This window comes from Orcinus orca, chromosome 5, assembly GCF_937001465.1.
Source record: "Orcinus orca chromosome 5, mOrcOrc1.1, whole genome shotgun sequence".
In the NCBI taxonomy this organism is placed as follows: domain Eukaryota; kingdom Metazoa; phylum Chordata; class Mammalia; order Artiodactyla; family Delphinidae; genus Orcinus; species Orcinus orca.
Window position 1 is genome coordinate 133,988,516 of NC_064563.1, and position 576,716 is coordinate 134,565,231.

Consider the following 576,716-nt stretch of genomic DNA (forward strand, 5'->3'; position numbering starts at 1 on the left):
GAGATGATCATATGGTTTTTCTCCTTAAATTTGTTAATATGGTTTATGACATTGATTGATTTTCGTATATTGAAGAATCCTTGCATTCCTGGAATAAACCCCTCTTGATCATGGTGTATGATCCTCTTAATGTGCTGTTGGATTCTGTTTGCTAGTATTTTGCTGAGGATTTTTACATCTATGTTCATCAGTGATATTGGCCTGTAGTATTCTTTCTTTGTGACATCTTTGTCTGGTTTTGGTACCAGGGGTATGGTGGCCTTGTAGAATGAATTTGGGAGTGTTTCTTCCTCTGCTATATTTTGGAAGAGTTTGAGAAGGATAGGTGTAAGCTCTTCTCTAAATGTTTCATAGAATTCGCCTGTGAAGCCAACTGGTCATTGGCTTTTGTTCATTTGGAAGATTTTAAATCACAGTCAAAATTTCAGTGCTTTTGATTGGTTTGTTTATTTTTTCTATTTCTTCCTGGGTCTGTCTCAGAAGATTGTGCTTTTCTAAGAATGTGTCCATTTTTTCCAGGTTGTCCATTTTATTGGCATATAGTTGCTTGTAGTCATCTCTCATGATCCTTTATATTTCTGCAGTGTCAGTTGTTACTTCTTCTTCATTTCTAATTCTATTGATTTGAGTCTTCTCCCTTTTTTCTTGATGAGCCTGGCTAATGGTTTATCAATTTTGTTTGTCTTCTCAAAGAACAAGCTTTTAGTTTTATTGATCTTTGCTATCATTTCCTTCATTTCTTTTTCATTTATTTCTGATTTGATCATTATGCTTTCTTTCCTTCTGCCAAATTTGTGGGGTTTTTTTTGTTGTTGTTGTTGTTCTTTCTCTAATTGCTTTAGGTGTAAGGTTAAGTTGTTTATTTGAGATGTTTCTTGTTTCTTGAGGTAGGATTGTATGGCTATAAACTTCCTTCTTAGAACGGCTTTTGATGCATCCGATAGGTTTTGGGTCATTGTGTTTTCATTGTCATTTCTTTCTAGGTATTTTTTGATATCCTCTTTGATTTCTTCAGTGATTTCTTGGTTATTAAGTAGTGTATTGTTTAGCCTATATGTGTTTGTATTTTTACAGATTTTTTCCTGTAATTGTTATCTAGTCTCATAGCATTGTTGTCAGAAAAGATACTCAATACGATTTCAATTTTCTTAGATTTACCAAGGTTTGATTTGTGACCCAAGATACAATCTATGCTGCAGAATGTTCCATGAGCACTTGAGAAGAATGTGTATTTTGTTGTTTTTGGATGGAATGTCCTATAAATATCAATTAAGTCAATGTTGTTTAATGTGTCATTTAAAGCTTGTGTTTCCTTATTTATTTTCATTTTGGATGATCTGTTCATTGGTGAAAGTGTGGTATTAAATTCCCCTATTATGATTGTGTTACTGACGATTTCCCCTTTTATGGCTGTTAGCATTTGCCTTATGCATTGAGGTGCTTCTATGTTGGGTGCATAAATATTTACAATTGTTATATATTCTTCTTGGATCGATCCCTTGATCATTATGTAGTGTTCTTATTTGTCCCTTGTAATAGTCTTTATTTTAAAGTCTATTTCTTCTGATATGAGCATTGCTACTCTAGCTTTCTTTTGATTTCCATTTACATGGAATACCTTTTTCCATCCCCTCACTTTCAGTCTGTATGTGTCCCTAGGTCCGAAGTGGGCCCGTTGTAGACAGCATATGTAAGGGTCTCATTTTTGTTTCCATTCAGCCAGTCTATGTCTTTTGGTTGGAGCATTAATCCATTTACATTTAAGGTAATTATTGCTATGTATGTTCCTATTACTGTTTTCTTAATTGATTTGTGTTTGTTATTGTAGGTATTTTCCTTCTCTTGTGTTTCCTTCTTAGAGAAGTTCCTTTAGCATTTGTTGCAAAGGTGGTTTGTTGGTGATTAATTCTCTTAGCTTTTGCTTGTCTGTAAAGGTTTTAATTTTTCCTTTGAATCTGAATGAGATCCTTGCTGGTTAGAGTAATTTTAGTTGTAGGTTTTTCCCTTTCAGAACTTTAAATATGTCCTGCCATTCCCTTCTGGCTTGCCGAGTTTCTGCTGAAAGTTCAGCTGTTAACCTTATGGAGATTCCCTTGTATAATATTTGTTGTTTTTCCCTTGCTGCTTTTAATATATTTTGTATTTAATTTTTGATAGTTTGATTAATATGTGTCTTTGTGTGCTTCTCCTTGTAATTATCCTATATAGGACTCTCTGTACTTCCTGGACTTGATTAACTATTTTCTTTCTCATATTAAGGAAGTTTTCAAATATAATCTCTTCAAATATTTTCTCAATCCCTTTCTTTTTCTCTTTTTCTTCTGGGACCCCTATAATTCGAATGTTGGTGTGTTTAATGCTGTCCCAGAGGTCTCTGAGACTGTCCTCTATTCTTTTAATTCCCTTTTCTTTATTCTGCTCTGCAGTAGTTATCTCTACTGTTTTATCTTCCAGGTCACTTATCCTTTCTTCTGCCTCAGTTATTCTGCTATCGATTCCTTTTAGAGAATTTTTAATTTCATTTATTGTGTTTTTCATCATTGCTTGTTTGCACTTTAGTTCTTCTAGTTCCTTTTTCAAGATTTCTTTTATTTTCTCCATTCTTTTTCCAAAACTTTGGTTCAATTTTACTATCATTACTCTGAATTCTTTTTCAGGTAGACTGCCCATTTCCTCTTCATTTGTTTGGTCTCGTGGGTTTTTACCTTCCTCCTTCATCTGCTGTGTGTTTCTCTGTCTTCTCATTTTGGTTAACTTACTGTGCTTGGGGTCTCCTTTTTGCAGCCTGCAGGTTCTTAGTTCCCTTTGTTTTTGGTGTCTGCCCCCAGAGGCTAGAGTTGGTTCAGTGGGTTGTGGAGGCTTCCTGGTGGAGGGGACTGGTGCCTGTATTCTGGAGGAAGAGGCTGGAACTTGTCTTTCTGGTGGGCAGGGCCACGTCCGTTGGTGTGTTTTGGGGTGTCTGTGACCTTATTATGATTATTGGCAGCCTCTGCTGCCTAAAATCTCTGCTAATGGATGGGGTTATGTTCCTGTCTTGCTAGTTGTTTGGCATAGTGTGTCCAGCACTATAGCTTGCTGGACATTGAGTGGAGCTGGGTCTTTGCCCTAAGATCGAGATATCTGGAAGAGCTTTCACCATTTAATATTACGTGGAGCCAGGAGGTCTTTGGTGGACCAGTGCTCTTAATTTAGCTTTCCCACCTCAGAGACACAGGTCTGACACTCGGCCAGAGCGCCAAGACCTTGTCAGCCACATCACTCAGAATAAAAGGGAGAAAAAAGAAAGAAAGATAGAAGAAAATATAATAAAATAAGGTTATTAAAATAAAAACAAATTATTAAAAATAAAAACATTTAAAAGTAATAAAAAATGAAAGAAAGAAAGAAGAGAGCAGCCATACCAAAAAACAAATCCACCAATGATAACAATCACTAAAAACTATACTAAAAAAAATGAAAACAAACCAACAAAAAATGGACAGACAGAACCCTAGGATCAATGGTAAAAACATAGATATACAGACAAAATCACACAAAGAAGCATACACATACACACTGTCAAAGAGAGAAAAAGGAAATAAATATGTATATCGTTGCTCCCCAAATCCACTGCCTCAACTTTGGCATGATGCATTGTCTATTCAGGTATTCCACAGATTCAGGGTACATCAAATTCACTGTGGAGATTTAATCCACTGCTTCTGAGGTTGCTGGGAGAGATTCCCTTTCTCTTCTTTGTTCGCACAGCTCCCGGGGTTCAGCTTTGGATTTGGACCCGCCTCTGCGTGTAGGTCGCCTGAGGGCGTCTGTTCTTCGCTCAGAGAGGACAGGGTTAAAGGAGCAGCTGCGTCGGGGGCTCTGGCTCACTCAGGACGGGGGGAGGGAGGGGTGCGGATGCAGGACGAGCCTGCGGCGGCAGAGGCCGGCGTGACGTTGCACCAGCCTGAGGCGCGCCGTGCGTTCTCCCAGGGAAGTTGTCCCTGGATCCTGGGACCCTGGCAGTGGCGGGCTGCACAGGTTCCTGGGAGGGGAGGTGTGGAGAGTGACCTGTGCTTGCACACAGGCTGCTTGGTGGCTCCAGCAACAGTCTTAGCGTCTCATGCCCGTCTCTCATGTCTACACTGATAACCGTGGCTCCTGCCCATCTCTGGAGCTCATTTAGGCGGTGCTCTGAATCCCCTCTCCTCGCACAACCCGAAACAATGGTCTCTTGCCTCTTAGGCAGGTCCAGACATTTTTCCGGACTCCCTCCCTGCTAGCCGTGGTGCACTAACCCCTTCAGGCTGTGTTCACGCAGCAGCCCCAGTCCTCTCCCTGCATCCGACCAAAGCCCGAGCCTCAGCTCCCAGCCCCACCCCGCCCCGGAGGGGGAGCAGACAAGCCTCTCGGGCTGGTGAGTGCTGGTCGGCACCGATCCTCTGTGCGGGAACCTCTCCGCTTTGCCCTCCGCACCCCTGTGGCTGCGCTCTCCTCCGCGGCTCCCAAACTTCCCCCTCCTCCACCCGCAGTCTCCGCCCTAGAAGGGGCTTCTAGTGTGTGGAAACCTTTCGTCCTTCACAGCTTTCTCCCACTGGTGCAGGTCCTGTTCCTATTCTTTTGTCTCTGTTTTTTCTTTTTTCTTTTGCCCTACCAATTACATGGGGTGTTTCCTGCCTTTTGGGAGGTCTGAGGTCCTCTGCCAGTGTTCAGTAGGTGTTCTGTAGGAGTTGTTCCACATGTAGATGTACTTCTGATATGTTTGTGAGGAGGAAGGCGATCTCCACTTCTCACTCCTCTGCCATCTTGAAGGTCTCCCTGTTGAGATTTTAAAACAGCCCTTTTTCCATTTGGTTTATTCTTCTGCCTCCATATCATTGTTCAACTCTGACATCCAACCTGCTCCCGGGCTTCTCCCCACTTCTTCTCCTATATGCACCTATATTGTTTCTGTACATTTTTGCCTCTTTGCTCTCTCCCACTCGAATGTAAGGTCCTTGAAAAGTGAGAGCAAGGAATCAGTAATCTTTGCCCCTTGTGTGCACTTATCACAGTGATAGTTGGAGATCCATGAATGTTACCTACATATAAATTCTCCTCCAAAATGACATGTTGAAGTTGAGACCCAACAAAAATAAATAGAGATACTATTCCCTCTGTTTTGTTTTCATGTGTCACACACTTTTGACCCAATTCATAATAAAAAGCAAGAATGGGTATATCTGCACTTGAACATACTGCTTTCGGGAAACAAGACTTCATTCTCTCAGCCTTGAGTCATTCATCATACTGGCTCTACACTCTGCTAATCTGAAAAAAAAAAAAAAAAAAACCAGCTGGTCCTGAGACAAACCAGAGTATGAAAGAACACACAATCAGATGGTAAAGAAAGGGTGAAACACACTCAGGCTAATTCATACAGTGGTCAATTTATGGTGCCATTGCATTCTGATTACAAAGATCTACTTCCAGAGAAACTACTTTTTTTTTTTTTTTTTTTTTTGAGAAACTACTCTTGATGCTAAAAGATCTTCAGTCCACTGAAAAGAAAAAGACTTTTCCAAATACTTAAAATGACTTCCTTGTTATTTGGCAAATATTCTTCTGCAATGTCTGAGTCCTAGCATCAGCAAAGAAAGAATTTATTCAGAAGTATAAAAGGATTTAGAATTTCTTCAGTTCTCCTCTCATTCTGTTTAAGATGTGGGTCATGTCTTTGAAGAATTGTTATCTGTAAGTTGTCATGGGGTGGTTAACAGTATATAAGAGCAGTTGCTACCATAGTGAGGGGACCCATATGTCATAAAAATTTGGTTTGGATGGAGGTAGCAATAGCACATGTACACAAAATAGTTTGTTCATTTTAAGCCAAAGATATCAATGAACAATTAAAAAATTCAGCTGCTGTGCAAAGGGCAGTCACCTTGCTCTGTGAACAGTAGTGCATGAGGGCCAGGAAATTAAAAGGCTTAACCACACACCCAAAACTGTCCAAGCTACTTTATTGTTTAAGTGAAATGAAATGCAAACACAAATAGCCAGACGGGTAAAATTTAAATTAAGCTTCAAAATCATTTTGTGTTTTAACCATCTATGATGTTCTTAGCACTACAAATAAGTCTACTTTCTTTGGAAGCCTAGAAAAATAATCCAATACAAAAAGCTCCCCTGACTTCATCTTCTTCCTTTACGTGCTCTGCACATGTTCACTTTGAAATAAAAGTTTGACCAAGATCCAAAGGAACATGATGTAACTACCTAGGAAGAGTTTAGTTTCTAAGCCATGGTGACCATTGCCAATGATGGCCTTCTCCAAAATGAGATCTTGTTTGCAGAAAGATTTCAAGCCAAGATTGATGTGCTTTCACTTGTTAAGTGGCTGCATTGAGAACTATCTTGCAAAACAGACATCTGCAAGGGAATCATTAGGATTCCTCTTCACTGTTTTCTGGCTTTACGTGTTCAATAAACATTTCTGTAGACTGTTTTTCCTTGGCACAGTTGTGTAACTGATTTCCAGTCAGGGGATGGATGTGAATGGGCAGGATGTTTCTCTGAACAATTGAGCTTTTATCCATTGAGTCAGAGACCACCTGTAAAACTTCTCCTCTATGGAGGGAGGTTGGGACTTACATTGGCGAGAGGCTCATTGGTCTGGAAATTCCATGCTTTCTCTCCGAGGCCAAGAATCCTTCTGTCTTCTGAAAGTTTTAGGGTCATTCCCCAAAGGAAAATTCAATTTCCAAAAGTTTGAAATTAAGGGACTGAGCTAAATGTAAAACGCTGAATGGAATAAGTAAAAAGTCATGTTTTCTTGGGGGACATAACCGGGTCATAAATATTATGGGCTGTGAGGTAAAGGTCTCAAGTCTCTCTTCCCCCATAATCCACACAAAAATAAATACTTTCTTGTATAAAAATCCATCATGTGTGTTATATAGATGTTTCTTTAACAGAAACAACTGATAGCATTTAAGAAAGATATTCATACAGAATTCTATACACAGAATTAGTAAGAGGAAAAAACAGGAAAAGGTGAAAAAAAGGAAGTCTATTCGGCAGGTTTTATGAACAGATGCAGTTCTTTCAGGCAAATCTGGTGAAAGGGACCACAGCTGCTTCAGGGCCACCTGGGGAGCACTGGGGTCTCTAGGATGCCTTGCCCACATCAGGCAGCAGGGCTAAGTCACTCAGATAAATCGTCTCCTCAGGCCAACAGAAGTTTCTATGTTGAGCCTAGACTTTGCATTTTTGCTTTGAAAGAATTCTATGTGCTTATTTCTTTTGACTTGACAGTGCTTTCTCCTTAGGCTGAGGCAAAAAGAAAAAAAAATACTTCATAGTAGTCAGGAGAGACAGGAAGATGTTCCTCTGTGCCTTTGTGACTGAGTGGTTTTAAAAATCCACCTAGAATTGCTTTGATATTCTTCTTATCAGGAAGTGGAGTCTCTGTCTGAACCCTTGAACATCAGCAGAGCTTCATGACTGAATTGCTGAATAGAACAGAGTTATGCTGTGTGAATTCCAAGCCTAGGATAGTGCCATGTGGCTTTTGTGGTTTCTTTTTGGGACAGTTGCTCTGGGAGTCTTCAGCTATTTTGAGACAATGTGAAGAGACATTGCGTAGTAAAGGATTAACTCAGCAGGTCCAGTTTTCCAAACTCTGAACACTGGAAAGAAAAGTTGCCCTCTGCTTACCTCTTGGGAGGTAACCTCTAAGTCTTTGGGCTATCCTGCCTATAAAGATTATATTTGTTTACCTGGGTCTTGGGCTATGCCAGGTAGTTAATGCCAGTAATGTGATTTATGCTGGGGACCTTGGGCTGCAGTCTCGGCTCTGGAGAGCTAAGGTCATCCATGCAGATGGTCACTCATGCCAACATGACTGATCCTTAATAAAAATACCAGACACCAAGGCTTAGGTGAGCTCCCCAGGTTGGCAATACTTCATGAGTATTGCCAAACATTGCTGGAATTAAGTGTTGTCCACATGACTCCACTGGGAGAAGACAACTGGAAGCTTGTCCCTAGCACCTTCTGGATTCTTTCCTATACACCTTTTGTCCATTGCTGATTTTAATCTGTATCCTTCTGCTGTAATATACCATAATTATGGGTATAACAATTCTGCCAAGTTCTGTGACTCCTTCTAGTAGATACTTGAATTCTACAGAATGTAAAGTTTGGCTATGACCTGTGAAATTATTTGGTCCAAACATCTCCCAGGGAACAGCTTAAGCTCAATAATACATATGGTAGATGAGGAAACTGAAAGTTGAAGACATTAGGTGACAATTTCAAGCTCATACCAGTCACTGTCTCCTCATAGAACTATATTTGAACCTCTCCAGAAAGTCCTGCATGACACTATTCCAATGGGGCATTCATAAGTTTGTCATTGCATTTGACACTGTGTCCACTGTGATTTGGCTGATAGTGAAGTCAAATATATTTTCAAAATTTCAGTGTAGTTTCAAGGCCAAAATTTCCCCTTATTTTGTGGCTTGGGATGTCAGCAAGTACAACAGTGATATGCTTTAACTTTTCATCCTGCCCCCATGGTCAGGTGTGCCATTCACTTATTCATACATTTATTTATTAACTTGTGTTTGTGACAAAGAACACTGCAAAATATATTTTTTAAAAGTACAAAAGACTATGTGTGTCCCATCCTGGACATTACAGTTACTCGTTTCCTCTATGTTTCTGTCTCTGCTGCTGACCCATCAAAGGGTCTGCCCCACTGGGGATGACTGTGATGTTTCTGACAGTTCTTGAAGGGCAGTTTTGACTCCATAAGCAATATTTCACATTTTATTTAAGAGGTTTAGAACTACTTTGCGTAGTAAGTGCCTCTGTTTGTCAGAGAAGGGGAAAGGTTTGTTATTGGAAGAAAAAAGGCACAAGGAGAAATTTCAGAGGCTGACAACTTCCTTCAGCTCCCTTTTCCCCTTTATATAAAGTATATAGCCTCCCATATAAATTAGGAATCTAATCAGAATGGTATGCTCCATTTAACTGGGACAGGTTTAATTGGGAAATCCGCTTAATCAGGACATCTCCCAGGGAACTGATTTAGGCCCGATGATACATAATGGCTATGATTGCAGCTTAAAGGAGGCAGTAATTCTCTTTAATTGAGACACTTTCAGGTAATTTAGTGCTGCTTGAGACTATGTGTATGTGAGTGTATATGTGCCTATGGCTTTTCTGATGCAGTTTGTTTGTTTTTCTATAGTAAGGTGTGCAGGACTCAGACAACAGCATACATCAGTTCAGCACTGTCCCAGGTACTCATCCCTATTCAAAAAACAAAAGAGATTAGACTTTTTGCAAAGAACTGCCATGCTCCTTTCAACAATTGGAACTGGTATTTCGGCCCATTTCTGGGTGCTATTATGGACTAATTAGCATTTCCTTTGTAACTAGTTTCAAGGGTTTTTTCAGGCATTAGACGAGATTTCCTTTCCACTCTTTGAGTCTTGTTCCTCCTTTGCTTCTGAGTGGCCTTCCTGCTGTGACATTATACAAAATTCTGTAGGTTGATCTAACTTTTGTGGGGTTGAGCAGAATTTGAGAATAATTTTTACCAGATGCTATGGATTGAATTATGTCCCCCAAAATTCATATATTGAAGACTTAACCCTTAATGTGATAGTATTTGGAGATGCAGCCTTTAGGAGGTTATTAGGTTTAGATAAGGTCATGAGGGTAGAGTCCTCATGATGGAAGTAGTGTCCTTTATAAGGGACATCAGGAGTGACATCATCACTCGTCTTTGATGTCAAGAAGACATCACTCATTTTTGTCTTCCCCAAAACAACAGTAATTCAGCATCTATCAATAGACAATAGTGCCTCTGTGAGAACTGTGAGATCAGAACTATATAGCAAGGGATCCAGGAGGAATCTCATCCTCCTATGTAGCTGGTAATAGGCATACAGATCTTGATCCCTGTTGAGGATCCCTCATTGGCCCTTGATCTGGCTCTAGCCCCTCTTGGCTGTGGTCCAGGAGACCCTGGAAAACACTCTTTTAGACAATCACACATGAATGAGGGACACTTGGTGGAAACCCAGGTTTCCAGAGAAGTTTCAGCACACTGTTGGAGCAAAAATTTACAAGTTTAGACACATTGGAGAGGGCACATAGTAAAGACTAGAAGAGGTAACTGCTATTTCAAATGTGAAGACAACAATGCAAAACTTCAAGGAACATGAAAAATCGAGGATACATGTTACCACCAAATGATCACAGTAATCTTTCTGTAACTGATGAGAAAGGCGTGGAGAGCTTTGATTTATTTGATAAAGAATTCAAAGTAGCTGTTTTAAGGAAACTCAATAAGCTATAACACAGAAAGACAATTCAGCAAAATCAGGAAAACAATATGGAAACAAAATAGAAGTCATAAAAAAGAACCAAATGGAAATTTTGGAGCTGAAGAATACAATAAATGAAATAAATAAAAATGTAATGTAGAACATCTACAGAAGAACGGATAAAGCAGATGAAAAATTTGTGAATTAGAAGGTAAGACTTTTGAAATTATCCATTAAGAAGAGAAAAAGGGAAAAAAGAATAAAAGAGTGAAGAAAGACTCCACGATCTATAGAACACCATAAAAGAACCAATTTGCAAGTTATTTGAGTTCCAGAAAGAGAAAAAAAGGGAGAAAGGGGCAGAAAGCTTATTTAAAGAAATAATGGCTGAGAAATTTCCAAATCTGGAATGAAATTGGGATATCCAAGTTCATAAAGGTCACCAAACAAAATCAATTTAAAGAGATTCTCTCTACATTATAGTAAAACTGTCAAAAGTCAAAGATGATGAGAAAATCTTAAAAACAGCAAGAGAAAAGAAACTTGTAACTTACAAGGGAACCCCTCACAAGGCTATCAGTGGATTTCTCAGCAGAAAACTTACAGGCCAGGAAAGAATGAGATGATGTATTTAAAGAGTTGAAAGACAAAAGAAAAGAAAGAACTGCCAACCAAGAACAATCTACTTGGTAAAATTATCCTTCAGAAATGAAGGCAAGATAAAGACTATACCAGAAAAACAAAAGCTGAGGGAATTCATCACCGCTAGGTCAGCCTTACAAGAAATGCTAAGAGGAGTTCTTCAAGATGAAATAAAAGGAAGGTAATTAATAACATGAAAATATATAAAAATATACAACACCACTGTTAAAAGTGACTACATAGTCAGATTCAGAATACTCTAATACTGCAATATGGTGGTGTGTTAACCACTTAACTCTAGTATAAAGGTTAAAGGACAAGAGCATTAAAAATAATTATAGCTACAATAATGTGTGATTGAATACACAATATCAAAAGAGGTAAATTGTAACATCAAAAACCTAAAAGGGGGAGCAAAAGGATAGAATTTTTCATGTGATCGAAGTTAAGTTGTTGTCAGCATAAAATAGACCATGATATCTATAAGATGTTTTATGTAAGCTTCATGGTAACCACAAAGGAAAAACCTATAGTAGATCTACAAAAGATAAAGAGAAGGGAATCAAAGATTCCACAAGGGAAAATCATCAGTTCATAAAAGAAGGCAATAAGAGAGAAAGAAAGGAAAAAGGGAACTGTAAAACAGCCAGAAAACAATAGATGGCATTATAAGTCCTTACCTATCAATAATTACTCTAAATGATAAAATGGTAAGACCCAGCTACATTCTGTCTACAAGAGACTCACTTCAGCTTTAAAGACATACATAGGCCAAAAGTGATGGGATGAAAAAAGGATATTTCCTGCAAGTGGAAACCAAAAGAGAGCAAGAGTAGCTATATTTATATTAGGCAAAATAGACTTTAAGCACAAAATGGTAACAGGAGACAAAGAATGTTGTTATTTAATGATGAAGAGGATATAGCAATCATAAATACATATGTACCCAATGTTGGAGCACCTAAGTATCCCTGATGAATATGAATGTAAAAATTCTTGATAAATACTAGCAAACCAAATTCAACAGCACATTAAAAGGATCATACACCATGATCAAGAGGAATATATCTTTGGGCTGCAAAGATGTTTCACCATACATCAATAAATGTGCTATACCACATTAATAGAATGAGAGATAAAATTATATTATCATCCTGATATATGCAAAACAATCATTTGACAAAATATAACATCCTTTCATGATAAAAACTCAACAAGTTGGCTATAGAAATAACATAACTCAACACAATATAGACCACATGTGACAAACCCACAGCCAACATCATACTCAATGGTGAAAGGTTGAAAGCTTTTCCTCTAAGATCAGAAACACAACAAGGGTCCCACTTTCATGACTCTTTTTCAACATAGCACTGGAAGTCCTAGCCAGAAAAATCAGGCAAGGAAAAGAAATAAAACGCATACAAGTCAGAAAGGAAGAAGTTAAATTTTCTTTGTTTGCAGATGATATAATTTTATATGTAGAAAATCTTAAAGACTCCCCTCAAAAAAAATCTGTTAAAACTAATTAGCAAATTCAGTAAAGTTGCAGGATACAAAATCAATATATAGAGAAAAATGTTTCATTTCTATACAGTAACTATGAAGTATATGAAAAAGAGGTAAAGAAAATAATCCCATTCACAATAGCATCAAAAAACAATAAAATACTTAGGAATTAATTTAACCAAGAATGTGAAAGATCTGTACTCTGAAAATTATAAAACTTTGAAGAAAGAAATTGAAGAAAACACAAATAAATGAAAAGATGTCTCATGTTCATGGATCAGAAGAATTAATATTATTAAAGCGTCCATACTACCCAGAACCATCTATAGACTCAATGCAATTCCTATCAAAATTTCAATGGCATTTTTCATGGAAATAGAAAGAATAATCCTGAAATTTGTATGGAACCATGAAAGAATCCAATAGCCAAAGCAACCCTGAGAAAAAAAGAACAAAGCTGGAGCATCACATTTCCTGATTTCAAGCAATACTATAAAGCTATAGTAATCAAAATGGTATTGTACTATCATAAAATAAAGCACATAGTCTAAAGGAACAGAATCTAGAGTCCAGAAATAAACCCTGAATATAGGATGAACTAATATTTGACAAAAGAGCCAAGAATACTCAAGGGAAAAGGATAGTTGCTTCAGTAAATGGTAGTGGAAAAACTAAATAACCATAGGCAGAAGAATGAAATTGGTCCTCTATCTTATACTACTCACACAAATGAACTCAAAATGAATTAACTTAAACGTAAAACCTGAAATCAATAAACTAGGAGAAAACAGGGGGAATGCATCTTCATATTGGCCTTGGCAATGATCTTTTGGATATGACATGAAAGGCAAAAGGAAAAATCAACAAGTGGGGCTACATCAAATTAACAAGCTTCTGCACAGAAAAAGAAACAATCAACAAAATGAAAAGGCAACCTATGGAATGGGAGAAATTGGGCTTAATATTAAAAATATATAAAGAACACATGCAACTCAATAGCCAAAAAACCAAATAATCTGATTTTAAAATGAGCAGAGGTACCGAATAGATGTTTTTTCAGAGAAGACATACAAATGGCCAACAAGCACGTGAAAAAGTGTTCAGCACTACTAACCATCAGGGAAATGCAAATCAAAACCACAATGAGATGCCATCTCATACCTTTTGGAATGGCTATTATCAACAAGACAAGTGATTAGTGTAGGTGAGAATGTGGAGAAAAGGGAACCTTAGGTACTTTTGTGGAAATATAAATTGGTATAGCCACTGTGGAAAATGGTGTGGAGTTTCCTCAAAAAATTAAAAATAGAGCTATCATATGATAGCAATTCCACTTCTGGGTAATTTTCCAAAGGAAATGAAATCAGGAGCTCAAACAGATAGCTGTACTTCCATCTTCATTACAGCATTATTCTCAATAGCCAATATATGGAAAAAACCCATGCCTGTATACAGATGAATAGATAAAGAAGATATGGTATGTATACAATGGAATATCACTCCATCATGAGAAAGAAGGAAATCCTGCCATTTGTAACAATGTGGATGTACCTTGAGAGCACTATGCTAAGTGAACTCAGTCAGACAGAGAAAGATAAATACTGCATGGTATCACTTATATGTGGAATCTAAAAAGACCAAACTCACAGAAACAGAGAGTAGAATGGGGGTTCCTGGGGTCTGGGAGGAAGAAATGGGGAGATGTTTGTCAAAGGGTACAAATTTTCAGTTATAAGATGAATACATTTTGAGAATCTAATGTACAGCAAGGTGATTATAGTTAACAATACAGTTTTATATACTTGAAAGTTGCTATGAGAGTAGATCTTAAATGTACTCATCACAGAAAAGAAATGGAAATTATGTGATGTGATGGAGATGCTAGCTAATGCTACCACAGTAATCATTTCCCAATATTTAAGTGTATTAAACCACAAGTTGTACACCTTAAACGTACACAATGTTATATGTCGATTATAGCTCAATAAAGCTGGGGATAAAAAAAGAAACAGCAGAAAGCTTGCTCTCTCTCTCTCCCCCCGCCTGACCATCTGAGATCACAGTGAGAAAGTAGCCATCTACAAGCAAGGAACAGAGCCCTCATTAGAACCCAGCAACGCTGGACCCTGATCTAGACTTCCAACCCCCAGAACTATAAGAAATAAATATCTGTTGGTACATGTTACAATTATCACTATTAGCCTATGCATGAAACTCTCTAAATTTATTAATTTACTTATTCAGTCACATATTTATCTATTTCCTTTTACCCCATACACAGTCTCATTCTTCTGCTCGTTCTTCCTCTACAGCCTCACATTATAAAATGTTTAATGTTTAAGGCACGTGGTTCATAGACAGCCATCTTCTTGTTGTGTCCTCATACAATGGAAGAGATGAGGAAGCTCACTGAGATCTCTTTTCCATGGTCACTAATCCCATTCAGGAGGGGTTTGCCCTCATGACCTAATTACCTCCCTAAAGCCGCTCCTTTAAATACTATCCCATTGGGGATTAGGTTTCACACATGAATTTTGGGGAGACACATGCATTTAGTCTATTGCATACTCAGTGGTGTGCATCTATCACATTTTATCTATTATATTAGTTAAGGTAACACTACTCATGTAACCAGTAAACTCTTCCCATTTCAGGGGCTTAACAAAATATCAGATTAGTTAATGAAGTTGAAACTGAATTAATAGTCCAAAGTTGGTGCTCTTAGTCATGTGGTTTTTCTCCAAGGGGTGATTCAGGGACCTAGGCTCCTTCCATCTTGTAGCTCCGCAATATTCAACACATGGATCCCATCCTGCTCTAGGGATTTTCCTCATTCCAGCCAGCTGGCTGGAGGAAGGAGCAGGAAAGGTTGCACTGAGGAGGTTTTTATGGCTGGGTCTGAAAGTGGTCTATTAAATTCTGGCCAAACATTCCTTTTTCTGGAATTCAGCCATGGGTTTACACCTAATCTCAAGGGGATGCTAAGAAATGTGCTTCTTTTCTACTGGAAGATGAAGAAAAAGGCTTGGTGATAAGCCAGCAGTTTCTTATACATGTATCTCCTTTCTAAAGGATTGACAGCCAATTGCCTCCAAAAATAATGCTGCAGTTAACATCCCCTTTCTTATACTCTGTGTGAAAATATTTTTAATTCATAAACCCAGGGATGGAATGGCTAGGTCATTGGACATGTCTATGCTCCTTTTGACCAAGAAGTGTCATTTTGTACTCTGGACAATCAACACCAGTCTGCTCTCACCAGCAGTGAATAAGGATGACTCTATCCCCACATCTCCGTCAATATTTTTTGTTTCAGCTTTCCTTTTTGGTAGACTAATATGTATACAGAAATATATCATTGTAATTTAAATTTTTCCAATGTCTAATGATTTTGGACATCTCTTCATATGCTTGTTAACCCTTGGGTTTCTACCTCTGTAAATTGCCTAGCTGTATTCTTTGCTTATTTTTTTTTCCATTGTGGTTCTTGTCCCTTTTATGGCTTGAAAAATATTTTTGATTTAAATTTGTTTATTTATTCTCTCTCTCTCTTTTTTATTTTGGCCACACTATATGGCATGCTGGATCTTAGTTCCCCAATCAGGGATTGAACCCGTGCCCCTGAAGTGGGAGCATAGAGTCTTAGCCACTGGACCACCAGGGAAGTCCCTATTCCTTTTTAAAAAACTGCTATTAAGGAGTCTTTCTTCTCTTCAAGATCACACTTTTAACATTTAGAGTCCACCCTCCAAGTGTTGGTGTGCAGAGATTCACTTTTATTTTCTCCACATAGTGAATAATTTTTGACATCATCTATGGAACAATCTTTCCTTTATCCTTACCCATCAATTTATGGTTCCAGCCTTATCATATATTAACTTCTCATATAAATGTGCATCTTTCTCTTTTCCTGCTTTATTTTTGTTTTGTTTTGTTCTGTTTTGCCAATATCATCCCGATTTTTCTAACTGTGACTTTCAGGTATGTCGCCATCAGGTACATTGAGTTTCCTCTTTCCTCTTCTTTTTAAAGTTTGACTTAGCTACATGTGGGCTTTTATCCTCCCACATAAATAGGCATATGTCTATTCAATTCTTCAAAGAAATCTAATTTTGGATGGGATGCTATTATATTTGTAGATTAAATTGTAGACCATTAACAGCTTTATAATATTAAGTCTTCCTACTTAGGAGCCTGAACTCTCTCTCTATAGAACTTACCTTCTATGTCCTTTATTAGCATTTAAAAATTTTATCTATTTTCTTGTGAAATTTTGGTTAACTTAGTTTCAAGATAGTTTATAATTTTATTGTTATTATGAATAAATCTTATCTGTATTACATGTTCTAAGTAATTATTGTTGGTGTAGAACAATACTACTGATTTTTGTAGTTTGCCCACATATCTGGCAGTCATGATAAATTCACTCTAATTACTTTAATAGTTTGTCTATTGAGATTGATGGTTTTCCTAGGTAGATGATTACAGTATTTACAAATAACATTTTATTTCTTTCCATAACACTTATAAGCACTTTATCTCTCTCTCACTTTTTCTATATTTTTTGCTGTTTAATACTAGATTAAATAGTAATTCTATTAGTGAATAGCCTTGTTTGTTCTCATTCTTATAGGAAATACGTAAAGTTTCTCATTAAGCATAATGTTTGACATCTGTAGTCTTGGCATTTAATGTTTATTAAACATAGAGTTTCTTCCTATTTTTCTCATATAAGAGGCTTTTAAAAATATACTAAAATAGAATCTTATTCATTGCTTTTATTTTGCATTACTTGGGTTGTTAATATATCTATTTTTTCACTAATCTATTAATATGGTAAGTTATATTGATTTATTTTATATTTGAAAACCCCTTGTATTCCTTAGATAAACCCAGCTTGTTCATGATATATTATGAACTTCAAAGATAAAACAAGTGGTATTGCTGCTGGATGCAGGACTACTGAAAATCAAGCCTATAAAAAGAAGGCCTCAGTTTATCCAATCTTTTGTTTTATCCTCCATCTTTCTCTGCATACAAAGTTATGTTTTTTTGCCATTAAGAAACTTTTTAAAACACTAAGTCTCAGTTAAGAAGATTATTTTTTTAAAAAAAATCTATTTTATAAAACATTTTATTTTATATTGGAGTATAGCTAATTAACAATGTTGTGATAGTTTCAGGTGTACAGCAAAGTGATTCAGTTATACATATACATGTATCTATTCTTTTGCAAATTCATTTCCCATTTAGATTGTTACATAATATTGAACTGTGTTCCATGTGCTATACAATAAGCCCTTGTTGGTTATCCATTTTAAATATAGCAGTGTGTACATGTCAGTATTAAATCTCTAACTATCCCTTTCCCCCACCCTTCCCCCTGGTAACCATAAGTTCATTCACTAAGTCTATGAGTCTGTTTCTGTTTTGTAAATAAGTTCATTTGTATCATTTCTTTTTAGATTCCACATATAAGAGATATCATACTATATTTCTCTTTCTCTGTCTGATTTACTTCACTTAGTATGACAATCCCTAGGTCAATCCATGTTGCTGCAAATGACATTATTCCATTCTTTTTAATGGCTGGGAAATATTCCATTTTATAAACGTACCACATCTTCTTTATCCATTTCTCTGTTGATGAACATTTAGGTTGCTTCCATGTCTTGACTATATTAAACAGTGCTGCAATGAGCATTGGGTGCATGTATCCTTTTGGACCATGCTTTCCTCTGGATATATGCCCAGGAGTGGGATTGCAGGATCATATGGTAGCTCTATTTTTAGTTTTTTTTTTTCTTTTTTTTTTTTTTTTGCAGTACACGGGCCTCTCACTGTTGTGGCCTCTCCCGTTGCGGAGCACAGGCTCTGGACGCACAGGCTCAGCGGCCATGGCTAACGGGCTCAGCCGCTCTGTGGCATGTGGGATCTTCCCGGACCGGGGCACGAACCTGTGTTCCCTGCATCGGCAGGCGGACTCTCAACCACTGCGCCACCAGGGAAGCCCTATTTTTAGTTTTTTTTGTTTTGTTTTGTTTTTTGCGGTACACGGGCCTCTCACTGTTGTAGCCTCTCCTGTTGCGGAGCACAGGCTCCAGACGTGCAGGCTTAGTGGCCATGGCCCATGGGCCCAGACGCTCCACGGCATGTGGGATCCTCCTGGACCGGGGCATGAACCCGCGTCCCCTGTATTGGCAGGTGGACTCTCAACACTGTGCCACCAGGGAAGCCCTATTTTTAGTTTTTTAAGGACCATCCATACTGTTCCCCATAGTGGCTTTAAAAAATTTTAAAATTTGTATGGAGACACAAAAGACCCTGAATAGCCAAAGCAATCTTGAGAAAGAAAAACAGAGCTGGAGGAATCAGGCTCCCTGACTTCAGACTATACTACAAAGTTATAGTCATCAAAACAGTATTGTACTGGCACAAAAATAGAAATATAGGTCAATGGAATAGGATAGAAGGCCCAGAAATAAACCCACACACCTATGGTCAATTAATCTTGACAAAGGAGCAAGACTATACAATGGGGGAAAGACAATCTCTTCAATGCTACATGTAAAAATATAAAATTAGAACATTCTTTTACATCATACTTAAAAATAAGCTCAAAATGGATTAAAGACCTAAATGTGAGACTAGACCCTATAAAACTCTTAGAGGAAAACATAGGCAGAACACTTTCTGACATAAAAAAAATTATTGAATATCAGAGATTTTGGAAAATATAGAGAAGTAGGAAGAGAAACAATCACTTAAACCACTGTTGTCTAGAGATAACCTCTCCTAACATTTGAGCTCAGGTTGCTACAGCATGAAATGCCTTTCCAGAAGAACTATATCCATACAGAAGGATGACTAAATATGGAAAACCTGCCAGACTCCAACACTCACCGCATCTATGAGCACTTCAGGTAAGGGGCCGTTTGCTGAAATCCTGCAGAAGCTGTGGGTATTACCTTTGTGATGATACAAGCAGAGAACAATCCTTCTAGTTATGGTGCCAAGTAGCCAGAGAGGGTTTAGGCTCAACTTCAAGTCACATATCTCTCAAGTACTCTAGTAGAGAATAAAAGAGACATAGACCAGCTGGTGAGGCCTGCAGTGAGCTGGGGCTCTGGAATGGGCATTGAAGCTAGGCCCCGAATATTTTTAAATATCTTCTAAAAAGGCAGAATATTATGAAGTGTTTCTGTTGCTTGGCTGTGTGCTTCAACCAGCTCTGTTAAAACGTGTTGGGTAGCTTTCATTTCCTTGTGTTCTCTCAAGAACTGGCAATAATTCTCTGGTCTGAATATGGAATCCATCTTTTCTTAAGGATAATTTTACATCTGGTCTTAGTTTTAATTTGAATTCACAAAACTTGTGCTGGTTATTCTCTGTCATCCCTGCAGATCTATTCTGTACACTTCTCTGCCCTGCTCTGTGTACTGGAAGGAGGCTGACCTCTCAGAGTGTATCACTCATCAGGTTCCCTGGCCATGTGGCTTCTAGTTGGGCTTGTCCAATGGGAGGTCATGTTGCACCATATCCCATAATACCCTCACTCCTCCACTCACAGTGGCTTATGGTGTCAACGGAGGCTGTGTTCTTTTACCTACAGCCACAGCTCCAATTAGGTGGTTCCTCTCCTATGGCTAAAGCTGAGTTCTAATAACTTATTCATTCCCAATGACCTTTCTGGCTTAAGGGTGACAATGTCAGTCCTTATTGGCTTTTCTCCTTCTTGCCCTCACTTCTATAAACAGTCCCTTCCATAATTCCTCTTTTATTAATTCCTTGAGTGTGACATTTTAAAAATATTTGGACCCTGACTGAGACACTTGTAGAAAGGCCTAGTCATGTCTCACAGACTAGTATATCTTGGAGTTTGGGGGATACTATAAGCTTAGGACAAAACCTTCCTGTCTTTTGGAGCCAAGTTACAGCCTGTTTGGCTTTGATGTGCCCCAGAAATGAATGTTGCAATTTAAAGATGACAATGTTAAATGTCCATCAACAGAGGAATGGATAAAGAAGATGTGGTACATATATACAATGGAATATTACTCAGCCATAAAAAGGAACGAAATTGGGTCATTTGTAGAGACATGGATGGACCTAGAGAGTGTCATACAGAGTGAAGTAAGTCATAAAGAGAAAAACAAATATTGTATATTAATGCATATATGTGGAATCTAGAAAAATGGTATAGATTTGCAAAGCAGAAATAGAGACACAGACATAGAGAACAAATGTATGATGCAAAGCAGAAAAGGGGTGGGCTGGGAGGAATTGGGAGATTGGGACTGACACACATACACTATTGATACTAAGTATAAAATAGACAACTGAGGAGAACATACTGTATAGCACAGGGAACTCTACTCAATGCACTGTGTTGTTCTAAATGGGAAGGAAATACAAAAGGGAGGGGATATATGTATATGTATGGCTGATTCATTTTGCTGTGCAGTAGAAGCTAACACAACAGTGTAAACCAGAAGCACCACTTTATGATTCTGAAGGTGTGCAGGTCCTTTGGCCAGTGAATACCACAATTTAACTTATAGCTGCACATGGAACCCATGGCTGCCCATGTGTTTCCCCATGATTTTGTTTTGAAACCACGTAATGACTCCCTAGTAGAGTTTCAGTCTCTCCATCTTAACTTCAGACTTTAATAATAATAATAACACCAATAATAATAATATTTTTGGTCAAGCATTATGTACATACTCTTAAGAGTCACACTGTTGATATTAGGAAAACTGAGGTCTAGAGAGAAGTGAAGTAATTTACTCAAGTTTACACATGTAGTAAGTGGCCCAGGAGAGACTCACCCCAGGTCAGTCTAACTCCAATTCTGCACCTTGAATATGGTTGCCTCCTTCGCCTTCTAGAATTCCCTATACTGATCTTATTCCACTCTTTTTTTCTCTCCCAGAAGCAACTTATAATATCAGGTGTCTTCATGAGTTAAAGTATATTTCAGGAGACCTTGGATTTCACTTTGAAATGCCTAATAATCCTCTAGCTTTGAAAGGTAATTATTACTTATTGATCCATATAAATCTTAATATAGAAGAAAAATATTGTGCTGGGAAGTCTCTCTTGGCACCTCCACGCCCATTTTTCAGTTTGCTCCCTAGTTTAGGAAGTGACCTTTGGAGTCAGAATCAGTGGACTCTCATGACTCATGGATCAAACGTGGGATCTGGCTGGATTGAGCCAATATGAGGCCATCAGAAAATCAGAATCTTGAAAAAGTGTAATCGTGGTTCCACTGGCTCCACTCCATCTGGACCTCAGGTTTACAATGAAAGCATTTCTACCCTGAAGGCCACAGCTCTTGTTGGATGACCTTTTAAGGGGGTCTACAGATTCTGGTAACTGGTCCTTTAGACTTGGGGGTGGTAACAGCTCCCCGTTGTTGCCACCTCTAGCTCTGCCCACTACTCAGGAAATAGGTCCTCATGAAACTGCCTTCATTGCCCCAATGGACAGTGCCAGGGTGTTCCTGCCTTGACCCTTAGGTGAGAAAAGTCTATGATTTACCCAAAGGTAAACAATGAGTAAATGAAAGAATAAAACCAAGATTCAAGAATCATCTTGGGTCCTTGAAAGGAAACTGGAGGGATCTAGCCAAACTTAAAGTAAAAATTCTGTTGGGAGGAATAAAGGCAAAAATCCCACCTAAGCACCAAAAGCCCTTATGTGGTTCACCAACCAGCTTCTGAATCGTCTTCTATCCAGTTCCTCTAAAGATGCTCAGAGAACCACCAATAAACCTGAGCTGATGATCTTGGACCTCTTTTAGATAGTCACCCATAAAACTGACACCAAATCTTACCTGTAGAAAAGCAGAGTTTTAATATTCTGATCATAAATTGATTCCACCTTTCCCCCTGTTATCACTAAAACTCTCCAATGTCCTAAATATACTGTCAGTATAAAGAAATCCTTTTATTTCGACTTAACATCACCATCTTTTCATGATTCATAGCTAAATAAATAATTTTAAACTACAAAAGCAATGTGATTTGGAATGAAAATTTTAGGACATAGCTCAAGAAAGCCCAACCCATTGTCTTAGGGCCATATTCTAGACCCTGGAACAAATGTGAGGTAGAAAATGCCACTGTGGATTCTATTGATGCTGTGATTAAAGGTAACAAAGTATCCTTTGAAAGATCTGAAGTGAAGTATAATATTGTCTTAAAAATTATAGTTTGAGAGAAAATACTCATGACGAGGACCAGCTCTTTCTCTGATTCAGCTGTTCATTCTGTGTAAATCAAAAAACTGCTCTGGTGTGTCCCCATACTAAAGAGTAGCAAGTTCAAAGGCCATTTCCTCTGTAATCTTCTACTTCATCTGTTCAGATGGGCACAAGGTCATCTGAGGAAGTCACCTGCAGAAGTATTTGGTGAGGGGGTGAAATGCCTGTCTTTATGCGGTTGGTGATGGGAGCACACCTCTCCCTCATAAGGAAAAAGTAGGATAATCTGAAAAGTCTCTCACACTTTACCCTTTGTAGACCTCTGTTTTCATAGGTTGAAGAGTAGGAAAGGTCAGTGAGAGCATGATTGGAGTGATTGTTAATGAGGCCTGAACTGTGTACCTGGTTGCATGTTCTGTGGCATTGGTTAGAAGTTTTCAGCACTCATTGCTAATTCAGGGGTAAAAAGAACAATCACATTTGATAAAATTTAAATGGCTTTTAATGCCACATAGAGCAATAAAACTGGCTAGGTGTTTGGTCCATCTTATAGCCCATCTTTCTACTTTAAATAAGCACAATATCAACTATCTCAGACAAATTAGAACCCCTGTAATCCTTTGATAATTGATGCTAGCATTTTACTATTACTGTCAGGAGTGTCCAACTCAGTTACAACCTACCTCTCTTAGGTTATAGCATAAGGCCCTCTTTCCTACTTCCTCTGTAGAGGAATAGAACCTCCCATCTCCACATCCCCAGTCTAGTATTCTTATAAATGCGAACGTAGTTGCTGTTTAGCTGAACCCTGGAACCCTTCCTCCTCCCATCCCTTCCTTCTTCCCTTCCTTCCTTTTAGTCTATTAGTCCTAAATTTTTGAATTAATACATTTTGTGGGTGTATAATCTTCTTTGCTAGCATGTTATATTTTTTTAGGGTCTGGGTTACACTTGTGTCTTTTAAATTACAAATGACTTCTGAGATTGCCAAGGCAAATGCAAACATTTATATCCAGGAAGAATCTCTTCAATATGGACACTTGTTTGAAAGATCTGATGTACTTTGTGAGTTTCTGGGAACTTGCAATATTTTGTTATATCTTTGGGGAGAAAAATAAGATCTGGAGAACAGAAAGGGGGAGGTAAGGAGGGAAAGTATTAATCCAAGTTCTTTCCAAGAAAGTTTAAGAATGGAGGAGATGAGTAAAGTTTTATATTTTGGGGGTAATTTCATGGCCTTGGTTGGATTCATTTACACATTTAATAGGGCTAACATCCTAAACTGTGTGAGCCAGTCCTTGGGAGCAGTGGTGGAGAGGCTGATAATAAGGGGAAAATAAAATGCTGCACAAGTTACGAACATGGACGAAATAATTTTAAGGTCAAAGTGATTGAGTGCAGATAAAGGTCACTGGAGAGAGACAGAAAGAAATTAGGGAAAGTTTCAAGTACAGAATTAGTCCGGCCCTCTGTATATGTGGGTTTTGCATCTGGAAATTTCACTCTGTGGTTGGTTGAATCTGCGATTGTGAAACCAATGGATATGGAGGGTCAACTCTGTTCATTGTACTTTGCCATTTTGCAGAAGGGACTTGAGCATCTGTGGATTTTGGTACCTGCTGCAGCTCCTGGAAACAATCTCTTGGCGATACCAAAGAACTGCTGTAACCAGTGGCATCTGACTTGAGTCTTTAAGTCAGGTTTGGATTTGGAGAGACGGAAGTGGTGAGAGAGAGGAGGAAATAAAAAGTTTCCACATAAACAGGAAGACATGATCCACAAGCAAGTTGTAGATGTTGGTTGGTTCTGGGTCGATGAAATTAACCTGGTGTGTGTCTCCTAATAGCATTATTTTCCAGAGGAAGTCAGAAGGAAATCATCCCGGAAATCTATGATGAGATCATTAAACATTTCAGGGAAAGATACCCTTGCAATTTATTTCATTTGCAACCTGCATGCTTATGAATCACTCTATTTGTTGGAATGTTGTGAAAAGGTCAAAACTAATTATATATATATTATGATGAGCTTAAAATTCTAGCTGTCATTTGTTACCTTGTTTCCCTTGAGACAATGTAGACTCAATTCCATCACTACATTGGAGTTCAGAGTGTCATTTTTTAAAGCTTTAATGAAAATGTTTCTTTCATCACTATAATTTGGCTTATTATGCTTCATGCCACTAAATTACTTTCAAATCTTGGCATGGCTTTATTAAAAATGGTCTCATTTAAATTTGCTGCTCTAGGTACAGAATTCATCATGAAGACAAGAAAAAGCAGCCTGCAACTTCAGAGACAGTCTGGAAGTAGCTTAATGACAGATATAAAAGTACTGAAGACATTATCGACACATTTAAAATTCTCTCTTATGTTGGTTACTTGTGTGTGTGTGTGTTTTCTGAGATTGTTATATTTTTTGGTCTCTTACTGAAGAAGTTGCCAGAATGTGCTCCTTGTGGGTAGATAGGAATTCAAATCCTAGAAAACTCAATGGCATTTGCAATCATAGTCTTTAAAAATCAAGTGTCCCAACAAAATTTCACCTCTGAAATTTGACGTATTCAATTCCAATATTCTCAAAGGCAAGGACTATATCTTCCTCAAAACTTGCTCCAAAGATTGTCATTCATTTTTCAGGAAGACTTTGTTTATTACTTGCTATATGCAAGAGGCTAAAAATCCTCTATAGAGTGATTGATATTTCAAAGAAATATGCTCATTCATTCTAGAAGTTTACAATCAGCTGGGAATTTACAATCTAATGGTGTCCTTTGAGATTACTGGAAACATGATGAGCCTTGAGATACAGTAATTATCATATCATGCCATTCACATGTTTTTACTATGATTTGAATGACTTGCCTTATGAATGAGAAGTGTTCAAAGAGTAATTTTAAATCTGTAATACAACTAATTCACAGATTCGGTGGAGAGTTCATTTTGTTATGTATTAAGGGTTAGAATGCTTAAATATTGCTTCTAGGAAACAACAATAGCAAACATCGATAAGTAGAGGAAATTCTTTATCTGCTCTATTAAATGATGGTTCTTTAAAAATTGCTCCATGGATAGTTCTTTAAAAATTCAGTCAAGGTTTGCATTAAAACAAAAAGACAAGATTGTATAGTGCCGTGGTTAAGAGCCTCTGGACTCTGAGAGATTGAAGTTAGAATCTTAGTTCTTTAAACAGCAGGCAGTCTGAGTTTGGGGAGCTACTTAACATTTTTTCTTACAGTTTCCTTTTTTTGTGATGGGAGAGTACTAACTTTGTAAGGCTGTTGAGAGGATGCTATGAGATCATGTACGCTTGGGACAAAGCCTGAATTTGGTCAATGGTACTTAGCCTCCAAAAGTTAGGAAAGAACCACTGTTGTGATGATGGAGCAGGGTTTTGCTGCACCGTTTGCCACTTCATGGTTAAGTGACTTTGGGCAAGATATTTAACCTCTCTTAATTTCTGTTTTTAACTTGGTAAAAAATATTTCCTTTAGGGTTTACTATGACTATTACATGAGCAAATATTGTGAAGTACATACAATGTACCTGGATTTAGCTCGTCCTTGTTAAATAATAGTTGCCTATAACAATCATTAACATCTGATGACATGACCTTGACATTTACTGAGAGCATAGCCCAGGTCAGACTAAAACAATGGGATCTATCTATCTATCTTTATCTATCTATCTATCTATCTAATCTATCTACCTATCTATCTATCATCTATCTATGTATTTATGTATCTATCATCTATCACCATCTATCTATATCTATATTGCCATATATCTATATGTGTAAAATTTTTCTCATAATATCCAAATGAAATGTCAAAGTCAATCTGACTCCCTCCATGTCATCCTGGATTACTTTGATGGAGGGTAGTGGTCCCTTGCCTTCTGTTGGCTCCTTTGGATGAGGCTCCTTTTTAACATCAGTAGAGGTTTCAGCTTTGTTAGTGAAACTGTGTGGCTGTCAAGAAGAGGAAGCTTGAGACCAATGGGCAAAATGTCCTAGGACTTATTGTCCAAATTAAGATACGCATGTGAAGGGCGGGGGGAGCCTAAACTACAGGACTTCACAATTTCAGGCTTAATGCAGAACCATTCAGGGCAAACTAGGATGTCTAGGCACTCTATTAATGAAGAAAAAGGGATAGGAAATGAGGAGTGAAAGGAAGGAAGAAGGATATGAATGTAAATAAACAAACAAACCAGACAATACATGTCCACGAATCCATTTTGGAGTCTCAGTTAACCTACTAGGCTGTGTAAAAATGGAGTAACTTCTTTAATTGGGTATCTTATGGACAAAGCTTAAAAGCAAGTCTCTCTGGTGAGCCTGTGACTCACTATGAGGACACTCAGCTGCAAAGCCAGCCTGTTTCTGGATTTCTAAACATCAGCACGTCAAGATGGTCATTTCACTCCCAAGGCTTATGGGACTTTGAGTTACTACTTGTAAATGTAGTATATATGTCTCCACTCTGGAGGATTTACTGTTCCTATTTTGTCCTGCTTCTTCCTTCTACATGGTCATTATTTTAAAAAATATGACTGGAAAAAAGTTTCCCTCCATATACAGGACTAGACCTGAACAAACCTGAGACTGAGGGTGCCTTTGAAGTCCCAGCCTCACCTTTTATCACCTCTTCCCCACCCCAGTAGGCACCTTCTCTAAGCACTCCATTACCTTAGGTGGAATGGCTTACTCGCCCTAACCCTGTGCACTTCTGACAGTGAATGCCTGTCCTCTCCTTCATCAGTGAATGCCTGTCCTCTCCTTGCTGTAAGCTGAAGGATCCAAATAATAAATGACTTGAGCAAGTAGACTATAATTTGAGCCAGTTTGTTACTTGATGCATTGGATACTGTGATGTTCGAGAGACTCTGGTGGGCTTTACATTTTGGAACTGATAGACTTTATGTTTCTGTAAAAATCACACTGCATATATAGCTCTTAGGGATACCTTTCTCAGAATAGACACTCTTAATTGTATTCCTCCTTTAAAACAACAATCGCAGGAGCTTCCTAATTAAGAAACTATTTAGTCCTTTTAGGTCAGGCAAAGAGGTAAACTAAAGCAGTAACTGCTGAGATAGAGAAAAGAATGCTGGTCAAATATAGTTTATCTTCACCTAGCTTTCTTTAACCTACTTCCTTCTTATTTCTGTCTCTCTCCAGCATCTTCTAGACTAAGAATGGAAAACTCTGAGCCCCATATGTATCAGCAACCCCATGGGGCCAATGCAAGTAGTTAATAGTTTCTCTTCCATTTTCTCTACACTGAAGGCAAGAAAGGCTCAGATTTGAGGCTTGAAAGGAAAATAAATCTTAACTGTGAACATCGTATTTCAATCAACACTGACTTCCCTTTCTTTTCTTAATATTTCACCTGAGCCATCTTTTCCTATTAACATCAAGAAATTGCTGAAGGAAGAAATGTTAGATCTAGTTTTTAATTAACTTTGCCATTGATTTCTACATAACTGTGTATGAGTCACTGTTCTTCAGAGGAAGGGATGAAAATCTCAAAGATTAATAGTTGATCTCAGGGAATTTTTTCTGGACCAGGTTCCAGATATTCTGTAGTTTCTTCTTATTCTCTCCTCTGAACTCATTAGCTTACTCTGTTCTTCACCCCACCACACACAGACACACACAGAAACATATGCCCATGTGTACACATCAAATGAGTTTTCAGAATAAAAATATTGGGGGGAAAGGAAGGTGATTATATATTACATTTAGTAGTTAATATAAAAAAGCCCTGTTCTGCAGGTTTGCCTAGTTCAATATATTATGCATTGAATAAAAATTCAGTTACTGATAAGTGAAGAGGAATATGGTTAACGGGCTTTAAAATACCTAGAAGCCAGATTGACACACACACTTTACATATTAGAAGTTGATATACTTTTTTTCCCACAAGTTACTATAACTGTATGTGAAAGGATACAGCACTGTAATATTTTCTGAAATGAGAGAAAATATTGTACTGTTAAATTAGAAAATGTAAAATAGAATTCCTTTGGTATAATTTTTAATGAACTAAATAAACTGCATATTTGCCCTGTCATATTTTCATATTATTCTAGTTCATTTTCAGCTAGTTGGATTCATCATATTTCTATTTGTAATTTTTAAATATAAGCATCTTAATGCAGTTTTATGAGCTACATTGTCTTCTATTTGTTGTTAATAAAACTCGAATTGATCCGAAATCTGAGTGTTGATTACAATCACTGAAAAATATCTGTCCAGTATCTGTTATTGCTATTTTAAAGGTCTTTTTTTTTTTTTCCTTTTTAGGTCTGGAACTCTTTTTGTACTTAAACTCTAGAGAGACTAGATTAAAAGTTTCTTTTAGTTGTAAAATAATCCTACAGAAACCAATGGGATTTAATTATATGAAATATTGATCCAATGCCTGCTCCTTTCCCATTGTTTTTTCCCAATACCTCAGCTCCCCAGCTAAGCATCCCTTCCTCCACACCCACTCCTCCACACCCAAATCCTGGTGTTTTCCTTGAACCCCCTCTTCTTTCCCTCATGACCACTTTCTGAATCTCTGGCTGTGTGACTTGTGCCTCTAAGTTACCTCTGTCATGTAACGGTCTCTCTGGTACTCCACTGGGCCAGGCTATAATATCCTTCCTCTGGGTTACTGAGCAAGGGAACCTCTCTCTTCTCCTCCTCTCAGTCTTCTTTCTCTCAGTTCTTTATTCTCATCCAGAGTGGTTGTTACTGCTTAGCCCCATTGTACCTCCATGCATTTTAGCTACCAAACTCCTTTTTCCTCCATCATTCTGGCCCTATTTCTCTCTTATTGCAGTGCTTGCTTTCTCAACTGGAATGCTTGCTTTCTCCATCTGATGTCTCTCTCTGTACTAGATTAACTCACCTTCCTTCAGATCTTAGCTGTACCTTCCTCCAGGAAGACTTCCTTTTCCCATCCCAGGTTCAATACTACTACATGTTCCCGCAGCTTCTGACCTCCATTGAGGAAGTGCTTAATCCTCCTTTGGGTAATAGAATTTTTTTTTTCATTTTATTATAATATATGCGAGGGCAGGGACCACATCCCTCTTCCTTACTGTGGTATCCCCAGAACCTAGAATGGTGCCTCAAATGTGGTGGACACTTTTATTTTTTTGAATGAATTTTCCCTCTTTAGTATCCTTTTATATTCACAGATGTTCCAAGTACAAATTAAACTATTTATAAAATTAGATTTTAAAACACAAAAATGAATGGTTTCATTTTACTATAATCACTAGGTATTTGGTATAAACTAAAAGAATTTTTTGAACTCAGTCAGAAATTGTTCTATCAGGCTGAAAATGTAAGAGGATTCATCAAAATAGCAAAGTAGACAGCTGATGACACTTGGAAACCAAACATTGTGAATAAGAGCAAGTAATGGGGAACAAACCAACACTCAAAATTATTCTGGAAAAAAAACCCTGTTGTTTTATTATTATTTAGAAAGAACACACAGCAATTTATTGGGATGAAAGAGAAAAGGTGAAATAAGTGAACATACAAATTAATTTCAAAAGAATCCGTGCTGCTTCCCAAGTAATCTCGGTCTATGTGAGCTTTTGAAACTTTTGTATTTCTTATATCTGTATGCATAATCGAGTTATGTATATAGATATACGGAAACACATAGCACAGGTGTCAGAAATCCTTTCTCCAAAAACCTGTAGTGAGCATGTGTTTTTCTTCCTGCAAGCTTCCTACAGGTGTTTTCCTGGCTCAAGCCACACTCTCTTTTCTCTGAGTTCGTCTTTGATGACAAGTGAGGATACTTGTGAAGGAAGACTTCCCCTTAGTTCTTGACTTTTTCTTTAGCTTTTTCTGATTTTTGAGTGAGATTCCCAGTTCTTCCATGATGGCATTGAAAGAGAGACACTAGAGAACATGAAATAATAGAGCATCAGTTTAACCCACTATCTCCGTGGTTCGTTGATCTGTCTCTTGCCTAAGTTTTTATGATTATGAGATATTGGTCTACGACAACTGTGCCACAGGTAAATCCCCAGCCGGTTCCCACACCACCTCCTCCACCCACTGCCCCCCACCCCCACCTTTTCTACTTGTGGAAACTGATTCGACAAGTGAGCTGGGCAAACTTTGGGGTTTTATTCACAAATGAAGTAGCATAAAACTACCCAGGTAGGCTCTCAAAATAGACAACTTACCTTTGTGGAGACACCAAAATAGAGTTAAATTAAGTCATTTCCCCCAGTGAGATGATCCAAACATTGATAGGATTATCAAGGCATACGGACACTTCAGTAATGCTATAGAAAATGAACAAACCTTCTCTACACCAAGGCTTTGTTTTTTTCTCCCATGAAACCTTACTTTGTTCCTAAAATAAAATCTAATTCTTGATGACTTTCCTTTCTGATAAAAAAAAAGAAAAAAAAAACAATTTTAAATTGTATATTTTCTCCAAAAAAACAGAGAGATCTGGCAGCAGCAATGATGCAGCTGTGGTTGAAATGAAAATAATATGGTACTGAACTGCACAGCAAAGATGATGGCATAATACAAAACAAAAATGGAATTATGATTATAAAATGTTATGCATATGCAGATGGCATATATATGCATACATATCTATTACAATTACACTATGTCTGTTCACATGCACAATATATAAATGGTGTAATAAGACATAATTTGCTGTCATTTCTTCCAGCCAAGATAAGATCTTTGAGTGACAAATTTCTGCTTGTATAGAGATTTCTACAAAGTAGTGTTGTTTTTGATGAGATTGCTCCTAAAACTTTCTGTAAAAACCCAAAGGCTTTGGTAAAGTTTATGGAAGTGCAAGCATTATTCCTTTACCATTAACTCACAAAATAGACATGGTTGAAAGCCAAATGATAACATGTCACCAGGTGATTTCTTTAGGATGTGAGTGCCTGATAGGAAGAAATTGGTGCTCCATGTGTGCAGAGTATGGAATGTCTTCTGTGGTCCTTGGGTATCAATATGCAACATTCTTTTTTGAAAATTTACACTCCATTTTGTTCTATAAAAGAGCTGATGTATTTGATATAAGTAGTAGTTTTAATTTATCTACTTGATTTGAAAACCAGACTTACAAATTTAGATTCTAGGTATAAATTATCCACTTACCAGACATACACCTCTAAAAAAAACCTAGCTGTTTGCATATGAGTTCTTGTCTCTTTTGCACCTAACTGTTTATAGGATTTGAATTTAATTTCCACTTTCCTATGGTATGAAAAAATGAAAATTCAGGTCACACATGTTAATTTTCTTTCAAATGGTAAGTTGTAGCTTCAGTGAATTGAGAGGGTGTCAGACCACGCAAAGGAAAATTCAGAAATGTTTTCCATGAATTATACTTCAAAAAATGCTACAGCAAGTATGTCACGAATGAGATATAATTTTTGTAACATTATGTGATGTGAAATTTGTGTTGTTGCTAAGATGGAATGGATATTTTATAGTGTCACTGTGGTAGACAGTGTTGTATTGGGGTTTTGCAAACTTTGTTCAGAAATTTATCTGAATGGAAGAAAATGTTTTTGCACAGGACATTTCTCATTTCAGAAAGTTCATTAAAGTGGAAGGAGAGGAGAGAGGGAAGGAAGGAGTGTCAAGGATTTTACATACGCTGTTACACATGAACTTCACAACAGCCTTATAAAGAAAGAGTTATTATGCCCATTATATAGATAGGGAAATTTACTATTAGAGATTTAGGTAACTTGCCTAAGAAATATGGCTCATAAGATAAAGAGCTTGCATTTGAACTCAGCCTGTCTGACTCCCCAGACTTAATTGCTTTCACTTGAAATCTGCTACACCATCATTAATTCTTTTTATTAAATTATTATAAAGTGCTTTCTGTGGATTCTTTCCCCATAAAATATGTTAAGAAATTATAATCTTTTTGTTTTATTTGAACTCTCAAATGTTTGATTTTAGACTCTTCACTTTGTTTTGCACTGAAATGACAAAAATGGGTCTCTAGATGTGACTCATGTGGAAGACACAACCAGTTTTACAACACAACTTGAAATCCTTCCTTAACCTCTTTTGGGTAAAGGGGCAGTCATAGATCTTATCTTGACAATATGTATTGTTTTTTTCTTTAAAAACAAAATCCTCCTCCAAATGTTTTATTGCCTTAAAATACAACAAACTTCTTCTTCTTTTCTTTCTTTTTTTTGATTAACCCTGGGTATTTATTTCTTGCTGCCTGTGTGAGAGTGAATATAAATATAGTTTTATCAGTGGTCTGGTTTCTCTGTCTTTGGTCACAAACTGTGATTTCTTTTTGATTCTTGCTTTGTCTCCAACTGTCAAAAAGAAAATGGCAAGATATGGGGGCTGACCTTTCTGCTTCCAAGTTTTTGCTGTAGTCACAAAGAAAGATGACCTTTAAGGCCCCTACAAGCCATGAACTTGAGCAAGTAACACACTCTCATATCCACAGGAAATGAAACTGTGAAGGTCATCTTTCAGCACAGAGTGGCATGGGAAGGGCTCATATTCATTAATCAATTTGCCTATTATAATCTAAGAACTAAAACTACATATAACATATAAAGATAGAGCTTCTGAACTAGGATCAAAATTATAGTTGCTTTCCACAATTTTCACTTCTGGACTTGGTTTTCATGAACCCCTTCATGTTCATACAGCCACAGAAAAGCTATATTTAAAGCATGAAGGTTTAAATTTCTAAACTCCTTCATTAGAGAGTATCAAGCATAATGATGTCGACCTAGCTGCTTTGCTCTAGAGGCAGGGAAACTAGGGGTAGGATACTGCAGCAGTATCCTCCAGTGCTTTGCAAACTCTAAAGTCCCCTGGTAGCTTGGATCCTAGGTCCTCCCATTTTTCTCTGGTGGATGGAATTCATATTTTTAGTGGATCTACATATATAACCATGAATTATAGTTATGAGTTGGCTCCTGGTGTCAGAATGGTGGAGTTGAAGTTTCAGCTATGCTGCTTAGTAGCTGTGTTACACTGAACAAGGTGTTTATTTTCTCTTTGACTCAAGTTTTCTTATCTGTAAAATGGAAACAATAGTAGAGTCCTTTTCGTAGAGCTATTATGAGAATCATCAAGTTGACATACATAAAACACTTAGCATAATATCTGGCACATAGTAAGTACTCTCTTTCTTTAAAATAGAATGTTATACATCACTAGAAATATTTTAAGTCTACAGCACTCGCTGATCTATCATCTATCTATCTATCATCTATCTATTTATCTGTCATTATCTATTTTTTTTTAGTGAAGTGGAAAAACAGTGACAATTTGATGCTTCTTTAATTTTAACCTTTGCATGCCCTTCTCTGCACCAATTCCTTTGAACTTTTTATACCAGTGTTTTAGTTCAAGTAGGCGCTATACATGTTTAAAGCATAGAATTTTCAGTGTCTATTATTATTTGTTATACACAGCCCATAACATGTTTTGGTGTTTATGTAATAATAGGCTTTATGACAGCTTGTATCTTGCGCATGATAGGTGGTCATCTATAAGAAGAGAATGGAAACTAACTGCAGTACCTTGCCATTTAAAAGTATTATCATCTTTGTGCATAAGGACCCATTTACAGTGAATCCCCATGATGATAAGTTTGATAGGAAAATTCACTTATAAATGAATTTACAGTAGTAAACAATGTGACTGCCAGTTTTGCTCTTCCTGGCACGATCCAAAGATAAAGTGAGGGGTGTGTGTGTGTGTGTGTGTGTGTGTGTGTGTGTGTGTGTGTGTGACTTCTCTCAAAGAAGAAAGGAAACTGAGAAATAGAAGTTAGTCTGTTAGAGACTGTGGCTGAAACTTCCACTAACACTGTAGCTCTCTTGGCTTTAAAAGGAGAAGGACCTGCTTCTTTATTCTGCAGAATGTCATCCCTCTTCTCCACTTCTTCAGTGCCTGTGGTGTGTCCCTCACGAGGCCCCCTTTCTTTCCTTTCTCCTGCCTTGTTTTACATCCCTCTTTGGCTTGTTTATCTTTATAATTGCTGACTGCATGACATCTCCTTTGGATTAACCCCCCAAATATTTGATTTCTTGGTACTAGAGTGAACCTGAACATAAATTATTCTCCTCTCCTGACACCTTCATCCTTTTATTGCAAATACTGCCCTGGAAATGTTGGGGGGAGCTAATCAAGTTCTTCTTGTTTTAAAATAAGCTGCCTTAGGGAAAAAAAAGTCTAGGGTGGAGAATGCTTTTTTTATGTTGTAGGAAAAGTTGTGTGCTAGAATTTGGTTGTAGTTTACAATATTGAAAGAACCGAGGCTAAGCTTTCATACTGGTTGCAAACTTGGCATCAAGATGTGAGTATCAGATTGATTCTCGTTGTATATTTAACATTTATGCATTCAGAGCTTTCATTCACTGGTAAATTTAGGAGAACTACTTTGAATACGTAATTTTAAGGGTTTTGCTGACAAATTATTTTTTAGAAGGTCTGGCCTAGCCAAGAATATAATACAGATTTTACAGTTTTCTCCCTTTAATTTATTAGACTCCCTATCCAAAGACATTTGAAGTGATCTGTGACATTGTCTAGTAAATTTTCACCTTATGCTTAGAAGAAAAGAAGGATATAGATAACATTAATGTCATTTTATAGGTATAAAAATCTTTCATTTTATGTATAGATCTGCTTTAACTTAAAGGCAGGCTGTGATTTAAAGTCTTTGTAAAGACCATTCTCAGTAAAATATAGAATATCAGTAAATACAGAGGGGTTAGGTTGCTGAGAAATAACGTGATTATTACTACTATTACTATTATTTCCTTGGTTTTGTCAAATTATTGCCGTAGCTGTGTGGAGACAGTGTCTCAATGAAGAATCCTACTCGTATGTTTGCTACCTGAAGGCTTTGGACAGTCTGGTCACCTATCTGCACAAGTGTTTTACTTCTTCACAGGATAATTGATAATCTAAGAACAGAGATCAGACTTTAATCATCCTGCATTAATTACAGGAAGGAATAAGGAAGGGGAGTCTTGGAGTAACTATACAGGCACCATCTTTGTGTGCAGTTCTCGTGTTCCAGAACTCAGAATTTAGGCATCATTTACTCTGGTTTTACCAACTTTCTGGGTTTATTCAGAATCCCTGGTCATCTTTCATGTAACCATCCTTAGGATTTTTAAAAAATGGATCTGAGACAGAGAGAGTTAGTCACCATATTAGCTTTCAGAATAGTGGTTATGATGAATTGTACCCAGTAGCTAATGAGGAAGCTGATTCTCATCTCCTAAGTCTGTGCTAAAAATCTCAGGTGGAGGAAATTTCAACACTGAACAAAAATGTCAAAGTGTGTTTCCCACGCTTATCCTCACCTGTGACCCAGACCCAATGGTCTTCCTTTCACAGACCATTTCCCTGCTGATGCTTTAAACTGGCTCTTCATTGGTAACCACTCCCTACAGCCCTGTCTTGCCTTCCTTTGGCTATAGCACATAGACATCCCTAACTGATTTTTCCTGGCTCCTTTTAATGCTGTGTTTTCACCATCTTTATGTCCTTTCACCTCTTTTCTTCCCTATTTCATTTTTGTTCCCACACCTAAGGCTTGATGCTGACATTTTAGCTCTCTCAGATTCTATATTTAAGCTTCTAATTCTTTGCATGAAGGCATGCCCTAGAATTCTTTGTTTTCCTATCTGAGGTCTTTAAACCAAAAAATATATCTATGGGGGGCACAAGTTTACTTGATGGGGCCAGATACACAAGGATCATCTTTCTTGGGTTCATTTTTATTTAAAGATTTTATTTAGAAAACTTTTTCTTCCATTAAATTAAATGTAACTATAATGTTGAATGTTATTCTCTCTCTCTCTCTTTCTCTCTCTCTCTCTCTCTCTCTCTCTCTCTCTCTATATATATATATATATATATATACACATATTTTTTAAAGAATTCTTACATTTTTCACTTGGGGTGGCTGTCCAGCACTATACCCCCAAGCTCTTAGGGTATAGGAAAATTTATTCTCTTCTAACATTAGTGATAATTTCATAGAAAACTTTGAAATGTGAAGTTAACACTGAGGCAGAACATTTTGATATTGATCTATGTACTTTTTCCAATTGTTCTGAATCTCAACTCTTTTTTCTATTTTTACAGTTGCAACAGGAGCTTTTATATGCATTGCCCACAGGGTAGGATGACACAGAGAAAAAAAAAAGAGGTAAATTTGCAGCTTTGAGTTTTTAAATAAACCTGTATAGACCTATGGAAGCTATTGCCATCTTTGAAGCAATTAATTACAACAGCCAGGTGTTTGAAAGAAGAAAAAAGATAGTGCTTTGAATTGTAAATTTGCCTTAGCTCCTTCAGGATCCAGCATATAGGACTGTGCATAGTGGTGAAGATAGGACTGTTCAGTGTCTGCTTTCAAGGAGAAATGTCCAACCAGGTGATGACACATCCTAGGCGCTGAGGAATACCTGAGAAGGGCTCCCTCACTTGCCACTTCTGGGGTTAATCTTCCCTCACTTGCCACTTCTGGGGTTAAACTCCCAAAAGGTGGGACAAGGAAAATAGCCCGGTAGGTGAGGGGACCTAAGAACACAGGGAAATTGTGCCCACACTCTGTTCTAGACTCTCAGAGGAAGCAGTCACTTGAGTGGAGAACTGTCCTCTGTCTCCCATGGCCTTTGAATTGTCTCAAGAGCAGCTGCCCCAGAAAGGGCACAGAAGTGGCAGACGGGGATCCCATTCAAGCCTGATGGCCAAAGAACAGACAGTTGTTTCTGCAGTGAGGATAAACTTCAGGTGGGCTCACATACCCAAGGGGAAGCAACTCTCTTTGCCTAAAAGTGGCAGAAATGTTGGTCTGCATGCCAAACCAAAATGCCCACAGTGTCTTCTCCTCTCTGGAGTCATAGCCAGAGGCCAATGTAACTTTCTTCTCCAGCCCTCTAGCTTTTCTTTGTCTTCCTTACATCTCCAAAGCCTGCATCAGCCCCTCTTGAAGCTAGGAGCCTGCATGCTTCCTCTGGATTTGGTCTCATATGAACATGACCAGGCTCTGTTCTGATAGCCTGAGTTAGTACCATGGGGACTGGCATTCCCTCACTTCACAGAGGAGAGGGCCTTGTCCTTCTGGCAACTCAGAGGCTGAGTTAGGGCCATAAAAATAAAATTCCAATAAATTCTTTGCATGCCTCGTTTCATGCAGAGAATGGCCCTGCCTTTGAGGTAAATTGACTCTGAGGTAGGTTTTCAGATCCCCATAGTACCTGTGGACATAGCACAGGGAGTCCTTGGGGTACCAGCTTATACCCACGTGTAGTGGATACACTTTTTTCTCAAGCTACAAACCCAGGTATACAGAAAACAAAAAAACTGCGATGCCGTTAAAAAAATAACAGAATTCACCGTAGCTTATTGGTCCCCATCTGCTAGTGGATCTTGTCAACTCAAGGTAACTCACTTTTGGTTTAAAACTAAGTTTTCATTTGGTTAATGGCTCAGTTAATACATGCCTCTTCTCATCTCTCTTCTCCTTTTTTCTTTTCCAGGGGTGTCTGGGCTTAGGAGAAGTTGATAGAGGGTCTTGGCATTGGTGATAGTGGGAGCAGCTTGTCCATGGCCACCCTCTATCCTTTTGATTCCCCCTGGGGTGTGACATCCTGCCAGGCCATGGATGCTGCTATCTCTGCTGCATCCTCTGTGATGCCTGTGGTCTCACCATGGCCTCCATGTCAGGTCTACACTTTGAATCATTTCCCTTCCAGCCTCAAGTCTTCCAATCCACTGGTTCTCTCAGCCCTTCCACAAAGCTCTTTGTTGGGAAAGGCCATGAATTTTTAGATGCTTTCCCTGGAATGCTCTGGAGTTAAGCAAGACTCTATGAAGCTGTTCAAAGGATCACTGCCTAGACATTGGTATTCTACCATTCAGGAGACAGTTGGATGTATGATATCTCTACAAGTCTTGCCATCTCCTGGGTTACAAACTGTGAACACAACAATGGCACTTTCTGTTCAGGATCCACCCTGAAATTTTCTGAGGTTTCTATTTTCCTGTCCCTCTAAGTTAGGACTTGGCTCAGGGATGGTCTTTAGGCCTTCTCAGGGATTCGGCTAGCATTTAAGCTTAATGATTTCCCTTTAATATTTTCTTTCTTTCCTAGTGGTCAAAAATGGGTCAGGGATTGGAAAAAGAGGTAGGAGAACATTATTATGTATATTTCCTCAACCTTGACCCTCTGGGTTTTAGCTTTTGCTAATTAGAGATAAACTTTTTGAATGAAAACAACTAACTTATTTAACGAAGCACTTAGCTGTTGAGATTGAAAGCCATGGTTTTTAAGATTTTTGTCTGTGCTACAAGTTTGTAAAATCCACTTAAAACTGAAAAGCTAGGAGTTTGAGTCATCTCTAGCTTGGAAGCAATGCATATAAAAATCTTGATGCTTGATGGTGGAGGAAGGTAGGGGTAAAATCAATGGAGAATAAAAGCACATCATCCTTTTCCTTTGTTTCCCTTTGTCTCTCTTTAGCAGAATTATTTAAGTTCCACTTACAGAATAGTTTCCAGAGCACTCCAGCCCCGTTGATCTCCCTCGTTCTGGAATTGTGATTAATTGGTTTCATAGCTTCGACTAGCTCCTAAGTTTATCCCCCCACTTTTTTATACCTAGTCTATAGGCTCACCAAAGTCAAAAATTATTCTACTTCAGAAATCTTCACTGTGTTTGTAATGATTTGGTTATGATTTATTGGATGGGAGCCCTCTCAGTCTTTGATGCCATGATAGCTATTTTTTTCTATATCCAGAGCCAGGCATTCTATCCTAAGTATTGGCAGGGCAAGGTAATTCTGTTTATTACCATAAGAATTTAATGTGTTCAACATAACCACACAATCTTAATAAATAAATATATATATAATATATATACACAAATATGTTAATGTATATACATATATGCTTAAGTGTGTGTGTGTGTGTGTGTGTGTGTGTGTGTGTATATATATATATATATATATATATAAATACACATAAATTCTCCAAGTTTTTTTTTCACTGCTTCTACATTTTAACTTTGTTCCCACTTTCTACTAGAATTAAAAAATACCGTGGTTGGAAAAGAATTTTAACTGCAACCCCCTCTTTCCACAGATGACAGAACTGAGGATGAGGGAAGTACAATGACTTGCCTAAAGACACATAGCCATTTGGCAGCAGTACAGAGACTTGGATTCTTGGCTTGTGATTCCCAAGTCACCTTTCCATTGGGCCACAAACATCTTTCAGAGTTTGGTTTACATGGTGGTGCCAACTTGAACATTTGAAAAGTTATTTCTAAATGGATGTTAATTGCTTTCTGGCCTCTCTGTTAATTAATGAATGTTTGGGTTTCCAGGCAAAGAAAAGCCTCTTTGCACAATTACAGAAATAACCTGATTAGAGAGACTTTTCCAAATCATTTGCTAAATAAGTTAATCAGACTACAGAAGAAATAAAGCCAAGGACACTTGGATATTTGATAATGTGCCAAGTGACCGTGAGGAAAGATAAATACTAAATGAGAGCAGGCTATCTATAGACAGTAGTTTTTTAGTTCTTATGGTTGGTAAAGTCTAAGTGATCAAGAGAACATTCGTTTTTGAAGTTGGAAAATTGGAATATTTTAATATTTTAAGTCAGAACCCTCCAGTTGAAAAAAGACAAAAAATTCTGGCTAAGCTAAATTAAAATTTTTAATCACTAAGGAGAACCACAGTAACTTCTTTACATCACTCTGGTTTTACTCATTATTTTTGTGTGTATTTGGATGTATACATTGTAATGTGGAAAATCATTGCTGTGCAGTACGGCCAATTAGCCATGTTTGGGCTGACAACTATGAAGCTTAGATTCTGCAGGGTGCTGAAACCACATAAAACATTTGTAATGTTGGTTTTCTATCACAAGAATGCCTTTCTCTTTGCAAAGAAAATTTCTTTGAAAATTTAAATGAGAATCCCATTTTCCATGATACCAGTCTCTGTGGAAAGGATTTTGAAAGCAAAAATGATTTTAATATGCTTGTGCATCTGGACATAAAATTCCATAACTGTGAGAAGCATAATGAGATGGTTCCTAAAGGCAAGTTAAAACTGCAGCATCGAGCAGAATTTTTTCATTATCAATAAGAATTAATTAATAATGCCACTTGGTACAGTGAGATGAGCAGAAAATAGTGTAGGAAGTAAGAATGCTTTGCTTTCCTTTTGCTTTTCAAGGCTGTTCAGGCTACTTTTAAATTGCTTACTAGGAAGTAGACCTTAGGGTATAAGGGTCATGGGCTTTGAAACTAATTGGGATCCATTATTTTTCTGCTTTGCCACAGATGGCTCATATAGAACATAATATAGTGCTAGGCAAATGCAGTGAGGTATTTAGAAATAATTTTCCTTGGATTGGTTTATAATCATATAATCCAGTTGATTTTCCTAAGGGCACAATCTCTATCCAACATGTATTCTTTAGGTAGTTCTAATTTTGCTGGAAAAACTTTAAAATAATTCAATTTATAATTTTAGTCTAAAACAAAATAAGCTATAGTTTTTCCCTTACTACATTAGGTTATACAGCATTGTTAAGAAACAAATTAGACATTACATGCTCCATAGTTGTTGATGTATTTTTCAATCTTTTCATACCTCTCTGCTCTCTTCCTAAATTTAAACAACATTTCTCAGAGTATAATCCACAGATAATCTGCCAGTGTTAATAAAAACTCACACTTACCACCTAATTTGAAGTCACACTGCTGTATTCAAGTTAATTTTAATAAAAACTCATGTTTACCAACTACTTTTCAGTAAAACAATGGTATTTAGGATTGTTGGGAGAAAACTCATGTAAGAAAAACTATTTTAAAAAAATCCTGTATTGAAGATAATTTTAATGAAAAGTCATGTACATGACCTAATTTTAGAAAAAAAACCTGCTATATTTAAGCTAATTTTTATGCAAATCAATGTGCACAACTAGTTTTAAGCATTCATTTTCAGGTTTAGTTAAAAATTCCAATTCCTGGACTACACTTACTGAGGAGGGACCTCTGGAGTTACAGCCAATAATCTGTATTTTAAATAATTTCCCCAGGTAATTCAGATGTACACTGAAGTCCAAAAACCAGTGACATAAAAAAATAGAGTTTGAAAAGTTTTCTTTTATGTTCAAGACGCTTTTTTTTCCTAAATTCACTTAAAGTGCAATGGCTCCTTTTGGGGTCACTGTGGTCTTAGTGGTCATTTACTTGATGGCAAGAATTGGTTGTCTGAGAGCATATATTATATAAAAGGAGAAAGAGGAAAGTATAAGAAACTCAGGGTCTGAAATGAATGGCGGATTTCTCAAGGGAGGAAGAAAGCACAGAGAGAGAGAGCAGAAAACCACCTACTTGAGTATCTTGAGTAGGCCTACCACTTATGGCTGAACAGGAAGATTATCAATTGAATATAATGACATTTCCATCTCAAAGATGTTCACAGATTCTTCTTGAATTCTCCTTAGAGAGGGTTTATTAAATATTTGATGCTAAATATATGCTGTATATCTTGCTTGAAATTAATGATCCTGTCTCTAGAATCACTCAGTAAATAGCAACAACTTATTGAGTGCCAATTATACACAGAAGAGTATGCTTTAGGTCATTACTACCCACTAGAATCAACAGAGTACCTTAAAAACTGCTATTGTTCTGCCCCCACTCCAGATGAATGAAATTAAAATTTCTAGAGTTGAGGTTCATACCTTCCACTGTATGTCTTCATAGATTGCCATTTTGGATCCTTCTCTTGGGTGCAATGAACTTGCCATTGATTTTTAATGCTTGTGAGAGGGAAAGTGGTCTTAGACATAGTTTGAACCTCTAAATTGAAAAACCTGTTTTCCAAACCAACTCTCTTTTAAGGTATGTGATAAATTGTATTTATTGCTCATGTTACCAGAGAGCAATACTTAATTTCTCTATAAGGAACTAACGTCTGTTAACCAATATTTATTAACAGGCCTCTTATAAATGATTTAATTTTCTATGCCATTATTTTATTTAATTATCAAAGCAAATGTAAGTCAGTACATTACCTTCATTTTTCAAATGAGGAAATTGAGGTTCAGAGAAGTTTCAGAAAAAAAAATCCCCGATAATAAATGTTATTGTTTATTGAATGGCAACTCTGTGCTAGGCATGGTATTAGGTGTTTTGTTCATTATCACTGGATAAGATACACATTATCATACAAGTGTTCCCTGTAGAAAATTGGTCTGTCAATATGCTTTGAGGAAAAAAGATTCTGTGATCTAACAGGTTTGGGAAGTACTGGATACTTTTCCTTCTTGTTGAAAATTCTCAATGTATTGTAACATATTAAACATACTGAAATGTCATGCAGTAAAGGGGCGTTTGTCCTGGTGCTCCATGGGTTACTCGACCATGAAAATCTTATTTTATTTTATTTTATTTTTTTTGCGGTACACGGGCCTCTCACTGCTGTGGCCTCTCCCGCTGCACAGCACAGGCTCCGGACGCACAGGCTCAGCGGCCATGGCTCACAGGCCCAGCCGCTCAGCGGCATGTGGGATCCTCCCAGACGTGGGCACAAACCCGTGTCCACTGCATCGGCAGGCGGACTCTCAACAACTGCGCCACCAGGGAAGCCCAAAATCTTATTTGAGTAACACTTGCCAATGAAAACCAGTTTGAAAAATACTCCTTCAACACAACCTTATGACCTAGAAACTATATCCCCCTATAACATATTAAAAAACTAAGGCTCTGAGAAATTCAGTTATTTGTCTACAGACATTCAGCAAGTGACTCCACTAGAACTTGAACCTAAATTTGGCTGATTTAGAAAATTCTCTTTTGATTCTAAGTCTAGGACTCTGGGTCATTGACTCTGATATCTATTTTGGAGTCACCTGTTAGTAAGGCTGAAATAAAATTGTGGAAAGGATTAAATGTAATACAGTAAGTCCCCTACATACAAAGGAGTTCCTTCCGAGATCGTGTTCATAAGTCCAATTTGTTCATAAGTCCAAAAAAGTTAGCCTATGTATCCAATCGGCTATATAGTACTGTACTGTAATAGGTTTACTTTTCACACAAATAATACATAAAAAAACAAACAAACACAGAAAATAAACGTCTTTAATCTTACAGTACAGTACCTTGAAAAGTACAGTAGTACCAACTACATCACCGCTGCTTTTATGCTTGCTTCTGGACATCCTGGGCTTGAAATAAAGACACTATACTACTGTACTCTATACAGTACTGTACAGCAAAGTCCACAAAAGCAGAACCACTTGTAGAGAATGTACGCACGTGACAATGTACACCGGATACGGGAGTTAACTTACATGACTGGACATGAGAACACACGTTTGCATCTTTGAAAGTTCTCAAATTGAAGGTTCGTATGTAGGGGACTTACTGTACTGTATGTTAAAACACTTTGAAACCATAAAATAATATGTAACTATCAGAATTAGGTAGTATACAGTTTAAAGTAGTCCATAAATATTAATTTTATCCAAACCTCTGAATGACACTTTTAAAGGATACTCTCTATAGAAAGACAAGTTTTTTTACCATTAACCCTGATCATCTATACCTCATCAATCACCATTGAACTTTTTGGGTAGCATTTTTGATTTATTAAAGAGTCCTTGGGAATATAAATTTATGTAATTTGTGTTTTCTATATATAGAATCAATGAATTATGTAATATTTATTTCAACATCTGATGGGGTTTTTTTTGTTTTTTTTTGTTTTTTTGTTTTTTTTTGTGGTACATGGGCCTCTCGTTGTGGCCTCTCCCGTTGCGGGGCACAGGCTCCAGACGCGCAGGCTCAGTGGCCAAGGCTCATGGGCCCAGCCGCTCCGCGGTATGTAATATCTTCACGGACCGGGGCACGAACCCGTGTCCCCTGCATCGTCAGGCGGACTCTCAACCACTGTGCCACCAGGGAAGCCCCATCTGATGTTTTTGATTATGAGGATGTGAACTCTGATCTAGGGCAAACAGTATGTTGCTTTTACCCCAATAACAGCTAATAAATGTCAGTGTAATTTATAGACATTTCCTTAAAAGTATATTTATTTAAAGAAGAAACCAAGACTGAGAAACAATCAGGGCAAGAGTCAACTCTCCTGAACATGTTTTACTGGAGAAATCTAGAGTTGATTGAAGAGACTCGTGATTCAGAAATTGGAACCCATTTAAAGCTAAGCAAAGAGAAGGCAAAATGCTACATGATTGCACAGATGGCCTATCTCTACTTCTGAGAAATATATTTTTGGGGATCACTTCACATGTCAAAAGGTAACCCCATTAAGGAGAACAAAGATCAACTTATCCCATATTGAGGGAAGATGAAGGGCATCTTCAATTCCCCTATTCACTGTGAAGAGGGAAAGAGCTCAGAGGGACAGCAGACATCCTGTCACAACAAATTAAGTATGTAGTTGGCTTTCTATGTCACAAACTCAGTTAGAGTGAAAATTATTTACAGCATTTTGAATGCAGGTGGGAAATAAATCTACAAAGATCCGTAACTAATGTGTGTGGAAATTCTTTCATCTATTTACTTTTTCCTCCTTGTCCTTCTCCCCAGTATACTTGGAATGAATTGAAAATGGCAAAGGATCCAGAGGAATGAGTGTGAAAGTGTCGAGGCTCAGAAAAGATTGCTACAAAAACAACCACTCTCTTAGGACAGGAATGAAATAACATCTTGTGAAAAGATGTTCTTCAGTGCAAAGAATGAGGGCAAGTGAGTGGAAAATAGAAGATGCTAGGCATTAATTTCTACCTTAGGACTGTGCTTGGAGCTTGCAAAATATAATCTATAACTTGAAAAAAAAATCACAGTTCCTTAAAGATTCTGAGCATACTACCTATCTGAACCTACAGAAGATTGTTAAGCTCTACAAGTAAATGTTACTTGAGAGCTTGATGGTAATGAATTTCTCTGCAGGGATCATTTTTGACTCTGTTGTGTCTTCCTGAGTGATGTTCACCTTAGCTAATGCTCTTCTTCCATGACACCAGAGGTTTCAAGTTTAGTTTTCATTTTCTGGGTCACTTTTTTGAATCTTTAAAATCTAAGACTTCTTGGAATCTCAGTGTAAATAGTACATTTCAAATAGTAGACTCAATTTGAATGAAAAATTAACATTGTTAAGGAGTTATTATAAAAAGATGGGGCTTTGGGTACTTGGAAAGTGTGGATCTACAGAGTGTATGTACAGGGAGAAGAAAAGAGGAGAAAAAAAGGTTCACAAAGATGAAAAGAATTCCTCCAAATATCGTTTTGTTTTCATGCTTTGCACTGTTGAAAGTCTGAATCTACTTTTGCATGAGGCAAGAGGTGCTTATTTTTAATACATGAAAATACAACTAAGATAACCATTCTCTTGATGGTATAGACAATTCCTGTAAACACACATATCTTGGAATCTGTATACGCCTAATATGCTGCTGTTTCAATATAAAATGCACATGTGTCTCCAGTGCATTGAATTCAATGTTCAGAGTACATGAGTTTTGCTATCTTAAAACAAGGATAGGGATTATGGCTATTTATGCTTAGTAGATACAGACATCATCAACACCACCAATTAGCAGAAGCAGTTTCTACTTGGCACAACTTATTTTTTTTTTAATGATTACACAGTGTGAATTGAGGACTGTGTCCGAATCCCTCTCTCCTCTCGAATTAATTTGCCACATTCTAAATCCGTAGATAAAGTGGTTCCAGAAGTGGAGCTGGTTGGATGGGTTTGCTTACACTGCAGTCCATAAAAGAAACAAAAAGGCTTGCATGCAAAAGAAATGAGAAAAATATAGAAAAAATGAATAAATCAGAAGCAAAAATGGGCGTTTAAATGAAAATTTAAATCAAATGAAGCTGGCAATTATGAGAAGCGCATTAAAGCATAACATATACAAGCTTTTAGTTTTCAAATTATTTGCATAAAACAAGACACCTCAAGAGCAAATCGAAAGTTAAAGCAGATCAGTCCATTCTCCCTTTTACTTAGACAGTTTTCTCTAACAAGTCTCTGGAAATGGTGCTTAATGTTCTTACAACTGCCTTGTAATTTTGGGAAAAATTTCAGGATGAAGCCAGGTTATAATCAATCATCCCCATCTCTGGGAACTTAAGGAGAGTTTCGACTTAAAGGAAGTGGGACTCGTATGAGATTATTAATGAAAACTGACTACATTATTTGTGGGGTCCAGAACAAAATGGAAATGTAGAGCCCCTTTTTCTAAAATTATTAAGAATTTTAAGACATTGAAAGCTGAGCATTAAAGTAGGCCTGTTATTAATAGTTCATAGTTTCAAAATTCTAACAATACTTTTAAATTGTTTGGGTAACCAAATACTCTATAATGGGCATGAGCTTTGTGTTTTGTTTATTCTCATATGCCTATGAAGGAATTATCTTTAATCACCGTCATCTTATTCAGAATAGTGTAAGCTCTTGATGTGATTTTCATCAAAACTAAAAGTAACAGGCAAAAAATGGTTGACTGTTGAAATCAACGATAATCCTAAAATTTGGAAAAATAGATTCTTTAATATATTTTATCATCATTCTGTACTGTTCATCATTTTTCTGGCAAATATTTTTGTGAATTATTCTTTTACAAAATGTACTTTGATAGAGGTAAATGCTCAGTTTCAAAATATTACATTTATATCTTTATCTAAATTGCTTTGCATTAGTACATGTGCTTAGTACCTACACTTAGGAGATGTAACATTTCTCTCAAAGATCTTTTTATATATTTTCCAATTTTGGATTTACTTCTTCCTTGCTCTACCTAGGGTTTCTATCTTAAGGGTAAATAACTGTTAAAGAAATTAACTGAGTTTGGAATTTTTGCACTGTCATTCCAAATAGTGATAATTGAATTTAGTGTATAAGGTGCTTCCTTCTTCTCATTAATAAATGATGCGGCTACAGTACCAGCAGCACCTGGCAGGGATTCAATAGCTCTTAGCTCTAACTCAAAAATGGCCACTCTCGGCATCTAGTTCAATAGACTGTTACAAAAAAAGGGTAAGCATCCTTTAAACTCCCAAACTTAAGACAGATAATACAAACCAAAAACCACCCGGTCCTAGAAAGAGATGACTCACCTGCTCAATATCGTTGTTTTTCCGTGATTTGTATATAAATTCTCCAATGGCTACAAATACAGAAAGGACCAGTCCAGCAGCCAGAACAATGAAGATACCCCCAATATTTTCTACTCCCAGAGCACTGGCCTCTTTGTTATCTTCCTCAGGGCAGCCATTTCCCCGCCACCATTTCTCTTTCATCATATGCAGTTTCCCCTCTTCTTGTAATTGAAGAATAGCAATAGTAATTTTATCCCGGTAAGGAGAGCCTGTAAGTGAGGTAATTTGGATATTGGTCACCCAAAGGCTGAAGAAGATGTGAAGAAGGATTACTGTCTTAGGGGTAACTACTTTATGGCTGTTGGAAAACCCCAATCCATAATTTGACTGGCAAAGGGCAATCCTATATTTTGAAGGATCTAAATAATTGGACAGCAAAAGGCTGACATGTTGAGATTAACTCTTAGTCACACTGTCTGTTCCTTTTAAACAAGGGAAAGCTGAGCTGGGAATTCCATGACATCCCGCTGCTTCTGGTGAGTTTTTTATGAATCTTTTCCCACATTAGGGAATTTCATTGTTTAGATTCCACTTTTTCTAGGTTTTTGGATGTCTAATATTTTGACAGCCTGGCTAAATGATCACCAGTACCATTTCCTCTTCTTCCTATGGGAGTAGCTAGACATTTCCTAGTCTCCTTTACAATTCATTGTGGTGATTGACCGACTGCTAGCCATTGGGAGCTAAAGTGATGTATGACTATTTCCAGTCCTGTCTCATAAATCCTCCCAACATGATCCTCTACTCTTTCCCTCTCTTTCCTCAAATACTCAGCATGGGGGAAAGGATTTTAAGTCACTAGGAATACTGGAACCACCAGTTAGAAAGGGATTGGGTCCAAGGATGACTGCATGAAGCAGAATCTCTGTTTCAACCCACTGTTGGACCATGACCAGTTCAAGAAATAAATATGTATTGTGTTGGCCACTAAAAATTTGCAGATGTTGGTTATAGTAATTTGTCTATACTGACTAATACACCTATTAAGATACTCTTATGAGTAGGTTTTGAATAATTTAAACAACATTCAGCTAGGTTTAGAAAATTTGCAAGCACTTTAATGATATTATTTATACTCTATTTTCTAGTAATGCCTTTGAACTTTTAATTATGTTAGGACTAGAGAGCATCAACATGGTCCTGCAGCCACAGCTTGTCCAATACTGGATTCCTATGTTAATTAAAGCAACGGAAGAAATTAAAAAAAAAAGATGGTAAGATTTCTTTCCCTAATTTCTCCTTGGACACTAAGGATTTTTGTAAGTGTTTCTTCTACTCAGTAGGAAAGCAATACATTCTAGCTCTTTCTGTTTGTAAACTTTAACGTTCTTCTTGGTGGAAATAGAAAAATGCAAAAAAAGTAGCAAATAGAAAAATGTGGCATCTTAGAACCAGAAGAGATCTTAGGAACCATATAGTCCCAGTCTACTTATTTTTAGAATTGAAGAAATTGAGGATGTGAAGATATGGGTGAAAGTAATAGTTGCTGGTAGAGCCAAGAATTTAACTCAATTCTCCTAACTTCTCTCTTAGTGTTATTTTCATTAAAGTTTCTCCCTTCACCCCCATGTCATCTCCCCCCTCCCCCATATACCTTATGTTCTAGGGCATGGTTAGAAAAGCAGAAGATTAATATTGTGACATGTGTCATTTTCCCCATTCCTCCCAAGACTTCCTAAAGTCATTGTCAGTCCCTCAAGATCAAGTGTAAAAGAAGAGCAAAATGTTTTGGCGTTAGATTGTGGCTTATCAATTAAAAGTATGGATTTTTGGTGAGAAAATGGCTCTTGACAGCCAAATTAAAAGATATTGGCTGCTTGCTTAAACAACTTCAGAATAATGCTTAGTGTCAAAATTAGCACCATTAACAATAATATGTGAACAATTAAGTGAATCAAGAGAGCTTTGCTTTAATGTACGAGAAAGTGCTTTGAAGAGTGTGAGAATGATCCATAGGGTAACAATTGCAGCAATAATCATAGCAGTATACACAGTGGGTACTCAGTAAATGCTGACTGATGCTTTCCTTTTGCCTTCAGGCTGTACAATACCTAAAATATTTCAGGCAGATGGGGATTGTTTCTCTGTTTAAGGTGGGTCTCTAAGGAAGGTAATTTCCAGCCTCCTGGTAACCTGTTTAAGCCTTAACTGCTCTTGTTCTCTTCAAGTTTTATTTTAAGTCCCTCAGAAGGCACATTTCCAGAGCTTCTGTCCTGAGAGTCTCTAAGAAATAAAGTCTTCGATTTTGTGTTGTGACTGAGCAACTTTGCCAATCTTTGACTGTGAGAAGGAATTTTAAGCCTTAAGGGAGTCAGGGCAAGACCAGAAGTATGAGGAGAATTGTTTATATTTGAATATATTTTAGCTTCAATTTTTTTTGTTGTTGTTGCTTAAATGGACTGAATGACATTGGAAGTGATTTATTACAAGTCACTTGAAAAAAATACATATGTATATCACGGATCTTCCTGAATAGCAGCTGATCTTTCTTAAAGAGTCAATTCATCATAGAAGAAACATCTCACAAATTTATCCAACAGCTGTATTCCCAATGGATGTATTCTCTCTGAGGTCTGCCATCTGTTCCAATTATTCCTTCATTGTTTTAGTTTTAAAAGGATGACAGGTTTATAACCACTATGAAAAATTCCTGGAGTGTATTTCTTTTCATCTAGGGAGGGGGAAAAACTCTTCAACTTTGGAATTTGTATGTCAGAGAATGCATGACGTTGGCAAAATGTAGACTGAACTGGAATATTCAAATCTCTTAATATCATATTATATAAAATATAGTGATACTCATCACAGGGTCAGCCTCACTCACATGGAGTCAGAGTCATTTTTAAAGTGCTGCATTAATTTAGGAGTGTTTCTGAAAGGACCCCTTGATGCTTCCCCATTCCTCACCAATATTCCAATATTTTAACTTTAGAGTTGTATTTCATTCAGTAGAAGAAATGCCTATTAAAAGTCTCATATTATAGTGTAAATATTCTCAGAAGAAGTGGTACACATTGTAATTTTCTATCGTTACTACCAGACTGGAAATTTGGTGGGCAAAGAGGGGAATTAAAAGGTGGTGGAGATGGAGCTGAGGATGGAATGGTAAAAGTACAGTTTTCAACTTTATAATTTAATCTAAAGATGGTTTCATTAAGAAACTATAGTTGTTTTTTCTAAGACACAAAATATATTACAATCAATCATAAGGTCTTGATTTGGAAAAGATTCAGGAAAAGGCACCCAATCCTGGTGTTCTTGTCTGACTCATGGTTCATTTAACTAAAATCAGCAGTGATGGGATATTAAAAAATAACATGTCTAGCTTCTTTCTCCAGTCTTAAAAAAAAAAAAAAGGAGAAGGGTTGTTGCTTGTGAGCTATTGTGAAGTGGTGGAAGGAGGGTTATAAAAAAAAATAAAAAAATAAAATGAGGTGATAAAGCCTGGTTAGGGAGATAGGACATTGTTTCTCAAATCAAAAAGAAGCATAGTAACCTTTTAGTTAGTGTATAACAATCACACTGAGTTCTCTGCAGAGCACACCGACTTAGTTTTAGGAGAGCTTACCACTTGAGAAAAAAATGTACACTTCATTTGCAATACTGGCATTTTCATCAGGAAAAATTATTGGAAATAAAGGGGCAAGAAGGTAGTTACAGGTTGCCTAGCCCAATCATTCTGAAGATTTATTTAGAGGACATACATAACAACTTATTTAGAGGAAAAGGAGATTTTACCCAATTGATATAAGTTAATTTCTTTATAGCATATATTTCTAGCATCAGATAGATTACATGGAGTGAAATTAGTTATGTATTCATGTTCAAAGGTGGAGAGAGTTGACCTTCTTTACCTGGTTAATCAAATTAGTATTGATCAAAAGTTGAATATGGGCTACATATTCTTTTTTAAAAAGTAAATTTATTGCCAAATTAAGCCATCAGGCGTATTCATGTAAAATATGATTTTTTTTTCATGAAAAATAGAAGATCTGATAATGTTGGGCTCTAATTCCCACAGCTACTGACCTGAAAGGCATTTGCCCCCTTTAGATGAGTATGTTGTCTCTAATTCTCCATACTTGCTACCATTCCCTACTGCTTCTTCAAACAAACAAGCTTTATTCAATTATACCTGCTTGGCTTCTGTAAGCATTTGAGTTTGCGATCCCTGTCTAGTGTTGAGGGAACTGGATAATCCCTTTCAACAGGTGAAAATAATAATATACCTTGGGTCCTTAATTATCTGATTTAACTGTAACTATGATTTCTTACTGGACTAACCCAGTGGTCTAAGATGGCCTCCAATTCCTCCCCTTGGGAATGCTTATCAGAAAATTACTGATGACTCACTTGAGAAGAGCAGATTGCTACCATATCAGAACCTTATACAATACAGTTTCTGTAGTGAGGGAAATAGAGAGTTTTCTATAGGGAGGTCATTGTCCCTTGAATACAGAATATAGTTCTATATCCCAGACATGCAAGAAGAACTAGCTGTGTGGGTCTGTATGCCTACAAGGTAATAATATCCTTAGATTGAGCAGTGGTACAAAATCAAGGACTAGGAATATTTGGAGATTTTATTAATGATTGAATCTGACATATTGCCTGAGCAAATTATAATTTAATCTTAATCCTTTTTCTTCTGACAGATATAGTTTTGCTTTTCTATCTATTTACATAGAACACTAGCTCTTTAACTTTGTCATCTATATGTATAGTTAATTTTGTTGTATTCTAATATAATTTAAGATAGAAAAAACTATACAGGCATATATAGGAACTGAAGAAAATAATGAGAAGAGTGTTAATTAGGAAGATATTCTTTTAACAATATTTGGGGTAAAATAAAATCTATGTACTCAAATGTATATGCAATGGTAGAACTTGAAAGAAACAATGAGTTAAAAGTTTATTAGGTTAAATATCTTGGAATCTTCAATTCAGAGCATGCCTATGATCTGTACTGTCATTTCCCTTATTTATTAGTCCACTGAAGACATTGTAGACTTTCTCAGAATGTAGAGTAGATATCTCTGAGCCCATTCCTTTCTATACTTTGTAACTGACATTGCCCATCTCAGTCTTTGCTACTGCCTTGCCTCTCTTACCTATAGGTGTTCCCACTCCATAACCTTTGGAGTCAATGAGGCCCCCGATCTGAGTGAGGTTACAGTTTCTCTGCGTCACATACTCAATGTTGGTGGACTCCATCAGCAAGGCATAGTCAGTGGTGAGCACACGTTGGATGCCCTCATCACTGTTTTTGACCAGGGCAGTCTGCTGCCTGCTACTCATGAAAGCCCACATCTTCTCGTAGGTGGATATCTTCGATTTCTGCAGGGAAAGAAAGCACACCCACCAGCAGAGAGTGCTGAGAAAATATGTCCTAAAGCTATTCAAAACTCCTGGGGTTCAAATAGCATAGGGAGGATTCTTTCTCTTTAGGTAGGAAACCGGTATTGATGATCCTGGGACTTCAGTTTGGTAGTTGAAAGGAGCCCAATTCACTATAGGAAAACCTTTGGAGGCACTGAGGCAGCTGTAGAGGAAAAAGAGATCTTACCCAACTGATGTAAGACATTGCCTCAAGATCCTTTGGCTGATTTCAGTAGGGAAGAAAGAAGATTAGTATCAATGACAACATTTGCCTAAGGAACTCTGGCCACTTAAGAACAAGTCCTCAAGACCCACTAGGCCAAGGGGTGACTAGATCACCCTAAGACTCTACTCATTTTTTCCATTGCCTTCAACGACTTAACTTCAGTAGACATTGTTTTGCTTTTATCTTGTATGTAAGTTTTAATACCTGATCCAACATTCCTTTGCAGGGGACAGCCTTGGGATAAATCACATACCTTCTCTGCTTTATTTATGAAAGAACTGCCAATTACTCTTATCTTTTCTAGAAAACTTAGAGTGCAAATGCTCTTTTCATATTAAATTCAGATCAGAAAACTCTTCCTACTATATTTTTATAAGCCTTTTTATATATACATTCAATTTTAAATTGCAATTATATTTTAGATAATGAGGACTGAATTTTCATTTGAAAGTGTTCATGATTTTGTCTTTTCCTTTATTCTTCAGCTTCTTGATTCAGTAATAAGCCATATATATGGTATATATTACATATGCATCTATACCTTCCACTATCTCATTATCTTACTTTCTTTGTTAAAATATACTGCCTAAGTTTTCATATTGCTTAGGTATAAATTTTCTATTCTTTTGAATAGTGATCTGTAAATAGTTTACATTTAATTCTGTAATTTCCATATTGTTCTAATTTTTTTCTGTATTTGTCTTCATTTGCATCAACACTCCCCTCCATTTATTTGGAAGATGGAAGAGATTATGAGAATTACTGATAATTCCAAGCTACTCCAGCTCTTGCGTTGTATATGGTACACACGTGCACGCACACACACACACACACACACACACACACACACACACGAGCTTCCTTGGAAGGCACAGAGCTTATCATCTCAGGAGTGCAAGGAAGTTTAAAACATGATTTGGGGCCACAGCAATAAATGGAATACCTGTGGAATAAACTATAGTGTGGTTATTCATGGTCAAGTGTTCCTGAAGGCTCATTCAGTTCCGAACTCTATTTAAGACCTGGGTTAACGCTGTAGGCTTTATGAGTTAAGGGAGGGCAGATAGCTTTATTTTGGATTGTTAGGTATTTGAAGAACCCCTTGAGAAAGGTCTTGTGAGACAAATAGCAATTCAATATACAGTACCTTATAGATACTGGTATTTTATGGAAACCATTTTGTCATGATTAGGCCCCTGTGAATTACTCCTCATCCCCACAGATATCTGAAAGTTGAGGTTCATGTCTCCATTGAAAAGGTATGTTTTGAGGTAGGGTTCAATGCCTCATTTGTTGGGTAATTTTAGCCTGGAAGAGTCTGTTAATGCTAAATTTATAATAAAGAGCTACTTGTACAAGTGCACGGAGGTCAGTCTGTCTTTTGGCAGTAAACGCACTGCTGGGAAAATTATTCTTCTACCAGGAAACTACCTTAAGGGAAAATAATTTTCTTAGAATTATGAAATTTTATGGTTGATGGAAACTTTAGAAATTGGCTCATTCATGCTGTTTACACAGAGGGGGAAATTTTGGTACAGAAGATTTGGAGAGTTCATGAAAATCACAAAACTCGTTAGTATCAGAGCTAATACTGGACCTCTGGACCCCTAACATCTAATTCAATGTTCTTTCCACTGTACTATGCTGATTTTGGGTAGTGCTACCAAGTGGGATTAGTATGCACTCATACCAGACGTGGCTCACCATGTTGGCACTTGACAGCCCTCAAAGTGGTCTACATTCTTGGAACCGTATCCATTAATCATGTTCTTTTTCTTTTTAATTTTTTTTATTATTTTATTTTTGGCTGTGTTGGGCCTTTGTTGCTGCGCATGGGCTTTCTCTAGTTGTGGCGAAGCACGGGTTTCTCATTGCAGTGGCTTCTCTTGTTGTGGAGCACAGGCTCTAGGCACGTGGGCTTCAGTAGCTGCAGCACTTGGGCTCTGTAGTTGTGGCATGTGGGCCCTAGAGCATGAGGGCTTCAGTAGTTGTGGCTCACAGGGTCTAGAGCACAGGCTCAGTAGTTGTGGCACACGGGCTTAGTTGCTCTGCAGCATGTGGGGTCTTCCAGGGCCAGGGATTAAACCCATGTCCCCTGCATTGGCAGGCGGATTCTTAACCATTGCGCCACCAGGAAAGTCCCTCATTAATCATGTTCTTGGTGCCACCACAATATCCAAGAGCTACAGAACTTCTAAAGTCTTACTCTCAATTTCTTTTATCTCATCACAGCTTAGTAACACAATGTTCCCTGAGTCAACACGTTTGTGTTGACCACCACACGTTAACTAGCACTGCTCTGTGGAGCTGAAGGTCATGGATTTAATTCAACCACACTTACTTCTTCCTTTTTGGAGTAGAAGGTTGTTCTTGGCTTGAACTGCCTGAGGTACTGGAAGAGAAATCTAGCAGGCATGGAATTTGAACCATTGAACAGCAGAACTTTTTCTAAGAAAATGATCACTTGGAGGACTTGCTCAAGTTGAAGGTATAGGGAACATTCTAAATTTCTTCGACACCCTCCTATTATTTTTGCTCCAGTCTAATAATGGTAAACATAATGGGACAGAGAATAGCACCCTTCTGCTTTTATTTAAAGTTCTCTTTCATCATTTAGAAAGTTTGCTGTTGTGGGGATCCATTGTATTCTACATTTGAAATTATAGACTGTTTGACAAGCTGGGGAGCTTAGATAAATAGGAAGACCCAGAATGTGGCTAAGGAATAACCTTTTTAACAGTTAAAAATATCTGTAGATGGCTTAGGATATGGTGAGTTTTCTACTACTGGAAACGTACAAGAAGAATTTCATGGATGGATGAGTTTCACTTAAGGATCCTTCAACCCACAGGTTCTACTCACTAGACCAACCTTTTCATATTACTTATGCAGGTCCTGACTTCAAGGACAGTTAAGTGCCACCCAGGGGTCATATTGGTTAGTGAAAGAACCAATACAGAGTCATGGCCTCTTTCCTCCTTATTCTTGAGTTCCATCCACTGTCAAACCATGTTCTGTAATGTTTATTTTTTGTTTGGTCAAAAAGTACTATTCTAAGAGTAGTTAAATTAGATTTATTTCTTTTTAATAGACTTTTTAAGACAGATTTTAATAATTCTTAAAAATAGAAGCATACTTCATGGGACATTATCATAAATATTAAAAGACTTAGCAAACCATTTGAATGACAGTGTGGATGTTTCTGCACTTGTAAATCTTCTATAGTCTCAGCCTGCTAAATTGCTCTAAATGATATATATTTAAAAAGAAGAAACAGTGATTGCAACTTATTTCACTGAATATGTCAAACGTGAATTAGAATATTTGTAAAGTACTCTGAGCTTCTTATCAAAAGTCACAAAAACTGAAAAGTCCTCATTTATTAAATCTGAAATCATCCAGGTTTTTTTTTTTTTAATCCTAGAGGAGAGTCAAGGTTAAATGCATTTACTTTGTCTGGTTAAACCTGATTATGTGGCTATTCTGATGCTGATGAAATGTTGGCAAAGAATAAACATTCTTTTCATCTAAAATCTGTTATAAGGGAGTATTACTGTATCACCATCTGATGACTGTTGTTTATTTCTCTTTTTTCTCCCATAATGCATGCAAGTTAAACACTCAATGGGAAATAATTTACAACGGGTCTCTGTGCAGTTAAAAACTATTTATTGAAAATAGTAATAATAACCAGCATGTGCAGTGTTTACTGTGTGCCCAAAACTATTCTAAGCACTTTGCATGTATTAATCTATTTAATCTTCACAGTGTTCATATGAGAAAGATACCATTATTATTTCTCTTTTACAGATGAAGAAACAGAATGCCACATAAAGAAATGATGAAGCCAGGATTTGATCCCAGCAATCTGGCTCCAGGGTTTATGTTCTTAACTAATAGGGAATCAACTGTTTGTTTTAATACACAGAACATCAAACTTATGACTCGGCTAATGTTTTAACATCACTGACACATTTTCTTAAGAAATAATTTCAGTAAATAGCTGTGGCATCTTTTCTATTATAACTAGAGCTGCTGAAAATCTTGTAGTCATGACACAATGCATGGAAACAATTTATATGAATTTAGACAGCTTATATTTGTTTAGACAAAAAAATTAGACAGTGTTTTAGGAAGTGCAACAGTTGGAACCTGGAAGGAAATGTAGATATTGTTTATATTTTTCCTTATTTTGTATTTCATATAGTTCCATTGTTTTCAGTTTCAGGGTTTCTGCTATAACAGGAAAAGTATGTGTAAATTCTGGAGTGTAATACAATCTTAAGACTGATAGAACCTGCATTTTATAGACATATCCCTCTAATATTTCATTTTTACTGAAATAAACATTATTTAACACATTATTTCTTCAACCAGGTTATAGGGCTTCTACAGTAAAGATGTATAATCCTATTATTCAGTAGAATGAACAACTGTGCAATTCTGCTTCAGACCAACATGCTTAAAGATTTTATATAGATACCTGTTTATATGTTTATTTTTACATATATCCATACCCCACACATATACACTGAAGATAGATTATTGATATTTGATTTTTGTTATCTTGTCAAAAATGATCATATAAATATGGTAAATATATGCTATTGAACAAATAAAACATCAAATATAATTACATTTTAAAATCTGATCTCCAATTCACTTTACATAAATGCCGATTTTAAAAAAAAACACAACACCTTAAAAATCAGTCAAAGACATGGAAATCAGCCATGTAGAAATCCAGACGTGTAAAGCAGATATATCAGAGGTGAATAGTTGCCTTAAAAGCAACCATTTCCTCTAACACAAGATTAGATCTATCATTTCATGAAATAATAAATTCTCATGGACATTTAGGTTGTTTCCATGTCCTGGCTATTGTAAATAGTGTCCATGAGAATTTATTATTTCATGAAATGATAGATCTAATCTTGTGTTAGAGGAAATGGTTGCTTTTAAGGCAACTATTCACCTCTGATATATCTGCTTTACACGTCTGGATTTCTACATGCCAGGACATGGAAATAACCTAAGTGTCCATTGACAGATGAATGGATAAAGATGTGGCACATATATACAATAAAATATTACTCAGCCATAAAAATAAATGAAATTGAGTTATCTGTAGTGAGGTGGATGGACCTAGAGTCTGTCATACAGAGTCAAGTAATTCAGAAAGAGAAAAACAAATACTGTATGCTAACACATATATATGGAACCTAAAAAAAAAAAAAGGCTCTGAAGAACCTAAGGGCAGGACAGGAACAAAGACACAGACATAGAGAATGGACTTGAGGACTTGGGGAGAGGGGAGGGTAAGCTGGGACGAAGTGAGAGAGTGACATTGACATATATACACTACCAAATGTAAAATAGCTAGTGGGAAGCAGCCACATAGCATAGGGAGATCAGCTCTGTGCTTTGTGACCACCGAGAGGGGTGGGATAAGGAGGGTGGGAGGGAGATGAAAGAGGGAGGGGATATGGGGATATATGTATATGTATAAATGATTCACCTTGTTACACAGCAGAAACTAACACACCATTGTAAAGCAATTATACTCCAATAAAGATGTTAAAAAAAATTCTCATGGATTTAAAAAATATGATTTAATTTTTAAAAATCACTTTGAAGGAAGACTCTCAGATGAAAGCATTTATACTATATTGAGGGGCCTGTGTCTTTCAAATGTATATAATATGATCATTGCAGCTGATTTTGCTCTTATCTTGAATTGATAGAAAGTTATGACATCTGCAGAATTTCCTAGGCTATAAATTCATGTGTTCCCTTTTAAAAAAATTCCCTCAGTGGGATTTAAACACCTTGCTAAAACATTTTTCATGTTTTTATCCTGTCTAAAGATTGGTCCATTACAGGCAATATAACAGGCTTTGAAAAAGGTTAACTTTAATTGACCTCATGGATTTCTCCCTAAACAAATACATTTTTAAACTATAGGGACTTAACATTTTGGACACTGAAGGTAAAATTAGCTAGATCTTTCAAACATCAGCTAATAGCTCTTATGTGAAGCGTGCCTTCCTATACAGAGAAGTTTGTGAAATGTCTTTCATTTTGTGCTTCACTATATGACTATTTTTGTCTGAAACTTGTCTCCCCATAATGGCTTATTGCTTCACATCCACTGGTGCAGTGCTCAGTAACTTTCTTGAAATGTCTTTTGGGTTAATGATAGCACCTAACCACTCTCTGGAAGGAGGTTATAAAGGTTAGAGAGTCCATTCCCACAGCTGGTCCAAAGTCCCCAGACCATGAAAGCCAGTAATGACAAGTCTGTTACGATTTTTTTAAACCTATTTTATTCAAGTCATTTTAGACTGAATCATGATCTAATCTGTGTAATCCTCTGACTTGGGTCTGAGAGGATAGTGATTTTTTACAAGGCAAGCTTCTACTGAGAAGCATTTCTTACATGAGTATTTCCTACCATTCTGGCTCACGGGGACTTCTGATGTTCACACCACTTCTTGTCTGCACAAGGCATGCTACTTAACCACATGTTGCATTGTGTTTAACAGGTCTGTGTGCATCTTGTTTCTTTATTGCTATTCAGGTCTTCAAGCCTTGAAAAAGTTTATATCTCCCCCTTCCTATCTCTTACAGTGACAACCTCAAAAACTGGTCAAATTGGAGATCCTGGAAAAAATATAAATTAAACTGAACTGAGTTGAACTGCCTTATTCTGCTTCTCAGCTGAATTCTGAGGGCAGCCTCACCATCTGTTGCTTATCTACCATCTGGAAGTAGTTCTTCTGCTAATTCCTATATGTGCTCAGCAAAGCTTCCAAGGACTGAGGTCTTTGTCTGACTTGGCCTCTGAAAGTCTTTGAGATTTGGGGCACTGGCACTCTCTCTGGACTTTTCTGTCCAGTAGCAGAAGGCACACCTCCCAGGATCAGTAAGGAAGCTGAACAAAGACCAAACTAGAGTTTTTTTTTTTTCTTAATTCAGAAAGTTGAAAAAAGTAGGACTAATAGCTAAGAGTAAGGGTTGGATGTTAATGGTGATGATGTTTTTGGTGAGAATTATAATAATATTTAACATTTTTCCCTTTTTTATTTAACATTTTTATTGTTGCAATTTGCCATATAGTATTATAAACACACTACCTCTATTAAGTTATTTATTTCTTAAAATAATATTTTGAGCTAGATATTATCCTCAATTTACAGACAGGAGAATTGAGGTACAAAGGGTTTAAATAACTTACCAAGGTCTACATAGCTAATAAGCAGTAGTGTCAGAATTTGAACCCAGGTTCTAGAACAAAACTTTACTGTAAGTTTTAATTTATATCACAGCATTTTATTATAGTCATAACTCCTGAGAAGACTGGCTGGTATCCCTAATCTCTGAACAATGAACCAAAACCATTATTTCACTTGGATGATGGTTTGCAAGAGACATTGAGAAATCTCTTTTTTCAGGCCTCAAATGGTTCTTAAGCTTTTACATGATAATCCTTTCTTCAGCTGGGAAAAAAAAATGAGTTGATAAACTATCACTGTGAAATCAAAGTTTGGGCTATTCCATTTATCCATAAGTGTAATTAATAGAATTACAAAGAGAAAAAACAATTTTTGCACATGTCCTACTTTTTATGAGACGTGGAGAAAATCAGTGCCTTAGTGCTCCATATTAAAAGCAAAAGTTGTAGTTGGATGCCGTTGCTGTCAATGTTCTTGGGTATAAAAGAGGAAATGGCCTTAGGAAATCTGTCCCCAAGTTGTGTCCACAGAACTTGACTGTGACCTGACTATTCTTTGTATCTCTTAAGATGCTGAGGGTGGTCTCAGACAGTGCGGAGGGCAGGAAAAGCCTTTATCATTTAAGATTTTGAAACAATTGAAAGGACCAAGCAATTCAGCAGCAGAGAGATGAAAAACCAATATAATTAATATCATATTATTAATTACTATTATCCTGAGTAGAAAATCAAAGGTAGTTTGTTAAAAATTCTCTTAAATGAAGTCTCTTGAAGTTCTGAATTATTGGTATACTGATTTATAAAAATATTCTATTTAAAATTATTAGCCAAGGACAAATAAATGGTCCCCTGATATTTGGAGGATCTCCTAAAATATCTTCAACAGTCCTTGGACAGTTGATGAAACACTCCGCCTCTCTTTAACTTTGACCCAGTAATTGGTCTACTGGTGAATGACACCCTTTCACCAAATAGACGTTATCATCCGTAGGGTGCAGATGACCTTGAGGAAGTGTAATGTTTAATAAGCATCATTGACTAAGTGCCCTTAGCCACAAAACTTAAAATTGTTCTTTTCTTCATGGGCATCAGCCAGGATCTTGAGGTGTCCATCTGTAAAACTTTGTGAATGTATGTGTAATTGAATTTACGATTTAATCTCAGTTCTTTGCGTAAATACAGTCCCTGGTGATCACTGTGTTGTTCTACATACAAATGACTCAATGAAGGAAAACTGTTTCAGCTTCCCTTGTCTCAGACATGTAGTACCTTGACCCAGCAGTTGCTTAATAAATGTCAGTTTATTCCCTCAGCCTTGCCTGAATTCAGATGATGGATAGTGAAACCTCAACTGAGCTATTTAAAAAACAACAACAACAACTTTTTTTATGTTGAAAATCAAATATCCAAATCTGAAATCTAAGGTCTTGTTCTCTGCAAGAATGACGAAGTCTAGAAAAAAAAAGTCAATGGCTTTGGATGGAAATTTTAGTGAGCAACTTCTGGTCACACTTTTCAAGCAGAGCTTTCACTAAAAACATCCCTCAATTGTGACCAAGAGACCACATATGAGGAGTTAGTGTATTTTGTTTGTTTATGGATTTTGGTAACTTCCATAGTCCTTTCCTCCTTGCGAATGCCTATTCTTCAGCTGTAAAACAACTTAGAGTCATCTTGAAAGCAAAGAGACAGGTTCACCATTTGGATGTGCCAAAGGGATATTTTTGGGGTACTGGGGGGACAAAAGCACTTTAGTTACACTGTGTGTTGGAAAAGTGCTTCTTATTAGAAGTTCCCTTGTGATTGAATGCAGCTGGGACCCATGTGAGCAAGGCTTATGCCCCAATAGTAGATCAGAATGTGCTAGGTTAGACCAGGCAAAGGCAGCTTTCCTTATTGATTCAACAGCGTAAGAGAGGATACTGTCTTTGATTAAGAGAGAAAGGGAGGGAGGGAAGCCTCAATGGCAGTGATACATTAATGTAGAGCCAGGTCAAAACTGAGTCCTTGTGACCTTAACTGCTGTCACTCAGTGACAGGGTAGAACTACCCTGAGAGGTAAAAGGCTGGAACATTTCTTTCCCTTGCAGAATAATCCAGCTTAAAAATGCTGAGTGCGTATCCCTCTGAAGCTTTCTGACAGCTTGCCTCCCTCAAGGGGAAAATTAAATCGGATTTAGTCCTTGTTCTCTTTTTGCAAATAAATTCCTTCTTGTTGCTAGGCTACAAGATAACTTTTAAATCGAGGAACATAGGACAGTGTCTCTTCCTCTGTGGATCTCTATGTATCGTTCCTGCTATGGTCTGAATGTGTCCCCCCAGATTCATATGTTGAAATCCTGATCCTCAAAAATGATGGTATGAAGAGATGAGGCATTGGGGAGGTGTTTAAGTCATGAGAATGGAGCCCTTATGAATGGGATTAGTGCCCTTATAAAAGAAGGTCCTGTGAGACCCATGCCCCTTCCACCATGTGAGGACACAGCATAAAATCTGTGACCTAGAAGAGAGCCCTCATTCAACCATGATCTTGACTTCCAGCCTCCAGAACTGTCAGAAATAAATTTCTGTTATTTATAAAGTACCCAGTCTGTGGTGTTTCGTTATAGCAGCCTGAACAAAGATACCTCCTCACCTCCCTTCTTTCCTCCTTCTCTCTTTTTCTCCTCTGATAGAACCCATCTCTCTTAGATTTCAGTAGTGTATTTGTTCATTTATTAAAAACATGTTTTCTGAGTGCCTACTATCTCTACTATGTACCTACTATGTGCCAGGTACTGTTTTAGGTTCTGAGGATATAATGACAGACAAAAGAGACCAATTGTCTACCCTCAAGGAGGGTAGAACTTCTAGAACTCCCTGAAGTTTGTCTGAACACTGACTCTTTCATCAGTAGCTTTATAAATTTGTGGCAAGTTATTTAACTGAGCTATACCTCATTTTCCTCATCATACAATGGGGATAATCTTAGCTCTTAACTCAGTTGGCTTTGATAAGGATAAAATGAAATACTGTATGTAAAGCATTTAGGAACAGAGTGTGCAGTTATGAGCTAGTACAGTTGCGAGATTAGCATAGAATTATTTCAGGGAAATGCAATATCCAAGTACACCCAAGTCACTCTAGGGTCCTGCCAGGAAATGTGGGAACCAGCACTCTTTATATTCAAAGGTATGTGAACAGAGACAAATTAAAATGAGATTAAAGGATACTTTGTGAATACACTGATTGTTTTCACAGTGGCGAAGTCAGATCTATGGCTTTTTCAAAGGGTAGCCTCTCCCTCTTTTATATTTATAATGTGCATCTTAGTAGTAGTAGAATCTTCTCTACCTCTACTCGCCCATTTCCCAATACTTTAAAACTTTTTGATACTGGTGAAAGAGGTAAATCATTTCAGATATGTTTTTCAGACATACTCAGTTCTCTTTGGCAGTGTCTCTCTGTCCTATATGCCTTGCAGGTAATTTTCCTAGTTTTTGACAAGTGTTGTGATGAATTACTAGCTGTGGGTAACGTGTTTCTTTACAGTACTGATTTTAGGAAAATTCAAGCTTTCAGAAAGTTGGAAAGCCATACGTTTAATGTAATTTGTCCTGAAAACAACACTTGTCCAAAGAAGAAAGAATCACCACACTTTATACCTTCATTAAATCAATGTCATATTTCTTAAAATTAAAAAAAAGTTTAAAATCATCTTTTTTTTAACATAGAGGAAGAGAAAAATCCTAACTTTTTACATTACTCTTTTTTATAAAACTCTGGGTATAGTTTACTCCTAAAACAAGTAAGTTTTTATTTGTTTATTTATTATTATTTTAATGTTAAACTGCATTTACTGCATAAGTAATACATATTTTGGTGAAATAATACTGTTATACAAAGAAGTGTTCCCTTTTCTTTTACCCTTAGTTTTTTGTCTCTAAATAAATACTCTTCACAAGTCAAAGTAGTCCTCTCAAACCTTGGGTGACAACTTCATTTTCAGTAATCTGGATGTGAAACGTTGACAAAGGTGTTGTTAGAGTTTATTTTGGTTACAGTTGCTGTTTTCCTTTTTTTCACATGCACAAGTACCTCTTACAAGAAGGTTCTAGCCTGGCTGTGTCATAAACCAAGTGTGTGATTTTGAGCAAATAATTTAGCTTCTGTGGGTTTTGTTCTCTTCATGAGTAAGGTGAAGGGCTGAACTTTCTGATCTCTAAGGTTTTTTGTCATCTCTAAAGGTCCCTGGATCTATTAAAATCCATTTCCCCCCCATGGGAGATATAGTATCTGAGATTTGATAATAAAAGTATTGCAGCTTATTCCGTAAGCAAGGTGGAAATCAGTTTCATTACTCTGGGTAAGTAATTAAAAAGACTTGAACAACAAAATGCACTTGACACTAAAACCATATTGATTCTAACTTAACTCTCCTTTGGTACCTCGGGAGACACTCCAGGCTATCGGAAGGCTTCAGGCTACTCTGGGAGCACTGTCCCCATTGGTGCAAATGCAATATTAGACTGGAGTCCCCTGGGATACTTTTGGTTTTAATTTTCCAAATAAATACCAGTATCAACGCATTTACTTATCATCTGCTCCTGCCTCATCCAGTACAGAACAGGAAGAGCAAAACAAAGATATTCAAGCATTCTGATTGTCATAATTTCAGGTTAAGTAATCTTTACTTTTGTGGCTTCTATACATGAGTGATTAATTAATGGGTATAAAGACAAGAAAAGATATTGAAGATACTGACCTGTGGATCTGAGTGTACTCAATTGGGGATAGAGGGAATGATACCTAGATGGGCACTGAAGAAATTGTTTTATGTGACAGCTGAGGGTACCTAGGTCCCTTGCAATCAGATTTTGCCATTAGACATTTTATTTTATAAAAAAGTTGCCTAACATTTTTTTGGTTTTTTTTGGACAGACTCTCATTCCACAACCTCCTCCCCTCAGTATGAGATAACCGCTGAGAATATATTGTCAGTTCCTTACCTTGAAGAAGGTCATTGTTGATCCATCTCTGACTGCCCCATATTCTATCTTGGTTTGTTTTGCCAGGTCATCTGCTGAATCAATGGGGGATTCCATTCGCTCTACTGTCAAGAAGGCAGCCAGATTGGCAGTGTAGGATGAAATGATGATTAGTGTGAAAAACCACCATATCCCTCCAACTATTCTTGTTGATAGAGCTTTGGGCATCAACTCTGATCCTGTGATGGTATCGCCAGAGTAAGAGAGTTAAACAGTTAGGAGAGAAGGGAAGACCCATGATTTGACACTAACCTAGAGAGATAATGCATTTTTGTGACACAAAACTATAAATCTATCAAGGTTTTACTCTCTTGCGTGTAGGTGAATAGATGCATTTTTTTAGAAAATGAAGCAAAATCTAAGTGATCTTTTATCATTTATCAATGCTGCTGTTTAAAATGTGATTTATTGACATTTGAAGGCATTAAATGATTTTAACCCTAAGTTATTCTATGTTTAAAATTTATAGATAGTTTAGTTGCTTAGATTTGAGTTTGTTTGCTTGTTTCTGCTGAAAAGTCAATCCCAGACTTCTGGACTTTTCTTACTGTCTGATATGCATCTTATTGTTTGAAATAAAATGTTCTAGGTTGTACAACTGTGAAAGCTTTGAAATGCTAACTTACTTTTATTTAATCTTAAAGAATGAGAGAGACTTTCAAAAGATTAACATATCATGTCATTATCACATGTACTTTAATAAAACACTGGAGTTTCACAAATCAAATGAAATTGGATGCAGCCATATTTGACAGTAGATGAATCATTTTTTATTGCTTTATGTTACTTTTGAAGTCAAAATTATTTTTTTAAAGTAGATTCTTATTTAACTGAAAATAATATATTCACTGAAGAGGCAAATTTTGTCCTCAAATAAAGTACTATTTTTTAATTATACTTCAAAGACTGGCTGTTTTGCAGGTGGAAAGGGGCCTTTTCTGCTAAGAACATACATTTTAGATGTTATCAGATGATTCCTGATTATTTGTAAAAAGGTAATATAGAGGCATTTAATGTATTTACCAAAAAAACCTTTCTCTCTTAAAGAAAGGGTACATGTGTGAAGTTTACCTACACAAAGGACAAACATCTGTGAAAACTCTCTAGCTCAAAACTTTTGATCAAACTTATGGAAGGCCATAAATCCAACAGTAGAATCAAAAGGGACAGAAGGGTATATGCAGCACTTACCCCAATTTGATCAATTCATGGATGGATTTTTGGTTAATCTGCTTGCTTGAAATTCACCATTGGTTCTGTACTTAGCATTTCCTCCATGAAGTCAGAGGAATGTTAGAGTTTATGGGACCAGTTAAAAAGTGAAAGGGAAAAACCCTAAGTTAAAAAATCCAAAGTATGAAGTTCAGCAGGTGAATTACCTGGTTTAAAGGAGTCTTTCACTTTTCTGATTGGGTGTTTTGAAGTTTTGTAGTTAATGGCTTAAGATAGAAAGGGACATTGGAGTTTACGAATCTACAAATACATGAGTTTATGCTCAAGTTTAATCTATAAACAGATACAAATATTGCTCATGAAATCAAAGCCAGCTCATGGTAAGCAGATAAAGGTCGGCAGAGTTTCTTGGCCTTGAATTAGATGTATTCTTCTAAAGCTATTAGGTATCTTTGTGCTTTATTGTCTTTTAATGAGGTTAATGGCTTCACTGTGGTTTTTATTTCCTTCTTTTGTTTGTTTGTTTGAATTTGGGTGTGTAATAATACTCAGATTTATAACAGTTTTCATTAAATTGCCTCTAAGAATTTAGTAGAATAGTTTGTTGCTCTCTTGTTTTAATCTTTCAGTTTAATGGGATTTATATGTCTGTGGGTGTATGTGTGTGTTTAATGCCCAAGTTTGTTTCATATCTTTGTACTTCATTGATCTAGCAGCCTTGTGGTAGTGTGATATTATTTTAGATTTTTCGTTGGCTGTCATTAAAATACAATTTATTTCATAAAATAGCAGTGGGAAATAGGTAATATAGTTAGTAGATATATTTTCTTAGCTTATAGGTATAGATTTTCTGCTGTAAATTTATCCTTATTTTATTTGGCTGTATTTGTGAAAAGATCAGATTTTAATTTATTATTTGTATAATTATGTATTATATGGCAGTAAAACTGGACAGACGGATAAGCAGCTGTTGACATGTAATGATAAATTCACATCTATCACACTTTAAACTAATACATATTTATACTTTTGGATGAAGTGGTCTTGGAACTTAAAAATAATTTGTAGAAACCTACTCAGGTTACATTTCAAACCCCTGGTAGACGGTATGAATTATATTTCTCAACATTTCATCTTTTTAAAAAATTTCACACAATTTTGCGACTTTCATGACTCTCAACATTAATTTACATACTTAGAAATGACTTCGCTCAAGTAGAGATGATTTTTCTAAGTTCAGAATTCTAGAGTATGAAGTTATGAAAGTAATAAAAGTAGAATAAAACATCATTAGAAAATATTTAGGATGAGAGACAATACTTGCTGAAGTCTCTTTACTGCCATTTATGGCAGACATGACAGCCAATCCTGATCCAGACTTTGCTCACGCTCTGTAGAAAAGAGAAAGCCTGATCATCACATTAAAAAAGAAATTAAACAAAATGATTTCCAAGTGAGTACAGTGATAAGCTTCTGCTAACAAGAGCACAACAGTCAATACATAAGTTAGCTACCTGGTCCAATGCCACATGCTAAGGACAAATGCACTAACAGTCACCAGTACTGCAAATTTTTACATTTCAATATATGTTTCACCTGACAAATATTTAAAACTTCTTGAAAAACAAGCAGAGTCTGGTTGGGGTTGACTGTCACGTACCCAAGGTAGTGGTAACTAGCAGACACTGCATCCCACGGTTTGCTGTGGATGATGGGAAACTCCAAACAGGTAGAATATAAAAAAGAAATTTTAGGGGCGGGAACACTCATATGACAGAAGGCAGTCACAGTCATACGTACATGCACAGACTTGCCGTGTGCTCTATGAAACCCAAGTCTATATTTTTCTATTCTAATGGCACAGGAAGGCAAGCTGTAGGGAAGGAGGGGAGTCTCTCACTCTTTGAAAGTAATTGTTCACAAGATAAATTCCTTAAAAAGTAAATGCAGTGGTAAAGCAGTATATGTCATCTAATGAGTTTTCCTGCAGGATTTATAGTTCTGTGCTATGCTCTAAACTCATGCAAGTGATTTCTAGTAAATCAGGTGCTGTGTCTACACCTATTTGGCAGTGCCTGAATAAACTACACTTAATTGCATGATGAGAGGTTTTACTCACTCTCTTCAATTATTTTGTATTTCCACACTAGAAACCCTTGCTCTCTCTCCCTGGAATTTTTAGAGACAGACTATATACATTTCGAGTAGATGATAACAACTCCCTCATGAAAAGCCTTAGGGTTCACACCTAAGTAACAAACATCTTTAATATATATCCTAGTTGAAATTTCCTTTGCCAATTTATTTTGCAACTTGTTGTCAAATGAGCAGATATTCCAAACACAACAGCATCTGTGACTTATGATTTTCTTAAATAAATGCACTTATCTTGAGAATGGTTTTCTATACCATACATCTGGAATCAAAGCTGAGGAATATCCACAAAAGAGTTGGATTTCTTCCAAAGGTTAAAACAACTCACTCCTCCCTCCCCACCAAAATCAAAATCTTCCAAATCATAGAAAATGTATAAAATATATTACATTCCTATGGTTTGAATTTCATTTCCCCCAACTTCTCCAGTTTACTGTTGCTATGGTTACCAACTGATGGAGATCGTAAAAGGTTACTGGGAAGCTAAGATGAATCCCTGTAGGGTCTGTCAGAGTGGTAATTAGTTGACAGTTTTAAGTACTGTGAGCTATTGGAAGAATGTAAGTCAACCTAATTTTCAAAGGATTCAAACTTTAATCCTTTTCAACCTCTAACTTGTGAAGTTAGGAAAAGACTGATATCTCCATCTATGCCAATTTGTAAACAGTTTCTAAGATAATTTATCCCTTCCTTCTCTCTAGGAAAATTTGTGTTCATTGCTTGATAGTAAGTCTTATTTTAGATATATAGCAAAGGAGTTTCACTTCTGTCATATTTTTTTTTTATTTTTAGAACTGTCTAGGAAGCCGGGATCTATCTTTTTGATTCCTGAGATAGTTTTTAGCCTACCCTCTATCTTCTTGGTGGAATTTACCAGCATGAAAACCTGTCAGCAGACTGTGGGATGTGTGTGACAAAGATGCGCAACCTTGTACCTTGTTGCATGAGAGCTCCAACTCCAAACCAGAAACTGTTTAGTAAAGTAAAATTGTTTTCCACCACGTCTGAGTCAGGATTGCATGGGTGGGGGTTATACCACTCGTAGGGTGTAAACCTGTGGTAGTTAACAGAAACAGTCTGTAAACATGAGATAAATATATGTGGCACCAGTGAAAACCCACTGAACAATGCAGAACACCCAACAGCTAATGATGGACGCATCAAACCAAACAGTAGGCCATATTCATAAACTTACAGCTTTGGTGGGCAAAGTGCAAAGGAGACTTTAGACATTATATTTATCAGACTTCTGAGTTGTAGTCAAAGCCCGTTGGTTGTCTGGAACTGTACTCCACAGATCTATGTCTACTAAATTGTTCTGAGTTTTCACTCATTTCCATTTTACTGAACAACTAGATGGACTGTTAAAGAGAGGTTCACTCATCCCGAGTATTTACGCCACAAAGTAGCAATGACAGTGACACACACACTGTTGCATACCAGCTACAGTATCAAGATACTGTGTTGCTAGGTGCTGTGGAAGGCACAAAAACAGAGGGGTGACTGGACTTCAAGAGGTATCTATGGATAGAAGTTTAAAGGAGTCTGTGTGGTCTAGTGATTTCATAATGAATCAAAGGAGCTGCAAGTTTGAAACAATTAATAAACAAAAAGAATGTCTGGATTGGGATGTATTAATGCTTTTATGATTGTATATGGAGATAAAAATCACAATCCTTAAATGAAGAGATAAAGTTCAAACTTAGAAGTATCCTGGCCCAGGCACAGGGGTTCATTAGTGTTAAGGACACAGCATGTCTCAATGGAGAGTTTTAGATTCAGACACTCTAGATTCATTTTGAATTGTTTCTAGAACTATGAATTGTGGTCACCTGATCACCAACCCTCGTTAGTTAGGAAGTCAACCTTGAATAAGTAACTTAAGCTCACTGGCTTCAGTTTCCTTATTTTTAAAAAAGAGGGAATCCAGATATCTCTAGGGTGTGTTAAAATAAAAATTTGAGGAACTGAAGAGTTTTGGTTCTTCCTCTGTTTTCTAAACATCTGTCTGATCTCTACAGCCCAAGGAGCTCCCTGCTCTGTGGTTATATTTTAGGACTATCTTTCCAAGGGGCACTTATTTTTCCAAAAAGACATTAGCAGGTGCTCTGTAAAGTGATCTGGAAATGATTAAATGCAGTAGTCCTTAGCACTGGAAGCTTTGCCGTTTGCCATTGGGTCTTTTAATGCAAGCAGGAGTAATGTTAAAACACCATAAAGCCAATGAGAACATATGGAATGCTCTCCAGCCATAAGGTTTCAGCAGTAAACAATAGCAGGTTGCTGACACTTGGGGAGAGTTAGTATTAAAGTGAATACATTATCTAAAGCGAAAAGCAGGGCACACTGTGAATCATGCACAAGGAACTGGGCAGACAGTTCCTCTTAATGAAAAACCATTCTCTAAACCCCCAGACACCTTCTGAAAAGTATACAGCATCTCCTCATCAAGTCTTAGGGAGACTGGGATAACAGCCTTGTAGTTTATCCCCCAGTAATGGCATCTGAATCATGACTGCACCTTCTCCACAGCTGCAGGGCACACAGTGCAGGTTCCTGTGAAGCTTATGAATATAGCTTTAATTGACAATACCATGCCAATACATTTTAATTACTGTTTCAACAATATAATTAAGTTTTGAATTTATACTCTCTTATAACCATAGTAGTTTGCTGAGCTGAAGAACTGAATACCAATATTAATGAACCTACTAATTGAAGCAGTACACAGAGTAAAGATGCCGTTACTTAATATCATTGTCACTTGTACAATAATTAAAAAATATTAAGTGCAATAAATTAGGCAGATTATGCATTCAAAGGAAGGAGTTTTTCTAAACAGATCATAAAACCTGGCAACCACCAGCCCCCTGATATTCTGGCATTTCTCCCCTGTATATGCTCTGATGAATGAGATCACCACTTTTCTCTTTGGAATGCTGCATCTAACTTGGTCTTTTTTCAGCATTTCATACTTTGCAGTTCTAAGTGAACAATTAATCTAATTTTCTATGGCAAAAAAGAAAACTGTCTAAACAGCAATGTGATTCTGCCTGCTCTGCAGAGATATTTTAGATCCTTTCTCTCTGAGATTCTGAGTGACTTGGGGAGTATGTGGACTGAGGAATATTAAATAGTGATTTGATGCTGTGTTGTAAGACACTGACTTTTCGTAATGCAATAGACCTACCTGTTGCCTACCGGATGTAGATATTTCAGCTTGAAATTCCTAATGCCTGCTTAAAGATAGCTAGTGTGACAGTAATGTCAGCACCAGGAAGTCTGGGAGAAAGATTAATACATGACCCACACCAATGATATTCTGAAGCTGCTATCTTCAACTGATACTGATTTTTAGTGAAATGTCAGAGAAAGGGACAAATATGCTTAGAATTTATGTTAAAATTTGCACATAGAAGAGTAGCGTTACATTGAAATACAGAGGTTAATTTAGGTTTCATGTTTATATATGCCAGGCTTTTACTTGAATGGAAGATATAAAATGCTGGTCATACTGAAGATTTCTAATTAAGAGATTCTTTTTATGGCTGAGAATAGATATTAGGGTGTATCAAGAAGAGGGAGATCTATTCATCTTTTAATGGAGGAAGCTCTATTCGATCTCATAGCATAACTGTTGGGTTGGTATTATAACTGTAGAGTTATAGTCAAAGGTTTGCTTGATTTTTCTTTGCCAGAAGCCAACTTAAAAAATGTTCATTTTAAGAAGATGAGCATAAATTATAAGATGTAATCAGACATTATATTTGGATATTTGGTCTATCTAAATTTTGTGTTCATGATGGTTATAATTCCTTGGGATTAAATACTTTACAAAAAGTAATTAAAAAAATGTCAACCACAAAACAAAAACACTGACATGCACATTTGTAACAAGTCATAGTAACTAAAAAAATTATATGGCTTTCCTTAGTTTGTCTAACTTTATAAATTCAATTCACTTCAGCAAATGGTTTGTAAGTCTCTGTCTAGTGAGAACATTAGCCTAAATGCAGTGATGGGCTTTATTTTTCCCCTTTAAAAAGACAAGAAAGGATATATTTCAAAAAGCAAATTCAAAAGCCTCTCTAGAGCTAAAGATGATTAGGAAGTTAGCTGTTTTTCATTTCTATTTCACTAACTTTGAATGCAAACCACTAAGGTGGTAACAGAAAGTCATTTTACATATTAGCTTATGGATGCAGAGTGACCAAGTTCAAGCTATGATGGTGGGAAGTAAAAGTGAATTGGCACATTTATTTGATCAGGATTTTGTCTTTAGGAATCACCTCCAAAATATATTTAGTGGCTTTATGACGTAGAGGCAGGAATGGATTCAAAGGTGTGGAGAAGCTGAATGTAGCTGAGAGTACAATCCCCATGATAGTGCACTTGTACACTGCAGGGAGTTATTTTTTATATTTTTATATTTTCTATGTTTTACCACCATGCTGTTTGCAAGTTTGCATTTGATGCATGACATCTCCACTTCCCCAAGACCCAGAGTGAGAGGAAAGACAGTGAGAAGGGAGTGACAAGGAGAATAAGCTAAATAAAGAAGAGCTGGTTTATAAATGATACTTGGTGAGTAGGAATGTTGAGTGGATAGTATTGACTAGGGGAGAAAGGAGGTTGCTTTCTTAACTGAAACAGAATGAATTTAGAAAAGGTAGGGCTCTGGTTCATCAGGAGGTTATAGAGGAACAGACAAAATGAGGAGGGGAAAACTACTGAATGCTACATTATTTTGACATATTCTGGTGGTAAAAATAAGGCCATTTAAAGGCACACTTGGTGTCAAATGTAAAAGAGAACTTTCAACCTGTATGCTTGTGAGAATTTCTGGTTGCTGTTGACATGTTTTTTTCTTTCACTGATTTTGGTCAAGTCAGTGTGATAAATGATGTAATTACTTGCTCATCAACATTGTCTTGCCTATTCTACTCATTAGCATCACTGTTTAGACAAAGCAGTGAGCTGGGGAATATGGAAACTCACTTCTCTGTTGCCCTCTGCTGCTTGGATTGCTCTACTAGCCTTAGAATCACCCAGCAGGTGTGGGCCCCAAATAGAGGAATGGAACAACAAGCCAACACAAGATTTCTAATTTATTGTTAGAGAGTACATCACTTTAGGGTGGTCATTTATTCAATGGCCATTCTAGGGCATTATTCATTTCACTTATGAGCCAGTAATGAGAAATGCCCTTCCAAAGGTGAGTTATTCATCTTTGAAAATTTGATACTCAAAGCACTATCATCTTTAATTATTTAGAGCATGGTTATTCAAACTTGATGCTATTGACATTTTGGGGTAATTCTTTGTTGTAGGGGGAGGGCTGTCCTGTACACTGTAGGATGTTTAGCTACATCCCTGGACTCTACCTACTATATACCAGTAGCAACCTCCACCCTCAGTTGTAACAATCAAAAGCTATTTACAGACATTGCTGGAAATGTCTGGAGGATAAAATGTTCCCTGGAGGATAAAATCTCTCCTAGTTGAGAACCACTGATTGAGTATTAATGTATCAAAGGATAGTATGACTCTACATACTGACAATATACTATTTTATGAGGTAAGACACATGGAAAGAAAGCTTTGGTCATTATTTAAAAGTAATTTAATATCTGGACAAAATTTGGAAAACAGTCTAGGATTTGGTAATGGTACACTTTATGAAGTATAGAGAACTTTGAAATATTCATTTCATATTGAACATATGTGACTCACCCACACGTGAGAGCACACATTTATTCGCTTTTACTATGTCTGCTTTATGGATCTGTAAGACATTTCCAAACTAGGTTATTTTTCCCAGCTTTCTTTATAATTATGCTAGGGAAAGAGTTACCTGGCATTAATCAAAACCATACAGTGAACAATGACAAAGGACTAGCATGAAGAAAGATTTCTCTTAGAAATTCCTGGAGGGAAAACACAAATTGATTAGAGAAAAAGTTCACTGAGTTTTGTTGAAGGATGAAAAAGGTTGAAAATGAATAGAGGACATAACAAAGCAATCATTTTTTTACAGGGTTTGTCTAGGGATATCTACTGTCTAAGCCAACAGAAAGATAAAGCAGCTGTGTTTCCAATTCAGTATCAAAGGTATTTAGAAAATATGATCTACTGAATGGTACAACAATCCTTTGAAAAACTGTGTAGAGCAGAATGGTTAAATGTAGGGTTATCTCAGAAAATAAAATCTAAACTGAATCATCAGGGTAGCATAAAGATTTCATGCCTCCAGACTGGATATATAACTACTCTTTCTTTTTATTGTTATTTCCAGAATTCTCTTGTTAACTGTCTAATTTTTTTAAAAAATAAATTTTATAAAATTTTCAAAGTATTTGTTTTTATTCCTGAGGATTTCAAAATCTTGTTTAATCCAGTGCTTCTTATTTGCTACAACAATTCCTAGCTAACTTTTTCTATTTTGCTTAATATTTGCGAATATTCCAGGGATCAAGAATCTGGACACAACTTTTTTCTTTCCTGTTGAAACATTTTAGATTTATTAGCTGAGCTATTGCTTTTGTGGCAATATAATTCAGGGAAAAATGGGTACATAACCATTTTACATTGCTTTAAGTACTGATAAAATGAAATTAATATAATATATAAAATTGTCTTCCTATTATCTTTTAAAATTACCTTTATGAATAATTAGAAGATATTCATTTATAGAGTGGCTTTTATGAGGGAGAACTTGACAGAATAGAACACCAGGCAAAACTAAAAGAATACTTTGAAGTTCTTGAACTCTGTCTACCTCTAGAGCATACAGGTCAACCTGAGACTGACATAGATCTGTTGTAAGTTTAGTAGTTCTCTAACTTACCTTGCGATCACAAAGAGTACACAACTGACTCCTAAACAGGCTAAAAGCACATACATCCAAATGTCAGGAGATAGAGGGTTGAGGAAGGAGAAGACCCCTGGATTGGTGCCATTGGGCTTATGGTAGAGAATGCTGATGCCCAGGGTCATGAAGGGTTTGGAGAAGTCTATGACTTTTTCCCGCACGTAAGTGATGGTAAGAGGAGCCACCGCCAGATCAGCCCTCTGCAAAAGCAAGTTTGAACTTGTCACCTTAGTTGTCTACCTTCCTGGTGAATGTCTAGACTTTTCCTGGTTCTCCTGATTCCTATTCTCAACTCCAAATGCTTCTCACACAAAAACCTCCTGTGCTGATTGACTCTAATATAAAAACAGTTGATTTACACAGTTATGTTTACAAAATAGTATTCATTAGCAAAGAGAAACCAGACAGTGTGAAACATACACACACACGACATATATATATATACACATACATATTCTGGAACTAAATGGGGGAAAGAAAACTGCAGAAGAATGTCTTTAAAAAAGAGCATGTGAGAAAAGTAAGAAATGAGCAACTAGATCATAAAAGTAGTCGATGAGATTTTGCTCTGAGCTGCAAACTTCAGAACTCTTTATCTAATCTAAGAATCATTCAAGTTTATTCTTCAGTATGAGGGATGGGCCCATAAATTTTTATCCTCAATTTTTCATTACTTGCCCTTCTAAGTGGGGAAACTACATTGGTAGGTTGTTTTCTCCCACTTTTCAAGCCATTTTTATTATTTAAAAAAATAAATAAATAAAACATGTCTTCTGACTCAACCATTTTTTCTCTTTTCTTTTACTTCTTCTCATTATGCACTTTTTTTGACATTTAAGACCCCTATGTAGGAGATATAGTTTTGCTTACATGATCTATAAGTTCTTTGACCATTCCATTCCACTCTCCTTTGTCATTCTGAGCTCCATATTTGCCATCAGGGACAAGTTTAACATCATAAATGAAACCCAGGATGTTTGACAATTCCTTCAATAGATCCAGGCAATATCCTTCAAATCTGTCATTTCCATACAGGGGCTTATCAGATTTCCTGTACATCACATAGGGTTCTTCCTATATGAAACAAATCACATATGAAACCCTGTTATAATGAAAGGCAGAATTTACTTACACAAGCTCTATCAACAGCCAGAAGATATAAAATATTTGAAAATTATTTTTAAGATTTGAGAATACTAAAGAAAGTCACTTTCCCTTCTGCCTTTGCTAAACTCATCTTTTGTACCTCCTCTACAAATATAGAACACTTCATATATTATTTCACTCCCTCCTCTCTCTTTGATTGAGAGGTTTTCCCCTCCACTGCTGAGGGCAGAGCTGTGAGTGAATGGTGTCATAGAGACACAATCATTTTTGAACTTTAGGTCTGGCAGAGAAGGCAGGGGACGATCTGATGTCTGGATGTCTGGCATGCAGCTGTGCCCACACCCAAGCTTCTAGTGCTAGACCCACCCTCCCTCCTGGCTTTTATCTATGAACTTCACCTACTTATAAAAGGGAAATCTAAATCAGCAAATATATTCCCTTGTTCTGCAAACTTCCTGTCTACTAAATACTCTGAATATTTTAATTTTCTCATTTCTCAGCTAAATTGCATCTCAACTTCACTATTCCCTTATTACTTACCTATTTTTTCTTGGTTTCATTCAGGATATCTTATTCAAAGGCCATTTCAGTGTCTTCTTTTATCATCGGTTCCACTTTCTTATTTGAATGCATCTTAGAGCTCACATCTGGTAAATTCTTTGTTTATATGCTTATGTGATAAATCCCCTATCCTATGAATAATGGACATTTCCTTAAGTCTGCGTATCTATAATCTTATTAATTAATTTGAATAAATAAAAATTTATTTTTATTATTGATTTATTCTCATTTGAATAAATAAAAATGTATTTTATTTTATACAATCATAATAGTTACTACATTACTGATCTGTCCTTTGCGTTTAGGCTTATCCTCAAACAAACTGATAGAAGTAGAAAACTCTGTATTTCCATGAGAAAGTTTCAGAGAAAGTAGACACCAGGAAAACAAAATGGTTTTCATTTTGGATGAATAATTCTCTGAAGCTAACTGTTTCAGAAATAAATTGGCCTGACATCATGGACTAAATCAAAACAGGAAGGTCCAAAAGTGAAGATTTTAGAGGTGGCAACTCCCTTTACTTCTTGGATTAGGATAGAGAAAAGAGGGAGAACGAACAACTTGTGAGTGCACAGTTGCTAGATGGGGGCATGACAGGGGTTCCAACACAGAGTAGGAGGTACTTTTACCTGGGCTTTTGAGGGCAGTTAATAAAGGGGCTATTTACAGAGGAATGAGCAAGACAAAGGGAGGCAACAGGGATGGTGGTGAGAATTGCACTGGGATATAGACACCCAGGGAGCAGCATAATTAGGAAGCTAGGGTTGAGGCAGAGAGGGAGGAAAGAGTGTTCCAGGAGTCCAGTGCAGTTAGCATATGGAGGCAGGATCATTGACAGGATAGAAGCTATGGCTGTGAAGGACAGAGGTTCTGACAATACTGTTGGGAAACAGTGGAAGAAATCTCCTTGGGTCTCTTCCTCCACTTCCCTGGTCTTAGTCTCTCCTTGGTTGAAACCAACCAGCAGCCAGAGAGCAAGGGAGACCAGCTGGGTGGGTCTAGAGAGTGGAGCAAAACAGAGATGAGAATGGATTGGAGGTAGGAAATCTTCAGAACAATGTTGGAAGCTGATAATTCAATCTATTATAGGTACACACAAACATATGCTTCTAGTGTCCCAGTTAAACATAGACATTTAGAGAGAGAGTTGTTGGCATGAAAAGGATAGTTGAGGAATCCTTCAAGGTCTAGAGTAAGAGTCTGGATAAGATGCCCTGAATTCCACATAGTCAACTTACCAGAATTGTGGTGATGATGAGCGTTCGGTTGGCGAGTGAATCGGTGATATTATTGGACCTGTCTTTGTTGCCGTCTGTCATGTTAAGCCCACTGTTGGAGTTCCAAATCCCAATCTACACAGAACACATTACATCAGAGGCTGCTGGCAGTCAGTGATGGCATTTATGCTAAAGAGAGGTCCCTGGTACACCAGGAATAGGCACAAAATCTCATAGTCTGGGAAGAAGACAACAGGGCATCACAGTGGAAGCTACTAAATGTGGGAAAACAAAACAATGGAAGAATGAGTGTGTAGATGGAACAGAAAATTTGTGCTATGTGGGGTGGAGTAGGGGGAGGTCCTTTTGTTTTTAATTTATTAAGTTCAATGTTCTGTTTTAAATTAAGAATTTTTAAATGAGTATTGGATTTTCTTCCAATATGTATTTGTTGAACAACTACTTATATGACAGGGATTCTTCTAGGCCTTGGAGGGCATAGCAGTGAACAAAAGAGATAAAAATTTCTGGTCTTGTGGAGCTTACATTTTATTGATACAAACCTTGTGTTACCAAAGTATTACTATCAATGCCTTTAAAATTTATAAGAAATGGAATGGAGGAGGCAGGATGGATAGTGGAGAGATCAGGCATCTAAAAGGGAAACGTAAATGGAAGAAAAAGTGTGGATGAGCAGTAAACTAAGTTCTAGGCCTATTTTACTGGAGGAGTCAGTGCTGGGTCGGGGTGCCTCTTGTGAAAACTAGTAGTACTCTGTTCATACCTTCCTTGTACCTCTGTTCTGGACCTTCTTCTGTTATTATCATCTGTTTACCTGTCTTGTTTGGTCACTTGACCATGAATGCCTTCAGTAAAGGTATTCACTTTTATTGCTTATTGATCTTTTTATCTATCACAGAAGCAATCATTGTGATTGGCAGTCAGTGAAGCCCATTGCTCTTTTAAGAAATAATAAGCCAAATTTCCTCCAGTGGCAAAGTCATTTCTGGGTTATAAGACCTTGTAGAAGTATATTGATTTGTTTTGCCTCTGGGGACAACCTAGGAAAAGAGCCTCAGAGAATCGAGCACTTTGAAGCCTTCTGTAGGCGTTTACTGCCAGCCTAGTGAGATGGGATGCAAACCTGGTTGCAGTGTGATATTGGACAAGATACTAAACTTTCTGAGCTTTCGTTCTCTAACTATAAAATATTTTATAGGGATGCTGAGCATATCAAATGAGCAGAGGCATGTGAAAGTGTTGGTATAAGCGCTGCACAAACATTAACGAAGGACATCTGAATGACTGCCTCAGTAATTTCTTTAAGCTTGTCCTGTTATGAAAGAACTTGGAATTGTTAGCGAATTTTTTTTTGAAATTTATAAGCTGATAAAGTAAAGGAACTATGAAAAACAGGGTCAGTTTAGGAACACCAACACTTGGACATACTCTGGGATGGACAGGGTGGACCTATGCTTGATCTCTAAATATACTCTTCCAATAGGAGGACACTGGCTAGCTGGACAGAGTATGAGCTTTCCAGATATACTCTTGTCCAGATTCTAATTTTGCAATTTACCAGCAATGTGACCATGGGCAAGTTAATTAACCCTGCTGTGGCTCAATTTCCTCACCAGTGAAATGGAGACATTAGAGCTTTCCTGATATTTAAATAAAGTTTTACCTGTGGGAATGTTAGGCTTCTTTCCTTTTCTATTTATTTACTTTGATTTACTGCCTAAATGCAGCAGCTGATAATTCATTTAGCTTGACAAGTATTCTTTTTAGAAATATAAATTCTTTGAGGAAGTTGCAAGTACTGTATCACACATTCACACATCAGTGCGAACTATTTCAGTTTCACTGTCTTCTTTCTATACTTAATTAGAGCTAGTTCGTTGGTGACATAGGAGACAGGTCTAGATAAATGGGGGTTTGGGGTATTTTTTGCATTTGAAAGTATTCCATCCTGTCTATAGAGAGGGTATTAGAGGTAGGATTAAGCTGCAGGTTAACACCTTTAATAACCATTCAGTCTTTCCAGGATCAAGAGCGATGTTCATCACTTAGAATGCACACAACACATGTCTGCTGATTAAAGAATCTTTTCTTTGTCTGGCTTTAAACCCAAGAAAGGGAGACCATATTTTCTTTCCTCTCTTCTAACCTCCACCCCTACTCTCACTTTTTTGGGGCAGGGACCCTCGCTTCCAGGAAACGTATCTCAGGCTAACCACAACTGGGAATCTATTGGTTTTCATCCAAAGCTATGCTTTAGGTTGTGAACAGTTGACTTCTAACTCTATGAAGACTGTGTCTAAATTGGGCCCTGGCTGTGCTTTTAATTAAAGCTTGACTTAGGCACTGGGGAGAATGGAACCTAATTTTTAATTAAGTATTGAAAGGTGGAGAAAATAACTGTGTTTTTAGCCAATTTGTTAAGTAATGAAATGTGTTCTCTGTAACTCTTATTTCTATTAATGTCAAGTGTTTAAAGGACCTATACTAATATTTGCAAATGGCAGGGTTGAATGGCCTTGCAACATCACTCCCTTTTAAAATACAAACTTGAAATTGTAGACAAATACACCCCACAGCTTAACATCTGGCTTTTTTTCTTTTATTAACCTCACTAAAAGTGTGGAAGATCAGATATCATTGCTGATGTAGTTCTAATCAAATGATTCCCAAAGTCCCATTCAATGTAACCTTTCCTCCCTAAAATAAGAAAAAGGAGATTATTTTTTCCTACTATCTGTGTAACAGAAGTTTCCTCAAATCTAGACTAAAAGAGTTTCAAAGTATAGTAACGATCAAGCTATTCCTGGGAAGTGGACAGTTTGGAGTTTGGAGTACGTATGGAGTTTGAATGACCTCAGCCTTCTATTTTCAAACCTTTTAATCACCAAAGCAGTAGAGTGCGTGTGTGTGTGTGTGTGTGTGTGTGTGTGTGTGAGTACGTGTGTGTGTGTTTGTGCGTGCGTGCATGCATGTGTGTGTCTTTTGAACCTAAGTTGTCCACTGACTTTACCCGTTAATTGAAGTAAATGAACACGTGAAGGAATGTCTCTTTCTGAAAAAGCAAGATTCCATGATTCATGTGTATTAGGGAGAGGGACACAGTTACCCAGATGCCAGGGTGTTTAGCATTTCAGTCCTGTTCTCCGACCTTGGAGGAGGGCTTCCAGGAAGCGGAACCTCAGTTTTCAAACTGTAGCAAAAGCAGTCAGCAGCAATTCACCAGTGAGAAGTAGTGGACGGTAGACCAATTATTTGTTGGGAGGAAGGCTCAAAAGCGAAATTGTCTGGCCCTGCCTTCTTTCACTTTGTAAACTGGCAGGAGGGAGCAGCCATTTATTATCTCAGACAACAGAGGGAAGCATTTTAAAATGAGTGCCCAAATGCCATTAAGCAAACTTTTTTAAAAGAAGTAATGCAACGAAAGGATGCTCAGAGAGTGACTAATATCTATCTCCCAAACCTGGTATGTGAGTCACATAAACTCAAAATCCAAAATTTCGGAGTGAAATAACCGAGCACCTAGGGGAAAAAAAGTGTATCTGTTTTGTGTATCATGAGCTTTATGAACACATATTTTTAGTGATGGGTTTTGTAAAGACTGCTGTATCCGTCTTTTGGAAAGAATTTCAGGCAGACTCTTCTCTACTGAAAAACGTCAGAGCGCAGAGAAGAGCTTTTGGAATTTGAAGACAATGGGGGTGAATCCTTCTCTTGTAAGATGGAGTCTTGTAGGGAAAGGGCAATGTGTTTGTTGGGTCTCAATAGGTCTCATGTGCTAGCACTCAGGTTACTGTAAATTGTTGATGAGCAGGCATAACACAAAACACCACATCACAGTGTATACAACTTGCAAAGTGGGCAACGATAGGTCAGCAGGAAGGAAGAGGCACAACGGCATGGAGGTAGGAGGAAAGCCAAGAAGTGCAACCCTGGGAAGTGGGGGCGATTATTGCAGTTTAGTGACAAATAAAGGACATTCCCCTCCTCTGAGTAAAATTTCAGGGCTTAGATTTCATTCCCTAGGATATTTGGTTTGAATTAATTCAACATTGCATAAAGTGCCTGGAGTCTCAAGCTGGATTAGTGTTAATAAGCTTCTTTCTGGGTGCCAGTTAGGTTCATCTACTTATTATCAGAGAAGAGATGGGATTGCCTTCCCTGTGCCTTTGGTAGCCTGATTCACTGAAGATGAAAACAAGGTTATTAAACCCGTTTTTAAACCTTTTTTTTAAACTTAAAAGCAGGACATTTTGGAGCTCATCTGAGTACTACCAAAAGGGAGACAAGGTTTTTGACTACAGGGAGAAACTGTTTACACTTTCTATGACTTAACTTATAATTCAAAAGATGAAAGTGAACCTGACAAAACTGTTCAAGTTGAACAGTAATTTAAGGTCCATCTGTCAATCAACAAATAGTTTAGCAAGTGGTTTTAGAGAGAGAATGAAAGACAATGTTTGCATATCACTGGGGCATTTTCCTGATCTGAATGTTTGTAATGTCTAACATTTGCTTCTGTAATAAATCTGTGCACATTCTTTGACAACATGATACTAGGTGTTATGATTTACAAGATAATCTCATTTCCCTTTCAAAACCTCTAATGTTTTTGTCCTCTGGAAACTGGGGTTCTAAAACAAATTGCAAAACAAAATGCACTGACAATTTTTGCTTTACTGCATAAAAAAAGATAGTACATAAGAAAAGGGAATTTCTAAAAATGGCTCGTATTTTGTGGTGGTGACATTGAAGGAGATGTCCCAGCCCTTCTGAGCCTTAGCCTATCTGACTAGTCTGATGGATCAAATCTACTGTTTTTATGCCCTTTAGGGAAAAATATTTAGTGATTCGAGAAAGAATATCAATGACCCAGTGTCTGCTTCTGTTGCAGTTACCTGCTTTCAGTCCTAACAGGGACGGATCCTACCCGGGAGAAACAAAAATAATCTAGGGGGAAAAATTTAATCCATCATTATTTAATCTACCTCAAACCTGTTTCAATTCACAGGCAATGTTGTTGAGAGACAACATATTCAATCATCCCCATTCTCCTTTTATATGGAATATCGCCTCTAAACTGCAATTGGAGAGCTACTGGTCTGGGAAAACTGGAAGGATGCAGGTTTTTCCTTTGGTATTTCCCACTCCACCCCCAGATTTCCTGCAGTTTTTGTCCGTGTACAAACCTTCTTCCACACTTTATATAAGTGTTTAGACACTTCGCCAGCAACCTTGGTTTTCAGAGGGAAAAATAAAAATAGCACTTAATTAAAATGGAGCATGGAAGCCAAAAGGTATCATGGTGATTAAGTGTTCACAGCATTACATTCCCCACCCATTATTGGGAATCTTGTATCTTAATTCAATATAAAGCCTGAGAATAGGTACAGTAAAACGATGAACCAAGTACTGGGTCCCACAGAAGTTACTTCTACTAGGTGGTACAACCTGATTTTCACTTTTCCTTTTGCACACCAAATAAATGTCTTAACGTTCTTTTGAATATGCACATCTATGCTGCAGAATTAAAAGGTCTTTATCATTCCTTAAGAAGACATGTTAAAGGACATGTTAAAGATTAGTCAATCGACCAATGAGAAAATAGGCTTTTTCTAACAACTTTCCCTGTGGACCCTGCAAAAGGCTGACATGAAAAGATTGCCCATTTCCTCCCTTGACGCCTGAGAAGGATAGGTTGGCTTCTCCCATTGCTTTAAGGTTTAATCAGCCTTCTCAGGCACTGAGCCCAAGTCACCTGAAGAAAGAAATGTTATTGCAAACAACGAAGAGATAAAGAAACAAATTGAGAAAACACTTTCATCTAATTCGATTTTGCTTTTGTTGGAAAAACACCAATAGAATGTGCATAATATTGACGTGTATAAATAGCTGGAAAAGCATAACAATAACTTCATCTATTTCCTCACACATCTGAGCCAAAAAGATGTTTCTTTAACAGGTTTTGTTCCCTCTTCAGCTCTGTACATTAAACGGAGTGGAGAGGGAGAGAGAGGCATGTATAGAGAAGAAGACATTTTCTTTAAAAAAATCATTATAGGCTTTTAGTCCATAACAATATTATTTTCTTTCCTTGTGTCCCCTGTAGCCCAAATTCCACATCCATTATGGAGGCTACGTTGATGCCTTGTGCTCTGTCAGAGCATGTTAACCCAACAGACAAGGAAATCAGAGTGAAGAAGACTGAGAGAGAGACAGAGAGACAGAGAGAGGAAGAGAGAGGCAGAGAGACAGAGACACAGAGAGAGAGAGGAAGAGAGGAGATGAAGAGAGAGGGCATTTTTAAAAGAGGAAATCTGCGTGACTAGTGTGAACTCTCAAAGCTGTGAACTAATTATTTTCCTCAGACATTTCAGCACTGGTGGTCACCTTTTACATTCAGCCTAATTAATCTTTGTTTATTTTAATTAAGCTATTTGGGGGTGAGGTATAGTTAAGACCTTAAAAAAAATGTGTCTCAGTTAACAAAAGCAACAAAACAGAAATAGAAACCTTATCTCATTTTAAAAATCATGGAAATATTTCAACTAAGTAAAACTGATTGTTCCCAAAGCCATTCTTTTACATTAAGCTTTTTGTCCCCTATAGTGAAAAAAATGTTGGCTTATAGAGTTTTGGTGTTCAGATAGTTGTTCTGGGGCTTCAAAATCTTTTTTTTTAAGGTTCTAAAGGGCAAAGTCTTCACACTATAAGTGTTAATTATCCCAATGCATAGCTGTGAATATGAAAATTGGTATAATAAAGAGGAGGCAAATTATTTTATTAATTAAATAGCTTACATTTGCATTGCTCTAAATAGTAACAAGAATGGAACTCAAATCATTGAGAGGTTGAGAATTATAAATAAATAAGCCTAAAATAAGAACTCAACATTAAAATCCATTTTTTGGCATATGTCCTCCTAAAATTAGGGATGCAAAGTTAGTTTGCTTCAGTAAGCCTTTTCTATCCTACTTAATTTTGTCCCTCTGTCACCAGTCTCAAAATGGAGTAAAATTAAAATTCATTTCTAAGTAACCCTTGGATGTCATTCCAAATATAAATCATAGACAGCTTCTGACTTCCCAAGTCTAAACTCAATTTCTTAAAACCTTTGAGAAATGAGGCTAATGACATCCACCCCTAAGGTTATATATATGTGATAATATAATGATACTTGTATATAAACGAAGCACTATATAACCATTAGCACTGCTATTAATAGCACACACAATTTAAGAATCTAGCACGTCAACATCTATCTGCATATCAGGGAGAGAGATCTAGAAAACTGGACGTAAATGAACATGCTGAGAGAATCACCTTATCATTCCCCTACTTGTTTGTGCAAGTAAAAATGTATGAGCAGTGCTTTTTTTTAATTTTCAGATTTATTATTGAGGAGGTTACCTTTTCAGTTCCTTCCTCTTTGAGACTAATAATGTCCAGATCAAAATCCTTCCTCAAGCCATCGGTTTTATTGAAGGTGATACGCCCAGTCAAGCCATCCCACTGAGCCTATGAACAAAAGGAACGTGGCATTACTGTTTAACACTTATCATAAGCCTAACACCATTAAAACTGTAATACCTCAAATTCATCACAGTATCCAATTATTTGGTTTCATCATGGTGTTATAAACCATTGTGTTGGTTCAGTAACTTGATACCAGAGCACTTCACTGTTTTATTAGCACTCATTTATTTCGTCAGTTCTAAAATTTTAACAACAGTCAAATCTGTAATAGTGGCACTTTAAATGGGGAGTTTGGAAAGAAAGACTGTAAAATTGTCTGCACATGGAGTAAACAAAATCTGGGAAGTCATAATATTCAGCTTTCTAAGGTCAATCCAAATTATTATCAAATTGTATTATCAAATTTTTAGTGTGTTTGTGATTTAGTCTTTCCAATGTCATTTGGGTATTATATTACTTTCCTGTGGCTGATGTAGCAAATTATTACAAGCTGGTGGCTTAAAACAACAGAAAGTTATTCTCTCACAATTCTGGAGGCCAGAGCAGAAGTCCAAAATCATTATCACTGAGTGAAACCAAAGTGCCAGTGGGGCCATGCTCCCTCTGGGGGCCCAAGGGAGACTCGGTTCCTTGTCTCTTCCTGCTTCTGGTAGCTGCCAGCAATCCTTGTCTTGTGGTTGCATCACTCCAGTCTCTGCCTCTGTGGTCATTCTGCCTTCTCCTCTTCTTCTTCTGTGTAATCTCCTCTACTTCTCTCTTATAAAGACAGTTGTGATTGCATTTAGGGCCCATGCAAATAATCCAGGATAATCTCCCCATCTCAAAAATCCTTCATTTGGAGTGACATCACCAAGACGGTGACACAGAAATTTCCTGGCTTCCCTCATCTTCACAAGGAGAAAATTAACTACTATTCAAGGACAAGACACTACTGAGAGAATCCTAGAACATGGGGGAGAAGCTGAAGCACCACCCCCCCGTCCCCGCCCCCCACAACACAGAGACCAAGAGAAACTGCATTAGACGGTAAGAGAAGTGGCTACACGTTGACTGCATTGCCCTTTTCCCAGGCCAGCACAGCAACACACAGAGAGGTCTCTCCTGAGCCTCTGGTTCCTCCAGGGGGAAAAGAGAACCCAGAGGAAAACCAGCTCTCCCAGCGTTGTGGGTAACATTGCAGGAGCCCCTACTCTGATCTTGCCCCTCAGGGATTGCTTGGGGATGTGTGGGGCTGGACCACTGGAAATCTGACAGTGATGGAGATGCAGGGAGGTGTTCGCAGTGACCACCACACAGATCTTGGCAGACCAAGTTCATTCCTGCAGTTCCCAAGTAGTAATCCTAACCAGAGGCTTTACTTATCTGAAAAATCTAGTTGGAGGTACATTCTGACCAGAGAACTAGGTAGGCTATAGATCTACTTGATTCAGATCCTCAAATAAGGAGTTTTGCCAGCGTTGGAGCCTGGTTTGCCCACATCCAGGCAAGGAGCTGAATCACAGCCCCACCTGCTGTGAAGATTGTCTTGTGACCCCATCTGACCAGAAGGGCTGGAGACAATTCCAGGAAGCTATGTGGTCCAGTGGCACACGAACCAAGAGGTGAGCAGAGCCAAGAGTTTGCAGAGCAAAGCCAGTGGCCCTGTTCAGTTAGGGAACTTGTAATGTAGGTCAGCTTCAGTTAAGACAACAAACAGCTTTACTGGATTTCGAGTTGCTTGTCCTGCTGTGCCTGGACAAGGAATCTAATTCATAGCTCTACTCATTGCTGAATACAACCTTCATCTTGTCTGGACAGGGAATAGAACTGGAGCACACAGAAATAGCCCATCCATCAGCCTTATGTACAGTGGTACTGGAACAGAAAGCAGAGCTTATGGCTTTCCCAGTCTGCAGAGAAAAACTTGTGGCCTCACCTGACCAAGGAATCAGTGCATACTATTTGAATCCCCAAATAATGAGGGTGAACTCAGGCCCTGGGTCTCATCGTGCTGTCCTGCCAGGACAAGGAAGCTAATTTGTAGCCCCATCTACTACTGTATGTAGTACCTAGTCCCAACCTTCTAGTAAGCCTTACCAGAGAATCCAGGCAACCATGGAGCCCATCCTATAGCCTTACTTGGGTAGGAAACCAAGCCAGCAGTCCCATCCAACTGTTCCCAGGCAGTGTCACAATCCTCATCCTTGTCCTTAGAGTTTGAATTGTTGCTTTGCCTCAGAATAGACCATAATAGCAGCCCCCACCTGCCCAAGGACATTACCTGCAGACACACCCAGAAATTTAAACTAAGCTGACTGGTCAAAAACTGTCTTTGCCAAAGCAAACTTGTAAAGTCTGGAAGAAGAACCCAAATGCCCAAATGTGCAGATGTCAATGTAAGGAATCAAGGATCACAAAAAATCAGGTCAATATGACACCACCAAAGGAAACAAATAACTAAAAAATGGGGATCTGTGAACTGTCAGACAAAGAATTCAGAATAATCCTCTTAAGCAAGTTTAGTAAACTACAAGAAAACATGAACAGACACTAAATGAAATTAGGAAAACAATGCATGAACAAAATGAGAAATATGATAAAGAAATAGCAACTATCAAAAAAAAAAAGAACAAACCTAAACAAAACAAAAAACCAAACAGAAATCCTAGAGTTGAAAAATGCGATAACTGAACTGAAGAATTCAGTAGTTTCATAAGTAGAATTGACCATGCAGAAGAAGAAAGGTCTGCAAGATAGGACAGTCAAAATTACCCAGTCAGAGAAGCAAAAAGCATTTTTTAAAAGTGAAGAAATCCTTTGGGAATTATGGGACACAGTGAAAAGAAACAATATTTGCATTACAGGAATCCAGGAAGGTAAGGAGAAAGAGAAAGGGACCGAAAGTATATTTAAAGCAATAATGGCTGAAAACTTCCTGAACCTGGGGAGAAAAATGGACATCCAGATCCATGAGGCCCAAAAGATCCCAAATAGGTTGAATCCAAATAGGACTCATTATAATTAAATTCTCAAAAGTCAGAAAAAATGGATTTTTTTTAATGAGAGAGAATGTTTTATTTTATAGATACATAACTATGGAATATATATAGTTTTTTTATATTATATGTCTGTATATATATTATAGTATATATATAAAATATGGTTATACACACACATACATTCAAGACAATACTTTTAGTGGTTCTGATAACATAAAGCATAAAGATTTAAAATAATATTTGAATAATTACAAAAGTTTTCATGCCAAACACAGTGCAAATGACTTATGGAAACACTTTCTAAGAACACTCATTTTTACTGATTCAATCTTTTCAAACATGATCTCAACCAATACAAAGAACTTAATAATGATGTATATAAATCACTATAAATGTACTCTAATTTGATCAATAAGGCTGTCAATTCAAAAAAATAACAATATTCATTTTCTTCCTCCTGGAAATAGGATTCTCTTCAGAATGGTTTATTATTTGTTGGTAACTTTCATTATCTTATGTTCAAGTTATACTTAAGAATTAAATAACTATGTTGAATTTGTATTTTTCATTTTTTGTTGAAGTATAGTTGATTATAATATTATACTAGTTTCTGGTGCACAAAAATGATTCAGTATTTTTACAGATTATACTCCATTTAAAGTAATATCAAAACAATGGCAATATTTCCCTGTGCTGTACAATATATCCTTGCTGCTTATCTATTTTATACATAGTAGTTTATATCTCTTAATCCCATTCCCCTATCGTACTCCTTCTCCCTTCCCTTTCCCCACTGGTAACCATGAGTTTGTCCTTTATATCTGTGAGTCTCTTTCTGTTTGGCTATATACATTATTTGTTTTATTTTTTAGATTCCACGTATAAGTGATAATGTAGAGTATTTGTCTTTCTCTGTCTGACTTATTTCACTAAGCATAACACCCTCTAGGTCCATTCATGCTGTTGCAAATGGAAGGATTTCATTCTTTCTTATGTCTGAGTAATATTCTTTATCCATCCATCTGTTGATGGATAGTTACGTTGTTTCTATATCTTGGCTACTGTAAATAATGCTGCTATGAATATTGACATGCGTGTATCTTTTCAAATTAGTGTTTTTCTTTTCAAAGAATTTTAAGAACAACAAGAGAAAGAGAGAAGTTACACACAAGGGAAACCCTGTAAGACTATTGGTGGATTTCTCAGGAGAAACTTTTCAGGCTAAGAGAAAATGACATGAAATATTCAAAATATTAAAAGAAAATAACTGTCAGGCTTCCCTGGTGGCGCAGTGGTTGGGAGTCTGCCTGCCGATGCAGGGGACACGGGTTCATACCCCGGTCCGGGAGGATCCCACATGCCGCAGAGCGGCTGGGCCCGTGAGCCATGGCCACTGAGCCTGCACGTCCGGAGCCTGTGCTCTGCAACGGGAGAGGCCACAGCAGTGAGAGGCCTGTGTACCGCAAATAAAACCCCAAAACAAAAAAAGAAAATAACTGTCAACCAAGAATTCTATTCCTGGTGAAGCTGTCCTTCAGAAACAAGAGAGGAATAAAGACTTTTCCTGAGCAAACAAAATCTGAGGAAGTTCATTACCACTAGAACTGCCTTACAAGAAATGCTAAAGGAAGTTCTTTGAGTCGAGAAAAGAGAATGCTAAATATCATAAAAACATAAAAAGATGGATGTTAGCTGAATCTACTGTGGTAATCAGTTCATAAGATCTGTAAATCAAACCATCATGCTCTTCTCCTTAAGCTTATACAGTGATGTATGACAATTATTTCTCAAAAAACGAGGGCAAAAAGATATATGAGAGAGGTGATCTCTCTCAGCCATGTGAGAGCAAGAAGGCAGCCATCTGCAAACCAGAAAGAGAGGCCTCACCAAGAACCCAACATTTCTGGCACCCTGATCTTAGACTTCCAGCATCCAAAACTGTGAGAAATAAATGTTTGCTGTTTAAAGAAAATGTCTATCGACAGATGAATGGATAGAAAGATGTGGTACATATATACAATGGAATATTACTCAGCCATAAAAAGAAACAAAATTGGGCCATTTTTAGAGATGTGGATGGGCCTAGAGACTGTCACACAGAGTGAAGTAAGAAAGAGAAAACCAAATATCGTATATTAATGCATATATGTGGAATTTAGAAAAATGATACAGATGAATCTATTTGCAGGGCAGGAATACAGACACAGACATAAAGAATGGATGTGTGGACAGAGGGAGGGGGTGGGATGAATTGGGAGATTGGAACTGATGTATGTGCACTGCCATGTGTAAAACAGATAGCTAGTGGGAACCCGCTGTGTAGCACAGGGAGCTCACCTGGTGCTCTGTGGTGACCTAGATGGGTGGGATTTGGGGGGGTAGGTGGGTGGGAAGGAGGTCCAAGAGGGAAGGGATATATGTATACATATAGCTGATTCAGTTTGTTGTACAGTAGAAACTAATACAACATTGTAAAGCAGCTATAACCCAATTTAAAAAAAAAAAGAAAAAAGAAAAATCCTTCATTTAATCACATATGCAATCTTTTTGCCGTTGTTTTTATATAAGGTAACAATTGCAAATTCCAGAGATTGGGACATGTATATCTTTGTGGGGGGACCACTGTTCAGCCTACCACATGTATCAACATCATTTGAGGAACTAAGAATCACAGTAGTCTGCCCTTCACAGAACTGACATTGGAGATCTTTGGTAGTTTCATTAAATAAAAAATAGTGGCCCCAGAGGGTCTTGAGCTTCAATCATTAGGTGATTCTTGGTAAGCTTGCCTACTTGAGTTGACTTACAAATAAGGATAAAAGAGAACTCAGTCTTTTGTATTCACTTAGCTATTTTCTCTCTCCTGACTTTACCAAATTCATCAGATATATGTAAGATGTGAAAAAGATCCTGAGAGCTACACTATATCCACAGTGTTCACATCATGTGTGTATGTTGAATATATTTACCCATTTGGCCAAGAGGCAGAAGCAATGCAGTGGAAAGAGTATGAGGTTATCACAGAGCTGCTTTTAAATCTCTGAAGTATGACTTCAGGAAGGTTATTTAACCTGAATCTGGTTTATCTCAGATTTCAGTGTTTATCCATGCAGGGTTTTTGAGAGATTTAAATGGCACTTAACACAACTCTTAACACATTGAATACATTTAAAAGTTTAACAGTGATTATTTTTATAACTATCTCTTATTTTCCTTCCCCACATTCATAACTCTAGAATTTGGCTTTTATTACCTCCAGTATCAGTACTCATATGTGTAGCTTTTTCTGGTCTCTTCTGTATTTCATTTTACAAAGCAATATCAGATTCATTGTCCTGAAATGTAATTTCATATTCATTCAATTTCCCTCAACACATAAAGTACATACTGAATTTATGTCACCTATAAATGAGTCTAAAGCTTGACTTTACCTTTGCAGTTGTGATGGTTAATTTTATGTGTCAACTTGACTGGGTCATGGGATGCTCAGTTTTCTGGTTAAGCATTATCTCCAGGTGTGTCTGTGAGGGTGTTTCCATTTGAATCAATAAAGCAATTGCCCTCTCCAATGTGAGTGGGCGTTATCTAATGCAATGAGGGCCTGAATAAAAAAAGGAACAAAGAGGCAGAGGAAGGGAAACTTTGCTTTCTCTGCCTGACCGCTAAGACTGGGACTTATCCCATTGGTGCTCTTGGATCTCATCTTCCTGGTGCCAGGAAGTATCTGGGAATACAACACCTAGTAGTTTATAGTTTAGTAGGAATAAGCACATTAATGTATTTCAATGAAGCACCCAAGTGTGAGGATAAAAATTTGCACATAGTAACTAAAGAAAGAAGTATGGATCGTACTTATCCCAACTGCAAGGAAAAAAAGAGAGCCAGTGACATGCTCCTGGAGGAAAGAATGCCTGAACTCTCAAAGGATGAGAAGTTAGTTGACCAAGCAAAGACTCATAGACTGAGTAAAAGCATGAAACACAAAATAAATTATGTTTGTCATGGATCCATCATGTGAGGTAAGGAATGATGAGAAATGAGCCTGGGAAGGAGAATAGGTTTCTGTTCATAATGGTGTTGTGAATCATACTAATGTGCTTGGACTTTGCTCTATAGACATTTGGGGATTATTGGAGTGTTTCAAGCCTAGGAGTGTCATGGGCAGGTGTGCATTACAGGAAGATCATTTTGTCAGAATTGAGGAGGATGACTCAGAGAAAGTCAAGATTGTAAGCAGAAGGTTGGTTAGCAGGTAGTTCTCATAGAACAAAATTTATGGAAATGTATTCTCATGTCTATGTATGAACATAGGGACAGCATAGTTCCTTCATCTTCCTGTCCCAACAACTTGTACACCATTAAGTATTAATAGAATGAGTTCCACAGCAGGATGGACAGAGTTTCTTGATGAAAGCATTGCTATTAAAATTCCCACATAAAGAATATGTTATGGAACCAATTTGTCAGGAACCAACACAATTAGCACAAAACTAACTATTTTCTAACTACCATTCAAATGAAATGGATATCATGACAGAAGTACACTTTATCACTTGATAATACTGGAAGTTAAATCAAATTAATGTCAGGAAATGACATTACAAGTCTCATCTAAGCAGCTTATATGGTCAAACTAGATGTAAGTTAAAGTACTGTGACACATGTAGAGAAAGGCTTTTTATAGATCCTAGAACTTTGCCTTCAGAGTTTATTGCCAATGGAAGCCATAATGTTAAACATTAGCACCACCTTTAAAAAAGAGATGGCATTTTTTTTTTTTTTTTTTTGTGGTACGCGGGCCTCTCACTGTTGTGGCCTCTCCCTTTGCGGAGCACAGGCTCCGGACGCGCAGGCTCAGCAGCCATGGCTCACAGGCCCAGCCGCTCCGTGGCATATGGGATCTTCCCAGACCGGGGCATGAACCCGTGTCCCCTGCATCGGCAGGCGTACTCTCAACCACTGCACCACCAGGGAAACCCGAGATGGCATTTTTTTATGGTCAATAGTAACACCTGTTGTTACACTTTCTGAGATATAGGTAATTGCATTCTCTGCATTGGCACAAAAAAAAAATCAAATCAATATCAAAGGCAAGTAAGGAGCATCCTCTTGTGTATATTTAGGTACATCTCCTAATATTGTAATTTCCTTTTCCTCCTTATCATACCCCAGTCATACTTTTTGTATGCAGGTCATTCCTCTTTATTTTGCAAGTCAAAGGCTGGCTTCATAGGTTGATGGGTTAACTGAGAGTTGCTAAATAAGCTACTGCATTCAGGTTATAGCATTTGCCTGAGAGTGGAGAACAATTTGTCTATGACTTTGGTTCAGTGGAAACCTCTACTGGGTTAAGGGTTTGGACTAAGCCAGTTTTCAAATCCCTTCTTCATGCTTCTAAAAATGTGCAGTTCTAACCCTCTTCCTGATATGTTTGGAAAGAAGTAGTTATCTCCATTAAGTTCTATAGGATTTTCAGAAAGCTTTTTCCTAAAGGCAACTTTTCCTTTGTGGGGGTCATGCTGTGAGTCAATTTGATACATTGTCCAGAGTTTATGGAGCACTCTGAAAATGTACAGAAATTGGTAGCATTTATCTCTTGATGTAGCATATAGCTCATAGCAAGGTCTTAAAACCTGGGTCAGAAATCCAATTTTATTTCCACTAAGTGTGTCTACTGTGTCCCTTTGTTTGGATCCTGTTGTGCTAGTTTTATTCTTGGATTTAGTGTTCCAATCACTGGTGCAGAGTAACTCCCACTTCCCGTTTCTCTTCCCTGCTCATCCAAGTGGTAAAAAGTCCCCTTTTCATGCTCTAACAATGCTTCTTTTCCTGCCTCAATATCTACAAAGACACCCTGCCTGGTCCTTTACTGAACTGAAATATCTTTTGACCTTCGAAATCAGGTTTCCCTAACTGACACAATTACCTCTGTCTTTCTTCCTCCCAACCCTAGATGAACAATTTTGTATATGTTCTTTCTTCAAAAACTAATTGTTGATAAACTTTTATGAAATCACCAATGCATTATTGATCAGGGTGAATAGACAATGACTAATTCCTGGATATGATGAATAAGGTCCATAAGGAATCCATTTTCTGGGCCAAGGCTGAAGCATACACAATTTAGATAATGATATATAATTATATTAGTCATAATTACAATTTGCTTGCCTTATGTAGAAGCATTTGCACAGAGGACAATTATAGTATACTTAACTGAAAACAATACTTAAACTATTGTCCCTATTTTAGGAAATAGCTTTAATTTCTACTCTGTATTAGACCTTTTGACAACAACTGCTTAATAGCAAGTGAGTCAAATGGTGTGACTTTCTTCTCTCTTATCAGACACATAATTTGATGGCCAAGAGACAAAAATTAAGAGATAAAAGAAGAGAAATAAAAGTTTTCATTAATGCTTCATTTGTATGCTCTTTCCCAAGATGATATTTACGGTCCAAATAAAATATATATATTTTAGAATTGAGGAAGTAAGTGGCTAGCATTTAACTCTAGTAATAGTCTGGTATATTTTTTTAATTTTTGAATTTTATTTTATTTCTTTCTTATACAGCAGTTTTATTAGTTATCTATTTTATACATATTAGTGTATACATGTCAATCCCAATCTCCCAATTCATCCCACCCCCTCACCCCCTCACATTCCCCCCTTGGTGTCCATACATTTGTTCTCTACATCTGTGTCTCTATTTCTGCCCTGCAAACCAGTTCATTTGTGCCATTTTAGGAGCCTACTTTTCTTTTTCATTTTTTTAACATCTTTATTGGAGTATAATTGCCTTACAATGGTGTGCTAGTTTTTGCTTTATAAAAAAATGAATCAGTTATACATATACATATGTACCCATATCTCTTCTCTCTTGCATCTCCCTCCCTCCCACCCTCCCTATCCCACCCCTCTAGGTGGTCACAAAGCACCAAGCTGATCTCCCTGTGCTATGCGGCTGCTTCCCACCAGCTATCTACTTTAAGTTTCGTAGTGCATATATGTCCATGACACTCTCTCACTTTATCACAGCTTACCTTCCCCCACCCCTTATCCTCAAGTCCATTCTCTAAGTAGGTCTGTGTCTTTATTCCCGTCTTGCACCTAGGTACTTCATGACCTTTTTTTTTTTCTCTTAGATTCCATATATATGTGTTAGCATATGGTATTTGTTTTTCTCTTTCTGACTTACTTCACTCTGTATGACAGACTCTAGGTCCATGCACCTCACTACGAATAAATCAATTTCCTTTCTTTTTATGGCTGAGTAATATTCCATTGTATATATGGGCCATATCTTGTTTATCCATTCATCTGTTGATGGACGATTAGGTTGCTTCCATGTCCTGGCTATTGTAAATAAAGCTGCAATGAACATTTTGGTACATGACTCTTTTTGAATTATGGTTTTCTCAGGGTATATGCCCAGTAGTGGGATTGCTGGGTCGTACGGTAGTGCTAATTTTAGCTTTTTAAGGAACCTCCATACACGTCTCCATAGTGGCTGTATCAATTTACATTCCCACCAAGAGGGCAAGAGGGTTCCCTTTTCTCCAAACCCTCTCAAGCATTTATTGTTTGCAGATTTTTTGATGATGACCATTCTGACCGGTGTGAGATGATATCTCATTGTAGTTTTGATTTGCATTTCTCTAATGATTAATGATGTTGAGTATTCTTTCATGTGTCTGTTGGCAATCTGTATATCTTCTTTGGAGAAATGTCTATGTAGGTTTTTTGCCCATTTTTGGATTGGGTTGTTTGTCTTTTTGTTATTGAGCTACATGAGCTGCTTGTAAATTTTGGAGATTATTCCTGTTTCACTTGCTTCATTTGCAAATATTTTCTCCCATTCTGAGGGTTGTCTTTTCATCTTGTTTATGGTTTCCTTTGCTGTGCAAAAGTTTTTAAGTTTCATTAGGTCCCATTTGTTTATTTTTGCCCTAATTTCCATTTCTCTAGGAGCAGGGTCAGAAAGGATCTTGCTGTGATTTATGTCATAGAGTGTTCTGCCTATGTTTTCCTCTAAGAGTTTTCTAGTGTCTGGCCTTACATTTAGGTCTTTAATCCATTTTGAGTTTATTTTTGTGTATGGTGTTAGGGAGTGCTCTGATTTCATACTTTTACATGTAGCTGTCCGGTTTTCCCAGCACCACTTATTGAAGAGGCTGTCTTTTCTCCATTGTATATTCTTGCCTCCTTTATCAAACATAAGGTGACCATATGTGCATGGGTTTATCTCTGGGCTTTCTATCCTGTTCCATTGATCTATATTTCTGTTTTTGTGCCAGTACCATACTTTCTTGACTACTGTAGATTTGTAGTATAGTCTGAAGTCAGGGAGGCTGATTCTTCCAGCTCTGTTTTTATTCTAAAGATTGCTTTGGCTATTCGGGGTCTTTTGTGTTTCCATACAAATTGTGAAATTTTTTGTTCTGGTTCTGTGAAAAATGCCAGTAGTAGTTTGACAGGAATTGAAATGAATCTGTAAACTGCTTTGGGTAGTAGAGTCATTTTCACAATGTTGATTCTTCCAAACCAAGAACATGGTATATCTCTCCATCTATTTGTATCATCTTTAATTTCTTTCATCAGTGTTTTATAATTTTCTGCACAGGTCTTTTGTCTCCTTAGGTAGGTTTATTCCTATTTTATTCTTTTTGTTGCAATGGTAAATGGTAGTGTTTTCTTAATTTCACTTTCAGATATTTCATCATTAGTGTATTGGAATGCTAGAGATTTCTGTGCATTAATTTTGTATCCTGCTACCTTACCAAATCAATTGATTAGCTCTAGTAGTTTTCTGGTAACATCTTTAGGATTCTCTATGTATAGCATCATGTCATTTGCAAACAGTGACAGTTTTACTTCTTTTCCGCTTTGAATTCCCTTTATATTTTTTCTTCTCTGACTGCTGTGGCTAAAACTTCCAAAACTATGTTGAATAATAGTGGTGAGAGTGGACAACCTTGTCTTGTTCCTGATGTTAGTGGCAATGGTTTCAGTTTTTCACCATTGAGGACGATGTTGGCTGTGGATTTGTCATACACAGCCTTTATTATGTTTAGGAAAGTTCCCTCAATGCCTACTTTCTGGAGGGTTTTTATCATAAATGGGTGTTGAATTTTGTCGAAAGCTTTCTGCATCTATTGAGACGATCATATGCTTTTTCTCCTTCAATTTGTTAACATGGTGTATCACATTGATTGATTTGCATATATTGAAGAATCCTTGCATTCCTGGGATAAATCCCTCTTGATCATGGTGTATGATCCTTTTAATGTGCTGTTGGATTCTGTTTGCTAGTATTTTGTTGAGGATTTTTGCATCTATGTTCATCAGTGATATTGGCCTGTAGTTTTCTTTCTTTGTGACATCCTTGTCTGGTTTTGGTATCAGGGTGATGGTGGCCTCGTAGAATGAGTTTGGGAGTGTTCCTCCCTCTGTTATATTTTGGAAGAGTTTGAGAAGGATAGGTGTTAGCTCTTCTCTAAATGTTTCATAGAATTCACCTGTGAAGCCATCTGGTCCTGGGCTTTTGTTTGTTGGAAGATTTTTAATCGCAATTTCAATTTCAGTGCTTGTTTTTGGTCTGTTCATATTTTCTATTTCTTCCTGGTTCAGTATCTGAAGGTTGTGCTTTTCTAAGAATTTGTTCATTTCTTCGAGGTTGTCCATTTTATTGGCATAAAGTTGCTTGTAGTAATCTCTCATGATCCTTTGTATTTCTACAGTGTCAGTTGTTACTTCTCCTTTCTCATTTCTAATTCTATTGATTTGAGTATTCTCCCTTTTTTCTTGATGAGTCTGGCTAATGGTTTATCACTTTTGTTTATCTTCTCAAAGAACCAGCTTTTAGTTTTATTGATCTTTGCTATGTTTTCCTTCATTTCTTTTTCATTTATTTCTGATCTGATCTTTATGATTTCTTTCCTTCTGCTAACTTTGGGGTTTTTTTGTTGTTGTTCTTCTTCTTTCTCTAATTGTTTTAGGTGTAAGGTTAGGTTGTTTATTTGAGATGTTTCTTGTTTCCTAAGGTAGGATTGTATTGCTATAAACTTCCCTGTTACAACTGCTTCTGCTGCATCCCATAGGTTTTTTTTCATGTTTTCATTGTCATTTGTTTCTAGGAATATTTTGATTTCCTCTTTGATTTATTCAGTTATCTCTTGGTTTTTAAGTAGTATATTCTTTAGCCTCCATGTGTTTGTATTTTTTACAGACTGTTTTCCTGTAATTGATATCTAGTTTCATAGCGTTTTGGTCGAAAAGATACTTGATATGATTTCAAATTTCTTAAATTCACCAAGGTTTGTTTTGTGACCCAGGATATGATCTATCCTGGAGAATGTTCCATGAGCGTTTGAGAAGAATTTGTATTCTGTTGCTTTTGGATGGAATGTCCTGTAAATATCAATTAAGTCCATTTTGTTTAGTGTATCATTTAAAGCTTGTGTTTCCTTATTTAATTTCATTTTGGATGATCTGTCCATTGGTGAAAGTGGGGGGTTAAAGTCCTATACTATGATTGTGTTACTGTCAATTTCCCCTTTTATGGCTCTTAGTATTTGCCCTATGTATTAAGGTGCTCCTATGTTGGGTGCATAAATATTTTCAATTGTTATATCTTCTTCTTGGGTCAATCCCTTGATCATTATGTAGTGTTCTTCTTTGACTCTTGTAATAGTCCTTATTTTAAAGTATATTTTGTCTGATATAAGAATTTCTACTCCAGCTTTCTTTTGATTGCCATTTGCATGGAATATCTTTTTCCATCCCGTGACTTTCAGTCTGTATGTGTCCCTAGGTCTGAAGTGGGTCTCTTGTAGACAGCATATATATGGGTTTTGTTTTTGTATCCATTCAGCCAGTCTATGTCTTTTGGTTGGAGCACTTAATCCATTTACATTTAAGGTAATTATGGATATGTATGTTCCTATTGCCATTTTCTTAATTGTTTTGGGTTAGTTATTAGAGGTCTTTTCCTCCTCTGTGTTTCCTGCCTAGAGAAGTTCCCTTAGCATTTGTGGTGCTGAATTCTCTTAGGTTTTGCTTGTCTGTAAAGGTTTTAATTTCTCCATCAAATTTGAATGAGATCCTGCTGTGTAGAATAATTTGGTTGTAGGATTTTCTCCTTCATCACTTTAAATATGTCCTGCCACTCCCTTCTGGCTTGCACAATTTCTGCTGAAAGCTCAGCTGTTAACCTTATGGGGATTCCCTTATGTGTTATTTGTTGTTTTTCCTTTGCTGCTTTTAATATTTTTTCATTGTATTTAATTTTTGATAGTTTGATTAATATGTATCTTGGCGTGTTTCTCCTAGGATTTATCTTGCTTGGGACTCTCTGTGCTTACTGGACTTGATTATCTCTTTCCTTTCCTATATTAGGGAAGTTTTCAACTTCACTTCAAGTATTTTCTCAGTCCCTTTCTTTTTCTCTTCTTTTTCTGGGACCCTTATAATTCGAATGCTGGTGCATTTAATGTTGTCCCAGAGGTCTCTGAGGCTGTCCTCAATCTTTTCATTCTTTTTTCTCTTCTGTTCTGTGGTAGTTATTTCCACTATTTTATCTTCCGGGTCACTTATCTGTTGTTCTACCTCAGTTATTCTGCTATTGATCCATTCTAGAGAATTTTTAATTTCATTTATTGTGTTGTTCATCACTGTTTGTTTGTACTTTAGTTCTTCTAGGTCCTTGTTAAACATTTCTTGTATTTTCTCCATTCTATTTCCAAGATTTTGGATCATCTTTACTGTCATTATTCTGAATTCTTTTTGAGGTAAATTGCCTATTTCCTCCTCATTTGTTAGGTCTGGTGGGTTTTGGCTTTGCTCCTTCTTTGGCTGTTTGTTTGTCAGTCTTCTCATTTTGCTTAAATTACTGTGTTTGGGGTCTCCTTTTAGCAGGCTGCTGGTTTGTAGTTCCCATTGTTTTTGGTGTCTGTCCCCAGTGGCTAAGGTTGGTTCAGTGCACTGTGTAGGCTTCTTGGTGGAGGGGACTAGTGTCTGTGTTCTGGTGGGTGAAGGTGCATCTTGTCTTTCTGGTGGGCAGGTACACATCTGGTGGTGTGTTTTGGGGTGTCTGTGGCCTTATTATGATTTTAAAAAGAATTAAAAGGCCATTTCATGTTTTTCCCCTAACTGTATCACTGAAAATTATAGTTCAAGTGAAATTTTGTTTTTACAGATTGTTTTGTTTTCTGATGAAGAAGCTAGTTAAACTGAGCATTCTAAACTTTGTACACAGGTTTACTGATTAGAAAAGCTAGCATTGCTTGGCAGGCTTGTGTGCTCTGGCAGCCTCAGGAGCAAAAGACAGTAGGTGGCCCACACATAGAGGTGGGGCTGAAACCACAGCTGAGCCCAGGGACCATGTGGCTAAGGAAGAAGAGGTGAAATCTCTCCTCATGGCTGCATGAACCATGGATTTCCATCTCCAGTGATGGCTTCATAAACTCAGAGCCTGTGGAACTACCAAACAGACAAGTTCTCCCACAGCTGAGATAGGTCTGGCTTTAGCAGCTGTGGGCTTTGTGGGCATGTACACTTGGGGGTTGGGTCAAGCCAGAGTCTGAGCTGCTTTCATAGTTCTCACAGCGGGTCCAGGTGCACAACTACTGCAGTCCTAGGACCTGACTTCAGTGGAACTGTGCTGGGCTGGTGAAAACAATGAGTGAGAGTCACCAGGGCCAATAGCTGGCCTACCCAGGGTTAAGGTGGAGCCAAGAGCAGTGCCAACAACTGTGTACTCTGTAAGCCTGCACAACAGGGGAAATGTGACACAACAGAGCACAATCACAGGTGAACACCTCCAGAGGAGGAATACACATTGGCTTCTCTCACAGTGGGAGTGCTCCAATCCCACCTACCTCATACCACAGATCAGAAACACAGCTAAAAGCAGATATGGGGACCTCCACTCCAACAACTAGGGAGCAGACCCTGTCCCTGACAGAACAAAGGGGAGGTCTTGCTCAATATCTAGGGTTCTGGTCACCACAATGATAGTCAAATCCCCTATCAAGGGGATAGTAGCCAGCATACACTGAGGAAAGAGGTGGCAGCCATCCATACTAAAAACAGCATCACACCAAAAAAAAAAAAAAAAAAAAAAGAAACCCACTCAGGCTACACAGAAATGTTCCTACATAAAAATAGCTCTCCAAGACAGTCTGAGGGTCTGGCATTGAGCGGAAGAACCCCCCAGAGCATTTAGCCTTGAAGACCATCAGGGCTTGAATGCAGGAACTCCACAGGGCTGGGAGAAACAGAAATTCCACTCTTAGAAGGTGCACACAAGGTCTCATCACACTAGGACCCAGCTCAAAGCACCACCTCCGTAAGAACATGAGCTAGACTTACTTAGGGATATTGGAGGTTCTCCTGGGGTGGCAAGGGTTGGCTGTAGTTCACTGTAAGGGCAAGGACACTGGTAGTGGAAGTCCCAGGGAATATTAATATGCATGAGCTCTCCCAGAGGTCCACATATTGGCACTAATTCCTGACCCCACCCAACAGCCTGTAGCTCCAGTGTTGAAATGTCTCAGGCCAAACAACCAGCAAGACAGGAACACAGTCCCACCCATGAGCATACAGGTTGCCTACAGTTGTACTAAACTCATAGACACCCTAAAACACACCCCTTGACATGGCCCTGCCCACTAGAGAGACAAGACCCAGCTCCACCCACCAGAGGGCAGGCACCAGTCCCTCCAACCAGGAAACCTGCACAAGCCCATGGACCATCCTCAACCACCAGGGGGTAGACACTAGAAGCAAGAGGAAGTACGACCCTGCAGCCTTCAGAAAGGAAACCACAAACACAGTAAATTAGAGAAAATAAGATAACAGAGAAATGTATTACAGATGAAGAAGCAAGATAAAAACATACAAGAACAACTAAATGAAGAAGGACCAGGCAATCTACCTAAAAAGAATTCACAGTAATGATAGTAAAGATAATTCAAAAATCTCAGAAAAAGAATAGAGACATAGACCAAGAAGATACAAGAAATGTTTAACATAGAGATAGAAGACTTAAAGAACAAACAAACAGAGATGAAGAGCACAATAACTGAAAAAAAAAAAAAAGGAAGGAATCAATAGCAGAATAAGTGAGACAGAATAATGAGTAAGTGAGCTGGAAGACAGAGTGGTAGAAACCACTGCTGCAGAACAGAATAAAGAAAAATAATGAAAAGAAATGAGGACAGTATCAGAGACTTCTTGGACAGCATGAAATGCATCAACATTCACATTACTAGGGTCCCAGAAGAAGAAGAGAAGAGAAAGGGACTGAGAAAATATTTGAAGAGATTATAATTGAAAATTTTCTTAACATGGGAAAGGAAATAGTCACCTAAGTCCAGGAAGTTCAGAGAGTCCTATACAGAATAAACCCAAGGAGAAACACACTGAGACACATATTAATCAAACTAACAAAAGTAAATACAGAGAAAAAATACTAAAAGCAACAAGGGAAAAGCAACAAGTAACATACAAGGGAATCCCCATAAGGTTATCAGCTGATTTTTCAGCAGAAACTCTGCAGGCCAGAAGGGAGTGGCATGATATATTTAAAGTGATGAAAGGGAAAAATCTACAACCAAGAATACTCTACCCAGCAAGGTTCTCATTCAGATTCAGTGGAGAAATTAATATCTTTACAGGCAAGCAAAAGCTAAGAGAATTCAACACCAAGCCAGCTTTGAATCAAATGCTAAAGGAACTTCTCTAGGCAGGGGTGGTGGCGGGGTGAAGGGACCACAACTAGAAACTAGAAAATCACAAATGGGAAAGCTCACCCGTAAAGGGAAATACACAGTAAAAGTAGGAAGTCATCCTACTTATGACTTTGTACATATCATCCAAATATGATATCAAAACCAGCAACCATGAGGAGAGTACAAATGAAGGAAATGGGAATTGCATTTGAAATTAAGAGATCAGCAACTTAAAACAAACTTGTATATATAAAGATGGCTAGAGGGAACTTCAAGATGGCGGAGGAGTAAGATTTGGAGATCACCTTCCACAAATACATCAGAAATACATCTACATGTGGAACAATTTATACAGAACACCTACTGAACACTGGCAGAAGACCTCAGACTTCCCAAAAGGCAAGAAACTCCCCAAGTACCTGGGTAGGGCAAAAGAAAAAGAAAAAACAGAGGCAAAAGAATAGGGATGAGACCTGCACCTCTGGGAGTGAACTGTGAAGGAGGAAAAGTTTCCACACACTAGGAAGACCCTTCACTGGTGGAGACGGGGTGTATGTAGGTGGGTGGGAGGGTGGACAGAGGGGAAGCTTAGGAGCCATGGAGGAGAGTGCAGCAACAGGGGTGCAGAGCAAAGCAGAGAGATTCCTGCACAGAGGATCAGTACCGACCAGCACTCACCAGCCTGAGAGGCTTGTCTGCTCACCTGTTAGGGCGGATGAGGGTTGGGAGCTGAGGTTCGGGCTTCGGAGGTCGGATCCCAGGGAGAGGACTGGGGTGGACTACGTGAACACAGCCCGGAGGGGGCTAGTTCACCACAGCTAGCCAGGAGAGAGTCCGAGAAAAAGTCTAGACCTGCCTAAGAGGCAAAAGACCATTGTTTCTGGGTGTGCAAAGAGAGGGGATTCAGAGCACTGCCTAAATGATCTCCAGAGACGGGCCCAAGCCATGGCTATCAGGGCAGACACCAGAGACAGGCATGAAATGGTAAGGCTGCTGCAGCCACCAAGAAGCCTGTGTGCAAGCACACGTCACTATCCACACTTTCCTTCCTGGAAACATGTGCAGCCCGCCACTGCCAGGGTGCCGTGGTACAGGGACAACTTCCCCAGGAGAACACATGGTGCACCTCAGGCTGTTGCAATGTCATGCTGGCTTCTGCTGTCACAGTCATCCTGCATTCCATACCCCTTCCTTCCCACGGCCTGAGTGAGCCAGAGCCCCCTAATCAGCTCCTACTTTAACCCTGTACTGTCTGGGAGGAGAAAAGATGCCCAAAGGTGACCTACATGCAGAGGCACGGCCAAATCCAAAGCTGAACCCCAGGAGGTGTGCAAACAAAGAAGAGAAAGGGAAATTTCTCCCAGCAGCATCAGGAGCAGCAGATTAAATCTCCACAATCAACTTGATGTACGCTGCATCTGTGGAATACCTGAATAGACAAAGAATCATCCAAAAATTGAGGCGGTATATGTTGGGAGCAACTGTACCCTTGGGGTTTGCTTTCTGTATCTAATTGGGTTTTGGTTTTATGTTTACCTTAGTTTACCAGTTAGAGCTCGTTATCATTGATAGATTTGTTTATTGATTTGGTTGCTCTCTTCCTCTTTTTAAAAAAAAAAAAATATATATATATATATATTTTCCCCTTTTTGTGTGTATGTGTATGCTTCCTTGTGTAATTTTGTCTGTATAGCTTTACTTTTACAATTTGTCTGAGGGTTCTGTCTGTCCATCTTTTTTTTTTTTTTTTTTGTATAGTTTTTAAGCGCTTGTTATGTTTTTTGGTTTGGATGCTCTCTTCTTTCTTTCTTTTTATTAGTTTTTAATTTTTAACAATGTATCTTTTAAATTTTTATTTTAATAACTTTATTTTATTTTATTTTTTCTTTCTTTTTTTCTTGTCTCACTTTTCTTCTGAGCCATGTGGCTGACAGTGTCTTGGAGCTTTGGCCAGGTGTCAGGCCTGAGCCTCTGAGAAGGGAAAGCTGAGATCAGGATGTTGGTCCACCAGAGACTCCTGGCTCCATGTAATATCAAATGGTGAAAACTCTCCCAGAGATCACTATCTCAATGCTAAGACCCAGCTCCATCAACAACCAGCAAGTAAAATGCTGGACATCCTATGCCAAACAACTAGCAAAAGAGGAAACCACCACACTCATTAGCAGAAAGCATGCATAAATTTGTAATACGTTCACAGACACTCCAAAACACCTCAACAGGACACTATCCTGCCCACCAGAAAACAAGATCCAGCCTCATACACCAGAACACAGGCACCTGTCCCCTCCACCAGGAAGCTTACTAATCCCACTGAACTAACCTTATCCAGTGGGGGCAGATATCAAAAACAATGGGAACTAGGAACTTGCAGCCTGTGAATAGGAGACCCTCAAACACAGTAAGTTAAGCAAAATGAGAAGACCTAGAATCACATAGCAGATGAAGGAGCAAGGTAAAAACCCAACAGACCAAAAAAATGAAGAGGAAATAGGCAGTCTACCAGAAAAAGAATTCAGAGTAATGATAGTAAAAATGACCCAAAATCTTGGAAATAGAATGGAGAAAACAAGAAACCTTTAACAAGGACCTAGAAGAACTAAAGAGCAAACAATGATGAACAACAGAATAAATGAAATTAAAAATTCTCTAGAAGGAATCAATAGCAGAATAACTGAGGCAGAAGAACGGATAAGTGACCTGGAAGATAAAATAGTGAAAATAACTACCACAGGGCAGAATAAAGAAAATAGGATGAAAATAATTGAAGAGAGTCTCAGAGACTTCTGGGACAATATTAAATGCATCAACATTAGAATTATAGGGGTCCAGAAAGAAGAAAGAAAAAGAAAGGGACTGAGAAAATATTTGAAGAGATTATAGTTGAAAACTTCCTTAATATGGGAAAGGAAATAGTCAATGAAGTCCAGGAAGCACAGAGTGTCCCATAGAGGATAAAGCCAAGGAGAAAAATGCCAAGACATATTAATAAAACTTTCAAAAATTAAATACAAAGAAAAATATTAAAAGTATCAAGGGAAAATCAACAAATAACATACAAGGTAATCCTTGTAAGGTTAACAGCTGATCTTTCAGCAGAAACTCTGAAAGCCAGAAGGGAGTGGAGGGACATATTTAAAGTGATGAAAGGAAAAAGCCTAAAACCAAGATTACTCAGCAAGGATCACATTCAGATTCGATGGAGAAATTAAAACCTTTACAGACAAGCAAAACCTAAGGGAATTCAGCACCACCAAACCAGCCTTACAACAAATGCTAAAGGAACTTCTCTAGGCAGGAAACACAAGAGAAGGAAAAATCTTACAATAACAAACCCAAAACAATTAAGAAAATAGTAATAGGAACATACATATCGATAATTACCTTAAATGTAAATGGATTAAATGCTTCAACCAAAAGACATAGACTGGCTGAATGGATTAAAAAACAAGACCTGTATATATGTTGTCCAGGACAATTGAGAGAGGAGGCTGGGTCTTGCCCAGATAGAAGATAAGAGACCACATATTCCTCATTCTCGAAGTCAGGAGACCTCCCCGACTACACATGTGCAGAAAAGCTCCCTGGAGGTCAAAAGAGGAGTGATGCTAAGTGGCTAAGTCTACCCATAGGCCTCTTCACTAGAATCCATCTTTGCTGAGAGATGCACGCACACACCTGGGAAAATCCTGATACACCAAATATGAATTCTGAACCAAGCAAATCAAAATGATTGGTCAAAGGAAACACGGAAGAAACACCCCATAAATGTGATTCAAACTGCCATGAGGGCACGACTCTCTCTCTGAGCCCACCCGTGTGTCTATCCACACGTCCTGTACTCTTTTTTTCCCTTAATAAATACTTTGTTTCGCTACTTTCCATCCTTGTGGAATTCTTTTTCTGCAAAGCCATAGGGCCAGGGCCCTGGCACTGACCGCTGGTCTAGTGGCTAGGGTTTGGTGTTCTCACCGCCGAGACCTGACCTCAATGACTGGCCGGGAACTGAAACCCTGATTCAAGCCGCTGCAGGCCAAGGCCACCCTAGATCAGTACCTGATACTGTTACTGTTGGTACTTTAAGAAATCGAGTCACTGGTATAGACTTTGGAGCTACAGTGATATCACTTAGACAACCGTGACTGTAGCACAGCACTGAATCAGGACTTCCAGGACTCTTTTTAGTAGGTCTGGAGTAGAAGACCTTAGGAATGCAGAATGCTGACCCAACATCCAGATGTACACGACTTATGTAGGATTAAATGAATAGTGGGGGGAAATCTAATTGAGGTTATTGGGTTTTGAGTATTGCTGATATGTAAATGTTCTATTAAGGAAGTGAAGTTATCCTTTATCTTTAACCCTCAATGTAGTCTCCTGTAAATGACACATTCTTTATATGGTAATTTATTTTCCCTGACTCCTCAAAATTCAGTAACAACACACTAGTTTTTATGGCAATGTGGTTATTTGCATAAGATAAACAAACAATTGTCTTCTGTTTTCACCAGGACACAGTTGGACAAATTTGTTGTGTCAATAAGGTCATACCAAGATTGCCACATCTGAGAATAAATCTCATTTAATCAGGTATAGCAAACCCACACCAAAGAAACAAGTGTTGTTCCTCATACTTAGAACCAAGATCTAGAAAGCCCTCTTAGGAAACTCATCTGTTATTTGTTCTATGGTTTCTATAAATCCCATGAGGAAGGTCATTTACTGGCAGGACAGGAAATCTACCAGAGGTTGGGCCCCTCAAAGAGAGAGAAATTCACCAAAATGTGTAGGTAGTATAAGAATACTGTGCAGATGAGTTTCTTGTGTTTAGTTTCTTACCCTTGTTTGGTAGGGTGAATAATGGTTCCCTAACTGCAAGTGTGCATGTCCTAATCCCCAGAACCTAGCATGTAGCAAAACGGACTTGTTGATGTGATCAAGTTAAGTATCTTAAAATGGGGGGATCATATTGCTTTATCTGGGTGGGCCCAATATAATCATAAGGGTCTTTATAAGAGAGATCCAGGAGAACTCAGACAGACAGAAGGAGAGGGACAGAGCAAAAGAGATTGAAAGATGCTCATTGCCAGCTTTGAAGATGGAGGAAAGGGTCCACAAACCAAGGATTACAGGAGGCCTCCCAAAGCTGGAAGAGGCAAGGGTACTGATTTTCCCTGAGAGCTTCCAGCAGGAACCCACCCTGCCAACTCTTTGACATTAGCCCAGTGAGACCCTTGTCAGACTTCTGACCTCAGAGTTGTAAGAGAATAAATTTGTGTTGTTTTAAACCACCAAGTTTATGGTGATTTGTTTAAGCAGCAATAGGAAATTAATACACCAATAAGAGCCACAAAAACACTTCTGGAACAAGAGAGGCTTATGAAAATGCAATCAGCGATTCCTTTTGAAATTTCCATATGGAAGTTAATTTTCTAACCTTAGTAGCTGCTAAACAGAAGCTCTGAATTTGTTGTCCATACTCAAAGAAACTTATGCAGTTAATCAAAGCTCTTATTGCATCCATGTACATTAATTAGGTCCAACACAATGACACCAGATTTTCTGTAACATAAATAATCTTCAGAGATTACTTATGATACGAGAGGGACTGTTGAGAAAATTATCTAACATTTGGAAATAAAACAAGAGGATGAATGCATGTGCTTTTAAGGTCATTTAGGATCATTGTCTAACTGGCCCACCCAAGGATGATTTAACTTTCTAGGAGATTGTACTTTTGTTTGTTTTACTATTTCCTATTGTTCAGGGTCAAGACTATGAAATTATATGTTAACTTGTAGACTTTTTGTCCAATAGAGATGCAAATAATTTATGTCTGGTACAAAAGACAACCTCAAAAATTATGGTTTTATTGTTCTGTAGGACAAAAATCAGTTTCATCTCTAATTCAGCATTCTTATTTCAGTTAGCCTCTCTGGGTGGACTATATAATCACTGTTCCTTTAACGCTTCTGTGAACCAGTTTTACTGTCCTGCTGGTTCCATCATTAAGGAGTTTATTTCCATCATTATTATTCCATCAGTGTATTTATGGCACATGCTTACTTTACATTTGCATGAGAGTCATTTAATAACTTTACAAAGTTATATATTGACAATTGCTAAGTGGTATGCTTGTACTATCTTACTTGATCCTCACAGGAGCCAGATAAGGTAAGTAGGATTGTTCCTACTTTAATGAAGAGGAAAGAGATCCTATAGTCAGTAAGATGCACTGGAGGGATTCAGAACCAGGTATGTGTGTCGCATTCTTTCTCCTGCACCACTCTGTATTCCCCAAGGTAAGGTCATGAGAAAGAAAATGAAGATGAGTCGGTTAATCTCTACCATCTAAAATCCTCACAATGGACTTTGCATGTGTCAAAAGGAGAAGATATTCTTACACCAAGAAAATTTAAAAATAAAAAATGAAATATAAATACAAACTAAATCAACCCCCAAATCCTGACTTCCCACTAACTCAGTGACATGTTAGAAGCCTGAGTTGCTCAGCTGACCCAACTTGAATCTGCTGGGTTTAATTAGAAAGACAAAAGCCTCTGCCCTAGCTCCCAGGATCCTATTTCTCAGTTTCTGTGCTTCATCTATGCAGAGCAGCCTCTCCTGAAAGTCAGTATAGCATAGCTGGAGAGTGCTGTCAGCCTGAGTCAAAATAAAAGAAGTCGTCAGCCTCTTTTTGCAGTTCCCTCCATAGGAGTCCTGGGGCAACTGGAATTTACACACAGAATTCTGATGGCCATCAGGGTTCAAGGCAAGAGGAATGTCTAGAAAGTGTCTAACTCTTGGGTTTATGCTAGCTTGGTTGAAATGCCCCTAATTTTCCCTCTATCACTGACCTTTATTGCTCTTCTGAACCTCATTCTACTTGTCTACGGTGGATTAAATTGGTCCCAGGATGGTCCTACTTCCTAGGATTTCCATTTTGATTTACTTGTGTGTGGCTGTTCACTGACTCTTTACTGTAAGTGTTGGTAACTTTTGCTGACTTAAAATTGAAAGACTGGGGAACATGTTTTAAAGTCCTTTATCTCCAGTCACAGTGAGTCTCCTCCTTTGGAACCTTCTTCCTGGACATCCCTCTGATTCCCTTCTCTTCAGTACCTTGTCTTCCTTATTTTTAATCAAGCTAAAAATACCTCTTTCTCTGTTATCCTGAGATATCAATAATGCCTTGACTTTTATAAAGCACATCACATGGCAACACATGACAGAACCAATTTGTGGTTCAGAAAGCTACATGGAAAATGAGAAGTTTTTAAGTAAAGCAGGAAGACTTAATAAAATCATAAATTAATGTGCTTTTAGCAGCCTAAGCAACAACAACAACAACAAATCACATATTGCATTTAAAAATTAAAAAAAATACTGCTAAAAGGCACTTCGTTGGTTTTCAAGTGTTGTTCACAAACAAATTTTTGTCATAAACCTGGCATTGTAAACAAGATGCCTTTCAACACAGTGATATTAATTTTAATTGCTAGCATGTTTTGATGTCTGAGCATGGTGTATTAGGAAGGGCTTGACTTTGGGATCAAATGATGTGGGATTAATTGGGTGACTATGAGCAAGTTGCTTAACTTCTTCAAGGTCCTTTTGCAAAAATTAAAACTGTCTTTGACTAGTTGTTGTAAAGATTAAGAGAGATAATTCTTCAAAGCCTCTAACAGTACCATCAGTGGGAAGCTCAATAAAAATCCAGTTCCTTTATTATCTTGACCTAGGTAGAAACTCCTCAGCTCTCCTCACAGATGCAAGATCACTCATAGACCATTTTGCAATGATCCTCGCTCTTTGTCAGAGCCTTCCTTTATGCTGCTTGTCAGTAAAAAACTAACTGCCTTCCTACATCATTAATTACATTAATGCAGTGGCTGTCAAATTCTAATGAGCACAAAATCATTGGGATACTTGTTCGAGATCTGCATTCTTTTTATAAGCACTCTACTTGGTTTTGATGAAGAAGGTCCTCATACTATACTCTGAGAATCACTGAAACAGGGTTCAAAGCCTGTCAACTCCATAGACCCAATGCTACCTGTATTTGCTGAACAATCTCACCAATTACCAGTCAGTCATCAAACAATTACAGAGTCTGATTTCAGTGACAGACTTTACACTCTGATGATTAAGATATCTATTTATTATCTATCTATCCTGTATTTATCTATTATCTTTTTATGTGAGGGAAGTATATAGTGTATAATTGAAAAGTAAATGAGTGGCACTGATGAAAGTTTTACAGAATTGAAAAAATAAGCTGTGGCTGGTATGGCCAGTGCAGGTTTTAGAAGAAGAAGGAGATTGAACTAGTCATTGAAGATAAGCAGCATTTGAAACACTGCATATTCTTAAGTCTCTCAGTACAGTATTGATCTAGCAAAATACTGTCATCATGCAGTTCGGCATGTATTGATTGCAACCTATACCCTTATATTCCAAGAAATTTTTAGAAATTATACAGACCTCTCTGGGACAAGACTTTTTGGTGTATTGTAGGCAAAAGAGATACATTGAGTCTTTTCAAAGTCTGTGCTTGCTGAGAAAATAGATTTGTCCCCAAAGATCCTGATTGTTATAATTGTTCTTGGGGTCACACTGACCTCATACATCCGCTTTCAGAATCTAGCATCAATCCTTAGCATGGACCCAAACCAGTTTATTTTTTGCCAGTGTTCCCTCAGTGGAGTACTATCCTAGTGATAGATTAGATTCCTGGCATGGCCACACAGTCCAAAGCTCATACATTAATGTGGAGCTGAGCTAAACCTGGAAATTTCAGCCATTTGCCCATGGTCCAGGGACTCCTGCATGCTGCCAGTCCTGGAAGCATTTACACTGATCTCCAGGTATTTCCCAATGCTACTGAAAAACAGCAATCATAGCAGTTGTATATATGTACCCAGGTGTTTCAGAATCCTCATTAGAGCACTTCCTTGAAACAATATTTTCAATTGCCTAGAGAACAAAACCCTGCCTCTCTAACATACTCTTTACTGCTATTCCCTACTGTTTCCTTTTCACCCCCATCTATGGACATGTTTACCCCAATGGTTACCATGAAACTTATGTTTCAATTGTGGACTCTGTGCGTATTCATAATGACTTTGTTCCTTCTACTTTCTTTACTTGGAATTTTCTCCCTTGACATATTCTTAGACATACTGTTTATTGTTAGAGTATAAGCTTCCCAAAGGTAGGGATGGGCATCTGTTTTGTTCACTGATATAACCCAATCACCAAAGATAGTGCTTGACACCTAGTAGGTAGTACTCACTCTATGCTTGTTGAATGAGCAAAAGAATCTATCAAGATCAGTTCAAATATCACCTCTTCTCTGAAGCCATTCCCAATCCCTTCAGTCAGAACACATAACTTTTCCTCTGGGATTTAATGGTATTATACTTATTATTCTATCACAGCCCACATCACAACAGTCTTGTATTACAATCAGGTGTATGTATTTCCCTCCAGATTATACCTTTTTTAGAGTCAGGGGCAGTGTTGTATTCATCATTTACTTTCATTGCTCACCACACTTCTTACACCTAGCAGTGCTGCATTATTAGTACATACTTAGTGCTTATGAATTAAATTGTATTTCTGACTAAGATCTTCCATAAAAACTTATCTTTAATACTACAACTTTAGAAGATGCAAAAATGAATACTTTAATTAGAAATTATTTGGAAGCAACTTGAGCCCCTCTCTGTTAAATCTTCCAGTGTCAGAGACTTTTTGTGGTTCTACTTGGATCACAATATGATAGCCCTATTTTGCTCAACCTCAGTCCCCTGTAACTTTGGATTCCTTGCAAGTAGCAAGATTTCTGTTGCTCTGGAAAAATCATTTCACCTCACAGGACTTCTGTGTCTTCTATAAAAGAAGATGTTGAATGGAACAATCTCTGAGATTCAACCATTCTGTTACTTCCTCTGTCTGGCTTGGAAATTCACCCAAATTCTCAGCACATGCTTACACAAGCCTGAGTGCAACAAGTCTTAGGAATCCATCCCTGACCTCTTTGCAAACTAACACTGCACTTTTGAGAGTCAAACAAGAAAGATGGCCAATCTGTGGAGGAATATCCAGGTCTTTAATTAATCAATCAGAACGTAATGCTTAGAAATCCTAACATGGGACAAAATCCAGTCCTGTCTTTTGTCTCTCTACTTACCCTACTCCTTTCAGCTCCAGGAGACTTGCTAAATTTACTCCTTACTTGCCAGACATACCACTTTCTTATCCATTGAGGAAATAAACTTATCTTCTTTAAAGATTATTTTTTATTTTATCACCTCACACCAGTTAGAACGGGCATCATCAGAAAATCTACAAACAACAAATGCTGGAGAGGGTGTGGAGAAAAGGGAACCCTCTTGCATTGTTGGTGGGAATGTAAACTGATACAGCCACTATGGAGAACAGTATGGAGATTCCTTAAAATACTAAAAATAGAATTGCCATATGAGCCAGCAATCCAACTACTGGGCATATACCCAGAGAAAACCATAATTCAAAAACACATATGCAGCCCAATGTTCATTGCAGCACTATTTACAATAGCCAGGTCATGGAAGCAACCTAAATGCCCATCAACAGATAAATGGATAAAGAAGATATGGTACATATATACGATGGAATATTACTCAGACATAAAAAGGAACGAAATTGGGTCATTTATAGAGACATCGATGGATCTAGAGACTGTCATACAGAGTGAAGTAAGTCAGAAAGAGAAAAATAAATATCATATATTAACGCATATATGTGGAACCTAGAAAAATAGTACAGATGAACTGGTTTGCAGGGCAGAAATAGAGAGACAGATGTAGAGAACAAGTGTATTGGACACCAAGGGGGGAAAGAGGCTAGTGGGGGAGGGGCTGGTGATGGGATGAATTCGGAGATTGGGATTGACATGTATACACTAATAAAAAGAAAAGAAAAAAAATATTTTTTATTTTAGCTCTAGGAGTCTTTTTCTTATTCTGTGACAGGGTCTTATACTTTAAATCCCAAGTGCTCACCTACCTACAACTTCTTAACTAACCCTTTTGAGGCTGTGCCCATCAGAACACAAAGAAGTAAGTGGGACTTGCCTAAAGCAATATCATGATATTTTGGCAGAACTGCTGAGTAAGTCCTTCAGCTTTGTTTTTCTAACATCACATTAAGCAATACTATTTCAACACAAATGCTTTGCAGCATCTATTTCCTCAGGATGAGGATTCTGGGGTTTAGATTCACTCAGCATCAAGAACTTTCAGTCAAGTGAAGAAATGAGTCAAATAAATCCCATGGCATTTCATGAAACTGCCTCAAAACTACAAAAGACTTAATTAGACTATGGTTATTTGACTTAACGATGTTTTGAAACAATATTCACAAATCGTGGGTGAGAAGATTGCTTGGTGCCATACTTCAAAGATGTCATTTCCGAAATTGCTTTAAGCAGGAAGCAACATGCATTACTCACCCTATTATAGAATAATTAAGTTTGAATGGTAGAAGTCAGTTGTTTTGATACCATTACAGTTCAACTGAATCATGTTAAGTAGAACAGGTTGGACTTGGCCTCATTTAGATCAGCTTAGTTTCCTTCTCTCTTCTTGTATGGAGCAAAATTTACTATAGGCCATCACTGAATAAAATCTTTTAAAATAAGAAAAAACAATTATAAAAGATGGGCTTTCCAGATCTCTAATTAGCAACTACTTTGAAAGTATAGTAATGAAAGTACACCTGTGGTTTAATTTTTAATAATGTTATTACCACCGCATTAAAAATACATAAAACACCTTTCTGAGAAGGGGAACACAGCAACACAGGAGCAATGGAAGTGTCGCTGCTGCTTAGCACTGACAATGCAGCAAGTAAATTTGGTTTTTTTACAGCGTGAAACCTCATCATTCAACAACACAGTTGCCAAAAGTCAGTTTCTTTGTTTTGTCCAACATGTGTGACATTAACATCAGTACACTTTAAGTTTTTGTCAGATTGTACCGCCAGGCAAGTTCGAGCAACCGACACTAAACATGACTGATTTTGGAAGAGACATGAAAAAATCTACACAATCAAATAGTTCATAAAAAGATGCTCTTAAAAGATGTGTACCAGGTACTGATGGTCTCACCTCTGCACGGCTTCCACCCAAATGCCACCCAGTGCACAGTTCCCCTGGGGCAATGGCCTTAGAAACACTCCTGGACAGACATGTTGTCGAAAGCTGCTTGCAAAGGGGTCACACTCCAATTACTAAGACAGGCTGTTGATTTCCATTTAATGTAAATTCACTGAGCATAGGGAATAAATGATCATCACACATCTGCCATCAGTATTTTGCTTAGCATGAAAAAAATTACATACTGGAAAAGGCTTGAAGTGTGGCATCAGATTCACATATCCATGGATTCTACATCCACAGATTCAACCAACTGCAGATTAAAAATATTAGGAAAAATTCCAGAAAGCTCCAAAAAGCAAAACTTGAATATGCCGTGTAATGGAAACTATTCACATAGCATCACATTGTATTTACAATGATTTGCATACTATTTAATTTGTATTAGGTACTTTAAGTAATCTAAAGATGATTTAAAGTATAGATGAGACTGTGTATCGGTTATATGCAAATGTTACACCTTTTAATGTAATAGACTTGAGTATCCACGAATTTTGGTATCCATGAGGGTCCTAGAACACATGCCACATGGATACTGAGGGATGGCTGTATTTCCTCCTGTATCCTTTGTGTAATTCAAACCAAAATGCCTTCAGAGAACCCTTTGGGGCTGGTATTGCATAGCCTAGTGTTTGAGAATTTGCAGGGGCTTATTTGTTTTAGAATATCTTTATTCCAAACCCGTTTCTTCTTTATTGCTTCATGATCATTTGCATTTTCATTCCTTTTCATTGTACCATGGCATTTGGCTTAATTCTGCATATATTCATTTACCTCTCAGTTACAGTTTATCATTTACCCTGTCTGGAATGCTTGGGATAACCTAATACCCCAGTGTCATCTTGATAATCTCTAACTGCCCTTTAGATTTTATATTTGATGTTCCTTCCTCCAAGAAACTCGAAACCTCAAAACTGGGTTAGGAATTCTTCCAAAGTTTCCCCATAGTGTTCCGTAATTTTCGCTATGAAACTATGCATTGGACTGGATCGATTGCTTACTTGTCTTCCTCTGCTATTTTACTACTGATGCACTGAGGGCAGGGTATCAGTGCTTCATAAGACTTACATGTTCTTACCGTGCCATTTGTGAATCTGTCAGTTAAATATGTTGAATGGAAATTTCTCTAATGGAGGCAGTTTTGGTATAACAGGAGCAGCATGGATTTTGGCATCATAGAACCCAAGGGTCAAATCCTTTCTACATTCTACAAGTTGGACAAGTTGATCAAACCAACTGAGTTCCACTTTCCTCATTTGTCAAATGGGAATACAAAAATATATCTTGCAGGAATGTTGAGAGGTTAATAACCTAACCTGACACCTAAAATATTTTCATATCCAAGCACCAAAGGATGACCAGAGAGGGTCTGGCTCTTTTTACCCCTCAGAGATTTCCATTAAGTGCAGGGATTGAATTCAATCTCTGTCTCTAGAGATGCTGTGTTTCTGTAAAGTAAATCTCCTTAGAAAGACACACGTTTATGAAATATGTAGAAAGCATGTGATGTTATGAAATTATTTTCCAATTAATTTAGGATGTGTCCAGTTGCAAACAACAAGCTTGAATGTGGATAGGGGCCCCAATAATATTGAGTAGGTCACCAGGTAAAAGCAAGCATCAGCTCTGTAGTTTTCAAGTGTTGGATATTAACTGAGATGTAGCAGGTACTTCTGCTCTGAGTGGAATTTTTCTTGCAGGCAATCACTAAGTGATCTCATGCAAGGATTACAGCAGTTTTAATGGGACAAGTGTATCACATGTGAAAGTGCTACAAGGTAAGAATAAAATTGGAATTGGAACACAATTGAGCAATTTGTTGAAAGAGATGACTTGCTTCTATCATGGTCCTTCTTTAAACTCCCTTGAAATAGAGGACATGCCCTAGCCTTTGAGGACAAGCACTTTGTCAGACTTGCTCCAGAGAGATCACCACCTATTTTCATTCTTTTGTGGATAGTCTAGTCTTTTCTGAACGTAAATCTTACTTGTGCTTTACACTCTAGCTAGAGCGTTGTCAGCAGTTTTTCTTGGATCAGAAAAAGCAGTAAAACAGGAACCTCACAACATGATCCAGGCCCTAGGCTGTGACCAGAAATTGGCAATGTTCTTGGGAAAGACACTGAAGTTGAGATAAAGCCAGGTGCTTACCTCCTTTTTTAGGCTAAGCATAAGTTACTGAAATGTTACGAAAGTTAGCAAATCACTTACAATCCTATATTCTCTCTTGACTTCACATGACTACAAGCTTTGGGTGTACTGACAAATCCAATAGTAAATTGACTTAGCCAACAGCATACCTTCCTAAATTTTGAAAAGTAGAAAACCAGCTTTCAAATTGGGAGAGGACTAAATCCTAATCTCACAACAGCCACAAAGAGAAAGAAGCAGGAATGAATAAAAAATTACTTCTGAATCAAGATAAAGCTTTTCTTAGATACCTATTAAGAGAAATCAGGGATGACCTATAGAAACTGGTAAGAAATTTTACTTCCTGCCTAAGAACAAACAAGTGAGACACCTGACAGAAATCCTGTCATTTAATTTGGAACTTCATCTAAAAACAACTTTTCAGGGATTAGGTATGGGGTGGGGAGGCAGTGAAGAAGATCTAAAATCTGCTACTGTTTGTTTCATCCCAAATTTTAAATGTAGAGGGCGCACAGGATGCGACCCTGTCCATCAGAGGGCCCAGGACCCAGTCTAGCACAGACACAAAATTAACAAATGGCAATAAATACATACATATCAATAATTACTTTAAATGTAAATGGATTAAATGCTCCAATCAAAAGACATAGAGGGGTTGAATAAATACAAAATACATTAATTACTTTACATTTTACATTTAAGGTCAATGGACCAATTATCCAGACAAAAGATCAATAAGGAAACACTGACCTTAAACAACATACTAGATCAAATGCACTTATATAGAACATTCCATCCTTTTTCTGGTGTACATGGAACATTCTGCAGGGTGGATCACACACTGGGCAACAAAACATGTCTCAGTAACTTTAAAAAGATTGAATCATATCAAGCATCTTTTCTGACCACAGCACTGTGGGCAGAAATCAACTAAAGAAAAAAAAAATGACAAAAAACACAAACACTGGAGGCTAAACAATATATGACTAAACAACCAATGGATCACTGAAAAAAATCAAAGAAGAAATAAAAAAACAAAACCTAGAAACCAATGAAAACAAAACCACAATGATTTAAAATCTATGGGATGCAGCAAAAGCAGTTCAAAGAGGAAAGTTTATAGAGATACAAGCCTACCTCAGAAAATAAGAAAAATCTCAAATGAATAACCTAACCTTACACCTAAAGGAACTAGAAAAAGAAGAATAAACAAAGCCCAAAGTTAGTAGAAGGAAAGAAATCATAAACAGCAGAGCAGAAATAAATAAAATAGACACTAAAAAACAATAGACAAGATAAAAAAAACAAAAGCCTGTTTCTTTGAAAAGATTAAGAAAATTGATAAAGCTTCAGCCATACTCATCAAGAAAAAAAGAGAAGGCTAAACCTATAAAATCAGAAATTAAAAAAAAGAGATATTACAACTGACACCACAGAAATACAAAGAATCATAAGAGATTACTACAAACAATTATACATCAATAAAATGGACAACCTAGAAGAAATAGACAAATTCCTAGAAATGTACAATGTCCCAAGACTGAACCATGAAAAAACAGAAAATATGAACAGACCAATTACCAGTAATGAAATTGAATCAGTAATTAAAAACCTCCCAACAAACGAAAGTCCAGGACCTGATGGCTTCACAAATGAATTCTACCGAACATCTAGAGAAGAGTTAACACCTGTTCTTCTTAAACTATTCCAAAAAAATTGCAGAGAAAGCCAGCATTACCCTGATACAAAGCCAGACAGAGATATCACAACAACAACGAAAAAGAAATTGCAGGCTAATTTCACTGATGAACATAGATGCAAAAATCCTCAATGAAATATTAGCAAATAGAATTCAACAATGCATTAAAAGGAGAATACACCATGATCAAGTGGGATTTATTGCAGGGATGTAAGAATGGTTTAGTATCTGCAAATCAATCAATATGATACACCATATTAACAAATTAAAGAATAAAAATCACATGATCATCTCAATAGATGCACAAAAAGCTTATGACAAAGTTCAACATTCATTTATGATAAAAACTCTCCACAAAGTGGGTATAGAGGGAATATATCTCAACATAATGAAGGCCATATATGGTGAACCTAACATCATGCTCAATGATGAAAGCTGAAAGCATTTTCTCTAAGATCAGAAAAAGAGAAGGATGTACACTCTTGCCAATTTTATTCAACATAGTATTGGAATTTGCTAGCCACAGCAATCAGACAAGAAAAAGGAATAAAATGAATCCAAATTGGAAAGGAAGAAGTAAAACTGTCACTGTTGGCAGATGACATGATAATCTACATAGAAAATCCTAAAGATGCCACCAAAAAACTACTAGAGCTCATCAATGAAATTTGTAAAATTGCAGGATATAAAGTTAGTATACAGAAATCTATATTTCTATACACTAACAACAAACTATCAGAAAGAAAAATTAAGGAAACAATCCCATTTACAATTGCATCAAAAAGAACAAAATACCTAGGAATAGATCCACCTAAGGAGGTGAAAGGCCTGTATTCAGAAAACTATAAGATACTGATGAAAGAAATGAAAGAAAATACAAACAGATAGAAATATACTGTGTTCATGGATTGGAAGAATTAATATTGTTAAAATGACCATACTACCCAAAGCAATCTACAGATTCAATGCAGTCCCTATCAAAACACCAATGACATTTTTTCACAGAACTAGAGCAAATAATTCTAAAATCTGTATGGAATCACAAAATACCCTGAATAGCCAAAATAATCTTGATAAAGAAGAACAAAGCTGGAGGTATCAAGATCCTTGATTTCAAACTATACTATAAAGCTACAATTATCAAAACACTATGGTACTGGCACAAAACCAGACATGTAGGTCAATGAAACAGAATAGAAAGCCCAGAAAAGAGCCCACATGTTTACGGGTAATTAATCTCTATGACAAAGGAGGCAAGAATATACGACAGGGATAAGATAACCTCTTCAATAAATGGTGTTGGGAAAACTGCACGGCCACATGCAAAAGAATCAAACTGGACTCTCACATCATGCACACAAAAAATTCAAAATGGATGAAAGCCCTAAATGTAAGATCTGAAACCATAAAACAAGAAGAAAACATAGAGAGTAAGCTCTTTGACATTGATCTCATAATATTTTTTTGGATGTCTCTTCAGGCAGGAAAAACAAAAGCAAAAATAAACAAATGGGACTATACCAAACTAAAAAGCTTTTGCAGAATGAAGGAAACTATCAACAAAACAAAAAAGCCACCTACTGAATGGGAGAAGCTACTTGCAAATGATATATCTGCTAAGGGATTAATATCCAAAATATACAAAGAACTCATACACCTCAACATCAAAAAAATAATCTGATTTAAAAAATGGGCAGAGGATCTGTATAGACATTTTTCTGAAGAAAATACACATGAAAAGATGTTCAACATCATTAATCATCAGGGAAATGCAAATCAAAACCATGATGAGATATTAACTCACACCTGTCAGGATGGCTATTATAAAAAAAAGACAACAAATAACAAGTGTTGACAAGGATGTGGGAAACACGGAATCCTTGTGCACTCTTGGTGGGAATGTAAATTGGTGTAGGCACTATGGAAAGCAGTATGGAGATTCCTCAAAAAACTAAAAGTAGAACTATCATATGATCCAGCAATTTCACTCCTGGGTTGTTATCCAAAGGAAACAGAAATACTAATTAGAAAAGACATATGCACTCCTATGTTCACTGCAGCATTATTTACAATAGACAAGATATGGAAGCAACCTAGGTGTCCATGGAGTGATGAATGGATAAAGAAGATGTGGTATATGTATATGTATATGTATATGTATATGTATATGTGTATCTATATCTGATCTACAATGGAATATTACACAGCCAAAGAAGAATGAAATCTTGCCATTTGCAACAACATGGATGGACCTAGAGGATATTATGCTTAGTAAAATATGCCAGAGAAAGACAAATATTCTCTGGTTTCCCTTACATGTGCAGTCTGAAAAAACAAATGAACAAACCTAACAAAACAGAGTTATAAATACAGAGACCAAACAGGTGGTTGCCAGAGGAGAGGGGGGTGGAAGGAGTAAAACATAGTTGAGGGAGATTAAGAGGTATAAAATTCCAGTTGCAAAATAAGTGAGTCACAGGTATGAAATGTACAGTGTGGGGAACATAGTCAATAACTATGTAGCATCTTTGCATGGTAACAGACTATAACTAGATTTATCATGGTGATCATTTTGAAATGTATAGAAATACCAAATCACTATGCTGTAGAGCAGAAACCAACATAGTGTTGTAGGTCAATTATACTTCAAAAACAAACAAACAAAAACTGAGAGGAAAGTAAATCAGATTTGTGGTCACCAGAGGTGGGAGTGGGGGGAGGCAGAATAGGATGAAGGCAGTTAAAAGGCACAAACTTCCAGTTACAAGATAAATAAGTGCTAGGGGTGTAGAGCACAGCATGATAAGTATAATGAACGCTGCTGTATGTTACATATGAGTGTTGTTAAGAGAGTAACTCCTCAGTGTTCTCATCAGAAGAAAAAACAGTTTTTTAAATTTCCTTAATTGTTTTATTTTTATTAGATGATGATGGTTCATTAAATTTACTGTGATAATCATTTCATGATGTATGTAAGTCAAATCATTATGCTGTACACCTTAAACTTATACAGTGCTGTATGTCAATTATATCTCCATAAAACTGGAAGAATAAAAAAGACATATCTCATGGCAAAAAAAGAAAAAAATGGAGAGGGGGCAAATTATGTATCTATTGGTGTAAGCCAAAACTAAACAACCAAATACTCTAATATCTTAATTCATAGGTATAAGGAAACTTCTTGCTATAAATTTCAGGTAGGGTGGCCAATCAGTCTCAGTTTGCTCAAGATTGTCTGGCTTTTAAAACTGAAAGTCTCATATCCAGGGGAAACCTTCAGTTTTAGGCAAACCAGGACGGCTGTTCAGCCTAATTACAGGACAAGTCCAATACTGAATTTTTTTCCCAGTAAGTAGCTTCATGGTATCAGTCAAGGCATCCTACTTTTTTTTTTTGAAAGTTGCAAAATGTTCTTTATTTATATAACTCAACTAAGAAAGTTCTTTCTGAGTCATGTGTTTCAATGTATTTTATTTTTTAAAGTTATATTGGGGTAATATGACAATTGAAAATTGTATACATTTAAGGTGTACACTTTGATGATTTGATAGATATATACATAAGTTGTCCTAATTCCTGAATCAATAAAATTTAGCATCTACAATATAGCTGCAATACAGTGCACTTGATGGATTCATAAGATCATAGAGCTGGAGATCTCAGGGATGATAAAATTACTAAAATGTGTAGGGAAATCAAATATATATAAATCAAATTCAATGTGAGATGTTCTGAGAATATTTTCTATTCAAAGAATCCTATAGTTAACTTTTCTTAAACGTGAGTTCATAATTGTTCTCGCATTTGGTTTTGAAAAACTGAATTGTCATATAGTTCTTGTTTAAGTTGCCTATGTTGGAGTGCATGATTTAGAATAAAATCTATGTGATTGAACTCAGTCCTTTTCCTCCTTCCTATGGTGGTTGTGATTGGTGTCCCACCCAATTCCCCTGGTGCCTTGTTACAGGGAGTGTTGGTTGCCCTAGTCCTATAGGAGCTTACTAGCTGGGAAATGCTGGGGAGGATATGCCCCAAACTCGCAGGAGGGTGGTGGCCTATAGCCAATGAATGAGTAATATTGGGGTGTGTTAGACTCCTAGAGGGCCCATACATGCTGGTGAAATGCATGCTCCAAAAGTCCCCTGGTGGGATAAGAATGAAGGTAGATTCCTCCTAGTTTCTTTCTCTGTCTAACCTTCCCTCACTCCATTACCTGCCTCTCCTGAGAATGCTCTCTCAATAAATCATACAAGTGTCCCCATCTTAGGCTGTGCTTCCAGGGCAACAGAACTTTACTGTAACTTATATCAATCTGTAATTTACTATAATTTTATCTAAAACTGGAAAGATTGCTACCATTTAGTTGGCCATTCATATCTTCAAGATAACATAGAAATTTTCCATTAGGTCATAGAGGGGTAGGAAGATGGGAATTAGCATATTGACTGTCTATTAATTTATATCATCTCCTTTAATCATAATCAAGACTCTGCAAGGCAGGAATTTTTATCTCCTTTGTTATCCACAGGAAACTGAGTCTCAGCTAAGTCAAGATAGAATCATTAGTTAACGGGGAATCCAAGCTTAATTCAGCTTGTCTCATTTCAAAGACTCTTCTTGTTTCTTTTTGTTTTTGTTACTCTTCTGTCTTCCTTTACTTCTCTTTCCTTTTTCTTCAGTTCCTCAATTTATAATGTCAGTTTAAAAATGATTGAAGTACATTTATTTCCCTAATAGCCAGTAATCTCATCAATAGTCAAAGTAAAAATGGTTGGACTTGCATTTTTCATAAGCTATGATTAATTTAAAAATTCATATCTGAAATAATAAAAATAGAATGAATAAAAAGCACTTGTATAATTTAGTTGGTAAGTTTGACCCTATGTAATCATCAACATATTATGCACAAAAGTCTGAAGTATGAATTCTATCAAGCTAAACATATGCAGAATAATTGTCTAATGCTCAGGTAACCTTTCATAGGGAGATTTTCATTTATTGTCTTTATTTTCAAAATGTTTTGTTGGCAGATCTTGTCGATAAAATGTGAGAGCTGTGAGGGTAATTGCAATTCTTGGCTAGATGTGTCGCTTTGTGTAAAGATGTTCTATTTCCATTTCTAATAATAGCAAGATGAAAAGAAAATGTGTAATGGTTGAATGGAGCAAACTTAGTTGAGGTTCAAAATTACATCAACAATTGCCACATTATTTCTTTAAAAGTAAATCCCTTGCAATTGTTGGAATTGTCTTTTCAAATATTTGACAGTAACCACACTCATCACATATATTGATTAAGAAAAAAATGTTTATTTTTCAGTTCCTTGCCTCAGAAGAATTTTAATCACAAATACTGCCACTCCCTGATTAGATTCTTTCATTTTTTTGGTCATAAATCATGACTAGATTATTTGAGTAAGTCTAGAATTTAGGTAATTAGATGATGTTGTTATCAGCCTGTCTGACTTTGGTTCAGAATATCTACTTTAAAAGGGTATAGGATATTTAGAATGAATTTTTTAAAAAACTGTTTCCCTTAAAAGACACTGCCTTTACTCTGACTTATCATACCACATAAACTTTAAAGCTGTATTTACCATGGAATCAATGAAAGGAATGAATGAGTAAAAACAAACCTCTAACATTTATACCCAAAAGGTCAATTCCAGTTATTAGTGTCAAAACCTGATTTGCCCAGGCAAACCTTAGGATCATCAACTAACATAAAAGCCAAAAATGAACATTTGCCTCCTGTTTTTCCGAGTGTTCTTTCGTAGGCTGCACCCAAAGGGAGCCAGCATTCACATATTATTTTCCAGTGATAATTAGCTTGACCTTGAAATCACTGGTTTGTAATTTCAGTAATGTCAACAACTGTAGCCTGGCCATGGGCTGAACTTGCTGTTTGGCCCTGATAGGACTGGGAAGGAAAGGTGGAAGGATGTTGAACAGGGCCTGCCCTGCCCCTCTGCAGCACCCATGCCTCATATCCCCACCTCTCCTGCTGTTATGAAAATTAGGGAAAAAGAAAGGTTGGACACAGGCCTTCCTTCTTGCCTTCCTCCTACTTTCTCTTCCTCAGCATGAGTTCATGGCTGCTCTGTGTTGCTTTATTAGATCTTCACTTAGATCTGATAACTGGAGGGCAAGAGGCTATGCTTATTTTGGCTTTGGTCTACTAATGTCTCTTTCAGTCTCTTCTTTATTGTGAACACTGATGAAAGTTTACTTCTGAATAATGGTACAGTATAAAAAGCATGACTATACCTAACATCATTGGTTAGGGATGAATTATACAAGTCACAGGGGACAGAGGATGGGCAACATAGTTCAACTTCATCTTGATACCTCAAATGCCATCTTTCTCAAGCTGGCATAAGAAGTGTCTAAGTCTCTGGAGGTTGAATGAGGGAAATAATTATTTTCTTGGCAATTTCTTCAAGGTGATTTTTGTGTGCACTACATTTTGCGAATCTCTAGCCTACAGAATTGCTAGGAATCATTAGCACAGCTGAGAAGGTACTTCGTGAACCAGTCTCTACTCCTCATCTACTATTTGACCTCCTACCGTAATTCATTCTCAGCCACCAACCAGTCTCCAAGAATGGAATGCCCTTCCCCACCATGCTGCCTGCCACTGTCCTCCAAATGAGGTCTACCTTCATTTCCTCTGAGAAAGCTTTTAAAGCAACTCAGATGGAAGAACACTATTGCCCTGTGACCCCCTCTGCACCTTAAAGATGCCTCTAACCTATAACTCAGTCCAGACTAAGGCATATATTTGTTTTCATGTCTATCTTTATATTGGAATCTGCTTTTCTTGAAGTCAGGGACCGGGTCTCACCTGTTTATGGATACAGTTCTTGTCACAATTCCTAGTCCTTAGTATTGATACATCTTTCTCAGTACTGATTATAAAATAAACGTTTCAGAGCAATCTTGGTAAATGGTACATATTAGTATTTGTTATTTTATTAAATGGTTCTACTCTGGAAGAATTCTCAAATATAGGTAATGTGGCTGACATCCACTTCTTTCATTGCTGTAAGAAATCCTAACTGTTCATCCTCAGTCTCAGTGATGATCTTGCTCTCTGTCTTACTGAGGAAGCAGAAGCACTAAGTTTCACCGCTATGTCCCAGCATCTATGCTTGTATTCTCTGCTTTCCCTCCTGTTACTAGAAATGAACAGTTCGTGTTCATATGCATGTGTGCACCAGACTCTCTCCCCTCACCTACACAATGACATTGTTCCAGCAGTTTCTCTCTCTCTTTCATTAGCAACTTGTCCCTCTCTGACTGGGTCTTTCCAATCAGCGTACAGACAATGCTATAAAATATCTCATCTTTGGGAAACACTCTCTCCATCTATTGTCAAATGTACTAGATACTTTCACAAATGCTATTTCCTTTCATTCTTGCAACTGTGTAAAAATCATTAGCCTTGTCTTATGAGATGAGGGTGTGAGGATTCAGATCCATACTTTCTGGTTCCAAAGACAGCACTCAGCTGAGAAGATGACCCAGTGTATTAGAATAGTATCCAAGAAAGAACACATAACCAGTGTATAAGTACCCAAAATGTTCTTGCTGATCTGTTTTTGGTGCTCTGAGACTGCTGTGCCTACCCCTCTAGCTCAATCTCCCCAACTTCAGTATGAGGGAATTGAACATCCTATCATTCTATACTGTCAGTTAGGGAATATAAAGTAATTCTGCCAGAGAGGTGAAGTTGCTGAATCACTGAACTTTCAGAGAAGTTATGGGTTACTATATTTTCAGTCTAAGCTTTTCCAATTTTTTTTTTTTTTAATATTCTGTAAGTGTAAATGAGAGTAATAAGAATTGTAATGGACACGGTCATATTTTGCATCAAAGAAGTCTGAATCCTCACTGTTCAAAGAGAACCAGATGCAGTAAAACCCCTGATCATTTTATTATTCAGGGCAGAGCAAAGCTCTGGACCATTGGCATCTGTGCCTTTTCAGGCACTCATGGGGTAGAAGCACAGCTGTGCCACAGAGGATTCTGAGGAACTTTGCTGAATGCTTTGAATATCACAGGATTATCAGATATATTTTAAAATAAACAAAAGCACAGATATGAATAAAGTATAGTCAAGGCTTTGAGGGAATGCTAGTTGGATATCCCTGGGTAGAGATTAAGGCTCTATCTAGCCATCTCAAAATTCTGAAATCTTAGATTACAGAGGCAGTGTAGTACAGAGATTGAGATCATTGGCCTGCTCATGTTCTACCTGGATGGATTATGATCTAGCTTGTAACCTTTGGACAATTATCCAACCTTGCTAAGTCTCTTGTTTCCTTACATAAAATGAAAATAACACTCATAGGGCTGTTGTGAGGATCAAGTGAGCAAATAGATATAAACCATTTAAACCATGTATGTTCCTATTTATTCTTTTCCAATAATTATTATTTCCTTGTTAAGCTTCTGAACACTCTCTAACACTTGACTTGGGAGTAACTGAAAAAGGTCTGCACCTTGACCCAACAGTAGGTTTTGGCATTAGTTTCCTTTTTCTGAGCAGTGCATGAGATTTCTTAGAACAGTCAGCCTTTGGTACCTGGAAGGATTAGCCCTACATCCCTCCTGCACTTTGGGTGGGCAGTTAAGTGAGGAGGATTCTCTACCAGTGGGCACCAAAAAGACCCCTGGTTCATCTAGAGGCACCTATGAGTCACCACTGATGCAAGATCTCTTCTTCTTTCTTCATATTTCCTTCCTATTGCATGTCTGTGATTTTGTTTTCTTTTATTTTTGCTCCTGATAACTTCAATTTAATCCAATCTGGGTGGACAAAGGGCTCCCAGTGCAATTGGCTTTCAATCCTCAAAGGTATCCCCGCCTTGCCACTGTCCTAGGCTCTTGTGAAACATTCAAGGCTGTCCTCCTTCACCTCGCTGGCAGGGACCACAGTGATCTTTTCATTCCCCACAAGACAAGCACTTGAAACCACTTAGTTAATAGAGAAGAGAAACTTTATATTCTAATACTCTAAATTGTGAGCTGAGTTAATAGGTCAATTCTTATAACTGAACAGGTAAATACTCTAGGGTAAATCTGACCACCAAGTTTATGTAGACTTTATTCCAGTGGGCTGCCCACAGGTTGTGAGTTTTTCTCTCTGTACAATGTTCCTGGGTTGTCTGACATGAGGCACAGAGGAAGGTACTCAGGGAGTTGGTGAAACTATTCGGGTGGAAAAGTAGTTGATCAATCTCCCACATTTTAGGACATTTAAAAGGCATATTAATAGAATTTTGAACTCATGGAGACAAAGTGTTGATGTGATTTACTCAAAGTTACATAGATCATGAATGATAGGACTAAGTTGACACTGGACTCTTTCTTGAATTCCAAGACTGACGTGTACTGGTGTGTGTGTGTGTGTGTGTGTGTGTGTGTGTGTGTGTGTGTGTACATATATTAGAAACACAGCACCTTAACACATTATGATAAAGAGTAAATGGAGAGTTGTTATACATATATAACAATGCACATTATTAATCTTTCTTTCTTTAAATGGGTTATTCTGCTTCAAAGTCATGAAAAGCAATTGACTTGCTGAGTCAAACACGCAAATCTAATAAAGGAAAATAGTGCTGCTGACTGGTTATCTGTGTTAAAAAGAATCTGAATTTAAATTTTATTGTTGGAAACTTAGCTTTAAACTATGGCTGCTTTAGACTGATTACTGAGTTGTAGGTGTCAGTACTCGGCAGACCTGAACACAACTGGAAAGCATTACCTCTCTTTTTATTTGTAAGTCCAGTAGGATTTTTATTAGTAGGGTAGTGTTTGACAATCCTCTCTCTAGTTTTCATTAATTGATTCATATACCCTGTTCTTAATTTTATTGATTGATATCAATGTCTAGCACCATCAATTTTTTTATGCATTGTTGAGCACACTATTTCTAGTCTGAGAATTCTGAAAAACAATCAATAAATTATACTAAGTGAATCACTCAGCACATTTTCAATGTTAACCTTTGGCAAGGAGTCTCCCTTTTTGCCTTGATTACCTGAAGAATGGGTTCCATTAGCAATGCAGTATTTGAAAACAAATGCTGCATAATGAAATGGCTACCCAGTCACATTTCAGAAGTGTTGCAGTCATTAGGGGGGTTATTCTAAAATATGCTGCTGTTCAAATTGGAATCATGAAAAATTTGGAGTTAGGGGATGCAAATCTTTTAACAGAGAAAAATATGGTTATGGTCTCTGTTCTTGTAGAAGGATACTTCTCTAGTATACTTTATTAGGTCTTGTATTATGTTAACTGTTAACTACTTGTATTTTGTCAACTGTGTATTTCTTAGGTATTTATACATAATATTTGTATATTATGTTAACTATTTGTGTTAACTATCTCTTCTTCAATTGATTGTTAATTCCTTGATGGCAGGAAATGGTTTACTCATCTTTGAAGTCCAACACCTGCATTTTATAGATATCCAAAATATATGTAGAAAGTATGGTTGAATAAAGTAACACTTCCAAAAGTTACACACTTCCAAACGTTACACACTTCAAGTAGTAGGAGAAATGCAGTGGGAATGTAGCAAGACTGGGAATTAGGATTTTCTTCCTACCGGCTGTGAGACCTAGGAGGAGTTACAGGATTACAATGAGGAGAAACATATCTTCATGCCTCACCCCATTCTCCTGTCCCCTTTCTTCTTCTTCTAGAAAGATCTGGACAAGTGGACTGTACGACCTGCAGGTCAAAGAAGCGAAATCATGTGACCCTCTCAAGGCCATGGTGCCTATGGTGGTGGGACTGGAGGGGCAGTCAGATTTAGTTTACTTGCACCACCAAAATCAGCTCTTATACAGCAATCCAATTCTAAGGAGATTTTTGTTTGAGTTTTGAAGGCTTTTCAAGTTTAGAAATTGGCCTGAAGGGAATGACATGAAGGGAATGACACTTTTAAGCATTTACTGACTCCATAATTAATACAGTCATTCATTCATTTAGCAAACCTTCTTTTCGCTAACACTTTATCATGAAATTACTAAGAGTAAGATCAAGAGATAAAGTTATCTTGGGGGAGATGGTGCAGAGAAAAGAGAAGAGAGAAAAGATTTTATGTGTTTCAAAAACTTGTCTGCACCTGACTCTGTTTCCTGAATAGAAAAGTTAACAAATGTGATTCATTGTGGTGTTATTTCATTTGTTTTTAATTAAAGGAGGCCCACTCTATATCCATGGTATAAACATAGCCCTGATGGACTAACTGTACAATTATTGTCTTACTCAGGTCCCTGGAGTATAACACAATGACAAATATCTGAAATTCATCCTCTGTCTAAGCAACGTGATCTCTGTCCAGTCACCCGCAATTTTAAGCCAGTTCTCAGAAAAGCTATTTAAAACAAAATCTGAAGTATACATAATAGTGGTTATGAAAATAAACATTAAGCAAAGGAAGAAATGATAAACATAATCTTTAGACCACATAACTTCTTTGGATGTCAACTATTTCAGGAACTGAAATAATGCATTTATCATATTCTCATCTGTTCAATATATAATTATTTTAACTATTATGTGTATTGTTTATAACCCATTATCTTGCAATAACAGCTTACATGGATCACTGCACTAATTTAAAAATATAGTGGCTTTTCTTGCCAATATTTGATTTCCAACTTTAAATCTGCTGACTTTATATCTTTGCCATGAACTCTGGGTAAACTTTTTTTTATTTCCTAAGGATTTATCTTAGAATGTGCACCTGCCTTTTCTTTTATCATAAACTAGTTTGCTTTGGCATTGGCTTGTGTGATGGCATGTTTTCCAAAATAGAATGAATTAGCTTCTGTACTTGCAAATCAACTAAATGGGCAGGAATACAAATCTGAGACCCAGGGGGTGTGAAGTGGGTGGGAATAAGGCACTTGTCTAATTATCTAGATTATGTGATCAATTTAATCTGGAAATCAAATCATTCTGTCTTGAATTACTTATATTACTTTGGTCACGTTAATCAAATTTTGTCTTTGTTGGATATATACTCATTATAGCTAATCAATATGTTCTTTGTCTATGAAGACAAAAATGTGGATTCCACATGGGTTGAATTCACATCTTTCCCTAGTTAGCCTGATTGGGTGGGATATTGTATTATTAAAAATTTATTTATTTAGTCACCAAGTTTATTGAGGACTTGAAATGTGGCTAGTATAAATTGAGGACTATAAGTTTGAAATGCAAACTGAATTTAAAAGACTTATGAAAAAAGTAAAATCGCAATTTTTATATTGATTACATGTTGAAGTAATAATATTTTAGATATATTGGGTTAGATAAAATGCATTATTAAAATTAATTGCACCTGTTTATTTTAAGTTTTTAATGTAGTTACTAGAAAATCTATGTGACTCACATAGTACTTCTACTGGACAGTGCTGCTCTAGAGCAAATCTTGCATTTGTGCATAGAGGCTATTACTTAGATGTCCATCACAGCATTGTTTGGATGTGTAAAAGAAAAGCAGACAGCCAAAATATCCATTCGTGGGGAAATGGATAAGTACCCTGAAGTATATTTAATACATAAGTTGTCCTTCTGCTTGGATCCTTTACTCTCTTAATATTTACATGTCCTGCTCCCTCTTTTCTTTTAGGACTTTACTCAAGTTTCACATTTTTTATGAAGTATTTTCTAACTACCCTATATAACACAGTAATGCCCATTTCTGTCTTCAAGGACTCCTCCTGCACAGCTTACCTCTCCTGAGTTTTGCTTTTCTGATAATCCTTGTCATTATCTGAAGTACAATATTGCCTTTTATATATGTCTGATCCCCCCACTAGAGTATCAGTTTCATGAGAGCAAGGGCTTTGTTTTGCTTACCATTGCATTCTTGGTGTCTAGAATAGTGGTTGCAACATATTGAGTATTTAGGAGATATTTGCTGAATGAATGAATGATGGAATACTAGATTTCAACAAAAATGAATGAACTGGATAAATAATAAAGATGCATCAACTTAGATATATTCCAAAAGTTAAGTAAGATTAACTGGAAAAGAAAATTGATGAATGAAATATATATGCACACAATATATGTAGGCACACACACACAAAATTTATATATATATCCATACAAAAATGTACACACCCACACATCCCCATATCTCTCTCTATGTGTGTGTGGATATGTATACATGCATATATATGTATAGGTATATACACACATGTATATGAATGTGTGCATACATGCACATATATGTATGTGCATACACACAATATACATATATGTGCATCTATAAAATGGCATTCATTTAAATAGATTAAACACATGTGTTCATGTGTACATATTCACATGTACACACCTACATAACAAACTGTAGTATAGAAAGCAAATTCTTCAATCAACCTTGCAGAGCCAGGACATTAGTAGATGAATGGAAGGAAGATGATAACTGACATGAGTCTTTGAATGCTCTCTCATAAATAAAAATGTTATTTAGAATCATATAAACTAAGGAGAACTTGGCAGACCTCCCATTTTATGCTGACATCCCCTTTCAACATTTCTGACAGGTGATTTTTCACCTAGCCACTGACTGAATATTTCAGGGGCAGATATCTTAGCACCTTAGTTATAAATGAGACAATGCATATAATTGGTTAAAATTGTAAACTTCGAACATTTAGGAACGGATGTCATTTCTTTGTCCAGAGTTGTACAGGGAACTGAAGCAAGGACCTGAAGAATTCTCTCTTCCTTTAGGTCTAAATGTCCTAAATATGAGAGAAGGCTGGGATGAATGGGTTTCATGTACACAGTGCAAGCTAGGAGTCAGAATGCAGGTAATTTTCAACAGGTGTGGAATGAAAAATATAAATGGAAATTTTTCTGAAGAGTGGAAATTTGACTGAGTTTGCTGCCAGATCCAATGTCATCTAATTAATCCAAGGGACAGCCTGTCCTGGCAATCAAAATCAAATTGTATGCATAACAGGAAGTGTTACTGGAGCCACAGCAGGATAAAATCATGGCAAAGCTTATGTTTCTCTAGGGACTTTTTTTTTCACCTGGATCCCATTAAAAAACCCCACAAAATCCTCTCAATACTGACATACTAAGTAAAAGTCCAAATAAATATCAAAGCAAATATAGGTGCCTCAGTGGAGAATTTTAACTTTTACTCTTTGATTTTTAAAAGCTTGACTTTGAATATTTTGTTTATGTATTCAAATTTCTAATCTTCATTCCATCAAAATAAATCAATAAATTACATTTTCATAACCAAACAGTGGCAGAAAGCTGTCCATATTTTATATAGTTCTCAGTGATATACCATATACTTTGGCATTTGTAAATAATGTTTCACTCTTATGTAGGAAATTTATTTTGGACCAGATCAATTAGGAACTATTTACATGGTTTAAAATAAAGTATCAGCTCAGTGAAATTTAATAAGAGTTTGCTAGATTTTAGCTTCTTGGGTTCAGTTCAACAAGCATCTTTTAAATGCCTGCCATGTACTGCACAGCAACGTGAGGACACAAAGATAAATTGATTTTGTCCTTGTCCAAGGGAAAGATCTTACAGTGTCTGAATGAAGCATGTGAAATGCTAACATAGAGATGTACAGGAGCTATGAAGTCCAGTGGAGAATCCATCCCCAAATAAAGGTTAGAGAGAGGCTTACTGGACTAGGAGAATTAACTCTGAGAGAGAGTCAGCTACATGAAAAATGGGAGGCAGTGCTTTTCAGACTGAAAGGAGTATGACAAAAGTGGTGTTGTGAGGTCAGTTTTGCCAGGAAAAGAGGAACTCACCTATCTTTACTGTATGAGAAAAGCATGGTGAATGCAGGAAACTATAAGCAAGTTTGTGTTTCTAAAGGGTAGAATACCTACTATGCACTCTTGTACATCACTTTGCTTATATGGTGACGACAGTTGTAGAAGGGCTAACAGTCAAGATATGGGGCCTAGTTAGAGGCTATTTTAATGGTCCAGGGAAGAAATGATGAGGGCAGTGGGCAAGGAAGTTTGTTAAAAAATATTTAGGATAGAAAGTCTGATGGGACTTAAGGCAATGAGTGTGCTGAGTTGGATGAAGAAATTTAGACAAACTTGTAGAGGTCTGGTTTGAGTGATATGTCCTATCTTACTGTGATGTGTCAAGTCAGGTGCCCAGATGATGGATATCAGGATACTAGAGTAGGTAGTTAGACACTCCCAAGTTTCCTATACATACGTACAGAGGAAGCCCCCTCAGAGACTGTTCTAGATCAAGGATTTATACAAAGGGTCACATGTGTGGTAGAGGTGGTTGCTGAAGAGATTTCTGTGGACAGAGCTGTTGCCTCTCTGTGAGTTCACACCCCTCTGCCTTTAGGATACTATTTTCTAATTCCATTCTTGGTGAATGGAGCTTCCAGGGAGCCATTTGGAGAAATCTGAAATAGGTTGGCTACAGTTGGAGATGCAGAAGATCAATGGCTGACGCAAACATGAGAAAGTGGAGGTGGACTATGGTGTGACTCCCAAGTGACAAAAGAAGTCTATATAGAGTTGACCAGTTGAAATGATGGGCCAAGCAGAAGTCTGCTGCATTGCAATTAGAGGTATTCCCTGAATTAGAATGAGTAGGTATCTCCTGTGGACCAGATTTGTATCCATGGTACCTGGGTGGGATAGGCTTGGGTTATAGTCAATAGGACTGTCTAGAAGGGTGAGGAGACTTCAGCAGAAAGAGCAAGAGGTATACTACTGGATTTCAAGGGGCTGAGAACTCTTCATACCCTTCCATCTGAAACAGGGATCCACTGGTCTGAGTCAAAGAAACATCAGGAGAGCCTGCCCAATAGGAACTCTAAGCTTTAAAAATCTACCAGGCTTACGGGGGCACCCGCTTAATGTAGGAATTTCCTGCTAAGCTTAGAGAACACTGAGCAGCCCAGCCAAGCAGGAAGTGTCCTAACACAGGGGTCCTTAACTCCCAGGCCGCAGACAGGTCTGTGGCCTGTTAGGAACCGGGCCACACAGCAGGAGGTTAGCGGAGGGTGAGTGATCGAGGCTTGATCTGCCGCTCTCCATCACTGGCATTACTGCCTGAACCATCCCCCTCCTCCACCATCCGTGGAAAAATTGTCTTCCAAACCGGTCCCTGGTGCCAAAAAGGTTGGGGACCGTTGTCCTAACACTTTTTGAGCCTGGTAGGAGGTCCAGCAGCTAAGGGTGTGGTGAGGAAGTCAGCAAGGAAAGGAGAAAGAGGAGAGCCCACCATCCCTCCATTTCCCTAGAGTCTTCCAGCAGAGCTCAGGGAGAGGAGAAATATGATGTTATATCAAGTTGCACTTTTGATTAATGTCTTAGACTACATAGTATAATTCATAAGTTGAAGTTCAACTTAAAGAACCTCTAGGACTGCCATTACCTTAGTAAACAAAAAATCATAGTCTCTATGCAATTTTCACTAAATAATTTTAAATGGGCAGTAGGAACAAAATAAACTGTTTGTTGTCCCACTAGTTGTGTTTGTTTGATATACTGGTTACATCATCATTCATTGACATTGGGCCTACAGTAGTGATAATAATTTTAATAGATAAAACTGATGGGTTCTATTTGGGAATTTGTTGATATGTGGGTGGCAGCAGGACATCCAGATGGATTTTTCCAACAGGGAAGAAAATGAATGAATTTAGACCTAAGTTCATTTTGGTCTAAATTTTGGAGAGAAATTAAGGCTAATTCAAGAAACATTTGTTTATTTCTCTTGAACATTTTTTTCCCTTTTAGCTCTTTATGAGTGATGATTACTTCTGAACAAAGATGTCCACAATTCCTCAATAATCATTGTGGGTTTTTCTGTTTCAATCAAACTTACACATAGCTACGAATATAAACTGTCTAAAATATCATTTTGTTTCTGCCTGAAGAACAGTGACTTCTTTATAAATCATCAATAAAATTAGAAATTCTCAGCAGAATTTCTCAGGTGGAAACCAATTGTCTTTCCATATTTATGTAAACTCATTTCTCGCCACTTCCACGTGGGACCACTCCATCTGAGCCCATCAGAACTCCTTATGTTTCATTTATATTTTTGCTGGTCACCAAACTGGAACATGATTTTAAGCAAATTCTGCCTTAAATACTCAGTTCAGACACTTTTTTTTTTTCATTTCATTGACGTATAGTTAACTTACAATGTTGTGTTAATTTCTGTTGTACAGCAAAGTGATTCAGTTATACATATATATATTTCATATATTTTTCATATTCTTTTCCATTATGGTTTATCAGAGGATATTGAATATAGTTCCCTGTTGCTATACAGTAGGACCTTGTTGCTTATCCATCCCATATGTAATAGTTTGCATCTGCTAATCCCAAACTTCCGATCCTTCACTCTCCCACTCTTCTCGCCCTTGGCAACCACAAGTCTGTTCTCTGTATTTGTCAGTCTGTTTCTGTTTCATAGATATGTTTATTTGTGTCATATTTTAGATTCTACATATAAGTGATATCATACAGTATTTGTTTTTCTCTTTCTGACTTACTTAGTATGATAACCTCTAGATACATCCAAGTTGCTGCAAATGGCATTATTTCATTCTCTTATGTGGCTGAGTAATATTCCATTGTGTGTGTATAACATGAGTTTCAAGGAGACCAGCATGTTTGTAAGGCCCCTGAGATTGCAAACAAATCTTTTTGTGGGAATAACAGGTACATGGTTTAAATCAGTTTTAATATAGGGTCTGTAACCCAGGAAATAGTTAAGAACCCCTGATTTAACCTAAAATCTGATTCATTTTGCCGTACCCACCATTTACTGCTCTTCCCAACACCTGTGATTTCAGACTCTCTTCCTCCCAGATGCTCTGATGTGCTTTTTGCTCCTTTACCAGCTATTCCCACTGATTTCCCCACGGCCAGCTTGAACTTACTCTGGGTCCAGAGTAACTCTGGCTACAAACAAGAAGTGTTTCAGCTTCTTCACCCCACATTCAGCTATCATTTCCCGGACTGACCTGAGATGTCGTTTGCCAGGGTTTTCTATTACCTCAGCATGGCTGATTGTTACCTAATGTCTTTCGGTCCCTCCTGAACAGTCGTGTGTGTTTGATGATTGAAAGCTCCCTCCATCCCTGGCATCACTGCATTTGGCTGCTTGTATGCTGCATGACTGTCTCCATTGAACGACTGATTTTCCACTGCCAGGTCCTGTCCTTCTTTTTATAAGCACTGCTACTTCATCTTAGGCTCAATAATAACAGTGATGCTGTCAAATAACAACAGCAAGAATGCACTGCTTACATATGCTAGGCAGTACACTTAAAGTTTTATACGTGTTGCCTCATTTCTTCCTGACCACCACCTTATATGAGATACATTTTAACAAGGACCTTCCATTTAATGGTAGCTACCCTTTCTTGAGCAATCACTGTAAGCCAGACATTTTGCTAGGCTGTACATATATTAAATGTAATCCTTACAGACATGTGAAGTAGGTATTTTATCCCCAATTTATAGAAGAGGGAACTGAGAAAAAAAAAAGAGGCTAAATGACTAGGTTTACACAGAGAGCAAACTGATTAAATCTCAGGGTCTACACTCTCAGTTCACAGTTAAATAGGCTGGTCTATTCCTAGGACCCCTGCCTTACTCTCCCACTAGAACCTAGGACCCCAGTGGACAAGTCTAGCCCAGGCCCTTGTTTCTGCCTTATTGAATTGTGTCTGAGTATGATATTCATATACGGGGAATTTGAGCTATAATACTTGCTCATAGATTGTATATGGTCTTCAGTTCCTTTGCTGTTCACTCATTCACTTATCCATTCATCTACTTGTTTGGCATCTATTTATCGGGTGCTCATTCTACCTTCAGCATTGTGCAAGGACTAGGGAATCGAGACTAGAAAAGCACAGCTTGGAGACAGACATGCAATCAAATACCATGGTCTAACAACAGATGTAATAAAGGAGAGGAGCCTGAATTTGTGAGTCAGGGCCAGCAGATGGGGGCTAGTGCTTGAATTGGGTCATAAAGGATGACCCAGGGGAGGCACTTCAATCAGAGGCAAGAGAATTTGGAAGGAGCATATGACAAGTTCAGGGAGCCACAATAGGTTCAGCAAGTGCTGGGATTAAGGCAGGAGATGAGAGAGATGGCACAGGAGGTCAGGAACCAGATCACTAGGGACCTTGCATATCCTGCTGAAGAGTGTGGGTTCAAATGAAATCTTCAGATGAAGCCTGCTATTCCTCCACTACATAGAATTTATATTAGTAGACAGTAGAAACCACATCTTGTAATTTTGGGGAAATATCCCCTAGAGCACCAAGTTAATATTACTTATATAATGGAGTCCCAGTAATTCTTGTTGAATGGGAATTTATAATTTCTTAATATGTATTTGCTTAGCAAATGCCCAGAGAGATAACACTATAACACACCCTATCATGTTTGAAATATTCTTTAAGTCTTTCTCTCTTTCTGGTCAGCCTAAAAACACTGAAAAGTAGGTAGCCTGAGAGATCTGTCTGAAAGGCTTACTGATTCTAAATGATGTGTGGAATTATCAGGGGTTAGTGCACACACAAATACCTCTCTGCTCAGGAAGTTTACCTCCTGTGACGAATTTGATCTTCATCCCGTAAATTCAATCTGCTGACTTGCTTATTTACATTATTTCTGATTATAGTTTTTGGAAATCATTTAGAAAACGATAGTTACTAAAAGAAAGGACCAGGGGAAGTTTTAGGACCAAGTGCTTTATTTCATGTTTCCTAATAAAACCTGTTAGCTTCAAAGTTTTGTTGTATTAGGTACTCACTGAAAGAAATATCTGCATTTTCTCACTTCTGCATGTTTTAGTTTGTCTCAGAATTCCCTCAGTGCCAGTCTTTCAACAGGCTGGGGCATTACTCCTGGTTAACCAGTTTTCCCATTTTCTCTGCAGATGCCTACACCCTGCCAAAGGCAGTATAAGGCATCGTGACTCAGGAGACAAAAGAAAAGATGAACACAAGGTTTCTAATGCACCTCCCCTTCTACCCCAGCTGTGGAGCCTGAGAATGGGGAATCTGTTCTTTGGAGTAACTGAATGTCAAATGCTTTCAATGTGGTCCCTCATCTTAGAGCTCATTATTTCTTTAAACGTATCTAAAGATCACTTGGTAATTTCACCTTCTTATGCAACTTAAGTACAAGAAAAAAGGTGCTTAGGGTGTTCCAGAGTGTTTGATCCCAAGCTTTCATGTTGTCTCATGCCTCTCCTTGCACTGGTATGAGATAAAAGGAATCCAGCTGTTTTCTTGTTAAAGATCAAGGTGATCAGGATGGTGATTCAGGACATAACTATGATCGCTGCAGGGAGAGGAGAGGCTGTGTGATGTTTTCCTATTAGGCACAGTATGTCAGATGTATGTAGTTGTCCGAACGGGTCATTTTATGCCTATTTGTGATTTCTCTGTTGTTGTTTCTGTTGCCAGTTTTAAATTCCTGGCATCATCCTCAGTAGAACTGAACAAGAGCTGTTATGAGTGGTGCATTCCAATGGTAAGAGAATAGCTAATGTTTCAGATTCTTACTATGTTGCTGCACTGCTCTTCACAAGTATTAACTTTACTCTTTATCCTCACAATAATGCTGTGAGATAGAAGATTTTATTCCTATTTTACAGGTGAGAAAACTGAGACACAAGGAGTTTTAGTAACTTATCCAGGTTACATTGCTCATAAGTGTTGGTGGAGCTGGAATTTAAACCCAAATAACAATGCCAGGAATAGGATGAGGTAAGAGAGGGACCCAGGGCACATAATTTAAGGAAGCACTCTCTCTCAGTCTCTTGGAAATGCAGGGTTCAAGCTTGAGAATAAGTGCCTCCTTAAATTGTGTGCCCAAGGCACTTCTTTGCTGTTAGCCATACTTCAGTCCCAGCCTTGTAAATAACCTTGGTTTGGAGCCTGGGTAGTATTAACCTTCATACTGCCTGTCTCTCTGGTCCTGACCCTTACGGATCAGAGCCAGCCTTCAATGAGGAAGTAGATTGAAGAGCCTGAAGAGGGGTCTGTAGGTGCTGAAGAGACTAGCAGAGATAAAGACCTAAGTAGGTATCTTTCTTTAGATTTCTCCCTTGCTCTTGGTTGGGCATTCTTCTCTTGCACTATGTTCCCTGCCACTCTTCTCTTTTATGGCTTTGTCTCACCCCATCTTACTCCAGTACAGAAAGGAATAGAGGTACTCTTCACTTGAGAGGTAAATCTCTGCATCCCATAGAGAAAGCATTAGAACAGCATCACAGCCTATGGTGTATCCTCAGTCAGGCCCGGCTGCCCCCAAGTACCTTATTTCATCTTGTCAAGTCCAGACACACTCTGAAATGTGTGTTGGGGTCAAAGATAATCCAAGAATACATGTCTATAAGGCATCTCAGGATCTTAGAACAGGGTCTGGTGAAGGGATGTCAAGTAGCCTTAGAGGAAAGGAATGGGTGCCCAAGATTTCAGGGCTATTGCAGTGAAATAGCAGTGAGAATTCTTTTCTTTCCCAAACACTGTACTCTTGAAAATCCTTTAGTACATGTGGTAGGTTTTGAAAGGTACCAGACTTTTCCAGTTAGCTGACAAATGGAGAAATAATCAGTATATCGTTAGAACAAAGAGGTCCTTCTGTTCAGTCCTGTAGAAGCCAAGACTTAGGAAACCACTGGGACTAGAGGCACTAGAGGCTGACAACATGGGAATTATCTCTGGTACTCTTCAGAGATGGACCAACCTACCCCTTGACTCAACAGGCCATAGAATAAGCACCTGCGAGCTATTTTGAACATGTGTGGAGGGCCAGCAGCAGCTGGGGTTATAGTTGAAATGAAGGATGGTGAACGTTATGATCTGGTAGCTTTTTAAAGCTTCTCAGCATCACACTGGAAACTTCCTGACAGTTCTTCTAGACAAACTTTTAACAGTGAATTCCCAGCAGACTGGTTGATGATGCCTTCTCATCTCTTATAGACATAATGCCAACAGAGCCAAATGGGAAGGACCTCACCACTTGGACAAGTCCAGAAGCACTAAGCCAAAGGAAGAACTTAACTGTGAACAAGCATCACTTGCCTCTTTGATCAGGTTCATAAATCTGGGTCCAAGGCGCCATGGCTTGTGTCGATGGCACTGCAGGGAGCTGACAGTCAGCTGGGAAGCCCGGTGGGAGGCAATGGCCACAATGTACACAGCATCATACATCAGAGCCGCTTCAGTCTGTGGAGGAAGACACACACCACATCTTCAATTCCACCTTTGCTTAGCTTCCTTTACCTGCGTAATCACTCTGCCTGCTTCCTTATCTTCTATTTTTCTGAACTCTCCCAGCTGAACACGTGTCATTCTCCAATACTTATTTTTCTCTAAAATAATATCTCAAATGCCAGAAAAATTGTAGTCATGGCTTTGCTTTGTTTTAAGTTCTTAAAAAGAAAAAAAGAAACGGAACTTTGATCAGCCACAAAAGACTTGACTCAGGGAACAAATATTTTTGGAGTGTCTTATGGTAAGCCCAGTGTTAAAATCAACTACATTGAGTTAGAGGTTCAATATTGAATTCTGTTTCTCAGTATTTACCTATCTATCAGTCTATTTACTTGTTTATATTTGGTAGAAAGAAAGTGTTGTGAGTAAAATTAACATGTGATTTTCAGATAAGGATACTCATGTTAGGACACTTCCATTTACCAGAGTCAAGAAGGTTGTAGTCATAGAGTGAAATTCAATGGCAGATTTGAAGAGACCTTCTGAAGAACAGACATGTGGAACTTCCTCAGAAAATATGTACTCTTGTTAGCACTTACTTTCCTGATAGAGATTATAAGTAGTCATTCCTTTGGGGAGCTGGACATATTCTTCAACTCCTCATGAAATTTCTCTCATTTGCAAAATTTCACATAATGCTCTCAGCATTTTATAAAATATACTGCCCTGTGGTTTTCTTTAAGGATAAAATCTTATAATACCTTCATATTTTACTTGAGGATTTTCATAGCAACTTCAAATATATTAGCTCATTTGAAATTCTCAACAACCCCACAAAATAAGCAGAATAGATGGATTAAACTATTTATTATGTAGGAAATTGACCTCCAGACAGTATATTGATTTGTGTAAGGTCATACATATAGCCAGTAATTGGGTAGTTAAACCAAGAATCTAGGTCTTATAATGAAGACTATCATGCAGTTTTCCAAAATCAGTTGAGTTATTCAACATATATTTATTCATCATTTATTGAACATGTCTTGATGGAGGTAGAAAGAGAAAATAAGGGGAACTACATCTTGCATTCTATTAATCTTTGAGTCCAGAGAATATCTCTACTTTGAATACTTATTATCCTGTGCAATCTCTATCACTGCATTTTCCATATACTATACTTATAGTTATTGTTTTTACATCTCTTTCTTGATAAAAGTGCTCAACTTCATTTTTTAGTGGCTAGCACAGTTCTTGGCACATAAAAGTTGTTTAATAAATGTTTGCTGAAGGAATTAATATTATTTCATGTTTAAAATAAAATACACTTTTGTGAAAACTGTATAATCCCAAGGTTTTATGATGTATTTCTAAGATTAATTGCTTCACTCACACTTAATATGAGTGATATATAGAAGTTGTGATGGTGATAATTGTTAAAGCTTAAAAATATTCTGGTCATGTCAGTTCAAGACTGATATAATCCATTTTATAGATCAGAAAGGGAAATTAAGTGACTAGTCTAAGGCTAATCTATTGACAGAATGAGACCGTTAAAAATGTAATCTATCATAGTAGCTGGCATTTATTGAGCACTCATATGTCAGGTCCTATTTCAAATATTTTGAAAACATTTGATCTTCACCATGACTTCCACTCCTTTATGGATGAAGAATTGACAAGGTTAAATGTTGCCCCCAAACTAGTGGTGGGAAAGCCAAGATTCAAATGCAGGAAGTTGGTGTTAGAGTTTATGCTCTCAACCACAAAGCTGAACTGCTTCTAAACCAACTATTTGTCTGATGATTTAATGATTATAATAATAAGTCAACAGTGGTCAATATCCATTGATGATTAACTACATGCCAGGCACTATAAGCATTTTATAAGTTGTCTCCTTTAATTACTGAAGTTAAACCTTTGATGTAGGTATTGTCCCCATTTTACAGACAGAGAAATTGAGGCTTGGAGATATAGGAAACAACTTTAATAACTTGCCTAAAGTTATGTAGCCAGTAAAGCAAGGAATGAAGATTCCATCTCAGGATGAAAGTTTAGATTTCAGAGCTCATACCCTTAACCACTATGCTATGGGGACCTGGACCTTTTTAGCAGTGCAATATGCCTTTTTGAAACACTTTTGTATATATATTCAATAACTGGCTGATTGATTTGATAAAGAAGTGTGAGGAGAGGAATTCCAATGATCTTAACTTTTTCATAAACTTAACGTAGAGACTAGGATTTTAACGTTCTTTGTCAAGGTTGTCTCTACACTGGGCCAGGTAATAACAAGGTTCAAAACTATAGGCCTGACCAGTGCTTTCCAAATTCAAGGAAAAAAACCCATTTATTCTTAAACTATGCTTCCCCTTGTCATAAAGTGTTTTCTTAAATTGAGGAGATATTTAAGTATTTTATAGCACAAATGAACTACCACTGAATTTCCTCCTCTTTTCAGTTTTATGCTGGAGGCCTGCTTACCAAACAGCAACTCTCAAGTCATTTTAGGTAAATGTAAAAAAAAAAAAACTGGCTTGTGTTTCAAATATGTTTGTGTTCACATTTTATTTGCATCTAAAGCCTGGAAGAGACCACAGTGCTCAACGCCTGTAAGAGAATCTTTTTGCAACAACGTGTATCATGAAACAGGCATATTGAAAGTGAGCTTCTTGCCAATGCATAATGTTTTGGTTATTACAATGATGTGCAATAAAGGATTAACTCAGAGGGCTCAGGATATTCAATCTCTGCACATTCCGAAGAAAGGATTGGCCTTTGACTGGCTTCTGGGAGATTACCTCCTTAAAATATCCTGACTGATCAGAGTATCGTTGTATCCCTGGGGTCTTGGGTAATGCAAATAGTTTATGCTAACGGTGTGATTTATGGTGAATGCCTGTTTTTGTTCACTTGGGGCTCTGGACCATGCCATATCAGTTTGACCTCTGGAGTGGCTGGAGACCAACTAAAGTCAGCTGTGTAGGTGCTCTATGCCTATGTGACTGACCCTCCTCCCCCCACATAAAATCCCTGGACACCAAGGCTCAGATGAGCTTCCCTGTTGGCAACACTTCATAATGTTGTCACACATCTTTGCTGTGAGAATAAAGCACTGTCAATGCAACTGTCGTGGGAGAGGACCACTAGAAGCTCATGCATGGTTTCTTCTGGACTTGGTCCTTTGTGACTTTTTCCTTTGCTGATTTTAATTTGTATCCTTTTACTGTAATAAACTGTAACTGTGAGTATAACATCTTTTCTGATTTCTGTGAGTCCTAGCAAATCATCAAATCTGAATGTGGCCTTGGAAACCCCAATACAAAACAATGAGATGCTACGTCACCTTAGGGATGAGAACTAAAAACATGATATAGCCCTATGGAGTCTTCACATTTTTCTGCCTGCCTGGTATGTAACTGTTGTTGGAGAAAGCTAGAGGAGATAGGGAGACCTAGTCTTTGGAAAGCAAATGAGCAAAAAGTATAGATTTCCCATTTTCTTTCCAAATTTAGAAACGTTCTCACTAACCTGATATGGATAGACAAGTCAGTCCTCTAGGAGGGAAATACTTTAAAATAATACCTCATCCCCCTCATTTCCTGAATTTCCTTTCTTTCATGGTGTTAACATTTTCCTCTATTACAATGCAAATATCTCACCCACAGCATAGAGCTAACAGAAATTTGCTTCTTAGTATGAATTAGCTGGTTTCCCTCTTTTCTGAGACATGCCTCTTGAACTGATGAGGATTCTGACAAGGGTGGGAGGACTAGTGTTTTGCCTACATGAGCCCTGCTAGGGAGCAAAAGCTGGTGGGGGTGGATGCTTCTGAGGGAATGAAAGTGCTAGGAGAGGTGGTGAGCACGCAGAAAGTAGGGGAGAGCAACTCAAGAGAGAGCTGGGGTTTAGAAACACGTTGTAGAAGGTAGCAAAGATATCACCATGTACTCACAGTCTAGAAATTCAGTAATTAGGACTGCAGTTCTGACATGTCCAGTGAGGACTGGCCCAGAAGTTGGCATATTGTGAGCCTCAATGAGTATTTGCCAGCTTTTGAGAAAGACAGGAATAGGGGAAAGAGAACTATATGTGGAGTTGGAAAACAGGCCTGAGTGATGTTACTGGTCATACAAGGTCACACATGTCCCAGGGAATAAGCCACCTTGGGCTATATGTGCAAACTGAGGAATGTGTCTCTTGTAAATAAATGAATTCTGGCTTCAATAAGACAGAATAATAATTCTGCCTCTGTATTTCAGAATGTCTTTTGTTCTTCTTTGATTGACTACAAATTGGCAGAACAGCAGGTATCATCAAGTAAATTCAATTCTATGTCCTAAAGGCTTTATATATGTTATCTGATTTAATTTGTAAAGTAACACTGTAAAGTATTATTATAGAGATTTACAGATGAGCTAGGAGGTTCAGAAAGACTAAATAATTTAGGTTATTTAGTTATTCAGGGATATAACAAAGACCAAAAACTAGGTTTTCCTTATCTGGAAAGATCTTGCTTTTTCTACTGAATCTCACTGCCTATTGTCTTTCATCACAAGTGTAACAGTGGACACTCAGGGTGGACACTAAAGTTGGACACTCAAAGTGGTCTTCTCTGTGGATCATTATAGGAAAGACTTAGATGTAAGATAAGGGTACTGACTTAACTACTCATCGTGAGTGCATTTGAAGAACTGGGAAGGCAGAAGACATCGATGTTTTGCTGTTCCCATGACTGCAGTGTTGAATCATACACAATTTTAGGTTCAAAATCAGAGAAGACTCCATCTGAGAATGGGCCACTCCATTACTCTAGTCTATCCTCAAAAGCCAATAGATCAAATTAGCCCAAATGCTGAGAGAAATTTAAACATAGAGAAAAGGAATGAAGTAGATTTTACAAAATCACTCTAAACTTCAAGAAAGTTAATTAACATTTTGGTTGATAAAACACTTTTTTTAATATCTCAAGATGTTTTCAAATAATGAGTTTCACTATTTTTGAACTCTATTGACTCGGTAACAGTTTTAACTCAATTTTAACCCTGTTTTTGGTTTTTGTTTTTTTGCGGTACGTGGGCCTCTCACTGTTTTGGCCTCTCCCGTTGCGGAGTACAGGCTCTGGACGCGCAGGCTCAACAGCCATGGCTCACGGGCCCAGCCGCTCCGCTGCATGTGGGATCTTCCCAGACTGGGGCACGAACCCTTGTCCCCTGTATTGGCAGGCGGACTCTCAACCACTGAGCCACCAGGGAAGCCCGTAACCCTGTCTTTTAAAGTCAATATTTTTTCTCTAATGAAATTTATGTTTCTTAAATCTGAAGTCAAAATTTTTGGGCTTAGACATGGCCTACTTCTTCTTATTTTCAGATTTGGATGTGTTTTGACATAATACTATTCTTTGAGGATATTTTTAGTGTATGACGTTCTAAGAAATTCTTAATAGTTAAAACTTTGAAGAGGAAAATAGATAAGCAGGTGGAAAGTAAAAATACATAAGTTAGAAAAATTCCTATATTATATATTCATATGTGCATCTGTGTATGTATGCGGCACACAGAAAAATATGACTATAAAGGGCTACAGGGAAATTCACTTTGGAGAATGGTGGGATAATGCGTGTGATTTAGGAGAAAGAAATTCCATTATAGTAGGGTATTACTTAAATATTAATAGTGGTTAGTCTATGGCTAATTTTTCAAATAATATTATTACTTTAGAATAATCTATTTACTAATCATGTCCATTTCTCATTTATAGACGCTCTCTTTGAACTTTTGCAGTATTATTTCTGGCCTACATGAATATTTTTCATTTAATATCTTGAGTCTTAGTAGACCTCAATTCATATTTATTTAGCACGTTAATTCCTGTATTAAATACATATTTATTGAAGATCTGCTCTGTGCCAGCCCTTTCCTAGTGCTGGGAATAGAGCAGAACACGAAAAGACAAAATCTCCAGCTTCATGGAGTTTATGTTGTTATAGGGGATGGCAACGAACAAATATAAATATGACGTATTGTCATAAGGGCTACAGAGAAAGGTAAAGCAGGTTAGGGGAGGGGGAATAACAGGAAGGGGACTACTATATTAGGTAGCAGGTTCATAGAAGGGCTCTCCGGTGAGGTAGCATTTGAGCAAACCTGAAGAAGAGAAGGTTCTAGGCGATGGAAGCAGCAAATCCTGGAGGTGCAAAAATGAATGGAATGCTGGACCTGAGATATATAGGCCCAATGGAATTGAAAGCAAAGGACTTTTTAACTTTAAGGTAGAAAAGAAAGAGTTTGAGTACAGAGGCAATTTGAGAACAAAGACCTGTTAGCAGTGGGCCCGGGCTTGGGGACTTGAGGTGTGCTCTCTTGACTCAATGATCAGTCCGTTGGATGCCCTTATACTTGTCTTTTAACCTTTCTGTGACTCTGTTTCTATATCCCCAAATTAGCCACCTCTACTAGAAGCCAAAAGGAACCAGTGAACTGCAAAATGGACTCTTTGGATAAACAAAGGTCAACACTATGCTTCACAGGATCAATTTCAAGGCTCTATCTTGAAATGACAATGGGATCCGACTACTAGTGAGCAACTGAGTGCTACCACTGTTTTTGACTAATAATGTCATGCCCTAATATAGCTACTGTACCCAATTTTAGAGCAACCTGGTGAGCCACCATCTTCTGTTCTAATAAATCCCCATTTCCTTTTTATAGTTTATTATAATAACAATAACAGCAATAATAACAGAGACCCCTCTGGTTAGATGAAAAGACAATGAGAAACTCTCGACCGAATGGGATCTCTCATCCACTGGGAACTTGGCTCTGCCATGCTTCGTGTCCACAGGACCGCTGGGCCTGATTGGGTGAGAATGGAATGGCTCTATCTCCTTCATTCAGTGGTTTGCCTCATCTCAGTCAATATGTACAAACTGTTGTGTCAGTTCAGTATAACTGAAGGGAACAGGCACTTCTTTGCTACATTAAGCCATACTTGTGATGAATATTTGATGTTTGTCACGAATCCACAATCTGTGTTAATATAGCTCCAAACTATAACTCTTTTAGGCATACATACCAAGCATAGGTAAAAACCTCATCCTGTGATAGAGATCTTGTTTGGGAGGTGGGGTTGGGGTATGGGCAGAAGATTTTGAATCATATTTGAACACACTGGAATTATAAATCCAGCAGGAAAAAAAACACCCCAAAAATTAGCACCTCTTTCTCTCTCGCTCACTCGCTCCCTCTCCCTCCTTTTCTCTCTTTTTCTTTAGCTTTTCTTCTTCCTTTTCAGAAGTCTAGTATTTCCCTGGGTATTCTCTACTTATTCTTATTCAAAGCAATGTTTCAAATCATCCTAAGACTCATTTGTACCAAAATGCTTTCTATCATTATCTTTCAGATCTCTTTGTGTATTTTGAGTTATTTCAGGTTTAAAAAAACAGAGACCTTGAACATGGGCTCCTCCAGAACCACTTCATTTATTCTTTTTTGTCATTTGTACCTCATTTAAAGAAGGTAGAAAAAGAAGAGAAATCTCAAGTTTATTTCTATGTACGATGATACCTTTCAGTTACCAGTAAATTGCATCTTAAAAGCAATAGTGTTTCTCCTGATGATGGGAACAGAGAATGAAATACTATGCCAATTTAAAATGCTATTACCTGCCCACATTCCCAATATCTTTTCCTTTGGATGACACTGTTCCGGCACAGAAATCTTTTTTTTTTTTTTCCTGCAATTTTCTTCCATCACACAGGGAGCTTCATTAGAGAAGTGCATTTGACAACAAGAGACAAATGATGTTAATGAGAAGCTCTCTGACGAGGCAGTTTGCAATTTATCTGTTCAGCAGAGTACCTGTCTCTCCTTAGGAGGCAGGCTTGGCATCTGCTTCGAGAGCGACATATGGCTGGTATAAAGAACTGTCAGTGTCTGCAGAGGTGTACCTCCATGTACCCAGGACGGGAAGAATGTGAACACACCAACTCTATGGAAATCCAGATTTTTCCACATGCACTTCTGCTTGCTGAGATGTAGCAGAAGCGAGGAAGCCAAGCTGGTTCTGCAGAACCTTTATAGGCAGCTTGCTCCTCTCTTTCCCTCCCTCCTTCCCAAGGTCACATTCCCAGGGGCAACCCTGTCCCCACTTACCCTTGCTTTTGTTTATGCTTTGTCTCCATTTGGCTGACAGTGGTGGCTACACCTGTTAACTTTTTTATCTGAAGCCATTACTCTCAGGAAGCTGAAAATAACAGTTTTTGATAGTAGCCATGCACAGGCTTTCAAAATAGTAGTCCCTATATATGAACCTTCAAGTTGTGAACTTTCAAAGATTCAAATGTGTGTTTCATCAACTTCAGGCGTGAGTGAAATTGCAGTTTTCCCTCCGTCTCCTATTGCTGATGATCTGTCAGCGCTACCATCTCCCACCTCCTCTCCCATCTCCAGTCAGTAACTCTTCTTGCCTGTTCACTCGATGCCAGCCTCTGTATGCCAGCTGTTGGACTGTACTACTGTACTTTTCAAGGTACTGTACTGTAAGATTAAAAATGTTTCCTTTATTTTTTGTGTTTGTTTGTTTTCTATGTATTATTTCTGTGAAAAGTATTATAAATCTATTATAGTACAGTATTATATAGCCTATTGTGTTAGCTGGGTACCAAGGCAAACTTTGTTGGACTTACGAACAAATTGGACTTACGAACGTGCTCTTGGAAGGGAACTCATTCATATGTAGGGAACTTACTGTACATAAAATGTTTCCTCCTCTTCTCATACAAGTCAAGGCACAGGTTATAACACTTTTCCTCTCACTATGAAAAGCATATGAGATTCTTTTTTTTTTTTTTTTCGGTACGCGGGCCTCTCACTGTTGTGGCCTCTCCCGTTGCGGAGCATAGGCTCCGGACGCGCAGGCTCAGCGGTCATGGCTCACGGGCACAGCCGCTCCGCGGCATGTGGAATCTTCCCGGACTGGGGCACGAACCCGTGTCCCCTGCATCGGCAGGTGGACTCTCAACCACTGCACCACCAGGGAAGCCCAAGCATATGAGATTCTTAACCTAACCTCTAAGGAAGTCAAACATCATCTCAAATGATTTTATTTTAAAACTACTTACTGTCATCATGCCATCCAAAAGGCCAGTCCCAGGCCTGGGTGGGGCCTGCAGTCTCTCCATGGACCACTTCTCAATGATGGATGACACGTGAGGATTGTCAATATTAAGCAGCCGAAACCCGGTCATATTTACACCACTGTACCTATAGAGTTCCAGATCTAAAGCAAATAAGTCCTGCGCAGTATTAAAAATGATAAAAGTAGAAAGAGTTAACATTTTCTGTGCTCTTTAGGCAAAAGAGAACTAATGATTGTAGAAGCAACAAATGATTAAAACAAGAATGGCAGCCATCATCACACTGGTTCTATAAAAGAACATTTCCTCTTGTTTTTCACTTGCATGCTGCCTGACAAACTCTAAGTAATCAGTTTTCATTTTCATCCTATTTTTTTTTTTTTTTTTGCAATACTGTTAAGTTGGTATAAACCAAGAACAAGAATTTAGCTGCCAATAATTAGTATGCCCTTGGGAACAGGATGTGACATTCTGAGAAGCTAGAGAATTCTGTTCCTAGGATATAGTCTTTGGGGAATTGAAAGGGATCTTTGTGTCCATTTGATTCACTGCTTTTATTTTCTAGATGAGGAAACTGTGGTTCTGAGTTGTGATGTGACTGGCCTGAGAATGATCCACTTGTCAGTGGTAGTACCACTCTTCTCCCTCAAAACTTGCTGTCCCAGGCTGCCTTGAATCTTGCAAAGGAGGTGAAGTTTGGAACTTGCATATACATTTGATGGAAAGATAACTCTCAGCAAAAAAAAAAAAAAAAAAAAATACCATTCCCTTGCTCACTGAAAATAACCTATGTCCCGTATAATGAGAGCATAAAGAATGCCTGGGGCAAATAAGTCCTGAGCAATATTAAAAATGATAAAAGTAGAAAGAGTTAGCATTTTCACAAGCTTAGAATAAGAACCAAAGTGTTCTCTTCAGAGAATAAACTGGAGCTTATGGTTGTGTTGATGTACCTTAACAGTAGTATTTGTTCCCTTTTAGATAATGTTGCAGGGAAAAAACTTGCACCCACTCTAGTATTTTCCATTACAGGTGAAGCTGAGTGTAAACCAGAAGTTTATGTTGACTCATATTTAAAATAGACTTAAGTGATTATTTCAACTTTTTCCTGTAAAGAAATGTTAGACACTAAAATATATCATTAAAATATCTCACATTTATGAATAAACCAAACTTTCAAAATAGCATTTAACAGTTAATAAAAGAGAAAAACTTCCATAAAAATTATTTACCAATGTAACTGCTTTATGAAAGAACAATACAAAACAGTACATTATTTCTGATGATAGTGGTTACTAAAGAGAAGTAGCTTCAGAAACACTCCATGATTTATATGTGCAGAAGATGCATATAGATTTATTATTTTGAATAACTCTTTTCTACATCACTAGTTCTTCCCAAGATAACTTTCGATTAGACTGTAGAACTATAAGAATGCACCTCTGAACTCGCTCATGTAAGAAAAAGTATACTGCCTTTTAAATTGTTATATTTATTTCCCTTGCACTAACTAATTTTTTCTTTGTTTCATTAATACTCATGAGCAAGAGTGGTAGGAATATAAAAGCAAAGCATGGCAGAATGCAGATAAAACCAAAGGAAATTGCTTAAAGAAGCAAATTTAAAGAATCAGACCCAAGGAAGAATGATTCCTTTAGCACACTCAATGAATAGAAGGAAAGTTACTCAAGATACAGGGGGTTCAGACAGAAACTTCCAGGATGCATATTGAATCCCTTATTAATTCAATAGTACAAAAATACAATGTGCTAAAATGGATACATTAAGCATGTGCAAAATTAGCTTGGTTTCCAAATTGTTTCTACGCAATATACAATATGGAAAATTTGAGGCCCAATTTTCAACATCCCCTTGTTAGTGGAGGTTGAGGAAAGAAAGAGTGTGAGGGCAACTGGTTTGTCCTTCCATTGAAGACCAACCTTCTTAGGTTTCTTTGTTTATATTTTTCTCAAATTTCAATGAAGCTAACTCAACTGGTGTGTACACCTGGGAAGGATAGGAAGTTCTAAGGCAGATGGCAATCTCACCTTGAGTAAGACCTATGTGTTCATGGTGTTGGGGAAAGGACCATATTTGTGATCAGAGTAAGATACTTTCCAGTTCTCAGGGTCTCCCTCAACTGTTCTGACAGAGGACCTGATCAGGATGTCAATGAAGGAGGGAAGACCACGGAAACTTTAGTTCAGGAATTTCTCCCTGCATCCCACTCCCTAGCTCCAAGCTCAGGAGCAGTGATAATTTTGACAACTGCCCCAAAGCATTTGTCTCATGGCATCCTCTGCAACCCTTCACGCTCTTAGAAATACTTGAGTTAGGAGTGGAATTTATTACTTCTAGAAGTATGTGTATGGTAGCTGCCTGATCCTTGTTCCAAATTCTTTGATTTCCCTAACGTACTAGCCTGCCTTGCCAGTTTTATTTGGTAAAATGATACTCTTACTGAATCTCCCAAAATCTGGGTAGATTTTAGTCGACACACTTTTATAGGTTAGAAACGGAGGTTGGCTCTGTATTTTCTTCTCACGTAAAAGAGTGGAGTGTATGTGTTGGGAGGGGTGTATTGTGTGTGTGTGTGTGTGTGTGTGTGTGTGTGTGTGTGTGTGTGTGGCGAGAGCTATCACATCATTTTGATTTGTTAACTGCCTAAATCATTCTCCTTGATCTGATAATCTGTCAAAATTTAAAGTTGTATAGTTTCTTTTGAATTTCTCCAGCTTAGAGCCATGATTTTTCTTATGATGAAAAATGTCCAATGTGGAAAGCATCTCCCAAGCTCTTTATCTTGACGGTCTTCAAAACACCTGACAGGTGAACCTTGGCTAATCCAGCTATCCACTGGACACAGGTGGGGAAATCACATCAGATCAAAGAATGCCAAGATACACTTCAGTGTGCCCTCTAATGTATATAGAAAATGTAGATGATTCTTCTTTATTAATAGTTTGTACTTTGGCAGTTTCTATTTAATGAAAGCTTGATTTTAATTCCTTTCTGGGTGCACTTGCATTGATGCTAGTTAAGAAAGGAAAAAGAAAGAAAGAGAAAGAAAGAAAGAAAGAAAGAAAGAAAGAAAGAAAGAGGGAAGGAAGGAAAGAAGGAAGGAAGGAAGGAAGGAAGGAAGGAGGGAAGGAAAGAAAGAAGAAACAAAGAAACAAAGAAAGAAAGGGAAAGAAAGAATGAAAGAAAGAAAGAAAGGAAGGAAGACACCTGCTGTTCAGCATTTCTGGATTTAGAGGGTTCTTAGGAAAGTAAAACAAATCTCCATGACAATAACTTGCCTTGACACTGGTGGGGCTGACTTAAAAATAACTGAAGATTTTTTTTTATAGTGTGGAATACATTTCCACCAGATATGCTTACCAGGGTTGTGAAAAAGTAATGATAGTACTCAGTCATCATGCCCATGAACAGGATCTGCAAAAGAGAAATAAGAGAAGAATCAGAAACAGAATTATAATAAGAAATAGATAATTAGTAGGTTGACTGCAATAGCTTGGAGGCATAGAATAGGAAGGGGCTTTGGAAATCCATACACCAAGTAGATCAGAAACCTGAGACAAACCAATGATTGATGTGGAGCTAGGATCCAGGTCACTGACCTCCATCCAATGCACTTTCAGTATGCTATGTTTGACCTTCATGGAAGTAATTGGTCTGACGATCAAATTTAAAAATAGTTTATGCTCAACAAATTTTATATCTGGAGTTGTCCATAATGGCAGAGAGTTTTGCCTTTCCTACTCCCTGGGTTTCTGAGTAATCCTATGCTTAGATATATATTTTATTGATCTCCTTAGCTTTAGTACTTATCATAATGCCTCAGAGTAAAACTCATTAAATGTTAAATTGGCAATACTGATATGTAGATATATTTAAATGAGGATTTATAAATATGTATATCTCGGAAACCCTTCTCTCTACCCCTTTTCCATCTTATCCCATAGAGTGAGTAGGAGAAGAGAGGATTGTTTATAGATAGAAGGATGGGGACTATTTTTATACCAAGTCTCGCTGCCTCTTAATTCTAAGTCTGTTACCTAATTGGGACCCTGACAGTTCCAAACATCCTGTGTATATTGTCTTTATTTGGTGGGGAGGGGCAAGAAGGAGGTAGACAGAAAGGACAGGGGTTCTAGGTAGAGGTAGTTTCTTAAAACTGTGATCTTACTTTTGGATTCCTGAAAATGGTGTCCACTGAGAAGAAACAGTTGCAAATGCTTTGGAGATAAGATATTGTCATCAATCTTTTAAATCAAGAGTATCACCTTCCTTGGTGCAGGTCACAAAGGACTGTTTGAGTGCTGTATTTTTGGTATTTGCATAGAAATGAATGGAGAAGACTCAGAAATGAAACTTTCAAGACAGTTTCCCCCACAACTCTGATATATTCTGGATGCAAATGAGAATCCCCTCTGGAGGTTTTAAAATCAGATATTCTTAGGCTCCATCCCAGAGACATCCAGAATTAGAATTTCTGAGAGTGGAGCTTCTGTATTTCATAGCAGTGGCTGATAATCACTGCTTTATGGAAAACTTGTCCGTTTGCATTAAGGAACAAGGACTTTCATAACTTCAGTTGAAGAGATGGATTGAAAAGTTCTTCAGAAAAGCAACACAAGTTATTGAAGTTCTTATAAGGTGTCTAAGATATGTAAACTAGAATGATTTTACATGAAAGGGGATAAAAAATGGAGAGGGTATTTGGAGACGGCATATAACATACACGAGCACAGATCTGACACTTCTTATGCCCTCTCTGCTAACATGGAAACCAGAGGAATATTTGGTGAAATTGTAATGTCATGAAGGCAAGAAAAATGACAGGAAACTCTCTCTATGAATCATAAGCCCACAGTATGTAAGTCACTCCTATGGTGATAACAAGACCACGTGCACAAAAGAATTTTTAAAAGGGTAGGATTGCTTTAGGGCCATCAATAACATTGAAAATCATGCGTGGTGAGCTCTTATTAGCTGGTCTCTTATACCACTGGAGCATAAAGAGCTAACCTGCTGAGGTCAGTCAGGAATTCAATTTTTCATTTAGGTTGTTAGTATAATTGCAGGCAAGACTATCTCTTGAAAGGGAACTGGAAAGTTTTATGTCGAGATATAGACCTGGACACTGAGGTTTAAAATATTGTTGCTGAAAAAACACAAAGGCACCTGAGTTTCCAGCTTTTCACATGGGCTAATTTTTCTTTTTAAACTTTATTGTGGGGGCATTTGATCACCATTTGAGAGTATAGGCTTTTTTTTTTAAGCAACCATTCAACTAATTATTATTATTTATAATTTCTGGAAGCAAATATTCATTTGATATGTCTGATACTTAATGTTAGAAAAGAGTCATGCAGATGCAGTGAATAAATAACTAATGGACCTGCTTTTGTAGCAGAAAGAATCCTTGGGACTTCCAGATACACTTTTTATTTGATATACTAGAAAAGTCCCCCTTCTTGACTTTCCTACCTAGTGCCTGGGTCAGTGCTTCCTGGTTCTTCCCTTGAATTTCCTAGAAATGAAAATTAAGAAAAAAGTATAGTCATGGATCACTGAGCTGTCAATTTTATGGACTCTCTAGGACATGGGTGAATGAGAAATTTTTAGATAGAAATAAAGCCAATAGCACCAAAACTCTTTATAATGGTTTGTAGACTGGTTGGGATTGGCTGCTCTGCTGTCAAATGGTAGTATACTTTATACTTTATAGCATTCACACCACGATTCTCTCTGCATGTTGGTATTTCAGCTAAAAGTCATTAACTGTTTACGAAAATGTCATATCAAGATAAATGTCAGTTTTTCAAATAGTGTAATCATGATATGGGGATTTTTAAATGGTTCTTTGCAAAACTGACTTTTTCTTAACAAACACTACCTTGTTTGAATTTTTTTTACTGTATTTTGCTGGATTGACCAGGAGGCACTGACTTAGGCAGTGTACACTTTACCAAGACAGTATTACTAGGAACTAGGTTTGGCTCTATTTAAATCATTTTTAATGGTGCAAAATGCATCACATCACACACACTAATAAGTAATAAATGTAGCTGTCAATACTATTTGTACTGATGGCACATTCCCCTTAATTGCTTCCACCAATACTTTAATAGTGGTTGCTTCCTGACAGAATTATTCTTACTAAATATCCCCTTGAAACCTTATTATTGACATAGATTGATAGACTGTAAAAACCTAGCCCTTTCAATAACATTTTATATCTATAGTAGGGATGTATTTAATACCTATTAGTCTTCTTGATTTTGGAAGACCCATAGCGTGGACTTCATTAGTGCCATTTCCAATTTTCCAATGTGATGTGATTGTATTTCCTGGCCCCTTGCGCTTGGGTGGAGCCATGCGCTGGTTTTGGCCAAGGAAGTGGGAAAGATACTGACATATGTCACCCTCCAGAGATCTCACTCACCCTGACAGGTGACTACCATGATTATCAGTGCCAGACAAGTCATTTTTTTGTTTTTGTTTTGTTTTTCTGAATAAATACAATTGTCTGTTTCATGAATACTTCAAGGTATGTCATGACTTTCTTTTGATTACTAGAGACTTTAGGGTCAAAATTGTGGGTCCTCCATTAGCAACTACTCAGGAACATAGGGTATATATTCTATGTGCTAATGCCATTCAGCTTTATGTTTTTCTTTAACTTTTCCCTTGGTCCAACTCTGTCCCTTTCTTAAAAAATATTTATGACTTTTTTCAAATGTATTTTTCTAGGCTGCTTCAGTTCTTTGTATAATAAAGATATAACATGAATAAACTATCATGGTTGGGAGAAGCGGAATATTTTTTTTTCCATAAAGAGAGATGAAGTATTCAGATCTGATATAGCTGGGTTGGGCTAGGGTAACAAAAAGGCCTCTAACAAAATACCATTCATAGTTAATCATATTCTATGTCCTTGCAGAATCAATGATAAGAACTCAAAAGTTCTTGTAGATGATGGTGGTTCATTTTACATGTCAACTTTACTGGGCCGAGGGGTGCCCAGATTAAACGTTATTTCTGGGTGTGTCTGTGAGGCTGTTTCCAGATGAAATAAGCTTTTGAGAGAGCAGATGACTCTTCCCAATATGGTGGGCATCATCCAATCCACTGAGAGCTTGATTAGAATAAAGAGGCAGAGGAAGAAGGAATTCACCCCTTTTCCTTCCTGCTTGACTGCCTAAGCTGGGACTTTGGTGTTCTCCTGCCCTTTGACTGAGATTTTCACCACTGACTCTTCTGATTTTCAGGCCTATAGTTTCAGACTGTAATTACACCACAGCCTTTCTGGGTCTCTAGCTTTCAAATGCCAGACTGTGGGCCTTCTCAGCCTCCATAGTTAAGTGAATCAATTCTTCATAATAAATCTATTCATATATATTTCCTATGGGTTCTGTTTCTCTGGAGAACCCTGGCTAATACAGAGAACAATACTAAAATACTGAAAGTCCTACATACTCTGCATACGTATGACATTCCTTTCTATCTAGATAACACAATCCTTAAACGAGTGAAGGGAAGAGAGGCTGACACCTACGTGAAGGCTTTCTCTGTATTATGCTATTATGGAAATGCCACAGACTATTCTATTGTTTCAGTGGCTAGAAAATAATTACTGTTTTCTTTCTTTTGTAGTCAAAATGAATCATCAGAAAGCAGAATAAAACTCATTGGCATCTTTACTCCTGTCCTGCCCCCTAGGTTCATCAGAACCATTTTTTTTTTTTAGATTCCATGTATATGTGTTAGCATATGGTATTTGTTTTTCTCCTTCTGACTTACTTCACTCTGTATGACAGACTCTAGGTCCATCCACCTCACTACAAATAACTCAGTTTTGAGAATGGACTTGAAGACACAGGGAGGAGGAAGGGGAAGCTGGGACGAAGTGAGAGAGTGGCATGGACATATATACACTATCAAATGTAAAATAGATAGCTAGTGGGGAGCAGCTGCATAGCACAGGGAGATCAGCTCGGTGCTTTGTGACCACCTAGAGGGGTGGGATAGGGAGGGTGGGAGGGAGGCACTAGAAGGAGGGGATATGGAGATATATGTATACATATAGCTGATTCACTTTGTTGTACAGCAGAAACTAACACACCATTGTAAAGCAATTATACTCTAATAATCATGCTAAAAAAAAAGAACTCATTGGCAGTTGACTCTTGGAAGGACAACTCTAATGACCCCACTGTTATCAAGGTTCTCTGAAGCACAGTTGTTCATTAACTATCATGGCTCCACATTTGCCTAGCTGTTCTCTGGAGTTTTTACAATAGAACTCTCATGGCCTTGTTCACAGTAGTATTGATTCTTCCTGGTCGAGCTCTGTTGTTCTTTGCAAAGACGGTCTTTTGGATTTAGATGAGTAAATGTATCACATACAGCCTGAGCATCACAAAGACCATATTTTAGTTTGTCTTGAGAACCCTCATCCAAGTCTAGATGAAGAGAGTTTGTGGAGTCTAATTCCTATGGTTGGTGAGAGAGTTGGTCTATAAGACACTTGGAAAGCCTCTGAGAAAAATCTTGCCATAACATGTCCTGGTATAAAGACGCCTATGTCACATTTCAACAGGATCATTTTCCTGAAGGCAATGCAGAGCTATGGAGACAGCAATTCTCCACAAACTCTCAGCATCCATTGCTAAAAGCAATTCATACATCACAAATAATTGGCATAATGCTGCTATCATCGTAGCAGAAACTTGAAATGGAACCTGGAGTGCTCCTAAGCATTTTTGAGGGATTCTTATAATATTTATAAGGGTTTTTATTACTGCATCTTTCCATTGAAAAATAGGTGTATTAGAAGTTTATATTGACTAACCTAAAGTGTATTGCTCCTTTTATAGCCTTCTCAGTATCAGGATAAATTCTAAACCATCAGACATGATTTCTAGTCAATAATTTCAAGTGAACAACTTCCAAATATGTGACATACAATGTGGCTAAAATAATGTTTTTACCTCAAGATAGAAATAAGTTATTTCAGCATAAAATAACTCTTCAGGAAACCAGTTGAATAATATCAAGTCTCAGAGAAGCAGTTTTAAGAAGAAAGTTTGAGCTCTAGGGTGTAGATTTTTCTTACCTGCCAACTGTGGTACTTTAGGCTGCAACTGCACTATCCTCTGAGCAGAATGCTCCTTTGGCAACATAGTTTTTAATGTTTGTCACCAGTAGAATTAGCTAGGTAAATTAGGCCTTTAGATCAATCTTTATTGATGCAAAAAAAGACACTCGTACAACACTGAATGACTGTAACATATCTACAAAGGTAACAGTGGAGTGTATGGAAAAATAGCACTGGATCCCTGAAAACCCTGACATGTAGAAAACTACCCATATCCTTATGGAGTAGGATGAATAATGGCCACTTAAAAATGTCCACATCCTAATTTCCAGAATCTGCTAATATGTTACTTTACATGGCAAAAGAACTTTGCAGATGTGAATAAGTTAAGGATCTTAGTTTATGGGAAATTACTCTGGATTATCCAGGTGAGCCCAGTGTAATCACAAGGGTTCTTATAAGATGGAAGCAGATGGTCAGAAGGTAGAGAGGTGATGTGAAGATGGAAACAGAGGGAATGAAAGGCAATGTGATGTGGGACCACAAGCCAAGGAATGAGGACAGCTTCTAGAAGCTGGAAAAGACAAGGAATTAGGTATTCCCTGAATCCTCCAGAAGGAAAATAGCCCTGTCAACAGCTTGATTTTAGACTTCTGACCTCCAGAATTGTAAAAGAGTAAATTTTTATTGTTTAAGCCACTACATAATTTGTTACAGCAGCAATATGAAACCAACACTCCACATTTGCTCATCTTTCTGGGATTATGGCCTATGAGATTGCACAATTTTGGTGTTTTGATATCAAGAGCATGTATCAAGAGGAAAAATGACTTGTTTGAAGTTGAAAACTTTCTAAATTTCCTTGTGCCCCTCCATTCATGTACATATACTAACCACATGCATGTACACAGATACAGCTACTCACAAAGAGTCTAGGGTTTTCCTTCCATTCGAAGATAGTGCTATGCCATTTACAAACCCAGGCCACTTTCCTAATGCCTCCAAGTGAAATCAAAGGAAAGCAAAGAGTATTCCACACAGTGTAGGTGAATGGAATAGCTGCACTATTTGAGAGTGTCTTTCAGTCTTAATTCCTTTATAAGCTTCTCTCCAGAGGTATGGTCAGAAGAAGAAGGGAAGCTGATACTAATAGATATTAATAAATGGAGTGGAGCCCAATGGGGTTTAGTTTAGCTTCAGAAGATAATCCTACTAGAAGAGCCACATGGCATCATCCAGGTGCACAGCAGAAGAGATTATGCTATTTAAGGAGTACAGTTTGCTGACAACAGAGCAGGAAAAAAAAGATTTCCCCTAGCAGAATGAAATAGGCAACGTGGCAAATAGGAGAGAGTGGAGCTTTTGGAGGATTACATGAACCCAAAGAATAAACTCTCTGCAATATCCAAGGGAAATTGGTGGAAATATGAGGTATAAGAAAGACTAAAGTAGAAGAAAAGTTTTAACAGCAAAGAACTGAACGAATCTTGAAGTTGGAAATTTAACAGAGAATATGTTGCATACACTGTAATCTTTGTGCAATAAGCTCCTTTGGTAATGGTGGTAATAAAAACTATACCTCAAATTTGCCTGAGGGTGACCTTTGGAGGGAGAGATTAGTCATGTAGTCACTAAATGGTGGTCTTGCTGGTCTCATGATATCTCTGTAGCACAATAAAGTTATCATAATTTTGGTCCTGTTTCTCAGATTTTTGGCTTTTTAGATGACTTTATTTTGTCAATTTATCTAGTAGCTATCAGGCTTAGAAAACAATTATTTTTATCAGTGTTTCTCAGTGCATTAGTATCTCCAAAGAACTCTTTGAAAACACCCATGACTGTACCCTATCCCTAAATATTCTGATTTATTTGGTCTAGCGTATGTTCTAGGCATTGGTATCTGTGACACCAAGACTCTCCAGGTGATACTTACATACAGCCAGAGCTGAGAACCACTGATTTATATTAACCAAACTCATATTTTAAAGGGATAATAATAATGATCAAAACTACTATTTGATGAGTGTTACAACATGTCCACTGCTGTAACAGGTTCTTTATCTACTATTGGGGAGGAAGTGTTATCCCCAGTTTATAGATGTGAGCATAGTTATAGTACTTGAACCCAGGTTTGATTTCAATCCTGGGCTCTTTGTGCTATATTTATAATAGGAGGTATATGTGGGAGGAAAGTCAGTAATTTGTACAAAGTCCTTCTGTACTTTGAGGACCCAAATAAAAACATATGGTTCTTTGGTGAGAGCAAAGTTAGAAGGACAGGAATTGGATCTTTATCTTAAGGAATGAATCCATCAAGCCAAGAGAGCTTGATAAGTTGCCCCTCTATTCTTGTTCAGAGAGCTGGCCTCCATTATAAAAGGTTGTACCATGGATGATGCTGCAGGTATTATGGGGAGCCTCACTCACTTTTCCTCCTTCTGTCAGGAATTCAGACCTACATAGCTCTTCTATTATAACATCTCTTTAGATATTAGAATTAATTAGATTCCAATTTTAAATCCCTTTAGTGATCTTTCAGGAAGAACTTTGGCCTCTTTAACGGGGTCAGCTTTCATGAAGAAAAGATAGTTTGGGACTTCCCTGGTGGCACAGTGGTTGGGAGTCAGCCTGCCAATACAGGGGACACGGGTTTGAGCCCTGGTCCGGGAGGATCCCACGTGCTGCAGAGCAACTGGGCGCCTGCGCCACGACTGCTGAGCCTGCGTGCTGCAGCTGCTGAGGCCGGCGCGCCTGAAGCCCGTGCTCCGCAACGGGAGGGGAGGGGCATCTCAGTGAGAGGTCCGCGCACCACAGCGGAGACCCAACACCGCCAAAAATAAATAAATAAATAGATAAATAAATTTACATCTTCAGAAAAGTAAAAAAAAAAAAAAAAAAGTACTGCTTTAAAAAAAAAAAGAAAGGATAGTTTGTAAAAAAAATTGTAATGCAATTGTTAAAATTGTGTGATACACATAATAATAGATATTTTCGTGTGCTTGATGTTATAATGGCAGTGGACACAAGGTGCTTAGGGCTTTGCATGGCATGCTAAACAATGCGGGCTTATACTTAAGGCAATAAAGGGGTGGGGCGAGCACTCAGGAATTTCAAACTTGAGAGGTGTAAGATCAGATATTTTATTTAAAATGAACAGTTTTTGAGGTCACATGGAGGCTGGGTAGAGAAAAGGAGAGGGAGGGGACTTGTGACTGAGAGATCAATTGTTCTAGCACAGGAGGAAGATGATGAAAGTGATGGAGAAAAGGAGGTAGAATCTGAAACATATTTAGAAGGCAGAATCTACAGCATTTGGTAACTAATAAATAGGAAAGGTGAGGGAGAGCCAAGGAGATTCCCAGGTTTCTGGCTTGAGTAAGCGAATGGTATTTCTGGTTGGCGGGGGAAAGGATGAGTAGGAAGATGTAATATGTTAAGTCTGGCATGGAGATTTAATGACATCAGATGAGATCCTCATAAGGTTGTGAGACTTGGTAATTCAGACTGAAAGGAGGTTTGGGAACCACTATTGTGATATGATAGAGGAGGTGATGGAGTGATAGAGTTAGGATTGGGAAGCACTGTATCACTCTTGTAGTTCTGCCTAGATACCATATCACTGATAATACTGGCGATGCTAATCCATAACATGTGGAATACTTCATGCATCAGTGGTGGGCTGCTTAGTGCCTTATAGGCATTGTCACATTTAACATTTCTCAAAACAGCATGAGCTATGGGCTATGACATTCCTATTTTACAGATGCAGCAAAGAACAAATAACTAAGTCCTCTACTAAATAACCTCATTCAATACATTGAAGTTTTTCACAGCACTTTATTCTCCCTTTACCCTGGCACAGTCTTTAGCACATAGAAAACAGCCAATACATGTCAACTGAATAAATGGTGACATTTAGATCTTACAGAATCATGCTTATAACAGAAAGTATGTGGCTAACAGTCACGGGGAAAGTAGGGTGGAGGGATATTTTTGGTAAAACCTTGCATCTATGAAGGGTTGAAGAAGCAGGTATGGTTAACATAATGAAGTGATTTTTAACCTGCTTCAGTCTTCAGCCTTCTTTAGGGAATCAGATAGAAGCTATGGATCTTTTCCCCTGAGAAAGTCACGCCGAGGGGCACAGACATCCTCAAAATTTTGAATAGAGCTGAGGATCACTGATTCTGCTACAGGCTTAAGACATGCTTTTTGTTATACACATCTTCAAATTCCTTACATGATTCCTTTTAAATTACCCCCACCTTCCTTGCAAAGATAATTTCTCTTATTGCCTATTACAGCCAAATTTTGATGTAGCTGGAATTAAGCATTAGAGCATTTCTGAGGCACATATGTGATTTTTATTACCTCTCAATTTGGATTGAAACAAATCTAAGTCCTTTTCAAAATCTACTCATTGGAGGTTTTAGAGCATCCTCAAAAGGGCATCCTGTACACTAAGAATACAAACAAATTGCAAACCCTTTCAGTAAATTTTTGATTATTCATAGAGGTCAATTAATTCTTGTGTATATTAATAACATACTCACATCTATGAACCGCTCTTTATAATCCAAACAAACTATGTGCTCAGGAAATGTAAAGAGATTTTAATATCAGCCTGAGAGAAACATAATTAGAATAGGAATGTGTTGTCAAAAAAAATTATATAACTGCAAATTATCATCCAGTTAGTATAAACTGAGATTCAACATTATTACATTGTCAGGATTTATCCAAAGTAATGAACTTCTCATCAATTAAGTATCTCAAAGACTACCAAAGGACTCTAAAAAACCTTACAAAAGAATGAACTGCTTAATTATTTCCCCATTTCTTTGAAAGCTTACTAAGTACAAGGCAATGTGCAAGTTCTTTATGTCTAGATGCTAGTAAGAGGATTCTTGATTCCTTGTATGCATGGAAGCTCAGAGCTGGAGGGAAGCTTAGCAACAGTTAGAATCTAATCCAACAATCCTATTTTACAGGTGAGGTGACTGGGTCTCAGAAAAACAAACAGACTCGCTCAAAGTAGCATATTAAGATGGGCTAAGAAACTCAGATCAGAGGCACATTAGACCCTGGTTTGAAATTCCAGCCTTGCTATTGAGTGTATGCTCTGGAACCTCATTCTTCTCATCTGTAACATGGGATATTTTGAGGCAGTAAATAGATAACACTCCAGTCAAATACATAGCCTATTCTGGCACACAATGACTACCCAATAAATGGCATTTATTTCATCTTATTAGGGGAAGAGCAGAGTTTGCAACTGCATCTCCCAACTTTCAGTCTAAGACTCTAGTCACAGTCCCCTACTGCTTTAGAAATTAGCTTCATGGTCTCCAACCAGTAAATTGGCATTAGATAGCTAAACTCTTGTGACATGCATTTTCAAGGTCTCTTTTTGCCTTAAGGTGGCAGAGATTTGGGGTTTTGTTGTTGTTTTCATTGTTGTATCTTTATCACCTTCAATCAGTGCTCAACAAATATGTGTTGAATGAAAAAATGAATTTCTTTACTATGTCCACACCACATTCACTACTTGGCTTCAATATAAACAACATTTCTTGAGAACTTGTGTAAACTAGAGATGATTGGATGTTTGAGAATCAAGGAAATAACACATCCAAGAAGTATGAAGCTTAACTAAAATGTGTTCCAGGTTCCATTACTTGGAGAATCAGTTGACTTCTTGGTGTACGTAACAGTAACAGAATAGGATACTTTCTTTTCCTTTTAAATCCTGAGATAAGTTTCAAATCCCAGCTTAGCCACTTGCTGGCTCTGTGACTTTGGGCAAGTTACAAAATCTCTCTGAAATCTGTCAGTTTCTTGTATGCAGAATTTTCTCATAAAAATTAAATGAGTGATGCATTTCACTTGCTTAGCACAGTGCCTGACACATAATAAGTGTTGAGCAAAATGTAGCCCTAAGGTCTTTGGCTTATTTTATGTGTTTATGATTAGAAATAACAGACTTGGGGATCTGACTTAGCTGGTGCAGGTCCCAAACACAGAATTGCAACCTTTTAGCACATCACAGCTGTACTGCTTGACTTGATGTTTTCTGTCCTAAGAGATGAAGGCTGATGGTACTTCTGTCCTGTGAAAACATGAAATGAAACCCATCTAACTACCTCTGCTTGCCTTGGTCAGAGATGTTAGGCATAACTTATATGGGGACAAAAATCCATGCACAAAATTATTTGATTAATCAGCATTGCCATTGCACTTCTTAGCAGAGGGAAGCCAAGCGTTTAAGAAATACATTTTCTGCCTGGTCTTGTTTTTATGTTAATTGAAACAAAAGAAAAACAAAATAGAAACAAAAGCACACAAATGTTGACAGGAGAAAATGCAATATAATTCTACAAAATATTTTGGTACTAAAATGTTCTATGGAGGCTAATGGCTCAATTATAGCTTAATGCTCATTGCCACGAGTGTTGAAGGAGGAAAAACATCTCCCCTCTGATGCACTTGTTCATGTAAACAAGACAGCAGTTTTCCTGAGTCAGAAACAGTATGTTCATGCTCATCCACTGGCCACTCTCTAGCTCAGGGAATTGGCCCAGCCCTGAAACAGCTTCCCTGCTAGATGAAGCACCACTGAATCCCTTCCCTCCCTATCAGAGACCCATTAGGTTTCACTATGTTTGAAGTAGTGACCTGCTTTCTCAATCCTATTACAGGATTTGAAAACGACTCTGCAGTTCTCCAAAGAGGCAAATTTATTTTCAGGAAGAAGAATCATTAGCTCAAATGCATTATAGTTCTTAATAATACAGAATTTCAGGGTTGAATGAAACCTTCCTTTTGAGGAAACTGAGGCACAGAGGGGTGACTTGTTCAAATGTGCTTGGAAGAGTTGAGAGTTCAGCATACTGAGTGGAGTGGAAGAAAGGTGATTTGGGAGATTACTGATTAAGAGCTTCTAAGCACAGTTCTTGCATCATTCATTTCATCTATTCATTCAACATAGATGTATTGGTCACTCGTTGTGTGTCAAATAATGTAATAGATGTTAGGGATTTGGGAGAACAAGACAAAGAAAGCTCCCATCCTCTTGGAGTTTACAGTATAGTAGGGGATAGAGATAACAAATGAATCAATGTCCTTAATTAATTATAGATTTTTATTAGGGTTACAGAGCAACTAAGTAGAGTGCAAGGTCATAAGGAATGAGAAAATAGTTTCTTCTCCTTTATCTCCCAAGAGTTAATCATGAAGGCTTAGGTGAGGCAGACTTTGGAAAAGAATGTTCCAGGTGTTGGCAACTGCAAGTGCAAAGGCCATAAAGTAGGGAAAGGAGGGCATGTTACATGACCAGGCAGAGTGCCCTTGAAATAGTGTATTGGAAGCTGGAGGCTGGCAGGGAGGCTGGAGGGGGCGGATGGGTCACATAATGCAGGCCACAGATTTTCTCATTAAAAGCATGCTCAGTAGATAAAATTAGCACTGTCCCTGAGCTTCAATTTTCATTTCCAGAAAAAAAAAAAAGATAGTACTAATTATATCAATGATTATTATGTCAATTAAAGGAGATGGTTGCTTATCACCCAGCATGGCACTAGGCACATGTTAGGAATTCCCTACCTAGAGTCGTCCTACCTTGTGCCTCACCTTTATTTGTTTTGTTTTTGTTTCTTTGGCTGCACTGTGTGGCATGCAGGATCTTAGTTCCCCTGCAGTGGCAGCGCAGAGTCCTCACCACTGGACTGCCAGGGAATTCCCCTGTGCCTCAGCCTTAAATTCATCTTCCAGCAGCCACTCCCTTGGGAGAACCATACTCAGAGTGAAGGTGCAAGTGCGGTGGATGGTGAGCCATCAGTGGGAAGACAGAGGGACGTGGGGGGTGTGGGAGTGAGGAGGGGCTGGGTACCTGGGATTTCCACATTAAAGACAGGCTAAGGAGAGATCAGCATCCTCTAAAAGCAGCAGGATGCCTGCTGGGAGGTGATGCATGGACAGGGAGAGAAGAAGACATGCAGTGACCTGACGGGTCCCATGTGGGGGCTGTTGGTTTTTGGGGCCACTCTCAGACTGCAGAAATTCACGAAGACCATTTCTTGTTATAAGAGCCGTGCTCCCCTGTAGCCTAATCAAGTCTTGACATTTGAATTTCTAACTAATTTGGGGGAAATAAATTTTCAGATTCTCATCATATAGTACTTGTTAAATATGAATAGAAATAATCACTTTGCTGAAGTGATTATCATGCCCAAGAATAATTGTAGACTTTTCCCCAATTTTTACTTTTAGATAAATGTCAAATATCTTCTTTAAAGTGCATTTGATTTATTTTTTCTTAAGAATCATTAAAAAGTAGTAAAATATGATGAAGGTGCAGGGAAGTACAGGGAAATAATGGGAAATGTGCATGAGGAGAAAGATACGTTGACCTGGCAGAGAAAATTTTCTCAGCAGTGATTTTAGTCACCAAAGAAGTAAAAGCTATTAATACTAATTTCATCTAAAGGAGACCAGCAGCGAGTGGTTGTGTTTTCCCCAGACATTTCTGGAAGTCTAGTTCAGAATGGTTATCCATTATGAAATGGGGGCCCGTTATGGTAAAGTAGGCATTCAGGATCTGAGATCACAGGGCAGGCTGGCTATTCAGAGAATGACCTTGTATGAGGCACTTAACCTATCTAAGCTTCAGTTTTCTCAGCTCTGAAGTGAGAATACCAAATTTACTTCAGGATAAACTGAGATGACATACAGGGTGCGAGACACCATCTTTGGTACCTCAGTAAAAGATATAAGTCTCTTTCCTTCCTTTCTTTCTCTCAGGAGAAAGGGTGGTTGAGCAGTGGCTGGCAACAGGACCCTGAACTCCTGAACCCTCAGACTCCCTAGAGACACTCCGCAGACAGATTCAGGAAAGGTCTCTGAAAGAGTTTCTACATGTTGTTGTCCAGGACTAATGAAGCAAGTTAAAATGGAATCACACAGAGTACTAGTGTCTCATCTTGACTAGAATAGAAAGTCCTATGGTCTTCATTATAACTTTTCAAACCATAAGAGCCTCTTGGAGGTCCAAATGAAGCCCATTAAGCCAACCTGGATCCTTTGCTGTGATTTCACAATGAGCAACAGTTCTTTCACATGCAGTAAGGTAAGGGTTTCATGCTGGTAGCTTTTAAAAAAGTTCTCCACCCCTCCCAATCTTTTCAGATCATGGGTCTAGAACAAAGAGAGGATGAACAGTCTTTGAGTCACTTCCCCCAAGCTTCACAGCCAATCGTACCATTCACGTGATTAGGAAAAGCAAACACAAGATAAAACATGGTAAGACAGGATGGAGAAAAATGTTTGTGCCAATGGCTTGTGCAAAGTGGAACTAATCCTACTTCTCTTTGCCCCTGCCAGACATTTCTTGAGAGGGCTTCTCTTAGATGATTTCCTGTGTCTTTTTGTTTTTTTTTTTTATTTCTAATTTTCCTTTGAATGATATAATCTCCATGCCACAAGGAAAGAACAACTTACATCAAAGGAATTTTATATCCACATTTATCAAAATACAGGAGAAACTCTAGCAGCCCCTGCCCATGGCCATCAGGCACTTCCCTTGCCTATTCCAAGCCTGCCCTTTGGGAGAGATATGACCAGTTATGTGAGCCAAGTGGATTTCTAACTAAGAGAATCCTCATCAGCAAATCATTCTCTTAAATGTAACAGAAGTCCCTAGATTCTGTTAAGAAAGACTCTTGGGAAGGGATACTTCTTGGCATTTTGAGGGCTATGCATAAAATCTGGGTGTTTTTCTCATTTCTGGCCCACACTCCATTACACACTTTAATGACTGTATTAAATTCTCAGATGAAGCCTTAAGATAAAGAGAAGCTGATGATATTTATTCACCTTTCAAGTTCTTTAGTTGCTGACATCACTGCAGCATGCTTGCTTTCTTTACTGAGAGGTACTTATAATATCTAAAGACTTGTTAATGCAACTATAGTCTAGAAGTAAGTAACATATAGTTTGCCTAACTGGAGAAGCAACGTGTCACTGTGGAGAAAGCATCAGATGGGATAAAGGAGGTTCAGTGCCCGTTCCTGGCTGTGTCGCTCTGGGAAAGTTATTTTATCTCCTATAAAGTGAGAGGATTAGCCTTGATGACGTCTACGATTGTTTGCAACCACAATTTAAAATATGTTCTATGACTCAGTGGCTTCTGAGAAATGCCCTTCCAGTGTGAGATATAGCACTAGAGAGTCAGGCTGGATGACTGAGCCCAGAGAGCTCTTCTAAGTGACTCAGAAACCCACAGTTCTGCATTTGTATGGAGGGGTTGGTCTACTTGTGAAATTAGTGCCCATTACCAGTCAACCCAACAGTACACCCCAGACATTTTAAACTAGGGAGTGTAATAACACCTTGTGTCATTTTGGGTAAGAACATTGCCTCATGCCACAGTAACCACTTAAATATAGAGAGGCACCCATTAGGCCAAGTAAATATAACCTGGCTATTTTATTCCTACTTTCCCCAAAATTCAATCCCCTGATTTTTTATTAGTGCTTCTATTTTAAATATCTGGCTTGCCTCTCCCATTGTCTCTGTTTATGCTAGAGTTTCTCAGCCTCAGGACTATTGGCATTTTAGGCTATGTAGTTCTTTGTTGTGGAGTGGGGGGGATCCTGTGTCTTATAGGATGTTTAGCAGCACCTCTAACTGCTAGCTGTCAGTAAAATGCCACCATCCCCAATACGACACCAGAAATGTCTCTGGACGTTGACAGAAGTTTCCGAGGGGGTGAAATCACGCTGGGTTGAGAACCACGAGTCTAGGTTTAATCTTTTTTAAAATTTATTTTTAATCTATTTTTTATTTTGATTCTGAGTTTTCTTTCTTAGACATAAGACCAGTGCTATATCCTGAAGTGCCCAGAAAGTATTAACACTGTTGTTATCATTCTTAATGTTATTAAGATCTTTCATTTATACAAGATTTCACAATTTATTGTTTCCACCCACATTACCCGTGGAGATTAATGCATGGCAGCTCATTGTCTGTAATAAATTAGAAGAGAGAAGCATCTTTTCCATGACTCTCTCCATGCCCCTTTTTCACTGTGCTTGGAATCTTGCATGTTTGACAAAAGAGGTCTTGCCATGAGGAAGATGTATTTAGGACAAGTAAGGCATTGTGTAAATGAAATCTAGCTTGTTTTTTTCAAAGGACATAAAAGAGGAGATGATTAATCAACTTGAAATGATACTCTTCTCCTCTTAATCTCTGCTGGCAGGATCTATATATCTCCGAGTATGTACACAGGACCACACATCTACAACTACATACGAACAGGTGGCTTCAAAGAGGTCTGAGCCCTATGACTCTTTAAAAAGGTTCTGAAATCTGCAATCTTCAGCCTAAAGTGGACTGCTGGCATTTTATCATGCTGCACTAAGTGAAAGCAGATGGCATGTCTGAGAAAGATAAACGAACTCATCTCCCAATATTTTCGCCTCCTTCTTACCCCTCTTACCTGCTTAAGGATTTCAGCGGCTGTTTCATGTGAACAATCAAATATCACATAGAACTCCTTGCCTTTCTTCATCTCCTTGAGTAAAGGCTTGGCATCTTTATTCCCAGAGGGCAGCTGGCGGATTTTGATTTTAATGTTATATCTGGAGGGAGCTTTGATGAGCTCTTGCAGACGAATGAGACCTAGAAAATGACATTCAATCATGCAACAAACTGTTCTGTCCAAAGTATGTTTATTGCCATTTATAGGCAAACTCATATAATTCCCAAAATGTATCAAGATGCCATCTACCTAAAGGTTACATTATTGACTTCTCATTTGTCATTCCTCTTTCTATGAAATTCCTCTTTCTATATGGATTATACTGTATTTTCCTTTTGTGGGTATGTGTGGCTGGAAGCACAATTTTCCCAAGAGGATTCTGAATTTTTTAGAATGCAACTGTCCTCTCCAGCTTTCACCACAAATCTTTAACAAACCAAGTCAATACTGTAAAACTTTTGTAAACAAAAAGTTGCTTGAAGTTTCCAAAGATGCTTTTTGAAATGGATAACACCCATTCACTTTAGAACACTAGAATTTCTTGGGGTTATAAACCTCTGTAAACCTTTCAGCAAGTTTTTATATATAACATACTGTTTACCAGCTAATTGGTTGACTGTTCTATATAATCTTCCAGTTCCTGCCATATAAGCTATTTATAAATGGCTTATTGTATTTTCTTTCTAATATAATTGAACATCGTATGGGAAAATACTTTCTTGATTTAAAAGAAAAGACGATAGAATTTTAAAAGATTATGATAATAAGGGCAGAAACAAATTCTTTAAAAATACACCATTGGTAATTGTAGGAAAGTGTATACAGCCAACTAACTTGATGAAGAGTGTTTAATTCACCACAAATATGAATCCACCGAACTGCACCATTTTTTTAATAGAAGTGCTTTAATAGGGCAAGACCAATAGCTATAAGAAGCCTCCATCTTATTTCCCCTAATATTAACTGGTGTTCGCTACACTGCATGATGTTGGCTCTTACTCAAGGACGACCATTGGAAAATTGAATATTTTTTATTACACAGTCTGTGCCTTCAGGATGTGTCAGCTTCAAGTAATCAATAGGAAATATTAAGCTTTGTCACTATTCAGATAGAAATTGTGGCATGCACTGTGCAAGACACAGCATGGATGCCAGCTACCTCTGGACTTGATGCACTTTTTTAATTTTCTTGTTTTATTTATTTAGTTATTTGTTTTCCCTAGAAGCTACATTTTTGTGTCTAAGATGTTATAAGATTCCTCAGTACCTTGGGTAGGTGTGGTCCTGAAGTACAGTAAATTTGTAAGCTACTCTTCAGAGTCAAGTGGACCAGGGCAAGGAAGGAAGGAATTGTAGAACTGTATCAAGATTTAGTGCTCATTATCTTTTTTAAAAAAATTGTATTTATTTTATTTTTGGCTACACTGGGTCTTTGTTGCTGCATGTGGGCTTTTCTCTAGTTGAGGTGAGCAGGGGATACTCTTCATTGCGGTGCGTGGGCTTCTCATTGCGGTGGCTTCTCTTGTTGCAGAGCACGGGCTCTAGGCGTGCGGGCTCCAGGTGTGGAGGCTCTAGAGCGCAGGCTCAGTAGTTGTGGCGCACGGGCTTAGTTGCTCCGCGGCATGTGAGATCTTCCCGGACTAGGGCTTGAACCCGTGTCCCCTGCATTGGCAGGTGGATTCTTAACCACTGCACCACCAGGGAAGCCCTCATTATCCTTTTTAATTTCTTTAACATAAAAATAGAAATTGTTAGAATGATAGACTTCCTGGGTTCTTGATTCTTTTCAAATCAACCAATGTGACTGAAGGCTCCCAAGCACCAGTGAGTCACTTGTCCTCTTACTTCCAGAATCACTTGTCCTGAGCAACTGATGAGTCCTAATGGAAGAAAACTGAGCACATGGATTTGTGTATTTGTTAATCCTAACAATAACCCTATGAAGCAAGGGTTATCATCTTCATAATTTCAAGTAAGAAAACCAAGGCTTGGAGCGATTAAGTAACTTACTCAGGGTTACAAAGATAGGAGGAGCTATGGATTCAAATTGCTTGTGAGTCTAGCACTCAGTCTTTCCATGCCTTACAAATCATGCCTTACATCTTTCCATGCCTCACCATCATGCCTTACAAATACAAATTGTTGGTGCTTGAAGGACCAGATATAGCTTTGGATTATTTGATAAGAGAGGTAAAGAGTAGAAAGTGGTACCCATTCTCCTTTCTTCTTTACTCCAGGCTGCTTGTGAGTCTCTCTTGTTTTTATTGTTTGTTTATTTGTTTGTTTGTTTTTTTCCTATCGCCTTCCTGCTTTGCAATCGCTTCCTTTTTTTTTTTTTTTTGAGCATGACCACAAGGGAGATCAACATGGCCTTTAAATAAAATGGGAAAAATATTTAAGAAGTACATTTCATATGCTGCAATGAACTGCTCTTTTGTTCTTTGCTAAATGGAATGTCAATCTTGAAGTTCATTTTCCTATCATGATGACTTAGATGCATGTTAATGGCATTTAAAGTTGAATATATTCTCTCCCTTCATTCATTCACTTTTACAGGAAAACATTTTCTGGATGTTCACTCCATGCCAAGTCCCATCCATGTTAAGGGCTGGAAATATAACATGAACACATCTTGCTTTAAGGTCTGCACAGCCCACAGAAGGAGTTCATCCCATAGAATCTTGTATTATGCATGGGGCATCACTTATTACTTAATTTGATAAACTATGACCTGAGGCTGATGGGGGCTGGAGCAACTTGCTTAAGGTTGTGTAAGGCTATCATGTGGCAGATCCAGGGTTTAAAGCTAGTTCCACCTCTGACTCCCCAAGCTAGGGCTCTTTCATCAAATCAGTGGCTCCTCCTGACTTTGAGATTTAAGATCAACTAACTAACTGGCTGAATGACTAACTAACTATATAAATAACTATCTGGATAAATAGAGCAAAAAATTTAAAAAATTTGGACCAGCATAAAACATTCAGCCTTTATTTGGCAAATGAAGCTGTTAATAAACAGGTTCCCTCCTCAAAAAAAGTAACTGTGAGCTTTCACAATTGTTTCACAAAAGAAATTTATTTTAATACCAATAGAGGAGAAAGGAGAACTCAGTACAAAAGATTAGTTTTTAATTGGACTAAATTTACCTTTCAGAAAAACTCACTACTAAGCCCTAGTTTTCTCTTTTTGTCCATATGCAGGTGAACTGGCCTCAGGAAAGGAGAAGATCAGCAGATTTAAAGGTTACAGACCCAAGATGTAGGAAGAACAAAGAGCAAGAAACAGGGAGGTTTACATTTCTCTTTCGAAGCAATTGTTTGCTTAAAAGGAGCCTTGCTGCCTTCATTAGCAAACATCACACAATTTACAATTAGAAAAGCTTTTTAGTCCACAGGAGACAAAATTTAGAGAAAGCTTTCCCTTTTATTTGCATTTTACAGCAATCCAGCAATCCATTACACTTCATTGTAAAAAGTTAAAACTTGTCTTTAAACAAGTCATTACTTCAGGGAAAGAAAATTGATATAGGCACAATTCCTCACTTTGCTAATGGCCCTCCTGTGTGTGGATGCCAGCCCTGCCAGAGTGACCCAGTGCTTCTAGGATGGGACTCCAATTGCAGAGAATGGTAAGGGTGCATGTAAAACCTGGCAATGGTGATGGATTTTCTAGTCCATTGCAGGAGAGACACTTTAAAAATGAAATGCAGAAAAGGAGATAACTAAACAAACCGAATAGAGAGACATTCTACAGTAAAACTGGTATGGACTCTTCAAAAATATCAAGGTCATGAAAGACAAGGGAAGGCCAGACTGTTTTAGACCAAAGGAGACTGAAACGACCTGACAGCTAAATGCAGTGAGTGATCCTGGATTAAAAAAAAAAAAAAAACTGCAATTGGGACAATTAGGGAAACTAGAATATCGTATATATCTATATAGACATTAATATTGATATAGATGTTAAAAACTGTATCCGTGTTAAGTTTCCTGTGTTTGATAACTGTAGTGTGGTTATAAAAAGGAAGGTCCTTGTTCTTAGGAAATATACTCTAATGTATTTAGAGGTAAAATGGTCATGCTGTCTGTCACTTACTTTCAAATCGACAATACTACTACTTGTTGTTGCTCTTGTTATATTGAGAGAAGCATAGAGCATTAAAGCAAATGTGATCAAATGATGACAACTGCTGAACTTAGATGCAGGATGTACAGAAGTTCATTGTACCTTTCTTGCCATTTTTCTGTAAGTTCAAATCTTTCTTAATAAAAAGACAAAATATGAGCCTCCTGCATCCACTCCCACCTCTAGTAATGCAATTGGAAATTGCACCTTTGGTTTGAAAAGTGCTTGAGAGCAAGGAGTCTGTTTATTTCACATGAGTTTGATCTGGGCTCTGAATGTAAAGATAACGTTCAAAAGTGCTCAAATTCTAAACTCTTTCTTTGGCCATCTATCTACTCTGCGCACTCAGATATGACACAGAAAAGTGCTGATTGTATGCACGTAGACTCTGGGAACAGGTGGAGCATATGGAGGAGAAAAAAAGAACATGCTATTTCCAGTAGCTGTTTAAAAATTTCCCTGTCTTCTCCTTAAATAATAATAAACTTTGCTATTTGCATTGCCCCTTTTTATGAAGTATCCTGCATGTCTTATAAATAGCTCAGTAAACCTCAGAATATACCTCTGAGGTGGATAGGTGTCAGTGCTGTTTTACAGTAAGGAAAGTGAGGCACAGTGAGGTTAATTGTTTGGATTGGCCTTGAAAATGAGTTACAGAAGCCAGAAATTGGAAGAGACCTTAAAGGTCAAGCCCCTACTTGATGCATGAATTCCCGCTACACAGCTGCTGCTGAACACCTCTTGGTTCGAGAAATTCTCTACCTCAATTTTTGCAACTCAATCCATTTCTGGACAGTCTTAGTTATATTTAATGAGCAGCAGTTTAAAAGAAAAGTACCTACGTTTTCTTGAGTCTTAGTCCAATTCCCTTTTCATTGTACCACAACAGTGGATTTGATGTCATAAAAATGAATGTAATAAACCATTGGGACCCAAAGATAAGATCGCACATTTTAAATGTTAATTTCATCTTCATTTGAACTTGGAAACATGCAAAATGGCATTTCACAAACCTGTTGGTATATTAATGTATCCAAATCTAACAGGATTCTTAAGGGGATCTATATACCCTCCAGAGAGGAGGAAAAAATCAGAACTGAGAAAAGGAGATGGGTAAGTGAGTGAATTACCTGTGGAAATACAGCACTTATAAGTGCAGATCTCCATACATACGATTTTTCAAAAGTGCATCAAAAAAGGCTAAAGACTTCCCAAAAGAAAAATTGTGTTCCTTGATCGCAAAGAACCTCATAGAAGAATCTAGTCAAAATATTTTAGATTAACTATGCTGCATTTAGCTCTATCAGTATGTTTTGGTCCTAAATTCTGGCCAATATCAATGGTAGCTAAAAATAATAAACCACCATGAAATATCTAAAAATTGATTTCCTGAGCAGAACTCTGAAAATTTGATAGAGTTCTGGTCAGGGGACTGGAGTGGGTAAATAGGAAGGGTAAAAAAGAGTAAGGGCAGAAAAAAGTGAACTATAATATATTATCTTGCTGGTGCTGAATGCCAAGGACTTTCCATTCTCCAACTATTTCAGGTGGAATTTTGGGAGGGCATGTGGTAGAGTGTTTTGGCTAGAATGAGTCATCATAACAACACAGAGGTGTGAATTGTGATTGCTAAGGTGAAATGATTCACTTATTCTTTTACTTGGCACTGATTGTTTACATTTTGGCTTAATCACCTATGTCAAAATGTTTAATTTTCTTCAAGTCTAAATTTTAGGGCTCGTCAAGATTCTTGGTTCCGAACAATATATTCTTTCTATTTTCTATGGGGAAATGAAGGAAAATATAATAAGCATAACAAATCTAAGTCACTATTTAAATATAGCCCAAAGAGTAGCTATTGCACTTATTTATGGGGTGGTTGAGCATATTAAATAGTTAATTATATAAAATAACTATAACAATGCATGGCAATCAGTCAGCACTTCAAGAATTTAGTTATTGTGATTTTTGTGGTTGTCATTTTTCTTGGGTTTTCTTTCTGGATTTAATGTTTCTTTCAATCACTGACATTTTTATGTATATTAATCTTATCTCAAATGAATCCTCATTGTAAAGCTTTGAGACTATGTTTTAAGTAAGTGACAGATAATAGTTCTTTATGGCAGGTTGCATTTTATAAATCTCATGGCTCTGGTGTGTTGAGAAAAATGATTTAAGGCAACCGTGGATGAAAAAATCCCTCTTAAGTACTATGTGTTATGAACACATCTGGCTGCAGCTCACTTCTCTGATGGCCTCATCTAGTCCCATGTATATGCTGAGGACCCTCAATTTTGTATCCCCAGCCTATACCACATTCCTGAACTCTAGAGTCATATATTAACTGCCTACTCATTGCCTCTTTTTGGATGTCTAGTAGACATTGCAAAATCAAACTTAACATATTCATGACTGAACTCCTGATAGCCTTATTTCTCCAAACTATGTCCATTTATCCGTTTCCCCATCTCAGGCAATGGCAACTCCATCTTTTGGCTCAGGCCAAAAAGCTTAGGGTCATCTTTGACTCCTCTATTTTTCTCACTCAGCCTCCACCCCTCAGAGAATTATTCCAGCTCAACATCAAAATATTTCCAGAATCTGACCATTTCTTACTCCTCTGTTGCTATCACCTTCATCTCTTGCCTTGATTTCTCTAGTAGCCTCCAATTTTATGCTTCCCTCTCTATGACATTTTATTAATACAAGGGCCAGAGTGATCTTTTTATGGTATAAATCTGATCATGTCACTCCTCTTCTGAAAACTCTCCAATGTCTTCCCATTTCATGAGGAACAAAAGCTCTTCCAATAATCTACAAACCCTCCATGATCATGAAGACCCTCCTCTCTGACCCCACCACCCTTCCCCTCTCAGTCTGATCCAACCACACTGGCTTCCTTGTTTGTTGTAAATAAAGGTTTATTGGAACACAACATACCTGTTCATTTATATTTTGCCTGTGGCTGTGCTCTTGCTACCTCAGCAGAGTGGGATAGTTGTGATCAAGACACTATGGCCCATGAAGCTTAAGCTATATAGTATGTAACCCTTTTGAGAGAAAAACTTCCTGGTCCCTGCCCTACAAAATCAGCTATGGCTACATTTCACTAAGATTAGCCTTGAGAAAGCAGAAACTGTTGAATATTCTCCACACTGCATTTGGTGCTCAGCTTCTCAGCTCTTTTTGAAGTGTGTGAAGGGATAGAAGCCAGGCTTCCACCAGGGGTCTAAAGAAGCAGAGGGGATGAGCAATGAGCAGTGATTTCGCATTGCCTAGGGTCACCTCTGAATGAGGGAGTCAGAGAGAAGTAGATGACTGATGGGAAGAATATCCAGGCACCAGAGAGAGAGATGTGAGGCAAAACTTCCTCCGGGGACTTCCCTGGTGGCGCAGTGGTTGAGAGTCCGCCTGCCGATGCAGGGGATACGGGTTCGTGCCCCGGTCTGGGAAGATCCCACATACCGCGGAGCGGCTTGGCCTGTGAGCCATGGCCGCTGAGCCTGCACGTCCAGAGCCTGTGCTCCGCGACGGGAGAGGCCACAACAGTGAGAGGCCCGCGTACGGCAAAAACAAACAAACAAAAATAACAAACAAACAACAACAAAAAAAACTCCCTCCGACAGTTCTCTAGGGTCTTTCTACATTTGCTCTTCCAGAGGACAGAATTCTGCCTGCTAGTATTTAGTGATTTGGATTTTGTCCTTAGAGACACGCACAGTGCTCCCATTGACTTCAATGGGAGTCACGGACAATTTGGTCCCTTAGACATCTGCGCTGGCTTCAGGTTATTTCACAAACTCCTAAACAAATCCCAGTAAAGTGCTCTTTAATGGGTAGTTAATTCTGGTGTAAGAGCAGGTGCTGAGCACACCTAAGTCCTTTTTTTTCCTTCAGGTTTAGTAAGTTTTCTTTTTATGACTTGATAATTACTGCAACCAAAACCCTGAGTCAAGCAGTATTAAACCCACTCATAGTCAAAAGATGTCTTCTTCTATTGATCTCAGTTGACCTGTTTACTCTCTGGGTTCCAATTTAATGGCTCAATTGATTATTCATTTACATTTTTAATGTCTTTGGGAGTAAAATCGTTTTAACATGAATCGTCTCTAACTTAATGGGCAAAATACAGACTCATTTGGATTGTCAATTTCAGCAAGTATATATTGAGCAACTGAGTTCAGGTGAACTTAACAAGGATGAAAGGAGATTTCAGTTTCTTGTAAAAGGTAATAGAAATGATAGTTTGAATTTCCTCTTATGCAAAATGGCTGTCAACTATGGGTACTCACTTAAAATCAAAAGGGTGGTTAGGACATCAACTTTTATGTTATCCTTTTGCAAATTATAATTTTTCTAAATACAATTATGCTCACACCTTTAGTTGAACTCTTTCTTAAATTAAATCCAGATGCCTCAATATTATTCATTGATTTGTTTTCCTTTTAGATGGCCTGGCATTGCTGGAACTGGTAGAAATAGTGAGAGAAAATTATGCTATAGAGTGTACTACATAATGAGAAATAGTATTATTTTATTAACTCGTGGAATTCTCTATTTACAAAGGTAGACAACATGGAAGGCCTTACCATACCTATATATAATATCTATATTTTAAGGCTCTTTAAATATACTTATGGAGTTCCTTTGATAATATATTTTCTTCCTTCACAGCAAGCAAGTGCAGCTCTAAAAATACGACTATCCTTCCCAGTAGGACTGTTTTGAATATAATATTTATAAATTATATATACAATCACCTACCTTCACTTCTTTCTCAAATGAGATGAGATATAAGAAAATACATAAATGTATAATTCCAATCACAATAGTCACTTTTACCTGACAGTTTAAAATGGAAGCAGGATTTAGTGCCAAATAGAGGAGGCTCACTATTCATCCTCTGAGGAACAGTAAATGCTAGTGCTTGGTGGAAATGAGTGAAAAAAATGAAATACTATTAAAAAAGTTCAAAAGTGCTTTGCTTTGTTAATTTTCACTGATAATTTTATTAGTCTTATTACCAAATGTGTAGATTAAGGAAAGGAGCTAATTTCAATTCTTGAAGAAAAAATATTCAGAAAGTAAACAGTACTATGTTAGGTAGCAGATTATAAAAATAAAAAGATAAAATTCCAACTTTTTGGAATTCCTAGTCTCAAAAACATTTAAGCAGATAATTGAAGCATGTGATATAATGCTTATATTTACACCCTGCTACTAATTCCTAATGTCATCTCAGTGAGCTTTAAAAAGAAATGATATTTGGGTGTGATCATGGAGAATGAGGGAGCTTATCACCTTGGGGGTTATGTGGAGGATTATCCAAAATTAGGGGCCAGCCTCAGAAAGAAAGAGTAAGGATGGACTTGGGGGTATTTAAGAAGTGATGTAACAGTACAGGGATGTAGAGCAGCTGGTGCCTGGGTTAATGGAGATGAAAATGATTAGATGGTGAAGAGCTTTAAATTAGAATTGGACTTTCCTATGTGGACAATGAAGAGTCACTGGAAGAATTTAACTGAATAAAAGGGATCTGAAACTCCAACAAACCTCAAAATGTAAACAGGAGGCAAAGGGGGAAGATGCCAGTGAGAGAAACTTGAAATGGGAGAGAGAGAAATGTCTAGTGAGGCGCTGAGCACCCCTTGTCTGTCCTTCATCCTAAAATAAGCAGACAGAACAAAGCAAGCTTCACTAAGGGTTCATTACTGGGGTTCATAGTCCTTTTCGCATGAAATGGTCAGATTTTATTGATACAACCTCTAACATTATTCCTCTGTGTATGTACTTTAGAAACTTTTCAAGGCATTAATGCAGCTACTTATTGAATTGGAATCATACTTCATGGTCAATTTCAAACTTTCTCTGCATTATTTAAGAATGGAGTCGTGGTCAGTCTTAACAGAGTTGGATACATTAAATTACATCTTTAATATTCAGATTGGATTACAACATATATTAATAAGGTGATATTTCTTTTAAAAAAGTGCCTTAAGTTTGATGATGAATGGGTCATCAGAAAGGGTAAACTCACCAAAAGGAAAAGGAATTAGCTACACATGGCATTTCCCAATTAGAAAACTCAATTAGCTTCATATAAAATAACATGTTCATGCACTCTGCCTGATGAGTCAAGGCCTGTAGCAAATTCTGGTTCCCTTTTTCCAGACCAGACATGGCCATGTGAGGGCTTGTGTGAGTCCCATACCTGTGCTGTCTTCATACACCACAGTCACTGTTTTCCAGTTGTAGTAGAGGACCAGATCCAGGACTGCTCTGCTGATAGCTGCATAATCTGGGTAGAGGTTGACGTAAAACAGGTCTTTGTTGTCCACTGAAGGGTGTTTCCAGCGAGTCTGTATATGTGGAACTTCGAGAGCATTGCAAATAGACTGCACAGCACTGACAGAGGAGCTATGGGAAGGGCCAAAGAGAGCAGCCACACCAAGAGCCAGCTGGTCACATGCTGATGTCCACAGACAAGGAGGGGGTGGAGAGGGAAAGCAGGGAAGAGGGGAGAGAAAGAGAGAGTTCTGTGAATTTAATCTTCCCTTTCATGGTTCCTCCTTATTTTCGCTATTGGAAACTATTATCCACTCTCCATCTGTATGCTGAGGAAATATGCTTCATCCAGCTTCCAATATTCCTGAGATACTAAATATTAGAGATGTAAATGGAGAAATGATTAGCAACACATCACAAGGCCAATTCCCTGCAAACAAAAATGAGCTGTTGGTCTCACTTCATTACTTTTTCTTTTTCTTTTTAATTTGGTCATGCCACGCGGAATGTGGGATCTTAGTTCCCCAACTAGGGATCGAACCCCCAGCCCCTGCATTGGAAGCATTGAGTCTTAACCACTGGACTGCCAGGGAAGTCCTCATTTCATTACTTTTAATCAGATGGAGTCTAAATCTCTTGCTTGGTGTGGTGTTACCCAGAAGAACTCAGAGCTATTCTTTAAGCCATTTGCCAAGTGAATGTCATATAAATCAAGTTCTGTCATCTGGCAATGTGGCAATGAAGGTATTAATGGGTCAGAGAATTCAGAAGACTCTCTGGGTGGCTGCAGAGTACTTTAGTTCCAGTCCTTCCCAAAACTCAGAAAGGAGGTCCAGGATATTGAAAAATTGCTAAAGAATGTTAAGTGATACTGATAGCTAATTAATTATAGAATAATAGATTAGCATAGCTTAAAGGGATCTTAGAAGACATTTTCTCCAACCCACTAATGTCATAGGCAATGAAGTGAGTCAGGGCCACTGGACAGTGGCAGAACTGACCAGAGCCCAGGGATCCAGCTCAAGGACAGGCTTCTTTCTATTTCAATATCAGCCAACATGTACATAAAAATTAATTTTTAACATTTATTTATTTTTTGCATTATAAGATTATATACACACATTGAGATAATTTAGACTATTGAAAAGTGTAAGGAAGAAAAAAGGCTCTGAAATTCCATCACTGGGATAATATCTATTCATAGTTTGGTGTTCTAATTTATTAAAAAATTGAACATGATATAGATACAGTTTGATACATTGCTTTCTGTATTTAACACTAAGTGTAATGCTAAAAGCACACCCTTTCCCCTAAGTCATCACAAATTCTGCAAAAGTATATTTTTAGTGTCATAGAATAGCCTAATCCATGAGTATGTCATTACTTATTTAACTAGTCCTATGATACTGAATATTTAAGCTGCTCCTAATTTTTGGTTATTATAAGTAATATTATAAGTGCTTATCTTAGTTCTTATATTTTTCTCTAAATTTTACATTATTTTCTTTGAGTAGATTGAAATCTGTAATTAAAGGGTATTGATATTTTTAAGTCACTTGATACATATAAACCAAATTTCCTTCCAGAAATGTTGGGACAGATTATCTTCTATAACAATGTAAAATAGTGCCTACTCATTTTATGCTGGCATAAATTTATGCTGGCATTAAATATAAATGTAAAAACATTTCAAATTTACATTTTAATTCTAGTTTAAAGGGATTTGGAACTGCCAAGAAACAATAGTTGAATATTTGAATTAAATAATAGCAAAATATTTAAATGAAATTGTCAATTTTTATCATAATGCCATCACACAAATAAAAATAAGTATAAAAATTATATGTCTTTGTCAAAATTATCTGACTTGATTTAGAGAGAAAAATTAATAAGTAATATTTGAGAGCCATATTTCAAATATCTGTGGGACAGCAAATGTTCACAAGGAACTTTCTGACACTGTGCTCTTCGGTACTGAATTATCACATGAGGTATGAAGACACAACTTTCTGTATTAAGTGCTAGAAGTGAAAACTGTCCTCAGAAGCTCATTTTCTGGATGTGCTTTCATTGGTTAGCAAGAAAAAATGAGGGCATGAAAGTATATGAACTATTACTTCATCTAGAGTAGGCAGTGGATTGAGATTCCTGCTAATATTTAGCTCTGGGATGCTAATATTATTTGACAAAAAAGCAATCCTTTTGAATTCTGTTTGCCAGCAAATTACCAGTTTTAAGAAGTTTTGGGGGTGTTTAATTTACAAGTATGGCAGGTACTTCAGGTCACAAAAACGCTTTGGATTTTAAATGTGGTTGGCTTTCTGGGGTATTTATTCAACAATGTTTTGTGTGAATGTGTGTGTGAGAGAGAGAGACAGAGAGAGAGAGAGACAGAGAGAAACAGAGAGAGAGAAACAGAGACAGACAGAGACACAGAAAGGGAGATATGGAGAGAGGAAGATAGAGATCTAACACATAGAGATAATTTATGTGAAGATGCCTTGTAAACTTTAAAGTGCTGTATAAACATAACATTTTATTATTTGTCATAGACAACTCTGACCTGTATAGTACCTACAACTCCATCCATCTTTGAAAATAAAATATTCTTATACTAAGATCATGCCATACAGTAAAAAAATAAAAATAAAAAATTCATTATACTATTCCATTTTCATCTGTGCTCCCAGGAGAACAAGTTTCACATTTTTTTTTGTAAAGGACACTAACAATCTTGCAGAAGAGTCTACTAGGTGCAATCCAAACTGGGTTAATTTTATGTGGAAACAATCAATATTTAGTTACTTAGAAATCAGCATGAACATGGCATTCATTGTATTCCATTTACTTGTGTGTGTTTGATGGGCAAAGCTTTCCTCTAGGAGAGAAAGAGCCTCTCCTATTCTGGGGTGATGTACCCACACAAACTCCTGTATGGAGGTCCAACAACTCCCTAGTTAGAGGCCAGCCTTCAAGCATGTCAAATGTGGCTTCAAAGAGTCGTCTTGGAAGTGTCTGAAGGATGTGTAAACAAGCCCCACCCTTCCAATGACTCTTTCCATGAGACAAACCTTGCAGCCTGCGTACAAATTAGATTACTTTTTAGGAACTTGTCTTCTTTTCAGATGCAAAAGGGAATCAAATGTGGAGGTTGTTCTCCTAGGTTTAATTTTCTTTGACCCCAAGTCCCTTGCTTGCTTGTATCGTTGCATTAATTTTTTTCTTAATTTTTTCCTTTTTTAAAATTGACATATAATCAACACATAACATTATAACATTTCAGGTGTAAAACATAATGATTCAATGTTTATAATCTTCACATTTCTATGATCTTGTGGAAAGGGGTTAGAAAATTATTTGAGAGGATGGTAGGTAAACCCAGTAGCTCACAACCTGTTAAGATTCAGGTTGTGAATTCTGTGTGTTGTGGGCATTTCCACATGCTAATTGCGTATGACCTTCCACAAAGTTTTATTTGACTGCACTGTACAATTTCATGGTGGTATCTCAGCCTCAGGAAGGAGAAAACAGATCAAGCTTGACATTTTCCATTCACAGCTGAACCAGTTAATCATAGAGTGGAGGGCACTGAAGGCTAAGCTAATCAGAAAGGCCCAGAAAACAGAGCTAGGTAACATCCATTAGGATGGTTCAGATTGTACTGGACAGTGACATCTTGCACCAAAAGTTCCTGCAAACCCATTTGCACAGAGATGTCCACTTTGAAAAAGAGCAGGTAGCAAAAAGAAGTTGACTTGTAGAGCAGACATATCACCCAAAGAAGCTTTTAAAAGTGTGAAAATAGTTACCTCTCCGTGAGGCTTCAAAACTATCAAAAAGGTTAATTCTCTGAATGTCATAGGTTAATGTGGTGTTAGGCATCAGGGTTCGATTTCTGTTAATGCTGGTGACTGCAAACTTGAACGCTAATTCTTCAACATTAACAGGTTCATTTTCCACAGTTTCAAAAATTCCTCCTGCAGAAGCAAAAGAGATGCATGAGAAGCATTAGTTACATTATTCATGTGCATTTTTCAAAAAGAAGAATATAAATGATACAAACAAAAGGCCCAAAAGAATAAAAGCAGGAATGGTCAGAACAGATCCCAAAACCAGTGTTAAAAGTTAAGTGTATCAGCATGTGTCAGATGCAGATAAAATTTCATACATGTGCTTAAGATTTCAAATCCAATACTTGACTGTGTAATACCTATCAGACGGTGAATGAACTCTAAATATTTACTACCATGTAAAGTATGACTGATAATATGGTGGAGGATGATTTTCTACAGTTTGGACATGAATCACTCTGTGGTTGACCTAAGCACAATTTCAGTTGTATCCTGGTAGGATCATCCTTCCTTAGAATGAAACTCCTGCTATTCAGAAGCAGACATTCTAGACTCCAGAAGCATCATGCAGAGTTGAGTAGAGTCAAAATGAGTTATATAGGCATTTTTTTCAAAATGAAAATATCTCTTCTTCTTTGTGGCTCAGAATTCTGGGGTCATATGCTAGAACTTTCCAAAGTGCATGGGCAGATTCAAAAAACTATGTTCTACATTTGTTTTGTTTTGTTTTGAGAAACTGGTCCTGCCCCAAAGCAAACCTGTATCCCGTCTCTGGAGAAATAAATTCCCCCACTCAACAAACACATGCATTAAGCCTCTGATATCTTAAAAATGAGGACCTCATCACAAGCAACAATACAAAGTATCAGCACTTAAAGCCTCATCAGAGAATTCAGCTCTGGCTTTGTTGTTGACAGAGGCAATTTAAGTATTATTAACTGCATATTCTTAATGTACTTTAAGAGCTGTCCTGGGATTATCAACAGAAACAGAACATACAGTAGAGGCTCTTAGCTGGCCTCTGCTTAACTTACTCCTTGATTGACCATTTTCTTTGAAAAAACATATGAATTGGTGCCCATAGAATGCTGAATACTTATAACTACTAGATTACTTTCATCTACTATCACCACTGAGTGATTCCTTACCTAAGGCCAGTTGTAGCATTTTAGCAAACTTATATATGTTAGATTGGTTTGTGAGCGCTTCAAGTTTTCCCTCCACTCAAAAAAAAAAAAAAAAAAAAAAGATAAGGGAGCTTCAAGATGTTGGAAGAGTAAGATACAGAGATCACCTTCCTCCCCAAAAATACATCAGAAATACATCTACATGTGGAACGACTCCTACAGAACACTTACTGAACGCTGGCAGAAGACCTCAGACCTCCTAAAAGGCAAGAAACTCCCCCGCGTACCTGGGTAGGGCAAAAGAAAAAAACAGGGACAAAAGAATAGGGACAGGACCTGCGCCTTGGGGAGGGAGCTGTGAAGGAGGAAAGGTTTCCACACACTAGGAAGGCCCTTGGTGGGTGGAGACTCTGGGTGGCAGAGGGGGGAAGCTTCGGAGCCGCAGAGGAGAGCGCAGTAACAGGGGTGCGGAGGGCAAAGCGGACAGATTCACGCACAGTGGATCGCTGCGGAACAGCACTCACCAGCCCGAGAGGCTTGTCTGCTCACCCGCCAGGGCGGGCAGGGCCTGGGAGCTGAGGCTTAGGCTTCGGAGGTCAGACCCCAGGAAGAGGACTGGGGTTGGCAGCGTGAACACAGCCTAAAGGGGCCTAGTACGCCACGGCTAGCTGGCAGGGAGTCTGGGGAAAAGTCTGGACCTGCTGAAGAGGCAAGAAACCTTTTCCTGACTCTTTGTTTCCTGGTGCGCGAGGAGAGGGGATTAAGAGCGCTGCTTAAAGGAGCTCCAGAGATGGGCGCGAGACGCGGCTATCAGTGCAGACCCCAGAGACGGGCATGAGATGCTAACGCTTCTGCCGCAGCCACCAAGAAGCCTGTGTGCGAGCAGAGGTCACTATCCACACCTCCCCTTCTGGGAGCCTGTGCAGCCCACCACTGCCAGGGTTCCAGGATCCAGGGACAACTTCCCCGGGAGAACGCACGGCACGCCTCAGGCTGGTGCAACATCACGCCGGCCTCTGCTGCTGCAGGCTCGCCCCGCACTCCGTACCCCACCCTCCCCCCGGCCTGAGTGACCCAGAGCCCTCAAATCAGCTGCTCCTTTAACCCCATCCTGTCTGAGTGAAGAACAGATGCACACCGGCGACCTACAAGCAGAGGCGGGGCCAAATTCAAAGCTGAGCCCCAGGAGATGTGCGAACAAAGAAGAGAAAGGGAAATCTCTCCGAGCAGAATCTGGAGCAGCAGATTAAAGCTCCACAATCAACTTGATGTACCCTGCAACTGTGGAATACCAGAATAGACAACGAATCATCCCAAACTGAGGAGGTGGACTTTGGAAGCAACGCTATATATATATATATATATTTATTTCCCTTTTTCTCTTCCTGTGAGTATGTATGTGTATGCTTCCATTTGTGATTTTGTCTGTATAGCTTTGCCTTTACCATTTGTCCTAGGGTTCTGTCTGTCCGTTTTCTTTTTTTTCTTTTCTTTTTTTTTTTTTTTTCTGTATAGTTTTTAGCGATTGTTACAATTGGTGGATTTGTTTTTTGGTTTAGTTGCTCTCTTCTTTCTTTCTTTTTTTTTTATTACTTTAATTTTTTTTTAAGAATTATTTTTACTTTAAGAACTTTAAAAAAAAAAATTATCTTCTTTCTTTCTTTCACTGTTATCTCCCTTTTATCTAAGCTGTGTGGATGAGAGGCTCTTGGTGCTCCAGCCAAGTGTCAGGGCTTTGCCTCTGAGGTGGGAGAATAAAATTCAGGACACTGGTCCACAAGAGACCTCCCATCTCCATGTAATATCAAATGACAAAAATCTCCCAGAGATCTCCATCTCAATGCCAAGACCCAGCTCCACTCAAAGACCAGCAAGCTCCAGTGGTGGACACCGTATGCCAAACAACTAACAAGAAAGAAGCACAATGCCACCCATTAGCAGATAGGCTTCCTAAAATCATAATAAGGCAACAGACACCCCAAAACACACCACCAGACATGGACCTTCCCAACAGAAAGACAAGATCCAGCCTCATCCACCCGAACACAGGCACTAGTCCCCACCACCAGGAAGCCTACACAATCCACTGAACCAACCGAAGCCAATGGGACCAGACATCTGAAAAAGAATTCAGAATAATGATAGTAAAGATGATCTAAAATCTTGGAAATAGAACGGAGAAAATACAAGAAACATTTAACAAGGACCTAGAAGAACTAAAGAACAAACAAACAGTGATGAACAACACAAAAAATGAAATTAAAAATTCTCTAGAAGACATCAGTAGCAGAATAACTGAGGCAGAACAGATAAGTGACCTGGAAGAAAAAAGGAGAAATAATTACTGCACAGCAGAATAAAGAAAAAAGAATGAAAAGAATTGTGGACAGTCTTAGAGATCTCTGGGCCAACATTGAACTCACTAACAATCAAACTATAGGGGTCTCAGAAGAAGAAGAGACAAAGAAAGGGGCTGAGAAAATATTTGAAGAGATTACAGTTGAAAACTTCCCTAATATGGGAAAGGAAATAGTTAATCAAGTCCAGGAAGGACAGAGAGTCCCATACAGGATAAATCGAAGGAGAAACACACCAAGACACATATTAATCAAAATATCAAAAACTAAACACAAAGAAAATCTATTAAAAGCAGCAAGGGAAAAACAAAAAAATAACATACAAGGGAATCCCCATAAGGTTACCAGCTGAACTTTCAGCAGAAATTCTGCAATCCAGAAGGGAGTGGCAGGACATATTTAAAGTGATGAAGGGGAATAACCTATAACCAAGATTACTCTACCCAGCAAGGACCTCATTCAGATTTGATGGAGAAATTACAACCTTTACAGACAAGCAAAAGCTAAGAGAATTCAGCATCACCAAACGAGCTTTACAACAAATGCTAAAGGAACTTCTCTAGGCTGGAAACACAAGAGAAGGAAAAGACCTACAATAACAAACTTAAAACAATTAATAAAATGGTAATAGGAACATACATATCGATAATTACCTTAAATGTAAATGGGTTAAATGCTCCAAGCAAAAGCCATAGACTCGCTGAATGGATAGAAAAACAAGACCTGTATATATGCTGTCTACAAGAGACACGTCAGACCTAGGAACACATACAGACTGAAAGTGAGGGGATGGAGAAATATATTCCATGCAAATGGAAATCAAATAAAGCGGGAGTAGCAATTCTCATATCAGACAAAATAGACTTTAAAACAAAGACTATTACAAGAGACAAAGAAGGACACTACATAATGATCAAGGGATCAATCCAAGAGAATATAAAAAATTTTAAATATTTATGTGCCCAACATAGGAGCACCTCAATACATAATGCAAATACAAACAGCCATAAAAAGGGACATCAGCAGTAGCACAATCATAGTAGGGGATTAACACCCCACTTTCACCAATGGACAGATCATCCAAAATGAAAATAAATAAGGACACACAAGCTTTAAATGCTACATTAAACAAGATGGACTTAATTGATATTTATACGACGTTCTATGCAAAAACAACAGAATACACATTCTTCTCAAGTGCTCATGGAACATTCTCCAGGATAGATCATATCTTGGGTCACAAACAAAGTCTTGCTAAATTCCAGAAAATTGAAATTATATCAACTGTCTTTTCCGACCACAATGCTATGAGACTAGATATCTCGACCACAATGCTATGAGACTAGATATCAATTACAGGAAAAAATCTGTAAAAAATAAAAACACATGGAGGCTAAACAATACAATACTTAATAACCAAGACATCCCTGAAGAAATCAAAGAGGAAATGAAAAAAAAATACCTAGAAACAAATGACAATGGAAATATGATGACCCATAACCTATGGGACGCAGCAAAAGCAGTTCTAGAGGGAAGTTTATAGCAATACAATCCTACCTTAAGAAACAAGAAACATCTCAAAAAAAAAACCAAACCTTACACCTAAAGCAATTAGAAAAAGAACAACAAAATAACCCCAAAGTTAACAGAAGGAAAGAAAACATAAAGATCAGGTCAGAAATAAATGAAAAAGAAATGAAGGAAACCATAGCAAACATCAAGAAAACTAAAAGCTGGTTCTTTGAGAAGATAAAAAAATTGATAAACCATTAGCCAGACTCATCAAGAAAAAAAGAGAGAAGACTCAAATCAATAGAATTACAAATGAAAAAGGAGAAGTAACAACTGACACTGCAGAAATACAAAGGATCATGAGAGATTACTACAAGCAACTGTATGCCAATATAATGGACAACCTGGAAGAGACGGACAAATTCTCAGAAATGCACAAACTTCCGAGACTGAATGAGGAAGAAATAGAAAATATGAACAGACCAATCACAGGCACTGAAATTGAAACTGTGATTAAAAATCTTCCAACAAAAAGCCCAGGACCAGACACCTTCACAGGTGAATTCTATCAAAGATTTAGAGAAGAGCTAACACCTATCCTTCTCAAACTCTTTCAAAATATAGCAGTGGGAGGAACACTCCCAAACACAATCTACGAGGCCACCATCACCCTGATACCAAAACCAGACAAAGATGTCACAGGAAAGAAAACTACAGGCCAATATCACTGATGAACATAGATGCAAAAATCCTCAACAAAACACTAGCAAACAAAATCCAACAGCACATTAAAAGGATCATACACCATGATCACGTGAGGTTTATCCCAGGAAAGCAAGCATTCTTCAATATAGGCAAATCAATATGATACACCATATTAACAAATTGAAGGAGAAAAACCATATGATCAGCTCAATAGATGCAGAGAAATCTTTTGATAAAATTCAACACCCATTTATGATTAAAACCCTCCAGAAAGAAGGCATAGAGGGAACTTACCTCAACAAAATAAAGGCCAGGTGTGACAAACCCGCAGCCAACATTGATATCAATGGTGAAAAGATGAAACCATTTACACTAAGGTCAGGAACAAGACAAGGTTGCCCACTCGCATTACTATTATTCAACAGAGCTTTGCAAGTTTTAGCCACAGCAATCAGAGAAAAAAAAAGAAATAAAAGGAATCCAAATCAGAAAAGAAGAAGTAAAGATTTCACTGTTTCCAGATGACATGATACTATACATAGAGAATCCTAAAGATGGTACCAGAAAACTACTAGAGCTAAACAATGAATTTAGTAAACTAGCAAGATACAAAATTAATGCACAGAAATCTCTGGCATTCCTATACACTAATGATGAAAATTCTGAAAGTGAAATTAAGAAACCACTCCCATTTATCATTGCAACAAAAAAAATAAAATATCAAGGATTAAACGTACCTTAGGAGACAAAAGACCTGTATGCAGAAAATTATAAGACACTGATAAAAAAAATTAAAGATGATACAAATAAATGGAGAGATATACCATGTTCTTGGATTGGAAGAATTACCATTGTGAAATGAAAAAAGACAAAAACAAAAAAAATGAGACTGAAAGTCACAAATATCACAGGCACAGTTATGATTTATGATTATTCTTTCTAAGAAAAAAAACTCGAGTTGGCAGACTCTCATTCACAAAATTTACTTTGATCCTATTGAAAGAATAGTAAATAAATACTCATCTGTAATTTTTAAGTTAAAATTATTTGGTGGATGGGCAATTTCTTTCTTTTTTTTTTAAAGTTTTGTTATTTATGTATTTATATATTTATTATTTATTATTTATTCCTGGGTCAAAATATATACAAAGTTCTAACGTTTTAAATGATTATTTATTTATTTTAAACATCTTTATTGGAGTATAATTGCTTTACAATGGTGTTTTATTTTCTGATTTATAACAAAGTGAATCAGTTATACATATACATATGTCGCCATATCACTTCCCTCTTGTGCCTCCCTCCCTCCCTATCCCACCCCTCCAAGTGGTCACAAAGCACCGAGCTGATATCCCTGTGCTATGCAGCTACTTCCCACTAGCTATCTATTTTATGTTTGGTAGTGTATATATGTCCACGCCATTGCCCCATTTTGTCCCAGCTTACCCTTCCCACTCCCCATATCCTCAAGTCCCCTCTCTAGTAAATCTGTGTCTTTATTCCCATTTTGCCTCTGGTTCTCCATGACCTTTGTTTATTTATTTTTGTAGATTACATATATATGTGTTAGCATACGGTATTGGTTTTTCTCTTTCTGACTTACTTCACTTGATATGACATATTCTAGGTCCATCTACCTCAATATAAATAACTCAATTTTGCTTCTTTTTATGGCTGAGTAATATTCCACTGTATATACATGCCACATCTTCTTTATCCATTCATCTATTGATGGACACTTAGGTTGCTTCCATTAGCCATTCCATAGCTTCCATTCTGGCTATTGCAAATAGAACTGCAATGAACATTGTGGTACATGACTCTTTTTGAATTCTGGGTTTTTCAGGGTATATGCCCAGTAATGGGATTGCTGGGTCATATGGTAGTTCTATTTTTAGTTTTTTAAGGAACCTCCATACTGTTCTCCATAGTAGCTGTATCAATTTACATTTCCACCAATACTGCAAGAGGGTTACCTTTTCTCCACACCCTCTTCAGCATTTATTTTTTGTAGAATTTTTGAGGATGGCCATTCTGACTGGTGTGAGATGATATCTCATTGTAGTTTTGATTTGCATTTCTCTAATGATTAATGACATTGAGCATTCTTTCCCTTGTTTGTTGGCAACCTGTGTAGCTTCTTTGGAGAGATGTCTATTTAGGCCTTTTGCCCATTTTTGGATTGGGTTGTTTGTTTTTTTGATATTGAGCTGCATGTGCTACTTGTATATTTTTCAGATTAATCCTTTGTCAGTTGCTTAATTTGCAAATATTTTCTCCTATTCTGAGAGTTGCCTTTTTGTCTTGTTTTTGGTTTCCTTTGCTGTGCTAAAGGTTTTAAGTTTCGTTAGGTCCCATTTGTTTACTTTTGTTTGTATTTCCATTTCTCTAGAAGGTGGGTAATAAAGGATCTTGCTGTCATTTATGTCATAGAGTGTTCTGCCTATGTGTTCCCCTAAGTGTTTTCTAGTGTCTGACCTTTCATTTAGATCTTTAATCTATTTTGAGTTTATTTTTGTGTATGGTGCTAGGGAGTCTTCTTATTTCATTCTTTTACATGCAGCTGTCCAGTTATCTGAGCACCACTAATTGAAGAGGCTGTATTTTCTCCACTGTATATTCTTGTCTCCTTTATCAACATTAAGGTGCCCATGTGTGCATGGGTTTATCTCTGGGCTTTATATCCTGTTCCACTGATGTATATTTCTGTTTTTGTGCCAGTACCATACTGTCTTCATTACCGTAGCTTTGTAGTATAGTTTGAAGTCAAGGAGCCTGATACCTCCAGCTCCGTTTTTCTTTCTCAAGACTGTTTTGGATATTCGGAGTCTCTTGTGTTGCCATACAAATTGTGAACATTTTTGGTTTAGTTCTGTGAAAAATGTCAGTGGTAGTTTGACAGGGATTGCATTGAATCTGTAGATTGCTTTGTGTAGTAGAGTCATTTTCACAATGTTGATTCTTCCATTCCAAGAACATGTTATATCTCTCCATCTGTTTGTATCATCTTTAATTTCTTTCATCAGTGTCTTATAATTTTCTGCATACAGGTCTTTTGTCTCCTTAGGTAGGTTTATTCCTAGATATTTTATTCTTTTTGTTGCAACGGTAAGTGGGAGTGTTTTCTTAATTTCACTTTCAGATTTTTCATCATTAATGTACAAGAATGCAAGAGATTTCTGTGCATTAATTTAGTATCCTGCTACTTTACCAAATTCATTGATTAGCTCTAGTAGTTTTCTGGTAGCATCTTTAGAATTCTCTATGTATAGTATCATGTCATCTGCAAATAGTGACAGCTTTACTTCTTCTTTTCTGATTTGGATTCCCTTTATTTCTTTTTCTTCTCTGATTGCTGTGGCTAAAACTTGCAAAGCTCTGTTGAATAATAGTGATGCGAGTGGGCAACCTTGTCTTGTTCCTGACCTTAGTGTAAATGGTTTCATCTTTTCACCATTGAGGACGATATTGGCTGTGATTTTGTCATATATGGCGTTTAATATTTTGAGGAAAGTTCCCTCTATGCCTACTTTCCTGAGGGTTTTTATCATAAATGGGTGTTGACTTTGTCGAAAGCTTTCTCTGCATCTATTGGGATGATCATATGGTTTTTCTCCTTCAATTTGTTAATATGGTGCATCACATTGATTGATTTGTGTATATTAAAGAATCCTTGCATTCCTGGGATAAACCCCACTTGATTGTGGTGTATGATTCTTTTAATGTGCTATTGGATTCTGTTTGCTAATGTTCTGTTGAGGATTTTTGCATCTATGTTCGTCAGTGATACTGGTCTGTAGTTTTCTATCTTTGTGACATCTTTGTCTTGCTTTGGTATCAGGGTGATGGTAGCCTCGTAGAATGAGTTTGGGGGTGTTCCTCCCTCTTCTATATTTTGGAAGAGTTTGAGAGAATAGGTGTTAGCTCTTCTCTAAATGTTTGATAGAATTCACCTTTGAAGCTGTCTGGTCATGGGCTTTTGTTTGTTGGAAGATTTTTAATCACAGTTTCAATTTCAGTGCTTGTCATCGGTCTGTTTTTATTTTCTATTTCTTCATGGTTCATTCTCGGAAGGTTGTACATTTCTAAGAATTTGTCCATTTCTTCCAGTTTGTCCATTTTATTGGCATACAGTTGCTTGTAGTAATCTCTCATGATCCTTTGTATTTCTGCAGTGTCAGTTGTTACTTCTCCTTTTTCATTTGTAATTCTATTTTTTTGAGTTTTCTCCCCTTTTTTCTTGATGAGTCTGACTAATGGTTTATCAATTTTTTTTATCTTCTCAAAGAACCAGCTTTTAGTTTTATTGATCTTTACTATCATTTTGTTCATTTCTTTCTGATCTGATCCTTATGATTTCTTTTCTTCTGCTAACTTTGGGTTTTTGTTGTTGTTCTTCTTTCTCTAATTGCTTTAGGTGTTAGCTTAGGTTGTTTATTTGAGATGTTTCTTGTTTCTTAAGGTAGGATTGTATTGCTATAAACTTCCCTCTTAGAACTGCTTTTGCTGCATCCCATAGATTTTGGGTCGTTGTGTTTTCATTGTCATTTGTTTCTAGGTATTTTTTGATTTCCTCTTTGATTTCTTCATTGATCTCTTGGTTGTTAAGCAGTGTATTGTTTAGCCTTCATGTGTTTTTATTTCTTACAGATTTTTTCCTATAATTGATATCTAGTCTCATAGCATTGTTGTCAGAAAAGATACTTGATATGATTTCTATTTTCTTAAATTTGCCAAGGGTTGATTTCTGACCCAAGATATGATCTATCCTGGAAAATGTTCCATGAGCACTTGAGAAGAATGTGTATTCTGTTGTTTTGGATGGAATGTCCTATAAATATTAATTAAGTCCATCTTGTTTCATGTATCATTTAAAGCTTGTGTGTCCTTATTTATTTTCATTTTGGATGATCTGTCCATTGGTGAAAGTGGGGTGTTTAAGTCTCCTACTATGATTGTGTTACTTTCGATTTCCCCTTTTATGGCTGTTAACATTTGCCTTATGTATTGAGGTGCTCCTATTTTGGGTGCATAAATATTTACAATTGTTATATCTTCTTCTTGGATTGATCCCTTGATCATTATGTAGTATCCTTTATTTTTTCTCTTGTAATAGTCTTTGTTTTAAAGTCTATTTTGTCTGATATGAGAATTGCTACTCCCTCTTTCTTTTGATTTCCATTTGCGTGGAATATCTTTATCCATCCACTCACTTTCAGTCTGTATGTGTCTTTAGGTCTGAAGTTGGTCTCTTGTAGACAGCATATGTACAGGTCTTGTTTTTGTATCCATTCAGCCAGTCTATGTCTTTTGTTTGGAGCATTTAATCCATTTACATTTAAGGTACTTATCGATATGTAAGTTCCTATTACCATCTTCTTAATTGTTTTGGGTTTATTATTGTAGGTCTTTTCCTTCTCTTGTGTTTCCTACATAGAGAAGTTCCTTTAGCATTTGTTGTAAAGCTGGTTTTGTGGTTCTGAATTCTCTTAGGTTTTGCTTGTCTGTAAAGGTTTTATTATCTATGAAATCTGAATGAGATCCTTGCTGTGTAGAGTAATCTTGGTTGTAGGTTTTTTCCCTCATCACTTTAAATATGTCCTGCCACTCCCTTCTGGATTGCAGCGTTTCTGCTGAAAGTTCAGTTGTTATCCTTATGGGGATTCCCTAGTGTGTTATTTTTCTCTTGCTGCGTTTAATATTTTTTCTTTGTATTTAATTTTTGATAGTTTGATTAATATGTGTCTTGGCATGTTTCTCCTTGGATTTATCCTGTATGTGCCTCTCTGTGCTTCCTGGACTTGATTAACTATTTCCTTTCCCATATTCGGGAAATTTTCAACTATAATCTCTTCAAATATTTTCTTAGTCCCTTTGTTTTTCTCTTCTTCCTCTGAGACCCCTGTAATTCGAATGTTGGTGTGTTTAATGTTGTCCCAGAGGTCTCTGAGACTTTCCTCAATTCTATTCATTCTTTTTTCTTTATTCTGCTCTGCAGTAGTTATTTCCACTATTTTATTTTCCAGGTCAGTTATCCGTTCTTCTGCCTCAGTTATTCTGCTATTGATGTCTTCTAGAGAATTTTAATTTCATTTACTGTGTTGTTCATCACTGTTTGTTTGCTCTTTAGTTCTTCTAGCTACTTGTTAAACGTTTATTGTATTTTCTCCATTCTATTATTTGCAAGATTTTGTATCATATTTACTATCATTATTCTGAATTCTTTTTCAGGTAAACTGTCTATTTCCTCTTCATTTGTTATATCTGGTGGGTTTTTGCCTTGCTCCTTCATCTGCCGTATGTTTCTCTGTCTTCTCATTTTGCTTAACTTACTCCTTTTTGCAGGCTGCAGGTTTGTAGTTCCCATTGTTTTTGGTGTCTGTCCTCTGGGCCTAAGGCTAGTTCAGTGCATTGTGTAGGGTTCCTGGTGGAGGGAACTATGCCTGTGTTCTTGTGAATTAGGCTGGATCCTGTCTTTCTGGTGTACAGGTCCACGTCCAGTGCTTTGTTTTGGGTTGTCTGTGGCCATATTATGATTTTAGGCAGCCTCTGTGCTAATGGATGCGGTTGTGTTTCTGTCTTGCTACTTGTTTGGCATAGGGTGTCCTGCACTCTAGCTTGATGCTCAATGAGTGGAGCTGGGTCTTGGCATTGAGATGGATATCTCTGGGAGATTTCGCCAATGAGTGGATCTGGGCGGTCTCTTGTGGACCAGTGTCCTGAACTTGGCTCTACCACCTCAGAGGCACAGCCCTGATTCCTGGCTTGAGCACCAAGAGCCAGTCATCCACATGGCTCAGAATAAAAGGGGGAAAATAAAGAAAGAAAGAAAGAAGAAAATGTAGTAAAATAAAATAGTTATTAAAATAAAAAATAATTATTAAAAAATTTTTATGTAATAAAAAAATAAAAAAAGAAAGAAAGAAAGAAAGAAGAGAGCAACCAACAAAAAAACAATTCCACCAATGATAGCAAGTGCTAAAAACTGTACTTAAAGAAAAAAAGAAAAGAAAGAAAGAAAAAAAAAACGGACAGACAGAACTCTAGGACAAATGGTAAAAGCAAAGTTATACAGATAAAATCACACAGAGAAGTATACACATACACACTCACAAAAAGAGAAAAAGTGAAAAAAAATATATATCGCAGCTCCCAAAGTCCACCTCCTTGATTTGGGATGGTTCGTTGTCTATTCAGGTATTCCACAGATGCAGGGTACATCAAGTTGATTGTGGAGATTTAGTCTGCTGCTGTTGATGCTGCTGGGAGAGATTTCCCTTTCTCTTCTTTGTTCGCACAGCTCCTGGGATTCAGCTTTGGATTTGGACCCGCCCCTGTGTGTAGGTCGCCTGAGGGTGTCTGTTCCTGCCCAGACAGGACGGGGTTAAAGGAGCAGCTGATTCGGGGGCTCTGGCTCACTCAGGCCAGGGGGAGGGAGGGGCACGGATGTGGGGCGAGCCTGCGGCGGCAGAGGCCAGCATGACGTTGTACCAGCCTGAGGCGCACCGTGCCTTCTCCCGGGGAAGTTGTCCCTGTATCACGGGACCCTGGCAGTGGTGGACTGCACAAGTTCCTGGGAGGGGACCTGTGGAGAGTGACCTGTGCTCGCACACAGGCGTCTTGGTGGCGGCAGCAGCAGCCTTAGCATTTCATGCCCGTCTCTGGTGTCTGCGCTGATAGCCGCAGCTCATGCCCATCTCTGGAGCTCCTTTAAGCAGTGCTCCTAATCCCCTCTCCTCGCACACCAGGAAACAAAGAGGCAAGATAAAGTCTCTTGCCTCTTCGGCAGTTCCAGACTTTTTCCCGGACTCCCTCCTGTGTAGCTGTGGCGCACTAACCCCTTCAGGCTGTGTTCATGCCGCCAGTCCTCTCCCTGGGATCCAACCTCCGAAGCCCGAGCCTCAGCTCCCAGCCCCCGCCTGACCCGGCGGGTGAGCAGACAAACCTCTCGGGCTGGTGAGTGCCGGTCGGCACCAATCCTCTGTGCGTGAATCTGTCCGCTTTGCCCTCCGCACCCCTATTGCTGTGCTCTCCTCTGCAGTTCTGAAGCTCCCCCCCTCCACCACCCACAGTCTCCGCCCGCGAAAGGGCTTCCTAGTGTGTGGAAACCTTTCTTCCTTCACAGCTCTCTCCCACTGGTGCAGGTCCCGTCCGTATTCTTTGTCTCTGCTTTTTCTTTTTTCTTTTGCCCTACCCAGGATTTGTGGGGAGACTCTTGCCTTTTGGGAGGTCTGAGATCTTCTGCCAGCGTTCAGTAAGTGTTCTGTAGGAGTTGTTCCACATGCAGTTGTATTTCTGATGTATATTTGAGGAGGAAGGTGATCTCCACGTCTTACTCTTCCACCATCATGAAGCTCCCGCAATTTCTTTCTAAACTGACTTTCTCTCTTAAATAACCAACTAGTGTCAGTTTTCGAAAGCTAAGATGTGTGTATTAAACTATTTCGGCTCCTTTTGGAAATGTCTCTGGCTTTTATAGACTGATGAGATGAGATGCATGTGAAGATTATTTCTCTGTTCTTTGAGAAACCAGAGGTGAATATTATGTGACCATGTTAATACTTCCTATGGAATCATGTTGGATATTTATTCTGAAATTAACCTTAGGAAGAATTCTGCTTTTTGATTTTGTCTTTTTCTTTTTTCAGACAATGGTAAGTAGGTCCTGGGGTAGAGGGACTTTCAGTTTCTCTCAGAAATGTTAGTAGATGTGCAACAGTGAAGTGGTAAGCTCACACAGCAGACACTTTTTCACCAGAAGAAGATCGACATATGGTGGGTTTACTGCCGCAAACTAGCTGGCCCACAATTGGAACAGCCCCTACTTAAGACCAGAAACTCTTTGATGTTACGGCTTCCGCAGTAATTAATAGCAATTATTTGTTTACTTGTATATCTTTGCAAGAACGTGGTGAGAACCCTCATGAAGATGGACTGTGTCGTATTCAGAATCACCATCCTTATGAAGACCAAAGTATCTTAAGATGTTCAGCCTGCAGCTGTTTAGGGGAAAAGTTAACCGCTGGCTCAGATGTGAGCACCATTAATCTGTATACGGCAGGCTAGAACAAATATCTGAATTGGAAATGAAGTTCTGAATCTTGGTCCACCTACTTCCTCTTTGAGAAAGATTTTTAAGTACCAGGAAGAAAGTTAGTATGAAATAGCTCTTTCACTATTAATATTTCATTTAAGCCTTATAATAATCCAGGTAGGAGGTAGTGTTCTTGTTTTTATAAATGAAAAAATAAATAGAGAGGTCACATATTTTGACCAGATTATTCAAAATCACAAAGCCTTGTCTTTAACAAACTCAGATATTTGATTCATAATAAATATAAATATATTTACTTCACCAGGTTATTTCTGATGTACTTCATCTCTAAATATTAGTTAAAACTGCTGCCTTGATTACCTTGGAGGACTGCTCTATAAAGGAAATGATATAATGCAGTGAAAGTTCCCCGAACATGCAATCATGCCTCAGAAATAAGTATTATTACACATGGATAATGAGGATAAAAAAGGGATTTGGCACTGGTAGAACTGCCTGCTCACCTCAGAATTGTTTCTTTGGTATAGGGTTGTCTTTTACGTAAAGCTGCATATACCTGGGTTTAAGAGAATATTAAGTACTGTTGTTACGTGCTTAGATGGTGTGTAAGTAGACTGTGTTTTGTCATTTTGGGGGTTACTTTCTTTCATTCCTTCACCAAGCAAGCATTATAAATGGTGTCCTTAGCTCAACACCCTACCACTATCTCCTTTTTTTCTTTAGAGAAGGTTGCTGACAAATACCAAAAACCTATAGTGAGTGAAGTGAGATATATACAAGACTGGGGAAGTGCCAAGAAAGTGAAATATGATAGAAACAGGAGAAAGCTATTAACAAGTGTCAGACCTCACACAGAAGCAGATTCTTTCAGCATTAGCCACTTCCTCTCTCCTCCCCATAGCTGCAGTTTTACAAAATTGAGTTTCAGTGTCTCTGACAGGTGAGTAGAACGACACATACATAATGACACATGTATTATTATTATTATTTTAGTTTTGTAGGTGTGAGCTTGTCAATGAGACATTTCAAGTCTTTGGGATTCTCCATATAGACAACTTCTGGAGGCCTGGGTTCCATGGTTTACAGAGGAGGAATCCCTACTTTTTTCCTTCTTCTGTTCCTCTTCCTTCTCTGCTCTTTCTCTCCCTTCACCACTCCCCACTTCCTGTTTTTTCCTAAGGTCAATGCTTCTCTCTCTTTCTATTAGTTAAGCTGGGCTGATCATGACTTCTCTTAAAAATTCAATGGGCCATGGAAGGGTTAGAAAAAACAAAACTAAGAAACTAATTTAGGCTCAAGGGAGAGAAGTTAAGTGGCCCCTCCCACCCCTGACCATCTTATTTTTTTCTAAATTGTCCCAGCCAAGTCAGTGCGTGAGGGAAAAGAACAGGAATTTGAGAGTTCCTCAAATGAAGGAAAGGAACCAAATGAAGATGAAGACCCAACTTTCTTTTTCTTTTCTTTTCTTTTTAACTGAACTCCTGAGAAGTAGAGCATGGCAGATGGAGTGCAGGAGGGTGATAAACCTCAAAATCCATGTGCCTGGCTTTTCCATGTTCACTTTCACCACCCACAGTCACACGTCATATGTACCCAAAGTTAAGAAGTATTGTTCGTATTTTTTTACATAAACTATTTTTCTATTTTTAATTATGTGAATTATATAAAAACATTTTCTGTTTTCTGTTAAGTGAATCAGACTAAGTACAAATTATAAATCAGTCCTTATATATTGACTGACATATGTGATATTGTAATTAATAATAAGAAGTACAGGGCTTCCCTGGTGATGCAGTGGTTAGGATCTGCCTGCCAAAAAAAAAAGAATCCGCCTGCCATTGCAGGGGACACATGTTCAAACCCTGGTCCGGGAAGATCCCACATGCCGCGGAGCAACTAAGCCCATGCACCACAACTACTGAGCCTGCTTTCTAGAACCCATGAGCCACATCTACTGAGCCTGTGTGCCATAACTACTGAATCCCACACCTAGTGCCTGTGCTCTGCAACAGGAGAAGCCACCGCAATGAGAAACCCACGCAGTGCAATGAAGAGTAGCCCCAGCTTGCAGCAACTAGAGAAAGCCCGCACGCAGCAATGAAGACCCAATGCAGCCAAAACAAACAAACAAATATATAAACAAACAAATAAATAAATATAATTTTTTTAAAGAAGTATATATTTGGTTTTTGACCTCATTTCTGGCACTAAACTCCTAAAACCCTTGAAATTTCTTAACTGTTGAGAGCAATTAAGGTGTCTTTTATTATATTAATGAGATGGCTTTTGGAAAATATCTAAGGCTGGAGGCTGGTTGCTAGGAGAACCAACGATTATGATTAGAAGGTTGGAACTTTCAGTCCCCCCTCCCCCAACTTCTGGGAAGGGGAGAGGGGCTGGAGATTGAGTTCAATTTCCAATGGCTAATGATTTAATCAATCTTGCCTTTGTAATGAAGCCTCTATAAAATCTCAAAAGAACAGAGTCTGGAGAGCTTCTGGGTTGGTGAACACATGGAGATTTGGGGAGAGTGGGGTGCCTGGAGAGGGCATGGAAGCTCCACACTCTTTCCCTGTACCTTGTCCTATGCATCACTTCCATCTGGCTGTCCCTGAAATATATTCTTTTTAACAAACCAGTAATCTAGTATGTCAAGTGCTTCTCTGAGTTCTGTGAGCTGCTGTGGCAAATAAATCAAAGCCAAGGAGAGGGCTGTTGGAACTCCAACCTACAGCTGGCCAGTCAGAAGCAAAAATGATAATCTGGGTATATCTGAAGTGAAGAGCAGTCTTGTATGACTGAACCCTTAACCTCTGGAATCTGACACTATCTTTAGCTAGATGGTGTCAAAATTCAGTTGAATTGTAGGACACGCAGTTGGCAACAGAGATTTGCTTGGTGGTTGGGGAAATCCCTCCTCCCCCAATATACATGTTGGAATTAAAATCAGAACCCTCTTAATATGGTTAGGGACCAGCCTCTGTCTTATCACCAATAGGAAGCTTGCATGAGGGTCAAAGGTCATCATCAATGTATACCCCCAGCCTCTTCCCCATCTTCCCCACAATTTTCAGGCTGAGGTTATGGCAAATGATAATTTAGAACACATTGTCCAACCAAAAGGAAAAGGTCAGAAAGTGGAAGAGGGTTTTTGTTGTTGTTGTTGTTTTTGTTTTGAGTCAGGCTCTGACTTCCTGTGTGAATGTTTGTGCCACTTAAAATGATAAGGGTAGCATCATATAACCTATACACAGCAAACTAGATTGCGTTCTGAAAAACACTTTTTCTTAATGAATGTGTGTATTTAGGCTTGGTTTACAAGGGCCTATGTGTCCCTGTCTTTGTTTTTATCATTATACTCTGCTGGGAAGAATAGATGTTGGCACAAATAAGGCTAATGTGAAAGGCTCTGTCCCCTTCCACTCTATATCCCTCACCTGAGAAAAGGCACCACACATGTTCACTCAAAAAGGGGTGTGAAAAAATAAGGTGTAGGCTTACCTTCTGGAGTAGTTTTGAAAGTCAAAACCAACATTTTTTGGTACGGGACAACTTGGAGATCTGGGAGCAGGGCTGTCCAGCGAAACTCTGGGGTGTGACCTCCTTGGGAAAAGCTGTGAATTGGCCCAGGCTCTACAGTGAGCCACTGAGCACTCCAGCGAGCTGTGGGGTGATTTTGCTAGCCCAGTGGGTCCAAATGGCAAAGCATTGAGCCAAAGAGGATTATTCTTAAACCTTAAGCTCTTTTGGAGTTTGCATTGCTAGCCTTCAGACTTGCTTGGGACCCATCACCTCCTTCTTCTTTCTGATTTCTTCCTTTTGGAATGGGCATAACTATCTTATGCCTGTCCCAACGTTGTATTTTGCACATAACTTGTTTGGTTTCACAAGTTTGTAGCGGGGAGAGAATTTTACCTGGAGCCTCACCCATATCTGATTTAGATGAAATTTAGATGAGACTTTGGCTCTAGATTTTAGAACTAATGCTGGAACATGTTAAGAACTTTGGGGCTGTTGGGATGAAATGCATGTATTTTTATGTGAGAAGGAGATGAATTTCGGAAGGACCAAGGCCAGAATGCTATGGACTGAATATTTGTGTACCCCCAAATTCATATGTTGAAGCCCTAATGTGACAATATTTGGAGGTGGGGACTTTGGGAAGTAATTAGATTATTAGAGTGGAGCTCTCATGATGGAATCAATGTCTTTATAAGAAGAAGAAGAGGGAGAGAGAGAGATCTTTATCATGTGAAGATAGGAGAGAAGATAGTTGTCTACAAGCCAGGAAGCCTGTCCTCACCAGACACCAGATCTGCCATCATCTTGACTTGGACTTCCCAGCCACCAGAACTGTGAGAAACAAATGTTTGCTGTTTAAGCCACCCAGTCTATGGTGTTTGTCATAGCAGCCCTTGCTAACTAAGATATACAGCATCTTCATTTTTTACCCCAAGAGCTTTGAAATTGAAAATGGACAATTTAACAGAAATCACATCTATGCATGTACCATTCTCTTGCAACAGGATTCTGAATTCATGGCACAGTGATTTACAGTAAGCAGAGAAAAACTCACTTGAAATTGCAGTAAAACTTAGGTAGCAGAGTTCCATTACCATGAGAGTGTTTCTGTGTCTATTGCGTAGACTCCTGCACCAATGAGTTCAAGCTAAGTCATAGACTGTAGTATTTTGTGACTACAGGGACACAGCTGGTAACCACAGATGGCTACATCCTGCACAGGTAGCAGTTTGCTTTCAGTGGGGTATAGTGGTGGGGAGATGTGGGCCTAGTCAAAGCTAGTGGTTTGCATCACATAGTTCGATCTAGACTTCCAAGAGAATTGTTCATAATCATAAGCCCTACTACTGTTGGGTCAACAGCATAATCTCTGTAGGCAAAAGGTAGCACTTAGAGAAGGCTAAGACCAAATGCTGTGCTTTTACAAGGATACCTGAGGTAAACCCAAAGCAATGGTTTCCAAACATTTTCTAGACCCCATTCCACACATAATCAAATAGAATCATAATGTCAAGGAATAGGGTCCAGAAATCTTAAAAGGACCCAGCCTTGCTCTAGGTCCAATTTATTGAATGTTTATAAATTAAAAAATGTTTCTCTTAGTTTCCAAGGATATTTAATAAACTGCTTCCTAACCTGCTTTCAAATCACTGCTTTCCTGTAAAGATCTTTCCTCTAACTTCATGGCTTACAGTAGTTTAATTCAGTTCAACACACATTTATTAAATACATATGTGCTTTTCCTGAAGAAAGCTGTGTTTAGCTTTGATGAAAGAGAACCGGGCATTTCCTAGTTTTCTATGGAGGAGGGAGGTATCCCAGTCGAGTCAGTGTAAGTATAAAACAGTGGGAATTAAGACCTTGTTACACGCACATATTTTATAAAGAAGCATTTCTACTGTTACCTATTGTTTCCACTCCAGCTCCCTCTAGATGGAGCCTATGCTGGATGATGAGTGGAAGTATAAAATGTACACTATTCTTCCCAAAAGGAATTTAAGAAAAACAATACTTCATTGTTCCAGGGAATCCATCTCATTTGATGATGAGAAAGAAAAAAAAAAAAACACACAAAAATAATAACACTCAATCTTGTTCCTGTAAAAGGAATATATTGTTTTGATTCTATTTACTTTGTAATGGTGAGTATATTCCAATAACAACCATTTCAGAAATGCAGTAAAATTACACCCCACATATATTTATTTGTTTGTTTGTTTGTTTGTTTTTTACTTCAACTGGTCATTGTTTATGTTATGTCTATAAATCTATTGAAGAACTCATTCATTCATTCAATGATTCATTCACTCATTTATTCATTCATTTATAAAATGCCTACCCAACTGTGAGCCAGACATTGTACTAGACACCGGGGATACAGCAGTGAACAAAATAGACAAAAATCTGACTTTAGGGCTTTACATTCTAGAAGGAGAACTGATCATGAACAAGAAGAAGGCCATTGGCATGTCAGGGTGAGAGGCCCGGGAAAGATCTCATGGAGAGGGCAACTTCTGAGTAAAAACCTGAAGGAAGTAAGGAAACTGCATTGGAGATAATGGGAGAGCATTCCTGATGGAGGCAACAGAATGTTCTATGGTAGGAGCTGGCTGGTGTTAATTTTGAGAAGTAGTGAGGATGAATGGGGGTGAGCCAGGTTTGGACCAGCAGAAGATGAGCTGAGGACAATGATGGTGATGGATTAGAGCAGATCACAGAGGGCCTTACAGGCCATAATAAGACTCTGGGTTTTACACTGAGTGATATGGAAAATCACTGGAGGGTTTTGAGCAGAATAGTGAAATGACAGGACATATATCAAGAAAATCACCCTGTGTGATACTGTGATTTATGATAAAAGAAATATGTATTCTTTGGTCTTCATCGCCTTTTCTGGCACCGCGCTCCCAAAGCCTTTGGAATTTCCTCAGTGATGACAGCAATAAATGTGTCTTCTGTTATGTTAATATGGTGACTTTTGGACCATATCTAAGGATGGGGGCTGGTTGCCAGGAGAACCAATCAAGTGATCAGACAGTTGGAATTTTCAGTCCTACCCTTGACCTCCATGAAGGGGAGAGGGGTGAGATGTTAAATTAATCATCACTGGCCAATGGGTTCATCAATCATGCTTATGTAGTGAAGCCTAAAGGATGGGGTTCAGAGAGCTTCCAGGTTGGTGAACACATTCATATAACAGGATAGTGACACACACCAACTCCATAGGGACAGAAACTGCTGTGCTAGGGGCCCTCCCCAACCTCACCCAAGATATCTCTTCATCTGGCTGTTCATCTGTATCCTTTATCATATCCTTTAATAAACTGGTAAACATAAGTATTTTCCTGAGTTTGTGAGCTGCTCTAACAAATAATCAAATTCATGGGGGAAGAGGTCATGGGAACCTCTGATTTGTAGCCAAGTAGAACAGAAGTTGTGGGTAGCCTGGGAATCTACCATTTGCGATTAGCATCTGAAGTGGCAGGGCAGTCTCATGGGACTGAGCCCTTACCCCATGAGATCTGACACTATCTCCCAGTTGTTTCATAATTGAGTTAAATTGTGGGACACCCAGCTGCTGTCACAGAGAATTGCTTGGAGTGGGAAAACCTCCACACATTGGGTGACCAGAAGTATCAGAAGTGTTGTGACTGTGACAGTAGTGTGAGATATAAGGAGAAACACAGGGGATGGGATTTGTCCAACTCACCTTGGTTTCTGTATTAAAAATGGACTGAAGGAAGGAGAAGGGCAAGAACAAAAGCAGAGAGATCTGCTCCCGGAGCAGGTGCAATTATAGGCTATTGTAATAAGCGGCACCACGATAATCCAGGTGAGAGATGATGGTTTGATACAGGTATTGAGGGTGGCAAAAAGTGGTTAAGTTCTAAATAAAAATTGAAGAAAGAGCTGGCAGGATTTGTTGATGAACACTGAGAAGAAAAGCGTCATGAATGTCACAGGTTTTTGGCTTGAAATTTCCATTCACCAAGATGAAAAAAAGCACAAGTGCTTGATTTGGAGCATGATGATTTTGTGATGCCTATTACAAGCAGAGGTGTCAACCAGGAAGTCATACATATGGATCTGGATTTTATGGGAGAGGTCTGGACTGAAGAGAGAAATTCAGGAGTTATCACCAAAGGTGATGTTTAGGTGGTATTCAGAGTCACAAGACTGGCTTACATCATTCAGGAGCAAGTGTAGACAGAGAGAGGCAGAGATTGGAGTGGTACAGTCAGAAGTCTAGGAATGTCTGCAGCCACCAGAAGCTGGAGGAGTCAAGAAATTGAACCTTCCTTAGAGCCTTTGGAGGAAGTGAGACCCTGCTGACACCTTGATTTTGGACTTATGTCCTCCAGAACTGTGAGAGAACAAATTTCTGTTGTTTTAAGCCAACCAGTTTGTGGTAATTTGTTACAGTAGCCACAAGAAATGAATACAGTATCCAAATTGTCTTAAGAAAGTTTCAATAGTGGCTGCTTTTAATTACTGTATTCTTTTCCTCCTTGTAAAACGTTACTTTATTCAGTACTTCAAATAACAATCTCTATATTTCTAACTTGATTTTGCAAATAAAGTTAAGTAACTGTACCACACAGCACGTTGGGTTTCTTTGTTTATTACATTTTCTTTGGACATGCAATGAACATGGAAAGTGGGTTTCCATGAGCTCTGCTTAGTGCCTTAAATAGCTCCTGTGTGCCTGTGGTGACAGATTGTGAGATCATCCAGGAAGGAAGGGTAAAACTATTAGCTGACAATCGAGAAATGGAAAGCTTCAGTATTGTTGACTCCTGTTTTGCATTCCCGTGGAATAATAGCCATTCCAGAGCCATCAACAGAAAACAAGATGGCTGGGGGAGACCTTCAAGATGGCAGAGGAGTAAGACATGGAGATCACCTTCCTCCCCACAAATATATCAGAAATATATCTACATGTGGAACAACTCTTACAGAACACCTATTGAGTGCTGGCAGAAGACCTCAGGCTTCCCAAAAGGCAAGAAACTCCCCACGTACCTAGGTAGGGCAAATGAAAAAAGAAAAAAAAGAGACAAAAGAATAGGGATGGGACCTGTACCTCTGGAAGGGAGCTGTGAAGGAGGAAAAGTTTCAACACACTAGGAAGCCCCTTCACTGGCGGAGACAGGGGGTGGACAGGGAGACAGCTTCAGAGCCACAGAGGAGAGCACAGAAACAGGGGTGCAGAGGGCAAAGTGGAGAGATTCCCACACAGAGGATCAGTGCCAAACAGCACTCACCAGCCTGAGAGGCTTGTCTGCTCACCTGCTGGAATGGCTGGGGGGTGGGAGCTGAGGTTCTCGCTTTGGTGGTCAGATCCCAGGGAGAAGACTGGGGTTGGTTGCATGAACACAGCCTGAAGGGGGCTATTGCACCACAGCTAGCCATGAGGGAGTCCGGGAAAAAGACTGGACCGCCTAAGAGGCAAGAGACCATTGTTTCAGGGTGCGCAAGTAGAGGAGATTCAGACCAACGCCTAAATGAGCTCCAGGGATGGGTGCACGCCACAGCTATCATCGTGGACACCAGAGACTGACATGAAATGCTAAGGCTGCTGCTGCAGCCACAAAGAATCCCATGCACAAGTGCAGGTCACTATCCATACCTCCCCTCCTGGAAGCCTGTGCAGCCTGCCACTGCCAGGGTCCCATTAACCAGGGACAACTTCCTTGGGAGAACAGACAGCGCGTCTCAGGCTGGTGCAACATCATGGCAGTCTCTGTAGCTGCAGGCTCGCCCCGCATTCTGTACCCCTCCCTCCCCAGGGCCTGAGTGAGCCAGAGCCCCTAAATCAGCTGCTATTTTAACCCCTTCCTGTCTAAGCAGGAACAGATGCCCTCAAGCGACCTATGTGCAGAGGCGGGGCCAAATCCAAAGCTGAACCCCAGGAGCTGTGCGAACAAAGAAGAGAAAGAGAAATCATTCCCAGCAGCCTCAGGAGAAGTGGATTAAATTTCCACAATCAACTTGATGTACCCTGCATCTGTGCAATACCTGAATAGAAAAAAAAATAATCCCAAAATTGAGGCAGTGGACTTTGGGAGCACCTGTAGACTTGGGGTTTGCTTTCTGCATCTAATTTGTTTCTGGTTTTATGTTATCTTACTTTAGTATTTAGAGTTTATTATCATTGGTAGTTTTGATTATTGATTTGGTGGCTCTCTTCCTTTTTTATTTATATATATATATTTTTTCTTTTTTTTTTTCCTTTTTTTTCCTTTTTGTGAATGTGTATGTGTATGCTTCTTTGTGTGATTTGTCTGTACAGCTTTGCTTTTACCATTTATCCTAGGGTTCTGTCTGTCCTTTTTTTTCTTTCTTTTTGTATAGACTTCAGTGCTTGCATCATTGGTGGATTTGTTTTGGTTCTTTGGTTGCTCTCTTCTTTCTTTCTTTCCTTTTTCTTATTACTTTTTAATTTTTTCAATTTTTAATTTAAATTTTAATTATTTTATTTTATTTTAATTTAATTTTTCTTTCCTTTTTTTCTCCCTTTTATTCTGAGCCTTGTGGCTGATAGTTTTGGTTCTCAAGCCGGGTGTCAGGCCTGTGCCTCTGAGATGGGAGAGCCGAATTCAGGACACTTGTCCACCAGACACCTCCCTACACAATGTAATATCAAAAGGCAAAAGCTCTTGCAGAGATCTCCAGCTCAACTCAATGACCAGCAAGCTACAGTGCTGGACACACTATGCCAAACAACTAGCAAGACAGGAGCAAAATCCCACCCATTAGCAGAGAGGCTGCCTAAAATCATAATAAGATCACAGGCACCCCAAAACACACCACCAGACATGATCCTGCACACCAGAAAGACAAGGTCCAGCCTCATCCACCAGAACACAAGCACCAGTCCCATCCACCGGGAAACTTACACAAACCATTGAACCAACCTTAGCCACTGGGGGCAGACACCAAAAACAACAGGAATTAGGAACTTGCAGCCTGTGAAAAGGAGACCCCAAACACAGTAAATTAAGAAAAATGAGAAGACAGAGAAACATACAGCAGATGAAGGAGCAAGGTAAAAGCTGATCAAACCAAAAAAATGAAGAGGAAATAGGCAGTCTACCTGAAAAAGAATTCAGAGTAATGATAGTAAAGATGATAAAAAATCTTGGACATAGAATGGAGAAAACATAAGAAACATTTACAAGGACCTAGAAGAACTAAAGAGCAAACAAACAACGATAAACAACAGAATAAATGAAATTTAAAATTCTCCACAAGGAATCAAGAGTAGAATAACTGAGGCAGAAGAACAGATAAGTGACAAGGAATATAAAATAGTGGAAATAACTACCACAGAACAGAAAAGAAAAAAAAATGAACAGAATTGAGGACAGCCTTAGAGACATCTGGGACAATATTAAATGCACCAACATTCAACTTATATGGATCCCAGAAGAAGAGAAAAAGAAAGAGACTGAGAAAATATTTGAAGAGATTATAGCTGAAAACTTCCCTAAGACAGGAAAAGAAATAGTCAATCAGGTCCAGGAGGCACAGAGAGTCTTATACAGGATAAATCCAAGGAGAAACATGCCAAAACACACATTAATCAAACTATCAAAAATTAAATACAAAGAAAAAATATTAAAAGCAATGAGGAAAAAACAACAAATCACATACAGGGCAATCCCCATAAGGTTAATAGCTGAACTTTCAGCAGAAACTGCAAGCCAGAAGTGAGTAACAGGACATAATGAAAGTGATGAAAGGGAAAAACCTACAAACAAGGTTACTCTACCCAGCAGGGATCTCATTCAGATTCAATGGAGAAACTAAAACCTTTACAGAAAATCAAAAGCTAAGAGAGTTCGGCACCACCAAACCACCTTTACAACAAATGCTAAAGGAACTTCTCTAGGCAGGAAACAAAAGAGAAGGAAACCCTACAATAACAAACCCAAAACGATTAAGAAAATGGTAATAGGAATATACATATTGATAATTACCTTAAATGTAAATGGATTAAATGCTCCAACCAAAAGACATAGACTGGCTAAATAGATACAAAAATAAGACCCATATATATGCTGTCTCCAAGAGAACCACTTCAAAACTAGGGATGCATACAGACTGAAAGTGAGGGGATGGAAAAAGGTATTCCATGCAAATGGAAATCAAAAGAAAGCTGGAGTAGCAGTTCTCATATCACACAAAAGGGATTTTAAAATAAAGACTATTACAAGAGACAAAGAAGGACAGTACATAATGATCAAGGGATCAATCCAAGAAGAAGATATAAAAATTGTAAATATTTATGCATCCAACATAGGAGCACCTCAATACATAAGGCAAATGCTAGCAGCCATAAAATGTGAACTTGACAGTAACACAATCATAGCAGAGGACTTAAACACCACACTTTCATCAATGGACAGATCATCCAAAATGAAAATAAATAAGGAAATGCAAGTTTTAAATGGTACATTAAACAGGATGGACTTAATTGATATTTATAGGACATTCTAACCCCAAAAACCAGAATACACATTCTTCTCAAGTGCTCATGGAACATTCTCCATGATATATCATATCATGGAGGACAAATCAAGCCTTGTTAAATTTAAGAAAATTGAAATTGTATCAAGCATCCTTGCTGACCACAGTGCTATGAGACTAGATATCAATTACAGGAAAAAATCTGTAAATAATACAAACATATGGAGGCTACACAATATACTAATAAATAACCAAGATATCACTGAAGAAATCAAAGAAAAAATAAAAAAAAAAAACCTAGAAACAAAAGAAAAAGAAAATACGACAATCCAAAACCTATGGGATGCAGCAAAAGCAGTTCTAAGAGGGAGGTTTATAGCAATACAATCCTACCTTAAGAAACAAGAAACATCTCAAAAAAACAACCTAACTTTGCACCTAAAGCAATTAGAGAAAGAAGAACAAAAATACCCCAAAGTTAGCAGAAGGAAAGAAATCATAAAAATCAGATCAGAAATAAATGAAAAAGAAATGAAGGAAATGATAGCAAAGATCAATAAAACTAAAAGCTGGTTCTTTGAGAAGATAAAAAAAAATTGATAAACCATTAGCCAGACTCATCAAGAAAAAAAGAGAGAAGACTCAAATCAATAGAATTACGAATGAAAAAGGAGAAGTAACAACTGACACTGCAGAAATACAAAAGATAATAAGAGATTACTACAAGCAACTCTATGCCAATAAAATGGACAACCTGCAAGAAATGGACAAATTCTTAGAAATGCACAACCTGCCAAGACTGAATCAGGAAGAAATAGAAAATATAAACACACCAATCACAAGCATTGAAATTGAAACTGTGATTAAAAATCTTCCAACAAGCAAAAGCCCAGGACCAGTTGGCTTCACGGGCAAATTCTATCAAACATTTAGAGAAAAGCTAACACCTATCCTTCTCAAACTCTTCCAAAATATAGCAGAGGGAGTAACAAGCCCAAATTCATTCTACGAGGCCGCCATCACCCTGATACCAAAAACAGACAAAGATATCACAAAAACAGAAAACTACAGGCCAATATCAGTGATAAACATAGATGAAAAAATCCTCAACAGAATACTAGCAAACAGAATCCAACAGCACATTAAAAGGATCATACACCATGATCAAGTGGGGTTTGTCCCAGGAATGCAAGGATTCTTCAATATACGCAAATCAATCAATGTGATAAACCATATTAACAAATTGAAGGATAAAAACCATATGATCATGTCAATAGATGTAGAGAAAGCTTTCAACAAAAGTCAACACTGATTTATGATAAAAACCCTCAGGAAAGTAGGCATAGAGAGAACTTTCCTCAAATAATAAAGGCCATATATACAAACCCACAGTCAACATCGTTCTCAATGATGAAAAACTGAAACCATTTCTTCTAAGATCAGGAATGAGACAGGTTTTCCACTCTGTCCACTATTATTCAACATAGTTTTGGAAGTTTTAGCCACAGAAATAGGAGAGAAGAAAAAGGAATCCAAATCGTAAAAGATGTAAAACTGTCACTGTTTGCAGATGACATGATACTGTACATAGAGAATCCTATAGATGCTACCAGGAAACTACTAGAACTAATCAATGAATCTGGTAAAGTAGCAGGAGACAAAATTAATGCACAGAGATCTCTTGTATTCCTATACACTAATGATGAAATATCTGACAGAGAAATTAAGTAAACACTCCCATTTACCATTGCAACAAAATGAATAATATACCTTGGAGTAAACCTACCTCAGGAGACAAAAGACCTGTATGCAGAAAACTATAAGACACTGATGAAAGAAATTAAAGATGATACAAACAGATGGAGAGATATACCATGTTCTTGGATTGGAAGAATCAACATTGTGAAAATGACTCTACTACCCAAAGCAAACTACAGATTCAATGCAATCCCTATCAAACTACCACTGGCATTTTTCACAGACTAGAACAAAGAATTTCACAATTTGTATGGAAACAACAAAGACCCGGAATAGTGAAAGCAATCTTGTGAAAGCAAAACGGAGCTGGAGGAATCAGCCTCCAGGATTTCAGACTATACTAAAAATCTACAGTAATCAAGACAGTATGGTACTGTTACAAAAACAGAAATATGGATCAATGGAACAGGATAGAAAGCCCAGAACTAAATCCATGCACATATGGTCAACTTATTTTTGATAAAGGAGGCAAGAATATACAATGGAGAAAAGACAGCCCCTTCAATAATTGGTGCTGGAAAAAGTGGACAGCTACCTGTAAAAGAATGAAGTTAGAGCACTCCCTATCATCATACAAAAAATACACTCAAAATGGATTAAAGACCTAAATATAAGTCCAGATAGTATAAAACTCTTAGAGGAAAACATAAGTAGAACACTCTATGACATAAATCACAACAAGATCCTTTTTGATCTATCTCCTAGAGAAATGGAAATAAAAACAAAAATAAACAAATGGGATTTAATTAAACTTAAAAGCTTTTGCACAGCAAAGGAAACTGTAAATAAGGCAAAAAGCCAACCCTCAGAATGGGAGAAAATATTTGCAAATGAAACAACTAACATAGGATTTATCTCCAGAATTTATAAGCAGTTTATGCAGCTCAATATCAGAAAAGCAAAACACCCAGTCCAAAATTGGGCAGCAGACCTAAATAGACATTTCTCCAAAGAAGATATACAGATTGCCAACCAACACATGATAGGATTCTCAACATCACTAATCATTAGAGAAATGTAAATCAAAAACTACAATGAGGTATCACCTCACACCACTCAGAATGGCCATCATCAAAAAATTTACAAATAATAAATGCTGCAGAGGGTGTGGACAAAAGGGAACCCTCGTGTATTGTTGGTGGGAATGTAAATTGATACAGCCACTATGGAGAACAGTATGGAGGTTCTTTAAAAATCTAAAAATAGAGCTACCATATGACCCAGCAATCCCACTACTGGGCATTTACCCTGAGAAAACCATAATTCAAAAAGAGTTATGTACCACAATGGTCATTACAGCTCTATTTACAATAGCCAGGACATGGAAGCAACCTAAGTGTCCATTGACAGATGAATGGATAAAGAAGATGTGGCACATATATACAATGGAATATTACTGAACCATAAAAAGAAATGAAATTGAGTTATTTGTAGTGATGTGGATGGACCTAGTGTCGGTCATACAGAGTGAAGTTACTGAGAAAGAGAAAAACAAATACCGTATGCTAACACATATATATGGAATCTAAAAAAAAAATGGTTCTGAAGAACCTAGGAGTAGGACAGGAATAAAGACTCAGGCCTAGAGAATGGACTTGAGGACACAGGGAGTGGGAAGTGTAAGCTGGGATGAAGTGAGAGAGTGGCATGGTCATATATACACTACTAAATGTAAAATAGATAGCTAGTGGGAAGCAGCCACATAGCACAGGAAGATCACCTCGGTGCTTTGTGATCACCTAGGGGGGTGGGGTAAAGAGGGTGACAGGGAGATGCAAGAGGGAGGAGTTATGGGGATATATGTATATGTATAGCTGATTCACTTTGTTATAAAGCAGAAACTAACACACTATTGTAAAGCACTTATACTCCAATAAAGATGTTAAAAAAACAAAAACAAACAAACAAAAGATGGCATTTTGATCTATTCCTTTGCTGATAGCTGCTCCTTAAATATAAAATATTTTATTGCCTCCCTTTATTGCCACATCTATAATTCTAGTTTATCACATCATAAGCAATTTACTACACCCTATATTTACTGCTCCTTTAGTTTCAAGGCTACAAATTTAGATTCTAAAATTCCCTTAGATAAATATTCTCTTCCCACTCAGCTTACCTCTTCTTGTTTACTTTTGGAGACCAAAACAGTCTTGATGAAGTTTTCATGGTAGTCGAATTTGGAGGAGAAGCAGGTGTTTCTTGACCTAATGGAGCATTAGAGTACAAGGGATACCTGGATTTTTACCTTTCATGATGTCCTGGGTGAGGACAGAGCTGTGGATAAGGATGGGCACAGACTCAATTATCTGGCTGTTACCCAAATCTGCTACAAGTTTCTTCAGATATCAGTGTCCTTTGTAAAGGGAGAATGGGGTTTGCTGTTCCTCCCCTGAGACAATAACCATGTCCAAGCTGTCTCCTTGATGTCTCAGAGAAAGCTGCATGAATTCAGTAGGAATGGCCTTTGAGGAAGAAGAAAATATGGCTATGGGGTGAGGAATTTCTTGAAAAGGTAGCCAGTTATGGAAAAGGCCAGGTAAGGGAAACGTTATGGGTTATGAACAGTTTAGCAGATGCTGCCAGTAATTTTTCTTAATTTCAGTTGCACATAAAATAAAAAAAAAATTATCCAAAGCCAAAGGTACTCTTATTCCAGTGACAGACAATATTAAATTTAATTCAATGCATCAAATTTTATTGGCCACTAATTCATGTCTAAGACCATGCTAGCACAGTGGGGGATACAGAGATGAAAGCACTTGGTTCTTGCCCTCAGCAGAGCTTCCAGTCTATTGGGACAGGGTGAACTATTGGTGGTAGATTACAGAAAAAAACAAAACAACAACAAAAAACCCCACTATGTACAGCAGTTGATTATTCTATCAACAAAACAAAAAGCCCACTCTTTGTCCTCTCCAGTGTGGACTCTTTCCTGATTCTTCTACCAGAGGTGAACTCTTCCCTCTCTTTTGATAACATACAATCTAGCACATATTTGAGGAATTCATTTTGGTATAAAATTGCAAGCTGGGAGTCTGTTTCTTAGGAGTAAGGACTATGTTGATACTAGCCCTCTTGGCCAGGGTTCAATGCAATGATTTGGGCATAGTACATTGTCCCCCCAAAATGACCATTCAATTGAATTGAGTCTCTTTGTGCTTTAACATCTTGCCTGATAAAGTGGTAAGTTCTTCCAAGACCAAGAGGCTTATGAAAGAGGCAGGGCAGGAGCATGCTGCTGAGACACTTAGAGACTCCAACTTTCCCCATTACTGCTTTTGAGCAGTGATTGCTCACTCCCTCTCAACCATTATGGCCCATTGTCCCCAAGCACTTTCAGAGCTCTGATCCTCTCTAGACGATCACTTTCATCAGGCTGCCAGCACCTTCACATCATGGAGGAATGGCTCATCTCCTAGTCAACTACTGATTTCAGGTGAGAACCAAGAATACTGCCAAAGGATTCATACCAAACTTTTATTCTTATGAAAGTCTGTGATCATTCTAATGCCTCTTGAGAGCAGTTATATTTTTCTCTTTTAACATCTCATTTAAATGACAGAAGGGCTCAAATTTCATTTATCTACTTATTAATTAAATGAATGGAATACTCCCTGTTCACAACATGTGGTTCCAGAGAAGCTGTGTTATACATTTCACCACAATTTTCTAGTTTTCTCCCCCTTTTATTTTTGCTGTTTTTCAAGCTGAAATTTCTTCTTGCTGAGAAGGAAATATTGCTGTTAAAGATGAGAACTGATGTCTGAAGCCAGAACAAATGGAAGCTCACAGCTCCGACAGAGCAGTATTTGCCAATCTGTATGCACAGAAGTCACCCATGAGATGCTGCACACAAAGAGAGTTCAGTGGTCAAATATGTTTGGGAAGCACTGCTGAGTACCACACATTTTTGGAAATTTACACTGCATGATAACACATAAAAGTCTCTTAGAAGTCCTATAGTAAAGAAAGCAATTTGACTCTGTTTAATCCAGTGTCCCTCAAATTCATTTGATTATAGGACAGTTCTCTTTGTAACTGGGACGTGAAGTGGAATTGCTATCTTGAGAAACACATTTTGAAAAATTTGATCCAGTGACCTGCTTTCCTTGGGACTGACTGAAATAATTTGCAGTCTTGAATATTGTGTTTGTGCTCATATTAATGAAAAGTTAAACAAGTTCTTGATCAGAAATATAACCCCCTTATTATGACACAGCTTTTTGAAAAAGTAATATTTGATTTATACCATCAATTTTTACCTTCTTTTTCCATTTACAAAAATAATCTGACTATGAAGATGGTCTGTATTTCTATGAAAAAAGCATCTTTTAATTAATCATCTCAGATATGTTGTAGACAGGATGCAAGTTCTTGATATTTAATGCAAATATTTTAAAATGCAAAGTCCTTTACTACATTTTCTTTTTCTTTCTATTCTTTTCCATTAGGTTTTAACATTTCTGCATATTTATTTGAAACATTAAAAAAGGCTAAGCTGGGATGAAGTGAGAGAGTAGCATGGAGATATATACACTACCAAACGTAAAATAGCTAGTGGGAAGCAGCTGCATAGCACAGGGTGATCAGCTCAATGCTTTGTGACCACCTAGAGGGGTGGGGTAGGGAGGGTGGGAGGGAGACTCAAGAGGGAGGAGATATGGGGATATATGTATATGTATAGCTGATTCACTTTGTTATAAAGCAGAAACTAACACACCATTGTAAAGCAATTATACTCCAATAAAGATGTTAAAAAAATCATTTTAATGAAACTTTTCATTCACTGATTTAAAAAACTGTGCAAAATGGTATACTAGGAAACAATAGTCATGTAGAACACCTGAAAAGGTTACAGAATCTCAAGTTTAAACACACATATTTTACTACAACCTCCTTCCATTAAAGAGTCTCAAACTGAAATTCTGTATTTGTTATTTTTCAAGTCTCGCAGAGTCTAGAAGATTTTCAGTTGAGCATACCCTCCTAGATTGGCTCAGTCCCATTCTAAGGTCCAACACTACAAAATGCACAGTTTTTGCTGACATGAATAATGAATAAGGTCTATAGAAGTTATTTCTCTGAGAAAATCTCTTTGTGAAACATTTAGGTCCCAGATGAAGAGAGATAAACTTGACTAATACGCATATCCAGGAGAGCTACAAGTTGATCAAAAATAAAGCACAGTTAAATGTCATTTCACAGAGGGATCTGTTTTGAATGTTACTTAGAGAAACTTTTGGAAAAACATGCATTACTTATTTTAGAAGTACTAAAACCTGGAAATTCTCTTTGCTGCTCATTTACATTTATTTTAAAATATGCTGCATTCTGTGAATTCCCACAGTGGACACCACTGTTTGGTATGTGTGCAAGCATCATTATTTTTTCTAAAAATTTTGTTTTAAAAACAGAGATATATAAATTGGGTAAAATGTATAAAGAAAGCTAAAAACAACAAAGTATAATCACACCACTGTGAAACAATTATTATTAACATTTTGGTGAATTTCCTTCCATTTTATTCCTATACATATCTGAATTCTTTTAAAATAATTAAGATGATACTATCCTATTACCTCCCAACATTTTCACGTAACACTGTACCATAGACATCTTTCCCCCAAAACAGCCTTCATTTTTAATGGTTGTCTAATATTTTATTGTTTGGCTATAACATGGTTTACTTAATTAACCTCACTTTTTTGGTAAATTATTGCTAATTCTTCACTGTTATAAATCCTACTATGGTTGACAACTTGTGCTTTCCATGATTTTGCTGGGAGAAAGGAAAATGCTTTGAAATGTAGTTATTAGGTCATATGTTATAAACAGTTCACGCTTTTGTTACATAACACTACATTGCCATGCAGAAGGCAGATGTGAAGGCTAACCAATTTGTACTTGGCATCCACTGTGTAGAAATGCCTAACTGAATGACAACCTCACTGAAAATCTGTATGGTTTCTTTCACACACTAACTGTGACAGAAAGTATTTATTATTGCTTTAATTTTCATCCTTTTTAATATGGATGAGTTTAAGTATTAAAACTTATTTACTACCTATTTGTATGTCTGTAATTTTAAATGACTTGTTCCTGTCCTTTGTCTTTTTATATTTTGAAATATCATTGTTTTTGTTACTGAGGTAAGTTGCTCTCTTACTCATAAGGATTCAAAGCATTTGACATTTTTATTGCAAATATTTCCCAGTTTATTATTGAGCTCTTAATGCTGAGTAGATTTTAGGAAGGAAATTTTAAGTTTTTATAATGTCAAATATATTGATTTTTTCCTTCAAACATGAAACATTTGTAATAGTTATTAAATTTTCTGGCTCTTTCCTTTCCGAATGTATGAATGGATTACACCTAATTGGGATTGTATTGGGCTGTGTCCAATGACTTGTGAGCAGAAATTACGTGTGCCGCTTCCTGGACAGAGGGCTTAATGGCCAGTGAGGCAACCCCAGAGCTCTCTTTTGTTTCTCTGTCCTGGTGACTGGGACAATACAGCTACTCCGTCAGCCTGGGATCCAGAGGAAGGAGTGGAGCAGAACCTGCAACAGACTCACTTTGGCATTTCAGCAGGAAAATATCTTTGGTTAGTTAAAGCCCCTCTTTTGGGGGTAAGACATTTGTTAACAGTAACTGAAGAGCCTTGTGAAACTGTTGGATTATTTACAATTATCCACCAAATTGATAAATATTCACATATATAATTACTGCTGGGATTAAATTTTTTCTTATAATTTAGTTATTTAATCCATTTACAATTTATTCTGGTGTATGATATTAGGGGAAAAGCATATAAGTATAAATTATATATACATATATATATATATTTACTGATGTGTTACATCACCTTGAATTCATCATATATTGAATTATTATATAATTTAAGTTCCAGGCTATTCTGTTTGGTTGACCTTTCTGATTTTATCTATGATAACATCATACTGTCTTAACACTAGTTTTAACACTTGCTAGGGAAATGACCCTTCTTCCCAAATTACTCTTCTTATAGAATATTTTTCTTGAAAATTTTTGCCTATTTATTCTTTTGAGAATATCATGAATTGTATAAATTATTTTTTCAGAAATATTAAAAAATCCTATCTTTCTTAAGAACATAGGCGTTTATATTTATTAGTTTCATTTTATAGTTTTCTAAAGCAAGTCACACATTAATATTTTTTCTTAAGTATATTCAGGGGTTAAGATTTTTTGACAGTTGAGTTTGATCTTTTGTAATATTTTCTTTTTTTGTTTTTATTTATTTTATCCCCCAACTTTATCAAGGAATAATTAACAAAATATGATGTAATTGATTTTATTTTCTTGTATCTACATCTGACTTGCCTTTCTGCTCTATTACCAAATTATTTAATTTTCTGTTTATTATGTTGAGTTTTCTCATAAAGTAATCATCTTCAAATATCCATTGTTTCTGTTTTGCTTATTACACTGACTATACTTGAATTAAAGGCTTAAGCTATTACATAATATGTGAGTGTTCTTTTGAGCTAAAATGTTCTTAAAACATGAGGATGTATATGAAATATATTAATTTTCATACTACTTTCTCAGGCAAAAACACGATAAATATCTAATGTAGGAAGCAGTAACTCCCACTGTCACAATAAATGCCAAGGAATGTGTTTGCCTTTCTGAGTAATTAAAAAATAGCCTCAGTGTGACTTTTGTGGATCTCTCTTTATACCCAAACTGTACTTACTGTCATTTTGGCTGTTAAAAAAATTTATAAATATGTCTACACCTTTTTTAAATTTATTAAAACATTTGAGTTTGCATATTTACTTCTCCATATAACTTTGGCAGTATTCCATAACATTTTAACATGTGTTTTTTGCATTTTTGTTATTTTAAAGATTGTTTTAAAATACATACATTATATCCTCATTGACTCAAAATTTAGTCAGAGTTATTTTTAAATTTCAAAGTTTGAAGTGTCTTCAAATGTTTAGTTTTCCTAATTTAAAAGAAAGCAGATCAAGTACATTATTGGAAGTCTGGAAAATCTAGAAAAAAGGAGAAAAAATAATAATTTCAAATGTTACCACTCACAGAGTTAACAAGATTAAGATTCATGTGTATTTTCTTCCAATCTTTTTTTTTCAATGTATAATCAATACTAGAATCATATTGCATGTATGATTTTTGTGTTTTTCTCTTAATGACATTTTTATGTTATTTAATATTTAGTAAAATATAATTTTAATGGTGTATACTATTCCATCTAAAGAAACAAAAGTTTATTTAGATAACTGTTGTTAGACATATCTTTATTTACAATTCTTGTTATCAAAAATAATCTTTCAATAAATACATCCTTGTGAAAAAAATTTGCCCATCTATTTCCTCAATTATGTTCATTTTAAAAGATCTTGATGCATATTACCTAATTGCCCTCAAGAAAGATTGAATCAATTCACGTGCCTACTGTGAGTGTATAAAAAGTGCACATTTCTCTGAATTTCTCAGCGTTGTAAATTTTAAAAAAATCAATTCCCTTGGCAAAAACTTTGTAAGTGATGGTTATTTAAATTCACATTTCATTAACTATTAATGAACCTGAACATCCCCTGACAATGTCCTGTTGTATTTCATTGTAAGTGTTCTTTCTCCCATTAATTCCTGGTTCTTATCCATTTGGAGTGGAGTATCTATATTTATCTTATACATATATGCATTAAGGAAAGAAATTATCTTCCCATGATTGTTTCAGATACGTTTTCTATTTTGCTATGCCTTTTAATTTTATTTAACTTTTTTTCTGATAATGAAATTTTATATTTTAATGTAATTTTATCTATCTTTTTATAATGAAGATATTTACTCCTTTTCTTTTTAGAAACTCTTTCCCACTCATGCTTCCATACCATTCTTGTGGTGAGACAGAGGTGGCCGTATTTTGCTCTAGTGACAGCTGAGTGTTTCAACATATGCTCATCTCTCTTGCTGGACTTTTATATGAGGACCAAGAGAAAGTAAGTCCATCTCTCTTCTGGTACCCAACCCACAAAACTGGAAGCTCAGCAGCTGTCGGCACACTGACTGCCTTTCACCATATTGACAGAGAAACGGAGGGACGATGTGCAGTGATTAGAATGAAGGAGATATGCAGAGGACAGCAGAGATTAAAAGTATCTTAATGGGGTCAGGTCTCTGCTTCTAGTTATTTCTGGGGTCCAGCCACATCCTTACTTCTTCAACTCAATATACATATAATAAATTCCCCTTTTCAACTTAACCTAATTTTATATGGGTTTTTGCTAAATTCAACCAGAGTTCTAACTTATATTTTATCTTTATGATTTTTGTTTTATTGCTGTAATGCTTAAAAATATTCTCTCTATTGTAAGGCCAGAGAAATATTGCCTACTAATTTTTTCTGTTGATTTTTAAATATTTAGTGCTCTAATGTATTTAGAATATATTTTGTGTGTGGTAATCATCATTTTTTGTAATATATAACTAGTCATGAATACATTAATGCATATGCTATACTAAAATAAATTCTAATTGTGGAATTTTAGACAAATGAATATTTAATCTTGATTGGGGTTTAAGACATGTTTCCTACAACTTTTGGTTTGGCTATGAAGGATGTATAGAATTTTGAGATGTATAGAAAACACAGGCAGGGCATTAGAAAAGACTTTAAAATTTGGAAAATATTGGCCAAATTGGGACAAACGTTCCTGGAAATAAGTTAAACTTTTCCCTTGCTTTTTTGTCTCCAGCTGTACAGACTTCAACTATGGCACCTCTCACTCTGTATTGCATTAATTTTAATCCCCGTTTTTGAGCTACAAGCCTGAACTCTCTTATTTGCCTTTATAGTCTCTGTAACTGTACAGTGCACTGCACAGAAAAAAGATGGTCAGTGAATATTTGAGAAATGGATGAATAATGGAATATGAGTTTTAACTGACAAGAGCAGCATTGGGGAGATAGCCCAGAGATTCACCTGGAATGTTAACATGATATAACCTGCATTTAAGCTGGTGGTTTTATAGTTATAATTTCATAATATATATTTAGAACATCTTTAAATTTTGCTGTGTTATTTTTTGTGGTTGTTTTCAGACAAGACAGGTACAATTAGCTATTTCCACACTTTTTCCCATGGTTTTCTTTGGTATTTCAAAGGCTGATCTCTTATCATAAATTCAAAATATCAGCTAAGAGTAACGATTGATTCATTTCTGAATACGTAATGCTGAAATTAAACAAGTGGTTTTTGGGTGAATCATTAAAAATGTGAATTAACTAAGAAGAATAGTGAGGAAAGAAAAATCAATGTGCATTTGCAATGTGGAGGACATTTCTTGTTAGCAACTATGGTGACTAACCATCCCGGCCTTCCTGGGTTGCAGGATCTTCAGAGCTAAGACCAGGACAGTAGGTCACTCTGTAACCTGACAAATATGAGCAGCTTTGACTTTGCCAAAATTAGGTGGATACCTGTGGGTGGGACTGGGGAGCATAATTCATGCCACATGAAAGCATTGTGATAACTTTTTATTCTTCCTACACTGGAAATTGGAGAGCACCTCAAGCAATGTAATTGCAAGGTCTAGGAAAAGGACTAAAAAATCTTAGATGTAAAAGTTAGCTCTAGCTATAAATGCTTTTGATATCTTTGATTCTAATTTCCACTGGGATTCTTTGTAAATAAATCTCTCTGTCCTTTAACTTTTTAACTTATCAAATGGGACTGATAACACGAAGTGACAATAATCAGAGCTATGATAATGCTGAATGATTGAAAGCATTCTCTAAGCATTGTGCCAGTTTTCTTCCAATGCCTAATCTTCTCTGAGGATGGAATTTAGTTAGACATTTTATTATTTTCATTAGAATTCAGAGCCCAGATTTTCATAGGACAAGGGACAGTAATTGTAACCTGAGATTAGATGAACTCTTAAAGGTTCTATGGCAGGGGTCCTCAACCCCTGGGCCACAGACCGATAGCAGTCTGAAGCCTGTTAGGATCCAGGCTGCACAGCAGGAGGTGAGCAAGTGAAGCTTCATCTGCCACTCCCCATCACTCCCCACTGCTCCCCCTTGCTTGCATTACCACACCCTGTACGTGGAAAAATTGTCTTCCATGAAACTGGTCCCTTGTGCCAAAAGGGCTGGAAACAGCTGTTCTAGGGGACTGAAGATCACTGATAACCTTATCTCTCACAAATGTTCTATGGAGTTGGGTAGAAGTCCCTTCTCATTGTCATATAACTTGATAGAATTCAGGAATACATGCCTGGGTGTAGACACTGGTTCATACTGGTCACCATAAATTGAGCTAAACTTGCACACAATTTCAGAGCACAGGAGGATCACTAATGACTGCTGATGGTGGGTCTGATGAGTCAGCAATGAGCCGGGGGTCATCATATTCAACTGATGAAAGCTAACTTGAGGGGAAAAGGAACTCACACCATTCTAAATGTGCTAGGGTGAGGAGAGAGGGGACCATAAGACACAGGAGCCAAGCTTGGAACTAGGGTGAGGAAAGTGAGGTATTCATTTAGGCTATACAATTTGAGGGGACACAAAAAAAGATAGGAATCAAGATAAATAATATTTTAATTCAATATCTTAAAAATCTAAAGTGAATGCAAAAAATATCTATGATGAACAAAATATCTGAATTTCCAATAAAAATCAGAATCCTACACTATACCTGAAGCCTTAGTTCACTGACCTGCTCCTCACCTTGACTCTGCTCAGCACTATACTGAGAGAGCTGTGGGCCACAGCCACATTACAGAGTAGCCTTCTCACCAATGTGTTGATGATGGTTGTAGATTCAGCCACCTGGAGCATAGTGTGTCTACTTTAGTGCTGAAGTAGTAAAGTTAGCTCCACTTCCCAATATACCTCTCTTCTAGTGGAGAATAGCTTAGGCGCTAAAAAAAATTTACATATATATAAGCTGAGCGCTCTGTAAGTGCCAACTACTGTGGTAAGTGCTTTATATATATTATTAGGTTATCATAATCCCTCCAGTTAATTATCTTATGAGATAGATGCTACCATTCTTATTTTTTAGAAGAGCAAACTAAAGCTTAGAGGTGATAAACAGCTATCCCACTGCCACATAGCTGGTAAATATTAGAGTTTGCTTGGAATTGGGCCAGTATGGTTACAAAGCCTTTGCTTTCATTTATTACTCATCTACTTACTCCAAAAAGCACAGAATTAAATGAAGTAGCTAAAAGCCTACAAGCAAGTGCCCATGTGTGTCTAAAATATGAATTCCTGAATAAGAAAAGAAACACACACAAAAGCATAGTTCCCCAGGAAATGTATCCTGAGAATTTATTGAAAGGCAAGAACCAGAATTTCTGTTAGTGTAAGTCATTATTCAGAAAGCGACAGCAAGAGGCAGGATTGTTAATAAAGTGATGGTGAGAGATTGGATAACTCAGGGTCTCAGCTTTATTGCCAGTTTTCTGACTCAACAGTGTCTCAAAGGAATGTCATGGACCACGTATCTTGCAAAAACTTTACCTTTATTATGGCTTGGACAGAGCTTTGAAAGTGGCAGATATCAGTAGCACTTGACAATGGCAAAACATGATCACATATGCTGTTTATTGACCACATAGACCTGAAGTGGGTGAGTTGTCTGTTTTGAGAGTAAGTATATAGTCCAAGTTCATGTTGAAATGGCTCTGTTACTGGGCATACTGGTGCTCTGATTCTATAGTAATCCTTATCTCAGTTCTTGTCACTCAAAGACCCCTTTTTAAATTTCTGCATGGAGCAGTTGAGAGAGAGAAATTGTGAAACCCGTTTCTGTAAAAGATTATAATGTACAAAACTCACAGTAACATTTATTTTTCCTTTGCACTTTGCTCCAACTTCTGTTGAAGTCAAAATAGATTTTACTTTGGAAAAAGTGGATACAAAATTCACACCTTTGGGCCAGTATTTATAGCAGGAAGGTATATAAAAGCATTTACTTTATCCAAGTGGAATTTTTTTCTTAACGATAGTGTATTTTACAGTCTTTCAGCTTCATTCACTCAAGACTTGAGGAATTGTTCCCTAAGTCTATTTTAAGAGTCAATTGACAAGGCAAGATCCTGAAACTTCTGGGACTTCTCATCAATAAAGGCACAGTTTTCAGCTTAACAGAGCAGAGTTTACACCTTCCTCTCTATCAGTTTTTATGTTTCTTTGTCAGAGTATAATTTTTGTAAAATTAGAACTTCATTCTTTCAGGAAAACTTAAAATATATAAATTTTATTAAGGAGGCCATAACATCTTATGGGAAAACCCAAGAAAACTTTTTGGCCAACACAATAAATATTTAACTAAGTCTCAAAGAAGAAAGATAGGAAACTGAGTTCAAGGGATTCTTTTTCTTCAGCTAGCATGGTCTGCATTCCCTGTCAGAAATCTTATCTTTGCTCAGGTGCTCCAGGATTGTGATAAGTTGCAGCAGGGCTAGGGGAGGATGGGGGCAATGGCTGCTTCTTCTGATGCTAGAGAATGCAGCTGAACATGGTTCCAAAACAGGCTCTCCAGCCTGTCTTCTCAACCAGGCCTGGAAGACAACGCCTGTATGGAGGACTGAGTGGAGTGCAGAAGGCCAGCCACACTGTGCCTTTGGATTGGAGAATTTAACACATTTACATATAAGCCATGTAGCTGACAGGGTCTTGGTCCTCCAGCTGGATGTCAGACCTGAGCCTCTGAGGTGGAAGAGTTGAGTTCAGGACAATGAACCACCAAGGATCTCCTGGCCCCATTTAATATCAATGGGCTAAGAGCTCTCCCAAAGATGTCCATCTCAAGGGTAGGACCCACCTCCACTCAATGATGAGCAAGGTACAGTGCTGGACACCCCATGCCAAACAACTACGAAGAGAGGAACACAACCCCAGCCATTAGCAAAAAGGCTGCCTAAAATCATAATAAGGTCATAGACACCCCAAAACACACCACCAGATGGGGTCTTGCCCACCAGAAAGACAAGATACAGCCTCATCCATCAGAACACAGGCACCAGTCCCCTCCACCAGGAAGCTTACACACCTCACTGAACCAACCTTACCCACTGGGGGAAGACACCAAATACAATGGGAACTACGACCCTGCAGCCTATGAAAAGGAGACCCCAAACACAGAAAGTTAATCAAAATGAGAAGACAGAAATATGCAGCAGATGAAGGGGCAAAGTAAAAAATGACCAGACCAAACAAATGAAGAGGAAATAGGCAGTTTACCTCAAAAAGAATTCAGAGTAATGGTAGTAAAGATGATCCAAAATCTTGGAAAAAGAATGAGGAAAATACAAGAAACATTTAACAAGGACCTAGAAGAACTAAAGAGCAAAGAAACAATGATGAACAGCACAATAAATGAAATTCAAAATTCTCTAGAAGGAATCAATAGCAGAATAGCTGAGGCAGAAGAACAGATAAGTGACCTGGAAGATAAAATAGTGGAAATAACTACCACAGAGCAGGATAAAGAAAGAAAGAATGAAAAGAATTGAGAACAGCCTAAGAGACTTTTGGGACAGCATTAAATGCACCAACATTCAAATTATAGGGGTCCCAGAAGAAGAAGAGAAAAAGAAAGGGAGTGAGAAAATATTTGAAGAGATTATACTTGAAAACTTCCCTAATATGGGAAAGAAAATAGTCAATCAAGTCCAAGAAGTGGAGAGAGTCCCATACAGGATAAGTCCAAGAAGAAACACACCAAGACACATATTAATCAAACTATCAAAAATTAAATACAAAGAAAAAAAATTAAAAGCAGCAAGGGAAAAGAAACAAATAACAAACAAGGGAATCCCCAAAAGGTTAACAGCTGATCTTTCAGAGAAACTCTGCAAGACAGAAGGGAGTGGCAGGACATAATGAAAGTGATTAAAGGGAACTACATACAACCAAGATTACTCTACCCAGCAAGGATCTCATTCAGGTTCAAAAAAGAAATTAAAACATTTATAGACAAGCAAAAGCTAAGTGAATTCAACACCACCAAACCACCTTTACAACAAATGCTAAAGGAACTTCTCTAGGCAGGAAACACAGGAAAAGGAAAAGACCTACAATAACAAACCCCAAACAATTAAGAAAATGGTAATAGGAACATACATATTGATAATTACCTTGAATGTAAATGGATTAAACGGTCCAACCAAAAGACATAGACTGGCTGAATGGATACAAAAACAAGACCTGTATATATGTTGTCTACAAGAGACCAACTTCAGACCTAGGGACACATAGAGACTGAAAGTGAGGGGATGGAAAGAAATATTCCATGCAAATGGAACTCAAAAGAAAGTTGGAGTAGCAATTCTCATACCAGACAAAATATACTTTGAAATAAAGACTATTACAAAAGACAAAGAAGGGCACTACATGATGATCAAGGAATCAATCCAAGAGAATATATAAAAATTGTAAATATTTATGCACCTCACAAACACAGGAGCACCTCAATACATAATGCAAATGCTAACAGCCATAAAAGGTGAAAGTGACAGTAACACAACCATAGTATGGGACTTTAACACCCCACTTTCACCAATGGACAGACCATTCAAAATGAAAATAAATAAGGAAACACAAGTTTTAAATGGCACATTCAACAAGATAGGTTTAATTGATATTTATAGGACATTCCATCCAAAAACAACAGAATGCACTTTCTTCTCAAGTGCTCATGGAACATTCTTCAGGATAGACCATATCTTGGGTCACAAATCAAGCCTTGGTAAATTTAAGATAATTGAAATTTTATCAAGTATAATTTCCAACAACAACATTATGAGACTAGATATCAATTACAGGAAAAAATCTGTAAAAAATACAAACACATGGAGGCTAAACCATACACTACTAAATAACCAAGAGATCACTGAAGAAATCAAAGGGGAAATTTAAAAATACCTAGAAACAAATAACAATGAAAACATGATGACCCAAAACCTATGGGATGCAGCAAAAGCAGTTCTAAGAGGCAAGTTTATAGCAATACAATTCTACCTCAAGAAACGAGAAACATCTCAAATAAACAACATAACCTTACACCTAAAGCAACTAGAGAAAGAAGAACAAAAACAACCCAAAATGTAGAAGAAGGAAAGAAATCATAAATATCAGATTAGAAATAAATGGTAAAGAAATGAAGGAAACAATAGCAAAGATCAATAGAACTAAAAGCTGGATCTTTGAGAAGATAAACAAAATAGATAAACCATTAGCCAGACTCATCAAGAAAAAAAGGGAAAAGACTCAAATCAACAGAATTAGAAATGGAAAAGGATAAGTAACAACTGACACAGCAAAAATACAAAGGATCATTAGAGAGTACTACAAGCAACTATATGCCAATAAAATGGACAACCTGGAAGAAATGGACAAATTCTTAGAAAAGCACCACCTTCTGAGACTGAACCACGAAGAAAGAGAAAATACAAACAGACTAAACACAAGCACTGAACTTGAAACTGTAATTAAAAATCTTCCAACAAACAAAAGCTCAGGACCAGTTGGCTTCACAGGTGAATTCTATCAAACATTTAGAGAAGAGCTAATACCTATCCTTCTCAAACTCTTCCAAAATATAGCAGAGGGAGTAACAAGCCCAAATTCATTCTACGAGGCTGCCATCACCCTGATACCAAAAACAGACAAAGATATCACAAAAACAGAAAACTACAGGCCAATATCACTGCTGAACATAGAGGCAAAAATCCTCAACAAAACACTAGCCAACAGACTCCAACAGCACATTAAAAGGATCATACACCATGATCATGTGGGGTTTACCCAGGAAAGCAAGGATTCTTCAGTGTATGCAAATCAATCAATGTGATAAACCATAATAACATATTGAAGGAGAAAAACCATATGACTATGTCTATAGATGCAGAAAATACTTTTGACAAAATTCAACCCCTATGTATGATAAAAACTCTCCAGAAAGTAGACATAGAGGGAACTTATGAAAACATAATAAAGGCTGTGGATGACAAACACACAGCCAATATCATTCTCTATGGTGAAAAACTGAAAGCATTTTCACTAAGATAAGGAACAAGACAAGGTCGCTCACTGTCACCACTATTATTCAACATAGTTTTGGAATTTTAAGGCACAGCAATCAAAGAAGAAAAAGAAATTAAAGGAATCCAAATCAGAGAATAAGTAAAATTGTCACTGTTTGCAGATGACATGATGCTATACATAGAGAATCCTAAATATGCCACCAAAATACTACTAGAGCTAATTAATGAATTTGGTAGAGTAGCAGGATACAAAATTAATGCACAGAAATCTCTTGCAGTCCTATACACAAATGATGAAAAATCTGAAAGAGAAATTAAGGAAACACTCCCATTTACCATTGCAACAAAAAGAATAAAATACCTAGGAATAAATCTACCTATGGTGACAAAAGACCTTTATGCAGAAAACTATAAGACACTGATGAAAGAAATTAAAGATGATACAAACAGATGGAGAGATATACCATGTTCTTGGATTGGAAGAATCAACATTGTGAAAATGACTCTACTACCCAAAGCAATCTACAGATTCAATGCAATTCCTATCAAACTACCACTGGCATTTTTCACAGAGCTAGAGCAAAGAATTTCACAATTTGTATGGAAACACCAAAGACCCCGAATAGACAATGCAATCTTGAGAAAGAAAAATGAAGCTGGAGGAATCTGGCTGCCGGATTTCACACTATACTACAAAGCTACAGTAATCAAGACAGTATGGTACTGGCACAAAAACAGAAGTATAGATCAATGGAGCAGGATAGAAAGTCCAGAGATAAACCCATGCATATTTGGTCACCTTATTTTTCATAAAGGAGGCAAGAATATACAGTGGAGAAAAGATAGCCTCTTCAATAAATGGTGCTGGGAAAACTGGACAGCTACATGTAAAAGAATGAAATTAGAACACTCCCTAACACCATACACAAAAATAAACTCAAAATGGATTAAAGACCTAAACACAAGACTAGTCACTATAAAACTCTTAGAGGAAAACATAGGTAGAATACTCTATGACGTAAATCACAGCAAGGTCCTTTTTGATCCACCACCTACAGAAATGGAAATAAAAACAAACAAATGGAACCTAATGAAACTCAAAAGCTTTTGCACAACAAAGGAAACCATAAACAAGACGAAAAGACAACCCTCAGAAAGGGAAAAAAAAATATTTGCAAATGAAGCAAGTGACAAAGGATTAATTTCCAAAATATACAAGCAGCTCAATAACGAAAAAACAAACAACCCTATCCAAAAATGGGTAGAAGACCTACATAGACATTTGTCCAAAGAAGATATACAGATTGCCAAGAAACACTTGAAATGATGCTCAACATCACTAATCATTAGAGAAATGCAAATCAAAAGTACAATGAGGTATCATCTCACACCAGTCAGAATGGCCATCATCAAAAAATCTGCAAACAGGGCTTCCCTGGTGGCGCAGTGGTTGAGAATCTGCCTGCCAATGCAGGGGACACGGGTTCGAGCCCTGGTCTGGGAAGATCCCATGTGCCGCAGAGCAACTAGGCCCGTGAGCCACAATTACTGAGCCTGCGTGTCTGGAGGCTGTGCTCTGCAACAAGAGAGGCCGCGATAGTGAGAGGCCCGTGCACCGCGATGAAAAGTGGCCCCCACTTGCAGCAACTAGAGAAAGCCCTCGCACAGAAGCAAAGACCCAACACAGCCAAAAATTAAAAAAATTTAAAAAAGCAACAAACAGTGAGAGAGAGAGAGAGAGAGAGAGAGAGAGAGAGAGAAACATTAAAAAAAATCTGCAAACAATAGAGGTTTCGGAGAAACGCCAACCCTCTTACACTGTTGGTGGGAAGATAAAATGATACAGCCACTATGGAGAACAGTATGGAGGTTCCTTAAAAAACTAAAAATAGAACTACCATATGATCCAGCAATCCCACTACTGGGCATTTACCCTGAGAAAACCATAATTCAAAAAGAGTCATATATCACAATATTCATTGCAGCACTATTTACAATAGCCAGGACATGGAAGCAACCTAAGTGGCCATCAACAGATGAATGGATAAAGAAGATGTGGTACATATATACAATGGAATATTATTCAGCCATAAAAAAAAGAAACTGAATTATTTGTAGTGAGGTGGATGGACCTAGAGTCTGTCATATAGAGTGAAGTAAGTCAGAAAGGGAAAAATAAGTGCTGTATGCTAACACATATATAAGGAATCTAAAAAAAGGAAAAAGAAAGGTTCTGAAGAACCTAGGGACAGGACAGGAATAAAGATGCAGACGTAGAGAATGAACTTGAGGACATGGGGAAGGGGAAAGGTAAGCTGGGACAAAGTGAGAGAGTGGCATGGACTTATATATACTGCCAAATGTAAAATAGATAGCTAGTGGGAAGCAGCTGCATAGCACAGGGAGATCAGCTCCATGCTTTGTGACCACCTAGAGGGGTGGGATTGCGAGGGTTGGGGGGAGATGCAAGAGGGAGGGGATATGGGGATATATGTATATGTATAGCTGATTCACTGCGTGATACAGCAGAAACTAACACAACATTGTAAAGCAATTATACCCCAATAAAGATGTTTGGAAAAAAAAAAAAGAAAATAAATCTTAGCTTAAAAAGCTCTGCAGTATGTCCCTACACCCTTTGACAACAGCTTCTGTACTATATAAAAATCTCATTATGCTTATTAAGGAATGAAATTCACTGTTTCCCAAGGGAATCATTTTGAACTAAGAGAGATAATTCCCATAGGACCATTTGGCATAATTCACATTTCAAGACTTCTAAGCAATCTGTTCCTCTTCCCCTTCTTAAAGAAAAAAAGATTATTTATCTTGATTTACTTACATAATGTATTACATAAACTGTAGCCTATTTCAGAGATACAGGTTAAAAGCTAATTATATCAGAAATTCATCCCTGAATTTTCTTCTCTTTCATTTAGAAATACTTGTAAGTAGAAAAGAAATCTGAGCTACTCAAGAATTCACTGAAATTTGGACAGTGTGATTTCTAATTAGATTTCTGCTGATCATGTTTCTACATTTTAAAAGAAGAAGAAAAGAAAATTATTTATCCAGATAATACTGCCCTTACTATGGTTACCCAGTCTCCCAGCTACGTTGGTCATAATTGTTATGTCATTAATTTCAAATATGGTTTGTGTCTTTTAAAAAAGTGTATACATATTTCTCAGATAATTATTTTACTTCTCTGTATGAAATACAGTTTCTTTTACTTTCAGCCATTTGTATTCTGTGGACATATTTCCTTGTTTATAAATTGGTGTCAATTATGTCACATCAGCCTAACTTTGATTCCGAAAAATCCTCCTATCTCTTAATGTCTCTGCTAACTTACATGTTTCTGGGCTACAGATCCTTCCTATAAGAAATTGAATTTAGCTTGTTCATTTTAGGTTGATAGAACAACTGTGGACATGTAAACAGCAGTGGTGTATGGAACTCATTCTACTAGAATGGACTGAAACTCCCAAGCAGCCCCTGGAACAGCTGGTGAGCTCATGGAATGTCAGGGGTGCCTCTGAAGGACGAGAATTTGGTACCCACATGCAAGATTAATCTTCAGACAGTTATACTATCTATCCCCCTGCTGGAACATTCTTATTTGGCTCAGAGCCACCTCCATGAGAAATCACTGCTTCCCAAATTTAACACGAGCATCCCAGGACTGTTAGAATTCACATCCCAATGATATTACAAGGATTTCATCATTTTCACTAATTGCGTGTTAACTTAGTAGATGTTTATATAAATTTATAACCATCTACCAGATAGAACACTTGATAAAATTTAAGTCTTTGGGAACATTTTTGATGAAAAGGGCAGAGAGACCTGCCATCTTCTCTTAAAATGTTCACAGCAGGTGACACACACAGTGTTCCAAGCTGTGGGATGGACCTCTAAGTATTTATTCCACTCAGAGGGCTTTAGAAAGCTGAGTTGAAAATGGGCAAGAGATGCAAGTGACTGAAAAGAAATTCGTTCATGGTAGAAAACAAATCAAAGAGAACGGCAGAAAATATATGTAAAAAAAGAAAGATGAAGAAGAGCTAGAAAAAAGTCACATATTATGTTTCCTGAATGAAAAATATAAAAACAAGCAAATAAACAAACAAAACCTGCATTAGAAGCAGGGTGTTCCAGGCTCAACAACTTGTACTACTTCTGACTGGGCTAAGAAAGAAACCCTCCTCACTCAGGACTAGCGAAATTGTCAAGTGTTCAAGCAGCCATTTGGCATGTCTTCCATCTACCCTTGAATTGTCCTTCCAAATGCCCAAGCATTCTGCCTGACTCCCCTGCTTGGTTGCAAGGAATACAGCAGATAAACTCAGGGCTGCATGGTATGAGTGGGAAGGGTGGAAGAAGCTGCCACGTAATCCAGCAATCCCAATTCTGGGTATATGTCAGAAGGAACTGAAATCAGCATCTCAAAGAGATATTTGCACACCTGTGTTCAATGCAGCATAATTCACTATAGCCAAGACATAGAAACAACCTACATGTCCTTTGACAGATGAATAGGTAAAGAAACAGTAGTATATATTTATACAATAAAATATTATTCAGCATTAAAGAAAGGAAATCCTGCCATTTGTGACAACATGGATGAATGTGGAGGTCATTATGCTAGGTGAAATAAGCCAGACAGAGAAAGACAAATACTGTATGGTATCACTTATATGTGGAATCCAAAAAGAAAAAAGCAAAAAGCTGATTTCATAGAAATCATAGAACGATTGAAAGGTAGAATGGTGACTGTCAGGGACTGGGGGAACTAAAAATGGGTTGATGTAGTTCAAAGAATACACATTTTCCACTATAAGAAGTATAAGTTCTGAAGATTTAATGTACAGCTCGGCGACTAATGTAATAATACAGTATTGCATGCTTGAAAGTTGCTGAGAGTAGACCTTAAGCATTCTCACCACATACATGCACACACAAAGTTAACTATGTGAGATGATGCATGTTTTAATTCGCTTGATCTTGGTAATCATTCTCAATATATATGTATATGAAATCATCATGCTGCACACTTTAAATATATACAATTATACTTGTCGATTATTCCTCAATAAAGTTTTAAAAAAAGGGGCTTTCTGTGATAAAATTGGTAAAGATATTTCTTTTTTTTCATAGAAAAGGTAAAAAACACTTATTTTCTATTTTGGGTTTCTAATTATGGCAATTTGGGTTTCTCAAAAGGCTTGTCAATAGTTAGGTTTAATTAAAATAAATCTCTGACCTTAGAAGGGCTTGGGAGTGCTTATCCCTTACACAAAAACATATTCTGGGATGTGATGCTCTCTCTGTGGTCCTCATTGAAAATAACTGCTCTAATTAGAAGTAAGACATGGAGCAAGGCATAGATGACGTGACAACTTTGTGGCTGCTTCATTCCAAACAATAGACTGGTTGGAGGGTATTATCAGAAAGCTAAACTAAAAAAGCAAGACTCATCCTCTCATATTCCTTTTTAGCCATTATAAAGATAAACTAAGATTAGCTAGTATTTGAAACAAAGGTTTAAAGAATTAAAACTACATGTTCTTACATACATTGTATGAAAATGATATGAAGGAGAGTTAGACAACAAAAATATATTAGTTCTCTATTTCCCACCAACTTATTCTGCTACTTGCCAACATGCCCTTTTCTGCCCTCCAACTGCATGAGAGAAAAAAAGAAAGGTTGAATTAAGATATGTTGAGAAACCACCTAACTATATTAAGATTCTATGACTAGAAATTGTCTAGAAATATATTCAATGAAGTGTTAATAACAGTTAATTTTAGGAAATTAGACTGTAGATGATGTTTAATTTATCCTCTATATCCTAATCTTGACTCTTCTTCAAGTAACATCAATTACTTGGTAATAAAATATTTTTAAAATCTTTACTTGTAAATGCATAAGTTGGATATATTTTCCTTGAAGTGAAAAAATATATCTTATTCATCCATTCAACTAATTTTGAAATCTGAGAATGCTAAAGTAATCTTCAACAAGTAAGTTGAAACATTAGCTAATGAAAATTTATCCTCATTATACAGGTGTCCTGTATAGAGTCTTAACCCTTAAATTTATTACAACTATTTATTTTTTAAGAAAAATATTGTCATTTGATTTTTCATTTTTTTTTTACAGATCTGGTAAAATATTGGGCTTCATTTTGCTTATCAGTAGTTTTGGAATAATTTTTCTCAAATTTCTCAGATCAAAAGAATCATGAGGCCTGGGGAAAAAAGAGCTTATTAAAACACAAAACATACATTCCAAGAATCTCTGAGTGAGCCACCCAGAAATGTGCTTTTTTTTGTTTATTTGTTTTAATAAGCTCCCCAGTTGATTCTTATCAAATAAGTTGGGAAACTTTATTTTAGAGTGCAAGTTTCCTAACATTAGATAATTCTGTAAGCATATTCACAATGAATGCGTATGGAACAATGGACCAGCCTTAATAAATATTTCTGGGGCTAGATAATTGTATTCCTGATATTTTTACTCTTTTCTTTTGTTCTAACTACAATACTACAATATTGGTTTTACACCATCTACTTTCTAAGCTTACGTAAGCAAAGAAACTGCCCTTTCTTTCTTAGCTTTAGCCATGTAGTTTCACTAGTGTGTAAATTAGACTTTAGAATAACGGTTTGATCCACAGGTCTTATCCTTCACTTTCCACACACAAACCAATGTAATCAACAAGAATAACTGCCCAGAAATATTATGCCTAATTGGTTTGAAGGGCTGTGCCCTTTTTCAGAGATATACGTAGATAACGTTCTTAAAATTCACTTGAGCTATATATACAGCAGAAGATAGCTTTAATGTGAATATAACTTCAACTACCAAATCAATACTTATGGCTAAGCAATTAACCAGATAATTCCTCTAACACAAAATCATTCAAAATGGTTGCTTAAATGTCCAAAATTTTGCAACTGAATCATTTATATGATGTGTATAATTATAATGCAATAATACCTTATAAAAAAAAGCCTACTGGTACTTCCTGTGTTGTAGGAAAGAGTTAGGTCAGGTGTCTGAGATTTGAGTCTTGCTGGGCAATTATCAATATGGCAGGATTCATTTCTTCATCCACTGGGGACTGTTTATGTATTTGGAATTCCTCATTCTTGTCTTCATTAGTGAATTCTATAGCATTGAGTAAAAACAGACTGCACCCCCCCATTTACAGCTTTTATGGAAGTGTTAAAATATGCAAGAACTGAGAGTACTTTAGATGGAAGCCAAATGGATTCTGCAACCAAACATGGGTGAGATATTTTTATGCCGTAGACTTCTTTTCAAAGAATACGTTGTATTTTTTTTAGAAGGCTGCATTTTCTCAGGAATGATTTAAAAATACTTCACTCACATTGATGAAATTAATACTTTCCCAGTGATGTGGAACAATTTGATAGAAGACCGTATGGGCTCTAATTCCTATGCATAATAAGGCCTGAATTAAGGGGCTACAGGAGTCCTAAGTAAGTGCTTCTTCTCACATTCTTGCTTTGTGGGAGCACATAATGTCTTCTCCGTGCATTTTTTTTTTCTCAATTGGATTTTCTTTCTTGTTTTCTTGAAGATCATTTAAATTGGAAATATGGCATTCAGTATTTAATTCTGTTTTCATATCATTACATAATTCTTCATTGACTTCAGTGGAATTCCTTTACACAGCTACTGAAACCTTGGCCACTTTGTCACTTATGATAAAACTCTACTGCCACATAGGATGTTTAACATATACTCACTATTCTATATAAAATAGATAAACAACAAGGACCTACAGTGTGGCACAATATATTTTAATAACCTATAATGGAAAAGAATCTGAAAAAAGAATATATATATATATGTATTACTGAATCTCTTTGCTGTACACCTGAAACTAACACAACATTGTAAATCAACTATATTTCAATAGAAAAAAAAATATTAATTACACCTTATTTAAGAGTCTACTCAGTCAACATCCTAGCTGGAAAATGTGTTCTCATCAAATGCTTCAGCTGCAGAAGATTGAGAATAAGCTGACAATTTTCAACAGCGTTCAACACAGAAATAAGAAACCAAAAGCATAGTAAATATCATAAATACTGTGAAAAAGGGCCCTTTTTGCATGTTAGCACATGCTAACAGATCATTTCTAATAAGTAAACAGTGGAGAGTAAGCAATAACAGGTCAAAGCTGCTTTTCCACGTCAAGGGAAAAGGATGAATGATTCACTGTGGTTTATGTTTTCAAACTTTCAAGTTGTCTTCCTTGGCAAAAAGAACTTGAAATCACCAGGGTGATATTTTCTCTTTGGTGGTTTTGTGGCTCAGTGAAGCAAAAAGCGTAAAGTTATTTAAATACAAATGGATTGATAAATCTACATGTCCTGCTGGAGCACATTGTGAGGCAAGCAGCTGGGGTTTTAAGCCCCACCTTCCTCCCCCACCAATGGTTTATAATCGAAAAACGGAGAGAATGCATACCACCAGGTGTAGCCATAATGTAGTACTATTAGAGCTTTAGTTTCATTGTCAGAAACTTCATTTAAATGTCCATAAAACCATCCTGATACAAAGAATGAACTGTAATAGCTTATAATTATGATAGTGCATAAAGTATGCCTCACAACCCATTACAAAGCCATAAGTTTAGCATAAAAACCGTAAACCAGGAGAACAAAACTTGAGAACTTCAAAATAAAATTACAGCTTTTGTAACAGCCCAATAGAGCATACCTTTTTTCTCCACAGTAAATGATTGTCTCGTCTGATTTCCACATGCAAAACAAGGGTGGATTTCTGATTTTTCAGACTTTATACTATAACACTTTCCCTAAGATATCTTCAAACTGGAGCATAATACATTTTCAAAAGAGGTTTTAATACCCTTTAGAATGAGACCTAGTTCCAGGTTGAAGGATGGTTATTATTCACTCATGTCAAGATGAGGAAATTAGGAGGAAAAATCTTATATGCTTGGTCAGCTTAAAAAGCTCCCTCCTGTCATGAGGAAGGGGAAATGTCTGTTTGGATCATGAAACCAATGCAGTGGGGCTGAATGAGATTTATTAGTCTTTATGTGAACAGAAGAAAGTGAACATTTAAGAATTGTATTTTATGAAAATAAGCAAGGTCTCAATGTCATAATATTTAACTTTTTGTCAGCTTTCTTGATCCATTTTTAGGATTTCTTTAAAGCACTCTGATTTTTCTTAGCTATATAGATGATAATACAATTCACATGACATTAACAAGCCAAAGTACTCTTTATATATAATCACATATATATATGCATATGTATATTTTTTCTAAAATTAAAAGTCAAAATATGTATGCTTCAAAATGTGCTTTTAAACTATACCATTTATTATTTTTTTGAAATAATATTATACATAAAGAATAAAATTAAAATCCCCTATAATTTCATCACCGAGAGATAAACTTTAATAATTTGGAGTATATCTTTTGGATATATATTTTCAAAATATTGTTAAATTCTATATATAGTTTTATATAATTTATTTTTCAAAAAGCATTACATTGTGATCATTGAATTAGAAATCTAATATACCATTTAATGGTTGTGTAAAAACTTTATAATATAAATTTATTATAGTATATCTAATCCTTATGGACGAGTATTTAGCTTATTTACAGTTTTCTGACATTATTTATATATGTGTACATATTACCTGAATCTATCTACTGCTCTAATTATTATTTTGAAATCACTTTTTAGAAGTGCAGCAAAAGATAAGAGCATATTTTTAGGTCTTAGTATAATTTACTAAATTATAATGACAATTTTTGAGGTTATTGTTTATCACATTGTTTTTTTGAAAATGAAGTTTCAGTCATAGAAAATATTATAATTTTCTTTAATTGTAAAACATGATGTAATGGTACTACATGTTGACAGTGAATTTAGAATCCTCTCTAATCTATGCCATCTGGAGTAGACACTATTATCTTTGCTCTAGGCCCAATATGGGTCATTTGGTCAATATCTGAGGATCAGACCACCCAATGTGGGCATGCAAAGAAGGCCTATGAGCAGGGGATGTGGGGAGAGATAAGTTGGTAAGTGAAGGTAGGCGAAAGTTAAGGAAATTCACACCTGATAGTTTCTACTTTCTCTTCAAAATATGAAATGAGGTCTTTCCTTAATGAAAAGTGAAGGCAGTCAGGGATAGTTGGGATGCTTGAAATGTAAATGTCTGTAATTGCCCATGTAGAGGAATAGAGGACAGGACAGAGAACATATCAGTGACAAACCCAGCCAAGTAGCATTGAGGTCCCAGCTGAAGTTCAAAGCTGTAACATTGTAAGAGTATCCACAGAGTCATATTTTCTCCCATGGTGATTGGCTGCTCAAGGATATAAGACAGATTCAAGGATGTAAGTGAAACTGCAGGACAAGTGTGATAGAAGGCCCAAATTAGTAGGGTTTAGTGAACTGGGGAGTAGAAATTTGACACAAAGGAGAGTGGGGTCTAGGTTGAATAAGGAAGAAAGTAAGAGTATAATGACTTATAAGCTTGGAGATGAGGGAAGCCCCAAAAGATGTGACTGCTAGACAAGATCCATGAGCAAGTGCTGTGAGAGTTAGCCCTGTCAATCATATTTCAATGCTGTAAATCATTACATCACACTGTGGACGAAGAGGTGTATTATATTAGCTCATAAATGGAGAGTGCAGTGTGTCAATTAGATTATTCTCTCCTTCAGTCAACGAGTAATTACTGAACATTCACCATGTGTCAGGCACAATTCTAGGTCCTGGGGTAACAAAACAAAATCCTTAGCTTCATGGAGCTGATATTCTAATGGAATAGGGGAAATAATAAACAGAATAAATGCATAAATTATGCATGTGACATAAAATATCTCAGATGCTGTTAAGGAAGCAGGAGAGGAGAATAGGGATCATTGAGATAAGCGGCAGTTTGCAATTTTAAGTAGCATGGACAGGGAAGAAGTGATTAGAAGAATGTGAAAGAAGAGACAAGGCCATATAAGTGGAGCACAACTTATAAATGGGTTGGATATGTCACTTTCCAAATTGTCCTCAGCATTTTAATTAGTTGAAACTCAGAGTTCTTTTTTCCAAAGAATTGAGGTGATTGTAACTGGGGACCCAGGCGATCCTGACCCCTCCCTTTTCCCCAAACTTTCTTTGACTCATAATGTGTTGGAAATACCATCCTTTGTAGCCCTGAGCTTTAAGCCCTTTCAAGATTCTCTGCCCCCCAAGTCTAGATGGTTTCTTGAGTGCTGAGGAAAGAAGGGAGTCTGGTGAATGAAGAAGGCTAGGAATTTCTCATTTCATTACATTTGGAGGAAACAGAGAAGTGAGAAGAGGGAAGGTGGAAGGGGACTCCTGTGTTTGGAGCCCTAGTTGAGTTACTGCATGGGTGTGAATCAAAGCTAGAGGGAAGCTCATAGACTCTGAAAACAACTTCCTAAGGACATCTTGCAAAGAGCTTCTGGACACAGGGAGGACACCCGAGAGGACCTTGGCAGCAGTGGCTCCCTTTTGAAGCCTGGTGTTCGGAGTGTGGGATGCCCACCCTTGCCTACCCTCCCAAAGCCCACCACTCAAGACTTTCATGTAGGGAATTCCCTGGGGATCCAGTAGTTAAGACTCTGCACTATCACTGCCAAGGGCCTGGGTTCAATCCCTGGTTGGGGAATGAAGATCCCACAAGCTGCCCCACATGACCAAAAAAAAACCACTTTCATGTAGGAGGGACACAAGCCAGACCACCAGTCATGCTGTACTATTTGTTTATTTGTTATATCCAGCATAATTTATGCAACAATAATCATGGAACACCTACAGGTACATCTTGGGATAATCAATGAACAACACACAAGATTGAGCTTACATTTTAAGGCAATAGATTAATAGGGCAATAGAAGAGAAATTGTAAATACGACAATAGAAAATCAATGTAATAAATACGTAAGATATGTAGGCTATGTGAGACCAGTGGGTTAAGTAATAGTAAGACAGCAAAGGCCTGAGAATCTCATCTATGAAGTGAAGTACCTGGGCTTCTTCAGTTTTCACCACTTGGAGGTATTTTTCATGTCTATAACTGCAGTCAAGAGAGATGAGGTTTCTGGAAGTGTTACCTATGTATAAAGGGTGATTCTGTAAATTTAAGATTGAGTTTTCACTACAAGCTTAAAAATGACTTTGAGTGTCTAAGAATTCTGGGGAGTAGCTTTGGCTGCTTTTAAATGCTGTGGAGGTCTATAGAAAGAAAAATTAAGATGTTTTAACAACCCATCTTAAGTCTTTACTCACCCCTTGAAATGAGAGAAAATGGTAAATACTATGATTCATGGCTTTGAAGTTATTATACCAAGCATGTATGGTAATCATTATGTTTCCTTGATGGCTTTATTGCATTACTTGAAGTATGGTCTTCTTTTCCAAGAAAGTAGAATTTATAAGAGTAGGGTAGTACACCCAGTAATTTGCAAACATTGCCCCAAACCCTAGTTAGCCAGTCTATATATGAAGGAGATGTTCAATTTTACAAATAACATAATAGGTGTTTAAATTTATTTTTCTACTTTCTACAGCCCAAATGAACCACTTATGATAATTATTGTATTTTTCCACCACCGTTCTGAAGAAATTTTATTGTGTAATGCAGAGTTTCTTACAGAGAAGTAGGTGTTTTAAGATAACATGTAGAACAGGGTAAGCAGAGGGAACATAAATCTCAGCACCATCCAAAAATATCTCAGGAAGGATATATAATTTTTTTGAAGAAAAGTATTTGTATTAATAAAATTCTTATGAATATTTTTCAATGTAAATGAGCTCTTCAAAGTAAACATTTCTTATAAACTGTATCTAAGATTTCAAATAGCTGATTACACCAATCAAAGAGGAATTTCATCTGCTCATCGATAAAACTTTGAGTTGCCATTTGTAAGAGAACTTAGCTATAATTTTGCATACCTGTTCCCTGGCTCTCTTTTTATCTCTCTAACTTTTAGTTTATTTTATTAGCTTCTCCTTCTCAGCCTGCTCTGTAATGTTGGTTGTCTTGTGTGGTGTGTGTCATGTTTGTTTGTTTGTTTTACCATTCTCTTTTTCCTGTTCACAAATCTTGGATGATCTCCTTTACCCTCATGACTTTACAGTCATTAACTATATCCTAACCTCCCCCTTTCTCCTATGTGATCTGTACTTTAACTTCATTTTGGATCTCTACCAAGAGTAAGGTAACGAACCATACCAGTTTACCAGGGACTCTTCTAGTTCAAACACTAATAATCTGGCATCCTAGGAAAGTTCCTCCCCAAGATGTGAAGAGTCAGGTTGTGGGAGTTGGAGAAGACTGGGAGAAAGGTACAAAACCCGTATAGCACTCCCAAAATTAGGGGCTGAAAGCAACACTTTTTTCAGTGTCACATGGATACAGCACAGATTATCTACCTTCCATTACTGTCACTACTTTTTCTCTGACCACTGAAGTTGGCGACCATGATTTGCAGTTCACAGTAATGGATCATTAATTGTTGCTTCTCTTCAAGTGATATGTCTTAAGAGGGCAATTTAAGTGGATTTCAATTAAGAGTATTAATAATCCATATTTGACTTTGCCAGTGGACTAACTATTGTGTTTTATATTAAGAAACAGAAGCTTTAATTTGATAAAGGTCAAATATGTAAAACATCATAATTAGAGGGATATATAAGTGATGTTATCCCATGAATACCAAGAATATATTTAAATAAGAAAGAGTTCTCAGAGAATTGGGAGATAATTACCTCTATCCACTGGAAAATTCTTTGGGACTTTCCTGGTGGCTCAGTGGTTAAGAATCTGCCTGCCAGTGCATGGGACACAGGTTCGAGCCCTGGTCCAGAAAGATCCCACATGCCGTGGAACAACTAAGCCCGTGTGCCACAACTACTGAGCCTGTGCTCTAGAGCCTGTGTGCCACAACTACTGAGCCCACGTGCCACAACTACTGAAGGCCACACACCTAGAGCCCATGCTTCGCAACAAGAGAAGCCACTGCAATGAGAAACCTATGCATCACAATGAAGAGTAGCCCCCTAGCAACTAGAGAAAGCCCTCACACAGCAATTTAGACCTAACACAGCCATAAATAAATAAATAATTTTTGGGCTTCCCTGGTGGCGCAGTGGTTGAGAGTCTGCCTGCCAATGCAGGGGATACAGGTTCATGCCCCGGTCTGGGAAGATCTCACATGCCGCGGAGTGCCTGGGCCCGCGAGCCATGGCCGCTGAGCCTGCGCGTCCGGAGCCTATGCTCTGCAACGGGAGAGGCCATAGCAGTGAGGCCCGCGTACCGCAAAAAAATAAATAAAATAAATAAATAAGTAAATAAATAAATAAATATTTTTTTTAAAAAAAGAAAATTCTTTGAGGATATGCAAGTACAGAATAGGGCAAGTGGAAAGATGAGCTAATATATTTGCCTCACTCAGTATTGGATCAAAACAAAATGTGGTCTCTTTTCCCATGGGGTTAATATATTCCTTTAAACACATTCTAGTTCTGTGTGACTGCAGGTCACAGAAGCTCAAAATAATAATAATTTGATAGGCAGTATCTGTGGCTGATTTTCTTAGTAAACAAGGCATGCATAAAAAATGGTCATGGGAGTTGGCACTCTATGAATATGTTCCATGGTTTAGGTTGAGAAGTGTTTCCATTTAAGAAGCATGTGGTGTTGAACTTAATTTATGTGGAAGAGATGAGTGAAGCTCATATTCTACTCCTACAGCAGGTTACATTTGGCTGAGGAGGACCATTCCTCAGTGTCGCTCCTTGGGTGCTTGCTGTTTATTACTAAGTAAACATTTGCCCCATATTCTGAAGTTTTTCTGAATTTTGATTTATTATGTATAATCTATGTGCCTGATTTTCAAACTCTAAATGCCAATATAAAGGAGCCTTATCCAGAGGTCTGTTGGTACAACCAGTTCTCACAAAAATATATGTGTATATATGTACACAAGTTTCTTATAAATCTTGCTTACATAAACTTTCACAAAAGTTTACAATTAATAATGAAATACACAATGATATTTATTGTAAATGCCATATGGCCAATGGATTTTTGTACATTTTTTGCTGATTTTGCTAAACTCATATTTGTAGCCAACCAAGAATTGAACTTTAACCATGATTTTATGAAAGTGTTGCATCCCAATTCACTGTTTCCTCCCCCCAAAATACTGTAATTAAATATGCGATTTACTGTTAAACTATTTCTCACACTTGCACAAATTAAATTCATTAAATGGAAGTTTCTTGCAGCTTCAGACTTTGACCTGGCACATTTTAAGTCTACATTATTAACATTTCTCCATCACTTTTTTTTTAAGTTTAGACAATCAAAAACACAATACATCAACCTATGATATTAGTGTTTATAGATACAGATTTACATGGGGTAAATACTTCTTCCATCATGGCCATTTTTTAAAAATTTTTGGCTGCACCATGACATGAGGGATCTTAGTTCCCTGATCAGAGATCGAACCCAGGCCCCTTGCAGTGGAAGCATGGAGTCCTAACCACTGGACCTCCAGGGAATTCCATGACCAATTTTTAGAAGCATTTTATTAAGGTACGATTGACATTCAAAAAGCTGTACATATTTAATATACACAAACTGATGAGTTTGGAGATAAGTGTACACACATGAACTCATTACTACAATCTATGCAATAAACCATCCATCACCTTCAAAAGTTATTTTCCATACTCTTTATTTATTATTATTATTTTGTAATTTTGTAACAATTTTTTAATAACAACACTTAACATAAGATCTACCCTCATTGTAAATGTTTAAGTATACAATACAGTATTGCTAACTATATAGCTCTATGTTGTGCAGGTCTCTACGATTTATTCATCTTGTATAACTGAAATTCTGTACACTTTGACTAATACCTCCCCATTTCTTTCTGCCCCTAGCCCTGCTTCTATGAGTTTGACTATTTCAGATTCCTCCTATAAATGATATCAGATAGTATTTGTCCTTCTGTGACTGGTTTATTTCACGTTTTTCACTTTTAAGTTCACTCACGTTGTCACAAATGGCAGGACTTCCTTCTTTTTCAAGGTAATAATATTCCATTGTAGGTAAATACCACATTTTTTTATGACCATGGCTAATTTTAATCTACTGATATGATGCCACTCAACAAACTGTTGGGAAGAGATGTGCACCATTTTACAGTATTTTTACCGTATGAATACAATAGATATTTTAAAAGCCCTAAAGACTAGGTAATAGTAAAGCAATAAAATAATTAGGATGTGGTGTATTTTAATATTTATTACCTTTGTTTTAAATATATTTATAAGTTTATATAATTTAATTTTTTCTTAGTAGTTGTGTTTAACAATAGGCTTGTAACATTCCCAAATATTGAACAATTGGCTCTTGTGAGCCAGTACAAACCAGCTTCAGCATATCATTGGCCTAATCTGAAGAGGCTTCATTGATGAAAGAAAGCAACATACTCCACCTCTAAGCTCTGCCACCACAGCCACTCCCTCCAAGCTGCTGATGTTCCTCCCAGAAGTACTGCGTGCCTTCACTTTGCCTTTTCCTCTGCCCTCCTGCCTACCAGTCCATTTCTCACACTGCAACCAGAGTGATCCTTTCAATGGCTGTGGGAAATATAGAGTTCCTCTTTTCAAAGTTCTCCAATAGCTTCTCCTCTCATTCAGAATTTAACCCAACATTCTAGCCACTACTGCCTCTTTGACTTAGCCTCATTGAGGACCTTTTTGTCATGTTTTCTAGTGACTCTGCCATTGGCTGCCACCTCACCAGCTTCCTTGCAGTTGTTCCCACATACACAGAGCTCCTAGTTTAGTACCCTCACACCTTGCTTCCTTAGCTTGACATGTAGAGACCTCCGCCCTGCACACTCCCTAAATTGCCTTGTCTCTAACCCAATGTTACAATCAACTGACAGTAGCAAGCATTTCCCCAGTCCCTAGAATGTCTGTTTTCTCCTCTGTTACCTATGTCTCATTGTTTTTCACAGTATATGTTAGAACCTACTATATTACATATTCATTTATTTATTTTCCATCTCCCCAAGAAAACATGTTTTTCATGAAAGAAGGGACTTGTTTTATTCACAGTTGCATCCTGGAGCCTAGAAAACTTTCACATGATAAACACTGATAAGTATTTGTTGAAAGCATATGTGAATCCTCATTGTTGTTTACATGGAAATTTGTTTATTTTGGGTGAAATCCACTACCATTTCTCTCAGGATAAGCTGTTCAGTGGGTCGAGGGGGCAGAAAGGGGCCAAGTTCCACAAGTTATGTAAGGCTATGTACCCTCAGAGAGGAGTCTGTTTCTAGTTCTCACAAAGGTGTCATATGGTGTCATAATGTATCTTCAGTACATTAAAAAAATTATTTCATAACTAAAATGTTTTCTTTCCTCACTGTACCCCAAATCTTCTAATGACTTAGGACAACTTGCATTTGCTAACCACCTCTCTGGGAGAAAAGAGGATATATGAATATGACAAAGCAACCAGAATACCACACTTTTATTGAAAGACACTTTCATTGTCTGTGGATAATTAAAAATTGGAAACATCTGTGAAGAGATTGCTACAATGCTAGTTCCTAAGAAAAGATGACAAGGGAAAGGAGTTAAAGAAAGGTCATAATTGTTTACGATATTTTAGGAAGGTTAAGTTAAATATGCAAGGAATCAAGACAAATATTTTTTCTTACTATGGCCCAGAAATGAAATTAAGTCTAAGTTCCTAGGAAGCAATCAAAACTCATTGTGATGATTGCACTCATAGATATATGTAAACAGCCTATTCAGAATTTTACTGTTGTCTCATTTTTTTTTAACATGGTCTTACTTTATCTATGGCCAGAAAATCACATAGAAGGATAAAAAGAGAGCAAGAGAAAAGCTACCCCATTCTGATTCATTTCATAAGAGTTTCATAATAGCAACATCACTACAATATCAAGGGATAGTTTTATCCAAAGTTTAAATTGCTGACTGTGGATATTTCCTTCAAGATCTTGGTTTCTTTATCTGTGAAGTGGACATAGTAAATTTATTTCTTAGAAAAAAGTTATAAAAATCTGTTATTATTAGGCTTAAGGATATGTATCATAAATTACTTTCAGAGTTTATTAAATGGGCATTTTTATGAAAAAGTATATTTTCTTAAAATTTTAATGATGCTTGCATTGCTCACAAAATATTTATTATCTTTCACTTAAAGAAATGTGAGTTATTTCAAAGGATATGGTGTTCATACCTTCAGATGTACTCTTTATGTTTTATCCAAAACTGTATAAAAGTCATCAATATTTACCACTTTCAAAAAGCAGTTCATCTTGGGAGTTTGGGATTTACATATACACACTGCTATATTTAAAATGGATAACCAACAAGGACCTACTGTATAGCACAGGGAACTCTGCTCAATATTTTGTAATAACCTAAATGGGAAAAGAACTTGAAAAAGAATAGATGCATGCATATGTATAAATGAATCACTTTGCTCTACACCTGAAACTAACACAACATTGTTAATCCACTATACTCCAATATGAAATAAGTTTTTTTTAAAAAAAGCAGTTCACCTTTCCAAGAAGTCCCCTTTTAAGTGTGGCCTGCTAAACCTCACTCTGGTGGCTTATCTGATGGTCTCAGCAAGACTATGGCCTGGGTGATAAATCCAGCTCCGACTGTTCTGCCTTGAAGCACAAAGAAACTGAAGGCTCGTTTCCCAGAGGATGGGGGAAGTTGTAGCTCTAACTGTTTAAAATTGGATTTTAGTGGGTAATGCTTCAAAGCGCTCACTTTGCATTTCTGCTAACAAAGCTGAACATTCAGCCAAAATATTGGAAAGGAAATCCTCCGGCAGAATGAAACGACAGAGGAGGCTTGGGAAGTGGTGAGCCAAGCCAAGAATGACAAAATAAAAGGGGCACATTCCAGAAGGAGAAGTGAAAGAGAAAACTGTTTTTAGCTCACTGGCTAGCTTCTCCTTGTCCCAGAGCCATACCCGAATCTTGGAAATAACAAATTCTTTAGTCATTTTTTTAGCTTTTCCTCTCATATTCTAACTTAAAATCCTAGGCTATTACATTAAAGAAAACTTCAGGAGCCCTTCTGGGCAATCCAAGCTTTTAATACAAATTGGTGTTTACGATTTAATGGCAGGCGCCACAGATGGAGATCACAGGAAAGTTTTCTACCCCCAACACTGGAAATAAAACGACTTCAGCTTTCATGCAATGAATAACATAGGTGTTCTGAAAAAATATTTCTGTCAGAAGTAATCCTCTGAAACACAGTTCTGAGAAGTATTTTAAGTTCCATAACATGACTCTGAAGGTGAGCATATCTACTTGTTTATCTCCTACTAGGATAACTTTATTCATACTACATTGATTTTGCTGTAAACTCTTCTGCTTCTTGAAAAAACACTGTTTATTTGATCATTGGAAGCCAATCCCACCCAAACTGCTTGCGTGGCTTATTTAGAAATGGCTGAGAGCAGTCACAGAGACAGCCCAGGAAGCCAGTTGCATAGGGCAAATCAGAAAAGAGGACAGAGCTAAGCAGATGTTGGCTGTGTTGGGCAGAAACAGAGGCCTGGACGGATTGATTTCTGAGAGGTTCTTGCATTGGTAATTTTGCCAGTGATGTCTTGTTTCCTAATCCCTCACCCCGTTGTGTGTGTGTATGTAGGCACGTTTGTTTTATAAAATCATCTTTATTAATTAAAACAGGTACCACCTTTCCACCTTTGAGGAGATTGCAAATTTACCTTCAGAATAAATAAACATGGATACTCCATCATACCTAAGAGGACAGCAGTCAAATCTTCCTACAACTACTTGGAGACAGTTAATTTCTTTTTCAAGTTTCTTGCATTACTAAAGGACCCACAGAAATGAAACTGGAATTGCTAAAAAGCAAAAAATGATAATTTGTGCTGAAGAAATTTCTAAAATTGGAAACAATTAATGCTAAATTTGAAAAAAAAAACACAATGGTTTTTTCTTTTACTTTTGGATTTTATGTCTCCAAGTGGTGTCTGCAGAAAAGTTATATTTGAGAGAATAGGAATATATAGATTGTACAAGGTGATTATTTTTAATGTATGTCTCTGTCTTAAATTATCATAAAGTCCAAGGATTTAAAGGGAACTTGGTCATCTAGTAAAATTCATGCTTGTAACTTTAGTTCTTTTAGAAACAAAGCTATTTAGATATTGCTAAAATATCTTCAGATAAAGAGACTAGACATTGTTTTTGTAAACAATAACACAGACTTTTGTACTATATTCAAGTCAATACATATGCATTGCAAAACTAAGCTGTGCCAGGGATACAGAATTGAATATGACACTTTCTGGTTCATGTATGCATCCATTTACAGCTTTTATTGGATATCTAGAGTGTGCCAGCACTGTTTGGAGGTAATGATACACATGTGTTAAAATAAGTAAGACCAACTTTCTGCTTTCATGGAAACTATAGCCAAGTAGGAGAAAAAAAGGCATTAAAAATATTTAATATAATGACAGGCAATGTAAAGTGCTGTACTTACACATAAAGCAAGATGAGGGATCAAGGGTGACAGAGACAAGGGTGCTCTTTTAGATAGGATGGTCCAGGTAGACCCCTCTGGCAACGTCCCATTTTAAACGGGGCCCCTGATGGGAAGAGAATGAGAAGGATGGCATACTAGGAAGAGGAATCCTGATGCCAGAGGTACCACTGTAAGAGAAAAGGGTATGCTGAGAATAATTCCTTTGGCCAGTGCTCTGTGTGGATGGAACGTCGAGAAATTGCAGAAGAGGAGGCAGGAAAGGAATGGGGGCTGTAGTTGAAGACACTGTAGACTGGGCTGAAAGATTTGGATTTTTCTTGAGGTAGAAGGGAACTGAAGAAGTTTTAGAAGAGACAAGAAGAAGTCAGAGCTGAGTTTTCACCGGTTATTCTGGCAGTGGTATGGAGACTGGGAAGCGTGGAGGAAGATGATGTATTCATTCTATACAATATAAACCAGAGGCCTTTGAATATATCTGTTCACTCCAGGAGGGTTAACTTTGTGAGTCAATAAGACTGGGCCATGGTGTGCCCAGATTAACCATTGTTTCTGATCAAGTATGTGAGGGTGTTTCCAGATGAGATTAACATTTGAATCTGTGGATTCAGAAAAGTAGATCACTGTCCTTAATGTGGGTGCACATCATCCAATCCATTGAGGCCCTGAATAGAACAAGAGGGGTAGGATGGAGAAATTCACCTTTCAAAATTCTTGCCTGATTTCTTAAGCTCAGACATAGGTCTTCTCCTGTCCTGGATGCTCCTGGTTCTCAGGCTCTTCAGGCCTGAATTGGAACATATACCATGGGCTCATGTGATTCTTAGGCCTTTGCACTTGGACTGAGTTACACCACAGGCTTTCCTGGGTCTCCAGCTTGTAAATGACAGATTGTGGGACTTCTCAGCCTCTGTAATTATGTGAGTCAATTCCTTATAACAAATCTTTTCCTCTCTTTATATATTCTATTAGTTTTATTTCTCTGGAGAATCCTGACTAATACAACCTCCCTCCCCAAAAAAGTAATTTTGAAAAATATTTTTAAATGTTCATAACATGTCTGTTGGCCATCTGCATTTCCTCTTTGGAAAAATGTCTATTCAGTTCTTCTGCCCATTTTTTAACTGGGTTGTTTGTTTTGTTGACGTTGAGTTGTACGAACTGTTTATATATGTTGGATATTAACCCCTTATCAATCATATCATTTGCAAATATCTTCTCTCATTCAGTAGGCTGTCTCTTTGTTTTGTTGATGGTTTATTTTGATGTGCAAAAGCTTTTAAGTTTAATTAGGTCCTATTGGTTTATTTTTGCTTTTGTTTCCTTTGCTTAGGAGACATATCCAAAAAATATTTGTGATTTATGTCAAAGAGTATTCTTCCTGTTTTCCTCTGGGAGTTTTATGGCCTTACACTTAGGTCTTTAATCAGTTTTGAGTTTATTTTTTTATATGATGGTAGAAAATGTTCTAATTTCATTCTTTTACATGTAGCTGTCCAGTTTTCCTAGCACCACTTATTGAAGAGACTGTGTTTTCTCCATTGTATATTCTTGCTTCCTTTGTCATAGATTAATTAACCAAAGTGTGCAGGTTTATTTCTGGGGTCTCTATTCTGTTCCATTGATCTGTATATCTGTTTTTGTGCCAATACCATACTGTTTTGATTACTGTAGCTCAATATTGCTAATCATCAGGGAAATGCAAATCAAAACCACAGTGGGGCATGACCTCACACCTGTCAGAATGGCCATCATCAAAAAGAACACAAATAACAAATTTTGGTGAGGGTGTGAAGTAAAGGGAACCCTCCTACACTGTTGGTGGAAATGTAAACTGGTGCAGCCACTGTGGAAAACAGTATGGAGGTTTCTCAAAAAAACAAAAATAGAACTACCACATGACCCAGCAATTCAACTCCTGGGTATATATCAGAAAAAAACAACAACACTAATTAGAAAAGATAAAAGCACCCCAATCTTTATAGCAGCATAATTTATAGTTGCCAAGATATGGACGCAACCTAAGTGTCCATCCACAGATGAATGGATAAAGAAGATGTGGTGTGTGTATATATATATTATATATATATATATATATATATAATATACATATACAATGGAATACTACTCAGCTTTAAAAAAGAATGAAATTTTCCTTTCACAACAACATGGATGGACTTGGAGGGCATTATGTTAAGTCAGACAGAAATAAGTCAAACAGAGAAAGACAAATATTGCATGCTGTCACATATGTGGAATCTAAAAAATACAACAAACTAGTGAATAAAACAAAAAAGAAGCAGACACATATATAGAGAATAAACTAGTGGTTACCAGTGGGGAGCGGGAAGGGGGAGGGACAAGATAGAGGTAGGTGATTTAAAAAATATGTTTATAATGCATTTAAATACTTGTAAAAGTATAATTGTCAGCCTACTCAAAATATTGGCATTTAAAAATAATTATTTCACTCCATTTAAAGTATCCAATAGAATATAAACTTGGAGGTGATTTGCTTCCCACCATCGTTCATGTAAAATCATAATAAGTTAGTCTTAACAGTTTTACATTAGCATCTTTAACTTTCTCCTCAACTTGTTCCACAGAATTTTACTCTAAAATAACTTATATTTATGATTTGGAAATGTTTTATGCATAATCTTTCCGTATTTTCTGCAATGAACATGTACACATATACACACATGTATATAGTATAACATTTATAACGTTTTAATTTTAGTAAATATAGTTCATTATAACTAATATATTTTATAATGTATATAATCATAATTTATTTAGAATATTTATAATTATACATAGTAATATATTTAGTTAATACAATAGTAATAATAGCAGTCCCTCATGCAGTACTTGTTATGTACCTGACACTGTTCCTGGTGCCCTTCACATTTTATCTTAATTAATTTGATCTTCACAACCACCCTGTAAGGTAGCTCAGACATCTTATTCAGGTAAACAGGGAGTGGAAGTGGAGGGACTTTCATTAATAGCAACATTATTCAATCCTTTGAACACCTTCAATATTACATGCCAAGATTAAATGGTGAGCCATTATTAAAGAGTGCTATCTATTAGTTAATTCAAGTAGGTCCTCTAATTTTTTAGTAGCACAATATTTGAAAGCACCCACCTGGGAAGGGATTTGTTGCCAACTCGCAGGACCACAGTTACCAGTGACGGCAGTTATTACAGCCTCAAGCACTACAGAAAGACTAGACAGTGGGTAGGCCGGAGGTTGACCTTTCTTTTCTTAAGGCAGAGAAGTTCAGTTCACCAAGGGGACACCTTGACTGTGCTGCATTCGCAGGCAGATCGGTTTTAGGAAACGTTATTATGGAAGCTGGAGCTCTAGAAGCCAGCTTCTCCTAGTCAGTCCTGTTCCCTCCCCTTGCCACTTTGGCAAGGCCCCCTTGAAGGGATGCTCAATGCTTCTCTAAACTATTCTTCTTGTTGCCTTTCTTGTCCATAAGAAACTTCTTGTCCTTTTCAAAATGTGCTTTTCACGATTTAGGAAAATGAGTCCCCGTGGTATTCAGTGGCTGTCTCTGGCCATGATTTGAGACTAGAGACCAGATTTTTATTATGTTGATCAGATCTCTTAACGACGTTCAGTCCTTGACAGGTTAATTTATGTTTTATTGGAGTATTGATCCATTTTTTGTTCCTGTTAAACAGCGAAGTAACATTTTAAAATGGTGCAGCCTGAGTAAAAGTGAGTGATGGTGGGGGGCAGAACTGAAAGATTGTGGCTGTAGCTGCTGCTAAGTATCATTTCACCCAAGAGAGAAATTTTAAAAAAAATTGCTAGAGGGGAAAAATCCTTTCCTATTTCTATCCTTGGAATCATTTTAAAGTCATGTTGATGAAAAAAAATAAAATTTTGGCAGGCTATGGTTCTCCTAAAAGACACATTTCTTGAAGGATACAGAAGCCATTTTGATATATTAATTTTACACCAGAAGTTTTCAAAGCTTGCTTGGTTGAATGATCTGTTAGAACATGATCATTTTTATTAAACTGTCATATTTTAACTTATCCAACAGTTAACTTTTTTAGTGCAAAATCTCATTAGGGATTTTACATGTTTCTACAGGTAGACTGGTAGAAAATTTATTGCTGTTGTATCATTTGACAAATTCTTGAATCTTCATATATTTTCTTGCTTTTGCCCATCACCAGGAAATGGGCTCATCACTTTCCAGGCCTTTGCTATGGGAAGGAAACAGAGTCCTTTTGAAAGCTCTGGGCGATCTTTGTGAATATTTAATCATGGAGGTGGTACAATGGCATCATTTACGGCGATATGTCAAAATTAATTTCATGGTATTCTGTCAAGGAAAGAATCTTACCATATGCCCTCAAATAAAAATAAATGAGTTAGGAAAACTCTGACAGAGTTTACCTAATTCTGCAAAATCTTTGGATTTTCATTTAAGAGTCCCTTAAATGAAAATAGAATCATTCATGCAAACGTGATTGAGTTTAATTTATTTCTGTTATTAAAAAAGAAATTCGAGGGCTTCCCTGGTGGCGCAGTGTTTGAGGGTCCACCTGCCAATGCAGGGGACACGGGTTCGTGCCCCGGTCCGGGAAGATCCCACATGCCGCGGAACGGCTAGGCCCGTGAGCCATGGCCGCTGAGCCTGTGCGTCTGGAGCCTGTGCTCCGCAACGGGAGAGGCCACAACAGTGAGAGGCCCACATACCACAAAAACAAAAACAAAACAAAAAATAAATTAGAAATAAAAGAGGTTTCTATCTTCTCATATTTCCAAATTCATGCCAAATATCTTCAGTACAGAGTCTTGTGTTTTTATTAGAAATGCATTAAATGAAAAATTAAGTATGAAGACAGAGGAAGAGCAAGAACTTGACAGACATACTTAGAAGGATGTCAAACACTTGGATTGGAGATGCAATGCGCAGATTTTCCAAGTACAACATCGGTTCCCTGGGACCAGGACAATGTTACATGTCAATGAGTCACCCAACAGATGTATAATGGAAATCTCAGAGGAAAGAGCTTACCTCTGCCTGAGCACATGGAAATTTAGTCACCACTGAATAATAAACCTCACTGCTTGGTTCAATAAAAGTGTGGAACACAAGTGGGTATATGGATGAATTTCTTAAACAAATTTCAGTTTGTGCCATGTGATTTTTTTTTTTTTTTTTTTTTTTTTTTTGCGGTGTGCGGGCCTCTTACTGTTGTGGCCTCTCCCGTTGCGGAGCACAGGCTCCAGATGTGCAGGCTCAGTGGCCACGGCTCATGGGCCCAGCCACTCCGCAGCATGTGGGATCTTCCCGGACCGGGGCACAAACCTGTGTCCCCTGCATTGGCAGGCGGACTCTCAACCACTGCACCACCAGGGAAGCCCCCATGTGATGTTTTAATATTTTTGTTGCAGGCACATTAGTCAGTTTTTGAAATTGTGCGTGGATTATTTTTTTACACTTAGGTTATAGAGAAATTCACTTATTATTATTATTTTTAAGTATTATACTTTTTCACTGTTTGCATACTGAGATCTGATGCATTTGGACCCTCTTTTTTTTTTTTTTTTTTTTTTTTGGACCCTCTTTTTATGTATGGAGTGAACCCAAGTTTACATTTTCCAAATAGCTATTTAGTTTGCCCCACACTATTAAAAAGTAGTACATCTTTTCCTTACTGTTTTGAGATGTCACCCTTCTTGCTTCTAAATTTTCATATGTACTTGAGTCTATTTCTAGGTATTCTATTCTGTATCATTGGTATGTCTGCCCAGTCATGTTCTAGTACTATACTGCATTACTTATAGAGGGTTTATTGTATGGTTTAATCCTGGGTAAAGCTATACTTTTCCCAATCTCCTCCCTGCTCTCCTTTGCCAAGGTGTTTCTAGCTGTTTCTGCATGTTTATTTAGAAAGACTTAGGGGTAAAGTATTTTAATTTCTGTAACCAACTCTGAAATGAACATATGTATATGTACACATACAGAGAGAAAGAGATAAAGCTAATGCAGCAAAATGTTATCACCTGGTGAATATTGATGAAGGGCATTTGGGTGTTTTTAATAGGATTATTGTAACTTTCCTTGTGGTCTGGAAACTTTCAAAATAAAATGTTGAGACAAAATCAAAGAAACAACTTTGAGGAAAATCAATTATTTCCCATTAACCTTTGAGGGGAGGGTAGAAAGACATGGGAATGGGAACAAGAATCCTCAGTGGGTATTTTGAGATAATATTTTGTTTTATCTTGAACAATATAAATATATTAGCAATTCAAAGTAAAACATCAATAAAGTCTAATTTAAAACAATGCCCTATAAATATGGGAGCTGTGAAATGGATTTCAAACTTTATGAGTGTTTAGCATTGGGAAATTTAAACAGTATCAAAGTCCCTGAGAATGGGCCAGCCAAGGAAGCTTGTCCTAGTGGTCTGGCTCACCCAGGTCCAGGAGACCACTGCTTTGTAAGGACCAGGAGCAGGATGGCATCTCACTTACAGAAGAGGCATTGCCAGAAACTCAGGTCCTTTTGACTTAGAGATGACAATTCTAACTTCTCTTCCTATTCTCCTCCTTCTCTCTCTAGACATTTCTGCATTAATTAAAGGTCATGTGCACGAAGTATCATTGTGTTGGAGCTTGATGGTGTATGTGCACATACATTTGCATGCTTCTGACTTTAATTTTACCTTCTCTCTGTGTCCCACCTTTCAGGCAGGAATGCCAAAGAGGAGAGGGGTAATCCGTCCTGCACAGTTCTCAGTCTAGCTGGCAATGTAATTCTTTCTGGTTTCTAGGGCTTTCTCTCTCCCTGGAATCCCATTCTCTTTCTTCTTATCCCTTAGCTGGCTACTTCTTTCCTATATCCAAGCCTCAGTGTAGACTTCAACCGTTCTGAAAAGTTTGTCTATAAATTTCAAGATGGTGTTAAGTGTTCCTCTCATGTGGTCCCATAGTTCTTTGAATAACCTGACCACAGGACATGTCATGGTGTGTTGTGATTACCTAATGAGAACTAACATTTACTGAGTTCTCACTGTATGCTCAGGGCTTAAATGTACTATTTGATTTTCACATCAATCCCATGAGGTAGGAGACATTTTGTTTTCTATTTTAGAGAAAAAGGAAGTAGGCTTAGAGAAATTTAGTTATTTGCTGTAACAGACAGCCTTTAAGATCACCCTCAATAATCCCCACCTCCTGGTATTCATAGTCTTGTGTAATCCCCTCCCTTTGAATATGGGCTGGACATAGTAAGTTGTTTCTAAAAATCAGAGTATAGAAAAAGTGATGGGATGTCACTTGTGACTTGATTATAAATGATTGTGATGTCTAACCTTGATAATAGATTCTCTTTATTGCCTTCTTGGCTTGCACACTTTGATGAAGTAAGATAGCTTGTTGAAAAGGCCCACATGGCAAGGAGTTGAGGGTGGCCTCCAGCTAACTGCAGTTGAGGTTCTCAGTCCAACAATCCCCAAGGAATTGAATCCTGTCAACAACTGCTGCCCCCTCCACAGTTGAAACTGCAGATGAGACCACAGTCATGGGTGTGAAAGACTCTGACACAGAGGGATTCCTGACTCACAGAAACTATGAGGTAATAAATTTGTGTTCTATTAAACTGCTAAGTTTTGGGGTAAAGATAGATAACTATAGATTGCTATCAATAGATAACTAATACCCTTGATTTAAGTCTCACAGGTAGAAATATAGAATACAGGGTTAAAATCTGGCAATTCTAACTCTCTAATGAATCTTTGTCATGCTGTTTTGTTATTTCCCAGCTGCTTCTTCATTTAAACATATTCCGATTTTCATTCCTAGCATTTAGCCTTGTATTTTGTGTGTCTTCAATAATTATGGAATGAAAAGTGGGTCTATAGAAAACAAAATCTTGTATGATGAACCAGCCAGTCAAAGCAAATTTTTTTCAACTTTGTGTTTCTTAAAACTGGGTAAGGAGAAGAGGTACACATAACATAATATGCTGCTTTGGAATTTGTTTATGCACTCTGCATGCTCACTGTAACAAACTCAGTTTTAACTCAGTTTTAACATCTTTCTACTATAGAATATGGATCAGGGAGCACACATGGGCCTTAATTTGTTGTTAATTCCTTTATCAAATATTTTTTAAATACCTTCTGAATTTCTGCCTCTGTGCCAAGCTCTCGGAATACAAAATTGGATAGAGCAATGTAAAGGGCAAGACCAAATGCAAATAGTGGCACTATTGTATGACATGATAAGTGACTTATTTGAGGTTTGAACAAAGAACTGTGGGAATAAAGGACAAACCAATAATTTAGTAGGGTGACCATCCATTGGTGTTTCTGTCTATTTCTCTCTCTCTGTCTACACACACATACCTATACACATACACATACATGCTGATTCAGAAAACCATAAATAGTCATTCAGGAGAGTTAGAATTTTACTCAATGATTTTAATTATAAAGTGATTATGAGAAAAAGTTCAAGTGAAACTACTTGGCTGATCTGAAGTAGGGCATTATTGATTTTAGTGAATCACTGAGCAACACAGTTTAGAGACTTGACATCAGAGGAGGTGACACACCAATAAAAACCAGGGAATTGCCAACCAGGGAGAATAACTGGAGAAACAATTTAAAGTGTGTTGTTCTCTTGAAGTTCAAAGTAACTTCTAATGGTTTTTACACACTCACAAATCTCTTTTTTTTATTTTCCTATGTCAAGATGCTGCCATACAAAACAATCAAAAGGAAAAATTATCATTTGCATTTAGCCATCTTCTACTTCCCATTCAGGTCAAAAATTAATTTCTCATAGGTTTACTTACAGTGAATTTGCATCCTGCATCTCAATAAACTATTTTACAGTGTTCCTTCTTGTCAGCCTATGTGGGATACCATAAGGTATCTCTCAAGATCTTAGAAACAATGGAAATAAAATTGCCCCCTGAGAGTTAAACTATGAATCAAACAAATGATGAATAAAAGTAGAGAATCGCAGTTACCTTAGTCAAGAGTTCCCAGTGCTGCAAGACTTGATTGTGAGCTGCCTGAATGTATTAATGCACTAAAGAAGAACATATGCTCAACAGGTGGTTGTGCAACCATGGGAAAATAAAGGAACAGAGTCCCAGAAGCGATATGGGCCATGCTATATAAGCGTTATCCTAGCTAGTGAACAAGGCCATCCTTTTCAATTGGATATATTCAGCTCTTATGCATTGGATTAACCACCCAACTTCTTACTGTGTTCTCTTTTCAAGTTCAGTAAGGAAATTTCCAATTTCTGTCTGACTTCCTATGTGGGTCAATGTTAGTGAAGCAGACCCTGAGAAGAGGGGAAGGAAGAGTTGCACTGTCAGTTAATTGGGTAAAGATGTAAAAGTGTGAACATTGGTTGTAGACAACAATTTCAGTAGCTCTCAAAGAAATATTTTTTGACTTATTGTCAGTGTTTCTAACTCTGCACTTTGGATCACTCTTTTCACCGTCAAAGCTTAAACATATTTAATCCTCTCTCATTTTAAACAATAAAATAAACATAAAACGTTCATTATACAACACCCCACCCTCAGTCCCAGATAATACTGTGAAAGCAAGTTATATGTTTATTAACTCTATTCACTTAACTTGGATTTATTTACTTATTTTTTCTCTATAGCACTGAGAAAAGTGTTATTTGAATTTCCTGATGGTATTTCAGTTGTGTTACACAGATTCAAGAGAAGTGTTTTGTCCAAGCTTGTCCAAGTCTGTTTAAGGAGGACCAGCTCCCAAAGAGTTCATTAAGGAGGAGGTTTCACATCACATTAAGGAGGTTTCACTAATGTAGTCATTAGTGAAACCTCAGAGAAGGGAGAATCACCAGGTGGGGTCAGCACCACAGGGTTCTGCCACCTCTTGTTATCAGGGAAGTCTCCTTTCTAGGCCAACTTTGTCAGTCTGCACAAATCCTTTTAGATTTTCAAGTTTGAAACTTTCCCAAGAAGCTTAAGAAAACATAAGATGCGAAGTTTCCAAAATGTAAGAAATAACCCAAATGGATGACTCCTTTCACTTTCATAAATTTGTCCAGATACACGACAACTTGTGCAACTGTGTACAATGTTTCACATTTAGTGACTTTTATGACCCATACTCTGCTAGGCAGAGTGGTATAAGCACTTGTAATCAATACAAAAAGAATCCACCTTATATAAAATCCAAATTTCAAAAATTGGGTAAGACTGCATGTTTGGAGCCTATCAAGATACTTGCATGCATATGAGTGCAAAATGCTGAAGCAACCTGTGGAGGCAATTGTTCTTTTCCTTGCTGTGAATGTGAAAGCGAGAAGGAGCAAAGAATCATCAACAAATTAATACCCTTTTTATATTTGTCGTGACAGCTACCTGGAATAGGCAGGGAAGAAAAATGCAGATAAGAAAATAAGAAAATCACAGGCTCCTGGGGGCCAATGACAACAGCCTTCTGATCCTAATTTGATCTGGAGTTAGGAATGCCAGAAAGTTCTGTAATGGTTTCTTCTGCATGACAGAGAGCTGTGACTTTTCTGGCAACAGCATTTCCCTGGAAGCTACACAAAGTCCCCTTTGACTGCTCATGATCAAAGCTGTGAAGGCACTCCTGCAACATCTTATTTTCAGAAAGACAGGAAAATCAGAACGCTGAGAGTGTATCAATAATTTCTAAGCACAATTTTAAGGTGAGTGGTACTTCTGAGAGAATTTCATCATTACTAAAAAATGATTTGTTTCTGCCCTTCCTGTTGTACACCTGGGAAAAAGTTAGCTTTAACTCTCCAATTAGTAAGTTGCATGTCATGGAGGATATTGACAATATGTTCAGCTGTTCTACTCAGAATTTATGCAGCTGACCATGTAGAGACAGATAGAATTCAGTGATGGAAGGCTCTCTAAACTGCAAGTCAGGGCACTCAGCTTTGTCATTGACTAGTGGACATGTCAAACAGCCTTGGCCTCAGTATCCCCATCTGTAAAATGGAGTTAGAAGCTGGAGCTCCGTGTTCTCTGCAGCGCCTTTGAAGTGTCCTTGTTAATGAGGCTCCTATTTGATTGATTCCTTACACTCAAATCTATAGCCATCATTGACCTTGGCAAGATTGCCGAGTACTGAGCTTTCTCCTTGGTTTTCTTTTCTTCTCTTTTTGTGCCCTTTCTCCTATGTTTGGTGTCTCTGTCAGCAGGAAAGGAGAAGATATCTCAATGTGAATTAGTATGTAGCACCCGGACAAGAAAGATTTGTATTTGTTAAAAAGGCAGCAATAGAAAGAAAAAGAGGGAAGGAAAGAAAGAGAGAGAGAAAGAGAGAAAGAAAGAAAGAAAGAAAGAAAGAAAGAAAGAAAGAAAGAAAGAAAGAAAGAAAGAAAGAAAGAAAGAAAGAAAGAAAGGAAGGAAGGAAGGAAGGAAGGAAGGAAGGAAGGAAGGAAGAGAAAGAAAGAAAGAAAGAAAGAAAGAAAGAAAGAAAGAAAGGAAGGAAGGAAGGAAGGAAGGAAGGAAGAGAAAGAAAGAAAGAAAGAAAGAAAGAAAGAAAAAGAAAAAGAAACCTGATATATGTGGAGAGGGAAGCACATTTTAAAGTCAGAAAACCCGCTTGTGTATTTCAACTGTGCAGTTTATTATTTGTGTGAATTAAATTAAATCATTTAAGTTTTCTGAGTCTCAATTCTTTATCTATATAATAAAACCTAGTCCATAACATTGCAATAACGTTAAAAAGGTGAAGCATTTATGTAAAGTGTAAATTTACATTTATTACATAAAGTACATAATCCAAATTGTAATTTTATTATTTTTTACTATTTATTTACAGATTTCATGAATTTTGGTAGTAGTAGTAATAGAGGAGTATTAGTAGGAATGGTTGTAGTGATAAGAGCTACAAAATTATATTTTATTTTTAAAAAAAATTTTGTAAAGTATAGTTGATTTACAGTGTGTGTCAGTTTCTGCTGTACAGCAAAGTGATTCAGTTCCAAATTATTTTTTAATGATGACATGTCATACACAATGAGGAACCAGGTTAAAAGAATTAACTGGGGGGAAGATAGGGCTTTTCTGATATATTTAAAATATGTATATCGGTTTCTAGTATAATTTATAAACTAGATACCTGGAGCATTTTTTTTTGTTTCTTCCCTCCTTCTCCCTTCCTTCCTTCCTTCCTTCCTTCCTTCCTTCCTTCCTTCCTTCCTCCCTTCCTTTCTCACACACTCACTCTGCATTGACCAACTCCAACCCCTGATGCACTCTAAGGGAAAGGTAAAATGACTGCAGGGTAAAAACACTGCCCTGGACCAGAACTCTGTGTCAAGAGTGACTGCAGGAAGCATCTGGTAAGGATGAAGGAAGCAGCTATTTTATCTGGAATTTTGAAGACTTGAGACTCAGAACCAGAGCTGACATTTGGGGACCTAGCAGGGGTGTATAGACAACATATGGCGCCAAGCCTGTTCTGAGCAACTGCTTACGGAGACCAATTTTTTTCTAAACGTAGGACCCCAGCCGGTATGGTCCAAACTCTTCCTATTCTGACCAGAGTCAGTAGTGAGAGAACAGGGAGAGAGTAGAAGGAGAGAAGCACAAATTGGAGATGGTGGAAAGTGGAAAAGGAAAACCTTTTCCACTGGTCTGGTGACTCTGATTTCAAATAAGACCAGTTGGCAAGAAAGCTTCCTCCCACCACCTGACCCTAACCTCAGCCTTTTGCACATCACCAATACTTATGCCACCTCCCTCTCATCCAGGGGTTGGGCCTTTCCTCCAGCTCTTCTCCCTTAAGCTGCCTCTTGGTGCCACCTTTCCCCTTGAGGCTAAAGGTTCATCATGACTTCATCTTTGTCCCCTGGAGCAGGGAATGAGCATATGTGATGGTCCAGGGTCCAGAGAAACTCAACTGTGCACTCCAGAAGCCCTTCTTTGTTCCTTCTAGGCACACAGCAGCTCTGCTAATGCCTGCCAACTTAACACACCCAGTCAATGTTAGGTGCGAGAGGGTTTTTACTGCAGTGGGAAGGAATCTTTACACGTAACTTGGTGGGTACTGCTACATCCTGATTTTTACATAGGTTACACACAATTGAGCCAGTTTATTTAATGACCTTCTAATGAACATTTGTCATATGACTATTCTTATTACTTCACATTTCAATGCCACCTAAGGGGGTTTTCACTGGAGGAAAACCCAGTTTTTCACTGCCCTCCCTACCTATGGGTATCATGTTCACAAAGTTAGTGAGCTCACGTGCACATGGTAATGGGTGTCATCATTTTATTTGCTTCCAAACTGACTGGCATAGGTTGTCTCAGTTGTAGAAAATCTGAATTAAAATGGTAAGCTTTTATAGTACTGGCAATAGATGATAGCCACCACAGCTAGGGCTCTTCTGAACCCATAATTACTCCAAGGTATCTTTAGAGTTCAAGAATATTTCAATTTTTCTCCATCACAGCATCTTGCTCTGTGGCTCTCATTTACCCCAACCCAAATTAATTTCTATTAGTATGATGTTTCCTTGTATTCAAACATGGATTCTTGTTGCTTTTTAAACCACTTTTCTGGCTTTATTTCTAGAAAGAATTTTTAAACTTTTCTTCCTATGGATTTATGTTGCAATTGGATTTCAATTACCAAGGATCCTGGCCCCCACGTGCTCAGTTCTCTCCTAATAAATTGGATAACCTCATTGTACTAGAACTTTCTTTCAGGGAAATTTGGCTTGATTATCCTTGGGATCTCCTTGGACTTTTAACTTTTCAGTAAATAGTGATCTAGTGACTTCCCTGAGATGAGGTCAGGGCTACAGTGGACTGTTATTTTGCTTTCATTAGCATGTGTCTAAACATTTAACCTTGGAATCTTATCCTTTCCAATAGCTTTCCCCATTTAGTAATTTTCCCCTAATTTAACTCTTTAGAAGAACAAAGAACTTTACTGTATTGAGGTGGATAATCAGGAAATTGTACTTAATCTTTGGCTGTAGGCTGTGAGCACAAAGGACATGTGACCATTTGTAAAAGAGAAAATCTGTTCCTTGTCTTTGAGAAGCTTATCCTTTCTTGGAGGAGATCAAATACCCAGAAAAGAAGGGGGACTTAAAAATATTCTACAAAGCAGAATCAAAGAAAAAGTCCATGTGTATAATGCATCTGTTGCTGAGTAATAATAGGGAAGATGGTCACTTAAATGATTGGAGCAGAGGACTCTGCACGGGATGGCCGGAGAAGTTCATATTTGAGATGACAGGCTTCTCTAGTTCCTCTTTGAACTTGGAAATAAAGAACATAGCACGCTATGTTCTTGTCAGAGGACAGCATGCCAGAGGCAAGACCTCTTTCTCTGGTGAGTGCATGTATGTGCATGTATGTTTGTGTGTGTTTATGAATTTGCCTACTATCTTCTTTCATCCATTCTTAGTGGAAAAAAATATTGGCTCAGTATATGAGCTAATAACAGTTTCATGATATAAATTATCTAGTTCAGTGTGAGAAATAGATACCCTTTTCTTCATTAATAATAAAATATACTTTGAAAAAAAGAACTAAAATAACCCGAATCCTTCATCTGCCTTACACAAAAAGGTAAAAGGTAATTAAGGGGAAGATCTTTTATCCCTTCAAGAAAAATCAGTTGTATACTTGGTTTCCTCGGCTTCCTGTCAAGAAAACACCTTAACTCTCCATGCGCTGAAATGTCTTAGAGGCAAACGGTATGTGCATGACATGAAGACCACAGAGACATCAACATTGGACCCTACACAGAGAGTGGGCCAGCTTAGTGAAGTCCTCTGATGTAGATGGGCTTCTTATTACTGTCAATAACCATAAATTGTCCCTACCAGAGAAAACCAGAGTATTTCACCAAGCCCCATATAGGTTCAGGGCAAAAAAAGAAGTGGGAATAAGATATAAAAAACAAATAACTCACGCTGTTCTAGAGTATAAAAGCAAGTTGTCAGGCTGTTTTTTAAACAAGTACTTTTAAAAATAACTCCTTTGCTTTACTAAACAGAATTTTTGATTTTGTGTACAGGTATATGGAATTTTTCAGGTGAACAGTATGAGGGTCTGGGGGAATATTCCATATATCTCAGAAGGGGTAATGGTGTGCATGATTGGGTAATAGGATAATCTGTGCACTTATGCCTAGGTGCATATAGTATCATATGTACACCAAATAAAATCCACTTGGATCTGGATATACAAAAATCTAGATGAACCAGAAATAGATGTTAGGATCCTTTTTTTTTTTTTTTTTCCAAGGAGAAAAATCCTTCAAAATCAAGTTTACTTTGCTGGGTAAACTGACTCATTACCACAACTGTCCTATGCAGATAAGTCTTAGGTGCTGAGAACTGGACTCCGATATGGAGACATCTCCAATGTATAAATTTGTCTGCCTAGTATAATAGTCTCAATTAATCATCTTTCCTGCATAGTAAGATATCAACTGGAAACTCAGACAGATTTAAGTTTGAATGAATGGACATTGTTCACATGGATTACTCCACTCTGAATTTAAACAGAGATGTGGACAGTACAAAACAATGGAGAAGTCCAAAATAACTAATGTGTGGCTTTGGAATGTACCTAGAAAGAGATGATCATACATATGCATCATACCTGCTGAAAGAGCCCAAGGTGCAGGTAGATCAAGAATGTGGAAGGAAAAGCTGAACGTCCTACAGAAATTATATGTAAAGTAGGTTTCAGGGCCAAACAGGCAAGTGTTCAAATCCTAGTTCTTCCCGCTAAGTTCAGTTACACAGTATCTCAGATTACAGAATGTAGTTTTCTCACCTGTGAAATGGGGAAAATCCTTACCCTGTGAGCTTTCTATGAGGAATAAACACAAAAGCACTTGTCCAACCCATGGTAGTGTGATGGTCAGTTTTGTATGTTGACTTGGCTAGGTTATAGTACTCAGTTATTCCATCAAGCACTAACCCATGTTGCTGCGAAGGTGTTTTATAAAGTAGGGGAGCGGAATTTGCCAAACCAAAATATGTCTCTTTGACATATTAATTATTTTAAGCTGGTTATTTTTTTAAAGAAACACGGGAAACACTCTGAAAATCAGCTAGGAATTACCATTTTGTAAGACACATTTACATTTTATGGAACATCTCCATTTGTAAGGGTATCTCCCTGACTGTACCAGGAAGAGGAGGATGACCAAATCTCTAGGAACTCTTATCGATGGAGAAGGCAAACTTAAATCTGCATAAACAAACTTACCCTTGCTTACTGTGCTTTTCCTGGTAACCTTCCATAACTGACGCTCAACTTCCTCTTTTGTCTTTAACTGAGGATAGTATTTAAGGTGAGGGCTTCAGCCTTTTTTTTTTTTAGTTACTCAGTTTTCCTGGGTTTCTCCCATGTTATTAAATCTTAGTTTGATTTTCTCATTAGTCTGTCTCATGTCAATTTAATTCTTAGACCAGCCAGAAGAACCTAGAAGGGTAGAGGAAAACTTCTTCCTTCTTGACAGTAGACATCATTAGCATCACAATCAGTTGGTTTTAAGTAAAGGGGATTATTTTCTGTAATCTGTGTGTGTCTGATCCAACTAGTAGAGAAAATTTAAAAGAAAAAGAGGTTTTCCTGAAAAAGGAGAAATTCTGCTTATGGACTGCAGTGACAGTTCCTGCCTGAGAGTTTCCATACTAAATCTATTATCATCTACCTATTTTCTTTCTATCTATCTATCTATCTATCATCTATCTGTCATCTATCTGTCTATCTACCTGTCTATATTGGTATCTATTTACACAAGGCTAATATTATGATGGCTAAACTTAGTATTTAAGTGTATACTAAGACTTAAATTAACCAGATTGCCCTATTTCTGTGAATAAAAGATTTTTTTTTAAATTTGCCAATTGATTAACTAGCACAATTTGTTAAATATAGAAAATTTGAAACAGTGACTAACTCTACGACACTGATTTTTTTCCCTAGTAGATGCTTCTTTAAAAGATTGTTGGTATGAGGATAACATCCTTATTTTTTCTTAAGTTCTTGCTTAAAGAGTCAGTCAATCAATGAAAACATATTGAATATCTACCAGATAATCATTCTTTCAGAGGACTTAACTTTAACCCTGGTTTTACCACCTTGTCTCTGGTGACAGTTTGGGGCTGGATAATTCTTTGTTGTGAGGGTGGTCCTGGGATTTTGCATGCTTAGCAGCATTCCTGACCTCTACCCATTAACATCAATATCACCCCTCCCCCCGCTGTGACCACCAAAAATATCTTCAGATGGTGCCATATAATCCCAAGGGGGCAAAATCACCCCCAAGTGAGAAACACTGCTTTAAATCCATGAAATAGATGGTATTTGACATGAAATGGAGTGCAGGCTACCTGTGACAAACACTTCCCAGATCTTAGTGGCTTGAGACAACAACAAAATTATTATTTTTTGCTCAAATTAGAGTGCAGTGAGGGTCATTATGCTGGGAAGGGGGAACATGTTCCTTGTTAGAAAGCCTTCCACCTTGCAGTTGCTGGGGTCACTGGCCAGAATTTAATCACGTGGACCCACCTAAATGCAACAAAGCCTGGGAAACAGTTGCATGCCAAGGCAGACAAGGGAAAAGGTTAGTGAGTAATAGGAAGTTTCTGTCATACAGATTATAATAAAATGAGGCCGACAGATTTAAATAAGATAGACATTAATGTGACGGCTTTGGAAGGGATTCTCACAAAACATCATCAGAAAGGTTTACTTCCAATCAAGGAAACCAGTATTTGCTTATATGGCTCTCAACCACCAAGTAAAAATATGAATGGATGACCTCAAAGCCAGGGCCTCTGCTCAGGTCATTAGTGGGCATTTAGTGGGGTACCAGAGTCTTTTCTAATCCAACATTCTCTTTGGGTCTTTCAAGCCATCTCAGATCTAAGAGGGTTACATCAAAAGTGGTGCCTCTGATCTGCTTTCTCTGAATTCACATGAAGCTCAGACAACCAGGAAACAGAACAAAATAGTAAACATGTGGCTCTAAATTAGGGGCGTCTGCTAGGATGGCTTCTCCACACTAGCACTGGGAAGGTGATAGATGAACCTGTTTCAGATTCTGGCTTCAGAAACAACTCTCTATGAGACCTTCAAGAATCTTCTTAACTTAAAAAGAGCTCCAGTTTTCTGATTTGTAAAATGGAAAATGCTATGCTTTCAAGATTGTTGTTAAGCTAAGTTGAATTAATGTATATAAAACACCCAGTGAATATAGTGCCTGGCACACCAGTACTCATTTTTTAAATTTACTTCTTGCTTTTCAGCAACCATAGATGATATATTACCTACAGGCTGACAGACAGACATGCAGGAATAATCAGAAGGAGAATAGAGAGAAGAAGAAACAGAGAGAGGCTAGAAGTCAGAAACCAGAACAAAGGAAGAGAGCATAGAAATGCACATGGAGAAGTCAACTCAATTTTAGTAGAGAGTTTAGCAGAGATGGAATATCAGGCTTAATCGTAAGTAGGATGCATTCTTAAATCCTGAGAAAGAAAGAGGTCATTAGCTTTACCTGATTTGCTCACTGTGTGATCACTATGTGAGGTCAGCTCCCATTTCCTCTTTCATTTACTCATATTCCACCTTGGAAGACAGTCAGGGACCGATGCTAAGACTGGTTTGTCCTGGACAATTTTAATAAACACATTTTTTTTCAATAGAATTTTTAAATTCTGTGTAGCTCCAAACCAAAACTTTCAGCAGTTTTGAAAAAGCAAACTTTTTCAAATTGTAATAGAGGTACTACCTATATATTGGGTGTCTATAATAATCATTATGTATCTATAATAATTTTTATTATGTATCTATTCCAGTTCTTACAGCTCCCTGCATGAGAGGGATTTATTACCTTCCTGTTTTTGGGTGTGGAATAGGAAACCTAGACATTAAGTGATTCATCTTTGATTCTAGATTTTCTGACTTAAAGACTTCCCTGGTGGTGCAGTTGTTAAGGATCCACCTGCCAATGCAGGGGACACAGGTTCGAGCCCTGGTCTGGGAAGATCCCACATGCTGTGGAGCAACTAAGTCCGTGAACCACAACTACTGAAGCCCGTGCGTCCTAGAGACCACACGCTGTAACTACTTAAGGCCATGCACCTAGAGCCCAGGCTCCACCACAGGAGAAGCCACCGCAATGAGAAACCGGCGCATGGCAACGAAGATTGGCCCCTGCTCCCCCAACTAGAGAAAGCCCGCATGCAGCAACAAAGACCCAACGCAACCAAAAATAAATAAATTTATATATATATATAAAAAAAGACTGCCTTGTTCTCTTTAACATGGTTCCTGCCTGTCCCAGGTACACGGTACATGCAGTGTTGTTAAGGCCTGATGTTGTTCCAGCGCATCTTCTTTTCACCTCCAACACGCTCACATTTGTGGCCTGGTTGTCAGATGACATGCCCTGGATAACTCTCACTGATGGAGACAAGGTGGCCGGTGAGTAAAGGAGGCAATTCCCTGGGTGGCTTAATTGTGACTCAGGCATGCCCCCTAAAGTATAAGCCAAGAGAGTGCCAGGCCGTTAAATAAGAGACACTGGGTGTTTTCTATAACTTAAATACAAGTGAGTTTAACGACAGGGAGGGAAGTTATTTTGAGTCTGACAGTGTTTAGAAACTTTCCCATTTCACCATTAATGGTGGCAGATAATCCAATTAGTCTTTAAGACTATTGGGGTGGCACCATAATGTACTGAGGTGCTTCATAGATTTTAATTCTCTCTAACAGCTTTCAACAATAAAACAGTTACTGAATTTGAAAGTCATCGGGAGTAATTCCAGTAGGTCTTGTTTATGTACAATCTTATGGAGGCTTCTCAAAACCTAGTGGCTATACATTGAATCATTCTCTGCATTCAAAGTTGTGGATATAAACACAGACAGAAAGCTACATCTGTCAGTGACTCACACTTCATACAACCTTAAGATTCAAATTTCTCTTGAAAGGGATTCTAATAATTCAGATGGAGAAACATTCCAGTTTCGAAATGATTGTGTTTGGAAATTGCAATGGAGGAGACTCCACAATTTCATGGACTGATTTAGTTTAGCAACACACAGCCTTCCTATATAGCTCTTGTATGATGCTTCGTGAGTACAAAGCAATGTCATGCCTTGGGGAATCCACTGTACTATGGGCTAGGCAATGATCAGTTCCACAGTGAGCCCTAGGATTTGTCTAAGTTGTCAGAAACTCCCCATTTCCCCATAAGCACTTTGTCAGGCTGGTGTGTACCCCTTGGAGGCATACCCCTCTTTCCATCACCCATTTGGCCTTTTTCACTAGCTTCTTACCCATTCCATTCACATTTAACTCATGCTCTGATGTGGACCTCGAAACCAGAACCCACATTCTTAGATGTGTAAGAATCTTCAGCATTCTTTGCCACTGCAACCGGCTTGCTAGAAAGAACATAGTCCCAGTGTTCAGAGTTCCAGAAAGAGAAGGTGAATACAGTGAAATACCGTTTATTTCTTTGGGGCACTAAAACCAGGTCTGCCGTTTAGTCTTATTAAAGATTTAATACATGTGTTGAGAAAACGTATCAAATATTATTGTATAACTTTAAACAAGAAAAACAACCCTGAAATGAAAAAGAAAACAAAACAAGACATATATATATATATATATATATATATATTCATTTCCCCAAATTTCTTATTTTTCAAGAGGATTCACTGCATGACCACTTCAAGTAAGTCTTTTAAGGTGGATTGCACTTATGCCTTTATAAGTACAGTTAGACTTTTAGAAAAGTTTCTATTACATGAAATAAAGTAAAACTGCAGTTCAACATTTTTCCACAAGGAGATTTTTGAAATGTGAAGACTTTTTTCTTTTTTCACAGCTTCCTCCATGTAATGCTCTATCCTAGTTAAGGGTATATGATTTCTCCAGTTAACAGATAGTTTGTCTTTGTAAATTACTAATCTAAATGCCAATCTTCACAACTTTCCGAGAGACCATCATCATTACAAGGTGCCACTATGCATAATATCCTGAGATCTCCTGAAAGGCTAATTTAAAAGAAAAATCAGACATGTACTAGAGTTAATTTTTAAAATTACAGCCTTTCTCTCATTTTTCAATTATTAATTTATCATAAAAGAAACAATGGGTCCACTGTCTCATTCGGCAAATTGCTGGGAATTACTTTTGAATGTAAGCAGGTCACTTCCAAGTTGTCCATTCTACTCTTCAATTACTGCAGCTATTTAAGTAATAATTGCTACTATAATTCCACTAGAACTACAACTATGATTGGAAAAGAGATGAATAACTTTTCAGGGGAACATATTTGTACTTCTTTGATTATCTAAGAGTCAGGAAGATGACACGTGAGTCTGTCTGTGCAGTGAGAATTTGATTGCAGTGGCACCAGGAGGACAGGGCCATCCTGCATTCACTTTGGGAGTCTCTACAAACTCACCTTTAGACTGCCCAGTAATGTTTTTCTCACAGAACCAACCAGTCCCAATTTTCTTTCTGTGTCATTTGATTTCATTTCAAGATGAATCAATCCCCGTCAATATGTTCGGTGTAGTGCTTGGTGTGTAAGTTTGTGATGTGTCACAGAGATAGCTGAGATTATCTTCTGAAGTTCGAAGATTCTGATTTAAAAGGAAGATATAAGGCCAGATTCTTCTCCCATTTCCCCCAGACTCCTAGCTTGAACTTTCACTTCTGAAGATAAACCGACTTTCCTCCTCTAACTTGATGTTAGGTTCCTATATACTAAGGGGTTTGACTAGCCTTCAACATAAAGCCTTCAAAGTATTGGGGCTCTCTGTTCAGTGATGGTCAAATTATTTATGGTGGGTGCAAGATGGGCTTGGGGTTAGTATTAAAGCCCTGTCTTTGTACTCTTTTCCTACCTTTTCTCCTGTCCTAGAAGTGTCAGAGCCAGGAGGGTAAATTGAGTCTGATGGTGGAATAAGAACCAAATATATACTGCAGCTTCAGTAAAGTGAGACCTTTACATGATTGGAATTCCAAGCCCGTAAAACAAGGTATGATAAGGAGACCAGAGCAAGGCTGAGCTGGGCTGGGCCTGAGCCTCCCATAACATTAAATCATTACCTTTGAATGACTGTTGCTAATACAATTGAGTAAATAGAATTTATAGTTGTATGGCTAAGGTATGCACAAGTTGATTTAAATTTAATTTCTGGCTATTGATAGATTTCCAGTTGGAATGATCCCTCATTGTGGAAGCTGCCAATGTGAAATGAGATGTTCAAGAATTTATGTATTTCCTGAACATGAGGTAGATGCCAAATAAAATGTTGGTTAAATGAATAAATGGGTTAATTTTCCAAGAAAGACACCAATTATTTTTCTTTTTTTATTATTATTTTTAAACCAATTACTTTTAGATTCTTCTGCTCTCTTAAAGAGATGTGTATAGTTTCAGGAGCATAACTGGGAGGGAGAAAGGATGGAGGGAAATATGGAATGGCTGGGGGCTCAACTAGGATCTGAAGACGATGCAGGGAATTGGTTGAGAGGACCATGTTGGGTGTCTGGGAACTGAGACAACAAGGCACCAGGGCTTCCTATCTTTTTATGGGTTGGCAGAATAAAGAAAGAAACATGGATGGTGAAAACATGGCCTAGGATCAAGTACCACTTTCTAGTTTAATAGCCCAGAGAAGGCACTGTTTTTCGATTGAAGTTCAGAAACGTTTACTGCCTCCTTTCCCTGACCATTGTGGCAAGAGAGCAGGAGCTTTGTAGGATAACACTGTGCTAACTTCATACAGCTGCTGGAACTCTCTCTAGGCAGAGTTAATTAATATTAGTTAACAGCATAAGCATCTCCATATCCATAAAAAAGTAATTTCTTTATTGCAAGTCATCTAAAATTTTGTGTCAGCTCAGGCTTTCCTATTTCCCTTGAATGTCATTCAAAGGGAACACCACCTAAAAGAGCTAATTAACTTCCAGAGAAATGATCCAAAATTTGATGCCCAAATTACTGAACCTGAGAGGGGGTTGAGGTGACTCCCAATTTATAGCCACTAGGTTAGGAGTATGGGAGGCCCAGAGTTATGATGGGCATCCAAAATGGGACTTAGCATCTAAAATGGGAATTCCCTGGTGGTCCAGTGGTTAGGAACTGTGCTTTCATTGTCAAGTGTGTGGGTTTGATCCCTGGTTGAGGAACTAAGATCCTGCAAGTGGCACAGCCAAAAGTAAAAAATAAAATAAAATGGGACTGAGCCCTTAATGCGTGGGATCTGCATTCATTCCAGGAATTTGTGTCAGAATAGAATTGTAGGACACTCAGGTGGTATCCAGAGACTTAGGGACTAGGTTGATGTGGGGGAAAAATAAAAAACACCCACACATTTGGTGTCAGAAGTGTCACGAATAAAAAATATTAGATTTGCGTATATGTGTGAGCCAGGAGAATGCTTCTCCATTTTCCATCAATATTCCTTTATTACTGGTCTGGTTAGCTCTAAATTTCTTCTAGGTAAATTATTCTTTAGAGAACTCAGTATTCTCATGGCATATCTTATGTCCAGACACAGGCCTTAAAACAAAATCCTTCCAAGAAGGATGTTGTTAACATAAAGCAGGGGTTCTTAATCAGGGGTGATTTTACCCCCAGGAGATATTTGGCAGAGTCTGGAAATGTTTTTGATTGTCACAAATGGGTGGGTGCTACTGGCATCTAGTGGGTAGGGAATAGGGATGCTTCTCAACACCCTGCAATGCAAAGGACAGTCCTCGCTACCTCAAGAGATAATCTTACCCTAAATGTCAATAGTGCTGAGGTTGAAAAACCATAGCGTACAGGTCTGACTCTCATCTCTTGAAACCAGAAATTAGATCAGACCTTGTTGAGAGACATGCAAAGCTTTTGAAAACATCATGTTTTAGATTTTATTTTACTGGCAAAACAAAAGTAGCAGTTCATCAAGGACTTGAGAGCAGACACTAGCATTGGTACAGTAAAGAGCTACCTGCTTCTAAATACTCTTTCTCATACACCAAGGCAGCTGTCCATTAGCATGGTAGGATATGCCTCATCATAGGGACTCCTCTGAAAACTTGTCTGTATAAGAGAAAAGAATAAAATGAAATTTACTTTATCCCCAAGGGAAGCATGTGCTTTGAAAATAGGCTCTTTGAAAATAGCTTTTTCCCCCCTTCTAAATCTTCTTGAGGCTACAGCACAGAGTACTTTCTTCGAAGTTACTTCCATCTGTCTCTCTTTATGAAACAAGCTCCCCAAATGTGTGAAAGGCTGTATTACTGCATTGTTCCCCAATGACTAAGGATTCTCAAGTCTTAATTGGCTTAACATCACATTAGGAGTACATTTTGCAGGGTCAGCCTTCTCATAGCACTTTCCATGGCAATTTCTGTGGAATTACAGAAATCTCCAAGGTAGCTGGACAGCACCTTTCTCCATGGGGCTGAGTGATTCTTATACACTTTATCCATAAGAGAGATAGAATTTAGCCCATGGGAAAGAAAGGAAGAACATAAGAGAATTATAAAGTGTATGAGAGTCACAAAACTGTTGAGTATTAATGAATCAAGAGAAATAGTCATATAAAAGGATAGGATACTTTTTTTTAACATTCTGTAATTTTAGGTTTTATTCTAGATATTTCCAAGATGTCTATGGATGTCAACTGTGGTAAAGCAGGATTATTATCTATACATTACAGTATCCTAATGGAATACACAATGATAATGGAATTCTTTTGAACATCTTCTAAAATTAATCTAGATGGCAATTCACTCATATGTATAGCTTTTAGTACCATTAAGAGAATGCAGCCTCCCTGCATTATGGACCTTAGGGTGACCTTCACAGAAAAGGAATTTGTTCAGCAGAAAAGTGCAAAAGCAGAATTTCAAGACAAAAATCTTCTATAAATTATAATCATATAAAATACAGGGCCCTGGACTTTGTGGGAGGAAGCACCTCATTAATATACTTATTTTTCTACAGTAGAAACATCTTCAGCAATAATCACAGAACAATTGTTGAGATCTCAAAAGGCTCCTGTGCTTCAACTTTTAATTGGGTGGTGGCAGAGGCAATCAAGTAGGCCTGCCTTTGAGTCAGATGTCTCTACTCTTCTTCCCCTTCTTTTTGGTTCTAGTTAATTTCTCCTCAGTTGAAATTCTTGTTTTTTATATAATGGGAAGACCCTAAGAGACAGAATGTTTGCATTTTCTTCCATAACTTGCTTTTATAGTTTCACTTCAGATAAAATTATTCTTATGTTCCTCTTAGAGAAAACTGTTCTGTGGTGCTGGCAGCTGGGTTCAGCTACCCTTCCTCTGTGCCAGAGGTGAGGGTATAGAAAGGATCAGAACTGCTTTCCTGCATGCAAAGTACTTTAATGTACTTATACCTGAAAAGTGGTAAATGAGAATTTTTAAATTGGATGACCTCTTTTATAGGGAAGATCTTCAGGAAGGCAAGAGACTTATATGCTAATTCTGGGTTTGCCTAAAAGTGCATGACTTTGGAAAAGTGATTTATAAATCAGTTGTTTCCATCTCTGGAACTGGGAAAATAAAATCTGATATCAAATATCTTAGACTGGATTCCCTTGAAAGTAGGACCTGAGGTTAAGGCTTGCACACAGATAGTTTACTTGGGATTGTGATTTTTGGGAAGCAGTAGGGTAGGACGAGAGGGTAAAGTAAGGAAGAAGGGAAAGACAATAGGATGTATTATTGAGTTGGCCACCACTATGGTTAACTGGTGCTTGACTTCTTTGGGACCTTCTAAGAGCCCTGCGAATGGTGTTTCAGAACTGTCCACCCAGGGGATGAAAGGGGGAAGCATAATTTAATAGGTTCTATCCCCATCAGTTTAAAATATCAGTGGGTATTGACATCCTTCTACTCCTGGGATGTATGGGCATGAGTATAGGGCAGATGCCTCCTGAATCCCATGCTGCAGATCAGGGAAACCCAGGCAGGAAGTGAGAGGTGTATGGCACACTGAAGAATTATCTGGTTGACCATCTCTGTCTCCTAAAACCGTATTAGTTTATTCTCTATTCCCCATACACACCCTTTCTGCCCTCACCCCTGTGACTTCACTCATGCGGTTTTCCTAACGTGCCTTCTCCTTTGACTGAAGAATTCCTAATCAATTATTCAAGCTCAAGTCAAATATAATCTCTCTTTGGAGCTGTTCCTAAATGAAGGAGAAAACCATGCTTACATCATTGTGTTGTTGCAGTATCATGAGAAAATACTTTAAAGCATTTAGAATAGTCTCAGGCATAGAGGTAGCAACAAATCAATTATTGTTCTATTAAAATTTTTATCTCAGTGATTATTATGTCTGCCAGATTATTAAACACAATAAGGGCAACAAATGTGTCTTAACCATTTGTAAATGTCTCACATAGTACCTGGTAGCCAGTAGGTGTTTGTTATAAGTTGAATTGTGTCTCCAACAAAAAGACATGTTGAAGTCCTAACCCCCAGTACTTGAAAATGTGACCTTATTGGGAAATCAGGGTCTTTACAGAGGTAATCAAGTTAAAATAAGATCATTATGGTGGGCCCTAATCTGATATAACTGGTGTCCTCATAGAAGGAGGAACTTTGGACACAGATAAAGACACATATAGAGGAAAGATGACATGAAGACACAGGGAGGGTACCATTATCAAGGCGAGGAACAACTGAGAAGCTAGGAGAGAGGCATGGAGCAGATCCCCTCTCAAAATTTTTAGAAAGAACCAATCTACCTACATCTTGATTTAGGCTTCTAGCCTCCAGGATTGTGAGATAATGCATTTCTATTATTCTAACCTCCCAGTTGTGGTACTTTGTTACAGCAGCCCTAGGAAACTGATACAGCACTCAACAAATATTTGAATTAACTTGAATGGATAGGTGAATGGCTAAGACCTGAGTAAATTTCATTTCTGTAGTGGTTCATCCTATTGATACATATCTTTTACAATCCAGATAAATTCCCACGAGTACCATAGTCCTTCCCTGACCATTTAGATTAAGAGAAAACTCTTTTATCAGCAAATACATAGTCCTTCTTATTTTGCTTGATACAAATACTGTTTTGTGACTTTTCTTGAATGGCTAGATAACTCATCTTTTAAAATTTATGCTCCAAGTATATAGGCAAGTCTTTGTCCTGAATTGGAAATATGCTGGTCATCCACAGCTTCATCTAGGGTACTTACTAAACGCCCTGAATGTTAATAAATGCCCAAATCTGCTTCTCAACTAGTGTGCATGTCTGGGTATGAGACTCTGCTCTCTTCCCTGTGTAACATTTCCAACAGCAGTGTGATGAATGATAGGGTTCCAGGAGTGCCGATGGCTCTAACAATAACCCTCATCAGCACTTGTGTTATTGGGACAAATGACTACTAATATTTATATATACTTATATAGAACATGTGCATGTAGCCATCACTGAGTCTGGAAAGAGAGCTGACCGCATGCACAGCTGGCCAGCAGAGAAACCTGCTCATTTCCTAGACATACACACACACTCCCATAACTTAACAACAGGCTTTTTTAAAACATGTGATTCAAATATATCTAGTTCTTTACTGTTGTGCAAACAGTAAGATGAGCAACTTCATCCACCTTTCCTCCAACTTGTCTCATTAAGAACAACTAATAGAAGTATTTTATTTCAGTATTTGTTCATGGTTTGAGTAAACATCGTCTTTGGAACAATCATCTCAAAATGCTTTCATGAGAAATTCATGAAGGCAAAATACTTACATGCCTAAGTCCTAGGTAGTGGTTGATGCAAAATTGAACAATTACTACCACTTTATTCCAGCATGAAACAGAAAATAGAGTTATTTTCTTTTTAATAAGCCTTCTAAATTAGGAAGTAGGATGGGTCAGGAGGGAATTACTGACACCAAATCATTAAAGATGATCTAATGAATATGGATGTACTAGAAGAATTTAATTAAATATGCTTTCATATTATAATTTGTTCTGATATTTTATTAACATATTTCCACATGCAACCATCAAAATATACACACAATCATGCCAACATTTTTTAATCACTTGAGGTTTACTCTAGCAAAGTATTTAAATTAAAAAAATGTCAACATTTTCTTTTATTTGAATTAGTATAGCTTCTGTAAAGTATGCAAAAAACCCAAAGTTCATACTGTGTTATTCCCCTCAAAGAGTGACTTATTCATTTTTCTCCCAGAGAATTTCATACAAATATTTGGTAGAATAGGGACTCCTTCTTATTATTCATAAATATAAGGACCTCAGTGTCTAAATACAAGATTTAGAGGGAAAACTGAGTCTATTAAGGGACTAATTATATTTACCCCTATTTTCATTTGATGGTGGTTGACTTTTGCTGCAAGATCAGCAGGGTGATACTCTTGTATTTAGGACCAGCCATGGTTTTGGTTGAAGCAGATGTCATGCTGGTTAGAGAAGTGTCATTATGGAGCCTTGATTTTTCTTTCTTTTCTTTTTTTCTATAACAAATGGACTCCAGTAATGGAATTCATGGAAAAGTTGTTCATATACCTGAGGTCACACCTGCATTGGGGAGTAAATGACATCACCTTGATGAGAACCACACCAAGTGACATTAACCAGTAAGCACCTTCTGGCTCTACCGATAGTTAATATATCAAAATACTTCTGTACTAGCTGCTGATTTAAGCCCCTGGGAGCTCCCTCTCTTCATCCTCCAGCACTAATCCAGCCCCCCAAATCCCTCCTGTGAGGTCACTTACATTCCTTGAGTTCTAAACACTTGAACAGATAGCCTCCTGCTTCAGCTCTGGGACAAACAGATGCATGCTTATTAGTTGATGCCAAGCCTCCAAGTTGTCAAATATTTTGAATATTACTCCTGGAGTCATAATATCAGCCTGCTAGTTTGTTAGTTGAGACTTTCCTATTCTCAAAGGCGAGGGCGTCTTGTGGTCTAAAAAATAATCTTTTTGGAAGACCTGTTTCTTTTCACAGGAATATTTCTTTTACTCCATTGAATCTTTCTAAACGGGAATGTTTAAACACCCTGGATTTTTTTTTAATCAAAATGTATGTCTTGGTCCATAAGGTAAGGAAATCAATCAAATACAATTTTGTTCATTACTGAAAAAGACCTTAAGTCATAGTTCAAAAGTGCTTGCTGCCCTTTCATACTTAAATTATGAAAAAAAATATATTTTGATTAAAACTAGTTTTTGAAAGTATATGCTTAGTCCATAACAGCATTATCACTCTTAGGAATGAATCTCTCTTGCCGTTATCTTGGAGCTTATTTATAATTTTTCAATAAGCTAGTGTATATAACTTTTTACATTTTATTTCAACAGAGTAAAAAATCAATGGTGAAATTTTCAGGCTACAAGGACATGGTCTTCCATGTAACCAAGGACAAAGTTTTATCTTTCCTATCTTTTTGGAGAGGAACACAATTAACTACATGTCATTCTCCTTCCTTTTTTTTTCTTTTCTTTTTGAGTGAAAACTAATTTCAGGCATAAAAATTTTCCTTATTAAAAAAGGGCACTGGTTAAAACCAGGTTGTAAATTCTCATATTTGAAACCCAAGGAAGAGATCCTTAAATGGTTCAAGTACTGAAAATGTGCAAAGAGACACAAACAAATTAAGCAGAAGAAGCTTGCACAGTAGGTGGGTCCACTTGCTTCACCAGTGTAGAGTTATGTTGGCACTGTTAATTACATGTATCATAAATATTATATTCCAGATTTTTTTTTAGTTTATATGAGTCTTGCCATTATATATTTCATATATTCTTCTGGGTCAAAATTTATGTCCTATATTTAAATTTCCTAGTGATTGTATTCCTTGCTCTTTTGTTTAAACCTATATTTCTTCATTTAGGAGAGAGGCTGATAAAGATAGATAAAGTGTAGTACTTATAAAATATAGATGGAGCATTTAGTTAAACTCCTCATTAGGAAGCCTGGGAAGCCAATGCTTTGTAATCAGTTACAAAAATATCTTTTTGCATTAGTTATATTAAGACAAAGCAGTAAAGCATGGGACTCTTGCTTGCTCTGCGTAAGTTCTGCTTTTGAACATTCTGCGTGCAAAAGAACTGGCAACAGATAAATTGCACAGGGCACAGAAAGTCCTGATTCTTCTAGGTTTCAACTCATTTTGGCTTGGGGCAGCGTATCCTGGAAATATTTCAAAATGAGCCCTGGCAAAATTTCATGTGACAGGGCTGGTCTTTCTTCACGTGTTTTAGGTAATTATCATCACCTTTAGTATTCCCAAGTTGTCTTCCTTGTCTGCTGAAGCTGTGCAAGCTATCCTTTTCAATATATGTCCATCTGTCTTTTGCCAAGGTAGAGTCATGAAATGTTTCCTTCCACCTCTTCATCACACCCTACAAAGAGCACGCACTACTTCATCAAACTAGATAATCCCACTTGGGTTCCTATATATCTCTACAAGTCATAGCCAGTGCTCCAACCTCTTACACACTACAGCTCATCTAGAAAATGATACAAATGTGTATAGCATGCACCAAGACAGAAAAAGAAGGACAGAATGGGTTCAGTATCCCAGCACATTTGTAACATATTCTGGGGGCATGCACGCACCTGGTGGGGAATTCTGTCATAAACTAAGGCGCTTTGGATTGATTTCCTTCAGCTTGAAATAATAGCAGAGCAACATACCTTCTCAAGCCTTGTGCATCCTTTTTTCCATCTGAAAAATCATTCATTTATTCAGTCTAACATGGTAAGCTATATATAGCCAGACTCTATGCCTCTGTGCTAGATGAGGCATGCAAAAATAAGAATGTCACATTTTCTTCTACTTAGAGGATTTACATATTTCTAAATATAAACTCTACCAGCAGGACATTCATTTTTTTCCCCCTGCTTTCCCCTCCAACTCTCTGTCTTCTGCAGTGAATTATAGTATTCTTATACCCAGTTGGTTCTTGGTTTATCAACAGAAAGCATTTTTGTCCTCTTGGGTTACTGAACAGGCAGCCTGCTTCTCTTTTCTGAAATGTATGAGTACAACTTTAAGATATTATCAAACATCTTAAGCAACTCAAACTCTGTTAGGAAAATAGAACATTATAAATTTTAGATACAGATTTGTTCTAATAAGATATCACAATTGAAGCAGAAGTCAAGGAAACCAGACATCTATTGAATGTCAACATATAGAACAATGTGCTGTTTTTGATCTCCTTGTTTTTCAAAGCTGGAACCCTTGATCAGGGCTGCTTTCATGGGTGTTAGATTGTGTAGTCACACAGGGTCCCATGCTTAGAAGGACCCCGCACTTGGGTTCAGCTCTACTATTGCTATCTTGAATAACTTAAACATTTCTGGACAATGTGCGCACATTTTCACTTGGCACTGGGCCTGTGAATTACATAGCAAGTCCCGCCCCTGATATATTGTTCTGGTGTTAGTACCTTCTTTGCCTTTGCTGCTAAACAGTCCATTGAAACCTGTAGTTTCACTGACAAAGGACAGCCTTAAGCTATGGAGGAACTGAGAAATTTGGAATCCTGGTGCTACACTTTGGAGGACTTGCAACCTCACTGAGAGGCACCTCTTCCTGCCTCTTCTTTCCAGCCATCAACTAGTTCAGTCTATCAGCTGAGGTGTTAATAACAGCAGCCAGTCTGCTTATGGGAGCTGCCTTCTGTTGCTCCTGGCAAGGCCCAAGGAGACTCTCACCTTTTGGTGATATTTCTCTGCCACGCCTCATCTTTTGAACTTTCCTTCTTTCAAATCAGAATGGAGGCAAAAAAATATATACGTATAAAAGGAGAAGAGAGAAGGCCAGGTCTCCTGCCTCTGCTCTTCAGTGAGCCCTGTCCAGCTGTGTGGTATTTTACTCCCAGATAGGTCCCATGTTTACTCCTGTTACCATGGTGATGAGTTGCTCTCTACAAAGTCATTTTTTACCTTCCCTTTCTTCAACGGGAAATTTGCATTTTATAACTTTTCCTTGAAGACTGCTCTTCTTGGCAACCCAGCTTCACTTCTTTCACTGGATGAACAGACTTGCTTTTTAGATTTAAAGAAACTAAGCTTCTTTCTAATAGTTTTACAATTAATTTGTACATGATTTAACTTTTTTTCTTTACCCCATCACATAACTTAATAAGAAATTTTACCTCAAATCTCAACACAGAGTGATCAAATATTTGGGTTGTGTAAGATGAGTATTAACATAGTTTATATCAAAACACTGCTTATGTACTTGTACTTGGCATATAATTTGACTTACTATAAAGTTAAGATATGCAATGAAGGGCTTCCCTGGTGGCACAGTGGGTGAGAGTCCGCCTGCCTGCAGGGGACATGGGTTCGTGCCCCGGTCCGGGAAGATCCCACATGCCGCAGAGCGGCTAGACCCGTGAGCCATGGCCGTTGGGCCTGCACATCCGGAGCCTGTGCTCCGCAATGGGAGAGGCCACAACAGTGAGAGGCCCGCGTACCACAAAAAAAAACAAAACAAAAAAATATGCAATGAAGAAATTACTAGGGAAACATGTCCAAGAGAGGGAATATTTCTCAAAATTTGATTAAGGGGTTGAAATTTAAAACTATACAGCTATGTATCACCCCAATTAAAACAAGAGAAAAAACTGGAACGATAGGAACCATAATATTTCTTAGTGTGGAACAAGTGGATGATGTTTTATAAATAGTGACAAAGAGGAGGCTATTTTAAACCTTTTGACTTCCTGTTGATAAAAATAGATGAACCTGAAGTTTAGAAGAGGTTCCACTAATTTGCCATTCATTGGATATCTTTTTAAGGATGTAACTTCATAAAAAGCTACATCTGTGTAGGAATAAATTTTGCTGCAGATATCCAGCTGACAAAGTAAAGGTACTACAATTGGTAAAGATTTATTACTTCTATGGTTGTGACCTGCATAAGGCAAGTGCAAAGAGAAACAAACCCCATGCCTGGATTTGCTTCTTAGAGAGCTCAATGCTGAGAAATAATTGAATTTGAAGTTCAGCTTTGGAACTCATTAGTTTTGTAGTCTTTGTTATCTAACTTCTATGACCTCATTTACTCTGGTAAAACTGGGCTAATTATACCTATATCATAAGTAGATATTACCTTTAATTAGGAAGAAGCAATGAGATAGAATATGCAAAATGTTTATTAGGGGCTAGCTAGTATCTTTGAAATTACTAAATGTTACTTGGAATTTCCTGAAACTTAGCTGTGGGGAATACCATTTTTTAGCAACACCACTCTTTTCAACCATGTCCATGAGATTCTAATCTCCAAGATTGATATATTTTGGATTTAAGCTAAATGTACCCATCTTGCGCATGCTTATCCATTATTTTCTAATAACATTATTGGAATATTTACAAACATGGTGACATAGACAATTTCAGGGCATTAGACATTTCAAGAAAAGAAAGTAGGTGCTTTCACTTCAATTGTTCAGTGATCAGATGTCCCAGAGGTTGCCTAAGCCTTCATTTCACTTTGCTAGGGGTACACTTGCCTGAAAGAGTGGAGCCTTTGCTAGGATGCCCGGCCTGCAAGAGTATATGTATAACTGAATCATTTTGCTGTACACCTGAAACGAATACAACATTGTTAATCAACTATGCTCCAATATAAAATTTAAAAAAATTAAAAATTTAAAAAAGAGAGTACGAAGAGAAGCTGCTCAATTGAAGCAGGCAGGAGAACAAGTAGCTTCAGGGCAAGCATTTGGGCAAGCATCCCTTGTGGACTTAGCATCATTCTGTTGCTTGGTTTCAAGCCAGGAAACTTGTTTCTGATATTGTTTTTAATTACAGAAGAAGCATCTTATGGATTTCCTGTCCATCTTAATAGTGCATTTCAATATTTTATAACTAAATCACTATTGCTTCTGTCACATCTGTCTTATATTTGACACACTGGAGGGTGAGGGAGAAATGATTAGAGACAATGTTTATATGAAAGTAATGTCAGGGGATCTGCTATGCCTGGATGCATTATTTCTTCCCACACTTGAAATTATGCCACTTCCTCACCTCAAATTACAGATATAACACATCATCATCTGGAATATTCAAGCAACACAAAAGAAGTATTAAAGAAAAATAAAACTACAATCTCACTCCTGGGCATGACACTAATGAACATTTCTATTGACCATTGTTTCAGACATCTCTTTGTACACATATGCACACATGCATCTATATGCACATACATGGACACTGATGTATATGCAAATTTATGTATAAATGGGATCATATTATATATGCTTCTTTGCAACATGCTCCTTTCTTTTCTCCTTCCTTGCTCCTTTCCTTCCTTCCTTCCTCTCATCCTCTGTAAATTCTGTCCTCTCTTCCATCCTACCCTCCCTCTCTTTCTATCTTTTATTTCTCTGTTCAGGAACAGAAAGTTGAGTTAATTATATACATACATCCATGGCATATTATAATCATTAATAATTATCATTATAGTCCATGCTATATCCCTCTTCATAAGTTGTATGTATATTTGATTATGTCATTGTTATTCCTACTTCCCACTCTCATTACTGTCTTCCTCATCCAAAGCTGATGTTCTACAGGTTTAATGCACATCTTTTTGTTCCTATCTGAAAGTTGTGTATAGTTGTATGTTTGCATGCATTTTTCACTTACATGAATGTTCTTGCTTTGTTTTTCAGATATTCTTGTTTCTTTTTTTGCTCAGAACTATCCTTGCTATTATCTGTGTGCCTAATCCATTGTTTCTAACAGCTGCCTGTTGGGCCATGGATTGCATCCTCTATTCATTCCTCCATGATGGGCATTTGGTTATTGCCAACTCACTACCCCTTGCACAATGCTGCAATAAAAGTTTTCTTATTTTTTTTCTTTTCCATTATGGTTTATTACAGGATATTGAATATAGTTCCCTATTCTATACAATAGGACCTCATTGTTTATCCATTCTATATATAATAGTTTGCATCTGCTAGACCCAAACTCCCAGTCCATCCCTCCCCCATCTCCCCTTCCTTTTGGCAACCACAAGTCTGTTCTCTGTGCCTGTGAGCCTGTTTCTGTTTTGTAGAAGTTTGTGTCATATATTAGTTTCCACATATAAGTGATATCGTATGGTATTTGTCTTTCTCCTTCTGACTTACTTCGCTTAGTATGATAATCCCTAGGTTTATCCATGTTGCTGCAAATGGTATTATTTCATTTTTTTATGGCTGAGTAATATTCCATTGTATATATATACCACATCTTCTTTATCCATTCACCTGTCGATGGACATTTAGGTTACTTCCATGCCTTGGCTATTGTAAATAGTGCTGCTATGAACATAGGGGTGGATGTATGTTTTCAAATTATAGTTTTGTCCTGACATGTGCCCAGAAGTGGGATTGCTGGATCATATGATAACTCTATTTTTAGTTTTTTGAGGAACCTCCATACTGTTCTTCATAGTGCCTACACCAATTTCAAATATTTTCTTAGATGCTCCCTTATGGGTTTGTGAGAAAATTTCTTTGGAGTGTATAAAAGGAACAGAACTGCTGAGTCATGGAGAGGTTGTTTATGCTTAATCTGACTAAATGTGCCAAGTTTCACTTAGTCAACACTAGGGATTCTAATGTTGATGGAGACTCTGGCCTTGCTACACAGAATCCAGAGTTCTCAGAAGGACAAGAGGTGGTCAGCCACCTGAGATGAGCACCAACCCTCTGTGATCCCCTTGGGACTGTGGTCAAGTTACTCTAACTGGTTCAGTGTATACCTGTTCTAGGCTAGAAGACAGAACCTGGGTCATCCATTCAACACATTTGAAGACTTGAATGAGTTATTTCTCACAAAATGGGCAAAGACTTCCCCACGGGTAAGGTCATAGATTTGAAACTATTTTTTCTTCAAAAGTGAATGGATATCTTTTCGGTTAATGAATATAACTAAATTGTCTCCTTTTTTGATGGCTCCAGAGAATTACTTTGCATTTACTTTTACTTTGCTTCATTTTCTCAACTCTTTAGTGATACACAGTGAAGATTAGTTTTAGTTTTGTACTCTTATAAACAAAGCTGCAGTGAATATCCTCACCCATATAAATTCTTATGCACTTGATCTTTTTCCTCCTTAGTGAAAGATACTAGATGTGAAATTGCTCCAGTAAAAGTCATACACATTTTACTTTTTGATTTTCATTATCAAATTTCTCTATAAAAATGCTGTACATTTTTCTACAGCCTCACACACAATGTATGGAAATATCAGTTTCCTCCATTCTTGACAATGCTGGATTTATCTATCCTTGGTAATCTGATATTAGTTTTTACAGTTATTCTTTTAGTGAAGATGAATATTATAAATATATTTACTGACATTTGTATAAATTTTTGTCTTTTGCAAATAGTTTTTATTAGACCATTTGTATTATTTTATTTTTTATGTGCAATACATATATTGTATACATACAAAGTACTTAACTGTGCAAATCAAAGGAAAGCAGACAACACAATTTTTTTTTAATGGACAAAAGACTTGGATGCACCTCACTAAAAGAGTATAATCAAGGCTGATAGGCATATGAAAATCTATTCAAAATAAATATTCTCCATAGTGGATGTATCAATTTACATTCCCACCAAACAGATGAACCTATTTTCAAAGCAGAAGTAGAGACACAAAAGTAAAGAACAGATGTATGGACACCGATTGGGGACAGGGGCGGGTGGCAGGAGGAATTGGGAGACTGGGATCGACATATATACAATGTGATGTATAAAATAGATAAACTAATGAGAACCTGCTGTATAGCACAGGGAACTCTACTCAATTCTCTGTGGTGACCTAAATGGGAAGGATATCCAAAAAAGAGGGGATATATGTATATGTATAGCTGATTCACTTCACTGTACAGCAGAAACTAGCACAACATTGTAAAGCAAATATACCCCAATTTAAAAAAATCAATATTCTCAAGGACATAAAATGAAAACCACAAAGAAATACCAGTAAACATCTAACAAAATAGATAAAATGAACCATAACACAATAGCTAGTGTCAGTAAGCAAGTGGAATTCTCATAAGCTGCTGGTGGGAGAGTAGACCAGGCACAGTGCTTGACAGTATCTACTAAAGCTCAGCATACATAAACCTTAAACCCCAGTAATTCTACTATGTATACACCCAACTTGAAATAGTTATATACATTTCCTAAAATAATTTATAAGAGTGTTTTTAACAGCATTATTGCAATTACCAAAAACTGGAAATAATGCAAATAGCCACCAACAGCAGAAGGGATAAATGAACCATGGTATAGTCATATAATAGAGTACTATATAGGAAAAAAACAGAAAAATTTGTTACTTGGGACAGCATGGAAATTCAGAATACAAATCGTTAGGGAGTTTGGGATTGACAAGTGCACACTGCTATATTTAAAATGGATAACCAACAAGGACCTACTATATAGCACAGAGAACTCTGCTTAATATTATGTAACAACCTAAATGGGAAAAGAATTTGAAAAAGAATAGAGGACCTTCAAGAAGGCACAGGAGAAAGACGTGGAGATGACCTGCCTCCCAACAAATAGATCAAAAATACATATACATTTGGAACAACTACAGAACACCTACTGAACACTGGAAGAAGACCTCAGACTTCCCAAAAGGCAAGAAACTCCCCATGTACCTAGCTGAGTGGCTGACAAGGTCTTGGAGCTCTGGCCGGGTGTCAGGCCTGAACCTCTGAGGTGGGAGAGCAGAGTTCAAAACATTGCTCCACCAGAGACCTCCTGACACCATGCAATATCAATTGGTGAGCGCTCTCCCAGACTTATCTATCTCAACGCAAAAACCCAATACCACTCAATGACCAGCAAGCTCCAGTGCTGGACATCCCATGCCAAACAACTAGCAATACAGGAAGACCACCTCACCTGTTAGCAGAGAGGCTGCCTAAAGTCATAATAAGGTCACAGACATGCCAGAACACAATACCGGATGTGACCCTGCCCACCAGAAAGACATGATCCAGCCTTATCCACCAGAACACAGGCACCAGTCCCCTCCATCAGGAAGCCTACACAACCCACTGAACCAACCTTAAGCACTGGGGGTAGACATGAAAAACAACAGGAACTATGAACCTGCAGCCTGTGAAAAGGAGACCCCAAACACAGTGAGTTAAGCAAAATGAGAAGACAGATAAATACACAGCAGATGAAGGAGCAACTTAAAAACGCAACAGACCAAACAAATGAAGAGGAAATAGGCAGTCTACCTGAAAAAGGATTCAGAGTAATGATAGTAAAGATGATCCAAAATCTTTGAAATAGAATGGAAAAAAATACAAGACACCTTTAACAAGGACCTAGAAGAACTAAAGAGCAAAAAACAATGAAGAACAACATGATAAATGAAATTAAAAATTCTCTAGAAGGAATCAATAGCAGAATAACTGAGGCAGAAAAACAGATAAGTGACCTGGAAGATAAGATAGTGGAAATAACTACCACAGAGCAGAATAAAGAAAAAAGAATGAAAAGAATTGAGGACAGTATCAGAGATGATTGGGACAACATTAAATGCACCAACATTCGAATTATAGGGGTCCCAGAAGAAGAAGAGAAAGAGAAAGGGACTGAGAAAATATTTGAAGAGATTATAGTTGAAAACTTCCTTAATATGGGAAAGGAAATAGTCAATCAGGTCCAGGAAGTGCAGAGAGTCCCATACTGCATAAATCCAAGGAGAAACACATCAAGACACATATTAATCAAACTACAAAAAAAATTATACAGAGAAAAAATATTAATATCAACAAGGGTAAAGTAATAAATAACATAGAAGGGAATTCCCAAAAGGTTAACAGCTGATCTTTCAGGAGAAACTCTGCAAGCCAGAAGGGAGTGGCAGGACATATTTAAAGTGATGAAGGAGAAAATCCTACAACCAAGATTACTCTACCCAGGAAGGATTTCATTCAGATTCAACGGAGAAATTAAAAACTTTACAGACAAGCAAAAGCTAACAGAATTCAGCACCACCAAACCACCTTTACAACAAATGCTAAAGAACTTCTCTAGGCAGGAAACACAGGAGAAGGAAAAGACCTACAATATCAAACCCAAAACAGTTAAGAAAAGGAAAATAGGAAAGTACATAGTGATAATTACCCTAAATATAAATGGATTAAATGCTCAAACAAAAGACATAGACTGGAGGAATGGAGAAAAAAATAAGACCCATATATATGCTGTCTACAGGAGACACACTTCAGACCTAGGGACACATACAGACTGAAAGCGAGGGTATGGAAAAAGATATTCCAAGCAAATGGAAATCAAAAGAAGCTGGAGTAGCAATTCTCATATCAGACAAAATAGACTTTAAAATAAAGACTATTATAAAAGACAAGGAAGGACACTCCATAATGATCCAAGGATCAATCCAAGAAGAAGATATAACAATTGTAAATATTTATGCACTCAAAATAGAAGCACCCACAAAAGGCAAATGCTAACAGCTGTAAAAGGGGAAATCAGCAGTAACACAATAATAGAAGGGGACTTTAACACGCCACTTTCACCAATGGACAGATCATCCAAAATGAAAATAAATAAGAAACCCAAGCTTTAAATAACACATTAAAGAAGATGGACTTAATTGATATTTATAGGACATTCCATCCAAAAACATCAGAATACACTTTCTTCTCAAGTGCTCGTGGAACATTCTCCAGGATAGATCATATCTTTGTTTATAAATCAAGCCTTGGTATATTTAGGAAAATTGAAATGTTATCAAGTATCTTTTCTGACCACAATGCTATTAGACTAGTATCACTTAGAGGAAAAACACTGTAAAAAATATAAACACATGAAGGTTCAACATTACACTACAATATGACCAAGAGATCACTGAAGAAATCAAAGAGGAAATCAAAAAACACCTAGAAACAAATGACAGAGAAAACACAAATCAAAACCAATGGGACGCAGCAAAAGCAGTTCTAAGAGGGAAGTTTATAGCAATACAATTCTACCTCAAGAAACAAGAAACACCTCAAATAAATAACCTAACCTTACACCTAAAGCAATAAGAGAAAGAAGAACAAAAAACCCCCAAAGTTAGTAGAAGGAAAGAAATCATAAATATCTGATCAGAAATAAATGAAAAAGAAATGAAGGCAACCATAGCAAAGATCAATAAAACTAAAAGCTGGTTCTTTGACAAGATAAACAAAATTGATAAATGATTAGCCAGATTCAGCAAGAAAAAAAGGGAGAAGACTCAAATCAATAGAATTAGAAATGAAAAAGGAGAAGTAACAACTGACACTGCAGAAATACAAAGGATCATGAGAGATGACTACAAGCAACTCTATGCCAATAAAATGGACCACCTGGAAGAAATGGACAAATTCTTAGAAATGTACAACCTTCTGAGACTGAATCAGGAAGAAATAGAAAATATAAACAGGCAAATCACAAGCACTGAAATTGAAACTGTGATTAAAAATCTTCCAACAGGGCTTCCTTGGTGGCGCAGTGGTTGAGAGTCTGCCTGATGATGCAGGGGACGTGGGTTCGTGCCCCGGTCCGGGAAGATCCCACATGCCGCGGAGCGGCTGGGCCCATGAGCCATGGCCGCTGAGCCTGCGCGTCCGGAGCCTGTGCTCCACAACGGGAGAGGCCACAACAGTGAGAGGCCCACGTACTGCAAAAAAAAAAAAAAAAAAAAAAAAAAAATTCCAACAAACAAAAGCCCAGGACCAGATGGCTTCACAGGCAAATTCTATCAAACATTTAGAGAAGAGCTAACACCTACCCTTCTCAAACTCTTCCAAAATATATCAGAGGGAGGAACACTTCCAAACTCATTCTACAAGGCTACCATCACCCTGATATCAAAACCAGACAAAGATGTCACAAAAAAAAAACACTACAGGCCAATATCACAGATGAACATACATGCAAAAATCCTCAACAAAATACTAGCAAACAGAATCCAACAGCACATTAAAAATATCATACACCATGATCAAGTGGAGTTTATCTCAGGAATGCAAGGATCCTTCAATATATGAAAATCAATCAATGCGGTACACAATATTCACAAATTGAAGGAGAAAAACCATATGATCCTCTTAATTGATGCAGAAAAATGTACTGACGAAATTCAATACCAATTTATGATAAAAACTCCCCAAAAAGTAGGCACAGAGGACATTACCTCAACATAATAAAGGCCATATATGACAAACCCACAGACAGCTTAATTCTCAATTGTGAAAACTGAAAGCATTTCCACTAAGATCAGGAGCGAGACAAGGTTGCCCACTCTCACCACTATTATTCAACATAGTTTTGGAAGTCTTAACCACAGCAATCAGAGAAGGAAAAGAAACAAAAGGAATCCAAATTGTAAAAGAAGCAGTAAAACTGTCACTCTTTGCAGATGACATGTTACTATACATAGAGAATCCTAAAGATGCTACCAGAAAACTGCTAGAGCTAATCAATGAATTTGGTAAAGTAGCAGGATACAAAGTTAATGCACAGAAATCTCTTGCATTCCTATACACTAATAATGAAAAATCTGAAAGAGCAATTAAGGAAACATTCCCATTTACCACTGCAACAAGAAGAATAAAATACCTAGAAATAAGTCTACCTGAGGAGACAAAAGACCTGTATGCAGAAAACTATAAGACACTGATGAAAGAAATTAAATATGATACAAACAGATGGAGAGATATACCATGTTCTTGGATTGGAAGAATCAACATTGTGAAAATGACTCTACTACCCAAAGCAAACTACAGATTCCATGCAATCCCTATCAAATCACCCATGGCATTTTTCACAGAGCTAGAGCAAAAAATTTCTCAATTTGTATGGAAACACAAAAGATCCTGAATAGGCAAATCAATCTTGAGAAAGAAAAACGGAACTAGAAGAATCAGGCTGCCAGACTTCGGACTCTACTACAAAGCTACAGTAATGAAGAGAGTATGGTACTGACACAAAAACAGAAATATAGATCAATGGAAAAGTATAGAAAGCCCAGAGATAAACACATGCACATATGGTCACCTTATCTTTGACAAAGGAGGCAAGAATATAAAATGAAGAAAAGAAAGCTTCTTCAATAAGTGGTGCTGGGAAAACTGGACAGCTACATGTAAAAGAATGAAATTAGGACACTCGCTAACATCATACACAATAATAAACTCAAAATGGATTAAAACCTAAATGGAAGGCGAGACACTATAAAACTCTTCCAGGGAAACTTAGAACACTCTATGACATAAATTACAGCAAGATCCTTTTTGACCTACCTCCTAGAGAAATGGCAACAAAAACAAAAATAAACAAATGGGACCTAATGAAACTTAAAAGCTTTTGCACAACAAAGGAAACCATAAACAAGACGAAACAACAACTCTCAGAATGGGAGAAAGTATTTGCAAATGAAGCAACTGACAGTGGATTAGTCTCCAAAATTTACAAGCAGCTCATGCAGCTCAATATCAAATAAACAAACACCCCAATCCAAAAATGGGCAGAAGAGCTAAATAGACATTTCTCCAAAGAAGATACACAGATTGCCAACAAACACATGAAAGGATGCTCAGCATCACTAATCATTAGAGAAATGAAAATCAAAACTGCAATGAGGTATCACCTCACACCAGTCAGAATGTCCAGCATCAAAAAGTCTACAAACAATAAATGCTGGAGAGGGTATGGAGAAAAAAGTACCCTCTTGCCCTGTTGGTGGATATTTAAATTGATACAACCTCTATGGAGAACATTATGGAGGTTCCTTAAAAAACTAAAAATAGAACTACCATACGACCTAGCAATCCCACTACTGGGCTTATTCGCTGAGAAAACCATAATTCAAAAACAGTGATGTACCACAATGTTTATTGTAGGTCTATTTACAATAGCCAGGACATGGAAGCAACCGAAGAGTCCATTGACAGATGAATGGATAAAGAAGACGTGGCTCATATACACAATGGAATATTACTTAGACATAAAAAGGGACAAAATTGAGTTATTTGTAGTGAGGTGAATGGACATAGAGTCTGTCATACAGAGTGAAGTGAGTTAGAAAGAAAAAAACAAATACCATATGCTAACACATATAAATGTAATCTAAGAAAAAGAAAATGTTTCTGAAGAACCTAGAGGCAGGACAGGATAAAGACACAGACATAGAGAATGGACTTGAGGACATGGGGAGGAGGAAGGATAAGCTGGGACGAAGTGAGAGAATGGCATTGACATATATACACTACCAAATGTAAAATAGATAGCTAGTGGGAAGCTGCCACATAACTCAAGGAGATCAGCTCGGTGGTTTGTGACCATGTAGAAGGGTGCGATAGGGATGGTGGGAGGCAGACACAAGAGGGAGGCTATATGGGGATATATGTATATGAATAGCTGATTCCCCTTGTTACAAAGCAGAAACTAACACACCATTGTAAAGCAATTATACTCCAGTAAAGATGTTGAAAAATAAGTATAAAAACAAAACAAAAAAACAAGATATAAGGATGTAATGTACAGCACAGAGAAAATAGTCAGTATTGTATAATCACTTTATGTGGAGTATAATTTATAAAAATATCAAATCACTATGCTGTACACCTGAAACTAATATAATATTTAACTCTACTTAACTAAAATAAAAATTAAAAAAACAGAAAAAGAATAGATACATGTATATGTATAACTGAGTAACTTTGCTGTACACCTGAAAATATCACAACATTGTTAATCAACTATACTCCAAAATAAAATAAAAAGTAGAAAAAGAAAAGAAAAGAAATACAAATGAATGAAAGGCAGACACAAAAGTGTACAAAACGTATGGTTCTATGATTATTATTATTTTTTTTAATAACAAACTCATCTATGGGGTTTGAAGTCATAATATTGGTTACTCCTAATGAAAGGGTGATGGCTGGGATGGGAGCATGAGAGAGTTTTCTGGGGTTCTTACAATGATCCACATCTTGATTTGGGTGACACTTAAATGCATATGTTCAGTTTGTAAAGTTCAGATTCCACACTTATTTGTGCACTGTTCTGTACATATGTCATAATCTTACTTAAAAATTTAGGCAAAAATGTGACTTGACAAAATCCAACCAAGTAAGACAAGATTCAAAATAAAGAACTCAATAATAGGGTATCTAAGGAGAGAAATTCTTAGTTCCCACTGAATCCACTTAGGTACAGAACTAAGGCTAAACTACCATTAAAAAACAGAAATGTATCAACTGCAACAATCTAAATTTATATAGTAAAATTCAGTTTCCATTATTCTATCACACAAAAACAGCTAGATAGATCTTCACCAAATTTAGATGGCATTATATATTTGGGGCAATCTGACTTCAACTATAGGCTACATGGTGTAAATTTTTTTATATATTTTATTTTTTTACAGTAGGTCCTTTTTGGTTATCTATTTTAAATATAGCAGTGTGTTACTGTCGGTACTTGTATTATTATTATTTGAAAGATCTCCATGTGGGCAAAGGCTGAGCGAATATCACTGACCTCAGTTTCTCATTTTTTAGTACTTAGTAGCTGCTTGATAAACAATTTATTGAATAAACATTAATGTTTGTCATATATTTTTGCAGTTTTTATTGTTTGCTTTTAAATTTTATTTTGTTGATTTTTGCTACATATCCTTATCTCTAACTACATATATTTTGACATAATCTGTCTTTTTCCCTATGATATTTCATTGTCATGTATTTTTAGTCTTGTTTATTCCCAAAAGTATAAGCATATTTGAGACCTATTTTATTCTAGTACTTTTGTGGTTTTATTTTTTAACATTAAGTTTTCCAATTCATGAAGAATGAACTTGGTGAAATTAGTGAAATAGGGTCTTGGTTTACATTTTTCCAACCACTTTTATTGACTAATCTGTCTTTTATATATAAGGTCACAGTTATATTATACTAAATTCCTATGCATACTGGATCTATTTAATAATTCTATAATAACTTCCACTAATCTGTTACTTAGGCTATCTTTCTTATAATTTTGATTTTCTTTACTTTGAATACATAACACAGTCATATGGTTCAAAATTCAGAAGACACCAAAGGGTATACAGGAAAATGTTTTTCCTATCCTGTTACCCATTACCTTACCAATCAAGTCTTATAAGCAAACAACTGGGGCCCTGACCATTCTTTTTGAAAAAATAGTATATTATAGGGATTGTTATGCATCTTACCTTTTCTAAAGCTTAACAATAAATCCTACTACGTCAGTACAAATGCATTTGTATTTCTAGCAGACATTGACAAGTGGCCCTCCATAGAGGTTGCCCTAACTTATGTAGTAGTTGCTATATTTTGTAGTAATTGTTTAGTAGTAGTTTTGTTTTGTAGTTGTTTATTCTATCAATAATGGATAAAAATGTCTACCTCCATCTTCTCATACATGTGCTGTGTCTGTTATTTGGTAGCATTGTATTTTTACCTAGGTTACTTTTAAATACCATTACATAATTAAATAGCAGATTTTTTTTTGAAAATTCAGAGATTTATGGGCTATGAGACATTTCTATTTAATGAAACATTTCAGACATAGGAAATCTTTTGAATTTTCATTTTAATTTAAGTATGCACTCATTTTAGTAACTGTAGTTGTTTATCTTGTCTACTTCTAGTATGATTTACAGATATAAAGATTAAATATGGACTGTCCATTGCTTAATTAATACTATCTAATACACATCTATTTCACACACATCTAATACATTATTTTTGACAATGCCTTAAATGTTTGAAATTTTGTTAGTTTCAACTCTAAAATTTAGATATGTTTTAGTAAATTAGAGTGTAATGCCAAAGAGAAAATGAAGAAAAAAGGTTATAAATCAAAGATCTTCCCAAGTTGTCTGATTTTTATCTCAAAAGGTACTTTTATCTCATGAGCAGAATATGAGAAGTGTCATGTAAGAAAAAAGTAAACAAACAAGTCTTCAAATAAATCCTACTCAGGACAAATAATAATTTGGCAATAATTACTAAAACATATGGTTTTAGTAATTATCATCGAATTGCAACAAGAAAAACGTGGAATGTATGGTCAAGTCACAACCAGTTCAGAAATGATTCCCTCTGACATGAAATTTTTCTAGTCCATTTTAAGATGTGTAATTATATTTTTAAAAATTCTACTTAACAAAACATTGGTAGCATACCATTTTCTAAAGAGAGACTTGGCCTAAATCCTTCTATCAGAATATACTCAGCCTGCTCAATAGATTAGAATTCACTTTGAGGATTTATTTTCACTTTTAGAAAATTACATCATTTTGTATTATTTTACTTTGGTTTCCAGACATATCATACTCCTGCAAAGACTGAAGTCCAAAATTAAGGCATTGTCAGTACTGTACTCCCTCTGAAGGCACTAGGGGAGGATCCTCCCTGGCCTCGTCTTGTCTCTGGTGGCTCCAGGCTTCCCTTGGCTTATGGCTGTATCACTCCCATCTCTGCCTCCATCGTCACATGGCCTATTCTTTCTGTCTCTCCCCTGTGTGCCTCTTATATGGACATTTGTCATTGGATTTAGAGCCTGTTTGGAAAATCCAAGATAAATCTCATTTCAAGACCTTTAATTATATCTATAAAGACCTTTTTTCCAAAAAAATTAAAAAGTCACATTTAAAGATTCTGGGGCTTAGAATGTGAACATATTTTGGGGGGAGGGCACCTTCAACCCAACTGCACTCCTATTTTGATGTTCTAGAACTTTATAAAAATGGAATAATACTTATATCCATCTCTGTGTCTGGCTTCTTTCACTGTTTTCTTTTTAGAAAAGAAATCTTCACAGAAGACACTTCTGGAACATCTCTACAATTAATCTGGTTCCCTGTGAGACCAGAAGGACCTGAACAGAGCAGTGATGACTCCGTTTGTCCGTGGATGATAAAATCTGGCAACTTCTACAGAGCACTTGCCAGTCCAGCCTTCCTATCTAGCACATCTTAGAGCAAAATCCTACATTTGCTCTAGGGATTTTAACCTGAGATTTCTCAGTTCTAGGAGAATTGGTATATAGGAATTGAACTCACTCCCACTAAACTGTCATATAAGAGTGCCTCCGAAGGAATCAATTGAGGTATAGCCTTGCTTTGAATAATAATATCCTCAAAGTCACAAATATAAAGAGACTCATAGCTCTAGATTCAGCCCTTTTCATTTACCTGAGATTCATTGTAATGCATTTGTTTCCTCCTCTTTAATGGATGGATATTGATTCCTTAAAATTTAAATTTTGTTTCAAATACATATTTATGATATCATTGTCTGCATTCAAGCAGGCGATTTTAAGATGATCTATAAGTATAACCATGCAAATCCATTGCTCAAGTGAATTCTGCCAAGATATTTCTCATTAATCTTGGGAACATTGCAAGTGCGTTTATTAATACGGAGGACTTTGTGTTAGAATGCCATGAACCTTTCTGACATATTAAGCCATTTTTAATTTGCTCTTACCATTGAAAACCTCTCTTTCTCAAAGATATTAGATAACTCTAGGGTGTTAAGCAACATAAAGTTATTTAGGGGTGCAAGGAAGAACAGTAGTTATTAATCTTATGCAAACACCTAGCTAATTTTCAAAGGATCCAAGCACCACCACAAATGAGAAGATCCATGGACTATCTGGGGGGAAGATAATTTCCTGTGTATTTAATTGATCCTCTGTTACTTTTCTCTTGACAGGTATAGTTCACTAATGGAATTTGCCCAGTGCCACCATTATTAGAAATGTCAGTGTGACATTTGATTAATCTAGTCTACTTAGACTTGGAACACAAACCATGTGTTTATTCTAACAACATAATTAATTACTATTCCCTCTTTTTGTTTTCAATATATTTAACATTTCCATCTTTAGCCTATATGTGCATTATACCTTTTCAGTAGGTCAGGTCCATTCCATGGGTCCTGCCTATGAGATACCACAGACTGGTAGAACATCAGAAACTTGAATCAATTTTGTTACCAGTTTCATTTAAATTTTAATTGGATTTCTTTGGTGATTTCTAGTGCTAGGAATTGAGTGCAGGGCTTGATGACTCTCTTTGCTTTAGGGTTCCTCACTTTGGTTCTAATTTTCCATAGGCTCCTAAGAGAAACCACTTCTTAAACACTACTGTTTTTTTTTCAGCAAAGTTTCCTAGTCTGCGATAATACTGTATAGTCTTATTCATTCATTCATTCAGTCTTTTGTTAGGTCATTCAGTCATCTAACAAATAATTAAAGGTAATAATAGTACAGTAGGGAATAAAAGAGACAAAGTCCCTGCCTACTTGAGCTTACATTTTAGTGAAGGGAGTAGAAACCAACTCAAGCCAAGGCCTATAATTGTGATAAGTGCCATGGAGTGAAAGGTAGCAGGATGAGGAGCTTGGAGGGATGAGTTGTTATGAGGAAGAGTAATTCTTTTATTATGTAAAGGTGGTCAAGATAGGCTTTGTGAAATGATGACATTTGAGTAGACATCCGAAAGCAATGAGGGAGAAAGCTGTGTAGATATCTTGGAGAAGAGCAGTCCAGGCAGAGGGTGAGCAAGCCCAGAAGTCTTGGAGGGGGAACATGCCTAGCATGGAGCCTGAAGAGGCCAGTGAGCACAAGTGGGATGGGATAGAGATAACTCAGATAGTTGGTGCAAGTCAGATCATGTAGGGTCTTGTAGACCACTGAAATATACTAGGTTTTACTTTGGGTGAATTAGAAAGCCACTGGAAGTGACCATGTTAAACTTAACCTGAGCCCTGTGTTCGTGGAAATCAGCAATGGTTCAAGAAATCCCTCTTCTTTTGTATCCTGGGAAATGGCTTACTGCAAAGAATGGCTTACTTCTCCTCATGACTAAGGTAAGACTCAGGGATGATGTCTTTGTTTACTTAGGGAAAGGCCAGATACTGACCCTCCCCATTCTCATTCCTTGTCTCATAAATGATTTGCTGAACTATTTGTCCCCTCTGACCAATTGGAACAAAATGTCTGTTGACCAAACTTTAAAGTTTCTCTCTTCATCACATGGACTCACCCCTAAGGTGAAACAAACATAGGAATTCAGAACAATCTCTTCTTAATGATCTCTCCTGAAAATTGCTCACAAGGAAAGACGTCTTCCGCTCAGCTGTCCCATCAAACTATCTGCTCATCCCACTCTCTCAGGCCTGCCTCTTTCTTGCCTGATTTATTCCTTTTCAAAAAGAAAAGCCGTTTTCTGCTTGACTTTGATTTCTTTGCATACCTCATGGTCTGGGCTTTCTCCCTGTTTCAATAGCAGCCCCCTCCCTCTATAGCAGTATCCCCCTTCCTTTAGTGCAATCGTCTTTTTGAAAATTGTTTTTTCTTAAGTCCAGATTTGTTTTTTATTTGATAGAGGTTTTGAGCAGAGGAGGGACATGGACAGTGGAGGTTTATGAATAAAGGCTCAACATGGGTGCTGAGTAGAGGAAAGTATGTAGAAATGTATAGAGGCACAAGGGAGCTAGTGGGGAGATTACAATTTATTTGCACGCCAAGGAATTTTGCGAGGTTAAGTATAAAACCTCCAGTGTTTGCTAAGAATTTGTCCTGCCTACAGGCTATGTTTAGTCCTCAAAAGTTAAATTTTTGTGGAGCTCATAGATAAATGAAGATTGCTAGGTGGAACAGGCAAGCTGAGTGACATGCTCACATAAGTCTCCTTTTGCCATATTTGAGATTGATGTTTTCAGTGGGAGGGCCCAGGGAATGATGTAAGTTAAGATGTACAACATGATGAACGTCCAAGTTAGAAGAGTCATCTTATTCACCATATGTTTTTACTCAACAAATGTTTAGTAGATACCTCTTTTACAGATCCCAGGTTCTAGGAAACTGCAGTCAAAAAAGACCCACACTTTAAGGAGATATGTATTCTAGTTGAGGGATATGGATTCTAAATAACTAGTCAGTTTAAAAGAGGTGCAGATCGTGGTAGGAAGGAAGTAAACAGAGTTATAGAATAATAGCTGAGGAGGATGGGGACCAAATTTAAATTGGTTGGTCTGAGGAGACCTTTCGGAGTAGGGGACCCTGGAGCTGAGAAGCAGCTGGAATAGTTAGTGAGAAAGTTTTGAGAGGCCAACAATTGAATACAGTCCAGGAATAAGATGTATGTCATTGTGGGGATCTGGAAGAAAGTGTGATGTGAGCTCCGGTCAAACAGAGGAACTGGGTCCAGATCCTGTGGGACCTTGTAAGACATGGTAAGGAGGTGAAATTTTATTCTAAGTGAGATGGAAAGCCAGAAAAATCTGTGAGACACTGATGCTGGAGACTCTTCTTCCTACTAGAATTTTCCCTGCCTATATCTGCTCCCAGGAGCAGAGATAGTAAAAAAAAGGGTTGGGGGGTTATTTCTTGGTACCAACAACTGGGAAAAGAACACTGCTTTACACAAATGGAATAGTTACTTCAGTGAGTGTTATAACTCCTATTGAATTCCAGCCTAGGCCTATCAGATTCAGTTCTACACAAATATGGGGGAGAGATGGAGAAGGAAAGGGAAAGGTTGGGGGAGAGAAAATTAGAGAAGGGAGAGGGAACAATTTAAATAGCATGGTTCAGGTAAATTGATAAGGTTGAAAGGATAAATGAATGATGTCGACCCTTTGAAAAGGAAGCATCAAGGATTTTAATGAGTTTTCAGCCTTGGTGAAGAAGGGAAATTCATTCTTCAGGTGAGTAGGTAACTGATTAGTGATAGTTTTGTATTAGTCTAGTAAAAGCAGTTGAAAGCCCTGGAGAAAGATTAAGTAATGAAGAGTTGGAGGCCTGATAAAACACTATACAGGAGAGGATGAAAATAACCATAAATAGGAAGAACTGACAAGTTGAAATTTTGATATATTTGTTGAAATGTTTTTGTTTTCTACTTCATAGCAGATTTCTTTCATGTTTGTCTTCTAACATTATTTTTTAACATCTTTATTGGAGTATAATTGCTTTACAATGTTGTGTTAGGTGAATCAGCTACATATACATACATCCCCATATCTCCTCCCTCTTGCATCTCCCTCCCACACTCCCTATCCCACCTCTCTAGGTGGACACAAAGCATGGGAGCTGATCTACCTGTGCTATGTGGCTGCTTCCCACGAGCTATCTATTTTACATTTGGTAGTGTATATATGTCCATGCCACTCTCTCACTTTGTCCGAGTTTACCCTTCCCCCTCCCCGTGTTGTTGAAATGTTTTAATCAGAAAACTCTTAAATAAATTAATTTCTGATTATGAGCTCTCTCCATAGAACTACATACTCACAATACTATAAATATAATATTTACACATGTTAATGGACTAGATTATATATTGCAAAACCATATATTTGGGTCATTCATGGGATTTTTTTCAACTGATTATATACAATTTTTGCTTTATATTCAGATTTAAGAACATAATCTTCCTAAATTAGAACTGCTAATTTATAACATTGTTGATAGGGAAAAATAAGTTTCAAGTTTTAATAAAATAATTTAATATACTTTCTGGAATTTGATTAATTTGTTAATTGGAAACCAACTTAATGTAAGTTATATATACATAATATAAATTTATTATAATTTCTAAAATTTATATATATACATACATGTATAAGTTTTAGGCTTGGGTAGCTACAACTTTTGAGTTTATTGGAATAAGATGCATTTTCCCTTTGTTGCATCTGAAAGAGAATGAAAGGATCCTTGTGGTTGCAATGATTATATGAAAAATAGTGGAATTATGAAGTCAGTGTTAGGTAAGTGCTCATGACCACCATTATTTGAAATTTCTTATGGAGAAAGGTGAGAGAAATACTTTCTGAAGGTGCATTTACTCCTTAAGGGCACTGGTTTGTCATTCCACAACATTATGAAGTAATTTTCTAAAAGGCACAGCCCTCTCAACATGTGAAATCCTAGAGCATCACCAAAAGCAAGTTTTGTCCTAGGTACACAGTAGGAACTCCACAAATGTATTCTGAATGGCTACAATTTGAGCAGCTGGTGCTGATGATTATGATTTAACTGTAACCAAAATGTCCATTATGGTTAATTAAATAAGCCTACTCTGAAATGTTCCCTTCACTTGGCTCAATGCAATACAATGCACAGACTTCCAAGGCATTGTGCAGACTCACTGCTAAGTTTCTTGCGCATATTGCAAAGCAAATCTATTCCTATTCATGGTGTGTCTTGGTATGAAAGCGACAGTAAAGGTGTAAACAACTGCATTAGCAGCAGTTACGAAACTTAAATATATAGCATAAAGAGTAATTGTTTTACTGTGGAGAAATAATACGTGCTTTTTAATTTTTAATGTTTCTTTAGGATATGGGTGGAATAATTTCTACTTTTGTCTCAGTAGCACTTAGTGTAATCAAACCTATTTAATGTCACTATTTCTTATTATTCTACATCAATTAATGCACCTCCTTTGCTTATTAGCACATCCAATTCTCCCCCTTATACTCAGGTTGTAAATGAAAGCTGGTCTATGTAAATGGCCCAGAAAAGCAACACACAGAAGCATGTTAGAGGGCAGCTATCCTTAATATATATACATACCACATCATTGTACTCGAACCTAGCATGCAATACAATATAAGGGATCAAGGAAATTGAGCCAGATGACATGAGCACAAGACTATTGATTATGGATATCCTTGAGAGGCACATCTTTGCATGTGTGTAATGTGAATTACAATTATACTACTCTTAGGGCCACAGCCTTGGACAACCCCAGGGGGCAACCACTCAAAGTGTAATCCATGTGAATGGTTACCTCTGGAGTTCTACAGTGCATCTCCTGGAGCCGTATATGATAGCCCTGATATAGATAATGCACCAGTGACAGTATGTTGTCACTGGTGATGACTCTTCTCTCTCTTTCCTTTCTATTTCTTCTAATGTTTCCTCTGGGTTCTCTTCCTCCTCCTTTTTCTTATTTGTTTGATTTCCCCTCTCTATTAGACACAGAAGGTAGTAGAGGAAAACAAATTGAGAAGGGAAAGAAGCCTTCTACTGGAAGGGAGATATCCTAATAATTTAGTCACTTGGTGGTTAGATAAATAATTCAGGTTAACCAGAAAGGGTTAAGCTAACATCAGTGAATTAGCTGAATTAAAAAATAAGTTTTACAACAGAATACACTTTCTTGTCAAGTGCTCATGGAACATTCTCAAGCATAGATCATATCTTGGCACACAAGTCAAGCCTTGGTAAATTCAAGAAAATTGAAATCGCATCAAGTATCTTTTCCGACGACAATGCTATGAGACTAGATATCAATTACAGGAAAAACTCTGTAAAAAATACGAACACATGGAGGCTAAACAATACACTACTTAATAACCAAGAGATCACTGAAGAAATCAAAAAATACCTAGAAACAAATGACAGTGAAAATACAATGACCCAAAACCTATGGAATTCAGCAAAAGCAGTTCTAAGAGGAAAGTTTATAGCAATACTATCCTACTGCAAGAAACAAGAAAAGTCTCAAATAAACAACCTAACCTTATACCTAAAGCAATTAAAGAAAGAAGAACAAAAAACACCCAAAATTATCAGAAGGAAAGAAGTCATAAAGATCAGATCAGAAATAAATGAAAAAGAAATGAAGAAAAGAATAGTAAAGATCAATAAAACTAAAAGCTGGTTCTTTGAGAAGATAGACAAAATTGATAAATCATTCCCCAGACTCACGAAGAAAAAAAGGGTGAAGACTCAAATCAATAGAGCTAGAAAATTAAAAGGAGAAGTAACAACTGGCACTGCAGAAATACAAAGGGTCATGAGAGATTACTATAAGCAACTCTATGCCAATCAAATGGACAACCTGGAAGAAATGGACAAATTCTTAGAAAAGCACAACCTTCCGAGACTGAACCAGGAAGAAATAGAAAATATAAACAGACCAATCACAAGCACTGAAATTGAGACTGTGATTAAAAATCTTTAGACAAACAAAAGCCCAGGACCAGATGGCTTCACAGGTGAATTCTATCAAACATTTAGAGAAGAGCTAATACCTACCCTTCTCAAACTCTTCCAAAATATAGCAGAGGGAGGAACACTACCAAACTCATTCTACAAGGCCACCATCACCCTGATACCAAAACCAGACAAAGACATCACAAAGAAACAAAACTACAAGTCAATATCACTGCTGAACATAGATGCAAAAATCCTCAACAAAATACTAGCAAACAGAATCCAACAGCACATTAAAAGGATTATACAACATGACCAAGTGGGGTTTATCCCAGGAATGCAAGGATTCTTCAACATACACAAATCAATCAATGTGATACACCATATTAACAAATTGAAGGAGAAAAACCATATGATCTTCTCAATACATGCAGAAATACCGTCGACAAAATTCAACACCCATTTATGATAAAAACCCTCCAGAAAGTACGCATAAAGGGAATTTACCTCAACATAATAAAGGCCAAAGAGGAAAAATCGACAGCCAACATCATTCTCAATGGTGAAAAACTGAAACCATTTCCACTAAGATCAGGAGCAAGACAAGGTTCTCCACTCTCACCACTATTATTCAACATAGTTTTGGAAGTTTAGCCACAGCAATCAGAGGTGAAAAAGAAATAAAAGGAATCCAAATCAAAAAAGAAGAAGTAAAGCTGTCACTGTATGCAGCTGACATGATACTATACAGAGAGAATCCTAAAGATGTCACCAGAAAACTACTAGAGCTAATCAATGAATTAGGTAAAGTAGCAGGATATAAAATTAATGCACAGAAATCTCTTACATTCCTATACACTAATGATGAAATATCTGAAAGAGAAATTAAGGAAACACTCCCATTTACCATTGCAACAAAAAGAATAAAATACCTAGGAATAAACCTACCTAAGGAGACAAAAGACCTGTATACAGAAAACTATAAGACACTGATGAAAGAAATTAAAGACTATAAAAAGAGATGGAGAGATATACCATGTTCTTGGATTGGAAGAATCAACATTGTGAAAATGACTCTACTACCCAAAGCAATCTACAGATTCCATGCAATCCCTATCAAGCTACCCATGGCATTTTTCGCAGAACTAGAACAAAAAAATTCACAATTCATATGGAAACACAAAAGACCCTGAAGAGCCAAAGCAATCTTGAGAAAGAAAAATGGAACTGGAAGAATCAGGCTTCCGGACTTTGGACTCTACTACAAAGCTACAATAATGAAGAAAGTATGGTACTGACACAAAAACAGAAATATAGATCAATGGAACAGGATAGAAATCCCAGAGATAAACACATGCACATATGGTCACTTTATTTTTGATAAAGGAGGCAAGCATATACAATGGAGAAAAGACAGCCTCTTCAATAAGTGGTGCTGGGAAAACTGGACAGCTACATGTAAAAGAATGAAATTAGAACACTCCCTAACACCACACACAAAAATAAACTCAAAATGGATTAAAGACCTAAACATAAGGCCAGACTATGTAAAACTCTTAGAGGAAAACATAGGCAGAACACTCTACCATAGCAACACATAAATCATAGCAAGATTCTTTTTGACCAACCTCCTAGAGAAATGGCAATAAAAACAAACATAAACAAATGGGACCTAATGAAACTTAAAAACTTTTGCACAGCAAAGGATACCATAAACAAGACGAAACAACAACTCTCAGAATGGGAGAAAATATTTGCAAATGAATCAACTGACAAAGGATTAATCTCCAAAATTTACAAGCAGCTCATGCAGCTCAATATCAAAAAAACAAACAACCCAATCCAAAAATGGGCAGAAGACCTAAACAGACATTTCTTCAAAGAAGATATACAGATGGCCAAGAAGCACATGAAAGGCTTCTCAACATCACTAATTGTTAGAGAAATCCAAATCAAAACTCCAGTGAGGTATCACCTCACACCAGTCAGAATGGTCATCATCAAGAAATCTACAAACAATAAATGCTGGAGAGGGTGAGGAGAAAAGGGAGCCCTCTTGCACTGTTGGTGGGCATGTAAATTGATACAGCCACTATGGAGAAAAGTATGGAGGCTCCTTAAAAAACTGAAAATAGAACTACCATATGAGCCAGCAATCCCACCACTGGGCATATACCATATTACTCAGCCATAAAAAGGAATGAAATTGAGTTATTTGTAGTGAGGTGGATGTACCTAGAGTCTGCCATGCAGAGTGAAGTAAGTCAGAAAGAGAAAAACAAATACCGTATGCTAACACATATGTATGGAACCTAAAAAAAAGAGAGGTTCTGAAACGTCTAGGGGCAGGACAGGATAAAGATGCAGACATAGAGAATGTACTTAAGGACATGGGGAGGAGGAAGGGTAAGCTGGGATGAAGTGAGAGAGTAGCATGGACATATATACACTACCAAATGTAAAATAGGTAGTGGGAAGCAGCTGCATAGCACAGGGAGATCAGCTTGGTGCTTTGTGACCACCTAGAGTGGTGGGATAGGGAGGGTGGGAGGGAGACACAAGAGGGAGGATATGTGGGGATATATGTATATGTATAGCTGATTCACCTTGTTATAGAGCAGAAACTAAAACATACCATTATAAACAGTTATACTCCAATAAAGATGTTAAAAACAAAGAAAGTGGAACCACTGGGAATTTGGATAAAATAATTATGTATCAGGAACTCATTTTCTTTTTTAATGTCATGATTCTTCCAGAGACATGGAAATATGGTAGATTTACTGGGTTTTTTGGCTCTTCTTTAATGTTTTTCATGGAAAGTAAAGAGGTTGCACAAAAAGAAATCTGTGTCTAATGCAACTAATTAACTTGTTTACTGCTAATTATGCCATTCGAGTATCCTACTCAGAGAAAACTACTGAAAGAAGACTTCCTCTGCATTCGCTTTCCTGGAAGGGTGACAACATAGTTAATTTATCATCCCAACCAGAACATTTTTAAGTGCTCAACAGACATAAATTCGGGCATAAATATGTGAATTTTGTAATTGTGGTCTTAGTTATTAAGGAATTTTATGCAAGCACATACCCACACATCTAGAAATTTCAGAAATTTGGAAATAAGTATCAGATTTATTCTTAAGACTCTAGAAGAATTTAACTTTGAAGGTAATCACCACCTCCTACTCTTCACTATACTTCCAAGATCTAGTGTGGTTAGATGATTGCAGGTCCCAATTAATGTCTATTTTATTGACGGAGAACCAAGTAAAATTTGGAGGAAGGTTCAATCTCCCCAATCAACTTGGTGATAATGGGTACAGATCAGCTTTATTCTTATACTTTAACTCACTAATTCTCATCCTTGAGAGAATTAAATACTATATACTGTAAATATATGTTCTAATACATATCATATATTGTAAGTTATTTTATAACTTTAGGCACTCAGCAATTGATCTGATTTCTATTGTAATCAATTCAGTTTATCTGATTTTGTTTATTACATAATTAACAAAACTGCATCTGAACTAGTATTAAAACAGAATTTAGTTTGTTCTTAATGTACTAGTGTAAAGGTAAACATGCCAAATAGCCAGAGTAGAAGAGGAAATTTTCCTAATATCAGGAAGTCAGGTAGCCTATCATCAAGCTGCCAGCAAGGCAGTGAGTGTTGTTACCTATGAAGAAGGAATATGGAATAGAGCCCAGAATATACCGACCCTTTGTGTTGTGTGGGAAAAGCAGAAATCATTTTCTTAAGTCTGTGTGAAAAATGTTTCCAGTAGACTTTATGTCTTGGTCCAAGGGAGGAGGGCTTGAGGGAGCCACACAGAAGGCATTGATGGCCATAGAGTAATTGCTGTCAATCATGCCTTTCCCCCCAGGAGTTCTGAGATGGAGGACTTGTCACACTTATAAATGAATTTCTGATTTGACAGTCTGCCACCAGCAGTGTTACTTGGCTTCTGCCTTCCATTGATTATATTATAAATCTATTTCTGGAGTGTAGAGGTGGAGTGACATTGAAGCCCTATACAGAAAAAGCTGTGCATTATATATGCACACCTTCATTTTTCACTCATTGATAAATTTCTGCATGGGCAAAGTAATTCCTTCATGTAGTCTCAGAACTCTTTTTAGTTAACCTATGACAGCTATGCAATTAGTTACATTTGTCAATACTCTAATAAAGTAGATGGTTGAATTTTCAAGGCTAGGGGGCTAAATTAATCACCAGTTTTTTTGATCAGTTTGGAAGGACAGTTCCATTTAAAAGCTGTGCAATGCTAAATGAAAGGCAACACTCTGCTTGAACTTGTTCTCTTTTTCTTTAACAACGTCTTGCCTAGACCTCTTTTAGCAAAAAAGTACAAGGTTTTTTCTCATTGGATGAAGTTTCATCTTTCAATGTTCACCCATCCCTTAAATATTGTCTCCTCTGAGAAGATATAGTCTCCTGTAATCTTCATGAAATCCAGGTCTTTCTTTAGTGTGATTCAAACAAAATCTGTTTTTAAGTTTGTTGCTTTTTAGTCCCAATGACTAAAACATTGTTTTCTTTTGCTTCTGTACTCATGAGTTTCCAAATGATTTTTTAAACAAATTGTAGAGGGTAGATTGCATCTATACACCATGGTGAGCCTTGAACACAGACTGTAAGAAATTGACTACAATTACTGAATATCCTTTCTATCTACTGTCTTTTATAATATACTTGGCTCTTTGTCTTGTATTGATCCAACAACATAATAAGCTTTATTAGGTTTCCCCTTAGAATATCCAAGGATACTATTGCTAAAAGATTTAAGAAAAACAGAAAGAAATGACTTAACTAGATTCTCAATTTAGGTTTTCCTGATGACTGCATAGAAAAAGCTAATAATAGCATTGATAATATTTAACCCTATTAAAATACCAAGATTATCTTTCATTCCTTCAGTGTGATACCTAAGTAGTTTAGTGTAATTTTAATTATGCTAGTATTTTTTTTCTTACAACTCTATAGATTAGCACCATAAGATGATTTGGATATTTAGATTTTTTTCTTCCCTAAAGTTCTGTAATTTACATAAATATGAAAACTGCAAGAGACCCAGTCTTACTGTTGTATACATTAAATTGAAGAAGGAAAAGCAGGACAATAACTATAATAAATTAAAAGAAATTCTTCACTCACTACTTGAATCTCTGGAAGAATTTTAGAGTGAAACAATCCACAGAAACAATTTCTAAAATCTATGTTCCTCTCAGTTCCAACTCCCTAATACAACTCAGCATTTCCAAAGTCTTTTTGGCGTTTGGAATGATATTGATCTCCTCACAAGTTCTAGAGACTATGTAGTCATTTGTTTTAAGCATTCATTAGCTAAAAATGTCATCATCCATTCTGAGGCCATCATAAGACTGGTTTGCTTTATTTAACTGGTTTAGTTCAATCCTGTGTTTGGTGGAGATGAGATGAGATGAGAGTTGGAGAGAAGTTGAGAAAGATCAGTCAATGTCATTTGTCCCTTTCTGACAATCAGCAAATGGAGGTAATCTCTAGAGAATACTGACTCAGAGAATTCTTGAGTGTTACGAACATTGCCAGACATTGCTGTATTCCAAGAACACCATCCATAGGGTATACCCCATAATCTACAATAAAAGTTATCAACCTTTTCCCCACATCAATTATATTACACAGAAATAGTTACATTTTTTCCCTGTCCTGTTTTGGACAGGGGATGTGCTATCAAACTACTAGATTTTAGATTCTGTCTTGTTTTTATTATCAGTTAAAAAAAAGGGAAAAAATAAACCCTGCAACTGTCTTAAGATATTGAAGCTGAAATGGGCACTGACCACAAGTAAGGCACATTTTATACTGTATGTACAGTATTTCATTTAAGGTAGAGACTAGAGTGTCTTTTATTTAATGGGTAAATTGGACAAGTGTTTAAAGACATTAGGTGACTTGGGATTTGAACCCAGATGTATGTGATTACAGAGCTCAAGATTTAGGGCTTCTTTTTTATTGGAAACATACTGAATATTTATATTTGAATAGAAATCCCTGTTATGGGAATAATAAGCTGGTTATTTTAAAGTTAAACCACTGGTTGTTCTACACTGAAGTATGAAACAGTTTCGTTAAGTGGAAAATGATAAGTTTAATCACAAGAGCGCTTGTAGAACTTCTTCTGCAGATAAGGTCGTTGTACTAGACAGTCTCATAGCTCCCTACCAGCTAAAAGAGCGCATCACTCTCTTAATGTCATGGCATGAGAATTTAGACAATTCCTTTTTATGTGGATATGTCAAAGCAAATCCCTTATAAGTTATCTGGGTCACAAAAGTGAAATACACGACCTGGCTTCCTTAAAGCCTACATAGCCAAAGGCACTGACTCTTTTGCTGCTCCCTCTAGACAAGGAATAATTCAATACTAGCAGTTGTTTCCTTTCCTATGTGTCAGAGTTGATCTCTGAGAATAGCAGAGAGGGATTGTACAAATAGAAAGGAAGACAACCTCTCTCCAATATGTGAGTGTGCATACAGACCTGTCCACCCAGCTATTTCCCCACTCCAGCTTAAAAGATTTTAAAAAGAAGTCACCTTTATCAGGTAAACATTACAAGTCAGTGCCATTGTATTCTCATACATATGACAGAATGAGCTGTCTTGAAACTATGTACTCAGGTGTTGCAACTTAAAAAAGGGACCATGTTCCCAGTCAATAATGGCTTATATATTGTATTTGATGGATTCTTGTTGGAATTTCTGTTAGCCCATCAGACCAAAAGTTCTTTGAGTGAAAATAAAGTATCTGTTAATTAAACAAACAAATATGCCCACCCAGCTTTTACTAAACACCTGCTGTATGCCTAACACTACATCAGATAGTGTGGAGAACATGGCAAATATAAGATAAGGTCTATACCATGGAGATCTTCTAATACATTGGGAGATAAAAGGCTATCAAAAAAGTAGTAAACAAAAAATATATAACATGCCATATGCAGACAAAGGAGAGTAGAGAGGCTGGTGGAGTTTGGAGAAGGAGCTCTGAGTAATGGCTGGAGCTTCTGGAAAAGTGGATTCCATGCAGGAAAGAGGGAGAGAAGAACAATGGGATACTCAGAGAGCATGCTGGAGAGTCAAACTACTGATGTGACAGGGCAAAGGACAGTGATGGCTTTGGTTTCCTCACACTACAACCCTCAGACCAACAGCTGGTTTGCAAAAGGAGACCCATAATCTCAATAAAAATGAATATTATGGGGGATTAACTGAGATGGTCATCACTTTGAATTCTCCCACTTTAACAAGTTAGGGAACTGAAGCAGGCTGGCATGAAGTGCCCCATTCAAGATCACACAGCTGGTTAGTGACAGAAATGGACTTAGAAACCCATGCAGAGTGACTCTTTCTTGCTTTTAAGTGTACCATTTCCTTCACACTGCACTCCAATTCAAACACTTGTTCTTTTACTTACTCTCTTCTAAGTGATACTTATCTTTTTATAAACTTAGCTGACCCGGTCTAAAGAGTGGAAAAGTCACAGTCAATACATTTTAGTTAGTCTATTGATCAAGGGTTTGGTCAAGTACCCAAATTGAATTCAGACTTCACTAATTTGCTGAAGCCTGAAATGGAACAAACTCATGGTTAATGGTGCCTGGATCTGATTGTCATTTTGCTTGACTACTGATGTATACTAATTGGCTGTATTTTCAATACAATTAAGATTAACCACTTTTTATAAGACTGCATGAAGATATGGGGATATAAAGTTCTTCAAATGTTTGGATCTATTTTCAATTGATTTTCTTATATACATAGAGATATTTACAACTACTCATATATAGACAGAGGCACATTTGTTTTTCAGAAAAAAATCTGAACTCAGAAATTATTAGTTAAAGAAAACAATTGTTGTTTTTCCACTAATTATAACCCAGCAATAATTACAACCTAGGATTCTATCAGACATTATTTTTCACCAAAAATTTTTTCATTCGTCCTTTTTTTCCCTAGAAGTAGCATTCCCTCAAGTCCCACATCATCATTCTTTGTGAGAAAATATAAACCATGTTAGAAACTGGACATGGCAACTCAAAGGTGCAAGGGATTCTTCACATATATCTTGGCATTTGTTTCTCTCTGATGGAACAATGGATGGAGCCGTTTCAGAAACTGAGATTTTTTTTCCAGTCACATTCATAATGAGCAGAAACAGCTCCTTTCAACTGTTAGACACTTAGAACGAACCGAGAGGTACCCTAACATGAACAGCAAAATCTGAATTTTCAGTTGTCTCCCAATCCAAAGACTGTGGAGTCAGAGCTCTCTCCCTCTTTTTCTCAGTGCCATTAAGCCTTGCCATTGTCTTTTTAGAAAATATTTTTATGACCTTCCTTCCTGACTATGTCTCTGTCATCACTTTAACTTGAGGCTTTATTATTACATGCCTTCAATAAGCACCAGGCTGGTTCCTTTTGTCTCTTGACAATTGACTTGATTCCCCTACCCCATGTCTCTCTCTCTCTCTCTCTCTCTCTCTCTCTCACACACACACACACACACACAGTGGAATGACATTCTTCAAATAATATTGCTCTCATTACTTTCCTGCTCAGCAAACTATTGTATCAAGTGAAAATCATTTTCTCAGGATTTCATCATCCTCCACTCACTCTCCAACATGAGTTACTGTGCGTCATGCTCTCTGTACTCCACCTAGGCTTCTAAGATCATCTTTGTGGTTTGGTTCCAGCTATTCACACTGTCTGAAATACAATTTCAACCCTCTATGTCTATACCAACAAAAGAAATAGAGACTCTAAAGCATCCCTGTTTGCCTATCCATCATCTGAGATCCATTTCAAGCTCTGGGTCTTCCAAGAAATGGATCTTGACCAATCTAGCCAACCTAAAGTACATACTGACTTATTTTCTCAGTTACAACTTAGAATTCAGTCCCTTATCTTTCTTTAATATTTTTATGTGACACCTAATAAGTTGAATGCTCCTTAAGGGGGGAACTAAATCATTCAGAGTGTTTAGCATAGTTTTAAAGATAAGAAGGTTGCTTATTAATTGATTATCAAAGACCTCAAGCAAACAGTACAATTTTATTACATAATGCTGTAGTTTTATTCAGACCCTAAGACTGGATGAGATGTGGATGTTTGGGAAAGAGGCCAATAGATGCATGGAAACCACCCCTTAATAGAGAGTGTTGCGGTCAGATGTAAGATAAGGCTAGCACAGGAATCTAGGGCCTCTTGTAAAGTAACCACAACTCCATCCTCCAGCCATTCCATGGTCTTCTAGGTGAGGTTGGTCCACCACTCCACCTTTATTTATTGATTGATTTAAAAAATGATTTTATGAAATGCATATACGATATTTTCACAAGTCAGAAAATGCCATAGTTATGGTTCCTGAAAGGCTAACGTATTCATCTTTCACAAGGTAAATGTTAAGGAGTACATCTAAGTACCAAACTAATTAGCAATTATGTGCACCTCATAAGCAAATGATCATCTCACAACTACAGTCTTTCCATTTCCAGGTTCCCATCCTCAGGGCACAATTCAGGAAAGTATCAACAAACTGCAGGGCAATGCTCTGTGGTGAGTTGAGAGATATTTCTGAGACTGGGCTATTCTGTGAGCCCTGAAGGTAGTGCTGGTTGTAGGTTGGCCAGAGGGATCTTGGTGGCTCTTCTTTGGGACAGGCCTTGGGGCAGTACATATCTGGCTGCACTGGGTTATATGAGTACTCTGCAGAGCTGCGGAGGTTGTGTTAGCTACCTTCCTACCTCTATGAAGATGTTGTTCAGCTCTTTCCAAATCCACAATTGGCTCACTGTCTCAGAGAATTGGTAAATTAAGGGAAAATCTCTTCTATATTCCCATCTACGATGGCTATAATTTTCCTAAACTCAGCATCATTCCCCACCCCTTTATCCAAGCAGTAGGCCCCACTCCCAGCCACAAGGATGTGCACGTGATTGAGGCTGGCCCTAGGGACTAATTCTCATGGAATTTTTTCCTGTCAAGAAAGATATACTTTCTGCTTCCATTATGGAATGTGAGGAGAGGGAAAAGAACTGATTGCTATCATGTGTCCAGCATCATGTGGCTAAAGCTTGTCTGGGAGAACAAAGCTGATACATGAAGGCAAAGGATTGGGAGATGCACAGAAGGTTATGATAGCATTAGAGCCCCTGATGCTCAAAACTTTCAGTCTTTCCAAAGTCTGGCCACTCAGCTCTTCTTTTGAATGTGGGATCTACCCCCTTTATCTTGAAAATAACTCCCTCAAACATCCAGTTTCCCCCTAGTTACATCTTACTCATAATAAAAAAAAGAAATTGTCTAAAACATTAGCAAAAGCCAGTGGGAAATTTTTTAAGCTAAATTTCCACCTGAGAAAAGGAGATTCCAAAGATTTGCTACTTATCTTTCTCCATCAGCATGTTGAGTTTCCATACCTACCTTAAAAATGCTTGCCCCAAAGTGCTTCATGAGAAAAAAAATTGGGCTTCAAGGAGACAGCTTTAATTAGACAAGAGAGTATGGCCCATTTTCAACTCTGATTAAAAACAATAATAAAAACAGAACACAAAGCTTTCTTCAGTAAGTGTAATATTATTTGAATGGAATGAATATAGAATCTGAATCTAATTACAAAGTCACCAAATGATAATATCAGGATAATGGGGTTAATGTGTTTAGTACTGTATGATAGTAAGGCAAATTACTTTTAGTTTAATTGTTAGTCTTTCTCTACAAAAGAAATGACACATTCTACATTACTGATTCCTACTAATAAGTTCTAAGAATATGAATCGCTACTAGTTTGGGAACTTCCCCATGTTATCATCCTAGCATGCAAATTCCATTTTGTATGTGTAAAAATAAAGGCATCTGAGGGAAGTTAATTATACATTGAGGCCATCAAAAATAATAATAGCCAAGAATTTTATAGTATTTACTACATACCAGGTAGTATTCTAAGTTTTCCACATTATAATTTCATTTTATTCTCATAACTGTCTTGTAAACTATTATTATCCCCATTTTACAGATTAAAAAACTAAGGAACTGAGGTAGAAGGAGTTTAAGTTGGCCAAGAGTATGTTTCTAGTCAGAGGAAGAGGCAATGTTCAGATGCAGGGAGTCTATAGAGCCTGTGCTTCTAACTGATTTTACCTCTCAAAGGCAGCTCTTAGCTCATGGAATAGAAAGGCTACTTATCCAGAGTTCCATTTCCCCCCAAACCCTTTGTTTTTCTCACAAGTTCCTAGATTTTCTGAGGGTATGCAGTACATGAACTTTATGGGAAGCTCAGCTTACTTCATGCTACAGGAGTGAAAACTGGATGGTGAAATCCAGTTAGCACACACCATCCTCCCAACCACAGCCATTAGTTCTGGAGTGGTCTTGGGACCTAAAAGAGACACAGGGGCAAATCCCAGCCTTGTTGTCAGAATGCTGGAGCAGACCCTCACTCTCCCAGTCAAAAGCCGTGGTGTGGTATATGTCTATGAAGCCTGGCACTGCTGCAGCCACTTTGCCATCATGAGGAAACTGGTCTAGCATGAAGCTGATGGTGTGAAAGGCAGAGAAAAGTGACAGAAGTCACCATGTCCTTCATGACATCATTGAGCCACTGATCAAACTGACAGTGAAGTCTGACCTCCCAAGAGTTTCTAGTTTTGTGTGAGGAATTAAATCACCTTGAAGAGTTAAAGCTAGTCTGAGCAGAACAAATGTAGTCTAATTCAGGTGAATTAGATTTTTTCCTTGCGATTATTAAGAAGAAATTAGTAGTGTTCTAGATGATAACTCCACTGAAGTGAGTGGAGTAAGAATTAGATACTTTATAAAGCCACGTTAATTCAGGTCAGTAGCATGGTCAGTAACATACATTTTTGCTTTTTAAATGTTTGTTAATGTAGGTTTGAGATGGCAAATGCATAGGGTGCCAGCCCTTCCCCTCCTGACACCCATAGCAGACATTGCTGACCAGCGACCATAGTGCTTCTACTGAGCCAGCATTCCTCTCAGCATTGTGCTTCAGGTAACCACAATCAGGAGATCAGAGTTTGTAAAGGAAACTCGTGGTCACTGATCTAGGTAATCGCTGATTTTTACTACAACATAAACTTGGCAATTTTGTGAAAGCACTTCACTGTAAATCAGCGTTACTCCATAAGAACACTACTATAATTGGGAGTTGCATTGTCATCTAGGGAAGCAAACATGCTATAAGTCAGAATAATGGGAAATGTGACATGAAAACGCAACTCAACTATAAACCTTTATAATAATTTAAAATAAATAATAAACTTGTGTTCTGAAGCCTTTAAAAAGGGCCTACATTTACTGTATACATTTATCTTATAAGGTATCTCAATATACTATGAATAATACTTTCAGATTATAAAATTATAATTCTGTTGCATAAGTTTTACACAAAATGAATCTGTAAGATGATATAAATATTAATTGAATTTTTAATTGACATTGATATTTTCATTTAGATAGGGCTTTTTGGTTTGATTGGGTGGCCATTCAACAACTAACTAATCAGCCCATAACAAGCTAATTATCCAATTAAATTTCAGAGCTTTCAATAAAAAGACCCCATAGAAGGTAAACAAATCCAGAATCATTCCCCTGGTATTACAGCAATACTTAGATTAGTAGGTTTATGCTAATGGTCATGACATATTTTCCATTGAAAATAATTTTGAAACATAATTTCTTTTGACCCTCTCGTCTCATCAACTATAGAAGTAGCTATTCCACATAATTCAAATACCAATCCTAAGGAGTATCATATATGTTGACAAATCACTGTTTAAAGGTCTTTTAAACAATTTTTCTGGGGAAGCACACCATAGTCCTTCATTAAGTCAGTATAGCAGTCCAGCATTAATTCATATGTGCATACCTACTATTTTAGGCACTGGGGACATGTAACAATAAACAAAGTACACATACTCCCTTCCAGTATGGGAGTTATCCTAATATTTGTTCAGTGGAACAAAAGTTAATAACAACAAAGCTTCATAACTGATATCTATCCATACTCCATTTGGAGTTTCTGAAGATTTCAGAAAAAAATATTTGCTGTTACTGTTGGACATGACCAAGGATATACTGAGATGTATTTTACTATCCCAAACCATAGTTTAAGCAGCTCTCGCCTTTTCTCATTGAGCAGCTTCCTCATCTCCTTTTCCATGTCATTAGATTAAGATACACAGCCCAGTCCTCACAGCCTTCCTGCTCTGGAGAACATTTCAGCAGGGTTTTAACACAGCAGAGTAACACATGTCCACAGTCTCAACAGTTCTTTAAGAGATGAATTCAAGCTTCTTTTGAAAGCTGTTGCTCATGACCTGGCAATTAACTGTATTTATGGAGATCCAGTGATGTATGAAGTAATCTGATAGACTGCCAGCAGGGTGTCACTTCCCAGTGGCAGCCGTGGGGTGGGAGAAAGATTTGTAACTGTGTGTACAATTTTCCAATGGCAGCACAACTATGAGCTGATTCTCAGATCCTTCTAAGCAGCGGTATCTTTGGTTGTGATGGAACTGTGGAGGCAAGAGAGGAAGTTATCCCAGAAGGACCCCTGACGTCTGAGGCTACGTTCTTTTCCTTGCAGATGTTTCTGTTGAGTCAAGCTGCTAGTACCTCTCTCTTGCTCGCATAGTAATAATTCCTTCACTTGGCTAGACAAGTGACCTGCATAGTTGATCCTGGTGATGTTCTTATTCTAAGGTAGAGGACCTATTCTATGGTGACATTTTCTTAAACCTCAGTTTTTTTTTTTTTTTTGAATAAATTGAGCTCAAACTTTGAGTATTCTATGAGGAAATTATCCAATAATTAATTAATTAATTCCTCCTTACTTCCCTTTGTTCTCTCTCTTTCTCTCTCTCTCTCTCCCTCCCTCCCTCTAACTGAATTCATGAATTAGCTATTCTCACCTTTCTGCCCATGACATTTAGATTCATACAGACCTTTATTGTACTCAAACAGTTGATAGAGATTGTACTTTTGTTTAAGGAATTGAGAAAAATGCATAATATATGTAAAAGTGGAATTATTATTAATAGTTTGTGTCAGACTCTGGCTAGCTGTTCACCAATCTCATTTCCTTTCTCATGTCAACAATCTCAGGACATTTAGGCTATATGCTTACTTTCCCTGTTTCCTTTCTAGTTAGGTGTGACCATTTGGTTGAGTTCTGGAAGAATGTAGTGTGTTCAGAAGTGATGTACACGACTTCCATCCTTGGCATATTAAAGTCTTTCCACTCATGATCCACCAGCTTAATGAAGCATGGCAATGGTGGGAGACACACAGTAGAAGGGACCAGGATTTGGAAATCACATTTGAAGGAGAGGTAGATGTCAGTTAGTATCACCTGCTTTGAACCTCTGGGAGCTGGGAAAGAAAAGACTGTATTTGGTCTTTAAATATTTTGGAATTTGTTTGTTACAACAGCTAGTGTAATCTTAACCAATAGAGTTAGTACCTATAATTATGATCAAAATCTAAAGATTAAAAGTAGAAGCAATAGATTGACTTTCAAGTGGAGATGTTTACTTTTTAAATTATCTTTTTAAAATAGGTTTAAAAAATCTATAATGACAACAAAACATAGCAATGAAGCAGAGAATTCCAGAACCAATGTGTCATTACATATTTATATACAACAAAACAAGTAGTTTGTTACTACATAAGATCTTCAGATCCTTCCTAGGACCAGATCCATCCACTGTTTTTCTCTCATCATTTAGAATTGGTGAGAGCACTAACAGTCATTTTTATTACTTTCTCAAGCCAGGGCTGGAGCATTGGCACAGCAGTGAGTGTCTAGGTTGAGTTATGGATTCCTGATGGCTTTGTCTTTGGCTGTGGGTTTCCTCATCAGAAGGCTTAGCCAGTTTCCATGGTGATAAGCACTGGGTACACCTGAGGTCTCTTCATCTGGGGGCTTGGTAAGGGGCAGGGTGACCTTACAAAGGGAATATATTAAAGTCCTAGGATGAGGAGAAGAAAGGGTCACTGGGCACTCAGAATTGGCCTTTTCCCCACTGGATTTGATGCTGCCCTACTGGGAGTGACAGATTTCAAAAAAAAGGAAAGAAGTAGAGCATGGATTCCCACTGTCACAGAAATTTCAAGAATAAAGGAGGGAATTTTTGTTTTCAAGTCAGAGCTGAAGAGACTGACAAGAATTCGTGATGCCCTGGAGGAAGCCAGAGATGGATTGGTTTCTCTCCCCAACCCTTGTGGTTTTGGCTCTCAGACGTGAGAGCAGAGCCTATTGGTGAGTTCCAGTGATCTCCTCCCACTCTGAATGGCTGGAAATGAATCAAAAGCTGGCAAGAGCTTAAAAGTGAGTGGGCATGCCTCTGGCTCACATGCATAATATACAGTTTCTGAATACATACAGATTGGCAGCCTTGAGAGTGGAACTTGTCACTGTGGGCCAGCCTTTGAGGGAGATTATTCTCCCACCAATCTGATATGCTATATATATATATATATAAGAGCAATTACCAGGACATGCAAAGAAAGGACCTGTTAACAGAAGGTGTGTTGTTTTTGTAGTAGCAGATGAATAAGAGTCACATAAGCAAGGCCAATTTCTTTATGAAGTTCTAGTAACATTCAATGCCTCATTCATGCTTTGGCTCCTTCCAGAAGCACTAAAGGGAATTATATGCTTGAAATGCATGGTGTTTATCCATAGTTTCTTTTGAATATGTGTCTTTCTGATTTTCAGCTTTCAGAGTTAGCCAGCACCTCCAACGGTCTCTGCCATTCAAGGTGCAGTTCGTAATTTTCCTCAACCCTCCATTCTCCTTCCTCTGCAATGTGCTGTATGAGTTAGTACAAAAATGTGGGAAAGCAATGTACATACTTGAAACACACAGAGAAAGTCAAGGCTCCTTCCAGTTCAATGAGCCTAATGCACCCTTTGGATCTCACAGGATTGGCTAAAGATTGCTCTCTCCATTGTGTTCCCATTTTTTCCCTCTCTCTCAGACCATCATTTTCCTCAGCCCCAATTTTTCTTAGTTATCCTAATTTATCAAATGCACTTTTTTCTTAAGTACTTCCCTTTCAATGCACTTTACAGCAACATAATGGAAAGTGGAAAGAAACACTATGAAAAGCATTGTAATTTTATCTAATATTTGAAAGCTACAATTTTGTTACAGATAAGACAATGTAATCAGACATAATTAGATAATATAGTTCCCATTTTCCTTCTTATATTCAGTTGACCTTGTTTTGCTAGTCATGTCAGTCTTTGGGAACACAAGTACCCTATTCCTTCTTAATTCATGCTTTCTTCTTCCAGTTATTGAATCCAAGAGAGAGAAACATATGAAGTTAGAAATCTCAGGAATTTAACACAGTATCGGTGTCATAGCAGGAACGCTTAGAGAGCGAGTGAAAAAAGGTAGAGAAGTGGCAACAGCTGAGTCAAAATTCTGCTGTGATGCTTGGTTTCAGCCCCACCCACTTGAAGTCTTCATTAAGCATCCGTTATCATTCCTGCACATGAGGATACTCCCATTGCCAGAGTTACAGGCTTTGACAATAGCAAAGGTGATATGGCAGCTGCCTTATTCTGGGAATGGGAACACAACATGCTCCCAAAGTAATAACATTTCTTATTAAAAGGGAAGATATCTTTAGCTGACCCTTCATTCCCCCCCCTGAGACTGACAGGCAATTTCGACTGTTTATTTTTACTTAGTTCTGATGAATGACTCGATTTCATTCAGCTTCACAATGATTTGGTGGGGCATGCTGCTTGTTGGCACTGAATGTAAGTGTAAGTGAAGGGCGTTATTAGAGACATTCCAGAGCAATCTTGGTGAAATTAGATTCTTTGGAAACTAAATCAAGCCTTTCAAGGAGGGGAAGCTGGACAAGAGGAGAGTAATGTGAAATTGGCTGAATTATCCTTAGCTTTCAAGGCATTAGACAAGGTTAGAAAACCAAAGTTTATATTCTATTTTCACTCATGTGTGCACTCTGTCCATAATAACTAGTTAATGAGTATATTGATACTTACACCATGTCTGTTTACTTTTAGAAAGCACATTTTCATTAAATTGTGCAATTGTGGGTACACAAATATAGTGCTAGTTGATGAATTGCTTTATTCTCTTTACTTGAAATATATTTTATTTTACTTTATTTTTAAAATTTTTATTGGAGTACAGTTGACTTACAATGTTGTATTTGTTTCAGGTGTACAACAAAGTGAATCAGCTATACATATACAAATATCCACTCTTTTTTAGATAATTTTCCCATATAGGCCATTGCAGAGTATTGGTAGAATTCCCTGTGCTATACAGTATGTCCTTATTAGGTATCTATTTCATATATAGTAGTGTGTTTATGTCAATTCCAATCTCCCAATTTGTCCCTGCCCCCCTTAACCCCTGGTAACCATAAGTTTGTTTTCTACATCTGTAACTCTATTTCTATTTTGTAGATAAGTTCATTTGTAATCTTTTTTTATATTCCACATACAAGTGATATCATATATTCGTCTTTCTCTGTCTGACTTACTTCACTCAGTATGACAATCCCTAGTCCTATCCATGTTGCTACAAATGGCATTATTATGTTCTTTTTTACAGCTGAGTAATATTCCATTGTATATTGGAATATACATCTTCTTTATCCATTCCTCTGTTGATGAACCACATCTTCTATCCATTCCTCTGCTGATGGACATTTAGGTTGCTTGCATGTCCTAGCTATTGTAAATAGTGCTGCAATGAACATTGGGGTACATGTATCTTTTCAAATTATGGTTTTCTCTAGATATATGCCCAGGAGTGGGATTGCTGGATCATATGGTAGCTCTATTTTTAGTTTCTTAAGGAAACTCTATACTGTTCTTCTTAGTGACTGTACCAATTAATATGAGCAGATTTTAAGTACAGCCTAGCAAATACTAACTGGAGCCAAAGAAAACATTGCTTTCTATTTACCAGATCCTCCTCTCTATTTTGATTATTTTTATTGAGGTTTCATAAACTTTTCTATTTGCATTCTATTTGCATCCCTCCTACCAGGAAAACTCTTTTCCCATAGCCTAGATGGCTTGCTTTCTTCATATACTAGGTCTCGGTTGAAATGTTACCTCAGCAGAAATGCCTTCCCAAACTGTCCCATTTAAAATGGTTCATCAGACTCAAGTCATTTTTTTATGCTCACCTAATTCATTTTATATGTGTCAGTTATTTCCTTGTGAAACAACAATATATTTAATTTCAATTACTTTTTTTATTTTGAAGTATAGTTGATTTACAGTGTTTCAGGAGTACAGAAAAGTTATTCAGTTATACACATATCTATCTATTTATCTATCTATTATTTTCCAGATTCTTTTCCATTATAGGTTATTACAAGACATTGAATATAGTTCCCTGTGCTATATAATAGGTCTTTGTTGTTTATCTCTTTTATATACAATAGTGTGTATCTGTTAATCCCAAATTCCCAGTTTATCCCTCCTCTCCTTCCCCTTTGGTAACCATGTTTGTCTTCTATGTGTGTGAGTCTATTTCTGTTTTGTAAATAAGTTCAATTGTATCATTTTCTTAGATTCCACATATAAGTGATATCATATGATATTTGTCTTTCTCTGTCTGACTTACTTCACTTAGTATGATAATCTCTAGGCCCATCCCTGTTGCCACATCTTTCTTCTTTATCCATTCTTCTGTTGATGGACATTTAGGTTGCTTCCACATCATGGCTATTCCAAAATATGCAAACAGTTTATACAGCTCAACATTTAAAACAAACAAACAAACCAATCAAAAAATGAGTGGAAGACCTAAATACACGTTTCTCCAAAGAAGACATACAGATGGCCAATAGGCACATGAAAAGATGTTCAACATTGCTAACTATTAGATAAATACAAATCAAAACTACAGTGAGGTACCACCTCTCACCAGTCAGAATGACCATCATCAAAAAGTCTACAAATAACAGTCCCTCCCATCAGGAAACTTGCACAAGCCTCTTAGATAGCCTCATCCACCAGAGGGCAGACAGCAGAAGCAAGAAGAACTACAATCCTGCAGCCTGTGGAACAAAAACCACATTCACAGAAAGATAGACAAGATGAAAAAGCAGTGGGCTATGTGCCAGATGAAGGAGCAAGACAAAACCCCAGAAAAACAACTAAATGAAATAGAGATAGGCAACCTTCCAGAAAAAGAATTCAGAATAATGATAGTGAAGATGATCCAGGAGCTCAGAAAAAGAATGGAGGCAAAGACAAAGAAGATGCAAGAAATGTTTAACAAAGATCTAGAAGAATTAAAGAACAAACAACAGAGATGAACAACACAATAACTGAAATGAAAAATACACTAGAAGGAATCAATAGCAGAATAACTGAAGCAGAAGAACAGATAAGTGACCTGGAAGACAGAATGGTGGAATTCACTGCTGCAGAACAGATTAAAGAAAAAAGAATGAAAAGTAATGAAGACAGCCTAAGAGACCTCTGGGACAACATTAAATGCAACAATATTTGCATTAGAGGGGTCCCAGAAGGAGAAGAGAGAGAGAAAGAACCCAAGAAAATATTTTAGAGATTATAGTCGAAAACTTCCTTAACATGGGAAAGGAAATACCAACCAAGTTTCAGAAAGTGCAGAGAGTCCCATACAGGATAAACCCAAAGAGAAACATGCCGAGACACATAGTAATCAAACTGGCAAAAATTAAAGACAAAGAAAAAATATTGAAAGCAGCAAGGGAAAAATGACGAATAACACACAATGGAACTCCCATAAGGCTAAAAGTTCATTTCTCAGCAGAAACTCTACAAGCCAGAAGGGAGTGACATGATATACTTAAAGTGATGAAAGGGAAGAACGTACAACCAAGATTATTCTATCCGGCAAGGATCTCATTCAGATTCAATGGAAATCAAAAGCTTTACAGACAAGCAAAAGCTAAGAGAATTCAGCACCACCAAACCAGCTCTACAACAAATGCTAAAGGAACCTCTCTAAGTGGGAAACACAAGAGAAGAAGAGGACCTACAAAAACAAACCCAAAACAATTAAGAAAATGGTCATAGGAACATACGTATCGATAATTACCTTAAACGTGAATGGATTAAATGCTCCAACCAAAAGACACAGGCTTGCTGAATAGATACAAAAACAAGATCCATATATATGCTGTCTACAAGAGACCCACTTCAGACCTAGGGACACATACAGACTGAAAGTGAGGGGATGGAAAAAGATATACCATAAAAATGGAAATCAAAAGAAAGCTGGAGTAGCAATACTCATATCAGATAAAATAGACTTTAAAATAAAGATGTTACAAGAGACAAAGAAGGAAACTACATAATGATCGAGGGATAATCCAAGAAGAAGATATAACAATTATAAATATATATGCACCCAACATAGGAGCACCTCAATACATAAGGCAACTGCTAACAGCTCTAAAAGAGGAAATCAACAGTAACACAATAATAGTGGGGGACTTTAACACCTCACTTTCACCAATGGTCAGATCATCCAAACAGAAAACTAATAAGGAAACACAAGTTTTAAGTGACACAATAGAACAGATAGATTCAATTGATATTTATAGGACATTCCATCCAAAAACCACAGATCACACTTTCTTCTCAAGTGTGTATGGAACACTCTCCAGGATAGATCACATCTTGGGTCACAAATCAAGCCTCAGTAAATTTAAGAAAATTGAAATCATATCAAGCATCTTTTCTGAACACAACACTATGACATTTGAAATCAATTACAGGGAAAAAAATGTAAAAATTACAAACACACGGAGACTAAACAATATGTTACTGAATAACCAAGAGGTCACTGAAGAAATCAAAGAGGAAATAAAAAAATACCTAGAGACAAATGACAATGAAAACATGATGATCCAAAACCTATGGGCTTAAGCAAAAGCAGTTCCAAGAGGGAAGTTTATAGCTATACAAGCCTACCTCAAGAAACAAGAAAAATCTCAAATAAACAATTTAACGTTACACCTAAATGAACTAGAGAAAGAAGAACAAACAAAACCCAAAGTTAGCAAAAGGAAATAAATCATAAAGATCAGAGCAGAAATAAATGAAATAGAAACAAAGTAAACAATAGCAAAGATCAATAAAACTGAAAGCTGGTTCTTTGAGAAGTTAAACAAAATTGATAAACCATTAGCCAGACTCATCACAAAAAAGAGGGAGAGGACTCAAATCAATAAAGTTAGAAATGAAAAAGGAGAAATCACAACTGATACTGCAGAAATACAAAGGATTATAAGAGATTACTACAAACAGCTATATGCCAATAAAATGGACAACCTGGAAAGCAGCAGGGGGTGGTGGTGGTGGTGATGAATTGGGAGAATGGGATTGACATGTGTACACTGATGTGTATAAAATGAATGACTAATAAGAACCTGCTGTATATATATATAAAAAAAGATCCAAAATAGAAAAAAAATGAGCCAAAATTAAAAAAATGTCTACAAATAATAAATGCTAAAGAGAGTGTGGAGAAAAGGGAATCCTCCTACACTGTTGGTGGGAATGTAAACTAGTGGAGCCACTATGGAGAACATTATGGAGGTTCCTCAAAAAACTAAAAATATACAATGGAATATTACTCAACCATAAAAGAAATGAAATTGAATTATTTGTAGTGAGGTGGATGGACCCAGAGCCTATCATACAAAGTCAAGTAAGTCAGAAAAAGAAAAACAAATACCGTATGCTAACACATATATATGGAATCTAAAAAAAAAAAAAAGTCATGGAGAACCTAGAGGCAAGATGGGAATAAAGATGCAGACATAGAGAATGGACTTGAGGACATGGGGAGAGGGAAGAGTAAGCTGGGACAAAGTAAGAGAGTGGCATGGACATATACACTACCAAATGTAAAATACATAGCTAGTAGGAAGCAGCCGCATAGCACAGGGAGATCAGCTCGGTGCTTTGTGACTACCTAGAGGGGTGGGATAGGGAGGGTGGGAGGGAGATACAAGAGGAAAGAGATATGGGAACATATGTATATGTATAGCTGATTCACTTTGTTATAAAGCAGAAACTAACCCACCATTGTAAAGCAATTATACTCCAATAAAGATGTTAAAAAAAACTATACTTCATTTTAAAAAATAAATTAATTAAAGAACATATATGTACCTGAAAAAAATAAAAAATAAGATAAAATAAAAAGCAATTTTAGGGATAGCAGCAGATAGATACTTGGGTGAAGGGACCTTTAACAATGACACTGACCTGACTGGTTTCAGCAGCTACTTTGACCTATGTGGTTTTGCCTTGAGACCTCTAGAACTGGCACCTCTAGGCTTCCTCCTCTCTTCCTCCTTCTTTTCTTCTTGTTATGTTCATGATAATGACCTCATGAAGAAGAAAGTATAGCATAGAATGGTGGAGCATAGAACAGCACAGGCAGCATGGCAGGGTGGTAAGAACACAGGCTACTTGCCAAGAGACTCAGTTCTTCTGTGTGCTTAATATTAGTTGTATGATTTGGAAAAATCACTTTCCCTACCTGGACATTGTTGTTTTCATCTTTAAAATGTTGATAATGATGATGATGAAGATGGTAGGAACTAACAGCTACCAAGCACTTACTAGATGCCAGGTAGTATTCTATGTGCTTAACAACAATGAACTCATTTAATCTTTACATCTTAATGATGTAGCTACGTTTTATTTACATAATTTTACAGATGAGGAAACTGAAAAAAAAAAAAACAAACTAGAAATAGAGTTACCATATGATCCAGCAATCCAACTCTTGGGCATATATCCGGAAAAGACAAAAACGAATTTGAAAAGATACATGCATCCCAATATTTAATTATTTTTTAATTTTCTACTTCTCCCAACAAAAGATGAGTTCTATGAGATGTTGCCTGTCTTATTAACTGCTACAACCCCAGCTTCTGGAATAGCACCTGACACATAGTAGAGTTCTTCATTTATTCAGCAGCTCAAGGAATGGATAAGGGAAAGAGAGGCATGGTACAGCAGCTGGAAATTTAAAGTGGTGCTTATCAAATTCCGAACCAAATAACTCTAACTCTGTCTTTTATCTTTTCACTCAAGAAAGCAAAGCAGAACATAAGTGAATTAAAGTGACAGCAATAGAAGAATATCCTTGAACCCTCTGCAATTTTTTAAAGACAACCTTGATTTCAAACTTTATTTTTTAAGTTTCATTGGTAATGATTTTCTTCTAATAGTGATAACAGCATGTTCTAACGTCTGTCTTAAGAGCCCCATGGTATGAATGCAATTGCAACTAGATCAGAGTGACAAATTTGTATTCTCTACCTCTGTGAACACTTTACCTTTGGATTCTCACAAATAAAATAGTCAACATCTAGCATCCGCCACCAGCTCATTTGTGAAGCCACTAGGAAGCACACAGATGAGTGAATATGCTGATTTTGAAACATGCTTGGCCAGGCTAAGTCAACGTGGAAGGGATGCTGTCAGTCTGTTCCCTCATGTCTCATTGAAGGTTCTGCCCAGATCAGTGTGCTAACATTTCCAAAGGCAAGAAATTAGCAGTATGTTTGGTTGATGCATTTGACATCTCCTTTAAGCATTTCATTCTTAGTGACTAAGTACATGGACATAACGGAAAGGGTTTTTAAATTCTCAGAGAAAAAATTTATACCTAGGAAAGGAAGGTATTCTGGGTGGAGGAGATAGGCTAGTCTCTTCTGTGCCTCTGTGTCAGTAAAGTTAATACAGTGCTCTGATCATCTGTGGCCGCCTGGTCTGCAGTTTCTCTAGTCAGCTCTTTCAGAAGCATAGGAGAGTAATTTCTCTTCTTACATGCTTGTCACATCCATGTAAAACCTAGCATTATTGAATGATGTGTTACCAAGCTTTGGTGACAGTAAGCATCGTGGAATTGCTGATACCACATACTTGAAGCATGATAAGTATTAACCTAAGAATGATTTGGATTGTGGTGCTAATAAACAGTTTGAAGTACAGACCCCCAAAATTAATTCTTGCCATAAGAGGGCACTTTGCACTTTATCCAAACAATGTGTTGGTTCATTCTTATCTTATTACCGTTAGAATGTAAGTTAAATTACTGCCTAAATAGGTGGGGACCCTTAGCTGAGGAGCATCAGAGACTATGGAGGTTCAGAATCTCTGAGAAAATCCAGTTATTATGATGGACAGTGACAATACACTTGTGTGTTTTGTTGAAGAACCCGGTTTCATACATATTTTTTGTATCAATATACAAAATTAAACTTCTGAATCCAGTAGAGCTAAGTACGATGGACATTGAGATAAATAAGGGTGTGTGGCATTAAACAAATATGGAATGTGTCTTAAACAGCTACGTCTAAAGAATGGGACAAGCAATGTAACCTGTAGATTAATATATCCCATATATTGAAAGGCAATAATTCCCTCCCAGAGTGCAAGGCTCATGATTTAATATAGGCTTTCCTTATTTGATTTGATCTCCTCACACGATACTGTAATGCAAACCAGATTCATGATCAATCCTGATTCCAGATGAATCAAGGGAGACCCAGAGAAGTGAAGTAGCTGCCTATCCATCCCATAGTGAGCATTGAGGCCACAGGTTAGACCTAACATCTGATATATAAAAGGGTGACATCTCAGGAAACGATGCTGGTGTGTTTCCACCTGGTGCCTATGATGTGCTTTTTTGATAAACAGAGCTATTCACAGGAAAAAAAGTGGTTAACGCATATCCCTTTGTCATGGAGAAAATTCATAAATTAGCATGAAAGAAGGTGCTCAATACAAATGGGGGAAAAGCTACTTTTGGTCCTCTGATTAAGGGGCAACACTTCCTAGGGCCAGATTGCCTTTGCTAAGTGTTATTATTCTCTTCTTTGTTTTTCACTCTGGGCAGCACACTGATTTCTGGTTTCTTCATTTTCTTAAGTAAGGAGAAGGGTCATTTCTCCCATTTGCTGTGGTAGTTTGTGGTGCCTTTGTGATAAAGGAGAGATAGGCAGATGCCATCTTTGTTTTTTCCTTACTTACTCTGTATAATATTTTAGGTAACTTAGATGCTCCTTCTGTTCTGATTTTGGGATTCTGGGTGAGGGAGAACACACATATGGATGTGAGATGTCTTACTGGGCTCCCACAAGCCAGGGGTGCACAGAGACAGATGGACCATTTACAACCTACTTGGCAGTGTCATAGATCACAGGATGCCCAAAGTTCACCAAGAGGAGATAAAGATGTCAGAGAAGACCCTTGAAGAAATACATCAAAAGCTTCTCCCTTCTGCCTCTATCAATAACGATTCCAACTGTATACTGCAGGTTGTGGGTTGTTATGGTGACAGGAAGCGGGTATAAATTGGGACGCAAAGAAAGAAAATAATTTAGCCAGGAACTCATCTCTAAAATGTTTGCCCCTGAGATAGGTTTAAAATATTGGATAGCCTGTAGGAAGTATAGTTGGGCTGTAGAATGTAGAATGTGTGTGGACATTTTTAGATTAATGAAGCTTTCCATCGTTTTTTCTAAAGGCAATGGTGCATGGAGCCTAAGAAAGTAAACTCTGAGATTAGAAAGCCTTGTTTCAAAACTAGTCTTCACTACGTAACCACTTCTGCAATCTTTGTCTTAGTTACTTTAACTCTCTGGATCTGTAAAGTGGGGATGATGATAACATCCATTTTATAAGTGTGTTTTGAGGATTAATGACTTAAGCAGGAAAACAATGTCTTACTCATAGTAAATGATCAATATGTGTGACTGTCATAATTATTCCAAATTTTCACAGGTGGTTGTGGAGCTGAACAACACCAATCTGAACTGTGCAGGTTCACTTATACATGGATTTGTTTCAATAAATTCAGCCCCCTTAATGTTGGGGTTTCAGCATTTCCGGATTCAACCAACCACAGATGGCAAACTTAGTACATGATCCATGGTTTGTTGAATCTGTCAGTATGGAATCTGTGCATTAGGAGGGTCAGTTATGGGACTGAGCATCTGGGGATTTTGTTGTCCATGCTGGATCCTGGAACCAAACCCTATATAGGGGATGACTATATAGTATATGTGTAACCTGAAGGCTGTGGAGTCAACTGCCTGGATTTCAGTTCTTGTTCAATCCCTTGCTTGCTGTGTGACTTTGAGCAAATCACTTAACCTCTCTAAGCCTCAACTTTCTCATCTGTAAAATGGAGGTGCTTGTAGATATTTCATAAGGTACTTTTAGAATAAATGGGAAAACCCCTGTAAAGTAACAGTGCCCACTGGATTATAAATGCTCAATTGATATAAGCTGTCATCATTATTTAAGGAAGCTATGACTAGTGAGGTGACAAGACACCAGGAGTGGGGTGGGATAGTTGTACCAGCCATAGCACTGTGGTATAATACAATTCAGGGTTCTTCTTGCAGTACCAGAATAAGAGTTTCCACTGACGAAAGAAATTAAATCCACAAATTTTCCCTTCTCCATTCTTGTTGGTTTACAACCTCCAGAGCTTCCTGGGTAGAATCTGAAACTGGCCCCCTACCAGGAGGACAGAGAGAGGCAGAAGAAAGAGGCAGGTCACTCCGGATTGGTAGGTAGCAAGTTTAATAAACAAGGGAACTTACACAGGTGGCTTGTCTTGGGCAGCCACAAGGCCAGTAGATCTCTGCACCCACCTACCAGAATCTTAAAGGTTTATATAGAGGATTTAACTGGATTCAGTCACGTATACTGCCCAGATGGTCTCAACGACACATTGCTGTCTCAAGTCTATGTCCTTGTAATGGCTCCCACTGTGGGAAGAGTGGGTAGTACATACATTCCAAGGACAGGGAGAAGGGGAGGAGCCTCTGATTGCCCATGTCCAACTCAAGGGTCAACCGTGGGTCGTGTTCTGTTGACTACCTCCTCCAACAATGCTTAAATACTATCATGAAAAGATTACATATAAGAATTGTGTATGTATAAAAAGAATGTCCTTATCTCTTGATCAGAGGTAATGTTGAATGATTGTGATGCTTACTGCTGTGAGCACAATTAAAAATACCCAACCATCACTGGCAAATATTTATAGAATAAGAATAACAGATATTAAAATGTACTAAAGGGAAATACCTCTTAAGTCTTAATTACCACCCAAATTGAAAAGAAACTGAAATTTTATGACTCCACTGTTATCACATAATAGTAGTAAATTATTGTATGCATACTGTGCTATTGTTCTCAACTATTCACTGCCTCCCAAGAGGTAGAGCACACTTTCCTGTCTTGATAATTTTGGGTTTGTCCATAGGTCATTTTTGATCAAAAATGGATCAGAAAAGTAGGTGAAAGTGATGATATACTGGTCTGAACAGACACATTAAGTGGCATCTCAGCTTCTTGCTGCTCCCTTGAGTTTCTGCCCTCCATTATGTCAGCAGCAGACTCCAGAGAATGGCTGCTCATTCAAAGAAGTCATATGCAGCCCAATTGAGCCCAGAAGAACCTGGCAAAATCACAGCAGATCGCAGCCATTGTGAAATATGAACAATAAATTAAATATTTGTTTTTGTAACTCACTGGGATTTGAGAGTTGTTTGTTGCTGCAGCAAAAGCTGAATACTAAACGTAGAACCATTTATAGAGGACTTGCTATGTGCCCAGTGCTTGGGTAAGTATTAAACATATTCTTTTATTTTATCCTCTCCCTATTCCTACGAGCTGGGCATTGTTATTCCTGTTTAGCAGATAAAGAATAGAGTCCAAAAATGTTGAATAATTTTCTATGTAGTTTACTAGGGACCAAGGTGAGATTCAGCTCAGGGCTGTTTAACTGCAAAGACTGGAGTTATAGGCAACATGGTATGCTGTATTCTAGGGACAGAAACTATTAGGGAAAACCCTATAAAATTGTTGGTTTTAAAAGGAAAACTTGTCCAAATCCCAGCCTTTCCATAGGGTTCAACCTAAGAATTCTTGATACATTAAAAAAAAAAAAAAAGAGAAACAATACACACAGTATTTTCTGAACAGATTCAAAAGTAAATAATAAATGTTGAGAAACAACCAAAATTTTCTAGGACCAAAACTTTTATGACACTTGATTTACTTAGGTGCCTCCAACACAACCCAAACCGCACTGGATTGTACTAAAATGCCTTACACTCTCCTGCAGAAAAGAAGCTAGGTTTTTATTCTAATTCTTCTAAATTCTTAGCATAGTCTCCATGGCCCTTTCTATATAACCCTGGCCTTAAGAAAGGCCCCTGGGCCTCCTTGACTTTCTCTCCCTAGTTGAGCTTTGAGGATTTCTCTCCATTTGAGAAATGAATAATTTATAATTAGAAAGTCTACAACATGAACCCCACATGGTCTTAGCCTTCTTAGCCTCCCAACTTGGTCATATCCTCATTATGGGAAAAGCCACTCCAAAAGGCAAACATATTTTCATAATTGTTATTTAATGGATGTTGCTTGCTCCTGGGATTTCTTTCTCAGTATCTATTTGTAATTCAAAGGTCAGCATAATACCACTGGCATACACAAGGATTCTGAGAGATTTGTTCTTCCTGCTTGAAATTCAGATACCGTGGCACAGTAGATTACTCTAGGAGCCTCTTATGTGGTGTGGGTCACAGTTAGGATGAATCTGACCTCATCTTTTTTTTTTTTTAATTTTATTTATTTTTTGGCTGTGTTGGGTCTTCATTGCTGTGCGCGGGCTTTCTCTAGTTGCGGTGAGCGGGGCCTACTCTTCGTTGTGGTGTGCGGGCTTCTCATTGCAGTGGCTTCTTTTGTTGTGGAGTACAGCCTCTAGGCATGCGGGCTTCAGGAGTTGCAGCATGCAGGCTCAGTAGTTGTGGCACATGGGCTTAGTTGCTCTGCGGCATGTGGGATCTTCCCAGACCAGGGATCAAAGCTGTGTCCCTTCTATTGGCAGGCAGATTCTTAACCACTGTGCCAGCCACCAGGGACGTCCTGACTTCATCTTAATTTTAGATCTTCACCAGTCCTCAGAAAACTGACCTATGAATGTGGACTATGACTGGGAGCTTTTGCTCACTGACCTGGCATAAGGGAGATGTTACCACGTGGAAAAGCTTCATGCTCTGCCATGGTCATTATTCCTCCTCTTAACTGACCCTAATATCTCCTAAATGGGTTTCTCCTTAAGGTAATTTAAGCAGGAAAAGGTGGTCCAAGAGAATAATTTAGGCCTCACGTTATGTACATACTTGCAGGATTTATATGGCAAGCTACATTTAAATTAGTAATGGCAGGCTCGTTTCAAGATATTATATATTGAAATATTATTCCACAAGAAAGCTGTTTTCCAAGTAAGCATGGATGATGATTATTTATTAGTTTAAAATGCATCCCTTCTTCTCATCTCACAAAGCACCACTTCCATTTCGAATGAGCAGTTTATGCATGAAGATTGGCTGCTTAGAAGCACTTGTGGCTTGAGCCACGGGGGAGAAAAATGCTCCATAAAGTTCACAGTATTTATGGTAGATACTTGCATACTTCAAAAATAGAGTGAAATTAAAAATAAGAAAGGACAAATTCTAGGGCGTCCAGCATGGTTTGTGTGTTTGTATATATATATGTGTGTGTGTGAGAGGGTTATTTTTCTTCTTTCTGCTTTTATTTTATAGCATGATATTTGGAGCTCGCTGTTGAGGTTATTTCCAATCAAACTGCATTCAACCCTGGAACAATGGATAGATTGTCAGCACGGACGATATGGGTTATGGGCCACAGGTCTCTAGGTTTAAATGGAAGATGTAGAACTAACGTCTGTAAGGTCAACATTATCTCTCCTCCCCCAGAGAAAATCTGACAGTAATTTTGAGGATAGAGGCTTGAAGGGAGCAGCCAATAGTACTTGAAATAAAAGATCGGAGAAGAATTAAAACTCTCTAATAGAGTAAGCAAGGTCAGGGGCTCAAGTTTCCTCGTGAGACCCTGACACCAATGACAAGGATCACCCTCCAACAGCATCCCCCTGCCCCACTGCACTTTCACTCCATCAAGTAGTTAACTGCTCATCTGTGTTCAAATAGTAGCTTACACACTGAGGCTCGGATGAGCCTGCAACAGAGTCCGATCTTTTTTTTAAACATTAGATATACAAGACTTTGAAACATGATGTGACAAAAGAAAGTTGTTTTTTTCTTTTTTTGTTTTCTGGAGCTTTCTTTAAAGTTAAAAACAACTGCAAGCTGCCATGCAGAGTGCTCACCACATGATAGACGTTGTTTGTGGTGCTTTAACACATCATCCCAGATATAAAGAAGAACAGTGGCTACATAGTAACCAATGGCACACATGTGCAGGGCACTATGGGACCCAACATTTATTATGCAGTTAATTCTTGAAAAAGCTGTCTAAACTCACTGTTTCCATTTTTTTCCTCTTATTCTCACTTGTAATCCACTAAGATTTTTAACCCTATCATTTCACTCTAATTCCTTTATCAAGTCCATCAGAAACATCTGTCTTAGCAATTCCAGTGGTCATTTCTCAGCATGTATCTTTATTGACCAGTCAGCAGCACTTGATGTACTATTTTTCATAATGATGATGAAGAATGGTATGAAAGCCAGAGAAGAGAGGTTTCCTGAGAAATTCTATTTAGAGGTTTCCTGAGAAATTCTATTTAGAAATTCTATTTAGAATTTAGAATAGAAATTCTATTTAGAAATTCTATTTAGATGGTAGAATGGAGGTACAGCAACCATGGGCTTGAGGTGCTATGTGGCTGAGTGAGGGCTACAGGCAATCACCACAAGACAGCAATGAGCATTGTTGTAATATTCATGTATCCCATTCACTTGTTGGAAAGTTATATAGACTCTGAGGGCCTTAGTTCTCTCTCTAATGGTGATTAAGTTAAAGCTATTAACATTTTTGAGTAGGGGGGACTAGGTAAGATTATTGAATGTTTTTATGTGCCAAGCACTGTTTTAAGTTAATTAACGTGCATTAATTGATTTATTCCTAAGCAATCAGGATTGTCATCCCAATTTTACAAATGACAAACCAAGGAACAGAGAGTTCAAAAATCTTACCCAAGATCATCCACTTAGTGACTAAATATGCCAGGATTTGGACATTGAGAGAAGGATAATCATAGTTCTTAAGCTCATAGCATTTGGAACATCCAACTTGGCCATTTACCTGGGACACTCTGATAAACACCTTGTAAAGTTGAGATCCACGAAGATGTTAAAAAATATGGTTGTTCTGCTGTACCAGACAGTGTGCTATATTTTCTAAGCACTTCAAATGTGCTAACTTAATCCACACAATAACAATATAAGGTTTATATACTATTATACTCCCCATTTTACAAATGAGGAGATTGAGACATAAGTAATTTGCTCTAGTTCTTATAGCTAGCTAGTGTAGAGCTAGATGTAAACCCAGGTATATCCTATTATATTACTGCTGTTCATGTACATAATTTACATTATGGGGCTCTCTTATTATGTTAATAGAGTTGGATAATTTAAAAAATTTTGAGTCTATTTAAAAAACTTGAGCCTACTGATTTAGAGCAGGGATCAGGAAACTTTTTCTATAAATGGTCAAATGGTAAATGTTGTAGGGTTTGTGGGCCATACAGGTTCTATTCTGACTACAGCTCTGCTAAGGCAGCCATAGACAATATGTAAACAATTAGGCATGGCTGTGTTTCAATAAAACTTTATTTACAAAAAAATGGTGGTTAACTGAATTTGGCCCATGTAATTTCCTGAATTCTGAATATTCTGTTTAATGAAAATAATCTGAAGTTCTTTCATGACCATGGCAGAGATCACTACTTGATTCCAATATACCTTTTTTTTTTTTTTTTTTTTTTTTGCGGTACCGCGGGCCTCTCACCGTTGTGGCCTCTCCTGTTGCGGAGCACAGGCTCCAGACACACAGGCCCAGTGGCCATGGCTCAGAGGCCCAGCTGCTTCACAGCATGTGGGATCCTCCCGGACCGGGGCACGAACCCGCGTCCCCCGCATCGGCAGGCGGACTCTCAACCACTGCGCCACCAGGGAAGCCACCAATATACCCATCCTTATGTTCTTTTTTGAAAATAGAATCTATTTTTTTTAGCTGGGCATATGGCTGTCCAGCATAGAAGTTACCCCCATTCCCAACTACCTGAAACAAGCTGTGACCATGTGACAAGTTCTGGCCAATGGAAAATAAGCAAACATGGTATGTACATCATCCAGGAAATACTAGCAAAAGCAGAGACTCTCCTCTTTCTTGTGGGCTGGTATTTGGATCAAATATCTGGAGCTCTAGCAGCTATTTTGGACCAGGAGGTCACCTTTGGAATGAAACTGTGCCTGATGGGGCAGAAAGATAGAAGAAACAAGTTCTTTAAGCCATGGAACACCAAGGCATCCTATATCCAGACTTCTTTTATATGAAAGAGAAATAAACCTCTATCTTAATTAACTTCTTATTTCAGTCACATTCAGCCTAATCTAATCCTACTGGTGCAATGGTCATGTATCTTTCTTATATATATCAAGAAGATGAACTTGTTCCACGATACTAGGGAAATGACAGGATGGGAATGTGATGTGACATAAGAAAAGAGATCTGAACCAGAAGTCATAAAACCTAGCTTTGCAAGTTACTGTGTGATTCTGGGCAAGTTGCTTTAATATCACTGCCAGCTTCCTCATTTGTAAAATAAGAGTTGGCTACACCTAATTCACATGGGTGTTGTGAGGCTAACACGAAATAAATTGTGTGAAAGTGACAGGGTAATATTTATCCAATATTTGTAGAAATAGTTGGCTACACCTAATTCACATGGGTGTTGTGAGGCTAACACGAAATAAATTGTGTGAAAGTGACAGGGTAATATTTATCCAATATTTGTAGAAATAATAAATGTGTATGTGTATAATTTGTATTACCATGGAAATAATATACTAAGAAGAGCAAGGACAAACACTAATATAATTAACATGTTACTTTAGCAGTGAGATTAAAGCTATTGTGAGGGAAATTTTAAGCTTCATCTTTATACATCTGTGTATTTATTACAATAAGCATATTTATTTAGAAATTAAAATAATAAATGGAAGCAAAAAGAATACATATACATAATGTATATATCGATATATATAGCATATACATATAATAAACATAATATATAAATATAGCCCATTAGAACACCAGACAAATATGGGGTTCATCTTTGTTGAAACTGAATATGACAAAGTGTAAAATCCATCAGTTGTGCAAATTTATTATTATTATTACTATTATTATTATTTATAAAGTAGAAGAAAGGAAGTAGAAGGAGGGAGGTGTTAGGGAATTTGACCAAGAAGTATTCTTTCAAACAAGGCTGACCTGAATATATGCCAACCTTGTTGTATGACTCACCATTTCCTGAATGTGCTAGACATCTTTTATCTCTCCGTACATTGACCTGTGTTGTTTTTTCTAACATGTATGACATTCCCAGCTTAATAAACTTTTGCTCATCTTTAAACTCAAATATCCTGTTTCCCTTTCTAAGGTCTTTGGCAGCTCTCCCAAGCAGAATATATTTCTTCTTGTAATTCTTCCACATGCTATAAATATGTTTGTCTTAGAATTTCATAACCATTTATTTATATGCTTTTGTTCCAAGTAGAATAAAACCTTTAAGACCTCTTCTATTTATCATTCATTCACTGAAAACATTTTTTGAGTGTTTCTCATACATCAGGCACTGTTTACATTCAAGGGTTACTGTAATGTACAAATAGACAAACACCCTTTCCTCATGAAACTTACATTTCACTGGGGGAGACAAAAAAAAACCCCAAAAGTTAAATATATAAAATGTCAGATGGTGATAAGGATGAAAGGCATGGTTAGTGGATGGGAAGTGAGCAAGGAGGTGCTTTTCAGGTAGAATGTTCAGAAAAGGCATCTCTCAGCCGATGTCCCTTGTCACATGCACAAAGAACTCAGTAAAGAAAGGGGTGAGCTTTACGTGTGAGCAAAGGCCTTGAGACAGAAGCATACTAGTCATGCTAAAAAAGACTGCAAGTAAGCCAGTGGGGATGGAGCAAAGTGAATGTGGAGAGAAGTAACTGCACATCAATTCAGATGAAAAGGGGAAAGGTCATGAAGGTTCTCATAGGGCATGATAAGGGTTTGACCTTTATTTTTAGTTTAATGGGAAGACTGTTTAGGGTTGTGAGAAGGCAAGTGACAAACAATCTACTTAACAGGATCCCACTGCCTTCTTTGTGGAAAATAGATCAAGTGGGTCAGAAGCATAGAGCCAGGGAGTAGCTCAGGTGAGGGGTGAGGATGGTGGAAATGGTGAGAAGTGGTTTGATACTGGATATATTTTGAAGTTAACTGGAAATTAGTATCTCTAATTACAGAACAAATATTTAATATGAATTTGTGGGAAGAAGGAATCATTGAAGTAAGTGATTCAAGGTTAAAGCTAGAGAGTCTTATTATTTAAATGATTATAAAGAGATAATTCAGTTTCAGTTCCTAAATGGAGAGTCATCAAAAAAAGCAAAAATAATGCTATGTGTTTCTTGGGTTCTTGTTAAAAAGTTCCAGATTTTCTGTAAAACTCCTAAGCTTGCAGTTGCAAAAAGAAAGGCTTTAAAAACCAGGGAAGACTTTATGCTATATTTCTAAATGTTAAAACAATAGTAAATTATGATATTGAGAGTACCACTAGGATGATGAGAAAGTCAGTGATGTTAAGAAAGCAAAAACCTTTTTACTTCATACAACCCAAAACATAGCTTAAATTAAAAAGAAATTATAAAAAAAGTGTTTACAAAATCTCTGATATCTGTGGTTTTGGAGATAAAAACATATTCTGGTATTTGCATAATTTTTAGATGATATAGTATATCTTTAGATATTATGTGGATATATTAATAATATGCAAAATGATGACAAATGATGTTTATTGGCTTTCTGGCTAAAAAGGATGATGCAGCTAAGCTTAATTGTGATGGGATATTTTGCTAGTGGGGCTTTAAATTTCCATGAATCATTTTGAGAAATCACATAAAAGAAAAATATAAAAGTTGTAAGATGATCAGAATCTCACATTATTCTTGGAGAAAAAAATGGCCTAAAGAAAAAGAACTTTAAGAAATGTGTTTGGGTTTTCTAAATTACTTCCAATAGCATCCTTTACATCATTTTAAAGTTTGGAATTCACATACAGTCATATCCTGGATCAAGATTCTTTAAATTTGAAACCAGAATTGTTCCGAAACATTTTATTTGAACACTATTTTGGGGAACGATCGTCTCCTTCCCCACTCAAACCTGCATGATCTTATATAATAAGAAATTCCACTCCTTCAGAATAATTTTAATAAGAGACTTGCAGCCTCCTCTCTGCCTTCTCAATCGTTCCTCTCCACGGGAAGGCAGTGGCCTCAGATAGACTGAAAAAAGTGTGATGCACATGGCTTGAATCTCCTTCTCATACTCTGCCCACCATCTTCTCTCTTCCTTATGGGTCTGTACATTGGTCACAAATGTGGAAAGGTTTGAGTAGTTGGAGGCCCATCTGGCCATTTGCCTAAGCCATGATACCTGAGACTTTCTCTCAATGGGCTCAGATCTCAAGGTGAGTGTAGTGGTTAATATTATGCATCAAGTTGGTTGGGTCATGGTGTCCAGCTATGTGGTCAAACATGATGCTGATGTTTCTGTGAGAGTGTTTTTGGATGTGATTAACATTTAAATTGGTGGACTTTGAGTAAAGCAGATTGCCCTCTTTAATGTGGGTGGGCTTCATCCAATCAGTTGAAGGCCTGAATAGAACAAAAGACTGACCTCTCCCAAGAAAGAGGGAATTCTGTAGCAGAAGTCTTTCATACTTGAACTGAAACACTGGCTCTTCCCTGGGTCTCTAACCTGATGGCCTATGGACTTGCACTGTAGCATCAACCTGCTGGTCCACACTGCAAATTTTGGATTTGTTAGCCTCTAGAGTTGTTGAGCCAATTCCTTAACATTATCTATATATATGTGTATTAGATAGATAGATAGATATAGATATAAATATAGCTATAGACATAGATATCTCCTATTGGTTTTGTTTCTCTGGAGAACCCTGACTAATATAGTATAATACAAGGACTTGAATAATTTTAACTCTTCATATCCCAACAGATATTGTTTTCAAAGTATCAATGAGATAATTAATTGCTTATATTTTAACTTAAGCAATTTCTGAAGTTTTCTACATGGTACCAACAAATTTGACATTAGAGTTATTCTTATGGGAACTCATGCCTTCATTTCAAGGGCAAATTAAGTAGCCTTTGCCCCAAACCATTTTGTTGTTCTAAAGTGATTCAGCTAGATCATGGGGCTAAAAAATTACCCCTTTGATAAACGTTTGCATTGTTCAAACTCATCTTGTACACCTGAAACTAACACAATATTGTTAATCAACTCTACTCCAATATAAAATAAAAATTTAAAAAATAAAAATAAAAAGTATTAAAATGAAAAAAATTGGCAATACTTTAGGGTTGCTTAACTGGTTAAGTATAATCAGAACAGCCTGACAAAGAAATGCAGTGAGAATCAATTTGAAGTGATGTACTAAAATTCAACATTTGAAATTCTTACATTTAGGGTTTGAAGTTGCTAATTCTGAAAACACCACACATTTTAAAGCAGATTTTACTTTGGACCCAAGCTCTAGGTGAAAGTTATTTTTTGCAGCTTTAAAGAATATCAGAACCCAACAAAAATAGAGATTAATAGGGAATGGGGATTTTATGAATACAAATATATATCATATTTTACAATGCCTAAATCATGATGAATCAATAATGAGTTACAGCAAGTTACAAAAGAATGAAAAGTTTGGGGTGATTGAACGTTCATGAAACTGGACTTAACAGAAAAGCTCTCGTAAACCTGTATTCAATGCAATACCACAGTTCAGCCACTACAGTCAGGTAGGTTGAACTCTCAGGTTTTCCTGAATCCTATTGTCTTTTAACTAACATGTATCATAAATGCTATAAATGACTCAAGAATGGTAGTTTTGATCAGCTTACAAGGGCTTCTATGGATGGACCAACTGGCAATCAGGGAAAAGGAGACATGCAGGAAGAAACCTAAACAGTGCATGTCATGGGACAGGGAGTGAAAGGAAGGGAAATAACCGTGTTTCAGTTTATTGCTGTTCAAATAAACACCCCAAATCTTAGTGTTAAAAACAAAAACGGGTTCATTTGCTCACTATTCCTAATTTGGGCTGGGCTCAGTTGGATGTTTTTTCTGCTGGTCTGGCCAGTGGTTACTTGTGTGGTTGTGTTTAACTGGTGGGAAAGTTGGGGGCTTGAATCAGTTGGGACACTGAGATTATTGAACCTGTCTCTTGCTATATATAATATAGTATCAGGACCTCTTTCTCTCTGTACTTTGCCTCAAGCAAAATAACAGGATTTCTTACCTGGTGGCTTGGGGCTTTTTAAAAGAGTAAAAACAGACACTGTCAAGCTTTCTTAAACCTTAGCTTTGGAATTGGCACACTGTCTTTTCTGCTAACTTCTACTGATTAAAGTGAGTCAAGGAGCCAGCCCAGATTCACTATACATGGGCACGATTACCAGCAGGTTTTGTTCATTGGAGGTCACCAACATAGCAGACCACCACAAGCCCAAAGCCTTTTATGCCTGAAAACCTTAGTAAGTGATTTGGGTATAGGCAAGGCTGTGCTTTAGATAGATTTAAATATTGCTAAATTAAATTTAGTATTATAAATAAGTCGATATGTTGCTAGAATCCCTGACATTATTTGACACTTTATAAAAGGCAGGGATTGTGCAAAGTACTTTATATAATTTCTTTATTCTTAGACCACCTCATAAGATACATTTTTATTATTAGCCCCATTCTAAAGATGAAGAATGGGCTTAATAATATTAAAAACTTGTCTGAGGTCACACAGCAGAACCAGTATTCAAACTTAAACAGTCTTACTCCAGAGCAAACATTTAAACGAGTTCCCCTTGCTGTAATTTAGTGTAAGAAGTCTGGTTTCCAAAATTCCAGGGTCTGTCACCATGAAGTTGGTTGATGGATTCTCTCTTCTAGGCCTAGATTGACCCCATTTCCAATGTGGCTTATTGTAATAAAGAAGAGACACCTAAAGTAAACTCCATAGCTGTGTAAGTTTCACAGAAAGTGGTTTCCTGGGTGAAAAAAAGGCATAAGTTGGTAAACATCTCACCACAGGTTGCAATGAGCTCACTGAGACTCTGGTAAGAGGTATGCCTGACTGCTCTAATCACTAATTTTAAAAAGAACCTGTTTCTGGACCATTATGTGGTGGTATATCCTCCATACACTCTCTTACTCAAATCCTTCTTGAAGTGTAGGCAAAGTATTTCGGCCAACTTGTGGCCTCTTTATAACATAGATCATAGTGCGATGTAATTAACTTATTTCATATATCTTGACCAACAGAGTCAGACACTCACTGTATTATACTCTCTTTTTTTTTTCTATTATTTTTTGAACCTTCAACATTGAATATACTGCAGGAGCCAAGAAGGAACTCAATCAACATTTGTTGAATGAATGTTTGGTGGTGACAAATACCTACATATTTTTCTATCTATGTTAGCAAGCAGTGCCACTGAATGTCATTTCACTCATTCTAAATGATTGATTCTGCCACTCAAGCAGAAACACAATGAGCTAATGCAGATGAATTTAAGAAGCCTTTGAGGACCTCTCTGCCGTGGAATGTTGCCTGATAGAATTCAATACTGCATGCTGTCAGATATGAATTATTCACTGGCTCTTCACTCCTATATAATTATACCTTTCATTCTGCTGTGCCTGCACAGATAGGATTAATTCACGCATCATACCCTGTAACATTTATAATCAGAAAGACTGGAAACATTTCACAGAAAAGAAAAACACATAAGTATACACTTAAGGTAACCACACTGGTAATTGGTTCTCCAGTTCCCATCTAAGCAAGAGAAGTGGTGGAAGAAAGAAACAGTGTGTTGCTTTTTGTCAAAATATTCATTGTTCAATAAGTAATTGCAAAATAGAAACACCTATCTTCAAAAAGCTTAAGAACTATGAATCAATTGTGAAATATTATACCACATGTTCCAAAATAGGGTAGTTTGCTGGCAATGTTGGAAAGCACTGGCTTGGAAAATTTACACATAGAATCATTCCAACCATGGAAATGTATAAATTAAGAACACTGTTCTGAATTAATTACAGTGTGTGTGCATTTGTGTGTGTGTGTTTTGTTTAGTCTTTCCCATGGGAAATAAACCAGGACTGTTGAATTAGAAACACCCACGCACACACAAACGTACATGCTTACACAAAGTAAAGCAAATCAAATCAGAGATGAGAAAATGTAGACCCATTCAACCTCTTATTTTAATTTCCTTTCTGTTTATATGAATAAATAACTATTTATTGAAAAACTAATATGTGCTGTACACATCTTGAGGTACTGAGAACAGAGGAGTGAACAAGATAGATACAACGCTTGCTCCATGAAGATTAGTGTCTCCCTGATCACAGCCTGTAGTTAACCTGATATATCTCCTTACAATTTATTTTCATAGAGTTCTAGAAAATGCTACAATCCTTCACATAATAATTGCAAAGCAAATACACATTGAATGAATCCGAAGAACTCGGAAAACTTAAAGCTGTAGTAAAAATTTCAGTTTTTAAAATTTAGATGTTAATAAGTTTGTAAGTGCTGTTAGGAAGATAATTATTTATGTTATTGTGTGATGTGCACAATGATCACAGAAATTTCAATAAGGATACAAATGTAAGAATTCAAGGTCAATAAATAATGCAACAGAGGTGCAAAGATATTTATGACATTAATTTGAAGCTAAATCACAGAGAAAATCATATCCATTTGGTTGGGAGGGGATGTGTTATAACACAGACAGAAAAGGGAGCTCCCACAGGTCTGTCTATACGGGCATTAAAAAAAAAAACAACTCATTATGTGCTTATGGTGAAAATCTGCTCCTTTAATGTGTGTACTGTAATATTCTAGTACCACAATTTATCACAAAAGATAAAGGTAATGGATACCGAAGTGGTTATAGATTATATGGAAACACACAGTATTTGCCAGAGGCAGATATTTTATGCCTAAGCTACGTAAATGAGGAGTGAGATAAAAGCAGAAATGCTGACTGACCACCTGGTGCCACCTGCTCTGGCTCCTCTGCTTCTCCAGCTTTACCTCCCACCATCTCACCCCTTCAGCCCCATTGGCCTTCTTTCAGTCCCCTGAATGCTTTATGCTCCCACCCACCAAAGGACCCTTGCAAATGCTATGCCATCTTGCAGAGATGTTCATTCTATTCTCCCACTCTCCTTCAACCAGCTAACTCCCAACCACCCTTCAGATCTCATATCACACACTACTTCCACTGGTACCCATTCCTCAACTGTGTTGATTGTGGAGAATCTCCATCATACACTCTCAAAACACTATGAACTTCTCCATGGCATTTATGGCAGCCCTAACTTTATATACATAAATACAATGTTCTGTATAAAATTAATTTGATGTACAATTTTATGTAAAATTTTATATATAATTTTATCTACATATAATATAGGCTTCTCCCACTATACAGGATTTACTGCAGCTTTGTCACATAGTAGGTTCTTAATACATGTCTATTGAATAAATAAATGAGTGGGAAGGATGAAGCATTAGGAAAGTAGAATTGCCTTATCATAAAGTTTGAAGACCAAATAATTTTGCAGTTTTAATATTTTTTAGAACAATGATTTGATAATTTTTGTAACCCTAAGTTACACAACTATATTAATTTCTACCAAAGTCTAAAGAAGTATTCAGAAGAAAATTTACATTTTTTGGAAATTACTTAATAGAAGTGACAGTATTCTAAAAAAATTTTCTGCACAATCCATTACCACTACTGATAATCAATAAAAATAACAATTGGAGGAATTGTGATAGATTTTCTTTTTTCACCCTCATTTTGTTCTTCAATCCTTGGTTAATTCATGTGTTTACTCGGCCCTTCACCTTCCACTTGACCTTATAAGAGTGCTTAAGATAGTGAGCTTGGGACTGTAACAGACCTGGGTTTGAATGATGGTTCTACCAGTAGAGTCTACCCTATAATTTCTCTCCCTCTCAGCATCCTAATATATAAAATAGGAATAAATATCCTGCTTCAAGGTTCTTGTGTTTAATGAGGTAATGTACGTAAATTGCTTAGAGAGTTGGGATTTTTTTAACATCTTTATTGGAGTATAATTGCTTTACAATGGTGTGTCAGTTTCTGCTTTATAACACTGTGAATCAGTTATACATATATCCCCATATGTCTTCCCTCTTGCATCTCCCTCCCTCCCACCCTCCCTATACCACCCCTCTAGGTGGTCACAAAGAACCGAGCTGATCTCCCTGTGCTATGCGGCTGCTTCCCACTAGCTATCTATTTTACATTTGATAGTGTGTATATGTATATGCCAGTCCCTCACTTTGTCACAGCTTACCCTTCCGCCTAACCATATCCTCAAGTCCATTCTCTAGTAGGTCTGTGTCTTTATTCCTGTCTTGCCCCTAGGTTCTTCATCACCATTTTCTTCATTTTGTTTATTTAATTAATTAATTAATTAATTAATTAATTATATATATAGTTTAATATCTTTATTGGAGTATAATTGCTTTACAATGGTGTGTTAGTTTCTGCTTTATAACAAAGTGAATCAGTTATACATATACATATGTTCCCATATCTCTTTCCTCTTGTGTCTCCCTCCCTCCCACCCTCCCTATTCCACCTCTCTAGGTGGTCACAAAGCACCGAGCTGATTTCCCTGTGCTATGCAGCTGCTTCCCACGAGCTATCAGATTTACATTTGGTATTGTATATACATACATGCCACTCTTTCACTTTGTCACAGCTTACCCTTCCCCCTCCCTATATCATCAAGTCCATGCTCTAGTAGGTCTGTGTCTTTATTCCCGTCTTACCCCTAGGTTCTTCATGAGCTTTTTTTTTTTTTTCTTAGATTCCATATCTATGTGTTAGCATACGGTATTTGTTTTTCTTTTTCTGACTTACTTCACTCTGTATGACAGACTCTAAGTCCATCCACCTCAATACAAATAACTCAATTTTGTTTCTTTTTATGGCTGAGTAATATTCCATTGTATATATGTGCCACATCTTCTTTATCCATTCATCAGTTGATGGACACTTAGGTTGCTTCGATGTTCTGGCTATTGTAAATAGAGCTGCAATGAAAATTTTGGTACATGATTCTTTTTGAATTATGAATTTCTCACGGTATATGCCCAATAGTGGGATTGCTGGCTCATATGGTAGTTCTATTTTTCATTTTTAAGGAACATCCATACTGTTCTCCATAGTGGCTGTTTCAATTTATATTCCCACCAATAGTGCAAGAGTATTCCCTTTGCTCCACACCCTCTCCAGGATTTATTGTTTCTAGATTTTTTCATGATGGCCATTCCGACCAGTGTGAGATGATACCTCATTGTAGTTTTGATTTGCATTATTCTAATGAATAATGATGTTGAGTATTCTTCCATGTGTTTGTTGGAAATCTGTATATCTTCTTTGAAGAAATGTCTATTTATGTCTTCTGCCCATTTTTGGATTGGGTTGTTTGTTTTTTTGTTATTGAGCTGCATGAGCTGTTTGTAAATTTTGGAGATTAATCTTTTGTCAGTTGCTTCATTTGCAAATGTTTTCTCCCATTCTGAGGGTTGTCTTTTGGTCTTGTTTATGGTTTCCTTTGCTGTGCAAAAGCTTTTAAGTTTCGTTAGGTCCCATTTTTTTATTTTTGTTTTTATTTCCATTTCTCTAGGAGGTGTGTCAAAAAGGATCTTGCTGTGATGTATGTCATAGAGTGTTCTGCCGAAGTTTCCCTGTAAGAGTTTTATAGGGTCTGGCCTTACATTTAGGTTATAATCCCTTTTGAGTTTACTTTTGTGTATGGTGTTAGGGAGTGTTCTAATTTCATTCTTTTACATGTAGCTGTACAGTTTTCCCAGCACCACTTATTGAAGAGGCTGTCTTTTCTCCACTGTATATTCTTGCCTGCTTTATCAAAGATAAGGTGACCATATGTGCATGGGTTTATCTCTGGGCTTTCTATCCTGTTCCTTTGAGCTATATATCTGTTTTTGTGCCAGTACCATTCTGTCTTGATTTTGTAGCTTTGTAGTATAGTCTGAAGTCACAGAGCCTGATTCCTCCAGCTCCGTTTTTCTTTCTCAAGATTGCTTTGGCTGTTTGGGGTCTTTTGTGTTTCCATACAAATTTTGAAATTTTTTGTTCTAATTCTGTGAAAAATGCCAGTGTTAGTTTGGTAGGGATTGCGTTGAATCTGTAGATTGCTTTGGGTAGTATAGTCATTTTCACAATGTGGATTTTTTCAATCCAGGAACATGGTTTATCTCTCCATCTATTTGTATCATTCTAATTACTTTCATCAGTGTCTTATAATTTTCTGCATACAGGTCTTTTGTCTCCTTAGGTAGGTTTATTCCTAGATATCTCTTATTCTTTTTGTTGCAATGGTAAATGGGAGTGGTTTCTTAATTTCACTTTCAGATTTTTCACCATTAGTGTATAGGAACGCAAGAGACTTCTGTGCATTAATTTTGTATCCTGCTACTTTACCAAATTCATTGATTAGCTCTAGTAGTTTTCTGGTAGCATTTTTAATATTCTCTATGTATAGTATCATGTCATCTGCAAACAGTGACAGCTTTACCTCTTCTTTTCCAATTTGGATTCCTTTTATTTATTTTTCTTCTCTGATTGCTGTAGCTAAAACTTCCAAAACTATGTTGAATAATAGTGATAAGAGTGGGCAACCTTGTCTTCCTGATATTAGAGGAAATGGTTTCAGTTTTTCACTATTGAGGACGACTTTGGCTGTGGGTTTGTCATATATGGCCTTTATTATGTTGAGGAAAGTTCCCTCTATGCCTACTTTCTGGAGGGTTTTTATCATAAATGGGTGTTGAATTTTGTTGAAAGCTTTCTCTGCATCTACTGAGATGATCATACATTTTTTCTCCTTCAATTTGTTAATATGGTGTATCACATTGATTGATTTGGGTATATTCAAGAATCCTTGCATTCCTGGGATAAACCCCACTTGATCATGGTGTATGATCCTTTTAATGTGCTGTTGGATTCTGTTTGCTAGTATTTTGTTGAGGATATTTGCATCTCTGTTCATCAGTGATATTGGCCTGTAGTTTTGTTTCTTTGTGACATCTTTGTCTGGTTTTGGTATTAGAGTGATGGTGGCCTCGTAGAATGAGTTTGGGAGTGTTCCTCCCTCTGCTATATTTTGGAAGAGTTTGAGAAGGATAGGTGTTAGTTCTCTAAATTTTTGATAGACATCCTCTGTGAAGCCATCTGGTCCTGGGCTTTTGTTTGTTGGAAGATTTTTAATAATAGTTTCAATTTCATTGCTTGTGACTGGTCTGCTCATATTTTCTATTTCTTCCTGGTTCAGTCTCAGAAGTTTGTGTATTTCTAAGAATGTGTCCATTTCTTCCAGGTTGTCCATTATATTAGCATATAGTTGCTTGTAGTAATATCTCATGATCCTTTGTATTTCTTCAGTGTCAGTTGTTACTTCTCTTTTTTCATTTCTAATTCTATTGATTTGAGTCTTCTCTCTTTTTATCTTGATGAGTCTGGCTAATGGTTTATCAATTTTGTTTATCCTCTCAAAGAGCTAGCTTTTAGTTTTATTGATCTTTGCTATGGTTTCCTTCATTTCTTTTTCATTTATTTCTGGTCTGATCCTTATGATTTCTTTCCTTCTGCTAACTTTGGGGTTTATTTGTTCTTCTTTCTCTAATTGCTTTAGGTGTAAGTTTAGATTGTTTATTTGAGATGTTTCTTGTTTCTTAAGGTAGGATTGTATTGCTATAAACTTCCCTCTTAGAACTGCTTTTGTTGCATCCTATAGTTTTTGGGTTGTTGTGTTTTCATTGTCATTTGTTTCTAGGTATTTTTTGATTTCTTCAGTGATCTCTTGGTAATTAAGTAGTGTATTGTTTAGCACACATGTGTTTGTATTTTTTACAGATTTTTTCCTTTAATTGATATCTAGTCTTATAGCGTTGTTGTCTGAAAAGATACTTGATACGATTTCAATTTTTGTAAATTTTCCAAGGCTTGCTCTGTGACCCAAGTTATGATCTATCCTGGAGAATGTTCCATGAGCACTTGAGAAGAATGTGCATTCTGTTGTTTTTGGATGGAATGTCCTATAAATATCAAATAAGTCCATCTTGTTTGATGTATCATTTAAAGCTTGTGTTTCCTTATTTATTTTCATTTTGGATGATCTGTCCATGGGTGAAAGTGGGCTGTTAACGTCCCCTACTATGATTGTGTTACTGTCAATTTCCCCTTTTATTGTTGTTAGTATTTGCCTTATGTATTGAGTTGCTCCTATGTTGGGTGCATAAATATTTACAATTGTTATATCTTCTTCTTTGATTGGTCCCTTGATCATTATGTAGTACCCTTCTTTGTCTCTTTTAAAAGTCTTTGTTTTAAAGTCTATTTTGTCTGATATGAGTATTGCTACTCCAGCTTTCTATTTTTTAATTTATTTATTTATTTATTTATTTTTGGCTGTGTTGGGTCTTCGTTTCTGTGCGAGGGCTTTCTCAAGTTGCGGCAAGCGGGGGCCACTCTTCCTCATGGTGCGCAGGTCTCTCACTATCATGGCCTCTCTTGTTGCGGAGCACAGGCTCCAGACGTGCAGGCTCAGTAATTGTGGCTCACAGGTCTAGTTGCTCCATGGCATGTGGAATCTTCCCAGACCAAGCCTTGAACCCGTGTCCTCTGCATTGACAGGCAGATTCTCAACCACTGTGCCACCAGGGAAGCCCGCCAGCTTTCTTTTGATTTCCATTTGCATGGAATATCTTTTTCCATCCCCTCACTTTCAGTCTGTATGTGTCCCTAAGTCTGAAGTGTGTCTCTTGTAGCAGCATATACATGGTTCTTTTTTTGGTATCCATTCAGCCAGTCTATGTCTTTTGTTTGGAGCATTTAATCCATTTACATTTAAGGTACTTATCAATATGTAAGCTCCTATTACCATTTTCTTAACTGTTTTGGGTTTGTTATTGTAGGTCTTTTCCTTCTCTTGTGTTTCCTACCAAGAGAAGTTCCTTTAGCATTTGTTGTAAAGCTGGTTTGATGGTGTTGAATTCTCTTATCTTTTGCTTGTCTGTAAAGGTTTTAATTTCTCTGTCAAATCTGAATGAGATCCTTACTGGGTAGTTTTTTCTCCTTCATCACTTTGAATATGTTGCCACTCCCTTCCTCCTTGCAGAGTTTCTGCTGAAAGATTAGCTGTTAACCTTATGGGGATTCCCTTGTGTTTTATTTGTTGTTTTTCCCTTGATGCTTTTAATATGTTTTCTTTGTATTTAATTTTTGATAGTTTGATTAATATGTGTCTTGGCATGTTTCTCCTTGGATTTATCCTGTATGGGATTCTCTGTGCTTCCTGGACTTAACTATTTCCTTTCCCATATTAGGGAAGTTTTCAACTATAATCTCTTCAAATATTTTCTCAGTCCCTTTCTTTTTCTTTTCTTCTTCTGGTACCCCTATAATTTGAATGTTGGTTCATTTAATGTTGTCTCAAAGGTCTCTGAGACTGTCCTGAATTCTTTTCATTCTTTTTTCTTTATTCTGCTCTGCAGTATTTATTTCCACTATTTATCTTCCAGGCCATTTTTCCTTTCTTCTGCCTCAGTTATTCTGCTATTGATCCCTTCTAGAGAATTTTTAATTTCATTTATTGTGTTGTTCATCACTGTTTGTTTGCTCTTTAGTTCTTCTTGGTTCTTGTTAAACGTTTATTTTATTTTCTCCACTCTATTTCCAAGATTTTGGATCATCTTTACTGTTGTTATTCTGAATTCTTTTTCAGGTACACTGCCTATTTCCTCTTCATTTGTTAGATCTGGTGGGGTTTTGCCTTGCTCCTTCATCTGCTGTGTATTTCTCTGTCTTGTCATTTTGCTTACCTTACTGTGTTTGGGGCCTACTTTTTGCCGGTTACAGGTTTGTAGTTCCCATTGTTTTTGGTGTCTGTCCCCTGTGGTAAGGTTGGTTCAGTGCATTGTGTAGGCTTCCTGGTGGAGGGGACTAGTGCCTGTGTCCTGGTAGATGAGGCTGCATCTTGTCTTTAAGTACAGTTTATTATAACATTAATGTGGAATCTTAAAATGTACTGTGATGTTCCAAGGAAGAGCTGAACTTGATGAAAGAAAATCAAAGAGCAAACCAGTTGGATTATGCATAATAAGTTTCTGCCTCCCGTTCAGTTATCTCATCCTGATAGAGGGTGAAGCAACCAAACCACACATCTCGAAGCACATCTTTGTCATCTGTCATTTTTCCAGTGGTTAAAGCAGTACATATAGGCTAAATTCTTTTCCAGTGAAAGCCAAACAGAAGCTCAGGCTTCTCCTCTGGCTTCCTGCACCATTGAGGATGCTTGGGTCTCGGGCTCTGGCTGGGCGGTGACAGAGAGTGCCAGACACACTGTCCCACTGAGATGCACCAGACCGGAGTCCCACTGGCCCACGCAGCTGCAGAAGGCACATGCACGGAGGTTGGAGTTGAGCCCTGCTGCACTCTGCCCTCCCATATCCAGCAAAGACAGCCCACAGCACTGTGCCACCCAGTGAGTTTTTGGCACCAGTTAGAATTCAATAAATAGTAGTGAAGGGTTTTTTTTGTTTTATATTATTATTATTACACTTGTCTTAATTTCATTTCCTCTCGTCTTGATTATAGGTTTAGCTTTTCTGATTTTCAGTCTTCCTGTGACCATCGTATTTCTATACACTTTTTGATCACAAATGCTTCAGGTAACATGACATGCATGCTGGTATGTTCTGCTTAGGCTTACTTTGATCTTCACTTAACTCAATGTAATATTCCTTCTTTAGTTGTCTCGCTTTTAGCTTATGCTACTGTAGTTGTATTTTGTATATCTTTGTAAGCTGCCTTGCAGCCTTTCTGAAATAGGGTGGGTACTTGCTCAAACTACTAACCTATAGCACCCAGATGCTCATTTTTTAACACACCTGTTGATTGCTGGGGTCCCTTATCCAGGACAAGTGAGAGAGGAGAGAAATACTAGACTTCTTTTAGGAGATGCTGGCTGTGGGTAAAATCATGCCTTACCAGGGCTTCTGTCTTTGTTTTTGGTCTTTTCTCTTTGTTTCCTACATGTTTTCATACTGTTCTGAAACTGTCCATCAAATCCAAGCATCTAATTCATCAAAACCTTGTTGAGAATGCAATTATCTCTTGAGAGTTCTCTAGAGCTTCAGAATCCCATAATCAGAAACTAGATGAGGACAATGCACATCTCCAAAAAATTGATCATTTGATGAGGATATTTTGGTGTACAAAAAAACAACCAGGGCAGAGAGGAATTTTGGGAGTCAGGGCCTCTTAGGAATTTTGAAACTACATTTTCTATTTCATAAATACTTATGGTCCTGGACCCTTAAACACAGGTAATATTCCTTAGCCCTAGGGATAAGACATTAACCCTTAATAAGCCATATTTCTAAATAGCTTGAAGTAGAAGAATGATTATTTCCTTTCTTTTTACTTCTTAACTTGCTGTTTTGTCATCATTTCTAAAAAGCTCAATCAAGAGCTAGTGATTACCTGATGATTTGAGTCTTGTTTGGTTCTATAATTGTGGGTAAATAACCTGTTCCTCAACAGCAGATGTGTTTTCCCCAAACCATGTGAATGTTTGTTCCCAACCCACTTCATGGGAGCAGGCGCACTTGGTCAAAGAATGCTATAGGAAAAGCTGATCCCCTTGAAGACAATAGCATGTTGCACCCTTCACAACCCCAGTAGGCTGCTGCCCACTCTTCTATTATCATGCACATTCATTTCATGCAGTCAACACATTGTTCTTTGCAGAGTAGAGAGTATAATTTCTTAGAAATAAAAATAGGAAGTGGATATCAATAAGCAGAAAATTGAACTGAAACACTAGAAAATTTGAGAGAATTGCATTATTTCTTCATTTTTAATACAATGAAAGAACCAATCATGAGAAATAACATTCTTTTGGGGCCAACCAGGAAAGGGATAGCTATGTAAAAGTACTAAGTCAGATTATCAATCTCCAGAAATGATGATGACATATGGTGTCCCCTGGTTTATTTGCAGATGTTAATTTTGGGCTGTTTTTATGCAGTCCAACTTCTTTTTTTCTAACCAATTTAATCTGCTTTATGAAAAATCTCCAGGTACAGTGGAACAGTTATTGTGATAACTGTAGTAAGATACATATTAAACAATAAAGTCTCTGCTAGATTCAGATTAAAAATAAGATCTGCTCTGATTTGCCATGATTTCACATGAATCACACGTTTATAAACATGAAAATTGATAAGTATATGTAAATAACTAAATAATACATACATACCTATATCTATATCTGTATCTATATCTGTATCTGTAAATGTATCTATATCTGTATCTGTGTCTGTATCTGTATCTATATCTATATCTGTATCTATATCTATATCTATGTAGAGATCTTTCCTCTGATACTAGCAGGCACTCACAAATCTCATATTATGAGAAATCAGACAAATTTTAGGCTAAACTCCTAGTCGTGTGTTCATACATTTTTCTTATGCTAAAAAAAGCAATAATTTTATTGGTAATGCAGTAGACATGAAGCTTAATTGTCTTTTTCTAAGACTCGCCTGGGGCCGAATGATCATTGGGAGTGTGTGAGAGATGGGGGGAATAGAAATGAAAATGACCTTTATATATTTTTGTTGCAAGGAGCACAGAAAATTTTACTTTCAAAACTGCCCATGGTTTTAGAGATAAAGTCCAAACTCATAGCTGAGACACAAGGGTCTTCATGATCCAGCACCTGTTTTCTCTCTAGCTATTCTAGCAAATGGGGACTGTTTGCTCTAAGAACAACCTGTAATCTTTGAAACCTGAAATTTTACTTCATACTCTTCCCACATGTTTTTATTCATGGACTGCTTTTTTCTCCATTTTTTAAAAGTAGCTGACTTGGAACTATTATTCAAAATTAACCTTCTGATTTTAATATTCCTCATGTGCACATCTCATATTTTCTGATATCTTTCTCCCTTACTAGAAGGAGAGTTTCTGGAGTTCCTGGGCTTGTTCTGCAATTACCTCATATTTCTGTGCCTGGCCCAGGCCTGGCCCATTGAAAAGGCTCAGTAAGTGTTTGTGGAGTGAAGGAATAAATGAGTAATTGACACTGAACTTCCAATCCATCTTCCCTCCTGCTAGTTAGTAGTGCTTTCAACAACATTTGATGCTTGTTAACATAGGTATATCCAAGGAAAAGTAACATCTGGCTATTTATACCTCATTATGAATAAAGAAATAAATTTGTGACTGTATTTAGTTGAGTCACAGGAGGGAGGACTGAGAAACTGAAGAACAGGGCAGCCAGGCCGCTACTGAGATGGGGAAGGCTGCAGCATAAGACGGTCTGAGAAGACAGAGACAACCCTCCTATGTATTGTTACTTTCTTCTGAGTCAGCCTTACTCCTGGACATGTATTTCACATTTAAATCTAAGTATTTCAAAATCCATGAAGAATAAGCAAAAAGTAAATCAACTTGCTTATAATTAAGTCAAATTAAAAGCAGACCCATTATGGTAATAAGATTTAGAATATCAAAAGTTATGGTTTAGAGAAAAGTTAACTGCTCCACATCAGTAGTAACTGGAATAAAAATACAACAGCCCTATACAACACGGCCTCCAATGGCGAGTATGGAAAAACCCCAATATTCTATACTTTACCCCAAGGAGCCTCATATTTCTGACCAATAAAATTTAACTTCCAGTATTCTAACTAGGAATGCGAATTTAAACATTTAAGAAAGGGAATAGGTTTGATTATATACTATTAGATTCTGGAAAGGAAGATGATTCAAAAGTTAAAAAGTGAAAATTTGTCTCTATGCTCCTAAATGATCTCAATCAAGGAGAAAAGGGGAAACTGCTTAAAGTAGCAAGCATGTTTGCAAAAGACCCATTCAAAGAACTCGGATGTTAAGAGCTCATCCCAGGCATATTAGGAAAAGAGGAACTACATGATTCAAGGGTGAACACAGATTTATATAAGCCTGTAGGATGGGTGCCAGAAAGTCAAAGAGAACGTCCAACCACTGGAGGCAGTGGAAACTGAGTCAGATAACCAAAAAGATAGTTTTGTGTTTCAGAGTGTGAGGAATGTCAATGCTCTCTGAAGAATTTGGTGATGGTGAAATAAAGATGGATTCCTCAATAGTCATTTAGCTTCTCTTTGGTTTATGTTAAAAAACAAAATCAGGGCTTCCCTGGTGGCGCAGTGGTTGAGAGTCCGCCTGCCGATGCAAGGGACACGGGTTCGTGCCCCGGTCTGGGAGGATCCTGCATGCCGCGGAGCGGCTGGGCCTATGAGCCATGGCCGCTGAGCCTGCGCGTCCGGAGCCTGTGCTCCGCAACAGGAGAGGCCGCATCAGTGAGAGGCCCGCGTACCGCAAAAAAAAAAAAAAAAAAAAAAAAAAAAAAAAAAAAAATCAAAGGTAGAACAGTTGTTAGTAAGTGGGAACTGAAATCCAAGATGGGTTCAGATATTACAAGTGGACCCTCTCCCAGGAGACACCTAGACACCCCTCCACTGCTCTCAAGGGGTTCCGGCTCCTAGGTTAACTGTGTTAAATTAGAAATTGCGGAACTGCTAGAATCTTAGAGAAATCACAGCAAATAATAGAGGTATCAGAAGGCTGGTGAAGGGCAAACTGCTATCTGGTTTTCAGCAAAATGTGGATTTTACAAACCAAAGCATTGAGTTTGATGCTGCTTACAGTAAATATTCTAAAATGGATTATTAAAGGAATGCCCTGTGATCTCCTGAGATGAAATAATTATTACAAATATCTAGCATGGTTTGCCTGAGAGAAAAATATGAAAATAAGACTCATCTCCTTTTCTGTCAGAAATATGAGGCCCATAGATCATAGAAATTTAGCTGACAGTATTTAGATTGCATAAAGGAATCTGACACAATTACGTGGACAAGATGTGTTTAGGCAAATCATTAGACTAGTTAAACCACTGTACTTGAAGAGCACAAATTAGTGGATCAATATCATACTCTAGGTAATTTTCTGGTTGTGGTTTCCTTCAAGACTCTGTGAATTTATGGAAAATAGTTGTACAACTTGCAGATAACATGAGGTGAAAGGATCTGAATCTCCTAAGTTTTGGTAGACTATATAGATGATCTATATCTGAATGTAATTTCAGTGATAATTGTGAGATCCTATTCTTGGATTACAAAAGCAAGAAGACAGCTACAGAAGGTGAAAGATGAGATTTGTTGGCAGCATCGTAAGCCTTAGGGATCTGAGTCGACAGTAAATTTAGTATGAATCACCAGTGAGATGTTACGGAGACAAAGAGTCCAGTACGTGGGAAGGGACAGTCCCACAGCAACTTTATTTGCTCAGACCATATCTGGAATAAGGTAATACTCTGTGGGTTTTGCATTTCAGGAAGAATTTAAATTTGTAGGACAGGCAACAAGGATAGACCTCAACACCGTATCTTATAAGGAACAGTTGATGAAACTGGGAATATTTGGCATGTAGAAAATTCATCTCTCTGGTGGCAGGGCAGGTTATATTTGGTCTCACTTATGTGAAAGCTTTTCACATGAAAGAGATGTAGACTCTTCTTTACAGTTCCAAAGCCTTAAATTAAGACAAAAGGTGGAAACTTAAAGAAGTTTCTTGACATTATCAAGAAGTTCTTAAATGATGTGTTTGCTTTTCTTGGAAGTACAAGGCAGCCTTCCAAATGTTGTAGAGTGGGAACTGAAGACAGGAATGTTGAACTTCATGAATCAATGTCCTTTTTCAGCTTTGAGATTAGATGATTCTATGATTTGAGGAAACACATTTTCATTCCTGTCCTATTTCTTACTCTAAGTCACATCTTAAAAGAAGAAAAGAAGAAAAGAAAAAAAAAAAAAAAAAGAGAGATTAGAAGACATACCAGCAATGCAGACAGGACTTTTAGGAGAGGGGAATTGAAGTCTCAAAGTGTTCAGAAATATTAATACTTTTGTCAGCCAGATCCTTCTAAAAGAAACCACCCCTTGCAATTTCACTTCCAGAAAGACATCAGAAGGGACTGTTTGAGTTTCATGTCTATAAATAGGCATTCTTTCATGTATGACTTTTTTCATATTACATCATCTTTGAACATCTTTGAAATAGAGCAATGATAAGGCATAACCACAGCTATTTAACCAACTGGAATTCCTGAAATTCACTTTCTAGGGAGATCTCCACAGTTGATTTGAGGAATCACTACCCACCCAGCAGAAACCATTATTTCAAAACAGTTACTCAGAGGATGGATCAGGCTTGACAAGGGACTAAGAGTGGTGAGACAATGATTTCATGCGAAATCACTTCAGTGATAGTTTTGGCTCAAAATAATTTGTTTTACACTGTGTATTAATGACATTTTCTAGTATTGTCTTGCTGAAATATCCAGATGATTCTCAATGTAGAACAAGAAAGCTTAAGGCTGAATCCAACAGTAATGAATTATGGAAAACATCTCAAATACAACCACCCTGATAGCCACAATTTTATAAAATACAAACACCAGCTGGAAAAAACATAATGGGAGATTTGACGTGGTGAATAAATAGGAAAAGGATATGGCTTAACAAGTGGCTGAATTTAACTTTACATCTGGATGGTTTGGCATAGTTCAGCTAGCTAGCAAAAACATACAATATTTGGCTTCTCTTATTTTTTTAGTTACTTGCATAAGCAAATAAGAAAGTTATGGCAAGTGCATTTTAATTTTTATGAAATAACATAACTACCATGAATTGGACAGTGAGTTATATTTAACTTTACTCTGATGGCAATAATAACTTTCCACTGTCAATTGAAAATCAATGCCTTTATTGAATTCAGCAAAAAACCCCCAAACGAACATGTTAGCTGATGGAATACTTCCAAATGTGTAAAGTGTGCATCAAAATTATATAAGCTTGTCCATTGCTCTTTCTGTGACAAACGATGCAAATTTAGATTCTGTGGCAGAGATTTTTTTAACGCTTCATAATTACTTTAATCTCTGTCTGAGGCCAGCAAGCTGCTTCTGATTTGAGGACAACATTTCTGACACCTTCTAATGACTGAGGTAGTTATTCTTCCAATAATGATAATAAATGTGAGCTGTCATATTCACTCTTTTGCTCCATCTCCTTTGAAATAGAACGATTCCGTCTACGGCCATAATAGAGTTAACAGGTCCACATATGGCCAGGACTCACAAATGGGTTGAAATTATTCACAGATAAAGCCAAGATAAGCTATGATTTGATAGCTCTTACCTCTGACAAGGCAGGTCCCTCTCCATGTGGCTCTCTGTACTAGGATCATGCTTCCATTATCACAAGAAGATTAACTAGGTCTACACTGATTTATACTTATAGTTTCAACAAACTTCCTATATCTTCTACAATTACTTTCTTTTATGGACCTTTTCTTTTGGAGACTTTTCCTGGAAATAAAGGCCGGTGGGTTCTTGGATCTGTTGCCTCATGCCAAATGTTCACTTTTACTTCTGCTACAGATGACCAACACTCAACTCTGTATAAATACATTTGACTCATCCTCAGGCTCAACATTTTATTATTTCTGGGTGAAGTATTATAGGATGTTCTAAACCTCTAGTGGATCCCTTTATTTTCTATGTGCTTTGCCTTAGCAAACATAACAGTCTGATCTGCCAAAAACACGTAGCGCATTACAAAGCCAATTACAAATAACCTTGACTCATCCATCGTTTTGAATCACCCAGGCCATTGTTTGCTTCCCAAAGTGACCATTCAAGAGATTACACATCTTTTGGTTTCAGTTGATGGTCCAGAGAGGACATAACCAGAAACGTAATATAGTTTACCTCCCTATTTCTGTTTATTGTCAGGGTGATTTGAAAGTGTGTTGAGAATGAGAAATAGAATATTTACTGCAAAGGGTACTTATGTTCCTTTTTCTTAGGAACATAGAGTGAAGTTAGAACTGGTAATATAAAGCAAAAGAAAGAAAGGATTGCTTTGCTACATATGGGTCAATATACTTCAAATTCTGATCGCTTACTAGAAATTTTTTAAAGTTTTGTCCACATTTTTTGGGGCTCAATTTAAGACTATTAATTTCAGAAGAAAGATCTTGTATTCAGTGTGTAGCAGAGAAGGACTTAGATTTTTTTTTTTTTTTTTTTTTTTTGCGGTACGCGGGCCTCTCACTGTTGTGGCTTCTCCCGTTGCGGAGCACAGGCTCCGGACGCGCAGGCTCAGGGGCCGTGGCTCACGGGCCCAGCCGCTCCGCGGCATGTGGGATTTTCCCGAACCCGTGTCCCCTGCATCGGCAGGCGGACTCTCAACCACTGCGCCACCAGGGAAGCCCCTAGATTTTAAAATATATATATATACTCATATATATATCTGATCATGATAGGAGAGTCTATCCAAATTAAAGTTCATTCCTTCCCATCATTATAATCAAGAAGAAAAGGGCAAAGATTAGGCAGTGATATCTGAAAATTATCTGATGGACAAGTCAACCTCAAGTTTTTATAACATTATTATATTAAAGACTTTATCTTTGCAATGTACCTTGCAGGCATCTTAATATTTTGACATTGAATACAGCCAGGATGCTAATAATTTTTCACTTTCTATGAAGAGCTCTCTCTCAGTTTCACTCACAACTTAAGATCTACATAGACTTCTTTTTTTTTTTTTTTTTTAAACATCTTTATTGGAGTATAATTGCTTTACAATGGTATGTTAGTTTCAGCTTCACAACAAAATGAATCAGTTATATATACACATATGTTCCCATATCTCTTCCCGCTTGCGTCTCCCTCCCTCCCACCCTCCCTATCCCACCCCTCCAGGCGGTCACAAAGCACCGAGCTGATCTCCCTGTGCTATGCGGCTGCTTCCCACTAGCTATCTACCTTACGTTTGGTAGTGTATATATGTCCATGCCTCTTTATCGCTTTGTCACCGTTTACCCTTCCCCCTCCCCATAGCCTCAAGTCCATTCTCTAGTAAGTCTGTGTCTTTATTCCTGTTTCACCCCTAGGTTTTTCATGACATTTTTTTTTTCTTCAATTCCATATATATGTGTTAGCATACGGTATTTGTCTCTCTCTTTCTGACTTACTTCACTCTGTATGACAGACTCTAAGTCTATCCACCTCATTACAAATAGCTCAATTTCGTCTCTTTTTATGGCTGAGTAATATTCCATTGTATATATGTGCCACATCTTCTTTATCCATTCATCCGATGATGGACACTTAGGTTGTTTCCATCTCTGGGCTATTGTAAATAGAGCTGCAATGAACATTTTGGTACATGACTCTTTTTGAATTATGGTTTTCTCAGGGTATATGCCCAGTAGTGGGATTGCTGGGTCATATGGTAGTTCTATTTGTAGCTTTTTAAGGAACCTCCATACTGTTCTCCACAGTGGCTGTATCAATTTACATTCCCACCAACAGTGTAAGAGGGTTCCCTTTTCTCCACACCCTCTCCAGCATTTATTGTTTCTAGATTTTTTGATGATGGCCATTCTGACTGGTGTGAGATGATATCTCATTGTCGTTTTGATTTGCATTTCTCTAATGATTAGTGATGTTGAGCATGCTTTCATGTGTTTGTTGGCACTCTGTATATCTTCTTTGGAGAAATGTCTATTTAGGTCTTCTGCCCATTTTTGGATTGGGTTGTTTGTTTTTTTGTTATTAAGCTGCATGAGCTGCTTGTAAATTTTGGAGATTAATCCTTTGTCAGTTGCTTCATTTGCAAATATTTTCTCCCATTCTGAGGGTTGTCTTTTTGTCTTCTTTATGGTTTCCTTTGCTGTGCAAAAGCTTTTAAGTTTCATTAGGTCCCATTTGTTTACTTTTGTTTTTATTTCCATTTCTCTAGGAGGTGGGTCAAAAAGGACCTTGCTGTGATTTATGTCATAGAGTGTTCTGCCTATGTTTTCCTCTAAGAGTTGGATAGTTTCTGGCCTTACATTTAGGTCTTTAATCCATTTTGAGCTTATTTTTGTGTATGGTGTTAGGGAGTGATCTAATCTCATACTTTTACATGTAGCTGTCCAGTTTTCCCAGCACCACTTATTGAATAGGCTGTCCTTTCTCCACTGTACATTTCTGCCTCCTTTGTCAAAGATAAGGTGACCGTATGTGCGTGGGTTTATCTCTGGGCTTTCTATCCTGTTCCATTGATCTATATTTCTGTTTTTGTGCCAGTACCATACTGTCTTGATTACTGTAGCTTTGTAGTATAGTCTGAAGTCAGGAAGCCTGATTCCTCCAGCTCCATTTTTCGTTCTCAAGATTGCTTTGGCTATTCGGGGTCTTTTGTGTTTCCATACAAATTGTGAAATTTTTTGTTCTAGTTCTGTGAAAAATGCCAGTGGTAGTTTCATAGGGATTGCATTGAATCTGTAGATTGCTTTGGGTAGTAGAGTCATTTTCACAATGTTGATTCTTCCAATCCAAGAACATGGTATATCTCTCCATCTATTTGTATCATTTTTAATTTCTTTCATCAGTGTCTTATAATTTTCTGCATACAGGTCTTTTGTCTCCTTAGGTAGGTTTATTCCTAGATATTTTATTCTTTTTGTTGCAATGGTAAATGGGAGTGTTTTCTTGATTTCACTTTCAGATTTTTCATCCTTAGTGTATAGGAATGCCAGAGATTTCTGTGCATTAATTTTGTATCCTGCTACTTTACCAAATTCATTGATTAGCTCTAGTAGTTTTCTGGTAGCATCTTTAGGATTCTCTATGTATAGGATCATGTCATCTGCAAACAGTGACAGCTTTACTACTTCTTTTCCGATTTGGATTCCTTTTATTTCCTTTTCTTCTCTGATTGCTGTGGCTAAAACTTCCAAAACTATGTTGAATAAGAGTGGTGAGAGTGGGCAACCTTGTCTTGTTCCTGATCTTAGTGGAAATGCTTTCAGTTTTTCACCATTGAGGACGATGTTGGCTGTGGGTTTGTCATATATGGCCTTTATTATGTTGAGGAAAGTTCCCTCTATGCCTACTTTCTGCAGGGTTTTTATCATAAATCGGTGTTGAATTTTGTCAAAAGCTTTCTCTGCATCTATTGAGATGATCATATGGTTTTTCTCCTTCAATTTGTTAATATGGTGTATCACGTTGATTGATTTGCGTATATTGAAGAATCCTTGCATTCCTGGAATAAACCCCACTTGATCATGGTGTATGATCCGTTTAATGTGCTGTTGGATTCTGTTTGCTAGTATTTTGTTGAGGATCTTTGCATCTATGTTCATCAGTGATATTGGCCTGTAGTTTTCTTTCTTTGTGACATCCTTGTCTGGTTTTGGTATCAGGGTGATGGTGGCCTCGTAGAATGAGTTGGGGAGTGTTCCTCCCTCTGCTATATTTTGGAAGAGTCTGAGAAGGATAGGTGATAGCTCTTCTCTAAATGTTTGATAGAATTCGCCTGTGAAGCCATCTGGTCCCAGGCTTTTGCTTGTTGGAAGATTTTTAATCACAGTTTCAATTTCAGTGCTTGTGATTGGTCTGTTCATATTTTCTATTTCTTCCTGATTCAGTCTTGGCAGGTTGTGCCTTTCTAAGAATTTGTCCATTTCTTCCAGGTTGTCCATTTTATTGGCATAGAGTTGCTTGTAGTAATCTCTCATGATCTTTTGTATTTCTGCAGTGTCAGTTGTTACTTCTCCTTTTTCATTTCTAATTCTATTGATTTGAGTCTTCTCCCTTTTTTTCTTGATGAGTCTAGCTAATGGTTTATCAATTTTGTTTATCCTTTCAAAGAACCAGCTTTTAGTTTTATTGATCTTTGCTATCGTTTCCTTCATTTCTTTTTCATTTATTTCTGATCTGATTTTTATGATTTCTTTCCTCCTGCTAACTTTGGGGTTTTTTTGTTCTTCTTTCTCTAATTGCTTGAGGTGCAAGGTTAGGTTGTTTATTCGAGATGTTTCCTGCTTCTTAAGGTGGGCTTGTATTGCTATAAACTTCCCCCTTAGAACTGCTTTTGCTGCATCCCACAGGATTTGGGTCGTTGTGTCTCCATTGTCATTTGTTTCTAGGTATTTTTTGATTTTCTCTTTGATTTCTTCAGTGATCACTTCATTATTAAGTAGTGTATTGTTTAGCCTCCATGTGTTTGTATTTTTTACAGATCTTTTCCTGTAATTGATATCTAGTCTCATGGCGTTGTGGTCAGAAAAGATACTTGATACAATTTCAATTTTCTTAAATTTACCAAGGCTTGATTTGTGACCTAAGATATGATCTATCCTGGAGAATGTTCCATGGGCACTTGAGAAAAATGTGTATTCTGTTGTTTTTGGATGGAGTGTCCTATAAATATCAATTAAGTCCATCTTGTTTAATGTATCATTTAAAGCTTGTGTTTCCTTATTTATTTTCATTTTGGATGATCTGTCCATGGGTGAAAGTGGGGTGTTTAAGTCCCCTACTATGAATGTGTTACTGTCGATTTCCCCTTTTATGGCTGTTAGTATTTGCCTTATGTATTGAGGTGCTCCTATGTTGGGTGCATAAATATTTACAATTGTTATATCTTCTTCTTGGATCGATCCCTTGATCATTATGTAGTGTCCTTCTTTGTCTCTTTTAATAGTCCTTATTTTAAAGTCTATTTTGTCTGATATGAGAATTGCTACTCCAGCTTTCTTTTGGTTTCCATTTGCATGGAATATCTTTTTCCATCCCCTTACTTTCAGTCTGTATGTGTCTCTAGGTCTGAAGTGGGTCTCTTGTAGACAGCATATATAAGGGTCTTGTTTTTGTATCCATTCAGCTAATCTGTGTCTTTTGGTGGGAGCATTTAGTCCATTTACATTTAAGGTAATTATCGATATGTATGTTCCTATTCCCATTTTCTAAATTGTTTTGGGTTCGTTATTATAGGTCTCTTCCTTCGCTTGTGTTTCTTGCCTAGAGAAGATCCTTTAGCATTTGTTGTAAAGCTGGTTTGGTGGTGCTGAACTCTCTCAGCTTTTGCTTGTCTGTAAAGGTTTTAATTTCTCCATCAAATCTGAATGAGATCCTTGCTGGGTAGAGTAGTCTTGGCTGCAGGTTTTTCTCCTTCATCACTTTCAGTATGTCCTGCCACTCCCTTCTGGCTTGTAGGGTTTCTGCTGAGAGATCAGCTGTTAACCTTATGGGGATTCCCTTATGTGTTATTTGTTGTTTTTCCCTTGCTGCTTTTAATATGTTTTCTTTGTATTTAATTTTTGACAGTTTGATTAATATGTGTCTTGGCGTATTTCTCCTTGGATTTATCCTGTATGGGACTCTCTGTGCTTCCTGGACTTGATTAACTATTTCCTTTCCCATATTAGGGAAGTTTTCAACTATAATCTCTTCAAATATTTTCTCAGTCCCTTTCTTTTTCTCTTCTTCTTCTGGAACCCCTATAATTCGAATGTTGGTGCGTTTAATGTTGTCCCAGAGGTCTCTGAGACTGTCCTCAGTTCTTTTCATTCTTTTTTCTTTATTCTGCTCTGCATTAGTTATTTCCACTATTTTATCTTCCAGGTCACTTATCCGTTCTTCTGCCTCAGTTATTCTGCTATTGATCCCATCTAGAGTACTTTTAATTCATTTATTGTGTTGTTCATAATTGCTTGTTTCATCTTTAGTTCTTCTAGGTCCTTGTTAACTGATTCTTGCATTTTGTCCATTCTATTGTCCATTCTATCTCCAAGATTTCGGATCAACCTTACTATCATTATTCTGAATTCTTTTTCAGGTAGACTGCCTATTTCCTCTTCATTTGTTAGGTCTGGTGGGTTTTTATCTTGCTCCTTCATCTGCAGTGTGTTTTTCTGTCTTTTCATTTTGCTTATCTTACTGTGTTTGGGGTCTCCTTTTTTGCAGGCTGAAGGTTCGTAGTTCCTGTTGTTTTTTGTGTCTGTCCCCAGTGGCTAAGGTTGGTTCAGTGGGTTGTGTAGGCTTCCTGGTGGAGGGGACTAGGGCCTGTGTTCTGGTGGATGAGGCTGGATCTTGTCTTTCTGGTGGGCAGGTCCACGTCTGGTGATGTGTTTTGGGGTGTCTGTAGACTTATTATGATTTTGGGCAGCCTCTCTGCTAATGGGTGGGGTTGTGTTCCTGTCTTGCTAGTTGTTTGGCATAGGATGTCCAGCCCTGTGGCTTGCTGGTCGTTGAGTGAAGCTGGGTGCTGGCGTTGAGATGGAGATCTCTCGGAGATTTTTGCTGTTTGATATTATGTGCAGCTGGGAGGCCTCTTGTGGACCAGTGTCCTGAAGTTGGTTCTCCCACCTCAGAGGCACAGCACTGACTCCTGGCTGCAGCCCCAAGAGCCTTTCATCCACAGGGCTTCTTAATTTGGGATGATTCGTTGTCTATTCAGGTATTCCACAGATGCAGGGTATATCAAGTTGATTGTGGAGCTTTAATCCGCTGCTTCTGAGGCTGCTGGGAGAGATTTCCCTTTCTCTTCTTTGTTCTCACAGTTCCCAGGGGCTCAGCTTAGGATTTGGCCCCGCCTGTGCGTGTAGGTCGCCGGAGGGCGTCTGTTCTTTGCTCAGACAGGACGGGGTTAAAGGAGCCGCTGATTCGGAGGCTCTGGCTCACTCAGGCCGGGGGGTAGGGAGGGTCACGGAGTGCGGGGCGGGCCAGCAGCTGCAGAGGCCGGCGTGACGTTGCAGCCTGAGGCGCGCCGTGCGTTCTCCCGGGGGAGTTGTCCCTGGATCCCGGGACCCCGGCAGTGGCGGGCTGCACAGGCTCCCCGGAAGGGCGTGTGGCTAGTGACCTGTGTTCGCACACAGGCTTCCTGATGGCGGCAGCAGCGGCCCTAGCGTCTCATGTCAGTCTCTGGGCTCCGCACTTCTAGCCGCGGCTAGCGCCCGTCCCTGGAGCTCTCTCAAGCAGCGTTCTTAATCCCCTCTCCTCGTGCACCAGGAAACAAAGAGGGACGTAAAAGTCTCTTGCCTCTTCGGCAGGTCCAGACCCCTCCCCGGACTCTCTCGCGGTGCACTAACGCCCTGCAGGCTGTGTACACGCCGCTAACCTCAGTCCTCTCCCGGCGCTCCGACAAAAGCCGGGGCCTCAGCTCCCAGTCCCGCCCGCCCCGGCGGGCGAGCAGACAAGCCTCTCGGCTGGCGAGTTCCGGTCGGCCCGATCCTCTGCGCTGGAATCTGTCTGCTCCGCCCTCCGCACCCCTGCCGCTGTGCTCTCCTCCGCGGCTCCCAAGCTCCCCCACTCCGCCTCCCGAAGTCTCCACCCGCGAAGGGGCTTCCTAGTGTGTGGACACTTTTCCTCCTTCACAGCTCTCTCCCGCTGGTGCAGGACCCGTCCCTATCCTTTTGTCTCTGTTTAGTTTTTTCTTTTGCCCTAACCAGGTACGTGGGGGGTTCCTTGCCTTTTGGGAGGTCTGAGGTCTTCTGCCAGCGTTCAGTAGGTGCTCTGTAGGAGTTGTTCCACGCGTAGATGTATTTCTGGTGTATCTGTGGGGAGGAAGGTGATCTCCGCGTCTTACTCTTCTGCCATCTTCCCGGAAGTCCTACATAGACTTCTTGGATGACCCTTTTGCTAGAGATCATATATTTTATTTAATGGCTAATTTTAGAAAAATAGAACAAGGATAAGGTATAGCAAGGGAGATTTAAGAGAATGTCTCATATATTTCTGACCTACATTCCAATTCCTTGTTTACTTCCCTCTTTTCTCATCTGTATCCCTATTTCTTGAAACCCCTAGCTTCATGGATGGCATATGTGTAGTTAGGCTCAATAAATATCCACGGAACATAAAAATAAATCACTGAACAGTTTCTTCTGAGTACACTCATGCTATCAAGATATCACTCTTAAAGGATTTGTTGGATTGGTTCATGGGAGGGGACACTGAAGCTCTCGAGGGACCCAAGGTAAAGACTGTTACAGCTCAAAATAGTGGCAGACACTCAGAATCTGAATCGGGACCCCTGAGTCCAGTCTAATTCTGCTCTCATTTTAACTTGACCTTTGAAGGACTTAATTATTTGGGTTTTGTTTTGGGTTTAAATTCAATTTTCTCAAAAATGTAGATCAATAGTATCTTATTTTTGTTTTTTTTTTTATAGAACCAACAGTTGAATTTAATGAGAATGCATGATACACAATGAATATATAAAAAAACAATTGTTTTTACATGCTAGTAACAATTGAAAAATAAAACCTTAAATCTTATCTATAGTGAATATCAAATGGATGCTTTGAAAAATATGAAATGTCATACAGATATTTTACTGATGTTTGATACTTACATAACTATTTGTGCCAATATTTTGAAATTTGTTGAAAGTGAGATTCTTTTTACATGAAAAGCGTTAGATATTTTTCTTATGTGTAAGAGATGTGGCCCTGACTTTTTAAAGGATTTCTTTTTTTATGTTTATTTTTTTATTCTTTATTATCTTGAAACATTTAATAGAATGGCTTATGTTAGAGATTGATAAACACATGCCATTTAAGATTCTCAAAATGCCAATGTGCATTTTATTTTTTTTATTTTTATTTTTTAAAGTATTTCTTATTTTAGAATTCTGGTTCCTGCTGAAAGCTTTAGAGGACAGCTGGGCAAGAGAAACCTCCATGTCTATAGGAGGAGAAAATCCAGAGAGAAGATAGATGGATTTTAATTTATCAGGAATAGACCTACAAATTAATTCATTTGTCGGGGTTAGGAAGGGTGACTAGCTAAGGGAGAGGATTTGGAACCAGCTCCCCTTCCTTTAGAGGAAGCTCTGTTTTTCTGCTGATTTAAATTTATAGGCTCACTCTTTCTAGAGTGATGAATCTTCCTTTTGACTGATTCAGTCCCCACAGACTCCTAGTTGTAGGGCAGGAAGTTGGTTCTGTCTCGTCCAAGTTTTCAATCTGTGATAGTGTACTGGGAGTAGAGAGGATACAGGCAACTGTCATTTTCTGACAGGAGAGTGACAGTGAGAGTTGGACTCACCCTCATTATGCTGTTTTGAAAGGCATAATGTCTCAGAAGTAAACACTTAGCAGTTTATGGGTCTTAATTTGATGTTTGCTCTAATAGATACCTCTGTCATTCCATTTTCTCCTTTTGCTTAATTTTGTTTTATTTCCTATAAATATGATTTTTTTAACTTGAAGGATCTCAAGCTTTAATTTGTTTACCTCTGAAAGTAATACAATCTTGCAGTTCTCAGACGATTTAGCCAATGCTACCAAATATCTGACATCACCTAATACCTAGTAGCACTAAAACCTGAAGGTCAAAATTACACCCTCAGCTGGGGTCTGCATAGAGTGGTAAGGATATACCTGAGGCCTCAACTTTTGACTCATGATTTGGCCATTCACTTTAATAAATCATTTAGATTTAAATTAAGTTTAGATGCATTTAAGGAAAAAGATGCTGAATTGAAACTAAAAAAATGGCTTTAGTTTATTTTAGGTACATGCTTTTTCAAAACAAGTTAATTACTAAAAATCCCTCTAGATTTAAGAAAAATGTAATGAAAAGCAGAAAGTTTGGAATCATTATGGATTTTTAACTACGGATTTCAACTTCAGACAGTATCTCTTGCTGCTTTACAGAAGTATCGTTAACAACAACATCACTTGTCACTATCCAGAAGAAATATTAAGTGTATTTACACATATTCCTCCCTCCTGTATTTTGCCACCTGTCCATTTTGGTGAATTATATCACGCTTACGTTGTTGAAGTTCATAACATTTACATACTATTCTGTCAAATTATTTTGACAGGTTGATAGATCTCTGCTACTCTTAAAAGATTCAATGCTGATAACTAGTTTTGTTACTACAGATTTTCTATTCCCTATGTCTTTATTTTGATATACCTATTCTTTAGCTGGATATTCTTTTTTTTATTGAAGTATAGTTGATTTACAGTATTGTGTTAATTTCAGGTATACAGCAAAGTAATTAAGTTATATATATATATATATATATATATATATATATACACATATAAAATATATATTCTTTTTCAGATTCTTTTCCCTTATAGGTTATTACAAAATCTCAAGTATAGTTCCCTGTGCTATACAGTAGGTCCTTGTTGGTAATCTGATTTATATATAGTAATGTGTGCATGTTGATACCAAATTTGCAATTTATTCTCCTCCCCGCCCCCTGCTTTCCTCTTCAGTAAACACAAGTTTGTTTTCTAGGTCTGTGGGTCTATTTCCGTTTTATACATAAGTTCATTTCTATCATTTTTTACATTCCACATATAAGTGATATCACATGATATTTGACTTTCTCTGTCTGACTTACTTCACTTAGTATGATAATCTCTAGGTGCATCCATGTTGCTGCAAATGGTATTATTTCATTCTTTTCTATGGCTAAGTAATATTCCATTTTATACATAAACCACACCTTCTTTATCCATTCTTCTGTAGATGGACATTTAGGTTGCTTCTATGTCTTGGCTATTGTAAATAGTGCTGCAATGAACATTGGGGTTCTGTATCTTTTTGAATTAGAGTTTTCTCCAGACATATGACCAGGAACGGGATCCCTGGATCATATGGTAACTCTAAATTTTCTGGAAGGTTCTGAGTTCTTGCATGCTCCAGAATACTTGCTGATACTTGATGGACAAAGACGTGAATAATAGTCTTTCTCTTACTTTCAAAACTTTCAAGGCTGTACACTGTCTTCAGACATAGAGTGATAGTAAGGAAAACTCAAAGGACACTCATGTTATTCCTTCTTTATGTTCATGTAAATATTTTTTATCTTTAAAATTAAGTAACGTCACTAGAATATTTTAAAATTGATTGTTTTAATTTTTTTCAGGGAATTGGGGTGACTGACTAGAATGATTTTTGCTGTATTTCAGGAAATTTTTTCTTTGTATTCTTGGATGTTTACCCTCCTTTGTTAAAATTTCTTTTTCAGGAATACTAATTAAGCAAAAGATATGTGGTATATCTTTTTCTCTCTTCTGTGTCTGTCACCATTTTTGTATTCATTAAAAACAAAATCCCTGTTCTTTTCCATTTTGTTTTGTGAGATTTCTCAATCCTATTCACTACATTTGTATGGTTCTTATTCTTGTTAATCCTGTTTTATTTACTCTTTCATTCCTTTGTTAGTTAAGTTAGCTGCCTTCCCTTCTATCTCTGATTTGCATGCTTTTATCTCCTCTTTACATCTTTCCTGCCTTTCCCTCAGGAGATCATCTTGTCTACAATTTATTCGAGAAAACAAAGAGTTGTCTAATATCTGTTTTAGTTTCCTCTTGAAGTATTTGTACTCATTTGCCTTTTGCTGATTTTCATTCTTCCCTTTTTGTTTCTCCACATTGTGTACACCTATGTTCCATGTTGGATCTTTTAGATTATTTTTTCTTTTTCTAAAGGGTTAGTAGTTTGTTGAAAAACTGTATGGGAAGGGGCAGCAAGATAGGAAGTGAGTGGGCAGACACGTTGAAACTTTGAAAACCCTCTCTCTAACCTTGTTATGTGCTTTGCCTTAGGGGAACATCTCTGGCTTTGCCTTTCAAAAAAGTATTGGTTAGAATAAAGTCCCTTGATTCACAGGCCCTTTTGTTGTAATTTTGATGGTCTTTGCTTTCCTTTCCCTTCTTTAATCTCCTTTGCCCCTGGGCCCCCTCTTCCCTCTTGGCTGAAATACCACATGGAAGACAGACCTCCTCCTCACATGTGTGTCCTCTCCCATTCTGCAGAGTTGTACCCAGATTTACTGAGAATATTCTTTTTTTTTTGTTTTTCTGTGACCTATCTTGTATACTTCTGCTTTACTCAAAACATCAGAACATGACTTTTCAGGACAGTGACATATTTTTTAGGGGCAAATCTTTGTCCTGCTTAAAGATCAAGAAGATACGATTTTCTTCTTGTTATCCTCCTTCATTTTAGTTCAGATTTGATGGTGCTTGGCAAATATTCTTTACAGTTTCTAGATTTGAGTTATAATTATTTCCTTGTATTTTCTTGTTTCTTTCATAATGACATGTTTTCTCCATCCAGTTTCCATTTATATGTATGTGTGTGTGTGTTTACTTTTGTTTTTGATTTTTTGAATAAAAATGTGGCATAAAAGTGTGATTTCATTTAATCAAAGCCCTACTCTCTTCTTAACACTCCTCCTTTTTGGTTTTACTGGCTCTTCTTCCTTCTGCTTTTCTGACTCTTTGTCTTTCCCCTTTCCATCTCCTTTAGTTAATCATTTTCCTCTTCTTTGTAATGTTAGGGATTTCTAAGAGCATAATTCTCAGTCCTCTGCTCCCTTCTTCACTATTATTTTCCTTTCATTATTCTTTCCAACAGTTCTCTCTTCTGGGGTCTTCCTCTCTCCTGTCACCTCCTATTTCTTCTCTACACTCTCCCTCAGCACTCCAGCTACTGCTCTATGCAGAATACTCCCAAATTTATATTTTTTAGCTTGATCTCTCCGAAGCTCGATGCCTGCACTACAATGGCTGGTTGTCTTTCTAACCTCCAATCAAACATCTTCAAAAACAACTTATCATCTTATCTTCTATATTTGCTCTTTAGCTGGACTTTCATTTTTCCATCAGTTCCATCTAGATATTAGATAATGGTTTCAAGAGCATATATGACCTTCCCTAACAGTATTGCCATGGTTCTATGGTCTGCCTAATTACTTGTTTTTTTGTTTATTCAGTTCTCAATATTCTTTCTTCCTTTCTCTCTCTCTCTCTCTCTCTCTCTCTCAGACACAGAATTCACCATCACCCTACTTAGCCATAATTAACTAGCAGTAACATTAACATTTTCACAGTTACTAAGTGTTAAACTTAAGTTTTCTTGAACTTTTCCTTCTATCTTAATCCTCACAACCAATTAGATTCTAATATTTGTAGACTTTGCCTTGCCAATGACCATCATATCTGTCCCCTGTTTCTCATTCCACTGCCACCACCCTAAGACACTAATGCCCTGCTTACTGGCTATCACTGTAGATTTCTTGGGACCCACTCTAAATTCCCTTCCCTTCTCTTCCAACGTATAACACGTGCTGCTGCCAAATTAGACTTCTTGAACTGGAACTATAACTATATCATTCCTCAGCAGTAGTATATTGCCTGTGACTTGCCCTCATTCCTGGAATGAACCGTTAATTTCTCTGCATTCTCCATAATGTATTCCAACCTGTGCTTCCAGCCTCCACATGTACCACTCAACTTCCAGAGCACTATCCTCCACTTGTTAGGGTACAAACCAGACACAAACTGTCATTTCTGTGTCTAAGCTCATACAGTTGTTTTATCCAGAAGGCCTGCTTTCCACTATCATGCTTTTCAAACTCTCCTTCATTTTTTCTTAAATGGGAACCTTCTTCCTGGAGCCTTTGTTTCCCTGTGGCTAGATGTGCCCTTTCTTTCAGCCCCTACCATCATCTGCAAGGCTCTATATGACCTGGTCCTTTGCATACCATTTATTATACTCCAGCTTGCTTGGCCTTCTTTGGGTTCCTTTAATATGCCAAGCTCTTTCCTCTTTCAGGGTCTTCACATTAGCTCTTTAGTACACCTAGAATTCTCTTTCCCTTCTCCTTAGAATGTGTTGCTCCTTCTTAAGTGCCAGCTCTTAAGAGAGTTCTTTTCCCACCTTCTTTAAATAAAAATTTCAGAACTTCTTCACAAGTCAAAGAATTCTTTGTCATATCACTCTATCATCTGTTCCCCAATTGACTGACAAGTCCATGAAGACTGAAAAGAACCCAAATCTGTTTTGTTAACCAATGTATATTCAACATATATAAATGACACATCATTTCCTAAATAAATGAATGATTGAATGATTAAGCACTTTGTTCATAAATTTTCTTATCATGTTCTACTCTGTATTATACTATCTAATATACTTGCCTTACTATTTTTATAAGGTTTTAGGTCCACTAAAGTAAGAAAATTTTTATTGTTCATCTTGGTATCCCCTAGTCCCTTGCATGATGCCAAGCATCCGTGAGATTAATAAATGTTTGCTGAATTAAATGGATTTGAATTAAACCTTCAGAACAATATTAAGTTACTGCCAGGATATCACAGATGGTAAAAGGCAGTCTCCTTTGCTAATAACTTCCAAGGTTGATGATAAGATAAAATCAGTCAAGCATGCATCAATATGGGAAAAGCTCCTAAATACGAAATCCTCTTTTTAAAAGTCGTATTGTTGCCTCATTGTCATATTAAAATCGTGTCTCGTGTGCCCATCCTTAGAGCATCAAGCACAGTTCTTATGTATCAATGTGGAGAAGATAGGTATGGGGTGATGGAAGGAAGGATAAAAGGTTATTAAAAATAGGCTGTTTGTTTTTGGCAATGTTCTTGACCAAAAATGACTCATCAGTGTGGTTTTACTTCCTTCTCCTTTCTTACCTCCTTGACTTCAGTTTCTCAACCTACCTCTAATGAGAGAATGCACATTAAATTCAAGGTGAGTACCAACGAGGGTTTTTTAAATCTTGTGCATTTCAAGTGCATGTTGAGAAAGCTACTCCAGTTTTCTGCAGGTGTTAATTATGGTAGAAGCTATTCTAAAGGTGGAGAGTACGGAGGGGCATGCGCCTCTGGTCTCCATGCCTTCTAGTGCCCTCTAGTGCCTGGAAGGGAGAACTACTGAACCAAACAGGTTGTCCGACTATTGGAGAAGCTCTTACCTTGCGTGAAATGAGAAAACAGGGGCCCCAACAGAAACATTGTTTTAGTGTACAAAAATCTGTGTTAATCCTAAAAGAGTGTATTCTCATGAAGTTTAAGTTTCCTCTTTTTGGTTCTTTTTCAATCACCGATCTTCAGAAAGATCACAATATTTTTCTCTCTTCATTAACTTTAGCCAATAGGAAATGCTCAAAAACTATCTCAAATATTTAAATAATCTTTCTTTCATAATCAAAATTACTACTTGTCATAAGGATGAATATTCATGTGGATCTTAAGTAAGATTTCTTAATTCCTACAGATATAAACATAATTCAATGGATGTAACTTTCCTTTAGGGATACAAATTAAGCAGGTTGTACATTTTTAAATCTCTATTTTTTAGATATGTGGCAATGCGTGTTACTCATTTTAAGGTGTTCTACTAGTTTAATGTTCTAATCACACACACACACCCTGGACCCAATCTCTGACATCCTCTTTTGTGACCACTACTGTTCAAAGCAACATTAACAGACACAACAATGACAACCACAACACAAAAAGAAATTAAACCTAGGAATAGATAATGTGGTCACAGGCACTAGGAGGTTATTGATGAATGTAATTTTTTGAGTCAGTATTTTGTTCTTATAACATCTTGTATTTTTTTTCTGCATCCAGACTCTGACAGTCCTTCGATCTTACCATGTACTGGGCACATAAATTCTCTTCATTAAGAACTTGAACCACTGTTCTCATTTTGTGTAAACTCATCAGTCACATCCTGAGGATAGCATATTCCAGCTCATTCCAAGTTGGAAATCACCAGTATAAGAGGAAAAGTGATACATATTACATGGTAACTAACAAGTAACAATGTTTGTATAAAAGCCAGAGAGTATCCCCAAATGAAATTTATTATTTTAATACAGCATACCTGAAAGCAAATTTCGACTTATGATATCAACACAAGCTAATTTAGAAGATGGTAATAATACAATCGTACTTTGTATAACTGTCAGTTTGTACAAACCTTTAGCTTATTTTAATATCAATGAAAAGATGACTCTATCATAAGGGCTCAACTACAAATGATTTTCTGAGACAAGAGAGTAGCATTCCTTGTGCCAAGCAGCTTGGTTGTGAACACAGTAAGAGACAAAAGGTAAACAAATTAACAAATGTGAACAGGATCCTCTTTGCATAATTGGCATCCTCTAGGATTCTACTTTCAACCTGTCCTTTGCTTTTGGTCCCTCTGTTAACCAAATAACACAGAGTTGGACTGACATTAGCTTGAGTCTTATTCTGCTTCTTACCAGCTGTGTGATTAAGCATTTGTGACCAAGCACATTAATTAAAGTTCCTGGGACACATTTCCTCTTCTGCAAAACAGGTATCTAATGACTAACTTACTGAGCAGTAACTTTGAACTTAACTAAAGAAACCATATGTACAGAACCCAATCTAAGTTAGGCTTACTAACCCTATCCTGAGGCTTCAGCAAACTTAGCAACTAGGACACTTCCCAAAACAGCATCTATAGCACTGGCCAGCCTCTCTCCTGAACTTTGGTCCCCCATTGTAGCATCAATTTTGACATCTTCATTTGGATAAAATGTCCCATGTTCAAATTCGACATGTTAAAAAATCAAACATATTTTCTGTTGCCCTAAGTTTGCGCTGTTTCCTAATATCCTGGTTTCTCTTAAAGGTAGTGCCATCCCCCTTACTTACTTAGCTATCAGAGCCATCTTTGACTCCTCTCCCTAACTCCCTACCTACGTGGAAGAGTTGTCAAGTCCTACTGTTTCTCCTTCCACAAAGTTTCTTAGATCTATTCCCATCCATCCATTCCCATTATCAGCATCCCAGTTCAGATAGGCTACTTCTTTTCTGAGCTCTTTTGATGGACTACCAACTGCTCTGACTGACTTCAGCCTCTGCTCACATCATCTCATCTATACCTTTCCTTTTGAAGGACTTTCTTTAACACCTCTTACCAGGTCAGTGCTTTTCTCTCATCTATCTTGCTCTGCATGCCAACACCTTGACATTCAAAGTCTTCAGGAATCTGACCCAACTTAAATAACCAATTCTCTCCCTAAGAGCACTTTCAAAATATCTGATGCACTAAAAAAAAAATGCAAATAGTCAGTTTCTGAACGGTTCCCATACCTTGGGCACCTCCATCCATTAAGACTTTGATCATTCTGTTACTTCTACCAGGAAGTTCTTCTACCTGTGGAAACTCTACTCGTTCCCCAAAGTGTGGATTAAAAACCACCTCCTCAGACTTCCCTCATCCTGCCTCCCCTTGCTCAACCTCTTTTGCCCTTTATCACGTCCACTTTAGTTCTCTGTACATACACCTTATCTGTCTTACTAGATTGTAGGATACTTGAGAGCACAGTTCATATCTTCTTCATAGTAGGCACAGAGAAGACTCTAAATAAACATGGCCTGGAAGTTGAAGTGAATGAAGGAACAACCACATAACTATGCAAGTCATTTAGGGAATTTTACATATGCCAAATATTTCTCAGCTGATGAATGCTTTATACAAAGTAAAGTGTGAGTCACCTTATGATATAGAAGAATATTTTCTTTTGTCATCTTGAGAATTATATTTTTTAAATTTTAGCACTTGTGTCAAATTACTATATTTCAGCTGTAGATCTGAGACTGCAGTAGGAATATATTTCTATTTTAGTGCTTCTTAATTTATATAGCCTCCCTGATAAATATACCATATTTATCAATAAACTATTTTGAGTGTCTAGATAAAAACCTTTTGGAAACACAATTCATGCTGATCATATATCTTAAAGCTTCAAGATTTGCATAAAATCAACATATCTTCTCACTCTTAAAGTACTATTCTGTGCCACTCTAAAAGTAGTAAATATATATATATATTTTAATATCAAAGGAATTCTAGCCTTATTGAACAGTTTAAGGAAACTACTTTTTCTCATCCCTCCACTGGCAAATATTTTACATTATCTTTAAAAACCCTATCAGTTCAAAGGAAGTGACTGTGAAATTTGTGCCATAATGAATCTTTCTTTCAAGTAAGTAAAAGCTCAATACTTAAAACAAGAAAAGACTTAACATTTAACATTCATACAGCAACACACAGTTTCTCAACCTCAGAACAAATGACATTTCAGTCAATAATATTTTGTTGTGGGAGCTCTCCTGTGCGTTGTAGGATGTTTAGCAGCAGCTACTTACTAGATTTTAGTAGGAACCCCTACTATGAAAACCACAAATGTCTCTAGACAGCACCAAATATTCCTTGGGGAAAAATTGCCCCTAATTGAGTACCACTGCAGTAGTAGAAGTATTTAGTACTTCTACTTGTTGTGTTTTTATTAATTAATCTGTCCATTCCATTTTTTCAGAGAAAAAAAATAACCTCACTATGCTTTTTCCTTAGTCAACTATATAGCATTCATGGAAATGCCTGATTCTTCTCATCTGTTAGAGTACCAGGGGTAAGTATTCAGTGAGTGTCCGTTGAGTGAATCTCTACTGGGTGCTATGCATTCTTCTAGGCACTGCAGAAAGAAATGTAATAAAATCAGGCAAAAATCCCTGAAACTCACACTCTAGTGGATGAAGCAAGACAATAAACAAATACATAAAATATATGGCATATCAGGGGTAGATGATAATAAGGTGAAAATTAAAGAAGTAATAAAAGGAGTCAAGGAATAAGCAGTGCTGCTGGAGCAGTGAGTACCTGGGGGTGAGGTTGGGGTTATAATTTTAAATAGGATGGTCAGGGCCAGCCTCACTGGGAAGATGAACAAAAGACCTGGAGGAGGTAAGGGAATAAGCCTTAGAACACTTGGCAGTATGGCTTTCCAGGTGGAGGGAACAATTGCAGAGGCCCAGAAAAGAGAACATGCCAGAAGTGATGAAGGATAACAGAAAATTTGGGGTTCTTGGAGGGGTCTGAGAGATGGGGAGAGAAGTGGGGTGTATTCCTGGAGAATAGTAGCATGCATGGCCATCACATAAGACCTTGGAGGTCACTATCAAGGGTGGAAAAGTAACTGTCATGGAAAATCATATATAAAATAGTGGAAAAATGTTTTATAATCATTTTCAATTACATTGAGAATACTGTTCAGGATGGTTCAAGTACCCCAGGAAAGATGTCAATCTAGACAACTTCCCCAGAAATGTCCACACTCCTGATCATTCCTTTCCCTCTTCTTTGATCCAAATTAAACAGTCTAGGGGGTCAACACTTTAAAAAGATCTTGCTAAGAAACTTGCTTATTTAACTGATGTAAAAATGCATATGAAGGTGTTAATGGTTTAATAATGTTTCACCCAGGGATATTTGCATCTTAGAGGAAAGCCTCTTGGAGAATTGACTCTTTAAATTGATTTTTGAATTAAAAAAGTAAATTACTAGCTTGAGAACTGAAGTCATTTTAACAGGCCAGGGAATGAACTAAGATGTTACACAAAAACCTGAACAAACTTTCTGGCCAACCCAGTACTTAAGGTACCTGGATCTTTTCAAGACTTGAACTTGAGTTCTGGATCTAAGGTCACTGACAGTCATCTTGTATTATCAACTAAATAAATATTAATTGAAATCCTATGATGTGTCACTCATTGTCTTTAGGGCTGGAGAGGTATTGGTGAGAAAGTTAAGTCCAGACTTTCACCAAGCTATTTTTTATAGAACGAAAGAGACACAAAATAAAGTGGTAAATTAAAAGAGAATACTATTCGTTACTGGTAAGCACTATTGAGAGAATTAAAATACAGGGATATACTAGCCCATCTGCCTACAACTTTAGAAGGGCAGTTAAGAAAAGCTTCTACCAAGAAATGATACTTAAGCTGAGATCTGAATGAAGAGAAGGAACAGGAGAAAAAACTTCCCAGCAGAGGAAATAACTAGACCAAAGGTAACAATAAGCTTGACATGAGAAAAAAAAAAAAAGAAACCCAGTGCCTCAGGCCAAGTAAATTATGGTAAATTATGTAGTCAGTAGAGATATATAGTCAGAAAAGTAGACTGAGGCCAGAAGGCCTTGGTAGTATATGACAAGGTTTTTGTTTTTTTTTTCTCTCTCTCTGTAATAGGTACTTGAAGGAGGGTTTTTAAGAAGGGAAATTAAATGTTCTAGTTTGTGCTCTAAAAAGATCATGGTTAAAGTTTCACCTGGGGGAACAAGCATAGGAAAGAGACTGAGACCAGTAAGAGACAATGGTGGTAGTGAAGGTAATGAGAAGTGGATTGACTGGGGGTAATTTTTGGAGACAGAGTCAGTAGGCTTTTCTGATGAATTAGATGTGAGGGATAAAGAACAGAAAAGAATCAAGAGCAGCTCCTAAAGTTTTGGCTTGAGCAACTAGATGATGTGGTACACATTTAGTGAAGTGGGGAAGACTGGAGATGAGGAAACACATTTGGGGAGAAAAGGAAGAGTTCAATTTTGGAAATGTTAAGTTTCTGATTCCTGTGTAGACGTTGAATAGAGATGCCAAGTTGGCCATGATACACAAGTCTGGATTTTCTTGGGAGGGGTCGTGTCTAAGTTACAGATTAAAAGTCAGCAGCAGTGACTAGTATTTAATAGCATGGGACAAGGAAAGTCACCCAGAGAGACTATACTGCTGGAGATAAGAAGTCCTTATGCCCATGCATGGTCTACATCCAAAGATTTCACAGAGGAAGGTGAGCCAGCAAAAGGGACTGACAAGGGCAGGTAGTGATTTAAGAGGAAATTATTAGCATATAGCATCAGAGAATTCAAGATAATGGAGTAGCCAATTGAAGTCTATGAGGAGTCAAGGCAAATAAGAATGGAAAAGTGACATTTGATATGACTACCTGACAGCTACATAGCCTCTCAGAGGTATGCAATGCCCCTTGGCTACTGTAGTTTTTTTAAAAAAATTTTGGCCATGCCAAAGTAATCGATGGAGAGACAAAGGGGAGAGTATTATGAGATGAAGTCAGAGAGCTCAGCAGAGGGAAGACGGTACAGAACCATGGGAAGGACTTTGAATTTTTTCATTCAAAGTATAACTGGAAGTCATCGGAGGGGTTTAAGCCAGGGGATTATATGTATACAACCTGGTTTCAGTTTCAGAAAACACGAGTGACGCTGTAGGTAATGGATCATAAAGGGTGAGCAGTGTGGAAGCAGAAAGATGGATTAGAATGCTACTGTAGTGGTCCAGGCAAAAAAATATGGTGGCTTGAAATGGGTGATAGAAATGAAGAAAGTGGTAAATGGCAGAGTGGGGACTTCCACAGTGGACCTCACTTCAAAACTGTGTTCTTTTCCATTGTTTCACACTGCCTTTTAAGCCCAGTGATCCATCACAATTTGGCAATAATTCAGTAGTCCGTTCTGTAGATGCATGCCAAGTCACCAAGAAATTTCTCTTACAACAATACATAAATGTGACAAGCTTGACATTTGTATAAGGAGCTTACATCAAATCTATCTGGGAAACAATAGAAATGGTGGCTTAAAACACAAGTAGGAACAACTTAAAGACTTAGGTGGGCATTTATGATTTTTTTTTGTTAGATTTCTAGAAGAAACATAACAAAGTCTTCCATTGCTAGAAGACACTATCCATCAATAAATTATCTTTTTGTTAATAAAAGGGTACATTTTATATTGAAAACTTAAAGAATTAATGTTCATAGTAAAATGATAAATAAGGTATTTCAATTATAAATTGACCAATAAATAATAATCCTACAATTATATACTGTAACATATTTCTTTTCTTTGGATCTAACCTGGCCACTTATGGATCTAAGATTTAAGATTTGAGTTATCTTAGCAAGACCCTAACCACAAAACCAAATTGTTAAATGTACATCATTGTTTGTGTCCTGTAAAAGTACTAATTTTTCAATTCTTAGAGAAAATAAAGGCAACAGAATAACCATCTTTCAGCAACCCCTAAGAGGCAGATAATGGAGAATGACCCCATTCCAACCTGAAAAGGCAATATTCTTCAAGGCACATTTTGGCCATGATACTCTGCACATGTTCCTCCTCTGCAACATGTCTTTTACAGCAGCATCTCCTATATCAGGGGCACCCAGTGTCTCCTGGAGCCTTTTAATAGTAGCGCTTAGAAATTGTCCTTGTCAGCTCTGGTTCCTGTAAAAAGTGACTTCCCAGAGGTTGCTTCCATGAGGCCTCAGGTATTTCTTATTTCCTCTCGCTGCTAGAAAAATACCCAGGTCTCCCGGTAGTAGTCAGGCTGTTTAGTTCTAAACTATCAGTGCAGTTCACAGCACTGCCCTTCAGAACAGTTTTCATGAAGGTCTTTTGAGGACCTTGTTTAAGGAGTCAGAGCTGCAGGAGGGAAGCAGCCAGCTTCATGAGCCACCACATCATGCCAAGTCGTACCTGTAGCTCCTCTCAGAGGCAGAGTCTGGCCTTTGGTTGGTACAAAACCTTATTCTCCTTAAGGGAGATTTACTGCTATGGAAAAGCCCTTTATTCCATCCTAGCAGTATCAGAACTCATGCAATCGAGGGGCTAAACCCACAACTTCTTCTTCTCATACTTCCCCTGGGACCAAGAGGTGCTAGCCACAGCTTTGGCTACCCAAAACTTGCTCAAAAGAGTAATACAAAGTTAACCCTAAAAGGGTCCAAGAATCATATTAGTTGGAGGAACGTATTTCAAATCACTGGCAGTCCCACTGCCCTCCTGCCCTCTTATAGGCTCAAGGGATAATAATAAATATAGATATGTGTACACACACATACACACACACATACACACACACACACACACACAGTGGAATATTACTTGGCCATAAAAAGAATGAAATATTGCCACTTGCAGCAACATAGATGGACCTAGAGAATATTATGCTTAGTGAAATAAGTCAAACAGAGAAAGACAAATACTATATGACAGCACTTATATGTGGAACCTAAAAAATAATACAAAACAGAAACAGACTCACAGACATACATAGAAAATAAACTTGTGGTTACCAAATGGGACAGGGAGTGGGGAGGGACAAATTAGGAGTATGGGACTAACAGATACAAGCTATTATACATAAAATAAATAAGCAACAAGGATTTACTGTATAGTACAGGGACTTATACCCAATATCTTGTAATAACCTACAATGGAATATATAATATGAAAAAAATGAATCACTATGCTATACACCTGAAACTAACACAACATTGTAAATCAATTATACTTCAATAAAAAAGAACGTAGGAGATTGCCTTGGAAGTATTTGAACGTAGAAGTCACTTCTGTCCCCTCACACTGTGAAGGTGGAATGGAAGGATTCTTTCAAGTTCAATGTTGATGCTCTTGGCTAGCTGACCTCAAAGACAGGGTCTTAGACTGAAAAGGATGGCTTAGATTTGTCAGCACTGTGGGAGAATCATCTAAGACCCCAGTTCTCTGATGACACTACACTATTATCTCATCATGCCTTAGAGTTATGGAATTTCCATGATATTTTGAAATTTGTCACCATACAGATCAGAGTTTGAATTCTGCCTCTGCTCTTTTCTAACGGGGAAAGCTCAGCCAGGTATAGTAACTTCCGAATATCTCAACTGTTTTATGTACTCTGAAAATAAGTACACATAACCCGTAGGGTTGTTGTGAGAAGTAAATGAGACACCATTTAGAAAGCTCCCATTGTTCATAATGGTGCACCGTGGCTATTCAATAGATATCAGTGATTATCATATATTTTTCTTCATTCACAAAGGGAAAAAGTGTGGTACATAAAGGAATGTCACTTGATGTCTCATGAAGACATGTTGTAAATCAAAGAATAAGAATCAAGGACTTCTAATATTTGCTTCAGGTGAAGGTTTGTTAAGAGACCAGTTGAATACCAGTGAGATGTACTGGTGTCTGACCAATCCTTCCAGTTAGCACAGGGACCCCAGAGAAAATAATAGGCTGTTTACTCAAGTTCTTTGACTGCTGGAAACCTCCCAGATGCAGCTTGAGAGCCTTGGGCACAATTACAGGCTGCTGTCGTCACTGCCAACCTGGGGAAGCAACAGCACAATTGGATCTGTCTCTTGCTGTCTTTTGGCTCAAGGCAAGAGAGATGGAGGATGCCCACCTGCAGGTAAGACAGAGAGTCAAGGAGACAAAGAGTCTGGCTCATAAGAAATTCATATGCCCCTCTCACCAGCCCTGCTCCTGCCCTTTCACCTGAGCTCCCCTCTTGAATGACTGAAACCACAAGGGACAAATTATGTCCACAAATGTGTCAAAGATACGGTGTCCAACACGAGGTAATACGTGTGACTTTTGGTATTCAAATTACTCCTTGACAAAACACTTGATGCTTTGGATTGCTTTTAATGTAAAGCGTGTAGCTGAAACAGGAGTGTGATTCAGAGGAGGAGAGGAATTGCACCTCAGACCATTAAATATTTATATACTTTAGAATTTTAAAATTTTAGAATGAGAGAGAGTCTCAGAGATCACCTAGACATGCACTGTTCAATGTGGTAGCCACTTAGCCTCACGTGGCTCTTGAGCAGTTGAAATGCAGCTAGTTCAGATTGAGTGCAGTATAAGTGGAAGATAGGAATTTTGAAGACTTAGTACAAGAATAGGAAAATGTTGATTTTTAACATAATTATATGTTGAAAATGATAATATGTTGGATATAATGGGTTAATAAAACTTATTATAAAATTTATTTCACCTGTTCCTTTTTACTCCTTTCAAGGCGGCTACTAGAAAATCTAAAATTACATATGTGACTTGCTTTGTGGTTCTTCCAATATTGAAAAATGCTGTTCTAGACTCAAGCTCATATTTTAGAGGTGAGAAAACTGAGGCCCAGAGAAGTGATATCTGGAATCATATGGTGTTTTACAAATTTTCTGCCAGGCTAGATGACCACTCCATGTATGTTATGAACTAGTTAAGTTATTGCATATTTTTGTAATTATTTTATTTTGTGTATATCTGTGTTCTGTTGTGCTTAAGATTGTTGAGAAGTGTGTAAAATGCCATTCACTCCCATCTAATAAGTTACAAGTTCAGACACTAGTATGAAAATTTATATTTTTGCTTTAACTTTTATTCATAAATTTGAACTCTTGTAATTGATTTTTAATTGAAAATTTTATTGAGATCACTATAGTTTTACCTTAAGTTGTAGGAAATAATATGGAGTTCTCTTGTACGTTTTGTGCAATTCTCTACAATGTTACGTTTTGTAGCATTTTACAAAACTACAGTATAATATCACAACCAGGATATTGACAGTGATACATTATACCAATCTTACTCAGGTTTCCTCAGTTATGCTTGTATTTAATTTCATGTGTTTGTGTGTATGTGTGTGTTAATTTTTTTTTTACCATTTTATTACCTGTGTAGGTTGTGTATCCACTGTGACAGTCAAGATACTGAACAGTTCCAACACCACAAGGACCCTTCCTGCTGCCCTTTTATAACCACACCAACCTCCTCCTAGCCCTTCCATGTCTTTCCCAAACACTAATTACAGTAATTCCCCCCCATCCTATTTTTCTCGGTCAAATTGTTTTAACTACTCTAGGGCTTGTTCATTCCCACAGAAATTTAGAACAAGCTTGTCTATGTCTAAAAATAAAAACCTTGAGGAAATTTTCATAAGAATTGCATTAAACCTATAGATCAATTTAGGAAGAATTGACCAATTTACTATGATTTTGAGTCTTCCAATCCATGAACCCATTATCTTCCCCCATTTGTTAGGTTCTCTTTGGTTTCTTTTATCAGCATTTTGTCATTGTCAGCAAGTATACCCTGTACATGTGTTGCTAAAGTGTAGACCTAAGTAGTTTGCTTCTTTGGAGCAATTGTAAATGGTATTGTTTTAAATTTTAGTTCTGTATGTCTCTTGTTAGCATAGTGAAATGTGGTAGATATTTACCTATTGATACTTTCTCCTGTAGCCTTGCTGAACTCACTCATTAGTTCTAGGAAGGCTCTTTTGGGGGATGGGTTGAGGGGAGAGGGTAGATTTCTTTTTGGAATTTTCTACAGTGATAAGAGTTCTATTTCTTCCTTTCTAATCTGTGTGCCTCCTCTTTCTTTTCTTTGCCATATTACAGTGGCAAGTACTTCCAGCAATATATTGAATAATAATAATGAGAGTAGACCATTCTTCCCTTGTTTTCAATATTAGAGGGAAGGCCTTCAATCCTTCATCAAGTAAGATGTCAACTGTAGGTTTTCTGTACTTGTTCTGTATCAAGTTAAGGTCATTCCCCTCTTTTTCTAACTTGCTGAGAGTTGTTATCATGAATGACTGTTGGTTTTTGTCAAATGCTTTTTCTGCATCAATTGATTTGATTGTATGTCTTTTCTTATTTAACCTGTTGATATGGTGGATTACTTTGATTTCTTTGAGTATTGAACCAGCCTTGCACACCTGGAATAATTCTCACTCGGTCATGTTACATACTTCGTTTTGCGTATTGTTGGATTTAGTTTGTTGGTATTATGTTGAGAATTTTCATATCAAAGTCTTTGAGAGATATTGTTCTGTAGTTTTTGTTATTTTGTATTTTATGCTGTCTTTGGTTTTGCTGTCTGGTTAATACTGGCCTCATAATTATTATTTATTTTTATATGAAAAAATTTTCTTCAGCTTTTTTTCCCTCCAAAGTCTTGGTTTTAGGCTATTTTGTAACCCACATTTTATAATAAAATCTTTTCTTTTTAATTCTAGGCTTTTATGAAGATTAAATTTAAAAAGCATTCTAGCAGTGTTTCATTTATTATCTAATATATTGTTCATCACTGAACAATAAAATACAATTTATTAGCTTCCCATGACCTAAAAAAGTTTGAAGATCAAAATCCAAGGTATCTAGGGATTGCCCCAGCTCTCCAATGTCATCAGTCATGGAGGGTGGGTAGCACTGCTCATCCTTCTACAACCTTCCTTACTTACTATGACACCAGCTGGACTCCAAATCACCTGCTTTGTACAGGTGCTTATGTTCTTTTGTTTACTGTAAGAAACAAAGAACTGACTGATGGAGAGGCAGCAATAAGCGAATATTCAGGGAATGCCATATACTTTTAATAAATCCCTTGTTTGTAAAGACAGATAAGTCAAATGCTCCCTAGGCAGAATGTTTTTATTTATGATACAACTATCCAGGGTCTGGAATTGAAGATTTATGTGCTATACTAAGCACAGAGTAAAGCTGAGTACGCAGCAGGTAAATTTTTTATGACAGCATAGACCTTAACATTTGGTCTGCTGGCAGTATTCCAATGATGATGGACAACTATATAAAGATATATATGCCAGTGATGATAGACATTCTCTCTCTCCCTCTCTTTTCCTCTCTCTCTCTCTAAATATATATATGGATCTATGTATTGAAATGTTCCACACATATTGGACCATAAAAGTATTTTGATATTGTTTTTATAAATCATATCTTGAAACTTTAATACCTGAACATCATATATAATGATTTCCATAAGCATCAATTGGGGAGCTTTATAAAAATGCTGATTCTTGGGTTCAATTGCTAGAAATTCTGATTCAGTAAGTCTGAGATAAAGGTCCAAAATCACACATTGTATTTCACTGTACCTTAAAGACTTTTTCTGTGTGCTCGCTCAGAATTTTCTAAATCAAATTGTGCTTTATGAGTTAAACAAACAAAAAATATAAACTTATTGTACAAAAGAGAAGTTTCTTAACCACTCTCCAGACTCCTAGATTCTGATCCCCAGATCAGGTGCTTTTAACTCTTAGCTATTTCATTTGGCAGTTACACACATTTCTAAATACATTTACACTACTATGTTTTGGTTTTTTCATCAACATTGCCTCGTGAAAAAAGGAGGCTGTAGCTCACTTAGAAACCACTGACATACTTTTTCTTATACCCTGTTATTCTTCTAAGGTTGTTTTATCACAATTTTTAAGAAATGAGGAGTCAGTGTTTTCACTATTATACTTGTTTAAATACTGCTCACGGCTGAGACATGTAACAAACTATTTCATTTCTCTTGTAGCCTTGTTTTCTCTGCAGGTCATAATTTTTTCATTTGTTTAGTTTTGTATAGACAGCGATCACACATTCTTCCCCATCTTTCTCACAGAATTGCACAATCTTTTTCAGTAAGATCAAGAACATGAAATAATCTATTGGTTCTGTTTTTTTTCCCCCTTGGAGATACCACATTTATATATATACCACATTCATCCTCCTGTTCCAACATGAATGAGTTGTTCTCTAGGTCTGCTATGTCATAAAGTCTCCCTTCAACATTATTTTAAAGATTCTCTTTGTCACTCTCTTTTATTTGGATCTTCTCTCATTTTTGTAAAGTTTATTCAACAGAAGTTTTCTGAGATAGGGTGCATTTAAGATACATTTTTGAGACCACATATTTGTGATAATGTCTTTATTTTGCCATCACACTAGACTGACAACTAGGCTTATTACAAATATCTGGATAAATATCATCTTTTGCCAAATTTTTAAGGCTAGGATTCCATTATTTTTTAAATTTTTCTTTGCCACAAGAAGTCTGATGCTGTTTTGACTGTCAAGCATTGCATGCAGCAAACCTCTCTTGTATTATTTTTTTTTCTGATAATTTCCTCCACCCTATTTTCTCTGAAGTTTTATCTCTAAATTGATCCCCAAATCTTACCCTTTTGCTCCATTTTCTATTTATTTACCCTTTTGTTGACTTTCTGAAAGAATTATTAACATTACCTTTCAGTCATTCTATTATTTCAAACATCATAATTTTGATAACCAAAAGTTATCTCTTATTCTTGTATTTTTAAATAAAAGGCTGCATTTAGTTCATACATGCTATATATAACCTAGTCTCTCTGAAGATAGTAATAACAATATAGTTTGAACCCTTCTCCTGCTCCTTATATTGCATTTGTTTTCCCAATTTTGCTCATTTTGCTCTTTGTCTTTAATGTAGAATTTTCCATAAGTGTCTATTGATCTTTGTGTCCATTATTCTTCAGCTCTGTGAGCCTGAGGTTTGGTGGACTTTCTTGTAGGGCAGTGCTTCTCAGCTCAAGGTTTTTTATTTTTATTTTTTTTTTCCCAAAGTGGACATCTACCAATATCTGAAGACAGTTTTGATGGCCTTGGCTGTGTAGGGGGTGCTACTGGCATCTGTGTGCAGAAGCCAGGGATGCTGCTAAACATCCTACAGTGCACAGGACAGAACCCACAACAAAGAATTATCCACCTCCAAGTGTCAACAGTGTCACTGTTGATAAACCCTAATGTAGAGTGTTGAGGAGGCACGGTCCCAGGCATTCTGCCGAGTACTCCGACATATTAGTGTGCATAGGACTTTATTTTCTTCGTGTCAGTTTTTATGAAGAAGAATTCTCCAGACTCCTGCCTACCTTAGCTGAGTCAAATGATACTTTAGAAATGCCATAAGAGTAGTACAACATTCATAAAGCATATTAATATTCCATTTAAAATTCTGTATACTATAATTCATTTCAAATATAATTGTTTATTGTAGACTTCTCTTCTCCACCCTTCTCTCCCTTCCCACTCCCAAATAAAAACAACTACACTCTGTACCTCTATTCATCTACCATTCTACATTACCTAAAAATATTCATAAATTCTTTAAATTCGACCTTTTTTTCTGAAAATACTTCCATGTTATTTTCCAAAATAAATATGTAAAATTCTAGCTTAAACTTGAGAAGTAATAATCAGCCTTCTTAATTCTATCACAATAAACACAGTGAAATATGGCAGCACAATGAAGAAAAACAGATTCCAGCAAGGACACTTATTTTACAAACATTGAGAACCTCAAAAATCACATAAATGAGGGTATTGTTGCATAAATTATGGGGCACATGTGCAAAAAAAATGTTATTCAGCTATTAACAATGGAGTTTTTAATTAATGATATAGGAAGTATGTGTCATAATATTAGGTGAGAAATGCAACATAATTTTGAAACATATTTTGATAATGATTTTCAAAATAAAGTATGCACATATTCTTTGATCCAGCTATTCCACTCTTACAAATCTGTAGTATAGGCATGACCTCCCCCAATATGCAAATATATGTGTATAAAGATTCACCATTGTGATGGATGGCAAAAGCTGGAAAGAAACAGTCAAAATGTGCATTCGTAGGCAACTGGTTACATAAAGCTTACAAATCGTGGTACTTGCATGCAATGCCATACACTGCAATCATCTAGAAGAAGAAGGAAGATTAACATGTGCTGATAGGGGAGCACATTCCATGTTGTCATAAGTGCCAGAAGAGACTTTTTTTTTTTGCATTTTTAATTACTTTTAACTGCATAGATTTTTTTTTTTTTTGAAAGGAAGCTCATGAAATTTTACCTGCTTTTCTCTCTGAGGTGTGAGAATGCGAGTTAGGAGGAGCCAAAATTTTTACTTTTCAGTTTTGTCCCTTAGGTACTGTTTGCAGTTTTCGCAATGAATATTCTTTTTTATTATTAACAAGGAAAACCATAGTCTGGAAACTTGGTGATGATGGTGGTGCAGAAAGCATGGGGGATTTACGGATCTAAAATTTGGGAGTGGAAACAAAGCCAGTGGGGAATACACTTTATAAGGACAGAATATATACAAAGGAATGAAGACATGAAACATTATGGCATGCCATTAGGAAGAATATTCAAGCATGAGTATGGCACATATAATTGAAATGATGTTCAAAGTATTAATCTTGAAAAAGAAAAGTTTGAGGTCAGTATTTGAAATCAGTTCTGACGTGTCTTATCGCAAGAAGTTGAGGTGTGTCTAGAGTGTAAAAAAATAAATTTCTTCAAACAAAGTGCACTTGAGTATCTACACGTTCTTTCAAATCCTGTGCTCGCTTTGGCTCTTTCAACTGCCCAATTCATTCCATACATGAGCTTCACACAGCTGTGTGAACCCAGCGAACGGTAAATAGATTTGTATTTTGCTTTTACATCATTAATAAATGACAAACAAAGCATTTGAGAACAAAAAGTGTAATGACATTGTTAACATATGTTCAATAACCTTTTATAAAATACTCCCAATTTCTTGTTTCTGGGGCAAGGAGTGACTTTTAAATCTGTTAGAATTTAGAAACATCGAGATCCCTTGCTTGCTTCTTTGTGTGGAGCTGCCTTGGTGAGTTAGAATAAAAGATCCTTGGGGACAAAAGCTATAAAGCTGTTTCTTACGACGAGAGAAAAAGAGGCAATGCACTAAAGATGAAGAAGTGAAACATAAACTAAGCTTAATAGGACAAAGTGAGGAAAAATAAAGAAAGGAGAGGGAAGATAAGAAGGGGTGGGCAGGGGACTGGAGAGAAGAAAGGACAGACGCTCTTGGCACGTACATAATTTTGTCCCTTTAAAAGTGCTCCTGCAGCAGCATCATCAATTATCAGGACTTCGAAAAAAAGCTAGAGTAAATAACGAAGGGGAGAGAGAGGGGCTTAAAGAAAAGCAGGTGTGGGGAAAACGAATGCCTGAGAGACCCCTTCATGAAACATCTGCTTTTCAATAGGCTTCTCACAGAGTTCTACTCAAAATCAAACCTGAAAAGACAGTGGGTTGTTTGTTTGCTGTTGGTTTGTGTAATGCTTATTCTATGGTAAGTGCCTAAAAAAACTAAAAATACCATGGCACAAAAAGTAAATCTGTTTTAAGCAAGACAGTCTAGTATATAGCTATCATCCTCTGAGTGGGCGATAAGATGCTACAAAAATCTCCTTTACAGAAAAAACACTGAAGACCACTTGGGAAACAAATCTGGAAACTGTAAGATGTTTTGCAATCTTTTCTTCCAGCTTTGTTGTTTTCAGAGATCTTTCCAGACTCCCGAGTGCACTCAAGTTTCTCTACAAACATATTTTTTTACTGATCTTTATTTTTCTTTATTTCTATTTTTATGAAGCATGTAATTTCTACTCTAGTATTTGTCAAAGCAATCCTGCGAAGCCATTAAGTTATGAAACTGGGACCAACATATATACCAGGGTAAGCCTAATGAGAAATGCCAGCTAATGTTCCCGCTCTTATTTCTCTCTTTTATTCGTTTACTCTACTTTTCAACAAGTACATACTGAAGTTCTGCTAAGTGGTTTGGAGGAAGACAAGCAGTCTGGTCTGGACTAATGGGAAGGTGATTGACGGCGGGGTTGGAGGAGATTTGAGAGAGGGTGCATGGAGAAGAATTTACCAGTGGGATAACACTTACACTGAAAACTGAATCGTAGTCCTGGTTTTATGCCATAAGATCTGGGGGTTACTTGAGAAAGCTTTGTGTCTGATAGTAATTTGGGAATCAGTATGTATCCTAACTTGCATCACTCATAAATGTGGACCACTGCCAATGTTAAAAGTGGGATATAATTATACATAAACATATAAAAGCACATATACACATTTTCCTGCTTATAAAAATAACTCACTGTAGAAAAATATAAAGGCAAACAAAACCACCAAAAACTGAAAAAAAATTGTAATCAAATCCCACCACAGCTAATGAGCACTGAGTTAATTTTTTTGTATTTCCTTACAGTCTCAAGTCATACCTCTCCACCTTGCCCCCCCATAACTGAGTACAATTAATATATTTTATCTTACATTTCTACATAGTGTCAACTGCACTTTTGCAGGTCCTGTAAAACTAGGGTCGCCAGATTTAGCAAATAGAAATACAAAACACCCAGATCCATTTAAATTTCAGATAAACAACAAGTAACTTTTTAGTTTAAGTATCTTCCATGCAATATTTGGGGCATACTTACACTAAACAAATTATTCAATTGTTCATTTGAAATTCAGACGCAACTGAATATCCTGTTTTATCTAGCAACCTCATTTAAAACACAACATGACTGTAATTTTAAAAGTCTTCAGAAGATTAGATTACATTGATATATCATAACTGAGGACTTCACCATTCCCTCTTTGCTGGAAATATGTATTTCCAATTCTTTGCTGAATTTTACAATATTTTCCAAGAGAGATGCCTAGAAATGAAATTATTGGGCCCAAAGGCAAAAACAAGCTTTTCAATTCATGCTAGCAATTATCAACTTATACTTGCTTTCATCTTTCTTTTGCCAACATTATAATTATTTTTAACAATCCTAGCCAATTTAGAAGGTAAACAATAGCACACTTATTTTACACTAAATAAAATATATTTAATGTAACAATTTTAAATAAAATATATTTAATGTAAAATAAAATATATTTATTTTACACTAAATAAAATATATTTAATGTAACAATTTTATGTTCAAAGAAACTGTTTATTCACGTTTAAAAAAATTTTATTGGAGTATAGTTGATTTACAATGTTGTGTTAGTTTCAGATGTACAGCAAAGTGAATCGGTTATACATATATATATATATCTCCACTCCTTTTTTTTTTAGATTCTTTTCCCATATAAGTCATTACAGAGTATTGAGTAGAGTTCCCTGTGCTATACAGCAGGTTCTTATTAGTTATCTATTTTATTAAAAGTAATTCCTTTTTAGCTACTCATACCTGTGCTTCTTTTCCAATATATGTGTATTTAACAGACTGCTGTATCCCTATTCAGATCCTCCTTATATTTCCCTTATCTCTTCCGTAAGTCCAGTCTTATCTTCTACCAATCTCTATAACATAACCAAAATTACATTTATAATATAAATCTGATCGTATTTCTCTATGCTTTAAACGCATCATTGACCTATTCCCGCTCACCCCATTAGCAATGGGATTATGTTTAAGTGCCTTAAGACATGTGAGATTTTCAACAGCTGCTCATGTAGTTTTCCAGCTCACTTTCTAGCCATCACGTACCATATTTTAGACACTTGGACTAACTTGCAGTTCCCCAAGTGCCCGAGCCATGCTACATATCCAGGACCCCTGCAAATGCTTCTCCCTCTGCCAGCAATGCCCTCTATCTTCAGTCTGTCCTTCAGGGTTTGGTCAGTTAGCTGCCTTCTCTACGACCCTTCTCCTGCTCTTCTTGGATACAGCTGCCCCAACTCATCTACCTCGCTTACACTCTTTTTCTTCCCAGACACAAGTTGCCTGAGGGCAGGGACTGTACCATCTTCAATTGGTTTTGTGATGTAGTGAAATGCCTGGAACATGGCAGATAACCAATTTACAATAACAGCAATAATAAATCCATAATTCTTAGAGCACTTAAAAATGGTGAGGCACTCTGCAAAGCCCCCTTTATCTGTTTTTTTTTTTTTTTTGCTGTACGTGGGCCTCTCACTGTTGTGACCTCTCCCATTGCAGAGCACAGGCTCCGACGTGCAGGCTCAGCGGCCATGGCTCATGGGCCCAGCCGCTCCACGGCATGTGGGATCTTCCTGGACCGGGGCACGAACCCGTGTTCCCTGCATCGGCAGGCGGACTCTCAACCACTGCACCACCAGGGAAGCCCCCTTTATCTGTTTTAAGTCCTTTCATTTCATATAAATCCAGTGAATTAGGTGATATTATGTCCCCTCACTTTACAGGTGATGAAACTGAGTCTTAGAGAGACTAAGCAACTTGTTTAAGTATATAGCTTATAACTGGAATAGCCAGTTAGCAACTGAGTTTTGAGCTAAAGTTTTCACCGTATAAGTGGATCAGGGACAGAAAAACCATCTGATCTCCATCATGAAGGAGCTTTCAGTGTACATCAGGAGAGAGACATACATATGGTGGTACTGCTGGTGGTCCAAGGCAATGTATGCTGCTGTGAGGAAAGAAAAAGACCACAGGCTTAGAATTTTGAACGATCCCTCTCGGGGTTTACTCAAGATCTGCTCACGGGAAGAAATGAGGGGAGGTGACTGCTAACAAAGGCCGATTATTGGCATAACAATGTAGAACATCTCTTTTGTACACGAGTATAACTCAAGATCCCCTCAGCCCAGTGTTACAGAAAAACTGAGAAAGACTAAACTCGATATATCTGTGGGAAGTTAGGAAAAGGCTTCAGAAAAAAGATGGGATTTCAGGGGTACTGAGGGTACCAAAGATTTAGATAAGAGTAGAGTAGAGGGAGTTCTAAGGAGAAGGGATGAGGTTAGATAAAACAGCATATACAGGGACTTGAAACTAAACTGTTTAAATGAACTGAAAGTCATTGGATGGAGATTGGTAGGCAACTCCTGGAAAAAAACATGTTTGGATGAGAGAGGACTGGAAATCACCTATATCAGCATTTCCTAAAAAGGTCTGTTTGGAAACCCAGGTTTATGGAAATGTTAAGAGGCATTTCATGAAATGCACTTCCTATGGCAAAGTAGATCTAACTGGTTAAAACAAAACTCTACATAGTTTTGCCTGTCAGGACTTTCAGGGATTTCAATATGCTAAAATCCCCTGAGACCCTGCAAGAAAAGGATACTACAACCCTGTGTTTAAGAGTGCGGGTCCCAGAGCCCGACATACCAGGGTTCAAATTTTGACTCTGATACTTGCCAGGTATGTAACCTTGGATAGATCCCTTGCCTCGTTCTAGGCCTTGGTTGTTCTTTTCTTCTATTAATCAACTATGTAGAGTTTTGAGGATTAAGTAATACAGAGCATATATAGTCTTAGTGTCTGGCACAAAGGAAATCCCCAATGGATATGAGCTATTTGGTGATCATTAATTCAGTATATTCTTAGTTGATCAGGAAGCCTTTTTTAAATTTTTAAAAAAAATTTTAACTGTGAAACATCTAGCAGTTCAAAGATTCCAGACTATCTTTGGGAGACATTGCTGTAGTTAAATATTGCCTGTGAGAAATTTTGGGGACAGTTTTGAAAAGGCTTAAATGTCAGGACAAGGAGTTTAGACTTTATCTTATAAAAAAAGGGAAAGTTTCCAACTGACTGGAGGAATGTATACTGAAACAGAGTTTTAGGAAAGTGTATAGCATAACCTGGGTGGGAGAAAATGGAATATGGGCAACCAATTAACAGGTAAGTGCGCTAGTTCCTTATACAGAGATAAGAGTCAGAACTGGGGTGGTAGAAAGTGGTGATGAGGTTGAACGTGATAGACACCACAGAGCTACAGATACAGAGAACCTGGCAGTTGATTATACTTGGGTTGTCTGCTTTCCATGCTTTGTAAACCACAACAGATATGCTGATTCATGATTACATTGTAAAAGCCTGCTATTTCAAATTTTCAGATAAGACTTTCACAACTACTGTTTATTTTGAACAGTCATGATATTGATTTGGTATTTTTCCTGTACAGTTAATATATAATAGTATCAGTTTTTAAGAGAAAATTGTGGATAGAGAAGATGTGGTACATAGATATAATGGAATATTACTCAGCCATAAAAAGGAACGAAATTGGGTCATTTGTAGAGATGTGGATGGATCTAGAGACTGTCATACAGAGTGAAGTAAGTCAGAAAGGGAAAAACAAATATCGCATATTAATGCATATATGTGGAACCTAGAAAAATGGTACAGATGAACCAGTTTGCAGGACAGAAATAGAGACACAGATGTAGAGAGCAAACGTATGGACACCAAGGGGGGAAAGCAGTGGTGGGTAGGTGGTGGTGTGATGAATTGGGAGATTGGGATTGACATATATACACTAATATGTATAAAATGGATAACTTATAAGAACCTGCTGTATAAGAAAATAAATAAAATAAAATTCAAAAAAAAATAAAATGTGACAATTTTTTTAAAAAATAAAAGCAAAGTGTGTGTGTGTGTGTGTGTGTGCACGCGTGTATGTATATGTACAAGGTTAGTCAATTCATTCTTGTTTCCTTCAAATTAATTAAACTTTCAAATGATAGATTTATTTTTGCCTTAGCACTGCTTTATCAATACTCCTTTCTAATTATAGCCTGTGTTCCCTGGACATCTGAGGACCAGATTACTGTTTGGTGCCTCTGTAATTGGCTCAAGAAAACACTTTGAGTTTCTGAGCTATCATTTTCACCAGGTTTTATGGTAGAGATTATTACTGTCAATCCTCATTCAGTGATGCATTGAAATCAATAATCACTACACATTTCCCAAATGTCAAGAGAGTCTCATTTTAGGATAGAAGTGAGAGCCGGATTTGACTCCAACATAGCATTGATTTGAATCATTTTCTGCTGCTCTCAATGGCACCATTTTCTGTTAGTTGTCACTCATGTTGGTAGATCCCAAATACCTTTGCCCTCAACTGCAGTGGCATTCTATGGGTTGCAGCAACTGCCATGATTTCCATCATGTCTCATTAGTGGAAACTTATGGTAGCTTCTGGAAACAGCAACTCCCAGCAGTTCCTCTTCTCTTAATTCTCCCTTCCTCCTCCATCCCCTGCTCCTCCTTTTTCCCTTCCCCCTTTCCTTCATCACCCCCCCCCCGCCATCTTCTCTGTCCTCCTTTTCCTTGTCTGTTCTTTTTTCTTTCTCTTCTTCGTTATTTTAAGCCACCATATACTTAGAGTCAGATACCATACTGAGCCCTTGTATGTATTTATCTCAGTTTAATTCAATTACAATGTTTTGAGGCAGGAATTACTATGTCCATTTTGGATATGAGAAAACAAATCTCAGAAATATCCACTTGGATTTTGGAGCGTGGGTGACTCTAAAGCTCATATCTGACTCCTGAAGGCAGTGGGGGCAACTTCTCATATGGGAGGCTCCTTGTAGCACATGATAGCCTCCTCATGAGGTGTTGTGAGGGTCCCTGCTGGAAAAAGCTGGGACACATGTCTGATCTCTCAGTCATTTAAAGAGCATGCAGCTCTCCTGGACAGCCACTCAGTGCAGACTCCCACCTGAGCTGCCACTGCTCCATGAAATGGTGAGCGGTTCCTTCAAGGGTACATTTGTCAATTAAGTACAGTGTCACCCTTGAGGGTTTTTATCTTTTCCTTTTTTTTTTCCTATTACACAGTCCCAAAGGGTGGGGTGGAAAGGTGGAGGTATATATATAGTATTAGTCAGGGTTCTCCAGAAAAACAGAACCAATAGGATGCATACAGATATATATAAGAGGAGATTATAGGAATTGACTCACATGATTATGGAGGCTGAGAAGTTCCATAATCTGACCTCTGCAGGCTGAAGAACCATGAAAGCTGATGGTGTAATTCAGCCTGAGGCACAAGGCCGAGAACCAGGGAGTCACAGGTGTAAGTCTCTGGGTACAAAGGCCTGAGAAGCAGAAGCGCCAATGTTCAAGGGCAGGAAAGGTCCAACATCCCAGCTCAAGAAGAAAGTGGGAGAATTCACCCTTCCTTTGCCTTTTTGCCCTAATCAGGCCCCCAATGGATTGGATGATGCCACACTGGGGAGGGTGGGTCTTCTTTTCTCAGCCTATTATAATACATCAAATGCTAATCTCTTCCAGAAACGCCCTCACAGACACACCAAGAAACAAGTGTTTTACCAGCTATCTGGGCATCTTTTATCCTAGTCAAAATAATCATCAAATATATATGAGCTACATATGAGACAAAATGATATATATATAAGATTATATATATAGGATATAAATATGATTTTTTATATATGATTTCATGTTTGTGTTTTTTTCTATCTATCTATCTATCTAATCTATCTATATCTCCTGGCAGCTGTTGCTACTAGGTACTTGGATGCTTTGAACAGTCATTTGAATTTAGTTTTTTACATATAAAAACATGGCTAAAAAAAAAAAAAAAAAAAAACATGGCTAATAATACCTACTTTACAGGACCATTGAGCCATTTCATAAAATAGCTTATTGAAAGTGCTCAGTGATACCTGGCATTCACTGAGTAATCAGTAGCTGGTAATAATCTCTCCTTCCATTCTCTTTTTCCTTACATCAAATACATTATTTCCCCCAAAACTACAGCAATTTATTTGCATCTCATTGTCCAAAGTTTTGAATGCTGTAATTATCTTGATTCCACAGATGCTCTGACGATATCAGAATCTACCCCCTACCAGTGTGAATTTTTCATCAATTTGTTCTTTGAAAATTATATTCAGCATGCGTGCTTTTTATGCTGCCTTTTCTATATCTGCTGGAATTCACATCTTATTATGCTTGCATTGCCCTGGGAAAGGTTATCTTTTGGAATTACACAAACGTTATCCCAGTGCTATTAAATCATATAGATGTGCTTCTCTGCCATTTTATCTAATATCTTCTTTGCAGTTCAGTTTGGAATCAGAATTAGAAACTCATGTAAGCATGCTTTATTTTTTAAAGAATCTATGACATTTTGGAAAATTCTTCACTTTTACCACATACATAAATTGAATAACTAAAGTTTAATCACTTCTTTAGCTTTTGGAAAATAATTATGGTTCATCAACTATGCTTCCTAGAGGAATCACTGAACCAAGAATACACTCCACATGATAAATTACAATCTATTTAATAAGCTGAAAATTAAGAAGAGCTAGCTCAAAGGAATATAAATAAACAGGCTCTGAACATAAAGCTTTCTTTAACACAAAATGAGACCTTCTCTAAAGATACATGGTAAAAGGTACACTTTCAACTATATTTAGAGTAAAAACTTGCTAAAATATTCCTAAACTGTATCTTTTAGAAATACATATCTCCATATGTCATGACAAGCATCAATATTTGTTTATGCATTTACAATAAAAGCGGTATTGACTTTCTCCTCTGAAGCCTACAGAAATAAAATGTTTTACAGTTCCTTTATATTTTATAACTTTAAATTTTCATTGAAGTTAGCTTAAAGATAGTACAAAGATGTAGTCTTCTTTGTGAAGGAAATTTTAATTCTTAATTAATCATTTTTACAAATTTATTGCAGAGGGGTCTTTTGAGGATTAATGAGAAAATATTTCAAAGCATTTTCTCACTAATTCTCAAAATCTTGGATAAGCTCTAGATAAAATGAGAAGGATTATATTACTATTATTCACAGTAAGAAAGTTACAGTATCAAGTAGTTCCTTAGCTAAATTTTATAGGATGAAATATATAAATCACTAAGAGTTGAATTATTAAATCTAAATGATACCCAGTCCACAAGTGATATCTCATGCTACATTGCAGACTGTGAATTAGATCTTTTCACAGCTTCAAATGAATCATATTAGAAATATTTGGTGGCAGGTGTATTTCCTGTTATTATTTTATGTGGTCAGTGTTGTTTTGTACATCAAGATTTTATCCATAATATGTTTATTGGAATACACACTATACAATTCAACCTAAAGCTTGTTATTTTGTACTTATGTCTAAGTTAGTGGAGAATCACTAAATCAAACTCAAGAGCAGTTTAACTGAACACAAAGCACTTTGTACCTAGTAAGTATATGGGAGACAGAGATGAGAATGTCACCTTTTGTACCTTCCATGATCAAGTAAGAAAATCAAGCCTGGCAAGATATCTTGAACAAAAGAGCAATTAAAGATACAATCAAAGCAGTAGGAAAATGCTTTTGAATACAGGTGAGATGTAGTGAGATTAATTCTGTCTAAGATATGCTCTGGGAAGGCTTTTTGGAGAAAACATTAGAAAGGTATTAAGCAAAGAGGGCACTTCCATAAGAATATGTGGAAGTATGGTTTTTATCCTTAGAACAGGTGAAAGCAGAGAGGTAGGAAAGTAAAACTTAGAGGGTAGAAGTAGTAGGAGAATGGGAAGTCAACTTGACTAATGATTACATAAATGTCCATGTTTGCTTGGATTGTCGTAAGAGACAGCAGGCAAGAGAGGAGCTATAGCCTCAACAAGAACCCAGAAGGAAGTGAACTTGAGAAGTGACTGGGAAGGTTTGCTCAACAAGCACTTATTGAGCCTGTCATGAGTGCTGGGAGATGGGGACAGGAAGATAAAGGAAATTACACTCTAGTGTGAATGGGGCTATGATGGATGTAAGCATAGGGTACCACAGAAACATTTAGGAGGAGTTCTTCTCCTGGAAAGGGGATAGAAAAAGCAGTCAAAGTGAAATGGAGGATGTCAGAGAAAGATGAGACTTCAAAGATGAAGCAACAGAATTCAGCCACTGAATAGTTGAAGGAAGATCAGAAAAAAATTCGCTAGCACAGGGAGATCAGTTCGGTGCTTTGTGACCACCTAGAGGGGTGGGATAGGGAAGATGGGAGGGAGACACAAGAGGGAAGAGATATGGGGATATATGTATATGTATAGCTGATTCACTTTGTTATAAAGCAGAAACTAACACACAACTGTAAAGCAATTATACTCCAATAAACATGTTAAAAAAAATGATGAACCTGAAGTTCTTGATTTGAGACAGGAGGGTCTAAGACTGCTAATGCTGTGAACAGAATTAGGAAACATAGAAGGAACAACTTTGAATAGAAGACAGAGCGTTCAGCTATGGGACATATCAGTTTGAAACATTTGAGGAAACCCTATCTGGAAGTTTTCAAAACACACTACGAATTGGTGGTCTGGAGTTCACAGGGGAAGACAGATATGGAGGCATCTACGTGGGAGTCATCAACATAGACAAAGGCTGAAAATATGGTACCCAGGAGAAGCTTAAGGGTAAAGCAAGCTGCCAAAGAGGAAGAAGAGCTAGTGAAAGCAATTAAGAAGGCGCTATGTTACACCAGCCATGTAGTTATACAAGACACACCGTGGAAAGCTACCAGATGGCCTCGTGTGTGTTTGGATGTGCCTAAGCATATCCGATGGCTTTAAGAGAAAGTGTTTTTTTCTCTATTTTTCTTTTAATTATGTGTGTTTAGGGTTGGCTCCAGACTTTTATTCATCTTCTTAAAAACTGATGATTGTAATGTTGATTCATGCTTCCTGAGCTAGTGATGATTTTTTTGTTTTCTCAAAAGTTAAAACTAATAGAAGAATGAGCAGTCCCAGTATTCCATCTAGAGGTATTTTAGGAAAAAACAGTAGCTCATTAAAGAGTTATTTTATTCAAAAGAAACAGGATAATAAGGCCAGGCAATTTTGCAACTGTCTTCATTTCCTTTAGATTCGAGGTAATAACAACCTCTTCACATAGCTCTACTTCTTTGATTTTTTTTGAAAATAAATGCTTGAAATTAAATAGGAGATGAAGGAAACCTCAAGCAAACAATCTGAAAACTTATTAACATTTAACCTCTTAATATTTAGTGGTGAAAAGAGTTTACATGTGCAATTGTTACAATAATGATTCCCTGAAGCTCTCGGGGGCCTCCATATTGCAGTGGGGCTAGATTTTCACAATACAATTTTTATAATAACCCAAATCAGGAAGCAAAATTACTCATGCTTCACTGTATTTTAAACATAACACTACTTACTACATCACCTCTAATGTAATCAATATTGTGTTAAATACAATTATAAACTTTACATATTTATTATTGAATATATCATTTATATCCCTTAAGCACTGACAAGAAGAAAATATTTACCATTTTTTTGTCAGCAATTTTTTTTAAAGCCATTATTAGAAAAATCTTTACCAAGTCATTTCTTATTACTTTGAATCAGAATGGTTTTATTTCTCTGCCAAGGAAATGTAGCCAACTTCAGCTGTGCATTAAGAATAATGGTCTAGCAAGATAGCAAATTCCAATTTCTTATGATCAGAGAACCTTATTACCTTTATCCTCTCACTGGCTTCCTGTTCACATAGGAAGTTAAAAGATGTTTTTCAGTTCGATTTTGCTTAGCTCTACATTCTTCTAAGTGGAGGGTGATGTTCTGGGGACTGGCCGAGCACTAACTACATCTAAGAAATGTAATTCCAAAGCCCAAGTTTATTTCCGGTTGCTGTTGAATTTCCCCATTTGTTGTTAAAAGTGCAGATTGCAAAGTAGCATATTGTTCATGACAACTTTGCACAATGGTGGAGATCTGCAGATGGTGTGTCTTTTCAAATATGATAAATGCCTAATTTAATGCTGATGTGTGGCAATCAGGACAATGTTGCAGGCTTCTAGGGCTCAGGAGTGTCTAGATAGTAGATCCAGGAGGAGCAGGTGGGCTCAGGCCCATGTGTGAGCTTGTAATGCAACATAGCAAATGTCACCTGCTCTGAATCTTAAAACATTGAAGCTAAAGGAGACCACCATTCTTATAAATGAGCAGATGGAAGTCCAGGAAAGTTAGGTGATATAGAGTCAAGGCTTTGGGGTCTGGTAGTGCCCTGGGTCAGGGGTCACTGGGCAATACCAATGTGATTTGTTCTGAGAAGCATCCAGGTCGACAACAATCTCAAGACTGAATTTCTATAGACAAATCTAAGCCTGATTTGTTTTATAACCCAGCATAGATTCTGATGCACTGTAAAGATCAATAAGTGTTTAAAGAATGGAAGTGAATTAAAATGATTTAAAGTACTCTGAACCATCTGTACCTTTTGCTGGTGTTCTCCCCTTTATGATGGCTTTGCTGTGTTTCTCTTCTAATTAATGGCCAATCTATTTGCCTTATCTGAGTGCTAGATACCTTCTTGCTGATCCTAAAATGCTATGGGGTGTATATTTATTTGTGCTTATTAAGAGGATTAAGTTAATTGGATTAAAAGTGATATTTTATTTTTCTAGAATTCAACCACAAGGCAGAGTTGTTAAAAGAAAGTGAGAACCAGAGTCTGAAGATTCTCAGTTTTCAAAGAAGAATTAAGGATCAGAGAGGCTGAGAGGCTTGCTCTGGACCACACAGTAGACGAGTTTCTTGTTCCACATGAGGATTAGCTTCATCTAAGGTATGTGTCTGGTACTCTGTTGGAAATATTTACATGCAAAATTGTGTTTAATAATTACCAGGTTCCTCATTTTATAGACTAGGAAGCCGATGTCCAGAGAGGTTAAGGCACAAGTAGATTTCCCTGTAAATAGGAGGTGAAATTGAAATTTGAATCAGGATCACCTGATTTCCTATGCCTTTCTCTTTCTATTCTACCATGACTCCTTTGGCTAGAGCAGGAATTTGAGTGGTTACATGAGTTGAACTCATTTCTTGATACAAAGGACTACAGATATTAATTAGCTTTGGTAATCTGGTGTTTCCCAACATGGTATCAAAATACTATGTAATTTTTCATTCAGAAAAACTAAAAACCTGTACTCCTCTATTGGTGGTACATCTTCCATATTCTTTGCACTACTATCCATTCATTTAGTTCTTCCATTCACTTAGTTCTTCCATTCATTGTTGAGCCCCCGTGATAAGCCACACATACCAGTGGAGATGATGGAAATTCAAAAATTAATAAAACTTAGCTCTTGGTGTCATGGGATTTATAGAACAGAAAGGGGAAAAAAAGGTTGGAGTGAGGATGTTTGGGGGAAAGCCTTTAGGGATAAAAATAGATAAACAGGGCTTCCCTGGTGGCGCAGTGGTTGAGAGTCCACCTGCCGATGCAGGGGACACGGGTTCATGCCCCAGTCCAGGAAGATCCCACATGCCGTGGAGCAGCTGGGCCCGTGAGCCATGGCCGCTAAGCCTGCATGTCCGGAGCCTGTGCTCCGCAACGGGAGAGGCCACAGCAGTGAGAGGCCCGCGTACCGCAAAAAAAAAAACAAAAAAAAAACAAACAAACAAAAAAAAAGGTAAACAATAGTAACGATAAATAGTGAAATAAGAAAGAGGCTCTAACAGCCACTTCTAGGTCGTTTAGGAAGAGATGGGATATTTGGGTGGTTTTACTGTTTGGAAAAGGATGAACTTATGTATGACAAAACTTTGGAGGATCTATTGTAAAATATATTTAAGAGGCTAGGTTGACTGCCATACAAACTTGGTATGAATTTCACTCTTGGTTTTATTCCTGTTCTCCACACTCAATTAATTCCATGGTTTCCTGGTAACCACCATATTATTCATAGGTACATTTTTTGGCTTTTGAAAAGGGCTAGCCCACTCTTAATGTTTTTCCCCAACATTCACTAACATCAAAGCCTTCATTGGCTATTTCCTTCTTTGTTCATTGTCCTTCCCCTCTGTCATTGAGGAAATACTTTAGTGTTAGAAATATTTCTTAATTGAGAAGGATGTTGAAATAGAAGACGGATACTGGGTAAGTATTATGATATCTCCTTCTCAATTCTGTGCTCTCACAGTGACACTCTAAGTTTTGGTTTGGCTCCTGAGAGGAGAGGCCCATGATGAGGAAGACTCCAAAGGAATGATAGGTCTCTATCATCCCATCATCCCATCTATAAACTGTCTCCATAAATTAAGGGATAGTTAGGGAGTTTGGGATTGACATGTATACAATGCTATACTTAAAATGGGTAACCAAAAAGGACCTAATATACAGCACAGGGAACTCTGCTCAATATTTTGTAACAACCTAAATGGGAAAAGAATTTGAAAAGGAATAGATACATGTATATGTATAACTGAATCACTTTGCTGTACACCTGAAACTATCACAACATTGTTAATCAACTCCAATATAAAATACAAAGTTAAAAGAAAAAGAAATGGAAAAAAAAATTAATGACTTGGCAACTTGTTTCTCCACCACAAGAATGAGTTTACTACAGGCCTCCCCATTCCTTACTCAAGTTGTTTGCACACCTGAAGTGTCCTTATGTCCATCAAAGCATTGCTCAAGCCTTGAAGGGCCCAGGTGAAATGTCACTTCCTCTAGAAAAGCTTCCTCTTATAGTCTAATCTGAATCAAATGACCTTCCACTCCTATCCACAGAACATGACAAAGATCTATACTTAGTATTTATAATGATATTTTGCAAATTGGAATAAACCTTAAAGTTTTATTCAAGAGTATAAGGGTTGGCCTTGCTCTTATCTGTATCTCTCAACATATTTATCCAACATATATTCTGTAAGTACCTACTGTGTGCCAAGTGTTATTCTTAGCTCTAAAGACACAGCAATGATATAGGCAAGATTCTCACTATGCATAACTTAAGAAAATGTAAACATGATCATAACACATCACAATGTGTAATGAGCAATGAAGAAAATAAGCAGAGTGATATAGAGAGTATACATTTGGTGAAGGTGGGGAGAGAATATAGAGAATGGAGAGGTAAGAGTTTTCAAAAGAGATGGCATTTATATGATGAAGGGGCCAGCTATGTAAAGACCTGCCTGGGAAGCACTTTAGGCAGTATGATGGATTAAAGATGGCCACAAATTGTTTGCTTCTCCTCTCTTTAGCTTTTTGCTTGGCCTGTGATTTGCTTTGTTCAGTAGTATGTGGTGGATGACCCCATGTAACTTCTGAGACTGGTCCATAGAGATCGGTAGCTTCCTTTTTCATGAGTTGGAACAGTCCCTCTCAGACCCAACACTTATTCTTTGAGAAGTCCAAGCCACAAAGAGTGATTACAGTGAGGAGGACAGCCTCAAGTAAGCTCCCAGACGACAGCCAACACCAGCTGCCAGCCATGTGAATACGCCATCTTGGAGGTTCCAGCCCATCTATGCTGTCAGATGACTGCAGTCTCAACAGTACCACATGAAGCAGAACCACCCAGCTGAACTCATAAACGTACAGAATCAGAGAGAGAACACATGATTTTTGTTGTTGTTGTTTAAGCTACTGAGTAGTGGGGTGCATTGCTAAGCACTGACACCTGAAACGTGTAGTTAAGGAAGCATGTGTAAAAATCCTTTGAAGGGAAAGAGCTTGTCAGATTCATAGAACAAAAATGAAGTTCCTTGAGGACAGAGAACTATTTTACCTGCATATTCCTCAGCCAGTTATAGGTACTAGATTAATATGCATGAGTAATTGAATGAACCTGAAAAGTTTCTTCCCATTTCTCCACCTTTCTTATTTATTCTTTATAATTTAACTAAAAGTTGGCCTCTTCCTGAAGTTATTTTCTATCTACTGCAACTTATATACAATTCTCTTTCTTTTTCTTACCTAACTGTATACTAATAACCAATGACATAAGTTGCTGCACTTTCTTGTGTCTAATTACTTCGTCTGTGTTATTTTTTTTTTTTCTTCTCAACCAGCTCACAGGGTCCTTCAAGGCAGAAATCTCTTCTTATCCTCAGTAATTATCTCCTTATGTCTAACATGATGCCGGGCTCATTAGATCACTGCTTGTCTGTTGTTAATACCTAAGGGACTCAATTCAATACTAATTCAGCAATGTTATGCCCACACAGAAGCAATATTTAATATATATGAAAGGTAGCTTGATTTATTTTCAAATATGGAGGATGGTAGAAGAATATGTTTGTATATTTTGGATGTGGTTCCACTTACCTAATTTCCAGCAACCATTTAAATTTACCTCATATAACCCCTGAGGTTCCATGTAACAGTGTAACACTTAATAAGTGAAATAGAAGCCTGGTGAGTCACATAAAAATAATAGCTTCACATCCGATCTTTAGCAAGTAAAGAATTCTCAAGTAGATAAATTTGCAATGGTTCTACTTCATTAGGTTACTTAGTGATGCATTGACTAATGGTTGTTTCAGGAAAGAAAGTCATAACTAAAAAACCAGGGTCCTTAACACTTGCCTCCAAGGCCCCAGATTTACCACAAAGGCAAGCTGTGCACATCTTCCTCCAAATGGAAAAAAAAAATAAAAATAAAACATGAAAACTTCTTTGAAAGTCCAAATCTGGATCTTATTTAGATACACGGGTGACACCCAGGAAGGTATTAGCATTAGTAGGTTTAGAGTTATAAAGAAATCAGAGTATAATCCTGTGACATACTGAATGGAACTAGAAAGGTTGGTTCACAATAATTTAGACTTTTTTTTTAATATCTGTGTATTTCTTCCTAAAGCACAGTTTTCCCCTCTCATTACAAGAAAGTTAGAACAGACGCATTTTGAAGGCTCTCAAATTAGCCTAGCTGTGTTCTGCAGTGAATGCCAAGGAGACCACAGAATAATTACAAAAGGAAATATTTAAGCCAAAACGAATCAAAACAACCCCTACAGGCTTCAACAAGATTCCTTCAGGCATGACTCTTCCTAAAAGGGGGAATGCATTTGCAATCTATTGATAAGAAATGAGACAGACAAAAATCCTATTGACTCCCATATGCTGTTCCATTTCAGACAGAGAAGCACATTGTCTACTATTAAAAAGGAATTTTTCTTTGTAAACAATATGGTTCTATTATCTGTCCATATCACTGCTCTATAAGTTGTTATGAATAAAACACGTTATTTATAATAAAAGTTGAACAGATGGGATGAATTTTCAAACATGGATGCTTTCAAACAAAGCCATATTCCAACATGTGATGTCATCTTCTAAACAATAAGTTTGTCCATTTATTTCCAGGACACCTTTTAAAACAAATGCTATATTACTATCCCATTGTAAAATGTTTTTGGATCAAGCAGTTTCTACTTAAACCATTTAGCATTTCTCTTAGTATGATAGAGAGGTAGAGTATCTTGGGCATTTTTTTTTCCATATGAGAGGCTAATTTTGATTCCTGCAACCCCCCACATCCCCCGCCAAATTCTTATTTTTGTAGCTAGAGAAGCAGAAGGGAAATTGATGATAGAGTCAGGGTGAGAATTACCTGATGGCCATTCTGATCTCTGTCTGTCATTTGATGACATAATAGATGAGAAAACATGAGAGGAGGGGTCAATTTTTTTTTAACTTACCAGATAAAGTTTGCACACTCCTGAACCAATCATTAGGGAGTTCTGAGTCATGTGGCATTAGTAGAAATAACTGTAAACATAGCGTATGAAATGCCAGGTAGCGTGCAAGTTATAAGATCAAAGATAACAAAGCTTACTTCAAAGACAAGTGTGTGTATCCAGTGTAGATGTAGCTGGAGCAGTTAGTTAAGAGAAGGAGAATAGTAATTATGCCCGTCTTAAAGATGAGACTACTAAGATTTAGAAATTAAGTAACTTGGTTGGTTAAAACTGACACTAACCCCATTGCTTTTAACCACTACCCACTGCTACATCCATAAAGTTATGATTATTGATTGCTGGAAGGGAAACTTAACTGAACACCTAGGTTTCATTCACAGAGCTATCCAGAAAAATCCCCTAATCACAGGAAGACCCCAGTTCACTTGGCTTCAATATTTCTCAAAACTGTTCCATAAAAGAGAGTAATATTGACTGAAGAGTTTCATTATCATTTACATTATTGGAAAAATCTCTTTCTTCTGGGTTACATTGAGTAAGTAAGAATAAACTGCATTTGATCATAGATTTGCTTTCATGGAATCCTACATGTATGCAAGAAATCCCTGTCAGGGAAATGGGCATTGTGTGGTTTAAACAGCAACTTCAACTTTTTGTTCTGAGTTTTTGCTACATGTATTCCAACTAAACACAGGCATATTACATGTTATTTCCCCATATCACAACATCGATCAAGCTATGATTATTCTAGGTAGGACTCCGATGGTTGGGGTTATTTTTTTTTTCTTACATAAGAAAAATAAATGACTTCCTAGAGATTTGAAACATCTTGTGATATAGAATTGAAGTTGAGGGTGCAGAGAGATAGAATTTAGTCCTGGATGAAATGCAATACCTGTTTTCCATTTTGAATTTTAGGGAATAAATTCTTTGCCTTATGAAACTGGCTTCAAAGAAGATATTAATGAAAAGGTAGGGCTAAGGACATATACTGCCAAAATTTCGACTTGACATCAGTGAATACATGAACTAATGTACTGATGCTGACCTGCTGTATATGCCATCATGTCAGCAACCTGTCTTTGACAGGGAGGACCACTGTGCTATCTCATATTAAGCACTAAACTTTAGGAGATAAATGAAAGGCCATAATCCATCCAGAGCATTCAAAGCCATTGCCAGTTTGAACACCACCAATTATCTAGATTTTTAAGTGATATAAACAGGAAAACCTAAATTAAACCTTTAAATTGCTACCTCTCTCCACCGTTTGGTCTTCTTTATTTTTCCCATTAGAACCATTGTTAGTCTAGCAGTCTTAACTAATTTGGAGGAAATGTCAATAGAAGGTCAATGTGTGAATCCCCCATGGCCTATTGATGTTAAAATGTTCCTTTTATGAAACACTCTTTCTATAGACATAGAATGTGTTATTGCCACGTTTTCAGAATGAGCTGCAAAACACTCAGTAAACAATGCAGTTTCTTCCCTAATGACAGGGGTCATATGCATGATGGACAAAATTTGGTTTTGAAACGTTCGTTACAACATGAGATTAGCTGAAAGGAACTTGAATTCAAATAAGAAATGCTTGCAAGTTTCAAGGGGTCATATTTAATATAAATGTATTTTGCTTTTATCTGGAGATAAAAATATAAGGTCCATTCTCTTTTTTCCTCACCCCCTTCAACACTTTCTCAGGTTGACTTTGTTCTGTGTGTTTGTACATATTTGCCATGGAAACCAATACTGGGACTGTTTGGGGGATATAGAATCAGCCGAATAACTCAGTATGTTCACTGCATAGGCTGACAGTCACAGCCCAGTAAGGAAGAGAAGCATTCCAACGTTCGGATTGTAAAGACAGAGGCGTGGGGGCAGGCAATTGTTTTCTGTTGAATCCAAGACACTGCAGAGGACTACAGGTTTGTCCTAAAAATACATCCTTTTTCGTATGCAACAACTTCAAGCGTAAATTCAAAAGACCTAAAAATTCTCCTCTTTTTGCTTCCCTTTTCTACTTACAGTGAATCCTTTCTACACTTTTTCCCGTATTATCACACCCTCCCTTATCACCACGTTAACAGATGTCTAGGCAAGGTTGACAGCCAAATATAGGAGTGTTTGCATAAACATAAATCTTTATATGTGCATGTATACTCAGAAACAAAGAGAAAGAACTGGGAGTTATGAGATAAATGATAACAAATCCTATTTCAAAGATAAGTGTGTGTATCAGAACACAGGTGTAGCTGGAGCAGTTAGGGGAAGGAAAAACAGTAAGTGAAAGTTAAAGAGAAATACTTTATTAGATTTATTTCAGGCTATGATTAAGGCAGAGCTCATTAAAATTCCTTGAGTCTTTCCTCTCATTTATTTTTTTCACCATAGGCATGTGAACTTATGCTAATTGTATGGTGGTTTTATAAATATTGAGCAAGATTTTCTGGCCAAATAGTCAAAAGTACTTTGATTCTAAATTGGACAACTTTGAAGTTTACATTAACTCTTTCATGAAACTGAAAGAGTCAGAAAATTATGAGTTTTCAGACCACGGAGCCATTGCTTTCACACACATTTACTCTGTTTCTTCCAGAAAACTTCAGGTATTTTTCAATTTATTTCCCAGGAAATGAACTTCACTAATTTACTTGTTGGGAAGAGTTTGGGCATTTGGAAATTCTAATTTGTTAATCTAAGTTATTCACATACCTATGGCACCCATATTTCATTTGGTTTTAGTTATCTAGAACAGACATTGAACTTTCCCAAAGGACCTCATCCAAGTCTTCACTTTCATTAAGTAGTCACCTGGGGACTTTAGACATTGATAGGTCAAAACATTAAGCAATCATATTAGCAGAGCTTTTTCTACTAAACCAGAGGTATCATTTAGGGCTGTGCTAGTCTGTCAATAGCAAAATACATAACCAACAGTAGTTTAAAAACAAATTTGGAGCAATTTTTCTCACATAACAAAAAAGTCAGAGAGAAGGGGTTGCTTGCATGGGCTCAGCTGCTCACTAATGCCAGCCTGGACCCAAGTTCTTACCATCATTCTCTCTTACTTCCTCAGCATGTTCACATTTTCTATTATACTCCAGATATCACATCCATGTTTGTGGCAGGAGGAGGAAGGGGGAGTGGAAGAAATTCCCAGAGAATATCTGCTTATGTCTCATTGTCCAGAACTGTACAATATGACCAATCCAAGGAAGACTGGGGACATGAGCATCTCACTATACCTAGGGGTAGGTACAGGGTTTTCCTGAACAAAATCAGAGTTCTGTCTGCAGGGAAGAAGAAGAGACTAGGGTTGGATTGGAAACTAGGAGTGTCAGGTGAGCTAAGGTGAAACCCAACCCTTTAAGTACTAGAAGTGAGATGCCTCAAAGAATCAGGGGCACACCAATGAGGAACCTTCCCTCCTTGACTTCATTTAATATCCCCTCCCTTTTTAAGCTTTCATTATAGACTACTCCTTTATTTCTGAGAAACTATTGTCCAACAGCTAAGAAACACCAAAAGTATTCTTAAATCCACTAACAGGACTATTCAATAATTGACAACTGATGTGTAGCACTGAAGAGCCTGGAGTCCTTTTACATACACTTGTAAGCACAGTGAAGCAGGTCACAAAGGCTGGGAATTTGTACTCACCAAAGACAACCACCATCTGGTCACCACTGAGGTGGTGTTTTAGATGAAAAGAATTTATTTTCCATTATCCTTTGAAGAACAGGTGATTGTCTGACCTTCCATCATAGAGAGGTTTCCCTTTTTATATATGGTAACTCAAATGATCCTATCATATTTTTTTGTAACTCTCTCCTGAAGTCTTCACCAAAATGTCCCAAATCTGTTAAAATTTCTGCTTCTCAAAATAGCTCTGAAGAAGTTTGACTTCTTAAGGACAGAAAATTTTGCATGGATCTCTTAGCATGAGGCAACTAGACTTCTAAAATCTCCTTATGTGAATCAGAAGTAGACCAACTCTTTAAAAACATATTAGAACTTTTGGAACACATAACGGAAAATAAACTTTAGATAATGATTGAACTGAATAAATATGTGTGGACAAGGTAATAAAAAGTGGAAATGTTATGATAACAATGAGAGTGAGTTTTTTCTTTGAAATATTTTTTAGGATGGGCTTATATGCATTTTCACTTTACAAAGGGTAGAAGAGATATTTACTCTTTTTACCCATTAAAAAAATTCTCTTAAAGTATAGAGGAAACCTTTATATCTAAATCAAATGTGGCACACTCTGATCAGGATAAATCCAAAATCGTAAGCAAAATCTTCCTTCTTCTATAGAAATTTCCTGATTCCTGAACCTTGGGCTTTTCCTTTTGTTCCTGTTTCTCCTTCTTCCCCTCCTCTTCCTTTTTCTCCTATTTCAGCAAATGTCCTGCTATATATTAGATATTTCCCTGTGGGCTATCAGATGACATTGCACTCTATAAATCTTGTGTTCATTCCACAAAATTTTGTAACATACATGATCTAAATTACTACTAAATAGGGAAAATCATCCTCTATTTTAGAAACCTTCTCTAATTTTCCATGGCTTGCGCTGTTTCCCTTTCCCCAATTTAATTAAGTTTCTTTCATCAAAGAACAAAGAGAAGAAGTGACTTATAGACTGATTTACTTTATATTTTGATGCCCTGTTTTTAGGAAATGTCTAAATGCATATATATAGAATTATCACCGAAGAAAGAAAAAAAAAAAAGCTCAATGTAAGTACATAATACATGTAAGTTATAGTTATAGAAAATAATAGTGTGTATTTTGAATAACTATGGCCTTCTTAGAGTTTTTTCTTTTTTTAAACCAACACAAGTCCTGTCTCATCTGGACCTCTTGGGCCAGAGTAATTGTGTCCAGGTTTAAATTCAATATTTGCCTTTTATTTGACAACTAGCCACGTGACTTCTCTTGTCTAAATTATATTTTAATTTCTAACGTCATAAACATTTTACTGTATTCCTTTATCTGTCCATTCAGACTGAAGAATTCACAAAATATTTTTATTTTCCTCAGTGCCCTCCACATAGTATGTTCTCAATTGATTACAAATTGGTGTTCCCAAAATTAAAAGGTAGATTTCTCCTTTAAAAATCATAATCTTAGGGCTTCCCTGGTGGCGCTAGTGGTTGGGGGTCCGCCTGCCGATGCAGGGGACACGGGTTCATGCCCCGATCCGGGAAGATCCCACATGCCGCGGAGCGGCTGGGCCCGTGAGCCATGGCCACTGAGCCTGTGCGTCCGGGAGCCTGTGCTCCGCAACGGGAGAGGCCACATCAGTGAGAGGCCCGCGTACCAAAAAAAAACAAAAAACCTAAAACAATAAATTCATTTTAGGGCTTCCCTGGTGGCGCAGTGATTGAGAGTCCGCCTGCCGATGCAGGGGACACGGGTTCGTGCCCCGTTCCGGGAAGATCCCACATGCCGCGGAGCGGCTGGGCTCGTGAGCCATGGCCGCTGAGCCTGCGCGTCCGCAGCCTGTGCTCCGCAATGGGGGAGGCCACAACAGTGAGAGGCCCGCGTACCTCAAAAAAAAAAAAAAAAAAAATCATAATCTTGTTCAGTGCATTTGGAAATTACCTAATCCGGGAAATCAACATGTAAAGTAAATCATTCTTTGACTCATGTCCTAAAGGATTTTCACCATAAATTTCCTTTCAGCTCTTGAGCTTGACTTTCTGCTGAGATTTCAAGTTTTTTAATTTTCTGCTCAGGCTTACCGTGCATTCTCTTCATCAATACTCAGTCTCAAGGAATCAAGGAGCCAGCCAATAACTACTACCCCAACCAGAGGAAATCAGGCTCACATTTCTTGATTTCTGTGTAAGTACACAGCTGTAGATCTGTGTTTCATCCAGAAAATATGATCATACAAATTGTGTGTTACTAGTATAATTGAAGTACAAAGTGAGTTGTTTCTGAAATGCTTCAGAGTTAAGATGTCAGTGTTCTAACAGGAAGTAGCCTTAGTTGTGCCAATCTGGTATTAGTTATCAGGTTCTCCAGAAATCTACAACCAAGACTATAATTTGTAGGCACACAATATCATGTATAATAATATATTGGTGGATCACACACACACACACACACACACACACAATCACTTATAAACACATAAAACTATAAGAAGATGCCTTTGCTATACAGACTGGCAAGAAAAGGGTGGAGATAAAGAGAGCTCATTTATATAATCGTGCCAGAAAAAAATAACACAAAAGGGACAAGTTGATCTACTCTTCTTCCAATCTATAGCTTACACGATACCATTACCTGTAAAGTGCTTATCTATATCAAGAAGCTATTCATTAATATCTGGTGACTTGAATATCTTAAACTGATCCACACAAAGTTTCAGATATAACATTTCTTTTGACATTTAATTCTAAAATTAACTAAAAGTTCATGCCTCAATGGACTGTGTAATACATTAATAAGTTCTGCCAGAATGAAACTAATCATTTTTAGATCATTTTGATAAGAATGGTCCTTCCATCATTCTCTTCGATCATCACTTTTGTTAAAAAAGAAAAGAAAATGCAAGCATTTAAATTAATCATTCTAAATGAAATATCTCTAGCATGAATCCAATCATTCAGTCTCACACAAATATACATAAAATATTGTCATTTTATGAGTCAAACATGGAGAAGGGAATGGGTCTATACTAGGTATAGGAAGGTAGCCAAGCTCTTTATCAATATTCATTAAAATCTGTATTTCATTCTATTATAATCACAGTGATAGCCTGTGTGGTCTTCACAATGCCTTCTACATCTAGAAAATGGTTATGTTTAAAAATTCCATCCCTTCCCCTTTCTGTGATAAAGATTTTCTCAACATCATCAATAGCTGAAGTGATGCTCATCTGTGACCATCTGTTCTTATTATAAAACAGTAGATTTTGGCAGAATTTTCAAGCATTGAGCTTGTCCAAACATTGGAACACTTGTTTGATCTTTACCTTTCAGATGGCTGAGTGTGGGTGGGAGGCTGGGCATAGGGAAAGGAAGGTTTCACAATTTTCTTTGAATTGGGAAATATCAAATAAATGAATTAATTTTCTCAGTTGATTATTCATCCTCTATTGTTAGAAAAAGTTACTGTACTAATGTTGAAAACTGTGATTAATACTGAAACATCTATAGTTAAATGTAGAAATGGGGAAAATACACAAATATATCTGTGATCACCTACACATGAAGGGACTGCTGTTATCATTTCCTGAAGAAATACCTTATTCCCAGAGCAGTGTCAGCACACAGTGGGGTACTTACTATACATGTGCTTAGTAAATAAAAGTGTGTTTAATTCTCATAAGGCAGTGGTGTTTGTATTAATATTTTCATTATACAGTTGGGTAAGCCTGAGGCTAAAATAATATGCAAAGTTGTAACTCAGAGTGATTCCTTCTGACTCTTATTCACATAGTTTTCCTTTAGACAGTGTGGGAAACTTGGTCTCAAATGTGTTTTCTCTATTAGTAACTTCTCAATAGATACTAGAAAGCCTTGAAATACCAAAGCCAGGGGATATCTGTTTGGAAAAGCTAGCCAGAGGAAATGACTTTTGATGAGTTTTGAAAGCAGAAGCAACATGTTTGAGAAGCCAGGAGGGAAGGGAAGGAGATAACATAAATTCTTGGAACAAGTATGTTTATGAGAGAAGTGTCACAAGCAGGCAGTGAGAAGGGATGTTTCTATTTATATGGAGGGAAGAATAATTGGTAGAGAGATTTGAAACCTACAATTAAGAGCTTGGATTTGGTACAAAGCAGAATTAGGAAAGTGCTTGATGTGATTAAAACATCAGTGGTGGGTGAGTACTGCTGCTGGGTGAAGAATGGACTGGCAGGCCTGGGGTGCCTGACTGCCTGGAAGGCTGACACAGCAAGACCCAGCCCAGATCAGTTGCCGATGGCACTCGATTGAGCCAAGACCAAGATGCTATTGAGACAGAAGTCATGAGTTTGAGCCATGTCTCCAGGCTCCTCTATGCCCTTCAAAAAGGCCTGATGAATGATGAAGCTCCTCATTTTGTCTTTTCCTTAAAACATAGTCTGTTTAGTGTTATCTTAGGATATCAAATTTGCACATAAATTAAAAACCATTTTGTTCTGTCATTGAAGTTCCTCCAAATCAAACAAAAACTGATTTAAAAACTAAAACTAAAATAATATATGTGTTAGATTTGGATGGAAATGTAAAGATTATCTTGTCTGACTGTTTTTGTTTTTTTTTCCAAACAAGGAAATTGGGACTTGCAGTGATGAAGTGATTTTATTTGTTGATTCATTTATCATAAGCTCTGGAGTCAGATTCATCTTAAATTTGATTTCAAGCTTTCCATTTATTATCTGGGTAACTTTAGAAAAGCTATTTGACTTTCCCTGTTTCTTCATGTACAAGATAAAGATAGATACAGTGCAATAATCATTATAATCATTATAACACATTATTTTTCAAGGCACTATAGAGTGATGGTTAATGGTACATGCTCTGGAGCTAAACTGCTTGGATTTAACACCCAAATCAACCATTCACACACAGTGAGAACTCAGACCAGCTGCCTAATCTCCCCAGTTCCCTCCTCTGTGAAATGGAATATGTCTATTAATATCTATATTGTATTAAATGAGAAAAAATATGTATATATACATAGTTTCTCTCTCACTCTCTCTGTCTCTCTGTCTCTGTCTCTCTCTCTCTCTCTCTCTCTCTCTCTCTCTCTATATATATATATATATATATATATATATATATATACATGTATCACCAGACTTCACCTCCAGCCAATGGCATTGGATAAATGTTAGCTATAGCTATGATTGTTATTGTTCTCATTCTCATTTTTTTTGGTTAATACCCACTACATTTTGGGCAGTGCATCAGATGAAGAATATACAGAAAGGAGAGACACAGTTTCTTCTCTCAAGGAGCTCAAGAGGCTAGGAAGGTGACATAAAGTAACCAAAACTACAATCTAGTATGATAAGTGCTACCATGTAGGTTTCCCACTCTATCTTTCCTAGAGCTCAGAACAGCCTAGGTGAATGGGCGACAAGTGGCTGTAGGTGAGTTAGTTGAGTTGAGACTTGACAAACAAGTAATTTTCAGGTGATCTTGGAGCCACGTTTGTATGTATTGAGAGCCTGGGGACTAGTGAATAGGTTAGATAGAAAGAAAGCGTGAGTTTAAGGTTAGAGAAAATCCAAGTGGTCGTTCTGTACTGTCAATAGTAGATTGAACATGAGGAACAGTGAGAGGTGAGGCTAAAACGTTACACAGTAGCTTGATGAAGAAGGGCATTGTTAAGTGCACTGCTAAGTTGTGTGCACTTTTTCTTGAAGGCATTGAAGTACAATGAGATGATATTAAGCAGAGGGTTCTCATCAAATATTGATGGATGTCCCCTGGGCTCACTTCTGTCTGAGTATGTGGGTACTGCAACACCATTACCTGTTGACCTGGCTGCTTTCCTTTCTCCTACAAGGTGGTAAGTTCCTTGAGGGAAGTCACCTGTCTTTCAATTCCCAGTATCTCTCATGATGCCTGGAAGAAGTAGGTACTTAATGAATATAGATGAAAGAATAAATAAATGAAGAAGACAAAGCAGAAATTCAGCTGAGGCTCTTTTCTCCCTAATTCATGTGACTTGATAAGGATGTAATATTGTCAGTGCCAGGAGACACAGAAAGGGGACAGGTTCAAGAGATATTTGAGTAAGAACATTGACAAGTATTGGAGCTAGAGACTTAATTGGAAGCAAGAAGAACTTATCTAGAATGACTTTTAGATTTAGTGTTTGGTTAACTCAGTGGATGACGGTAACATTCACTAAAAGTGAATATCCAAGAGTAGGTTCTTAGGGGAAGATAATGAGTTTATGGGTCTAATTTAAGGACCAAATGAAGTAATCTCTAGGAGGCAGGTGGATGGAGAGATATTGGTGTTTTTAACTCAGAGCCCACTGTAACTTTCCTATGTAATGCTTTTCTTAAAAAAGCCAAACAAACCAACTACTAACTAGAATGTCAACTACTAGCTATTAGAATGTTAAAACAATTTATACATAATGACTTTTTAGTGGTTATAAAGTCAAAGAGGATATTTTTCTTGACCATCTGTCTGGAATTCCATAAATCCTTCTTTGTTTCTGGAAATGATACTCAGCCATGAGTGCCCAAGTTGAACAATGACTCCTTCAAGAAACCTTGTCACACCCTTCCAGATACAATGGACACACACATCGCATTTCATTTAACTTTGACTCTAGCACTTGTACCAGTGTATTCAACCATTTGTGTTCAGCTTCCTTTAATACATGCAAGAGTGTCATGATTAATATCATGGATTTTGGAATCAGATAGGTAAGGTTTTAAAATCTCAACTTTGTCACCTAGCTGAGTGATCTGGGGGAAGCAGCTTGCCTTAGCTTAGCCTCAGTTTTTCTCAATTGTAAAATTCAAAGGGCAGCACTTACCATGAAGGTTTGAAACCCTCCTCTGGCTTTTTCGTGACACTCAGTGTGGCATTCTCACCTCATTCACTCCATTCCAGCCACACCAACCTCCTCACTGTTCAGGGAATAACCCAGGCAAGCCATTTCCCAACTAGCTGCAGGTTAGCTCCCCAACTTTGTCAAACATTTTCACAAAAGTTATCATCCATCACATGGCTATAATAGAGAGAAAACCACTGCTCAGTCTACTATGGAACACATTCATGCATACCCAAAAAGCGGCAAGAAAATTCCCTCCAAGGAAATTATAGCAGAGGGGAGAATTTTGTGTAAAATGTTCTTCTTGTACCTTATCACCTTTGATGTAATTTTGACATTTGAAATGCAATTAAAAGTTCAATTCCTTCAGCAAGATCTTCCCTAGGTCCCTTATGTAAAATTTCACTTTCACATTGTAAGACTTCATATCTCCCTTCTCTGCTTTATTTTTGCCTCCTTAGCATTTATTACAATATAATATGCTATATATTTTACTTATGCTTGTATACCAAACAGGAAAGTAAGCTTCTTGAGGATGGAAATTTTGGTCTGTCTTGTTCACTGCTGTATCTCTAGTGCCTAGAATAGTGCCTGGCACATAGTAAGCACTCAAAAAATATATATTTGGAATGAATGAATTTATATATGTAATTGTTTTGTATAGTATCTAGCATGTACCAAGTGCTCATGAAGTGGCAGCTATTGTAAATTTTGCTAACATTTGGCAAGATCTTCACAAGTCATAAAACACACTGTGTTCAATATGTTATTCTACTACCACAGATACTTTGTGGATGAATGAATGAAAGAACCAACCAATCAGATGTAAAGGTTAGTTACTTGGGTCACTATTGGTAATGTGGTGTTGCTTCCGAAGCAACATTCAGAGCTGGAGATAGGCTGGAGCAGAGTGGCTCTGTAACCCTGAGTAACTCCCCACCTTACCCCAACCCAAAAGTTCCCTCATTTCTAATGAGTGGGTTATTATCAAGGGCTATTTGCAACTCTCACAGCCTCTCAGTGTGTGGGGGGTCAAAAATTGAGGTAAGTGGTAAAATATTTTACTTCTTTAACTTTCTTTTAAATTGAATCGCCTTCACAGAAAATGAGAAATGGATTTCAATCTGATTGCACAACACTTCTTTCACATAGACATGTACACACACACACACACACACACACACACACACACACGATTTTGACTTGATAATTAAAAGTTTTTTTCCTGCCTTTGTCTCAGTGATTTGTGAGAAGTCTGTAGGTATTTCCAAAGTGTTATTAATGACTTAAAAAGTGGGAAGTGTGCCTGTCAAAACCAAGCTTAGCTAGTCTGGTGGCAGGTGGTACCAAGAGGCATAGTGAACTCCAAGTTTAAATTACAAAGAACTATTGATCCTGACAGTAAAGCATGCCTGAAAATGAAATTGACATGGAATGAATCTGACATTGAAATACTATCTTAAAATCTTGAAAAGCATGATAAAAAATTCAATTATATAAAAAAAGGGCATTGGAGAAAATGAATAAATTGGTAGTGATCTTTCCTTCAAGTGTGTATTTTCCTGTATAGGTCAAGCTCATATTGCACATAATCAGTTACCCTGGTTTCTCACTTCTTCACTTAATCAGTTTCAATAATGATTTAGCTTAACAATTAGAAAGTTCTGAATTCATGTTAAAGTCAAAACAAATCAAAAAAGTTGCAGAAGTAGTTTGCAAAAAAGAACTTTAGTCTAGGACTTGAGGTGAATTAATATGACACTAAAAGCTCTGGGTGAGAATCCAGGTTCTACAACAGAGAACCATGAACTATGGGCAAATTAGTTAATTTCTGCCCTTAAGTTCTTTAGCTGTAAAGCATGAGCATGATGATTTCTACTTCACTGTAGTTGTTCTGAAGAATAAAAAAAGATACGTGTTTGGGTCAGGCATATAAAAAGATGGATAAAATTCATTTTGACATATGTTTGAATAAAACTGTCACAGATCTTAGCTTATGAGATGAAACAGCTGTGTAAAGCCAAGAGGAGAAATGTTTGAAGTTAGATTTTATAGATGAGGAAACATGCTCAGACGGGTTAAGTAACTTTCCCTAGACACCAAACAGGGGTTAAAACTCATGTCTTCCGATTCCTGGCCTACTGTTTCTCTTCATTCAACCACTCCTTTGTATTTCAATAGGCTATTCTTGAGTGAAGATCATAAGTATTCTAATAGAATTTTTTTTGCCCTTTTTTTTCCCCAAAGGCCTAACTACACACTAAATAACCTCCTCATTCATCATATAATTTAGGAGTAACTCCTATGTGCTAGGCAGTATTCTGCCAGCAGCAAACAGTAGAACAAAATTCTCTACCCCATGAAGCTTATATTTTGGTAGACTTGATTCATTCAGTCAACATACTTGAGTGCTGTTACATCCCAGATATAGTCTAGAAACTAAAGATACATAAGTTCTTGTCTTGATGTTGTGGGTGACGACATATACCAGAAAAAGGTGAATGAAGATATAACAGGTGGAGAATTCTGCAGGCTCAGGCATGGTGAAGGGCTAGGGGGTTGGCTCAACTCAGATTTGTCTAGAAAGTCTTTCCAAGATGCAGACCAATGAGCTTGGTCTTGGAGCATAAGAAAATAATCCAGTTACCTGAAACCACTGTAGAAGCTACCACCTGGAGAAGGGCCTCCCCCTTGCTGTGAAAAGTAGTATGTTTGGTTTAATACCTAGGAAATGGCATACTCACTGGGTTATTAAACCACATGAGCTTTCTGAAATAATTGGGTTTCTTAATGAAAGAGAAATTCATTGTACTTTTACATAATGTTATTTTTTGTGTATTCAGAAATCATATTGGTAGAGTTATGCATTACTGTTATGGGCTGAATGTTTGTGTCTCCCCAAAATGCATCTATGGAAGGCTTAACCCCCAGTGTGATGGTACTTGGAAGTGGGGTCTTTGAGAGGTAATTAGCTTTAGAATAGTGTGGGATCCTCATGATGGGATTATTGCCTTTATAAGAGAGGAAGACAGAGTGATCTCTCTCCTGGAGCATGCACCAAGGATAGCTCATGGGAATACATAGCAAGAAAGAAGCTGTCTACAAGCCAGGAATTAAATCTGCTAGCACCTTCACTGTGGATTTCCCAGCCTCCAAAACTATGAAAAAAAAAAAGAAAAAGTAGCAGCCTGAGCATACTAAGAAATATGACATACTTATCTTATTGGATCCTGTGAGGGCAAAAAAATGCATGTGAAATTACACATTAGCAGGCAAAGGTGATAGGGACACAAAGAGGAATTCAAAAGTGGATATTATATATTTAAACTAACATAATATCAATGAGAAAAATTATTTTCATAAATTGTGAAAACTACTTATTCATAGAATCTAATGGTTTTTGCACATTCTTACCATGATAAAACACACTTAGGCCCTCTCTAAGGCAATTTCTAGCTGGTCCACTTTGAAATGATTTGAAAAATGGAAATAAGAATTAAATTTTGAAACCAGCTGAATACATGTAATATTGCTCAAAATGTCCTAAAATTACTCTGAAGGGCTAAGCATTAACAATACCTAAATTTATGATTAAGTCTGGGGAAAATCATGGCTTTGTGTTACCTCAACATAAAGGTCTTGATTTTTTTTTTTTTAAGACCTACTAAAGTTTATCTTTGATTAAGTATATAGTCCTAGAGTCCTAGGATTTCCTGATACATTTCTGTGTGGTAATCCTTTCCAAGCCTGACTATTACAGCAGCTTTCTGTGCTTATGCAGGTTTGTCTGACTGGCCTAATTTATGTTTTTAATCAAGTCCTCAAACTTTTACATGCATCTTGTCATTCCTGCCCTGCCATCCTGACACACAGTAGTGTGTATCTGTCATTTAAGGAAGAATAATACCTATCAGAGTAAAAAGACACATTGCTTTATCGTTTTTGTTTGTTTGTTTTGGGGGGGTATGTTTTGCTTTTACTTGTAGTTAACATATTTACATACCATACCCTGAGCAGGTAAGCCTAAGGCAGTTTTTAATCTCTTAGGATAAAGGAGAACAACCTTAGGGGGTTGATTACAGATGTGTCCTACTCAGGTATAATCAAGGGGAATATTTGGGGACATCTGGGTGGCATACACTACATGTTCCTTGTGCAAAGCTGCCCCAGTCTGAAGTAAAAGGAAGTGACACGGCCAAATTTGTTCAGGTGGACTGAGGCTAGAGAGGAATTGGCAGGACAATTTTAAGGGAGAATTGCCTTCCCTCACGTGCAAATCACATGTCTAATTAAATGGTTATCATGTGCTCAGTACAAGAATATAGGATTCATTTACTTAGAAAATATTCCTTAACTACCTACTACATTTTAGGCATTCCGCTGGTTGCTGGGAACACAAAGATTAATAGGACACACTCCCTATCTAAGAGAGCTCATAGCATTGTGGACATTTCTTTGCTAAAAAGAAAAGGGGGGTACTCAAGTACAAATTTCAGTTTGTATGTTTGTTTTTTTAATTGAAATTGGAACTACTTTGAGCATATAAGCAGGTGAGTGAATACTGTTTGCAGAATCGGCAAGAGCAGATACTGAGAATCTATTGCTGACTTTTCTGTTCCTAGTTTAACACAATCCAGCACAGAGCATTGCGCAGCTCAGTGTTCATGGAAAGAATTGATTGATTGATCCACGTGCTGCCTGATTGATCCGTCCTCACTGACCCACACTTCTCAGAACTACGACAGTCCACTTACATGGGGTTGGCATTATTTTACACGTGCTATTCTCCTTTCATTGATTAGTCTCACCGATTGGATCGTACACGTCTAGTACAGGGACCTGGAAGGGCCCTCTTAACTCCTGGAAGCACGATGTACGTGGCATAGCTACGAGACACACTTTTTGAGTGCCTGAACCAGAAAACGTTGGCTTGATCCAGTACACTGATTCCTGAGCTTTGTTCTAACAGACTAACCCTTCTCACTTCAGGGCTCTGTCAGGACTCCTGTTCCTCAAGGCACTTCTCTTGGGAGAGCGTCTAAAGATTCCTCCGCCGCCCATATCATTCACTTAGTTACACCATGGGTTAACTGACACACGATGGCCGCAGCATTCCAGAGGGTCACACTGGAGCCACTGCCGCTGCAGCTGCCCAAGGCCCTCTCTCAGCTTTCCAGCAGCTTCCCCATCCCGGGTGGTGCGAGACGTGTTGGAAATTCAGAAGCAGAGGGTCAGAGTGCCATGGTTTAAACCAACTCATTTTAAACCTGGATCAATGACAGGGGCCCAGGCAATTTAGAATAGGATTATTTGCTTACTGAACGGCACTAAATTGTGGCTCTTTCCTTACTTGATTAGGACAAAGTATTTGGAAATTCAAACCTGAAATCATCCATTATCACAGAGTTTCCATTCGTGGATTAAAAAGCAAGTTAAGTTGGATTACACTGTCCTCTCCCAGATTCACTAAGGATGAGAAGAACTGGGTCCTCCTAGGGCTGGAAAATGAACAGATGCCAAAATGGCTGATGCAAAGGGCTTTTCAGAACTAATTTTTAAGAAATATATCTTTTCTTGGGCTTCCCTGGTGGTGCAGTGGTTGAGAATCTGCCTGCTAATGCAGGGGACACGGGTTCGAGTCCTGGTCTGGGAGGATCCCACATGCCGCGGAGCAACTAGGCCCGTGAGCCACAACTACTGAGCCTGCGCGTCTGGAGCCTGTGCTCCGCAACAAGAGAGGCCACGATAGTCAGAGGCCCGCGCACCGTGATGAAGAGTGGCCCCCGCTTGCCACAACTGGAGAAAGCCCTCGCACAGAAACGAAGACCCAACACAGCAAAAATTAATTAATTAATTAATAAACTCCTTACCCCCAACATCTTAAAAAAAAATATATGTATATATCTTTTCTTGTGTTCATTTTTTTTTGGGAGGAGATTAAAAAAATCAGATTCTCTAAGAAAAAATGCATCTGAGGAATATCAACTGAAAAAAAAACTAGATAGCAAATAAAGCAAATTATTTTTCATCAATGTATGGAATATCGTTGCAAAGATGTAAGAAAGGGAAAATAATTTTAGTTGATCCTATATATTTTTGTTCTTTGAATGCTACAATTTATTGCTGAGTGCTACGCCATCAGACTTTGTTCTAATGAAATACAATCCTCAGATGGCTATGAGAAATCTAAGAAAGCTATATATTTTCCACTGAATACATGTACAAATCCAATTAAATGTTAAAAAACACTTCACAAATTATTATATATTATGGTATATGTAACTGAATGTTCCAGAAAAATAATACAACTTAAGAAATAAAATACTTTACTTCAAAAACATTTTTTGTAAGTTGTTTTGTTTTCCACTATGGGCAGTATTTACTTGTTTTTGTTTTTAGTAGATTGACACTTGCTAATTTTTCTGTGGACTAAGTTATATTCAATTCCTCACTTACATTTATTTTATTTCATTTTGGTTTTAAATTTTACACCTATTCACATAGTCTCCAGGCTATGGGCTTGCAAGGTTTAAAAATGTTTATAGGTAATAGAGATGAAGACAAAGATGATTTAAGAGGGAAAATAAAGAGACAAAGTGGTTTAACTGGTTCAGGCAAAAGGGTTAAAATAATATTTAGAGGAAATTATGCTTTACAGATTAATTTATCTCTGGGTGTCATGTTGGATAGGCTTAGACTCCTGAATTATCTGGAGGATGTGCCGTCTGTTTTCTCCCAGGTACTCCATTTGAGTAGCTGTTACTTCTGATGAAAAACTTCTTTAGGACCGGCTAACCTCATGAAGTGACTGCAACATATTCAATATGATATGGTGCTTGCTACAGTTAAAATAGAGCAGAGAATAAGATTTGATGTATTCCTGAAGAATAATTTATTATAGACCCGAGAATCCTTTGCTTCTTTAAAGAAGATTTAAGAATGAAAAAATAGGGCTTCTTGGTGGCACAGTGGTTGAGAGTCCACCTGCCAATGCAGAGGACACGGGTTTGTGTCCCAGTCCGGGAAGATCCCACATGCCGCGGAGCGGCTGGGCCCGTGAACCATGGCTTCTGAGCCTGCGCGTCCGGAGCCTGTGCTCCACAACGGGAGAGGCCACAACAGTGAGAGGCCCGCGTACCGCAAAAAAAAAAAAAAAAAAAAAAAGATGAAAAACTAAAAGCAAAGCAAATAGTATCCTGAATTTCTGCAAAGCACACAGCATGCATGTCCCAGCAATCTACTTACAATAAGTTTGCATCATGAAATGTGATCATTTCTGGGATTTTTGACTACTTTTATATATAAATGATTCATATAAAACATTCATATAAAGGTTTCCTGGACCTTCTTAAACCTTGTCAGTCTCTCCCATTTAATGAGCTCATAAACCATGACCCTCTCCTTCATATTTTTTTTTCAATTTACAGCTAAATATTTATTCGTGCGATCATTTCATTCATGTCCATATGCCTTTTCTACACTGTAAGCTCCAGAAGACTGATTGCCTACTTTGGTTAGTAATGTCTATAACCAGTGGTCTGCCTTGGAGAGTCATTGAATGAAGTGGAATTCTTATACACAATTTGATAACTTACTGCAGTGTCTGCTTGTGTTTCAGATGGGCATGTTCTCAGAAGAAGCACCATAGATGCTGGGCAAGGGAAGTTTTATCAAAAGCTATGTCCCTGATTCACGGCAAAACATTACTGTGGTATGTTGCCTCTGTTTATCCCAACTGAGAATATGTGATTTACTGTTATTTTATTTTATTTTTTTTCTGGAATAAGATTTCCAAAACATCTACAGTAAGCCTATATTAGATTTGTGTTCATAATCTCCATATTAGAGTCACCCAACTAGTACTGTTGATATTCTGGGCTGGTTAGTGTTTGTTGCAGGGAGCTGTGCTGTGCATTGTAGGATGTTTAGCGACTGTTCCTGACCTCTTCCCACTAGGTGCCAGTAGCAGCTCCCCTACCCCCAAGTTGAAACAAACAAAAACATCTCCAGACATTGACAAATGTCCCCTGGGGAACAAAAATTGTAGTCAGTTGAATATCACTGTCATAGAGAAAAACCTGGCAGATTCAAATGAATATATCCATGTAATGGAAAAGTGTTATTAGAATACTAGCATAAAGTTTTTCCAATATGCTTCACAATCAAAAGGAATGGTTGGCATGTTAGTCTTCATGGCACAGCCCACTAAGAGCATCATGAATTCAAATTGCTGCCATTCTTAATGGTTATATTTTACAGATTCAAAAATATCTTAATCACTCCCTAGGGGTTTTCAAGCAAAAATTGAGTCTTTATAAATCAAATAAATCAGGAAATAATAGGCCAGTATAGGTCAGACTCCTAATATCTAAAATTTCACTCAGGTTCCCTATGCTTTTAATTAAGACTTTTGATTTGGTTTGGTTTCTCAGCACAAAAGCGCACTTCAATACAGTTATGCAAATTAATGTACACGAAAAGCCTGCAAAATAGAATTAGGCAAAGTTCTAAGAGAAACCTACTTGTAGTAAATTGAGATTTTAAATTAAAAACTACTACTCACAACATGGTTCTTGTATTCCTTCAGGTACCAGACGTTATTACCCTAAGGCAGGCTAGGATTGATTTTTGAAAATAAGTGGATTTACCTTTTCTTTCGATGACACACTAAAATAGTCCTGCTGGGTGATACTTTTATTCTGTACATAAAAGCAGATGAAGGAAGTGTTGGCAGTTATACAAATATAGACTATGCAAGCAATAAATTGGACAATGTATTCACAAAAGTTATTTTCCCTTGCTGAGTTAAATATAAAACTCTTTCTCCATTGACTTGACTTTGTGCATGAAATCTGGCCTCAATTTCCACGTCAACAAAATGGTTATATTAGGAATATACATTCTACTTTGGAGTAACAGTAAAGATATGATGTAAAAACATGTACATCATATGATTTGTGTCCAATAAATATTTAAATTTTAGGATGAATAGACAAAACCACTAACATATTTTAATTTTGAAGTGAGTTTCTTATATATTTATTTCTTCAACACATGCCAAACATTGTGTAAAAATAATATCTATGACTGAATAAAACTGATTTCACAATTATTATCTTACAAATGCATATCTTTCTATTGTTCTTCATATCCTTGAATATACACTTTGGTTTTCATTATACAGAAATGGTTCTGCTTTAACAATGTTGCATGGATCCTGTGAATCTCAGGGAAAGCAATCTTAGAGAAAACACCCACAATATATATTAAGAGCAACCTAAATACCCTTGTTTTAATTTTCTTCCCTTTTAAACCAATTTTCTTCATGCCTCAATGTTAAAAATTATATTTACTTAAATTATCCCTTAAAAAATAGGTGGAAACAGATTTTTGTTTAAAAAAAAAAACCCTAAAGTGCAACTCCATTGCCTTTGTTGCTGTATTCCTCACTCCTTTTTTACTTAATTGTAATTATTGGGTCCTGCATTTTCATGCTCCTAAACAAATCACTTTTTTGAGCAACTTTTGAGGATAATACATAGAGAAGATTGCAGTTTTTTATTTTTTTTTTTAACAAGAAGAATCTTAAATTTTAGGGTTTGGTACATAAGACCAGACTAGAAAGTGACCGCATTTTGGCGGTTTCACTGGACTTTCGTGTTTCTAATTTACATGATTCTGTGCCATTTGGGTGTGTTTATTTGTGTGTGTGAATGGGTGTTCCACAAGTAATTTTACAACAGTTCCTTTTGACTATAACTAATGCTGTCTACAGATTTATGAAATATAATGCTGGTTTGGGTGGTCATGCATTGATTTACAATGTAACAATTTTTCTCTTTCTAAGGCCCTGAAGACTTTTTTTCCCCCTCCATTCTGTATATTACTTTTTAATGGAAATGCCGTTTCTAGCTTTTCTCAGACACCTATAATGGGGAGATTCTACTTCTGTATAACTTTGTATGTACTGCATTCACATTAATGTTTGATGGAGAGGAAACTAGATAATGATTTTGAAAAATAAAACTTTTGCCATAATAAACACGTGAAATAGAAGGAAATTATCATTAACTCAATTTGTAGCTCACCTTGTCATTTTACAGACGTGACAGGAATCTTTAGTTTTATCAAGTTATTTTTCAGCTCAAAGTTAGTGGTATGAGTTTAAAAATAAAGTATATCATGAGGTTTTAATGAGAGTTTCCTTTCTCCCAGAAAAAAAAAAAGACGAGAAATTCTACAAAATTCAAAGTTGTTCTTCAGGATCCACAGAGAAAGATGAAAACCTGAAACCAAAAACACACAATGTTTCAGGTTTTGTTTGCTTGTTTTCAAATCTGAAAAACATTGTAGTGCTTCAGAAGAGGGACTCTAAAGAGAACACTCTATGAAATAAATCACAAGATCCTTTCTGACCCACCTCCTAGAGAAATGGAAATAAAAACAAAAATAAAAAAGTGGGAACCAATGAAACTTAAAAGCTTTTGCACAGCAAAGGAAGCCATAAACAAGACCAAAAGACAACCCTTAGAATGGGAGAAAATATTTTCAAATGAAGCAACTGACAAAGGATTAGTATCCAAAATTTACAAGCAGCTCATGCAGCTCAATAACAAAAAAACAAACAACCCAATCCAAAAATGGGCAGAAGACCTAAACAGACATTTCTTCAAAGAAGATATACAGATTGTCAACCAACACATGAAAGGATGCTCAACATCACTAATTGTTAGAGAAATGCAAATCAAAACTACAATGAGATATCACCTCACTCCAGTCAGAATGGCCATCATCAAAAAATCTAGAAAGAATAAATGCTGGAGAGGGTGTGGAGAAAAGGGAATACTCTTGCACTGCTGGTGGGAATGTGAATTGGTACAGCCACTATGGAGAACAGTATGGAGGTTCCTTAAAAAACTACAAATAGAACTACCATACGACCCAGCAATCCCACTACTGGGCATATACCCTGAGAAAACCATAATTCAAAAAGAGTCATGTACCAAAATGTTCATTACAGCTGTATGTACAATAGCCAGGACATCGAAGCAACCTAAGTGTCCATCAACATATGAATGGATAAAGAAGATGTGGCACATATGTACAATGGAATATTACTCAGCCATAAAAAGATATGAAATTGAGTTATTTGTAGTGAGGTGGATGGACCTAGAGTCTGTCATACAGAGTGAAGTAAGTCAGAAAGAGAAAGACAAGTACCATATGCTAACACATATATATGGAATCTAAAAAAAAAAAAAAAAAAAAAAGGTCATGAAGAACCTAGGGGTAAGACAGGAATAGACACAGACTTACTAGAGCATGGACTTGAGGATATGGGGAGGGGGAAGGGTAAGCTGTGACAAAGTGAGAGAGTGGCATGGACATATATACACTACCAAATGTAAAATAGATAGCTAGTGGGAAGCAGCTGCATAGCACAGGGAGATCAGCTAGGTGGTTTGTGACCGCCTGGAGTGGTGGGATAGGGAGGGCGGGAGGGAGGGAGACACAAGAGGGAATAGATATGGGAACATATGTATATGTATAACTGATTCACTTTGTTATAAAGCAGAAACTAACACACCATTGTAAAGCAATTATACTCCAATAAAGATATTAAAATAAAAAAGAATTTAGAAACTAAAAAAAAGAGTTTGGACAAATTTGACTTTCAGGACACTGAAAAACAAAGGAGTAGTTGAAAACTTCAGAGAGGAAAGGCAAGATGTAAGCTTTATTCCTGACCAGGATTTACCCAGGATATGCCAAGCAGATTCTAATTAAAAACAAAAACAACAAATAGCACAGATAAGCAAATATAAAACACAAAACCTAAGAAAACAAGGTAGTACAAAAATAGCAAATTATTTTCTGAACGGTCGGCATATATATAGTCATGAAGCATTGACCTCATGAGACAGCAAGTTTTATTTTACGTTTGCTGTGAGGAAAAGAAAAGGGCTTAAGATCAACTGCTCTGAAACCCAAATCATCATGGTGGACAGATTATACTGAATATATTATTGGCTTATAGATGACCTTATAGGAGGTCAGTGTGTGTATGATTCCCATTTTATCTATATTAGAATTTATCTGAAAAACATATTATTTAAATTTGATATCTCAATGAGATTTATTTTTCCTCTGCATGCCTATTATTTCTTCATGGCTCTGATCAATATTTGATGATATTTGCAGCCTTGTCCTCTAGTGCAGACAAATGCTTCTGAGCCATTTGTACATTCAATGTGATAAACTCAGAAGGGTTTTCTGAACAAAACTGTGGCCCTGCTTCCAGGTGTTTCCTCTACCAGAAGTGAGCTTGTCTTCTATTCAAGGATGTATCTTTTTAGATTTCTTAATTTCATAGAAGGGCTTCATCTTTACCTCCTGATTTTTTTTATGGAAGATCTAAATAAAATTAATAAGCTTAATCAATGAGATATGTATACACAACAAATAATGTTTTGAATACAATGTTTCTGAATACAAATGGAATATTTACCCCCCAAAAATATATTAGATGATTAAGGATCAATATCAAAAGACTGTGTTCCTTCAACCATAATGCAACAATAACAAAATAATAGTGATTGCAAATGGATAACTTTAAAAATCACATATGTTTGGAAACTAAATACATAATATTGAATAATGCTTTGGTTGAAATAAAATCTGTTTCTTCAAAAAGTTTTTATGTCTTACAAAGAAAATTTATTGTGTAGTTTTCTTCATATAAGCCTAGTGTTTATTAGGTTTATCCTTATGCATTTTATGACTTCTGCTGCTATATGTATAAATCACTTTTTCCATTACATATTATGGTTAGGTATTACTGGTGTATAGGAACCTCCTAATTTTTGTATGTTGATCTTGAAGCTTATATTTTACTGAGCATTCTCTTAATTTTAAAAAAGTGGTTTAATAAATATTTAAATAAACCTTCTGATGTTTATGATTTGCCTTTCACCAGAAATACATACTTCATCACAATCTCTTACCCATTTAACTTTCTGTTGCTCACCTTCCAATAAACCTCAGATTCAAGGATCAATAATGATGAATAATTGTGAAGTGATACACTGTCCATCCATTCCCCTAGATATTATAAATTTTAGTCTTCGATCAAACCAAACTACTTGAAATTTCCATTCCAAGATGTTTTGCAGAATTGTTTTTATTATTATTTGGTTTCTGGTCATAGAGTTATATTGGGCACTTTATAAGAAACAAATGAATGGAACACAATATTTCATCATAAGAATGGTATCTACAACATCACATCATTTCCCTTCTTTGAGATCATAGGATACATTTCTTTCATGTTTTTTAATGTAAAACCCTATAATTTGTCTAAGCTACTACACTCTCTGAACTTTGTGATTTGCCCTGTTTCCTTTCTTACTTCTGCTGCAAGAAAGCTCAGATAAAATGTTCCAGTCCACTTTTGGCATCTTCTCAAGGACTTTGTCCCTGTTTTATCTTATTTCACCTTTATCTCCATCATTTTTGTATTTGTATCAGGTTATAATATATGTATTTCTGTAAGCCTTTGAAATAATTTTATAAGACAAGCTATAAATATAAGAATGAATAAATGAATAAGCAAACGATGGGGAGTGTGGAAAAACATAAAGTAAAACTTCATCCTCTGAAGGGAAAAGAAAGGGTCAAATGTTACTCTTGGAAGCCAGAAGTCAATTTGAAAGATTACTTCAAATGAAACAAAAGGCAGTCTAGACTTCAGGAATAGTAAGACAAATTTATTTTAGTATTCTCTCCAGGAATTGTTTACTGATTTTGTTTTTTATAAGCATCACATTAATTACTCATTCCACTTCACTTTCCTATATCTGATATAGAGGTGGGAAGATGAATCTCAAAGCTCCACACTTTATTTAGCCTGCCTTTCTGATTTTTGATGACATTCTCAAAAAGTGAGCAATAGATATTACCTTTAACAGTCTTCCCTTGTATGCCCGCGCATTTAACCTAACTGGCGGCTAATACTCACTTGAATTAAACTAAGGTAATAAAAAATAATGTTAGTACATACTAATTATTCTAAATTTTTATGCTAGAGCCCACTCATTTGTAGTTGTTCTTTTTAGTTTTTTTGTAAGAGTCTTAACGGATATGAAGACAGTTCTGTAACTCAAGTGATTGTAAGACAAGATGACCAGAAATGCCCAGGTCACACAAAGTTGAAAAATAAAAACTGTATATACAGTTTAACACCTTTTTGTTAAGATTTCTCTATTGATATTTTTCCTACATGTCAGAATTTCTCTGGATTTTAATCTTTCAGTAGTTATCACTACCTGGACTGTACTTCACCTCCATTTCTTAGGTCAACCCTCTCCTTTGAGACACACCTCAAAACATAACTTCTTTACAGAGCATCCGGATTTAAAGAAACCACACTGATAGTTCTGTGATCTCTCTATTTTGGAACTTTTATGTATTTTACTGGTTAATTACAATACCTTATTCATTCAAATATAGATTTTTAATAAATGTTGAACGAGTTGTGGGAGAAAACAAAGTTGCAAGAAAATAACATTGAGATGCAGTTTAAGAATTGTGGCTCAGCTACCTAGTATCTACATTGGTTTCATTTTGGGGTCTCAGTGTTCTCATCTATTAAGTTGGAGGTTAAGATCTTTGAAGTCCCCCCCTGGTCTTAAGTACTATTATTTTAAATTTATATATATATATATATATATATATATATAAAAAATTTATATGATATTTTTATTTGTATGTATGTCACATGAAAAATATTTTTATATTTATATGCTTTCTATAGCTTGTTCAAAGGAACTTCTGGGTCTGACTTCTCTCTTTACCTTTTGGCTATATAGAAGTCCTGGAAGAGTATGCTGCATGTATTAAACTAGTTATAAACAGTTATTTATAAAGTTTTGGGGTATTTTTCTAGTTGACCACTATTATTCCTTAAGATATTTATTTTGTAGTTTAATACTATTTTCTGATAAATGATCCACAGATCTAGCAAAAATATTATCAACCCTGTCATGTTACTTGGGCCCTAGGTGATGTCATGTGAACCTTGCTGCTCAATCTGACCACAGGGATATTCTCATAGGTCACTGAACAGATGTTTTAAAAGCACTTGTAGCCTGAGAACATTTGTCATGGTCTACGTGATTCCTATGCCCTCCTCTCTACCTTTCTGTCTGCCTCCTATCATCACCAGTCACAGACGGATTGTTTATACCCATTATCATTTCCTCATTATTGTGAAATACAATAATAGTTTGATATGTGATTTTTCTCCAGGTACAATAAATAAGGCACAGAGAGAAACATAAATTGGAATTTATATATATATATATATATATGTAGGCATTTATCTATGAATATATGTATCTTATATAAGTAATATTACATATAGTAATGTGTATAATAATATATATAATGATATGTGTATGTAATACATATGATATATAAGAATTATATAATTATGATATAATGTGTACCATCCAATAATTAGAGAGAGAGAGAGATCTTAAAAATCTAGACTTTCTGTTGCGAAATTCAGAAAATGGAATGAAGTTTGTTTTTATTGTTGCTTCTGTTGTCTTAATTTAAAAAGCTTTGCTTTAAATACCACCATAGTGCTTAAAGCCTGAACCTCAGAGTTCAGATAAATGTGTGACACTGTAAGAATCCAGCTCTGTTTCCCCTCCTTGCAGTTTGGAAACCTGGAGGTGAGATAGAAAGTCAGTAAACCCCCTAGGATTTGGAGATGTCCTGCACCAATGTACAGTTGTGTACTCTGGGAGTACAATCTGCACACTGCTGCTCAAGGCGCATGAGGGAAAATGGAGATGGAGACATCATGTGCTTGAACAGAAAGGGCCTGAGATAATAATCGGGGCTTGAAGGTAACCTGATGCTGATTGCTGCTGTGTGAATCATGGATTCCTCCTTGATGAGGTACTGGGTAAACAGCCCACTTGAGAAACCAGACAGAGATTGTGCTGGGTTTCAAAGGGTGAAAGTGAACCAAGGTGGGCCCTCCCGTCAGGGTCGTGGGCAGCAGATGACACAGAGTCAATACCCAGGGTCAGACAGGAGAGCTGCACCACAGTGGATGTCTTGGAGGAATGACAGCAAAGGTCTCTCCCTGAAAGACAGGGGTCTTTGATCTCTGTAGCGAGAAGGAAGAATGGAAATTTCTAAACATTTACATTTTAAATCAAAAGCGAGGACCTTGATATGGTCCTGGTGGAAATAGGGGAATATGTGCCTAGTCAAGTTTAATTTCAGGGAAGCGAACAAAGTTCCATTTCCACACACATTATGCTGAGGCTATAAATACAAAGTATAATGGTGTTGCACATCTTCATGTAGTTTCTTAGTTCAAACCAATGACAATAAAGCAGAACCAACACTGCAGAGGGAATTGAGGACCAGGAAGGGGTTAGCTGTTGCACCCACATACCTGTTCACCACCAGCTGCCTCAGACAAACAAGGAAATGGATTTACTAAAAGGTTATGTGACATGGCCAAGCTAAGAATCACCAGAGCTGGAAGTATTATTTCAGTGTACTTCTCACTCTGCCAAACTGCATGCAAATGACTGCTAGAATAATCTAGAAAGTACAGAATGGCGACTTTAACCAATCATTTTTAAATTGGGCAAAAAAGAGTAATAGGAATCTAAATGAAAGAAAAATTCACCTGTAATTCCACCGTATTAACAAAACAAATGGGCTTCCTCTTTCCACATTAATTCTTTTAGTTCTTATCTACAAGCAAGGATGAATTGTATACATTCCCAATTCAAGGTATGTAAAACCATATATTACTTTCTAAACATTTTTCATTTTAATACATACATTTCATCATAAGGTTTATATTTAATAGATCTTTCTTGAGTTTAAACTATTATTTTCTTAACCATTCCCTCCTGTTGATCATTTAGATGATCCACAATCATTTATAAAGGCTTTTGCCAGTTCAGTGGGCATGCACAGAAACAGCCTTAGGCAAATAAATATTGCCTTTAGACTGGAAAGATGGCTCTATCTAACAATCCATTTTTAGGAGATGAAGTATGATAACAACTTATACAATATAAACATAGACAGGTCATCAGAATGCAACTTCTGTTTATGTTTTGCCAAAGTATGCAATCCAACACTTTGGAAGTTTAAATTTTAAAAAAAGAAAAGAAAACCCTCAAAAGTTGTAATTGAGTCTTCACAATGAAAAGAGAAAAACACTTGATTATTACCATCCTTTCCCCAATTTGAATTATATAGTACTCTATTGGCTCTGGGAATTAAATATTGATTTTTTAAAGGCATATTTAGACAATTTTGCTAAGAAAAAGAATCGTGCAAATAGTTTACTGTGAGTATTCGTTCAAAGACATCAGCACTTACTGCCTCTAGCAGAGTATATTACAATGCTTGAATCAATATTCAAAGTTAAATTATGTTTAAGTAAGTACAAAAAACATATAATAGTTGAAAACCTAGATACTAATGGATAGAAACAGTTAATGTCTGATTTTCTACAAACTCATTGCAGAATTCTAAAGCAGACATACAACCATTGCATTTTATCGATAGCAATTTTTATATAAAGTTTATTTTTAATGATATTTTCTGACATTATATGCTATTGTCTTTATTTTAATGATATTCTAGAAAACTATTTATGTAGCATATTTTATGGAATAGTTTTTTCTATTTTCCTTGATGCAATTAGTTATAGACTTTTATGTAATACAGAGTAGGTAGGAACTGTAACAGCAGAAGAGATCTTTTTTTTAATTAATTAATTTATTTATTTATTGCTGCATTGGGTCTTCGCTGCTGCGCGCGAGCTTCCTCCGGCCTCAGCAAGCGGGGGCTGTTCCTCGTTGCGGTGCGCAGGTTCTTCACTGTTGTGGCCTCTTTTGTTGTGGAGCACGGGCTCTAGGCACGCGGGCTTCAGCAGTTGTGGCTCACGGGCTCCAGAGCGCAGGCTCAGCAGCTGTGGCGCACGGGCTCAGTCGCTCTGCGGCATGTGGGACCCTCCCGGACCAGGGCCCAAACCCGTGCTCCTCGAATTGGCAGGCGGATTCCCAACCACCGCGCCACCAGGGAAGTCCCCAGGAGAGATCTTGATATGGGTTGAGGGTTGTTTTATTTTAAATAGACTTTATGTATTTATTTATTTATTATTTTTAATTTTTTTTTTGCGGTACGTGGGCCTCTCACTGTTGTGGCCTCTTCCATTGCGGAGCACAGACTCCGGATGCGCAGGCTCAGTGGCCATGGCTCACGGGCCCACCCGCTCCGCGGCATGTGGGATCTTCCTGTACCGGGGCACGAACCCGTGTCCTCTGCATCGGCAGGTGGACTCTCAACCACTGTGCCACCAGGGAAGCCCTATGTATTTAGTTTTTAGAACAGTTTTAGATTTACATTCAATTTGAGAAGGTAGTGTAGAGAGTTCTCATATACTCCACATCCAGTTTCTCCTGTTATTCACACCTTTATATAAGTTTGGTGAATTTAACATTAATGAGACAGTGTTGATACACTATTATTAGGTAGTATCCATCTTTATTCAAATGTTCCTAGTTTTTACATAATGTTCTTTTTCTCTTTCAGGATCCCATTCAGAACATCACATTACATTTAGTTATCATATCTGCTTAGACTCTTCTTGGTGGTGACAGTTTCTCAGACTTTGTTTTTTATGACCTTGAACATGTTAGTAAGTATTGGCCACGTATTTTGTAGAATGCCTTTCTATTGATATTGATCTGATGTTTTTCTCATGATTAGACAGTGGGGATCTGGATTTAAGAGATGAAAACGAGGTAAGAAAAGTGCCATTTGCATCCCATCACATCAAAGGTAAATACTATCAATATGATTTATCCGAGGTGATGCTGATCTTCATCACTTGGCTCTTCTGTTTGGGAGATATGTCTCTCCTCCCCCATTTATTTATTTAATCATTTATTTATATCAGTATGAACTCATGAGTATTTATTTTATACTTTGGTTATAATCCAGTACAACTTTTAAAAATTTTGTTGCTCAAATCATTTCAGCTTTGGCCACTGGGAGCCAGTACTTGGTGCCTGTGTGCCTTTAACATACTCCCATCAATGAGATTTTTTGGACCACTTAGTTTTCTGGCATTACAAGATGCTCTAGAATCATCATGTATATTTTTTCTTTAGCCCCCCAATTGTCCATTCCTACAAGGGTGCCTGGGTGCTAGTTGTGTTCACTGCTACTGGGGTGTCATTGTTTTTAGGTCTTCTCAGCTGACAGAGCTAGAAAATATAGTTTGTGAGTACCAACCCATTTACAGGTTGAGTCTTAATCAATCAAATACATGTTTTACCCTAATGTAGTCTATAATCTTGGACTTGCTCAGTGTAACAAATAATGCATTTTAATACATTCCTTTTTGCATGTTTTAAGAAAAATAGTAAGTGGTAGTGAAATTCCAGTCTCCAAATTGATAACTGATGATAATAGTGACAATTAATCATTGGATTTCTATTAAATAAAAACAAGTTCTAGTATAACATATGCATTGGAGAGGCCCTTTTGAAACGTTATTCAGTTGAAATTTTAGGGTTGATAGACTTTTGTATTTTATTTTATTTTGTGTTTTGCTTCCCCCAGTCAGGATAGCAGTAAACTAGTAATTCATCAAAAGCTGTAAAATAAGCCAGTCTTTCAAAAGTATTTAGTCAACTAATGCACCTAATAACATATCAAAAGGATTTAAAGAGTTAAAAGAAAGTGTTTTTACTGTTGTATGGTATTTCTGTGAGATTGATTTTTGGTTACTAGGAGTTTACTCTTAATTTAGTCAATGTCATTGTTTCTTAAATCCACTTTGTAACTAATCTTACCTTGTATTTAATAAATGTGTTAACATAACATTACACAAAATTACATGTTTTAAAAACCTCTAAATTTTGAATAAGAACAAAAAGAGAGTAAAATATTGCCCAAGTCATATAGGAAAGGTTTTTATTTTTTAGTAGTTTACAAGTGGCATGAATAAAAAATAGAATATTTTTACCTCTTTACTTTTTTTTTTTTCTGCTCCACGATAAACCATTTTTTCCAATTGACTTACAATTACTAATATTGGAGTGCTGATGTAATAAGAGTTTAGGTTTTTCCAATTTAATATCACAACTTGATCTCAGTAGAAAAGCAAGATGAGAAATTTATTTAGTTCATGTAGCTGGTGTACATTCCTTTTAATTTAACTGTTTCCATTTCTCTTTGAAAATCTATAATTGAAAAAATCAGATACACATTTTAAAGATAAGTAGTTTGAACTTTAAATAGAAATAGAACTTTAACTTACTACAAATTATATTCTTGGAAAATATATTATCTATCTAATATAATATTTTTCCATTTAAAACAATGTTAAAGAGTAAGTCTAGTAAAAACAAAAACAAGAAAATGGGCCCATATCACATTTTAAGCTAATAAAAATGATATTCCTTCAGAATAGGTAATGTGGTTTTAAGAATATTTTCTTTATAATAGAGAACAATAGGTAACTAAACATTTTAAATCTACTCAAAGCTTTGTGAAAAAGTTCTGAATTAGGGAGTGGGCAGAATTTGGGTGAGACTGAAGAAGCAGTAGGATGTGTGGTCATGTAAGTTTTGGTGTATATATTGACATTTCAATGGTTTTATTGTCCAGTGTTTCCTTAAATATGTTCTGGGCAGCATGAGTTCAGTGGGACCTTAATAGCTGTGATTTAAGTAAGGGTCCTCTGATAATTAAAATGTAGGATATACCAGATTAAACAACAACAAAACAGATTTCTTTGTTCAGAATTACAAAGAGCTTTTAATATACAAACCTGCCTCATGAGTCTCTAAGGGAGAGCATTTTCCCACACTTACTTGACCAGACAAATAAATTATTTTTTAGCACAAAACTCCTACCCTGTTCATTAACCAAAAAAAGATTGGGAAGTAACTTCATTAACCCTAACACAGACCATGCATTTTGCATATGATATCACATTTCTTCTTTGCAATAAACCCATGAGTTTGTTATTATTATTTCTCCTTCTATACCTAACAACAACAACACACACAGTAATTTTCTCGAGGTCAGTCAATTAGAAAAAGGAAGTTAAACATGTGAATTTGGACTTCCCTGGTGGCGCAGTGGTTAAGAATCTGCCTGTCAATGCAGGGCACACGGGTTCCAGCCCTGGTCCCGGATGATCCCACGTGCCGCGGAGCAACTAAGCCCATGCACCACAACTACTGAGCCTGCGTTCCACAACTACTGAAGCCCGTGTGCCTAGAGCCCATGCTCCACAACAAGAGAAGCCACTGCAATGAGAAGCCTGCACACTGCAAGGAAGAGTAGCCCCTGCTCGCCGCAACTAGAGAAAGCCGTCTCCCAGCAATGAAGACCCAACCCAGCCAAAATAGATTTAAAAAAAAAAAAAAACTTCTTAAAAAAAAGAGATGTGAATCCCTTTCTACCTGGAGTTCTCAATTATTCTTTCTCTGAACTGAAATGACTTCTGGAAAATTTTAGGACATAAATAATATTTTATATATTATATGGATAATTGTCTGTTAACAAAAGAGGATTAAGAGGCTATAGAAACTCACCACCACTACTATCTCTATCAATATTCTTTCAAAACCATTCGAATTAAGTGTACAATCTAATTAAAAACAGTGTGTTGGTTAAGTATTAGGTAATAAGCTTTCCCCTCCAACTAGATTAGATTAGATCTTCCTTAACCCCTTCTTAAAGAGAAATTCTGGAGAGTCCAAAGATAATACCAACTTTCCTCTTTGCTAATTGTCTAAAATATACTCAAATTATAAATCACATTAATTTTGCTTTATGTAGTTACCTCTGAATAACTAAGAGCAACAGTTCATTTCTCTGATATTTGACTTCAGCTTAGTTTAAACTGTTACGTAACTACATACACAAGTCCATACACAATACAGCATAATTTAATGCAAGGAGCTTGAAACTTGAGATCAGAATGTCTAGCTGCAAGTCCCAGCATTTCTACTAACTAGCACTTGAATGTAGGCAAAGCCACCAAGTCATGGTCTTCTCAATGAAAACTGTAGATTAGAAACCATATAAGAAAAGTGCTACAGGTCAGGTCTACACAATGTAAATATTAGACGTGTAAAATCAATACTAAAGAGAAAGGTGAATTATGCATATAAAATAATAAGGCAAAAGATCTGCTCATTGCAGAAATATGTTCACATTAGCCAGAGACTCTCTTTTCATCATCTATCAGATAGCTTCTCCCCCAGATTTTTCTCCCAGGGTCAGTGGAGTTTTCAAGTTAATGTTGAGACCAACGTGCTGTCTCAGGGTGAAATCTACCTCATGCCAAACAGATCTTCCTAAACAGAGGCAAACCTGCTCTAGGTTTGACAGCATGAACCCACTCTGTCTGTCCTCTGTGCATTTGAAGGCTTGAACTTATTCCATGTTGGCATGCCATTGATAGAATCAACTGAGGGCAGAAGATGAATGGAAAATGCTCCAAGATGAACAGAAAACTCTCTTCAAATAATATTTGAAATTAAAATATAAAAAGTATCTGCATTGAAGGCCTAGTGAAAAATTTCAGTGGTAACATAGATTGTAAACCCCTAGAATACAAGAATCAAGGGGGCAGATGTGTTTGCCCATTTTGTTCACTGTGCCATGTCCTGCATGTGTCTGGTTCATGGTAGGGGAGTAAGCACTTAATAAATATTTGTCTGTTGAATGAAGAATGAATATTAAAATGACAAAAGAATTCAGTGATTAAAGAATAAAGTTGTGAGCTTTTGTACACTTAAGCAAAAATATGAACAAATATGTAGTAAATGTTACTTGGAACTTTGGAGGTGATTAGGATTAAATATTTAAAAAATGATGCTACAGCCAACTTGATGATTGAAATAAAATACATCTGGATCTCTCTTAAGGAGATAAAAACGTTTGAACAATTATATTGCCATTTAAACTTCCATGCTATTCATATAAATTTCCACAGTATTTCTCTTTGCACACTATATTTACTTACATAATAGTAATACATTGTATTTATTTAGTGGTTTGTTTGCAAATAACAAAAATTAGTTTATTTGATCCTCCCCTGTGAAATAGGGAAGGCAGATATCATTACTGCTAATTCACAGATGAAGAGATCTGGGCTCAGAAATATTAAGGGTCATAAAATATACCACATTAACTATTAAGTCCCTGTTGAGGAAGAAAATTTCAATGATAATAATTTTAAAAAGTAAAAACAGAGCAACAAAACAATTATAATGCAGCTCGTGAATCCATAGACTGCTTAAATCCCTTGCATAGTGTATTTTCTGTACTCTTACCAATGACATTGTGATGTTGCAATTGCTTTAATTTGATTTTTCAGATGCAAAACAAAAGCCTGGTGAGATTGAATGTCTCCCTGAGACACATATCTAGTAAGTCTTGGAGGTGGGACTCAAGCCTGTGCTTTCTGACAACAAATCATGTGTCAGAAAGCCTGGCTACCCACCACTTAACTCTTAAATCCTATGCTTTAACCACCATCTCAGTGATTGTGTATGCTAAAATGATGCATAAAAATATACTATATAAATGTATCTTTCTGTTACTATTATTATTAGAAATATGATACATCTGTCACAGAAATTGCATATGCATATGGAATTGTTTCTTTTTTTTTTTTTTTTTAATCCACTAATGGTGATACACTGCCATCTACTCAGGTCACCTAGACCTAGCTAGGTGGGTCTGGCCGTGTGAGAGAGAGGTCTGTGACTGAAGAGTGTGTGTGTGTGTGTGTGTGTGTGTGTGTGTGTGTGTGTGTGTGTGATTAATTTGTTGTTGACAAATATTAGGCTATGAGACAGAAAGACAGGAATAACCCCAGCATCTTGTAGATATTTTCCAGAAGCCAGCCATATTTCTCTTCCATGCTGGCTGCTGGGAAACCTTTGGAGTGTAGTTAGTAATAATGCTTAGGGCCCCTCTATCCTATAGAACTCCCTTCATGACTATAAGCTGTGGTGTAAGATTCTAAACTTTTCAACAGACATCCACAATATGTGAGAGAACCATGCATATGTTCAAATACCTCTCTAATGCTTAGGATGCATTAATTTTACCTTAAATTTTATACCTTTCATTCACTTTTTTCTCAATGGTTGAAGTTTAAGCAGACATTTTTGCAAGAGATTCACTTTTTTCTCAATGGCTGAAGTTTAAGCAGCCACTTTTGCAAGAGAAGTAGACCTGTAATTAATTCATTCAAGATTCAAGTGCCTTCTCTATGTAAGCACTGTGCAAAGTGCCAGAGATTTATGTTGTACTTTACCTTGGGTTATTTTAAGTTACTGGAACACTTGTAATATTAATGCACATTAGTAATCAAGAGCCCCTTTTTGTTGGTTGGTTGGTTAATGGTTTGTTAGAAAGAGAAAGAGATGAAAAATAAAGGATTTCAATTATTCTCTTTCCTTCCCTCAACACACACACACACACAGACACAGACACACACACACACACACACACACTTGCTCAGTCCCCAACTCCTTTGATATTTCGTATTCAATATTAGACTTGACTGACATAAGAAACTCACTGTAGAGAGGCATGTTTCCTCTGAACTAAAGCTGGTTTCCATGGTGCTGAAAGAGAACAGACATGAGGACATGGGGAGGGGGAAGGGTAAGCTGAGACAAAATGAGAGAGTGACACGGACATATATACACTACCTAAGGTAAAATAGATAGCTAGTGGGAAGCAGCCACATAGCACAGGGAGATCAGCTCGGTGCTTTGTGACCACCTAGAGGGGTGGGATAGGGAGGTTGGGAGGGAGATGCAAGAGGGAAGAGATATGGGAACATATGTATATGTATAACTGATTCACTTTGTTATACAGCAGAAACTAACACACCATTGTAAAGCAATTATACTCCAATAAATGTTTAAAAAATAAAATAAAATAAAAGTAAGCATAGTCCTTAGGTATATACAGGGTGGTGTTCATGCCAAGCACAGGTCACTAAGAGCCAGAAGGAGTAAGATGTTTGTACTGCACATAAACAGCACCAGGCCTTGCAATTTTACTTTATGCAGTTTGGCTCCCATTTAGAAAAAGGAAATCTCATTATAGTGTAGCATATATTTTAAGGTCAGTGAATCATGCTGGGTTGTTTTCACTTTGAAAACTACTTTTAAATGGATGAGCTCCATTGCATGGAGCTCAGATATGTACTCAGATCTGTGCATAGATATGTCTTAAAACATCATTTCTCACCCTTTCCTGGAACTCCATTAGATTTGGGTAATGTAGGGGAGGAAAATTCTATCTAAAGTTTATTGTACAAAAAGGAGGGCTGTTGGCTGACATATCTTGTTCGAGTATGTATAGATTTGTCTTTTTTTTAATATATAAAATATAGAGAGGACTCCAAGATGGTGGAGGAGTTACACGTGGAGATCACCTTCCTCCCCACAAATACATCAGATATACATCTACTTTTGGAACAACTCCTACAGAACACCTACTGAACGCTGGCAGAAGACCTCAGACTTCCCAAAAGGAAAGAAACTCCCCACGTACCTGGGTAGGGCAAAAGAAAAAAGGAAAAACAGAGACAAAAGAATAGGAATGGGACCTGCACCAGTGGGAGGGAGCTGTGAGGTTTCCACACACTAGGAAGGCCCTTCGCGGGTGGAGACTGCGGGTGGTGGAGGGGGGAAGCTTCGGAGCCACGGAGGAGAGCACAGCAACAGGGGTGCAGTGGGCAAAGCGGAAAGATTCCCACACAGAGGATGGGTGCCGACCAGCACTCACCAGCCCGAGAGGCTTGTCTGCTCACCCGCGGGGGCGAGCAGCTGGGAGCTGAGGCTCGGGCTTCAGTCGGAGCACAGGGAGAGGACTGGGGTTGGCGGCGTGAACACAGCCTGAAGGGGCTAGTGTGCCAGGGCTAGCCAGTAGGGAGTACAGGAAAAGGTCTGCAACTGCCAAAGAGGTAAGAGACCATTGTTTCCTGGTGCGCGAGGAGAGAAGATTCAGAGCACCGCCAAAACGAGCTCCAGAGACGGGCGTGAGCCGCGGCTATCAGCGCGGACCCCAGAGACGGGCATGAGACGCTAAGGCTGCTGCTGCCACCACCAAGAAGCTTGTGTGCCAACACAGGTCATTATCCACACCGCCCCTCCCGGGAGCCTGTGCAGCCTGCCACTGCCAGGGTCCCGGGATCCAGGAACAACTTCCCCAGGAGAACGTATGGTGCGCCACAGGCTGGTGCAATGTCACTCTGGCCTCTGCCGCTGCAGGCTCGCGCCGCATCCGTACCCCTCCCTCCCCCAGGCCTGAGTGAACCAGAGTCCCCTAATCAGCTGCTACTTTAACCCTCTCCTGCCTGAGCAAAGAACAGATGCCCTCAGGCGACCTACACGCAGAGGCAGGGCCACGTCCAAAGCTGAACCCCAGGAGCTGTGTGAACAAAGAAGAGAAAGGGAAATTTCTCTCAGCAGCCTCAGGAGCAGCGGATTAAATCTCCACAATCAATTTGATGTACCATGCATCTGTGGAATACCTGAATAGACAACAAATCACCCCAAAATGGAGGCAGTGGACTTGGGAGCAAATGTAGACTTGGGGTTTGCTTTCTGCATCTAATTTGTTTCCGGTTTTATGTTTATCTTAGTTTAGTATTTAGAGTTTATTATCATTGGTAGATTTGTTTACTGATTTGGTTGCTCTCTTCCTTTATATATATATATATATATATATAAAATTTTTTTTTCCCCTTTTTCTCTTTTTGTGAGTGTGTATGTGTATGCTTCATTGGGTGTTTTTGTCTGTATAGCTTTGCTTTTACCATTTGTCTTTGGGTTCTGTCTGTTTGGGTTTTTTTTTTTTTTTTTTTTTTTTTTAGTATAGTTTTTAGCACTTGTTATCATTGGTGGATTTGTTTTTTGGCTTGTTTGCTCTTTTCTTTCTTTCTTTCTCTAAGGACTTTAATTTTTTTTATTTTTAATAACTTTTTTATTTTAATAGCTTCATTTTATTTCATTATTTTTTCTTCCTTTCTTTTTTTTCCCTCCCTTTTCTTCTGAGCCATGTGGCTGACAGGTCTTGGTGCCCTGGCTGGTGTCAGGCCTGTGCCTCTGAGGTGGGGGAGCCGAGTTCAGGACATTGGTTCACCAAAGACCTCCCAGCTCCATGTAACATCAAATAGCAAAAGCTCTCCCAGAGATCTCCATATCAATGCTAAGACCCAGCTCCACTCAACGACCAGCAAGCTACAGTGCTGGACACCCTATGCCAAACAACTAGCAAGACAGGAACACAACCCCACCCATTAGCAGAGAGGCTGCCTAAAATCATAATAAGGTCACAGGTACCCCAAAACACACCACCAGATGCATTCCTGCCCACCAGAAAGACAAGATCCAGTCTCATCCACCAAAACACAGGTACCAGTCCCCTCCACCAGGAAGCCTACACAACCCACTGAATCAACCTTACCCACTAGAGGCAGACACCAAAAATAGCAGTAACTGGGAACCTGCAGCCAGTGAGGAGGAGACACCAAACACAGTAAGTTAAGCAAAATGAGAAGACAGAGAAACACACAGCAGATGAAGGAGCAAGGTAAAAACCCACCAGACCAAACAAATGAAGAGGAAATAGGCAGTCTACCTGAAAAAGAATTCAGAGTAATGATAGTAAACATGATCCAAAATCTTGGAAATAGAATGGATAAAATACAAGAAACGTTTAACAAGGACTTAGAAGAACAAAAGAGCAAATAAACAAAGATGAACAACACAATAAATGAAATTAAAAATTCTCTAGAAGAAATCAAAAGCAGAATAATTGAGGGAGATGAACGGATAAGTAACCTGGAAGATAAAATAGTGGAAATAATGACCACAGAGCAGAATAAAGAAAAAAGAATGAAAAGAATGGAGGATGGTCTCAGAGACATCTGGGACAACATTAAACACACCAACATTCGAATTATAGGGGTCCCAAAAGAGGAAGAGAAAAAGAAAGGGACTGAGAAAATATTTGAAGAGATTATAGGTGAAAACTTCCCTAACATGAGAAAAGAAACAGTCAATCAAGCCCAGGAAGCACAGAGAGTCCCATACAGGACAAATCCAGGGAGAAACATGCCAAGACACATATTAATCAAACTATCAAAAATTAAATACAAAGAAAAAATATTAAAAGCAGCAAGGGAAAAACAACAAATGACATACAAGGGAATATCCACAAGGTTAGCAGCTGATCATTCAGCAGAAACTCTACAAGCCAGACTGGAGTGGCAGGACATATTTAAAGTGATGAGAGGGAAAAACCTACAGTCAAGATTACTCTACCCAGCAAGGATCTCATTCAGATTTAACAGAGAAATTAAAACCTTTACAGACAAGCAAAAGGTAAGAGAATTCAGCACCACAAAACCAGCTTTACAACAAATGCTGAAGGGACTTCTCTAGGTAGGAAACACAAGAGAAGGAAAAGACTTACAATAACAAACTCAAATCAAAGAAAAAAATGGTAATAGGAACCTACATATTGATAAGTACCTTAAATATAAATGTATTAAATTCTCTAACCAAAAGACATAGACTGGTTAAATGGATACAAAAACAGACCCATATATATGCTGTCTACAAGAGACCCACTTCCTAGGGACACATACAGACTGAAAGTGAGGGGATGGAAAAAGATATTCATTACAAATGGAAATCAGAAGAAAGCTGGAGTAGCAATTCTCATATCAGACAAAATAGACTTTAAAATGAAGACTATTACAAGACAAGAAGAAGGACACTACATAATGATCAAGGGATCAATCCGGGAAGAAAATATAACAACTGTAAATATTTATGTACCCAACATAGGAGCACCTCAGTACTTAAGGCAAATGCTAACAGCCATAAAAAGGCAAATCAACATTAACATAATCATAGTACTGGACTTTAACACCCCACTTTCACCAATGGACAGATCATCCAAAATGAAAATAAATAAGGAAACACAAGCTTTAAATGATACGTTAAACAAGATGGATTTAATTGATTTTTATAAGACATTCCATCCAAAAACAACAGAATACACATTCTTTTCAAGTGTTCATGGAATATTCCCCAGGATAGGTCATATCTTAGGTCACAAATCAAGCCTTGGTACATGTAAGAAAATTGAAATTGTATCAAGTGTCTTTTCAGACCACATGCTATGAGACTAGATAGCAATTACAGAAAAAAATCTGTAAAAAATAAAAACACATGGAGGCTAAACAATACACTACTTAATAACAAAGAGATCACTGAAGAAATCAAAGAGGAAATCAAAAAATACCTAGAAACAAAGGACAATGAAAACATGATGACCCAAAACTTATGGGATGCAGCACAAGCAGTTCAATGAAGGAAGTTTATAGCAATACAGTCCTACCTTAAGAAACAAGAAACATCTGAAATAAATAACCTAACCTTACACCTAAAGCAATTAGAGAAAGAACAAAAAACCCCAAAGTTAGCAGAAGGAAAGTAATCATAAAGATCAGATCAGAAATAAATAAAAAAGAAATGAAGGAAAAAGAGCAAAGATCAATTAAACTAAAAGCTGGTTCTTTGAGAAGAAAAACAAAATTGATAAACCACTAGACAGACACATCAAGAAAAAAAAAGTAGGAAGATTCAAATCAACAGAATTAGAAATGAAAAAGGAGAAGTAACAACTGACACTGGAGAAATACAAAGGATCATGAAAGATTACTACAGGCAACTATATGCCAAAAAATTGACAACCTGGATGGAATGGACAAATTCTTAGAAAAGCACAAACTTCTGAGACTGAACCAGGAAGAAATAGAAAATATAAATACACCAATCACAAGCAATGGAATTAAGACTGTGATTAAAAACCTTCCAACAGACAAAAGCCCAGGACCAGATGGCTTCACAGGTGAATTCCTTCAAAAATTTAGAGAAGAGGTAACATCTATCCTTCTCAAACTCTTCCAAAATATAGCAGAGGTAGAAACACTCCCAAACTCATTCTATGAGGCCAACCAGACAAAGATGTAACAAAGAAAGAAAATTACAGGTCAATATCACTGATGAATATAGATGCAAAAATCCTCAACAAAATACTAGCAAAGAGAATCCAACAGCACATTAAAAGGATCATACACCATGATCAAATATCATTTTTCCCAGGAATGCAAGGAATCTTGAATATACCCAAATCAATGTGATAAACCATATTAACAAACTGAAGGAGAAAAACCATATGATCATCTCAATAGATGCAGAAAAAGCTTTAGACAAAATTCAACACCTATTTAGGATAAAAGCCCTCCAGAAAGTAGGCATAGAGGGAACTTACCTCAACAGATAAAGGCCATATATGGCAAACCTACAGCAAACATCATTCTCAATGGTGAAAAACTGAAACCATTTCCTCTAAGATCAGGAACAAGACAAGGTTGTCCACTCTCACCACTATTATTCAACCTAGTATTGGAAGTTTTAGCTACAGCAGTCAGAGAAGAGAAAGAGGTAAAAGGAATCCAAATAGGAAAGGAAGAAGTAAAGCCATCACTCTTTGCAGCTGACATGATACTATACTTAGAGAATCCTAAAGATGTTACTAGAAAACTTCTAGAGCTAATCAAGAATTTGGTAAAGTAGCAGGATACAAAATTAATGCACAGAAATCTCTTGCATTCCTATACACTAATGATGAAAAATCTGAAAGAGAAATTAAGGAAACACTCCCATTTGCCATTGCAACAAAAAGAATAAAATACCTAGGAATAACCCTACCTAAGGAGACAAAAGACCTGTATGCAGAAAACTATAAGACATTGATGAAAGAAATTAAAGATGATACAAACAGATGGAGAGATATACCATGTTCTTGGATTTGAAGACTCAACATTGTGAAAATGACTCTACTACCCAAAGCAATCTACAGATTCATTGCAATTGATAACAAACCACCAATGGCATTTTTCACAGAACTAGAACCAAAAATTTTACAATTTCTATGGAAATGGAAAAGACCGCAAATAACCAAAGGAAGCTTGAGAAAGAAATACAGAGCTGGAGGCCTGGACTTCAGACTATATTACAAAGCTACAGTAATCAAGACAGTATGGTACTGGCACAAAAACAGAAATATAGATCAATGGAACAGGATAGAAAGCCCAGAGATAAACCCATGCATATATGGTCAACTTATTTTGATAAAGGAGGCAAGAATATACAATGGAGAAAAGACAGCTTCTTCAATAAGTCGTGCTGGGAAAACTGGACAGCTACATGTAAAAGAATGAAATTAGGACACTCCCTAACACCATACACAAAAATAAACTCAAAATGGATTAAAGACGTAAATGTAAGGCCAGACACTAGAAATCTCTTAGAGGAAAACATAGACAGAGCACTCTATGACATGAATCACAGCAAGATCCTTTTTGACCCACCTCTTAGACAAATGGAAATAAAAATAAAAATAAACAAATGGGACCTAATGAAAATTAAAAGCTTTTACACTGCAAAGGAAATCATAAAAAAGACGAAAAGGCATGCCTCAGAATGGGAGAAAATTTTGCAAATGAAGCAACAGACAAATGATTAATCTCCAAAATTTACAAGCAGCTCATGCAGCTCAATATCAAAAAACAAACAATGCAATCAAAAAATGGGCAGAAGACCTAAATAGGCATTTCTCCAAAGAAGATATACAGATGGGAAAGAAGCACATGAAAGGATGCTCAACATCACTAATCATTAGAGAAATGCAAATCAAAACTACAATGAGGTATCACTCCACACCAGTCAAAATGGCCATCATCAAAAAATCTACAGACAATAAATGCTGGAAAGTGTGTGGAGAAAAGGGAACCCTCTTGCCCTGTTGGTGGGAATTTAAATTGGTACAGCCACTATGGAGAACAGTATGGAGGTTCCTTAAAAATCTAAAAAATAGAACTACCATATGACCCAGAAATCCCACTACTGGGCATATACCCTGAGAAAACCATAATTCAAAAATTTCACCACAATGTTCATTGCAGCTCTATTTATAATAGCCAGGACATGGAAGCAACCTAAGTGTCCATCAACAGATGCATGGATAAAGATGATGTGCACATATATACAATGGAATATTACTCAGCCATAAAAAGGAATGAAACTGGGTCATTTGTAGTGAGTTGGATCGACCTAGAGTCTGTCATACAGAGTGAAGTAAGTCAGAAAGAGAAAAACAAATACTGTAAGCTAACACATATATATGGTATCTAAAAAGAAAAAAAAAAGGAAAGAAAGAAAAATGGTTCTGAAAAACCTAGGAGAAGGACAGGAATAAAGAGTCAGACCTAGAGAATGAACTTGAGGACACAGGGAGAGGGAAGGGTAAGCTGGGACGAAGTGAGAGAGTAGGTTGGACGTATATACACTACCAAATGTATAATAGATAGCTAGTAGGAAGCAGCCACATAGCACAGTTCTTTGTGACCATCTAGAGGGGTGGGATAGAGAGGGTGGGAGTGAGATGTAGGAGGGAGGGGATATGGGGATAAATGTATACACATAGCTGATTCACTTTGTTATAAAGCAGAAAGTAACACACCATTGTAAAGCAGTTATACTCCTATAAAGAGGTTAAAATAATAAATAAAATAAAATATATGCAAAGCACCAATTAAGTTAATGAACATTGTAAGCTGTAACACACTGATTGTTTACTTCATGTTGTCCACAGGAATTTTGTTACCAGAGTGTGTAGGGTTGATCGCATCCAAAAAAAAAAAAGAAAAGAAAAGAAAAGGAAAAAAAAAAGAAAGAAAAAAGGATTTTAAGGTTAGAACATATCTAAGGTGAAGGATATTTTAATTATGAGTGGTATGTTTTTTGTAAAAGGAATACTTTGGGACCTTTTAAATGAACAGTCTAAATTAACCACCAAAATGTACATTATCATTAGTCTAGAAAAAGATGTCTGCAGTAAAAGTTAGTATTTGAGAACCTTTCTTTCCTTGAAACTCAGATCCCACGTGCCTAGAGAAAATGCACTTCAGCGTAGTAAACTTCTATGTTTTTTTTCTTTTTTTTTTTTAAATCGGCATATTCAGTGACAGGAACTACGTTCTGAATCTTTGGAAAGAGGTTCTTCAATTGCAGGTCGGAACTAACAAAGTTACTGAGAAATTTCAGCCACTTAGAGGAGTCAGTAAAGAGTGCACTTTCTGTCAGTTCCTGGAAATGTTATGAGTTAGAAGCCCTCAGACGTGAGGACTTCACTCTTGGTGCCTAACGTGAGAAACTGGCGAAGCTGGGAGCCCCGTGTGGTGTGGTGTCAAGACTTCACCTGTGGCTCTCCTCGCTCACTGGGTCTTTAAGAAGCACAGTGGGTTGGGGGAAAAGGACAAACTGAGCCTAAAGGAATAGAAATTGGGTTTAGTTTGCAAGGGAGAACACTAAAGTAGTCAAAGAGCTTTTCAACCCAAAATGCTGCTCAGAAATCGCTCGGTGCCTCCAGAGACCAAACCCTGGTGGTGGGTGCATTTAGGTATCTGAATCCACAGACTAGCAAAATTCCCACCCTCTCTCTTGTTACTGAGCTTGCCTTTCACCCGCTTTAGGCTGCCCCGGGATTCCTACATTTAGTTTTCCAGTCTCTTTTTATTCCCACCACCGCCCCCCCTCGAGACGGAAGTCCAGAGTCTTCCAGGGAGTTACCTTGACGGGTCTGAATCATACTCAGTGGCAGGCTGGCAGGACAGATTGGGGAGCAAGTGGAAAACTTAGGTACCGGCTTACGGCACTGACTTGACGGTCCTCCCTACTCCTGGAACCCTCAGTCAGAAGTAAGATCCCGACTCTGCCCAACTCTAATGGAATCCTCCAGACTTTGGAGACTCCTTGTGGAAGAACCCAACTTAAGGATAAAAACTTGGAGGATCGGGGCTAGCAGGCTCAGGGAAGTCCTCGCATCCCTCGTGGTCCCCAAATTCTACTCCTGAGATCTGGGCATGCCCGCGAGTACCCAGAGACCCGGTTGCCGGGGACCCGGGCGGCGGATCTGGACAGCGCGACGCCCACCGAGGTGAAGGGGAGAGCGCATCTCCGCTCCCAAACCGACTGGCTGTAGCCACGCGCGACCCCACACCCAGAGTAGGATACCTGTGCAGGAGAGTCTCGAACCCTTGTTCTCTTGCCCGCGCGTCTGGAGCCCAGATTAAAAAACCCGCCAACCGTACCTCGCGGGGAAGCCCGGCACTCGCCAGGAGAGAAGCTGTGACGAGACTTCTCTCCTGGAGCCTCCCGGGTGAGCTGACTTCTACTCCCCCCAGCTCCTGCCCCCGCGCCTACGCGCACTGCCTCGCCCGGGATCCGCGGAGCCCGCGCTGGCCGCGGTGAGAAAGCACATCCCCCGAGCCTCTCGGCAGCCTGGAGCGTTCCCCGGGTTTCACTCACCGATCCTGAGTACTTGAGGAGCCGTCTGGGGGAGGACGTAGCAGAGGAAATAGAGAAGCGCCCAGCTGGTGTCCCTGGTCCAGAGCCCGGGCTGCGCGAGGAGTGTGCGGCGCTCCATCTTCCCAGCTTCTTAATTCCTGCCCAGACCCAGCCGCTGTCGCACGCCCTCGAGAGGCAGCCCGCTCAGGTCGGGTCCCCGCCTCATCCTCCCTGGGATGCTCCCCGTTTGCACCCTGCGCGCCTCACCCTACCCCACCTCCGCCTGCGCCAGCCCCCCGGAAAGAGATTGAGGGAACCGGCGTGGGAACGCGGAGCTGGCTGGCGACGTTGGGCTCGCTCGGGGCTGGCTTCTCGTTTCTGCCGCTAGCCCATCACTGCTGCGGCTCCCCCTCCTCCTCCATGGGCCGCAGACAGCGGGGAAGCAGGGCGCAACTGCTCCCGGAGCCGGGAGACCAGCTGAGGAAAGTTGCTGCCCCAATTTGCTGGAACGCCTCACTCATTCGTCCTCTGGTCAGATGAGAAAGTGGAGGGGGCGGGGGAGGGTAGGTGGAGGGTGCAACGAGACAAGGAGGGGAAAGGGGGAGAGAAGGCGAAGGAGGAAGGAGAGGGGGTACTGGGTGAGTTGGTGCAGGGGCTCTGAGCAAAAGCCGGAGGAGCTCCAGCAGGTTCACTAGGATCCGAGCCACGCTTTTGCTTCTCAATTCTTGCTTTCCTCTTCCCCTCGCTGGCCCCAGCCTTTATTTACTGCCCGCTCCAATACACTGATCCAGACACTCATATACGCACACACGCACGCACATTCTCCGTCTCCCTCAACTTTGCGCTGTGATGCTGGAAAGTCTATTGAGTATTGCATCCTGAAGACAGAAAATTTAACCTGCTGGTCAGAGCAAAGGCAGCCTCTGTTGTGGGCTGTGAGTAGCAGAGGAGCTTCCTTGGTAATGTCCCCGTGCGCCTGTTGGGGGGGTCGTAGAGATGGCCAACTACGACTCTTCCCATCACTTGATGGAAAATCGCCATCTCGGACGCCAGTATTCAGAGAATAGAGGAGCTCTTATTTCAACTCTGGCAAAGATGAAGAAAAGGAGGAGGAAGAGGAGAAAAATGAGATACTTTCAGCCCTCTAAGATTAAAGTGCCTTCTTTCCTATTCAGACCCAAGATAATCTCTTGTAAATTGCTTCCATTTACACGTGCAGAACTGGGAAAGAGGCAGCTTCCAGCACCGCTCCTTTTCTTGATTTCTTTTGACTGTCACGTTTGAACGCTGGAAGAGAGGCTATTTTAGCACTGTAGGTTTGGAGACTATTTCTCCGTAGAAGGACAAGGACACTTCCCTGGGGAAATCATCATCATTTGATCATTTTGGCTTAATTTCCTCTGAGCCTTGTGGAGGAATGTTCTGTATAAACGTTTGCTAGGTCTGCGTTAACACTCATAGAGTTTTTGTTTTTGTTTTGTTTTGTTTTGTTTTGTTTTTTCCCCTCTGAGTATGGATTTTGGAGAATTGACCTAAACTGAGTTAATTCATCTGAAAAACATGTCCACAGGTATATAGACCTATAATAGGAAAGAAATACAAAAAGAAATGTAATATAACTTCAGATGCATTCATTCATTCACCCTTATATGTGGTGCCAGACGCTATATATATATATATATATATATATATATATATATATATATATATATATTTTACCAAAGACCCTATAGTGAGAAACATGCACCATCCATCCTCCAAGAGAGCTTATAGCCTCACTGTTGGCAGCTAGTCAGTTCATACTTCAAATACTGTGCCTGGTTCTAGATACTTATGTATGATAGTTGATGAAACAGAACATATCCACAGATAAGAAGAAGGGTTGATTTGGATTTAAGAATGCATCTCATGCATAGATTGATGAAACCAAGAAAAATTAGGAGCATATGCAGGTTATCTTCAGAAATTTGAAGAGCTCTGTGTTAAAAGAATGTAGTCAGAGTATTAGGCAAGTGAGAAGAAATAAGACAAATAAGAATGTTGACTGGAAGTTGTAAATGAGTAAATTTCATTTATTTGGCCGAGGAACATTTCTAAGTCCGGAAAGTGTCTGATGATATGATATGATATGATATGACTTGCTTCAGAAAAGATACAAACTTTCCTGTCATTCATTCATTCATTCATTCATTGGCTCATTCAATGCATATTTGAGTGCCTACTTTGTGGGAGGCATTGGGCCAAACCCTGGATACACAGTGGGAATATGGTTGCTGCCATAATGAAACTCATAGGTAGTAAAGAAATGTGATGAGTTTTACAAAATGGTACTTAGGGCATGATGAAAAGGAGAAATTTAACCTCTTTAGGAATTTGGGAAGAACTTGATGAGGAAGTGATGCTTCAAAATTCAAATAATGGGTACTTTATAAATCCTTAGTAAGTATTATTTAAAGTAAGAATAAATATAAAGCTTGTTAGAGGATTTTTTTTAAAACCTAAAGATTTGTGTAAAGCATAATCAGTGGCCTATTTTTCTTGATACATATGGGGTTAATAGATAATAGATATTGCATGTCTAGATCTTGAGATCCCAAACTCCAGAATTAGGTCAGCTTTTGAACAAACTGTTTGAATCCTGGTTTTACCCAATTCTAGATTTGTAGCCTTGGTTAAATTACTTTATCTCCCTATAGGAGAGATTGCTGATACTTACCTATAGACATTTCTCTTCTTCCAGGCATATTAAAACCTGTATCTTTTCAGTTAGGCGTAAAAAAATATATTTAACCAATGAAATGTGAGTAGAAGTAGTATGTGCCATTTCTGGGTGAGAAGGAAAGAAGTGAAAGGATCTCCCATTTCCCTCCAGCACTATCTTCTCCTGCCAGAGTAATTCTGAAAGCTGCAAGTTCTAGCGGTCAAGATGGAAGCAGCCTGGACCCCTGAGTCACCTTTTGGGAAGGAGTTGCTTCAATAGTTGTCAGATCAGCAGCAAACTGTTGACAAATCAGTGAAAACAGATTTTGTGTTGTAATCCATTAAGATTTTGAGATCTGTTTGTTATTACAGTGAAACCTACTCTATACTGACTGTCACACTCTCTCTAGGATTTGATATCTTCATCTGTAAAATGAGAATGATAATAACGCAGTAGCACCATTGGAGGATTATATGAGCTACTGCATACAAAGTATTTTCCAAGGTTTTCATTACTCAGTATATATTAGTTCAATTGTGATAATTTACTTTTTTGGTTAAATTAATCTACACATACATTTCTAGTTTAAATATGCCTCAGATGGCAAAGCCTAAAATAGTTTGTCTGTTAGAAAATGACTCAGTTAATAGTGTAGTAATAGTAATTTGGTCCAATACTATTGAAGGAAATTTTATTACTTTTACCTGCATGACCCTTGGTCTTAAGTTCTTTTTGGTTGGTAGAAATATGAGAAAGATTGCATTTCCTAAAGTAGGCTTCTTAAAGAACACATGCACACTTAAGTTACTTTTCTGTATCATCTGTAAAATCTGTAAAGCTTAAAACTGAAATTTATTTCCTTGTTAAAATGCTTTCCTCCACTGCTCATGTACACAGGCTCATGGTGTAAGTTACTCATGAGAGATCAGCAGCTGCTGTTAATTTGTTTTGTGCTTTTTAGAAGCACTGTATCTTGTGTATATATGCATCTAGTTATATTTTTGCCCCAAATGACTGTTCGTCACTCTTGATTCACATTTTCATAGTGCCCTCTTAAGAATAAGTTTCCAATTGAATGCATTCGGTCTTTTCCCCATTTCCCAAATCTTAAGCTTAAATTGATACACCGTGGTTAATAATGAAGCAGTACGGTAGCGTGCAGCATTGTGCATCTTGTGAGAGCTGGTGACATTACTTAGATAGCAATCCATTTAAAATTACTTAATTTTAATAATATATCTAGACATAAAGAAAAATGGCTTAGAATAGACTAAGGAACCCAAATGTTATAAACGTGTTTTCCAAGTGGTGAGTATACTAGAGTTTACTTATGATGTTACCCAGGGTACTGAAAACAAAAGATCAAGTGGCTTTTAGAGCTTCCTAAGAATGTGCAGCTGATTTGGGATCAAAATCCTCACTTCTTGACAACTTCTTTATCTATACTTTTTTCCTTAGGTGATGTCACGTGTTTCTTCTAAGACACTGAATATCTTTAAGCAAGGATCCCAAATTTTCTCTTTTATTCAGACTTGCCTCTGAACTCCAGATTCACATAACCAATTGTAGTTACTGTTTCCTACTGACAAAGCATGTCAATCACTTAATTCTGTGCCATATTATTGCTCCCTCCCCAGTCCTCTTGCAAAGTTCCTCATTTCAGTACATGTACCACCTTCCATCCAGTTATTAAAATGAATAACTCAGGACGTCATCCTTACTTTTCCTACTACATCCAGTCTGTTTTCATACACTATTAGTTTTATGCTCCAGACATTTCTTTAATTTGTTTCTCTGCAGCTCCGCTGCTGTCATACTAGCCTGGGGTTTCTCAGCCTCAAAACTTTTGACATTTGGGGCCAGAAAATTATTTGTTGCGGAGGCTGTCGTGTGCCTTATAGGATGTTCAGCAACTTCCCTGGACTCTATCCACTAGATGTCAATGGTACCCTCCTCCCAAGCTGTAACAACCAAAAAATGTCTGCAGACATTGCCAAATGTCCTCTGAAGTAGAAATCACCCCTAGATGAGAACCACTACACTTGCCCAAATCACCGTGATCTTCCATCTAGTCTATTACAATAGATTCTTAATTGTTCCTCTCTCCCATTGCCTCTTTCAATCCATTCTGTCTGTCTGATCTAAATTTGTTACATTAATTTCCCTCATAGTGCCCTGCTCAGTTCCCTCATGGTCATTATCAACTCTCTAAATGTCTGTTCACTTTATTAGAAACTCAATGATAGCAGACTGCTCTGTTTACAGGAAACCTCAGCATTTAGCAGTATGCCTGGCAATTAGGGGAAACTACATAAATGCTCATCGAATGAATGAATGTATGAATGAAGTCATAATCTATACAACATACAATTCATAAGTGCACATTTGTAGGACGGAACTGAATAATGAACCGGATTTCTTTCAGAGCTCCTACATAGATCAGTTTATATTTAGTGTCATACTCAGGACATTAATATAGTGCCCTGTATCTAGAAAATCCCGAGTATAATCTTACATGTCAAATGTGAGCAAAATGCTATATGCAGTAGGGGTTTCTCCTAACATTTGAATTTTCAGCACCATGGCTACCATCACACACACCTTAACAATTTTACTGTAATTTTCATACTAACACTGGTCCATTTGTGAAAGCACTATGGAAAACAACTGTAGTAAAATCTTTGAAAGAAAAAATGTCTTATTTATTCAACTCTTTATATCCTATTATTACAACCTGGGAGTGTAAAAAATAATCCATCATGTGGAAGGTCTGAACCAAGTTGGTATTTAGCTACCTCCATATACATTAAGTCCCCCACATATGAATGAGTTCCATTCTGAGAGCACGTTCATAAGTCCAACAAAGTTAGCCTAAGTACCCAACTGACACAATCGGCTATATAGTACTGTACTGTAATAGGTTTATAATACTTTTCACACGAATAATACATAAAAAGCAAACAAAAAATAAAGAAAACATTTTTAATCTTACAGTACAGTACCTTGAAAAGTACAGCAGTACAGCACAACAACTGGCATACAGGGGCTGGCATCAAGTGCACAGGCAAGAAGAGTTACTGACTGGAGGAGGGAGAGGCGGTGGGAGATGGTAGAGCTGAAGGATCGTCAGCAATAGCAGACGGAGGGCAAGCTGCAGTTTCACTCACACCTGACGTTGATGGCACAGGTTCTGGTTCCTTGCTGTTACCAGATGCACGTTCACATCTTTGAAAGTTTGCAATGTGAAGGTTTTATATGTAGGGGACTTACTGTATAAGTAAGGAGAGTAAAGAAGAAAAGATCCAGGCTGGGCAGTCAGGATGTCAGGAGACCTGGGTCCCAACCCTGGTCTGATCACTAACCGTGGCTCACTGCTCATAGCCAAGTCCCATCACCTCCTGAGGCCCAACCATAACATGAATGGTTGGACTGCTGTCTAAAAGCCAACGGGGACTGATGTTCTCCATTTCTCCTTCCAGCTCCAAAAGTCATTTTTATAAAGGAAGGGCTCACAACTCATCTCTGTTCTCTTTTGGTTATAAATAAGCTTTTCCTTAAAATAATGAGTACTTGTTTTGTGCTTTATTATATATTCCTTCTAAGACACTCTTCTTAGTGCTGTTACATGTATTAATGGAGTCAATACTGATAGCCACCTTGGGAGGTAAGTACTACTCTTTTTTAAATTAATTAATTAATTAATTTATTAATTAATTGATTTATTTTTTGCGGTACACGGGCCTCTCACTGCTGTGGCTTCTCCTGTTACGGAGCACAGGCTCCGGACGTGCAGGCTCAGCGGCCATGGCTCACGGGCCCAGCCGCTCTGCGGGCATGTGGGATCTTCCTGTACCGGGGCAAGAACCCGTGTCCCCTGCATCAGCAGGCGGACTCTCAACCACTGTGCCACCAGGGCAGCCCTAATTTATTTATTTTTATATTTGGCTGTGTTGGGTCTTCGTTTCTGTGCGAGGTCTTTCTCTAGTTGCGGCAAGCGGGAGCCACTCTTCATCGCGGTGAGCGGGCCTCTCACTGTCGCGGCCTCTCTTGTTGCGGAGCACAGGCTCCAGACGCGCAGGCTCAGTAGTTGTGGCTCACGGGCCCAGTTGCTCCGTGGCATGTGGGATCTTCCCAGATCAGGGCTCGAACCCGTGTCCCCTGAATTGGCAGGCAGACTCTCAACCACTGCACCACCAGGGAAGCCCAGTACTGCTCTTATTAAAGTGCAAAAGTACAAATCCTAAGTTTTGAGCTCAAAGATGAATTATCACAAAATGAACACTGTCATGTAATCAACCACCCAGATAAGAAACAGAGCTCCATCAGAACCTCTGTGGTCCCTCTCGGCTACACCCCCTGCCCCAATGTCACAATTATCTTGACTTTCAACAGCAAGGATTAGTTTTGCATGCTTTGAGACAATATAAATACAATATATCTTTTGTGCCTTCCTTCTATCAAATGATAGCTAACATTACTGAGCCTTTACCATAGGCCCGGCACTATATTTTGTGGTTTATATTTGAGTCACCATGACCCCCTGAGGTGGTCACTAATATTACTCCACTCATTTTTCAGAAGAGCACATTGAGGCACAGAGACAGAATGCAGGTTCCATGAAAGGAAGCAGAAGGATGTGATAGATTTGAAAAGTGGAACTTGCTTTGGGGTAGGAGCTTAGGAAAGAGTGCTCTGAGGAAGAAGCCTTTAAACCTTGCCTTAAGAGTTAGCTGGGAGTTACTGAAGGGAGAAGAAGAAGAACATTCCAGGCAAGGGAGGGCTCCAACTATGTAAATATTTGCAGTAACCCCTGAGTGGTTGATGTGAGCTGGAGAGAGGGTAGCACCAGAGGAGTCTCATCTGCATCTCAGAAGACCAGATCCTCCAATGAATGTCCTTACCAGCCTTCCTGAAGGTCTGAGAATTGATTCTAAATCTGATGTGAAACCTTTGAGCCTGGCTCTATCTTTCCAACTCATAGTCATTCACCCACTCAGCTATGTGCTTCATAAGGCAGAGTCCTCACCACCAAGACCACAAGAATATCAGCATCTTCACCTCATGTTTGCTTCTCTTGTTCCTCCACGTTTCAGCCACATGGCGGGGAACTCTCCTTCTCACTTGGATCTTGTCGAACTAGTTCTCTTCCGGTCCTCAATCATGTCCAACTCTGTGTGTCAGGACATTTCCCCAAGCTGCTCTCAGCATCTTGAATATTCCTTTCCTCACACTTTTCCTAATGAAGCATTATTTGTGCCTCATACCTCATTACTCAGAGAGGCTTTCTTTGAATCCACAATGAAAAATATGTCCACCCAATTTTACCCTTCCATAGCACCCTGCACTTTTCTTTCTTGGCATTTATTACCAATTTTAACTATTTGTTCACTAGTTTAGTGTTTCTCTCTCCTTCTAGATTGCAAGAACCGGGAAGACAGGGTCTTTTCATATGGGGTCGAGGCTGTGGATACATTCAGAGCCTTTCCCAACTCCTGACACATGGTCGGAACTCAATGTATCTTTGTAGACTGATCGGATTTGAATGCTTGGAATGCCAAGATATCTGTAAGACATAACCAAGAAATCTCAGATCAGAAAGGGAGGTGTAAAATGGCATATCTTGTACACATACGTAATGTAGTCAAAGTTTGCTTTTGCACATATTTTAATAATCATTATTTTCAGCAATCTTATAATCTCCAATTAATTCAGTTTTGGAATGATTAAATAAGTGAGCAGAAACCTTAAAGAACCTGTGTTAGAGAGCTGGTAATTGCCTTTAAAAATCCAAAACTGAAGCTCACAACCATTACAACATCCTAATTTTTATTCATCCCAGCCTTCCTTATGGATTTTCAATTTAAGTTTCTTGACAACAAAACACACTATGCTTCTTCATATTTAAATCATATAAATTAATCCAAGTTTCTAATCATTACATCTTGGTTTAATTTCTTTCTTCATAATCTCTTCCTGGAAGTATCCTGTATTTTTTAAACTATTGCTTTTATTTATCAAAGAAATACACACAAATAGTTTTAGAAGTTAGCACTAAATAAAAACGTAACATAACAATACCACTTCTCTCTGCTGCCCAGTGTTTCTTCAACTATTACAGCTATTTTGTCTAGCATTTACACATCCCATGTTTCTACATAATATATATAAATAGTTCTTGTAGGCTTCATGAGTTGGAGGTATTATCCATCATTCTGTCATGGTATATGAGATTTTCACTCTTTAACACCTTCATTCCATTGGCTTCCCTTTCTCCTCTTCTTAATAAACTAAGGCTTCAAATTCAATCATTATTCGGGGTTTTATTTGACTCTGAAGCACAATTGAGCACTGGGATGCACTGTGATTACATTTTTCTCTTACTCATTTTTCCTGAAGATTTTTTGTTTTGTTTCTGTTTTTTGTCTTATTTTTTCATTGGCTTAATTTCTCTTTATTGCCCACTTTTCACAGATTCCAATAACTTCTCTACACAATTTTCACAAATTTGCTTGCATCAATTTATTTCCCCTTGGAGACATCCTCCATGGACACCTTCATTTTCCTACTCCCTGTGCTGGGCACTCTTGGACTTCAAAGCAGCTGTCATTTTGGTACTTTCCTTCCTTGTTTATGTAGGCTATTCCTGTCTTTCCCCTCAGAGACATTTCCTGTTTTCTGTATCTCATGTGCCCAGAGCTAGCCAAAGTCTCAGTTTTTAGGGCACAGTCCCCATGACTTCTCTCACTTCTGACACGAGCTGCAAGTTTGGGGAATTTCCAAAATCACCCTCAAGCTCAATTATTATCACTAAAAGCTATTATACTCATGGTTATGGTTTATTATAAGGAAAGAATACAGATAAGAATCAGCCAAACAAGAGACATATAGGGCAGGATCTGGGAGAGTTCCAAGTGCAGAGCTTCTGTTGTTCTCTCTTCCTGCAGTTAGGACATGTTACCCTCCTAGCTTTAACCTGCGATATGTCAATATCATGAAATATTGCCAACCAGGAAAAGTCACCTGAGCCCAAATGTCCAGAGTTGTTATTGGGGCTTCATTCCATAGGCATGATTGATTGATTGATTGGTTTCCAAATGATTTGACTCACGGTCCAGGGCAAGTGATACTTCCCTCCCAATCATATGGCTGGTCGTTGTGCTATGGTCATCTTCTACACTAAGACTATCAAGTGTGGTTAGTCCCTGCCCTAAATAAAGACTTTTTTATCAGGTATAACATATACTACCTCCCCCAAACCCAGGGTAAAGGTCAGATCTCTCTTTTAAAAAATATTTATTTATTTGGCTGTGCTGGGTCTTAGTTACAGCATGTGGGATTTTCATTGCTGTGTGCGAGGTCTTCCTTGCAGTATGCAGGATCTTTTTTTTTTAGCTGCAGCATGCAGGATCTAGTTCCCCGACCAGGGATCGACCCGGACTCCCTGCTCTGGGAGCTTAGAGTCTAAACCACTGGACCCCACAGGGAAGTCCCCAGATGTCTCTTTAGACAAGACCAAATTCTTTACTACTTACATGTGGTCCTTGATTTACCTCCTTGTTTTGCTATAACAAGGAATCCAGAAGCTCTTTCACGTTTTTTAAAAAAAGAAAAAGAACAACAGAATACTGGAAGTGATGCTAGTGATAGGTTTTTACATGTCTATCTCGCGGATTAATGCTGCTTTAATCAGGACAGGTGGCTCTCTAGACGAAGGTCAGTTTCTCTCCTGGAATACTGCTTTCACTGTCACTTTGGGGATTCTCCTCCTTTTCCCTGTATTTAATGTCTGGTGCTTTTTGGTTTTGTTTTAGTTTTGAATCCTATCTTTTCTGCTCCTCTTCCTCTTCTTCCTTCTTATTTCTTTCTCTAAGTCTCTCTGTCTCTGTATCTCCATCTAGCTCATCCTTTCTCTCTTCATTTCTCTCAACACATACTTGAGAATTTTCTGAGCAAAAGTGCTTTAAAAATTATCTTTCTTTAATTCAGTTTACTCAGATATTGTACCTGTTGCATGAGTCCCTCTCTTTGTCAACTTGTATAACTTTTTGAGACATTTTCTCAAGTTTATTTTTTAATCCTTTTATGATTTTTCTTTTCTTCTTTTTTTTTTTTTCGGCACGCGGACCTCTCACTGTTGTGGCCTCTCCCATTGTGGAGCACAGGCTCCAGACACGTAGGCTCAGTGGCCATGTCTCACAGGCCCAGCCGCTCCGCGGCATGTGGGATCTTCCTGGACTGGGGCACGAACCTGTGTCCCCTGCATCAGCAGGCAGACTCTCAACCACTGCGCCACCAGGGAAGTCCTCCTTTTATGAGTTTTTTCATTTATGCTATTATGTTTTTATTTTATGAGTTATTTTTTCCCTCTCAATGTTAAATATCTTGTTTTTGTTTCACAGATGTAATATCTATCCTTAACCCTCTGAGGGTATTATTGGGGGACTTTTCTACCCTAAATACTTTCTGTTGCTTTCAAGATGCTTTTTTTTCCTGTGTTTTTGGTCTCCAGTTATCATGGTGGGAAGTTTCTCAAAGTCCTACAACCCTTTGTTGTCTGTTCATCATTAAGGAAGGAGGACTAGAAAGCTGATTGCAAGTACAGAGTCAAATTAGGCAGGGCATGTGGGTTCTAAACTTTGCTAGAGAATAATGTGGAGTGACATCAGGGAACCTCTAATGTCAGCATTTTTAAGAGTGTATTTAAGAGATTTCTACAACAAACTAAAGAATATAACGAAAAAGAAGCAGACTTACAGATATAGAGAGCAAACTAGTGGTTACCAGTGAGGAGAGGGAAGGGGGAGGGATAATATAGGGATAGGGGGGTAAGAGATGCAAACTATTAGGTATAAAATAAGCTATAAAGATATAGTTTACAACATGGGGAATATTGCCAATATTTTATAATATAACTATAAATGGTGTATAACCTTTAAAAATTGTGAATCATTGTATTATACACCTTTAACTTACATTTGTACTGCAGTTGTACTTCAATAAAAAACAAACGAGAAAACAAATACAAAAACAAAACAAAACAAAAGGATACTATGTAGGTAATATAAAATCATGGCAAAGAAATATCACAATGTTGGTTGTCTTTGGGGCAGGCAGAATGGGAATTCAACTATATATGTATTTCTCTTTAATAAATAAATTTGAAGGAAACGAAAAAAAGTTTTCTTTTGGGCTGATTACATTTCCAAGAGAAGACTCTCATGGTGCCCTTCCTTAAGAGTCAAGCTCTAACTGTCTGTGAACTGGGAGGCTTGCAAATGAAGAAAGCCACCAACTCCAACTTCCGTTTGCATCTGTGTTTACTTAATCCCCCAGTTCAGACTGTTAATTATGCTTCTTTTTAAGTCTGGCATCCTCCTATCTAGAGAGCCTGAGATTTACCATCTCTAGAGAAATGCCCCCAGTTTTATGTGAAAGTCATGGGGAGAGGAAGTTATCCCGTGGTGTGGATGTAACCACTTCTTAAAGAGCTTTCCAGCAATCCTTCCTACATTAGCTCTCCATGTCCCTGAGGTCCTGGAGGCACTCCAGGCTGCTAGCTTCTAGCCATGAGACTTTTCTACCCTGAAGAGCAGGTTGACTCTTGCCTTTTAGCAGTGATAGTTCCATATTTAGTGTTCTCTAGTTGGTCAGGTAAGTTTCCACTCCTCAATGATTGCATTTTCTCCCAGTCCCTGCACTATAATTTTAGTGAGTTTTCTGGAGGAAATGTATTAAATCCTTCACCTTTATCCAGAAACACTTATTTTATAAATTTTAGTATAAATTGCAGTAGCAGATGCTTTCACTGCCCCACCCATATGCTCTCAGCATTTACCTCTGCCTGTGAACCTGGCTTCCTGAAAACAGCTGGGATTCTTCATGAGGGCTTTTTTTCCCCTTTTCTTTTTCTTTTCTTTCTTTTTTTTTTTTTTTTTTTGACGGTTTGAAAGTTAAGTCTATGTTCAGTATCTTGGAACCAGCCCCTCAATTGGGAGAACTCTGAAATGTGTTCTATAGTTTCTCTCAAAGTTCACCAAGGGAATTCTGTTCCAGTTGCCTGCAGTGATCACTTGATGGGCGGGTAATGCATCTTTCATCAGCTTCTTCTCTTTTCCTGCCTCATACCTTGGTTTTTCCTTGAATTAACTCCCCAGTTAACTTACAATAATTGAATTCTTGCCTCTGCCTGCTTCTGAGGGGTCCTGGAAGTATATCTCCCTAGCTATTTCTCAATCTTTGTAGTGTATTTTACCTACCCTGTTATTTTTTAGTTAGCTTGTAATTACTACATATTTATTACTTTTGATAGTTGGGTGATTAATCTTATCCTTAGTGTTCTGGTCACAGCAAAGTAGACCACAGTCACAAGAATCACATTTGATAGCCTGTTTCTTTATGGCAAGCAATTTCCTACTTCAGGAAGGTAACATACCTCTTTATGTAGGAAGCAGGCATGTTGTAAGACGTTACTTGATTAAAGTGTCCTGAGTTTGTCCATGACCAGTCAATTTTAAAAGCATCCCCAAGCCTGTGTACTAATTTCCTTTGAATCATCTGTAGCATAATAGCAAGGAGAGAGCAGGGTGACCACAGTCATAAAAAAGCCACTAGATCCTAAATGAGTGAAAACAGAAAATGCATTACTCTGTGCAACTCAGGTATTTGGGGCATGTGAAGTGATCTCTGAAAGCTCACTGCATAATGAAGAAAGAACAGATAAAAGCCCAGTTAGATGGATATTTATCCCAGGGCAAGGTAAACAAATTTCTTCCCACCACAGTGCAAATTATTGACCTGAAAATTCACATGGAGAACCATACCAGTTTATCAACTGATTTTGTTTATTTTTTTGAAATCCTCAAAGAGAAACTCCTTTTTAAAGTACTATTACAAAATACCTGTATTCTTATAAAATTACTTAGACAAGGAACCAACTTTCTTTGAGTAATATTGATTTTTGTCATTGAATAGTTCTACAGTAATCAGTGAGAACATTTTTTTCTCACAGCAGTAGACATTATCAATGTTTTAACTCTCTCTACAATTTTTCCCTCTGACAACCATAATAGGCAACTTGAAATATTGAAGGTCTTTGCTCTTCAGTGGCCAATTCATTGCATTCCATATTCCTCTTTTTTATATTTTCAACATAAAACAACTATTTCTGTTGTGTCCTCTACACAACTGCCACAGACATTTGGAACCATATGTTCCTGTCTGGTGCACACCATGAACAAGAGCAGAATGTCAAAATATGGCTTACAGAAAATCCTCCATGATGTGTTGCTGCACCTCAGACAGCAGCAGAGTTGGAAATTTATCCAGGTTGTTGGGGAAAGAGCACACTGTGGCCTCACTTTTCTCTTTTGGAGTCACCATGATGATGCTACGTCCAACTCTGCTCGTGTCTATGGAATCAGGGCAGTTCCTCTTTATAGCCTTACATCACCACTTCAGTGGTAAAAAACAAATGATTGACAAGAACCAGATATTTGTGCCTTTACTCTTCTACCCAGCCCTACACAAGTGATATAAAATCTGTACAGTACCACGACAACCATCAACCATCATTGAAAACAATTTTTCAAATGGATTATGTTCTTGCTAGTTGGTACGAGGGGAAATTGAGTCACTAAGCAGCTCCAGTATTTTTGTTCTAAATCACAAAGCAGATTTAGTCTTCCTATACATGACTTCACCAACTACATTGTGCCACTTCTAAACATACAGTTTTATTCATTAATCCATTAATTTACCAATGTTTGTTCTATTCTTAACAAGATATGATGACTCTTCTGGGGAACTGAGAAGATGTATACAATTCAAAAATGAACCCAACATTTTAAGGTCATAAGCTGCTTTGTTAAATCAACTACATGCCTTACTTCAAAGTTGGATCAAAAATAACAATTAAGTTATTCTTTGTATTTGTTCATGGGAGTACAATCATGGTTTCCCTTTTCTCTCTCTCACTTCTGAACCCATATATGGCCCTATCAATTCAGATGTTCCTGCCTGTCTCATTCATGTTTGATTTCCTAGTCATATTTATTCTACTTATATAAATGGTCATGGTTGACTTTAGGAAGATATAGCATGAAAATCCCTAAAAATAGATTGTTGTTATTCTATTACCATTATGCTCCATTTTTCTTCATCAAAAGAAAAGAGAGAGAGAGAGAGAGAGAGATCCAAACATTCAGTAAAATACAAATATTATATATATCAATGTGTGAATTTAGGCCATAAAAATATACAATGGACATTTCTTATTTAGTAGCAGCAATTTGTGGGCCCTGGAGTGTGGCAATGATAAAACTGTCCAAAGTCACAAGTACAGTATATATTTAGTCATGGTGGTGTCATGTAGCTCAAAATAAACTTTTATTTTGCCTTTTTTCCCTTAACCACATTCAAAATTAGAGAGGAGTGATGAGAACCAGCAAGAAGACAGAGCAAACTGCTCACGGAATCATGGAAGTCTTCAAGTAGCCAGCTAATTCATTGCATATCTCAACCACAAAAATATTTCAGGTGACTGTTTTTGACAAAACGTGGGAACCACAGGATCTACAACATGTACAAGCAAAGTTCAACAACTCTAATAATAGTTACAGAAGTGAAAGCCAATTTGGATAAAGTAAGACATTGACTCAAGTCCTCTGAGAAAAGATTTTTGAAAACAAAGTGTACAAAAATCTCATTTTGTCTTTTGGGAATTGCATTCCTCTCTACACCTTGACTCTTTTGCTGGATTTCTTTATTATTGGGAGAATTCTCTTGTACCATTTCTCCATCTGACATCATGAAATGTGATATTTTTTTATTACAAAGTGACTAAAATTCTATTTCATGCTCTGGCTATTGACTGAACATGTACTTTGTAGCCCACCTTCTCTAAAGAAGGACATGGGTGACATTAGTGTGGGGCACAAGTGAATTCTGTGTTTCATGGGGTTTACTGTCTCAGTGCCTATAATTTTTCTAATAATATATCCAGAAGGTAGCATATAAAAATACAACCTTAGCGTCTATCAGCCCATTCTCTAGGAAAGAGAAAGTTTGTATGGAATTAATATAAAGTATTCTTCATTGCTGCCTCTTTTATTATACTATGGTTGAAGTCCATCAACTGGTTCATGGCCGCATGTAATCAGAAAACTTAGTAGATTGTTTGGCGCTGACATTATTTCCAGAATGTATAAGGTGGTCCTCCTCCATGGGTACCAAATGCCCATTTATTGGACAATATCTGAGTCATTTTTATGCCTCCTGTTTTTCTCAAGCCAATCTTATATGTGCTTTGTTAATTTGAAAAATAATAATAAAATAAGCGAACAATTTTTTTTTTCAAGAGTCAGTGAAAAGGGTGACAGCACAGTTCTAGACACCAAGACATGTGGGATACAAGGAAGAAAACTGATTGCAGATTGAAAAACCTTTGTTCTGTGCCTGTGTATCTGTTGGGCAAATTGCATTTGTTGGCTGACTGGACCTCAGACTCCTCCTGTTAAATGAAGGATCTGGGATCAATGTTCTTTAAGATCCTTGTGTTCCCAATTTTCTATCCAGAGTCTCCAGGTTCTTCTATCTTTGGCCAGTTCACTCATTCTCCTCACCAGCTACTCCAAATCTGACATGATCAGATTTGTGTTTCAGCAAGGTCACTATGGTTGCAATGTGGGAAACAGCTTGTAGGGTATGAGGTTGGGGGAGATACAGGTAAGAGGCGAAGGTAGTAGTACTTGAGTAAATTGATGGGGGTATGATTTCATGTGGGGTAGACAGAGGTGAATGGAGTTAGAGGATATATGGGCTGTTAAGCTGTCTGGATGCACCTTTACTGATTTGAATTCGGTGAGTGAGGAGAGAAGAGATGTCAAGGTAATACTCAGGCTTCTGGTTTAGGTAATCAGGTTGGCATCTGCCCACTTCACTGAGATGGGGAACACTGCAAGAGCATCTGCTTTGGGGAACAGAGATAAAAGTTTGATTTTGGACATGTTGATTTGAAATCTCTTTGGGACATAGTCACTTAACTGTTACTGTACACTAGAGGGCTATGACCTTCACCTAACACATATCTGAGGCCTTTCTCACCACACTTCACAGAACCTAGAAAAAGATTCAAATCCAAAAACAATTTTAAAAAAGCAATTTAGATGTAATGGAGGTTTCATTGGAAAGAGAGGGGAATGGAGTTACATTGCATTTCACATATTTAAATTTCTTAAAAGTCATCCTTACGTATACCTCTTTATCTGAATATCAGCTCCCCATAACAATTTCTAATCATATTCTTTTCCTCTTTTTAAAAACAACTTGCCTTTTTCCTCTATGATCCTATGAAATGCCAAAATTGGGCATTCTTTGTTCACTTAGGCATGAAGCTGGGGAGTCAGTCATGGTCTTGGTGAGTTTCAATGCATCTGGTCACACTTCTCAATTTTATTACTAAACACACCGTATTCTTATTAATTATATATCAGCCTCCTCTTTTCCTCTATTTGATGTTGAGTCCCTGAAGGGCATTGTTAATATTTTTTATTTAATGCTGGAACTTAGGTTAGACTTATATTAGGCAGGAAAAACATAATTATTTAGTGAAAATAATTATATTATTTTCAAACCATACATTTTTTATGAAACATGCCTGGACTTCCCAGGTTGAAATAATCTCTCCCATACAGGCTCCCAAAACAAATTAACTTTACCTCTGGTTTTTGAGTTCCACTTATCATGTGCTACACCATATTAAGGTAATTTCAAACATACTGTATCTCTATTATGCTAATCAAAGTTTATTAGTCTTTGTATTACCAACACGCACACTATGATTTAACTATATCAGGTGTTCAAAAAGTATTTTTTAAGTACACTTGAGAAGGGATAAATGAACAAATGCATAATCTGGGGTTTAGGTGTATGTCTGTGTACTGTCCATTATCTCTATATTTTCTCTTTCTCTATAAAACACATCTGATTCTGATCATTCATCTTATACTGTGTTCACTCAGTTTTATTTTGCCTGAGAAAAAGGGAACATTTCTTTTCCAAGTTTGTATCCTTTTATTCTATTTCCTGCTTACATATTTTGTTAATGCTAATTGTTTAAAATATATCTATTGAATGAAACCATGCAGTCACAGTCCTATGGAACGTCCAATCTGCCATCACAGAATGTCATCATCAAATTTGAAAAATAAGCACCCTAAGTAGTTGAACAGAGTTTGTAATGTCTTAATGAGGAAGAAGGCACTTCCTCATTAAGGACACCACTTAATTAATGAGGACACCACTGATAGTGTCTCCCTACACAGGATGTTACATATTCTTAAAAGCATGTTTAAGATTTTGTATCTGTTCACAAGAATTTTTTTTTTTTTTAAATATCAATACTTGGTTGCACTAGCCTGTGTATTTATGTTTTAGCAATATGTACATCTGAGGGTATTTTTTTCCCTCCATTGGATTAAGTGCTCTAGCAAGTATATGTGTCTTATCTTACATACCACCTGCAAGGAATTTTAAGCATTTTAATTTTAATCTTTCAGTTAAAAAAAAAAATTCACTGACTTTAAAATGCAAAACACCTCTGGCAGATTATATGGAAATAGTTTAACTGCACCAAAACAGGCCTTCTGAACAGAAAATGAGAGATTTCCTTTTAATTAAAATGACAGCAGGAATTTAGGATGATAGAATTTAATGTAATTAAAATTGGAAAATCATTATTTAATAAGAGTCATGCTACATTTCTTGAAGAAAACACAGTGAGGATCTTTTAATTTCAGATGAGTCAATAATTTTATTTTTATGTCTCTCCTGAGCCTCTTCTTATTAAAAGAGTATGGAAGATAAATTTGAGGAAGCATTCTACACTTTCCTAGTCTCAACTGCAGTCTTTTGCATGTGAAGTGTGTTTACAACATTAAGGTAAATTTCAAAAAATGATACTTTAAAAAATATATGAATATGGGGAACAAAGAATATTGAATAAGCAATAGAGATTCCAGGAATAAGGAATTCATTCATTAGAGAATGAAAGATATATCTGCGCCAACTCACTCTATATTCACTGCTGCTTGTCCACTTATTGACATGTTTTTAATTATCAAAAAATGTTTACCATGAGCATATCCTGAACTTACATGGTGTATTTAGATTTTAAGTTGCATCTTGATATTATATGTCAGATTTTACAGCTTTGATTCTCCTAATCAAGCATAATCTTAAGATTAAAGAGCTCAGTTTATTAAGCAGAGGAAACACATAAAATAGTTTTTCTACTCTGTGTCAGAAAGGAAAAAAAATGCTGCAAAATAAACTGTACTTTATGACATATTAAATGAGAAAAACCATGCTTGAGGAGAATGAATTTGTTAGTATACCAATGGAAGGAAGGGAGTCTTTAATTTGTTGTAGTAATTACACCTTAGATATGGATTTAGATGTTAGTTTCCACCACTACTGATGGTGTATGATGCATGATGGGGAGAGTTTTGAACCTGGGATTTCTCCACCGTGGCTACCTTGCCAATAATAATAATGGAAATTAATGTTTATTAAGTTTAGTATGCACTGGTTACTTTATATCCCTTTGGATCCTCTGAGCTAGGTCCTATCATTTTATTATTATCCGCATTTCTCAGATGAGGATTTGGCAGCAAGAAAAAGTTAAGCAATCTCCCCAAAATCACTTAGCCAATAAAATGTGGAGCCAGGATTCAAGTGAAGTAGTATAACTCACGAGCCTGTACTCTTCAGAATGTAATGTTCTATAGTGTAGATTTATGTTTGTATACTATTATTGACCTCTATACTTTCTCTCTCTATATAAAACACTTCTCTTCCTATAATTGTTCATCTCATGCTTATCCAGTTTTATTTTACTTGAAATCAAGGACCATTTCTTTTCTTATTTTGTATTCTTTAATTACATCTCCCACTTCCACATTTGTCTAAACCTAATAGATATGCTAATAAATGCTAACAAGTAGGTGGAGCTAAGATTCAAACCAAGTGGAGAAATTACTTGACCCTGTGTTCTTCACCACTAGGTGGTCCACGACCCAAGAAAAAAAATTTATCGCTCTACTTCAGTTTCCTCATCTATGAAATGGAGAGCAGGGGGAGTTAAATGGTCTTTTAGGACTTTGTCATCTTCGTAGTTTAGTCATCACACGTGGCAGTTATGCTAGGCTAACACAGGGCTAAGGAAAATAGATCTCTGAATGGAAAAGGATAATAAACATAGATTTACCAGAATGCTCGGTGGTTGGGCTTGGTCTTGTTTTCCATTCCCACAGAACCTTACCTTGGGTAAGGGATTAGAATGTAAGAAGTTTGGGAGGTGATCCCAGGTCCTACTAGTAGGAAAGTGTACTGGTAAAAAGGAGAAGTGGACTGGCCATATGGTATATTAGGAAGCAAGTTGCTTAGTCTTTCAGAGGAACTCTGAGAAAAGCATAGAATACAACTAGGGAGTTCTATTACCAAGAGGGTTGCTGCTGGGACACTTATTTTTGTCCCCAGGGGCTTGCTTAGCACTTACCCAGGCTGGTTTAGTTTTGCCTGTAGATAGAATAGGCTCAGGAGACCAGAGGGAACACACAGGCAAAGAAGCATAGGTGCATTGGCTATTCAAAGTCAGACCTGCCCACAATGAAGGAGAAGGGCAAGTGGATATACCTGGAACATTTTCCACAAGGGTATGCTGACAAACTTAGTTTTTAGATTAAGAGTAACCCTGAAATATTTGTTTATTTGTTTTTTAGTTTGGCCTTCCTGGTAGAATTAATTTTATTTTCTGGAACAGTACAATCTTCTTTCTTATTTTAGTAAATAGAGTGTAAATGACACAACTGAATCTCTTTGATGATTAAGTTTCTTGTCATCACTCATGGCCATTATTATGATGAAAGTTAGTGTTTTCATCCTACCTGAGAAAATGGTTTCACAGTGTGAGGTCTCAGAGTAATATTTCATGATGAGATCTCTGCAAATACAATGGAAGAATTTAGAAGCCCAAATGATGGCTGTTATCTTTTTTCTGCCAGGGCTTGGAGGAATGCACTGATCATAACTGCAATTTTAATCCTTTGAGACTGATGATTTCCAACCTTATTTTTGTGATATTCCAGAGCACCCTTAGGGACACCATAAATTACTCAGGAGAAAAACAACACATAAAAACAACAGCTAACAAAAACCTGAATCAATACAAATTTAATTTGATTTTCAAAATGTAGATATAGCATGAAACACTTTTTAGGAAGCAGTTTGTCTAATGAATAAAACCAAAATAATACGTGATATAATTTGCAAAGCTTGCTAGCAACTGCTTCATTGAGTCAAGAGAGAATAAAAACATGGACACTAGAAACTTCATGATGGGAATTAATGTACTAATCAAAGGTGATAGTTTTTGGAACAAAAAAAGGAATTCACTGAGTGAAGGGAGGGAGTAGAGGAATTATCACATGCAAGAACAGGATATTTCTGTGACCTCCAAATTTATTTCTCTAGCAAACCAGATTCATTGTTGCTATTGTACCTCTCCACTTCTTAATAAATTTATTTTGTTACGTGAGGTTCTCTCTCTCTCTCATTTCTCTCTTAACCAGTGTGGGGCAAGAAGACACACACTGCAATCTCTCCTGCAATCCTAAATATTCTCTAATGATCTCAGAAGAGATGTTCTCGGAAAATCCATAGACTTTGCTTTCCTGATTTGTTCTTTCAACAAATTTATTAAATGATACCCAATTTACTTGCCATATTATTTTTCAGGATCCTTTCAAATGGAAGCTAATTTAATCTTAAAATTGTGTATCAAATTTTGTTTTGAAAAATGCTTAAATGGTACTAATATTGATAAGGGATAACATGACATCTTTAATGCCAGTATTATTATAACTAGAAATTGTTTCAATGTCTTTTGTAGGTTCTCCATATACTGTTAAGTCATTTAAGTTCCTGATAGAAAACAAATATTTCAGTTTATATTGATAAAGTCTCTTTGGAAGAGACTGCTACTGTTCACTGAAATTCTTTCTCACCTTCCTCTGTATGAAAGTCTTAACTAGAAACATGCCTGCCCAGGGAAAATCTATATTTCATAGTCCTCTTGAAGCTATTGTAGTCATATGGGTCATGTAATTAAGTTCTTGTCAGTGAAATATGAGCAGATGTGATGAGTTCTAATTCTAGATCTGAATGTTAGATAATCAGGAATATGTTCCTCCATATCCCTTCTTTTGCCCCTTGTAAGAAACATAGCTTTGAACATTCAGATGAGGACGATGCACTAGGAGGGAGAAAACCAAAAAAATGAGAAAACCGTGGACACTAAGAGACTACATGGACCAGAGCCTTCTTCCAATCTACATTGTTTACTGCTGAAGTAAACAGTGAGTGAGCAATAAACTTATGTTTCCTTCAAATCCTGGATTTTGGGGCTGCTTTGTTTAACAGCTTAGTCTTCACACTATCTAATGCATTCCTCAATAGGCAGGATTGTTTAACCCCTGAAACCACACCAATTATCTCAAAAAGACCTTATTCTCTTCATCAGACAAAGGAGGTCAGTGAGCACAGAACTGTTTGGAGCAGCTATTTACATTAAACTTTTGGTGGCAGACACTTAAGAAAAGACAATAAAGATTTTTTTTTCCTACCAAATGGAAAAACATCATTGATTTGAATGTAACTTAAGATGAGCTTTAAATCTCAAAAATGAAATGATCACATTTCCATAATTTGCATGCTTATGGATTCATCTACAAATACTCTGGTGGCAAGAGTGGGAAATTAACATCCTACTATCTGCTATGAATCTTATTTAATCTCTCGATGACCACATGATTTTGGAGTTATCAATCTAAGATAGGGTTTGACAAAGATAGGACTCAAGTCTTGTCATGATGAAGATGATAATGATAATGGCAGATAAGGAAGAAAAATATTGAGAGATAAATGAAGAGGAATAATGTGTATGATTACCTCTAAAGCAAAAGGAAAGCAAGGAGAGTAAAGATAAACAATTGCTTATTTGATAAGTAAGGATTCTAGCCACAAAATTGCTTGAGGATTGTAGAGGAGGTAACAGCTGGTGGCTGTGTGGCCTTGGGCAGATCTCCAAGGAATATCTTCTTGAATGGCTGTATTAATAAAATTTGAACATTTCTCAGAGTCACTGTAACCATGTCCTAGGTCAACGTAACAAATGGCCTCAACCTAGGAGGCTTAAAACAACTGAAATTTATTGCCTCACAACTCTGGAGGCTAAAAGTCCAAAATCAAGGTGCCTGCAGGTGTGTTCACTCCAAATCTTCTAGGGGAGGAAACTTCCTTGCCTATTCCAGCTACTAGCAGTCCTAAATCCTAAAGTCATAAATCCTTGGCTTATGGCAGCAAACTCCAATCTTTGCCTCTGTCTTCAAGTGGCCATCTTCTCTTGGTATCTGTGTGTCTATGTGTCTTCACATGTGTTTCTCTCCTCTTCTTATAAGGCTGTCTTCCCCCTGTGTCTCCTCCCTGTGTGTCTTTCCTCTTATGAGGACACCAGTCATATTGGATTAACTCACATTAAATTAACCAGTTACATCTTAAGTTAACTAATGACAGCTTCAATAACCCTATTTCCAAATAAGGTCACTGTCTGAGGTACTGGGAGTTAGGACATCCACATGTCTTTTTATTGGAGACACAATTCAACACATAACACTCATTACAAGTACTTAGGTTTCCAAAATGAAAAATAATACTCTACTAAGGTTGGTCTATTTTTAGTTCTTCTTTTTAATATATTAAAGAACTAAAAATCTGACCTTATGACACATTGAAAATAATTATTAAAATATGTTACCGAGAGCTAAACTAGTCACTTTTACTTTAAGATAAAAGCAAAATTGTGTCAAAAATTCTAAAAGATTGTTTTCACTGTCAATTCAGTGAACTCTCTATCTGCAATCTTTCTTCCTTTCTTAGAAATGGCATTGAAGACTGAATGGGCCCAAAGAAAAATGACTTGAACACTCCACAATCAAATTGTACTTGGCAAATAAAAGACTTCAATATGCTTTTTAAAATTATTGTGCACATGAAATCATATCCACAACATACAGACGTTAAAGCTGCCAAGGCCACAAATAAAAATCCAACTGTAATAGGTTAAACCTTATGTTTCTTAATGACTCCTTAAACTGATATCTAAATAAAGCAAAAGCTAAAATATAAAGATTTTCCAATATTTATAAATATCAAAGGCTAATAGTAGCAGATTATTTAACCTTTTTGGTCTTCATGTATTCTATTTGACCTTTTTTTTTTCTTTTATAATGCTTTATTTCTTTACAGGTGCTTTGAAATAAAAAGATCTTTCTATTCTCTGTTTCCCAAAACAGCTTTATTTATGTGGGAACCAGCGAGAATTTGGGCAAACCTTCCCTTTCATGAAACTGTGAGAGTTTTAACAATCTGGCTGCTAACATGAATTTTGTGGCACATCTGTAGTTATAAATATAGAATTTCAATTATGCAAATCACCTTGGCAATGTCTTTTTAAAAGTTAAAAAAGAATACTGTAGTTTATCCCTTGTACATTTTAGTAATATTCTTATGATTTAGGTCTGTGCTATCAAAATCAAATTAAAAGCTACATTACATGTTAGTTTTATTTTATTTTTGTAGAGGGGAGCTTTATAAAAGCTTTGAGTTTCTTCAAATGAAAAGAACACACTACCTCATTGTGTTAAAGGTTTAGAAAAAAGAGGAAAAGAATCCTTATCTCTATATTGCTATTATTATTATTATAATCTAAGACCAGAACAATAAACTAAGCAATAAGATTAACAGTTTCACTATAGAATCACAATTACACTATAAGCAACCTTATTCCTTTTTAAAATTTTTTCTCTTCACAGCTAATGTCAGCATCTACCAATGTATTATCTACTTGAGAGCAGTAATATGACTTAATTTCCTACAATTCTCTTTGAAATTACCTTTGGGGAGATGCGTCTTTCAAATCTGAATCTCTAGCATAGATTCTGGCATATATTATATGCCCATAATTGTTTGCTGTGTAATTTAGAAGCCATGGAAAATCAAAGGGGAAAAAAACAGCTAATGCAGGAGTTTTCATTGTAGTGAATCAAACAGACATTAACGTCTCCACAGGTCAAGTTTCCCAGTGTTTCCCTACTGATCCTTGCTTTGTACCAGTAGCTATGTACTGACAAGCTGCATGTGTCTCAGAAAGGCTCTCTCTCCTTACGGTATCATAGATTTTTTGCAAGTGTTGAAGGCAAAGGACATTCTTTGCATTTTCAAAATCCATTTAGAAATCAAGTTTTCTCTAAGGAAAACAAATTAAAGTATAGCAACCTCCTCTGGCAGGAGACCTTTATTTGTTTGTACTTTGGATGGTTCGGAATCCGTCAATGTTAGTAATATCTTCTTTTGTAATTTGGTCCATGGGCACAGGACACTAGTCCTTCCAGTCTTGTGTGGCTGTTGTTGTTTTCCTTTGTATTCCTTGACTTCAGCCTAATTCACATTCTGTCCACTCTGTTCTGTTGCTGCATGAATGCCTTGCCTTCCACTAACTGATGACTTTTCTGTTACTTGACCCTGAAGCAACACTTTACTGCCTTTTTGCTACAAAGCAAGACAGGATTATATATCTCAGTCAAAATATCTCATTTCTCTCTGTGACTGTATCTGAAAATTCATGTTTCCATCAACAGTCCCTGAAACACCCACTTGGAGAAGTGCTGAAAATGTCCTCCCCAAGAACACACTAGTGGCTCCAACTGTGCCCTCACTTTCATCTGTTTGGTTCACTGTGCAGTGCTTCAAGGCCAAGGGAATTCAGGCTTCCGAAACATTTTCTAATGAAGTCATCTTTGAAACTCCATGGAGTGCCCCTGAATTGTGACAATAACTAAATCAATCATTTGCTACTGAGCAACTTCCACAACTGTAATTTGGATACATAATGCAGTGTTTTAATGATAATAAAGTGCTTTTAAAGCTGAGAAATTAGATAATCGGCATAGATATGTCACCTTTTGTATACAGAGTATATATTTTTCTCCCAAAACCTAATATCAAGAATCCTTAATTCATGCCATAAAACATAATGAAAACAAAAAGGGGAAATACTATTTTATCAGTTTTAATGAGTATATCATTTCCTTTAATTATGCCTTATAGGACTTTTTGAAGTGGTAAATGTACTTTTGATTTTATGTCATCAAGAAAAAGTTTAATTTTACCTTTTAAAGAAGTATTCAGGTGACTTTGCTAATTATTATTCTTTTTCTCCTTTGAATTATAAAATTGTTTAAAATCAATTAATTGTTCCTCCTTACTTGAAATGAAAATTTGGCATGGTCAAAACTTTCTCAATTAGTTTGAAATTGATTTCTAGGATCACAGTATAAAACTGTGTTTTCATAAATTCTCTGGAGGAAAATATTAAGCAATACCCCATTGCTTAAAAAATTACTTTTGATCAAAATTCAATTACGTCTGTTTTTAGTTTAAAATTTCTTTTTTTAAAGAAATGGAGTTAGTTTTTAACTACTTTAGTGGGAGGCATTGAAAAAGAAATAATGTTATGAAATATTTTGAAAGAGTATAATTACTGATATCCCCCACCCAAGAATAATGAAATCTCTTTTATCTTTTTTTAACATCTTTAATGGAGTACAATTGCTTTACAATGGTGTGTTAGTTTCTTCTGTATAACAAAGTGAATCAGCTATACATATACATACATCCCCATGTCTCCTCCCTTTTGTGTCTCTCTCCCACCCTCCCTATCCCACCCCTCTAGTTGGACACAAAGCACAGAGCTAATCTCCCTGTGCTATGTGGCTGCTTCCCACTAGCTATCTATTTTACATTTGGTAGTGTATATATGTCCATGCCACTCTCTCACATTGTCCCAGATTACCCTTCCCCATCCCTGTGTCCTCAAGTCCATTCTCTACATCTGCATCTTTATTCCTGTTCTACCCTTAGGTTCTTCAGAACCAGTTTTTTTTTTTTTAAATTCCATAAATATGTGTTAGCGTATGGTATTTCCTTTTCTCTTTCTGACTTACTTCACTCTGTATGACAGTCTCTAGGTCCATCCACCTCACTACAAATAACTCAATTTCTTTTCTTTTTATGGCTGAGTAATATTCCATTGTATATATGTGCCACATCTTCTTTACCCATTCATCTGTCAGTGGACACTTAAGTTGTTTCCATGTCCTGGCTGTTGTAAATAGTGCTGCAATGAACATTGTGGTACATTTTTCTTTTTGAATTATGGTCTTCTCAGGGTATATGCTAAGTACTGGGATTGCTGGGTCATATGGTAGTTCTACTTTTAGTTTTTTTAAGGAACATCCATACTGTTCTCCATAGTTGCTGTATCAATTTACATTCCCACCAACAGGGCAAGAGTGTTCCCTTTTCTCCACACCCTCTCCAGCATTTATTTTTTGTAGATTTTTAATGCTGGCCATTCTGACTGGTGTGAGATGATGACTCATTGTAGATTTTTTGTGTTGCACGCGGGCCTCTCACTGTTGTGGCCTCTCCTGTTGCAGACCACAGGCTCCGGATGCACAGCTCAGCTGCCATGGCTCACGGGCCCAGCCACTCCGCGGCATGTGGGATCCTCCCAGACCAGGGCACGAACCCGTGTCCCCTGCATCGGCAGGCAGACTCTCAACCACTGGGCCACCAGAGAAGCCCTCATTGTAGTTTTGATTTGTATTTCTCTAATGATTAGTGATGTTGAGCATCATTTCATGTGTTTGTTGGCAATCTGTATATCTTCTTTGGAGAACTGTCTATTTACGTCTTCTGCCCATTTCTGGATTGGGTTGTTTGTGCTTTTGATATTGACCTGCATGAGCTGCTTGTAAACGTTGGAGATTAATCCTTTATTAGTTGCTTCATTTGGAAATATTTTCTCCCATTCTGAGGGTTGTCTTTTCATCTTGTTTATGGTTTCCTTTGTTGTGCAAAAGCTTTTAAGTTTCATTAGGTTCCATTTTTTAATTTTTGTTTTTATTTCCATTTCTCTAGGAGGTGGGTCAAAAAGGATCTTGCTGTGATTTATGTCATAGAGTGTTCTGCCTATGTTTTCCTCTAAGAGTTTGATAGTGTCTGGCCTTACATTTAGGTCTTTAATGCATTTGGGGTTTATTTTTGTATGCAGTGTTAGGAAGTGTTCTAATTTCACTCCTTTACATGTAGCTGTCCAGTTTTCCCAGCACCACTCATTAAAGAGGCTGTTTTCTCCATTATATATTCTTGCCTCCTTTATCAAAGATAAGGTGACCATATGTGCGTGGGTTTATCTCTGGGCTTTCTATCCTGTTCCATTGATATTTATTTCTTTTTTTGTGTCAGTACCATACTATCTTGTTTACTGTAGCTTTGTAGTAGAGTCTGAAGTCAGGAAGCCTGATTCCTCCAACTCCGTTTTTCTTTCTCAATATCAGTTTGTCTATTTGGAGTCTTTTGTGCTTCCATACAAACTGTGAAATTCTTTGTTCTAGTTTTGTGAAAAACGCCATTGGTAGTGTGATAGGCACTGGATTGAATCTGTAGATTGCTTTCGGTAGTAGAGTCATTTTCCCAATGTTGAGTCTTCCAATCCAAGATCATGGTATATCTCTCCATCTGTTTGTATCATCTTTAATTTCTTTCATCAGTGTCTTACAGTTTTCTGCATATAGGTCTTTTGTCTCCTAAGGTAGGTTTATTTCTAGGTATTTTATTCATTTTGTTGCAATGGTAATGGGAGTGTTTCCGTAATTTCTCTTTGAGATTTTTCATCATTAGTATATAGGAATGCAAGAGATTTCTGTGCATCAATTTTGTATCCTGCTACTTGGTGAAATTCATTGATTAGCTCTAGTAGTTTTCTGGTAGTGTCTTTAGGATTCTCTATGTATATTATCATGTCAATGACAAACAGTGACAGTTTTACTTCTTCTTTTCTGATTTGGATTCCTTTTATTTCTTTGTCTTATCTGATTGCTATGGCTAAAACTTCCAAAACTATGTTGAATAATAGTGGTGAGAGTTGGCAACCTTGTCTTCTTCCTGATCTTAGTGGAAATGGTTTCAGTTTTTCACCACTGAGAACAATGTTGGCTGTGGGTTTGTCAGCTATGGCCTTTATTATATTGAGTTAAGTTCCCTCTGTGCTTACTTTCTGGTTGGTTCAATGGGTCATATAGGCTTCCTGGCGCAGGGGACTAGTGTCTGTGTTCCGGTGGATGAGGCTCGATCTTGTCTTTCTGGTGGGCAGGACTGCATCCGGTGGTGTGTTTTGGGGTGTCTGTGACCTTATTATGATTTTAGGCAGCCTCTCTGCTAATGGGTGGGGTTTTGTTCCTGTCTTGCTAGTTGTTTGGCATGGGATGTCCAGTACTGGAGCTTGCTGATCATTGAGTGGAGCTGGGTATTAGCGTTGAGATGGAGATGTCTGGGAGAGCTTTTTCCATTTGATATTACAGGGCGCCAGGAGGTCTCTTGTTGACCAATGTCCTGAACTCAGGTCTCCCACCTAAGAAGCTCATGCCTGACACCCAGCCAGAGCACCAAGACTGTCAGCTGCACAGCTCAGAAAAAAAGGGAGAAAAAAAAGGAAAGAAAGAAAGAAAAAATAAAATAGTTATTAAAATTAAATTTTTTTAAAAATATATTATTAAAAATAAAAAAATAGAAAAGTAATAAAAGAAAGAAAGAAGAGAGCAAACAAACCAATAAACAAATCCACCGATGATAACAAATGCTAAAAACTATAAAAAAAAAAATGAAAACGACAGACAGAACCCTAGGAAAAATGGTAAAAAACAAAGCTATACAGACAAAATCACACAAAGAAGCATACACATACACACTCTCGAAAGGAGGAAAAAAAAAAAAAAAATATATATATATATATATATACACACAAAGGAGGAGAGCAACCAAATCAATAAACAAATCTACCAATGATAATAATCTTTAAATACCAAACTAAGATAAACAAAACCAGAAACAAATTAGATGCAGAAAGCAAACCCCAAGTCTACAGTTACTCCCAAAGTCCACCTCCTCAATTTTGGGAAGATTTGTTATCTATTCAGGTATTCCACAGATGCAGGTACATCAAGCTGATTGTGGAGCTTTAATCCACTGCTTCTGAGGGCTGCTGGGAGAGATTTCCCTTTCTCTTCTTTGTTCGCACAGCGCCCAGGGTTCAGCTTTGGACTTGGCACCACCTCTGCATGTAGGTAGCCTGAGGGTGTCTGTTCTTCACTCAGACAGGAGGGGTTAAAGGAGCAGCTGATTCGGGGGCTCAGGCTGGGGAGAGGGAGGGGCACGGATGCGGGGCGAGCCTGCAGCGGCAGAGGCCAGCGTGACGTTGCACCAGCCTGAGGCGTGCCGTGCGTTCTCCCGGGGAAGTTGTCCCTGGATCACGGGACTCTGGCGGTGGCAGGCTGCACAGTCTCCTGGGAGGGGCAGTGTGGAGAGTGACCTGTGGTCACACACAGGCTTCTTGGTGGTGGCAGCAGCAGCCTTAGCGTCTCATGCCCGTCTCTGGGGCCTGCGCTGACGCTCTTAATTCCCTCTCCTCGTGCACCATGAAACAATGGTCTCTTGTCTCTTTGGCAGCTCCAGACTTTTTCCCGGACTCCCTCCCGGCTAACCATGGCGCACTAGCCCCTTCAGGCTGTGTTCACACCGCCAACCCCAGTCCTCTCCCTGGGATCCGACCAAAGCCCGAGCCTCAGCTCCCAGCCCTGCCCGCCCCGGCAGGTGAGCAGACAAGCCTCTCGGGCTGGTGAGTGCTGGCTGGCACCGATCCTCCATGCGGGAATCTCTCTGCTTTGCCCTCCTCACCCCTGTGGCTGCGCTCTCCTCCGTGGCTCCAAAGCTTCCCCCTCCGCCACTCGCAGTCTCTGCCCACGAAGGGGCTTCCTAGGGTGTGGAAACCTTTCATCCTTCACAGCTCCTTCCCACTGGTGCAGGTCCCGTCCGTATTCTTTTGTCTCTGTTTTTTCTTTTTTCTTTTGCCCTACCCAGGTACGTGGGGACTTTCTTGCCTTTTGGGAGGTCTGAGGTCTTCTGCCAGTGCTCAGTAGGTGTTCTGTAGGAGTTGTTCCATGTGTAGATGTATTTCTGATGTATCTGTGGGGAGGAAGGTGATCTCCACTTCCTACCCTTCCGCCATCTTGAAGGTCCCCCAGAATAATGAAATCTCGATGCTAAACCAAAGTCACTCAATTTCCACTCTAGGATGTCTCTTAGTAGGTAGTACATTTCTTTCCAAGGTCTGCCAATGCCTAAAAATCTTGACTTCAAATTATCCTATGTTTTATGACAAATTATTTTAATAGGTACTGTTTACATTTTGATCTTCAGATACATCTTTTCTGCAACTTTGACAGGGATCAATAATTGAAAAATAAAATAGCTCTAATGTGTGGGTTAACACCCTACATTGGACTGCTTCCATGAAGCGTGAAAGTCTTAGCCAAATTCATTCTAGGGACTTTAAAGGAGCATGCAGCCCAAAGAGGCCCAATTCTCTGCAGCTTAAAGTCCTCACAGCTGCCCAACATTACACAAATGCTCTGCCTCAGGGCTCTCCAGTTCTTGAGATTGACTATGTCTGGAAAGATTAATAATCATCAAAGTGACACTTCATATAGTAGTTACCAAACAGCAGGCTTTAGATTGAGTTATTTCCATAGATGATCTTTAATTCTCCTAACAATCTAATGAGGTAGATATCATTCCATTTTAGGAATGAAGAAACTAAGGTTTGGAAAACTAAAGTAATGGGCCCAAAGTATTCAGCTAGTAAGTGTACAAGTCATTAATTGATTCCATAATCTCTTCTTAAAATATCTCATGTGAGTCCCAGCTCAGCGTTGGAGGAATTAGCTGCTGTGGGCTTGCAAATGAATGGGAAATACTTAGTTGTCTTAGCTCTGAGAAATGTGATCCTGTCTTGTTCCTTCATCTTCCTCCAAGACTCTGTCTTGTGTTGTCCCTGTCTTGACCTCCTGCACAGAACCAAGTGACCTACAGAGAAATGTCCTTGATGTTTCCTCACTGCCTGCCTCCCAGGTCATGTTGATGTCACTCACTCAGTGTCCATGTTCTCCATTTGCTTATTACTTTGTATCAGGACAACTTAAGAGCACATGCACTGTGATACTATAATTTATTTTCTGAACCCATATCACCTAAATACTGTTTCCTGATTGCCCAAATGGACTTATGTCTAAGATTCATGACTCAGTCTTCCCCATCCAATCATCCTAATTGCCCAATCTATAAATCTAAATATTATCATAACTTATGAGAACAACTCTAATTGATTGTTATGATTAAGTTTCACATGCAATCGTAAGTAAACTACTGAAAAAAGTAATAAAAATGTAGTAGAAGTTATAGAAAAGGAAAATAACAATTACTGCCATTGTTCAGGTCCTCTTTATACATTGTCTCTGAGATGGAACTCACCTCCACTATTATTTCCCTAATAACCACCTTTTATCGATTTCACAAATTAACAAATAGTTATTGAGTCTTTTCTTCTTGTCAGAGACTGTTCTAGATGCCAGGGATATATAAGTTAACCATAGAAAAAGATCCAGTCTTCAAGTATTTAACATTTCATTTGAATATGGGATGGGAACTGAGGATTGGTGACTATACAAATAAATAAGTAAATAAGTAAACAAACAAAAGTATTGGATAATGATTAGTTCCATGCAGAAATTTAAAATGAAGAGATGTTACAAAAACTAGCTATTTTAGTTATGCTGTTTGAAAAAGGTCTTTTTGGAGAATTCAGATTTAAGTGCATTTCTGAATGACAAAATAAGAGAGTTGTACAAACATCACAGGCATCCCAATGCCATATGTGCAACTGGATTTTTATCAAGAATATTAGTGAGTCAACAAAGAGGTCTGAGCAGACATCTTAAACTTTGTGTAAAATACCTGTGAAAATAAATTTTTTTTGTGGGAAATTATGAAAGACATCCATGAAAAGACATCACCAAATGATGTCCATGAGATACATCACCAAACCTACCTCCTTCCTGACTATGATGATCCAAAGTTGTTCTGCCAGACTTAAACTATAGATTATCTGTGTAGGATGCTGTATGCAGCTGTTAATGAAATACTGTAATAAACAAATGCATTAAAAAAAGAAAATGGGGCTTCCCTGGTGGCACAGTGGTTGAGAGTCTGCCTGCCGATGCAGGGGACACGGGTTCGTGCCCCGGTCCGGGAAGATCTCACATGCCACAGAGTGGGTAGGCCCATTAGCCATGGCCGCTGAGCCTGCATGTCCGGACCCTGTGCTCTGCAACGGGAGAGTCCACAACAGTGAGAGGCCCGCGTACCGCAAAAAAAAAAAAAAAAAAAAAAGAAAATGTGTGCCTATTTGTGGTGCTTTTTAAACCGTAACCCTGAAGACTGTATTTGTAGAAATGACCCTTATGTTTTACTTGATAGCAATACCTACTTCCAGATTAGGTTCCTCTCATTATTTTTAGTCCTAGTACTTTTAAGGCATACCTGCCTTATTCAGAGAAATGATACAGGCCATGAGTACTCAGACATAGACAATAAAATTATTTTACTAAAACACATTCTAATTATCTTAGACTTGTATAATTAAAATAATATTTGTAGTTTTTATTTTAAAAGGTGCTTTTTTCTTTTTAAGTTTGGTGAAAATAATGCTTTACCATTTCTGTGACAATAAAATTACAAAGGAAGTTCACAGCTTGTTGAATGCTTTACAATTAAAGTATCACAACACCAGAAAACTCCTGTTTTTAGGTAGATAAGTATCTCAAGCATTTGATGCTTATTTTTCTTAAGGGCTCCAAGGGAAGCTGACTCCAAAGTTTGGATGGAAGAGATCTTTAACATTTTCTCATCTGAAAGAAAAGAAATAGCTTTTTTGTTAAACTTAAATCCCCTTTTATCGCCATCTGTTGGGGCCAGGAAAAATTGAAAGACTTGTTAGCTCTTCTCTGGGTCAAAAATATGCTTTTCCATTTCTTCAGAGTATTTTTTATTACTTTTTTATGGATAATTTTATAGAATGTATACACTTATATTACAAAAGGATATGACATGCATTACATTATTAAACAGAGTATAACTAAAGGTATTAAAATAATGCTAAGCAGACCACTGACTTCTACTTCGGCCATGGCAGAGTGACTGGTAGTTGGCTTGCACCCCTGCTGAAAAACAACTAGAAAACTAGACAAATTATATGAAACAACTATTTTCAGCTACTCATCAATAGGCAGCATAAGACTGTGGGCTCGAAGAAAAGAGTAATAAACTAGGTGGGCCCTACAAACACGCTGACTTGCTGCCTGGAAGCATGTTTTGTTTCACAGAGCAAGGAGGGGAACTCAAACAAAACATGGATTCTAAGTCAAGAAGACAGAAATTAATGTGTAGGGGGCTGAAATAGCTGGGATTTGTCAAGCAGAGTACAGAGGGAGTTACACAAATATAGCACTCTGGAAATCTGCACATGGGTCTCTTTGAGTCTGCTACTAAATACTAAGCCACATATGTAGAGAGTGAAACACCATGAGACCAGACAAAGAACTACCAGGAATGGCAAATGGAATGAATTCTAGAGTTTATATAAGACGAAGTGATGTGTGAGTTCTGACTAGCTTGTTAAATACCACGGTTATTTAGTAAAGGTCCCAGAAACATTGTGGTAGTAACACCTAGCCCTAGAGTAGAGACTATTCTAGCCCCATCCTAACAAAGCTTAAAAACAAATTTTAAAATGGTCAAGATGAACTTCAAGTAATTTAACTGAGCCAAAACAGAACTCAACATTCTTTGAAGGAAGAAAGCAAAATCCAGACACTCCACAATTTAACATGTGCAACATTGAGAATTGAATAAAAATTGCCAGATATAAAAACAATTAAAAAAACAGAAAAATGTAACTGATAGCCAGGAGAAAAATTAGTCAATTGAAATATTCTTAGAAACGACAGAGATGATGAGAGTACCAGGTAAGAACAGGCAAACTGCCAAGAATTTAAAGGAAAACATGAACCCAGTAAAGAGAAAAGTGAAATTGCTTTTAAAAAAGAGAAGAGGATCAAATGAAATTTCTAAGGGAGAAAGTTACAATATCTGAAATGAAAATTTGTTCTGGGTGAGATTAACAGCAGATTAGAGAGTGAAGAAGAAAAGATCAATGAACTTTAAACCATAGCAATAAAAACTAGTGAAACTAAAGCACAAAGAGCTAGAGAGAGAGAGAGAAAAAAAAGACTTAAAAAAAGTTTAATAAAGCTTTAGTAAAGCGACATGTGGGATAATAACATAAAGGAAAAAAAAAAGAGTCCTGTGGAGTACAGTTTAAAAAATATTAAAAAAAATTCACCATGTTTCCTTCTCTTTTTTTAATCTATAAATTCACAGAACCAAGATCAACGAACCCAAGCAAAATGAAGACAAAGAAAATTATGCTGAGGAATATCATGTTGAATTTCTGAAAACAAGAAATAAAGATAAATTATAAAAGAAAGCCAAAGAGAAAAGACACATTACCTATAAAGAAATACATTTGAGAATTACTACAGAAACTTCATTTAAAAAATATAAAAGTATGGGCTTCCCTGGTGGCGCAGTGGTTGAGGGTCCACCTGCCGATGCAGGGGACACGGGTTCGTGCCCTGGTCCGGGAAGATCCCACGTGCCGCAGAGCGGCTGGGCCTGTGAGCCATGGCTGCTGAGCCTGCGCGTCTGGAGCCTGTGCTCCGCAATGGGAGAGGCCACGACAGTGAGAGGCCCGCGTACCAAAAAAAAAAAAAAAGGACCAGGGATAGACATAAATATGTGCTTGGTATGAGCAGATTACTACAATCTGTCACTAAATTTGCCTATAATTCTTTTGGAAGCCAAGGTAAAAGAGAGTACATAGGTTTACATTGTTTTCTTTGTCTGACAACAGAAATCATGAAAATTCATTACTGAGATATAGCTGGTTTTTCTTTTGTTTTGTTTTGTTTTTTCCCCCAAGAAACTAACCATGGGAAGGAAGGTGGTGGTTATCTAAAAGAAACTTTTGATAACACAATGACTAATGGTTTCAATACTGGTTTTAGCAAAAACACAAATGCAGTTCAAATAAACAATGCATGAACCGAACATCTTTATACAAAGTACAAAGCATTTTGCAACATTTGAGACAATATGCCTCAGGAATTTCTTTGTATCTACTATAATTCATTAATGGAGTTTATGGGATCTAGGAAAATGCTTAGTTAATATGGCCATTTGACTAACTCTTGAATATCTGATTTCTTAAATGAATCTGTGAGAAAATCTACATAATAATTAATTAATAATTGAATATTTTGAGAGGAGTTTTTAGTACAGATATTCTAAATTGTTGACTGAAGAGAAAGCCATACCCTTTAAACACCACATAGATGGACAACAAAGTTGCATCCCGTGTGAACTTTAAAAACTGAACTTGTATTTTCAAACAACCAGAAGGCCATCACTCTTCAACCAAATGTAGATGGTAAAAGTAATTAGGACTGACTTTTTATTTCTGAAAAAGAGAAAGAAGCTTTGGTTTGTCTCAATGCTTTAAACCATAATTGGTTAATATCCCAGTGTTCTGTACCATGTGATTGAAAAAGAAAAATATCTATTTTTTAAACTTTGATGTCTATGTGTGCTGACAAAGACTTCTGAAATTTACTGTCTTTTTAAAACGGGGTTGAGGCTTTAGGTGCTAGCTAATGTGGAGTAATTCTACAAGAGCCTACCTCTCCCACAGATTACAGTAAAAACTCAGGACAGACAGAAGACACAGAAGTGGGTTATATAACTAAAAACAAAAAACATAACTTAATAATGGGTTCTTTGTATAATTTTCACAGAAAAAATTCTAGAATAGCCAAGTTTGTTAACTTTATTTTCTGTCACACAGTTTTCCTTCTGAAGCAGCAGCTCAGCCCATTGTGTTTCTGTTGATACCTGGGCTTTTAGACTTCATCTTATGTCTAATTAGTATGCAGAGCATATACTGAAAAAAAAAAGCCAAATAAATTGATTTTAAAATTAGCATTTTAAACATTCAAAACAACTTGAAAGTCACTTTGCTGAAAAACAATTATCTAATGCATTTCACACCTAAATATTAATTATGTTTTTTTTATATTTTGCAATGTTAGTGTTGTCTAAATCTGTCAGTCTCTAGTAGAACATCAAGCCAAATTTTACTTTTATTCATTTCTGATTTTCTTTTTTAAAAAGAAAATTACTCCTTTGTCTCCTGAGTAGCTTATCAAAATAAGAGTGTTGAATTGACTCAGGACATTTTTTAATCGCCAGAGAAAAATGTCCAGAACTCACTTTATCACTTTCCACACAGTGCTTTAATATTTATTTCTAAAGCTAATATTATTTTTGACATGACTCAGTGATTAATCAAGTCTTTAATAGAAATAGGCCACATTTCTTTGAGCTTCATTAGCCTCATATTGATGTGTCCTAATACAGGCAGAAGTCAAAGATAGTATGCATTCCATTCCAGACCACTACAATAAAGAGAATATTGCAATAAAGCGAGTCACACAAAATTTTGGTTTCCCAAGCATGTAAAAGTCATGTTTACACTATATAGCAATCTTTTAATGTGCAACAGCATGGTGTCTAATAAATAATGTACATGCCTTAATAAAAGATAACTTTGTTGCTAAAATATGCTGACCATCATGTGAGTCAAAATCTTTTTGTTAGTGGAGGGTTCTGTCTCGATGTTGATGGCTCTGACTGATCAGGGTGGTGATTGGTAAAATTTGGGTTGACTGTGGTAATTTCTTCAAATAAGACAACAGTGAAGTTTGCATCAATGACTTCTGTTCAGGAACGATTTCTCTGTAGCATCTAATGTTGTTTGATAGAATTTTACCTACAGTAGAACTTCTTTCAAAATTGGAGTCAATCCTCTCAAATCCTGCTGCTGCTTTACCAACCAAGTTTGTATAATATTCTAAATCCTTTATTGTCATTTAAACCATCTTCACTAGGAGTAGATTCTATCTCAAGAAACCACTTTCTTTGTTCATCCATAAGAAGTGACTTCTCATCTTGAAGTTTTATCGTAACACTGCAGCAATTCAGCCACGTCTTCAGGCTCCACATCTAATTGTACTTCTCTTACTCTTTCTACCACATTGCCATTTGCTTCCTTCACTGAAGTCTTGAGCCCATGAAAGTCATCCATGAGACTTAGAATCAACTTCTTCCAAACTCCTGTAGTTGCTGATATTTTGACCTCTTCTCATGAGTACAATTGTTCTTAATAAAATCTAGAATGGTGAATCCTTTCCAGAAGATTTTCAATTTACTTTGCTCAGATCCAACAGAGGAATCACTACCTATTGTAGTGATAGCCTTACGAAATGTATTTCTTAAAGAATAGGAACCCTTCTCAATACTCTGTAATGACCTATATGGAAAAAGAATCTATAAAAGAGTGGATATATGTACATGTGTTACTGATACACTTTGCCGTACAGCAGAAACTAATGCAACATTGTAAATCAACAGTAATAAAAATTTAAAAAAAAAAAGACTTGAAAATTGAAATTACTCCTTAATCCATGAGCTGCAGAATGGAAGTTGTGTTAGAAGGTATGTAAACAACATTAATCTTGTTTTACATCTCCATCAGAGCTCTTGGGTGACCAGGTGCATGGTCAGTGAGCAGTAGTATTTTCAAAGGAATCTTTTTCTGAGCAGTAGATCTGAAACTATTCAATAAGCCGTAATGTAAGCAGATGTGCTGTCATCTAGGCTTTGTTGTTTCATTTATAGAGCATGGGCCGAGTAGATTTAGCACATTTTTAAGGGTCCCAGGGTTTTCAGAATGGTAAATGAGCATTGGCTTCAACTTAAAGTCACCAGCTGAGTCAGACCAAACAGACCCTAATGGGAGAGTTAGTGTGTCCTTTGAAGCTTTGAAGCCAGGCAATAACTTCTCCTCTCCAGCTATGAAAGTTCTAGTTGACAACATCTTCTTCCAGTTTATACTGGCTGTCTCATCTACACTGGAAAATCTGTCGTTTAGTGTAGCTACCTTTATTAAAAATCTTAGCTAGATCCTCTGGATAACTTACTGGAGTATCCATGTCAACCTTTGCTGCTTCATCTTGTACTTTTATGTTATGGAGATCACTTCTTTGCTTAAACCTCATGAACCGACACCTGCTAGTTCAAACTTTTCTTCTGAGGCTTCCTCACCTCTCTCAGCCTTCACAGAATTGAAGAGAGTTCAGGCCTTGCTCTGAATTAGACTTTAACTTAAGGGAATGCTGTGGCTGGTTTGATCTATCCAGAACACTAAAACTTTCTCCATACCAGCAATAAAGGCTGTTTTGCTTTCTTACCATTTTTGTGGTCCCTGGAGTAGCACTTTTAATTTCCTTCAAGAACTTTTCCTTTGCATCTACAATTTAACTAGTTGGCACAAGAAGTCTAGATTTCAGCCTATCTTGGCTTTAGACTTGCCTTCTTCACTAAGCTTAATCATGTTTAACTATTGATTTAAAGTAAAAGATGTGTGATCCTTTCACTTCAACATTTAGAGGCCATTGTACAGTTATTTACAGGCCTAATTTCAATATAGTTGCGTATCAGGGAATAAGAAGACCCAAGGAGAGGGAGAGAGATGGAGAAATTGCCAGAGAAGTACTTAGTACACACACAGTATTAATCAATTAAGTTTTGTAGCTTATATGAGTGTGATTACGGGTGTGGTTCAAGGCACCCCTCCCCCAATTACAATAGTGTTCTTAAAGATTACTGATCAAAGACCATCGTAACAAATATAATAATAATGAAAAAGTTTAAGATATTGTGAGAAATGTGACACAGAGACACAAAGTGAGCAAATGTTATTGGAAAAATAGGGCCAATAGATTTGCTCAAGGCAGGGTTGCCAGAAGCCTTCAATTTGTAAACAACACAATATTTATGAAGTGCAATAAAGAGAAGTGCAGGAAAATGAGGTCTGCCTATATGAAATAGTAAAATGTATGCAGTTGGCCTCTTCGTAGGAGGCATCGAATTTTAATAAAACTCCCTGGACTGTTTTGTCAGATTACACCAAGGAAGGTCAAAGAAAGATCAAAGGAAGATCTGCCATCTTCCTCTTCCATTTTAATTGTTTCCTTTCTGTTCCAAAGGCCATGGAATGTTTCACACTCACATCTTGAGAAGCTCATCAAAGGAATTGGTGACATTGTAATAAATAGACTTCAAAACACCACCATTTGTTGGTGGTTCACAAAAAGCCAAATGTTAACTAGGCTTTGCATTTGGCTCTAACAGTTTTTGCTTTTAGTACAATTAATGTGCGTGACTGTCTTTATAGCGACATGAAGGTGATTCTCTCAGGAAAAGAACTTCCAAGGCAAGCAGCTAATTAGTTTTTGTACAGCTACCAAAGGAGCAAAGGAGATTGAACAGTAACTTCAGTTTCTTCCTCTGGAAGGGGTAACTTGCTTACTTGATGAGAATTGGAGATGAATGGAGACTTTTACTTTGTCGGCTAAAATTAATTCATACTACAAGGGGAACGTATCTGGATGGTATTTGGAGTTGCTTTAAACAAATACAGGAAGGCTGAAGTACTTATGAGGAACTTTTGTCAGGGAGCAGTTGGCAGTTTTACACTGATTCCTCCCTACTGTTTTTTTTGTTCGTTTGTTTGTTTTTGTTTTGTTTCCCCTCTAGAAATTTCTCATATATACTTTGCTTGGCAAGTTTGTGTGGCCGAAGTAATATGTATCTTCTTCGTGTGCACCTTGCTGGGGAGGTGAAGAAAGAGAAGGGAGGTGACACGATTAAGTACAATATGTAGAATTATGATACTGTAATCCTATACAATAAAAATAGTTTCATCAAATGAATAAAACTCTCTTTCTTTAAATATACAGAGACATAACTATTTAATAAGGCTCTTCAAATGCAGAGGCTGAGGTAATTGAAGCAAAGTAGCACTCGTTGCATAATTAATGTGACTATTCTGGCCTCGAAAACAGTATTTTTGTTATAAAAGCTCCTTTTCTTTCCCCGGTTGTTGGGATTTTTCCCACATTCAGTACAGTGTTTCACATTGAACTTGGGGTGAATGGATTCATCAGGATTGGAATAATTTTATCTGTAAGGGTGTTTATATTTTTAGGCAACCCACAGGAATTCATAATGAGTAGTGTAATGGGTAGTAAGTTAAAGTATATGACTCCCAGTTTAGTCCCTTATTTTTATTGGGGTCTGTAACCATATGGGCCATCAACTGAAGAATGCACACCTTCATAGCAAACATATTGCCATATGTATTGGATACAACAGAATTTTAAACAATGGTCCTAAGCTTTGTCCTTCAGCCAAGAAAGAACAAAAATGATTTGTTCTCTCACTGTGAATTTCTTTAATTCTTTTGATTTTAGTAAATAACAAAATTGCTTTCCCTTAAAAGAAGAGGAAGCTATGAAAACTCTGTAAGAAACTTGACTCTCCTACTATTCTTGTTGGGCTGGAGTGGGCTAGGATGTGGGAATGACAAGGATCAAACTGCCTTTTTTTTTTGGTTTCATTTATTTATTGAAGTATAGTTGATTTACAATATCGTGTTAGTTTCAGGTGTATCTTATATATATATATATTTTTTATTTTTCATTCTTCAGATTCTCTTTGCTTATAGGTTATTACAAAATATTGAGTAGAGTTCCCTGTGCTGTACAGTAGATCCTTGCTGGTTATCAAGGATCAAGCTGCCTTAAGCCCTCATTGACAAAGGTAGTGAGATGGAGTAAAAGTTTAGAGTATAGTTCCATCTCCCTCCCTTTTTCTCCAACAAAGGCATGAATGTGATGCTATGTGCCATTCCACTGTCCTGAGGTGAAGTGACATGTACCAAGCAGGAGGCTTGAAAGAGCATGGCCTACCAGCCAGTGTGCAAAGAACACACTAACAGCCATACAACTACTTTGTATTCCTTCAATTAGATAATTATGTTGCTAGAGGATCAGTGTGGTTCTAGAATTCCTCTGTAGGGGGACTTCAGACATGAAAATCTGGTTTGAGAGGTGACTAATAAAAGCATTACTTTGAACTTGCATACAATTTTTACTTTATGTTAATTTGGGATTGCCTTTAGTAGCTGGAGTAGTGCATGTGACAGGTTGTCCCCGAGAGCCAAATATACACAGCAAGAAAAGTATTTATTCAGAATGAGGGTGTTAGCTGGGCAGGCACGTGTTGGACTGTTGCTTCCATGTTGCCATCCGGGCTAAACCCTTGGCGATGTCCCTGAGGTGAGCGTACCTTCTCTCTGTACCTCACAGTCAGGATTTTATGTTGAGTTAGTGCTCACAGTATTCTAATTTCCACCTTTGCTCTCATATCACTAAATAATAAGCTATATGGCCATCTGTATTGTTAAATCCCTTTACAACGTTTTAGCGCCTTTTGAAATATCCCTGGGAGACAGTCAGTTGCCATCAGTTTTCTTTAACCAGTAAGGAAACTGAGGCACAGTGAAACTAACTGATTCTCCAAAGAACTAATACTCACAAGCTTACAGCTGAGTCTACAAAATTGAATTAATTCATCCTTGAGAGAAAACTATATATTTTTTCCAAAGGGATTCTTAAAATAAGTAAATGTTTATCACTTATTTATAGGTATGAAAAACTTAAATTTTTTTGTAGAAATGACGCATCTTTATTACTCTCCCTAAAATGAACTCCAGCTCTTTTTAACGCAGGCCCCTCACTGCTGTGGCCTCTCCCGTTGCGGAGCACAGGCTCCGGATGCGCAGGCTCAGCGGCCATGGCTCACGGGTCCAGCCGTTCCGTGGCATGTGGGATCTTCCCGGAGCGGGGCACGGACCCGTGACCCCTGCATCGGCAGGCGGACTCTCAACCACTGCGCCACCAGGGAAGCCCTCCAGCTCTTATTAATGTAATTGTCTATGAAGGGAACTTTACAAAGTCTAAAATATTTAAATGTCATTCAACAACATAATAAAATCTTGAATGTGCAAGGAAAATTTATTTTTGTTAGGAGGGCGTGTATGTTGGTAACAGATCTTATTGTTAGGAAATTCGCATTAAGTTTTCTTCAAGGTCAGGTTTCTTTGTTGACACTTTAATTTCTTAAAGGCTGAAGGGCCTTCCTTGGTGGCACAGTGGTTGAGAATCTGCCTGCTAATGCAGGGGACACGGGTTCGAGCCCTGGTCTGGGAAGATCCCACATGCCGCGGAGCAGCTAGGCCCGTGAGCCACAACTACTGAGCCTGTGCGTCTGGAGCCTGTGCTCCGAAACAAGAGAGGCCGCGATAGTAAGAGGCCTACGCACCGTGATGAAGAGTGGCCCCCGCTTGCTGCAACTAGAGAAAGCCCTTGCACAGAAACGAAGACCCAACACAGCCAAAAAATAAATTAATTAATTAAAAAAAAAAGGCTGAAGGATTTACATTACACTTAAGGGAAAGTTTTGTGAGATGGTAGTTATCAATGAACCATAGCATCAGAAGACTTCTGTCTGCTTTGCATACTTCAATCACTTTAATTTAAGTTAAGAGGTGGAGGCACCTAATGCTATCATTACTGAGATGTTACTAGAAAGCTACCTAATCAGTGCCATACATTAAAAGCAAACATCAGTGAACTCACATCCTTTAACATGTGTTTTATCTCACTGTCATATTTTCTTCCTTTTATTTCAGTAATCACCTTATTTAATAAAATAACAGTTGTAGCCTGTGGAGCACTTGTGAACTCTGACTGCAACCAAAATGGCACTTGTAAAATGCCTTTAAGAGGGATTTATTTCCTTTAGATTCTGACTGGGAATGGTGTCACCTATCTGGTCCATATAATCATATCTCACACTTGAAGTTTACAATCGTAAACTTCAACAATGAGTAGAGTATTACAGGGGTCACATAGAAATTTATCAGTGTTATGTGATCATTTCACACAGTTTTAAAGAAGAGTTTCTCAACCTCAGCACTTCTGAAAGTTTGGAACGCTTAACTCTGTGTCTGGGGGCTGGGGGTTGTCCCGTGCCTTACACATTAGAAACTAGTAACACGTGTCCGGTTTTGCCAACCAAAAAATATCTCCAGACATCATGAAATGTTTCCTGGGGCTCATAATCAATCCTGCAATGAAGAGTGCTAAATGATTGTGGGTTCCTGAGAAGGTGTGTTGCCCCTGACCACCCCCTAGAAGGCAGAACCTTGTAGGCACTGTGGGACCCTCAGATGAAGTTGAGATTCCAAGAACAGAAAATATCCTGCTTTGCTTCCGGGGTGACAGAAAACTTTATAGAGCACACTGACCCAGTGTGGTTCTGGAGCAATAGACTAAAGATGCCTGGGCACTACCTGAGTCAAGCAGTTCAAACCAGCCTCAGGATCCCTGAGCACTTTAGCATAGCCTTGAAAGGAAAAGACATTCTCCTGAGGTCTCAGAGTATGCAAGCAGATGCTGAGAATGGGCAGCCTTGTGGTCAGGGAGAGATGGGCCTAGAAGGGATCCATGGGAACCTAGAGTGTCTCTGTAGAGGCCCACGGCAATAGATAATGATAATTTGGGATTAGTTTCCATTCATTCTGCCAATACAGCTGATACCCTATATATGATCCCTAAACATAGATTAAATCCACTACTGTACAGTAAGTGATTATTAGTTATCCTAAATTAGGTGAGATTATATTTTAACCAACCCAGTGGAATAGGAACTCCAGATAAAATTAAATTAAATTATAGCAAAAAGTCATACATTTGCATAATTCATGCATTGAGGTTCATATCTGCTTTTGCTGAGATGGTATGCAGAGATGTTGAGATACCTCCCAGGGTCAGTATAAATGTCTTCTTTCCCTGTGACTCTCTTTTCCAGAAACTAAAATCAGGAGACACTTTTTTATTTTGTATCTGTATTCTTTCAAAAGAATTGTTTAATCTTTGAGCCAATCAGGGTTTCAGAAGCCAAGATTTTGGCTACTTTGATCTCCCGTATTTTCTTTACAACCTGAGATAATATATTCTAAGTGGAGGGAAGGGCAAAGAAGTAGAAAGAAGATATGCATAGGGAACAAAAAAACATCTAAAACTATATAATATATATGAAATCTTATGCCACTGTTTGTCCTTATAAGCCTTTTAGCAGGACAATAACTGGAAGCATGGGACCCAAGACATAAAACTTCCTCAAGACAGCAGGCACTATGCCTTGGGCCTAGGTAAGGCAGTAACTCCAATAGAGGTGGAGTCTTAGAGGAGGGGCAACAGATTTATCAAATAAAAAATAGGATGCCCAGTTACACTTGAATTTCAGATAAAAGACACATAATTTTTTGGTGTGATTAAGTCTAAAGAGATATTTGGGGCACACTTAGATTAGAAAAAAAAAATTGTTCTTTACTTAAATTTCAAATGTAACTGAGTATTCTGTATTTTATCTGGCAGCCCTAGTCTGAGAGAGACTGAGGTGGATTCAAAAGATTTAGGAAACTTGGCCTTTTGCTCAAATAAATCAGAGAACCTTTTCACTCTATTGTCTTTTCTTTCTCTCTCTTTCTCTCCCTCTCTTCTTCCCTTCCTTTAACTTCTAAAGGCCTCCAATATCAGATCCAGTGAGAACTGCTACTGCTATTACTACTACTACAAAAAGATAAATAGTCAAAAAAATTCTCTCCCTCTCTCCTCTGTTTCTCTTTCTCTTTCTCTTTCTCCCCCTCTCTCCCTCCTCACAAAACCTTTAGAAAAGACTGGGGTTGTGCAGGCTATAACGACATATATAATCTAAATATATTTTATTTATATTTTAGTAGAAAAAGTGGATTCTAGGTGTCTTCTCTGTGTAGTCAGTGATTTTAAAATAAGAATACCACAGGGCTGAGGGTAGGTGGATGGGATACTGAAATGCAATCAGGATAAGTGGTACTGCCTCTGTGCCTTTGGCTGGGTGGGGGAAGAGATAACTGGAAAAGGGCAATGAGGAGGGTGGAAGAGGCCCCATCCTCTGCCCCTCACCATCTTCCCTCTGTCAAATGGAATGAAGGGCTGGGGCTGGGGTCTCTAGAAGTAGATGGTTCCAGCGTGGGAAAGGCAGGGAGTAGGTAGTCTGGGCAAAACAAATTTTAAGCAGGGAGAGAAGTGGCATCTCTATGTCTCCACAGTTGCTGTTCCTCAGAAGCACTGGTAGGAAGGAATGCCAGTCATTAAGCCTATGTATGCACATTTGAAATTCTCAAAATGAGCTTAAATGCTAATTCTGGGCACAGTTGGGAATGACATAGGAATTAAAACCAGAAGTAATAAAATATCAATATCCACTTACTTGGGGTTAGTGAGTACTACTTTTGTCCTATCAGCACTGGAAGTACCTCATTATATAGACATGAAAAAGACACTATGATTTATTTTATTTTATTTTATTTATTTTTTTACTTTTTATTTTTTTGCAGTATGCAGGCCTCTCACTGTTGTGGCCTCTCCTGTTGCGGAGCACAGGCTCCAGACGCACAGGCTCAGCAGCCATAGCTCATGTGCCCAGCCGCTCTGTGGCATGGGGGATCTTCCCAGACCGGGGCACGAACCCGTGTCCCCTGCGTGGGCAGGCAGACTCTCAACCATTGTGCCACCAGGGAAGCCTGACACTATGATATTTTATTCCCACTTTTATATTCTACACTCTTCCTTTCTGTGTTGAGACCTGCCCTCTCCTCTTGCTATTTGTATCTATTTTTACTCACGAGATACACCTCACATCTTTAAGCTGTTTTATACTTTTCATTGAGTTCAAATGTATGGAAACTATTTCAAGGAAAAAAAATCTTCTTTTAATCACTTCACTAAAAACACCCCCACAATTACTGAAAGCCAACTTTCCTGGCTAGGTAAGATATTATCCTAGGCAATAGGGCTTGAGGGGACTTAGATTTTTCTAAAATGTAGTGAAAGTGCAAAGAAAGAATATAGCCAGAAAGACTGGTTAACTTACCTCTCTGCTTAACTTGCACAGTTTCAGCTAGCTAGCTAAATCACAGCCTTCTTTAGAAGGCATGATGATTTCATCATCCCCATGAATGCAAATGTTCAATTCTCCTTTACAAACTTTAAATGAACAAAAGTTCGGGTGGACAAAAGATAATAGAAGACATTAAGTTAAAAAAAAGGAAGCCATTTTCTTTTTTTAAAAAATTAATTAATTTATTTATTTTTGGCTTCCTTGGATCTTCATTGTTGCTAGTTGCGGCAAGCTGGGGCTACTCTTCGTTGAGGTGTGTGGGCTTCTCATTGCTGTGGCTTCTCTTGCAGAACACGGGCTCTAGGCACGTTGCCTTCTGTAGTTGTGGCTCAAGGGCTCTAGAGCACAGGCTCAGTAGTTGTGGCATGCGGGCTCAGTAGTTGTGGCGCACAGGCTTAGTTGCTCCATGGCATGTGGGATATTCCCGGATCAGGGCTCGAACCTGGGTCCCCAACATTGGCAGGCAGATCCTTAACCACTGTGCCACCAGGGAAGTCCCAGAAGCTATTTTCTTAAGTGACAAAGAAGACAGCAGATTTGCAGAAAGCATTCAGTGTTTCAGCCCCTATAGATTCTTATCTGAGCCAATGCCAAAATAAAGACAGCTCTTGGAGGACTTCAAGTTATGTCAGCTCTCTATGAAATATGGCAAATTGCTTGCCTTGCACTTATGTCAGGAATAGATATAAAATTTTAAAAAATAGTGTTGGGGCTTCCCTGGTGGCGCAGTGGTTGAGAGTCCGCCTGCTGATGCAGGGGACAAGGGTTCGTGCCCCGGTCCGGGAAGATCCCACATGCCGCAGAGTGGCTGGGCCCCTGAGCCATGGCCGCTGAGCCTGCGTGGCTGGAGCCTGTGCTCCGCAATGGGAGAGGCCACAACAGTGAGAGGCCCACAAACCACAAACAAACAAACAAACAAACAGAATAGTGTTAAGGGAGGCAGTTGAATTCTGGAGCAGAATACAAAATTTCAAATTTAACTGGAAGGTCACAGAGAAGGAAAGAAACAAATAAGCTCAAAATGTACACTTATGAGCTACACTGACTATCTTACAGACATCATCAATTCATCCCAGGCTTTCATTAATATAACATAAAACACATTGGTTAAATTAATGAGAAAGATTGAGCAGTTAAGCCAAACATCTATGAAAGACCAAAACATAAAAAATATACAAAACTGAAATTCTTGTAGTACAGCTGTAAATTGTTTTCAGTACCCACAAAGGAGTATATGTAACAAGATGTCAGAAGAACCAGTTTAAGTAAATAGAAATTCAATTAAGGAAGAAGAGAATCAAGGAGTCTCAGAGAAACAGAAAGTCAAGAAGGTATATAGCAGTGCTCAGTGAGGCCTCTCTTCTCATCAAAGCTAACTGGTTTACTGTCCTCATAGTACTATATACACATGCCCTCTGCAGAATAACTTGTTCACACCATGAATCACTGAGCATCAGACCTTGTCCATCACTGCTTTAGATCTGTGAGCTCTTTCATTTTTAAAATGACGAGTAGTAAATAAATAAAATAAAATAGCTAGTAGTGACTGGCATATTCTATCCCAACTTATTCTTAATATATCCATGAAGTCTATCCCAACTTATTCTTAATATATCCTCCTCACTTGCAAACAACACCACAAACTAGGGCTGTAAATTAACCCATTGCCAGAATTTTGAAAGGATTTCAATTATCTTAAGGGTAATAGATTACTCAGTTAATTAAGAGTAATGGGAATGAATGTAAAGCACAAGAGTGGATCATACGCATTCTAATCACCAACCCCCCCCCCACCCAGTCTCTCCTTTGGATTAGAAAATTGGACAGTAAACCATGGCTTTGTAGCTGCTATGTTCTGAGTGAACCAGAATATTTCTTCTGTCCTCTCACCGTAGTACCTTTCTTCATATGTGGAGAATGCATGTTCTAGTAATCATCTAAGCCAGAAATAAGGATTAGATGTTGGGAGGGAAAGGGTGACAGCAACAGAATAGAAGTTATCACTCTGGAAAGCAAAGGCTTGTTGGTGGGAGTGGGATGGAAAAAGTGATATCAACAATGCAGTCTGAAGAGTGCACTTTTACAAATATTTCTATTAGAGACCATTTCAGCCAAATGGGTTCATATTAAATAAAAGCCTATTAGACACTAGGAGTTATGAATACAGATTCATATTCAAATAGAGAGTAATGTCAATGCAAACCACACATTCTGCTTATTGGCAAACATTAGTATAGACAAATCTCCCTTTTGCTTGATAATTAGCGAAGACAAAAACTTTGAAACAAAATATTTGTAATTCTAAGTTGAAGCCTAAGAAACAATATAGCAGAACAAGTGAAAACATTGGGTATTTATTTATTTATTATTTTTTATTGGGGTATAGTTGTTTTACAATGTTGTGTTAGTTTCTATTGTACAGCAAAGTGAAGTAGAGTTCCTTGTGCTATACAGCAGGTTCTCATTAGTTATCTGTTTTATATATATTAGTTAGTGTATATATGTCAATCCCAATCTCCCAATTCATCCCACCCTCCCTTTCCCCCCTCGGTGTCCATACATTTGTTCTCTACATCTCTGTCTCTGTTTCTGCCTTGCAAACAGGTTCATCTGTACCATTTTTCTAGATTCCACATATATGAGTTAATATATAATATTGTTTTTCTCTTTCTGACTTACTTCACTCTGTATGACAGTCTCTAGGTCTATACATGTCTCTACAAATGACCCAATTTCGTTCTTTTTTATGGCTGAGTAATATTCCATTGTACATATGCACCACATCTTCTTTATCCATTTGTCTGTTGATGAGCATTTAGCTTGCTTCCATGATCTGGCTATTGTAAATAGTGCTGCAATAAAAGGAAGGACACATTTGACGTCTTTAATAAGATACACAGAAATAGGAGGTGGGATGAATCTACACAATTCTCATCATGCTCTAAGATCAAAAACAGACAGTAGTGGTTGAGAATGAAGCTCCTACAGTTACTGTTCCTTGCAAGAATTCCATATAAGACAGGGGCAAGCATTCCATGCAAGACAGGGACAAGGGCAAGAGCCTGAAGTCAGGCTCTAGAGAGTGCTCTGCTACCCCTGTGAGGACATTGAAAGAAAATGAGCCTTCTATTGGCTGGACATACTGTATAGTTTATCACATACTTTGGGCTTAGGGAAGTGGAAAGACAAAGGAAGAGTCTCCCAACAATGAATTGAATTGATTTTCCGTATCACCCATGCCACAGTATAGCTGGAGGCCAAATAGGAAGTCAAGCAGAGCTGAAAGAAAAGGGACACAAATTCTAAAATCTCTGGCTCAGAATAATCTTGAAGGCAAAGAGATCTATTGCTAAGAATGACAGCCAACAAAATAAAGAATCAAGATATTAATCCACTCAAGATAAAATTGATTTTCTGAGAACAGATTGACATAGACTTTCAAGTAAGTGCATTTAGGATACTCAATAAAGGAAAAATTGTGTTATGAGTGAACAAGAATATATGAAGGAAAATAGATAGATATGAATGAAAGAAATACATACCAACATAAAAAAGAATCAATTTAAAATTGTCAATGAAATAAAAACATTTATTGAACAACTGAAAACAAAACCATGGAGAATAAATTTAGAGTTTCCAAGAGGTACCAAGAGAAATTCCAGAAAAAGAGAATGGAGGGAATGACCAGAAGGATAGACTTGAAAATAAAAAAGCAGTTTTGTTTCTTATTTTTGAAATGAAGAAACACTAGAATCCTCAGATGTCATTGCCACTCTAAGTACTGAGCAGTAAAGAAAAGTATATTACCATGTTCATGGGCAAGAAGATTTAAAATAATAAAAATAGCCAGTCTTCCCAAACATATCTTTAGATCGAATATAATTCCAACAAAAATCCCAGCCAGGTTTTTCATGGAACTCAATAAGATGATTCTAAAACTTCTATGAGTGCTGAATTTTACCATTATTAATTTTTTACAGTATTTCCCAGTAGCCTCTTCCTTGTGTGATTTCCTGTTAGAGTTGGCCAAAAGGGAAATTTTTGCAAAATTTGAGAAGCAGAAGTAAACCCACAGTCATTGCTTTCTGAAGGTCACCACAGTTAGATGTGGTCATAAGCAGACACAGAAGTGCTAGTCCTTATTCCCCTAGGCTTTGTGACCAGCTCTTTTTTTTCTGACTGGTAGCTCTGGTGACCAGATATGATGCCAAGCCCATCACCAGATATTTAATGTGACCCAAAGAGTTGACAGCTTCTTGTAGAATTTTCTACTAGCTTCCCCTTTACACTCTAACTTCAGAAGCTAGATTTGCTTGGCTTCTTGACAGATGGAGTGTAAATTTCTCTTATTCTTCAGCTTCCCCTATTTCAGTTATCTACTGGTGCTTAACTAGTTATTCCAAAAGAACAATTTATTTTGATCACTTTGTGTGAGTAAGAATTCAGGAAGGGCTTAGCTATATGGTGTCACTGTCATTTTCATTATAGAGGACCCACTTTCGAGTTGGTGTTACCTACTCACATGTCTGGTGTCTTAGGCTCCTTGGCTTCTTTCTTTATCCACATGACATCTCATCTTCCAAGGACGCTCCATGTGGCTGGACTTCTAGCATGACTGGTTCAAGACAGCCACATTTTTACATGGCAGCCAAATTCTAAAAAGCAGGAAACAGAAGCTACCAAGCTCTTTCAGTTCCTTCCACATTTTCTCACACAGACATTTCCCCAGTACTGCCTTGCGTGTTTCATCCTGTCTCTATGTCTGCTTCAAGAAGGTCCAGGACTAATACAGACTCTGCCAATAAATTCAGCAAGTTAGATGAAATGGATATATTCCTTGAAATACACTAGCAAAGCAGATGCAAAACATAGGTAACTTGAATAACCTTAAAGGAATTTAGAAAGTTAAATTTGTATTTAAAACCTTTCAAAGAAGAGTACTGACATGGATGGATTCACTGGTGAATTCTACGCAACATTTAAGTCATAAATAATACTGATTCATACATAAGAGGAGAGAACAATTCCCAATTCACTTGATAAAGCCAGCATTACCCTGTTACCAAAAACAGATGAAACCAGACCAATTGCCAATGAACATATACATAAAAGTTCTTAACAAAATTTTAGCAAATAGAATCTAGAAATATATTAAAATGATACCTGTGATAGTTAATTTTATGTGTCAACTTGATTGGGCCATGAGGTGTCCAGATATTTGGTCAAACATTATTCTGGGTGTTTCTGTGAGGGTGTTTTTGAAAGAGATTAACCTTTAAATTGGTCAACTGTTGGCCATCAAATCCACTGGTTCTTTTTTGCTCCTTTTAATTAAGAACACAGTAAACTTTCAATAACATGGAAAAAAAATAAGATACTGAGCTTCAAACATTTATGTTTTTCAGTAGAGTTAAGTAATATGAAAAATGAAACATCCTTACTCATAATAATTTTAACATTGTTGAAATCAGTGCTCATTTTGTCAGCTGAGATATTCAATCTGATAAAAATAATGAATAACCTTTTTGAGGTACTGTTTTTTTTTGACTCTTTTCCAGAATGTGGTGCTCTGGACACTTGTGAATTTAATTGCATGGTTCTATAATCCTTTCAAATTTGTTGCTGAGCTTGAACAACTTGCTTTTAAAACAATGTTTAGAGTAGTACCCCATTTTATAACTGTAATGTATCTCCTAATTTGACTCCTTAAAGAGAACACAGCTTTTGAGAAGTATAAGGTTGAATAGAGACAATTCATCAAAATCAGCATTTGGATATATATTAATGATAATTTTGCAGTTGTTGACATCCCTGAAAATGCTTGCCTGATAGGGAGAACTTTCAAATTAATATATAAAATCCCTGGGTTTAATTGTTATGTACTTCATCAGGCATGTAATTTGTATTTTTTCTTAGTATACATGGATTATGTATATGTACTCCTAAGTGGTAGAGCTGCTGTTTGGAAATCGGCAATATACAGTGTGTTTTTGTAGTTTTTTTGTAGTTCCATACAACTGTAATAGTCCTTTGTCAAATATATTTTTCATCACTGGACATAAAAACTATGTCTTTAATTTCTCTCATTGGATGTAAAAGTTTATGATGTGCACAATAATGTGATATTGATAAAAGATTTCATGTTTTACTAAGATAATTTGAAATCACTATTATACATATGCCATCCAATGCTTCAATTGTTTTCATTTATGACATTTAATTATAGAAATTTCATATTACATGATTTCTGCACAAGAAATCTTATGTACCTAAAACTAAAACAGCAACCGGCTCAGCTGTTTAGACTAAGTATTTACTCACTTTTCTCTTATGATTTTTGATTTCCAAAAAGTTACCTGAAATGTATATCAATATCTTTGTTACTATCATTTTCTGTTCTTATTTGAACACAGGCAATTTAAACTGCTCAAATTTCAGTAACATATTCTTCTGTAAAATAGTGACTGTGATCTATTTTTATATCATAAGAAAACTTAAACTCATTGTAACCTTTTGTCACTCTGAAGTTGTTCCTCTGCTACATGTGAAATTTAGTCTAAGTATTGTGAAATATTCAATTTAATATTGAATATTTATGAAACACACAAAATCCATATTTATGATGAGCATATTCATTCAGATCAAAGAGAAGCTTTACAAGAACTGATAACGAGGTGCAATGATCACATTTGTCAGGGTCTGAAAGACCAGTGGTAAGGTTTCTATTTGTGTTTGAAGTTCAACTCTCAATCTAGTATCACAGAAAACTGAAATTTCTTTTGGAAACTATTACACATTTTAATCTCATTTCTCCATATAATGTAGTTAACCTCAAGCCTGTATCATGGTGGGGCAAATAGGCTCTGTAGAGAAACCACTCTCTTCCTCCAAAAAAGATGACCAGGCCACTACTTTCTAGGAGAAGTATCAGACTTTTGAAATAAATGCTTAAAAAGTATTAAGACTCTAAACTAGCTCTGTATGGGGCTGGTTCCTTTGGCTTCCAAGAGCAACTGTGCACATCTCTCAAGTCCATGTTCAGCATCACCATGTTGGGAACTTGAAATCAATCATGGTGGGACTATTGAACTCAGAAACATTACAAATCAGGGCTTTTAAAAACATAAACACACCACTGCCCTGACCCAAACTTCTTAGGCTGGTTTTCAAAGTTGGACCATTCATGAAAAATATATAGTATTTATCAGTGCTTGGTTATACAAAGCAAGTATAACCAACTTTATAAAGAGAAATGAAATGTGATCACAGAGAATTAGCTCTTTGCTTTTAGAGATTGTATTACACACTTGTCCATGTGGGGATTTTTGAAGTCGATTTTTTTTTTTTTTTTTTTTGCAGTACTAGGGCCTCTCACTATTGTGGCCTCTCCCGTTGCGGAACACAGGCTCCAGACATGCAGGCCCAGCGGCCATGGCTCACCGCTCCACGGCATGTGGGATCTTCCTGAACCGGGGCACAAACCCATGTCCCCTGCATCAGCAGGTGGACTCTCAACCACTGCACCACCAGGGAAGCCCTGAAGTTGATTTTATATAGAGATTTGTATTCTTCAGAACAGTTAAATGCCCTATACAGTATGATAGAGTTCAGTGATTTTCCAGTACAATGGACCATATAATAGATTTCTGTAGTTAAAATTTAAAAACTAAAAGAAAGAATACTAACCAAAGAAACTTCTTACTAATACCCAGGGATTTATGGAGGGGTGGGTGGTAATTTCATTACAATTTGCTGATTTAAAAAATTCATTTCCATGAGCATGTGTTTTTATCTAATGGAAGTTTTTGAGCATAGTCTTGTTCACAAGCAAAAACTTTGCTTTCTACTATTTATAGACATACTAGTCATGTTCTGTTGCTTTTTAAAAAGACAAAATTGAGCCAGTTTTACGTTCACTCAGAAGGCAAAATCATCATTTGAAAAACAGACATGTCATCATTATCTGACCACTCATAAACTGCAATAATGTCATGAGAACCATATTTTGTTTCTTGCCTACTTTTAGCACTATTTCCTTCATCTGCAAGACCAGGGATTGACGTTTTCTGTAAAGAGATAGTAAATATGTTAAGCTATGCAAGTCCCATAACATCATTGTCACATGCATATTTTCCTGTTTTGCTTTTCTCTTCTTGTATTTTTTTGTTTTCTGTTTTTTTGGTTTGTTGGCTTTTTTGTTTTGTTTTGTTTTCTTCAACATTTGCAGTCTTAGCTTGCTGGCAGGATTTGCCCAAGCTTTGGGCAAATTAATCAGTTGTGCCCATTTTTACTCTCTCATATGTATTTTCCCAAAAATATCCTGCCAAACCTCCTATGAGTTCTATTCATTAATCCTGCTATCATTGTCATAGATACCCATATTCTCCTATCTTATAAACATTGCACCCTCTCATAATTATTTTTTTCAAAATCACTTCTTAATTTTCTCTTTTGTTCTTAGTATTTCTTGAATGGCTGTTTTTTATTTTTCTAATTCTCTGCCACCCTCTCTTTTAGATATTAGATATTTTAGATATTATAAAGTATCCTAGGTGTCCTAATTTCTATTAGTGACTCATTCTCATTTATTTTGTGTAGAGTGTATTATTTATTTCTTTTCTTTCTCTCTCTCTCTCTTTTCAATCTGTGGTCTTTCTTGACTTCCTCTTTATTATTTTTCTCACTTCTTGTAAGAGTCATTCTTGTTTTTTCTACCTTTATCCTGTTGTTTATTTTTGTTTACCCTATTCACACCCCATACAGTGTATTTTCTGACAGGTACATAACAATTCTTTCAAAAGTAAAGTAAGAGAGAAGTTCCTCGTGAAAACCTCATTTACTATCAATGCTTTACACCTGATAACTTTTATCATTTACACCTTACCATTTATGAAAAAAAAACACATAAACAGCCCTATCTAAATACTTCCCCCTTTGCCCTAAATGGCATTATTTTGTTGTCTTATGAGCACCCATAAAAATTTTGATAGATGTTTAGCAAATTATACAAAGAAAAGCTAGAGATGGAAATCTACTGTTCAATACGCAGATTTTTCTTTTGGAGATAATTTCCTGGAAAGTCTTTGACATTTATTTTAAGGGGAGATTATGATTTAAAACAATAAAGGTCATTTAACAAAGAATAGAAAATAAAAACAATTATCTTTCTACATTAAGGAACAAAAAGAAACAACTGTAATTTTGAAAACCTGAATAGTCAGTATATGTATAAAATTCTCCACAGTATTCTGTATATATTGATAGACATTAAAACAATGTTATATAATATTCTCATAATTGTTCAAAGAAGTTTATAAAGAGGTCAAAAACATTTTATTGATTTATTTATTTTTTTCATTTTTTACTAAGTATTTATATATGTGTCTTTTTTTTTTTTTTTTTTTTTTTTTGTAGTACGCAGCCCTCTCACTGTTGTGGCCTCTCCCATTGCGGAGCACAGGCCCCGGACACCCAGGCTCAACGGCCATGGCTCACGGGCCCAGCTGCTCCGTGGCATCTTCCCGGACCGGGGCACGAACCCGCGTCCCCTGCATCGGCAGGCGGACTCTCAACCCCTGCGCCACCAGGGAAGCCCTATATATGTGTCTTTAAGATGATTTCTTTAGTAAATGTTTCCCTACAATTTGAATGCATTTTTACTGAATAAATCAAATTGGCTTTGCTTCATAGATATTATCTTAAGAGAAGTTTAGCAGATTCAAGACCATTTTTATGACATGTTTTCAAATAGGAATCCATTATGTTATCAGACTGCCCTTTGAACTTATTTTAAAGTTTGTGAAAAGTAGCCATGTTACCATTTCTTTCCTTTCCAAGTCTTTGAGGAAGCATTTAATCTGGTATATTTTAAGAATTAATCAGGATATAAAAAGTGTTGAAGAATTGTCTGCTTTACAACACAGCAGTTTATTGGTCTAGATAAGAATTGGATTTTAAACTTAGATGATTAATATATAACTCTTTTAATAGAGTTCTATTATTTTGTCAGAGTAGTTGATGTGAAACCTTTGTTAAACACCTTTACATGATAAATCTCCAAGTGGCACATACCTTCTAAAATAAATTCTGTTACTGGAAGCCCAAATTCTCTTTCCTCTAGTAACTTAATAAAAGTGTATATTTCAAATTTTCTTAACTGTTTTTATGTAAGTCAACTCTTCTGGATATTATAAAGGCCATAAGTTATAAAATGGTTACTTCAAAGTAGATTAACAGATTATGTCATGCATGGGTCTAAATTACATTGATTTTAATTATTTTAACTTGATAAAGATTTCTAGTTTTAATATTTTAATATTTCCTATTAAAATCAGATATTGATTTATAATCATTTATTTTCTCTTAAAGATAAAATACTTTAAAATAAGTAGTATGGGGTAATTTTCTTAAATAACTTAATTTGTTTCAATCTATTCCTTTAAGCATCTTTATCCAAAGTAATTTCCTAAGTCTCTTCTGAATAAAGTTCTCTACTTATGCTTATTTTGGATTTATAGAAAATTGCAGATGGAAACAAATTAAAAAAAGATTAAAAGATTAAACTGGGGAAGGTCTGGAAAGAGGGGAGGATGCAGAGATGATAATGGTAGTAATACTGTATGATATTAACGTCAGGATTCAAGGATGTGACTTCTGAAGCTTATGGACTCTACTTGAGCACAAGAGACTGTTCAAGTCTCAGGGAAAAGATACAGATCTTTGCCGTGCAGAAGCTTTTTAGTTCAATGTAGTCCCATTTGTTTATTTTTGCTTTTGTTGCCTTTGCTTTCAGTCTTCACCAAGACCAATGTCAAGGACTGCCTGTGTTCCTTTCTAGGAGTTTTGTGGTTTCTGGTCTCATTGTGAGTTAGTTTTTGCATATGGTGTAAGACAGTAGTCTAGGTCTAGTTTCATTCTTTTGCATGTGTCTGTCCAGTTTTTCCAAACCATTTATTTAAAAGACTGTCCTTTCCCCATTGTATATTCTTGGCTCCTTGGTTGAAAATTAATTGACCATATACACATGGGCTTATTTCTGGGTTCTCTATTCTGTTCCATTGAACTATGTGTTTGTTTTTATGTCAATACCGTACTGACTTGATTACTATAGATTTGTGATATAGTTTGAAATCAGGCACCATGATGCTTCCAGGTTTGTTCTTCTTTCCTAAGATTGCTTTTGATATTTTGTGGTTCCATACAAAGTTCTCATCTCAAGAAAAAAGAAAAAAAAAACAAAATAAAAAGAATTTTTGTAACTATGTATGGTGACAGATGGTAACTCAACTTATTGTGTTGATCATTTCACAGTGTATACAAATATTGAATCATTATGTTGCACACCTGAAACTAATATAATTTTATATGTCAATTATACCTCAATAATAAAAATAAGGGTACAAACCATTGACCACTATAAGGCAACATTAAATAAAATGTACGTTGAGTAGTTTGCCATAGAGATATGATTGAGATACTAATGCACTTCTAAGTGTTTTTCCCCACAAGTTTTACTAAAACACAACTTTACCATTACCTAATATTGATACTTTCCCTGGAAGAAGAGTGGACTTACTTATTAGTAATATCTTCAAAGTAAACTACATTTAATACTATCTGACTACATACTCTTTTCATCCAGCATAATAATAAATGTGAGCAATGGAACATAATATTAAATCATCCATACCTAGCACTTAAAGAAGAGTACCATCAAAATGAGCATCTTCATTTTTTGTCAAGTAAAAAATCAAACAGAAAGAGACAAATGCAGAAACCATTTTAACCTGCATAGACATTAAATAACTCACATTAATCCTTTAGACTTCTCCCATGCTCCCCAAAGTGCAGAATAAATCCATAAATTAGAGCTAACACATGAGATTTTAATAACACTAAATGCTGATTATATGTATTTAGGAAAAAAAATCCCTTAGTTTATTTTTACCTTTTTTAGTTGTTATTTATATAGAAAACTTATAGTACTGTTTTCAGAACACATTATTAGGACTTATAGACTATTTCTCTACTTATAAGAAGAAGTATAGTTGTCTACCATGTTAATTATTAAAAATGAGAACAAAATTATGGCTTAATTGTTTAACATTATTTTTGAGTATCCATCATGTTCATCTTCTTTTCTATTGCCAAACTGCCACAAGAGTAATTTGTATCTATATCTGAATTTTTTAACCATCAACTTATTTTAAAAACATTTCTATTTTGGTACCTTCTCCTATTCCTAAATGTTAACAGTTCATCCAATACTTGAAGTGTTGAATTCTCATTTCTTAAAATGGACAATTATGGACTTTCTCAATCTGACTGAAGGCAAGTATTCTTCCTTTACTTCTGTTACCTTTCTAAGTGAAAGACTATGTGTCCCCAGTCTAGTGTTTATTGAATAGTTTTGTCCAAATTCCCATGCCTGGAAATGCTTGCAGAGGTAACTCTGTTCCAACCCTACCCAGTGAAAAGGGTCATCTTGAGTCACACTTAACTATCAGTCTTTTTAAGGCTATTCTTTCATCTATAATGTATGAAATCTAATCTGTATAATCAAATATGTTAGTCTATGTTCCTTTACTACTGTGTTGTCGGATGAGTATATTTTAGTGCATTTATACAAGGGGTTACAAATCCAAATGTCTCTGATGGTCAGGGTGATAAGTTAGTGAATCAGCCCAGTGTGACTGCAGTATGTGTACGTTGTAACAGTAGAAGGAGCTGTTGTGACTTGCAGAATGTGCCACCCCATTCAAGGAAGCAGTCCTTTCTCAGCTCCACCCAACTTGTCCTGTATAAGGATACAGGGCTCATGTTGCCAGATCTTTTTATTAACAAATAAATAAATAAATAGATAAATAAATAAATTTTAATAAATAAATTGGAACTTTTAATTTTTTGTACATTTTTTTGATTTTTAAAAGTTGGCTCAATATTTTGAAAAATATAAGATGAACTTCATTCAGCCATAGGTCACAGTGTGTATGCAAACTCTTACTTATATCACTACTGAATCCATTCATCCACACATTTAACAAATGCATTTCTATGTATCAGGCCCTGTGCCGATTACTAGAAAGAGTGGTGAATAAGGTAATGGTGAATAAGGTAAGGCTCTTACTCTCAAGGATTACAATCAAATGAGCACACATTATAATATTTTCCAGGCAGACATATCCTGATACATATTTAGTATTTTGATTTGCTTGAACAATAAATCCTATGACTAATAGCAAACCTTTTTACAATAAAAACAAAATAGCAAAATTTCATATGAACCAACAAAGGTCAAAACAATAACTGTCTTCTTCACACACATACACATATGTACACACATGTGGATATGGGTGAAATAGCTCAGACAATACTATATTCTGACACTGAATCTTCTGTCATGCTCACCTGCAACTGAGGAATATATATATATATATATATATATATATATATAAAACTATATTGTATATATGTGTACATATATATATGTATGTATTAATACTGGGCTTCAAAGCAACATTCTGTAGGAATATTATTGTACTGTCTCAATTTAGCACTGATTTCAACAGTATCTTTATGACATTCATGAATAGTCTGTTATATTTTTCAAATTATCAGATAAGGTGATGACATTGAAACATGAAGTAGCTTCACTAAAGAGATAAAAAAGAGTGCAATAAAAAATAACCAATAATTCTAAATTCTGTTATATTTTTTAAAAAGCAGAACCTATCACCTACAGGGCTCAGAAATAACCAAATTCTCCAGAGAGTTTTAAATCTATGTTTCTCAGCTGGTGTTTTCTAAAAATAAGGGACATATTTATGAGACATTTGCAAAACTTGTCCTTTGACAAATCTATGGAAACTATTTTTAAATTGCTTGTTTCTGTTTATTTATTTATTTATTCTCATTTTAAAATGTCCCACAGGTCTGTCGTGTGAAGCAGTTGAAATAAATGTACAATAAAGAAAATGGGAAAATATGAGAGTGGGGAAGAAAAAGGAACATTTAGTGTATAGTGTATAGTGGAGAAAGTCTTTTTTTTTTTCTCCTTATCCTTCTCCTCCAATTCATCCTCCTCCTCCTCCTCTTCTTCTTCTGTCCCAAATATGCCTTAATAAGCAAAATAAGGATTATATAGAAAAATACAATTTATCTCTCACATTTAAGTACTGGAAGCAAAATGCTTTGTGAGTTGATTAATACAGAATATTCTACAAAGTAATCAATAGCCAAGCAGTTTCTTTCATAGATCAAACATAAGATTCAACAAATTATAAGGACTGTATTTATTACACAAGAAATCATGAGAAGGGAAAGATGCTTTCCCCTCCTTTAGAACAGCTCCATGCAACTGGATTACAGCTAGAAGGTCAATGTGTCCTCCCAGTGGACACAAATCAGTTCTGATATGAGGAGCTAGAAACAGAAAAGATTAAACTCTGATTACTTCTTTGAGGATGAGATGTTTTTAAATCAGAGTTGGCAAATCCTGCCACAAGTGCATCTGTCAGGGATCAAACTCTATTGACATTAGCGGTTCAATATAAAATCCAAAATGCACTTCATTAAGTATTTTTCTTTAAAGCTATCATGTAGACTTCCATTTACACTAAGTGCATAAGGTTTTGAAGGACTTTAATGATCAATTTTTTAAGTTCTTTGATGTCTAGAAATTTCTTGAAATAAAATCTTTTAAAATTAATTGAAAGTGAAATTTACTAAAGGCAAATGTTCACACAAATCAATTAGTTCAGCCTTGATCCAAAAAGCTAAATCCACAATTTCTAAATGGAGTTTAAACTTTGAAAATGAGTTCTCCTTTCCTTCTGTAGAATGAATAATTTGGGAGAGAAATCTAAAAATAAGATGACGTAATTAGAATTAAAATTCCAAATCATAACATGCATGGGGTATTCCTATTTACTAAATTCTTCTGGCGTGTGACTTATAAATGCTCCTCAAAAGTGAAATTGATTTGCAGACACAAAATTTTCAAAACCTTGAAGTAAAAATGGTCACCTAAAGTATTACAGGCTGAAAACAACTGGAGATCCCCATCACTCTAGTTTAGAACATTCCAAGGTATTGGACTCCCATTTCTGGTCCAGGAGCTCTGCTGGTGAAGGGAAACTTCTGGTGAAAAATCTGCCAACTTGTAGAAAATATAAGATTAGAAAAAGAGGAGGATGTGGTGGAAGACTGAAGAGGAAACATTTACAGAAGCCTGCAGTTGCTCTGCAGTTAAAATTGTTAGAAACTATAGAAAAATTTAGGGATTCAGCTTATTCGCTATGGAGAGAAGAGACTGGAAAAATGGCTAATAAGAAACATGGAGAAAAATCATCATGAAGAGTTGCAGAAGTGCTAAGCACAATGAGATTTACGTAGTTTAATACAATAACATTGTTTTTAAACATCTGCTCTATGCCAGACACTCTTTTAAGGTACTCACATATATTGAAGTATTCACAGATAGCAGTTCTATGAAGAAGGAACAGAGAGTCAAGAGAGGTGAGGTACTTGCCCAAGGTTCACTCACCAAAAAAGTCTAGCTCAGGATTGAGCTCTGAGCTATCAACCACTATTGTATTTCGTGGACTCAGTCTTCTGAAAAATAGATTGTCAAACCCAGAAATCAGTTAAAGAGACCTGGCATCTATGAATTAATTAGTTCAACCATCATCATCAAGCCATTTTGTGCTCAGGATATTTTGTGACTTGTATTCAACATATGTACTGTAATTTTACATCAAGGTAGTAAAGGATGTGTTTTACACCTTCTAGCTTTCTTCTCTAACAGTAAGCATAACTTCTCTGACCCTTCTTTTGATGTGTTCCCACTCTGCTAGAATCCTGTATTTTCTATAAATTGGCAGATTTTTCACCAATAGAGTCCCTTCACCAGCAGAGCTCCTGGAGCAGACATGGGAGGCCTCCACTTTATTTTATTTTATTTTTATTTATTTTTTAAAATTAATTTTTATTGGTGTATAGTTGGTTTACAGTGTTGTGTTAGTTTCTGCTGTACAGGAAAGTGAATCAGTTATACATATACATATATCCACTATTTTTTAGATTCTTTTACTGTATAGATCATTACAGAGTATTGAGTAGAGTTCCCTGTGCTATATAGTAGGTCCTTATTGGTTGTCTATTTTATATATAGTAGTGTGTATATGTCAATCCCAATATCCCAATTTAAACCTCTCCCCCCATCCCCCCCCGATAACCATAAGTTTGTTTTCTACATCTATGACTCTATTTCTGTTTTGTAAATAAGTTTATTTTTACCATTTTTTTAGATTCCATATATAAGCTATATCATATGATATTTGTCTTTCTCTGTCTGACTTATTTCACTCAGTATGACAATCTCTAGGTCCATCAAAGTTGCCACAAATGGTATTATTTGATTCTTTTTTATGGATGAGTAATATTCCACTGTATATATGTACCACATCTTCTTTATCCATTCCTCTGTTGATGAACAATTAGGTTGCTTCCATGACCTGGTTATTGTAAATAGTGTTGCAATGAACATTGGGGTGCATGTATCTTTTTGAATTATAGTGTTCTCCAGATATATGCCCAGGAGTGGGATTACTGGATCATATGGTAGCTCTATTTGTAGTTTTTTTAAGGAACCTCCATGCTGTTCTCCATAGTGGCTGTATCAATTTACATTCCCACTAACAGTGTAGGGGGTTCCTTTTTCTCCACTCCCTCTCCAGCATTTATTATTTGTAGATTTTTTGATGATGACCATTCTGGCCAGTGTGAGGTGATACCTCATTGTAGTTTTGATTTGCATAGCTCCAATAATTAGAGATGTTGAGCATCTTTTCATGTGCCTCTAGGCCTCCACATTAGAATGCTCTAAACCAGAGTAATGGGGACCTCTTGAAGTGAACTTTGTTTCTCATAACAATGGTCAAAAAGGAACCGAGGTGTTTAGAACCACCTATAAAGAAGTTGACTCCTGACCGTATGTTGTAGAGACAACCCCTCCATATCTGTTGTTGTGACTGTTGATCAAAGTGCTGCTTTGCAAATCTCTTCCCGTGGCCCACACTGTAGCTGTTGGTAAATATCAGGAATCACCAGGATTCTCTATGGCTTGCAATAAGCTCATAATTACTTATAATTTTAGTTCTTAATACTCAAAAGGAAAGTATGGAGAAAGGTGGGAGTAACAATTCAGCAAACCCCAAATGTTAAATATGAGCACTGAGAACTTCTTTCTATCTAGAATGTATTATCAAGTAAGACTTCCCCTTCAGTGGGAGAGTTGACACAAAAAGAAGCTAGTGTAAACTCTCTAGCTGATATCCTTATTGGGAACTTACTTTGGAAGAAAGTAACTTGCTCAAAAATGGCATTAAAATTAACTAAGAAATATTTAAGGGCATATAAACCATTATTAATACTTAGCTCACAAAAAGATAGACTTAACTGAAAACCTATCTATGCAACTAAAAGATAAAACATAAAAAGATTAGGTATTCAGAGTACAATTTTTCTGTCTTAAACTGTTTGAAAACATCAACTACTTTTATAAATATTTTGAGCTACGTTGGAAAATATGGACACAGATTTTTAAGATGACTTGATGGTTTACTAAGAACTGACTTCGGAAAGAAGAGAAGTACAATTGAAAGCAGAAAGCTTCAAATTCTTCAATTCCTTGACACAACAAAGTTATAGTCTTCCTTTTATACAGGAATATAACCTAAGATCTTTTCTAAGAATTTGTGGTCAGCAGGGGTGAGGAGATTTGTAACACTCTAGGTTTGTACCATTTTATGACACTCAGATAAGGGAAACTTTGAAGCATTATCAAGGGGGATAGCAGAAAAGAAAAATATTAGTCTGCTGAAATTTTAACTCTTTCTCTAACTGGCAACATACATGATGTGTAACTGCGTTTATCATGAGGACCACTTTCTTCTCTGCATCCCCTAATCTCCCTCCAAGCTACTGGCAATTTCAGAATGAAAACACACCCTATTATCTACCAGGGGCAAGAAAACAAGAAATACTATGACCCTGTCTCCCACAGATGCCTCTGAAATTTCTCATTCATCCCTTCTGCATAGATGGAGACAAAATTCTCTGGAAAATATCTAACATATATTGATGTTATTTATGCTAATCAGGCAAACAAAGAAATGTGTGTCAAGGGCCATTGAATCAACTGTGTGCATTCTCAACTTCCATTTCAGAAAGTCTTTTGGTTTACATTGCTTATTTTGTTGTTTTATTTTTCCTTGCAAATATGAGAGGTGTAATTTCTGTGGCCCTGCCTCAGTGTATGTACTGTCTTTGCCTTCCTCCAAATGGATGCAGACTCTCTTTTATTGATACCAGATCCATCTGTTAAACCTGAAATGCAGAAGGCTCATGACTGGTAAAGATGTTTTTCTTCTTAACATCCTAAGTGAGGGACCATAAATTAACACTCTGATTTTCTGTTGTAAATCATCTGTATCAAGGGCAACAGTGTCCCAATACTTCATGTATTTTCCCTACAATATAATAATATAAAGAGAGAATATATGTCTTAATTTAAACAAGTACAACTGTTTATTGACTAGGTCACCAGGAGTTGGATTCTCATAGTGTGTTTTAAAGAAGAATAATGCCAATAATTATTAATTTTACCAGAGTTTCCTTTCCTATCTCTAAGATCTGACCTAGAGGACATGGGGGGGTTGAGATAAAGGTGGGGATGGTATATATGGATAATTCATGAGTATCAAGACAGGGTTGGATTTTGATAACTTAGGAAAAATTGGTTATCAACTTCTATAAAGAGCCACATGGAAGACAAGGAGGTACCTTGAAGTTGCTTCAGAAGACTCTGGGTTTTGGACCAAATATTATGAAGTTGCAAATAATACTTCTCTCTCTTCATCAGAACAGAGGAGAGAGAAATTTTATCAGGAGAGATGAGATCAATCAGCTTTTGCTCCAGCCACACAATCCTTTGTCCTTAGAGAAAAACTTCTAGTGCTTTTGACACTAGGCATCTTGCAGGTATCTGTGCAGAACCACTGAAGGATAAAGCTTTCCTTGTCCTTTTAGTTCCTTATCATGTCTGAGAGCAATATGTTAATTAAAAATACTCAAAATTACATAGACCTCATGTAGCTATTTAGGAAGATATAAATAATTCAAAGCAAAGAACGGTTACACTAATTGGTTTCTTTAATTGATCATAAAATATGGTCTGTGAAATGTTCTTATTGATTGGTCTTGGGGTGCAACTAAATCTGGAAGCTTGATACCTAGGTGGAGAACTCATAATATTTGTCCAATTCTCACTAAAATCATCTTTACAGTTAATCAAATATTTTGTTTGTTTCAGGCACCTGACTAGAATAAACACAAAAGTTCTATTTCACATGGAGAAAGCAAATTTGGATTGCTTGGATTTACCAAAAATTTGGATTTTTGGTAAATTTGGATTTACCAAAAATAAGAGCAATAGAACTTATTTGTAATGTATTTTATTATTTCCAGGGCTTAGGTACATCAAATAATAACAATAATAATACATTATTATTATTATTATATTATTATTAACATGTCATACTTACAATGTTCCAAACACTATTTCAAATGCTTTGTACATATTACATTAACTTAGTTAATCTTCACAATAACTCTGTGAGGCTGATATAATAATCTCTACAGATGAGGAAACTGAAACATAGGTAGGTAAAGTAAAACACCCAAGATCATAGCGTTATTAAAAAATAAAACCTGAATTTGAACCCAGACAATCTAATTTGAACCCAGAGTCTAGGCTCCTGATCATGACATTGTTATTGCATCCTTTGGTATTTTTGTTTTTTATCACCACATAACCTGATAAACTCCAGCCTGGACATTATGATTCTAAAAGATTTCACCTACAGTCAACTTCTTTTATAATTCATTGTATAATAGTTAAGTATTATTGGGTTCACTATTATTAATAAGACATTACATAGCTGTTTGATATTATTTTACTATATTGACAATTTCTCAATTATGATAGATCTTGAAAGAGCTATCTCTAATATTGCATCCTTGCTTCCACATACTTAGCTCTCTTCCTGATGATTTCAAACAAAATGGTGAGTATAATTAATAATTGATCTGATTTTGAATCATGGCAAATATGTATATTTCTATGGACAGGAGCTTCAGGTCAAATTTGGTCTTCTAAAGGAATGGGTCAAGACATCCACCTTTGTGTAAAATTCAAGCCTCCTGTCTTCTCTTCATATCTTAAGGGATTTTTTTTACCTAAACCTTAAGGATCCATAAAATTTCAGTAAATGTTACTACTTTATTTGTTTTTTTTTTTTTCTCTCACTTAACTGAATTCTGGAAGAGTGTTCATTATCAAGATAATATAAAACTGGACCACTATGTTACACTATACACAAAAATTAACTCAAAAATGGGTTAAAGACTTGAACGTATGACTTGAAACTATAAAAATCTAGACGAAAACTTAAGCCATAAGCTCACTGACATAGGTTTTGGTGATGATTTTTTGAATCTGATACCAAAAATAAAAGCAACAAAAACAAAAATAAACAAGTGGGGTCACATCAGATTAAAATGCTTCTGCATTGTAAAGGAAACCATCAACAAAATGAAAAGACAACCTACTGAATAGGGGAAAATATTTTCAAATCTGTATCTGGTAAGTATTAATATGCAAACTATATAAAGAACTCATACTACTCTAAAGCAAGCAAAAAAACAATCAGAAAACAATATCATTAAAAAATGGGCAGAAGATCTGAATAAACATTTTTCAAAAGAAGACAGAGAGACGCCCAACAGTTATGTGAAAAGATGATCTACATCATGAACCATAAGGAAATACAAATAAAAACACAGTGACATATCACCTCATACTTGTTAGAATGACTATAATCAAAAAGACTAGAAATAACAAGTGTTGGTGAGAAGAAAAGAGAATCTTTGTACACTGTTGGTAGGAATGTAAATTAGTGCAACCACTATGGAAAGTAGTATGAAGGTTCCTCAAAAAGTTAAAAACAGAGCTACATATGATCCAGCAATTCCAATTCTAGATATTTATACAAATAACAAAAACAATAACTTGAAAAGGTATATACACCCCCATGTTCATTGCAGCATTGTTTACAATAGCCATGATATGAATGAGATCTTGCCATTTATAAAAACATGGGTAAATATTCAGGGAATTATTCCTATGAAAATAAGTCAGATAGAGAAGACAAATATCGTATGATCTCTGTTATATGTAGAATATTATCTATATACTGTTGTCCCTCGTTATCTATGGGGGATTGGTTCCAGGATCCCCTGGGTATACCGAAATCCATGGATGTTCAAGTTCCACAGTAGTCACTTTGTATCCATGAGTTCTGCATCCATGAATTCAACTGACGTCAGATGAAAATTTCAATCCACAGTTGGTTGAATCAGAAAATGCAAAACGTGCAAATATGGAGGCCTGACTGTACATTTATTGAAAAAAAAATCTGTGTATAAGTGGACCAGTATAGCAGTTCAACCTCATGTTGTTCATGGGTCCACTGCATATAAATAAATAAATAAACAAACAAACAAACAAATAAAACCAAGCTCATAGATAGAGATCTGATTGGTAGTTGTCAGACCTGGGGGTGGGGGGTGATGGGAGAAAAGGGTAAACTGTTTTTGTTTTCTAGTTTAAATACACTTATAATAAAAATATGTCACTTCACTTTTAGCATTGATTGAAGAAATCACTAAGCAACCTAGATTCAGGGAAGGGGACATAGAGTCCCTCTTGATAGGATACGGATAAGTGGATCATGACACTCTAAGGTGGTTTCCTGAATGCAGAGAGAAGAACAGGAATGAACTCTCTAAATATATGCAAAGTTTTGTCTATATTAGCACTTTACTGAAGGAAATATGCATAGCTTTCATTAATTTCTCAAAGATGTGATTAAAAAAATAGCATCTCCCTTAGGATGTCAAAATTCTTTGTTATTCCTCCCATCAAAAGAGGGGTTTATGTTCCCTCCCCTGGAATCTGAACTAACTTGGACTGCTTCACCCAAAAGAGTATGGGGGAGATGATGCTGTATTACTTTTCAGGCTGTCATAAAAGAGGATGCACTTCTGCCTTGTTCACTGAAACAGTCAAGCTTGGAGCCTGAGTTGCCTTGTAGGCAACCTGACTACCCTATGGCTGCTATTCTCTGAAGAAGCCAAACTACTTGGAGAGTCTACTTGAAGATGCTACAATCAGGAGACCTAGCCTTGGAGTCATCCCATCACAGGCACTAGACATATGAGTGAATAAGCCTTCAGATGGTTCCAGTCCTCAGTCATCAAGTTACCCCCAGCCTTCAATTCTTCTTGACTAATGGCCTCAGACATCATACACCCTCAGATATTAATCTCTGAATTCCTGATCCAAGTAATCCATAAGCATAATAATACTATTTTTAAATTATGATATTTCATGGGACTATATTATTAGTAGAAGAAAAATATGTGAACAAAATCACAGAGAATGGGAGGATGATGTTACACAGTTCTAAGGTTTTAACATTATATGTGAAGTGGTATAGTACTAATTTAAGGTAGACTAGGATAAAAGGAATATGTGTAGTGAAATCCCTAGAACAATCATTTTCTTTAAAATATGTATGAACCAAAGCCCAAGGAATGAAGAATCAATGGGATAAATAGAAAAAATAGCAATTTGGTAGACTTCAACCAACCATATCAATAATTACATTAAACACAAATGGACTAAACACCCAACTGAAAGGAAAGGAAGAGATCATTGAACTGTATAAAAAAACCAAGACCTAAATTTGGATTCTAGTCTGTGCTCTAGGATAAGTAGCTTAGTGATTTTTTTTTTTCATACTTTTCTTTTTTGCGGAGCACGGGCTCCAGACGCGCAGGCTCAGCAGCCATGGCTCACAGGCCCAGCCGCTCCGTGGCATGTGGGATCTTCCCAGACCAGGGCATGATCCCGTGTCCCCTGCATCGGCAGGCGGACTCTCAACCACTGCGCCACCAGGGAAGCCCTGCTTAGTGATATTTTTTGACTCTCAGTTTCTTATCTGTAATAAGGGGAAAAGCAAAACTGTCTCACAGCAAATGGTAAAGTGGTATAAAATAGGTAACCACAAATTTATGTTTGTGGAATGAATGAAAGTGAACATAAACATGAAAACATATTTATTATGTATACAAAGATTAAAGTAAAAGTTTTGGTGAGCCCTTTATTTTTCTTGCAAACACTGGGAGATGTAGCCAGGGAGATTTTAATAGTGGCAGATGGAAAATAACCAAAAGAGAAAAAGGCTTTTCTGTAATGGCAGCAAGTCTTGATGCTGGACTTAATGGAGAAGAGATCATTTTCTTAGCAAGAGCCAAAGAGGACAATAAAAATCTCCTGCTGTGGCATTCATAGACACAGGCGTATGTGGAGTCCGACTCTATTCAGGGAAAGCAGCACTTCCAGCAGTGAACATATTTGTGATGCAGGAGGAAATCACAGTGTCCCCAGAAGGGAAGTTGACACAATGGACTTGACCTACAAGGTTCAGCATTTATTACTGGAGATAACTGTGCTTATTTAAGTCACCAGTTGCTACTTGGACAGTCAAATTCAATAGCCAGAGACAAAGAGCTAATCTGAAATGCTCAAAAATTTTGAATGCTGTCTTTGCACAGTAACATGCTTTTTTAGAAAGAACATTAAACCTATAATTATTAGCTTAAAACATATAAAAAATAGTTTTCATTTTTTAATTACTGAATTTTTGGCAGTTGATAATAATTTTAACAAGTTTTTGTTTAATACTTGTCCTCCATAAACTCTAAACTATAAGGAAATTTCTTTTTAAACTATTCTTATAGAAACCAGTAAAACCCAAAAATTGGATCACTGAGAACAAAATGTATTTTGATACCTCAATTATTTTTCTTCTACTTTCTTCTTTTCTTCAAATTCTTTATCTCTTTAGTGACATTTACATAAAAGACGATTTATCATAAATGATGCTTAGTTACCATTTTGGAGTTTTTTTCATCTTGTAAAACTTTTTAGATAGCAAAGTATATATTCTGCTTCTAATATATCTTCATAGGGTGTGAAACATTTCCTGTAGGACTTTTAAGATTCATGATCTAACTAACATGAAATAAATTTAATACATTTAAAATAAAAAGAATCTTTAAAGTTGATTTTGCTTATTATGAATAGTATTATAATAAGCAAGTTAAAATACTAGAATATAAATTTATAACTAACCTATAAGTCTGTCTTGTATTATTTAACTTTTATATACATTTGTTAAACAATATATTATTCTTAAAATAACTTAGCTAATGTATTATTCTTAAAGTTATTTAGCTAATATATTTTCTCTTATTTTGTAATCATTATTTTATTTTCATATTTCACTATTTGAATCTTCTTAATTTGATCTCATTCATTTAAACAGCTGAATTCACAAAATTCGTGGGAGGGAAAAAAGACTGCTCCCACTGACAAAAGAAGGTCAACCAACCAAACTGGGGGTTAAGATCCTCAACCTCATCAGAAACTACCTACATGTCTCCATTCCATTTTTAAGGGTACCACTTCCTTCCAATCAGTGCCTTAAATTTAACATAAAAGACGCTGTGAGGATTTGAAAATATTTTTGGGGGGAAAATCTTCAAAAATTTTGGCATTGCAGCTTCAGGAAATAAGGATTTCTTTCAGGGCAGTCACAGAAGATTTATGGTTTATAATTTCACCTTAATCTGGAATTAAAGCGCTGTACTCATCATTTTCTTTTTCTTAGTTCTCCAGCGTATTTAAAAGCAACCAACAAAACCCACATTCTTTATTTACTTAGTTCCCCTATAATATTCTATGTCAGCAGTTACTTGGTCATACAGAGTCTTGCCTTCTGAAGGCACTTGATCCTAGGTGACTACAGGCGATAAGTTAAGTATTGTTTATCAAATTGTTTATCCATGCCATGGACTACAGTTTACCATTTACTATGGAAATAAAATAATCAATGTCTTTGTATCTAAGCAGATGAGAAAACCAATTCCAGATTCTCATTATTTAAGGTTTTATTCTCTTGGAAACACATTTGGGAATAATCACTCTATCTGTTAGAGTTCAAGGAGGAATTCAGAGCCATTATTTGTGTTATGGATGGGATTTGTTATATGAATTAGATCTCCCACATTTGTGAACAGAGTCTATATAAGTGAAAGTTCAAAAGGGGAATTTATAGTATCAGGTAAAAGCCACCAGCCATTCCTCCTGAAGCTTTGACTAGGAGACAAGTTAGAGGGGATGATAAAACCAAAAATGTACAGTGACCAAAGTGGAACAGCAAAGGCTGAGTTCAGGTAGAGGACTTTGGAAAGCTGTTGCAACTGTGTGATTATTTCCTCAGGGTTCATAGCTAAAAATTTCATGGTCATCCTGGGGATACAGTTATTCAGCTAGAAGAGAGCAGTTGGGACAAATATCTGAAAATATTATATAGCAGAGGGAAAAAAACGCAGAAATTGGAGAATGTAATTTCAAGATTATCCAAGTTGACTTTAATATAATTCAGCACATTATCATCCTGAGTCATTGGCCATAGTGGTCTCTAGAGGAGTGGGGTAGGCTGGTAATGAGAAGAGATAAACAGAAAAAAAGCAGACCTTTTGATTTTACTTTCACCAGTCACACTAGGCCAGTTATTCAAAATCCAGGACCCCTGCAGTCATTGGTTCCTATTGTCAAGTCTTGAACACTTGATGCTATTTTTGGTTTTCTCACATCTCCACTAGGTAACACCTAAAACATAAGAGGTCCTCAACATGTATATGTTAGTTGTTCGAATGAATTCATGGCTGAATAAATAAGGATTTGGTTTTCAAAGTCCTCTAACTGCCTTTTAGCTTCATGCTCATGTTATTTTTGCACCCAGTACTGATAATAGCCACTTGCCCTAGAGATAAGGGACTCAGGGACACTGTGGTTGATGCACAATGAAAGAAGGAAGGGATAGAGTCAAGTGTTTCATGATTGAAGTGGAGATTCAGTAGACTGTACAGTTTAAAGAGTGTTTTCATTCAGTTGGAAACATCACGACCTTCCTCATTAAAGAAAAACATGCTCTTTCCTGATCTATTGTGGAGAAGTGGCCACCAGGAGCCATGATTTTGTCTACTGGAGGAGAAAATTAAGGAGTGGATGATCTATAAATTAACATCATTTCATTTTTTCTTTATAAATCACCTTTAAAGGAAATGATAGGTCCTGAAAAACATTTCCCTACAGTCTGGGGCTAAAATGGATAAGTCTGAAATGCCCAAATATAGACTAAGTTTACCCAAACTCTCAGAATCTGGATAGGATTCAGGTTTTTGTAGAACTTAACACATAGTTAATATGAGGAGCTCTTTTTAAGAAAAATAATACAAAACTATGAGGAAAATTAAATGCTTACTTAGAATAATACAATCAACAAATTATAAATTTAAAAAGCTAGTAGCTACCAAAAATATAACAAATCCCTCCCCCAAAGAAAATGTAATATCTTTTATTGGATATAATCTTAATATTAATTAACTTCCCAACCACCTGTTTAATACTTTTTCCTACATAATCTGGCTGCTTTACTTTTTGAATTCTTCTTCATATGACACTGATCTTGGCATATCATTTTCTATGGAGAGAATAGAAAGATAATTCTGTCTTTAGAATGATTGATTGAAATTTGTTTTTGTTACTGGTAATTTAGACCATTTTATTTTACTTTCACAATTTGTTATGGTAACATCATTTAAATGTTTTGAATTTTTGTCATGTTTGCAAAGAGTTCTGTCAAATGTTCTTATATGAGCTGTATAATTTCAGGGCATTTTACATGTTCTTGTGTATTGACTGGTATTTTGAATTGATGACATACATGAAAGAGTTTTCATCCATGTCCTCATCACAGTGTCACTGACATTTTCAACATTTCATGTCAAATCAGCAGTCTTCATTAATTGGCTTATCAAATAATTTAAGAGCTACTCGTTACTTCCATTTAAAATTTTCATTATCTTAATTACTTCTTTGACATGATCTGAACATTACTTCTTTGAGATGATCTGAACATGTTTTGCTCAGTTTTTTTCATTATATTAACATAATTCATATTAATTACATCACTCATCTTAGCTCTTTCACTTCACATTTCATTCATTTTATTTCAATTTTCCCCAAAGCTTTAATAAACACATTTAAAGAAGACAAAAGAAGGCACTCTTCATATGCATCCAAATCATCCAGATAATTTCTCACTTATTTTATCAAAAGATTCCAAAATAACTTTTCAAGTATAAATAATGTATTTAAGCTTTATCAACTTTTGGATAAAATTTTGCATCTTGTTTTTTTCAATCTTCTTTCAAGTATTCAAAACGTAGTTTTGAGTCCTTTAAGTTTTGCAACAGCTTCATAAAGGGTAGGCCATCTTATTACATTTGACTTTTTAAAATATAAGAAGCTGGCAAGGGTTTTAAAATACTCCACTGACAAGACCTGTTGAGAAAACACATAAAGTTTATAAAATAGTGAAATAGTCAACAACTTCAGGTACCACGGGGGCAGGTCTTTTCCAGAGATTATGTCCTATAAATTTTAAAACGTTGCTCAATGTTTGGTTATAATTGTCCAGGACTAGTTTCATTTTGTTGAATAACATCACAGATGCATAGTCTTAAGTTGGCGAAAAAGGTAAAATCACTTACAGGGATTTCTGCTCTAACAGAAACACACAATGATTACAAATAATCTGTGTTTATAACATCTACTGTGGAATCTACTGCAATGACATGATATTTGATGTCTGGTTTATTTTTTGTTGTTGTTACTTCATTTTATGGAGACTTCCAATTATTTTGATTAATTCTTTTGGGCAAATGAGTTGCATTTTGTCCATTTTGATATTTTCCCAGGTGCTTGTGCAAAACTCAATCAATCCAGCAATTAACTTGAAGTTATCCATTATTTTAGGATTGCAGATTTTCTTAGTAATCTCTGAAGGACAAGTCCCTTTAACCTAAAAATGTAGTAATTGCAACTACTCAGTTAAAACTAATACTGTTCTTTCTTGTGTTTAAGACATTGTCCTGGTGCATTTTTATTTATTTACATGAAATCCAAGAAAACACCTGCTTAGTCTTTGTGGAGTTGTGTCGAGAGCACACAGGACCTGGAATGGAAAAATTTAGCAGACTTGAGTGATTGCAGTCGACATATTTTACTTTGGCAAATTATACAAAGACCTGTGACCAAGAGAAGTACATGGAGGGGGCTTCTCCCAGGGCCTGGCTAGAGTTAGTGTAAATGAAGGGCCCTGTAACTTAAGGTCCATTGGCTTTGTGGTATATCCACCTCTGCTCAAAATTTTTTCATCTCTTAGTTTTCAACTTTCATCTGGGTAATAGTATACATGATGTCTCATGAAACAGTGTGGACCAATTCTAATCAGACAGATCAAAGGGCATTGTAGTGACAACAGTTGTAAGGAATACCAAAGAAGCGCTAGTCAGAGGAGTTTTTGAAGTTTAAAGCAAAGTGGCATTTCTTTCATGATACCATTCCCAGCTGCCATCTTTATATCTCTATTTTCTTTTCACCACATTATAAGTAAGAGTGTGGGTCCTGGGCCCCTCTTGCCCCTAGGAAGAGCATGTTTTAAATGAACAACTTTTATACCTCTTCACATCTAGTGCTTGGAAGTTGTGGGGTGGAAAAGATGAAAAAAAATGCAGAATTCTGGGAAAAAAAAAAGGACAAGTGCTCCTATGTTTTCTTTAAAATATTAACCTATTATACCCATTTGCTTACTCTATTTATGTGTGTTTCCCTTTGCCCATTTCTCTTGGCTGCCTGACTCTTCTGGGCTAAGGTGTGATTCCAAATACGCAGTCACAGAAGCAGGGTAACTATTGCATTGACCAGGTAGTGAATCAAAGCCACTTGCTGCAATTGTAGAAACTGACACAGCCTCAGTGACGCAGCTGGGAATTTCTACCAGCAATGTCATTCCTTGGCACTAATATTTAGTTCTTCTAGAACATTCTCACTGAAGCACTTCCAAAGCAGAGGAGACAGTGTTAAAAAAAAAAAAAAAAAAAAAACCCTCTGCAGACACCCCATGCCCAGCAGCTGTATGAATTGGGATCTTTGTGTAAAGCAGACCCACTCCAAATAAGATCCTTCTGTGGATCTAAATTTTACATTGCATTGAGCTTTTACATTAAAAGTGTTTCCTCGCATATCCTTGTCTAGTATTATTAGTATTATTTCTCCATCTCCAACTAGACGTGGGAAGGGATAATGACCAGTGTTTGAGAGAGGCATACCAAGTACCCAAACCAGTGTCTGGGTCAAAGCAGGCATTTTGTTGAGGAAATACAATATTCAAGTAAGGTTCATGCTCCAGAGAGATGTATTATGTTTACTCTGTGGATTGGCAGACCTATAGTTCTAACCCTCTGCATCTATGCAAGCATACGGCAGCTAAGTCATGTCTTTAGAAGGCATCAATTAAAATATTTTTTCTGTTACTAGTGAGATAAGATTTTAATACAGATTAACCTAAGCTAGCTGTCAACTAGCAGGACCTTGAAGGCATATGACACAGAGAAGCTATTAATCTGGAGGTCAGGAATGAAAAAGGGAGTATATGTGTTACTGGGACCCAAAGTGGGGATCGAGATGCTAAAATAAATTAGAGTGACCTCCCATTTGTTTGTTTGTCTAAACATTTCAGGCACTGGTTCTGCTTTGGTATGATTACAACATTTTCCTCGATTCATAATTTTATTTTGGAAGCTTGGGAGCTTATCTTCTTCAGTCCATCCATATCTTTGAAGCTGAAATTGGAAATTCTGACTGCCATCCGAGCAAAGCTCCACAGTTGATTTGCCGGGTTTTTTTCTGAAGCAAAACCAGTTGAGAAATCCCACGCTGCAGACCTTGTCTTTTCTCTGTGATGTGTTAAATATTTTGACTCCATCTGAAAAAGTTTATTCTGCAATTTGTCCCTAATATTTTAAATGTTTATGAGTCCACTAAAATTTTAAGTATTTTCTTCAAAGTAAAGCCAAGTCTCCCAATTTAAAAAAATTTAAACTTTGGTTATCAATGACACTCTAATTCTGACTACAGTTAGTTTCTAGATTCAGGGATGCTGTACACAAAGGACTTGGTCTCTTAACTGAAGATTAAATACCATCGTGGTCTGACCTGAACCTGTGCAAGAATTTCTGCTATTTGTCCAAATGGTAAGCAGGACAGGCACCTGGAATCTCCTATACCATTAGTTAAATTGTACCCACATATAAGCATTGCATTTCAAGATCATGTGTTTCTGGTAGATGACTATTACATTTCTTTATGTTCCAACTTGATTATCAGTTTGCTGATTTTAAGATTAAACATACCATTAATTATAGAGAGGGCTAATTGGTCCAATTTGGAGAAATGCTGATAATCAAATTGGTGTACCTTCTTGTATTACAAATGACATTTGAAACAGTTTCCAGCTTTTAATTATGGTGAGCTTGCATTTCAAAAAACAAATAAGATACCTTATTGTTTCATCTGCAACCAAAAATTTTACCCCAAGGCTACCTAGGAAGAAAATACAAAGGCAGAGATCAGCAGATATTTTTTTAAGTTTTTGATTCTTTTTTCTTTCTCTATTTACCAAAAAGGCTATATGTTCAGAATGGAGCAGGATGGACAGTAGCACAAGACTACTCCTTGGATTCTCAGCACTCCAAAATGATTTAGTGGTGGTTTGATAAGTCCAAATAGATTTCTTCGGTAAATTAGCGAACGATAAGAATGAATATGTATTCATTCATTCATTCATTCATTCATTCAAGAAATGTTTGTTGAATGCCAACCAGAGGCTAAGCAATTGTACTAGGGGTAGTAGCAAGTCTTTGCCCTTCTGGGAGCTGCAAAATTGTGGAGGAAATAGAAAATACATATGGTGACAAATGCCTATATATTCTGCGTGTGTAGAAAATATACATATAGATAAATGTGTAGAGAAAATACACAGGAAGCTCATTTATTATTATGTAATTTCAAAATTGTGAGATGGAAGTAACTTGTAACTTGCTCAGAGATGTATGCCCTCTATGGAGGAGGCCTGAAATGAAGTCCAGCACTATACTATAGAAGTAGAATGTGAACCCTGAACCTAAAACACATATGGAATATTAAATTTCCTAGCAGTCACATTTATAAACAAGTAAGGGGCTTCCCTGGTGGTGCAGTGGTTGAGAGTCCGCGTGCTGATGCAGGGGACACGGGTTTGTGCCCTGGTCCGGGAAGATCCCACATGCCGTGGAGCGGCTGGGCCCGTGAGCCTGTGTGTCCGGAGCCTGTGCTTCGCAACGGGAGAGACCACAACAGTGAGAGGCCCGCATACCACAAAAAAAAATTAAAAAATTAAAAAATTAAAATAAAAACAAGTAAGAAGAAGCAGGTGGAATTAATTTTAAAATTGCATTTTATTTAACCCAATATATCTAAAATATCATTTCAACAAGTCAACCTAATAAAATGTATTAGATGTTTTACATTCTATTTTAGTACTAAGTCCTCAAAATTGGGTATATAATTTCCACTTACAGCACATCTCAATTCAGATTAATTACAGTTCAAATTCTCAGCTACCACATGCACCTACTGGCTACTGTGCTACACAGTGCAGGACCCTGTCTCTAGACTGTCAGTTCTAGTTGTCACCACCTATTTCCAGTTTGTCCATATATTTTCTCTGTACTATGGGTTGTTGCCTTGACAGATGTATCCTATTTATTATTCATTTATTGCACTTTTAATGAGTATTTATTGAGCAACTGCTAGTTGCTAGGTGTGATTTAGATGCTGAGGATTTTATAGTGAATAAAAACAACAAAAATCCCTGCCCCAATGGCATTTACCTTCTAGTGGGTATTGTTACCTGGGACCACCTCAGATCCCAGGTTATATTTAAGCGTTAACCCTTCTCAGCTAGTTTATTACACAGTTTTCACAAGGTGAGCCTAAGATGCATATTCTTACTAAAACCAGAACCTCACTTTGTATTTAATAATTTCCATACATAAAAACCTAATATATATTATTCCCATTCTGTATCAGTCTGAATCAGAAGTGTAGTTTTTACAAATGGTGTTGAGTGAAAAAGAGTGGAAAGAAGGTTGAAAAAGTGACGCCTAGTACCCCAAACTTTCAGTGCCATTCCTTTAGTGAATGGTATTTCCAATGTATTGTAATTTGTCTTCTCTCTGTTAGAAAATCAAGTGAGGAAACTGTTGGTAGAGTTCTTGCTCTAGGAAACTGATGTTCATTTTCTTCCCCACTCACTATCACCTTTGCTATCTCAAACCATCAAAGAAACAAACAAGAAAAAACATATTTCCAAAACTACTCAACTAGCACTAACCCATTAAATAAAGAGGAAAAAAACACATGTGTTCAACCATGTGTTTTCAATTTGCTTTTGTTTATTTGAAAGTAGTTTTTACTTAATGAAAAATGTGCTTATATAACTTGAAATCAACCTATTAGACTGGGCTTGTTCTGTGTCTCAGCAGTGATTCTCAATCTTGGCTGGACCTGGGAATCACCTGATTGTATTTGAAAAATTCTGACATTACTTTAAAAGGCAGGTTTTTAAAATTATTTACATAGGACAAGGTTAACAGATTAGGACATTACAGCCATTGAAAATATAGTTTTTAAACTCACAGATCCTAAGAGGAGAGGGCATGCCATGCCATGGGGGACCACATGGGGAAGCACCAGGGTTGGCAAGAGGAAGAGAAAGAGGGAAAAATGTGGGCAAGAATATTTATTATGGTTCCCATGAAAAGGAATGGGTGGGGTAGAGTAAGCAGGTTTAGGATTGGCTAATTTGAACAATTTCAGCATGCTCTGGGACATAGGGGCTGTTCCTAATTGGTGCTGGGTTATTAGGACCGTTGGCCCACTCTGGGCCACTATTTAGAAATTAACTAGCCCTGGGAGGGGCAGTCTCTCCAGAGTCCGCAAATCTTCAAGTGTTCAAAGCATGAGAGTATAGAAAATAGAATGCATTGGTAATGAGGATGCCCTGGCTAAATCATTTTGATGTGGCATTTAATTATGATGCAAACCCCTTTGAGAAAGTGGAGACGGCCCTAAAATTAGTTACAAAATCCACTGACTTTCTGAAACCATTCAGAGCCTGGGTACTCAAAGCATGGCCAGGAGACTGGCAACATCGGCATTCCTTGGACATTTGTTACAAATGCAGATTCTCGGGGCCCCACCCCAGACCCATCAGATCAGCTTCTGCATTTCAACAAGATCCCCAGGCGACTAATGTGTACACTGAAGTTAGAGAGGCCAAGGTTAGGTATCAATTAGAGAAAGGGTGTCACAAACTTAACTGGACATATTCAGTATCCACACTAATTACAAGTGGTCACTCAGTTTCCATGTATTTCTGCTCAGACGTGCCAAAGCCTGTGGCACACACCCTGCAGACCTCCAACAGTCTTTCTGCTGAAGAATCTCTGTTCTGAAGCAACTAACAAATGGGATTTTTTTTTTCCTTAAAGAGCAATGGAGGTCAAAATATCTCAGTGTGAGCTTACCAGTGGGTATGGGTTCTTTATATTTGTCTCCAGATCTGTTCTAATTCTTTCCGGCAGCCTCCTTTGATGAGGTTCTTTTCCTCACTTCTGTTTTCCCTTTTTTCCAGATTTTGCAACCAAATATGCCTCTCACTGAGAAGTTAGCAATTATAGTTCTCTTTCCTTCAACATGGGCCCAAACTTTAGCAAGGATCATCTTGACCTTGTTCACAGGTAGAGCTTCTCCCATTTATTAGCCCTCCCATTTTAGAGCTAACATCTCTCATTTATTTTCCTTGCCGTCATTTACCTGAATTTGTGAAATACAGAAAAGCATTAGAAATAGAGTTGCAATTACATATCCCAAATAATGAAATACAAAGTCATTTCTAAGACCATTTTCTCCTCCTTATTCAGCTTCACTTCCTAGAAAGATTACTTAGCTTGTTCCTGCCTTAGTACTTCTTTTCTGCCTCTAAAACTATCCAGTGAAGAAGTATGATCAATCAGCCTTATCTTAGTTGGGAGGGGGGGTGGGAAGGCAGAAACAAAACTCTAGAATTCTAGCACTCTGTCCTTGCCTACATCCCGCAGGGTGATGCAGTGGTCCTTGTTTCAGTAATTTTGTTTTTTGTTTTTTGCTTTTTTTTGGCTGACTGTCATGCTAACTTGTTCCAAATTCTCTGGTTTTAGACTCTAGACCCTCATATGGGGAGGAGGTGAGGCAGGCTTCACCACGCCTCACACTGTATATTCCATCATCCTGGCAATGGTATTTGGATCAATGGTGGTCATATGACTTAAGCAGAGCCAATCAGGGGTCCTCCCTGAGTCTGCAGTTCTTTCTCCATCGAGGATTCCAAGAGGAAGCTTGCAGCAGTGATATCTCTTACCCTGTGGAGAGGGTCTGTTGGCAACCGAAAGAAGAAACAAATAATCAGGAGCAAAGTCCAGCAGAGATGAAAGAGCACTGAAGAATCCCTGAGACATACATTCCTGTAGCTCCCTTTCTCTCTGACATTTTTCTCTAAGGGGTGGGCCAATAATTTGGTCTTTTGCTTAAGCTGACTTGAGTGGGACTTTATCACTTGCATTTGAAAGAGCCCCAACCAATGCCAATGTATTTTACATTGATATTTATACATTTCCTATTCTGCTGGTCTCCACTTTGCCAAAAGCATAGCATGTGTGTAGTGGGTTACACTTAAATTCACAGGCAAGTATTCAAGGCATTCCCACTTTAGGCAAAAGGTGAAAACTACTATTGGACTAGGTCAGGAAATGAGCTGTTTTGTGATGGAAATACAGATTTAATTCTAGACTCTCAACAAGCTTCCTGCAACCTAACTGAGCAGTGAGATTGCCATAGTGAAATCTTGCAAAGTGTCTAATGGCCCTATTAAACCTATAGTAACTCTGCTGCCAGATTGCCTGTGTTCAGATCCTTTCCCCACTACCACCTAGCGGCAATTGCATGATGTCTTTTTTTTTTTTTTGCGGTACAAGGGCCTCTCACTGTTGTGGCCTCTCCCATTGTGGAGCACAGGCTCTGGACGCACAGGCTCAGTGGCCATGGCTCACGGGCCCAGCCGCTCCGCAGCATGCGGGATCCTCCCGGACCGGGGCACGAACCCGTGTTCCCTGCATTGGCAGGCGGACTCTCAACCACTGCGCCGCCAGGGAAGCCCTGCATGATGTCTTCTTAACTCTCTGTTTCTCTGTCTGTAAAATGGGATGATAGGTTTCTTATGGAGATTAAACAAATATTTTGTAAAGCATTAAGGACAGTGCTCTGTACAAAGTAAGTGTAATACAATATTTGCAAAAACAAGCAGGTGGACCAGTTTTTTTCCCAGCTTGAATGTCACCCACTGTTGAAAAAGATATAACACTCAGTCACAGAACCCTTGATAATCCCAGCTTCAGTGTTTCCTGAAAGCCATCTGGTGGGAATCACCTTAAAGTATGGAGATCAGAGGAAATCATAGTCTCTAGCTAATGCCAGTGAAATCTCAGCAGACGGAATGCCATAGACATTTCCAGTCTTGCTTTGAACACAGACTATACTTCAGAATTCTTTTGTGGGAAAAGAAAGATAATGTGAAGATAAAGGGAGAAATGTAATTTTAAAAAGAAAAGAAAAGCAATTTCAGTGTTCTTTTCTGAAATGTTCTTTCTAAATACATTTGGAAGATATAAACAAACCTAACATATACATTTCAGGGACACAGATGGCACACAGACAATATGAGATCCTAACAGTGACTTGCCTATCTTGTTTAAATTATTGGCTTCGCTAGAGCCCAACCCCATGTTCCATAGTAGCTAGAATTTTTTTGACCTCCTCCGATAGATTCGCCCCAAGTTCTAAATTAGGTTAAATGAGGGAGGAAATTTTCTATTAAGAAGACAACAGTTCTATTTTCTTTTCGGATTCCTGTGGGTATACTACCTCAATACTTACACATTGCTATTCAAAGTGGTGCCCGCTGGCAACAGCATCACCCGGAAGCCTGTTAATCACGCAAATCCCTGTGCCCTTGTCAAAGGTGACAGCTGTACTGGTTTGTCCAGGCCTATACTAGTTTTCAAATTAAAATCCATACATCCTGGAAACTCCTACAGTCGTAGGAAAACCAGCTTTCTGGTATCTTACCCCAGACCTAGTGAATCTGAGACTCTAGGGTTGGACCCAGGAATCTAGGTTTTACCAAGTTCTCCAAGTCATTTTTATGTGCACTGAAGTGTGAGGAGTGCTACTTTAGGCTATCTGCTCAACACACAGAAGAATGAGCCTCCGTGGACACAGTAGTCACCTAATTTCTCTCAGTGCTGTCTTTACCTTCTAGTTTTAGGTAGCTTGTGTATTTGACAAGACTAACTAAATTCCACTCACCAGCATCTGCCGTGCCATCTGAGAACACTGCCTTCCTCTGCAGAGCCTGTACCATGGTCCAGCCACCAGCCCTGACACTGCATTTTAGATCCATTGTCTGCACTAAGAAAATGAATATATTTACCGCCTGCTGGCAGGGCTGGAGGCCAGGCCACCTTTCCATTCTTTCATGGGATTGTCCTCACGGTTCTCACAGAATCACTTAGAGGAACATCTTCACTGGTGGAAACTGCTGCCTTTCCTTTGGCTTTCCTGATCTCTCTCTGCATTTTTGTCAACGAACTTTGCATGAGCCCCGTGGTTCAGTAACTTCCCACACGGTTTCTCAATTATCCTCTTTGGCTTGAATGTGTGACTTCAGGTCTATTGCTTGTCCCTTGCTGTGAGCTCTCCCCAGTGTTGTCTCAAGTCAAGCCCTAGCTGTCTGCAGCAAGAATGGTGGTTTTTAGTTATATTTTCAGAGTTATCCCCAAATAACACTGTGCATTGGGCCATGATTGACTTTGTCACCTACTAGTTTACCTTCTTTCCTTCCTGAGAGTTTCTCACCCAAGTCTCCATCTCAGTCACTTGTTCTGTGTTGTCTTTAACTGACTATCAAGGAATCCAGGCTACGGTTCTGATAGATGAGGTGTTCCCTCAGAATAAAAAGTGTGACACTTCATCCTCCAACTCAAATGGAAAACAACGTGGAGATATCAAAGAAAGTGATGGTCGTAGAGGAATTAGTGATTCAACATATTGCTGCTCAAATATTCTCCTGTGGTAACCTGGATGGATATTGGCCCTCAAACGTGTCCAGGTCCAAGTCCCTGGAAGCTGTGAATACTACCTTATATGGGAAAAGAGATTTTACATATGTGACTAAATTAAAGATCTTGAGATAGGGAGATTTTTCTGAATTTCAGTGTTTGGATGGTCCCTAAATGTAATCATAAGTGTCTGTATAAGAGGGAGACAAAAGAGATTTGGCAGCATAACAAGAAAGTAATGGGATACTGGTGCAAGATGCTACACTGTTGCCTTTGAATATGGAGGAATGGACCACTAGCCATGGAATGAAAGAAATGCAGTTCTTGAATCTGGTAACGGCAAAGAAATGGACTTATCCCTAGGGCCTCCAGGGAAAATGAAACCTTGATTTTAGCCTAGTGAAACCAATGTATATAAATGAAACTTATATAATTATACATACTGATCACTATAACATAATAAATTAATGTTGTTTTAAGCCATTAAGTTTGTGGTAATTTGTTATGTCATCAATAGTAAACTAATACACTGACCAACTACATGGGCTTATGCTCAGACATCAAAAGAGAATGCCTTTGCAGTGTTGCTTCTTTTGCTTCTCCAGCAAGGCCAGGCCAGACCACTTTCTCCTACAGCAAGACTACAGGTAACACATGCTGAATGACCACGTGAAGACTCAGTTCTCCACGTCTGAGAAGCGGACACTTCCTGCTGTCCAGCAGTGTCTTGAGCCCCTGACTTTTTATCTCTCAAGTTGTGCAAAATAGAAAAATGTCTACTACTAGCTTAATCTCCTTGTCTCCTTTGCCAGACTCTCTGCTTCACTTCTTGGTCACGTGTTGTCAGATCCCACGTACCCACATTTATTGGTGATAATTGCCAATGACGATTGGCTGCAGCTTCTACTCTGAGACTAAATCTTGAATCTAGTACTAAGATCTTATTCTTCTTTAGAACAATGGTTCTCACTTCCTTTACTCCAAAGCTGGAAAGGTCTGTTCTATATACCTTTATTCTGGTAGATGTGAAAGAGAAAGAGATTTGGGGACCATACAACTGGATTTGCGTCTGGACCCTGCCACAGAGTAGCACTCTGCTGCAGGATATGGAACAAGTTTCACTTCTCTGAGTTATAAATTTTCTTTCTTTTTAATTTTTTTTTTAATCTGTAAGAAAAGTGTAATAATGCCTACCTCCTTAGAGGAATGTAAGGACTAACTAACTGTGCTAATACACACTGTATTAGTGAGGGTTCTCCAGAGAAACAGAACTAATAGGAGATAGATATATGTGTATACACACACACGTGTGTGTATATGTACACATAAATATACCTATATGTATATATATATGTGTGTGTGTGTATACACACATACACACACACATACACACACACACACACACACACAAATTTATTGTACGGAATAGGTCACATAATTATGGAGGCTGTTAAGTTCCACAATCTTCCATCTCCAAGCTGGAGAACAAAGAAAGACAGTGCTGTAAGTTCTGGTCTGAGTGCAGGAGAAGACCAATGTCCCAGCTTGAAAACTGTCAGAGGGAGTGAATTTTCCCTTACCCCTCCTTTTTTTTCTATTCAGGCCTTCAAAGGATTGGATGAGGCCCACCCAAACTGGGGAGGGCAATCTGCTTTAATCGGTCTACCTATTCAAATGTTAATTTCATCCAGAAATGCCCTCACAGAGACATCCAGAATAATGCTTGACCAAATATCTGGGTACTCTATGTCCCAGTCAAGTTGACACATAAAATTAACCATCACACGCACAAAACATCTGTTACCTTCCAGGGGCACCACAAATGCAAGTTGTCTGTATTAGCAGCCTTACTTGAATCCAGTCAGTAACAGGAAAGGAAGGAAGGGAGGAAGGAAGAAGGAAGGAAGGAAGGAAGGAAGGAAGGAAGGAAGGAAGGGAGGAAGGAAGGAAGGGAGGGAGGAAGGAAGGAAGGGAGGGAGGGAGGGAAGGAGAGAGGAAGAGAGGGAGGGAAGGAGGGAGGGAGGGAGGGAAGGGAAGGGAAGGGAAGAGAAGAGAAGAGAAGAGAAAAGAAAAGAAGTTAAAAGAAAGAAATGAAAACTCAGCTAAGCTGCCCTAAAAGACTAGGCATTGTGTACCAGTTAAAATAAATGAAAACGAAAATGATTCCTTGGTGGATACATGCCATTACACATTTGTCAAAGCCAATAGAATGTACAACACCAAGAGTAAGCCCTAATGTAAGCGATGGACTCTGGGTGATATGGATGTGTCAGTGCAAATTCATCAGCTGTAACAAATGTCCCACTGTGGTGGGGGATATTGATAGTGGGGGAAACTGTGCACATGCTGGGAGAGGAGAAGGGCACATATGGTAAATCTCTGTACTTTCTGCTCACTGTAACCTAATGCTTACCCTAAAAAGTAAAGTCTATAAAAAACCATAAGCAATAACTATCAAACAAAAATACGGTTCTCCTAAGTGGTAGAAATGGATTTCAATACAGTGATTGTTTCTTAGAGGCAGTGGGGTAAATAGCAGTTGCAGAGAAAGCTGAAGGAAACTTTGCTTCCTAGTGTCTTTTCTTTCCCTGCAAAAATGTTTGTTCCTTCTTAAAAGATGTTAGTTTTCATTGTTTGCTGAAAACCACCAGAATGCAACTACAAATCAAAGCTCACAGAAGGGTTCATGACCAGGGTAACTTTTCATCTCAGTCTATATTGCTTCAGCCCCTCACCTGGAATATTTGCTCTGCCCTAAGAACATTATAAAATCTGTTTAGTATGTTAAAAAAATCAGAATGTTAAATGTTCTCTTCCTTAAGAAAATTCACCCAGGGTGCTTTCTTATTAATATTTAACCACAAGGAGATGATGTAAAAAAATATATGGAGAGAACATTATTTCCTCTCAATATCAGGGAAAATAAAATGTCTAAAGGAGAGTTTTTAATAATATTGAGTTCACCTCAATAAACTCGACTTAAAGCAGAGAGTTTATCTGTAAAGGACCAGACAGTAAATATTTTTGGTTGAACAGGGTGATATGATCTCGGTCACAACTACTGAACTCTGCTGTTGTAGCACAGAAGCTGTCAAACAAAACGTAAATAAATGATCCGGCCTGTCCTGTGTGTGGCAGTAAACCTCTGTTCACAAGAACAGGTTTGTGGGCCAAGGCCCATGGACCACAGTCTGAGTACCTTTGATTTAAATCCTGGTACCATCCATTACCATGTCACACACTTTTTTTTTTTGGCTGCGCCACTCAGCATGTGGGATCTTAGTTCCCCTGACCAGGGATTGAACCTGTGCCCCCTGTAGTGGAAGGATGGAGTCTTAACCACTGGACCACCAGGGAATTCCCACCTTGTCACCCATTTTGCATTTTCATCAAAGCAAACAAACAAATATGCAAGAAAATACCCCATGGCCCAAACATCTCAGTTACTTCTCAGCCCCTAGATATCAGCAAATATTTCTTCAGGGCCCAGTAGCTCCTTGGCATTGAGGTACTAGATCTTAAAATCAACGGAATTCAAAAACATTCATTAATTTCCGGCTGTACATAGACCTGTGCAAAATGTCTTCTTATTCCCTATTTTTGTCCAGTAGTTGCTATCCCTGCCCCTAACAGTCATTTGGGTGACAGCATCTCTCTTCCAGAATCTCCTTCAGACCCTCTCAGCAGCCCTCAGGTACTGTCTCAATCTTTTTAACTAGAAGCTTAATATCTAAAAAAATAAATTGTAAAATGTTTTCAGAATGCTTTTGTATTTCTGTAGAGAATGTAACTTTCTTTTTTGTTATACACATGGCATTTTATAAATAACAGAATAAAAAAGTCAAAAAAATACAGAAATGTGTGAGGAAGACAGGTAACATCATCTATATAGATGATGATATGTAGATCTTAGACTTTGGAACTTTGCTAGTTGAAACTAGTGATAAGACTATTGACACTGAATCTCAGCTACTAGAAGAATAATATCTGTGAGTATTTGAAAAGTTAAACTATAGAAGCACCTTCCTAAGTTTTTATCCTCAAAGTAGATCACAGGCTGTGTTAGCAAACCAGGTAGATTGTGTGTGATCCAGTGTTGCTCGTACCTGCTCTAAGCAAAATGAGGTTGGAAACCCCAGTTTCTCCTTTCTTGTTAGCAGCCACTCAGATCTCTTCATAAAACTTTAACTCTCCTGTTCTGAAGACATCCCACTGGCATCTCTATCCTGTCTTTTTAAATTCAATTCTAAGACCAAGGCCATGTGATGAATTTGTCAGACTAGTTAGGCCAGAAAATATGAGAGGTGTCAGAACAATTCATTTCACTTGGAAAAACAACACTTTAAAATGAAAAAATCAAAATCTATTTTGTCCAGGAAAGCTTTTGGTGACTTTCCAAGATCTGGTGAATATGGAATAATTGACAAATGGAGCTTGTTTATCCATGAAGTGCAGCAGAACGGCTAATTGAATAAATCTCAGGCTGAAATGTATTTTCATAAACAACTTCCTAATTCAATTCAGCATTTTAATGTCTTGTTGCTTACTTTCATTTGAGCTATGAAACAGCTAAATCTTTTTCAAGTGTTTCACAAAAATAACCTTCCCCTGTGTAAGTCACCCTATGCTTCATCAATTAACTCTCCTGTGGTCAAAAAGCAAACAGAATTGACTGCTGGCAATTCTCACACTTGGACCAGAAGGTACCAATTATCTCGGGTTAACCAATCGAAAGATCAAAGACACAAGATCACAGGGATGAGGGATACAAAGTGAGGGAAGCTGGACAAAAAATATCACCTAATGGGTTGATTGGTGAAACTGATGGCTGCTTCTTCCTTTTTTTCTGATAGTCGATAAGCATAATTCTGAATGCTATTCCTGCACCTACCCACCCACTTCCATATATGACTTGGAAACAAGGTGTTAGCTGATTTCCCCCTCTGTTCGTCATGTGTATATGACACATGGATTCTACTGTGAAACAAAATTAAATTTTAAGAAAGCAACATAGGCTATACTCAGTAGAATTTATAGTACAAAGCCGGGATAGGGAAAATTCGCTTTTTCACAGCAGTTAATATTTTCTATTTTGTCAAGGATAATGTAATTTACAGGTAGTTTGATTTTCAATTTTCCAAATACTGCAGATAGTCTTAATTTTTGTTATCGATATGCTTTCCCCTCAACATGCTGAGACATGATTTCTCGATTTATATAAAAATGTTAATCCTCATTCTTTGAATGATAATGAAAGGTCAGCTTAAAGGAGTCATGCCCCTCACAGGCAGAGATGGAGCCTCTTCTTGCTGGAAGGAAAAGGAGAAGAAGCAGGTTAGGATCCTATTATAAATGTTTATTGATTTAAAATGATCCCTTCTCCCTCCCTCCCTTCCTTTTTCTTTTCTCCCCCTCTCCCTTTTTTCCTTCCTCCATTTCCCTCTTCTTTTATTTATTCCTTAGTATTTCAGTACAAAAGCCATTGCTTGGAAATATGCAAAGAAGCATCTGCACAGATGGGAGGTTGCAGCAGTGTGCTGGGGGTGTCAGGACAGTATGACAAGGAGGGTACAGTTGCAAAGTTAGGGTGCAGAGGATGGGTCACTGCAGTGGCCAAAGAGTGGGGAAGAAGCCTGTGTGTAAGGAAGAGCGCATCTATGCAAAGGTGAGGGCAAGCGTGGCTTTGGTCCAGAGTGCGGTGCACAGCCAAAGAAATTCGAGGAGGGCAGGTACACAGAGTGATCGCAATCACTCAGCCAGAGCTGATTCACCCCAGTTGTGACAAGGAGGACATTTGAGTAGAGGGTATCACAGATTGGCATGATTAGCATAAGAAGAGTAGGGTGGGGAGGCAGCCAGAGGTAGAAGCTTGGGCACAGGGCAGTAAAGTCTGACAGGGTAAGGAGGGTGTCTTAGATATGGGTAAAGACTCTTAAGTTAGAAAGCTGGGGCTGCTCCAAAGCAAGGTGTCAGAGTCTGAGCAAGGACTACAGAGCATGTGTTGGGGGTTGAAGTCATGACCGATTGATGGTAAAATGGTTACATTCCAAGGTGATTCATGCAATAAGTTGGTATTTTAAGGTTAATGGGAGCCAGTTTCTCACAACTGAGAGAAGAGAATTTAAATGTATGAAAAGAAGGCAAATTAGAATGAACCCTTTTTGTTAATTCCAAATTAGAGTTACCGGTGTTAACTCATGATTTTCAATATATATAGAACTAAATAATGTTGTAAATGTGCTTTTTTTTTTGCTAGCCTCTCACTGTTGTGACCTCTCCCGTTGCGGAGCACAGGCTCCGGACGCGCAGGCTCAGCGGCCATGGCTCATGGGCCCAGCCGCTCCGCGGCATGTGGGATCCTCCTGGACCGGGACACGAACCCGTGTCCCCTGCATCGGCAGGCGGACTCTCAACCACTGCGCCACCAGGGAAGCCCAATGTGCTCATTTTTTAAAATTGAGTTGTCTTTTTATTGTTGATTTGTAAGTGTTCTTTATATATACTAGATAGGAATCTCTTATTCAATTATATCATTTACACATACTTTCTCCCAGTTCTGTGAGTTATCTTCTCTTTCTTGGTTATGTCCTTTGAAGCACAATGTTTTTAATTTTGATGATTTTTTTTAAAATTGAGATATAGTAGATTTGCAATATTATATTATTTTCAGGTATACAATATAGTGATTCAAAATGTTTACAGATGATACTCCATTCAAAGTTATAAAATATTGGCTATATTCCCCATACTGTACACTATATCCTTGTAGCCTATTTATTTTGCTCATAGTAGTTTGTACCTCTTCATCCCCTACTCCTGATTTTGATGAATTCTAACTTACCAGTGTCACTTGGGGTTTTGTGTTATATCTAAGAGACCACTTCCTAATCGAAGATCACAAAAATATACTCCTCTGTTTTCTTCTAAGACTTTTGCGGTCTTAGCTCTTATACATAGTTCTATAAATGTTTAGCTAATTTTTGAAATGGTGCAAGGTAGGGAACCAACTTCATTCTCGCGTCAAAAAAAATTTTGACACTCCCACTACCAAATTACGGGAAGATTGGTTTCACTGGTTTTGAAGGTGGGAGGGAAGACTCAGGCCCCATCCTCACCATCAATGACACACAGTAAGAAATGGATAAATAGCTGTGGGTGGTCATGCTGGAGAGATGGTATAGCAAACACTGACAACACAGGAAGGGGCACGACCTCTCTACCTCCCAAGCTGTCTATAGTTGGGTCATGCTTTTTCAACACATCGTGCTAACATCAGCCTTATGTTTGGAGCGTTTAACCATTCACATTTAATATTAATACTGATTAAAAAGGATTTACATCTGTCATATTGCTATTTGATTTTTATATGTCTAAAGTCATTTTATATTTCTTTGTTTCTCCATGACTTCTTTCTTTGTGTTAAGGATATATTATCTAGAGTTATTTAATTTTTTTTTTTATTTTGCTCTACTTTTGAGTTATATTTTAAAGTATTCCTCTGGGCATTACAACATATATTTATACTGTCTTTTCTATTTACTCGTATAGTTACTTTTACCAGTGCTATTTATTTTTTTCATGTGGGCTACATTTACTATCTAGTATGCTTTCATTTCAGTCTGAAAGACTTCTTTCAATAATTCTTATGAGAAATGTCTTCTAGCAACAAATTATCGGTTTTTGATTTTCTGGGAATGTCTCACTATTTCCTTCATTTTTGAAGGATAGCTTTGCTGGATGTGCTTGACAGGTTTCTTCCTTCAGCACTTGCAGTGTCATTCCATTGCCTTCTGGCCTCCACAGTTTCTAACGAGGTGAGCTATTCATTTTATATAGGATCCTTTGTATGCGTTGAGTCACGTTTGTTTTAGTTCTTTCAGAATTCTATCTTTCGTTAGTTTGGTTATGATGTGTCTAGGTGTGGATTTGAGTTTATCCTAATTGGAGTTTGTTGCACTTCTTGAAAGTATAGATTAATGTTTTTCATCGAATATGGGAAGTTTTTGCTATTATATCTTTAAATGTTCCTTCTGCCCCTGTTTTCTCTCTCTGTCTCTCTTCTTCTGAGACTTCCATCATGTATATTTTGGTACACTTGATGGTATCCCACGGGTCTCCAAGGATCTTCTTTTTATTCATTCTTTCCCGTTCTCCCACTGGACGATTTAAATTGACCTATCTTCTGATTCCTTTTTCTGCCAGTTCTGTTGAGACCCTCTAATGAATTTTTCATTTCAGTTATTTTACTTTGCAGCTCAAGAATTTCTATTTGGTTCCTTTTCATACTTTTTTATTTTTTTTTTAGTATATTCAATTGTACTTTATTTATTTATGGCTGTGTTGGGTCTTTGTTGCTGCCCTCAGGCTTTCTCTAGTTGTGGCGAGTGGGGGCTATTCTTCATTGTGGTGTGTGGGCTTACTGCGGTGGCTTCTCTCATTGTAGAGCACGGGCTCTAGAGTGCGGGCTCAGTAGTTGTGGTGCACAGGCTTAGTTGCTCCGTGGCATGTGGGATCTTCCTGGACCAGGGATCGAACCCGTGTCCCCTGCATTGTCAGGCAGATTCTTAACCACTGCACCACCAGGGAAGTCCCCTTTTCATACTTATATCTCTTTATGGATATTCTCTTTTTGGTGAATGTATAATGTACTCACACTTTACTGTAATTCTTTAGACAATTTTTTCTTTGTGCTTTGAACATATTTATAATATCTGATTAAAAGACTTTGTTTCACAATTCCAAAATCTGGAAATCTTCAGGACAGTTTTTTTGACTGCTTTTTTTAACATATGTATAGATCATACTTTTTAGTTTCTATGTGAGTCTCATAATTTTTTTTGTTGTAGATAGTTGGACACTTTTAAAATCAAGTGGTAATCCTAGAAACTAGATTATCCTCTTTCCTCAAGGTTTGCTGTTGTTATTGTTAATTTGTTTAGTCATTTTCCTGTACTAATTCTGCAAAATCTGTATACCTTGTCACATGCAGCCACTGTAGACTCTGCTCAGCATGAGTGGTCAGATAATGATTGGATAGAGATTCCCTAAATTCTTTGAGCCAATATGTTCTCCACACTTTGCTGAAACACCCAGGTTCTGAAACACTGTGTGTGTTTTGAACACACTGTAAAATATTCATCTATTTTCATCTCTGCCTTAATCCTCACTTCCTATTTGTGCTGTACTTCTAAATCTGCCCAAGGTGAGAGATTAGGACCTGCTCAGGTCATTCTTGGGCATACATGCAACTCTGCATATGCGTATGGACTTCTAGACTTCCAGGAATATGCAGAAACTTTTTGAAATACCCTATGGTCATCTCATGCCCCCAATTTGCCTTTTAAATATTTTGTCCAGACTCTGGTTTGACCAACTGGCACCACTGCATTAGGTGGCTGCAATGTTTAACAATTGCTCCTGGATTTTTTTTTTTTTTTTTGACAAATGCCCTCAAGCAGGAGTTTTCTCACTGAACAATCTCTGAGTCCAGTTACATAAAGACAAGCTCTGTGAATGAGACTTTTGCAGGAATCTTGCACATTGTATTAATTCTGGGGATGGGTTTTTTTGGGGGAGCTTCAAGCTCATTCTACTTCCCTTCTCGTCACTGCTAAGCTGTTATTTTTCACAGCTACCATGATTGTGAGGCTTCTGAATTTCCAGAAAAAAAAGGGAGACAGGAATAGGACAAGTAAAAACCCCACAAAGCTCATTATCATTTATGACATGTAGCCTTTTTTTTCTGAATAAAGCTGCTGATATCATTGCAAACACTTGGATAATTTCAAAAGTCCTTAAAAAGTTGATTTTGATTATTTTGGGCAAAGTTCTTATTGTTTTTATATAGTGGGATTTCAGCAGTTCTTACTCTACCATCCTAGAAGTGTTTTCTCTAAACTCTTTATGCAATTTTTCTGTTAGTTTGTTTCAAAACAAACAAATATTAATTTTGTTATTTACCCTTTATCTCACCTTTAGTTCCTTGTGTTCTCCTCCTTTTCAGACACATTCAGTCTACTTAGTTCATAAGCATTGCTATTTCATTAGTCAAGATTCAGAGGTGCTTGGAACCTATACATACTTCTACAATGACATCCATGGAAGCTTTAGTTTCTTATTTTTTTCCATTATTCATCAAACTTATGCCAGCCAACTTTATCTTTCTTGTAATACCCATCAATGCCATGATCTTATTGGGAATAAGACACGTCGTTGTCTTTTAAATTCACATTTTTGTCTTCTTCATTAGCAGTTACATTTTTTAATGTGAACTACATTTCAGATATATACTCTACAATTCACACTGCAGAGAGAGCTTCACTATTTTTCCATTTCAATAGGAATGGCCATCACAACTAATTTACGAAAGAAGATATTCCCCAGGCATATTTATTATTGACACAAGTTAATCAAGGGTAAACTGGTAATTTTTGAACAAACAGCCAAAGGTTTATGTGAAATCAGAATCTTGAAAAGTAAAGATAGTATGGATACCTGGATGCTTTTTTACAGCTCATTCTTAAATTGTCCATTACAGATCTTGCAAACATTTTTATTTTTTATTTATTCATTTTTTTGCGGTACGCAGGCCTCTCACTGTTGTGGCCTCTCCTGTTGCAGAGCACAGGCTCCGGACGCGCAGGCTCAGCGGCCATGGCTCATGGGCCCAGCCGCTCCGTGGCATGTGGGATCCTCCTGGACTGGGGCACGAACCCGTGTCCCCTGAATCGGCAGGTGGACTCTCAACCACTGCGCCACCAGGGAAGCCCCATTTTTGTTTTTCAACAGATGACTAAAAGAAATGTTCCCCATCTTCCTTGTCCTTACTCTTTCTTCTGTTTCAGTCTTCTTTATTTTCTTGTATGATACTTATTTCTAAGTACTAAAAGTCATGGTCCAGTTTAAATCACTGCAGTTCTGCTTTGTTCCACAAGAGGGCACTCAAAAGACTTTCTTTTTCTGGTTTTCTATTTTCTCACTTGTTTGCCACATTGGACTGTGGGATTGATGGATCCCCAAATCCTCTACAGAACCAAGACAATACATATATACATGCAGTTAAAATTAAGTGCTTGTGAAGGGTGAACATTTATATGCTCTCGGAATAGAAAAATAGAAAGGAAGAGACTAAGATATCCCAATATGACATCCATGACTATTTCATTTGCTTTCCCAGGGAAGGCTTTGGATATGGAGTAGACATGATTCCTGAAAAGGAGGTGAGGCACATGTAAAGACTTATATAATCTGCACTGATGAAATATCACTGATATTTGATCATTTCCAAACTAAATAGAATAGGTAAAGTCTTTTTTTCTTTTCTTTCTTTCTTTCTTTCTTTTTTTTTTATAAAGCTGACAAAATAAATTCACATGAGTAAATGAGATGATTATAGGTAAAGAGATTATAAAAAACAATACCTGAGTTTTGTCAGAATAACAGGTGAGAAGATGCTGAGGAAATATTTGCTTTGTTGACATTAGGATGGCAGAAACATAAAGAAATGAGCTCATTGCTATTATTATATTTTAAATCACACCTTAATGCTACCACGGGAAAGGATTAGAGCAAGTCTTAATCCACCCAAAGATGATCAAAGTTGTCTTTTTCTAAAGGTTAGGCTGGTGAGGCGCTGAAGTGGGGTGGAGAGATGAGTAGTGATGGGGTGAGGCATACGCTATTCAGTCATCCCGGAAACTCCGTGTAGTATTCTGACTTTATTAGAATTTTTCTGGTCTACCTGGTAAGAGATCAAACAACACTAGATGCCTTTAGAAAGGACTTGTCCTAGGTTGAAGATAACCAGGACTAACTATTAGAAGAAAGATGTCTCTTTTTGAGGGAATATTGCAGAAGATACTGGGGGTGTCAAAGTACAGCATTACTGTCATAGCTTTTGTATTCGACCCAAAGAACCACATGTTACAATGTCAGTCCCTTTTGCTGAATTCTGGATCAAATCTGATAGCCCAAGAAACAACTCTTTGATAACTCTATAACCACCAGGAACCAAAGGGCAGTATCACAATCTCAGCATGAAAACCATATAAAGAAAATGCAATTTTTAGATTATGTTTATTAGATATTGTGTTTGTTATTTTATTTTATTCTCCTTTATGCCTTTATCTTAGTTGAAAGCCATTGGATAGTGGCTTTCTAAAACGATTGTTTTAATTACTACCATTGGTAGTTCTCAAATAATCAGCTGTTATTTTAAAGATGATTACTTTTTCAAATAGAGACAATTAGTAAATTATTAAAATTATCCATGCCTGAATGAACTAGAAACCAGTACAATCTGATAGATTGCTTTGGAAATTTAATCTTTAGTAATTTTTTTAAAAACTCAATATCCCCTTTGGGGCAATGAATTTGACACTTTCATTAACTTAAATGTCTTCATATCAATTTCTAAACAGGAAAAATTAAGGAACACAAGAGAGTCCTATGAATAATTTTGACATATTTTCTTTAAAACATAGGGGAAAATGATAAAAAGACTGTATATATTTTTTACCATCCATTTTATTACTTAGCATCCTAAAGACCTGTTTCACATCTGTTATTTTTTAGTTATCTGTGCTTCCCATATGACTTTTCCTAGCAGCATCTGAGGGAGTAGAGAGAATCAAAATGGTCTCCTTGGTAGCCGATCACCCTGCTATTGCAGGTTGGCTAATTCTGTGCATTAAGCCAAAATACCAAAGCTGAGTATGAAGTCTGCAGATATTGCTTCTCCAGCTGTTGGAAACACAAATGACATGCATCCCGTTCAGTGTGCAGTATCACCCTGAATCACTTCATAATGTGGCACTTGGCTTATTTGACAAATCTCTGGCAATAGATGGCAATCAGAACAGTTTAAAATTTCTATATTTTTGGAGCCATTTCTTAATACAGTACCCATTTCTGAAATTAATCAATGTGTGGGCAAAATAACCCCAAGGATATCCGGGTCATGTGTGTGCACTCCCGTGTGTTCAGGCATGTGTGTATTTAACTAGAATTTGGTAACAACAGTACTATTCCATGATTATGTTTCATCTTTCTTTCTAATGCTCTATACCTTTCTGTCAAAAAATTGAATGGACACCATTCAAGGAAAAGCGGGGGTTTAATAGCATCTCTACGCCTGCAAGATCCACCATACCTTAAGAGAGAAGAAATTAATCTTTGAGGTTAAGTTGACTTACCATGTGATGTCAGTGTTGCACTATAAGAGCACAATTAATGGGGCGGGGTTTGCAAGGGTTGTGGGAATAATCTACTGGGGAGCAAGGTTAATTTGAGTGTTGAAGGTTATCAGTTTTAGATAACCCATCACAATCTGAAATGTCTTTATGGAGGCTGACACAGCTCTTCTTTTGCAGGGAGTCAAATGTCACATTCAACTACCTCTCATTCAAATTCAAAACATGACACCTGTCAAACACAAGCTAATTTTTTTTTTCCTTTTCAAATAGAAGCCACATCAAGACGCTTGCTAATCTTAGAGATCTAAAGTATCTTCCATCACTTTGAATGAAAACGTATGCATATTCTATTTCCAGATGAATAAAATGCGATTTAGCCACACATAATCAACTTGAACTCTGTCCCTCCATTTAATTTCTCAGTTGTTTGTGTTTACAGGAAGCCATTCTCTTCAAGGACAAATTTAATAAGGACAGTTTAGGAGGTTATAGGAAAGAGGCAGGCAAAATGGAAAATGTGAGGTGATTTCAATTTAGATAGGTACTTAGCTGGGTCTGTGATTACAAAATGTACCAGAAGGCAGCACCTCTTACAAAACAAACATAGATGTTTGTTTTCTAGTCGTCTAGGGGTGCCTTTTTACTAAGAAGAATGAATACCACAGATTTCGCTTATTGTACAGTTAAGTAGCTACTCTCTTCCTCACCAATGCAAAATTCACCACTGTGAAAAATATATTGCTATGTGCTTGAAAGAATGAATTCCTCTAGATTAGTTACCTGCCCTGGCTTGGAGGATGCAGTGTATACGAGCTATTTTAGTGTAATCAAGATGGAAGCTTGTCAGAGCTTGAGGAATTTTGTTTCTTAATATTCAAGTTGTCTTAGATCTCTTATATACACTTAATGAGAACTCCAGAAGGTCTTGAGAAACTACAGAAATTACACCACAGATACAGGCAAATCCTTCACTCACTAAGGATTCAAATACAGTCAATATCAGTGTACTAGCAGAAATTATAAAATGTAGGGAAACAATCTTTCCATAACATTTCATTTTCTGCTTCCTGCAAATCAAATTACAGACATACGCATTCAATATTGAATTACTTTTGTAAAGTGCTTTCTTCTTTGACACACCATTCAGAGTTTTCTTAGGGTGACAGCTTAACTGTTTTGAAATATTATTTTTATTGCTGCCTCATTCAGCTCTCTAAGCTATCAAAATATGTGCTTCTCACCCACCTCTGCTCTGTTATACTAGAATATTAGCCCCCCAAAGGAACATCAATAAATTCTTCCTCTAGAATAGCAGGTATTTAAAGCCTCAACCATGAAGCAGTGAAAACCCATGTAGGCAAATCCACAACAGTAGGATCCTATACTTGAAGGAAAACCCCATACTGTAAAGTCCCACCCACACCAATACATAGATAGATAGGTAGATACAATAGATGATGATAGATAGGTAAAATAGCTAGATAGATGATAGATAAAATAGATAGATGATAGATAAAAGAGATGATGATAGATTGATGATAGTTAGATAGCTAGATAGATAGAAATCAGAACCCATAGAACCAAGACTTCTTCAAGGTTTGGCCACTTTTCTGAGCTGCCTGTCAAGTACTTCTTGTGAGTAATGACTCAAAAGAATTGCACAGGCTGAGGGTGGTGGAGAGAAAAGAGAGAAAGAAAAGTCAAAGCTAGTGCTCTCAGACTTTCGTGTGCACAAATTCATGGGAATCGTGTTAAAATTCAGGTTCGGACTGAGTTGGTTTGGGTGGGGAGGCCTGGGATTCTGCATTTCTAACAAGCTTCTAGCTGTTACTGTTGCTGCTGGGGGTTCATGGACAACACTAAGCAGCAAAGACCTAAGGCAAAGAGTTCCAAAAGGGGATCAGAGGACTGGAGAAGTGCTGGCTACCCCCTTCTCACTGGGGATTAAATACAAATACAGATTCCAAGGCTTTGTGCTTCTTGGTTTGAGTGAGTAGAGCTTGATGAATCTGCATTTTTAAAACATTTCCCAGGAGACTCTGACACAACGCTAGGCTTGAGGTCTGAACACCATGAGATTTTCTCCAGTGAGCAGCTTGCTAATGAGGTTCACCCATCTGTAATTGTAACTGCATCAATTAACTCTTGGGAAAGAGGGCGGGGAGAGAATTAGGCTAATTCAGATCTGTCATCCTCCATGCCTTTGAGATTAAGGGTTGCAGAATATGGTCTCAGTGGAGAAGAGATTCTGTGAACTATCAGAAAGGGAAACTGTCTTTGATAAGCTGAAACTCTTAATTCAAAAATAAAAGAGCCTGAATTGAACCCAGTGTGTTCCAGGTACATTATGTTCATGTTCTCGTTAAATTCTCACAACATCCTGAGAGGTAAGTAATACTATATTCATTTTACAGTTAAGGAACTGAGAGAAAGGACTATTAAGTCAATTGCATAAGGTCATAAAGCTAAGGAGAAGGAGAATTGGGATATGAACAAAGTTTTTTCTAACAGTAATATTAAGTTTTGGACGTGAGGTTTAAGATATTTTGGTGAGACAGGATGGTACAAATGTTACTGACCAGAGTTCTTGGCCTTCCTCAATCAATAGAAATTGATTAGAGGCCAGAAAAGAAATTCAGGCGAGGCTTTATTGGGGCTCCTGCTGCAGCAGTGGGGAGAGAGAACAAACAGCAGGTTCCCTTGCTTGCTCACTCCCTGAGTGGGGCAAGCTTGTTCCTTATATGGGGTGAGGGTAGGGGTGTGTCCAGGGGTCGGGCCGGAGGGGTGGCTTAGGTGTTCTGCCCACCCCTTGGGTGGTGGTGTGTGCAGGGGTCATGCGCAACATCCGGCTTTTGCTCTCAACACCGTGTTTTTGCTCCAGGCTCTACAAAAGTGGCAGTTGGGTATTTTGGTCTCTTTGTAACTTTTGGGTCCAGAATTTGCCCCAACCGCCACATGCACACAGTTATTTTTAGTCCCATACAGTTTCTTAGTATTTTGTTACTCGAGGAGAAGTGTGTCCAGGTGAAAGCATTGCAGCATTGCAGCAAAAGGTCTCAGGTCCCAGCAAAGTGTTCCAAGTCCCAGCCTGTCTCACAAAGACTAATTCAAACTTTTTGAAACTTTGCAAATTGTCCATATGCATTATTTTTGGTACTCCATAATGAGAATGGCAAAATTTCTAGAAATTGTTCACATGCTGGTGTAAATGCATACATCTGGACATAAAATGATTAAAGAGAAATACCCTCTGAGCTGTCTCAACCCATTTGTGATGGTGGCAGTGAAAGTAGAGATGTTTCATAGAAATCACGTGGTTGTTGAATATCTTCACACCTTCCCTCCCTCCTCTGCAAGCCATGTATCTCCACATTGGTGAAGCATGATACAAAGAAATCCATGTGGCAGAGAGTAGTCATGATGATAAAGCAAGACATTTAAAAGCATGCTCTTTTGACATCAACCCTTGAATCTGCAGACATTTAGAGGGGTACACTAAGAGAACAATCCTCTAAGTAAATAAGTAAAGAAAGGCTTGGTACACAGTGATCTTTGAATACTAATATACATATTGATTAATAATTTTTTGCAACCCTCAGTATGAATCTCAGTATAAATTAAGGACGCCTCGGAAAACAGAAAATTTTTTTTTAAACATCTTTATTGGAGTATAATTGCTTAACAATGGTGTGTTAGTTTCTGCTTTATAACAAAGTGAATCAGTTATATGTATACATATGTTCCCATATCTATTCCCTCTTGCATCTCCCTCCCACCCACCCTCCCTATCCCACCCCTCTAGGTGGTCACAAACCACTGAGCTGATCTCCTTGTGTTATGCGGCTGCTGCCCACTAGCTACATATTTTATGTTTGGTAGTGTATATATGTCCATGCCACTCTCTCACTTTGTCACAGTTTACCCTTCCCCTTCCCCATATCCACAAGTCCATGCTCTAGTAGGTCTGTATCTTTATTCCCTTTATTCTAGGTACTTCATGACCTTTTTTATTTTTCTTAGATTCCATATATATGTGTTAGCATACGGTATTTGTTTTTCTCTTTATGCCTTACTTCACTCTCTATGACAGACTCTAGGTCCATCAACCTCACTACAAATAACTCAATTTCGTTTCTTTTTATGGCTAATATTCCATTGTATATATGTGCCACATCTTCTTTATCCATTCATCTGTTGATGGACACTTAGGTTGCTTCGATGTCCTGGCTATTGTAAATAGAGCTGCAATGAACATTTTGGTACATGACTCTTTTTGAATTATGGTTTTCTCAGGGTATATGCCCAGTAGTGGGATTGCTGGGTCGTATGGTAGTTCTTTTGTAGTTTTTTAAGGAACCTCCATACTGTTCTCCATAGTGGCTGTATCAATTTACATTCCCACCAACAGTGCAAGAGGGTTCCCTTTTCTCCACACCCTCTCCAGCATTTATTGTTTCTAGATTTTTTGATGATGGCCATTCTGACCGGTGTGAGATGATATCTCATTGTAGTTTTGATTTGCATTTCTCTAATGATTAATGATGTTGAGCATTCTTTCATGTGTTTTTTTGGCAGTCTGTATATCTTCTTTGGAGAAATGTGTATTTAGGTCTTCTGCCCATTTTTGGATTGGGTTGTTTGTCTTTTTGTTATGGAGCTGCATGAGCTGCTTGTAAATTTTGGATATTAATCCTTCGTCAGTTGCTTCATTTGCAAATATTTTCTCTTATTCTGAGGGTTGACTTTTGGTCTTGTTTATGGTTTCCTTTGCTGTGAAAAAGCTTTTAAGTTTCGTTAGGTCCCATTTGTTTATTTTTGTTTTTATTTCCATTTCTGTAGAAGGTGGGTCAAAAAGGATCTTGCTGTGATTTATGTCATAGAGCCTTCTGTCTATGTTTTCCTCTAAGAGTTTGACAGTGTCTGGCCTTACATTTAGGTCTTTAATCCATTTTGAGTTTATTTTTGTGTATGGTGTTAGGGAGTGTTCTAATTCCATACTTTTACATGTACCTGTCCAGTTTGCCAAGCACCACTTATTGAAGAGACTATCTTTTCTCCACTGTATATTTCTGCCTCCTTTATCAAAGATAAGATGACCATATGTGCGTGGGTTTATTTCTGGGCTTTCTATCCTGTTCCATTGATCTATCTTTCTGTTTTTGTGCCAGTACCATCTGTCTTGATTACTGTAGCTTTGTAGTATAGTCTGAAGTCAGGGAGACTGATTTCTTCATCTCCATTTTTTATTCTCAAGATTGCTTTGGCTATAAGGGGTCTTTTGTGTCTCCATACAAATTGTGAATTTTTTTTGTTCTAGTTCTGTGAAAATTGCTAGTGGTTGTTTGATAGGGATTGAATTGAATCTGTAGATTGCTTTTGATAGTAGAGTCATTTTCACAATGTTGATTCTTCCAATCCAAGAACATGGTATATCTCTCCAACTATTTGTATCATCTCTAATTTCTTTCATTAGTGTCGTATAATTTTCGGCATACAGGTCTTTTGTCTCTTTAGGTAGGTTTATTCCTAGATATTTTATTCTTTTTGTTGCAATGGTAAGTGGGAGTGTTTTCTTAATTTCACTTTCAGATTTTTTCATCATTAAGGTATAAGAATGCAAGAGATTTCTGTGCATTAATTTTGTATCCTGCTACTTTACCAAATTCATTGATTAGCTCTAGTAGTTTTCTGGTAGCATCTTTAGAATTCTCTATGTATAGGATCATGTCATCTGTAAATAGTGACAGCTTTACTTCTTCTTTTCCTTTTATTTCTTTTTCTTCTCTGACTGCAGTGGCTAAAACTTCCAAAACTCTGTTGAGTAAGAGTGGTGAGAGTGGGCAACCTTGTCTTGTTCCAGATCTTAGTGGAAATCATTCCAGTTTTTCACCATTGAGGATGATGTTGACTGTGAGTTTGTCATATATGGCCTTTATTATGTTGAGGTAAGTTCCCTTTATGCCTACTTTCTGCAGGGTTTTTATCATAAATGTGTGTTGAATTTTGTCAAAAGCTTTCTCTGCATCTATTGAGATGATCATATGGTTTTTCTCCTTCAGTTTGTTTATATGGTGTATGACGTTCATTGATTTGCATATATTGAAGAATCCTTGCATTCCTGGAATAAACCCCACTTGATCATGGTGTATGATCCTTTTAATTTGCTGTTGGATTCTGCTTGCTAGTATTTTGTTGAGGATTTTTGCATCTCTGTTCATCTGTGATATTGGCCTGTAGTTTTCTTTCTTTGTGACTTCCTTGTCTGGTTTTGGTATCAGGGTGATTTTGGCTTTGTAGAATGAGTTTGGGAGTGTTCCTCTCTCTGTTATATTTTGGAAGAGTTTGAGAAGGATAGGTGCTAGCTCTTCTCTAAATGTTTGATAGAATTCACCTGTGAAGCCATCTGGTCCTGGGCTTTTGTTGTTGGAAGATTTTTAATCACAGTTTCAATTTCAGTGTTTGTGATTGGTCTGTTCATATTTTCTATTTCTTCCTGGTTCAGTCTCGGCACGTTGTGCATTTCCAAGAATTTGTCCATTTCTTCCAGTTTGTCCATTTTATTGGCATAGAGTTGTTTGTAGTAATCTCTCATGATCCTTTGTATTTCTGCAGTGTCAGTTGTTACTTCCCCTTTTTCATTTCTAATTCTATTGATTTGAGTCTTCTCCCTTTTGTTCTTGATGAGTCTGGCTAGTGGTTTATCAATTTTGTTTATCTTCTCCAAGAACCAGCTTTTAGTTTGATTGATCTTTGCTATCATTTCCTTCATTTCTTTTTCATTTATCTCTGATCTGATCTTTTTGATTTCTTCCCTTCTGCTAACTTTTTTTGTTCTTCTTCCTCTAATTGCTTTAGGTGCAAGGTTAGCTTGTTTATTCGAGATGTTTCCTGTTTCTTAAGGTAGGATTGTATAGCTATAACTTCCCTCTTAGAACTGTTTTTGCTGCATCCCATAGGTTTTGGGTCGTTGTGTCTCCATTGTCATTTGTTTCTAGGTATTTTTGGATTTCCTCTTTGATTTCTTCAGTGATCACTTCGTTATTAAGTAGTGTATTGTTTATCCTCCATGTGTTTGTATTTCTTACATATCTTTTCCTGTAATTGATATCTAGTCTCATAGCATTGTTGTCGGAAAAGATACTTGATATGATTTCAATTTTCTTAAATTTACTAAGGCTTGATTTGTGACCCAAGATATGATGTATTCTGGAGAATGTTCTATGAGCACTTGAGAAAAATGTGTATTCTGTTTTTGGATGGAATGTCCTATAAATATCAGTTAAGTCCATCTTGTTTAATGTATAATTTAAAGCTTGTGTTTCCTTATTTATTTTCATTTTGGATGATCTGTCCATTGGTGAAAGTGGGGTGTTAAAGTCCCGTACTATGATTGTGTTACTGTTGATTTTCCCTTTTATGCCTGTTAGTATTTGCCTTATGTATTGAGGTGCTCCTATGTTGGGTGCATAAATATTGACAATTGTTATATCTTCTTCTTGGATCGATTCCTTGATCATTATGTAGTGTCCTTCTTTGTGTCTTGTAATAGTCTTTACTTTAAAGTCTATTTTGTCTTATATGCAAATTGCTATTCCAGCTTTCTTTTGATTTCCATTTGCATAGAGTATCTTTTTCCATCCCCTCACTTTCAGTCTGTAGGTGTCCGTAGGTATGAAGTGGGTCTCTTGTAGACAGCATATATATTGGTCTTGTTTTTGTATCCATTCAGCCAGTCTGGGAACACAGAAATTGATCCCATTAGCTAGATGCTCATCCAGTCATCCAGTGGATGGTTCTCATAGTTTTTGATGTGAGGAGGTAACAGAAGAAGAAGAATCTTCATTCTTACTCAGTGAGAGCTACATAGAACAACAACCAACCCAAAACCACAATCCTATTTTTCTTTTAGTGTCCCAGTTCATGCCTCCCATTACAAACTTAATTCAAAGTTATAGGTTAGTGGGCGGAGTGCAGATTTTGGAGCCAGATTACATGGCTTTGGTTCCCAGCTGTACCCATCCCTAGCTGTGTGACCCAGGACAACTTACTGAGTCTCAGCTTCCTCATTTGTAAAATACTATTAAGAGCTGTAAGTTGAATTAAGCAGTTGTGAGACTCAAATGAGTCTGTATCTGTAAAGTGCTTTAAACAGTGCCTGTAAGGGGTATTTAAATATTAGACATCATGAGAACAAATTATGTGAAGATGCTAGGCACTGTGGTGTACATAAAGGTTTTCCCTGCCTTGAGGTGTATTTATAACTTTGAAAAATAATGTATTCCCTCCATATCATGATTTGACACTTGAATAAATGTCATTTGCCATTTGGAAATGAGTATTTAGAATATAGCAATAAGTGAACATATGCATTTTACAGAAAAGAGTTAAATATACTGTTATTTGGTTAGAAGCTATCATCAGGGGCAGAAATGTGGTATTAACGGGGGATAGGGGACACACTCTGAACTACGTTTTGGTAAAATTTGTGTTCTATCCAGTTATCAGCAAAATAATTTAACACAGAACTGAGTGATTCAAAATCAATATTATTGGTCCTTGTCTCAGGTAATGTAGTATTCCTGCCCACTTTATTTAGCAGGCATTTTTTTCTCTGTAATTCTGGTCTGCCTTGCAGTCTAGTGCTATAGTTGTCTCCCCAAGAACACCCTGCATAGAATTTAAGTCATTGTGGTGTTGACCCCTTTCTAATTGTCTTTGGAAAGTCTCAATATTCTCCCTGTAGAATAGGAATGCAGATAACTGCTCCTTTCAAAGACTTGTTGCAGAGATCAATTACCTACTGCTTTTGCAAATGTCTTTGAAGATTAAGTGTTTTCCCAAATTAAATAGTGTTATTAGGCATCCTAGAAATACTCCCCTAAAAAATTGACTCACAATGACCAATAATAAAATACATGAGCCTCAAATACACACACACTTTACCATTCCCATCTCTGGACACAACTGTCTCCAAGATACAATCCTTTGATTTATGGATATGGCCTGAAAAAACAGGGGAAAATGCCACTTGAAAACTTATTTAAATTTAACCAGCATTATAGTCATTCAGTATAAAGCATTGGGCTCTGATGTTTAGCAGAAAATGGAGAATAATACTGTAATCTGATCTTCAAGAAGTTTAAAACCTAATTTGTGAGATTAGATATCAGAAATGTATATGTCCACAACGGAAATGTTAAATCGGTGATATTCAACATTTTTCTTCCACAAATTACATCTTAAATGAATCTTAAGAGGAAGCCCAACATGTAAAAGAGATATACTTGTAGTGGTTCTGATTGGAACAGTAGAGCCTGAAACTCTGATTCCCACCTGCCAATGTCCTCCATTTGAAAAACTTCCAAACACCACACTTTGAAAGCCACGATTTCATTAACCATTCCAGACACTACAGATGAAATGCTGTGATTCTGTAGAAGATTTCAGCAAACACTATTGATTGCCTTCCCAAAATCCATTCTCCCATCTTCCACCCTCTTACAGGGCCTAAGGTTCTGTTCCATCCTTTTCCAGGTAATCATGGCCTCAGGAGAGGCCTCTAGTCACAAAGGGGGATTCCTGATTGGCCCATGGATTCTCAGACTGTTTGTTTCCACACTCCTTTATACCTACAAAGATTGAGGACCCCAAAGATCTTTTGGATTATATATCTATCAAAATGTGACATATTAGGGCTTCCCTGGTGGCGCAGTGGTTGAGAGTCTGTCTGCCGATGCAGGGGACATGGGTTCGTGCCCTGGTCCGGGAAGATCCCACATGCCATGCCACGGAGCGGCTGGGCCCGTGAGCCATGACTGCTGAACCTGCATGTCCGGAGCCTGTGCTCCGCAACGGGAGAGGCCACAACAGTGAGAGGCCCGCGTACTGCAAAAAAAAAAAAAAAAAAGTAACATATTAGAACTTAAAACTGAGAAATGTTAAAAATATTCATTAAATATATACAGTTAAATATTTATTAAAAATAAAAGATAAGGTCACTAATATTACATTAACAAAAATAACATATTTCATGAAAAATTGCTGCATTTTCCAAAGCAAAAGCAGTTAGTTTAAAAAGTGGCATTCTTTTATATTTTCACAAACCTCTTTACTATCTGCCTTAATAGAGGATAGCTAGATTCTCCCATCTGTCTTGCATTCAATTTGTTGTATTATGTTATTTGGTTTGAAGAATATGAAAAAAATACCTGTATGTTTAGATTGTTGGAAAGGGAAGAGTGTTTTAATAGCCTTTTCATATAATTGTGGATATTCTTCTTTGATAGAAACAAAACTTAACAAGTGGTCATTTCTTAACAGTAGTGTTGTGAAATTTAAAAAGATATTGGTGAAACGTTTGGTCATGGTTAAATTTAAATTCTTTAATTTATATGCACTAATAATGAATCCTCTACTCATGCATAGTTTTATAGCAATATTCACTGGTCATTTAGAAAATATTGGTTCAGTGAGTTATTCAGATCTTCCAAATTTTGATACATTTCATTTTACAATAGCAAAAATCACATTTATTGACATAATCATCAATCTCATCAGAAAACTCGTTAAGTATTAGAAAGCTATACAGCTCATGGTAACAAAATAGTTTTCTCAAATTCCAATTTTTGTTTGGAAGATAATATTTTATCATTGGCAAAAAATATTGTTATTGGTTTTCCTTGAAGTCACAGACTCACTTTGTTCTTTTTCAAAATAATATCTGCAAATGTCTGTCTGAAAAATTGCAATGTGTCCACCAGATTTCATTCAAGAAAAAATGGTGATTATGAAAATAGTGGCTGGTTCAGCTTGTAACTCAAACATTGCATAAGAGCTTTTCCTAAACATAAGCACCATACTTTGGTCCACAACAGAATTGCTTTAAGTATACTTCCAATTTTGTCACACAAAATAATAAGACATATAAACATGTCAAATTTTTGTATTGAGATATATTTGATATACAGAAATTTAATGCATTAATAATTTGTCCTTGCTTTGTCAAGGACATTCTTAAATGAAACAAGCTCTTATTTGCTTAATTCAGTTTTTTATGAGTGTATGGGGGTGAAGAATACAGTGACTCCTAGTACAATTTGGTGTTCCTGCTTAATTGGTGCTAAGACACCAACTGTTTTACCCACCACTGCCTTTGCACTATCAGTGCAAATTTCACCAACAGAAAAAAGGCAAATAATGCCAATATCTTTATGACACTAGTTTTGATTTTGCCAATACCCCGAAAGAATTTTGGGGACAGCCAGTGGCCCATAGACCACACATTATGGACTGCTCGTCTAAGCTAATTGTATCTTAGTCACAGGGAAGTGATTGGTACAGGATTCAACTCTGGCCAGTGAGATATAAAGGATGTATGCTAGGAGTTTCCTCGAAAAGTTCTCCTTGCTCATAGAAAGATATTGGCAGAAGTAGTCCTCTTCTTCCTTTGAATTTTGTCACATCTGTATGTGACATCTTGAACTGCGGCAGCCACCTAACTGTGGGATAACCTAGGCTGTGAAGAGGTCATCACAGACAGAATGGCAGAGCTTACAATGCAGAAGAACCTTCATCCTTGATGGTGTGTGAAGCCACTGAAATTACTAATCACAGAGTCATTGCCTCTGAACTTCTTGTTTTGGAATTTAGTAAATTTCCTTTTTGGTTTTCTTATTATTGGTAATCAAAACCATCCCAACTGGTACTAAGATACATTTTCTTATTTTCAGTTTGTCTGGGGCCACATTATGAATGAAAGAGACTTAATCCACTAGCTAGCAAAGGAAAAATATCAGGATTTATATAATTTTCCCTTAATATTATGCAAGAAAATAAATAAGTGATAGTTACAACATTTTGAGGTTTAAAAATGGAGCTTATTTCAGCAGATGGTCCTCCTTACAATACCCAGCTGGCTAGAGTTTCTTTAGAGGGCACTATGTTCTCTCTTCTGAGCAAATTAGATATGTCACGAGAGCAAAATAAAGATTATAAACCTGTAAAATTAGGTTTCACTGATCTAAGTCGGAGTTATTTAGGTGCTCCCTTCCTGAACATACTACTCTTTTTTATGAAAAAGTTAACTAATAAAGTAAGTGAAATCACTTCCTGTGGTACTTTTTTTTGTTTTTTGGTCACATATTAAAATTGGAAGGGGACCAGTAGAAGTGTGAAAAAAAAACAAGTTTGTGAATGCTAAAATGTGTTTTAGGTGAAAATGCCATTTGAGCAAAAATATTGTAGATCACAATGTCCAAACTGTCTGTCATATTCAGTTATTTATTTCAAATATTTATCTAAAATATCTGAGAAGTAAAACTATATCCCAAATTATAAAGCAAGCAAATGATGACATCTAGACTCACCATTTTAGTATTGATTCTATCCTTCAAGAAAAGAAGAGCAATCAGCAAACCATGCTACTGAATTGATGAACCCCCTTCCCATATGTTTTTCAGAAACCAGAATTACTACATGGAAATGAGACAGAAAATGCTATTAAGGTAATATTCAACTTTGTTATTAAAACATGGCTCATTAAATGCCATTCTTAATTACCTAAACGTTTAATATCTGAATCATCCTTAACAAACTTTGTAGCTACAGGGTTCTATTTTTTTTTTCTTTTCTTTTATTGCCTATAAATATTTAAAAATATAATATATAGAATAGCTATTTTCCATGAGAATAATCACCAAATTATAGATTTACATTTAATGCTAAAAAATAACTTACATGAACTATATTTAAAATTAATTATATTAAACTAAATAAAATTAATTATATTAAAATTATAGTAATATATTAAATGTATTTAATATATATGCTAACTCTAAAGACTTCCAAGCTTAATGTGATATTTTCTACACCTTTTCTTCTTATGTAGAATTATACATTGGGGGGGACATTTTTTTTCATCTATAAAATGAGAGAATTTGTTGCTCATTAGAACTGACTCCTGCTTAATAATCTTTTGTTTTTCACTTGTAAGACAGTTGAAAGCTAATTCCCATTTCAAGATTCAGCTCCTCCTACAAAAATCTAACAAACAACTGTGCATTGAGATACAATTAGGTAAACAAAGCATGAGGATGTTATCTACACAAGACATCCAATGACCAAATCTAAGATATTTTTTTTTATATTATCCTTAATTCTTTCTAGTATTAATCAAGATACTTAATAATGTGTTCAGCTCCAAGCTCAGCTCTCAGTGTTCTGAAGAGGGAGAGGAGGAAACTAATATTTATAGAATTTACCCTGTGCAAGGAACTCTACCTAGACAATCTAATTTACTCCCCCAAACAACCCTATAAGGCCACCAAAATTTCTCTTAGAAATATTCTTTGATGCGGGCCATAGTAAAAGACACTGAAGAGGAAGGGTCAGGAAAGGGAGCTCAAGGCTTAAGAAGGCTCAGGAAAAACTGCTACAGCGTCTAGATCATTAAAATTGTCCTGTTTTCTTCTAGTTTATACTATAGATTTGTGTGTTTTATAAGATAAAAATAATATTCCGCTAATGCAAAAATAAATGTTAAAACAAAACAAAACTCCCTCTCCTCCTCCCTAAAAAATACCTCTCACATATATTTTGAGCACAGGGGACCTAAAAATGTCACTGATAACTGAAGAATAAGTTATCGTTCCTTGCGGCTAAGCAAGTGTTCAAAGACTTTTTAATTCTCTTTCTAATGAACAAAATACAGTCTCATGGAAACTCTCATGTGGCTTTTTGGTCTTGCATACAACAAGAAAATGAACCTAAGTATTAGTCAAGCAGTCTTTGCCTGAATTACTTTTGTCCTTAACTGTTTATTCAGCCTGTAAAGTAAATGGTCTGGAGTAAGGAAGGAAACCCCACTGGTATTATGCCCTGGCTTCTGAAGGTTCTAATGCACTTGGGTTACAAGCATTGCCCCTCATTTCTGGGAGACATTAACTCAGGGTCAGCGAAGCTCTACAATGAGCTGGCCACATTATTATAATTTGAAAACTCATTTCTTCTTACATCTAATTCCTGATATTTTGTTATGTCTATTTTAAAAATTTCTCACTTTTCCAAAAAATGTACAAAAGTAACTCCTGTCAAATTATATAAACTCTTGTCTCACCTTTCCATCTTCCCCACTCCACACCTAAGGTGGTGCTCTAAATATTCCTGCCAATCACCAACCTAGTCTCTACAACTATCCTTCACAATATTGGCACAATTATTTTTCAGTGTACATACATATTTCTCTACAGGAAGATGTTTGGTTTTCTCAGTCTTGTAGTCAAACCAGCCAACATGGAGCTCCTCCTTTATTCCAGCCTTATCTGTTAATAAAGTCCCTCTACCTCCAGCTTCCATTGGAGGCTTACTCTCCACCCATTGTTTGTGGAATAAACACTGTGTTCTCTCACTTCTAAGTACTTCATCCAGAAGACCCTGTTGGCATTCCTACCTGTCCTTCAAAGCCAATTTGAATTCCACCTCTGCCAGGAAGTTTCATCCCAGCTGTCCTGAGGGGGGCATAGACCTCTCTTTCCCATAATAATATGGCACTTTGTTTATCTTCTAATTTGGTATTTACTACAGTCTTCCTTGAAACTGAGTTGTTTATGAGTGTCTTCTCCCATGCTGAAGTACAAGAGCTCAGGGACCATGCATAACTTACCTGAACAAACACCCAAATGCTCAGCATAGGCCTTTGTATATGATATCCATGAACAAGTGTTTGTTGAACTGAGCTGAACTGAATTTGCAGTATTTTTTAATTTGAAGCAATCTTACATTCAACCACAAGAATAAGGAAACTAATTTGAAAAACTTTTGATTTGTTTTGCACTAATATTGGATAATGAATTCTCCAAATCACTTGTCAAAAGATAGGGGTCCAAATGAATTTGGGGACCTAACTCTTCCTCATCTCCACCGAGTTTCTATTCACACTCTAATGAAAGTAGGTAGAATTTTATTTTCCTCAGGCTGCTCATTCTTTAATAATATCTCAATATTTTTGCAACTTATGAACCAGTGTTGATGACATCACCTGGGAGCTCATTAGAAATGCAGAATGTCAGGTCAAATCAGGACCACCTGGATCAGAATCTGTATTTTTTAAAAAATCCCCAGTGATTTTTGTGCACATTGTTTGAGAAGCATTGTTATCATATATTTCATAAGAAACTCTCCTCTCATCCTCCCCGTCCATTGCCCCTTCATATATAAGCCCTGTTTGCCTTTTGAGGCAGTTTCTGGCTTCTAGAACCTTAATAGAGATAGTAAACAATTTTTGTTTCACTTTTTATTAGATGATCTTCACTTGGGTATGGACTGTAGGATGCTTTTATGCTATTAAAACTTGTCCTTTATCTTCAGTGTTACTTCAATTCCAAGGCTCAGTATAAGGTTAAGTAAAACATCCTGTCTGTGAAGCAAGAATAGTCTAGATGTTTAAAGTTATGTAATACATTTGGGCTTTTCATCCTTCAAGAATTATTTATATTTTTCTAGGCTTCATGCCTGTGATTTTCATTACTTCAATCAGGTAAATGGTGATGTTTTCTTGCACCTCAATTGTAATAACTAACAGGCTGAACTTCTCAAACTTTATATTATAAGAAATAAAGCATTCACTAAATACCAACTGTGTATCAGAAATTCAGCTTAAAATTACAGTAAGTTCCCTACCTACGAATCTTCAAGTTATGAACTTTCAAAGATGCAAACGTGTGCTTCATCAAAGTCACACGCGAGTGAAATTGCAGCCCTCGGTCTCCTAGTGTTGATGAACCTTCAGCTCTACCATCTCCCACCTCCTCTCCCTCCTCCAGTCAGTAATTCTTCTTGCCTGTTCGCTTGATGCCAGCCCCTGTATGCCAGATGTTGTACTGTACTAGTGTACTTTTCAAGGTACTGTACTGTAAGATTAAAATGTTTTATTTCTTGTGTTTTTTTTATGTATTATTTGTGTGAAAAGTATTATAAACTTATTATAGTATAGTACTATATAGCCGATTGTGTTAGTTGGGTACCTAGACTAACTTTGTTGGACTTATGAATGCACTGTTGGAATGGAAATCATTTGTATGTAGGGGAGTATTGTATACTCATACTCAAGTAGATTTCTTTATTTCCATTTTACAGGTGAAGAAAATTATATGGGTTTTTGGGGATTGGATGATTTCCTCAAGGTCACTTTTGATATCATGTATTTGACTTCAAAATTTATGATCTACCTAGTATATTCATACATCCAATGAATACCAGTTTATTGAACACTTCATATTTTCCTGTTCTAGGATTACAGATTAACAGTAAGTAAAACACACGGAGGCTTTGCCCTCAAAAGCCTGCATTATACTAGGAGAGATGAAAAGTATTAAAAGCTTTTAATGAATTAGTTAATGGTGTCTATGAAAAACACTTTGAAGGAGAGTTTCAGTAAATAATGAAAGTGTGCTACGTGGGAACCTAAATTAGTTTGAGGAGCAGAGAAGACTTTCCTGAACTGTCTTCTGAGTTGAAATCTGAAAAATGAGTAGTAATTAACCAGGCCATATGATCAAGTATGTAGAGGAAGGGGGCTATCTTAGAAAGATGAACTTGTGTATGACCCTGGGACAGAAAGAGGCATTGGTCTACCACCACACTAGAAAGACAGTTTTAAATTCTGGGATTTCATTCAAAGTTTGTGGAATAAAATTCCAGCTTTGCCACTTGTAGGCTTTGAGATTTCTCTGATTACTAGATTTTTTGAAAAGGGGATAAAAAACATAATAATAATGACAAAACAATAACAACAATCACAACCACAAATCAGCAATAATAATATCTACTACAAAGTGCCTGGCACATAATAGATACTCTAGAGATATTCATTGAATAAATGAATTATTATCATGAGGATCAAATAAGATAGTAAATGAGGCAAAACCATAATCATTCATTTATCCCTTCATTTATTTGTTCTTAATTCGACAAGCATTTATTGAGTTCTTTTTGTGAGCCCACTAACAAAACGTTGAACAAAAAAATCTTTATTATATAGATGATAGCTATTTGTGCTATTATATGTTATGATATTAATAAGGGCTCCGTAAATATTAATGAATCATGATTTCCAACAGTCACATGTTTTTTTTAAAATGAGGTTACCATTTGGATAAAAATTTTAGTAATCACATATTTTGAAATATATGGCCTTAGTATTTCCTTCCGACTTAAGTTTTGGTAGTTATTAATCTTGGTTTCCTGTAACCTAGACTTTCCCAACTAGATGAAAAGCTGCCTGTACTGATGAACAATACAGCTTTGTTATGGGAGACTGCCATTCAGATTGTTTCCTGCTGAGAAGAGCAGCCAATTGGCCTCTTATCTCAGGACACCATATTCTTTACTACATGGCTTCACCACTAAGGTAATAGCCAGTTGGACCAGCAACAGATAATTGACTCAACATCATCTGTTGATTTGTGAAAGGGACTAGGGTGAAAGCTAGACAGGGCACTCTAGATTGGATGGCAACTACTAAAACCAAATAAAGCCTCTCTTTTGGAATATGAATGCAGGAGTTACAGAGAATGAGTAGTTGGTCAGTGTGAGTAGAAACAATGGAAATGGAGAGAGAAGCTAAGTCATAATAGGTATAAATTAGAATGAGAGAAGAACATCAGTGTTTGAGGAACAAATTACTATAGTTCCAATGAAGCCCTAGAGATGATATTGATAATTCTAGCCATCTAGTTCTCAAATTATATTCCAATCTTACAGAATCTTGGTTATTTTGTAGTTCTATTTTTCCGCATAAGAACTATGTGGTAATACTGGATTTTTGAGTTCTCCACAAAACTTTAAATAAATGTCAATTCATTAAGCTAAACCCTAAGTAGTAAACTATGCCAGATTCAAGTTTCTAAATCAGGAGCCCGTGTCGCTACTCCTACTTTTTCAGAAAATGCCAGAAGGTGCTTCAGAACAATTTGTTTCAGTAGTGGTTTCTAATTTTTTCTCAACTATCATCAGAAAAATTTATGACTGTTATAAATTATCAAGAGAGAAGTTATTGTTCTAATTCATGAACATGTGGTACTAACTGACATTCTATTCTATGCCTTGTATACATGGAACATGTACACCAGACTGTTTTCAATCAGCAGTATTTCTATCTAACAGCTAAACTTGCTGACTTAAACTCTATTTTTCCTTGGATAATGGTTAATCACTATTGTAAATCACCAGCAATTACAACAGGTCTTCAGCAAAATATTAAACTTGTTTCTATGCATTTCAAATGAAAGATGTCCCATTTCCTTCCAAACACTAAAAAACAAACACAAAAAGAAAGAAAAAAAAAAACACCACTGGACATGATTTACAGGTTTTTTAAATAATAATCTTCAAAGGTGTCTTCCCATTAAGGTAAAATATGAGGTGAGAAAGGAAGTAAACTCTTGATATTATAGTTCCCATATGAAATATATTCTTTTTGGTAAAATAACAACTGAAAATATAATTTTCTATAATTGTATCATTTTTATTTAGGTAAATCGAAATCAATTAATTTACTTAGGTTAATATTTCCTATAACATTCAGTGCTTGAAGTATAAAAATAAACACAGGTGAATTTATCTGATATTTATTCACTTAGCAACAAAATGAGAATACGTCCAAGAACCTTTACCAGAAGATCAATAGTAAAGGTCTTTATTAACCCATTTTTGTCACATTTGCAATAGTGAAATAGAGCAACAATGGGGAAAAAAAAATTGCTTATAACGTTAATGAATTAATGCCCTGCTTTATTTATCTATTAATGATTCCATTTGAGCCATGAAAAATTCATGCAAAAATATGAATATAGACCATAGATAATTATTCTACAATTCCACATCCATTCTCCCATATCCTGTTCTCACTCCTTGTAGCATAATCCACAACCCACCCGTGGATCTGGAGTAGTGTAAGCTGAAGGTTTCACATTCAGAGTTAAAAAGTTCTAAAGAGCTTGGGGCATTAAGAGCTATGGCATCCCCATGTTGGCTGGGATAACCAATAAGAACTTTTAGGAGGAGGTGACACTTGAAATCTATCTTTAGCCAAATGTTGAAAATGCTGGATGGCCAAGGAGGATGAACTTTGAAGAAGTGTGGTAAAATCACAGAGGAAGAAAAATTCATGTTTCAAAGTCAAAATAAATTGGACAGGTAGTTAAAAAGACCATACAGTTTCAATTTAGAAAGATCCTGATTATACCAGGACTCATTTGTAGTAAAGTTGCTCTACTTAATCTCTTAGATTCTATTAATAATTTGCACAATTATTTCTTATTTCAGTAAGCGGGGAGCTGTCAGTTATAATATTTCACACCATTAATTATAAGATACCTCTTAATTTCAGAGATTTGAAATAGATAACAATATATAAACAAGAAATGATGAACTATCTAAATGAAAATGGCTACTTTACATGTAGCCATAAAAATATTCAACTTTCTTTTCTTTTTTGTTATCTTTAAACAAGCAGTTTATTTGAGAGTTACCAAGATGCTAACTTGCATAAAGTATAATGGCTATCCAGGTAGTTATTCAAATAATTTCTGCCAACAACTTAATTGGAGTTAGATATAACATAACTTTATCAAACAGCAGGCAAGAACAAAATGTTATCATTACTGTGTGTTTGGAAAATGATGAAAGCATAAAAGCTATCAGTTCAATTCACTTGTGTGATGCTTGTATCATAGTATAAGAGGTCTTTTTGTACCTCTCCTGAATTTCAACAGTTCCATTCACTGAGCAGTACCACTTCAATGTGTGGCCAGAAAAATGACAGAAAGCCAGTTACATTTTTTTTCTCAATTACTCCATTTCCCTCCATCCACTCAGAAAGTAACAACCTTGAGAGACTAAAATTTTACACTGTAAATGCAAATTTCCAATTAAAAGTTTCTCTCCCTATGACTCTGAAATGTTTTTCTCTATTTTCCCCATAAATTAGTGAACCTGTGGGCTCAACTTTTACATAATAACTCCAAGGGTCTTAGCATATGTCATTTTGTCTGACTGTTTGGGGGAAAAAAGCAGTTTGATTATTTTTCTATCAAAATAAAAAGGCAAAACCATCATTATATTTCTGGAAATAACAGGGATTGCACAGGTCGTAACACAGCCTCAGAGAGTTAAATAGCCTTTAGGTAGTTATTATTTTGTTTGCTTTACATCATCCGCAAGTTCATTTTAAAGTGATATAGTAGATTAGGTTTTTTCTTTTCTCCTGTGGAAAATGACAAACATGCTTTTTCCAAATAGATACAAATGAAAAAACGTGTAGCTAATGGAAAATTAACAGCTGATAAATTATAAATGGATGCACTCATTAATTAGTTTCTGTCCAGGATATGCATACAGCCATGTGGATAAATATGCATACTGAAACCAAGAAGTTATGGGAGACAATGCCATCTAGCACAAGAAATTCTGTTCTAGGAATTAGGAAATGCGGGTGAACTTCCAACTCGTTGATGATATGGCTATTTGACACTGAATCAGTTATAAAGGGATATTGAATATCTATCAGATGTTTGATCTACATAACATCAACTGAACAATGTGTTCTCTTTTTCATTGAAATAGTTAAAGATTGGAAAAACCCTGTGTCACCGATACATGTCTCTAATTTGAGGTCAAATTTATAAAATATCCTGTCATCAAAATATTTATTTATGCAATTTAAAATTTTGTCTTCTTTTTCTTTACAGATTATGAAACTTTATATGTGCCGCAAGATTTTAAATCAAATATGTGTACTTTATTTAGCCAACTTGTAAGGAAAATGCCAAATGCCACAATCTATATACCATTCCAGTTGAAGATATTTTTGTTAATTTTTAAAATAACAAGTGAAAGAGATTCATTATACCTATTTCCAGTCCATATATAATCCCTAAAATTATCTTTGGCCAGTGGTGTCACCCTTCTAGTCTATCAACTCTTTGAATAAACAGTTAAATGCACTAACTTGACTTCCATGGATTTTCATTGTCTTAATGTGTCATCATATAAAAATGTTAATGAAGCATGAAGTTGCCAAATAACAAGTACAAGGATATACTAATTTGGATGTGTTTGGATGCATGCGATAAGAAACTCAACTCAAAGTGTCTCACATGGTGAAGAAAATCTATTACAGCACATTGCAGTTCTATCAAAGGAGGGTAGCTCCCAGGTGGGTGAATTTAGTGGCTCAAAAACTACATCAAGGATCCAAGTTTTTGCTGTTCTTATACTCTGCCATATTTCATGGATTAGCTTTATTTTCAAGGCAGCCCTCCCTGTGATTTCCACTGCAGTTCCATAGGAAGACCTGCAAATTCCATGAGAAGAAGAGGGATATTTTTATCCAGTGTCCAAATTATGAGAGGTAAGGGGAGGCAAGACATCTTTCCCAGAAGCCTCCGCATTCTTCTCTGTCTCTTTATTGACCAGACATGCTCCTGTGCTCATGCTTAAACTGATTACTGACAAGCAGGAGAATCACAGCTTCCCGGTGAGCACATGACCACGTGGAAGATGTTGGATGGCTGAACAAAATGGATACTCTGTAAGTAAGTAAGAAAGACGGGGCTGAAGATTTGCTGAGTGGGCACATTTAATAAGAGGCAGAGCAAGAAAACAGCGGATAAGTTTCAAGCAGTACAACTTAACAATTTGACTTTTTAAGGGTATATGTATTCCTCCAATATGCCTTGTGGACCAGAGTCAGGCGGCTCCTTACTGACTTGGCCACGATTCCAAAGTTCTATCAGCCCCACTACGCCTCGTTCTGTACTGCCCTATTTTATTCTATATTGCTTTAACTTATTATTTTAATTCCTTTAATATGTGTCTTACCTCACCAGGTTGACCTTGAGCCCCCTGGGTTCGGGGCATTATCTCCCTTGCCCCTTCTTGTCTCTTTCCTGGCTCTCACTCTTACCCACCCCCCTTTGTCTAAACTTCTTACTGGTCAGTTGCTTGTTTGATACCTTAAGATTCTGATGGATATTAAAGTCCTGTATGCCCTTGTCAAAAGATGGGAGTAAATTCTTTCCTACATGCCTTCTCTGAGTTTAGCCAATGCCAAGTTCATTATAGGTTCTCAAAGAACTGCTTGTTGAAGAGTACATATATGAAAGAGGCCAGTTAATGGTGCCCATAGGACACAGAAATAAAAGAGGTTGCTTACTTACTTCTCCAGTAAGCCCAGATTTTAATGTTTTATGGTCTAAAAATTATCACGAAAATGTATCTTTATCTAAAGTAAAATGGACTCTTCACTAAAAATATACCATTCTGGTACTTTACTTATCCTAGTTTACAATGGTCTCCATAGAATACCTGTTCCTGCCACCATTCAGTCTTTCTGTCAAAAAACTTACATTAAATATTGAAATAGAATAAGCAAGTCATCTGCATGATACAGCTGACAAGGGTTAAACTCCCTGGTCCCTTAATCTGAGAAGCCAAAATATCTGTTCTTGATTTTTAGAAGGTAAGGAGTTTCGCTTATCCTGAATGTATTAATCAGCAAACAAATAATAAAGAATGTTGATGCCCGGATAAATGTGAATTAAGAAAAACTGAGCTTTTCTTATAAGGGAAGGAATATACTTGGCTAGAGAAACAAGCATTTCTCATAAAGTTACCTAGCAGCAGTGTCCAATCCAGTAATATACGTGACTCAGGTTTGCTGTCAAACAGTGTAACTTGAAGCTATTGGTCAGCAGCATCCTTGTTGGCAGATATTGTCATCTTGGTGTTTGAACACCAAGGGCAATGACACTTCTTAGAGACAACTCTATTCCTCTGCTCCATCTCTCAGAACCTGCTCATCCTCAGGTCTTTCACATCAGTATGTGTCTTGGTGATCCTTTCGAATAATACCAGGATGTAGAGATTGAGGGCAAGATAGCTTGAGTTAACATTTTCATGTAAATGGAATTGATAAATGAACAGTACTGGCTGGCAGACTATACCTTCAGCTTGGGTGCCTCAGTCTTCCTAGTGGGACTCTTGAATTTAAAAATGAGCAACGTTATTTATGAGTTATGTTTCTCTAACTTGATTCTCTCCTTGTCTTCCTCCCCAATTCTGACACAGTGACAGGATAGAAAAAAAAAAAAAACACTCAGAAAATTTAGCTTCTGTATCTTGGATCTACAAGAAATCCAAGGTTAGAAATTCTTAAGAATTGATTTAAGATCTATAATAGATTTCCCTTGAACAAGAGGTAATGGTTTCTGAATAAATGTTTTTATAGAATGTCTTTTTCTTTGTATAGTTTACCGATATAATATCTTTGTTCTCAATATAATATCTTTGCTCTAAAAAGGGAACAATAGATTGACTATAGGTAAATTATACAACTGACATTCTCCAAAGGCTAAAATTCCAGAAAATATTTTATACCAGTTTATGGATGGGGAATCAAAAATATTGCTCAGATTTAAGCTTGACTAAACTTACTACAAGAAACAGATATTGATTCATCCAGTGTTAATATTTAAGACTATTTTATCATGGTTTATTAAGTCATGGGTCAACCCAATCCAAAACAATATTAGGAAAAGAATGTTCTTATGTTAATGACTACTCAAATAATTTGAAATCTTATAAGATTTTTAAGTATTATCTTAAAATAAAAATATTTGAATGATTAATTTTTAATTGAAAAATTTATACAAGTATAGGGGTATTCTTATAAGAACTTTAGTTCTGTAAAATAAATTATGGTAATAATTTATTTAATATTGTATAAAAGGCAAAGTAATCCATATCTCACTGAGCTCTATAAGGATAAATTGAATAGTGTATGGGAAGCACTTAAATGTTGCCTAAAACACAGTTCATGTTCAAAAAATTGTTCAGAAATATGTTTCTGCTTACTCCTCTGTGGTAGGCAGAATAACGGCCCCTATAGAATTCCACAGCCTAATTCCTGGAACCTATGA

At 37.2% G+C, this 576,716-nt stretch overlaps 1 protein-coding gene and 1 long non-coding RNA gene across 10 annotated transcripts; one reads left to right on the forward strand and one right to left on the reverse strand.

The window, feature by feature from the left end:
• Window positions 1–30,113: 30,113 nt before the first annotated feature.
• Window positions 30,114–456,253, reverse strand: GRIK1 (glutamate ionotropic receptor kainate type subunit 1). 9 transcript variants are annotated; one of them, XM_033418174.2, is made up of 18 exons: window positions 455,362–456,247; window positions 186,351–186,518; window positions 182,468–182,725; window positions 172,090–172,271; window positions 154,868–154,921; window positions 151,472–151,645; window positions 142,222–142,365; window positions 86,274–86,381; window positions 84,053–84,097; window positions 78,867–78,980; window positions 76,831–77,034; window positions 75,937–76,160; window positions 70,025–70,143; window positions 65,724–65,941; window positions 53,008–53,233; window positions 47,852–48,102; window positions 30,985–31,071; window positions 30,114–30,573 (listed from the first exon to the last, which is right to left on the reverse strand). In XM_033418174.2, exons 1-18 carry the CDS (start codon window positions 455,477–455,479, stop codon window positions 30,418–30,420), a joined length of 2,850 nt encoding a protein of 949 aa, XP_033274065.1. In that variant the 5' UTR covers window positions 455,480–456,247; the 3' UTR covers window positions 30,114–30,417. The 9 variants fall into 9 exon arrangements, with proteins under 9 accessions (XP_033274065.1, XP_049566450.1, XP_004264548.1 ...); XM_049710493.1 differs by lacking the exon at window positions 455,362–456,247 and adding an exon at window positions 188,044–188,413; XM_004264500.3 differs by lacking the exon at window positions 84,053–84,097 and having other exon boundaries at window positions 455,362–456,246.
• Window positions 456,254–554,916: 98,663 nt separating this feature from the next.
• On the forward strand, window positions 554,917–574,864 carry LOC117199272 (uncharacterized). Its single transcript, XR_004480465.2, has 5 exons — window positions 554,917–555,128; window positions 565,200–565,244; window positions 568,873–569,042; window positions 569,991–570,145; window positions 573,486–574,864. It is a non-coding gene; the product is annotated as an uncharacterized LOC117199272 (long non-coding RNA).
• The last annotated feature ends 1,852 nt before the right edge of the window (window positions 574,865–576,716 follow it).

Excerpts from the sequence above, each read along its gene's own strand:
- GRIK1 (XM_033418174.2), bottom strand. The coding sequence starts at position 455,479 with ATGGAGCGCCGCACACTCCTCGCGCAGCCCGGGCTCTGGACCAGGGAC. Across the intron at positions 154,922-172,089 it reads CCGCTGAAATCCTTAAGCAG|ATCCTGTTCATGGGCATGAT; the intron begins GTAAGAGGGGTA and ends TCTCTTTTGCAG. Across the intron at positions 142,366-151,471 it reads TTTTGGATGGCATGATGACA|ACTGAAGCGGCTCTGATGTA; the intron begins GTAAGTAGTTTT and ends CTTCCTCCACAG.